Genomic DNA, 520,448 nt, shown 5'->3' on the forward strand with positions numbered 1-520,448 from the left:
TGGAAATTTGAATTTATTCATCATCATGTTTTAATGGTCTATAAAACTTTGCATTTTTAATTTTTTACGTCTAACTATGGACAGAAAGGCTTTGCTTTTCTGCTGCAGTGAACAAACTGAAAGTAAGAGTAAGGTAAGAGTAGCACTTATCCTCAAGAGAAGATCCCTAAAGGCAAATGTGTACCTGTGTATTTTATACTAAAAGTACCAAGTGCACCGACCTCATCTGTGCTGTTCTGTTTCTCTACCTCAGTTTCTGAAACAGAGTCTGGTACATTGCAGCCCCTCAAGTATTAGTGGAATGGATGGAATAAATGGGAGGATGTAGAGATGAATGAATGAGTGAATAAACCTATAGGACATAATGGGGAGCTGGAGGAAGGCCAAGCCACATCTGCCCTTTTTCTCTTCCAAATCTTTGCAAGACTGAAAGATGAAAGGCCAAGTAGGGCAGTGGTTAAGAACATGGCCCTGAATTCATGGTCCATGACTTCCTCGCTGTGGGAAGTGGCCGAGTGACTTAACCTCTCTGTGCCTAGGCTTCCTTCCTGTAAAATAAACACAGTAAATTCTCAGAACAGTGCCTGGGGGAGGGGGGGGGGGAGTAAGTTCCACACAAGTGTTAGTGTTATTATTTTTGGCGTCTTAATGGGAAGGCGAGCCTGCAAGACAAACCGGAAATTCTCTGCTGAGGGTGAATTCAGATAATTAGCCTATTAGTTTCATTCGCATGTGAACAATCACCTTTTCTTTCTCTTTGCCTTCTGGAAACTTTAAACACCCAACTGCTCCGCCATCATGCCATTCACTGGCAATAGACAGAGACCTGAATTTTAGTTGTAGCTGCCAGCAGTGAGAGCTCTGCGCCTTTGCTGAGCCGTCTCTGGACTCAGTTCCTTTGCCTGCCCGTGAGAGGTTGCAGGAGCCGAGCTCCAAGGCTCTTTTCTCTTAAAACGGACTACGGTCCCGCGTCAGCGGCCTCAGAGTCCACGTCGGATGCTGGGCGCCACCGTCCCCCTCGGACTGGGGTCTCACGACCGCTCCCAGGAGTTTCCGGAACCCCGCACACCGCGCGCTGCGGCCGTCACCCCGCAGTGTCCGAGGGAGTTGTCTCTCGGGCGCCCCCGCGGCAGGGATGTCAGTGTCCGGAGCCCGCGCGCCTCTCCCGCAGCCTGCCCCGGGGCCTTTTATAAGTAGGGGCCGAACTCTCACTAATGTTTAACTCGGGGCCGAAACTTGTGAGCGGCGGGGCTGGACTCGCCTCTGGGTGGCTAGCCTGACTTCTGCCTGCCCTCTCCGCTGCAGACGCTCAGTTCCGACGAGACGCCGAAGATGAAGGTGAGTAGCACGCCTCTTGCTTCCCCAGCCCCAGGGTTGAGCTGTGGGTGCCTCTTCACCAAACTCTCCCCAGATTGTCCCCAACACCCCTCGGAACGGGACCAGGGCCTCGCATTAGGCGGAAGTACCCGGACCACCCTCTGACAGGTGAAGGGACGTCACAGAGTTCTCGCCTGGCTCTTGGACCTGCGAGGTTTCTGCTAGACCCAGGTGCTGAGGCTTGGACGACCCGGAGAACCTCCCATAAAACGCACGCCTGAACCCTCGCTTGGCTTTTGACGTGCAGGCGTAGAGTGCACAGAGGCCACAAGTTCAAGGGCAACCGCTCTTACTTTTTCCGACTGGCTCACTCCAAACATTCCCCCAACCCTCCGAGACCCTCTTCCATAGCGCGCCCACAGGCAAATTCAGCTGGCACAGGTGCAGCCTAGGCCCTGACCCTCTTATCCAGACTGGGGCTAAAGGGCTTCTTCTAATTGGATACGATCTAACCGGCTTACAGACACAATGGAAGGTGCTCCTGGGACTGCTGGGGACTGCTGCGCTCGTCACCGTCATCACCGTGCCCGCGGTTCTGCTGAGCAAAGGCAGTAAGTTTGAAATATTTTTTAAAAGGAATACGACAGTTGGAGACCAGGATCTGGTTCTGTTTCACCACACGGAGGAGAAAGAGGGGTCTTGCTGGGGGCTGAAACCGGCGCGACAGGTTGTAGCTGAGGCTTCCCAGGCGTTGCAGCTGCCGCTTGTAGGGCAGCAGGTAGATTCACTCACTTCGCAGGGTCTCCAGCGTTGAGGTTTTGAGAGCCTCGCAGCCACCGCGTTTTATGTGTAATGAAAACATACATCCTGAAATTAGGGGGAAGTCTTAGGATTTTTTGTAATACATTTAAATTACATTTTAAAAATGGTCGTGGTTGTGATCTTCAAAGAAAAAGAGGCAGTGTTTAAAGATCCGAAATGCCACGGGGGCTGCCTGAGGAGGAATAAGAAAGTAAGCCCCAAAGTGCAGTTTTGAGAAAACAGTGCCCAGGGCCTCCCTGTAGTTTCCCTTCTGGAACGATGGCAATCCATCGGAGAGGGATGCGGAAAAATAACTGTTTGACAACTTAGAGAAGTTATAAAAGTTAGTATTGCAGAGTTGAATCATAAAGCTGGTGTACTAGATAATAATATTCAGAGGGGGGTAGAATCAGTGATGCGTGGTGGGTTCTTTCATTTGAAGCCACCTTCACTTACTATAGTTTAGCAACTGTTCCAGTTCAGCCCTAGCTCTTAATATAAAGCATTCATATAATGGAATACACACTATTGGATGCAAGCAAATGAGAACTGGGTCTCCTCTGGCCCAACTCTCCATTTAAACATTCACTTTCATTTCAGTGTTACACATTCTAGGCAGCTAGCTAACTGAAACATTGACTCGGGATGCTGTAGACAACCAGGAAATGGGTAGATGGCACCTATATTCTGAAGGTATCTTATCTAGATTTCAAGGTAGCTGTTCAGAATTATATTCCAGAGCTATCAAAAATCATGTTTGCTTGGCAATTTCAGGGTCAGGGCACAGATGTCAAAGGTTAACTAACCTGGTGTGTTAACCTATTGATAATAACCTTAATTACTTAAAGCAATGGTTATGACCATTTTAGACTGTTAAATGGCAGGTATCAGTCCACTTACATTTGACTCTTTGTTGTGAACTGCTGAAATACAACTCTTTTCATAAAATGACACTTTGTATATTCCCACACATAGAAAGCCAAAGGACGAGCCATCCATACGGTCAAATATCTGCATGTCTTAAATTGTGTTCCAGACACTGTGCTAGTTGCTGCAAAGACAGATTAAATTTTATAAATATGAAGATCTCTGACTTTAAGAAGTGTACAGTAGTTTAGTGGAAAGCAGATATACAAACAAATCAAAGTAAACAGAATAGCCATTTTTTCTCCAAAATATCAATGAGGCACAGGAACAGTGAGTAAATGTAATTATCAGAAATTTTCTTAGCTTGATGAGCCACTTGAGATGGGTGATGAAATTGCCTAGGGGTGTGAGTCACACAGCTGTTTTCCTTGGGGTCTGGTCACATAAACTACACAGATTGCTGGTGGTTTTTGTTTTTGTTTTTTTTTTATTCTCACCCAAGGAAATATTTATTGACTTTTTCTTTTAAAGAGTGAGCTAGGGAGAGGAAAGGAGGGAGAGAAAGAAGGGGAGAGAGAGAGAGAGAAGAGACATCTATATGAAAGAGAAATATAGATCTGTTGCTTCCTCTGTAGACCCTAACCCACAACCTAGGTATATGCCCTGACTGGCAATCGAACCTGCAATCTTTTGGTGCACGAGACAGTGTTTTAACCAACTGAGCCACACCGGCTATTGTGTGAATTTTGTTTTGTTGAGTGACTCATGAAGCCTAGAGAGAGGCTGTCTTATTATTTCTCTTAAAAGAGCACTTAGTGTCCTCCAAATGAAACTTGAACAAATATTTCAAGAATTTCCTCTTCAATGAGGACTTCTTGAGAAATTCATGTGTCTCCACCAATGATTGTGACTCAATAAGGTAATTTAGAGAGAGGCTTGAGCAAACTAATCTGGGGTTAGAAGGATTACTTCTGTGAAATTATGGGAAAGACTGTCTCAAGAGGGTCCTTTTGTGAGAAGGCTTGAATGGTTAACATCAGTCTCTGGAAGTAAGATTTTCCAGAGTGAATGCCTTGAGCATCAACACAGGGATGCATCATCTAATCTGGGATTGTAAAAGGACTCAGCAAGAGAAGAAGGTAGGGAGAGGGAAAAGGAGTACAATTTTAATCTCTAGGTGATGGAAAACTGCTGGAGAATTCTGGGCATAGCCGAACTGTTGAGTGTGGCAGTGGGAAGGTGGGTTGAAGTGGAGCAAGGCTGGAGGGAAGGCAAGGGAAATGTCCCAGAGACTGATGGCGCACAACAGACTATGGAAGCTATATAGAGCTACTGAGAAATGAGAATGATTATATTTTGGTCATTGGGAACATAGGAAGTAAGGTGTGTGTGGCTAAGGATGCCTCTTGGGCAACTGGGTGGAGACGTGGTTTCACTGTGTACTTTATTTACACCACCTCTCAAGTTATTTGTCTCCTCATGTTTCTTAATTAGCATGTACAGTATGTATATTTGAGGAGAGAAGGGAAATCATCTTGTTTTGAGTCCTGGTTCATCACAGCATGTTCACTAAATTAGCCTCACCATTTCTGGGCTGTATATACCATTGTAAGAGGCAGCATTCTTACAAACAAACAACAGTTTTCACCCAAGAACTGTCCTGTATATCATCAATCTAAGTTTAAAATCAAACAAATACCTGGAAGTAAGAGAGGAAAGAGGAAATATAAATGGAAAGAAAAAGTAGAGAAAAGGATGAGAGAAAAGTTTTGATAGAGAAAAACAAAATGCTAGCTATGTGGAAAGCAACAAAAGAAACAGCCAAAAGTAAATAGGGAGAAATGAGCAAACCCAAGTTCATCCCCTGAGAAGCTGGTTTAGGAGAAAGTTAAGTGTTTCCATGTGAAAGGATGACTTCAGCAGAACCAGACACAACCAGAAAGGCGGTGGGGAATGAGAGACAGGGAGATACTGCTTAATACTACTGTCATTTTTTTTAGAATAAAAACTCCTTTATGTCAGGAAGTATGCATGTAACTAAGCAAAATGAAAATTTCACCTCCTTCTTTATACATAATAAATGATTGTATTTTGTTTTAAATTCCTCAAATATCCTATTAAAAGTATATTATATATTTAAACATTCAGTTTCCCAGAGAATCGGTTGTAAAAAAATATAAAAGTACTTGACTCATAATAGAATAATAGGAATTATCATGACAGCTTAGTAGTGGCAGTAAAATCTCACTCCATGTTTGTGATGTCTTTATTTCCCTCATTAAATTATATTATAGGCTAAGTTTTTAAAATATTTGTCAAATAGTTTTATTATTGTATTTTGTTACTTGACAAATGGTTTTATTGCTGAGTTTTATTATGGGACAGAAACATACTTGTTCTTTCTTTTGCACCTGCTTCAGCAGTAACTTTCCTCAATACCCCTTTTTCAGTGCATAGGAAATTTGACTGCTCACCCAGCCATTCATAATAAAAGAAAACCCAAATGTGAGGGAGACAGGAATAATCAGAGAAAGAAAAGATAACATCTATGAAGTTTGCCTGAGGAAGTCCAGGATCTATTCCAGGCTTAAAAGCACAGAAATAAGCCTGAATGAAAGCTTTGTGTATATCAGGGACAATTTCTAAACAGTGAGCTCTGTAAAGGCTCACATTGACTCCAGCTAGCCCAGTTTACTATTGTCAACCTTCGTCCAGTGCTGTGAGGTCAGTGGGTTGGTCTTTTTCAGGCCAGCTATTTTGGCTTTTGGTTCCCCAGTCATAGTATGTGCCTTAGATTTTTCTCTCTTAGATATCTTGCCTCTCAACACAAAAGGGATCAGAGAGAAATGGGGAAGACTGTTTGTCCAAATGATGGGTAGGAAAAGAAAACATAAAGGGACTGATGACAGCTAGATTTGTACACTTGAAATTTTATGACTTAACACAATGTTGAGGCCTACAGAGAATGTGACTATAAATGCATGCAGGACCACCTTGCTTGTGGAAAGGAAGGAATGCAAAGATGCAGTAACAGTGACATTATGCACTGTGGGCCAGGTATGGGGCTGAGGGTTTCCAATATACTTCTCATTTGATCCTTACAACACACTTTTGGAAAGCTACTATTATCATCTCCATTTTTACACCTGATTTTCAGAAACTCTGAGAGGGTGCTTTAGTTATTTATTACTGCATAATGAATTATCTCAAAACTTAAAACAACAAACATTATTGTTAGGTTACAGCTTCTGTGAGTCAGGAATTTGGCTGTGGCTTAGCTCAGTGGCTGTGGCTCAAGGTCTCCCAGGAGGCTAAGGTCAAAAGGTCATCTGAAAGGTTGACCTGAGCTAACGGATCTACTCCCAACCCTCTTACATGGTTGTTAGATAGAGGCCCCACCATGGGGGCCTCTCCTTAGGGTACCAGGACAGCTGGTTTCCCTTAGAATGAAGCATCCTGGAGAACAACCAAGTAGGAAGCTGCAATGCCTTGTATGACCTAGCCTCATAAGTGTGACCAGTGGTATGTAACCATCATTTCTGCTATATTCTGTCTGTCATACAAAGTAACCCTGATACAAAGTAACCGTGATAGGGAATTACACAAGGGCCTGAATACTAGCAGTGGAGATCACTGGGGGCCCTCTTAACCAAAAAAGTAAAGGAACTTGTTCTAAGTTCCACAGAGTTGGGATTAGGCAATGTGACTGAGAGCCGGTGTTCTTAAACACAAGTTATTGTTAGCTTGTGATCCAGTTTAAAATTAATGAGGCCATATTAGCATAAGCATTACAACCTCCCATCCACATGCCTATATTATATTTTCATGACTGCTAATCCATGGATGCTAAGTATTCTGGAGAAAAGCACCTCCTTTCTTACGTAAAGCTGTAGATGGGCAACACCTTCCAGCTCAGGACTGACATCCCACATTTTTGACTGGTCTTATTTAGTGTTTTCAGCAGTAGTAAGTCCAAATTTACTACTTGCACCGAATCACACTTTCTTTGTTTCCAACACATGTTATACTATTTCATTTGATCTTCATGAAATAACCCATGTCAAAGACAGAGGTATCAATATCTTGACTTTTTACACTGAAGTAATGGAAGCATAGAAGTTTAGGGCTTTGTATAATTGGTAGGCATAAAATAGATGGGGAGAGGTTAAGAACGGTATAGGAAACAGGAATCAAAGAACTTTTATGTACAACCCATGGACATGAACCAAGGGGTGAGGAATGCTAGAGGGTTGGGGAGTGCAGGGTGGAGAGGGAATAAAATGGGAAAAAAATTGGGAAAGCTGTAATAGCATAATCAATAAAATATACTTTAAGAAAATAAGTTTAGGGCTTTGTGAGTAAGTACTAGAACTTGGGAATCCAAGTCTTTTGACTTTTGGCTTTTCCTGAGTCTGCTGGTTTCTGTGAATAACTATTCTTAAAAAAAATGCTTTGGTGAGAGTTTTTCTAAGTTAATGATAAATCACTGTTTTATGGCTTGATGCTAGCCCTTTTATTCTTGTAAATCAGTACCTTGTAGATATGTTTACCCTTAGTCTTCTCAGTGCCATTGTGACCTCGAATAGAGGGTGTGTCCCTCTGTCTGAGAGTAAAGTGAAACTGGAGCTTCTGAGTTGGCTGTTTTATTTTTGCCAAGTACTATATTTGAAGTTTTACATTGTACTTCAAAATTATAACTTCCTAGGAAGTTTATTCTTAACTTAATAATAAACCATTTGCTTTAGTCAAAAGGACACATTAATGTGCACATTTTTTTCATTATTTTGTTCACTGGGGGAGTTAGTAGACCCACAAGCTTAGGTCACATCATTCAGCATCTAAGGCCAAAGGAGCAAAAGTACAATAACTTAAGGCAGAGCCAAAGGCAACGGGGACTTTATTCCTGGTACGCCGAGGGCCATGGGGCTCAGGATGTATAATGGAAGAAGAGGGGGTCTGAGGAGTGGGTATCAGGTGGATACTACCACCCACCCCTTCTCTGACTTCACACTGGTTCCCCCAAAACTTGCTGAGTGGCTCCTGTCATCTTAATACCATCTTGGTAGAGCTGATATTTTCTCTTCTTGTTTCCTCAGCTGTGTAAAACCCCACCTGCTCAGGCTCAGGTCCATGGGTTTAATGGATGGCTTCTATTTTCCTGTGGTTTTTCTTTATTCTATTTATTTTCCTTTTATTCCATTTAAAACCTCTTCAGGGCTAAGGCCCTGTGGTGGCCAGATGCTGTATTTGTTAACTCCTCAACACGCACTGAACATTCCCAGCATGGCAGATGTCATTGCAGGGACAGGGACCTGGTCCTAAACAGTAGATATGAGGAGCCGCTGCCACAGATCTTTACAGTCCATGGGGCAGGTAGGCAGCAGGCAAGCACAGGATGCTATCACACAGGAATGTGTACCAGGACAAAAACAGTGTGCCGGAGAGGACAGAAGGATGCAGAAAAGCATTTCTTTTTATTTCTAAGCCTGAGTGTGGCAGGATCTTATTTCCATTTCTGTAATATATCTCTGATTCCCATGTAGATAATGGTGGAGGGAGATGGTGAGAGGTGGCCTGTCCAGGTGAGAGATGGCAGATTGGAGTGGGTGGTAGAACAGGAAATGTATTTTAAAAAAGGCAGGATGTATTTTGTAGGTAAGTCATAATGTACAGAAACGTGAAGAGTGAGGAAGAGTAGAGACAGGGATGACTCCTTGAACAGCTTTCTGGATCATCAAAGCAGAAAATTCTCTCTTGCTCTCATGAATCTATCCTTCTGACAAGAGCCAATCTGCAGTGGTTCCCCTGACCTAACTCTCTCTTCCTACTGAATCCTCCTCCCCTTCCCACTGCAGAGCTCAGGAGGGCCTTCTGAGTCATGTACCCAGCACACACATGTCTGAGGAGGTAATTCTCCAAGTCAGCACATATTTATTGAGGATTGTCTATGTGTCAGGTACTTTGGTAGTCACTAGAGAAATCATAGTGATAGGTAAGGACTTTGTCCCCAAGTAATCCACAATTTTAAAGGAAACATAAACATTAACTACAACAAAAAGTGCTAAATGTCTTTTTAGCATATGATCAAAGCACTTTGGCAGTATTAAAAAGCAAATGATAAATGCTGTCCAGGGAAGTGAGCACAGAAGGCAACCAGACACAAACAGTGAACAGTTTACAGGCCTGAATGCACGCCTTCCGATCGTGCCCCCGTCAGACTGGCACCCAGGCATGCAGCCACCGAGCGTGTACCGCTCGACAACGCACAGCCCCTGATTTTGTACGAGGAGTGTATCAGGATGTTTTGGACTGCAAGTAACAGAAAGACTGATTACAGTTTGCTCAAAATTTGGAATTTTCTTATTGTGTTATCATTAGCTTTTTATGTAATTGGAAGTGCAGAATTAAAGCAGTTAGCATAGTGATCCAACAACATTCTCAAGGACCCAGGTTTGTTCTGTCCTTCAGCTCCACATTTCAGTCTCAGACTGTGGTTGGCTTTTGTTTTCAAGCTTGGCTACTGTAACAACGTAGCGTTTGCCCCCACTGCTATTTCACAAGGCAGAAGGGGACACTGTTCCTCATGCATAACCTGTTTTATCAAAGAGAAAAACCATTTTCCGGAAGTCCTTCAGCCCAAGGCAGACTTGCCTTCATGTCTTTTTTGTCAGATTTGCGTCGCTTGTCCACTTCAAAACTGATCATTGGCAAGGGGAATGAATTACCAAGCTTTGGACTCACTAGATCAATCAAGACTCGCCTTTCTGGGATGAGGAGGAAACGCCTTCCTTAGCACATGGAAGAAGAAGGTGGAAGAGGAAGGTTAATTACTTAAATTGAATTGGGAATTCTAAAAGAAAGAATTGGAGGTTGTCATGTAAGCATATTATATTTTTTAGCATTGCTCTTTCTTCACTACATTAAAAAGACTTAGTTTGCTAACAAAAGAAAATAGATGTCAAGCCAGCTCCTATTGCCAAGGAATCTGAGCATATAATTCAGTCCTCCCCCTCCTCTCACTTTCTTTCCTACCCACCTGAGTTTATAGCAAAATAAGGTGTTCAGATGCTGCCTTTTCTTATCCTGAGGGCATTTTGAGCCTAACACTTGCTTTCTCCTGGCGTGCAAAATGACAAAGAATAGGGGAGACTGGACTTGACAACATTGAAGATATAAATCTGAGACTATATAACAGAGTGGGTCAGAAACACCTGAGGGAAATTACTCTCAATGAGGGAAATTTTCTCATAAAAAGCACATACAAACTCTCATATTTTATCCAATTCATAATGGGAAAATGTGGCACAAGCAGTCAACATAAAATAAAATGGACAAAGCTTAAAAATACATGGTAGAAACTAGATCTGCAAAAGTTGACCCAGAAAGTAGGATTTGGAATAATTCATGGCCATAAAATAAAATAAGTAGATTAATAAAAATAAACAAAATAACCTCACAATGTCTAGAAGCTACCATCTGTTTAATCTGACATGGTTGTCAGACAAAAATAATCTGATGACTCAAATCTTTGTAGTAATATTTCCAAGGAGGAAAAAATTAACTGCATGAAAATGATTCATTAAAATGAAAATGTCTTGACCGTCCTGAAAATCAAATCCATAACCCAACATCATGTGGCCCATTGGTACTGACCAGCAGTGCCTCCATATTTCCCGCTTGCTCACTTGCTCACTCTCCTGATAGACTCTTCTGTGTCTCATCTTCCTAAGCCTCCACGCCCCCCCCATGCTGTTTCTTAATTGATGACATTGCTTCCTATTTTCATGAAAAAATGAAAGTCCTCAGAAAGCCACCAAAATAAAATTCCTCAATTCCCTCCAGCCTGTAAGCATCTGTGCACTCACCTGCACTGCCTCTCCCAGGACAATGGATGAACTCCCCCAGAACCTGCCCAAGGCCAGCCCTTCTTTTTGCACTGACCCAATCCCCTTTAGCTTCCTCAAAGACATGTCTCCAGCTACTTCCCTGGCCTGCTGCATCACTGTTTTTCCTCTCTCTATATAAACGTGATTTAATCTCTGACATCCTAGAAAGAAGGGAGGGAGGACCTCCCCCTTCAGACCCCAAATCCCTGTCAATTTCCAGTCCCTTTCCCTGCTCCATGTGCCACAGAACTCTTTAAAGAGTTTTCTACTGCCACGTTCTGTAGTGTCTCTCCTGGCTCCCTCTTAACCCCACTGGAATAAGGTTTATCTTCACCCGGCCACTAAAACAGCTCTATTTTCATCAAAGTCCCTAACCTCTGTGTTACTAAATGCAGAGCTCCATTTTTCTTCTGAGTCTCTTGTGCCTTCTCAGTTACCATCCTCCTTCTCCACCTCCCTCTGGGGTTCCCCTCTCTCCTAATTTCCTTCCACTCTCCTACATGCTCCCTTTCCTTCTCCTTAGGAGTTCCTCCTTGTGTCAGACTTCTAAACTTGAACCACTCACCAGGCCTCCATCCTGGAATCTTCTTCCCCCTTTCCACTAGGTGATCTCATTCACTCTCAGGGCCTTAAACACCATCTATAACCTGACAATGCCCAAAGTTTTTATCCCCAGGCCAGATCCCTTTCCTGAACTTGATGTGCATGTATGCAGCTACTATGTGCACAGTTCTATCTGGATGTTTTCTGGCATCTCAAGAAGCAGCTTTCAAGAGTCTTTATCCCTTCAAATCTACTGCTCCCTTAGCACATCTTATCTCAACAAACAGCAATTCCATTTTTCCAGCTGCTGAAGCCAAAATCCATGCAGTTCTCCTTAACCCCTCTCTTTCATTCACAATCAATCAGTATCCAACCGGTCATCAAATTCTATCACTTCTCCCTTCACATTCTTTCAGAATTTGACTGTATCTCACCAGCTTCACTGCTACCACCTTAGGCCAAATACAGCATTGCCTTTCATCTGAATTATTATAAAAATCTCCCTATTTCTTCTCTTACCTCCTTACGTTATATTTTCAACACAAGCAGACAAAGTGATTGTGGTAGACAGAATTTTAAATGATTCCCAAAATTTTCTCACTTTCTCGCATATACTGATTTCTGCCTAATCTCTGAGATTGTGAGTATGATGGATTTATTTCTGGTAATTAGGTTATGTTCTATAGTACACTCCACTTTAAGAAAGGGAGAGGACTTAGCAGGCCTGACCTAATCACACGACTCCGTTAAAAGCAGGATTTTTCTGGCTGCTCACAGGAGGGGTACTCAGAGATTTCAGGCACAATAAAAGATTTGATGTGCCACTGCTGACTTGGAAGATGGAGGGGACCATATGGCAAGGAATATGGGTGGCCTGCAAGAGGTGAGAGCAGCCGCTGGCTGGCAGCCAGCAAGGAAAGAGGTTCCCCAGTTCCACAACCATGTGGAACTGAATCCTGCCAACAACCTGCGTGAACTTGAAGGCAGCTTTTTCTCCAGAGCCTCCAGGTGAGAATTCAGTCCAGCCAACACCTTGATTTCAGCCCTGTGACCCTGAGCAGAGAACCCAGCCACACCAGGATGGACTTCAGACCTATAGAACTCAGCTAATATGCCTCTGTTGTATTAAGCCACTACATTTGTTATGCAGCAGGAGAAAATTAATACAGTGATCATTTTTAAACCTAAGTCAGATTCCATCCTTCTCTGCTCAGAACCATTCGATGGTTTCCCACCTCTCTCAGAATAAACAGAAGGGTCCTCACAATGACCAACAAGACCCTTGGGATTTGAGCTCCACGGCCTTGCCTCTCTGAGTTCCTCTCCTACTCTCTCCCATCTGCTCACTCACCCTGCCTCTGACATTGTACACTTTGCTACTCTTTCTGCCAGGAACCCTCTTTCCTGGGGCTGCCCATTGCTCACCCCCTCATCTTCTTCAGGTCTCTGCTAAAATGCCACCTTATCGGTGGGACCTCCCCTCACCATACTGTTGAACAGAGCAGTGTCCCTAGACCTGATGCTCCTTTCCCCTTCCCTGCTTTATTTTCTCTGTGGCACTTAGCACCTAACATGCACATTACTTACATACTATTTGTTCCTGTGTATCCCCTATTATGGGAAGCTTTCTGAGGGCAGGGGTTTTTCATGTTCAAAGCACCTTTAGATCTAGTACCTTCAACATTGAAGAACATGATGTGTGCTTTTACTAGCTTCCCAGGGCAGCCATAACAAATTGCCACACACTGGGTAGCTTAAAACAACAAAAACTTATTCTTTCACAGTTGTGGAGGCTAAAGTTTAAAATCAAGGTGTTGACAGGGTCTTGCTTCCTCTGAACACTCCAGGGAATAACCCTTCTTGGCTTCTTCTTAGCTTCTGGTGGTTCATGGCAAATCCTTGGTGTTCCTTGGCTTGGCACTGTATGGCTCCACATTCTGCCTCCATCTCCATATGGCCTCCTTTCTTCTGTGTCTCCACATGGTCTTATCTATCTTCCAAGTCAACAAAAGCTTGTCTTCACACGCCTTCTTGTAAGAACATCAGTCATTGGATTAAGGGCTCACCCTAATTCAGTATGACCTCATCTTAACTGATGACATGTGCAAATCCCTATTTCCAAATAAATTCATGTTCTATGATTCTAGCTGGACATATTTTGTGTGGGGGAGGGGAGACACTCTTCAACCCCATAGAGCCTGACAAGTATTTGGTGAATTAAAGGCACTATTTAGTGCTTATATAAAAAAAAATTTCTTTTAAAAAAATATTGATTGATGAAATATGTTTAATGTTGCTTTGATTCTGATTAAAATGCTTATATTACACTCATAAAGATAAGGTCAAGTCATCCAGTACTAGGTCCTGTGTACCTCCCATCTCCAGAGCACAGTGCTAACAGCCATGTGTAAAGATAAAATCAATTCATCCTTCCCTGGAAAGGAAGTTGTACCACCCTTGTTCTCTCTTCCCCAGTATATCCAGTCACTCCCATCATCTTTTTAAAAGCTCAGAAAAAGTATTCACAAGATCTTGATAACAGGCTTCTTTTCTTCCTTTTTTTCCATGCTTCCAAGATTTAAAACATGACATAATCCTGTGCAACTCAGGCCCTGCAGTACATGTTTTCAAGAGTATGATGTTGTCCAGTGCAAAGATTCAATGACCCTGTTACAGTGAACGCCCCCACAGAGCTCATTTTCCTCTCCTACTTGCCCCTTCCTCATGCTTTAGTCTTCTCCTTGGCTCTTAGGGAGACAAGGGGGCCTGCCTGTGCCTCAGGTCCTGGTCTTCTTGATTTGGGACTTTGTTTTCGTCTCTTCCTCCTCAGCATCTTCAATTATTTTCACTGCTTACTTCTACCTTGTCCATCAGCTTGCCTGGGTGTATCCATCTTTAAAAAAATATTTACCCGATCCTGTCACTCCTCAGGCCATCTCTTCTCAAATAAGCAGTCCACATCTGTGGCTTTCATTTTCGCATGGTCCCTCCTTGCATGTCTCGATCAACCCCTTTCTATTTATACCATTTTCCCTCCTCGTCATCTTTAATGCTTATTTTCTATACCACATATTTTGCCAACTAATCAAATAATTGTATACTATTATATCTATCAAATTGTATACTATTATTTAAATCTTTAATCTAAACAGTCTTAACTGGAGTATATGTATACTTCCTTTCCAGGAATTCATGGAGTTGCCATCCTTAGGAACAGTCCAGAGAGAAGGTTTTCAGAATGATTTGGTTTCCCTTTGACTTAGGAGCACTAGATCAAATGATGTTCCAATGTAACCTACCAAATGACCGAAGTCCAGATGTTACTACCACCCTGCCGAATGACATTAGTTTCAAATTTTGAATTCAAGCACTTCCATAAAGTCTAATTCATCTATTCCAATTCACAAAAACTGCCAAAGTGGCATTTACCAGGTGTAGTCCCTCTCCTAGGTACTTAGGTTATTTAGAAGAATGGTTATCTCCACAGTTATGGGGCCACAGTGCTTAGTTCAGATGTGGCCTGGTGTTACATCTGAACTAAAACTTGGTGCTACAAGTCTCTCTGACTAGTGAGTCAGGAGACTTGAGTCCAGCTATTGTTCATTCTATCTGCACCTCAGTTTCCTCACTTGTACAATGGGAATGCAAATAAGTTATTAACTGTACAGTGCCCAGAATAGCCCAGCACACTGGAAGAACTCTATAAGCGTTTGTAATTACTATTCTTTATATATTTTTAACTTTTAAATTATTTTAACAGTCCTCGAGGCAGGTACTATAATAACACTTGTCTCACACTCTTGAAAGTTTTGCCTGGAGTGGGCCATTTCTGTCTCAGTTTTGTTTCCCAATGATTATTTTTTTCTTGAATCATGGAAGACACATACTTGGCACACTTGATTGTTGACTATGCCTATAAATCTTTCTGGAAAGTTCTTGAATGATTCCATATTACAGCTTCCAATTTCTCCACACGCTGAGGTTCTCTAATCAGTCTTTTTTCCTAACACAAACTAGTCACTCTTAGCTTGTACTGTAACACGTTCTGTTGATATCTTACTACAACTAGTTCAGAACAGTGTTCAGGAGAAACCAGCCGTTTGCTAAAATAGTTGCATGTGTCACAGGTTTGTGGGTCATTTATCCATACAGTTCAGAAGTTTCCATCTTTCAACTCTTTTTCATTATAGTGGCTTAATGTTAGTAGACACTGTAGGACGTCAAAACCTTGTAAATATTGTTTGGCCATTATTGTACTGGTCTTGTTTACTCCCAAAAGAGTCCTAACAAAGGAAGAGGGAGTGACAGTAATCAGAAAAAAATAATAAAACAATTTCCATTTCATAAAAGAATACAGCAGGCCTGACATCCTGTTTACTGGAGGCTTCCTGTGTATGCTGAATCTCCCGACTCTTTGCAGGGGTGAAGGCAGAATGAATCTGGTGGTGTAACCTAGCAGTGGCGTTGGGGTTTAGGGAGGGCAGGGAGTTGCAAGTATTAGTCCAGGGAAGAAAGACTACTTTAAATAAAGACCTGAGGAAGGCAAGAGAGTAGCAAGCCTTGGGCATATCTGAGGGAAAGAACATTAAGGCAGAGAGTACAGCAAGATCAAAGTCTCTGAGGCAGCAATAGGTCCAGTGTACCTGTGGAACAGCAAGAGGCCACTGTGGATGGAGTGGAGTGAAGAGAAAGGGGGAGGAGGAGGAGGTGAGGCTGGAGTCATGACAGACAACCCTTCTCCCCATTAAATTGTTCTCTTTTTTCTAAATTGCTAATTCTGAGAAATGTGCATTGTATCATTTGGTTGGCTTTTCAGAGCAGACCCTTAAAAATACATTAATAATGTCCTTAACAAAAGTTTGGTCGTCTGATACTCTAATCTTAGAGCAAATGCTAAAAAGTGTGCCATCCCACATTCTGCAAGCTTCTGCTGTAGAAAAATGCAACAGCAATGCATTTTCCAAAGGGCACTTGATATATCTTGATGTTTGTCTTATTGAGAAGGCAAATCTGATTATTGTGATTCTAATTACAATAATCACTATTCTAATCACTATTGTGATTGCTAATGCTTCTTGTGTATGGTAATCAGAAAAACATCACTCTTCACAAATTCTCTAAGTCAACTAACTCCAACATTTTCCCTCCATACAACTGACTCCCACTATGGATGCTATGGATGGCATTTGCCATGTCAAAGGGAGAAAGTAGTGTTCATTAGCACTTAACAAATGATTAGATTGTACTTATCCTGGATATTTTCTTATTATGATGCTCTTATTAAGATCACTTAGGATATGAACATGGTGAAACTAAATGGCTATTACTTTAGTGCAGTGAAATTCCTAACTTCAGCACCACTGCTAGGTCCCCCAGGGGAGAGATTCTTCTATTCATCTTTGCATCATGAATGCCCAGCACATAGTGTGACATACCTGGAGGGTTTTCTGAATTTTAAGTCTTGAGCTCAGCACTTTACATATGTTATCTCATTTAATCATGGCAAATCCCTATGGGTTAGGTAAGGCTATTATTCTCACTTTATAGATTTAAAAAGTGAAGTTGTGAAAGACTCAGTGATTTTCCCAAGCCTCCAGAGGGAGAATTAGATCTGGGCTCACTCAATTCCAGGCTCTCCAATGTCAAAGACACTAGGACCCAACCCTTCATTGGTATTTGTTGAATTGATATAGATGAGTGGTAGCCTGCATAGGCTGCTGGGTAACACGGGCCATGAGGGACCTTCTAGTCAATTTCTCCTTCCACCTTCTTGATTTTTCTTCCTCTGTGCCTATGTCAAGACTGCTATTTTGCTACATCAAATTCTAAAGTAACATCCGTTTTATTTCCCTAGTATCAATGCAAAGTGTTAACTGATTACCATATGAAACACAAGAACTTTATAACCAGATTATCTTTTTCCCATGTTTAACAGCTTTATGAGTTTATGAGCTGATAGAGCACATTTCATTTTAGTTGCATTTTATTAGCCATTTATTTACTAAACAGTTTATCTTTGTAAAATAGAAATATTATGTATCATAGCTTGATACAAACAAAAAAGTTTATTAGTATTGAGTATAAAAATATTTAAAATATTCTATAGCCCTAAAGGAACAATTGATCAAAGCAAGAAGATTCCATGGGCTTATACTACCCTTGTACTTGGATCTTACCATTGTGGAATTTCTTATGCTCAGAAATGACTTGGATCCCATAGCAAGGGTTCATTAAGATACACACACTGTGCTCTGGCTGGGGAGGTCAGTTGGTTAGAACATTGTCCTGATATGCCAAGGCCCTGGTTCCTTCACCAGGCAGGGCACATGCAAGAATCAACCAATGAATTCATAAATAAGTGGAACAACAAATATATTTCTCTCTTTCTCTCTCTCCCTAAACTCAACAATAAATTTTAAAAAATGAAAATGATATCACACACTTTGATGAGAATTCATTCGCAGGTTTAATCATTTTAAAAGCTGCTATTTTACCATTTTTGACTGAAAAAATGACATTTTAATGTGGTTCAACCTAATAGTTGCTCTCATCAAAGAAGCAAAGCAAAAAATTGTTAACCTTTTTTTGATTTTTAAATTGAGGAAGAAATTAATCTAAGAGTTTCTATGTGTGCTGATGGGTAACATATGATTAACTGCTCTACTTGGCTAGCACAGTGCTTTGAACTGATAAGTCAAATGAACGACATGTCCCAGGCCCACCAGGAAAATCACACAAGCAGCCAAAGACCTTCATCTGTTGCCACAGCAGTACACTGTGAGTGAGCAAGTAGACAGGAAGGAGAGACACGAGTGTGTCCTCTAAGTGTTTGACAGGATAGGTTGTAACTTGGCAGCAAACTATGAACTTGCTAAAGGTCAAAACCTGGACTTGGCACTTATATCTCACAGAACTCGCTTAGCTAGATGTTTCAAAAGTGTCTTCCAATGTGCACTGCTTATCAAATAGCAAGGCAAAAAACAAGGAACATTTGTTGCTCTACTTGCTCCAATTTAGCAGTGTTGTTCTGGGCTGGGTAGCCAGGATATGGAAGCTGACTTGCAGGGTTATCAAAGGAGCCGAGTACACCTAACACAAGACAAGGGTGGCCTGGGCCTGTCATGGGTGTCTTGGGCCATAGCAAGAGTGTGGCATCAATGTTGATACCTGGAACATCAGCAGACATCATAATCACACTGGGCCAGTTATGAAAGGAAAGGAGTCTGAGCGTAGTGCAGAGGATGGGTTCAGAAAGGCTATGGCATAATGAGAAAATGAGCCCAGCAGTGTCTGAGGAGGGCAGGCAAGTACTCAGTGAGAGGCGCATTATGAATGTGAAGAGCAGCACTCTGGGCAGCAAGTAACATCACAGGGAATTTTACCTCAATCAATTCAAAATTCCAGGTGTAATTGTATTATTCTGGAAAACCTGGGTAAATACACTGTATGTGATCTATTAGAGATACTCAATTCATTCTCTTCTTACAAAATCAAGTCAGTGATAGATGTTCTATGGTGATATGTCTATTTTTTATATGTCTCAGTTCAGGCTGCTATAACAAATTATCATAGTCTGGGTGACTTAAACAAAAACATTTATTTCTCACAGTTCTGGTGGTGGGGAAGTCTAAGGCACCAGCAAATTCAATGTCTGGTGTCTAGTAAGGGCCTGTTTCCTGTGTCCTCTCAGGGTGGAGTCTCTTTTATAAGGGCCCTCATCCCATTCGTGGGGCTCTACCCTCATGACCTAATCACCTCCCAAAGGCCCCACCTCCTAATACCAGCACCTTGGGGTTAAGATTTCAAATATGAATTTGGGGGGTCACAAACATTCAGCCTGTTACAGTAGATAATATATGTATGTGTGTAAAAAAAGTGAGCTAAACTCTATGTACAAGTATACCTAGATATTTACAGGTCTATCTTGGTAATATTAGGACTGTGAGTGTCTATAACCATTTATATCTTGATTTTTACTAATTTGGGATGTGTTTTATGTATATTTAAGACCAGTATCTCTTGATATCAGGGTATATGAGTTCTGTCCAGAAGGTATCCAGCCATGTTATATGAAAAAATAGAGACATTTATTGAAAAAGGTATAAGAAATGTTGTACATAGGGCAATGATACCTAAGTCGCCTTCAAAGTAGGCACCTTGGGACCTCACACATTTCTACCAATTGCCATCAGCTGCCCTGTCTCTCATTGATTCCTAAATCTCATTGGTGGTCTAAAATCTCTACCTTTTCAAAGGTGATTTTAATTTTGGGAAAAGCCAGATGTCACAGGACATTGGATTTAGGCAACAGGGGTGCTGAGTCACCTAGGTGATGTTTCACCAAAAAACTCTGCACAAGTTGTGACGCATGAGTGGGCACATTGTCCTGATGAAGCTGCCAATCACCAGTTGCCCATAGCTGTGGCCTTCTGAATTATCTGTATAGTTTCTGTGGAGGAATGTTCAAGCATAACACAAACTTTGATGCAGATTCATTACTCTACTCACTCAGTCATTTTGAATGCTACAGCCACACAGTATACATGCTCACACAACAGTGTTTAGTGCCCTCACTGACTAGTACAGTAAAGTCACCATTGTTCACACATGTGCATTCCAGTCTACTCTCCTTGGCTGCCTGATTACATTGATGTTGCATAAACTGTTCTCATTATATTAACAATGGCTGGACTTTTTCCAGATAGACCTCGTATATCCTCAACAGTATTTCAGTAGTACTTACTTTATAGCTATTTGATGTATGAAAAAATGATTGGATGAATACAAACAACTGAGGGCATTTAGTGAACAAATCTAGATTTGTAATTTTATAGTCCAATATGTTTCAAATAATGCTTTTTATGGCACAGACTTTACTCTTGTTTGAATGTGGACAAATCCAAGGGCTAGTTTTACTCATTTAGTGTATTTCTGTTCACAAACATAAATATCTTACTAACCTTCAGAGGTAAAATAAAATAAAATTCAGGTCTGATTTGACAAAACAAAAAAAAAGGTTTTTTTAAACCTTTTCTACTTAATTAACAAGCTAGGCTTTAACAAACCAATGAAGTAATAGAATAAAGTGCAGCAATTTTATTTACTTGTAATTAAAGGTTTTAGAGGCAGAATCAAGACTGTGCAATGAGATCCAAAGAAATAAAATCTTAAGAACATGTTTTGGAAGAGGATTCCTGTGAGAATAACCTTTCCATAGGCTGTAAAAAATTAGGAAGAGAATGTACTGCTGGCTTCACAATCCCCAAAGGGTAAACTGCAGTGGTAAGAATGTTATGATGGTAGCTGATTTCGGGAGTGTGTGTTTGAATGCGTGTGGGAGAGGTAGAGAATTTGGAAAAAGATTTTAAGGTATTCATACTCAGTGGAAGATGTAGAATTGAGGAAGAAGAATCACATCATCTTTACTATGCTTGTTGGAAGATATCTTGTGTCAATCAACAAAAACCAAAAACTTTTTTTGTGTGTGCCTACTTACTATGGCATAGAGCTGTGCTAGTTGTTAAAGTTGATGGAAAAAACAAAAACAAGGCCATACATGAGCTAGTTGTATAGATGACACAGTAGCTGTATGCATGGAAAAACAGTTATCAATAAAGTCATTGTTATAAGAGCCGAATGAGTAGCACAGGAGCAAAAGTCAGAGAAGGCAGAATTAAAGTCTTCATTAAAGAAGTAGAAATTGGAGGGTGGAGGATTGTGACAGCCAGAGAAGCAGTTGAAGACAGCACAGGAAAGTGAGTTAGGACAAGGAACAGAGGCAGAAAAGCCTCAGAAGGTCTACTGGGTTCAATAGGCAGGTTAGTATGACTAAGTAAGAAGGTTCATGCAGCAGAGAGTAGAAATGAGTTTGGAAAGGGAGTTTCATGTTACGTTGTGGAGGGCATGAATACCAGGCTGAGGAGTTTGAATCTTCCTGAGGCACTGGGGAGTCACTGAAGAGCTCACCAGGATGAAAGTGGCATTTTACAAAAATCCACTGGTGCAGTGGAGGGATCAGATTGGAGAGAAACTGATGACAGGGGCACCTGGAGAAAAGGTTTCACAGGCAGAATCAAGAGGATTGTTTGGATGGGGTTAATGGTGAAAGAGAAAGACATTAAAAATGATTTTCAGATTTTGAATTTGGGTCACCAGTAAAAGATAAAACCACACAAACTCCCTAGGTAAAGCTAGTTTTGGAAGGAAGACAATTATTTTAGATAAGGTAGGTATAGGACTACCATGGGACAACTCCACAAAGAAGACCAAAACCAGCTGGCAAATGTGTTTGGGGCATGGTAATAAGTGCAGATTTTGTCATTTATTTAAATGGAAAATATGCCTTAAACTCCAGAAGTCACATTCTCTGGAGTTCCCTGGAAGGAATAACATGTAGAGAGAAGAGCAGAAAGCTGAAGGCTGAGTATCAAAGCATTTCTGTCTTAGAGATCAATGGAGAAAAATATTGTAGGACTCAAAGTAGATGATGGAAAAATAATGGTCAGTGAGACAGTAGAGCTGAGGTGTCCCAGAACCAAGGCAATGTTTTCATGAAAACTCCCACCAAGTTAAGGAAAAGTGACGACAGAGACAAAGATCCCTGAATTGGTTAATCGGCGTGCCTTAAAGGTCTGTGCATTGTGAGAGGGCTTGAAAGAAGACCTTGGGGCTCAAGAAAGGCCACATAACCTTTATAGCTATTGACTGGGAATGCCTCTGGCTGAACTGGTATATGCTATAATTATAAAATACATACAGATTTCAAAGATTTAGTATTAAAAAAAATAAAAAGAATGGAGTTATAGCAGCTCTACCTAATGCATAGAAACAAACACAGAAAGGCTGCCAAAATGAAGAGACAAAGAAATATGACCCAAATGAAAGGACAGATTAAAACTCCAGAAAAAGAACTAAACAAAATGGAGATAAGCAATCTATCAGATACAGAGTTCAAAACACTGGTTATAAGGATGCTTAAGGAACTTAGTGAGGACCTCAAGAGCATAAAAAATATCCAGCCAGAAGTGAAATATACTAATTGAAATAAAGAACAATTTACAGGGAAACAAAAATAGAGTGGATGAAGTTGAGAATCAGCTCAATGATTTGGAACATAAGGGAACAAAAAGCAAGAAATCAGAACAATAAAAAGAAAAAAAGGATAAAAAAATGAAGATAGTGTAAGGAACCTTTGGGACAACTTCAAGTATTCCAACAGTCACATCATAAGGGTGCCAGAAGGACAAGAGAAAGGCAAGAAATTGGAAAGGTATTTGAAAAAATAATGAAAGAAAACTCTTCTGATTTGGTGAAGGAAATAGACGTGCAAGTCCAGGAAGCACAGAGAGTCTCAAACAAAATGGATGCAAAGAGGCCCACTCTAAGATACATTAAAATTAAATGCCAAAGGTGAAAGATAAAGAGAGAACCTTAAAAGCAGCAAGAGAAAAGAAGTTAGTTACCTACAGGGAGTTCTCATAAGACCATCAGCTGATTTCTCAAAAGAAACATTGTATACTAGAAGGGATTGGCAAGAAATATTCAAAGTCATGAAAAGCAGGGGCCTACAGCCAAGATTGCTCTACCCAGCAAAGATATTGTGTAGAATCAATGGGCTGATAAAGAACTTCCCAGACAAGAAAAAAAATAAAGGAGTTCATCATCATCAAAGCATTATTATATGAAATATTAAAGGGACATATTTAAGAAAAAGAAGATCAAAACTATGAACAATAAAATAGCAATAAATACATATTTATCAACAATGGAATCTAAACAACAAACTAAGCAAAAAAAAAAAAAAGAACAGAGACAGAATCATGAATATAGAGGGTGTTTTGATGGTTGCCAGATGGGAGGGGAGTGTGAGGGAATGGGTGAAGAGGTGAGGATGTTAATAAGAACATAAACAATAGCCATGGTAATGTAAAGTACAGTATAGGAAATTGAGTAGCCATATTTGTGACCCATGGACATGAACAATGGTGTGGGGATTGCCTGAGGGAGTGGGGGTTGCAGAGTAGAGGGAGACTAAGGGGGAAAAATTGGGATAACTGTAATAGTATAATCGATAAAATATAATTTAAAAAAGAATGCTAAAGATCTCAGTATAACATTTAAATATTGATTACACATTGAAATATTTTGATATATTGGGCTAAATAAAATTTGGTATTAAAGTTAATTTCATCTTAAAATTTTTTTAATGTTGCTAACTAGAAAATGTACTTACATTATTTTTTCATTGGATGTCACTGATCTAGACCTTTAGAATCAAGGTCACTATTATAGCATTAATATACAGCAAAATACACACACTTACATGTGCTTTAACAGTTAATGCATTTTTACTCCATCCACAGTTTGAAATCCTTCAAAGTGTGCTCTGCATTTTGTGAGTGTACTTCTGTACCTTGTAATCAGTGTAGATTGTAGAGATCCATTTGTTTATTTTATGGGAACTTTTAGTAATTTCATCTTATTGAACATTTGCTTTTTTATCAACCCGCAGGTGATGCTACACCTAATGGTTTCAGAACCTATACTCTAAGTGATTATTTAAAAAGTACTTTTAGAATGAAGTCCTACAACTTACAGTGGGTTTCAGGTAAGGATTTTTTGGGGGGAGCAGGCAGATTTTTATGCTTTTGTTCATTGTAATTAGGCTGAGTACCTTTTATGGCACCAAGAAGATACTCTTGTTTTCTGAACCATATGGGAGAGTCTTTTTCTACCTAAGGGTGAAAAAGGACTTAAGTGAGAAAGAAACCTTATTTCTTTGATTATGTACTATAAATGTTAAATGTGAACCTTGTGCTTATGTACTTTTAAAAGTTAATTGAAACCTTGACAAAGTATTGGAAAAGTGAACATATACTAGTATAATATTCATCATTTAATATTTTTCAAACTTAGAAGTGCTTATTTAGTACTTGTGCAAACTTAAATCTTAAATTTGATTGCATAATTTTTAGCTTATGGGGATGTTTAATAGAAACTTGCAATATTGATCTGGCCGTTTTCTCTCTTTAGACCACGAATATCTCTACAAACAAGAAAACAATATCTTGCTATTCAATGCCGAACATGGAGATAGCTCTGTTTTGTTGGAGAACAGCACATTTGTATGTTTAATCCCATAATTAAGTCATCCTTTAAGGAAATTCTGGGGACTTTTTCCATACCTTTTAATTCCTGAGTACTATTGTTTCACACTGTTGGACTCTCTCTGCAGCATATGACAGTGGATCTTTCTCTCCTCTTTGGAATGTTCCCTGCCTTGGCTACTTTTTAGTCTTCTTTGACAATTCTTCCTCTGCCCATACTCCTAAATGTAAGTGTGCGCAGGGCTAGGTCTTTATTTGTTGGCTTCCCTCCTCATTTTGCATGCTCTCCTTCAGTAAATTTCATACGTGTCCACATCCCACCTCAACCTCTCTTTCTAACCTTAATTCTCCAGCACACACTTTTTTTTAACACTAACCTTTGCTGAAGATGTACCAGGGGTGTCCAACGTTTTGACATCTCTATGCCACACTGGAAGAAGAAGAGTTGTCTTGGGCCACACACTAAATGCATTGCGAGACATAGTCACACACACAAAATAAATCTCACAATGTTTTAAGTAAATTTATGTTGGACTGCACTCACAGGTATCCTGACCTGCACACAGCCCAGGGACCACAGGTTGGACACCCCTGAAAATCTTTTTTCTAATTGTTTGCTGCTGCACATGAATGGTCTGCAAGCATTTAAAACTCTGTATTTCACACTAAACTTGTTATTTCCCCTTCACTCTCCTAGAAAATCAAAAGCATCCTATTCCCCTTCCTGAATTTCCAATCTTGGTAAATAGTGCTCTCTTCCAAGTCACGATACCCCTTGATTCCTCCATCCTTTCCTATATTTAGCCACTCAACAAATCCTCTGCAATTTCAAGTGTCTCTCAGATTTCCATTTCCACTGTAGAGTCCTGGTTCAAGGATTTATTTCATCTTGTCATACTGGGTATTCTAGTTTGTGTAAACTGCCTCCCAGCTGCAGACCAGACCACTGCATTGCCTATGTCCGGAGCTGACACAACTCCTCTCATCCCATCTTGGTCACTGTGCCATCAAAACACCTTTGAAAAAGCAGATAAGATTCTATCACACCTATATACAAAAACAGTCATAGTTCTGCTGGTTATATTTAGGTCCCAACTATTTTTCTAATTTTATGTCTTCTCAGCTTATACTTTGATATACCCTATACTGTATTTAGGTTACACCTGGCCTTTAGACAGTCTCTCAATATGCATACACTTTTTGCTCATGCTTTTCCCTCTACTGAGAAAGTTCTTTGTTTCTAATCTCCTCCCTCACAACTGTCTTTCCTTGGTTAAAATTAACATTCCCTTCCCTGTTTCTCTAACCCTGATTACCTTCTATCTTACATCGTGGTCATTTGTGTGGGGGAATGTGCCATTTCTCCTAGATGGTGAGCTCCCAAGGCACAAGCCACATGTCTAGAAGCATACCCTCTATATAGTAAGTGCTCAATAATGGCAGTTAAATGAAATTAATTGTTCTTTTTTTCTATTTGATTGACAGGAGAAATTTGACTACTCTATAAATGATTATTCAGTATCTCCTGATAGAAATTTTGTTCTCTTAGAATACAACTATGTGAAGGTAAATGAAATGTGTTCTTATTTTGACATTTAAAGAGTCCTATGAATGTATGATTTTATAACTGAATTGAAGGCTATGGATATTTAAGATTGATACCTTATAATATAACAGGAACTAAAAACTCATTGATTCAACATCAAAAAGAGAAATGGACATTCTCATTCATCAAAGATAAGTCCAACAAATGTTTTAAAAGAAATTTATTTGAGTGTTTTCAAATACTAAAAAGTGTAAGTAATATTATAATGTAGACGCTAAAACAAAATAAGAACTTATAATTTAAAAGTAAATTTACATGTTTGACTTGTACATCCAGTAATATAACCCTTTATTTTATTTGTCTCAGTTTTCATGTAGTAAAACTCTCAATAAGTATTTGCTTTAAAAAGAATTAAACTTCTCATCCTTCAGAAGAGACGCTGTAGCGTGACTCACACAGCCCACTTCCCAGCCTCCTCATCCCACCACATACAAACCGTTCTAAAGGGGGAGACTCAGCCCTGTAAGAAACACTCAGCTTCCTCCAGTCATTCAGCCCAACATCAAATTCTCACACATTCAGGAAAGGTTACATTTAATCGCATACCCTCTTTAGGCTTAGGATGGCTGCAAATCATCAGTAACTTTTACTGCACCTTGTCAGTTATTCATGGATTTGGCAACAGTATTTGAGTATAGGAAGTTTTGAGATATATAAGAAATATGAAAAACCTTTAGATATCCTGCATTGAAAAGAATATACAAAGCTGGGGATCCCCACCTCTGCTTTTTCCTAGAGTAAACGATAAATACTAGTATGAACGCCTTATCTCACACACCACTACTGCTGCACGGAGGCCAAGCAAACCATCCCGTATTCCATTTCCCACTTTGGGACGGTGACTCCCAATCATAATATTTACCCTGGATTCACTGTGCTGGGCTCCATATCCTGGACGTGAAGACTAGATGACTGTGTTCTGCTAAATTTATCGACTATGAGCAAATCAGAGTCCTATGCCAGCTTTAGCACATCTGTTCCCAATTAATGGGTTATTGTTTGTTTAATTCAGTGGTTCTTACTGCTGCCTGTGGCTTAAAATTACTTGAGTTTGAAAAAATGTTCAGTGTCCAAGTCCAATCCTCAGATCAATAAACTGAAGTCTCTAGAGTGAAACTGGCATCACTATTATTTTTTCAAATAGTAGCTTATTCTAATTGGCAACCAGGGTTAAGAGCCACTGAATAACAGGTATCCATGTTAAAGGCTAACATATAAAGACTGAGACATTAAGATAGGGATGGAATAGTAAATGCCAGCTCAATTTACTATTCAGCCAAGTTCAGCAAGTGCCATTTGATGTGCAATAATGGATTTATTTCCCTGATGTACCTTAGCTGGGCAACAATCATTGGTAATTTGTGTTTGTTGTGGCGCTGAAGTTTACTAGTGTATGTGACTGCTTTTGCTGTTTTCACTCTGTCCTTTCCTCCTGCCATCCACGCTTTCCAGGCAGTATCCAAAGAGCTCCCTTTAAAACCTAAATTAGATTCTGTTATGCCTGTGCTTAAACCTTCATGGTCATTGGCTTCAAATCACCCTCAGAATAAACCTCAAACTCTAACACAGCATCCTCAGAAGCCTGGGTGAGTGGACCCCATTCTGCATCCCCCGAACCACTCTCTCTGCATTGACCATGGCTGGCCAGTGCTTCTCACCCTTCTGTGTCCCTTAGAATGACCTGGGAGGTTTTTAAAAATACAGATCCATGCAGCCTGCCCAACATCAGTTAAGCCAGTATAGCCATGGGTGGCCCAGGCATGGGTAGATTTAAGAGCTCCCAAGTGAGCCAATGATCCGAAGTTAAGAACCTTTAAATGCACAACTTTTTATTTTAATCAAACATCTCCTTCATTTCTTTCTAAGGGCCGAAGCACTTGTCACTGCTTTCTTCTGGAACCTTCTTCCCCCAGTCATCATCTGGCTCTTCCTTTTCAGTCATTCAGGTCCCAGCTTGCTTGGGTCATTTTATCTAACATTACCCTCTGTCACTCCGTTTCCATGTTCTCTTCATAAATTTATTTCAAAGCACTAAATTATAAGACTATTGAAAGTAGAGAACTGTGTCTCCTATTTGACTTCTCAGAGCATCCAATGAAATCTTCCGCTCAACATAAATTTGTTGACTAATCAGTGCTCAAGAAATCCATCCGGAACAACAACAAAAAGAAGTCTAATTTTATTCCATTCCCTTGGAGGTCTGCTATGCAGTTTTCTTTTCTCACTTTTCTTTGCATAGCTTCTCCACGGCTGAGTTAGTGCTTCTAGAAAGATGAATTATTCCTTCTAAGTTACTTTTTAGAGTAATGATTACTTCTAAGTGGCTACCAAAAAATGAATGAACACAGTAATAAATAAGTAGCACCCAGCTTGGTGCAGAGGTTCCCCTGGCATCTTTCCGCACCGCCTGACGCTCTAGAGATGGGAAGAGTAGTGTGGTCTGTCACGTGCTGCCAATTCCAGGAGCTTTGCTAAGCCCTTCATATATGTTCTCATGAACCTGAGATTTTTGTTATCTTTTTGATATTTTCCTACAGAGAAAATTGAAGCTTAGAAAGAAACTTGTCTGCCGTTACACCTTAGAGACTCCTCTTAGTCCATTTGAGCTTGGGTAGCAAAATACCACACTGAGTGGCTTAACCACAGATATTTATTTCTCCCAGTCTGGAGGCTGAGAAGTCCAAAATCAAGGTGCCAGCAGATTTAGTGTCCAGCGAGGTCCTGTTTCTGGATCGTAGTTGGTCATCTTCTCTCTGTGTCCTCACATGGCAGAAGGGGCAAAGAATCTTTCTGGACTCTCTTTTTGAAGGGAACTAATCCCATTCCTGAGGGCTCCACCATGACCTAGTCACCTCCCAAAGGCCCCACTTCCAAATACCATTACTTGGGGGGTTAGGATTTCAGCATGTGATTTCGGGGAGGGAGGCAGAAACATTCAGTCCACATCAAGACTTGAATCCAGGGCAGAAGGCTCCAAAGCTGTACTCTTAAACATGATCCCTCCTGCGTCTGTATGCTTCAACTTTTCTCTGCCACGATGCCTCGTTCACCTATTTGCCGTGTGGAAATCCTCTGCCACTGAAACAGCCCAAGAATCACCTTTTTCATAGGGCTTTTCCACTCCCCAGTACCTAACTTATGATTCCTGCCTCACCCCACCCACCTCCATCGTATTCCTTATGATTCTTTTCTTGTATTTACTTGTCCATTTCCCCCCATTCAACTACGAGCTCCTCAAGGAGAAGGAGCCTGTCTTAGCTAATAATGCCTCATGGAGGATACTTGCCAATGTTTATATCCTAAGTAGATTGATGAGTCTGTTTCAAAAGATAAAGTGAACATTCCAAACATGCTGGGCTTCTTTTCAAACACTGAGATGGATCTTATCCTGGAATGATCTCAAACCTTCTTAAATATCTCAGTGTTGTTAGCCTGTACCACACCTTTTGGCTTCAGCAGGTATCATACTCCCCTGTTTCCCAGAAACAAGCATAGGGTGTGTCAAAATAATCCAGGATTCAAAAAGAAATGTAGAACTTGCAAAAAGAAGGGACTTAATAAATATTTGTTGACATAAAATGTTGGAGGAGTGATCAATGATATGAGGAAAATATTCTTCAAGGTTAAGAGCCCTGGCTTGTGTCTCACCCCTGTTACTGCACAGTGAGTCCTTGGGTTACCTTATTTCATCTATTTCATCCTTATAGGTAAAATCTGACTGTTATTTTAACTGAGTTTCTTCCTTGAATACATGCTCTGAGGCTTACACTAGACCAAGTGACCAAGTTCTAGGTATTTAAAGGTGAATAAGACACGTTTTCTTTCCTCTAGGACAGGGGTGTCAAACTCATTTTCACCGGAGGCCACATTAGCCTCAAGGTTGCCTTCAAAGGGCCGAATGTAATTTTAGGACTGTATATATGTAACTACTCCTCAACAGTTAAGTGAGAGCTCAATGCTGCCATCAGGTAGAAACAAGGTGCTGGGCTGGATAAAACAAGGTGGAGGGCTGGATTCGCCGGCCCTCGGGCCTTGTGGTCACCACCTGTGCTCTAGGAGTATAGTAGGAAAGACAGACATATAGATAAATAATTTCACTTAATTTACCTTTGTATTCACATGTAAATAATTTTTCATAAATACAAATCTGTAGTCATATATATTTTTTATATTTAGTCTTTTTTTGCTTCAGATTTTTTATTTTTCTCTTGTCTCATTTTTAAACTTGTTTTTCAAGGAATTCTCCCATTTTCTTTCATTTAAAATTTATCAGCAAAAAAAAAAGTTTGTAATAAGGTCTTATAACTTTTTTAATGTCTATAGTCTGTTGTGGTATATCATTTTTATTTCTGGTATTAGTCATTCACACCTTTTTTTTCCCTCTCACACCATGTTCACAATTTTTCTAGTCTTCTAAAGAGGAAATTTTTGGCTTTGTTGAATTACCTCTATTGTGTTTTTTTCTATTTGATTACCACTTTTACCTTTATTATTTCTTTTCTTCTGAATTCTTTGGATTTCGTTTGCTTTTTCTTTTTGAGCTTCCTGAGATGCTTGTTTAAAATACTGATGGTATAGATATTTCAATTTTAATATAGCTAGTTGGTTTTCAAAATATCTATACTATTTTATATTTCCATGATTGATGTAGAAAAGTTAACATTTCTCCACAACATCACCAGTAATAGAATTACAGCTATTTCAAAGATTTTGCTAGTAAAGTGGTTGAAAGTGAATATGTGCATTCTTCCTAAACAGGTGAATTTAACATAGTGTGGTTAGTGCTAGGAACAAGGTTTGCAGAGGAAGTGGCACGTTAGCCCACGATGGTCCTGGGAAGCCTTCTTGGCAGAGGTGATGTCAAAGTTGGGTTATAGATGAAGTCCAGAGGAATTTGTAATAGACAGTCTCTAAGGCTTTTTTTTTAAATTCTAAAATTATAAGGCTCTAGATAGGGAATATATAAGAAAAGGTAACATTCGAGAATTGTAAAATGGTATATTACTTGGTCTATCATTTTGAGCTCCTATAGCAAGTTGTAGAACTATCAATAATCACAGGTGCCTGAAATGTCTGTTTTCTTTTATAGAAATGGAGGCATTCCTTCACAGCTTCATATGACATTTATGACTTAAATAAAAGGTCAGTGACTTCCTCATAAAATATATCACGCTTTTCTAGTGTAATAATTTAAAACCAAAAAAAACATACTGTGATTTATTCATTTGGTAGTTGTTTCCTTTTATTTTTTTTTTCCAGGCAGCTGATTACAGAAGAAAAAATGCCAAATGACACGCAGTTGATCACATGGTCATCAGAGGGCCATAAATTGGTTAGTGAGTTTCTTTTATTGTCAGAAAAATAATGGCTCAAATCTTTTATAGGCAGAAGCCACTAATTCTGATACAGAGCAGATGCTTAGGAAGCCAAAACTTCACTATCAAATATAGTGTTATTGCCTAAAATAATATTTTACTAGTCGAACATAGTAAATACAATTCCTGAACATCTCTGAACTATCATTAGGGAATTGTTTATTTAATGGGAAAATGTTTATTAAGCTCTTAAATTCTAATTTCTGTTGTACTTAGGGTTTATTTGCTATTGTTGTAGTTTGTGGGCTTTTTAATAGTACCTGCTTTCTGCTAGCTCTGTGATCCTCTCTGTGCCACTGTAGATATATCTTTATGATTTGTAGCTAAGAGAATGTCCAAATCCAAAAGAATCTAAAGAGGAAGTCAGAATGTTTATCTGTAGTTGAACTTCTCCCTCCAGGCACACAGCGGCACCCCCTCAGTCACCTCCCCCAAGGAACAATGCAAAGTACACATTGTTCTATGGAATCGGTCAGCTTTCCCAGTGTTCTTATGTACTTCAGTATCCAAATAGTGGTGGTTATGAGTCTCTTCTTTTTAACATATTGAGTGTTTTTTTAGGATTATTTGAGGTTATAGCTTATATACTGATAATTTAAGAATATTAGAGGGAGGAAATAAATGACTTTTCATTTTGCACAAATTGAATAACCTAAGGTAATCATTATGCTAGTGCACCAATATTGCTTTAGGATAAAAGAGTTGGTAACTGTTTTCTTGAACTTCAGGATAAAAATATATCATATCATGTTATTACATTTCAATATTATTTTCAATCTTCCTAGGCATATGTTTGGAAAAATGATATTTATATTAAAAATGAACCAAATGCGTCAAGTCACAGGATCACATGGACTGGGAAAGAAGATGTAATAAGTAATGGAATAACTGACTGGGTTTACGAAGGTAGAGACTTTAAAGCATTATTAAATCAGAATACATGTAAGTTTTTAAAAATAGTCAAACATTTCTTTAAGAAGTGAGAAGTTCAAGGTCACTCTTGCATCTTTTAAATGTCATCAAATTGCCTTTAGCACGCACACCACCAGGTATCTCAAAGATGAAGAATTTCTTAGCAGAAGTTAGTGCTGCTTCTGTCCTCATTGTTTCTCAATGCCCCTATTGTCTTCGGTCTACCGCAACAAAGGGCCTTTCTGTGCAGGCAGCTTTTCTGGGGCATAAAAGCCTGCAGATTATCAGATGTTTCTCTACCCAGGCCTACCTAACCCAGAAGTTACTAAAGAAAGCTAAGTACTCCCACAACATTCCTAAAGATGACAAAACACTACTTGAAAGTTGCGGAGTAGAAGGGAGGAAAACGCCTGTTTTATAGAGGATCTGTGTTCATTTGAATTTGAACAAATTACAATTTTCTGATTTTAAAGAAGAAAAAAATTAGAAAGGCTTAAGAAAAAAGTGGGTCAAAATACAGCACTAAGATGATTTTTAAAAGAATATTTTTTTAGGATAAAGAATTTTAGGAAATACAAAAACACTTCAGCCCTGGCTGATGTGGCTCAGTGGATTGAGTGCTGGCCTGCAAACCAGAAGGTTGCAGGTTCAATTCCAGTCTAGGTCACAGACCTGGGTTGCAGGCTAGGTCCCCAGTAAGGGGTGCACAAGAGGCAACCACACATTGATGTTTCTCTCCCTTCCCCCCCTCTAAAAAATAAATAAATAAAATCTTAAAAAACACTGCCAAGACTTAGAAGATACTAGAAAAATAGTTTTCATGTCTATAGTTGTCAAGGTAAAAGGCATTTTGAGACTGTTTCAAACCGTTCACAAAGTTGCCTCATGCTTATTAATGATGACTCCTTATTTCATCCTATTACTTCTTCTTCATAGTTAAAAAATTGTTTTTCTTCATAATCTAATTTTGGTTGGCTCACAATTTAAGTCAAGTTTAATTAAATGAGTAATGTTATTTTTTTTTAAATTACTTTCAAAGAACAATAAATTCCCATGGCTCAGAAATAAGTGTGTGATTAAAACTTATAATGAAATTTACTGAAACTAGTCACTTAAAAATTGAAAACCATCTTCAAAACTTGATGGACATCACAGCACAGCTTCCAGGATCCCTGAAGTGAATAGGGTAGTGCCTCTTCCCAAAGTTATAACCTGACCATTTCTCAGGAACAGCTAGGTATAAGGTAAGGACCCCTTAACACTAAAGTCTTCTCTAAGGTAGATAATTGTTAGAGGGATCTCATTTTGCCTGTTCATGACTAAGCTATTCACAATCAGAAGAATGATGAATGACTTCACATTCCAATGTAGACCTGTCTCTAAAAATGAGACTTTGGTCCCCATAGGGAAATTTCTATAGTTGCTTTTGTAAATATACAAATGAGCCATACTTAGAAAAGAACACACCAGTTTCTCCATGTATCAGATCCACCCTATCCACTGTAGCCACGAACAGCTGTTGGACTCAGAAGAGAATACATTTTGAGAGTCTGTAGGTTCAGAACTAAGAGAACAAACAAAGCTGCAAGGTTCAGACAGGTCCATGGACCACACTAGGGACACTCCCAGAGGAGCCTCTACTCTGGAATTTGTGCCCTCCATCTCATCCAATGTCCCCAAATAGCTTTCTCTCTTTGTGTCTTTGTTTTCACTTTGTCTTATTTTGTGATACTCTAATGGATTACTCTAATTGATTACTTTTAGTTAATATGTATTTTTAAATGATAATACTTGATGTTTTAGTATAAAGCTAATTATATGATTTCACTCTTGAGCATGAATGTAATTAGCCTAACTCAGAGCTAAAAACAAGAATTTTGGTGAGAACAAGTATGAGAAGGGGTGGAGAAGGAAATAATTTTGGAAGATGGAACATTCTTTACCCCTCTGAAGTAGCAGTGTTGACATTGGGGATGTGGGTAATTCAGTGCAATTCACATTGAATGCCAAGCACCTGTGAGGTGCTGTGCCAGGCATTAGAAACACAGGGACAGATGCTACTCAACTGCTGCTCTCAGGGCATTCAGACCAGAGAGGGAGACAAAGATGCCAACAAATAATTGTCAGGAAGCAAGTTAAGTGTCCTATTTGGGGGAGGACACAAAGTCCAGGGTCATAAGGAAGGTCAGGGTGGTGGGATGAGAGAGATCACAGGATCGTTCAGAGTAGGGGGAGGGGGGTTGCTACAGACTCCTGTACTCAGACAGCTTGCTATCAGGAAGGGCTGGAAATCTTTTCTTTCCTTTTCTGTTTTCTGTTCTCCCTACCCATGGTCTCTTTATTCTCAGGACTTTCTATTTGACCAGAAGTAGTTTTTTTTTTTAGTTGAAATAAATTTTATATTTTTTTATTATAGTTGACACACAATATTATGTTAGTTTCAGGTGTACAACCAAGTGATTAGACATTATATAACTTACTAAGTGATCATCTCTCTAAATCTCACACCCATCTGATACTATACATAGTTACTACAATATTATTAAATATATTCCCTATGCTGTACTTGTCATCCACATGACTATTCTGTAACTATCAATTTGTATTTAATCCCTTCACCTTTTTCAGCCATCCCCCAACTCCTCTCCCATCTGGCAACATCAAACTGTTCTCTGTACCTATGAATATGTTTTTGTTCTGCTTGTTTATTTATTTTGTAGATTTTATTTTTGATAGGTATGTATTTATTGCCATTTTATTATTTTGATCTTTTTTTTCTTATTCTTCTTAAAGAATACCCTTTAACATTTCATATAATACCAGTTTGGTGGTGAACTTCTTAAGCTTTTTCTTGTCTGGGAAGCTCTTTATATCTCTTACAATTCTTTTTTTCCCCAGAGACTTTCTAGAGTAATTCTTTTTTTTTTAAACTAGGTTTCAAGTGTACAATTCTATAATATAGCATCTGTATATTGTACTGTGTTTTCACCACCCAAAGTCAAAACTCCTTTCATCACCATTTATCCCACATTTACCCTCTTCTATCTACCCCCACCTCCCTTTCCCTCTAATAATCACCATACCGTTGTCTCTATGAGGTTTTTTCTTTTCCTTAATCCCTTCACCTTTTTCACCCAGCTCTACAACTCCCTTCCTTTCTGACAGCTGACATTCTGTTCCCTGTATCTATGAAACTGTTTCTATTTTCTTTGTTAATTTATTTCACTCATTCAATTCCACATATGAGTGAAATCACATGGTATTTGTCTTTCTCTTACTGGTTTCTTTCACTTAGCATAATATCTCCAGGTCCATCTATACTGTCACAAAAAGGTAAGATTTTCTTATTTACAGCTGAGTATGATTCCATTGTGTAAGTGGAATACACTTACACAATGCTTTTACACTTACAGTTTTTTTATCCACTCATCTACTGATGGGCACTTGAGCTGCTTCCAAATCTTTGCTATCATAAATAACACTACAGTGAATATAGGGGTGCATTTACTCTTTCAAATCAGTGTTTTGTGTTTCTTTAGATAAATTCCCAGGAGTGGAAGTGCAGGGTCATAAGGCAGTTCAATTTTTTTATTTTTTTAAGGAAACTCTATACTGTTTTCCAAAGTGGCTGAACCAATCTGCATTCCCACCAACAGTGCCAACAGTGAACGAGGGTTCCCTTTTCTCCATATCTTCACCATAAATCATTGTTTGTTGTTCTTCAATTCTAAATGATAACTTTGTTGGGTGGAGTAATCTTGATTGTAGGTCATCACTTTTCACCATTTTTAATATTTCTTGCCAATCCCTTCTGGCTTGCAAATGTTGTGTTGAGAAATCAGCTGAGAGTCTAATAGGAGCTCCCTTGTAGGTAACTTACTGCTTTTCTCTTGCTTCTTTTAAGCTTCTCTCTTTGTCTTTAACCTTAGGCACTTTAATAATGATGTGTCTTGGAGTGGGCCTCTTTGGGTTCATCTTGTTTGGGACTGTTTGTGCTTCCTGGACTTGTAAGTCTATTTCCTTCACTGAGGTTAGGGATATTTACTGTCACTATTTTTTCACATAGCATTTCAATTTCTTGCCCTCTCTTCTCCTGACAACCCCATATGCAAATATTAATACAGTTGAAGTTATCCCAGAGGTTCCTTATACTGTCTTCATTTGGGAGGATTCTTTTTTCTTCTTGCTGTTCCAATTGGGTATTTTCTGCTTCCTTATGTTCCAAATCTCTGATTTGATCCTCTGCTTCATCTGCTCCACTGTTTATTCTCTGTAATGTATTCTTCATTTCAGCTAATGTATACTTTATTTCTGACTTTTAAAATGTTTTCTAGCTTTGTTTATATGTTTTCTATTTCTTTGTTGAAGTTCTAAGTTCATCTACTCTTCCCTAAGTTCACTGAGTATCCTTAGAACTGTTGTTTTGAAATCTGCATCTAGTAGATTTCTTATCTCCATTTTGTATAGTTCTTTTTCTTGGGTTTGGTTCTGTTTGTTCATTTGGGACATGTTTCTTTGTCTTCTCATTTTAGGAACATCCCTGTGTTTGTTTCTGTGTATTAGGTAGAACTGCTATGTCTCCCAGGCTTTGTAAATTGACTTTATCTAATAGGTGTTTTGTAGGGTCCAGTGGCACAACAGCCTCCCAGATCATGCAAGCTAGGCACTCCAGGTGCCCTATGTGGGCTGTGTACCTGTTGTAGTTGAGACTTGATTCTTGTTGGTATGTCAGTGGGAGGGATTTATTCCTTTGCTGATTGGCTATAAGGACTGTGGAGGATCAGCTGTTCCAGGGGCTACCCAAAGGAGCAGGACTTACCTCTGCAGGGCTCTGGTACCCACTGAGTCTGCCCCTTGAGTGTATCACTTATGAAGGTGGTTGGGTGGTGCCGGGATGTGGTCTGAAGCTGTCTACCTGGTGTTCTGGCTCCTCAGAGGTACAGGCCAAGGTCAGCCTGCACCTGTGTTCTGCCTGGGGCTACACAGCATGAGCTAGAAAGCGATTCACAGAATTCTGCTACTTGTGTAGGGCTTGGAGGTGCTCAGGAAAGGCCAAACTGCAAATTAAGTTTGGCTGGCTCTGGGGCCACTTAACAAGAGGTACAGGGTATGCCAAGACCAGATGCTGCTTATTTGAGAGATTTTAGGAGACTCTGAAACATGAGCAAGACAGGTCATTTGTATGGAAAAACCAATGAAAACTGCTTGAGTGGGTCTACAATTTGGGTGGAGCAGTGTCTCACAAAATCACCAGGTTGGGTGAACAGTATTGACCAGGTTATGGAGATTCAGATATTGTGCCCATCTACTAGCTAGGCTGAGGGAGGTCTAATAAAAGGAGTAATGGCCTCTACTAGTACTTCTGTCTGGGAGAAAGCTGCCTCCCTAGCTCTCATCCTGGTGCCAGACAATTCAGTTGCCCCCCATATGTTCCTGGACCTTTCAAGCTGCTACCCCAGTGTTGGAACTCAGAGGGAGTGAGCCCTATTAAGTCCATGTGTGGGCCCTTTAAGAAGAACTGCCTGAGATTCCAGAATCCCTCCATTTCACTGAGCCACAATCCCTGCTGCTTTTTATAGCCAAAAGTTATGGGAAATTCTCTTCACGGCACTGGAACCCTGGACTGGGTGGCCTGGTGTGGGGCTGGGACCCTTCAATCTTCAAGAGGCACCTTTGCAGCCAAGCTATCCCTCCTGACTTTTATCTGTCACATATGGGTGTGCAACCAGTCTGTTTGGCATCTCTACCCCTCCTACCAGTCTCAATGTGGCCTCTTCTTTATATACTTAGTTGTAGGACATCTTGGGTGTTTAGCTGGATTTCATGTGGTTCTGAATGATGATGGTTCTGTAGCTTAGTTGTAATGTTGACGTGGTTGTGAAGGATGTGAGTACCGCATTTACCTATGCCTCCATCTTGACCAGGAAGCCTCAACCAGAAGTAGTTTTATAATAGTTTTAATATGTCATCAATATGGAAAAAATGTGTTCTGTATTCCAAATAACCACCAATTCAAAACAAAGAGCACCACCTGCCTCTTGAACTTAGAAGAAATTTTAAAAACCATAACCTTGCTGTAATTGTATTAATTTTAAGTAATGGCATCTTGATCTTAGACTAGAACCAATAGGTAGAAGACACAAGGAGTGAGACATCAACTCAGTATATGAAGAAGTTCTTAGTGGAAACCTCCTTGACTTGAAATCACAAAGCCTGCATCCTAATTCACTCAATCCCTCTCAACCTTAGCTGCCTTCTCTGTAAAATGGGCTATGAATAGACTCACCCAGGGATCTCTGGGAAGATTAAATTAGATAAGTGTTTTGTGAATACTGAATTGTTACATAAATGTAAGTCAATGATATGGGTGTAAAGCAGTCAAGGGAGGAGCAGGCTTCCTTACCAAGAAAAGGTTTTCTGATACTAGAGTTGCTGAAATAGTCAGGAATGACTGTAGAACATGGAGATGAAAAGCATGGACTCACACTGAACAAGTCTGGATTTAGTCTTCATTCTATCAGTCATTGCCTGTGTGATCCTGGGCAAATTACTTACTCTCTTTAAGCCTAACTGCCCCTCTTTGCTCATCTGCACAGTGAGTTGTCATGTGGATTAACTGAGATAATAGATGTCTGTTGCTTATCAATGTCTGTTGCATTCATTAAACACTAGCTGCTCGTCATAGTTATTATTTTATTTTATTGTTACTAGTATTGTAACTACTACTCTTATTATCATTATTGAAAACAAGATTTTGGAAGAAACTTGTAAGGAAGCCTCAAGAATCAGAAAAGTTATTAGGATAAATGATTTCCTAATTCTAAGATTCAAGTTTCTATGCTTCTGTTTTTACCTTTACACTCACAGCAGAACATAAGACTCATGGATTAAATCTGCATAAAGGATTAGGAGTTTCCACCTAGTCTACTTGAGTCTTATCTATTCCCCATTGATAAAAGAGGTTCTGGCATTTTAAAAGCCACAGATTGGAAGTCCCGTGAATAGAATTCATAATCAACATAGGAAGGAGCTACGTTTGCCAGAGATTGAGAATGACTCCAACAGTGTTCTGGAAATCAAGGCCTTTCCTTTCCTTTGCATCCTTCTTTGATCCTCTTTTCTCACCCATCAACTTATACATCAAAGCACGGAGTTACTCCAAGGAAGTCTTCGGTTTCTAGGCTAGGTGAAAGAGATATTTCTCAGTAGTAGTCTCATGGAGCTCCTTGCCATTCTAAATCCATCCTTCCCATATCTTGTTTATGCCAAAAGTAGTAAACGCTGGGCACCATATTGGTTTAATAGCATGGAGCCACACACCACCCACCCTGATGGGAAGATTATACTGGCATGTTGACTGTTTGAAAATTACAAAGGAGAATCAGCCCCTTGTGTGAAATTTACTTTTAGTATGTTTTGCAGCATAAATTTAGAGGATTATAAAATAAAGAAAAACATGTAGAGTGCATATTAAATATTGTGTGCTAAAATATTCTAAAACAGTCCAATGGGTTACTTATTTTTATAATCCAGATCTATCCTTAAAGATTTTATTTTTATTCATTTGTATTACTCTGATTTTGGAAGCCCAGCAAATGCAAAGTGGTTCATTAGTTGAACTCTACTGTAATTACTAAAGCTAATGAGAAAAATATTTTGAATGCCAGAGCCAATTTATCAGCTACTTCTAGTAACAGAACAATTTATGTCTTTTTTTTCAGAGGAAATCTTCAATACCCACTCCGCTCTGTGGTGGTCTCCAAACGGCACATTTCTAGCATATGCCCAATTTAACGACACTGAAGTCCCGCGTATTGAATTCTCTGTCTACTTTGATGAGTCACTGCAGTACCCAAAGACTATGCACATTCCGTATCCAAAGGTCTGTGCTCCTATTCATATAGTGGTTCTGTGATTTGATGGGAAGGGAATGGTTTCATTTAATCCTTTCTTGCTAATGAAAATATTGTCAGTCTCTCTTCAACAGCTTGCTGTGATTACTCTTGCTGAAGTCAACAGCATCTGGCAATTTTAAAGTATTTTTATTATCCTAGGAAAGAGTGTGATTTAAGGTTTTGTAATTTCTCCAAAAACTTTGAGGAATGACAAGCCGAAAAAGATGGGGAAAAGGCTTTTGAAAGAGGTAGGGGGACTGAAATGTTTGAATGAAGGAAAAGAGAGGCTATAATTGAATCACAAGCTCATCTCATTTGTAGAAATTGGAATGTGCCCTAGATGAAGTTGAAAAGCTTGATTATATATCAGGTTGTATTACTAATTAACAGATACATGACTAGTTTTAGTGGTTCTATTATAGATTTGGCACTCGTGTTAATTTCACACATCCTACATTTGGAATAATAGTGTCATGTCTTGGTTTTCAAGGCTGTTCTCCGTCTCCGGATGCATGTTTATAAAAATTGAAAAGCTTTCTTAAGCAGTGTAAGCTGAGGAAGACGGGGATTTAGAAGGGAACCGTGATTCTTCACTAGGATCATATTAATAATGGACACCATGTTGTCCATAGGAAAATCTAATAGTAAAGTGTTTTTTTTTTTTTTGCTGTAAGCAATTTGGAAAAAGGGATTTTTATTTTTACTGACTCACTCAATTTGTTTTATGAAGGGCTGCCATTTTAGGGAGACAGAGGAAGTTAAAAGAAAAAAAGATCAGAGACTAAATATGGAGATATATTTTCAGTGAAATGTTATTTTTTGACGAGTGAAACTGGCAAAAAACAAACAAACCATAAAATGTTCTTACTAAAAATATATTATTTCTAACTAATTTGTCAGTAGAAGATCTATGCGTGCATGTAAAAACGTTTTATAGATTTCTGTCATAGTATTTATTGCAAAGCTCCAACATGGTGAACCTGAATTTAGAGTGAAAATGATGGCTTTCTAATTAGCATTATTGGCTCTCGACTCAGGGAAACTAATTTTCTGGGTGGATCATGTCTTTGGCTGAACCCAAGGAATTCTTCATAGTGGTCAGCCAGCAGACTTCTTGTCTTATGGGGTCAGGTTATATTTGCAAAATATCCGAAATGATTTTAAGGAATTTATCCCTGTTATGTATCCTTGCATAAAGTATACATAAATTATGAATATTTCTCATTTAAATAGGAGTATTTTGGGCCTTATGTGTTTCTGCTTGAACATGAAAAGGTTGCATTTCGTGACCCTCCCTTATGTTCATTTTATCTATTTTAAATTGTTTGAATGTGTCTGATTGTTATAATTTTATGGCTATAATGCAGACATTTTGTACAGTTTTAAACATGTGCAATGATCTTACATTTTTTGTCAATATCAATTCCATGACTGTTTTTTCCTAGGCGGGAGCTGCAAATCCAACTGTAAAGTTCTTTGTTGTAAATACCGACAATCTCACCAACCCAGTTTCTGTACAAATCACTGCTCCTGCTTCTATGTTAACAGGGTAAGAGTCTTGATCCAAATGCATGGACAATTGTATAGCTCCAGGGGCAACATTTTAAAAGATGAATAGCAGAATCAATGGTATTCTCCCATGGTGTCCCTTGGGCTGGCAGTCATTCATTCTTTCCCTCAACCACTCTTCGTCAAGCACACTCATGTCTCTGTGCTGGGCAGGGTCAGTGACGGGGTTACACAATGAATAGAACAGCCAGGATCCCTAGTATTGTGGAACCTACAGTCAGGGTCAGGGAGGTGGACAAGAACCAGGGAAACAAAGACGTGTATAAAAAGTCAGGTGGTGACAAATGTTTTGAAGATGCCCAAAGCAAGGCAAATATGACGCTGATGATGATGGAGGTGGGCAGGGGTGTCAGGGAAGGCCTTTCTGATGAAATGTTCTGTGAGCATTGATGTAAAGAAAGGGTAGGGTCTCACCACATGGATAGCTGGGGTCACTGTATCCAGGCAGAGGAAGAGCAGGTAAATGTAAAGACCCTGCAAAGAGAATATGCTTGGTGCATTAAAAAAACTGTGAGGAAGGCCGGGTGACCAGAGCTACCTGAGTGAAAAGGAGAATGATGGGAATAAGGTCACATCACACAGGATTTCCAGGTTCTCTTAAGAACTAGAGACCTGATGCGGTAGCTTAATTGACAAGAGCATTGTCCCAATCCATCAAGGTTGCCCGTTCAGTCCCTGGTCAGGGCACATACAAGAATCAACCAATGAATGCATAAATAACTGGAACAACAAATCTCTCTCTCTCTCTCTCTCTCTCTCTCTCCCCTTACCTCTCCCTCTAAAAATCAATAAATAACTTTTTAAAAGAACTAGAAAACTTTAGGGAAACCATGGATTAAATTTAAGGTGCTTCATGATGCTGATGTGCCTCAGGAGATCAGTTGCTTAAATAATCCTTGGTGGTTTGAAATTCTACCACTAGCACCCTCAGCCCTTTGTTATTTTCCTGTAAAGATAACCACCACATTGCATGGAATTTGGGCCTGTCATGTTGCTTCTGATTCATTTCTTTTATTTGTATTGGTTTTGTTGTTGCTTTTAAATAAGAACTAACATGTATTGAGCACTCACTATGTGGCAGACACAGGGCATTGTCACAGGCTTTATTACATTAATCTTTAAAGTAACCATCTCTTTCCAACAACCATTATTATATGCCTATTTTACAGGTAAGAAAGTGGGATCTAGAGGTTAAGAAAATGACCAAGTAGGATTCTGCATGCAAACCTGTTTTTCCAACTTGGAAAACAGAGCTTGTCAGCACTATGCTAGGTGCCTCCCTCTGCTCGCAATCAGCAGGCACCCTCAGATTCCTGAAGTTGTTATCAGGGCAATATGGAAGCATCCCCATCTCAGGGTTGCATTCACTACATCGGACATGCTGTGGGCTTTGCTCTGTGGCCATTAATTCATCGACTTGTTTAGAAATATTTATATTAACCTGTTTATTCTGAGGGGAGACCAGTTATCAGTAATTAATTTTTTCCCTGAGTTTGTCCAAAGATATAAAAATTTACCCAGGGGTTTTACAGTCTGCTCTTTGGACCCATCCCACCTTCTGTTCAATCAACATTGACTGAGCACTCACTACTCACACACAAACATCCTCAGATTGAGCATCTGCCCTCCTAAGACATGATCTGGTAGAGGATACAAAACATTCCAATATATGACTCTAGGAACAAATGTGACAGAGGTGTAAACAGAAGGCTGGAGGCATTGGGGAGGTGGATTTTTCATGACCCCAGGGATCCAGGACAGTGCCCTGGAGAATGTGCAGACTGAACAGGGCACACCGGGGAGGAAGAGCCATGAAGTGGGAGGAACCTGCGTGGGAAAGTGCAGGGCTGTCCAAGAAAAAGAGCAGCAGCCTCTGGTATGACCTCTAGGTCTACAACTAATACCTGAGGGAAGGATGGACCATGAGCACATGCTCTGAAAAATTAGACCCAGAAGGGGCTTTATACCTCACCAGCAGTTGGCAAACTCTTTTTAAAGACCCAGAAATCTTGTTCAGTGAGAGAGCACACAGAAGTGCAGTGTCAGAAACAAATGGCCGGCTGCTACCCAGGATGCAGGCACCACCACTCCTCCCTCCAGGAATCTCAGGAGATTAGACAGAACCGCAGAGCCTCCAGAGCACCACCGTGAGACACGTACAGGTGAGAGTACTGAGGTTCACACTGGGGAGGGAGAGTTCTCCTGAGGTGACTCAACCCGATAGCTGCTTAATGGCTGAATGGCTTTACGGTTCCCGGGACGCATCACGTTCAGCTCATCACCGACCCCACCCCATTCTTCTCTCCTGAGGGACACAATAAAGACATGTTATATGTCCTCTGAACAGTTCATGACACCATAAAGTAGGGACAATAAGGTCCGAGATTGTCACACAGGAGATAAATGACCTGGAGTGAAGTACCCTGGCAACTGGTGACACCCTACAATAAAGGAGGCAGATTAGGAGCTCAGTTCTGCTCCATCTCACCCCACCCATTCCTCTCCTCAGCGATCTGTCAGCGGCCCCGGGAAGGCTGGCATCCCTGTCAGAGCAGAGGGTGGCATGGAGCCCACGGGCAGCACTGGCAGGACGCCCGCTTCCTTGGGGGATTCGCTGAATTAATCACTGCACCGTCTGCACTTGCTCTTAGTAGCAATTTTCTCTCCAATATTCTTTCCAGTTAGTAACGTGTACCTTATTTTAAGCACCTTTAATATACTAAGGGAAACGTTTATACAAATTTGGGGCATTAATGTCACTCTCCACACATTTATTAAGTGCCTACTGTTTAGAAGTCAACAGTCACTTTACCAAGGCATCCCCTGTATTATGACTTTCAAAAGCAAGTCTCTCCCAGTGCATGTAAATATGGTTTGCTTTATCGAATTCAGTTATTCAGTTTACACACACTCTCTAGGAATAAATAGATTTCCTGGAGTGATGAGTGTTATCCTGAAAAGAAGCAAGAGGGTGTGAGCTAGCAATGTTTACCAGAGAGATTGTGCGAGGTTCTACAGAGGGAGCGACAGGGAACAGGAAATCTGAAGCCAACGGCTCCAACATTTCCCAGTGCGTGACCTTGGGCAAGCTCCTTAACCTCTCAACACTGCCATTCCCTTGTCTGCGCAGCACGAACTCTGATGATCCAGCACGTGCAGTCATCATGAGCTTTATGTTGAGCACTTAGAACAGTGCCAGGCACATCGTAGATTCCATGTGGGCATGACCTATTATTGTGTCTGGAAATTACTCCATTGCTTTAGTATTAAAATCAACCATATTGTCCGTGTGCTAACCCCCTTCCAGAAGTTAGAACTGGTTGAATCTCTGTGTTGAGCTTGTCTCACAGGGAGGTCAGGTTGCCTGCACAGTCCCTCTTTTACTCCTCCCACAGCCATTATGTAATCAAAATCTACTTGATAGTTGCCTCTCTGTTTTTGCACAATGAAATCAGCATGTAGTGCAAAGTATAAATGATAATTCTGCTTGTTGGGATTTTCTGGTTTTAAAAGGGGATTTAAACCTTTTGGTAAAAAGTACAATTGAGCCATTAGTTTCCTTATGTTTTTTTTTTTTTATGACTCACTGACATCTGGTCCTGTCAAGATCTCAGCTCAGGGGTGGGATTTGCACCCTCATTCTGTCTCCTCCTAATTCCAAATCCTAAAGGAAAACTGTGATTGAAGAGAAGTGTGTGTATGTTAAATTCAAAAATTGCTGTGTGCTCTGCTGGTGAACTGTCGTGTTGGACACTCACAGGGCACAGAGTGCACTTTGGGCGGTGGAGAGTGACAAAGGTAATGAAGGACATGGGTTCATGAACCTTCAATTTAGAAATGGGCAGGGAAGATGCCAGATGCATGCGAGTTTCCGGGCAGAGTTCCCAAATTCCATTACTCAATGTTTTCAAGTGGGGAGAAGTTACTTTTCTATGGCTGATTTATGAACCCAAGAACATAATTAATGGCTGTTTGTAGATAAACTGCTTAGTACCAAGTGACCCCACTAATCATGTGTAAGAGTTAATTTCCCCCCCTCATCTGTCCCTTGCCCAGCCAAGCTGTAACTGAACACAGGTGCAGCTGCCGGTCACTTCAAAAGCCAATATTAGAGAGGCAGGTGTTGATATAAATGAAAGTGGTTTATTTTCAGGGCTAGTAATCTGGAAGATGGGCTACTCTGTCTCAAAGTCCATTTCCCTAGGAAGATAGGGCACTCACATCTTGAAGCCCATCTCTACCTCTCAGTGAAGGCAGAGCTTTTTGTAAGGAGGGAGAGGGGAACAGAACTAAGAGATCAAAGGAGGGGGTTGAAAAGTTCTCAGTGCAGTCCATTATGATAGCGCAAGTGATGGCCTGGTGTGCATCATCCTGGCTCCGTGGTTGAAGGTCAGGAAGTCTCCTGGAGCAGGGAGGCCTGAGGTGGAGTCTGTATCTTTTGAAGTTAGTGCCTAGGATTCTTATGCAAGCATGCTGTTTATCTACATATTAGTCAGAATCAGCACGTACAGAAACAGTGTCAAAAGAATGGTAAGGTGGGTTACAGTTTCCCCGTTTCACTACCCACTGTTACAAGGCCACCTTAGGAAAGGGGGATGCTCTTTCTCGAGCCTGGCCACTCATGATAAGCACCTTAAGGCTGGTGGGAGCTGTGTGGAAGGAGGTTTCCTAGAAACCGTCCTAGACAGGGGATGCTTGAGTAAGACCTAAAGGAGTTAGAGCACGGCAGTTGTTTCAGACTGAACACAAGCGGCACAAAGTGGGGCAGCTGGGAAAGCTCAGAAGATGTTCATGGAATACCAGCCAGCCAGCTGTGCAGACAAGATAGTGAATAGGTTCTTAATAAGCAATGGAAAGGACTGCAGTGGAAAAGAATCCCTGGGTGACGGAGGCTGATGTTCTTTCAACATCTGCCACCTACATGGACAACCTAGAGGCCCTCATACTCCTGGGTATGTATGTGAACAGACTGTGTTCCCAGCTGTAAAAGGGGAAAAGTGATGTGGTGAGGGGCTTAAAGTGCTTTATACAGCACCTGATCCATCCTAAGTGCTCAATAAGTACTTGGCATTTGATTTAGTGTCTGTGAAGAGAGTGGAAAGAGGAAGTGATCTGTGAATTCTGAGGAAGGACAGAACTATTTAGACCACAAAAGGCCGCATAGGATTTTCCCCCCTTTCTTCAGAGCTGCATTCCACAGAATTTTAGTGAGTGCTTGTCCTAAGCCCTGGTGTTATGCTGTGAGCAGACAGTCGTGGTCTTACCTCAGAGAGCAGTCGACACAGTGACAAGAGGAGGGATGGGGGAAGCCTGTGAAGGAAAGAGCAAGGGAGAGTCTCAGAGCGTTCGTGGAAGAGGGAATACAGCCACAGGGCCAGATTAGAAGATGCAGGAAGAAAAGATTCCTTCAGAATCCTTCTGACAAAAGGACACAGGCTTTGATCGAACAGTAAAAGGGGAGATTTAAGAACAGCTGTACAGTATCACAATGGGAGGTGGGGAGAACAAATCAAACAAAGCTTCCAGAGCACATAGTGTTAGGGAGGCTATCAGCAAAGTAAATTATGAATTCCTTGCATCTCCATACAAATCAAAATGTAGTTCTGAAAACGTTTAAAGGTATGTGTGGTGGGACGATGCACCCTAGAGATACCTCTATTTGAATAAATTTACTTTAAAATACCAAAGGGTTTCTTAGTGTCTTCATATCGCTCATGGTTTGACTCTTGAGAGGTCTTATAAAATATAAGTATTTGATTTCCAAAGTTTGTAAAGATGCGAGTCAATTTTTCCCCTTTGAAAATTCAATTGAGAAAAAAGTCAGCTGTAGTTTCACCCAAATAAGAAGAATTTTCTAGAGAAGCACTCAAATTACCAGAATATACTCGAAACTCAGTCAGTGTCACTGGCTTCAAGGTAATGTTCCCGCAGGACAGGAAGGAGATAGGGAAATGTCACCTTCGATTCCCAGAACCACCAAGGGCCAAGTTGAGGATTTGGAATATTCTGAGTCATGTATGCTAAATCACCATTTGATGTTAGCTGCTTTCTTTCCTGTCAAAGTTATTTTAATTTCCATTTAAAATCAAATTATACTTTGAGTTTTAAGAAAAGGTGTAATATTATGGTGTTAACATAACCCATAGAAAAAATTTGTAAAAGCTAATTTGAGTCCAACAGAGGATATACCTGGAGGTAAGACCCCCACAGACTGAGAAGATGCTTTGGAAGTTGGCAGTTAGCACCTTCCTTTATGCATCTGGAGTTAAGGTGGGCATGTAGGGAGGACTATGTGAAGGTGGGAGAAAGCAAGTCAGGACTGTGATTGGATTAGAGGATAGTTAACATGATTATGTGCTTTCTTGAGGGTGGTTTTGCTTTTGAGGGGCTGAAAAGAGACTTTTCTAAGGTACACTAGAACAATGGACAGGGCTTCCTTAAGGCAAAGGTAAACCTTTTACTGAAGAAGTTAGACTGGGGCATGACTGCCCACCATGGCCTCCCCAGTTAGGAACTTATGGTCAGATCACCCTGTGAGGTTACTTCCCATAGAACACCTTTTTTTTATACAATGTCATTACATGCTTTCAGCAACCATTTAAAACTGTATTTCCTTTCAGATTTCATTGAGTAAAATGTCCATTTGTACCAAGATTTGAAAATGATTATTTTCTCTTTCCTTCTTCCTCCTTCCTTCCTTCCTTCCTTCCAGGGATCACTATTTGTGTGACGTGACATGGGTAACCAAAGAAAGGATTTCTTTGCAGTGGCTCCGGAGGATGCAGAACTATTCAGTAATGGATATTTGTGACTATGAGGCGTCCAGTGGAAGATGGAATTGCTCGGTGGTAAGTTAAATGGGATGTTCTGTTTCTGAGGTTATATGTCATCACTGAGGAGCTGTGAGAAACAGGGAGAAAGTGACAGTTTGGGAGTCAGGATATGAAGTTTGAACTTCTGTTCTTTCCAACTCTTTGTCTGACCCTCAGACAGTATGTAAGTCTTGACTAACTTTTAGCAATCTGGTACCTGTTGGTGCTTCTATTTCACGTTCACTTACTACTCACACTGTTTTAGTTGTGGATGCTATCACTTGGGAAGGGTGGTGACTGGAAACCAAGAAAGCAGAATTTGATGTCAAAATTCAAAAGTCCAAGAGGACCAGGCTCTGAAAGGTCAATGAAGTGTGTTTCAATAGAGAAAATACAGGAAATGGATAATGATGGGCTGAGTATATATATGAGACAAAACAAATATCAAGAGGCTACAAATCTATACTATACCAGCAAAAAACTGGTAGGCAGCAAAGAGCTTTAGAATTTAAATAGATAACTACCAGTCTGAGTGGGTGGCAACACTGAAGTGCTACCAGTGCACATGCAAGTTTGATCCAACCTTGAGGTGCTGGGATGAGGTAGGGTGAGGGTACAGCCAGGGGAGACCACGAGGTGCAGCCAGGCTGATGGATCGGGGTTAAAGCTCCGTTGGGAGCCAGTCCCCACAGGAGGAGTGAAGCCTGGTGGAAGTTTGTGGGCATCAATCAGGGATACCTCTACAAACTGCTTTTCTGGTAATGGGTCCTGTGCACCTCCTCTAGCTGTTTCCATCCTGGTTAGGCACAGGACAGATTGTTACCTTAGAAAGTTTGGGCAACCCATACCTTGATTCATTCATTCATGTCTTCATGCAGCAAGCATTGAATATCTATTATGTTCCAATATCACTGTGAAAGAAAGAAAGAAAGAAACAAAGAAAGAAAGAAAGAAAGAAAGAAAGAAAGAAAGAAAGAAAGAAAGAAAGAGAAAGAAAGAGAGAGAGAAAGAAAGAGAGAGAGAAAGAAAGAAAGAAGAAAAGGAAGGAAGGAAGGGAGGGAGGGAGGAAGAAAGAAAGAAAGAAAGAAAAGACGAAAGAAAGAAAGACACAGAAAGAAGAAAAGAAAGAAAGAAAGAAAAAGAAAAGAAGAAAGAAAGAAAGAAAGAAAGAAAGAAAGAAAGAAAGAAAGAGAAAGAAAGAGAAAGAAAGAGGGAGAGAGGGAGGGAGGGAGGGAGGGAGGCGGAAAGGAAAGGGAGAAAGAGGGAGGGAGGGAGGAGAGAGGGAGGGAGGAAGGAAGGATTAGACAGCATGCCTTTCCTCCAAATTTTATCTTCTATTAAGGAATTCCATTATAAAAATCAATAATAATAGTTACCATTTCTTGAATAGTCACAGTAGCCACACACTGAGGAGACTGAGACTCAGTAAGGTTAGGGAGGTTGCTCTGGTCACATGGCAGCCAGAATGCACACTGTAAAACCTAAATTCTTTGATTTTTGCCAATTGAACTGCCCTAATACCAGGGCATTGTGCCCTAAAAAAGTATAAGCAAAGTGCAAGGAATATAGAGCAAAGGAATATGACCAATTTGACTGAGGGCAAATATAGTGGGGTGGGAGATGTCGTGGGAGAGACCTGGAGCCTTCTGGAATAAGCTGCCACATGTTGGGAAGATAAGGGCATAAAGGCCCTCTGAGCAGAGGTTGTGCATTGTGAACAGCTCGGAGCATGAAGGGTCTGCAGATACACAGGACTAGGGCTTGGAAGAGAAGGACAATGGTGAGAACTAAAGTCAGAGGTCCAGACTAAGGCTCAGGTGCCATTCTGAGAAGTTTGGACATATCTTGTAAGACATGGGGAGCTATTTTGTGGTTTTAAAGAGGGTAGGATCATAATGAGATAGAACTATCTGTTGTGGGCTGAGCAGAGTGGAGAGCTGACTGAAAGAACAGAAGAGCAGCAGAGCATCCAACCAGGAGATTAGGGTAACATACCAAGCAAAGCCTGAGACCATGAACTGGGAAAGTAGTGGTGGACAAAGATGAGAGAAGTCAAAGAACCAGATGACAGGGCTGAGGCGGGTGACCTGCTCCTCAGAAGAGTGGGAGTCTAGAATAATTCCCAGGTCTATGGCTTGGGTGAATTGGCCATTCACCAGGAGAAGAATGAAGGAGTAAGAACAAGCTGGTCAGGAGGGAGGAGAGAGAATGAGATTGCCTCCAGTTCTATACCTGTTGAACTGAAATACCAGGAGGGCTTCCAAAACAGCAGGTGGGTTTTGATCCAGGACAGAGCTCTAGGTAAGAGAGGTAAATGATATAATATGGTTGGATATTTTAAAAATGCCAACATAGATATGAGTATATGAATGGAGAAGTTTTTAATTATTTTAAGTGAAATTTTATTTATATTACCACAAATCACAACTAAAGGATTGAACTCATGTCTCACTTCCTTTTAAAACACTTTGTCTTGTTTCCTCCCCAGGGACGACAGCATATTGAACAGAGTACTACTGGCTGGGTTGGAAGAGTAAGTATTTAAGAGACGGATTTTCCTGTAGTATGCATCAAATACTCAGAGCTATTTAATATGTAGATATATCAAACAAGGGCCCTATGTGATTTGTTAATAATCAAGATATTTGTTGACCTGTTTCTCAAAATATTTAAATGCTCCCTGCAGAGATAAGTTCTTATAGAGAATATTTAACATACTCAGAAAAAGTAAGGGGGCAAGTGGAAAATCAATGAAGAGCATACACTTGATCTCAGCCAAAAGGCCAAGAAGTGATAATGAGGAGCAGGCAAAACAAAAAACATACTCTGGGCACATTGTAGTTCCCGGTATGTTAAAAACAACCACTGCTGAAAGGCGGCCAAGGTACTGAATGTGCTTGTTGACCTCATATTTGAAGTTATGTGCTTGGGAGGCAGAAAACATGATTTGCATTTATAGTGTGCATGAATGCAGAAGATGGGACTACTCGTACACCCAGCAGAAATTCAGTGGCATACACTTCATCCCCCCATGCAGCTCTCTTTGGAGGAAATCATACTCATGTGGGTTTACACTTTGATAGTCCCCAGATGCAAAGCTGATTCCAAGAAAGCAGGATGACCCTCCGAGATTTCTCAGGCTTCTCACTCCCAGCACACTCCACCTTGGGCAGCATCATTGACCGAGGTGTTGTAAGCTATGGAGTGAAGCAAGCTGGTGAAGGAACTCCCACCATCATGGCACCTCATGTGAAAGATGAAGATGGAATCTCACCTAATTTTTGTGACCACTTCCATTAATTCTCCTTTAAGAGAGAAACGAAGTGACACAAAGCACGTCAAGATTTCACCTCTCATTGGGTATTGATGAGAGGCCCCCATGTTCAGGAACGTGGCCCCTTCCAGCTGGGCTGGGAGCTCTGAGAGCATTCACACGTCCTTTTTCTTCAGGCATTGATTGGGCAGAGGGGAGAGGTTTGCCAACATGAAAAGTGGTTTCCTCCATGGCAAGAGACGTGCTACACTTCCTCACGACTCTCTGAAAAAAATATGTTTTTTCCTCTCTGTATTTAACCAGACAGATGCCACTTTTCACACATTTCTCCTAGGCACAACTCCATCCAGGGGAAACAGGGAAATGTATTAAAAAGATAAGGCTGTGAACACAGGTCTAGAGAGGGGAATGTGTTTCAGAGCTCTGTAATGAGAACACAAGTGTACTGCACGCCTCAGCTTGCTCCATAAATGAATTCGCTTCGAATCACTAAATAGAGCAGGGAAGCATTTTTCTTCATTCCCAAAATGGGAGCTGAGGAGAGGGGAAACATCAAGGGAGAAGTGCACCAACCAATTTTAAAAGACCATCTCCTACCTGCTCTCAAATGCCGTAAAGAAATCGAAGTTGTTAAGGTGGCATATTATTTTCAGGCTGGGGTAGATACTCTCCTGCTTAAACTATATTACATTCTGAGAATTTTCTCTATTGAACCGTAAAAAATGGAAATTCTGTTCTGTATTTCCATACAACTATTTTTGGTAACTGTTGATCTTATTTAGGCAAAATGAAAAGACATAATAAAATGATAACCCTATGAACGTTTCTGTGCTGAAATATAAGACACATTTCTTATGGCATCTGGTCCAGAAATAGTGAAAGACTTTCTGACTTTCAAAAAGAAATCCGTGCAAAAGACAGGGAAAAGAAGAAAATCCGTCAAATTACAAACCACCTCCAACCTGAAACAGTCAAATATAATATTAGTGTGTTTCAAGAAAGCACATTTGTGACGTGGAAGAAATTTACTTCTTGAAACTGAAGAGCAAGTGCTAGTTTTTGCACACTTGTAGTCAGGAGTCAGAGTTATCCTCCACAGAGAGAAGATGTCCAAGAAGAACAGTAACCACTGCCATGTGTAGAGTACCCCACGGCAGCCTCTTCGTGTGCCTTCTCTCATTCACTCCTCACAAAAGAATTTTCTAGGCATTAGATCTTTTTGTCTGCATTTTCTAGAAGGAGAATTTTTTTTTCCGAGACACTGTGGTTTCATTTGGCAAGTAAATGAAGCATGGGTTTTACGCGTGGGTGTTGTAATTTCTAAAACTAAAGTTGGTACTGAGATGAGACTAATGTGCTTTAACATTTTTTTCTAATATTTTCTAGTTTAAGCCTGCAGAACCCCACTTTACCTCTGATGGGAACAGCTTCTACAAGGTCGTCAGCAATAACGAGGGCTACAAACACATTTGTCTTTTCCAAGTAGATAAGGAAGTAAGTATTCTTACACAATTCCTTGCAGGTTGATCTCCCCCTTTTTTTTTTAACTGACTTGAAGTGGAAGTCATTACATAAAAATTGATGAATGTGTACAATAGTCAGACTATTTCAAATACGTTGGCGGTATCTAGTAAGGTGGATGGGGTGGGGAGACCCAAGAAAAAAGACTGGAGATTATCTGAACTCCTGATATAAAATGATTTAATCCTCTTCTTAATCTTGGTTGGAGAGTCTATCAACCTTTTTTTTTTAATCCCAATCAGTATTGCACATTTATTACAAAAGGATCCTGGGAAGTCATCAGGATAGAAGCCCTTACCAATGATTACCTGTGAGTAGTCTAGGATGTAAATGAATTTGTCATAATCATGCCCTCTTTGCTGAGAAATAGGAAAAAATCTCGGTACAAATAAAGAGTAGGTCTGTTTGGAATGGTTCAGTACATTTTTTCTTTTTAACATATGGAAGCTTTAATGATTTTCACATATGCTTAGCAGATTTGATACCCTGCCACCAAGCAGCTCTACCTCTTGCTCTTACCTGCTTTGCATTAGAAGAGCTGTAGCCTCTTTTTCTGAACCATCCTGGAACACTGACTAGCACCCAGGGGCATTTTGTTAAATTTCAACTGGTGCTGAATTTTGGAAGGCTTGAAGAGCCTATTTCCTCTGTCCGTGTCTCGGCCTTCTCTGGGAACTGGAAAGCTTCGCGGAAGCCTGTCAACTCCCACGAGCTGGTGGGAAAGGGAGTGTTAATTTTCATTAGAATCTCAGGCACGTTTATAATTCCTTTCCGGTCTCACCGTGGAAGAATGCGCCCAATACCCACAGCAGTTTCTGAGGGTCTCTTTAGATGTGGCTCTGCTGCTTTCAGGAAGGTGGGCCTGCTGCCACCTAGCAGTTTGTGTTATAAATCAGAAATAGGGAAAGCGGTATAGGCAAATTGTGTCTCAACTTTAGGTTAGCTGCCCAGTTAAATTTTCTTACAAAAGACTTCTTTTGAGATGTTAATTGCCAATTTACTTAAGGGAACACCCCTGCATTGAGATATTTTAGCCTGATAAATAAAAAGAATCTCCCATTTAGAGATGATGATGAAGATGGCTTCTGGGGGCAAGAGGGCAGGGAAAATAATGAAAGAAGAGCAAGCACTCATATGAGCACTAATGCTTGGTGTTAAGTTAAATGGAGTGTACTTGACTTTTCTTAAAAAACATAATTAATATATACTTCATTTATTTTCTTCCCAGATACTACATTAGTAATGAATATAATGGAAAACCAGGACAAAGAAATCTTTATAAGTAAGATATTTATCAAGTTGACTTGAGTCTTTTAAGCTGGTGCACAATTTCTTGACTCTTTTTTTTGTGGGGGGTGAGGGGGAACTTGTCCTAACTAATATATTAAACTGAATTTGTTCCCAAATGCTTTTATTGCTTTAGAAATCAATCTGCATGTCAACAAAAGAAAATGATTTCATTAGATGTTTTGTGATATTTCCAAACAATGGGAGGTTTAAGGTTATTAATCAATTAACGTATATTTTTCACTTTTAAAAGTTTTTGAGGATTGTTTTGGCAATCTCACATCTTGGAATATATGGCATTATTCAACTTCTTTCTTTCATTTATCCTTTAACCAAACACTTAATTTCCATCATTGGTTTTACAGAATCCAACTCAGTAACTACACAAAGGTGGCGTGTCTTACTTGTGAGCTGCACCGAGAAAGGTGTCAGTACTATTCTGTATCATTTAGTAAAGAAGCAAAGTACTATCAGCTGAGATGTTCGGGTAAGTCTGAACTGGCTACAGGGAGGTGGCGCAGCAGCGAGTACCCACAATGTCTATCTGAAGTAGCTCCCTCCATCCCCTGGCCTGTGGCCTTTGAGCTTTCACTACCTTTCCACTCCCCAGCTGACGGCCCCTCCTCTCTCTGGAAAAACTTCTTACCACCCTCTTAGGTTAGCATCTCCATCCCTAAAGTCTCTTTCTGTGTCCAGTTTAGGAAACACTATTTCTGTCCTGCTCAATTCTCTCCTTTTGAATCCGAGGAGTTCTTGAAATCATATAAGTCCTCTTCTTATCACTCATGTCTGAATGGTGAGTTAATCACCTTTTTTCCCCTTTTAACCAAGAAGCTTCTTTAGATTGAAAACAATCACACCCCAGAGCTCATGTATAACAGAGGCACTTCATCCTTATATATGCACATATAGTGTATTTTTTAATTAAAATTTTTTGCACCTGCCCTTTTCAATGAGAAATGTATGTGTATGGTGCCTGTTACCCAGCAGGCTCACTGCTCTGTCTTCTGTTTCTATTGTTATTATTGGGTTTTTTTATTATAAATGAAGAAGCCTGAACAAGGAGAGCCAATAGAACTTCCACAGGTCACACAGCTACTAAAGGCGGAATTGGAACACGGGCCTCTGCCTCCCGAGCCCTCCATTAAGCACTGTGCTGATTACTTCTTAGCTGAATTACTTCTCAAAGTGACAGAAAGAATCTGGGTATTCTGAACAGAACTGTTTCTCACCAAAATGTGGTCTCCAAACCAGTTATCTGAATCTTTCTTTACTAGCATATTTTATTTACTCTTGTATTTTTCCTAATGGCTCTTTACTATGGCTATTTTCAGTCACCATTTCTTGGGCAGGTGTTTTATAATAAGCATTGTGCTAAAAGTTTTATATTCATGATCTTGTTTGATCCTTGAGAAAACTCTACAATGTAGGTAATACTGTGTTCATTTTATATGAGGAGATTGAAGCATAGATATGTTGTCTTAAGTCACACGGCAGGTTAAGCCAGGATTCAAACCCAGGTCTGTATAATGCCTTCACTGTGGTTCTGCTCAGGTAAAAATTAATATTATCCAAATGTATAAAATTAAATAGCTCAAAAAATAGCTTTTCTATACGTTACCTTCTTCTCTGCAGCTACCACAGTTGGGATAAATAGTGAAGATATGGAAGGGTGAGAAAAACACGTTTGCATGCCAGGAAGGAATCGCTTAGCCAAGTCAGGCACTCTGCAGATGTGCCTCCAGGCTCTAGGCCTCCGCTGCGGGGGCGGTGGGGGGAGGGAAACCTGCCCCTCCCCTAGGCGAGGCTGGCTCCAGAGCCCCGCCCCGTGGAGGGCAGGCCCTGAAGGCCGGTGTCACCCTCCTCAGACTGTGGATTTAGAGCAGGGAAGCATAGCAGCTCTCCAGGGGACCCATGGCTTAGTGCACAAATGAAGAAATTAGGCACAGGAATGATAACGTGACCAAGGCACCAGCAGGTCCAGAAGTTCATTTCTTCATTCTCCTGAGCCCGGTACCTTTCTGGTAATATTTCTCATGTTCTCATTCAAATTTGCACTTATTTTAAGGAAGGAAAAGCAGCTAACACTTACCAAGCCCTTTATCCATTATGATATTTATTCTATCAAAGTTAAATACTATCAAAATTCTATCAAAGTTAAATAGTAATAAATGCTATTTTTGAAACATATGCTATCTTCTTTTTTTTTTTTAAGAATACTTCACTAAAATGCATTTTTCCTGATTGTGTTAACAGGCCCTGGTCTCCCCCTGTATACTCTGCATAGTGGCAGCAATGATACAGGTATTTTCTCTTATTTCACCATTCACTTGTTTTTTAGGAAAGTGTGTGTAGATAGAACCAAAGTCTACTTAGGATAGTGAGATTTTATTTGGGTTTAGAGTGTCTTAACAGTGACACTGAACACAAGGTTTATAACCTGCAGCATATATAGTCCCATCAGCGAATTGCCCACTTGTTTGTTATGCTTTGCACAATCCAGCTTCTTCACATTGTAATGAATTTCCATATCTCGAATATTGTTTAGAAGTGAGAGTTCTGGAAGACAATTCAGCTTTGAAAAAAATGCTGGAGGATGTCCAGATGCCAAAAAAGGAACTGAACTTTATTACTTTGAATGAAACAAGTAAGTTAAATTTCTCTTGGAATAGAATTTTTCATGAAAACACCAATAAAAATAAAAATAAATATAATAACTTGATATGAAAATATGTATTTCAGGGTATATATAAATCTAATTTAAGGTTATTTTCCTATGAACTGTTTTGTCACAGGAACTACTAGTTTTATATTCTTTTATGTTAAAATACAGCATCATTTATCTCAATTGTAACTCTGTTTGACTATTAAGTCTTAATTGTGTCTTTAACTTAACAGTATCCTCATGTACTTTACCTTAACCCAAAGAGATCAAAAATATCTAAGATGACTGTGTAACAAAAATTAAGGCTGGCTATAAAACGTTGAAACTTCAGTCTCAGGAGATAAATCTTGAATTTTTCTTCACCCTTATGCATCAAGAGTTAGCCCTGTCCTGGTTGCCTGATCATGGATTATATTCAAGGACCATTAAGAAACATGGGTTTCTTTGAGGAAAAAATCTTGTAATTTGTTCATTTTAATCTGCTTGCTTGTTTTCTTTTTAAGGGCTGACAACTCATAAAGGAGCGGGAAACCCATCAGGATTTATTTTAGATTTATTTTTTAAATATAGGATAATGATAGAAAAGACTCAACTCATCTAATTTTAAATGTCAGGAAAAGCACTGCAAAGTGTAGGGTACTTCTGAAGCGCAGCCTAGAACGGTGCTATTCAAACTGAGTATGCATTATGTGTCTCCAGCCCCGCTACCTTGTTAGCAGGCACATTCTGGTCAGGGTGGGCCCAGGATTCTGAGTTTGTAAGAAATACCCAAGTACTGCCAGAGCAGCTGCCCCTTGATTCAGGCTCAGCTGGCAAGGGCTTCGAGTTCTGGAGAGCTCACTGGGCTGCCAGGTGCAGAAGGCACTGAATACTGAAATGTGACCTTCTATTTTAGTTGGTAAACAGTGGGGAGCTCCAAAGGTTTTACAGTCAAGGAAACCAGAAGACTGGGTGGATAATGTGATAGAAAGGGAAGGACAGAGCTGCCAGAAGGGGAGGGTCCAGATGGAAGGTGATTATACCTTTCAAACTCTGGCAACAGAAGGCCCTGGGAAGTCTGCTAGGAGGGGGCAAGGGGAGATGGGACTAGGGATTAGAAACAGTCCCCCAAAGAACAGGCTGCACATCTTCAAAAAGGTAGAACTAAAACACTTCCAGTCAACTAGTGCTGATTCAAACAAAAGACAGATTAAAGGGTGTGTTTGGCATATTCATTAAAAGCATTATGATCAACTGATAATTTGAAATGTAATAGAGTAAAATTTTTGTTCTTATAAGCACATTTAATCAAAAGGCATAAAACAATTAGTAAAACACAAATTGAAGAAACTCCACATAAAGATTTGACTCCTACATCTTTCTTTTTTCATCAACTAAAATAATTGTAATAGAAAACAAAAAACAAAGATAAACACAAGAAAGAAGTCTTTCTAGAGAGAGGGAAAATTTTTCCTGCAGGTCAAATCTATTGAAGCTGGAGGTGATCTTATTAGAATATGGAACTATCACTTTTTTCTCTTTTAGATTGATTAGCCAAGCTCATTATCCTGAATTTGGGAGCAAAAGAAACCATTTCATTATTTAGGGACACATTTTATTAAACTGATATTGAATCAAGCACAGAGGACTAAACAGAGCTGTGAAAGGTCATGGAAAAGGTGCACAGCAGTTTGCTCCGTGTAAACCTGACTTCATGCTGTGAAACGCACAGCTGGAAATGGGAACTCAACTCTGGGGTCTGAGAAAGCAATAAGAATTACAAAAATGTCATTAAAATAGAGTTGGGGCCAACTAAATATCCCAAACATCTTTAAGGAAATTCAAGGAGAGGAAAACATTTTGGAGGCAAACTTAGAACATAGGCCATAAACAAACTAGATAAGTAGACCCCATGCCAGAGAATAGAACCATCAAAACAAAATAGTAGCAGCTTCGAAATGCACTTTTATCTTATAAGACACTGATGTATTTAATAGACACATTGAAACAATTTATATTGTTTAATCTGAACTAGTATTTTAAACTGAAAGAGAATGATTTTATTTCTTAAAAACATGCTGAATGCAAGTGGTTCATTTTCTTTTTCTATTCAAATTAAAAAAAATGTTAAACTCTAGATATAATTTATCACTAACAGATAAGGAACCAAAATCATGTGCTAATCATTGTTCTTAATTCACTAATTAATCTTTCTGTTTGTTTAGAATTTTGGTATCAGATGATCTTGCCTCCTAATTTTGATAAATCCAAGAAATATCCTCTACTAATAGATGTGTAAGTATTCAAGAGGAGGGAACTAAAAATTTAGAAGTTAACTATCACACTTTTTTTTGGCCTAATGCAGCTTACTGAAAAATGAAGCAAAACACATCCTTTCTCTCTCCCTGCATCATTGTGCCACAGTTGTACTATTTCCTCCACCTATTTTGCAGTCACAGACCCAAACATGCATTTTCTACCTTCTTTCTAATGGAGAAGAGAGACCCTCTTCTTTCATCATAAGAGCATATGGATTTTGTTTTGATTCGTTCCCTTGAATTCCAAGGGAATTCCAAAGGAATTCTCAAGTCCCCATTTTCATCCTTTCATTGTGGAGATTTTAATGAGCAAGATGGGTATAATAGCCTCTATCGTTTCCTTACCCCCAAATTCAGCCAAAACATTTTCCATGATTGCCTTTGTTTCAATAGGACATCAGGTTTCTTTTTCTTTAGTTCCAGAAATATCACTGCCTAGTATTTTCCATTCCTCTTTTTGGTGAAGAGAATCATGTGATACAGGAAAGTATTTGTTACAGTCCAAACTTCTTCAAATCTGAAGTACTGAAAATCACCAGTTTTTGAGCAGTGACTGTGAACTCACGTGACCTCTAAATATGGCAGCTTTGTAAAATATCTTTGATAATTATTAGGAATACATTTAACTTTAATCCTTCTAAAATTGCGCTGACTTCACCCATAATGCCACAGTTCCACTCTTCTTGTTTGAGCGTGACTCATTTCCCTGATTAGAAACAAAACAAGTGTATTGGGTGCCTGCTGCATGCCAGCTAATTTGCCTGGTTTTGTTTACACTGCAAACTCATGTGGTAAATTCTATTGGGTCCATTATCTAGAAGAGAAAACTGAAACTCAAGTTCAGGAACTTTACTTTTCTGTTGTTATTAGCCAAAAAAAAAGAAAGAATAAGAAGGAAAGGTACACATATTAGCATTAGACACAACCTTGTTCCATTGTATTTACAGTTTCATGTAAACAAAACATAAAAGCTCAAGGAGAGCGATATTTTAAACTTCCAGATGTGCTATTTGATTTTCACTAAGCCTAATTTTGACTGTAGTGACACTAATTTCCTTTAGGCTTTAGCCTCAAGTCTAAAAAAGGACCCTTTAGAAAAGAGCGATATTTTATCTTCTTTACCTACCCAGTGAGTAATGATTAGTCATCTACATTAAGAAAGTTAAAAAAAAGATAAATTTAGCATCCATTTCTTTTTAATGATTTTGTTCTTCACACCTTTAGATATCTAAATCCTTGTTTTCTATTTTTAAAAACAATGCTGTTTAATGTTAGGATATGCTGGATAACTTGATACATAGCTGCTACTAAGGGAAGCTGTTATTTTGCCGAATTTAATATCATTGAAAGAACCAAAGCATTTCATGTTTAAAAATGTTAAAAAATGCAGACATGCCCAAGAAATGCATGACTATGTCCTTTTTAAAGTTAGAATGTTATAATATTTATTTTGTAATTAAAGTAACATCATAATTTGTGTAAAATTAAAGTTCTTTTGATGGCCATCTCTAAGGTGAGGGAGGAAGATGTTAGTGAAGGCATGAATCAGGCCTTGTCAAAACCTATGGGAAGGCAGTGAACAGCTGGGTGTGAAGTGGCTGGGGTGGGGAGAGAGTTATTGGAGAAGATCTTGGTCTAGGAGTCCAATAGATGGTGCAAAGGTGGCATAGTTAAATGAAAAGCAATGAGCAAGTGATGGGAGCTTCTCTTGATTAACGAAGGGAAATGAGAAGGCTTGAGAGAGATTTTGCATACAGTTGTGTGTGGGGTAAGTTTAGCTTGTGAAGACTGTAGATACAAGGGAGTTAAACTTGTTCATAAATAGAAGGCCGAACAACATACTCGATTTCCAACACAGTCTATTTCTTTCTCTTTTGAAGTTTTAAAGAGTCATGGCCATTCATCCTTTGGTCCGGGAGAGCGGTAGTGTGCAACATGGTGTTGAAGAGTGGAGGAAATGCTATGCGTATCATATAGTAGTCAAAGTCCTTAAGGAAGTTCCAACCTAGGAAATACACTTGTGCTCTAGGAATGTTTGTAAGCTGATATGGAACAGTATTTCCAAAGCTGCATTTGTTGTCATCCTAATTATTTTTTCATAACATAACTCCCCTATCCCAACTATCAGAGAATTTATTTCTTTGATTTTCAAATTATATATGACTTAGAAAATGTTGGCCAAAGAAGTCCACTTGATAACAGTCTTCAAAAATGAAATATTTGCCATCTTTGAAAGAAGTACTTGGCCATTATAGTCACGTTGCCAAGTTTTAGAGTACCTACTGTGGATACCTCGGTGTCTGGCATGCCTTCAGGCTCATGATCAGAAAGGATGCACACAATTTGTCCGCAATGAATGGACACACAAGTACTCCTTATTAAATTCAGGAAAATCACACAGGCTAAAAAAAAATTTTTCCACAGGTATGCAGGCCCCTGTAGTCAAAAAGCAGATGCTACCTTCAAACTCAACTGGGCTACTTACCTTGCAAGCACAGAAAACATTATAGTAGCTAGCTTCGATGGCAGGGGAAGTGGTTACCAAGGAGATAAGATCATGCATGCCATCAACAGAAGACTGGGAACACTTGAAGTTGAAGATCAAATTGAAGCAGCCAGGTGAGTGACTAGGAGATAAATTCAAAGCTCATCTGATTACCCCTCCCCACAAGTTATATTTTAAATTCATAAAGTACAAGGAATTTCAAGTGACCTGCCATGAATTTGTAATTTTTCATCCTTGGAGTGGCTTTTTTGTGAAGATAATCATGTTTAGATAAAACTGTATGTCATTACAGGTTTATGTAAAGTTAAAAAAAAGATGTTTTCTAAATCCCTGTCAGTGTGTGACTGTAGAAAGGAAGTTGACTTATGTGCTACTGCCTCAAAGGAACAGAGACTCAGAATTCACCAAACACATGGACACACTGAGGGATATATGTACACCGGGGTAACATCTAATGAAGCAAGCAAACCAACCTTGCAGTCAGGGATTAGTAGCGAGTTCAGTGTTCATTTACTCTGGAGGAGGGTGAAGGCTATGAAGCCCTAGAAGTGACTCCCACCGCCGGCTGGATGAGGGTTACCTTACGTTGACTACGGGAAAAATACTTATTCACAATTCCCTGAACCAAAGGCTTCACAAATCCACAACACCAAAGCCATGAATCACATTTACTGCTTATGCTCTCAGATGTGGGACTATAGAGAAATGTGATCTGACTTAGTGGTTATTCCTTAATGTACCATGTAAACGTGGGAAAATGTTTCACTGCATTGCCATTGAGCTGTGCAGCTAAGCTAGGGAGGTGGATGTTGGTATTCCATGTTTCACATAAAGAAATGGACATTCTTAAGTTAGGTAATTTGCCAGAGTCAGTCAGGATTTGAATCCAGGTCTGACTCCAACTCTTATATTCAATTGTATTCAACTGGTAAATGTGAAATGTAATCTTTGAGTATCTATAACCAAGTTCATGGATATCTGCAGAAACATACATAATAAGTAGGTGATTTAAATAATATTGTGAAATCATAAACCAGGAAATGAAGAAAAATCATAAGTGATTAAATGGGTGGAGGAAGAGACCTTTAAGCAAAGGAACAACTGAAGAAATGTCAATTTATTGAGCATCCTTGAGTCTCTTACACAAACATTAAGAATTAAGTATTTTTGCCCTGGCTGGTGTAGCTAAGTGGGTTGAGCGCAGGCTACAAGCCAAAAGGTTGCCAGTTCAATTCCCAGTCAGGGCACATGCCTGGGTTGCAGACCAGGTCCCCAGTGGGGGCCATGTGAGAGGCAACCACATGTTGATGTTTCTCTCCCTCTCTTACTCCCTCCCTTTTCTTCGATCTAAAAATAAATAAAATCTTTTTAAAAATTAAATATTTTCCTTAAATCCAAAAACGGAGAGTATATAAAAAAGGACAAATTTGTTCAAAAGTGAAGCTATATGGCCCTGGCCAGGTGGCTTACTTGGTTGGCGCATCATCCACGCACCAAAAGGTTGTGGATTCAGTTTCCAGTTGATCAGGGTTTGGTTCTTGAGGCAACTGATCGATGTTACCCTCTCACATAGATGTTTCTCTTTTTCTCTCTCGCCCCATTTCCTTCTCTAAAATCCATAAATATATTCTCGGGTGAGGATTTAAAAGAAGAATGAAACTGTAATATTTTTAAAATAAATTTTTATGTATCCAGATTGGTCCTCTGTGAGAAAGGGCATCGTTTTCAGGGGCTCTCAAGGCTGACCAACACAAGGTCTAAAATTACAGAATTGAGTATCCGCAATAGAATACTGTGGTTTTTAAAAGTAATGAGCTGTAGTGTGCCTATATAATGGAGTAGTTTTTCAGCAACCAAAAAGAATTATACACAACCACACAGATGAATCTCATAGACAGACTGTTGACTGAAAGAAGCCAGGCACAAAGGAGTATATTCTACATGACCCAATTCACATAAAGTCAAAACCATGGCACAGATTTAGGTGACATTTTTATGGAATCCAGTAAAAGGAAAACATTACATTTTTTTTCCTTTTGTAACAGAGAAATGACCCAGAGACTTCTGGGTGATAGTAAGGTGGTGTATCTTTGTTCGAGGGTGTGCTAACTTTGTAAAGATTAATCAACCTGCACATTCATGACTTGGTGTATAGTTTTGTACATATCTATTCTACGTTTTAAAAGTTTACATGAAGAAGACAGTGAGTTGAAAAGTACATTAAACTCTTTAATAATATTGCCTAATTAATATTGTTTAACTCAGGGCAGCCTAAGACATACATTATCAATTGAAAACACAGATTCTCAAAGTCACATATAAGTCAAACCAAGGGTTTCCCATGTCCCTCAATACTACAAAGTTAAGTGTCCCAATTGCTAGGTGTTTTAAAAAGTAAATAAATCATCTTGATGTAAGGCTAAGATTAACATTTTTAGCATAAAACATTTTTCTTCTTTCTTTACCTAGAATTCAATCCTGAACACAGCTGTGTGGCAAAAAGACTTCTTAATCTATCAGGGCAAAGTATTTCTGATTTATGGTGCCTGAGCTAACTAATCCACACCCAGCATTAGAAGGGATTTATTTGCAGTGGTGTCAAACTCATTTTCACTGGGGGCCACGTCAGCCTCCCAGTTGCCTTCAAAGAGCCACAATAATTTTAGGACTGTATAAATGTAACTACTCCTTAACTGTTAAGGAGTGGAAATTGCATCCAGCCATTTGAAGGCATCTGCAAGGTTGACATGGCCCCGGTGAAAGTGAGTTTGACACCCCTGATTTAGGGAATGGTTTTTAAGTTCTCAGGTAGGGGGAGCTCAGATGCATTTCTAAGTCCTACCCAGATGTTCTCCATGCCCCTATATTTCTCCATGACAGAGACATTCTCTCTCAAGCTGAAAAACATCTGGAGAGATTTAAATTCAATTATGTAAAGAAAAGTGCATCTGGGCTGCAAATTTTTGTACAAAGCTGTGAAAAAAAACTGCCAGGATTTGTTTTCTGTGAATCATACACCATACACACACACACACACACACACACACACAAGTTTTATGGACTCCAACAAAAGTGATCCTATTCATCTGGCTTGGAAGTTAAAAATGATAGACATTTGTCTCAGGTATTTATTTGATTGCTGGAAGTAATATATCTTAGTTTCTAACAGAATGAAATAGAGAACAAATGTCACACTTGTGCATTTATCTTCATTTTCTACATGCAGTGTAATACTAATTCGTAGACTTCTTCCATGTATTTTAGACAATTTTCAAAAATGGGATTTGTGGATGAAAAACGAATTGCAATTTGGGGCTGGGTGAGTATTTGTTTAGCTGATGGCTCTACACACATTTCTTAGTGAATACAACCCGGGGCTGGATAATGCTATACCTTTTGTATGGGAATATTTTAAGATGAAAATCCTGCCTCTCATTTCAATCTAAGAAGGTCCAAGTAAAATGCCTTAGATCTCTACACAGTGAGTTCCTACCAGCCAAGCTTACCCCTTTGTCTATTATGCTGTGGGAGGGAGATGAGGATGAAAAGAAAGAGGGAGAGAGGGAACGAAGGAGAGAGGGCAGGAAGGAGGGAGGGGGACTTTTCTCTCATGAGTCAAAGTCAGTAAAGATTTACTGTTTATTGTTTTCATTTTTTCTTTAATTGTGCTACCCAACAACTTTTCAATGCTTTTCCCCCCACAACTACTAAGAAAAGGGACTAGGGCTCTGAAAATGTAGTCTTTAGATACTGCCCAATTAAGGCCAATTTAAGCCTCTTGTACCATGCTTTCTATCTCTAAAGAGGCACAGTATATAAAGATGTGAGAAATGTGGAAACTGCAACTCGCCTACCATATGTTCTTAATTCCTTTACCTCCGTAAAAATAACTGTTTCCATTCTTTAGTCATATGGAGGGTACGTAACCTCAATGGTCTTGGGAGCGGGAAGTGGCGTGTTCAAGTGTGGAATAGCCGTGGCGCCTGTGTCAGCCTGGGAGTTCTATGGTACGTAATTGCTCTCCCGTACAAAGAGATCCTGAGTGTCGACCTTGAGTTCAAATGACAAAACCATTCCTTTTTAGGTTTCAGTGTTTTTACAGTGAATAAGCTGATTTATCTTACGTGTATTTTACGGACACCTTTAATAAAATAATCTCATTTATTCTGCTGTCAGAAAGGTTGGATGGCATTATATGTTATCTACACATTTAGTTATCAACAAATTCTGTTTCCAGATTTCTTACCAACAAGTCTCATAAATAAATTCTGTTTTCCAAATTCCAAAACATCCCCAATCCTACATTTCTACAGAGAAACCTTTCCTTAGCTTTATTCTAACTTTAGTGTTGGGCTTAAAAGAAGCATGGAGCTCTTCCTCTTCTGGTACAGATCAAATACAAGCAGGGCTTTGGGCAGAAAGAGGAGAGTAAGAGACAGGAATTCCTGGGAGGTTTGTTTTTTTCCATGGTCTCTAAGCAAGTGAAAGCCGCTCTAGGACATCATCTTCATTGTTGAGACAATCTTATTCTATTAGGCATCATATGCATGTAAGACTGTAATTCCCGAGGGGGATGGAGTGAGTAGTGCAACAGTGGGTAAGAGAAAAGAGTCGGAGGTGATAAGGAAATGACATTTTTTGGTGCCTTTTCTTACCCCAGCTCGAGTTCTCTATGTAGTGTGAGGACAGAATCATTGATAATGAATATGCTCATTAAATATTTTAGGTCCTAACATATGGTAGTACCAATCTCGTGGAAATGTTTTTTAAAAGCCTCTCCAAATCAGGAGAAGCCAATGTAAAAAAAAATACATTGCTATCTTTCTTATAAAAAATTGAAGAACATAGGATTTGATCCTCACACAGTGGGTTTGTTTTTATATAACACTTTTCTGCCTGATATTAATAATCATTCTATTTATTGGATGGCTTGTTTCTGGAGACCTCTGGTGGTTAATAAAATAATAGAAACAATCTTTTTGAGTTTAGAACCATTTAATGATAAGAAGAGAGCTTCATTAAATGTAGATGGACCAATCTAACACATAAGAACTTTCTAGAATTCTTATGTGTGTAGATTTGAACAATTTTACACAAAAGATCACAGAGCAGGAGCACATAAATGGCATTTTAAGGCATATTTCTAAAAGTTTAAACTGCATTATTCATTTTTAAAATACAATTTTAAAAATCTCACACCTTCTTACACTTATAAATTTGGTTAGCATAGGGAGAAAGGGTTATTATGTTCTAGGACAAGAAAAATTAAAGTCTGTGGTAGTTTGAGGAAAAATTTATTTTGCCTTTAGAGGAAATTCCCCTCATCCTGTCAAAAGTGCAACCTAAGTTATTCATATTTAAATATCAAAATATATAAGCATTTTATGAAAATCTTATGAAGCATCCTTTAAAATATTACATTTTCTATTTTAGTGTCATCTAGGTATGTAAAATTACATACAGTTTATATTCATTGTAATCAAACTGATAAAATACTGCTCTTATCAATTTTGGAGGAAGATATTTAGACTTCCATAGAAATGGCATGTAAAAAGACACATGAAACAATTAACTCTCATTATCAACGCAGTTTTTAATCTACAATGCCAGTCATACAAAAAGGGTAAGAATGCCACTTAAGGTTGTGGTTTTGATGATACATTCATTTAAAGAAGGAATGAGATCAGAGTTAAAATCCTGGTACCATTACAGTGAAATCCAAGCCATTAACTTAGGTGGCACAATGGCAACCTACTATTCTTAAATTTATTTGTTTACTATAATCTGGGCATTTAAGGGGCATCTTTCAAAACACCTATTTCAGATTTTTTAAGTTGTATTGGAATTCAGCCACAGCAAATTTTCTCCCTGATATTTTAGGATATATAGATGTGTGTGTGTGAATATTATATATATAATATATGATAGATATGATATAATAGATGTGATATATAATTTAATTTTTAAAATAGAGCAAAAACATATTTAATAACCCAAAATAACCAAACCAATAATGCATATGTTTTTCTATCATATCTGTAGATTAAACAGTTTATATCATTTCAACAGACACTGATGTAATCTGTTTACAATACTCAACTACTACTACATCAAAATTGATGCATCTCTACAAAATGAAAGAAAATTAGTGTTTAACTTGCATTATGATGAAGTAGCTGAGCCAATATGGGGTTATACAGAAAATAAATGATAACCGAATTCTCTTTTTATCATAGGGAATTTCAACCTGCCAAAAAATGATTTAAGTAAGCAACTAGTAATCGAACATTATTAGAGATTTCCAAAGTGTAACAGCATATTCTAAATTAGGGCTTACAATGTGTCAGGACTAAAACATTCAAAGCAACTGTGGCATGAAGTGACTTCCTAATTAAGATTCTTTGAGAATATCAGGTGAAAATGTAAAGATATCTGACCTCCTAGCACCTCCTGTTTGACTCTCCTGAAGGTGGATTATTGATGGGGTTTTATTGATGGAGATCATCTAGCGTGATCTCTCTCTGCCTCATCACGAGGGCTGTGTGGAGATGGGCCAGGGTGAGTGTGGAAAGGCAGGGTTCTGAGCAGGTGCCTGGCCACATTAACAAGCCAGACAAAAGTGATCTGGAGGAGATACTTCTGAGGGTCACGCTATAGACCTATGCAAAGTTAAGGCATACCAAAGCACATAAAGTAGCCCCCAAAAAGGAAGAAAAGTTCTTTTTGTATGAATTAACTTTTTTTCTTTTCTCCATTGAAGACTCAGTATACACAGAACGTTACATGGGTTTCCCAACTCCAAAAGACAACCTTGACCATTACAAGGTAAGAAATGAGGAACCAGATCCTTGTTATAACCTATTTATAAGTGGTTTAGGAACATTTAAAATTGTATCTATCCATAAAATTATATATTTTTATTTCCAACAAAATTCGTGTTGAAAAAATAACACAGGTGGTTTAAAGATACTCAAGTAGCTTCTCCTACTATATTCTGCATAATTACAGTCTTTATCGTATGCTATATAGGTCACAATATGCATTCATTTGGAAATACAAAGCAACACCAGATAATTACTTTAATTATAAAAATTTCAGTTTAGAAAACATGTCAAATTCAGCATATTTTTTAGAGTCCAGAAGACTCTAAACCTTTAGCTATCTATTACAAGTTTTATGGTATTTTGTAATTGAGATGTATGCACAAGCCTATAATTTTCTTATTCATAGCCAAATATGTACAGTTTTTTTCACACAAGAGTTCAGTAATGCAAGTGAGGAGAAGGTACAGTTGGGTGATACCCTGAAAAGTCCTTGAACCCTAATTACTCAAGTGCATCCAACAGGCTGGTTGCCTGATGGGAGACTCAGTGGGCAGGTTGCTCTGCAGATGAGCTCCAGCATTTGAAGTATGATCTGGGTGCCACTGTCACTGGCAGCCCTGTGTGCTAGTGTGGATGCTGCCGCAAAGCCAGAGCTGCACTGGTGTGGATGGAAGTGTTAGGCTAAGTGGTAGGGACCCTTCTAGCAGTTTGGCCCATCCAGAAGGTTCCTGATTCTGTCGTGTTAGTCAAAAATCCTGAAACTTCAGATGACAAGGCAAATCACCCGATGTTTACATTCTCCAAAGGAAATTCAAACCTCTTCCCTGGGCAGTTAATTAAAAAGAAAGAAAGAAAAAAGAATAATTTAAGAGAACAATTTATCTGTGCCACAATTCCCAAGATATGGGCTTTGTATCGATACATTTCTCTGGGCATTATCTGTACATTTTTGAAGATGTTTTTTTACTATGGATTCTAAAGCCATTTGATCAAAACAATAAAATTCAAAATTTCTAGTTTTACAATGTAAGTCAAGGCAGCATACTTCTACCTCTTACTTTCAGTTTTATTTAACTAGGCTGGTGCAGGGTCGGTGGGGAGGGATGTACATCTGTGTTTGTTCCTGTGTGTGTTTTTGAGTCAAGAAGGAAAAGTAACAACCTGTAAAGTGAGATGCACAAATCATCTTCCACTACAAAGAAGCCCTGTAATCAGGCTGTCCCCATTTTGGCTAAGTGTCCCACATGATACTTTGGACTCAATTCTCCCAGGTCTTTCTCCTCCACAGCCAATAAGCTTCTTCAGACACCCTTTCCTTTCTTCATAAGCTCATTGTTCTTGTCACGTGACTACCTCTCCTTTTACAACAAGAACCCATTTGCTCCCCCCTTAGCTTTCGTTCTACACTCTGTGTCCCACAGAGCTATGAGATCAACCCCCACCCACAACACTGTAGTGGGCCTTCCCTGTGCACTCAACTTTCACCAGGTGTTCAACTCCCTTCTACAGTGTCCCAGTTTACCTGGCTGGTTTGGTGTTCTCAGAGTATTTGGGGGCTTTTCCTTTTTGCGGCTTTCTCATCTTTTCCCTCAGCTTGGAAGGACATTTCCTTTCCACAGAGACCAGTACTGGTCTCTGGAGGAGTGGCATCCTCTTTGGAATGTGTGACATTTTCCTCAGGTCTTTCTAATCCTCCGTTTATCTCTCCTGGACTCCCATTTCCCCTCTGCGCTATTATTAGCGATTCAAGTTTTTACTCAAAGTTACATTCTTTTGATTACTCAGTGTGAAGTATAAACCTTAAAACTCTTCAAGGTTTAATTTTAAAACTCTTTGAAGGGAAACATTTTTATAAAAATGTGTCTCCATCACTTCTCTCATTTTACAGATGGGATTTTCTTATCAATGACCTGAACAGGATACTTATATTTGAAAACCATTCCTCCTATAGTACACTGTATTTGTTAAATACATATAGCCACTGTATTTGGCTAAAAAGCCAAAGGGTCTTTTTAGATAGCCCAATGTACTAAAAACAAACTCCCAAAACATTGAAGGTATACTGTCCAGAAACCTAACCCTGACTCCAGGTGGTGGATAATGAGTCAAAAGTTCACTGAAAACTCCCACGTTAAAAAGTCTTTGAACCTAGAAGCTCATGGTCAAATCCAAACTCTGCCATCAAAAGAAGCCTACCTCCCCAGATGAACATCTGCCAACACGGCATTTCCTCTTAAATCAGCCCTTCTCTAATAGCATAATAACTTTTAATCTGCCATTGCATCCTTCTTTTTTAGACTTTCATGTAAGCTCCTCATTCCCACAACGGTGCCCTCCTTCCTCAACCTACCCCCATTGCGATGGCCATTTCCATCTCCCTTCTCAGGTGTTCCACCGGGTGAGGTAGTCATGTAAACAGAAGTCACTTTCTACTGCCAATGGCAACACACGCACACTTGGTGCACCAAGTTACTCTTTTGAATCACTGCACAGATGGCACCCGAGGACTGTTTAATCCTACCACCGCCAGGAGTCGGGTTTTCTTGGCACAAAATTCATGGCTGGCAATGGACACACTAAAACTGCCAGTACCAGGGAGCTAAAGGTTCCCAATGTGTTACTCAGAAGAATTATTTGGGTGGGCAATTGTTAAGGTGGGCAGGAGAAAGTGAGGCAAATGCATTCACAGAATTCTTTCCACCCTGATTTATTACTTCCTCTGAATGTGGAGAACTGAATCTAAGCGCCTATATTTGGTGCACAGCAGGCTTTAGAATAAAGCTGCCCTCCTTTGTTTTTTAAATGAGCCTGTGCTTTTGTCTCTGGCAAGGATATATTCAAAAATTCTATTTTCCTCCAAGGCCCCAGCTGCCCCTCTGGACCCCATCTTTTTTTACTTCTTTTTCCCAGGTGGTTTATGTTCGTGTTCTCTCTCTCTCTTTCTCTCGCTTTCTCTCTGCCCCCACCTCCCTCCAACCTCCCATCCTCTTTGAAAGGACAAAGAAGATAATTTCTTAGAGGCTTTCATGCCCTGTGCATTTCCTGGGTCAGAAGGACATATTTTGAAACCGATTCCCACTTACTCTGGCCGGTTGACTCTCTTCAGCACATCCAGGATAGAGAGGCCCCAAGTGGTTGTAAGAAGCAAAGTCTTAAACTTTGTTCACCTTTTCAGTTAATGAACCATCAGTGCAGTAGCCAGTATTAGAGTCTTCAGGAGAGAATTAATTTTTAATAAAACTCAAATGAGAAAAAGGATTCATTCTTGGGTCATTGATGACCCATATTTGGGAGAATTTCGAGAAATCCACATCACCAAGAGAAGCACATTTTGTGAAATAAAAGTTCTACTTACCATTTAGGAAAGGTGCTTGGTGGAACCATTTGTAAATTCCAATGGCACAGCCAGGGAGGCCACAGAGCGCCGTGCAGCCCCGGCACTGCTGAAAGCCCGTCTGTGCTGCTCTCACAAAAGCGTGCGCCGCAGAGGCTACATCCAACCAGGGAATGTGCCACTTCCCACCCTTACAAAACTGTGGATTAGGGGACCCTGAAACTAAGGCTTGGGCCCCATGCAGTGACAAAACAGTGACTCCATAAGACTCTTTTTGTTGATAATCACCCATCACTGCTAAGTGGCAAGGCAGGAGCACATTTAAAGGATACCAGAAGCTCAAAGAAGAAGGAAATGTTCATCTCCTTAAAACTCCATAGAGATAGTCCCAGAAGCTCCAAGTTGGCAGCTAAAATGTAAGGGTGATGAGCACAGCTAATAGGCAGTGTCGCTCTGTACTCACACATTTTTCTGCAGTGAGTCTCAGTCCACAGCAGATGAAAATGCTAACAGACTTGAGCAAAGAGTCGGCCAGAGAGACACGCCTCACCTCCATTAGCAATAATAAGCAATTAGCAACTGTGGCCAAACCTTGAGGAGTGGGTTCTTGACTAAATCACTGCCTCATTCCTAGTATGGTCAGTCGCAGGTCTTCCAGTCAGATCCATAACAAGTATCCACATGTGGTCGACTTTCTTTCACCCATTTAAGGCCCTTGGGGGTTTTAACTGTTCAGACATTAGCTTGTTGATGAGACAAAACCATGCCCACAAAATTTTTAGAGATAAATAAAAGAGAGTAGGTAATAAAGCATGAACTTAAATAAGACTAAGTGCCTAATATGTACAAAAAAAAAAGTAGTGATTGCCCAGTTGTGACTGTGGAATCCCAGGAATTCTGTACCTTCCAGGCAGGAATGGAGGGGAAGGTAAGTGGACAAGAAGTTAGGGTTTCATCTTTCCACCACTCCTCTCAGCCAGGAGCACCCTATATCATTTATTTCCTTCATTTATTAAATGCTTGCTTTTGTGACCCAACACTATTTACATGAGCTCTTTACATGAACGGGTAGGTTCAATTCTCCCTCAAATTCTCTGAGTAAGTGCTTCAAGTATCTCGATTTTACTGACACAGAAACTGAGGCACAAAAACATCATATAACAGATACCGAGAAGTAGGAAAGGGAGAGGGCATTTATCTGAGGCCAATCTAGAGAGATTCAGGAAGATGGAGAGGATGAGCATAGATGCTCTCCACAGGCCGCAAACAGGGACGAGGCCCCATGGCATGGTAGGCACGTGAGTAGCATACTGAGCTGGTTTTGTGGGGATCTGTGAAGCAGGTCCGAAGAACTGAGGGGTAACACCAAAGAAGGGTCATGGGAAGAGCAGGCTAAATGGGGGTCAGTAAGGCAGGACATACGACTGGGGAGAGCATGGATTTAAAAATACACATAGGAGCAGAAGGTAAGATCGGGGGCAAGCGGAATGAGACCCAAGTCTTGAGCCTTGTTGTCGGGAGAAGAGGGCAGCCTGGAACACACAGAAGGGACTGATTTAACTTGTAGAGGAGATTTATTTTGCATTTTGCTCAAAATTTGATAGGCTTTTGGCAAGTGTATGAAACAGTCATAGATTTGGCAGTCTTCTGCTAGCAGATTTGAAAAAAAAAAAACACTTAAAAAAAAAAAAGTTTCTCAAATTAAGAACTTGTGCATCGTTAGGTTATGCAAAACAGGGTGCAATTTTGTAAATATGCCATCTTGTACTGATTTGACATTTGTTCTATTATCCCAGAATATGCCAAAGGGAGAGAGCCTTCAGATTTAAGCCAAACCTTAACTTGTTTGTTGAGTGCTGATAAAATGTTGACTGCTGTGTGATCTTTAAAGAAGCCAGTGCGGCTCGCTCAGGCCTGAGGCAGAGCCCCCTGTCGGGCTGGTGGGAGCTCTTTCCTTGGCATCTCGTGGGGACAGTTGTTTGATAGATGTAAACAAGTAAAACATCTGATATAGTGGGTTGAATTAATTTCTCTTAAATATTTTCTGTGGCCTCCGTTTCCTGTGGCATTAACGGTGCTTCCACAAATAGCATCATTTAATGTTATTTTTAAAGACTTTGATTTCAAGTGGGAGGATGCATAGAGAAGTTGGTACACCAAGGTAATGTGTCACTGAAGTAGCGGGCTGTCCTTTAGACCATGGCTGTTTACTCTTTCTGTGAGGTCCTGGAAATGGTGATGTGTTGTCTGGCTCTGATGTGAATGGGCTTTGGGATTAGTCCTGTACTCTAGTGCCAGCACTTACTAGCAGTATGAGCTTGGGAAGGCTAAGTAAGCTCTCTGAACCTCAGTTTCCTCATCTGAATAATGGGGATAATCGGACCCACTCCACAGGGTTATAGCAAGGATTAAGAGAGATACCTGTGCCCGCCGTGATGCAAGCTTTCAAACCATGGCAGCCGCCCCCACTGTCCTCAGCAAGCAAATTGTCCCGATGGTTCCCGGATGGCACAAGGGGTAGCTTAAAAACTGGTAGACCTTCTGTCTCTCACAGTACTTCCCCGCTCTTATCAGTTCTCTCTTTTATTTCAAAAATACAAAGATTTATTTGTTGGAAGGTAACTGAAGAACCAGCATGATCCAACGAAGAGCTACAGATGGTTCTTCTTGGGGCTTGAAGGAAAAGCTCCTTGCAGAGATGCTGTGGAGTCGGCACTGCCACTGGACCAATCCTTCCCACTTTGCTTTGCCAGGCTGTTGCTGGCAGCAGGGCTCTCCGGAAGTTTTTAGCCTCAGGAGGGTGCCAACTGCACCACCATTGCATCTTTGCCCATTTATCACTCTTAGCTTCCTTTTTAGTAGTTAGTGATAGACTATTCGGCTTCTAACTTAGTCATCCATTTCCTTTTTTACTTCTGTTTCCATCAACAGGCAAGTGGGGATTATCCTATTTGGGTGGGTTAAAATAGCACAATTAAATTGTTTCTAACTGTTAATCATGCATTTCTTTCATGCAGTCCTTTCCCTGTCTTTGGGTGTGGACTTTCACAGGTTAAAGGGTACCATACAGTGGACCCTCAAGAGTCTTTTTTGAGAAACCAGAATGCTCAGTCTGCTAGGAAATGAGGCAAGGTTACACAGCTGCATCTTTTGGGGGGAAGAATGTTCTCAGCAGCCTGAGCGCCTTAAAGCGGCATGCGCCTCGGGCTGCCTGTCTCCCTCCTCGCACAGAGAGGTCCCTCTTGAGGATTCTCCCCGCGAGCAGGGGGATGTGGGCTTTGGCAATGGCATGCTTATCTTGCAGTTGCAGGGGAAGCTTTTGTTTTATTTTTCTTTTGCTGCATTAAAGTATTTGTCTTTCTTTCTTTGTAGTGTAATATTGTTAATGTAAAACAATTTGCATCATGACACTTTTATCACAGTTTTCGTCTTTTTCTCAGTATGTTGCATTTCTCACCATGTCTAGTTCATCACAGCTACAGTGTGTACATCACAACATTTATCTTAGGCTCAGGGTTTTACTTGTTTATAAAAATTGTCTTCTTTCAGCCTGTATTCACTCCATTTAAGAAAAAAAAAAGGCAGCCAGAAACTGTTTTGGTCCAAACTCCAGTAGTTATCACATTCCTTGCTAACTGTCCTGTGTATTTATATGTCTCCTAACCATTACTCTGTGTTTCAGTGTCAAGTCTCAGTTGTATGGCTCAGGGAGGTTGTAGTAGCAGCTTTTGCTGTTCAAGTTGCCAAGCAAGGAAGGACTGCAAGGCTTTTGGAGGTGAGGTTAGGGGACACCAGCGTATATTTGAGTCAGGTCTAGGTGTTAAAGTTGGCTGTCTTCTGCGGGCAAAGAGCTCTATGCAATATGATGAGAAACTAGGTGGAGGACACGGCAGTGCTGCCAGCACGGGCTGAGACAGGGGCTGGCAGAAAGGGCCCGGCAGAGGGCTCTAAAGGGCACCGGGGCCTGGGCTCAGATTCTTAATGTTCACTGTCGGGGCTCAAGTTCCAGCTTCTCCCGTCTCTGGCTTAGAATCCTCCACTGTCCTTTAGAGAGGTTGATTCCGATCCTTTTCCTCCCTGAAGGGCAGAAAACTGCTCAGGCTTCTGTTGCTGCTTTAGGCTCTGCCTCATGGGCACAGTCAGAAACCATGCCTCATAATTCTCACAAGGCTTGCAGATCAAGATCTCACCCAATTAATTCAGTCTGAGCACAGGAGCCAAAGGGTGCCCATTGTATCTGTGTACTCCAAATTCCAGGAGAATTCATTAACCATTTATTTCCTGCTGCTCAGTTGCTGGAAGACCAGATTACATGCAGCATAGGAAGTAGAAAGGGTGCTCAGACTTTGTGTCCAGCCCTGTCACTTTCCACAGATGAAACCTGGTGCGAGTTACGTGCTTCTGAATCTCGTCATCTCCACAGAGAAAGCAGGATCTCATAGGAATGTTATGAGGATTAAATAGAGCAGTGTTTCTATAAATTTATGATGCTTAGCACAGTAACTGACAGTAAACAATAAATGTTAGCTACTATTACTAATGGCCTGGTGTATGTGTTGAGAGCAGGCAAAACATATCTTGGTACATTTCCGAATGAGAATATTTTATTCCACCTACCCCAGCTGTTCCCACTTGCCTCTGCAAAACTGAACAAAATATAGTGAATAGTACAACATAGGTGCTTAAATTTCTTTCATTTATTCACTTGATTAATATTTAACACTATTAGATGCTAAGGATAGAGTGATGAACAACAGAGACAAATATTTTTTCTCATGGATCTTATTGTTTAGTGGGGTATTTCACAAACAAATACTGGTGGACTAGATGAAAAAAGAATGAATGGATGGAAGAACGAATGGGGTAATGTTGGGGTGGATGGATGGATGATGGATGGATGGACGGACTCACACATGGATGGATTTACCTGGGACTTCTCACCAGATAAAACACTTCTTTAAAATGAAGTAAATTAAAATGTTACTTTTCACAGGTCCTAGGTGCTGATTCCTAGGGTCAGAAATGGGTCAGAAATGCAATGTGGTCAGGACCAGTCTGCTCAGGAGCAGGAGGGCGTCTGTTCTAAGCTTTTCAGGACGACTCGGCTTTGGGAGCGTCAGTCCCTGAAACACGCTGGTTAACTCTGTCCTGAAATTTGTAGGCAAAATGTCTTTTCTCCAGGAACTCTGTGTCACAGCATTCTCACTTCAGCGTCAGCAATTCCTAAACAGGGGGTGGGGGCCCATGTCTCTTGACTCCGATTTCTGTAAGGGAGTAGGAAGGAGTTGTTCTCGTTCCCATTTTGTGGAAAACAAAACTCAGAGCCCTGCCCATCTCCCAGTGTACAGCTCGCTGATAGAGAACTTGAACAAGCACTCTGACCTTAGCCCCGTCCAGCTTCGTGCCAGACAACCAGGGTTCCCATAAAAAATATTAGGCTGGTGCTGGTGTTCATTACAAAGATGTCTGAAAAATGCAGACCTTGGCTTTGGCTCACCAAGATGCTGTGGGACTGGCTGGATGATGGTGACCCTGCAGCGAGAGCTCTGGCTCTTCCCTCCCAAAGAAGCAGGCTCCAGCTCATGCCTTCATGCTCAAAGGCACTAACATGTCTATGCCACATTTTTACCTTCATCCCAACTTTGTAGACGTCCCCGAATGAAGATCAGATGACCGGTTCCATATTTTCAAAGGCTTTTCCATCCAAGACGCCACCCTCATTCTGGGGCCACAAAGCAGTCTTCGAAAAGCAGACTGCCCAATATTTGCCCCTATTCCCCTGGCTGATTTCAGAACAACTTGATCCAATTGCAGCATATTCCCCAATACGGAATGAAGCAGACAACAACCCACTGATTTCCAAAGGCCGTTCTTGATCTTTTTCACCCATTTCCCCTCCCATATGTTACATTTGCCTAGATTTTAAACATCTGCTCCCAAAGAGGTATACTTGCTTCTCAATCAGAGCCTAGCAATGTGGATCAAAGTTCATGTGACATATTGCAGAGTATGTTTACTTGCAAATGCTATGTACAGGCTCTTTGAAATGTAGCATGTATGGCACCATGTGACACATGGTTGCCATGGCAATACACTTTTTGGCTGAACTACAGCATAAACCCATGGAACATATATTGCTAATATGAGACTCTGCCCTGTGCTAATGCACAGGCCACAGCCAATCTAGGATCTGGAACTCAGAGGATTTTGCATGCAGCCTGAGCGGCAGGTACCCTCTTCCTACATGTGCAGGGGAGATGTGGCATCTTCCCTCTCCAGTCCTGTCTCCCAGGCACAGGGCATGCTATGCATTCTGCCATGCATGCAGACAGCATTTGCTTGAATATCGGTTTGCTATATTTTGTATCAAAGGGGGCCCCAGCTGAAAACATTTTATTTTGTAAACTGAAGTGAAAAATCAGTTTATGGCAGATCTTTTTTTGAATAATGACATTCTTTTTTCCCAATTCCAGAATTCAACAGTCATGAGCAGAGCTGAAAATTTTAAACAAGTTGAGTACCTCCTTATTCATGGAACAGCAGATGGTGAGTTTCAGTTAATTAGACTTTTTAGTATCACAGACAGGTTTGCAATTTCACTACTGACAAAACAAAAGCATGAGGGGCAAGACTGTTACATCTACTTCAATAAAACAGTGTTGCTTTCCACAACTCACTTGTCTTGGGCTAAATGGGATGCTGAGTCCTGGAACTTCAAACAGCCCCTTTCTTTTTATGCCTTTCCCACCCTTCCATTATCGGAAAACTGGAGCTGCTATTAGTGACTTTATGTTTCCTTTCTCTCCCCGCAGATAACGTTCATTTTCAGCAGTCAGCACAGATCTCCAAAGCCTTAGTGGAAGCTGGAGTGGATTTCCAGGCAATGGTATAGCAAAACTTTGTGCAGGGGGAAGGAACTTACTTTCTGATGGGTTCGGGTTCTCCTCTTTGGGATACTGTGCCCCACAGAGGTCTCAGGAAACAGGACAGGATTAAAAGGGGTTTTATGCTTCCAATGAGAAAGTGGAGAAGTGACATCCCTGAGCCATCAGCAGAGTAATGTTGAATAATATTAGAGAGCTGGGAGCTGAGAAGCACAATATTGCAAATCCTGTGAGTGTCAAACACTGCTTTCCTACTCGTGGTGGTTCAGTCAACCTATTTGATTCCAAAGTAATCACTTACGCAGTAAATGTGTGGCAGAGTAACTCTGATGGGAAGCATGATAATAGCCCGATTCAAATATGAAAATCTATTTCTGTCTAGTATGTATTACTGGCCATTCTAACAACAATGGGGCATTTATAATCAGTACACTTCAGGTTTTACCATTGCCATATTATCTTTTCTTGACCAGCCATGGGCAATAAACAATTAGACTGTTTTATAAAGTCGGAAATGGCTAAAGCAGCTGTTGCCTAGACAGAAAGAGGTTTCTAGGTATTAAGTGGAATTCCTTTTCTGCACTAGACATTTTCTGATTAAAAAAACAATATATACACATGCATATGTGTGTCTATGTGTATATGTAAGTGTGTTATGTTAAACGTTTTGTGTGAAATGCTGTCTTGTCTGTATTAGCTAGAACAGCCTGCTTTTCCTCACTCTCTTCAAACACACATGCAGCTCTGTGCTCTGTTCGGATGGTGCCCAGTCACTCAACACCCCAAACACCTGCTAGACACCCGTAGGGTCAGATTCATAGAACAGGTCGTGGTTTATTTTTTCACTATTCAAAGAAAAGACATACTGTAATTAAGCAGTTTTTAAGAGTTAATTTATGCCTCCATAATATATGTTTTCCTGGCCATGACGTTCTTCCAGTCACTAAATGCTGTAGGAGTCAATAGAGTTTTGCCTGAGGGCATCAACTCCTTCTACTCGAATGTCACACACAGAGATCAAAAGAAACTTCTGGTGAGAAATCTCAAGTGTTTGAAAATAATACATTTGACTTTTGACTTCACTTATGTTAAACATTTATATGGAATACTAAAATAGATTTTTCTAGTTCCTGACTGACATATATTAGGAAAAATTGCCTTTTAAAAACGTATTTATTATTTTCTCATTTATCGATTTTAGAAGGGAGGGAGAGAGAGAAAAAAACCATCAATTTATTGTTCTACTTATTTATGCATTCACTGGTTCATTCCTCTGTGTGCCCTGACAGGGCGTCTAACCTGCAGCCTTGGCGTATTGGGACAATGCTCTAACCACCTGAGCTCCCTCGCCAGGGCCAAAACTGACATTTATTTATTTATTTAATTTTTAATTTCTTTATAGATTTTATTTATTTATTTTTAGAGGGCGGAAGGGAGGGAGAAAAAGAGGGAGAGAAATATCAATGTGAGAGAGAAACATCATTGGTTGCCTCTCCTATGTGACCCAGCTGGGGACCAAACCTACAACTCAAGCATATGCCCTGACCCAGAATTGAATTAGTGAATTTTTGCTTTGGGAGATGACACCCAACCACCTGAGCCACACCAGTGAGGGCCAAAACTCATTTATTTTAATATAGTTTATCTTAGTATAGTGCAAGAGAAATACGACACTTGATGATACTTAATCAAAACCAGTGAGCTTAATGGGATAAGCATCCCTCCTGTGCTTGATATGGTTCTAAGTGTCCTTTGATTCAAATTTGAAAATGGATTTGGATAGTTTCATTAGAAATACATATCCTTAAAGCACTGTGCAGGAAAGCCAAATTCACAGTGAGTTCTCTCAACACCTTCTTCTGTAGGACAGAACAATATGCCCGAGAAAGGCTATGGGGAAATCAGACACCCTCTTGGATTATGTTTCAGTTCATACACTGATTCAGGAATTAAAACATCCTGTTTTATTCTCCACATGCTTATTTGAATTGATTGGGGGGAAAAGACAACTGATTCTCTAATTCTGACCTTTTCCTTTTTCTCTCCAGTGGTACACTGACGAAGACCATGGGATCGCCACCAACGCCGCACACCAACATATATATACCCACATGACCCACTTCATAAAACAGTGCTTCTCTTTACCGTAGCGCCTCTGACAGAACAGCGTGCCACTTACAGTTTATTAAGACCACTTTGTTCTCATTATCTTAAAACCACACTGTCAAGATGATCTTTAAAAAAGATACTCAAATCAAGAAGTTTAACGTTAAATTTGTCCCCAAATTTCATATCTACAACCCTAAGCTGGGACCACTGTCTTTGCAACAGATTATAGCCTTCCAAAAATTTGAATTACTCAGTCTGGCTTATTATTTAAAATCATTTCTACATCAGTTGCTGAAACAATTATGAATTGTTTTTTGGGAAGCTTTGCATAGGTTTCCTGGCAGCATTTTTTTTCCCCAATGGACTAGTCCAAATCTTGTTCTCTTCTTTGAAGAAATGGCAAGATGTAGGCAGTGAAATCACTGAAGTGGGGGTGAGCAAAGACCGGTAGGGAGAGAAGCCTGCAGGGCATGGCTGGCAACCCAGGGCCAAGCATGCTGACCTGACCAGTCTGCTGTCAGCTCCTCTCAGACATGAGCTGTTCACAGCCAGAATGCCCATTTTCTGAGAAAGACGATTCAAACTGTCACAGGAAATCATCTATGCAAAGCATTGACTTCTGAGTAAAACCACAGCAGCTGAACAGACTCCAAGGAAATGAGAGAAACTGCCATCAGTGCAGGGCCCCCCAGGTGCCAGTAATGGCTACAGGTGCTACAGAAACACAGCAGGGGTGATGGCAAAGCATTTTAATCATACTTTAACAAAACGCTGATGTTTCCTCCTGAAAGAGGCAAATTGGAGCTAGGATGTGAACATCAGCTTGTCCTGTTAAAAGATGAAAATATTTGTATCATAAAGCCTAACTTAAAGGAGTCCTTGCATCCATTTTCTAATTCTTTGAGTGTCTTAATTAAAATAATATCTTTACACCCTGCTGGTGTGGTGCAGTGGATATGAGCGCCGGCCTGCAAACCAAAGGGTTCCAGTTCAATCCCCAGTCAGGGCACATGCCTGGGTTGCGGGCTGGGTCTCCAGGAGGGGCACATGAGAGACAACCACACATTGATATTTCTCTCCCTCTCTATCTCCCTCCCTTCCCCTCTGTCTAAAAATAAATAAATAAAATCTTTTTTAAAAAAAGAATATTTTTTACTTCCTTGGACTTGTTTTTAAAAATTAAAAATAAACTATAAAGTTCTGTATTACTATTCCCATCCTACATACTATAGAGTTGCTCCTGGTTATTTAATAAATGAGCCTTCATTTTTTCTAGAGTTAATGAGTCTTGTGTCTCCAATCAGACCTAAGTCACTTTGGCATACGGGCATATTTGTCCAAAATGCTCTTTTATTTTGTTTGTTATCCCAAATAGCCTTGTAAACACCGTGAGTTCAGTTCTTATCAAAAATAGATACATAGAAATGTGTTAAATTAAGCAGTTCATAGGATTCTTATCCAATTCATATATAATTTCTGTTACCATATGTTTATCTATATGTATAGCTCTTGAAAAAAACTTAAAATAATGTTGGTTATTTATATAGTAAATCACAATTCTATTCCAGGTAACTCTGATGAGGCTCACGTTGTAACAATAAATATCAATGATATCAACAATATCATCTTGGTAGCTCAGATGGCTCAGTAGAATTAAAGAGAGTCAAGTCAATTGCTTAAGGCTTTGACAAATTTTGGATCATACAACTATATTACTGAAAGCATAGATTTCAGAGGCTGACTTTAGCCTAGAAAAGTAATGCCTAGATTAACTGAGGAAACACGACGTTTTGCTCAATTACTTGCAAAATGTCTTCATTTTTAAAAAATTGATTTTATAAACTTAAACTTAGCTTCAGACCATTTGCTGGGAAAAAGTTATTTCAGACAGAGTAAGCTATAGTATAAATATCTTAAAATGGAAGAAACGGGAAAAATCTGTTAATTCAATATTAAATTGATGAGTCATACATAAGAATGGACAGAGGATTGTGAAATTAGAGCTTCAACTATATTTCCAGAGCATGCCACTGAGTAGCTTCACTTCAAGTCTCAAATCCCACTCATCCACTGGAATTATAAACTGACATTCAAACCCTGTAGGTCTCTTGTTACAATTTTATTTCTTGATAGAATTCAATCATAGCGAGTAGTCGTACCAATTTTTGCAGAGTTCTATATCCAGATCAGTAGTCATAGAGCATATGTTCACATCATAAAGCAAATTAAATACAAACTCTCTTATCTTAACTGAAATCATACATGTATAATATCAAATATTAATAAGACCATTGTACAATATCTGATAATGTACAAAGTCTGACTTGGTAATATTATACAAGTCATGTACAATATCAAAACTAAGAGTCATTATTCTTTTAGTGTCTAAATATGCTAAATATTTTCTCTGGGGACCAGAGGTAATAAAATAATCCCAGCATATATTTTTTGCCTAATTAATAATGTAAATGATAATAATGTGACTGACATTAAAGTAGATTTCATTTGACCTTCCAAGGAGAAGCGTTACTCTCCACTAGGAGTTTTAAATTAGCATTTTGGAAAAGGAAGCTAAAGAAACTGACAACTTAGAGGTAAATTTAGTCTGCAAGTTTGAAACACCCAGGAACTAATGATGCCGGAAGGTGTGTGGACTGGCCTGGCGTAGACAGCTTCCGCGGGCACGTGGACACTGGGATCCCTTTCACAACAACCTGTTGCAGAGCACCAGCACCCAGGAGTGCATGCACCAAAGGAAGGGGGGCCGCTTCACCTCACTTCCATGGATCGAGTTTGCTTTTTAAGTTTTGATCAAGCTTTACAGAAAATCACTTTAAAAGTTATGTTTAAACATTTTGTGTTGGAAACCTTGCTAAAGTTATTACATACCTCCATGCTTTCTAAAATAGCAAGCATAGAATACAACTCAATGTATCCTCAATGACTCAAGGTCATCACCATAAAGATCAATGAATACATCAGCATGAATGTTGTTCTAGGTGTTTCCTTTCTTATTCACAGGTGGTCACTGAGGCTACCAGCTCGACCACTTGGCATTTGCTGATTTTACTCTAAGTTGATGTAAGAATTCCAATTTATAAATCTACTAGATTTTTATATTTAAGACTTAATAAGTGTCTCTAAGTGTAAAACATACCAAAAACACAAGAATGCCTTTTTTCAGAGCGCAAAGTGAGAGAACTTTTTTCTACTGAATTGTGACAGTTCTTTTAGCAGTGTCTAAGAACCTTTTTAAATACAGCCTGAATGACCTGGAGTGTGTATTCAAGATTTCTGAGGGACGCAAATGTTGAGAATGGGAGATGAACACATTAATAAAGCACAATGTCACTATCTATAAGAAAAGCTTGGAGGATGGTATTAGTAAAATGAATGTCATGCTCAGTAGAAATTTATCATCTTTCTGAATGTCACCTTTATATGATAATATTAATATTTAAGCCCAAGAATTTGAATTAATAAAAAGAAAGATAATTTTCCTACAGTTAAATTGAGAAGAAAATCTTTTCTTGTATCACAGACTTGAAACTTCAACAAACCCAATCAAAGTTCTTACTCTACATAATCTTTCATCTGAACAATCATCCCAAATTTGTGGGATGTTTAAAACACAAGTATAGTGAGAAATGTGACTCATCAAACAACCAAAACACTAACTATTCCATTAAGTTTCTCCTACCCAAAGTCATGATATGTGTGACTCATAGGCAAGGGAATAAAAATTTTATTGAGTAGGTTTGGTTTCCAGTGTTAATCACAGCTATATGAGTGACAAAGAAAATGTAATATAGCTGAGGAGAAATATTCACATCTTAACCCAAGTTTGGTCACATGAGCTAGAATTGAGTGCCCCGTTAAATGAGGAAGGCTTCTACACTTCACCTCCTGCTGGAGATACAGGATACAGCAGCTGAGTTTACATGGACATAGTTAGCATCTCAGAGCCCCCATTTTCAGTGAGAAACATTTTAAAGACCATTACTTAGCCACTTTGAACCCCAGTTTAAGTGTGTGTGTATATATATACACATCATATTTTGCCATGTATAATGTATACTTTTTGCCCAAATTTTTGAGGGAAAAATAAGGATGTGCATTATTCATGGGTATAATGATTACATACCATGGGTATAATGAAGGGTATAATAATCCTGTGTATAATGAGCACAAAAATGTGGGCATGAATTATACACAGCAAAATATGGTATAGTCTGTTTAGAAGGTATCCAGCCATGTAACATGAAAAATAAGAGACATTTATTGAAGAAGATACAAGATACAAGAAACATTGTACATAGGATAATGATGCCTCAGTCCCCTTCGAAGTAGTCACCCTGAGACCTCACACAGTTCTTCCAGTCACCGTCAGCTGCCCTGTTGTATTTTCCTGAATCTCATCAGGAAAAGAGATCTGAAATCTCTTCCCTTTCAAAGGTGATTTTAGTTTTGGGAATAGCCAGAAGTCACAGGGAGCCAAAATGGGCTGTAAGGGGGCTGAGTCTCTTGGGTGATTTGATGTTTCACCAAAAAAAATCTGCATGAGACATGCTGCATGAGTGGGCACACTGTGGTGATAAAGCTGCCAATCACCAGTTGCCCAGAGCTGTGGCCTTCTGAATCCTCCAAATAGTTTTCGCAGAGGAATGTTCAAGCTTAATGCAAAATTTGATGCAGATTCACTGCTCTATTCACTCAGTCATTTTGAATGCAACAGCCACACAGTACACATGCTCACTCAGTGCATCTACCATCCCCACTGACTGGTACAGTGAAGTCATCATTGTTTATGCGTGTGCATTCCAGCCCAGTTTCCTTGCCTGCCAGGTTCCATACATGTTGTACAAACCATTCTCATTATATTAACAGTGGCTGGACTTTTTCTGGACAGACCTTGTCGTATATGTGATATAGGTACTGTGTCTGGCATTGTATCTTATGCCCTGCGCCTTCCTTTCCCCTTTTCCCTCCCCCTAGTCACAATTATTGAGTTTCTTCTCCCCGTCTGATGCTCCATAGACTGCATGGGCTTTTACTTGAGGCTTCAGTGTCTGCAGGTGCTAGACACACCTTCAAAAAGAAGCATTTATTTTTGTTCAAATACTAGCATGTAAGTGAGAATCCTTTTTGGATCTTTAATCCTTTTTAATAAACTGATCTTCTGATACACTGGACTTATAACTCTGTCCACATCCTTTGCTGGAGGGAAGAGATCACAGAACTAGGCCCTAGAGAGTTACAAAGGAGCAGGGGGGAACACTATTCCTACTTTCAGGGAGCTATAAACAAATGACAGAAGTAAGTCACATGGCAGACATCTATGACTCCAGTCATACTTGATGGCAAGACGACGTCGACACAAAGCTAAGTCTGAGGTAAAAGTGGGTGTAATGAAGAGAATAAAAGGATGGGCAGAGGGCAGGTGGTTTTGGACCCAGATGAGCCAGACATCGGCTGAACTTTGTAATGAATATAGATTTCATTCATTCATAGTCTCAGAATTACTGCTGATATCATGTTTTTCAGAACATTTTTTTCAAATAAAACCCAAGATATTTTATACCCAGGAGTTCTCTACATAAAAGGATTTATAACAAAGCTATCATATCTGGAGTGACCAATTAAGGACTCAAGGAGCTCTGTTTAAGCCTCTGAAAGCCATCCTGGGAGCAGCATCCCTTAGGAAGCAGTTCCACTTTTTCTCCACAGTAATCTCTACGGTGCTGCCAGACTAAACTTTCCAAAAACCCATGCTTCTCCATTACTCAAAACTCTTAATGGATAAAATTCAAATATCCTGATAGAGAATTCAACATGATTTATGTTTTCAACCTGTGCTCCTACCTTTTCTTACAGGTCTCCACTACCCTCCTAACACTCCAGCATATCAAGCTGTTTGTTGGCTTCCAAATATGCCATATACTAAATATGTCAGGATCCAGTTATAACACATACTTTAATTTTTTGTTTCATTTTTATTTCAATGCTGACATGTGATGGGGAATCTCTGCAGTTCTTGGAGTAGATTTCCTGCCCCATTTCCATCCTAATTCATATGCTACCTCATATAACATTTTCCTCAAACTCTGCCTTACTCAAAGTTCCATCCTTGATTTATTCACTGCTTTAATCATAACACCAACTTAGCTATGTTGTCTGCCCTGCCCTTAAAGAAAGCATCGCAGTGCCATTTTCAAAGTTCCAACCCAAAGGATAGGGGCTAATGAACCAATAACAACTGAATTGGAGTAACAGTTATATCAGTGGGCTACAGCTTTCTAAGGAAACACCCAAAGAAATCTCTAAAATAAAGTATTACCATAACCTGGAATGTTGGGTTTCTTCAAGAGGACTGATTACAAGTAGCCTTTCAAAGTAGGTATTTCGAGAATCATCATATTATCCAATTACATTCATAAAATTTGTCAGGGGTTGTCATTATCATTTCATTCTATTGTGTGAATATATGAGATTGATATTTTGGAAATATGGAGAGCAGCCTGACAAATTATATAAAATGGTCAAGTGCCCAGGAGCCAATAGGCTAAAGTTAAACAGAAAGAGAAGTAGGTCAATGAAGATAACAAACTGCACAACTATCAACAAGTGAACCTAAAAACAAACTAAGTAAACACGTAGAACAGGAACAGAATCACAGAAGTGGGCTCACATGGAGGGTTATCAGTGGGGAAGGGGAAGAAAGGGAGAATGGGGGAAAAAAGGTTCAGCGGAGTAAGTTAGCATAAATGGTAGGTAGAAAATAGACATGGGGAGGTTAAGAATAGCATAGGAAATGGAGAAGCCAAAGAACTTATATGTATGACCCATGGATATGAACTAAGTGGGTGAATGCTGGTGGGATGGTGAGTGCAGGGCAGAGGGGAATAAAGGGGAGAAAAAATGGGCCAACTATAATAACATAATCAATAAGATATTAAAAAAGAAAAAAGAAAAAATGGGCCCCACTTCAAGAGCCAAAAAAATATTCTCTAAGATCTAGAGATCACATTGAAATATGAGTTGCTTATGGCTTGTCAGTGGGAAGTTTTCGTTTCTATCAGGCTATGTATGAATTTAAACTACACTGAGGAAATATTCAGATTACATCTAGGAAAAAGCTTCCCAATATCGAAAGCTGTGAAATGGTAGCAGTTTCAAAGTAAACTCACAAGTCAAGAGAAAAATATTAACCGAAATGTTCTGAATGCAATTATCTCCCCAACAAACAGCCAGATGGCTACAAGAGAATAAGGGTCAACTGACCTACTCTGATAGACGGGAGTGACAGATTTTAAGAAACGCTTTTGCCATGGTGGGTAAAAAGCAGAAGTGTAAGAAGTTCCAGTACTGAGAAATCCTACCAATGACACTGGACGCTCTTATGGGTCATGGTGAACAATGCTATGTGACCAATAGTGCTCTATGGGAAAATGAAGACATACATTCTAATACAGCTCTCAAAATGTTCTGTTCATAAAGTTCATTCTGTATTGATACTCTTGAAATGCTACTTTACCAAGTTTTCTTTATATCACAGGTGTCTAAATTCAAGTATTAGATTCAAACAATCAAAATGTGTCTACATCGATTTACCGATTAACTCTACAGGATAGAAAAGACAAAAACACTCAGGTCACAATTTAAAATGTGCAAGAAAATTAGTTAGGATAATATTATTTCCACATAACATTTCTTAGTGTGAAAACACCATATCCTAGTCACATTTACACATTACTTGGCAATAAATTACATTCAAGATAGTCACTAATTTTGACCAGGAATCTGAAATTAGGAGGAAATATATAGCACTACATTTTCCTATATTTATATGAGTTCAAAATATTAGGATTGACATAGGGATATCAAGATTCACATGAAAACAAAATGACTATAAAAATACTCAGAAATACAGAATTTCATCAGATATGATTGCTTATTCAAATAGGTGATCATGTGAAGGTTTTAATTTCACTATGAGCATTTCAAACAGAATGGTTATTAATATATTAAAACACTAAGAGGCTGCTTATGGGACTGACCTGGCATGTACAACTAGTCTAAATCATAAAACAATGGGGAATGTTTATGATACAGTATCTGTATTATAAAATACACAAAGCAACATATTAGAATGGAAGTTTCTGTATTTTTCCCTTGGCATTTATAAACACAGACTTTATTAACTGCATATTCTTTCTTGTATTTTTTAGGCTTATGTTCCATAAAATAAATGGCTCCTTAAGAGATTGTGAGGGGGAATTTTTCAGAAGGGATCAAAATGTTGAACCTAATGAAGGCTTTGTGATAGTTTTGTTTTCCCTCATAAGCTTAATCACAAGAGCATTTGTTTTTCATATGCTGTTGTTGCTCACTTTTCACACACACTTATACACAGAATATGTATTAATCACTTTCAGGACAGGGCTTTGAATGATTATGAATTGGACACTGAAGATTATAATGTTATGATCACTGATCATTATTAGGAAACAAGAGTACTATGAGACAGTCTTTGTTAACTTGACATTCATCTAAAACAAAAGAAACACTGTATTTTTAGCAAATGCTCAAAATTCTTGACTTTTACTTCCTCTGATAAGCTTAGTAAAGATGATTTTATATGACTGAAATATCTACAGAACTTTTCAAACAGAATCTAAAATTTCATTTAAAAGATATTTTTTTCCAACATGTATTTAATTAAAAAGTGGGAAAAGAGCTTTACAGAAAAAATGTCAATGAGAGACCCATCAGTCTAACATCCAAACGTGATGCAAGGAGCAGCATTAGCAGTACACGACTTTTAGCAGCAGAGCAACTGCACAGGAGTGGTGGTTTCATGTGCAGTGACTCACCACTGGTATTCCACGAGTGTGTGTGTGTATGTATATATACGTATACACACACACACACACACACCTATAGGATGTATTGTATATATATATATAATATATTATATAATATACATACATATATATGATAGGTTTATTTGGACAATATCTGTTGCCAATAGGAGAGAAATTAACAGCACAGTTCTGATAAAGGTTTTTGGGAAATCTCACAAACTTGGTTTCTAAAGCAGTTCCATACAAGCCTAATATTTGATTATGTAAGCACAACTTGAATCTTAAGCAAATACTACTTGACTCTTTGCATTAATGTCTGATTCTTTTAAACAATTTGTGAAATAGGTCTCTCTGTATTTTGTCAAATTTAAATTTTAGTTACATACAAATTCTGAAGTATTAATGTATCATATTAAATCAAGCAAGTGGCATAATTCATTTTATTAAAAATGCTTTCCCACTAATTTTTGATTGTTGGGTCTTTTGAAATAAGTCACTAATGCTAATCTATAAAAATAAGACTACCTTCAAAATTCTGCTCAATGAAATTACCAGGCATCTTCAGGTCACTACAGTAAGAAAATACAAACTAGGTAAATATTACTTATCTCTTTAAGAAAGCTATTGCTCTCATAAAACTGACAATGAGGATCTAGTGTTTACAAATGCCTCACACACACAAGCAATGCAGAGGTTCTTGCATTAGCTACTGTAAATGCTCACAAGGGTGTCTCAGTGCTCAGAAGTTTAAACACAGAAATGAAACAAGTAGTGCACTACTTACAGTATGAAGGTGGGTTTGGGATGAGAGACAGAATTTACAATACATGATCAAAGCAGTTTTATTAATAATTGTGGCACTCTTCTCATATATTTATAAAAAATAAATTGAAGATCAAGTCATAGACAAGTCTCCCTGTCAACACCTTTCTGTGAGTCAGCTTTCTTCTCTTTTCGGCTTTCAGTGCTACAGAGGGGAGAAAAAGGAGACATTTATTACTGAAATCCAGCATGGCTACTGTAAGATCTGTTTGCTCAGACACAAAACCAACTGACCCCAAAGCAGCACAAGGGAACCTACGCATTGCTTTTTCATGCTCCAAAGCATACATAGATAGCAACAATTAAAATCCCCTGTGCTAAGTGAGATAGAGAACAAGAATTAGCAGAAAGGGAGGAATTCAAAAACCGGACATTTTTAAACAGTTTCCAAAGCAGACAAGATTAATACCATGGTTTCATTTGGGCAAATGAATCATTGCTGATTAGTGAAAACTCCAGCCATGCCTTGTCTCAAGATAGTACTGACTCTATAAATGATACAACCAAGGTGTCACAGAAGCTATTTCTGGGCTCTGCTGCAAGAGGCCTGTCCTTGGTGCATGAACTGGAGCCTGGTTCTTGGTGAGAACTGTGTCCTGGTCAGTAGGAGACACACCTCTGCAGGCCTGGAACAAAGGCGGTCACCCTTCATGCTGCCCGCCAGACACCTATGCTGCCCCTTCACAGACAAACTCTGTCCAGCACAGGAGCAATGTCTTACCTTACCTCTTCCAGCATAAACTGTCTCAAGCAGCTTCTATTCTGTCTATTCTTCACTTAATTTTATTAATGGGAAAGCTGGTAATGTGACTCTCCCATTTGCATCTTCTTTTTGTTCAGTATCATTTATTTTTCCTACTCTCATGTTGACAGTTTTTATGTAAAATTCGAACAATGTGCTCCTATCCACGAAGCCCACACCAAATGTATGTGCTCCCAGAAGGGCAGAGTGCTGCCCCCCACCAGTTCCAGCCCCAGGCAGAGCCCTCCTTATCCGAGCTGCTCTGTGCCCCCCTCTGCTGCTGGCACCCTCTGAGGCCCTGAGCTCGGACTACCCAGGCATTGATACTGCTAACTTTGGCCCTTAATGTGAACTTATGAAATGGTTGCTGGTGGGGAAATCCTGGGCTTTATAACATTCTCCAAGTCACAAAGTGACAGTTGAAACCCTTTTTTTCCACAGGGCCTCCTGTGCAGCTTTTATAATGGTCAATAGCTTAGACACATTCTGAGAGTGTGTTTTTTAAATTGTTTTTTCCTCCAATTCAAGCTAGAAACAGCCCTTCTCAGTTGTCACCACCACCCGGCACCATCAGGTAAGAAGTGTCGGAGCTTCTGCCATCGGTGGCACGCTGCCAGTGCTGAGAGCTGGTGTGAGCGAGCGTCTATGGCGCTCAGGTTTATGCCTGCCACACTTCTCAGCACACACTACTTACAGGTCAGAGTGAAGCAACTTTTTTCCCTTCTCTTCTCTCCTTCCATGAGAAGAGATGACAGTGTGCACATGATGTGTTGAGAGCCTTAACTCTGTATTTTTAACTTCTCTATCTAAATGACTCACTTTCTTCTACTTTAAGTTTCTTTCCTATGACAAGTGTCTGCTGCCCCACTTCCAAATTAACTTTTCCTTGGGCTTTACCTGACTCTAGTCTCATCTGCTAAACAGAGCCAATGGAAAGGGCCATTAGCAGGCAGTGAAGGAAGCCGGGGGCTTGGAACAGAAAATTGCATTCAGTTCCCAGGAGCTAAGGATGAGCTGTATGACTTTGGCTTGGCCATTTAACTTCGCTGGAACTTGGTTTCCTTGTCTGGAAATTAGTTTGGACTAGGTGACCAAGTTCGCTTGTAGTACGAATGCCAAGCTTTTGAGGCTGGTATGCTCAACTTTAATGAACTCTTCTTGTCTTTTGAAAGATAGAATAGCAGATCCTATCTGTGGAAGACTGAGGGGACAGAAACACACTGGCCCCCATACACACACAGTTCCTGTGTGCACAATGTCCTGCTATATAATCTTTTGATAAATGAGTACATTCCTCGTGCAGTATTAGTCACCAAGGGTGGACAAAGAGACTCAGAATGTCAACTTCATTCACAGACATGCTTGCAGCTGATGTCCTGCTTTGTTCATACTGGGTGTTTGGTTACAAAACCACTACCGATTATGATTGGGATTTTTCTTCTTTAAAAACCAGTAGTTGGGTATTAAATTAGATTTCAGCATACTATGAAGTAGAAATTTTATAACCACCTCATAGTATCTATAAAAAATATCAACTTGAATTTTCTTACTCTATGGCTATTACTCTATTCTTTGTTATACTGATTTTGTCAGTGCCCATCAGTTCTAAATTTTCATTATAATAAATAAACAACATATATTTATTAACTATATATCATATCTATTATATATTATAATAAACATGCATTGCCATATATTGCTATTATATGTCATATATATGACATGTATTATATATTTAATGTAATATGTATTATATTAAATAGTATTCTGTAAAGACGAAGGTATACAAGATGGATGAGACAGTGTCCTTGACCTTGAGGAGTTACAATTTAAAATTAAAGAAAGTAATATTTTCAGAGAGAGCAAACCCTAACCTACCACATGTATGCTGCTAAGCAATCTTGAAACTGTTATTTTTCAATAACACCAAAATAGTTCTTATAAATGACATCAACCAAAAAGTTATGACAAGGCCTAGCAAATCAAAGCAAGAAAAAGAATCCAGGATAGAAGGTAGAGGGAGTGGGGGTATATGAGGGAGCAGGAAGGGTGTCCCATGTATAGGTTCAAAATAAATGTCAGTCATGGGAATTTGTGGAAGATTTGAGACGGTCAAATGCTTCTTATGGTATGATATGGATCCATAGTGCAAACTTTGTCTCTGTTTTTTTTTTGGTTCAAGCAAGAGTTTTTATGTCATGATATTTTAGGTACTCTTTAAAGTAAACAATAAAGTCTAGTAATGCTTTTCACTAGAAAAACCTAGTTGTTTTAAAAAAACACATATCTAGATTACTTTTGACAGGAGATTAACTCTAGTGAACAAAGTAATATGTTTTGAGCAGGTATAGTTTTAAAGATCATTCTTTATATTTTGATATAACCACTTGTTTTTTATTCTTTGAACACATGTTCCCACTAGCATGAGATTCAAACTACTGTGGAATGAAAGTTTATTTATTTTTTTATCTTTAGATGTGATAAAATCTGTAGGTTTCCATGTGAAAAAATATATCTTGGTTAATGGTAGTCTCTCATTTTCATAACAGTGGAAAATGACGGGAAGAGTGTGGCTTCCAGAAATCTTAAAACCACCAATACTAATAACAGCAATACCTTCCCAAAGCCACTGCTTTCTGTTTGTATCTGTTGGGACATTGAAGTATGATGACCAAGAACCATAAAAATTTAGTGCCTGCTAGACTATACCCATTGGCAAAAACAAGCTTAAAGACCAGGACACCAGGGTCTGTATTTCTTGAGACCTAAGATGGTGCCCTCCCCTCACCCCTAGTTTTCCATCCTTGCATAAGGCCTAAATGCCCAACACAGAAACCTGGATACCTTTTTTAGTAGGCGTTTGGAATAGCAGTTATACTTTCTCCATTATTTCATTCATTTTACATTATCAAGAATATTTTATCCAGTTTAAGTGAAAGAAGGATCTAAAACTAACTGCAAACTCTACCATATCTGTGGAATGTCTAATTTAATCCTAGTTCAACAGTGCTCTTCATACATGGGACAAGCTCCCCTGCAGCTTAGTGAATGGATTGGTGGAAACAGAATAGGTGAGCAACTGCTATGCTTTTTAAAATTGACATCCAAGATCGATGTTTCTTGGGAAGGTACCTGGCAACACTGGGAAAAGCAGCACTTGGTTTTGCCCTGGTGGGAGAGGCTAGGCTCTGGAGCCACCCTCCCTGCTCCCTGTGTCCCCTACACCCACCACCCTCTTCTATCCTCGATTCTCTTGTTTGCTCTGATTTCCTAGGCCCTGTCATGACTGCTTGGTAATGTTTTGGGTTCACGTTTTTTTTTTTTATCAGAGAAATGCCATATTTTTAATATTAAAGGGTCCACAAGCAATATTTCAAAGAGTTTGAGAAGTTACCCTTCTCCTAACTATGATTTTCTTCCAAGATTCATAGCAAAACTGAGTTAGTGTGAAAATGACTCTCCCAGGCTGTAGCAGGGATCTTTGGGAAAGGAAGATACAGCATGTTTTAGAATAGACTACGACTTCTGCTTGAGCTAAGCAAAAATATATATAAAGATTTTAAAGTCCAGTTAAGACAGAAAGTATCTACCAAAAGTCTTTGAGAGAGCCTACTGAGTAATTTACATTAAACTCCTTTGAAATGTTAGAGGTAGTTGACAGAGGGGGTTGGGTGCAGAGGGAAGGAGGAAGACAGACACAGAGAGACACAGAGACAGAGACAGAGAATGAATCCCCAGGTTTCTGGGAGTGAACTCTGCACATCTACTGTTTGTCTTGTTTATGCTGTTGGGGTTAGAGATGACACTGAAGCAGCATGCCATTTTGGGGTGACAAAAACCAGCAATAAGAGATACTCTCTAAGCATAAGGTAGCCTCTTTTTCCGGCCCATGTTTCCAAATATTTTTCAGGAAGGAGACAAAGCTTGCAGGTTTGGAAGCATGGTGGTGCAGAAATGGAAGTGCCCAGTGTTGCAGTCTCTTAATGCAAGGGATAAATCTCCTTTTCCAATATAGAAATTTCATGTCATTATTAAATACAGTTCTGTGAAGTATGTTGATTTACATAGGATGTATCTGTATAAATCATGTGGCGGAAAAGTTTACTCAAGTTTCAACCCCTTTTAAAGAGCTGAGTCGTCATAGGAATGCCATAAACACTCAGGCCGACACTGGATCTAAGCCCACGACTCTGCATGCCTTTTGCCTCCCCAAAACTCACACAGAGAACAAAGGCTGACCAGGTTTTAGGAGACATCACTTAACATAAGGAAATACAATTAAGGAGTAGGTTTGAGGGAGAGAGTCTTACCTTTGGGGAATCAGCTTCTAGAGTGATTAGGAAGGGGAGCTTATGACAAAAATGTAATATAAAAATTAAGTAGAAAGAGTTAATTTAAGGCCATGAAAATAAAAGGAAATTAATAATTATTCACTGTCCCAAATCCCTCAATCACTCTTTAATAAGAAGAGATATTACCATAACAGAGATTTTTCTTTAGATCAGCATCTAAGAAGGCTGATGGTTTGAACTCTTATTTATAAATTCTGGAAAATTCCATTGGAAATCCTATGATGACTCTTGATATTTAAGGATACATTCTTCCCCCAGCATGCATTTAAAATTACCATGCACAACTACAGGAATTGTTTGTAATATTTTCATACAGATAAGTAAGAATGAACAGAACTTTCTGGAGCTGAAAGTTTTGGGGTAAGAAGGTTAGGGAAGATTTTCAAATGGATGAGTAGGAAACTGGAAATGTACTAAATATGAAACCACCATTTCATGTGCCATGTGAGTTTTAAAAAGGACATGAGGGAGTGCAAAATGTGGTCAGACATCAACAGCGTTCTTGGGAAGTGAGTGATAAGGGGATACAATACAATCCTACTGCAAAAGAGTAGGCCAAAGTGAATGTCCAAAGATGTCGTGCATCGGGACTCATTTACAGTACCAAGTACCCCCACTGTCATCGTTTTGGAGTGAACTTTTCATTTGAAAGGGAGATGAAAAATATAACAACCAATATGATAATTATAATTTTATCCACTTTTAAAAAGAATTTTCCAAAACACTTTAGATATAAATTTGATGAAAAGTTATTACATTTTTGCTAATGGATTCATGTCATAAGAATGACTGGGATCAGTTTAAATTCACATTATTTTAGAATTCAAACCTTTTAGAAGGAAAGCTTGACTCCTTATCTTTTGAGTTATCCGCAGTAATCAGAAGGTTCCTCCACAAGGCAGTCTTTGACATTTCATCAGAAATATTGATCACAGATGGATCATCTCTAGATTGTTTGCCGAAAATGAAATAATAAACATTAAATAAGTAGTTGAAGTTATCTAGTGATAGGAAATAAATATAGGATAGTCTTATATAGTATGGTATTTATGATAATTAAAAATTAAGAAGTATCAAATAGTTTTCTCAATTATTAAAAATTTTATGAAAAATAAAAATCTAAACAAAATATTCTAGCTACATAGAAACTGTTTTTGGCTACAGTTATCCAAATTCATTTCAAATTGTCACAGTCGGGTCTGCATGTCCGCTGCTTAGCCCCTTCCCCTAACGATGGTAGCACAGCAGATCATTCACTGCTCTGCTCACATTCTACAGCGATTTCCACTCAGAGTAAAAGCCAAGTGGATGGACAATAAAGCTCTGTTCCCACCCCCACCCTCCAACTGCATCAACTGCTCTTATACCCCTGCCCTTTTCTCTTCCGCCAAAATGTAGTGGCCTCCTGACTACTGCTGACTACACTAATGCTCCTTCACATGCTACAACCCTTTCCCTCCTTTGTTCAGATGCCACCTACTCAGGACTTCACTGATTCCTCTGTTTAAAATTTCTACTTCTATTCCCTCATAGCACTCTCATTCCTCTTTTTTGCTTCTTGTTTTTACTGTGTATTTCATCATCTAAAATACTATACTATTTTACTTTTTCATTCACTTATTTTCTGTCTCTCCCTACCTCTGGTCTTCTTGACTATAAACTTCATGAGGGATTCTTATAAGTACCATGCACTAGCCAATTGTGCCACTGGAGCTCCTCATGAGGGATTCTTGACCATTGGTCCACTGCTGTTCCCACAGAGCTTGGCACTTCCTACTTATTCAATAAATATTTGTTGAATAAATGAAGGCAACCTGTATATTTGGCAGAGGTCTTTCCAAATGGCTAGGGGAGCTTGTAATATCAACACCTGTACAATGTTGGGTGCTTCTTTTGCATTTAAAATGGCACCAGTTATAGGTCACATTCATAATGATCCAAAATATTTCTGGGCTACAAATAACCAAATTGCAGCAGAGATAAATCATAAGCCACGTCAAGGAAAATTTCACTGAATAAGAAAATAGTACTCTTCTTACTACACATAGAAAACGTACTCTGCCGTGAAAAAAAATTAGGTTCTAAAGAAATCCTAGGCTGACCTCACATGACCCTTACTGGAGTTTGCTCACCAGAGAGCAACAAATCCAACTTTTAAGAGAAACATTAAGGGTCTGGAGCAAAACCTTGGCCCCTTTTGTTGTCCAGTCTGGACAAGTGTTCTTTAATTCCTCTAAAACACCCAGCCTTTCGTAGCTCAAAGCATAAGATCAAGTAATTCCCCCCAAAATACTAGGTGGAACCCAGTTTTTTTATGATATTACGTGACAGTCTTATGAACAAGCAAGTATGGAAAATGCTTGATTAAACAGTTGAACTTTTTTTAATGCAGTACTACTTAGATTTTTTAATTTGCCAATGTGATTTGTAAATGTCCAAGCCGGAATACAGTATAGGACATTTTCCAAACTTATTCAACCACATAATCCTTTTGAAAGTTCAGGTACCATGTGAAACTAGGTTTCTACAGAATGCATTGAGAATATGTTGATTCAACTAAATAATCAAAAGGATTTTAAAACTTAAATATTGTTTTCAAAAAGATAAAATACTTTCTATATTTGTTCTCATGCCTAATTGGTACATAATTATATTTTTTAAATCTAGGGCATATGATTTTACAGTTAGATCCTCAAGATCTAGAAGATTCTCTCCTATTTTTTTAACACTATGACAAATTTTCTCAAAGAAATGACTTTTCAGAGAAAAGTCTTATCTGTTTTTTTATTGACATCGCCTTATATTTTTCTTAAGTACTTTGAGATCATATATAGAATTTTTGGCCAAACACTTTTTAAATTTTTTATTATAATTTGTAGGCATTTGCTTTCTTTTGCTATGCCTTTGTGCATGAAGACAATTCACATATTTTAGAGTTGCATAAACATTTCCTAAAGTGATTGGTAAAACAGAATCCTTTAACTCAGAAAATAAATTATTTCTTTGGAAGTGCCTTTTAGCAACAATATCCCGGAGTTTAAACATTTAGCTATGGTCAGTTTAGTGAATACCTAGCTCATTTATCCCAGAACTGAATCTTCACTTGTCTTCAGGTACTATTTTCAGAGGATATGAAAAAGAGTTTTTATATCCACTAAAATATGAAAGAAGAAAAGACTTCAAACGATAACTCACTACCTCCCTTTATTTTAAGCTACTTGGCCAGTCACATAGCTGTTAGTGACAGAACCTAGTATGGGGACAGGCTAATCCAATTTCTAGTTTCACTTCTTTCTACTCCAATACAACTTCAGTAAAGCTCTAGAGGAATCCTTATACTACAAAAGTTTTAAGTAGAGTATATATAACAAAACATTCTATTCCTCAAATTTCATGTTTTTACCTGTAATGCCCTTCCAATGGCAGTTGTACTGCGCCCTCATCTTCCATAGCTAGCATACTTTGTTCTTCCTGGAAAGATAAATGTGAAATATATAAAGTGAACCTGATGAGTCTTCCTTTTACATTGAGAAAAAACACAGATTAATGTTTCACTGTCTCATTAACCCTAGGACCTTCCACTTTGTTTGCATTTATTAATGCTAGCACAGGTCCCTTCAACAAAGAAAGCATCAGCTACCAAGAACATAAGTAATTAATGAGAGTCTCCTATCACAAAGTAATTTAAATGCTAACAACAATCTCCTTCATGTCACTCAATGTAAAATATGGTTAATTTCCAAGCATTTTTTTAAAAGCTCAATCTAATTTTATAAGGACAAAATTGTTTTTATTGTTATAAAATTGAAATTATATTCCCAGAATGCTCTATTAGAAGGGCATGAGAGATGTATTTAGAGCAGTGATCCTCAAACATTAGTTTATGTTAGAATCAAGAGCTTGTTAAAAATACACATTGCTGCCCTGACTGGTGTGGCTCCATTGGTTGGGTGTCATCCTGCAAGGCAAAAGGTCATGCATTCGATTCCAGTCAGGGCACATGCCTGGGTTACGAGTTCGGTCCCTAGTCGGGGTACATACTGACATCAGCCCTACTTGATATCTCTCTCTCACATCAACATTTCTCTCACTCTCTTTACTCCTCCCTTTCCCTCTCTCTAAAAATAAAATCTTTTAAAAAATACAGATTACTGGGTCCCATCTCCAGAGTCTCTGATTCAGTGGGTCTGAAGTAGAGCCCAAGAATTGACATTTCTAATAAGTTTCCAGGTGACACCGATTATGCTTGTCTGAGAACCGCTACTGTAGAGGCTTCAGAGACTTGCAAAGAGACAGTAGAAGGTGTCTCCTTGTATGGACCAAGACTCCAATGTGTTTTCCCCTTAGGAATGCATCGCAGGCTCTGTTTTATGCTTCAGATTTCTTTTTCCAATGACAATATCTCACCTTTCCCAAAGAGTGGAAATACTTTATATATATACTATATTATATACTATATATGTGAAGAAATATATATGAAAAAAACTATATATGAGGAAGCTATATCTTTGGGACAAAGATATCTTATGTTACCATAATGAAATGTCCTGGTTTAGTTTTCAATAGTATTATCATCACCTTTTTTCCATATACACATGCAAAAAAGAAATTTAATTATCTGTAGATTATTGCTCCATGTTAATGCATTTATTTTCAAAGTTTCAATTAGCGATGTTCAGATTCAATTAGCAATGGTATTTGGGACCATTTAGAAATGTTAGAATTATTGGCTCATACTCTAGAAATGGGATTTTAAGTTGTATAAAGATGAGGAGTTAGGTAACTCCCTGACCAAATGGGAACTGAAAAGAAAAAATAGGAATAACCAGGAGGCTGATTGCCTTCCCTCTTTCAGTAGCTTAGCAGTAGCTTGGCTGATTTAAATCAGCTTCCAGACAGATATGAACTTTGGCTGATATCATTGTTTTTGGCATACAAGGCTGTTCCTGGCACCCTCAGAATATAGACCTTGGCCCTCAACTTGCATGTTGCCTAATCTGAAGAGCCCTAGCCATATTTCTTCTTAGTTAAGAAACAGTGTTTGCTAGAGCCTCTTCAACTAACCTACAACTAGATAACATAATGTAGGGGCAGGTCTCACTTTCACTCTTAGAGTGCTTGCTTACATACCCAACAGCTAACTAAGGCAGACTCCCATCTACTGGAACCTTGGCCATGCTGCATGCAGAATACCTATGCTCTCCACAGTTCTAAGCCTAAGCTATAGAACTGTGGAGAGGCCAGAGAAGTGCATGAGTTCTGCTGCTTATAAGCACACCCCTCCAAATCCTATATTACATTTATACCCTGTGGTACCATTGAAATGTATCTGTGACCCCCTTTGCATTAGAGAAATTAACTCTTCTCTTCTTCTGTTGTTCTTTAAGGAAAATTTTTCTTTAAGAACCATCAGATATACTTTATTACTTGTGTATTGTGCCTATTCCCCTTGGCATTTGGCAGTACTATTAGAACAAATTTATGGTGAGTAGATAGTACCATTGGTTTTAAATCACACATTTAAACACTTAAGCCGGGCAAATCTGTAGCCTGGAATATGACATGACTTGCAAATGGGTTAGCCACTCTACATGGAACATAATATATATGACATTAGCTCATGTGTACACCCTTGAGGCTATGAGCAGAACATATGACTCCTTCCAGACAGACATGACTATTTATCTATAGAAAAGGTATGAACAGGGATGAAAATAAAGAGGAAACACTCAGTGCTCCCAAATGCTATTGAAGTAAAACCAAGAAACAACCAAAATGCAAATCTTTACTTGATTATCCACTAAAAGGTAAAGTTGGTGTATGGTATCTTTTATGGCCAACTTTGAATAAAATGTCAAAAAGTCAGGTAGAAAGGTTTAATAAAAGAGTAAACTTCCAAAAGCCAAAGAAAAGAATAATGTCATCAGTGCTTAGGTGACCTGGCAGCAGAAAACCAAGGCTCAAGATTCAATCTAACAGCAAAAAAATGGGACCAAACCTTCAGGAACAACTTTGTTTTTGCCTCAGATGATTTTCCACTTTTCTCTCAAATTGCTTTCAATAATTATTTTGCACTCTGTGGCTTGTTAGCATGTGTGGGCTTTATACTAGTCATAATTCTATCCAAACAAAAACTCATCACCTCTAAAGATAGCATTTGTAAGCCATGCTTATCTGAAGAGAAGGTGGCAGAGCAGCCGCTGCCTTCCGTGCCAGAAGGAGGCTGGGTGGGCCCCTGCACTTGGGATGGAGGGCCGGCTGCATCCCAGGCAGTGCTCTGAGGCAGCCAAAAATTGAGACTTTCTGGGGAAGAGCAGTCAAATCAGGCACTAGTCGTCACGACAATTACAACCTAGTTTATCTCAATCATACAGGAAAAGAAAGAAAGTGAGAGCATAAAACTAACTGGGTATTCATTGCTTTGTAAGTCCAAAGTACCTTAAAATGAGGTCCACTCAGCCATTCATTTACACAGCATCCATCAAAAATATGCTGAATCCCATCTACAACATGGTGAATATGTTAAAAGGATGATGATCATAGATGACCCAAGAATATTTGAAGGGTTTTGCCAATTTGACTAGAGGAATATTCATACTGCAATTTGAACAGCATCTTTTAATTACTATAGTCCAAAGCATTTTTCAGATACTAAATAAGTGAATTACAGTTAATGCTATAGCTAGTAAGAGGCAGGAAAATTGAGGTTTTAAAAAAATCTATTCAAAAGTATTCAGACATTTACTAAGCATGTATTAGGTGCTAGGCACACAGTAAGAATAATAATCCAGGAATTGTTTATGAATATATTCAATAAATATATATTAAACATCACCTACATGACAGGTAGTCTTCAAGGTACTAGGGTTACAGCAATAAAAAGAAAGATAGATAGATATAAACCCTATTCTCAGATGATGAAAAGCATCATGTTAAAAAACATAGGGACAGATGCCCTGGCTGGTGTGTCTCAGTGGATTAAGCACTGGCCTGCAAACTGAAAGGTCGCAGGTTCAATTCCCATGCCTGGGTTGTGGGCCAGTGTTTCTTTCCCTCTCTTTCTCCCTCCCTTCCCCCCTCTCTAAAAATAAATAAATAAAGTCTTTAAAAAAATAGTACAGGGACAGAAGAAGTAGTATCTGAGTCCATTTTATTTTATCAGTTTGGTAGTAGAAAGGAAGAAACTCTAGATGAAAAGAAAATATGTAGGCCAAGGATAAAAGGTGGTTATAAATAAGATGTGTTTGCATGACAATGAAAAACTAGTCTGGCCCTGGCTGGTGAGGCTCAGTAGATTGAGTGCTGGCCTGTGAACTGAAAGGTTGCCAGTTTGATTCCCAGTCAGGGCACATGACTGAGTTGCAAGCTAGGTATCCAGTAGGGGGTATACTAGAGGTAACTGATCAGCGTATCTCTCACACATTAATATGTCTCTCCTCTCTTTCTCCCTCCCTTCCCCACTCCCTGAAAATAAATACATAAAATCTAAAAATCAAACAAACAAACAAAAACCCTAGTCTGGCTAGAGTCAAAGGCCTGTGCTGAATATTAGTGGAAAATAAAATTAGAGTTAAATTGTGGGGTGTTTGATGTGTATGATACTACATATAAAATTACATTATGAATCTGAATTATATTTTTTGATAACATAAAAAATACAATTCTTAGCCCTAGTTGGTGTGGCTCATAGGATCAAGTGCCAGGCTGCAAACCAAAAAATACAATTCATATTCCAAGAACCTAGCAATTTTCTGCCTTTAGTAGAACAGGTAGCATCTGGTACTACGTCCATTTCTCAGGTAAAGTCTTTATCTATGTAGGAGCCCTCAAATTGCCCAAAGTACAAATAACAGCAGACAGTCAATGTTCACAAAGATTCTTAGAGTATTGGAGAGCGAAATATCTGGCAATTTTGGAATTCATAGGTCTTAAGAAATGTAAGAGATTTCAGAAATCAAGTTTAACCCCTTCTTTTTATCTAAGACATTAAGAGTCTACCATTTCCTTTCTCGATTACTGATAGAATAGATAATGCTGCAGATTATTACATATACATATAGATTATACATACACATACATTCCTTGGAATACCATAAAATATTATATCTCTAAGATGTATGTTTTAAAACTCCCAAAGATGTAAGAGCCAATACATACACTACTCAGCTTAATGGTGAAAGCTAGAAAGAATAAAAAGGGCAGAGGAGTAGTCCACACAGAATTCATATAAGTACATGGATGTAACATGTTTTTCATCAGAATATTTGACTGTCTCTATGTGAATATTATAAAATACAAAAATTCTCATCAAGTAATCTTAGCTTTAGAAGAGTATATTCTAGAGATAAAGACACGGTGGTTTTAGGAAAAGTCTTATCTCGAATTTAGCGTTGATCAGAATCACCTGGAGGTCTGCACAAAACAGATCACTATCCTACCCCCAGAGCTCTGAATGGAAAATCTGGCATAGGGTCCAAAAGTTTGTCTTTCTAACAAGCTGCAGGTGTCAGCTGAAGCAGAAGTCCTGGGACTATACTTTGAAAACCCACTGACTGAAGGAAAATGTGCTTACCTCTCTTTAAGAGTCACTTAGAAATAACATTTGTGTAATAATTAGGCTACATGTCCCAAATCCACAACCAATTCTGACCTTTCTTAGCAGTAAGATGTGCGCTGTAATTTGCTTTAATTGTACTTGTTTTTAGATTGCTTTTGCATCTTCTTGGCCTGGCTCATGATCCTGTTTCACACAGATCACAAGTCTCACTTGCCCCCTCTTTGCCTCTTTCTGTAGCATATATGTTAAAGTGAATGTCCCATAGACCAAGAGGTGTCACATCATGATCACTGCCCAGAGTTGAATTTCCAGGATTTATCAAACATTAACCACCTTCTCCCTCCACCCAGGAGCAAACATTCTGCTGGAGCTTTCTGCTTTAAACAGCAGCCCTTTTGTCAAATGTGTACAATGTCCTAGAGAATATTTAAGTGGCAAGGAAGGCATGTTGGTACTCTGAGCACATTTGGACATCCAGAATTTGATTCTGCAGTCTTCCCTTTACACAGAGCAATGTGCAAAATGTCAGGGTTCCAATATTCATTTCTATCCTGATTATAATCCTTTCTTTCTAAAAACTGAAGCATATGCATATGCATATGCATGAAGTACATGAAAATTTGGAACAGAAGCTCTGCGACCTTGGACTGGCCTGTGTAGCTATTTATTCTGCTTAACGCATTATTGAATTTTAAGGTTAGACTAATGTTTTGTCAATGCCATAAGACCAGAAGTGGGCTAATGATAGGAAAACCCTGGAGGATAAAGGCACAAGCTTGTAACCATCAAGAGGACGAAGGGTGAGCCTTCTTTAAATTCAAGTCTCAGGGTGCTGATTTCTGCTCTTTATCATCTTCCAGATCAAATCAAAGTTACTCAATTAATTTGAGTAATTGCAGAAATGCAGCATTTCTAGAGAACTTGTCCATTTACCACCTTCGTGCACAGTCTCTAGCAAAACTGGGCCTCAGCATAGCCTGCCACAGTAAGGAGAGCACACTGTTTAGCAGAGCCCTTGCCCTTGATAAAGTGAAATACCGAGGTCCAGGTGACCATGTAGAAAATCAACCTGCATATAAGTTTCAGTGTATTCCTCCTTAAATCTTCTTATTGACTATATTAATCACACTCTTTCAATACTAATTCCAAATTAGAAAGTGAATATCTTTAAACTTCCTTTTCTTCCTGTAGTTGTCAGATGGAGAATTACCTTTTTATTCCTCCTGGTCAGACCTATATTTTAATGTTCAATTATAGATTATTTCTTCACTCTATTACTAGTTCTCTTGTTTCTTTCCTTGTACTGAGGATCACATGAAAGTGTCATCATATTAATCTATTTGAAATGTTAAGGGTTCTTAAACCTCCCTGATTTAATGTACTGCAAAGTCTTTTCCCACTTTTTCTCATACGCAGATCTGAAGGATACCACTGTAAATTTGCCTCAATTAGTCTTTAATGTATTTTTGTGTCCTGTTGGAAAACATGAGTTTTAGGAAATTTAGCAATATTTAATTACTTTTAAAATCATCTTCATAATCAGAAAACAGTAAACACCCACTGGAGTACAGTAGATTTGTATCATAAAAAGTTTAGATGTTCATCAAATAGCATCTCTGCCTATCTGAAGTCAATCAATTCCAAAAATGGATGTTTGGTACACATGCATATAAGTACCACACATATGTAGCTACACGAGTGGTTCTGGGCAATGGAAATGGCAGATTCTAATAGATGTATGATTACTATCAAACTTGTTCCTATTTCACAGACATATAAAGGAAGAAACTAAAATTGTGTAATGATGAAATATATAATATAATGTTATACAAAAATACCATTTTTTATTTTACAAAATTCTAAAAGGGCAAAAATGTTCCATAGTACGTACCTAGAAGGAGAATGCCATGGAAGGATTATTATAGGAATGAGACTGTTGCTACCTTTTTCCTATGGAAGTAGTAAAGATATCTGACAGGCAATCAAAGCCAAAAAATAAAGCAAAATTATGTTTGTAAGTTACTTAATAGTATTCTTATTATCAGAAAGATGAAGGGAAAACTTACAGATTTTGAATTCAAATTATCATCTTTGGAATTTAAAACTTCTTGGAAATTGTTTTCAACTGAATAGTTTTAATTACATCAAGTACACATAATTTAAGTCTTCAAAATTTCTACATTCTGGTGCCCATTTTATTTACATTTAATTTATACCAAATCGTGTTATATTTTTCTTGAATAGTATCTGATGATGAGAGCAAAACTTTACCTAAACCCCCAAAAAGAAATAGAGACTATCAGAATATCCTCATTAAAGTATTATTTTCAAAAATATCTCATGGTGGGCTGGAATGGGAGTAAAAGGGAGAAAACTGTACTTGAACAAAGATTAAAATTTAAAAATAAATAAATAAATAAAAAGAAAAAGAAAATTTTTATATTTTTATATTTTAATTTTACATTAAATTTACTAGAAATATGAGTATAATATACCTTTACAATATTTGAGAAAACTGAAATGTTCATACAGTGTTAAAATACATCATCACGATCAATTTCTAAATGTGGAGATCCACATTCTGTAGATGATGGGACACCGCAGGATAGTGAGGAAATGCCAGACAGTCACGCATTATGTAGCCATATTTGTAGAAGCAGCTGCACAGAAATCTCATTAGACTTTGTTTCCTAATCGAGGTTCAACTAATGACTGGATAAAACTTAAGAACATTGAAAGGTCTGCGAACAGGTACCCCCAAAAGAGAAGAATACACCCATGGTTTGAGAAATTATACTGCAGGTAAGAAACTAAATACATTTACTAACTACCTTGTAGAATAAAAAAAGTGCAAAGAATGCACAAATTTCATCAGATATTTTCTTTCATCATCATTTCTAGTCACATGGAAATTTTGTTCCTATGTTTTATAATTTATGGGTTCAATCATTTTGCTAAATATTGTACTGGTCACTCTTTTCATTTATACTCTTCATAGGTTTTATATACTTTAAAAAATACTATGATTACTAGCCTTCAAAACAGACCTGGACTTACACATGCATTTTACTCCATAAAACTTATATGGTTTTAATACATGAAACAGAATAGGATAAATCAGTAGTCTGTCAAAGTAATTAAATCTCAAAAGTTTCTCAAACAGTAATCTTAAATCACTTTGAAAGCAGGTCAGATCATCATGTTTTCCTCTTAAGCATTTCATCTATTTCAAGAATAAATCATTTTATCCTTCGATTAAAATTATCTTCTGATTAAAACTTTGTGCCCTAGAAAAATACCAATAGCAATAAGGTCTCCTTTTCATTTCTCACATATTCAACCAGAAAGCAATCATCGAATGACCATAATTTGGAAATAATTAAGCATCAGTGAGTTTCTTCCATCAAACATCTGAGTAATCAGAAAAATAAACTGTACAATCTGGATGATAATGAAGTATAAAGTATTTTTGTATTTCACTAGGGATTGATTTCCTACATATAATATGCATGCTCTCTGTTTGTTCAAGTTCTAACTTTAAGATTTTAAAACATTTAACCTTCCAAACTTGTCCACCTTGCGGTTGTTAACCACTAACCATCTAAAGATAAACTCAGAAATCTAGTTTCGCAAAGAGCTCCTGTATACAAGTGCTTCTTTTTCTTTGTAAGGTATTTACTCAGCTACGACTTACTTCTTTTTCAGCATCTTCTAGTTTCTTTTTCTTACTCTCAGGCATTAAATCATCTAACCAGCTGAGTTCCCGTTTGGTAAACAAAAAGTCCATCAACTTTCTTACAAATACCAGAGCTAATACCTGAAATAAATAATAAAATAGTGTAAAATAGGGGAAATTATTAAGTGATATGTTTGTCTGTTGGTAGAAACAAGTCAATTTCAATTAGGACTGAGATAAATTTGAAGATATATGTATGTAACAGATTTTGTCTCTAATTTTGCTTCCTTCATTTCTTTCTTACCACATGTTCCACATAATAGCTATGATGTCACCTACCCATTATAGAAGTCATTTAAAGAAGCCATTTGAAAAACCATAAAATACATTCAACTGTTTTCTTGAATACATGTAGTTAATAGTTTGCTTTATATTAAATAAGTATAAAACATTCTTAACTATGCTGATAATATTTAAAGTTATAATCATTCAAATTCACTATAATTTTGAAGTACTTGAAACTTCTCTGAAATATTTAAGGAAATTTAATTTTTAAAAATCCCCCTATCTTTTCAGACTTGCTGGTGTATTTTTTAAAGTTAAATTTGGAAAGTTTGCATTTCCCACCCAACTTCAATTAATTCAAATTACTACCAACATTCAGAATGATAGAGACAAAACTAATATGAATCACTGCAATTCATATATAACCTTAAACCTAGTCTTAGTCACCAGCTTTAGGCTCAAGTTTATACTAGGGTTTCCCATAATTGTTCAGAATGACTCTATTGTTCCAATTTCAGTTCGTGGGTTTCCAATAAGAGCAGAAAATTACAGGAAGAGAAAAAAAGAAGTTTCATACCATCATGGGAAAGACTATAGCAGCTCTTGAAACCTTTATTATCCACAAAAGGACAAGGCAACTCATCTGAATGACTGTGAAGAGATGGACTTTTCGAAGTGGTACATGCCTTAGATATATAAAGTCTGGTTGATGTTTTGCAGGCATCCAGAAGAGCTTTATTCTATCAAAAAACTAAAAGATAAACAGGCTACATTGATTTTTACAGACAACAATAAAAGTAGAACAAGTAAACATTTGATGTGGTCCAATATTGTTCACCTGGATCACATTTAAGTTGACATCCGGGCATCTGGACAGCAGGATTGTTACGCATACACTCTGAAATACTATGATTTCAGTTTTATAATACTCTACTTTCTTGATATAGACCCAGGTTACAATTTAGAAGAGTTTAAAAATATTAAAGACAATAATACTAAATGTTGCTAACCTAGAAGAATATTGCCTTGGGAGACAAAACACCATCATCATCCTCTTTTTCATTGTCATATTACAGCCTCTTCCTTTATTTGCCCCTTTAGCACCAGGATTTCCTGGACTCCCCATTCTCAGTCCTTTTCTCTCCTGGGATGGCTCCCTACCCATGGCTTCAACTTCTACATCCTAGATAAAGACTCCCACACCTAGATCTCTACTTCCACTCTCTGTCTCCTGAGCTCTCCTCCCACATGCAGCTCCTGAGTAGGATGTTGTGACCTCCCTATATTGACTCTGCTGTTTGGGCTTTGCCGCACTGATCTCCAACAAGGTTTGGTGCTATTTTTACAAATTGAGTATCTTAGCCATAAAGATTTAACCTAGATGAATTGTTGTTAATAAAGTGTTTTTAGAGCAAACTGTGTAAAGTCAATTTACAAGTAACTTCATAAATTTTCTATACTGCATTGTCAAACCATTTATATATGAGGTCCGTCCAGAAAGTATTCAGCCATGTAACCTGAAAAATAGAGGTATTTATTGAAGAGGATACAAAATACAAGAAACATTGTACATAGGACAATGACGCCTCAGTCCCCTTCAAAGTAGGCACTTTGGGACCTCACAGAGTTCTCCCAGTCACCATCAGCTACCTGTCATATTTTCCTGAATCTCATTGACAGTCTGAAATCTCTTCCCTTTCAAAGGTGATTTTAGTTTGGGAAAAGCATTGTGGTGATGAAGCTGCCAATCACCAGGTGCCCATAGATGTGGCTTTCTGAGTCATCCAAATAGTTTCCACAGAGGAATGTTCAAGTATAACACAAAATTTGATGCAGATTCATTGCTCTGTTCACTCAGTCATTTTGAATGCAATGGCCACACATTACACATGCTCACTCAACAGTGTCTACTACCCTCACTGACTAGTACAGTGAATACAGTGAAGTCATCATTGTTCACACATGCACATTCCAGTCCACTCTCCTTGGCCTGTCAGGTTACCTTGATGTCACCCACACCATACATTGTTATTTTAACAATGGCTGAACTTTTTCTGGACAGGCCTCATATTTTTCAATTGCATTTGATAAAAATTATTTTTATCTGAATAAATGTTATTTGTTTAAATTTACATGAAAGAAAGTACAACTTTTTATATAACTATATATAAATAACTATAACTATATAATGTTGTTATAGCTTTGGCTTGGTGGCCATTTTTATCCATGAAAGCTAATTTTCTCAATTCAATTTTTATATATTAAATTTTCAGAAAAACCTTAAATCTTTAATCACATTTTACTTACTAACAAACTGCATTGCATGTTACTTCATTTTATGTGTATTTTTGGCTTAATATTTCTCAGGCCAAAGTTATTAGTTTTGAATGTTTTCAACAAGAAGTGATTTTTAGAATATGCTTTTAATCACAGTTTTATTTCATGCCATTTCTACAGTATATCTGCTATGCATTTTTAAAAGAGTACTATTGGATATTATTCATTAGCTAATTTACAAGAAAACTGTAAGCAATTCTTGTCAAATATTCCAGAATTACTCTAATATGCCAAGGAACAAATGTGCATTGAGTCAAGTGTTAGGATCAAAACATCCTTTACCAAAATCTGCTTATATGTATAATAATCCCAAACTCAACATAAGCCCATCTTTCCTCTGTGCACCCCATCTTATGGTATGGCATGATCTTTCCTTGGTCTTCTAAACCAGAATGACATGTACATTAGCTCATATACTGTTCATTTATTTATTTATATTCATTATTGCCTTCCAAAAACATTTATTGAAAAGCTTCTCTGCAGAGTACTAAGTGCTGAATTTTTTCCTGATTCATCCCTCTCCATAATTCATTAGGTGTTTTAATTTCTATCTCCTAAATATATCTTAAAACTACATGTCATTAAGCCAGCAAATAAAACTTGGTACATGGTGGTAGTGGGAATAGGGAAGAAATAAAGTAAAATCCTCTGGCTTATTATTGAATGTTTCAGTTTCTATAGAATTCATTTTCCTCAGTCACCATTTCTCCTTTGTGAAGTTATGTTCTTGCATAAGTGTACATCAGTGTGTGGGTGCTTCAATTGTTATTGTTTAAATGGCACATTTGCTTTCCTTGGGACTCCTGAAGTGTTGGAATGAATATAGAAGCGGTTATATATCTGAGTACAGAAACAGCATTCATGAGAACACTGTGCTCTGTTTTTTCTGCCATGCTGCACAGTGAGCAGTCTGGATAATAAGTTTCCTAATATTGTGAAACGATCAGGTGAAATACAGGTTCCTACCACACACAGAGTAACTAATTAGCATGCTATTTGAACTGCTGGCATTCAGCACATGTTTATTACTACTTCAGTAATGACAATCGTGATAAATGTAGTCTGAGTTTTGCATTTGGTATTTATCTTCTAATATCAATTTCCTATTTTCACACTGAGTTAGCCACAAAATTCCAAATATGGATTTCAAACCCCCTGAGCTCCAGGCTCTCTTAATGTTCACTAACCCTCTTCCTCAGTGTGACACCTTCCTTGCTGTTCCATTTGTGCTATTTAAGATTCATTACATTTTTTCCCACGGGCCTTTGATAATGTTTTCCTCAATTTTCATTGGAGAGAAATAATTCTAAAATCTGATATTCTTGTTTAGTTCTAAACCTTATAAGTATAAAATCGTGTAAGTAGAATTAGGGGGAAATCTGTTGAAATCTACCAAAATGATCTAACTTTGTTTCTCAAACTTCTGCTCCTAAATTTATGTGAGCCTGGGGCCTAATAGTAAACCCTTTGCAATTACAAATGAAATTAGTACCCATGGAACTTTTGCCAAAGGCAAAAAAAAAAAAAGCAAAACAAATAACTAAAATCTCTTTAATACTCTTCCCTATCTGCCTCGTCAAATCAATTCTTTCAAAATATACTTTCATACATGCAATTATAAATGAGCCATTTAAAACTAATTTGAGTACAATTTAAATGCATAACACTTCTCAACCATCTCCTCCTCCTAAGCTCATGTTACCCAGTGTTGGGATGAACAGAGTCATCCTATCCACTTTGGATGTTTGATGATCTTACAATGACTTCATATTAAAGTTTGCCTCAGCTCTAACATCTAGCACTGTCCTAAGGCCTAAGTGGTTTTCTTTCTCCCAAAGTCAGAAGCTGGCTCATTGTTCCTGCAGGAAAGAGTTCCTGTGCTGCCTGTTCCTCAGTGTTGAGAGTTTGGCTGAGCTACTCAGTGGTATGGTTGCCTTGGCATCCATCTTATTTGGCCTGGTGGCCTGCATTGATCTTGAATTACATCAGTCTCTCATGTAATTGCATTCCCTAGATAAAAGCCCACAGAATCACAAAAATGGAAGCTCCTGATATGACTTCCCCAACAGCCCTTGTGATCAACAGTCTCCCCTGCCTCCGAGTGCCTTCCCCTGATCGCCCCTGAGGTAGGACTCCCAGGGACTTACCAAAACCCTGCTCTCTAATTTTGAATTTACCCATCTGGCCTTAGCCCAGGAACTCCAAAACATTCTACTCACAGACCCTAATAAAAACATGTATCCTAGGTCCTGTCTTCCTCTCTGTCTTTACCTTGACCTTGCAGTCTGGCCCAAGGCCAGGTACTTCCCCCAGGACCTGTGAGTAATAAAGTTTTCTATTTCAGTTTCTCTTATGGTCTGTTGTTGAACCTAAGCTCACCATCCCACACCCTGTGCTCTTAAGTGTTAATCTGATAAATTCATAACATTCTGTGAGGTGACTTTTCTTTTATGTCTTTGAACAGCAATGAGTCAAACTGTGTGAAAAAAATGACAATTTATATTTTCCTTTCTCTTAATAAAAATAAACTATACCATAATATTAATAACCCTCCTAATTAGTCTCTTTTTAAGAAAATTTAAGTGTTTTAGATCAATAATGTCAAGTTATAAAACAATGTTATTCAATGACAAATTTAAGTAGAAATCTCTGTTAGTTTCCTAATGTTACTGTAACAAATTATTACAGCTTGGTGGCTTAAAACAATACAAATTTATTGTCCCATAGTTGTGAAGAACAAAATCAAGGTCCTTGCTGCACCAGCCTCCTTCTGAAAGCCATAAGAAGGAAACTGTCCTTGCCTCTTCCAGTCTCAGGTGGTTCCTGACATTCCCTGGCAGCAGAAGTCCAATCTCTGCCTCTACCTTCATGTGGCCCTTTCCTGTGCCCTCTCTCATTCTAAAGTCCCCAGTGATTGGATTTAGAGTTCACCCTAAATTCTGGATGAGCTGTCTTGAGATCCATAATTAATTACATCTGCAAAGACTCTATTTCCAAATAAGGTCACAGTCTGAGATTCCAGGCAGAAACAAATTCTGGGGAACACTATTCAACCTACTGCAGTACCGTAAGCAGGAACAATTTGCCAAAAGCCTATATAAAGATTTAGAAAACACTTGCGTGGTTTTAAAATGCATCTACAAATTCTTTAGTGTTTTTCTCTTTAAAAGTGTAACTTCCTTCTCCTTGTGTGTGCGAGCTAGCCATAGTGATTTTGTTTCCGACAGTAAAAAGTGGAAGTGACCATGGGCAACTTTGGAGACTAAGTCAAAAGGCACAGTGACTTCCTCTCTTCTCAAATTGCCCACTCTGATGGAAGTTAACTTGCATGCCATGAGGACCCTTGGGCGACCTATGGAGAGGTCCATCTGGGAAAACTCTAAGGCTTCCTACCAATAGCTAGGCAGGAACTGATGCCTCTTGCTCACAGCTGTGTGATAAGTCTCTTAGATGCAACCCTTGGTCCTACTCAAACCTTCAGATGACTGCAGCCTTTGTCCATATCCTGACAGCAACCACATGACACGTCTTGAGCCAGAATCACCTGGCTAATCTGTTCCCAAATTCATGACCCACAGAGGTTGTGAAATAATAAATGATTGTTGTTTTAAGACACTAAATTTTACAGTAACCTGTTATGCAACAATAGAAACTAATACAACTATATTTATTCAACCAATGCTTCATTAAACAATTAATAAGGTTTTCCTTATACTTTGAAACTGCCTTAACTTATACCTTTATTTTCAGTTCAATATTTAAAATCATCCTATAAATATAACTATGATAATAATAAAAAAGCAAATGCAAAAGAAAAAAATCACCCAGAATCTCACTCTTAACAAATTGGTTTTAATTCTCTGTCTCCTTTTTTTTTAATATGACCAACACTCATAGCTTTATAAGCCCATAGTAGGTTCAACCTCTTCTCCTACTTTTTCAGTTTGCCTGTGACATACATTTTTCTGCCATGTTACTTTTTATGGCCAACAGTAATCATCACTTTTCAGTGAATGTACCATAGATTACTTCATTATTTAATGATGTTGGTTAACTGGATTGTTTCTAACATTTTGAAAGTATATGTTATAATAAATATTTTTGTGCATAAAATTTTTTTCTATTCTCATGGATATCCATAACCATAATTTCAATATCAGAGATTAAAAGTATTTATATATACTTTGAAATGTACTATGATTACTTTTCTAAAATAGTTGTGAAATCTAAACCTTTTAGTTTTAATACACTCATGGTAAACAAAAGTGCCTTAAGATTATGCTGGTGAGGATCTTTAACTTCTGTAAATTCTGATCAGTTTTAAAAAATTATGTTTCAAAGCTTGTTTCTAAGATGATGTTATTTTCTTAATTATCACATGACTTAGGATCAATAGATCTTAAGTCCCCATAGATGTGCCTGTATTATTGTTAGTAATTTACCTGAATTCCCTTTAGAGATGAAGCACCCATATAAAGAAATACTCCATACAACACTGGCATGGGAATAAACTGTAAAAGAACAATTGAGGAAAAGGTACAAGTTATTTTCAAATAGGATATTCAGCTTAAAGATGAAGAATGGAGCTAATATTCAGATGTTGTTCCTATATTATATCAGATATTATAAAATTGCAGATTGTTTAATTTTTCTCTTTTTCTTGGAACAGCTCAGCATCATCCTGTCTCTAGAGTTATTTATATAACATGTAAATCAATTCTTGCAAACATACTTGTGAAATGATTAAATAAGAATAAACTTATGTAAACTAATTCAATTAGAATTTTCAAATTATGGACAACTAGAATTTGTTATAATAAAATCTTGGAAATATCTGATAAACTTACAGGACAAAATAATTACTCTTTAATGCTCTTATGTTATTAGTTTTATGGAACACATAAAACAGCGTACGTGGCCATGACCATGACATTGCTCACTTCTGTACCTCTATCTTATATTAAGTAATGTTAATTGCAAATAAAGCTTTCCAGTGATTAGAAAATAAAAGCCTAATTTTGTGTAGGCCTGCAGTGAATTTAGGTCACAAGTTAGTCAGCAATAAGTGACTCTTTCCCACAACTTTGTCAGTATTTCAAAATTATGGTAATAATTTACACATCATTTTACTTTGCCAGACCAAATTCTTATGTATTTAAGGATTTTAAAAATACAGCACATAATTTTCCCCATTAAGTTATATAAACATGGCAAAGAAATTCATCACTTTCATCACATGCCATAAAATATTTGCATATTGGTGTAGTTTCAAATGAAATTCCTTAAACAATAATAAATATATTTTGCCTTCTCTCAAATTCATAAAGGCAGATTTTATTACCTTCAGAATGCTGGTCATAAAGACTGATGAACCCATAAGAATAAAAATCATAAGCCCAGTAACTCTTTGCTCCCGAATGCCAAGAAATTTGGGTTGTTCTCCTGGAGCTGAACATTCTGATTCCAGCTTTAGACTGTTGACATGAGTGATGGAGAGAACAGTGGCAGCTACAAACCATGGCAGGCCCATGATGGAGCACACACCAAGCATGACAGCCACCATTAATAGATCCAGGTGGTATCCACAACCTTTCTGTTAAAGAAAAAAAGAGTATTCTCATAGAACCTGAATTTGTACAGAGACAACATGATCACCATGAAACGGTAGGAATAGAGGGAAGATGCTATCTTGAATCTCATACAACTGATTCTAAAATGCAAAATAAATTAAAGATAAAAAGGTAAACAGCCTCAAGATATATAATTCACTTAAATTATAGTGAATAATTTAAGAACAAGAAATATTGCAGATGTGTTCCTATTGCAATTATGATTATAGTGCCTTCTATAACTTCTAAACTTTAACAGGCTTAATGTATTTTTAGGTCAATGTTATATTAGTTTCCATGCCATTTTTATTGAATAAGTAAGGTCAGTATCAAATACAATCACTTCCATAGTTTCCTTATATGGGAGAGTCAATTCACAATTAACATTACTCACAATTCATTCATTATTGATTAAAAAAATCATTAAGTGCCAACTATATATCAGGTTTCAGGCTGGGAAAACACAGTAAAAGACTGTGACAACAACAGAGCTAAGAACGAGCTGATCGAAGACAGAGACCACTTCCTGGATCTTCCCAAGATCAATTTTTCTCTAACACAGTTTCCAATTGCCTTCTTCTCTTTCAACGGGTGACTTTAGGAAAAATAATATCAGGGGAACATGTATATATGCTATCTTGTTCCCATTTGTTTCAGTTTCAGTGACAGGAAAAATTTAGCTTCTCCTTAAAAAATCATAGTTTTTGTGTTTTCTATCTCCTCTGGGATCCTACTCTATGACCACTAACTTCCCAGTATTACAAACTTAAGTGCTTTTTTTGGACCAAACAGGAAAAATGGACACAAGGGGCACATGGAAACTCGGGGAACTGAAGACTGATCTCTTGGAGAGGGTGATTAGGTCAGTCCTATCTGAGGAGAGAATTGAAAATGGGGAACAGCAGCGTTAATCACTCTCTATATCCCCTTCGGGAAACTGACAAGTAGCAAAGGGCTTGGCCTCATTTAGATACCAACTCGTAGGAAAAGGTAGTATAGTAAAGTGGTTAAGAGTTTAGTTTCTGGACACAAGTGGCCTGGAATCAAATGCTAGATCAATCAATGACCTTGGATAAATGATTTACCCATATTTTTTGGATGATACCCACCTAAGTCTTAAAGGAGGAAAACAGGAAAAAGTTTTTGAAGAAAAAAATGTGGAAAAATATTTAAAAACATAAACAACATAATATTTCACCAATGTAAATGTAAATAAAACTCAACAGCAGCATTAACAACCACTATTCCTCCCAAATTTTAGGGCAGGGGAGTGCATCTTATAGTCTGAAAACTATGGCATTCTCTTGTACCTGCTTCCCTATTTGAAAAAATGGTGATGATGATTACCAACCTCATTGGGTTGTTGCAAGAATCACATTATTTAATTTTGCAAATAATTCAGAACAATAGTGTGTGTATGGTACACACCAATCAAACGTTAGAGGCTATTACATTCTAGCAGTTGAACAATGAATTTCTCTTTTGTCCTCATTTGTTTCAAGGCTCCTCAATAAATATATATATCTTAAGGGCAGGTAATTTATCATATAATTTCTCTGTATTTCCCATAGTTTTTAGCACAATCATTGGCACATGATAAGCAATCAATAAGTTACAGACTTATTGACTTTTTAAAAAGGAAATATGCATCATTGAAACATCTTTTGGAGTCAAATTTAATATGTGTAACTTTTAAGTACGTGTAGCTATTAAATTTGTTATCATAATCATAAGCAGACATCATCAATTCTTCTAGAAGAATAATTTTGCCTTTTTTTTTCCACAGGCAGTTTTACCAAACTGCAAGCAGTTTGTAATTAGTATGAAAGCTCATATAGCCTGAAGTGAAACATATTGAGTATTTGTTGCATATTTGTCATGATAGTATTTCCTTTCTGCCATTTTGCTTTGTTAATTGTTGTATTACGAAAAACACCTTAAAGTCAGTTTTACTTCCTTTCCTTTCTGCCCATCCCTGCCAAATCATAAAAGTACAGGAGGTCATAAGGAGAAAATGGGAGATATCCACATAACCACGTTTTCCTTGTGCATTGCCATCAATTCAGTGGGTCAGCTTTGTCAGAGCAATGCTCCAGTTCAACAAAATGCCTTGTGAAGATGACACTAGAAAATTTTCTTTTTGAGTAATGCAGGAGGGATTTTCATTACTAAGAGCTGAGGGGTGAAAAGAGAAACACCATGGTATCTGCTTCAACAAAAAGCTTCACCAGAGCCATAGTGTGTTCCTCAGGTCCATTTGCAGAGCATTTTGGAAGATGTAGTGGTATGGAATAGAACTCAAATGTGGGTCCATTTAAAGGACAATGTCTTAACCAGTTAGAGGACAGTTTTGTCCTAGAGACTCTGGAGTGAGAGAGAGAATAATGAAGGACTTACTCAAGCTCCTGCCTCTGAGGCAGTAGAGTGTGAATGATGCCCCCTGGGGTTGTGCAAAGCTCTAGTGCTGCTGAGAGAGAATGGAACAGGTGCTAGCAATAGGGAGATAAATGTCAGAGGGCAGAAGACTTGGGGCCTTGAGCTTGCACACTCGGGCCCATGTTCACTATGGCTTAAAAATATGAGGAAGGAGTTCTTCATGATAGTGATTTCCTATAGCTCTGATTTAGTGTTTTAAAAATAAGATACAAATGTAAACAGTAAGATTCTAGATTGTAGGAAGCAGACAAAGTAATGCTTTCAGAGGAAATAATTTCCTTAGAAAGCTAGCTTTGTCAAGTACAAGTACATAATGAAAACAAAAAAGGAACCCCCTCCCACCTCAATAATTATGTTGTACAACAATGGGAGCATCTTAGTTTGATATGACTCAAAGAAATAAAGCAATTCTGGCACTTCCACTAATTAACCGTTGTCCTTCTCCTTCCCTTTCATTTAAAATGTCTCTAAAAATTTGGTCTTTGTAACCAAATCATTAGCTGAGAGACATGACAGCCAAAGGGAAGTATCCCTTTGTCAGACGGAGAACTCTGCACCTTGTAACATATTTCTGTAGAATATTTTTTCTGAAATAAAGACAGAACCAGAGCTTTTATTCTCACATTCATCCATGAATCATGGGAAATGGACATATGGAAGGAAAAGGGAGCATAGCAACAGGTGATGCTACAGCAGACCCCACTAAAACCAACATGCAGCAAGACAAGAGGCCAGCCAAGAGGACCATCTGATACCCAGATGCCACTGCTGAAAAAATTCATTTTGAAGCTTGGCAGCAATTTCCTGCATCTGTCAAGTTAACCACATAAAAGACTATAGATTGACATGAAGAACCAGGCTGACAAAGAGGGCAAAAAAGAACATATCAAATGCCATAATCATCAAGAGAATGTGGTGCCAAATGAGTGTTACAAATGCATTCATTTACTCAAGTGATCTGCGATTGTATTGCTGTTTATTAAGAATGATGTCAAAAGAAGCCTGAACTGTCTACAGAAACATGTAGAAAAGCCCACAGTTGTATCTGAGCAGAAACTTTCTTTTCTGTAAAATAATATCTCTCTTCCCACTTTTAGAGAATACTTTAAAAAAAAACAAATATTTGTAATGCTTTTCAATATTCTACTTATCTTAGGAAGAAACAAACAAGCAAAAAATGCTAGATAAGAATATGGATCTATATTTATATTAATATAGGTGATAACATACATTCTCAAATTTTTATATTTGTAGATTTTACATTTTTTGTTATAGTTGATGTACTATATTATATTAGTTTCAGGTGCATGGCATAAATTCAACACTTATGTACCTTACGATGAGATCTCCATGAGCAACCCAGAAGATCATGGGGTACAGTGAGTTGGAGTTTGGCTAATTTTGAGCTTTTTCATTCTGAGAGAGGAGTAAGTTACTGAACAAGTGAGTTGGGCCTCACTGCTGCAGGTCAACACAGCTTTCCTGTCTGTGTAGCAACACTCACTAAATAATGAAAACCATTTTTAGTGGCATGAAAATTCTAAAAGAAAACCAACTACTAGTTTTGGTAATGGAAATAAAGAAAAAGTGGAAAGACTTACGAGATAAGTTAGGAGAGATAAAGAATGAAAAACTAAATTCCAAGGTGACTGGGATATATGATGTAGACCTAGATATACTTAGATACACGATGTGGAATCCACCTGGTACTTGGTACAGAAATATAAAACATGCTTCATTGAACTATTTCTGGGAATGCTTCACCCAAAGCAAAAATGGGTTTTCGAGAGAGAAAAAAAAAATTAGCTGAAAATGAGGTTAACTTGTGGTCTGGGGAGACAGTCAAGAAGTACATCTCTTTTCATGACAATGTGGTTCTAGTCAGAGCCGGGAGACTGTGCGAACATTTCAGAGAAGCAATGGCAGGGGGAAGGGCTATGGAGCTAACCGCTGCTCTGAGTGAAGAATGTCCCGAGAACGTGAATTTTCATTATTGTCAACAGGAATATCAGCAGCCGTAGACCACCAAAGCTTATAAAAGACAAAGGTTATAGGCCAACAAGGGAAAAAAGTGCTCAGTGTAGATAAAACCTGCCTGTACTGCAAGGAACTTGCTTTGCGAATATCCACATCCAAGGAGGAAAATGGGGTGCTCAGACTCACAGCGGTCAAGATCAGACTGGCTCTTTCACTTGGGGAAATATAGCTGTTTATAATTAAGTCAGCTTTCTTCTGTTACTTACTAAATCCATGCTGTTAAAGGGCAAAATTATGAACCTTTTGATTACATGGTTATTTATTTGTATAATACAAAGTAATGTACAAACAATATAATATAGTTTACTAATGTATCCTTAAGTTGATTTTAGTCACAAATAAAATTTAATGTTTTTGTTCTACACTTAATTCTATAAATGCAAGTAGCTGAAAAACTATGTAAAGAACGCTTTCTTGTATTTTAGCTATTCCACATGGTATGTAAAGAAGGAAAACACTGCATTTGTGGGTCTGGTATTTGGCAAAGGCTGTGGGTGTCAGGGGCCTACCACAGGCTCATAAAGAACAGAAGCAAGTGCTGTCCGATTTACAAGGTTGAGAAACTGGAAGGAGCAACGAGAGAGAATGGTCAAAAACATAATATCACCTTCAGCAAATGTTCACTTACTGTCACATTTTGTTTTAATATGATTCCATTAATACTTAGAAAAAATACTGCCACCATCAGTTTAGCTGATAACCTTTAACAGGATAATTTTTCAGAGAAACTCTGGGATTTCTATCTTATTAAAAAAACAATTTTTTTTTCTTTGAAAGAGAACCAATGATTGTACAACTTATTTTCTTCTTAAAATAGGAGTCTTTCAGTTCATTTTAAAACCTATTACAAAATAAAATATATGTACAGCCTTTTAAAATGATAATGCAGATTTGTATTGTTGACATGGGGTAATTACCATGATAATACCCTAATGTTAAAAAATGCAAATGACATCTATAGTATGAAAATATATACTTGGGTCTATGACAAAATGTTAACTATATTATCTCTGGGTAATGAAATTATAATATTTTCCCACTTTTTTTCTCCTATTTATATTATCTAATTTTTTAACTGAAATCATATATTACCTTACAATGAAAAGTATAAATGTTTTCAATTTTAAAAAAATAAACTGATGTTTAGGCAAACTGTTTTCCTACTTCTTAGAGAGTAACAGACTAACAATGTAAAGTACTTAACACTTGTTTTATTGATCTATTCAATCAACTATGTAACTTTAATAATTAAGTTGTGGTGGCACTTGCTTTTGCAGAAGGCTAATATTTTAAAAACAAATAATACTTTTAAGTGATTGATGTTAAATAAGTAGGCTGTTAAACTTGGAGGTCTGAATTCTGTGCGTTGAGGGCTGTAAATGATTCAAAGTTTCCAATGTTGAATTGCACAGTTCAGCGGCATTTTGGGAGCCAGCTCATATAGGCTTATCAGAGCCAATTGTTTAATTTTCAAAAAAATTTCCTGCCAATTGATGTCACACTGGTAGCATAAAATGGGACATGATGGGGGTATTCATACCATGGAAGTCAGCAAACATTATGAATAAGGATCTCTCTCTCTTTTTGATATGCAAAGGACGGGTTGTTAGACATATACCAGCATTACTAGTTTAGTTTCTAAGACTTTTACAAGATATTTTTGTAAAAGATATGCTTAAGAATTTTGACAAAAACAAGCGTGAACTTTCAAAAGAGGTTTTAACCACTCACAAGTTATTTCCTACAAAGAGAATGAAAAATGCTTTGTTTTAAGATAGACTCATTCTCTCTGATATAGACATAAAACTCCTTTTTAGTAAGACATTACAAATCATTGTGCTTCCTTACATTTATGTTATTCTACTTCCCATCAAATAGTTCAATCGGAGATTTTAATTTTTCTAACAAACATACTTATAAATTCTGTAAAGCATGATTTCTGTTGCTCTAACAATGGACCTTTTTCTAGAGTTTAAAGAGGGTGTACGTGATACCAACACAAAACAGGATGGTGCATGCTTTGTTTTTATAAAGTTTGATTTAGATAATTTGTAACCACTCAATGATTTTGATTTTATTTAACACATTCCTATAAGTGATAGTACTGACATTGCATATCTCAAATTGTATACCAGTAAACAATTTTATCATTTGCAGTTGCAAAATGATAGGGTCAGCATACAATAAATAAAATATATGCATATATATTCTCTTGATTAAAAATAAAAGAGAGAGAAGTCATTGAGATCTGCAATAAAACTCAATAAAGGTGTCACTTAAAAACTTTAACATTTACAAATGGGTTTTGTTGTCACAGGCATTATAGACAGAAGAATAATTGAAGAAATGAGAATATCTGAAGATGTAAGTTGTTCCAATAATGAATACAATCTAATAGACATAGTTGGACTCAAATCAAGAACTAGTGAAATCCTCAATGGAAGATAAATTGATAAAGCTGCACTTCAGCAAAGTACATTATTACTATTTCATTAAAATATGTTAGACATGGTAAAATTAAAATTTAGGCAATGTTTTTATTTTAAGCCCTGGAGATAAGGTTTCAGAGTTTAAAGCTCAGCTAAGTGCTATAAATGAATTAAGTCATTAAAAATAATGAAGTTTAAGTTTATTGTAAGACAGAGTATCCTGAATAGAGACAATAAAAATTATGAACCTGAAAACATTATTTTAATATTTCACTGTACAAATGACTACAGAATATAAAGTAGAAGAACATCACTTGATGTCAATCAAGTCACCATGATTTACATTGAAATTAACGTTAAGATATACCTTTAGCTTATGCTCTTTTCTGTTGATGATGACAGCTGTAATCTGCTGGTCCATGAAAATTAGAATGGTACAAAGCAAAGCTGGAATAACAGCAGCTATTACTGTCCACCATGGATTTGGACCTAAAGGTGTAACGAACCAGCCACGGTCATCTCGGGTGGGCTGTGAAAAATAAAAGAATGTGCATAGTTATTGACTGGATTAATGAGCACTTAATCAAATTGTATCTGACAGATACTACCAGAAAAACCCTAATCATAAATGAGTCTGCTGAGTGAGCTATAAAATTATTAATATTAATGTTTACAAAGCATTTAAAAGGTACAGGCACCATTATAAGTGCTTTAGATATTATAACTCATTTTTCCCTTCACAATAGATAAGGCGATTCAGATAAGGACACTGGGACATGGAAAGGTCCTGCAAATTGCCCAAGATCCCAAAGCTATTTAAGTGGTGGATATAGGATTTGAACTCTGACATACTGGTGAAAAGACCTGTGTTCTTAATCAATACTCATTTTAAATAAAATAATATCATTTACAATTGGCAAGTTTATTTATATTTACAAATAGTATGTTGACAACTGTGTGTAACTGTTATTTTAGATGTGCGCACAGGCCATTATCTGACAACAGCAAAAAGACACCATGACATCAGGGGTTCAGGTAAAGGCTCTAAACATGGCTGGTACCAAAGACAAACCCCAGTGCAAGTCTTTCTTTCTTATTTATTTATTCATTTATTTGTTTGTATATTTATTTCCTCACCTGAGGACATTTTTTTCATTGTTTTGAGAGAGAGAGAAAGAGAGAGAGAGAGACATCTATGTGAGAGATACATCAACTGGTCACCTGTCATATGCACCCTCACCAGGGATTATATCCACCACCTGGGTATGTGCCCTGACCAGAAATCGAACCTGCAACCTTTTGGTCTATAGGAGGATGATCCAACCACCTGAGCCACCAGCCAGGGCCCAAAATAAGTCTCTTGACAAAAATTCTGAGGGAGTCCCCAATTCCACTTGACAAGTAAGAAAATCAAGGCTCAGGGAGGTTCAAGTAACTGGCCCAGGGTCACAATCTTAGTAACAGGGTCAGAATTCTATATCAGACCTGTTTTTATTTGTTTTCCAAGCTCTATCCATTGGGCAATTCTGCATCAAGATAATACATTTCCCTTATTTCAAAATGCTTCCTTATCTCTTAGCAGTGTTATATATAGGTATTTCAACTGGAAATATTGACAGGAAATATTTTCAAGTAGCCTCTAGGTTTCTATTCTGTGGTTCCTATGTTTAAAATAATAGACCAAAATTTTACTCATAGTATGGGCATTTTATTAATCTATATCTTTATATTTTCATGAAAATCCCAAGTTCTAGAGTTATAGCCATTATCTAAATGAAGATTAGGCCTATAAATATGAAGAGGTAAACAGCAAATGCTGTCATAAATTCACCTTGAAAACACTTGGTACTTGTAGTTTTGGAGATGGGATCCCAATGGCATAATCAATTAAAACCATACACAGAATTGTAAGAAAGACAGCAAAGTCACTCACTATGGATCGAACCTAAAAATAATGAAAACATTTGTCACTTGAAGAAACTAAATAGACAGGAAGACTCAGGAACATAATCTACAGTCACACTTTATAAACACTTTATGACATAACATCATAATATATTTTATGCATACTATAATATTATCATTAGCTTTGTCAGAACATGAATATATATTTACATATCTTTGTCATTAAGATGAATATACAGTCGACCTTTCCAGAATAAGGCATTGTGAAAGAGCTATAATGGTGATCGTGTTATTTTTAATATTTATTTAAAAATCTAAGTTTATTATGAAGCTAAGTACATGAATATTGAGAACACAGACCAAGGCCATGTGGCAGGAATGTGACAAAATTTTTAGGACTCTTTCTCACACAGGCAACACTTTAATATAATAAACCTGAAGCACCATAATATAAAATTATCATTTTTATTAAAGAAGCATAATATTTTAGTTAGTTTATCTGGGATATAAGTATGGCAGCAAGGAATATGCACAACAGAGTGGGCAAATTTAAAAGTTACTCTAGGTAAGTCAGTTTTAAAGCCATTTCTCATGCATAAATTCTTCTTTAAGCAAAAATCCTTATATAATTATCAACAAGATCTGGCTTCTGTATTAGTATGACTCTATGACACACAAACGAACACACACAAAAATGAAGAATATTATTGTTTTAAGCTCCCAAAATAATTTAATCAAATTAAACTTTTGAGGGAAAAAATACCTCCACCCTACGGAAAGAGGTAACAAAAACAGAAGTTTTTTGCAGAGGATACAGTTCTTGAAATATTTTCCCAGGGTGCAATTTTGATTATAATCTCAGCTCATCCTTAAGAAGCTTGTTTTCTTGGGTCTTTTTTTCTCATTTTTTATTGGCTGAGTCAGATATTATAGGTGTTACTTTGCAGTGTTAAATATTGAACTAAGCTGTTTCTCTGTTTACTTTCCTTTCCAAATATGCAGATGCAAACGTGGTGGGTTTGGGGGAGGGTCTGACACTTTAAAAATAAAAAAGAATAGTATTCCAATGAGTTTTGCAAGGGCTTTCCCAATTAGAGAATGCAACAGTGGCTCCAACGAGGTATCTGTCAGCCTGGAATAGTTCCCACTATTCACTGGGCAAGGGAAGTGACAATCAGTAATGCAGAGAGTGCTTTCAGTTTCCAAAACCTAGGAGTTCATCTTTGGGATTTGAAGTTATGGAGAAAAGCCTGGAGGTCAAGTGCCCTCCCTAGCACCTGTCTCAAAAGTGCTTTCACTTTACCTCCCTCCCTCACCTATCTCCCCTCCTAATCTGGCAGCTCGCTTACACAAATGTTTTTTAGTGGCTCCTTTCATCACAGCAATTGCTCTTCCTTTTGTCTTAAAACATGTATGACTATAAAACATGCTTTATGTAGGTTTACATTTTAATCAAGAAAACTGTAGTCTAAGTACCTTGGTTGGAAAATAGCGGCTGGTCTTGAACTGCTTCAGGGTGGCTGACAGAGTAACTGTGGAGAAAAACAGGATCACTGACCAAAACAGAACATCTGGGACGTATGGGTGATCGTGACCGCAGGCTCGTCCAACATACTCTCCGTGCAAAGACTTGCATTCCTGACAGAGGAGGTAAAACAAATGGGGCGATTAAGAGAAAAACAGACACAGCTCTTTCAGCAGTCTAGCATCTGAAGATCAATTGCAGTCGAGTTGCCGAAGTGCTTCCTCTGTGGCTCTCACAGTGATTTAACAGACAGCACATTATACTCGACGAATTCTGTCAGGATAGGTCAGGGAGTAAGCAATATCAAAGGTTTATATTGTGTAAAATTTGAACATGAACCACTTTTAAGATGTTTGCCTTTTAAAATTAAATTTAAATCTATAAAACTAATTGCTGTACCAATCAATGTGTATTTAACCTTGTATCGACTAAGTTCCTAACACCATAGTTGTTGAAAACATGACGCACTTGATAGCGAGAGATTACTAGGGTCAGACACTATGCCAAACCACTTAAATATATCTTAATTAATTTAAATGCATCATCTTAATTAATTTTCACATCAAGCCTATAAAATAGGTAGGTGTTATTATTTCGATTTCATGTCTGAGAAAACAGAGACAAGAAGAGTTTAATCATTTACTATGACCTCACTGCTGCTGGTGGCAGCAGAGCTGTGATATAAATATGGTGCCCATGGTGGAAATATTATTGCTCATTAAAGAAGAGCACGATTCTGTAAAATTATGGAGTCCAAAAACTACAAAAAAGATGAGAAACTTTGAGGTTGGCCAAAAAGTTTTTTTTTTCTATATGATGCTCTAGTAGCACTTAGTTATCTTTAACTTCATTCAAAACAATTTCATTAGATTGTTATGACAGCTGTCATAGCAGCAGGCATTTAAAAAAACATCAAAATTGGTAAATTTTTGTGTAGGCATTTAATATTGAAGATGGAAGAAAATATACATTTTCAGCATATTATACTTTATTACTTCAAGAAAGGTAAAAACACAGCTGCAATGCAAAAAAGATTTGTCCAGTGTATGGAGAAGGTGCTGTGACTAATCAAATGTGTCAAGAGTAATTTCCAAAATTTTGTGCTGCAGATTTCTTGCTGGATGATGATGCTCTGTGGTGGGTAGACTATTTGAAGTTGATAGCGATCAAATTGAAACATTAATTGAGAACAATCAATGTTACATCACACAGGAGATAGGTGACAGACTCAAAATAGCTGACAGACTCAAAATATCAAAATCAATAAAGTTATTGATGAAAATGAAAAATGTGTCTTTTATTTTATAGAACAATACATTCGGACTTTTTGGCTAACCCAATATTATTATTGAAATGAAACTGTGAGTCAAAGATTGGGCTCGAACTCAGATCACAGAACAAAACAGAAGATGTTACTCTATGCACAGGACCAAGATCATATTTAGCACAACTTCTCCACAGTCTTTTTTTTCCTGGTGTATATTTTTGTAAGTCCTGGAGGATCATTTCTAATTACTGCCTTGGCCATGAGGTGGCAGCAAAGTCAAAAAAATTCTCTTTGTCCAAGAAAACCTGAGCAGTTTAAACACTAACATTTAGAAAATGAAAATTTTCTTTTAAAATCATTTTGGCGTCTCTTATTTTATTTTAAAGATTAGACTACTGAGATATTTTTATTTTGAAACAGAGAAAATAATTGTTTAAATAAACCAGTGACCTCATCAATCCTAGAGATATTCTGGAACAGAGCAGAAATGAAATCGTGCCATGGTACAGAGAGAGCTTAAAGAAAAACACAGACTGACAGATCGATCACCAACACAGAGTCCACCTACTGAACAATGCCTCAGGCCCTCTGGAGTCCCTGTATAACAGAAAACAAATACTTTCTAAAGATTCTAGAATAAACAACAGATAACTACACTGTTATCCAAGAAAAAACAACCAACCAGTAAATCTAGTTGGGGCAGCTACCCCTAAGGCTAGGATTCTTAAGAAATTTTGTTAGTACACCTTTTAATTATCGGAAAGAATTCTTTCCCCTTTTCTAATCTAACTGCAAATACCTTCCTTGCTAGCTAAGGTTGAATTCCAATTATTCATATTAAGCTAATACAGAGCACAACAACTTGGCTAATTGAAAAACCAAAGAAAAATCCCTCAGGTCTTAATTATAGCTTTAATTTTCCCTTTCTCAAACTCTGTGAAAAATAAAGTACCAAAAATGAATTCTTGAGGGTTTTTTGTTCCTTCTCTTGTTCCTGCTCAGAGATACCAGTATAGCAATTACCAGACAGAGTAGTGGAAAAGCTGAGCAGTAAAATGGGGAAGTACTGGTCAAAGGGCCCGAGGGTTCAGTTAGGCAAAATAAATAGTTTCTGAGGACCTAATCCACCACAAAGTGACTATATTTAATGATACTATATTATTTAGTCAAAATTTGCTAAAAGAGTACATTTTAACTGTTCTCACAAAAAAAAGGCAACTATGTGAGAGATCAGTATGTTAATTAGCTTGATTGTGGTAGTCACTTCATGATGCATACATGTATGGAAACTTTATGAGGAATACCTCATATTCACATTAAATGTGAATAATTTTTGTCAATTATACTTCAATAAAGCTGAAAAATAAATAAAAACAAGACATGTTAAATGGTACATTTGTGATATAAGACTATCTTTTCAAAATAATAATTAAATATTTAGGGAACACTACTATGCACACAACAGTTTGGGAGACCCAAAGAAAGCTAAAGTTCTTTGCTCCTGGTGAGTTAGCAAGGTAATAACTATCATGATGTGTAAAAATTCAATTTAAAAAATCTGTCAAATTACTATACAAAGTAAATGTTATGTTATTATCTTTATGAAGTAGTTATAATAGCCATTAGCACAGAACTTTATTAGTAAAATGGTTTTGGTGATACTTGTGATGATGCTTTTTTAAAAACAGTGGTATAAAAAATTTTTAAATAAGAAGTCCTGGTATAATAATTAAGACAAAAGAATCTCAATGGTTTTCACTGACTTAAAAATTGTAAAATCTTTTCACTATGTAGCATTCCTTTTGGTGATAAGGCTATTTCTGGTCAAGATTAGCCATTATCTAATGCAAAACTGCATAACTATAAAAAATATGAAAATTTCTGACAGAACTTTAAAAATAAACTAAACACGGTGCTAGATAAACTTTGACTGCAAAATATTGTTCACTGTACTCTCTGCTCAACTCTGAAACTTCTAATACCGAAAATTAACTCATGGCAAGCCAGATGCATTGTTCTGTGAGTCTTGCAGCTATATTGAATGAATATTATTATTTAGTATTAAATTATTCAGAAAATATATAGCACATAGAGTAAATTATCATGTTAAATAATTTGGAGATGGGACTACAGGAGATTTTGAATTGATTCTTTAGACAGAATATCCTTATCATTTCCGAAAAAGAAAATATAGACAGAAGATACACCGCTGCATGGATCAACTATGGCGTAGTCATCAGCGGCTATCCATTACATGGATGAGTGAGGGCTTAGTCTAAAGAAAATTACATGGGCAAAAATAAAGGTAGTAAGAGATAGGTCAAGGCTGGATTTTAAACAGAGTGTAAATAATTTGATTTTGATTCTAAAGAAAACATTTAATGAGGAAAACTGACAATATAGGCAATAGGTCAAGTGCTCTTACAAAAATCCTTTTTATATTTGAAAGTTGCTGGGAGGGTGGACTTCAAAAGTTCTCATCACAAGAAACAAAATTCTGTAACTATGTATGGTGACAGATGTTAACTAGACTTATTATGGTCATCACTTTGTAATATATACAAATATTGAATCATTATGCTGTATGCCTGAAACTAATATAATGCTGCATATTAATTGTACCTCAACTTTAAAAAATCACATTTAGAGTTGTATATTTGTAAAACAAAAAACATTTCTTTGTTCCACTAATTGTCTCACTTACTAAAATGATATGTTTCATAAAATGAACTAGAATTCACACAGTTTTATGCTGATGTTACAATGGGATTTGAGCTTATACAAGTAGGTAAAATAGAAGACTCTTTGGATCATAATGTTTATAACTGAGGAGAATAAAAAAGAAACTACAATGACTCAGATTTTTTAAAATATTTATAAAAGAAGACCCCTTTCAATTTTTCCAATTGTGAGATTTGACTAAACAGAAGCTAAGGGAAGCAAATACAGATGAAAAAATAAGTGTACAAGCATAACAACAGATTCAGAAGAATGGAGAACTATAGCTGTGAGAGAAAATAATCACAAAACCGAAATGAGCAAAATAAAAGTTTTTAAAAGGGACAGGATTTAAGGTGCAAAATATGTTGCAATCCTCTTTCCTGAGTGGGAGTTAAGAAGAAAATACAGCTAAGAAATCTCTTCCTGAAGGAGGTGCCAGAATTTTGTTAATAGATTGACTTCTGTTCTTCCCAAAGACTTCAATATTTACACTAAAATACTAACAAACAGCCCCTCACCATCAGCATATTCTGAACAGCTGGAGCAGTATTACAGAGCAAAGTAAAAGAGTTTGGGTTTCTTTACACAGAAAGCCAACTTAATTCTGCCATTTGGTTTCATGTAGGTCAACACCGTTCTTAGTTAATATGCCTTCAGTTAGTCTACTCACATTGTGCTGTGTATGTGTGCTTGTAGAGCAATTCAGGCCTACTGACTATTAGAAAAATTTAATAGTGAAAGAAAACCTCAGTTTACTGATGAATACTTAAAACAAGTAAAATTAAGAAAAAAACTAATACTTTTACAGTAGTATGTATTCAGAAAAATTTACATTAGTGGTGATAATTCACTCACAATGTTAACAAAAGCCCCCAAACCATAATGCAATTCAAAATATGACTTTTTTTCAATGTCTCACTTACTGACACAGTTAGGTTCTCCCAAATTATGTCAGAGGCAGAAACATTGGACTCCCTCCATTCCTTTAGTGTGTCGTTGCTGGGATTATGGGGTTCCACACAGTTACATCTGAAAAGGCAAAATATGCAGTTTGTGAAATAAGCATCTTTTTTGTCATTGTACTCTAAGCAAATGTGGAATATGTCTTTCTTCCCTAGTCATGACCTTCCTCCAACTAAGAGATAAGAGGTTAGGTCATCCTACACTATTCTGGGATAGACCATTTCCAGAAAGCAGAAGAGATGTATTTCCAGGGCACTAGACCACTCTATAGTGTTTCCTGGGAAGAGGTCATTCCCTCTCTGTCCCAGTCAAAGAAAGTTTTTTAAAGTGAAGGTTAGAACACAGGGCTTTGGGGACTTTCCAAGTTGGCATGCCTTTTAGACTTTAAAATGACCATTTGTCCCTAAATCATAAGTCAATAGGGAAAAAAAACCTAAACATCCAAATCTATGATTATAGTTTACTTATTTTTTAATATTATAAAAATATATCACTGAAGTTGGAGTTATTTAATTCATATTATAAAGATCATTAATAACTTTGCTATGTGATTCAAAATTAAAGCTAGTTTGAAGTCCAGATATCTCAGGACATACTATCCCCCCCCCCCACCCAGTATTTAAGATAATACTTGAGTGTAGGGTTTTTTTAATTTAATTTTTGTTCAAATACAGTTTTCTGTCTTTTACTCCCATCCCAGCACATGAAAAGAAGCTCAGTATTGCTAGCTATCAGAGAGATGCAAATTAAAACCACAATGACATACCACTTCACACCGGTAAGAATGGCCATCATAAACAAAGCAACAAACAAAAAGTGTTGGAGAGGTTGTGGAGAAAAGGGAACCCTAGTGCACTGTTGGTGGGACTGCAGACTGGTACAACCAGTAAGGACATACTATTTTTATTCTGAGTGATAGCCATTCTATTAAATATAGAACAATCAATACACATAAGTTTTTGAGTATCTACTACACATAAGAAACCATAATAATTGCTGGGTGGGGATAGCAGCAGAGAGAATAAGAAAGAGTGATATTATTATGTAATAGAAAATAGTTTCTGATCTCATGTTCTTTATAACTTTATTAATCAATGAGAAAACACAAGAAAAGGTGACCAATAAATTAAAAGCTTTAGAAAGTTAACTTCAATTTACAAGTGATTTATTTCCAAAAATTCGTTCACAATCCTAGTATTAGTTTTTCGGAAAACTTTTTCTTATAGAAACATTTTATAAATCGTGGTTGGGCTTCCAGATTAACCCACATATGCTGCATAAGATGAAAATTAGTTGTACCGAAGTTATAGTGGAATTAACAGAACTGTAGGACCTACCTACCATTTCTAGCATTACCTCTGTAGGAAAGTATCTTCCAGTTTCTACTTAGTAAATCTCTCTGCCTAAGCAACAGTTACTCTTCAACATCAGGAACTTAATCTGTTTTCTTTACCACTACTCACTCATTACTGAACACTCACACTTGAGTGTCTATTATTGCAAGAAGATCCACCTGACTTTGGCAATATGGACAGCATGGTTCCTCCTCTCACTAAGGGAGGTTAGAGGATTTCCAGCTGAGCTCACTCAGAGCTGAGCCTCTAAGAAGACAGATGGTTCCAATGAGAAACTTGGTGACAGGATTTTAAGGGAATGGATATGCAAGCACTAGCTACCACGGGTAGCTGCAATGACCTCTATGACTACAGAGGGAGAAGCTATAGCAAAAGGGAAATGAAAGTACCTAACATGCTGTAATAGACTTTTATCAATGCAGGCTATTCAAAGCTATAGGTTCCTAAGTCCCAAATTGGCCCTATGTAGTCATGGAAGACAGGCCTTTGTGTCAGAAAGCTCTGTTCTTTACTGGCTGTGTGGCCATAAGCAAATTATTCAAGCGTTCTATTGTGAAGATTAAGTAACTTGATATATATGAATTGCCTGGTATGTATTTAGGCAGTTTTGAAACTGTGGCTGCTATCGTATCATGATCACTATTAGTATTAATTCTGGTTCACTTTTTCAGTCTTTCACAAAATGCAGTAAAACTATTAACTTTCACCTTGATGTAACACGAAGAGAACACTAGGCCTTCTCTCACATGCTGATGCTCTTTTCATTTTACTTCCAGTGCTGTAAAGAGGTTTTACTTCAATGCTTCAAGAGATTTAAACTTTAAACAGCATTAGAAGAGTTTTGCTACTATTGCTACGAATCTACAGAAAAAAATTTCCTGTTTTTGGTTCTGGGTCATTAGATCACTGGGAAAATATACTAAAGATACTACTATATGCATAAAAAGAGAATAATTTATTTAAAAATATAAATTATTTTTAAAAGAAATAACACTAAAGCCATTAAATTGCTGAATATTTTCTAAAATTGAGAACCAGATCTTCTTCTGACTTAAAAAGGACTGAACTCACATACTTCTTTTCTCTCATTACCCAGAGTTCATTAAAGCAAAGGAATAGTATAAAAATAAACATGCTGGAAATATCAGCAAAAGAGATATGTAAACCAATGAAATATGAAAAGCATGATGTTTAAAAAAGCCGAACAGAAGAATAATAGCAGTAATAGTACTTGTACCTATAATCCTTAAAATACTACTATTATGCATATGAAAATAAAGAGGGACAAGTGACTTGGCCAAGGGGACACAAGCTAGAAAATTCAGAGCCAGAATTTGAAACTAGGCAATCCACTTTTAAATACCAGCTACAGTGGAGGAGGGATCTGGCCCACCCAGTAGAATTCCAAAGAGTTCTGGACTCAGAGAAGGGCTCACACTCAACAAAGAAGTAAAGTAAGAGCTGGAGCTGAAAACACAGGCACTAACTATTGTTCATTTCGGAAATCCTCCCTGCAATACTGCATACACACAGACATGACTGCATAGAATGACATCAGACTTTTCTCTCAGAAATACTATGAACAATACGAGGCAAATTACTTTGAACTTAGAATTCTATATTGAATCACACCATCAAATTAAAGGGAGAATTTTTTAAATGTTGATATTTTTGTAGATTTTACTGTTTTTCTTGCATGCATTCTTAATTAGAAAGCAAATTAATAAATAAAAAAGAAGTTATGAAATGAGGAAAAGAGTAGATTCTAAAAGATTGCACACAAGAAACTGGTAGAATAAACGAACTCAGCAAAGTTGTGGGACAAAAATCAACAGGTGAAAATCATTTACACTAACAATGAACAATCTGAAAAGGAAATTAAGAAAATAATCCCATTTACAATAACATCAAAAATAATAAAAGAGTTAGAAATAAATTTAACCAAGGAGGTGAAAGGCATCTATCTACCCTTAAAACTATAAAACATTGCTGAAAGTAAAGAAAGAAGACACAAATAAATGAAAGATAAAAAAGTGTTCATGTACTGGAAGACTTAGTGTTGTTAAAATGTCCATACTACCCAAAGTCACCTACAAATTCAATGAAATTTGAATCAAAATCCCAGTGGCATTTTTATAGGAAAAAAAATCCTAAAATTCATATGGAACCACAAAGGATCCTGAATAGCCAAAACCATATTGAGAAAGAAGAACAAAGTTGTCGAATGCCTTACATTTTCTGATTTCAAAACATATTACAAAGCTTCAGTAATCAAAAGACTACAGTACTGACATAAATACAGACATATAGAACAATAGAACAGAATAGAGAGCCCAGAAATAACCCCCCATATACACAGTCAGATGATATTTAATCAGGACATCAAGACTACATAATGGTAAAAAAAAAAAAAAAAAAAGACAAATGGTGGATATCCACCTGCAAGAAAATAAAATTGGACCCTTGTCTTACACCATACAACTCAAGATGGATTAAAGACTTAAATGTAAGACTTGAGTCTATAAAATTCTTAGAAGAACAGAGGGGAAAGCTTTACGACATTGGTCTTAGCAAGATTTCTTGGATATAACATCAAAATCACAGGCAACAAAAGCAAAAATATACAGTGGGACCACATCAAACTAAAGTTTTTGGATAGCAAAGTAAACAATCAACGAAGTGAAAAGTCAACCTTTGTAATGGGAGAAAATATTTGAAAATGACGTATTTTATAAGTCATTAATATCCAAACTATATAAGGTGCTCCTATAACTCAACAGCAATAAAACAAATAACTTGATTAAAAAGGGGATTGTGTCTGGCAGAGCTGTAAAAAGGAGTGAAGACCCCAGATCTGGGACTAACTGGTTAAGGTGTAATTTTCTCAGAAGCTGCTCAGAAACATTCTCTTCACTGATGTGTTCTCAAGGAACTCAATGTTTCTGCTCACGAAATTTCCATTTTACTGGAACATGAATGTTGACTACCAGATCATCCTGAATGAGGCAGTGCTGCTTTCCTGAGCAATTGTTCATTCCAGTGACTCAAACCTATTGTGCCAAATGTTCTAAGAAATTAGAAATTGGGATGTATACCTACATTTTTAGTGATGGAAATTATAGATTAGTTTGGTAAAATACCCTGTTTTTATTGGGAGACCTTATTTTTATAAAGAGTAAAAATATAGCTGTATTAAAATTATAAATAGAAGTATATCTCAATGCCTAAAGGAGATTATTAGCAATTATTAAGACTATAAACAGAAATCTATCTTAATGTCTAAAGGACATGTTAGCAATTATGAAACAATATTTGTATTTCTGAGAACTTTCTGTTGTTTCCCATTCTATTTTCCAAAAACAAAGGAAGTCTTTATATTTTTCCTATTTTTGTGTTGTTTGTGATTTGTGTATATGTTTGCAATATGGCTGGAATGGAACTTAAAAGAAATCTAAGCTTGGATCTGGCTGGGATGGCATACCATATTTTTTTATCTAAAGGATCTATTTTTCCTTTTTTACTTTATACTCAATACATAAAAACTATTTTAAAAATGTATAAAAGCCTGAGGTTTTCAGGTGGTCTGTCCTAAAATACAAGCACTGATTTTATCAGGATGTTTTCTTTGTCAGCTTTGCAGAAGGGGCAGATCATTCAGGGATTTCCAACCCCCCTCCCTTTTTTATTAATGCCACCCACCATCTTATTTATTTAATAAATCTGGAGCTCTGAGTGGAAAGAGAAGTAAAGCCTCCATTTGGAAGTAGTATGGAAATGAATCTTCACTCTGCCCCTTTGGACCTGTATGAACTTAGGAAATCACATAGCCTCTTTGAACTTTTATTAACAAATTTTACATCGAAAACAATTATAATACGTATGCAGTGTTGTGTTGAGGCTTTAAAAGGGTGCTTAACATAAGTAAAGCTTCCAGTACTATTCCTAGAAATGTAGTAAATGTTCACTATAAAGTACCTTATATATCATTGTTCTGTGGGTTATAAAATGCTTTGATACAATAACCAATCTCAAATCACTCCCATGAGTGGTAGGACAGGTATTTTTGTGCCCATTTAAAAATTAGAAAGGACAGCTCAGCAGCTAGCTGGTACCATGGAAAGGATGAGGTAGGATATGGGATTTCTGGTCTGTACTCCTAATAAATAGAGCCCGTGGGAGATGGAGTAGGCAAAGGAATTTCCTTTAGTTAACATTGTCTTATTTCCAGTCTAACTGTATTCTGCAGCAGCCACCACATGCATGATATGAGGCACTTTGTTTCTAGTTTGATAGTTTGATTTCTACACTTTACAGGTGGAGGAAACAGACATACATGCTGATAGAATCAGATTTGAATGCAGGTCTGTTTGACCCTGAGACCTCTGCTCTTCAGTTAGTATATGCTTCCTCTGGATGTAAGTCTGTGCCATTTCTATCAGCATAGCCAGATGAACGAGATGGCTCCCAAGCAAATTAAGGAATCCACATTTTACTGTGTGGGCTTCCTAGCTTCCCCTTTCACAACCTGTCTCTTTTAAGATATCCCCCCCACAATGCCCAGCAGCAGCCCTGCCCTGTTATCATGATACTACACCACCACTCTCTAGATGCCCGTTTCTCATAGTGTCATCTAAACCTGGCCTGGTATGACCTCCTTCACTTGGCTTGTGTCTGCGCCATTCCCTCAGGGCCCTGGCTTGTTTCTCAGAGCGACTTTACTGTGTCAGTGAGGACAATGCCAAAATGTGTCACTCCATTCCCAGGAGTACACTGACATTCTCACAGTGCTGTTCTGAAAATATTAAGAAAGTTGTTATAAAAATGGTGAGTTCATAGAAAAAAAACAGTTTTTTGGAGAGTCAGGTGTACTAGTGGACATTGGTCACCTGTGCCTCCTTGTCAGGACTACCTTTTATTAATTACATTCCTCATCAGTAAATGAATTTCAAAATGGAAAACTACATTTTTAATCTAAAAGATATATTTTATACATCATAGATATCACGGATAGCCAACCAACAACGAAATCATCACAGTTTCCTGAGTAAGGTGAACGTGACAACTGCTACCTTAAGGAAACAGGTGCACTGCTCCTTCCTTGGTCCGCACCTCTGACCTGTGAAATCGCAGCAGACAGTTCTCAGAGGCCACGTGCTGGGACAGGAAGTAAGAAAAAGATCTCTCTACCCAACCCTTCCCTTGTAGGTTCAAAGAAGGCTCTAGCTATTTAGATTTTATGTTCTTAAACATCAAAGGCAGATATTCTAAATAAATAAGTCAATAAAATGAGAAGAAAATCCCCACTTTTCTGTTTTTCACCTATACTGTTGAACTTAGTCAAATAACTTCAATCCAAAACTACAAAAAGAAGAGAAAAGGAAAAGAAAAAAAAAACACTAGAGAGAGCAATATAAGGAGATAAAAAGTTTGGATTAATTCTTCTGTCAATTGCATGCAAAGTAATTTTTAGTGACTCTAGTCATAAGATGGAAGTATTAATGCAAGAAAGCATCTTTAGGTACAAAAGTGCTTAGAATGCTGAACTTTTGTTCTTTAGCCAATCTTCTTATGCTAAGTCAAATCCATGCACTTAACCTGAGCAACTTTGGACAAGTTACTTAACTTCTCTATATTTGTTTTCTTAAAGTGGGGATAATGATAGTAATCAATATCACAGGGTCATTACAAAGGTAAAATGAGTTGATATAAGTAAAAGCACCAGGATCTGGCATAAGTAAATCTTATGTAGGTGTTAGATATCATCATTATTGTCATTGTTGTTATTATTACTGTTATCAGACCGGAAAGTCCAACAATCCAAAGGCAATACAATGGGTAGTATCTGCACATTTTTATATTTTTAAAAACGCCAGTATATAATGTCAATAATTCTGACTTATGGTATTGGACTGTTTGGCTTAAAATACACTCTTCACCAAATACTATCCTTTACTGTCCACCCCCTCCCCCAAATGTGTGTGCTCTAAGCCATCTTGTTTATGTAAATGACTACAGAGTGATCAGATAAACACTGTAATTAAATACCCTCATCCAAAAGTCTTTGCTTTGGTTTCAAGGCTAATGGAGGTGATCAATCTTCCTTCCAGAGAAGAGCCTGTGGCTGTCTTCTGGAAAGCATAATTTGGTAGAACTCCCTTCAACATTATTACTAATTTTAGTCCTGGGTTACAGATGATCTCTTTTTGTCTTTGTAGTTATTATTAGTGCCTTCCTGTGTGTGCTGAGCAGTCATGGTTTGTGATTCATTTTCTTTTTTGAAGTCTCTTTATTGAGTAAATTAGCCCCCTGAGTGCTGTGTGGCAAGCTAGGTATTAATATTGTATATAGTATAAAATCAGAGAATTATGATCTATCTGTAGAAGCCAAACATGTTTTTATGTCTATTTTTTTCTATTTCAAAAGTATTTTGAGTTAGCAAAATAATAAAACCACACTATAGAACATTTGTAAAATAAAAAAAAATCTTTCATAGTCTTTCCATTGACTACTGTAATTTTTGACATATTTCTTTCAGTAGTTCTTCTTATGTTTTCACCATATTTGTGAACATTCAGTATTTCTAAGCCCCACCAGTGGGCTTTGAGAAGCAGTGTGACATGCTCTGTGTTGGGTTGTAGGAGAGTAATTGTGGCGGCTTCATAGAGAACAGCCTGTGGAAGAGCAAGTGTAAAATCAGAGACACCAGTTGGAAGGCAACTGTAATGATCTAGACAAGAGATTATTGAGGTAGAGAGGGTGGTATGTAGTGTTTAAAGTTTATATAGAGAGCCATTATACTTGTTGAAGAGTCTGGGTGGGTGAGAGAGTAGTCAAAAATAAATCCATGGGGTTTTTTTTGTCTGAACAGCTGAAAGAATGGAATTGCCATTAACAGGGGGAAAGACTTCAGAGAGTTAGCTGTTACAACTCCAAACATAAATAGAACTAAACTATAAGCATTTACTCAGTAAACTAGTTTTCTAGGGCTGCTATACCAAAATACCACAGACTGGGTGGCTTAAACAATTGAGTTATTTTCTTACAGTTCTGGAGGCTAGAAGTCTGAGATCAAGGTGTCATCAAGGTGGATTTCCTCTGGGGCCTCTGTGTTCAACTTGCAGATGCTACTTTCCTGCTGTGTCCTCGCATGGTCTGTTCTATGTGCATGTGCATTCTGGTGTCTCTGTGTGTCCAAATTTCCTCTTCTTATAGGACACAAGTCAGAGTTAATTAGGACCTACCCATATGACCTCATTTAACCTTAATTACCTCTTTAAAGGCCTTGTCTCCAAATACAGTCATATTCTAACGAACTGAGGATTAGGGCTTTCACAAGTGAATTTTGGTGGAACACAATTCAACCCATGACACCAAGTGATATGATTTTGGAGTGAGTCAGACCCTCTCTTACTCCCTAAAGTCTGCTTTTATAATTGAAAAAAATTTTTACTATAAGTGGTTTGTTCTTCTAAATACAAAAATGAAATTTTTAAAAATAAAACTAGTCTCTTACTAATCACCTTTAGAGCAAGTTTTTATAGACTGTGAAGACACCAGGTAGGTACCTATGCAATGAAGAGATGAGCAACATAGTGTGGAGAGTAGAAGCAGCAAAACTGGCCTCAACATAAACTTCACTGTGACTAGTAATGAACATTCATTCACAGAACATATTTTGTTACCCTTCACATAATATTTGAACAGTCTTGCAGAGAAAATATTTATAAAGATAGTTTTTAGGTGATATATAAAAACTATTTTGCCTAAAACTGAGAGCTATGACAATAGAATGTTTTTACAGAATAAACTTCTTTCTTTCCAAGAGTTATATATACATCTCTTCACTTGATGCTTTCCTGTTTGTTAAATAACAAAGATAAAGTTCATAAGCTGAACACCTTATATAACCAAGCACTGAATTTATACATGGAAAGATTATTCTAAGCTAACTGAACCTGGCTAGTTCTAGAAATACTGAGTAGAAACAGTGTTCATAGCAATTAACATAATAACTTCCATAGTTAAAGGGAAGTGTTTCTTATTCCAAAATAAATGATTAGCAATGGCTTTAAGCATTCTTTTAGCATAACTGAAACCATAAAGTACACAGTGGTGATACTTAAAATATCCAACAATGAATGAATAATGTAGCAACATTTTACATGAACAACATTAATTTGCTCAAAATATCCCCAAAAGAATGACAGATACCCTGGGTAAAATATCAAATCATATACAAAGGGCCAACGCTGGCATTATATTAATCTCATAAAGAATTCACGACAATATGCTGAACAGGTGAGATAAAGTTGAGCACAGAATGAGATCACACCATCTAACAGAGAAAGCAAAACACTGAGAAACATGGGCTCTACTCTTTGGCGTGCCTATATGACTGTCAATAAGTCATAAGCCATTAACTTGCTCTATTAAATAGATTCTATCTGCTCCATAGGATTTTAGTAAATATAAAGTGATGTATTTAAAAAGGTGTTTTAATTGTTATTTTCCCCGGAATTAAAACTTTAATTTATAAAATAAAACTTCAGTGTACTTATTTTAACTGATATTTAGAAACAAACTGCTAGACAGTTGCTAGAGCAATGGTTCACAACTCTTTACAGCTGTGCATTTCTATTTTCTGTCAAATAACTTCATGCTTTCATTATTCATTTTTTCATTTACAATGGGTTTTAAGGATATAAAAATCCAGTGGAATTTTTGGAAGACTATTTTATTATAAATACCCGATTTTTAAAAAAATGTTGCTTATTTAAGCTTTCTCTGATTTTCTCTGATTGCATGTGTATCAGTGGTTGAGAAACAATGATTAAAAAAAATTTCAATTCCAGCAGTAGGTAGAACTGTTAAGAAGCTGGTAGATCCCACTATCTACAGGCAAATAATACTACAATTTGTCTCAGAAAAACAAAGATGAGGGATACCATTTTTTCAGTTGCACATATGGACATGTATATTAAAAATATTTATTGGGAAATATGGGCAAACATTTCATGCTTTTTTAATGAAAAAAAAACTATACCATGGGTGCTTCACTTTTAGATATCTAAGTAAAAGTTTTGGAGGAAATAAAGTTAGCCTTCTGTGAATCATTCTCTCTGAGAATGGTCATCACATCTTAATGAAGTGAAATACTGTGTATTTGATATGCAAACATATGACCTATGGCCATTCAATGTAATCTTTAAAGATTTTTAAAAATTTATTTAAGAGAGAGGTGAAGAGAGGGAGAAAGACAGGAAGAGAAACATCAATGTGCAAAAGAAACATCAACTGATTGACTCTTGCATGCACCCCAACCGGGGACCAGGCCCGCAACCCAGGTATGTGACCTGACAGGGAATTGAACTGGAGACCTTTTTCTTTGTGGGACAACATTCAACCAACTGAGCCATGCTTGGTTAGGAAATTCAATGTATCTTAAGGAAACCATCAATCCTTACTTAGCACTCTCCCTCTAATAGGTATGCTCATGCAAATTTTTGCCTTTTCACAGCTATTTAACAAGAAACTATGAAAGATAAATCTACTTAAGGTTTGCAAATCTATAGTTTCAGAGAAAGAAAATAGCAGCTGGAGGTAGATCTGAGAAGTAATATTGTTAAAAGATGCTTAACAAAGGCTTATTAGTGTCTACTAACCCCCTGGATCTCTGGAGGCAGAAAAATGAAGAGACAATCTTGTAATTCAAAGATTCATAATTCATTAGGAACAATAAGGATAAACAGGTAAATAATAAATGTATACTGAATATTATTGCTACTGGAGATAAGACTTTATTAAAACAAGGATTTAGTTCAAAAGCAGGAAGGAAAAACAAAGGTAGCAAGTGTTTGGATTAAGAATCAACAAAAAGATGGTTGTCAGAAATTTATTTATTGAAGAATGACTTATTGAGAGCTTACTATTATATTTATTTGATTCTAAGATGTCAGATAATCTACTTTCTTAATATCAGCTTTTTTTAAAAAAGATTTTATTTATTTATTTTTAGAGAGGGAAGGGAGGGAGATAGAGAGAGAGAGAGAGAAACATCAATGTGCAGTTGCTGGGGGTCATTGCCTGCAACCCAGGTATGTGGCCGGACTGGGAATCAAACCTGCGACACTTTGGTTCGCAGCCTGCGCTCAATCCACTGAGCTATGCCAGCCAGGGCAATATCAGCTTTTTAACAGAGAAAAAACTCTATGTTAAAGGCACATACAAGTTGCAAGAAGCATTTCAGAAATATAAAACTATGAACAGACATGTTCATTTTATGATATGTGCCATGCACTTTGCTGCCACAGGGGTTACAAAGGTGTGCCTGCCTAATAGTCACAGAGATTAATCTAGTGGAGTTACACATATATTACACAAATAAATACATAAAAATACAATTATAAAGTTATGTTGCAAGCAATTCTGGATAAACTTGGTCAAGTGTGTATGTAGTAAAAAAGTGATTAAAAAGTTGAGACACAGGGGTTTCTCTAAATGTGAGTTTTACTTTTTATTTATTTTTTATTAGTCAGGGCTAACAGGTTGATGAGCTTTGATAAGCTCCCTCCTTTCATCCCCTTTCTCCCCACACCTCTGATCAACGTCTGGACCCGGGCTGCAGGCTGCAGTCCTGCCTCGCTTCCAGATGACTCTCCGCCATGCTGGCACCCTGTTTAGGTTTCAGTCAGAACTACTTCTATGAATTCAGTTTGTATATTTTTATCCCACATTAAGATTCTCATAACATCTCAAGTTTATTAAAACTTTCTACTTGAAATCTTTAAGGGTCATGTTAAAGATACTATAAAACAGCCCTATTGTCTTTATGGTCAAACATTATTCATCAGATGATGTCAATTATACTACAACGTGTTCAGTTAATCCATGTGCATTAAGTATTACTATATTCTATACTATTATGCTGGGGCTACGGAAGATAAAATTGTTATGTTTTCTGCTCTTTTAAAGGAGGCTTGAATGTAGTTAAGGAGATTATAAAAAATATTCTTCCATGAGTATAAAATCAGACAATAAATAACATTTATCCAAAATAAATCATTGTCCTGGGTTATGTAGAGGGATGAAGCTGAAAACAAAAACAAAAAGATAGGTGGAAAAAAAGCCCTTCCCATAACCTGGTAGTGAGATCACACTTGATAACAGCTTGGTAATTATTGGACATTATTCAATTCTAGTATGCTAATATATTGGAAACTAGGGTGATAGACCCTGCTCTTTGCTTTGATCCAACCAATTGCAAAGAGTTAATAAGATCCCTAATCTTTCTTTAGCTAGCCATATTTGAAGATGTTAAATTATTACAATATATTTGAAGACACATTTCATCTCTTATGAGCAGAATGCTTTATTCTATTTTTGCCATTTCTTAGAAACAAAGCAACCTAGAAAAAGTTATTTCCACAAACTCATTACTTATTGCTAACTTGACAAATTCAGCTTGATCATCTGGTGAAATGCATATATTCTTGAAGTTAAATTTATTCTCTTGACACTTGCTGTTGGCACAATGAAAGGAAAGCCACAGCTTCAAATACAAGGTCTACATAGTACCCCATTATAAGATTCAGATGCCACAGGTACAAGGCATTCTAATCTTAAAGACATCAATACATTTTGTTAGTTGGTCAACAAAACTATGAATTTAAGGACATCTGCAAATAGGAGGCCCAAGTATAAAAAATCATCTTTGAAAAGTAAATGAGGCCTCTTTTTCAACATCTTACACCTAGGCAAAATATGTAAGTGTAAAGGCATGTTAAAATTGCAAAGGCTGCAACTCAGATGTACTTCATCTTAGTTTTGACATTTTCTAAGAATTTGTCTCACAAAAACCGTGAAAGCACAAGGCCAGCAGCATGAGTAAAAAAATCTAGGTGAACATGAGTATAATGACACTTAAAACCAATTAGGTCACAGTGACAGGAACAGAAAACCACTGAAAATGTCATGTGAACTTCATGAAACACAAAATGTTTTGTGCAAAAGTGTGAGATTATACACTAAATTGTCATTATTGTTAGCAGTAACTTTTACTTATTTTCTTTAATGTACATGACTAAAAGTATGCTGATAAATTTATGCATTGCATGCATACCAAAAAAAAAAGATTAGTTTTGCTTTTCCAAAGAGCAAGTAATGGCAAAACCTGATCAGAGTCATGTACACAACATGAGTGATTCAGGAAATGGGTGTGAAACAAAACAGAAGACAGTGCAGTAACCATGTTTCCCAAGGTGACCGTTACTCTCTGTGTTTCTCTTACACCCATTTCAGGTCCAGGAGACATTAAAACCTCACAACCCATCAGAATGAATACATGTTTCCGTGCCTCCTAACTCCCCAATTTTGGTTGAGAAAGGCACTTAGGCAATGGAACACAGTGATTAGCCCACATTCCTACTCAGCCTTCTAATAATTAGGTTTCAGATGTGCACACTGTGATAGAGTATAAAGTATATTCTGGTGGGAATCTTTTTTAAAAAAGCAGAGATGGAAACATAAAGCAAGTCAGGGCCTGTGTCCTCACATCCTGATCTCCATGACAGGCAGGAACCATGGACAAATCAAACAATTTTTTCTTTATCAAATTAGTCTGAGTATTTGTTTTACTTAACCCCACAATTTGTCTTGATCTCATCATTCTTTGATTCCTGGAATTTTGCAATCCCATGTTTTTCCACCCTGTTTCTATCATCTCTTATCTCTCTTTCCTCTGTCTCTGTGTCCTCATTTTTAAACACATGCAGCTTTTTTTTATCACAAGTTATCATTCTCATGATCTCATTGTCTGCTTGTAAGGCACTGTTTTTCACTTTCTTTGACACCAAAGTGGCCTACACACACTTTTCTCATTTCTTTACCACCTACTCCCATCTTAATTTTTTGCAAACTGGCTTCTAATCATGTCTCTCTTCTCCACTCAAAAGAGTGTCTTAACGTTAATAATGACCTCTCTTTTTTATTCTCTTGATCTCTGTAACAAATCTCTCTAGACATTTCTTGATACAGTTTTGTTCCTTGCCTTCTAAAACCTGATATTATTAATGTTTTTCCCTTTCTGCTGCCTCTTTCTAATTTTTTATCTGTTGATTACAATTTTTTCATTCTTCTACCTTCGAGCTGTGACCATTACCAGGGCTCAGTCCTTGTTTCTCTGATCTTTTCCCTTTCTAGACTAGGGTACTTGAAACTGTGATCCTCAGTCTGAAGTACCTTAGAAACTGCCACTAAGGGTACAGGGGACAGCTGAAAAGGTGGATAATTGCTGCCTCCACACCACTTCAAAAAGAAGAGTTCTGCTTTCACCTATTTTATTTGTTCATATTGTTTTTGAGAGCTTATTTGTATTTCATCAGTGCACTGAAAATTATATCAGTTATCAGACCTAAGTCTGATTTCTCATTTGCCACTATCCATATGACTTTGAACAGACATTGCAAAGCACTGATGAATTACTTGCATCTGGGCCTGTACCATTCCCTCCTTCTGAACCTCTCTGCAGCCCTATTCCTCAGCACCTTTCTAACTCCTACTCATTTTTTGGTCTTCTATGTCACTTCATCCAGGAAGTCTTCTCTGAACCCAAAATTTGAGTTAGGTGGTCCTCTGATATGATACTATAGCATTCTGTACCAATCCCTTAACACAGCACTCATTTCATTATGTTGTCTCTTTGTCTGCATTCCATATTAAACCGGAAGCTCAGTGAGAACAGAGAATTTTTCATGATTTCCTTAGCACCTGACATAGTTTCTGGCATACAGTAGGTTTGCAAACTCAAGCAGAATTAAGTATACATCCTAGCAAGGATATTCAAATTAGGAGACACTGTTCTTTTTGCAACTGAAGATAAATGGAAAGGCAAGTATCCTTGTTATCACTCATTCTGATCAAACTGCTCTTCCCATCTGCCTGCTTGCTGAGTGTCCCTGACACCTCCTTCATCCATTTCTGAACCCCGTTCACAGCACCCTCACTATTTGCTTTCATTAGGAAAGTTATTTTGTTTCCACTCTGATTTTCTTGCCCCAAAACAGAGGTATACTATAAAGCTATCTCTGAAGACCAAGAAAAAGTACTAAAAATCACAGTATTTCCAAAATTAAACATTAAAAATCATATAGTCACATCAATAGATACAATAGACAAAATCCAGCACCCATTTATGATAAAAACTCTCAGCAAAGTGGGAATAGGGGAAGCATACCTCAACACACTCAATGAAAACAAAAGTGTTTTCCTCAAAATCAGGAACAAGACAGGGATGTCCACTTTTACCACTCTTATTCAACATAACACTGGAAGTCCTAGCCACAGTAATCAAACAAGAAGAAATAAAAGGCATTCAAATTGGAAAGGAAGAAATACAACTGTCATAATTTGCAGATGAAATGATACTATATATAGAAAATCCTAAAGATTCCACCAAAAAACTAGAACTGATAAAGCAATCCAGTAAAGTAGCAGGATACAAAATAAACATTCAGAACTTGGTTGCATTTTTATACACAAATAATGAACTACCAGAAAGAGAAATTAAGAAAATAATACCATTTACAATTGCATCAAAAAATGCCTAGGATTAACTTTAGTCAAGGAGGTAAAACACCTATACTTTAAGAATTGTAAGATATTAAAGAAATAGAAGAAGATACAAATAAATATAAGCATATACTGCATTCATGGATAGAAAAAATTAGTATTGAAATGTCCATCCTTCCCAAACCAATCTATAGATTCAATGAAATTCCTATCAAATACCCATCATGTTTTTAACAAAACTAGAACAAATAACATAAAAATTTATATGGAACCACAAAACAGCAATTTTGAGAAAGAAGAACAAAGTTAGAAGTATCACACTGCTTGATATTAAACTATACTACAAGGCTATAGTAATCAAAACAGCATAGTGTTGGCATAAAAACAGACACATAGATCAATTGAATGGAATAAGAGCCCATAAATAAATCCATACCTATATGGTCAATTAACATTTGACAAAGGAAGCAAGAACATACAGTTGGGTAAAGACAGTCTGTTCAATGAATGGTGCTAAGAAAATTGGACAGATACAGGCAAAAAATGAAACTAGACCACCTTGGTATATCATATACAAGAATAAACTTAAAAAGAGATTAAAGACTTAACTGTAAGCCTTAAAACCATAAAAATCCTAAAAGAAAATATAGGCAGTATATTTCTCAAACATTTCTCTAGTAATATTTTTTTCTGATATAACTCCTCAGGCAAATGAAATAAACAAACAATAAAACAAACAAAGAAACATAACCAAATGGGACTACATAAAACTAAAAAAGTTTTTGCATAGCAAAGGAAACCATCAACAAAATGAATATACCACCTACCAAATAAAAGAAGATATTTACCAATGATACATCCAATAAGGGGTTAATATCCAAAATTTATAAAGTATTCATATAACTTAACATAAAATAAATAAACAATCCAATTTAAAAAGTGGGCACAGGATCTGAATAGACGCTTCTCCAAAGAGGACATACAAATGGCCAATAGATATGAAAAGGTGTTCAACATCATTAATCATCAAAGAAATGCAAATTAAAACAACAATGAGATATCACCTCATACCTGTCAGAATGGCTACCATCAATAAATCAACAAACAAGTGTTGGCAAGGATGTGGAGAAAGGGGAACCTTTTGCACTGTTAGTAGGAATGCAGATTGGTGCAGACACTGTGGAAAACAGTATGGAGTTTCCTCAAAAAATTAAAAACAAGACTTCTTTATTACCCAGTGATTCCACTTCTGGATATACAAGGTCTGTCCAGAAAAAGTCCAGCCATTGTCACTATAACAAGAACAGTTTGTGCGATATCGATATGAATGGAGCCAAGGACAGTGGATGGGAACGTGCATGCATGAACAATGATAACTTCACTGTACCAGTCAGGGGGTGTAGTAGACACTGATGAGTGAGCATGTGTACTGTGTGACTGTGGCATTAAAAATTACTGAGCAGCCCTGGCTGGCGTAGCTCAGTGGATTGAGCGCAGGCTGTGAACCAAAGTGTCATGGGTTTGATTCCCAGTCAGGGTACATGCCTTGGTTGTAGGCCATGACCCCCAGCAACCGCATATTGATGTTTCTCTCTCTCTCTCTCTCTTTCTCCCTCCCTTCTCTCTCTAAAAATAAATGAATAAAATCTTTAAAAAAAAATTACTGAGCAAGTAGAGCAATGACTCTGTATCAAATTTTGCATTAGACTTGAATATTCCTCCACAGAAACTATTTGGGTGATTCAGAAGGCCTTAGCTATTGGCAACTGCTGATTGGCAGCTTCATCACCACATCATGCCTGCTCAGGCATCACATCTCATGAAGAGATGTTTGGCAAAATGTCAAATCACCCAGGTGACTCAGCCCCCCTACAGCCCAGATTTGGCACCCTGAAACTTCTGGGTTTTCCCAAAACTGAAATCGCCTTTGAAAGGGAAGAGATTTCAGACTGTCAATGAGATTCCGGAAAATATGACGGGGCAGCTGATGGTGATTTGAATTGTGTGAGGTCCCAAGGTGCCTACTTTGAAGGGGACTGAGGCATCAGTGTCCTGTGTACAATGTTTCCTGTATCTTGTATCTTCTTTAGTAAACATCTCTATTTTTCATATTTATATGGCTGGATACTTCCTGGACAGCCTCATCTATCTGAAGAAACCCAAAACACTAATTTGAAAAGATATATGCACCCTTATGTTCAGTGCAGCACTATTTTACAAAGCCACTATATAGACACTACCCAAGTAACCATCAATATATATGTGAATTAAAAAGTGGTGGTACATATATGCAATGGAATATTACTTGGCCATCAAGAAGAATGAAATCTTACAATTTGAAATAGCACGGGTGGACCTAGAGAGTATTATGCTAAGTGAAATTACTCAGAGAAAGACAAATACTATACAATTTTACTTATATGTGAACTTTAAAGAACAAAATAAACAAAACAAAACAAAATAGAAACACTCATAGATATCCAGAACAGACTGATGGTGCCAGAGGAGAGGGGGTTGAGGGTATGGATAAAAAATGGTGAAAGGATTAAGAAGTACAAGTTGGTTACAGAAAAGTCACAGGAATGTACAGCACAGCAGAGGAAATATGGTCAATAACATTATAATAACTATGTATGGTGTTGGATGGGTAGTTGAAATATCAGGGGAATTAGTTTGTAGAGGATATAATTGTCTAACCACTATGCAGTATGCCTGTAACTAATATAAAATAATATTAAATGTAAACTGTAATTGAAAAATAAAGTTTAATAAGTAATTAAAGAAATAGATAAATAAAATTGTATTACTTTCAGTTCTATCATTGCATCTTTCTTAACAAAATTATAACATTGCACTATTTTGGTCTAATTTCAATAATTTTAACTTCCTCTAATAACAAAGAAAGATAATAAATCTTCAAAACATTTGAGACCATATTTAAGCAGCTAATAAAAACATTGGTGGTTAAGGCAGAGGTTATAACTGTCTCATAAAGAACTCATAAAGAATATATTGCTTCAAATATTTGCTATATAAAAATGTATATACAAATGTGACAAAAAATTCAAAAATCAAAGAAAGGACTTATATTGGGTTGGCCAAAAATTTGTTTGGATTTTCTCCATAAGATGGCTCCAGTAGCACATAGTTGTCTTTAACTTAATTTAAAACAATTTTGTTAGACTGTATTGTGACAGCTGTCATATCAGCAGGCATTTTTTTTAGATTTTATTTATTTATTTTTAGAGAGGGAAGGGAAGGGGAGAGAGAGAAATAGAGAGAGACACACACACACACACACGCACACACACACACACACACACACATCAATGTGCAGTTGCTCGGGGCCGTGGCCTGCAACCCAGGCTTGTGCCCTGACTGGGAATTGAACCTGTGATGCCTGGTTCGCAGCTCGCACTCAATCCACTGAGCTACGCCAGCCAGGGCAGGCATTTAAAAAAAAAAAAAAAAAACTTATCAAAATTGGTGAATTTTTGTGTAGCCATTTTAATATTGAAGATGGAAGAAAATATGTAACATTTCGGGATATTATATTTTATTATTTCAAGAAAGGAAAAAATATAACTGAAACGCAAAAGAAGATTTGTGCAGTGTATGGAGAAGGTGCTGTGACTGAACATGTCAAAGTGGTTTGCCAAGTTTCAGGCTGGAGATTTCACACAGCATGGTGGGGGAGACCACTCGAAGCTGATAGTGATCAAATTGAGACATAATTGAGAACAATGATGTTATACCACATGGGAGACAGCCGACATACTCAAAACATCCAAATCAATAAAGCTATTGGTGAAAATTTAAAATATCTCTTGTTTTATGGAAAAAAAACATACAGATTTTTTGGCTAACCCAATATAATGTCCACACACAGTATAAAATACAGCCTTTGAGAAATTCTAAACTATTGGCATTCTAAAATTAGAAAGGGCAATAGGTCCGATCCCATTTTTAATCTTAAACTGTATATTAACTACAACAGGCAATATCTGAGTACTTCCATCATAAATGTCATAAGTTCTAAAAGCAATATTATATTTTTTTAAATTGGGGTTATTTTGGCTAATACAATTACATGGGTTTAAGGTATATAATTCTATAACACATCATCTGTATATTGTATGGTGTGTTCATAACCCCAAGTCATGTCTCTTTCCATCATATTTCAATTCAGTGATTTTTGTTTAGGTTTTTATCATTTTCAAACACCAGTCTAATACAATTTAGACCCAATGAATCTCTTCTACCTCATTACTCTAAATCTGAAATCTTATATTTTCACTGTTTCCTTTGGATTATACTAAATTTAAAGGGCCCTGAGCCCTGGTTGATATGGCTCAGTGGACTGAGAATTGGCCTATGAATCAAAAGGTCACTCGTCTGGTTCCCAGTCAAAGCACATGCCTGGGTTGTGGGCCAGGTCCCCAGTGGGGAGTGTGTGAGAGGCAACCAATCGATGTTTCTTTTCCTCCCTTCCTTTCTCCCTAAAATGAAATAAAAATAAAATCTATTTAAAAATTTTTTAAGAAAATGCCCTGAAACAACCAAAATTGTATATATTTTGCAAAAAATAAAATGCCTATATAGCAAGATTGACCTTGGTTCACTATCTACTTACTAGGGAATTCTTGACAAGTAGAATCCCCAAAAGCTGTTCTTGGCAGAGTTGTTACACTGAGAACTCAAGTGTCAAGATGAGTGGCTCACTAGGTGACTTTCAAAATCCTGTTCAATTCTGAGTGTCCAGGATTTAGGTTATGAATCAATTTAAGGCACTCTATCTGCTGAGTAAGTTCCTCATATTTCTTATAACAACAGCAATATTTGTAAAAAGAAAAGCTCACAGCCAACAGGGGAAATGGTACTTACGAGTACTGTGTCAGCAGTTCCAAATCATTATGCATGTTGATTGGATATGCTTCACTGAGTTCAAACAACTTCTCTAGGGCTTCATAAATGAAAATGATGCAAATAAGAGAAGCAAAAGCTTCTTCAGTAAACCGAGTGATATAGCAAACAAGGGAGCTTGCATCCGTGGCCACAAGTATGATACATAGAGTTGCAGTCCAAAGTCCAATACTAGCTCTTAAAGACAGGTATGACAGCCCATATTCTCTAGGAGGAGAAAAAGAATAGTAGAAAGAAGGTCATTTAACAGCTTGCTACCATTTGAAACAGATGGAAATAAGTCTAATTCATGAAGTGCAAGTAAATAAGCTTCACATCCCCTGAATATCTAAACTCATGACTTTGTCTAAAGGGAGCATTTAAGGGGATAAAACTAACAGGGGTTCTCAGGGTTGAGAACTGAATATAATTTTTTACAAACAATTACAAAACATTATACACAAATCTTTTCCCTTTTTCTTCATTTTCATGGAGAGACAAAAATGGCAAATGCAATCAAATCAGCCACTTCACCTCTCCCAGCAGACTGCAAATGTGATGTTGGGAGAACTATAAATACAGTAGAGAAACAGAAAGGGGCTAGGGGCCAAAAGTACATAACACTTACTTGCAAAACTTAAACAAAATCTTTTCAAACACCAAAACTGGTCCTGTACTGCCTAATATGGTAAGAGGCTGTCCACCAAAGAGAGAATAGGCTATCCCAGTCATGGATGCTCCAAAGAGAGATTCGATTGCACTCTGTGTAGAGATATAAATTATGTCATTATCTAAGTTGTACAGGCAACCATTATAACTAGGGAGAAATGCTTAAAATACATGGGGATATTCTTTTTCTTTTGTTTTGAAAAGCCTAGCAACTTTGGGCAAGATGTGGGATAAGAGAATAAAAAAATGAGGCAGGCAGTCAGCAGAAAATAAATGACAGTGAATAGGGATGTGTCTTCTCCATCTTCCTTATCTTGCTTTTCTTTTGCTTACTAAAAGTTTATGTATTTTCTGAAAGAGAATGGACAGAAGCACGGCCTATATAAATAGGCTATAGACCTCATGTGAGGGAAGAACCACAGCCTAAAACTAGCCTAGGATTGGGGGCCAGAGATGAAATGAGAAGCTTCTGTAAGACTCAGATTTAATTGTTATGTGATAGTCCACTCACAGATCACCAGGTCTACCAGGCATCCAGGAAATTCACATGATGTTATCTGCCAGACCATATATCAAATATATCCTCATAAAGGAATCCAAAATAAATGCTCACTTATCTAACTACGAATCTCAAAAACTGATGATTTTCAAACTTCAGAGAAAAGTGTAATACATACTATACGACCTTCAGTGGCTTCTCCCAGCAGTCCTCCAAATGTGATGACAGGAGACATACACGCGCAGTAGAGAAATAGAAAAGATGCTAAGCACTGCAGGCTGAAAGCATCTCTGAAGTCACTCCAGAAGTATGGAGCTTTTCTTTTGATATCTAAAATAAGTCCCCCAAAAATCCTAAGACAGGGGGGAAACACAATAGTGAAATCCAAATATAAAAAACATACAAATCAAAATGCTCATTATCTTTGTTGCCAGGTCACAGTATAGGTTTTCCATCAGCTGAGATGAGACCCAATATTAATTAACCTGCTACAATGTATTATCATGGTTTACAGGGATGGCTTTTCACCTCTGTATCCTCAGTTCCTAACCAAATGTGTCAACAACCAAAAAAATCCCAGGTTCTCTCAAACAAGGTTCATCAACTGATGAACCTTGAAGAGCTGTTCATCAACTTTCAAATGAGATTTAGAATTACTGTAATTTCTGTGCCATTTCTACATCTACTTACTCCTGAACACAGGCCTACTATCGCAATTGTTGGCAGTATTTTCTAATTATTTGCATTGTATTTAATAAGCATAGATGAAAGTGATGGAGGGAGGGTAAACTGGCTTTTTTATATTCCAATAGTGAACATAAGCCTATAGAAAAAAAAAAAAAAACAGTGTTTAACCAAGACTCCAGTTACCTACTCTCTCTGCCAAAAAATAGAAATAAAAAATAAACAAATGAAAACCTTTACCAGATACTGTTTCAACAGGCATCAAAATGACCTTTGAGTGAGACAGACAGGCCCACAGTTGTCTTCAATGTCAGGTAAAGGCAACTAACTAGGAGGAGAACTTATAACTATCAATTTGAACTGATTATTGCCTAAATATATCCCAGTATCTGTCATTCACAAGACAATAATGACTTTACTTGGTATAAATTCATTTTTTTTTCAAATTTATCCAAACCACCATGAAACACTGGAAAGAGGATTAGCAGCAGGGAGGGGAGGAAATAGTATTAAACTGTGAAATGCTGCCTAAAATTTGAGGACTAAAATGTTTTTGGTCTATTAGGAATAAGAACATTAATGAAGAGATATTCTCATTCTTTGAATGTTTAATAATACCATACAGATGTAACATTTGACTATGAAAAGCTCTCTATGCTTCATCAAATAAAAACCCCGTGTTAAAATGAATGCGACTATGGTTAAGTTCCTACATGGAGGTTAAAAAAGTACCTATTTTATGTTCCCATACACTGCTGGTATGCTGAATATACTTAAATTATAGGACAATATTAAACTTTTATTATTTATTTTCTAAATAGGAATATTCATTTGCAATCTAACAGTCACTTCCAAAATGACTGTTCTCTTGAGAAATATATTTACTTTGCCTTATAAATATACATCTTCAGTATAACTAAAAATTTTGAATATTATTTTTAATTTCCCTGAACTGACATGCACATAATAGTACCATAATAGTAACTTTCTCACTATTATGTGATTGATAGAATCATTTTGTTTTCCTAGTGACTTCTTCCATCAAAGGGACATGGAGTAGAAAAGGTTAAGAGGGTAAATTTTCAATTGGAAAAATGAAAAGGACATTTGAAACTCAGAAACTCTTGCAGAGAACCTGTGAAATTCACACACACACACACACACACACACACACACACACACATACATACACACACCATCTTAAGTTCCTCTACCTGCGTTATATAAAACATATGCATTTTTTTATTTTGGGGATCATTTTGGAATGATCCATTAACTTGTCAAAGTCACAATTCAAAGTAGATTTAGTCTACTAGTCTATTTAATCATTCATTTATGATTTATATCCCACCTAATCCCCAAAAGAATTTGAGGTGGTTATAAACTATTCATTAGTAGTTAATATTCATAGGCTTGATAGCACTTTCTATTAGAACATTGTACGTATTAGACCATACATTAGTCTAAATAGTTCTTGTATTACTGTGTAATCGTGTGCTTTTAGCGGCAAAAATCTAAATCCGGAAGTGGGAGGTCATTACAGAGAACAGTGCAAGAGCAGCCCAGATCAGATGTACACCAGGAACTCCGGGAGAGCAGGTGAGTAATGGATACTTCAAGCCATGTCAGCAACAGAATCTGTGGAAGAACTCTGGAGAAGCGAAGATACCGGATATTGGTGACCTGGGAGGATTTAGGAAGCAGTAAGGAAAAGTGAACTTCGAAAAAAAGTCTAGCTATGTGGCGTGTTACACCTGAGAGAGAGAAAACTATTACCACCAAAAATAAAAAGACAGCATTTGAAAATATGAAAGCAAACAGAAGGAGTAACAATGCTTCTATTAAAGGGAAAAGGAAAAAATTGTTTGAACCATCTCAAATAGGTATGCAGCCTGAGGAAGACATTAAAGAACATTTCCTCAGAGACAAACATAGATAAAAAGAAAGAACAGAGGAGAATTAAAATGCACAGAGTTGTCAGAAACCAGGAAGTCAGTTTAGAAAACAGAGTGGAAACAGTACAAGAAATGGCCTTGAGGGAAAGGGAGTACCAATCCTGCAAAGCCTTTGCAATTGCCTTCAATTATAATGGAGGCTGTGTGCACACATTCTCTGAAGAGAGACCCACCCAAGGGTTTCTGATTTTCTGCTCACACATTGCTTGGAGAGAGACAAGCTGTCAAAAAACCATAAAGAACCATTTTAAGAAATAAATTGAAGCTTTCATCTCGTCAAAAATGTGTGATTAGAAAAATAAATTGTATAGCTCTTTCAAATTACAATCATAAAAATAAAAAATACTGTTATATACATCCTACTTGCATGTAATGACATAGGGTCTACAAGACTGAGTTCCTGGTATTTATTTTTATTTCCATCTTGAACTTGAAGCTTTCAATGAGCTCTTTGGAAGAGACAACTGACAGTTTTCTTATTCATTCTAAGAATCTGTGAATGTATTTTATGCACAGCAAAATAAAAGACTGGGTAAGATAATATGGAATGGTGTAGACACTGTTCTGACTAAATAATAATGACAATTATTATTATGTAACTACAGAGAAATAATATTAATTGGCATTATTACTCCCAAAGAACAGGTATTCAAAGTGTTAAAAAAATTAGACCTCAAAACAGCAATTCCTGACACACAAGAATAGTATGTCATGTGGTTTTCAAAGTCACATACATGTACCTTTCACTGACCTTCCTGTTCGTTGGAGTTCAGGTCCACTGTGTCCTCCATGGGGCTCTGCTTCCCCGTGAGCTGCTGTTCCATTTGGTACAGCAGGAAGCTTCCTCTTCTCCTGTTGGAAGTGTGCTCGTTTTTGTTTGTAATACCAGATGCTAGTTTTAAATAACAAAACCAAAAATTTTCCCTTGAGGCAATATGCAGCGTAGCTAAGAACTCCAGCAAGTTAACTAGTTTCCCAAAGTTTCATGCCCATTAATTTGACTGTGAGAATTAAATGGGGTTTTGGACATTCATTTATTCTTTCATCTAATAGTTATTGAGTGCAGAGTGTGTGCCATTTATTATTATGGATGCTAGAAATATTCAAAGGTGAGCAAGAAAAGCATTCCATTAGTGAAGACAAGCAATTAACCTATAACATCAGGTAGAGATAGCTATGAAAAAAATGAAGTTCGACAAGGGGACAGAGTGACCAGGGCTGGGGTGGGTTGGGGTGAGGAGGTGGTAGATATGGTAGTGTAATATGCCTGGCATAGCCAACTGTTTGATAAACACTAACTATTATCATTAGCTATTTTTTAACTGCATTTCTCTCTTAGGTTCTAGGTGATATCTTCCTACCCAAGGAATTATTTATAACATTGTCCTTTCTGACTCATAGAGATCCTAAAGACTATCGCAAAAAGGAGCTTCTAACTGAATCAACGCCAAATTAACTGAGGTTTATACAAGTGCCGTTTTCCCATAACTCTGGTCCACCTCCTTTTGTCATGGAGAGAGATTTTTGAAAATCATAAAAATTCTATCTATTGGTAATCTTAGAGCACACCAATGTATTCAAAAGTGCCTAAAAATAATTAAAAAAATTAAATGTGCAGGAGAACCACGCGTCTTTAGCAGGGTGGAGACTCCCGCATCCCAGAGAGAGGGAACCACGTGGCAGCCCTGGAGAAGAGAACCATGTGGCCTGGCAGAGTGGGGCCCCCGCAGCTTTAGAAGGGGGAACCACCACCTGGTTTTAGCAGAGGTCCTGGTGACTCAGCCGAGGGTGCCGGGAACCCAGGGAGGTCTCCCAGTCGAGAGGGAGTACTAGCTGAGAAGAACCAGAGGACTACCTAAGCCATGGACTTCTATTTCCTTTCCTGAGATACGTGGTTGCTCATGTAAGAAGGTTTAATCGTGGGCACTCGGGATCTAAGATGGCGTCAGAGTAGGAAGGAGCAGATTTGCCTTTCCTCTGCTCAGGGGAGAAAATCCTGATCGATCTATGGAGTAGAAAGGCAAGCAACCAACATATTTCAGCATTTTTGAAAACAGAGGACCAAGGATTGTGGCAGAACCGAAAGAACAAAGAACGGATCCTAAGGGGAGTGCTGCAACAAGAAGAACCAGCTTCAACACAACCTGCCCTCACCAGCACAACAAAATACAGAAGGTGGTGGACAGAGTGACCCACATTTAACCAGCTGGCGGGAAGGAACCACCAAAGAAAGACTCAACAACTATCAAAACCCAAAGGCAAACACAAAGCCAACTTAAACGACAGCCCAAGACCAGTGAGCTTGGGGGGTCAAGGAAACAGCACCACTGAAACTCACTGCTATTCTACTAAAGAAGTTCACATCATAAACCCAGGGAGCCAGAAGAGATCAATATAAGAAGCTGAGGCGAACAAGAAGAGTCTCACAAACAATGGGAAGACAAAGAAATAATCCCCAAATGAAAGGAAAGGAGGAAGCCTCAAAAAGAATGCTAAATGAAATAGAGGCAATTCAACTATCAGATATTGAATTCAAAGCACTGATTGTCAGGAAGCTCAATGAGCTCACAATGAGCTACGAGAAACTACAGGGAAGCTACAATGAACTCAATGAAAACTACATCAGCATAAAAAAGGAAATAGAAACTCTCAACAAGGGCCAAGAGGAAATGAAGAATAAAATTTCTGAACTGAAGAACACAGTAGAAGGAATGAAAAGCAGGATCGATGAAGCAGAAGATCAGATCAGCGAGCTAGAGGACAAAGTAGAAGAAAACACACAGAAAGAGCAAGAAAAGGAAAAGAAGCTCAGAAAAAATGAAGAGGGATTAAGAGAAATGCAAGACAATATGAAACGTAATAATATCTGTATAATAGGGATACCAGAAGGAGAAGAAGAAGAACAAGGGGTAGAAAACCTAGCTGAACAAGTGATGATGGAAAACTTCCCTAATTTGATGAGACAAAAAGTCACACAAATACAGGAAACACAGAGAGTCCCAATCAAGAGGAACCCAAAGAGGCCCACCTCAAGACACATCATAATTAAAATGGCAAAATTTCAAGACAAAGAGAGAATCTTAAAGGCAGCAAGGGAGAAAAAGGAAGTAACATACAAGGGGGCCCCAATAAGGCTAACAGCTGACTTCTCAATGGAAACACTCCAAGCCAGAAGAGAATGGCAAGAAATAATCCAAGTAATGAGAACCAGAGGCCTGCAACCACGACTACTTTACCCAGCAAGGCTCTCAATTAAGATAGAAGGCCAAATAAGAAGCTTCTCAGACAAAAGAAGTCTAAAAGAATACACCTCCACTAAACCAGCTCTGCAAGAGATACTGAAGGGACTGCTTTAAGGAAAGAAAGGAAAAGAGAGAGTGAGAGAGGATCACATGTACATAAAAGGCAATGAATAAGTACCTATCAATAATAACCTTAAATGTAAATGGATTAAATGCCCCAATCAAAACACATAGAATAGCTAAATGGATAAGAAAAAATGACCTACATATATGCTGTTTACAAGAGACCCACCTCAGGATAAAAGATCTGCACAGGTTGAAAGTGAAGGGCTGGAAACAAATTTTCCAAGCAAATGGACAGGAAAAAAAGCCGGGGTAGCAATACTCATATCTGACAAAATAGACTTCCAAAGAAGGTCCATAAAGAGAGACCCAGAAGGTCATTTCATAATATTCAAGGGAAGAATTCACCAAGAAGACATAAATATTGTAAATATATATGCACCCAACATAGGAGCACCCAAATACATAAAGAAAATCTTAGAGGACTTCAAGAAAGATATGGACAGCAACACAATTATTGTGGGGGATTTTAACACCCCACTATCAAAAATGGACAGATCTTCCAAACAAAATACCAACAAAGATATTGTGGCATTGAACAATACCCTAGACGAAATGGGCTTTACTGATATTTACAGAACCCTCCATCCCAAAGAAGCTAAATACACATTTTTTTCGAATGTACATGGAACATTTTCAAAGACTGACCACATGATAGGACACAAAACAAGCCTCAACAATTTCAAAAAAATTGAAATCATACCAAGCAATTTCTCGGATCACAAGGGACTGAAACTAGAAACCAAGCCCAAGGAAAAAAACCCAAAACACTCAAATTCATGGAGATTAAACAGCATGCTATTAAACAATGAATGGGTCAAGAATGATATTAGGGAAGAAATCAAACGGTTTTTGGAAACAAATGAAAACGAACTCACAACAACCCAAAACTTATGGGACACAGCCAAGGCTGTCCTGAGAGGGAAGTTCATAGCGATACAGGCCCACCTAAAAAAGTTAGAAACATTTCAAACAAACAACCTAACCCTACGTCTACAAGAACTCAAGGAACAACAACAAAGACAGCCCAGAGCAAGCAGAAGGAAGGAAATAACCAAGATCAGAGCAGAATTAAATGACATAGAGACTAAAAGCACAATTCTAAAGATCAATGAATCCAAGAGTTGGTTCTTTGAAAAGATAAACAAAATCGACAAGCCTTTAAGCAGACTCATCAAGAAAAAAAGAGAGAAAACCCAAATAAACACAATCAGAAATGAAAGAGGAGAGATTACAACAGATACCACAGAAATACAAAGGATTGTAACAAATTACTACAAAGAGCTGTATGCCAAGAAATTTGAAAACCTAGATGAAATGGACAAATTTCTAGAAAAATATAACTTCCCAAAACTCAATAAAATGGAAGCAGAAAGCCTGAACAAACCAATAACAGCAAAAGAAATTGAAGCAGTAATCCAAAAACTCCCAACACACAAAAGCCCTGGACCAGATGGTTTCACAGGAGAATTCTACAAAGCACTTAAGGAAGAACTAACACCTATCCTTCACAGATTATTTCAAAAAAATCCAAAAAGATGGAAGACTCCCAAACTCTTTTTATGAGGCCAACATCATCTTAATTCCAAAACCAGATAAAGACACAACAAAGAAAGAAAACTACAGGCCAATATCGCTGATGAACATTGACGCTAAAAACCTCAACAAGATTCTGGCAAACCGCATCCAACAGTACATTAAGAAGATCATACACCATGACCAAGTGGGATTCATTCCAGGGATGCAAGGATGGTACAATATTCGCAAATCAGTAAATGTAATACATCACATAAACAAAAGCAAAGACAAAAACCACATGATCATATCAATAGATGCAGAAAAAGCATTTGATAAGGTACAGCACCCATTTATGATAAAAACACTCAGTAAAGTGGGAATAGAGGGAGCATTCCTCAACATAATAAAGGCCATATATGAGAAACCTACAGCCAACATTATACTCAATGGGCAAAAATTAAAATCTTTTCCACTAAGAACAGGAACAAGACAAGGATGTCCACTTTCACACTTCTATTCAATATAGTACTGGCAGTTCTAGCCACAGCAATCAGACAAGAAAAAGAAATAAAAGGAATCCAAATCGGAAAGGAGGAAACAAAACTGTCACTGTTTGCAGATGACATGATAGTGTACATAGAAAATCCTATAGACTCCACCAAAAAACTGCTTGACCTAATAAATGAATTTGGTAAAACAGCGGGATACAAAGTCAATATCCAGAAATCAAAGGCATTTCTGTACACCAACAATGAAACAGCAGAAGCAGAAATCAAGAAAAAGATCCCACTTGAAATAGCAAAAAGAAAAATAAAATACCTAGGAATAAACCTAACCAAAGAGGTAAAAGACCTGTATTCAGAAAACTACATAACACTGAGGAGAGAAATCAAGGAAGACACAAACAAATGGAAACATATACCGTGTTCATGGATTGGAAGAATTAATATCATTAAAATGTCCATACGACCAAAAGCAATTTACACATTCAATGCAATACCTATTAAAGTACCAATGGCATATTTCACAGACATAGAACAAACACTTCAACAATTTATATGGAACCATAAATGACCCCGAATAGCTGCTGCAATTTTGAGAAAGAAGAGTAAAGTAGGAGGAATCACAATACCTGACACTAAACTATACTACAAGGCCACTGTAATGAAAACAGCCTGGTACTGGCATAAAAACAGGCACATAGACCAATGGAACAGAACAGAGAGCCCAGAAATAAACCCAAGCCTCTACGGTCAATTAATATTTGACAAAGGAAGCAGCAACATAAAATGGAATAAAAATAGCCTCTTCAACAAATGGTGTTGGGAGAACTGGACAGCTACGTGCAAAAAAATGAAACTCGAGCACCAACTTACACCTTATACAAAAATAGATTCAAGGTGGATAAAAGACTTAAATATAAAGTGTGACACCATTAAAGTCCTAGAAGAGAACATAGGTAGGAAAATCTCAGATATTTCACGCAGAAACTTTTTTACTGACTTGTCTCCTAGAACAAGGGACATAAAGGAAAGAATAAACAAATCGGACCTCATCAAAATTAAAAGCTTTTGCACAGCTAAGGAAAACAGTATCAAAATAAAAAGAGAACCAACTGTATGGGAAAACATATTTGCCAATGATACCTCAGACAAGGGTTTAATCTCCAAAATATATAAAGAACTTACACGACTCTACTCTAAGAAGACAAGGAACCCAATTAAAAAATGGGATAAGGACTTGAACAGACACTTCTCCAAGGAGGACATACAGAAAATCCAAAGACACATGAAGCCATGCTCAATATCGCTAGCCATCAGAGAGATGCAGATTAAAACCACAATGAGATACCACTTCACACCAGTCAGAATGGCCATCATAAACAAAGCAACAAACAACAAGTGTTGGAGAGGATGTGGAGAAACGGGGTCCCTAGTGCACTGTTGGTGGGACTGCAGACTGGTACAACCATTATGGAAAGCAGTTTGGAACTTCCTCAGAAAACTAAAAATGGATCTGCCTTTTGACCCAGCAATTCCATTGCTGGGACTCTATCCTAAGAACACTAAAACACCAATACAAAAGAACCTTTGCACCCCGATGTTCATAGCAGCACAATTTACAATAGCTAGGTGCTGGAAGCAACCTAGATGCCCATCAGTAAATGAATGGATCAAAAAACTATGGTACATTTACACAATGGAATTCTATGCAGCAGAAAGAAAGAAGGAGCTCATACCCTTTGCAACAGCATGGATGGAGCTGGAAAGCATTATGCTAAGTGAAACAAGCCAGGCAGTGAAAGACAGATACCACATGATATCACCTTTAACAGGAATCTAAACAACAAAACAAAACAAAAAAAACTAGCAAAATATAACCAAAGACACTGAAATAGGGGATAGTCTGACAGTGGCCAGAGGGGAGAGAAGAGGGAATTTCAGGGGGGAATGGGTAGGGATTACAGGAACAAATTTGGAGGACAGATGGACAAAAACTAGGAGTGGGGGGTAATGGGGGGAAGGGGGGAGTGTTGGGTGGGTGGGCTGGAATGGGAGTGGGGGGAGAAAACTGTACTTGAACAATGATTAAAATAAAAAAAAAATCATGGGCAAAAAAAAAATTAAATGTGCAATTATAATTTTACTTGACTGTCATTTTAAAATAATATAAACATATAAATGTGTTTTTCATGTTTATTGTAAACATGAAGAACAAAAGTGAATTATCAAAGGATCTTATGTACAATAGGACATTTTCCTCATGTTTTGAACCTGTACATTTATTAGCCATTTCAACAGTCCGAGAGTATCATGATGGTACCTTGAAGTGGGATATGAACAATGGGTACATAAAATAGTACAGATTTAGCCCTGGCTGGCATAGCTCAGTGGATTGAACTCGGGCTGTGAACCAAAGTGTCACAGGTTCGATTCCCAGTCAGGGCACATGCCTAGGTTGCAGGCCATGGCCCCCAGCAACCACACATTGATGTTTCTCTCTTCTCTCTCTCTCTCTCTCTCTCTATCTCTCTCTCTCTCTCTCTCCCCCTCCCTTCCCTCTCTAAAAATAAATAAATAACATCTTTAAAAAAATAGTACAGATTTAAAACATGAGAAAAATAGGCTTTAAAATGCACAAAATATAAGAAAGTTTATTGTTTAATATTTTTACAATTTTCCAGGAATATGATTAGATACAATGAACTGAAGTGAAATAAAGGATTTCTGTGAATTAATAAAAAAATTACCTTTGTACGTAAGTAATTAGCATATAGTAAATGACTATAAAAGTGACCATCAGAATGTTCACTAACCAATCACTTAAGGAAAAAACATTACTTAGCTTCCTCAAGTCTTAGAAAGCAAGTGATATTATTGGCTCTTCTGGGGAATTATCCATTAATGGATTAGTTAACTCATTGTTTTACAGTGGGAAAGGCTATACATTGATAAGGCAAATGATAAACCATGAGGATATTTGACAGTCAAAAGAATCTGTTTCTTCAAGAAGTGTTCATTTTATAGTAAAGGGGAAAAAATTTTGAAAAGAGAAGTTTGTATGAATATAGTGCCAGTGAATGCTCTGAAGAATAATATAGAAAATATTTTTGTTCAGAAACACACATATTTTGATACTTCAAAACAAATCAATTGTTGAGTAGATATTTGACCACTCAGATTTTTATTAATTCAATCAACAGACACTTAATTGAGAGTCAATTTGTGTCAGGTACTAGGCCCCACCACTGTGAACAGTGGACAAATCAGGTCTGTGGAGTTCACATTCTAATGGGGAAGGCAAATAATAAACAAATAAGTACATTAATTCTAAGGTACTTTGGAACGATTAAAAGCTATGGAAAAATAAAATTTAGAGCAGAGTAGGGGTGGTGTTGAGGTACAGGATAGGCAGTGGGGAGGAGGGAGTGGCAATTATAAATACAGTGGTCAGGCAGGATCAGTGAGAAAATGTCATTTGAGAAAAATTTGAGGGAGTCAGGAAATTATCCATGACAATAACTGGGGGATATTCAAGCAGAAAGAATAGCCAGTGGGATAGTCTTAAGGCAGGAGTGTGGCTGAAGGGTTTAAAGAACAAGAAGCGAGGAGGCCAATATGGTTGGAGAGGAGTGAACAAAGAGGGAAGTGGTAGGAGATGACTTCTGAGAAGTAAAGGGAGACAAGATTGTATAGGTTTAAGAGACCCTTGTAAGTGTCTGGCTTTTATTCTCAGTGAAATGAGGAACTTGTGCAGGGGTTTGAAGACAAGAGCAGCATGAGCTAACTTGGAGTTAGGCTGGCGACTGTGTTGAGAACATGTTCTAGGGGCCAAGGGTAGAAACAAAACCAGTTAGAAGGCAATTTCAGTAATCCAAGAGTATTATGATGGTACCTTGAAACAGGATGGTAGCAGTAACATTAGTGAGAAATTGTATAATTCTAGATAAATGTTGAAGGCAATGCCAAGAGTATTTTCTGGCAGAAGAGAAGTCAAGTATAAGAGAAAATAATAAATGTTTTTGGCTTGATCAACTGTAAACCTGGAATTAGTACAGTTGTAAGTGTAGAGTTAGTCTTACCAAGATAAGATGGTACAGATAGAATATATTTTAAGAAAAGATCGGTTTCTTATTTACTTCAGGAAGCATTATATTGACTTTTCCTACATAAACTGCAAAGATGTATATAGGACAGAAAGTCGACAGTTTACCATTCAGTTCAAACTTAGAACATGTTAAGTTTTAGATATCTAAAAGACATCCAAGTGGAGACGCAGAATAAGCATTTGCATAAATAATTTTCAAGTTCAAGGAGAAAACTAAATTTGAGAGAGAATTTAAGGCTATGAAAACTGGAAGATATTACCAAGAGGATGAGTACAGGTAGTAGAGATAATCATGACTAAGGACTGAGTCCTGTATCACTTTGCCATAAAGAAATCAGAGACAAGAGAGGGAACCAGAAAAGAAGACTGGGAAGGTGTGATACCAAGGTACAACGAGGAAAACTTAGAGTGTGGTGCTTTGGAGCCAAGAAACAATAGCAAGGAGTTATCAATGCTGTCAAATGCTGCTGATTGATAAGCTAAATAAAATGCAGATTGAGAATTAACCATGGAACTTTGTATTGTAGAGATCTTTGCTAACTTTTATGTAAGTAATTTTAGCGAAGTGATTGATGTAGTCAAAAGACTTATTTGATTAGGTTTAAGAGAGAATTGGAGGAGAGGAATTAGAAGCAGGTAGTACAGAGAACTTTCCAGTGGCATCTGGTTGCAGTGGAAGCAATACTCACAATTCCTTTTTAAGACACAAAAATTAGCAATGTTGTATGCTAACAAAAATGATATAACACAGAACAAAAAAAAAACTGATGACACGGGGGAGAAAAAAGAGAATTGGTGTATGATAATGTTTGAGTTGGTGTGAAGAGATGGGGTCTAGTGCACTGGTAGAAGGCTGACTTTGGATAATTCATCAGTAGTATTATACAGGAGGCAGATGGGTAGGGGTGGTGGTGGGAGTCTGGAAATTCTTTTAATTATTTCATATTCCTTAGGGAAATAGAAAGCAAGTCAACATCTGAGAGTGAAGGTCAGAAAGGATATGATGAGGGTTTGAGGAGAGAAAACAGGTGTGAAATGTCATCTAGAGAGAATGATTGGACTAAGGTAGTCGATGAACTTGCAACACTAAGAGCTCACTTGAGGTAGGTGGTCAAGAATTATGTGAGATCAGCCAGTGTAATTATGTGTGTTCTTTCAGCCACATTCAGCTGTAACAATGCAGGTAAGACTAAAAAGTTGAATTCACACAGGGTTGTAGTTTTGACAAGCAAGTAAATGGCATGAAAGAAACAAAGAAGTTGAGAGTATACAAAAGGGAGTGATTATAATGACTGATACAAGTTATAATGATATATCTAGGGTCATTATTGAGGTGACTGGTTATTCTCTTAACTGAAAGGAAAAGTATTTGAAAGTCCTTTTTTATACATTTCAAAAGAATAAAAACCATGGAAAGTAGTCCATGGGGGGGGGGGGAGTATTATTTGAACAAGTATGAAGTAAGAATGCTTAATATATTTGAATTCATTTTGCTCCATCTAAAAAAAGAAAACAGTTTCATTGTATGTTACAACATACATTAAAAATGTTCATCTTGTACAGAAGCATACAGCCTACATCTAATTCAAACTCAGCATAAACTGTGCTAATATGATAGCCATTAGAAACAAGTGGCTATTTAAATTTAAGTTAAAGTTTAAAATTCACTTCCTCAGTTGCAGCAGGCACAATTCTAGTGATTAGTAGTGGCTTGGCTTATTATATATCATAAACATAGAAAAGCTCTGTTCTTGCAGAAAGTTCTTTTGGACATGCTGATATAGAACGTCAATACACACAGGTTAGAGCATCTGTTCAAGGTTGTACAAAAATAGATAATAGCAGAACACACGTGTCATGATTCTTAACTCAATGTTCTTTCTACCACTACTTTCCAATATCCAGAATCCCATAAATTCTGGTAGAGATTAATAAAAATAATTTTAAAAAATACAGAGCCCCCATGCTTCAACTTGCCTCAATAACATCATTCCTCAAAGTCAAGGTGTTTTCAAAAATGCTTGTCTTCAGTTTTAATGTTTGAAAAACTAATTGATATTAAAAAGTGATTTTTAAAGTCTCAGTCTCAATATATTGATATCGTCATTAAATTTTCCAAATAAAATCAATTAAAGAGTTTCTTAGTACTTCAGGAAGCATTACATTTCTTTTTCTACTATTGTAAGTGCAACGATGTATGTATACAAGCACAAAAATAAGACAATGCATAAGCCTTAAAATTACTCATTAAGCAACTTCTTTTTTTAAAAAAAAGATTTTATTTATTTTAGAGAGGGAAAGGGAAGGAGAAAGAGAGGGAGAGAAATATCCATGTGTGGTTGCCTCTCACACACCCTCTGCTGGTGATCTGGCCCAAAACCCAGGCAAGTGCCCTGTCTGGGAATCGAACCAGCAACCCTTCAGCTTGCAGGTCTTCACTCAATCCACTGAGTCACACCAGCCAGGGCCTTAAGCAACTTCTTTAATTTTAGTAGTGGATCAATTGAAAGTATGTGGCTGTACTTACAGAATTACAAAATTATAATTGCCAAGAAAAGAAAATTATCTTTAATGCTACAAAATGACTTCAGAATGAAAATACAGACATAAGACAAATATCAGCTTAGTTTCCTTAAATTGATAGTGGGATTAAGATGACTTTTTAAAACACTCATGTCTGAGTGGTGTACCTGTTCATTTGCCCACCTCTGGCTAACCGGAAGAACGTCTCTATCCCAGGGTGGGCTAATTAGGCCACCTATTACTGCAACTAGTGTAGTAAAGTCAGACCAGGCTGGACTCCGTAGGGACGAGAGCCAAAGACAAGGCTGAGTAGATGACAACTAGGACAGTTGTAGGAAGCAGATTCAGTAGAAACAGAGGTGACATTATGAGTGGGCATAACAAACCTTTGGTCGTGAGTCTTAACAAAGTCACGCCCCCAATGAAGTAACCCTAACTAATTACAACACTCTTTGTTTCCATTTTTCTGGATTCTATATATAATGAGTACATGCACATTAGATCTTTATAGGCAGAATTTTTATAATTTTTATACCATGTACTCACACAAAAGTAATATAAACATACAAATTTTAATTAAAATGTTTCCCAATCATTAAGATGATTAGAAATAACAAGGAATTTTCTGTGTAATATGACTAAGGCATGCCTTTGAATTTTCCTAATACATGCTAACTTCAAAGCGATGCATCAGAATACAGGAAGACAGTAATGGGCTTTTTCTTAACTATATTTTATATCTTCATTTGAATTTAATTTTCCTCCAGTATAATATGTTTTAAGGTGGGTCTAAAGTTTTTCCAGGCATAAAGGACTGTTTGATTTAGTAGCATATCATCCATACACCAAATTTCTGTGAGGTATGTTGGATAAAATCAGGAAGACTTTGTAACTCCATGCCCCTGCCTTTAAAGGTTAGTTTCTAGTACCAGTTCTGAAGTGGAGAGAAGGGGGATTCCTAACACCAACAGGCAATGCTCCAGACACCAGCTGGGTGTCCTACAATTCAACTCTATTTGGACACTATCTCCCCAGAGATAGCATCAGGTACCACAGGTTGAAGGCTCAGTCCTGCTAGACAGCCCCCTCACCCCCACTTCAGATGCCAGTTGCAATCTCAGGTTGTTAACTGAGCTTCTGACTGACTTGGGAATCAGAGGTTCCCAAGACCCTCTCTTTGGGCTTCAACCAATTTGCTAGAGTGGCTCACAGAATTCGAAGAAACATTTTACGTACTAGGACACCAGTTTATTGTAAAAGGATATAACTCAGGAACAGCAGGTGTTAGGGATGTGTAAGACAAGGTATAGGGAAAGGGTAAGGAGCTTCCTGTCCTCTCCTCTCCTCTCCGGGTGCATGACGTCCCTCAACCTCCATGTGTTTCACAGTCTTGAAGCTCTCCAAACCCTGTCTCTTTGGGGTTTTATGCAGGCTTCATTCATAGCCATGACTGACTAAACTTCTGGCCATTGGTGATTGAACTAAATCTCCCACCCATGTCCCTTTCCTGGAGGTGGGCTAACCCATGGTTGGTTTCACTAGCAATCAGCCCCCATCTTAAGTGAGTTCCAAAAGCCACCTCCTTAACATAACAAAAGACACTTTTGATGCTTTCATCACAGGAAATTCCAAAGATTTTAGGAACTCTGTGCTAGAAGCAGGAAGAACTCCAAATTTGTATTTCTTATTATACAGCACAATATCACAGAGATTATAATTTAAATCACTTGAATCCTGTTGATAGGTTGTAGTATTTTGGTAGATGTTTGTAAAAGACAAAAATTATGGAATTTTCGAGTATTTTCAAATATACATACCTGGGAAGGAACATTTTTTGGAGGCTCTATACGAATGCTTGGATCCCATTCTCCAGGAGGGAGAACAGTAACCTGATCCAGAAATTCATCAATTCCTGAAACTAAGTCATTACGATCTTTAGCTTTGTAAGCAACATCATGAAACACCTATAGAAGGAAAAGAAATATCATTAATAGACTTTTTAAAAAATTGTAAAATCTTAATGTGTTCAGTGTTTTCATTTCCTCGTCATCTCACATGTGATTATACAATTTGAAGAAACAGAAGTTTTTATGAATGCCCAAAGATATATATTTTTTCTTGGAGTGCTAGAATGAACGTTGGAATTTCTGGAGGCAAGAATAAGGAAAAGGGCAAGGAGGATGGAAGTGAAGAGACCAAAATTCTGCCACCCTAAAGCTGCTTTTGAAGAGATATTGATTTTCAACTATTTATTGAGAAACAAAAGACTCACAAAGAACCTTTGATCTCTCCCCCTTCCAGCCCAAGAGATTCAAAGGGAGAAACCTGCTTCAGGAAGATCTTAGAATGCAGCCTTAGCCTGATTTGAATTAAGTATGGTAAACAAGAGGGCAGATGCCAGTTTGCTAGATGCCCTCTGTGTCCCACTGTTTCTGAGTCACACCTAGCAAGGGTTTTCCTGCCTGGTGTGTTTCACGCTTCTTCAACTACCTGTAAATGGCCCATTCTCACTTCTGAAATCTAATACCCTGTTCCCACGAGTCCTGTTCTCTGTACAAAATGTCTTAGATACCCAATTTTGCCTCACTCTCTTTGGAATTTTCTGCCTGTGTGAATTCCCCACATGCATGTATTAAACTTTGATTTTCTACTGTTAATGTGTCTCTGTTAATGTGGTTATTGGCCCAGCCTACAAGACTTAGAAGGTGGGAGGAAAAGTATTATTATTTTTTTTAGCTCTCACAGAAGGAAGCTCATTAAAATAGAATTAATGATTCAAGCTCAGCAAAGGTTATTTATGTATAGTAAATCAAACTTTCTGAAAGATGCCCTTGCTTAAAAATAGAGATGCAAATTTATAGAATATATTAGAAATTTTAGCAATATTTACACCCTGGCATACATAAATTAATTTAAAAGGTTAATTTTTTAAAATCATTAAGTAATAATAAGGTTATAAAATAGGGTTTTCTGATATATATCCATACAGTTTGGAAAGTATATTTCCACTCAAAGTATGAGCTACATTTACACACACACACACACACACACACACACACCCTGTGGTAGTCATTTTAGCTACGGACAGATAACACAGGTCTTCTAGAGACAGAGTAGGAGTGCAGCCCTTGCTTTCTTCCATATTAGGGTCAGGTATGCTCTATTTAGGTGTATATGTGTCACTTTCCAATGGAAGTTATGAGCCCCAGTTGGGATTTATCACATAGCCTTTTGTCTGCCATAGTGACTGAGAAAACAGGTCAAGCTGAAGCTTCTATGAGCCTGAATGGCTATAATTAGCAGAGCCTCTCTGCTAGTTTGTGATGGACACAGAGCACAACAGAAATAAATCTTGGCTGTCATAAGCCACAGAGATTTCAGTTGGTTATTCTAGTAGGATCCTTAATCTCTTAAGTATGAATAACATGTTTAATATATAAAAAGTAGGTAAAATAAAAATAAATGGGAAAAGTTAGTTTATACTAAATATAATATAAATATTTATGACATTTTCTGTATTCCAGATAATATGAAATTTAACAAACATTTGAGATTTGGGACTAATGTATTATTCTTTATGCTAATCTATATTACATTAACCAAATGCCCCAAACTTTACAGGAAAATTTTACTTTCATATACTCCTTTCTATTTTTAGATCATTTGTTTTAGTGAGTGGTTTGACATTCTAAACTGCTAAAGAAGTGATAATGATTTTCAAAGACTTTGTCTTTACCTTCCAACTAAGAACATTTCACACACACACAAATCGCTGGTATAATAAATACACACTCCTTTCCTAGGAAAATATAAAGACATCAAAGATGTATTAATGGTTTAGTTATATTTTGAGAAAGAGAATTTTTAAATATGAAAACACAGATTTTTCCTGTCATAAACCACTGAGTTTATGGCTCAGAATAGCTGTCCTCTTCTAAAGATCTTTATATGGCCAGGAGACCTAACCTGAACTTTTAAGAATTGCAAATGTTTTTAATCCGAATCAGAGTTAAATTGCTCTACTCTTTATCTGCTAATTGCTATTCTCTTGAAATGTTTCTTGATTTAATCTCATTTAATTTAAAAGATGCTCCAAGAGATCACATGATCTTATACCTGCTTTAGACAGATGAACATCCAAATTCATCCAGAATAGATGATTCTTTATTATTTCAAAGCTCCTCAAAGACGTGTATATATAGATATACATACATACATATGACATACATATACATATATATATCACAGTTTGATTTTATAATAAAAATTTTACTTATTATTATTTCCCTATCATTTTCCCCAATAGCTTAATTACTTTAAATTGTTCTTCTCCCTTCTGTTTGTCTAGCTATCCTAACATCCTGATTTCAATATACATCTGACTTCTTGAGAAGCCTTCTCTGATCCACTCTCAAAGATTAGACATCTCGTTAATACTCCCCTGACACCTTGTCCTTTTTCTTGACAGCTTTCTCTGTAATTATAATTACTCATTACAATTGCTAATTATTTAATTAGTTGTCTAATGCCTTTTTTCCTAATAAACATAAGCTCTGAACATTCATTCAATAAATATTTATCAAAGTATTTATGTGCTAGGGATAGAGCAGTGAACGAAACCAACAAAAATCCATTCCCTCATGTAGCTTACATTTTAGAGGGAGCGGGGAAATAAAAAATAAGCAATATAAGTATATAGTTTGTTGGATGGTGAAAGAAAGTGTATGGAGAAAAATAAAGCAGAAGAGAAGAATAACGGTATGACGGGGATGCTGCAATTTTAAATGAGTTGAGGGAAATCCTCAATGAATAGACATTTCAGCAAAATCCTTAAGTAGTTAAGGATGCAAGACATGTAGCTATCAGAAGCAAGAGCTTTCCAGGCAGAGAGAATAGCTGGTGCAAAAATTCTCAGGTAAGAGAACACATGTCATATTTGAGAAATAGCAAGGAGGCCAGTTCCTTAAGGAGGAGTGAGCTAGAGGGAGAGTAACAGGAGATGAGTTGGAGAGGTAAGGTAGAAGAGGCAGAAATACATCCTGTAAGGCTTTGTAGATTATTATAAGAACTTTGACTTTACTCTGAATAAAATGGGAAGCCATTAGGGGGTCTTGAGCAAAATACTGACTGTGCTAACTTCGGGGTTGAGAACAGAATATATGGTGCAAGGGCAAAGATAACAACTAGGAGTCCATGGCAACAACAGAGTAATAATGGGGATAGACCAGGTGATACGAGTGAAAGCCAGGTGATAACAGTTCGGAAAGGGAGAAGCAGTAGCATTCTGGAAATACTGTGAAACTAGACCCAAGAAGGTTTACTGATTAATTAGATTTGGGTGTGAAAGAAATAGAAGGGTCAAGGATGCCTTCATGGTTGTTCCATGAGGCCAGCAAACATGCCTTTAATTTCCACCACTTTATCTTCAATGAACAGTAGACAATAAATATGTATTTGTCACAATAACATGAAATATGCACTAATATTATCATTCCCAGTTCAAAGATGAGGAAATTGAGGCAGAGAGAGTTGAAGTTAACTTGCCCAAGCTCGTACAACTAGGAAGTGTCTTCCCTTTTTTCTTTACTTTCCTTCCTCCTCCCTTCCTTTCTCTTCTTCTTAAAAGATAGGAGATTTGGAACATCTTTGTCAGGTAATAAAAATGATATAGTAGAGTGGGAGAAACTGATAACATAGGAGCCAGAGTGGATAATTAAGGAGCAAATTTCTCCTCAATGCAGTGGGAGGGAAGAAGGAAGGATCCAGAAAAGAAGACTGAGAAAAAGCACCAGTGAAGTAGGAAAAAACAAATGAGAAAACAAACAAACACACAGCAAATGTGTTTGTTTTGTTCCTTCAAGTCTGCTTTTACTATTTTTGGACCTCTGTTCCATACATTGCTTAGAATAAGCTTATCAAGCTCCTTGAAAAATCCTGTTGGGATTTTGACTGGAATTGCATTGATTTCTCTCACCGCCATTGCCTGCCTAGATTGTTGCAATGGACTCTTAAGTGGTCTCTGCTTTTATTCTTGCTCCTCTACAAGGGCTGAAACCAGGAGTTCAGTGATCCTTTTAAAATATAGAATATATCATGTCATTTCTCTACTCAAAATCTTCCATTTGCATCCCAACTCAAAATCCTTACATGACCTACAAAACTCCTACAGACTGATCGGTTACTTCTCTGATCTCATTGCCCACTGTTCTCTCCCTCTCTACCTCCTGTTCCACTGTGTTCTCCTTCTTGCTATTCCCTGGATATTGCTGGCACACTCCAGTTTCAAAGCATTTGCTCTTGTTTATCTTTTTCCTTGGAAAGCTCTTCCCTCAGATATCTGAATAGTTTGCTCTTCCTCCTTTAGTTCTCTGCTGAAATGTCTTCTTGGTAAGGCCTTCCCTGACCACCTACTTTTTATTTGCAGCACTCCCCATTCCACCGCTGTCTCCCTTCGCTGATTTCATGGTGTCCTCCATAGCACTCATCACCATATATCACATTTTCTACTTATCTATATGTTAATCTGTCTTTCCACTAGACTGTTAGCTCAATGAAAGAAAGGATGTTGTCCAATTTGTTCACTGATACATCCCCAGTAGCTGCAAGAGTGCCTGATAAATAGTTCACATTTGATAAATACATATTCAATGAAATAATGAAGAACAAAATGAGGGAGAGATTTGTCCTACTAGAGATGAAGATGCATTATAGTAAAGCTGCTGTAATAAAGACAGTGATGAGACAGAAATGAATAATTTTTGTTTGAATGCAGGCATTGCTATCCATTGAAATAAATAATGAAAAAATCAATAAACAGCACTAAGCCAAGTGATTATCTATATAAAAATGAAATTAGATCTCTACCCACATCTTACCAAATGCAATTATAGGTAGATCAAAAACTTACATGTGAGAGATAAAGTATAAAACCCATTGAGCATAACACAGAAGAGTATATTTATGACCTCAGGGTAAGGGATATCACAAATTTCAAAGATTTAGCACACAACTATTTTTAGCTGTACTTCATGGGAAAGAAAGAAAGAAGGGTTCAATAATGTCAGAGCCAATAAGATATCAAGTGACATGAGTATCAAAGACAGGATACACCGTTTGAAAATGGTGACCTTACTTAAAGCAGTTTCAGTACAGTGGTAGTGATGGAATCACTGCAATGTGCCAAGAGATGAAGAAAGCTAAGATATTTAGGACCAGGTAGAGCCCGAACCTTAAAAGCTCTTGAGATTCAGATTCAAGCAGTACCTCAATGGTAGATGGTATAGTAAGCAGTAAGAGGTTTTATATTAAGGATGGGAAAAACCTGAACATTAATTTCAAATGAATTTCTTAAATAGCTACTATCTATTGGCTGTCTTTGCTGACTGAACGGAGTCACTGCTGACTTAAAATCTAGATGACAGAGAAAGAAAATTGTTGGCTCAAAAATGCAGAACAAGAAAAAGAAAAACAATGGCACTCATCTTAGCAATTTTCTTAATTTTCGTTTTTGCTTTTATTTTCATAAAACTGTTATTTGTGCTAATATACAATGACTTTATTATTGTTCTATTTAAACAAATACATAATTTTTTAAATTCCCAATTTCAAGTTCTATTATGATCAACAGTGACATACTATCTACATAAATAAAAGATCACTGAAGTGTTTAATAATGTTCGAGAATCAAAAGAATAATACATTGGTAGTAGTGCTAATAAATAAAATCATATGTTTTATCTCTAGTAATACTCAACAGAAAAATAGAAAATAAATGATTGGAGTAACTCAAGACAGGGTATTACTAAAAATGATTTAACACATTCAGTCTTCAATTCCTTTATAAAAACATTTGAGCCCTGACTAGAGTGGCTCAGTTGGTTGGGTGTCATCTCACAAAGCGAAAGGTCGTTGGTTCAATTCCTGGTCAGGGCACATGCCTGGGTTTCAGGTGTGGGACCCGGGGACACACATTGGAGGCAATCGATAAATGTTTCTCTCCTTCTCTTCCTGTCACCCTTCCCCTACCTCTAAAAATAAATAAGTAAAACCTTTTAAAAAACTTATTGAGTCTATTTTTATTTTTGTTTATTTTATTCTTCAGGTGTCACATGTAAATGAAATCATATATGATTATCTAATCACTAAGCTATATACCTGAAACTAATACAAAGTGATATTGAATGTAAACTGTAATTGAAGAATAAAATTTAAATTAAAAAGAAATGTATTGAACTATGAGTGCCAGACACTATAGTAAGTCTGAAGATACAAAAGAAAAAAACAAGATTTCCCAGTACGGAGAGGAAAAACACACAAAGAGCTCATCAACAAATATTTATTTAAGCTCCTGAGAAAAATAAGGGCACTAAAATGAGTAAGTGGTAACTGCTTTCATGGAATTAACAGTTTGATAATACAATCCAATTCACCATTTTCTTAAAGTGAACTTTATGAATTAACATGTTAAATTTAGTTCTTAATGTGTACAATTAATAGCCTTCAAAGCACTTAGATAAGCAAAATAATTTTTCCTCATTGGCTTTGAACAAAAAAATATTATTTTCTCTTTTAAAAGGTTTTAATCATTGTTGATAGTCAATGAATGTACTATTGTAATTAACATGTCCTATTGTCGTCAACAGATCTCTTCTTTTGGAGTAAATTTCCAAATGACTTTCTCTGCCATGACTTTCCATGCCACTGTTATCAGGGAGTTATCAACTAAAGAGTTGCGCTAAAGCTAAGCTCTAAGTCTAAATAATTCATGTCTGAATCCACTTTAGGTGCCTCATTAATCAAGGAAATAAATGGAAGTCCTTATCTGCTCTTATTCTAAATCTAAAATTTAAAAAACATGAATGTTTCTGTTATTCTATGTCCACTTGATTAGTTAACAACCTGGACACTGACATCTTTCCAATGAGAAATCTTAATTCCTAACTGGAGGAGGGGAAATTTAGGAAGTGAGAGACCTTGGGTATGTATGGACCTGCCATGACACAATATGCTCTTTTCACCATGTAACATGATCCATGCCCCAGAGATATCTTAAAGTAATACCCCAATGTCTTACATGTGGAAACATAACATGAAATATATGCACCCATGAACTTGTAGAATACAAATAACAGTGTCATTTATTTTGCAATACTGTAAAATTGCAAGGTATTAATCAATGTGGAAATACTACAAGCAAAGATACTGTGAGTGTTATCTCATAAAGAGTTCTACTAGAGCAAGTTGGTGATCCTCATGAAGCCCTTTTTTTCACTCTGTTATCTTCTCCAAGATTTCTTCAATAAAATGTTACATATTGTAGTGGATGAAATAGTGTCCTCATAATGAGGTGATATATGCATTGAGAGGGGATAGATATATATATATATCCACCTGAACCTGAGAATGTGACTGCATTTGAATTACACCTTTGCAGATGTAATTAAGGTAAGAATCTTAAGATGAGGTCATCCTGGATAAGGATGGGCTCTAAATTTTGTGAGTGTCTTTATAAGACATGGAAAAGTAGATGACACAGAGAGACACAAGGGAGAAGGCCCTGTGAAGAGGGAGGCAGAGACTGGGATTTTGCTGCCACAAGCCAAGGAGCACCATGAGCGGCCAGAAGCTAGAGAGACAAGGGAAGGTTTTCCTCTAAAGCTCTCATAGACCCACCCTGCCCCAAAATATGAGAAAATGCATTACTCTTGTTTTAATCATCCAGTTTGTGTAATTTTTTATGGCAGCCATAGGAAACTAATATACTCAATAAGCTGTTTTTTTCTGAAACTGATGAAAAAAATGTGTTTCTTCTAACTTTTGGTTTCCTATATGTAGATATCAACAACAAACTGATATAAAACCATAAAACATAATTTGAGCAGATAGAGTAATTTCTATCAAACACAAGTTCAAATTTTCAGATTTCATAAGGCTATGAAAAGGGATACACAATATTAATTTGCTCTTTTTACAGACTTTGAAGTATTCAAAGCTATGTAAAGTTCAGTAAATACATCATTAAATTATTTAGAAGAGATTCTAAAATTGTACAATCCCTATTTGTTATTTACTACTAAGTATTGAATTTATGCCCCTTCTGTGATCTTTTGCATCTGCTCCTCCTTAATAAGAACAATAAAGTGATAAAAATAGACCTCAATAAGGTGTTGAGGAATACAAGAAACCAGTTATATAATACTACATTTTATGTTCTTTTTTACATTTTTGAGATACACAACTCTTTGAGAAGCTGACAAAAGTTGTTTGCAGTTCAAAAAATCAACGTACAAATCTTCTACCTAGAAAATATATGTGCTGTATTAGAGGGATCATTTGAAATCCAACTATTATTTTCTAATGGTTCAAACACTCCCAGGTTGAGAACCGCTACATAAGGCCCATGGATGTTGCATCGTTTTTATTGTCATGTATAGTATTCAGATAATCTACCATTGTTTTTTCTTGAGAACTTAAAATTATTTTGCCCACTCACTGTGGTTGCATACAACTCTGAACTTACTAGAAAGCAATGAACTGTACTCTTCAAATGGGTACACATTATGTGCCATATGACTTTTATTTCAGTAAAGTTGTCAAAATTTTTTTTCAAGGCCTGACCAAGGTGGTTCAATTGGTTGGGCATTGGCCCACAGGGCAAAAGATCACAAGTTTGATTTGGTCCAGACACCCAGGTTGCAGGTTCAGTCCCTGGTCAGGGTGCATGCAAGTGGCAACTGATCAGTTTCTCTCTCGTAGACATTTCTTTCCCTCTCTTTCTCCCTCCCTTCTCCTCTCTCTAAAAATAAATAAATAAATATTTTTTAAAAAACCTTTTTAAATTACTTTGCCCAAAACAAGATTTGCAATGATAGTAATGATAATACTACTTGCTCTAAAAACATATATAAGGGGAATATTAATACATATATTTTAAATGTTACTAAATAACAAATTTTTAGACTATGAGATTTCAAAGCATTATATTCATGTGTGTGAATTTATTACCCCTTTTAAATAAATTTTTCCAAAAGAAATTTCATAGTGAAATCACAGAAGAAGGAGGATTCAATACAGAGAAATCGAATTCACAGCAAATTGTCACAAATACAGGAGCCCCCAAAGTTAGGTGTACCTAGTGGGCAAAATGTTCCCAACAAACTTGAATAAATACCTCATCTGTCATTAGGGTTGCAATTGATCTGCCAATCTCATGGTACTGTTGACCCTTTCCCAGGGGTCCCAGAAGAATGAACAAAAATCTGTAATTAAGAAAAAAAATAAAGCAAATGTTTCATGGTAGAAATGTAAAAATTATTTTAATAGTACAGAATCACTCATCTCAAAGGAATTACTGCCGATGGGGATTTCTATATCAAATACTTTGGTATTTTTCACCATTTATTATTTTGAAATATTTCATAATGCTTGACTCTTATGCTCTTAAGCAATGGGAATCTGTGGTTATTTTGATCTCAGTGTTTCCCTCATTTCAATACTGGTAGAGCCTACACAGTTATTAGTGAGAATTGCAAGGATTCTATAATTTTTAGAGTAAGGTGACAAAATTAAAATCTGATTAAAACTTTCTGAATAATAAAAAAGAGAATTCACTAATAAATTGTAGAACTAGGTACACGGGGGGAAGGTAATATAATTTCTTTGTATGAACAAAGAAAGAACATATAATCAAAAAACAATAGGGTGTGTAAAATGTACATAAATAGAAAAAAAATTGTCATCAGGAATCAAAGATGAATTAGGCAGGAAAAAATGGGGAATTAATGCTCTATTAACTCCAATGCTGGAGGAATAAAAACACCAGCTGCACTGTGATATTCCATCTAAATAGATTGAAAGGCTGGCAAACTTATCATCACAACTGGAGTTTTTGAAGAAATCAACATGTGCTCTACCTCTGCAGAACTGGTAGTTGTCCTGTCTCTGAAAAGTAAAGTGCTGCAGGGAAATTGTGAAGAATTTTAAATGTCCTATCTTCTGCAATGTAACCATTTGTTCAGTGGTTTATGCTCTGAAGTATGAAGACAGATGTCTTTTTAAGGTATACAAAAATAGGTACTATAATTGTACACTTCATTTACTTATAAACTTTAGCAATTATACATGTTTTTACATGAAGCGTATATTACACAGTCCTATAGGGTCTGACAGGAAGTTTTTGTGTCCGTTGAAAGTGAATCCAAGTCAATTGATTCTATACAGATATGTCCTTTGAATATTTCAAACAGGAATAGTTTAGTATGGTAGCAGATGCTTTATCAACTATTACACTTTTAAGAAAATTCCAATCTATGTACATGTCTCTTTCAGGTTTCTGTTCCAGGGCTATTTATAAAGTCCTAAAAGATTATTTTCTGACATTTTTACTATGTGTTACTATTATAGTCATGGAGTGACCTTTTGTTCTCCTAAGAAAGGATAATTAGGAACCTCAAATGGCTTTCTTTATTCTACTCAATATTTGTCTAACTAACCTTCTATTTTTCACTGTTCCTAACTTTTTTAGTCTCTCCCTATACAGTGGCTCTACCATGCCCCTAATTTTTCTTCCACTGTTCTCTCCACATATTTTGCTATGTCAGTATGAAATGAGGTCACCTAAACCTTGGCTGTTTTCAAAGTGTAGGTGCATAACCCCATTATGACATTACTTTTGGGAATTTTTCTTTTCTTTCCTTTGAAATACAGGAACCATCGTGGTCATAAATGGCCATCATTTATTCAGAGTTCATCTGACACTATCCTAAATGGTGGAACAAGAATGCACTGCTTGGAAGACTAAAAAGGAATTTTAAACTACTAAAATGATACCTCTACAATTAGTAAATTTGACATCTTAAATCTGAATCCCAAATTCCCAGAATCTCTGAATAGGTTATAGAATAGGCATGTAGAAAAATTAGCTTCGATCATACAGTAAGGTGCCACTTTAATGCACTCAGGTCATCCTTACCTTTTTATATAAATGTTGGTTTGCATCAGAAGTCTCAGTAGCCCTCCAAAAGGATGAACTTCTTTTTGTGACCTGACTGGTACCCAGGTTCCTTCCTTGAACCAGATTAGGGAATAGGTACTCGAACACTGAATCCCACTTCAGTGAGCTGAGCTCTTACACAGTGAGACTCTCCTGACTAAACTATTCCATATTTTGGGGATGTCTTATCCATAATCAAAGCACAGAGTAATATGATCTCCTATGTTTTGAGTTGAGGCTAAAGGTTCACAAAGGAAACATTTTACAAACCCAGATGCCACAGCACCTGAACTTTATGTCATCTTAACTGAGCTGAGGCATTGGATGTTTGGGAAGAGGAGGCATACTAACAGTATCTGAAATGCAGCATCAAACAGCGGGCACCAGTCATGTGAAAGAGGAGGCCCCAAAGAGATATGTTTTTCTATGAAAAGAAGATCGGAGTGAAAGTCTTTATATAGAAATCACATTTGATGGAGGGGGAAGGGAAGAAAACAAGGTTCCTGGCTGAATTTGCTAGGAACCCAATGTGCTGAAGTCAATGATATTTTTCTGTACATTTTTTGCCTGTGGACAGCCTTATGTCTATAAAATGGAGATAAATTATAAACAATTACAATTCAGTTTATACTATCTCTAAATTGTTGTTGGTTTTATGAATAGTTCAATAAAAACAAGTTTAGATAATCAAATTAAATTTGTACTTTTGATTTGGATTCAGACATATTACCATGATGCTACTACCAATGATCCTTCAGACTCTCCACTACATATGGGAGGTATGCTGTGCCTAGGATGGAAACACACAGCACATCAAGACAGCAGGGACTGGCTTCATCTTGCCAGTTACATATACTATGAAGGGCCCTACTCATTGAAGCATAAACTAAGCCTTGAAAACTTTGGTTGTTTTGAGTTTGACCACACTCATACACAGGATCTTGTTTAGCCCACAGTCAAATGCAATCTTTGAGAAAAGCCTAACACTTTATTACTTTTTATGAAAATTATAAGAAAGGATTTACTTGGTGATGTTGACCAGGGTATTTAGAGATGAGGAGTATGTCTACAAGAAAATATAAAAGTTTGAGAGGAAGGAGTAAAGAAAAGAAAAACTTTTAAAGAACTTTTCTGCCTCTTCCACAAACAAAAAGAAACAAGAGTTTTGTGGATTAGTTTCAAGAAAAAACTCTGAATACATTATATTTATTCCTTGTTTCTTTTCTCTATATTAAAAATGGTTTAAGAAAAATGCAAAAGAGGCTCTTATATTTTTTACCTGGTTGGGATGGGGACTTCAGCCAGTCCTTGAAGCAATACAGCTGGAGACAACCTGACAAATGCAACTACAGTTCGATCCAAAAACTCCAACTCCCCCACTAAGATGTTTGAAGCTTCAGCACCTGGAGGAATCTTTTTCATAAAATGCAGATCAACCTGCAAGTGTCATGAAGTAAGAAAAGATAAATCAAAGTTGGAAAAATTTGTTCAATTGTGAACAGTGCTTTACATATGGTAATCCATCAATATAGTTTTAATAAATATAGGTTATATAAATATACTACAAATAAAAATTTTTAAGTAGTTAAACATGTCTTTTACCCTTTACAAATATCTTTATTTCTTTACCTGTGTTTTTTCCTAATTTGTCATCAATAAACTGAATACTCTAGTTTCTCTATTCAATATCTCTAAAAGAAACTTCTTCAGTATCAGAAATCTTGAAATTTTCAGGAAGAGCATGCACTCAATTAAGTTAATATACTTTAATCATAATACAACTAGGATTTTCCAATAGATTTAAATATTTTATGTTACATTACCTAAACTTTGTGCACAATACATTTTAATTAATTAATACTCAAAATATGCCTATTCAAAAGAAATATAAACACATTTGTCCTTACAGAGTTAATTATGACTTTTGTCTTCACCTTTATTCCATATCCTTCACATTCTATACTTAGTCTGATCATTCTTCAATTTTAATTTCTCATCAGAGAATTTAGATACATCCAAGTAAAGAAAACAAGAATGAAAATATTAACATTTGTTGTGGCTAAAGAGCCATAGTTGAATTTCTTGATATGAGATGTCTGTGATTGAAATGAATGCACACAAAACAAAAGTGATCCTTAACAAGAGAACGTGCTTACAGTAAAGGGTGAGGACTGAAAAATGAATGTTAATGTTCTTAAGAGTAAATACTACTTGTTATGCACAGGGCCTCAATGCAAACCAAGCAGTGACTTTAAAATCAATTTTACACAGCCTGTTTCTTGTTTCTAATTCATTTGAGTTGCTTTTTATGGAAATCACTTTGTAGGGAATCTTGAGAATAAGATTTTTATCTGCTGTAGTGATTGATTTTATGCGTTTGCATTAATGAAATGGGGGCCAAAGATCAAAGTGGGAATAGCCTAGGGAGAGAGAGAAAAGAGCTCTGGCAAAGAGAGATGAGATAGAGATTTTTTTTTAAGACCAGATAGTTCTTTTGCAAGTTTAATACTTTGAGAACAATTTTTCCAAGAAGTTTAAAATGAAAATAATTAAACCTCTTAAGAGTAACTTAGAAAGTCCATAGGCTAGACTTTAAGTGACTACATTAAATATGCTGCTTTCCAAAATCAAGACCTCAGCACAAGTATTTAGAAGGCTTATAACTACATAATTTATCTGTAAAACAAAGATATCACAAACCATAAAACTCATTATGTGGAGCTTACATTTTATCCCAAGGAATATAAAAATAATCTATAGTACTCCATTAAAATATCCTATGAAACCAATGTTCTATATTAAAGAAAAAATAATTTAACAAAGCAAAACTGCCTGTAAAAATTATGACAAATATTTTAAAATTCCAAAGTCTTCATCTATAAATATATTTCTAAATACACATTTGTAAATGCATAAAGCACATACCTTAGGATATTATATGTAAGTATTTTCATCTTATAGAATCTAACCTTCTGATTTAAAGACACAAAAGTATTTATTTACCTTAATAATAGAAGGCTAAAATTTATAGGAATTATTATCATGTTTTTGTAGTTCTTTTTCTAGTTAGGAGAAATGCATATGTTGAAAATGTTTTCAATTACTAATGCTTTATAACTTCACTATAAAGCATAAATTCTCAAGAAGGGAATAAATTACCTATACATTATTAGCCTTGTGAGAAAAACATAATAAATCTTCCTAAGTCTTTCAGAGCTTACAAGAGTAAAGAGTTAAGTTTTCCCACCAATGTCAAAAACAATTATGCAATGTTAATATGCTGGAACAAAATTTAACATAAAAAATAACTTTTTAGGAAAATCTATAATTGATAAACAATATCAGTCATAATGATAACACCTTTCATGACTTTAATGAAAAGTCTAAATTCCAATTGAAAAACTTTCTATAAACTCATTTGTTGCTTGAAAAGTGCTATAGTCTTAACTATTGAAGACTGTGCCCTAGACAGGTGGCAACTATACAAACAACCACTTTAAGATGTAACTTAATTAAATCAAGAAGTACATAGTGTGCTAAAATAGTTTAATTTTATAAAAGGAAATATACAGTCTTTAAACATGATTTTATTTTTGTATTACATAATTCCTGATATATAAATAATTCATATACATAATTTAGAAAAGGCATTAAGTACACAGAATTTTGTTTCAGGATTAACAAATTTATCTTTTTACCTTAAATATAATAAATTATAGTTAAATAATAGACATCTGGAGTAACCATTATATTACACTCATTATAGTATACCATTCTTGAAGTAGTTATACACTTGGGAGGGTAACAGATTATATAATATATTATTTAATTATATTACTATATTGCAATTATATATTATTCCTGGGGCAGCTCTATATTCTTGCATGTGTATTAATATATAATTCATAAAAATCCTTATTTGGCAATATAGCTACCTTTTAATGCAACAAAAAGTCACATTTAAGGACAATAATTTGACCTGTAATACATTTATTATTTACAGGAACAATAATTGAGGAAGGAACTAGGTTGAATGCATCCCTAAGACAATCCTCAAGTAGACTAAAACACTTGGAATGAACATAAAGAAAGCCTGAAACTTTCTGCTCTAATGAATAGGACCTTAAAGAAATCAAGGTATACTCTTACAGATCGGGATTTATACCCCTGATCCTGAGCTCTCCAGAACTTTCTGCTAAGAAGAGCATTCTGGGCATTTGGTGCTTCGGTTGTGGGTGAGAAACAGTTATATCTCCAGGGAACAAGGTTAGACGGAAGATCGTGGTGGAACTGGGGATGTCTGGACAAACTACACACTGAGATGTGAAGGAAAAACAGATGGGACTTCAGGAGAAAAATCTGTCTTAAGCCCATTACGGAAAGTACAAAAAAAATCAATAGGGGTTCTCTGGGGAGAAATGGTGCTGTGACACTAACAAGCCAGTGATCTTAAGCAGCTGGATTAAATCTCTCTGGGATTCATCTTTCTCACCTTCTAAATAAGAAGGTCTCTAAGTTTTCCTGGAGTTCGTGGATTTAACAATAAAACCCTTTATACTATGTTGTACATACTCAGGATAGATGCAGAAGGAAGTTCTTTCTACATAGAAAATAATGTGAAGTTTTCTTTGGATCATTTGAAATAAAAGAAATACCACCGACAGTTGGGAAATACCAAATTAACCACCCTCTCTGCAAGTTGGTTTGAGAAACGAAGACATAGAGTGTTTTGACACATCTGCTTTTTTAAAACATTACAGAAAGTGACAACCTGACAACTTAGATTATATTCATAAGCATTCCTAAATTAGGCAGTTTGATGGGCCTATCCAATGAAAGGGTTAAAAAATGTAGATTGAATGTAGATAGACTATAGGATCAAGTCGCTTGAAATGAATACACGTTTTTTACCCTTAACAGCTCAAAATTCTACTGGGGTTTAGAAACTACATGTAAAAACTGAAAATATTTAAATGGACAAAGTAACATGGAGACTAGCTGAGCTGTGTTAAAATTTACTACCAACTGAAATAATTAGGCTAAAAAACCTTTTCTCACGTACCTATAAAATTTGGCATGAAATTTTATTTCCATAATGATAGATCAATCATGTTTGTTCTTTCAAGCCCTACTGCTCTGCACTTCTGGGTTATATAAAGTAATTAGTGTTACTTGATTATTCAAAAGCATCCCCAAACTAAGTGCTTAAATTATTTTGAATCTCACAGAATTCATTCAATGGTACATCCCAAATACTGTACAAGGGACTAGAGATCTAGTGGAGACTAAATCATATTAGATTCTGGTTCAGTATTTGTTTTTGACATTATTCCCACTAATAATAATAATAATAATAGCCACCTTGTATTGAATGCCTGCTATATTCTCAGCACTCTGCCAGGCACTCTATATATTTCATTTGATTTTTATAATATAGCTATAAATAGTATTATTACTCTTATTTTACAAATGAGAAAGCTGAAGTTCAGAGACATTCTTCAAGGTCAGATAGTTTATAAATGCAAGAGCTAGGATTCCAGATCTCAAGCCCTTTCTCAAAAGCCATATTCCCTCCAATGTACCAGCCTGTGGATGAGAGACTGAGGAATATAGAGGGTTGGCATGGCATGCAGGGCTCTAGAAATTTAACTTGCCTATTAAAAAATGAAATCGACAAGTAGTTGGAAATGCAATAGGAAGAAGAGGATTAAAGGAAAGAAAATCTGTTTTTCACTCTTCTGTAGTCAAATTGTTTTAGGGGACATAATGATAAGACTACTGTCTTCAAATGGCAAAATTTATTTTCTTTTAAATATAATGAAGCATTTTTGAGGCTGCTAAAGAAAGATCAGACAACTCAAAGCAAATTTGTATGGAGATATAAAGTTCAATGTTAAAGGGTTATATTCTTTTTTAAAAAGGTTAAATGGTAATTTAGTTGAAAGAATTTGATTGTCATTGTTTTTGAGAATGTTAAATATGCTCATGGTATACTGTTAATGCCTACATAAATAAATAAGCAATTTCTTATGTCACTGCTTTTAAGATATTATTTCAAATGAAGAATATCAGAAAATAAATGTATGGCAGTTTGCAACAATTTTATTCCAACTTAGAGATGAATGAAGATGTAATGTTTTAAAAAGATATTTTTTTTGGAACAGCAAATGGATTACATTTGAACTGGCTTAATGTTTGAATCACATGCCTCCACACAGTGAAATGAGCTTTGACCCATCGTAGAAACACAGCCCGAGTATGCCCTCACCTCTCTCTCTTGCTGGTGTGGAGGTCCTTTTTCTTGCCTTTGTTTCATCCCACATGGACTAGTATGCCCCTTTTGTTGGCCTCCCAGTCCCTGCGCGTATAATTAACAGACTTAAGCTGGTACACTGTGCTCCCACAGAGACTCCACCAGGCACCAGAGGGAGAGCATGCACATGACCAGACCTAGACCACTTAGGCTTTGGCAGAGAGATTCTGAAACAGCAACGAGGAGCTGATTGCTATTATACTTTTTAGAAGCTTGAGGCAGTCAACTTCTACTGCTGCCTCCCGTTACCACCTCTTCCCGCTGTTACAGTCATCGCCACTGCTAAGGGCTTTATGGAAGGGAAAACACTTTGAGTTACTACTGTTTCAGCCACTCAGATAAAGAAAATTGTTGACCCACTTCATTGTGGGTCAGTATTGAAACTCCTCTTTCCTGTTTAAGTGTTAATTTGCCATAGCCTACAATTGCACATATAATACATCAGAAATTTGCTAGCCAAAATTACATTACTTTTACAGAATAATTTAAGTAAATGATTTCATTTGAATTAGCTCTAATTAAATATATCCCTCAAGAGCCCATCTTTATTATGCTTTTATTAGAAACTTTGCTCAGTTCCACTATGTTCTAGTGTGTTCCTACACTAATGCCTTTCTCTGAACTGTGACAATGAAAACTTTATATGATTTGCTTTTCCATAGAGGAAAAAATAATTTTGAAAAAATAGACAGATATTAAATAATAAACTTCTGTTAAATTGGCTATGAAGTCCAGTTACTCTTTTTAATGGAAGAGATATATTATACTGAATGGCTCATACCTAAAGACTATGCATAAAACTTACACATTTGGTTTTGTGAACAAGTAGAATGTTACATGTGAACTTAAATGCTAACACTGTAACAACAACATCCTGCTTTGGCTAAGTAACAAAGACTGTGCATGCAAAAAATTGTGTCAACACCTCTTAAAGTGTGTAGTAGTTTCCTGTAATTAATACTGTAGCTTGCTTAAATGAGAGAGAGAGAAGCTTACCTTGCTGAAGTCAACAGTGCTGTTTTCTCTGCTCACATCATTTTTATTTTCAACAGAGGCTGGAGCAGACTGTGGAGAAACAACCTGACCTGCTAAAAGAGATAGTTATTATAGAGTACAAACAATTAGTTACATAATTCCAGACATATTGAATGAAATATGAATTAAGCTAAACTAATATAGGTTTCTTAATGAGTTTATGAGGTAAGCACGAAGGGTCAATATAACTAGATCTCTATCAATAAAAATATTTTCATTTATCAGTTACAGATAGAAATAGGAGAATTCAGTCAAGAAGAGATAAACAAATTCTCAAATTAAAACTCGAATTAAATAGTTATTTCTTATGAAGAAACATTACCCACAAAAATTTTAAAACTAATTATGATTTTGAAATATCATTAATTTTTACATTTCATCCAATACTGATTTTTATATATTTTTTAAAAGATAAGATAGGCATCTTATCTGTTATAATTTAAGCTTAGACTGAAGAATTTAAAATGAATACTTTTTAAAATGGGTAAATATTTATCTGAAAATTACACAGCATATTTATAGCTTCTATTGCATCTGAAAAAAACAAGCTAATGAGAAAAAACACTTTGACCATAACTTTTAGAGATTTCTATATGAAAGCTTCAGTTAGAAATACCTGTACCTCACACAGTATGAAAACTATGAATATGATTTTATTCATAGCTTCTCACTATTTTATTGTATAAGCATATAAATATAGGTCTGCAGAGAAAAGATCAATAAACTTGAATTGTATTAATTTTCCATTAACACTAACCAGAAACTTAATTACTTTGTCACCTTTCCCCAATTATAGGGAAGATTATGAGGTTAAGTGGGCAGTACAGCTGGGAAGGTGACAATGGCTAGCAAAGGATAATTAAATTTCATTATTCACTAATTATGAAACATTTTTTAATTGCAACTATCTGTAAGCTCTCCTTGTTTAGCAATTAAATGATAAAAATTAATGAGGTTCACAAAATTCACATATTTCTCTTCTTCCTTAACCTCTCCCCACCCTTGTGAAATGAGTGATGACCCCGCTTTAAAGCCATGACCATATTTACCATAATCGACTCCAAACTACTGCTCTTACTGTCATCAGTCTTATATGTCAGGAATATACTCTCTTGGGTCTGCCTCATTCTTCTCCATATCCACCTACATTTCAACTGGATTCAAAGTTCACCTTTAGTCTCACCTCCAGTTACTTCTGTCTGTACTCATCTGAACTTCTCTGAACTACTAATGCATCTACGAATAAAACCATTTCTTTAAATTTTCTCCTGAAATCCTACTTATTCATTGCTACCTAGAAATTACCAACTTCCCTGGCTGGCAAAGCTCAGTGGATTGAGCTTGGGCTGCGAACTAAAGCATCACAGGTTCGATTCCCAGTCAGGGCACATGCCTGGGTTGCAGGCCACGGCCCCCAGCAGCCGCACATTAATGTTTTTCTCTCTCTCTCTTTCTCCCTCCCTTCCCTCTCTAAAAATAAATAAATAAAATCTTTTTAAAAATCTTTTAAAAAAAGGAGAAAAAATTACCAACTATGATTTAAAACACTAATTTACTTTTAAATATTACTAGAATTTTGCTTTGTGCACCATTAAGCTTCTCAGGGGTCATTCATTAATAGATAACATTTTTTATGTTTTAATATTGTTATATTGCCAGAAAGTAATGGGCTTAAGATTCTTCTAGAACTGAAATAGTCTTTGCTTTCACTAAACAAAGTAAAATAATACATTTGGTGAAGATTTTTTAAATTACTTTTTAAAGAAAATTTGCCTTTAACCATGTACATAAATTCTGATGATAGCATATTCCAAATTATATATATAAACTTTAGAGCAACACCAGAGTTAAGCAGAATAATCTCTTTTCATTCTCCCATTTCTAACTGTGACGTGCAGCTATGACTGTGCACTGTTCATTAGCAGCCATTTATCATTCTCAAAATAATAACTGTAATTTAAAAAAAATCTTTTACATAATGCATTTGTGCTACTAACAGATGTCTTCAATCACCAGTTTCACATCATTCTCCATATTTTCATAAGTTAGAACATTAGATAGATTTAAACCTAAATTTTCTGAGTGTTCTGTAAAATTGAGTGTTGAAATTCAAAGCATGAAAAAAATTAAATAAACATATTATGTGCTTTCTTATAATAATTTATTTCATGTGGTATAAAACTACATGGAAACCAATTATTTAATTCAGTCAGAAAAAAACACAAAAATGAGTCAATCGGATGCAAATAACTTTAAAGAAACTTAATTATAGAGTATGCTATAATTTAAGTTGAAAAAACTAAATAGCTTATGTTTCCATAAATATTCTTTGAATATAGAACATTTCACAAATTAATTCCAGCCTACCTAATATGTTTGCAGCATTGGTACTTGGATTTGCCTTGTGAATATTAATGCATTTTGAGGTTTATAGTTCTATGAAATTCTTGTTACAATATGATGAAAATTTTATACAATATTACCTCATAAAGCTGAGAATTAGGAAGGGATTCGAGCCTATTTTCTACGAATATTTTAAGTGATATGGATATTGACCTAGTGGAGAGTACTTAACTAGCAGGAAACACACTAAATGGTAGTAAATCCTTGATTCTTTTGGATTTTAGATATGTACATAGACTATATGTTAATATGGGGGAAGAAAGCACAAAAACTACCAGACTATATAATACAGATATATAAAACACAAATTTGGTATCTCATTGACCAGCAGTAATAGTTAAATAACAATAGTAAATATTAGTAGTTAAAATATTTAATCACATCAAATGGCTTGCAAAGTTTAAGGAGTGCTCCAAAACTTATTTTCAATATGTATATTAATTTGTTAAAATGAAAAAATACACATTAAATGTGTATATCTTTAAGGTAGTATCTGAAAACTTGGCAGGATACAGAAAAGTGTACAGGTAATACAATTTTAAAATTAAACTGACAGTTTTGGTTTGGGTTACTTTGGAAAAACTTATAATTTTTTAAATAAAGCTTAAAATTTTACTACCTATCTATCCAACTAAAATCCCCACATGAATTATAGTCTATCAACTACTGGAAATCTCATAAATTAGAATATTTTTTATAATTCTGTCATCAATTATAATCTTTATCTGCCTAAATACTAATTTCTTTAGTTTATTTCAATTATCACTGTCTTTAAGAAAAAGGTGATGAGTCTGAATTTCAAAATGACTTTCATTACCTCAAATACTATTACATAAAAAGAATCAGTAAATTTAGGTTTTAAGAGAGTACCCTTTATTTTCTCACTGATGTCTAAAACAATAGTAGTTCATAGAATAACAGTTTTCAGGTAAGGACTTTACCTTCGAACAGAAGTGAATATGTTTTCTAAAAGAATAACAAAGGATTTGCTAGAGTATTTCCCCCTCCAGGACAAAATAGCATGAAGTTAGGATTTAGCACTCACATATATGTGTGGAAGCTTTATAAATGCTAATTTTATGATAATTTGTTTAATTACTAGGCCACAATGCTTAAGAACATACATGTTTTTGTCTACTTTCTTGTATGACCATCATTTCACACACAAATCACTGTTCATATTAACATATCCCATAAGTAAATGTCATTGCAATGTTTACTCACATCTGTTATTAGCATGAAGATGACTATTCGGAAACAATGAAAAAATACTAACTCAATAACCTTATTACATTCAGGGTAAATTATTCAAAAACTGGTGAAAAATGGACACCATTGGTAAGAACTGGGAAGAGTTCATGACTATTTAAGTGTATACATTTGAGAAACCTAACATAATCCTACATATTTATCATATGTATTTGTTTTCCCAAACCTTCAAATTCAAAGAGTCCACCATTTTTAATGTTATCCATTTTAATATGTCACATACCTTATCAATTAAAGTGTATATTATGTAGTATTCATATTAGCAACTGCTTGAATCAATTTTCCTTCGAATCATGAATTCAGTTTTTTCCTCTAGATCTCCATGTAGGGATCACATATCAGTCAGATAAAAAGTTATTATAGACCAGTAATTTTTCCAAGGCAAATCAGGAAAGATGTGGGGCAAGCACAGGAGAAGCCTGAGAGTAACTCAGGTGGCTACTATCTAGGAAATGGAAGCTCTGCCTTTCTCTTGCAACTGCACACATTTTTCACGAGGTTCATTGTGAAACTGGCATAGACATTTCTCTTATTGTCAAGTTGTAGGGGGTAACATGAGAGCATGCCAGAAGTACTAATTTTACTTTAAGTAATATCAGTATCATTAAAACACCTTATTGAAACACAAAGGTAAAATACATTGTCAAAAAATCTTTAAGTATTATATTCATACATTTAAGTCCTTACCTATAGTATTCTTCTTTAAATAAGTTATATACATAACTATTGTAAAACAGCAGCTTTTAAACTTCTATTTGGCCAAATTCAAATCAATAGGTGAATAATATATTACTTAAGGTATATCATTATTTGATTCTGCTTAACATACTGAAAATCATGTGTAATAGAAGGAAACTGGGATGAAGACATGGAGGTACATTACTAGTATCCTAGAGACCAAGCTGGTTTACACTACCTCAGGAAACTTCAACGCATTTAGAGTACCCAAAGGGTAGGAGATGAGGGAGGTACAGAGATGAGATGAGCCTGTTAGAGACAGACACAAGACACAGCAAAATAAAGAAATATAAAGATGAATGACAAAGTTACATACATGTGTAACAATACATTAATTTATGGGAATAGAAAACATGAAAGAAAAGCTAGATATTTAGAAAGTGGTAAGTGAGCCACACTTCAAAAACATAAAAAGTATGCACATATTTAAACCTGGAAAAATTATTATGCCTGAAAATAGTTAATGTAACATAAGAAATAACAAATTTAAACACATCATACTAGAAATATTTTTGCTGTTAAAAATCTAATCTTGGCATTCCAAAACTCAGTAGCCATAACACAGCCTCTAAACAGACCCATTGATTGTGTCAATGATGTCATCCTGATATTTGGGGAACAATGGAAAATACCTTCATTATGCAATATTTAATTCTCTCATCTAAATGAATCTTTTACTATGTTTTCTTTCAAGTGATTCTAAGAATTGTTATAGCTTTTTTCTTCAAGATAGAATATTATAAGGGATAATCTTTAAAGTCTAGGTATCTTATGATACCACAGTGGTTAAAAAAATAAGAAAGCATATAAATACTAAACACGCATAAAAACATCATGTTTCTGAAAATAAAAAGTCCAACATTTATAAAAGTAGTGATTACAAGGCAATAAAAGTGACTTCCAAATGCCATAAATAAAAATCATCTGTTATCCATACACCTACATCGTTGTACAGGCTGGAGTGTGTGGGGTCTGAAGAGCCGGTACATGCCCCATCCTTCCAAACCTGAATGTTCTCCCATTACCTGAGGCTCTGAAAGTAAGTCAGAGACCTCCTGCTTTTTAATTCCTTCTGAGATCTTAAATAAAAGGTACAACTGGAAAGTGTTCAGAATAGAAAGGAGAAAAATATCTGAAGAAAAAGAATTCAAGTTAGAATTATCAATAAAAGACCCAGTGGAATGAAGATACCCTACACCTAAGAAAACTAAGAGTCCTAAATTATTTTTTAAATATAAACTTTATCACTAAAGTAGTATTTTATAATAGAGTTGTAATCTAAATGTCTCAAGATATAATTGCATGCATGACCTAAATGACACATACAAATACTGATATATTTTTTTCTAGATAATTTAACATAGAAGTCTTATATTTATTTTTAGAAAATCCTCCTCGTTTCAAGGAATTATTTGAATATTCTTGATAAATTTATTTTGATAAATATAAAGGATATGGGTTTTTACCCATATCCTTTACAAGTTTTAAGGTTAAAGAAGATATTATTTTCCTATTACTTTTTGCTGTTGTTTTGCCAAAAGTAACTGTCATTTTTTATTGAAACAGAATCAGACATTTAATTCTCACAGTTTTGATGCCTAATGAAAAGTGAAAGTTAAACACAGCATGGTGGCATGAAATATGCATGGTGAATCCATAGTACCCTGCATCTTAGCCCTTAAGAGAATGTGCTGAACACCAAGAAAACAATTATACAAAAAAAAATAGTGTACTATTTGGAGATGACATTGAATAAATTATCACAAATCACTAAAAAAATTGAACAAAATATTTTAGACTTTGGGAGGAGAGAAGCAAGGAAATTACTGCCTTACAAATATATAAAACCTATACTGGGAATAACCCATATTTGAAATTCAGGTTGACTTATTTAAATGTTTAAACCTTGGGACTGCTACCCAAGGTAGCATGCTAAAAGAACAAGTCAATTAAGAAAGTAGAAACCTTATTCTATATCATTCTTTTAGACTTATTTACATGAGAATCAGTTCATTCTTGAGGGAATCTTGAGGGAATTCTTATTGCTTTGCCTCTAAAATAAAAGTATATTAGAGAGGGGTTATTTTTATCCTATGCTTGGGAAGAAAAATATTTTGTTTTCAAGTTTCTAGAAAATCTTCACTGTAATCCCTAGTATATAATCTTAAATGAAAAGTCACTATTTTTACATGAAATCCTCTATTGAAAAGATTTTTTACTTTTAAATATTTTATTGTTTGTGCTATTACATTTGTCCCAATTTTTGCCCCTTTGTCCCCCTCCACCCAACCTGCCCCCACTCCAACAGTCGATCCCCACACTGTTGTCCATGTCCATGAGTCATTCATACATGTTCTTTGACTAGTCCCTTCCCCTTCTTTCAACCAGTCTCCCCTCCCCTTCTCCTCTTACTGCTGTCATCTCACTTATAAATGGAACCTGAAGATAATTTTTAAATAGTAAGAATATTATTCCATTTTATACATTTTAAAATCTATTTGCATCTCTCTGTACTACTGCACAAAAAATTTAAATCTCTATTGCATATTTTGAAACAGAATCCATAAATCTATGTTGATGTCTATGAATTTTGATGTTTATTTATCTAGAGTTTGTCAGAGTTCATAAACAGATTGAGAACCTTAGTAATAAAGGTCTTTCACACTTTATTCACTTCTGGACAGATTTAATTCTAAATTGGTGAAGTCTATACATATTTTCAGAAGTCTCAATATACATATTTATGCAAAGTATGTGAGGAAGCAAAACAGAGTCATAAGGAGGTGTTATAAGCCTAGACTTAGAAGACCACTTTTGACAGCATAGTCTACAACAATATTTAATTGGATGTATGAATCTTATTAGAAATGCTTCCAAGTTTTTATTACTCTAAAGTATGCCTCAAAAGGATCTGTATATGTTCAGATAAAGGCTGATTGTACAGAGGTGACAGAATCACTTCAGAATTACTCACACTCTAGTTTTCAGAAAAACTAAGCAGTTGTCTGAACAAGACAAAAGACATGCTTTCAGAAAATTTTCTATTTGTATGTTTCTATATGTCAACTTGTGATTCAAGTCTGTAATTCCATCAGTTCTTTCTATATTTAACAGAAGTTTAAAGCAGTAACAAATAGTGTGTCCGGGTTTACATGATATTATAATAAATGTCTCATATAGTAAATTTAGCACACTCTTTCCTTCAAGAACTTAATGAAATAAAATTATTTTATAGCAAATATTATCCCCAGTGAAATTTGTGATATAAATTATGGCTAGTTCGTAGCCCAAGATCCTTGCATCTTTGAGTACATGTGCATCCTTAATATAGACATATATTTTATTGTCTGCTTTCCACTGTAAGTAATGAAGTGAAGACAGGTGTTTATTTCTTTTTAACATTCTTGCATTCACCAAGAGTTAATTCATAGGGGGAGTATTTTAATAAGGTCTTTGGAATCATGTGGACATAAGCTCATAGTCAAGATTAGTAAAATATCCAAGTCTGTTTTCTTAATATTATCATGCCAACTAAACACTAATATTGCAAGAATAATAAAACTACTACATTTGGTACATTGTCTTGAAATATGAGAGCTACATTTTGTTATTTTGTATGTATCATATTTTAAAGCAAATTATGACTTAGAATATGAATGCATTTTAAATATATGAGATAATACAAAGCAAGTTATAAATTCTAAAGATGTTCAGTGGAATTTACAAATACAAGTTGGAGTAAACCATAAAGTGCTCATAACACTTCTATTGAACTTATAAGCACAACTATAGACTCTTCTGTATAATGATGATTTACATTCAGTCATTGAAGAGTCTTTAAAAAATCAAATGAGTCTTTCAAAAATAATTTTCCATTAAGAACTGGTTCTATGTTTTGAGACAATAGTACCATCTTCACTGATTTATTAAAACATTTATTCTACTTGTTCGTGTACTATATTTGATTCAGTAATATGTAAACTGATAAAAATTGCCATATAATGCAAAGTCTGAGGAAAATTCATGTTCAAGCATTTGTATTTAGGGCATTGCCAAAGCATGAAAATAGTAATGAAATTACATAAAATAATCCAGGCTGACAATACATATAATTTAGTCCACTTGTAGAAATCAGAATCTTTCTAGTAAAGCATTTGAAATTACACTTTATGATTTATCTTTTAAAGTTAGAAACTTTCACAGCCAATAGAAGTTTAACAATTCATATTATCCTCATGTAACTTCATTTTCCTTCATAAGACTAATGGAAAGGATAGATAATAAGAAGAAATTCATAAGCAATTTCCTTAATGTAAATGATGAAGGGCCAAATGGATACAAGAAGGAACAAAATACACAGGGAGGGTAAAACAGTGTGAAGCACAACCATAAGGAGTAAGTCATGATTGCCAGAAAACAATGGTTGGTGTCTTTGTGTTTGCATGTGGAGATGGTAAGTGAGGTGGCCCTATGGATGTTGAAGATCCAGCAGTGCAAACAGCAATAAGCCCATGAACTGGAAATCAGGATTAATGTATGCAGAGCCACAGCAGTGTACTAGCTAGTCTGTTCAATTGTATTCTCTAATGGAATTGTTGACTACGAGCAACATGAAACCAGTATATTTTTTCCATAAACCCTAAATAATGATTATATTCATTTTAACTCTAGGACTGTAAGTCAAAGCATTACATTGCATTCTCAAACTATGAGACAAAGGCTAAGACCTTGTTTGGGATGCAACTAAGTTATGTTTGGTACCTTCTATAACTTGGAGTCTATAACTTCTTATTAGATAAAAGTTTCCCTTGAATTCTTTCATAAACCTTTCAGGAAAACTAAATTCTAGTTACAATTTCTACAATCCGATGCTTGATAATAAAACTCTACACACACACACACAAACATATACACATATGATATACGAAAAGAAGCAATTTTACAACAATCTAAATTTCAATAGATCAGTTTCAAATAAAATATATTTTAAAGGATTTAGAATATTTCAGACACCTATATAAACATAAAGAGTAAAATAAAGAAACATTTACCATTTTTATCCATGGAATTTGGTTCTGATTGTTTCTTGCCAATATCAGCAAAGGAACGAACAATGGGGATTCTATTGGTGAGTTTTTTCTGATTCTGGTGGTGATGCTGTTTCATCAGTGCTTCGTGGACTCTGTGGCGCACATCTTCATTAAGCTGACCTGAGCTCACTTGTTGGTCAAGGACCATATCTGAAGAGGGGAGACAGGAAGATTAGCACAGCTTTCCTGTAGTGCACCAGCCGGGAACCACCGTGTCTAATGTCCGTCCTCTAGATAATATTATACATCTTCAATTAGAAATGCATTCTTTAAAAATCCCTTAGAACTTTGTGGAACTGTTGCACAACGAAGGCTTGGGAAAATTTATATTACAAATCATTCCATTTTAAATATGTAATGATCTTATAGAATATTATATTCAGACAGATATATTATTAATATGGTCTTTTTCCCTTTTTTAGTAGAGAAAAACTTCCATGTTTCTTCTTTCAGTGAACAAAAGTCCACCTGTAAAAATCTGATGCAGGAAGGCTTAGAAGGGTGTCTAGTTGGTTTCATCTGAAGAGTAAAGAACTCTTTCACACTGATATAAAGTCAGCCTTCTCAAACTTTCCTTGAAAACATGTTTATATTAAAAAGGCCTTCTATAACCATAAATCAAAGTATAAAAGGAAGATTTCAGAAGGCTATAATTAAGCAGATTAATATTTATCATATGGAGTGTCAGAAATGCCTATAAAATAAGTAAATAAATAAAAGCATTTTAAGTTTCTTTGGTAATACAAAGATCATCTCATGAACCCTAGTAATGATGCTTTTAGGTTATCAAATATTAACTCTATTTGATTTTTTCGAGACACTAACTCCTTATTTGAAGCAAGCAGATCACAATGAATTACCTTCTACTGCCCCACTAAACACACTAAAGATATGAAAATTGGCAGAATTCTCCATTATAAACAATGCTTTTCTTCCATGTGAAAGGGAAATGGACTAGGGAAATAGATTTGGGTCATTGTACCACATTCTAGCTGTGTGGCCCTGTAAAGCTGAATAGTCTCAAGGTCTTTACTTGTAGGTTGGAAATACTATCTATCTCACATGTTGTTGCCAGGACTAAGCACATAATGCACTAACTGGAATATTGAGGCCATCAATAAAAAAATCCCAGTACAAAATTTTATTTGCAATTTTCATTAAGTAGGTTATAGGTCCCTGGTTTGAATTCTGAGGTTTTAATACATCCATCTATATTTTTTAATAGTATATCAAGTGGAGGCAAAGTTTGGTTTATCAATAATAGAAAATCCAAAACAAACTAAAATAATGAATTTCATTGGCTTGAAAATCAGGAAGATCAAAATTAGGCTGGATTTGATTCCATGTCTCTGTGATTCCATCAGTGTTCCGCTTCTCTAGGTGGAAGCTTCAACCTCAAGCTGATTTTCCTTGTCACAGGGTGACTGCCAGACAACAAGGAAATACATATCCATACATTATTTGCCTTTTTGTGACTTTCTCTCAAAAGAAAAGTTATTTTTTTGCCTTGCCCAGGAAAAATGTTTCTATGTCAACTAATATGGCCCTGCTTAAGCTGAACAAATCACTGGCATAAATGAAGGGCCACCACAACTGGTTTAAACTAATCAAGAACTACCTTTCACTCTACAGTAAGTTCTCTCTCTTTTTAAAAAATATTTCATTTATTTATTTTTAAAAAGAAGAAAAGGGAGTGAGAAAGAGAGGGGGAGAAACATCAATGTGTGGTTGCCTCTCATGTGGTCCCTGCTGGGTACCTGGCCCACACCCCAGGCAAGTGCCTTGACTGGGAATTGAACCAATAACCCTTGGGTTCACAGACCCACACTCAATCCACTAAGCTACACCAGCCAGGGCTACAGTAAGTTCTCTAAACCAGAGATAGACAAACGGTTTCTATAATAGGCCAAATAAACATCTCAGGAGTGTGGACCATCCAACCTTTGTCACAATTACTCAGTTCTGTCTTTACAGCACAAAAGTACTAAAAGACAACATGTACACACATAAGCATTGTTGTTTCATTGTTATGGACAATGAAATTTGAATTTCATATAATTTTCATGTCACAAAATTTTAACCTTTTTTATGATTTTTCAGTCATAGAAAATGTAATAATTATTCTTAGCACATAAGCCTGACAAAAGCAGGCAGTGCTCACCTTTGCTCTATCACTTTGCTGTTTAAAATGGAAAGGGGTAGAATGCATATGTGGAAGTCAGCTGTAATGTAGTGTCCACTATAATTACCTCCAAAGTCCCTTCCAATTGCAAAATGAATGATACTATAGAACAATTAACGTATATCTCAGTCTTTTGGGCATCAGTAATTGGGCATATAATTCTCCTGGAATAATTTGAAATAAAGAAAAAGATAAATTGTCAACATATGTGACTTTACACTGAAACCCTATTAAGATTGAAAAGTACATATAAAATATGCATTATATACTTCACATTGGGAGTTGTAAAGTAGGTTATTAAAACATCAAAGTTAGGCCAGTATAAAGTAATAAGTCGTCATATGTATCCCCAGTTCAACACTCCAATCAGAATCAAAATGGTTAATATAATAAACCACGCAGATAGTTATCATTTTTAATTCCTACTAACACCCAGTCTTTCTAGGCTTGAGCACTACAAAATCCTGTAAGTTGCTAGCTTCAGTTTTTCAGAGATAAGGTCTTTATTTGAAAGAGTTACACAAGAGAAAGCAAATGAGAAAAAAACACTCGTCTACTCATTAGTCACACAGAAATACACAGAAACTCCTCTGAGTTGTAACTGCATCTGATAGTACCTTAATGAACTGGAAGAGCTAATCATCTTGCTTAAGAATATAAGCTATACTGAGGTGATGTTTAAGTACCAAAGGGAGTCTGATTCATTAATCACTTACATTGTTCTCTTCACCACTCTAATATATATTAGTATTAACCTTGAAAAGTAGGAAAGGATAATGGACCATAATGGCTTTGGGCCCAGAGTCAAGTCCTACAATCTCAGCAGCTATGATGCCTAAATAATACAGTTTAGTCTGCCAAAGCACAATTCCAGGATCTGGATGATAAAAGGAGCAAGAAGAAAAAGGATAAATAGGTCATGCTCTTCTAGCACTAAGATGGTTCTGGAAAAACTAGCAGCATTTGTGGAAAAAGGCCTAAGAAAAACAAGATATTACTTTATATCTTAATCAGGCAATTATTTATTTTTTGACTCAAAGTATAACTTTTTAATTTTAAATTTTTTGCATACAATATTTTCACCCAGTCTTCTAACCACCCTCCCCTCTGGCAACCATCAGTTTTTTTTCTGTATCTATAAGTCCATATCTCTTTTGTTTAGTCATTTATATTGTTTTTTAGATTCCATACATAAGTGAAATCATATGGCATTTTCCATTCTCTGACTTATTTCACTCAGTGTAATACCCTCTAGGTCCAATCAGGTGATTATTTTATTATGATCAATCCATTTAACCACTGAATGAAAACCTCTAGAGACTATGATATTTTACAGATTCTCTATAAATCTCTGAACTCTCTAAAGATTATCACATAAGCTTTGTCCTACAAAAACATATAGTCATAAAGATGCTAGGGGAGGAGTGGGAAATAGGATGGATTCAAATTCTGCAGTCTGCTTGACAGCACTACCAGAAACATACACACTAAAATTGTAAACTACTAGAAGAATACTGACTTTCCAGGCCAAGTACTGTATATTACAAGCATATTGAAAAATATATGACTGTTTGTATATTACATTAAATGGAGAAAACTATGGATTTTTACTTCAAAAAAAGATTTTAGTCAATAGAAGTTATTTTAATGAGTTGAGAGCAATAATTGATAACCTTCCCATGTTACTAACTTTGATTTAGTTTTAGTTTCTTACTCTCAGTGACAGAATGAGGTTAAAGTGTACAACTACAGAAAGAATATTTTCATTATTCATCTTTATAGCACTGTATTTCAAAGAGATGAACATAGACTGTATAATTGCTTATAATTTATAAAATTTAATTAAGAATAATTTTTAACATAACTGATTTCCTTATCTGACTAAGTTATGGTAAGAAGATGTATCTTGAAAATTTTGGATTTAAAAGAGTTAAGTAATATTTTGAACAAAGAAGTTTACATTTTCTGAGTTCTTTGAAACATTGAGAAATAGACGTTTTTAAATTAACTTTATCCAAAAGAAAATCCCACTTTAATTATACCAGAAATTCTTGACAGTCCTGCCAGATACAAATGGGATTTTCTCCTGCTAAGTCTATAAAACCTCTTTAAACAATTATCTGAGTCTTAAAAACATATCAGAATATTGATATAAAAATCTTTCATCATTCTAAAATAATATCTGGATCCTACTCCTCTGCTAGAAAATATCTAAAAAACATGAATGCTGCTGAAGCCGGGCATTTGCAAAATACTCAGGTTTAGAGCCCTTAAAGGTAAACTACAATATCTAGCTTTTAGAAAACTAGAATGGGTGACTAATGTTAGTAACTGTCTAACATATTAAAAATATGATAAATAAGAGTTCAAAAGAAAATTTCAGGTCTTGTTAATCGCTATGGTCATAAATTGTCATAAAGTAAAATAAAATAAAATTTATAATTATAGGTTAATAAAAATGACAATTCTTCCCCTTCTTTTCGCCATTATCCCCCTCCCCATTCCCCTCTGGTTACTGTCAGTTTGTTCTTGATCTCAACGTCTCTGGTTCTATTTTGCTTGCTTGTTCGTTTTGTTGATTAGGTTTCACTTATAGGTGAAATCATATGGTATTTGTCTTTTACCACCTGGCTTATTTCACTTAGCATAATTAATAGTCTCCAGATCCATCCATATGTTAGCAAAGGGTAGGAGCTCCTTCTTTCTTTCTACTGTGTAGTATTCCATTGTGTAAATGTACCACAGTTTTGATCCACTCATTTACTGATGGGCACTTAGGTTGCTTCCAGCACTTGGCTATTGTGCATTGTGCTGCTATAAACATTGGGGTGCATAGATTCTTTTGAATTAGTGTTTCAGGGTCCTTAGGGTATAATCGCAGCAGTGGAATTGCCAAGTTAAAAGGCAGTTCAATCTTTAGTTTTTTGAGGAGATTCCATACTGTTTTTCAGAGTGGCTGCACCAGTCTGCATTACCACCAACAATGCAGTAGGGTTCACTTTTCTCCACAACCTCACCAGCACTTATTGTTTGTTGATTTGTTTATGATGGCCATTCTGACCAGTGTGAAGGGGTATCTCACTGTGGTTTTAAATGGTGGTAGGATTGAGGGTGGGAGGTGGGTGGGGTGGGGAAAAGTGGTGGCAGTAAAATGAAGACAACTGTACTTGGACAACAATAAAAAAAGAAATAAAATGAATATAAATTAAAAAAATTATTCCCATCTCTGTAAGTGGCCTCAGTGATATATTACTTAAAAATACAGCTTAATCATCACAAAGTAAAAAATGGCAGCAAGTAAACAATAAGAAAATTACAAGCTATAGGGAGAAATGTTTAAATGAGATTTTATTGAGGGTAGAAATAAATAGCTTTGAATTAAATAAGTCAAATCAAAATCACTCAAAGAGAGAGAGAGTCTGTTTTCATTAATAATTGAAAAGGAATCTAAGGATATAACAGTCAACACAAGTATTTTCAATAATATTTTTCTATGTGGTATTAGCTCTAAACTAGTATCTTATGAATGACATTTTACAGACTGATCCACACTGAAAATGGGGCATTCAAGTTGGACTACTTTGGAGACAGAAAAATATAAACTAATTAGAAGAGCAGAAAGAAAACTAAAAAGCTATTTGGGATATTGGGACTTTCACTGAACTACTTCCATTTGTAAGGATAGACTCAGAAACTATAATTTGCTTTTAAAAGCTAGATTTAACACAGATAACAGCCTTGAGCTGAGTTTGAGGAAGGGGGCAGAATTAAAGAAAGGAAACATAAATTTAGACAATAAAACTGAATTAAGGTAATAAAATAAACAAGAGAGTTTTAGTCGGATTAATGGGAGATTTCCTGGTAGGAATAAATTTCTAAAGATAGCAGTAGAAATTATATGTTTTAAGAAATGTAAAGCCTGGTAAAATTATGAATGGTATTTTATGAGGCTAATTTAGTCAGACTGAGAAATTTTACAGCTTCATTATATGTAGTCAATCCAACATGTATTCGGATTAATCCATTTTCAAAGGTAATGCCATCACTAGCACAAGTAGCAGAAATAAACTCTTTACTTTGGGCACAACCTATAAACTTCTGAATTTCAGTAATTTTAGGTATGAAGTAAGGATAACGATAATAATACTAAGCCCCAAGTTTGTTTTGTGTATCAAAAAGACAGTGTAAAATTACTAAAAAGAGTTTCCTAAACTGCAAAATACCATGAAAAGTCCAGTTATTTGATCCCCAATTAAAATATTTAAATGTTTATTAGAGAACTTTGGGGAAGGTGGGTCCAAAATGAGAACATAGAAAGACCCTGAATTCACCTCCACCCACCAACATACCTAATATACAGCTACACATAGAAGAACTATTCCTTCTAAAAAAGAACTAGGGCTAACTGAACAGCTTCTGCACAACAAATGATAGAGGAACCACACTGAAAAGAATAGGAGAGACAGAGACAAGGTAACGATAGGGACTCCATGCACAACACAATGACCTTTAATAGGAAGAACATAGCTGATTGACCCCTGAAGACTTGCCTGGCCTGGGGCTCAGTGAGGAGACAGCAGGTAAAAGGCACCTAACTATACATGAAGGAAATCCATTTGTTAACACAAGAGTGTCTACCAATAGGCAAAGAATAGTTGGAAGTCTCTAGGATCAGTGGCACCAGTGAGTACCATTTTTTTTTACATTTCCCCTTCACTTTTAATATAGCAAGTGGGAGCATAGTCCAGGCTTCAAGAAATCTGCAAAGACTGCTCCAGTGGACCTGGACCCCTGGCTCACACTAGCTTAAGCCATCATGCCAAAGCAACCCTAGTGCTACTCACTTTGGAATCCCCATGGCCAATGCCTGCTCTAGTACCAGCTGTCCTGCCAAAAGCACCCCAGTGCAGCATGCACTGGAAAAGCTCAGCCCATGTTCCCTCCAACTCCAGTCATCCTACTTGGTGCACTCCCAGTGTGGTGCACTCCAGGACCCCCACAACATATGCCTGATCCAGCTTTGCTGTCAAGGGGGAACTATTGCAGCAGACCTCAAGACCTCCCAGGTCCATAAGCCCCAGCTTCAGAAATCTTGCCACTGTGCATCTGGCATGGCATGCTCAGGGACCCACCAGCCTGTGCCTGCTCCAGCTGGCCTGCCAAAACCAACTGGTACATGCAATCTATTCAGCAGTTGTTCCCACACAGGTCCACTCATTCAAGACTGAGAGAGGTAGATGTTTTGCCTAACTCAGAGAAACATACAAAATAAGTAAAAAAAATGAGGAACAAAGGATTATGTTCCAAGTGAAATAACAAGATAAAATACCATCCCCTCAAAAAAAACCAAAACACTAATGGAACTGAGGAAAGTAATTTCTTTATAAAGAGTTCAAATTAGCAGTCATAAAAAATACTCACTGAAAGGAAGAGAATGATGTCAAAGATTTAAAAATATAAGAAATACCCAAGCAAAGCTGAAACATACAATAATTTAAATAAAATGGGGACAACTGTAATTGAACAATACTAAAAAAAACAGAAAACAAAATGCACTAGAGGGAATCAATACAGACTAGATAACACAGAAGAACAGGCTGGTGATCTAGAAAACAGAATAGTAGAAATTGCTCCATTAAAAATAGCAAAAAGGAAAAAGAATCTTTTTAAATAGAGAATACTTTAAGGGCTCTCTTGGACAACATCAAGTGTACTAACATTCACATTGTAGAGGGGCCAAAAACGGGAAAAAGCAAGAAAGGGACAGAAAACTTATTTAAAGAAATAATGGCTGAAAACTTTTATAACCTAGAAAAGGAACTAGATATTCAGGTTCAGGAGTCACAGCTCCAGACAAAATGAATCCAAAGAGAATCACGCCGAGATATATTACAATTAAAATGGCTAAAGTTAAAGATAAAAAGACAGCCCTGGCTGGTGTGGCTCAGTGGATTGAGTGCACCCTGAGAATCAAAGGCCTGCCAAAGGGCTGAGAATCAAAGGGCTGACCAGTCAGGGCACATGCCTGGGTTGCAGGCCAGGTCCCCAGTGGGGAGTTCACAAGAGGCAATCACACATTGATGTTTCTTTCCCTCTCTTCTCTCTCCCTTCCCCTCTCTAAAAATAAATAAATAAATAAGATCTTTATAAAAAGACAATCTTCAAGGTAGCAAGAGAAAAACAACTAATCACATACAAAGGAAACTCCATAGGACTATAAGCTGATTTTTCAGCAGCAATTTTGCAGACCAGAAGGAAGTGGGAGGATATAATTAAAATGCTGAGAAGAAAAAAACCTACATTAAAGAATACGCTACATGGCACAGATATCACTCAGATTTGAATAAGAGATAGAGTTCCTCAGACAAGCAAACTTTAAAGGGGTTCATCACCACTAAAGCAGCCTTTAACAAGAAATGTTAAAGAATCAACTTTAAGCTGGAAAAAAACATAGCTGCATATAAGAAAACATGAAAAAAAATCTTACTGGTAAAGGCAAATATGTATATAACAAAGGCAGTGAAACAGCTACTAAAAATGTAGTGAAAAGTTTAAAAGATAAAAGTTGTAAAATTAAATATAACTACAAAAGTAGGGGACACACAAAATATGATGTTAAAAACATAAAACAGGGAGAGCAAAAATGTAGAGCTTTTAGAATATGTTTGAATTTATGTGACTATAACTTTAAAATAGACATATAGATATATATGAATCTCATAGTAACCACAAACCAAATACCTACAACACAAAAAAAATAAAGAGAAAGGAACACAAATATAACATTGACAAAAACCATCACACTGCAAGAAGAGATCTAGAGGAGAAACAAAACAGGGATGAACTACAAAACTAATAAAATCAATTAATAAAATGGCAATAAGTACATGTCAATCAATAACTACTTTCAATGTAAACAGACTAAATGCTCCAATCAAAAGATATAGACTGTATGAATGGATAAAAAATACAAGACCCATCTATATATTGCCTACAAGAGACTCACTTCAGATCTAAAGACATACACAGATTGAAAATGAAGGAATGGAGAAGATATTCCATGTGAGGGGAAAAAAAGAAAGCTGGAATAGCAATATTGACATCAAATAGGATAGGCTTTAAAACAAAGACTGTAACAAAATACCAAAAAAAAAAAGGTTTCTAACTGATAGGTCAATCTAAGAAGAGGATATAACATTTGTAAATATTTACTCAATAATCATAGGAGCCCCTAAATATATAAAGCAAATATTAATAGACAAAGAGGAAGAAATTGACATTACATCAATAGTGGGGGACTTGAATACTCCATTTACACCATGAATGGATCATCCACACAGAAAATCAATAAGGAAACACTGGGCCTAAATGAAATATTTGCAGACATGGACTTGATATAGATAAAACATTTGATTAAAAAACTACAGACCACACATTCTTTTCAAGTGTACATGTAATATTCTCCAGGATATATCACATATTAGACCACTAAACAATAAATTCAAGAAGACAAATCATATCAAGCCTCTTTTCTGAACATAACCATATGAAACTAGAAATCAATTCAAAGAAGAAAACTAGGGGAAAACCCCACAAACACATAAAGATTAAAGAACATCCTGCTAAACAACCAATGTGTAAATGAAGAAATCAAAGAGAAAGCAAAAAAACCTTCAGACAAATAGAAGCAAAACTTTCCAAGTCTATGGGATGCAGCAAAAGGAGCTCTAAAAGTAAAGTCCATAACTATACCTGCCTACCTCCAGAAACAAGAAAAATCATAAATAAAGAATTTAACTTTACACCTAAAGGAACTAGAAAAAGAAGAAAAAACAAAATCTAGTTAGTACAATAAAGGTGATAATAAAGATCAGAGTGAAAATAAATGAAGTAGAGATAAAAATAGAAAAGATGAATAAAACTAAAAGCTGGCCCTTTGAAAAGAAAAAATTAATAAACCTTTAGCCAGATTTATCAAGAAAAAAAAGGGCCCAAATAAATTAAATCAGAAATAAAACAGAAGTTACAAATAAGACCAAAGAAATAGTACAATTATATGCCAACAAATAGAAAACCTAAGAAAAAATGGTTCAATTACAAGACATACACAACCTTCCAAGCCTGGACCATGAAGAAATGAAAAAATCTGAAAACACCAATTACAAATATAAAGTTAAATCACCAATTTTAAAACTGCTAAACAACAAAAATCCATAACCAGATGGCATCACAGGTGAATTCTACCAAACATATAAAGAAGATTTAATACCACTTCCTCAAATCATTCCAAAAAATGAAGAGAAAGGCATATTTCCACACTTATTTAAGAGGCCAGCATTAACGAATATCAAAATTAAAGACACCACAAAAAAAAACAAAATTAAAAACCTATATCTCTGATGAACATGGATATAAAAATCCTTGACAAAATATTAGCAAACCAAATTCAATACTTAACCAATACTTAAAAGGATCATATACCATAATCAGGGGGGATTTATTCTAGATACTCGAGGGTGGTTCAATGTGGTACACCAAATTAACCAAACAAAGGGTAAAAGACATCATTTCAACAGATAGAGAAAAATCATTTAACAAAATTCAACATCTATTTATGATAAAAATGATCAACAAACTGGGTATAGAAATAATGTACCTCAATATAATAAATATATTACCACCACTCCCCCAGCTAACATTGTATTCAATGGTGAAAAGCTGAAAGCATTTCCTCTAAGATCAGGAACAAGAAAAGGATGCCCTTTTTATTTGGTGTAGTATTGAAAGACCTAGCCATAGCAATTAAGCAAAGGAAAAAATATAATGAAATGCACCCAAATTAGAATGGAAGAAGTAAAATTGTCACTGTTTGCAGATGACATGGTACTGTGTATGTAGAAAACCCTAAATACTCCAAAACAACTATTAGAAATAGTAAATGAATTCAGTAAAGTCACAGGATACAAAATTAATATATAGAAATAGGTTATATTTCTATACACTAATAATGAGCTATCAGAAACAGAAATTAAGAAAACTGTCCCATGTACAACTGCATCAAAAATTAAAATAACTAGGGCTAAATTAAACCAAGGAGGTAAAAGACCTATATTTTGAAAACTATAAGACATTGATGAGAGAAATTGAAAACAACACAAATAAATGAAAAGGTACACTGTGCCCATGGAAGAATTAATACTGTTAAAATGTTCAAACTAACCAAAATAATCTTCCCTACAGATTCAAAGCAATTACCATCAAAATAACAATGGCATTTTTCACAGAACTAAAACAAAGAATCCTAAAATTATAAAGAACAACAAAAGACCCAGAAGAATCAAAGCAACCTCGAGAAAAACAAAGCTGAGGTATTGTGCTTGCTGATTTAAAACTATTCTACAAAGTTATAGTAATCAAAATAATATGGTACTGGCATGAAAAACAGACACATATATCAATAGAATAAAATTGAGAGCCAGAAATAAACCCACATATATATGGTCAATTAATCTATGATAAAGGGACAAGAATATACAATGGGGAAAAACAGTTTCTTTAATAAATTGTATTGGGAAACTAAATAGCTACATGCAAAAGAATGAAACTAGACCACTATCTTACACCACATACAAAAATGTATTAAAACTAGATGAAAGACTTGAATACATGATCTGAAACCATAAAGTTCCTAGAAAAAAACATAGGGAATAAACTCTCTAACATCAGTCTTAGCACTAATTTTGGTTCAGCCTCCTTAGGCAAAGGTATCATAAATTAAGTGGGATTACATTAAATTGAAATGCTTTTACACAAAAAATGAAATCATCAACAAAATGAAAATAAAACCTATTGAATGGGAGAAAATACTTGCAAACCATACATCTGATAAGAGCATAATATCCAAAATATATAAAGAAAGTACACAATTTAATATAAAAACTCAATTAAAACTGGGCAAAGGACTTGAATTAATATTGTTAAAATGTCTATGGTGCACACCTGAAACTAACAAGATATGTTGACTTGGGGCGGTGAATACACAAAGCAGTGTACAGATGATGTATTGTAGAACTGTGCACCTGAAACCTGTGTAATGTTGTTAGCCAGAGTCACCTAAATAAATTCAATAAAAAGGAAAACAAATTTATTGGGTATAAGTAAGACCCCATAACATAAAGCTAAGAAATTGAGCTGGACAGCTACTATCCACAGGAAGTTTGCTAATTTTTAATTGAACCATTTTCAGTGTTGATGTAGTGTGATCCATTATTGAATCTAGTGTTTTTCTAAAAAATAATATACTATATTTAATTTTATACAGTCTTTTACGCTCTAGTTACATATTTTAAACTGTAATAACCACTTCACAGATGTTAATGAAACTTAAAGGCTTACCTTTCTTGTTTTATTTTTACTGAATATTATAATTCAAGATATCTTTCTATACTTAGTTTTTATATGTATTATAATATATGCATTCCTATCAGCACCAGCAACCAAATAAAAAATTTTAAGTTAATCAAACTGCCATTAAAATTTGGACAACATCCCCTGGAAGCCTACTCTTGCTACAGACAGCAGTTGCAGTGTAACAAAAGGAACACGAGGCTGAAGTCAGGGCCCCCTAGATGGAGCCTGGGCCATTAATATTTCCGAACTTCTATTTTCTCATGAAAAATGGGAATGACACTTCATGAGGCTATTCTGAAGGTTAAATTAAATATCTTATTTTTCTAAAACAACAGTCTCTCACTTTTGTGATTGAAAACACATCTTATCTGTTTTCTTTTTTATTCCATCTCTACAATATAATTATGACATTAAACTCTCTCTTAAATCTTTCCACTTCACAAAAAAATTCCACATACACATGCAACTGCTTTTATTTCTCCTCCAAAGTAGGAGCTTTTTTAAAAAAAATTTGTCTGAGTCCTTGCTTTGCTTTTATTTTAAAAATCTCCATTAATAATTCAGTTATACTCTTTCAAAACTCATTTTTGTGTTTTTGTAGTATTTTGTTTTTACTAAAATGTTTTTTTGTTTTCCAGACCAGAAGAACATACTTTCTTTACCTCTATTTCTAGAGTAACAGTAAGATGCTTCCTAAATATCAGTACTTGTGTTATACAGCCATCAAAGGCTTCTAATACAAATCATTCACCCCAGGGGCTAGTCATAGTATTAAGTTACAAACTATCTCAACTGCATCACCTGGTATACTCTGGAATTTATAAATGATCATTCCTTTCTGTTCTTTTCTGAACTAACATTTTTTCCAATTTACTAAATGAAATGTTTTCATATCGCTATTTCATGCATTTTTTAAATTTTTACTCATTGATTTTTAGAGGGGAAGGGGGAAAGAGACAAACAGAGAGAGAGAGAAAGAGACAACAACTTGTTGTTCTACCTATTTACACATTCATTGGTTGACAACCTTGGTGTATGGGAATAACTGTCTAACTTACCTGGCCAGGGCCTGTTTCATGTGCTTTAATATTGAAAAAATTCGATCTCTAATTTCATTATTTTTTCCTTAAATTTTCTAATAGTGACATTCTAATTAAATACAATAGTGAAAAACAACGAATACTAAATGGAAGTCAGAATACCTAGATTCTTGTTCCAGACTTGCTATTGGACCAGTTAAAGCATATTTTTCTGAGATTCAACTTGTTTTATCTTAAGTAAGGGGATAAGAAAAGTTATTTTTACAGCCTTATATGCCGATCATGAGAATTTTCCGAAGGTCACACATGTATAAAATTATAAGGAAAAGGTAATAAAAAAATCTGCTGTAGCCATAAGAGTGATATAGGCTAAGGGGAAAAAGGATATACCTGCAATTTCTTCTAAAGTATTGGCATGCATGTCCAGCAACACGGTTCCATTCAGAATACAGCTTCTCAACTCAAACAAGCTGTGCAATGACAGAGTCGCCACATATGGTTTGCTCCACCTCTCTCCCCCATCCTCCACATCTTCTTCAAACTTCAACCACCTATACAAATAAACATTATCAGAACACTGAATATTATGTTGTAGATCAATGATGCTTTATGCCAATAATAAAAAGTACAAATATAAAGATGTTCACATTGCTTCTTGATTTCATGGGTTTTGATATAAGTAAAAGCTAGACCAAGTCATTCAGTTTATATTATTTTAATGTAATTTAACAAGCATTCTTTTTGTCATTGAATAACATATTGAAACAAAAAACTCATATTATTTTCATTAGTTTGTCTAGCTCTGAAAAAATATTTTAATATGTTCCCTCAGTGGTCACAATGAATCTGTTATGGACCTAAGAAAGAGTATATATATACTTCATGAAAAATAATGGTAATTGGAGAAGATGTAAAAGAAAATAATACTCGTTCATCTTTAGTGAGAGGTATTAAAACTGAATATTTGGGTCTCTTGATAATTTTTCCACTCAATTAAATAATCTAGTATGATTTGGGGCCTATTCTATAGGAAAATACTTATTAGGCCTGTTTGGATAAAATCTAATGACTATAGTCACCTCATAGGTACTAAACTTAACAAGATCTGAGATCAGTCCTCATTCCCTAGGCCTTTCTGCCAGAAATGCGGTATAGAAGAACCTTGATATCATGGGGCCAAATGGTACACCACTGCCCTCTTGCAGTGAAATAAACAGTAATATCTGAGATTGTTTCTTAATATAAATGGAAGGAATAAAGAGAAGCCAACAATTTTACTGCTCTGGCACAAGCACCAAAGCTCTTATTCTTTTAGGGACTTGCTGCCTAATCCTAGTAGATAACTAATTTAATTCCAACATCTGTAATGAATATGACCATAAATTGTCTTTCCTTCCTCATCCTCCACCATTTTCCTCATTCTTTTTCTACTTAGTTATTTTGCCCTAACTTCCTCTCTCAATGCAATATCATTCAAATTTTCTATATGATATAATATTACTGTTTTATGTAACCAAATGATTCTACTCTAACAGAGGACAAATATGTTGCAGTATCTATTTAGGGAAGCAGTGGATCAGCCAAAGATAACCAACCACAAAGGCTAGTCAGAATGATCAATGTGCAGAGTTCCAAGAAAAATAAAGACAGCTATGTATCTTTCCTCACTGTTCAGGGAGCAAAAAGTTTTTGGGGAGTGAAAAAAAAAACCAATTGGGAAGACTAGCTTACAGATAGAGAAGAATAACTATGCCTATCATAAGTTTATAAAATACTTGAAGGTTAAAAAAATTTACATTTAAGCCCCAAATCACTGATAGTATCTCTAAAATTGCCGGCAATTTTATAGGATATTTTATTTTTCATAGTTAAAAGTTTTTCATATTAGTTATTTTTAATATTTTCAGATCTTAACAGGGCCATAATACTTCATAAATCATATGATGGTCATAGCATAGTAGTATCATTGATAAACTATAATTGGTTCTCTCTTTACAGCAAAGAATAGGATATTACTACCTACCTCCCATCTAACTGGGTGAGGACATGTGCCTGTTGACTAGTTCTGGACATCAGTAATTTTCAAGATGGAGGCTGCTCCACCAGCTGGGTCTCTAAGTAGCTACAATGAGCAGATGTGTAGTTTCCACTAATCCATGATGAACATGTGTCATGAGACATGAGAAAGCCTTTGCAATTTTAAGCTGTGGGGACTGCAAGGTATTTTTAAACATAATTTAGGCTATCTTAAACTGATACAGATTACCATTTAAACTATTTATACCAGCCTCAAATCATAATTATAATGATGGTGACGGCAATAACAATTTTAACTAAATATAATAAATTAGTATTTCTCACCAGGTTTAGAAGTAAAGCCATGGTTACATTATTAATGTTAATATCTCAGAAGAGAAGAGAAGGTAATGTGAAAGTCTTGGACTAGTTGAGAATAAAAAGAAATCTAGGTTTTGTCCCTACTCCCTAGCTAAACTGCCCTGTGGCCAAGGGAAAGTCTTTGAATTTCCGTAGGCCATGTTTTTCTCATCTATAAAATGATAAGACAAATTCAACACATTAAAAACTTGCCCAAGATCCCCAAGCCAGTGATCTTGTCAACCAGATTCAATTCCAAGTTGCTCTTCTCCAGAGTCTGTGCCCATTTTCCACTAAAATACAATTACTTTCGTTGAATTTATGGACTTTCTCAGCTGAAATATATTTTGCTAATGTCTATAGTGGAAATAATTGATTTAACATTTGCTTTTCATCCTTATCTGGAACAAATCTTAGGTTAAAAGTTTTTCTGTTCTATCCTTTTTTACATTACCTATAGACATGGCACGAAGAGAGTGGATACAACTTTTATTAACCCTCTTATCACTTTGTATACTATTCACATCTGATGCTGGTTTTAGACAAAAAAAAAAAGGCAAAAGAAGGGAGTCTATAGAACAGCTGTTATTCTGCTGTTATTTGGACTGAAGAAACATGTTTGATTTGATGTTTTCAGTCTTTTGAGTAATAAAGAAGACAGGGTTATGAAAGGCTGTAAAGGGACTATAGATTTCTCACAATTGAAAAATGTCTTCAATTAATGTTTCTAGAAATATAGTACTTTCTGTTATCCCTACCTATAAAATTGTTTCTAAAACATTTTATTTAAAAATTTTACTCAAGTAAGAACCTCTGAAACATTTTTATATTACTAAAAAGTTATACTATTTCTTAATTATTCAAGTATAAATCTATAAACGAATCCACACAATAATATTGTTTGTGAGTTTTGATAACAGTAATAATAAATTCACTTCTAAAGTACTCATGCATTTCTGGACCTATATAGACTATGAAATACTTTCTTATAAGGAAAATTATAGTTAAATTTTATACTTCCAGATAACAGTGAAGATGATTAAATAAGTAATAAAACACCCAACTTATTTTATCTTGGCTCCTTTGAAAGTAAAAATTTAAATTTTTTTAAATGGAGTTTTCTTTTTTTTAAGATTTTATTTATTTATTTCTAGAGGGGGAAGGGAGGGAGAAAGAGAGACAGAGAGAAACATCAATGTGCAGTTGCTGGGGGTCATGGCCCACAACCTAGGCATGTACCCTGACTGGGAATCGAACCTGCTACACTTTGGTTTGAAGCCCGCGCTCAATCCACTGAGCTACGCCAGCCAGGGCTATAATTTAAATTTTAAGAACCCTGGAAAAAATTGTGTGGGGGTTGTGTGTGAGTCTATAGTCCTGTGCATTTTGTCTCACAATAGAGATACAAAATTGTTCTATCACCACAAAGGATCATCACAAGGATAGAACAAAATTGTTCCATCATCACAAAGGATCTTGCTCATGTTCACCTTTATATTCTCACCCCTCACCATGCTTCTGTCCCATCAATCACTAATCTGTTTCTCATCACTATATTGTTGTCATTTTAAAGATGTTATATAAATTGAATTACATGGTGTTCAATCTTTTGAGACTTTTTTCACTAAGCATATGCCTTTGAGATTCATCTAACTTGTACATACCAGCTGTTTGTTACTTTTTATTGCTGAGCCGTATTCCATTGCATGGATGGATATACCAGACTTTAACCACTCCTCCATTGAAGGGTATTTGGATTGTTTATGGGTTGTTGTTATCACAAATAAAGACCCTAAAAACATTCACGCAGAGGTTTTTGTGTGAACATAAGTTTTAATTTCTCTGGATTAAATGCCCAAGACTGTGACTGCTGGGTCATATAGTAAACATCTGTTAAGTTTTATTTTTTTAACTGTCAAACTGTTTTCTAGAATAGCTATACCATTTTACATTCATACCAGCAATGGATGAGAGGTCTAGTATCTCCGCATCCTCACCATTTGCTTTCTGATGACTTTTTAAAATTAGCTGTTCTATTAGGTGTGAGGTGATATTTCATAGTGGTTTTATTTTGCATTAACTTAATGACTAATGATGTTGAACATCTTTTTGTGTGGTTATTTTTCATTGTATCTCCGGTTTGGTGAAATATCTGTTTATGTTTTTGACTATTTTTCTAATTAATTTTTTTAATACTGTTGAAATTTGAGAGTTCTTTCTATATTCTCTATATTTTTGTCAAATATGTGTTTTGCAAATATTTGTTCTCTGTAGCTTGTTTTTCATCATCTTATTAGGGTTTCTCATAGCATAAAAGTTTTTAGAGTAAAGTCAATTTATGGATATTTTCTTTTATGAATTGTGCTTTTGGTATCATGCCCAAAAACTCATCTAGCCCCAAGTCCTGAAGATTTTCTCCTATGCTTTCTCTAAAATTTTCTTAGCTTTACATTTTACATTTATACTTATGATTTACTTTCAATTAATTTTTATATTCACTGCAAGGTTTACATTGAGGTTAATAATTTTTTGTCTATAGATGTATAATTGTTCCAGTACCATTTGTTGAAAAGACAATTCTTCTATTTAATAGCTCCCTTTGTCACAATTCAGCAGTATTTTTGAATTGGATTTTCTCAGTTCCTTATTCTTCTGCATCAGTCTACATGTCTATCTAAAAAGGCATTTTAAAAACAAATCCATGTAGTCCCATTTGTTTATTCTTTCCTTTATATCCCTTATCCTAGGGGATGTGTCAGTCAAAATATTGCTGCATGAGATATCTGAAAATTTCCTGCCTATGTTCTCCTCTAGGATCTTTATGGTGTCAACGACTTATATATGTCTTTTATCCATCTTGAGTTTATTTTGGTGTATGGTATAAGTTGGTGATCTTGTTTCATTTTTTTTGCATATACTTGTCCAGATCTCCCAACACCACTTGTTTAAGAGGGTATTTTTACTCCATTTTATGTTCCTGCCTTCTTTATCAAATATTAATTGACCATAAAGACATGAATTTATTCTGGGCTCTCTATTCTGTTCAATTGGTCTGTGTGTCTGTTCTTATGCTGTTGTAATCAAACCACACTGTTTTGATTACAGTGGTCTTGTAATATAGTTTGATATCAGGTACTGTGATCCCTCTCACTTTGTTCTTCTCAAATTAAAAAGCTTCTGTGTAGCTAAAGAAAACTCATCAAAATGAAAAGGAAACCAACCATATGAGAAAACGTATTTGCCAATGAAGGGTTTGATCTCCAAAATATATAAAGAACACACATGGCTCCACACCAGGAAGAAAAACAACCCAATTAAAAAGAAGACTAAGGTCCCTGGCTGGTATGGCTCAGTGCATTGAATGCCAGCCTGCAACCAAAGGGTTGCTGGTTTGATTCCCAATCAGAGCACATGCCTGGGTTGTAGGCCAGGTACCCAGTATGGGATGTGAGAGAGGCAACCATGTATCAGTGTTTCTCTCCCTCTCCCTCTCCTTCCCTTCCCTTCCCTTCTGTTTAAAAATAAAATAAATAAAATCTTTTTTAAAAGGAAGGCAATCTCTTTTTAAAAAATGGGCTAAGGACCTGAACAGATACTTCTTCAAGAAGGAAATACAGGGAGCCCAGAGACACATGAAAAAATGCTCAACATCACTAGTCATCAGAGAGATGCAAACTAAAACCACAATGAGATATGACTTCACACTGGTGAGAATGGTCATTATTAACAAATCAATAAACAACAACTGCTGGTGAGGTTGTGGAGAAAATAGAACCCTAGCGCACTGTTAGTGGGAATGCAGACTGGTGCAGCCACTGTGGAAAACAGTATGGAGATTCCTCAGAAAACTAAAAATGGAACTAACTGCTTTTTGACCCAGCAAGTCTACTGCTGGGATTATACCCTAAGAACCCTGAAACACCAGTTCAAAAGAACCTATGCACCCCAATGTTCATAGCAAAATTTTTTACAATAGCCAAGTCCTGAAAACAGCCTTAGTGCCCATCAATAAATGAGTGGATCAAAAAACGATGGTTCATTTACACAATGGAATAGTATGTAGCAGAAACAAAGGAAATCCTACCCTTCAAAACAGCGTGGCTGGAACTGGAGAGTATCATGCTAAGTGGAATAAGCCAAGCAGTGAAAGACAAATACCATATGATCTCACTTATAAGTGTAACCTAATCACAAAACAAACAAATGAGCAAAATAGAATCAGAGACATGGAAATACAGAACAAACTGACAGTGACCAGAAGGGAAAAGGGAGGAAGTTAACAGAGGAAAGAAGGGGAAGGTGCAAGTCAAGGAACATGAATAGAGGACTCATGGGCACAGACAGGGGGTCAGGATTGACTTATGGGATGGGGGCAGGGCAGGAGAGAGCAAAGAGGAAAATGTGGGGCAACTGTAACTGAACAACAACAATAAAAAATAATGAATAACCCCCCAAAAGCAAACAAAAATAAATACATAAAATAGCCCTTTATTTTCATTTAAAAAATGCAAATCCAAAAGGTATTCTTTCCTTTAGAATAATTTCCTTCAAATTGGGCACTTGGCCTTTTAGGAAGGAAGAATGAAATTTCTGGGAGTTCTAATCCCTGGCTGGTGTAGCTCAGTGGATTGAGCGCGGGCTGGGAACCAAAGTGTCCCAGGTTCGATTCCCAGCCAGGGTACATGCCTGGGTTGCAGGCCATAACCCCCAGCAACTGTACATTGATGTCTCTCTCTCTCTCTCTCTCTCTCTCCCTACTTTCCCTCTCTAAAAATAAATAAATAAATAATCTTAAAAAAAAAAAAGAAATTTCTGGGAGTTCTGAGCAGTTTGGTAGTTCAGCAGACCAAATATACCTTACCTGTGTGAATGGTTTCATACAGCCACAGGTTTCATGACCATTACAGGAGGAAATGGAAGATCCTCTCCATAAGAAGGAACCCCCAAATTATAAATATCAAGTTACTAAATGTTTCAGGATTCAGTGCTTCATGCCAGTTTCAGAATAATGCCAAAAGCTTTAGGTTATTTAAATATTTTTAAAGACTACAATAAAATTTGTATATAGACACAAATATATAAGCATGGATATTTTCTGTTTTTTTTTTTTTCTTTTCATTGCATTTTATACTTCAAAGATAGAAATTAACAGATTTGGGAACGCACCAAATCCTGTTTCAAGATCTGTAGTCATTGAATATTCTGTCGGTTGCAAAATGTCTGATTGCTATTAATGACCTAAAGTGCTGCAATTTATTCCAGTTTTCAAATAAACTCAGCTGACATTTGTTTGATTAGCAAACCAAAGCAAACAAGAGTCTTGCAGGCATGAATGAGAAGTAATGGACAATGAAAAAAATCAAGATTACAGGTCAACTGCATGACATTTTCTAAGGGGAGGGGCAGATTTAAACTATGAGAATATTTTCACTTCCTTTAGTTTGTCCAGATCTGTTTTCATCCATGATTAACACATTGGGATCTCTTTGTACTACACAACATCTGTTTGAGAATTAAGTTGATAATAATCTCTATAATACTCATATTAAAAAACTGCAAAATAAAATTCTGCGAATTAGAAATAGATGTTTTCCATAGACATTAACTCTTTCTCTTTATTCTATTCTCACTAATTCTGTTGATCTTTCTAAAGAATTTTTATTCCCTCATTCTATTCATACAGTAAGTAAAGGAATTACTATATCACCCAAAATTATAGCCTCAGGGGAAGACATGGATTCTCAAGAGAAAACATCCTCTTTTGGGTAGAGCTGGGGATAGGGTGGGGATTAGAGTAGGAACATGGTTAGTGCAGGCCTGGGAATCACATATGTAATCCTGAAGTGCCTATTTTAACAGGAAAGGGGAAATATGAAATATATCCAAATGTAGAGTTTATAGACATTAGTTGTTTTTAATCCATATTATCTTCACACCTCACACTACACTGAAAAATCTTGATAACTTGAAGCTTTGCTATTTTTGAATATCAAATGCCTTCACAACATCAATAAAATACTTTTGAGGTAATAATCCTTTCTACACTATCAAGTGTGTATCAGAGGCATAACCAGTATGCCCTGTTTTTCCTCTTCAGAGCTCATTTGTGGAAAGCACTTTTAAAGGGCAACCACAGTGAGTCAAGCATGTTGTCGCCACAATTGCACAGCTGTGGTATCTCTGAGCACGTTTCTATTAATAACACTATGCTATTTATAAGCAGAACATTCTAATTGTGTTGATTTTGTTAGGCCTTGTCATATGGCTTCTTTTAGGGTTTTTAAAAGTGAACAGCTGGTTTTCACAAACATTTATTAAATAATTATGATTTAAAATTTAGCTTCAAAATCTAAAACTTTGCTCAAGTTTTACTTGGCAACAACAGTGGGCATAAATTATTCAAGATGTGATGTATGACAGGTGCAATGTTCTGATAAAATGTCCTTTTTCCTTCTACTAGGGTAGAAAATTATTAATCCCTTTAGAATACTAATCGAAAGAGCATAGTGCTTCAAATGGTTATGCTAGTGATTATTAGAATTAAGTTGCATTTGAAAAATCCAGTAGAATAATGAATTAACTAAAATTAGCCTTTTAAAATGAATTAAGGCCACCAGAACAAAATTACTTCTGCCGCTTTAAAACCCACTGCATTTCTAAGTCTTCAATAAATATGTTCAGTTCTTTCTTGGTCTCAACCAAAATTCATCTACCCTCCCCGTCAAGTCAATGTCTGTTACTATTTGACTGCTCATCAGATATCTCCCTGAACCTCATGTATAAGGTTCCAGAAGCATGGCTAAGAATACAGGTCCTATCTGATAATATTCAAGAATACTGATCATCTCTTTTATTCTTTATAAATAAATAGCAATATATTTTGGTGGTTTAGGATAAACAAGTTTTTCAGCTCAATCTATTAAAACATCATAAAAATCCTACCTGCTCAACTGTGACAAAGTAAATGACCAGATTCTAGCATTGCTCTGTCATCTCCTAGCTTTATGAGACTGGGAAAGTTACAAAGAAGTTACTGGTTAAAATGAACAGAGAAGTATTTGATCTGGAAGGTGAAATATCAACAAGCATTTTAAGAATAAGGGAGTTAAACACATATTCCAAACTTCTCAGCTCTATTGAAGGGGATGAAAGTAAAGAAAGAAATACTAAAGAAATCCTTTGAGTAATCCAGGAACACCTACTTCTTATAACCAGTTGAAGACATGTTTCTAGTCTTACACAGGAAGTTTTGCACTTTATATTCCTTATAAAGAAATCATAACACCAGTTATATCACTAATTTGTGAAGCAAAAAATTATTTTTTATCAAGCAAAAAAAGATGACTATATGCATTATGTATATTAAAAACTCCAAAGTATTTAGTTTTTGATGTAATTGAAAGAAAAATATAAGGTAAAGTTTCTCAATCTTCAAATTAACCAAGTCATATAAAAATTATTTTAAATTTGGTTTATGTTTAAAATATTATAATAGAAAGCAGCAAAGAAAATTGATTAATTTAGTAAATCTTTTATTTAAAAAGGTAATTTACACAAAATAACATTCCACCAATTTAATGTATTAAAATAAGCTAATAAAGAAAATAATTATTTTACATAAAATGTGTAAATAAAAGAAGCAATTAGTTCATAGGGATAAAATAAAAACACGAAGAGATGTTCAATCCCACTAATAATTAACAAGTGCAAATTAAAACATTGAGGTTTATTTTTCATCTATAAAAATAAAGTTTGATGATTTAGTGTAAAAAGGATTTGGGGGGAAATAAGCACTCTCATACAATGTTAATTAGAGTATAAATTACTAAAAAATTAAGAAAGCAATTTTTAAATACCTACCAAGGTAAAAAAAAATGCTCTCTTTGGTACATTTCCACTTTTAGAAATTCACCCTACATAAATACCTACAAAATAATGCCAAAAATGTGTGTAAGTAATCACTGCAGCAATGACCATAGTAAAAAAAAAAATCTAAATCACTATCAAGCCTAGCTAAATAAGGTTTATCCATATAACTAAATGTAACGCAGTCATTAAAAGATGTAAATCTGTATTGATAACATGGAAAATGGTCCAAATATATTATTAAGCGAATGCTAGGAAGTGTTTGGGGTTTTTTTGTTCATTAATTTATTTCATTCATTAGATTTCTCTTGTAAATGAGATCATATGGTGTTTGTCTTTCACCAACTTATAATTCCATTTTCAAATACCCAGTTTTAAGTATAGTCATCACCTGATAAAGTCTGGTGATTTTGAAGTGTTTTCTCTTTTAATTTAATTTTATATTATTACTATTTTTTAACATTTTATTGTTTATGCTACTACAATTGTCCCTTCTTCTTCCCCCCCTACCTGGGACCCCCACCTTTCCATAATCAATCCCCCCACTGTTGTCCATATCCATGGGTCTTTCTTATATGTTCTTTGACTAATCCCTTCATCTTCTTTCATTCAGTCCCCACTCCCTCTTCCCCTCTTACAGCTATCAGTCTATTCCATGATTCTATACCTCTGGTTCTATTTTGCTCCCTAGTTTATTTTGTTCATTAGATTCAACTTATCACTGAGATCATACGGTATTTGTCTTTCACTGTCTGGCTTATTTCACTTGCATGATGTCTTCAGTTACATCCAAGCTGTTACAAAGTTTGCAAGCTCCTTCTTTCTTTCTGCTGCATAGTATTCCATTGTGTAAATGTACCACAGTTTTTTAATGTACTCATATACCTATGGGATTTAGGCTGTTTCCAAAACTTGCTATTGTAAATAGCACTGCTATGAACACAGGGGTGCATAAATTCTTTTGAATTGGTGTTTCAGGATTCTTAGGGTATATTCCCAGGAGTGGAATCACTGGATCAAATAGCAGTTCCATTTTTAGTTTTCTGAGGAAACTCCATACTGTTTTCCACAGTGGCTGCACCAGTCTGCATTCCTACCAACATTGCTTGAGGTTCCCTTTTCTCCACATCCCCTCCAGCACCTGTTGTTTGTTGACCTATTAATGATGGTCATTCTGACTGGTTCAAGGTTATATCTCATTGTGGTTTTAATTTGCATCTCTTGATGGCTAGTGGTGCTGAACTTCCTTTCATATGCTTAAGGGCCCTCTGTACGTCTTCCTTGGAAAAGTGTCTGTTCAGGTCCTTTGCCCAGTTTTTTAATTGGATTCTTTGTCTTCCTGGTGTTGAGTTGTTTGAGTTCTTTATATATTTTGGAGATTGAATGCTTCTCCAATGTATTGTTGGCAAATACATTGTCCCAAAAAGTCAGTTCCCTTTTCATTTTATGATGGTTTCTTTAGCCATACAGAAGCTTTTTAGTTTGATGTAGTCCCATTTGTTAATTTTTTTCCTTTATTTTCCTTGCCCTAGGAGATATATTGGCCAAAATATTGCTATGTGAGATATCCAAAATTTTACTGCCTATTTTTTCCACTAGGATTTTTATAGTATCAAAGTTTATATTTAAGCCTCTTATCCATCTTGAGTACATTCTGGTGTACTGTATAAGTTGGTGGTCTAGTTTCATTATTTTGCGTGTACCAGTCCAGTTCTCCCAACACCATTTATTAAAGAGACTATTTTTACTACATTGTATGTTCATGTCCTCTTTGTCAAATATTAATTGACCATAAAGACTTGGGTTTATCTCTGGGCTCTCTATTCTGTTCCATTGACCTATGTGACTGCTCTTATGCCAGTACCAGACTGTCTTGAATACCAGTGGCCTTGTAGTGAAGTTTGATATTAGGTATTGTGATTCCTCCAACTTTGTTCTTCTTTCTCAAGATTGCTGAGGCTATTCGGGGTCTTTTTTGATTCCATATAAATTTTTGGAGTCTTTGTTCTAGACCTATGAAATATGCCATTAGTATTTTAATAGGGGTTGCCTTGAATCTATAGATTGCTTTGGGTAGTATGGCCATTCTAATGATGTTAATCCTTCTATTCCATGAATACAGTATATGCTTTCATTTATTTGTAAATTCCTCAGTTTCTTTCTTCAGTGTTCTTTTTTTTTTTTTTTAAAGATTTTATTTATTTATTTTTAGAGAGAGAAGGGAGGGGGGAGAGAGAGAGAGAGAGAGAGGGAGAGAGAGAGAGAGAGAGGGAGGGAGAGAGGGAGAGAAACATCAATGTGCGGTTGCTGGGGGTTATGGCCTGCAACCCAGGCATGTACCCTGGCTGGGAATCGAACCTGGGACACTTTGGTTCCCAGCCCGCGCTCAATCCACTGAGCTACGCCAGCCAGGGTCTTCAGTGTTCTATAGTTTTCTGAATACAGGTCTTTTCCCTCCTTGGTTAAATTTATTCCAAGGTACTTTATTTTTTGTTGTTGTTGTTGTTGCTAGAGTAAATGGAATTTTTTCTTAGTTTCTCTTTCTAATAGTTCATTGTTGGTATACAAAAATGCCATCAATTTCTGACTGTTGACTTTGTATTCCCTACTTTGCCAAATTGGTTGAGTAGTTTTTTGGTAGAGCCTATAGGTTTTCTATATATGCTACCATGTCATCTGCAAATAATGACAGTTTTACTTCCTCCTTTCAAATTTGGATGCCTTTTATTTTTTTCTCCTTGTCTGATATGCTCTGATAAGGTTGAATGAGAGTGGTAAAAGTGAACACCCTTGTCTTGTTCCTGATCTTAAGAGGAGATCAGGAATGCTTTTAGTTTTTGCACTTTGAATATGATATTTTCATATATGGACTTTATTATGTTGAGGTGTTCTCCCTCTATTCCCACTTTGCTGGTTTTTTTTTTTATCATAAATGGGTGCTGGATTTTATCAAATGCTTTTTCTGCATCTATTGATATGATCATGTGATTTTTGTCTTTCATTTGTTTTATATGATATATTACATCTATTGATTTGCAAATATTGTACCATCCTTGCCTCCCTGGGATAAATCCCACTTGATCATGGTATATGATCTTTTTAATGTATTGCTGGATCTGGTTTGCTAATATTTTGTTAACAATCTTAGCATCTATGTTCATAAGAAATGTTAGCCTGTAATTTTCTTTAATTGCTGTGTCTTTACCTGGTTTAGGAATTAGGATAATAGTCGCCTCATAACAAGAGTTTGGGAATCTTCCCTCTTCCTGAACTTCTGGAACAGTTTTAAAAAAACAGGTGTTAATTCTTCTTTGGTTGTTTGGTAAAATTTGCCTGTGAAGCCATCTGGTCCAGGTCTTTTGTGTGCTGGGAGTTTTTTGATTACAGCCTCAATTTTGCTAACTGTTATCAGTCTATTCAGGTTTTCTGCTTCTTGATTCAGATTTGGAAGAATTGTTTGTTTCTAGGAATGTATCTATTTCACCCAGTTTGTCCAATTTCTTGGCATACAGTTGTTCATAGTGATTTCTTACACTTCTTTGCATTTCTGTGGTATCAGTTGTTACACCTTTTCCATTTATTTTGGGGGTCATTGCTCTTTTTCTCTTGATGAATCTACTTAAAGGTTGGTCAGTTTTGTTTAACTTTTCAGAGAACCAGATTCTGGATTCATTGATGCTTTGAATTTTTTTTAATCTCTACGTCATTTCATTCCACTCTAATCTTGATTATTTCCTTCTTTTTGCTCCCTCTGGGCTTTGTTTGTTGTTGTTACCAAAGTTCTCTTAAATGTTGGTTTAAGTTGCAATTTGAGATTTTTCTGTCTTCTTTAGGTAGGCCAGTAATGCTATGAACTTCCCTCTTAGGACTGCTTTTGCTATGCTCCATAGATTTTGGGTTGTTGTGTCCTCATTTTCATTTGTTTCCAGATACTTTTTTATTTCTTCCTTGATCTCATTGTTAACCCATTCATTATTTAAAAACATGTTGTTCAGCCTCCATGTATTTGCATGTTTTTGAATTTTTTCTTGAGGTTCGTTTCTAGTTTCAAGCACTTGTGATGTGAGAAGATGCTTGATATGATTTCAATTTTATTGAATTTGTTGAGGCTTGTTTTGTGGTGTATCTTGAAAAATGTTCCATGCGCATTTGAGAAAAATGTATATTTTGTTTCTTTGGGGTGAAATGTTCTTTAATATCAATTAAGTCCATTTCATCTAAAGTATTGTTTAATGCCATAATATCCTTATTGATTTTTCATTTGGAAGATCTATCCATTGTTGACATAGTGCTGTTAAAATCCTCTACAATGACTGTATTGCTCTGTTTCTTTCTTAAGATCCTCCAGGATTTTCTTTATATATTTAGGTGCTCCTATATTGGGTGTATATATATTTAGAAGGGTTATATCCTCTTGTTGACTATTCCTTTAAGTATTATGTAGTGACCTTTTTTGTTTGTTGTTATGGACTTTGTTTTTAAGTCTATTTTGTCTGATATAAGTATTGTTACCCCAGCTTTTTTTTCATAACCATTTTCATGGAATATTTTTTTCATCCCTTCACTTTCAGCCTATATAGATATTTTGTTCTGAGGTGGATCTCTCGTAGACAGCATCTAAGTAGGTCATGATTTTTATCCATTCAGTTATTCTATGTCTTTTGATTGGAATATTTACATCCATTTACATTTAAGGTTATGTAAATATGTAAATCCATTTACATTTAAGGTTATTATAGATAGGTACTTATGCATAGCCATTTTCCCCTTTGTACTTCTGTCCCTCTCACCCACCCTCTCTATTAGTCTTTCTATTTAAAGCAGTCCCTTTAGGCTCTCTTGGAGCTCTGATTTGGTGAAGATATACTTTTTTAGCATTTTTTTAAATATGGGAAGCTCTTTATACTTCCTTCCATTTTAAATGACAGCCTTGCTGCATAGAGTAGTCTTGGTTGTAGGTACTTGCTTGTCATTACTTGGCATATTTCATGCCAGTCCCTTCTGGATTATTGTTTTTCTGTTGAGAAATCAGCTGAAAGCCTTATTGGAGCGCCGCTGTATGTTACTAGCTGTTTCCCCCTTTCTGCCTTTACAATTCTCTCTTTATCTTCAATTTTTGCCATTTTAATTGTGATGTGTCTTGGAGTAGGCCTCTTTGGGTTCATCTTCATTGAGAACTTCTGTGTTTCCTGAACTTGCATGATTTTTTCCTTCACCAAGTTAGGGAAGTTTTCTGTCATTTTTTCAAACAAGTTTTCTAGCCCTTGCTCCCTGTTTTCCCCTTCTGCTATCCCTATGATGCAAATATTGTTATATGTTGTATTGTCCTGATGCTTCCTTAAACTATCCTCATTCTTTGTAAAGCTTTTTTTCATTTTGTTGATCTGACTGGGTGTTTTATCTTACCTTGTTTTACAACTCACTGCTTTGATCCTCTGCTTCATCTAGCCTGATTTTAATTCCTTCTAGTGTATTCTTCATTTCTACCTGGTTCTCATTCATAGTTTCTATGTCCTTTTTCATACTGATGTAGTTCCCACTAAGTTTCTTGTAGTTCTCACTAAGGTCTTTGAGCATCCTTATAACTATTATTTTGAACTCTTTGTCTGAAAAATTGCTTGCCTCAATTTCATTTAGTTCTTTCTCTGGAGATTCCTCCTTTTCTTTCATCTGGGGGGTTGTTTCTTTGTCTCCCAATTTTAATTGTCTCTTTGTGTTTGTTTCTAAGTATTAGATTGATCTGCTTTGACTCCCTCTCTTGTGGAGTGGCTTTATGTGGCAGGAATCCTGTGGGACCCGGTAGTGCAGACTCCCTGATTTCCTGATCTGGATGCTCTAGGAATATCCTTTCTGTGAGTTATGTGACTCTTCTCTTGTATTTTGGGTCCTGATTGTTATTGGCCCATTCATTGGTGGGAACTTCCCTCTAGCTGGCTAACTAAGAGGCTCAAGTGCTACCCCATCTTGTACACTGTTGTTTAGGTGCTGGCAGAACAAACAAAACACAAAAACAACAAGACAAGCAACTCACCAACCACAACAGCAATATCAACTACAAAAGAGCAAAGAATAATAAAAATGGTAAGATAAAGGGAATAGTAGAGAAAAGAAAAAAGGAAAAAGAATATGAGAAGAGCAAAAGAAAGAAAAGTGATAATTATAGGAGTAAAGAGAAGAGAACTAGTGATGAATCAAAAGAGGAAAATGGGGAGAAGGAACCCAGGAAGATAAAAATTAACAAAAATAATACAAGGAAAGAAGGGAACAGTGGAGTAATGAAAGGTGAGAGTAAAATAAGAGGTATAAAAAAATAGAACACCAAAAATAGAAGAAAAAGGAAAAAGATACAAAAATAATGAAAAGGCTACCAAAAAAATAGTGAAAATGGTGAAAAAAACAAAATGGATTTGTCAGTGCAGAGTTTGGTTCTTGCCTTCTGATTTCTCCCTTTGGATGCAGCTCTAACATCTGAGTCTGGTGTAAGCCAATGTCAGGTGCTGTCCACATCTTGCTCTTGGCAGCCTTATTGAACCTACAATCAATCCATAGCTTATGGCTGATTCCTCCAGGCTTTTCTGTTCCCAGGATTAACCAAGCTGCTCTGCAAAGTTGGCTTTTATCAGCACTGGATCCAGGGTGTGTCAGCAAATGTCCCATATCACCACAGGATGTATCTCTGCCCTTCTCTGTCTGCCAGCCTGCTGTCAATATTAGGCTAGTTGCAGACCCAACTATTTCTGAGAAGGCTTCTGATAGAAACAGTGGGCTGTGATTCCTGGATCTTCTGTGGCAGGTGCCTTTCAAACTTCAGGGAAGATAGTGGGTATGTTTCTTCTCCCTGAGCTACTAGTCTGTCTGGGATTTTGTCCCCCGTACTTGTCAGGGCAGGGCCCTAGTAGGCCTTGTGAGCCCAGCTTTTGGGTTTGTCAAATGCCATAGGGTATTTCTATGGCTGTCCTGTGAGAGGGAAGTAACAGTCTGTTTCCCAGGAAAGTGAATGGGTTGGCTGCATACTTCAGGCAGTCTCATACCCCCTGAGTCTATTTATGTTGCTGTCTCCTTAGCAGGGGTTAAGATGCAGGATCAGAGAAAAGAAATAAATAAATAAAAACAGACAAATAAACAAACAAAAAAACACCAAGACAGAGTCAAACTGAAAATAGAACAAAAAAAGTGCAAGGAAGAGCTAAGAGGATTCCAGAGGGTGCCGGAATGGAATCCCACAGGGCAAAGTAAATGATTTTCCCCTGGAAAGGGCTAGCTTTTCTCAAGAAAGATGGCTGCTGTGGAGCCCATGTATATCTCACCCTGAAAAATTCCACAGCCACCCTTCCAAGTCTCTCTCCAATGCCTCCCACTCTAGATTTCCCTCCAGTGCCTCTAGTCCAACTGCCTTCTCTTCACTGGGGCCCATGGAGAGTAGCTGTGAGCACAAACCCCTTGCTTTGACTGTTTAGGGAAAAAAAAAAAAAGATGGTGGATGGTCTCCAGTAGTTTTTGTCTCTCCACAGCAGAGAAAGGCTCTGTGGCTTTTCATCACTGGTTTTGCTATGTGATGGGCTGCTCTCGGCACTGCTTCTCTGTGTTTGGGAAACCAGTCTGTGGTCCTAGCTTCTCTCCTCCCATGGGGAAGCTCTTATAGCTGTGCTGCCTCCTCAGCTGGCCATCTGTGTAAAGTAGGCTGGACCCTTTAAGATGTCCCAGTCCTTTTTAGCAGTCTATGGGTGGTCTTTTGCCATCTCTGGTTAAGTCTCTTTTTAAGGTAGCCGTTAGTTGGACTTGGGTAATTGTTCTTTTCTTTCATTTTATTTCCAGTCTGATTCCAGGACAAGGTATATGATCTATCCTCCTACTCTGCCACCATATTAGAGGCCCCCTAAGAAGTTATTTTCTTTTCACCCTAGTGTTTTAAATCCTTGCTACTCAAAATGTTGTCTTCAACCCAAAAATATTCGTGTGACACCACCTGGAAGATTGTTAAAATCTGACACTGTGCCTGAGGCCTACTTAATCTACATTTCAACAAGATTACATGTGATTGGTATTCACAATAAAATTTTAGAAGCAGAGAGTTACAGTCCTAGGTATGCCCACAATTCCTTGGGCCTGCCTGTATCACAGAATTTATTATAGACCATTTACAACATTGTTTACTTGTCTGAATCTCCAAATTAGACTGTGAGATTGTTAAAGGAAAGTTCTAAGTTTTTTGTTGTTATTGTTCTATATCCATTGCATCTGGCACAAAATAGATTACTCCAAAATCTTAATAAATGAGCAAGAATAAATAAAAAGTAAGTGCAAAATTTAGTTTATTATTTTTATAGTAATTCAACTATATAGCAATATAGAAATATTAATTACAAATGATAGAAAAAGTAATCTTTAGAAAGTAACTTTGAAAAACCACTGTGTTTGAGTGTATACATATCATAGAAACACATTAAAAATATATTTTATCCTCACCAAATTGTACATAAATCCAAGACTATACCTAAATCCTCTTATGATGTTTATCCTTCCTTTTAAAAAGCCCCCCACTCAAATTATCATATAATATCACTAGTTTGGGCACAAGTCAGAAATCAAAAAGAAAGAAAGAAATTACTTTTAAATTTCTATTGTTTTCCTGATGACACACAAATGATGCTATTGTTTATCTCTAAGACTGCAGCGCTGCTGGCTCTGCATCACTATTTACTATAATTACTGCCTTCAGAGTTCATTCTGACCCATATCCCATTATAGGATATGCGCAGGCCAGCTGAGCAATTTCGGAAATTAGCAGCACTCATGGACGTTTACCAAATCCTAGCAGCAGAAAAGTGTTTTTCTAATAGCATGAAAATTCTTTAGTATACATTTACCCTTCAACAAAGATCCTCACCTGGCTGTTTCTCGCCACTCAGCATCCTCACCTTCACGCCAGCAAATCTCATCCAGCTCTGTGAAAAGGTCATGAGGAATGTGCTCCTCATCATCATCTTCAGTTCCAAGAATAAACTGTACCCGCTGTGAAGGGGTATCTATGGAAAACCAAAGACATGAATATGCATTACCAAGACTTCATGCTCAAAATGTACTGGCTACCTCCTTCATCACCATTCCAACAACCTTACCCCCACTACCACACTCATCGAAAGTAAACATGGGAGTTAAAACTAAATTTAGCATTATATTAGGCCTAGCAAAATTTCAGAGAATAAATAAAATAGTAAATAATGTATAGATGTCATCAAAAATAAAATCAAATGTGAATGTTATTTTGGATTATTTATAACACTCATGAAAACTACTTCTATTTCTCTCTCACACATATCTCTCATCATATATTATATATATTTTTAAATATCCAAAAGAATAGACTATGGTAAAATTCACTTAAACTAAAACTATACTGAATATAATTTACCAAAAACTCCCTTGTGATATTTCTTTGCAGTCCCACCCAAGTCTCTCCCCAACCCCGAGCAATGACTGATCTGGTCTCCATTTCTTACAGCTTTTGCTTTTCCAAAATGTCATATAAATAGAAAAATATGACACACAACCTTTTGTGATTATCATTATTCACTTAGTATAATGTCTTTGAGGTTTTGAAATTTATCTGTGTCACTGAGTATATCAGTAGTTCATTGTTTCTACTGCTGAGGAATAGTCCATTGTAGAAACATACAGTTTGCTTATCCATCTACTTGTTGAAGGATATTTAGGTTGTTTCCAGTTTAGGGCAATTATAAATAGAACTATTGTAAGTATTCTTCTATGGGTTTTTCAGTTAAACATAAATCTTTATATTTCTAGGGTAAGTATATAGGAGTAGCATTGCTAGGTTCTTTCTCTCTTTTTTTGCTTTTTTGCTCAATCGCTCCACCCTCATCCTCGCCCCACTCCCAAGCTGTCAGCGTACTCTCCATCTGTGAGTCTGTCTTTATCTTGCTCATTAGTTCAGTTTGTATAGATAAATGCTTGTGGTAAGACCTGAACCCTACTTACCTCATTAGCCTTATTTTCTGCCACTCTATTCCCTATTCTGTTCTAGTATATTAGCCGTCTTTCAGATTTTTAAAACTATCATGCCTTTTCCCACTTTAGGGTCACTGCATACACCATCTCCTCTCCTATATATCGTTCAGTGTTTACTTCAATGTAATAAACACTTGAGCAAGCCTACCTAACCAGCCTTGCAAAACACACACACAAACACACATATAAGAAAATTCATATGCAAACAAATTCATATGCAAACAAATTTATATGCAAACAATTAGGATATCTGTTATCCTAATTCATAGCACTCAATACTTCTCTTTGTCACACTTATCTCAATTGTAATTTAAAATTTCTTGTGTCATCATAACAATATGTAGTAAATAGAACATATATCCATCTTCCAGAATTAGTCTTTTGGAAGGAGGTAAGGCTAAGTCCCAAGAAAGGAAACTATGCATGCGAAATTATTTTTCCTATTATAAAGCATTTTATAAATGTTATTGATAATAATTAATACTGGTGCTAGTGGGATGGTTATAATGATAATATAGGCCTCCCAAAACAGAGAGATTTAGTATTTGACACCCATAACTTTATACAGTGATGGAGACAAGGAGCACATTGATGGCAGCTCCTCTCTGAGAAATCTTGGGAAATAGCTGGACATATTAGTGTGAATATGCCTTGCCTTATAAAAAATGAACAAAGAGAAAAAATTGGGAGTCTATAAACATTACAAGTCAATGGAAGGTCAAAATATCTAGATGGACCAAAGGAAGACCATACCTCTGAAAAATATCTACATCAGGATCAAAATAAAATGTCCATAATTTGTGGGGATCCTCACTAGACTATGAAAACAGACTCTACCAAGAAGAAAAACAAAAATGAATTAGGAAAGAACAGATGAAAATGTAAAGAAAATAAAATGAGATAAAAAAGAAATATAAGGAAACTAAAAATACAAGAGCAAAATCAATATCCCTAATAAAAGTAGTAAAATGCAAAACTGGTGTGGCAGATAATCGAATTAATAATATAGAGAGGGTGATTTTAAGATACAAAGGAAAATGATAAACAGTAGATATCATAAATCCAGCATGCAGATAATTAATTCACAGATAAGAGAGCATAGTAAATGGAACAGAATTAGATAAAAGAGAAAAATGTTCTCTATGTGGAAAAGTATCTGTGTAATCAGATTAAAAAGATCTTTTAATATACTCACCATTAGGCCTATCTTAGCAAGTTTTCTTAAATAAAAGGGCACAGAAAAATGTCTATAAGCACTGAAGTTCCAAAGAGAAACTCCCAAAATAAAAAGACAAAGACTACAGACTTCTCCTCAATACTTAGCAAAAACAGTTATTGGATAAAGCAATATCTATATGGCATCACAAGTAAAATTGTTACCCCAAACTTCACATGCCATTAAATTACTTCATATCTGAATACAGATGAGTGGGAGAGTGTGATTTGAGGGAGGTTGGGAACTGTGTAAAATAGAGGAGACTCTAAACTGCTTGAAGGATGATGAGAATAATCCAGTTGAGAGGGAGAAGTCATTTAGGCTATAAATTGTTTAAGTTTCCAGGTGGGAGAGAACAGGAAATAAACACAATTGAAAACAACACTCCCTTATTACATTAAAAGGGGAAAAAGGATAGCTGCAGATGTAAACATACAGGCCTGTATATTTTAGAGGGGAGAGTTGAGTAAGTTCTTTCTGGTGACATATTTTCCTTCTGAGGTACAAAGCATCTGCAAAGTGATGGCGAAAAGGGGTATATTGGAAAATAGCAAGGAAGGTTGAAAAAAATTTTTTTCAAAATTCAAGGAAATGCAATAGAAATGGGAAGAGGCATTGAAGCTCCACTTAGATCATGAGTTCAAATGGTTACAATCCACCCTGTTGCAAGCCTGTGTCCTGCAGAGCATGCCTACTTGGGGGGCAGAGAAAAAGCAGAGACATGGAGGAAACCCAACATTAGTATCCATTTTTTTAAACTGGGGGTGAAGATAAATAACACTGTAATAGGGAGCCAAAGATTTTTAGAATATTAGCAAAAGTATTACTAAAATTACAAGCTACAAAATCACAGTAGGATAAGAAAATAAATAAAGATTATTACATGGATAGAAAAAAGGTAAAGAGATCAAGTACTTGCACAAGCAAATAAGAAGAGAAGTGGTACTCAGAGAGCAGGGTGAGTGCATTAGTGAACTTAGAGGTGGAGTAATTAGGGATGGGAAAGTGAGCTGAGTGCAGTGAAGAAGGTCATAGGAGATGGGAAGGTCAAGGACTAAAAGCTTGGTTCTTGCTTATATCATGTACATAGGCTCTCATGGCTCTGAGAAATTGTTAACAATGGCCATATCACTATATGTAGATATTCTGTACCTACTTTCAAAGGAAGAACATCCAAAATAGTAGAAAGTTTATATCCTAAAATGAAATTTGGATAGATTAGCAATAGTGTAAGTGGGAACTTTGTAAAGTATTTCCCTCTGGATTTTCAAACTACTTAGAGTAATGACTATTATTTATATAAATTATCAAGAGATTGTACAATTAAGAATTTCTACTTAAGTATATTTTCCTCAATCACAAATCCAAGACAGTTCTTACCTTCACAAAGCAAATGCATAAGAGAAAAATAAAGATTAAGCTTTCTCTCTCCCTTCTTCCCAATCTCTCCAACACACATATTTTAGAAAGGTTTAAACCATTTTATGACTATGAAGTATACTGTTAATTTGGATTGCACAAAGAAGTACAATATTATTACAGTCACAAATGTAATAAAAACAAGGCAATTCTTACCAAAGAAAGGTGACTCCCTTCCATCATCTAATCCCGAATCTCTCTCTCTGTCTCTCTTCCTGTGTTTATGACCGCGATGCCTATGACGTCGATGGCTTTTCCTTCCTCCCAGGGGTACATGAACTCCAATAAATAGTGTCCGATGACCTTTATTACAAGTAAAAGCACAAATTAAACTCTAAATTATTCACAAAAGATGATAATTTACATACATGTTAATGGAAACTCAGTTTAAGTCAATCCAGCACATAGTTTTTGTGTTTATGATGGGTATAAATCTTAGGGGCTTGGTACTGTACTTTGGTACTATATCTATTTAAGTATACCACAGGTTGTCACAAACATTTACAATACTAATTATTTGGTTATATATTTTATAATCACCATTAGTTTATTAACTGCCTTAATCTCTCTGTGTCTATTTCCCCAGTTTATAACTATACTATTGTCATTTAAAAATTCATTCTGGGACTTCCGGCCAAGATGGAAGTGTAGGTAGACACACTGTGCCTCCTCACTCAACCGAAATAAGGGCAACAAAAATTTAGAAACAAAAAGCAACCAGTAATGGCAGAAACTTGAAGTCAGACAACCAAGGAGTTAAAATAGACACATTCATCCAGACCGGTAGGAGGGGTGGAGTCTAGTGGTTGGGTAAAGAGGGGCCACAAGAAAAAAAGCAACGGCTGGCAGACCCTGGGCGCAGGGTGGTGGTGGACGAAACCAGCAAGACGGTGGATTGTAGAGGGGCTTGGCACACAAGGCAGCTGGCAGACCCAGTGGTCCCTCATTTATGTGCAGATAAACCAGGTGAAACTGGGGAGCAAGACAGACTGCACAACCCAGGGTTGCAGTGGGGGAAATAAACCCTCAAAACACCAATTGAAAACACCTGTGGGGTTTGAGGTGCCGGGAGAGATTCCCTACCTCACAGGAGAGTTTGTTGAAGAGACCCACAGGGTTCTAGAACATACACAAACCCACCCACATGGGAATCAGCACCAGAAGGGCCCAGTTTGCTTGGGGGAAATGGCAGAAAAGACTGAAATCTGGCAGAGAGCGAAGCAAGCGCCATTCTTCCCTCTCTGACCCCGCCCCCACATACAGCATCACAACCCAGCCACTGGGTTGACCCGCCTGGGTGAACACATAAGGCTCCGCCCCTTACAATGTAACAGGTGTGCCCAGACAAAAAAAAAAAAAAAAAAAAGGCCCAAATGGAAGAACAGATCAAAGCTTCAGAATAAATATATCTAAGCAACCAAGAGATAGCCAACCTATGAGATGCACAGTTCAAAGCACTGGTGATCAGGATGCTCACAGAACTGGTTGAATTTGGTCCCAAATTAGATGAAAAAATGAAGGCTACAATAAATGAAATGAAGGAAAATGCACAGGGAACCAATAGTGATGGGAAGAAAACTGGGACTCAAATCAATGGAGTGGAACAGAAAGAAGAAAGAAACAACCAAACAGAAAAGAATGAAGGAATAAGAATTCAAAAAAATGAGGAGAGGCTTAGGAACCTCCAGAACATCTTTAAATGTTCCAACATCCGAATTATAGGGGTACCAGAAGGGGAAGAGGAAGAGTAACAAGTGGAAAAATTATTTAAACAAATAATGAAGGAGAACTTCCCCAATCTGGCAAAGAAAATAGATTCCCAGGAAATCCAGGAAGCTCAGAGAGTCTTAAAGAAGTTGGACCCAAGAAGAAACAGACCAAGGCACATCATGATTACATTACCTAAGATTAAAATGAAGGAGAGAATCCTAGAAGCAGCAAGAGAAAAGGAGACAATCACCTACAAAGGAGTTCCCATCAGTCAGATGATTTCCCAACAGACACCTTACAGGCAAGAAGGGGCTGGAAAGAAATATTCCAAGTCATGGAAGGCAAGGACCTATATCCAAGATTGCTCTATCCAGCAAAGCTTTCATTTAGAATGGAAGGGCAGATCAAGTGCTTCCCAAATAAGGTCAAGTTAAAGGAGTTCATCATCACCAAGTCCTTATTTTATGAAATGTTAAAGGGACTTATCTATGAAAAGAAGATAAAGAAAAAACATGTATAGTAAAATGACAGCAAACTCACAATTATTAACAACCGAACCTAAAACAAAACCAAGAACAAACTAAGCAAACAACTAGAACAGGAACAGAACCACAGAAATGGAGATCACATGGAGGGTTAGCAACAAGGGAGTGAGAGGAGGAGAGAGGGGGGAAAGGTACAGAGAATAAGTAGCATAGTTGGTAGGTAGAAAATAGACAGGGGGGAAGCAAAAATAGTATGGGAAATGTAGAAGCTAAAGAACTTATGGCACATGAACATGAACTAAAGAGGGGGTATGTGGGTGGGAGAGGGCATGCAGGGTGGAGGGGAATGAAGGGGGTAAAATGGGACAACTGTAAAAGCATAATCAATAAAATATATTTTAAAAAAGACTAAAAATTAGCCATTACAGTTGATAATTAATGTTTATCCAAAATTTCTTGACCACATTTTGAGTAAATGGGGAAATAAGTAAAAATTGAAGAAGTTTAGACAGTGAATATTCCCTAGAGTTGCAAATGTAGGCTTTACAGAGAGGTGGTACTTAAACTAAACCTTAGATTGCTAAGGTTTTTAACAGTTACTGATTAAGATAACAATTCCCAGACAGACAAAAATAAGAAGCACCATGAAACTTGCTGGCAAGTGCAAAGGGTCTAGTTGGTTGGGTGTGGCAAATGTTGACCTTGTTTGTGGAATGTTAATCTGATGGGCCATAGCCAGAAGTAACGTCCTAAGAAGTTGTCAAATTAAGGCTAAAATAAACAATCTGAAACTATATCCAAACTGAATCAGGTAAGAAGAGGATGCCAAGAAACACAGCTGAACTGATGTCTTGAAGATAGTAAGTGCAAAGTAAACCAGGCTGAAGAAATTTCCTGAGGCAGAATCTTGCAGGGCTGATTAAAAAGTCAAGATATATTTGGGTAAATAACTATGAGTGCAATTGATGGATTATATAATAAACTATGTTTACCTTTGTTACAAACTGCAGACTCTTCCAAAGTGGCTATACCATTTTGCATTCCAATCACCAATGAATGAAAGTTCCTGCAGTACTGCATCCTTACTCACATTTAGTGTTGTCATTACTTTGGATTTTAGCTATCCTAGTAGGTGTGTAGCAAGTGATAACCTGATTGTTTTAATTTGCAATTCCATATTCTCAAAGTATGATGTTGAGCATTCTTACATATGTTTATTTACCATCTGTATATCTTCTTTGGTGAGATGTCCTTTCAGATCTTTTCCTATTTTGTAATTGGATTGTTTACTTTCTTATTGTTGAATTTTAAGAGGTCTTTGTATATTTTATTGATTTTTAAATTATTTTGAAATTTATTTTACTTTTTATTTTATTGTTTTTACTTTTTGTCTTTCTATTTTTAGATAACAGTCTATTATCAAATACATCCTTTGCAGGTATATTCTTCTAGTCTGTGGCTTGTATTTTCCTTTTCATAATTGCCTTTCACAAAGTACAAGTTTTAATTTTAGAGACATCCAATTTAATTTTTCTTTTATGCTGTATGTAAAAAGTCATTACCCAATTCAAAGTCACCTATATTTTGTCCTCTGGAATCTAGAAGTTGTATAATTTTTGTTTTTACATTGAACTCTATGATCCACCTTGAGTTAATTATTATAAAATGTGTATGATCTGTCTAGATTCTAATCTCAATTCCTAATTCACTTTCAGGTATTTGCCCCAATGAGTTGAAAACCAATGTCCACACAAAACTCAGCACAAAATTGTTCACATCTGTTTTATTCATAATTGTCAAAAACTGGAAACAACCAAGATGTCCTTTAATAGGTGAATGAATAAACAATGGAGTATTGTTCAACAATAAAAAGAAGCTATCAACCACAAAAAGACAGCAAAAACAAAAATGCATATTGCTAAGTGAAAGAAGTCAATGAGAAAGCTATATACAATGGGATTGCAGCTACATGACATTCTGGAAAAGGTAAAACTATAAAGACAGTTAAAAAAATAAGAGCTTGCCAGGGATTCAGGGGGAGGGGTCGGAGTGAATAGGTGGAACATAAGGCATAATTAGAGAAAAGTGACACCATCCTGTGCAATACTGTAATGGTGGAGACAAAGAATGAACCCCACTGTAAACTGTGGACTTTAGTTAATAATAATCTATTAATATTGATTCATCAGTTTTAAGAAATGTACCTCACTAATGCAAAATATTAATAATAGGGGAAACTGCAGGGAAGAGCATAACTCTATACTTTCTGCACACTCTCTGCAAACCTCAAACTGCTTTTAAAAATAAAATCTTTTAATTTAAAAAATTCAAGACCTATGGCTACTCATAACACTGAGAAATTTATCTTATGAGAAAGCAAAAGCATGAACAAATAAGGGAATATTTGTGTCAATGAGTAGATTACATATAAGGGGGAGAGGGCTAGCACTGTGTTCTTATGGTCATATATTTTAGGGAAATTTGTGAATTTAAGATACCTTCATCATGGGGAGTACTTGAGTGTGGACAATTTGGGAAATTCAAAGGAAACAGTTGGAGATATATTTAGGTTGGTTTAAATGAAACATATTTATGTGTTTCAGTCACTTCCACGTGAGTAAGGTATTGTTAGCTATTCTGGAGTAGGAATGGCTTACTCCTAGTATCAATTGGGCCAAACTCACCTAACATTGTGACACAAAGGTTCAAGGCTAAAGTAGAGTCACAATATCAGAGGCATCACGGCCTGGAAGCATGTGGGTAGTGGAGAAGAAGCAAGGTTTCAATAGTACAGAGCCAGAGTTACTCTCTGGAACATTCTTCCAAATCTTATAGGTCATACATGCAAGAAGCTTGATAAGCATTTTCTTAAGTTTTAAGATCACCTTGTAATTTTTCATGAAACTGTAAGTAAGTTGTAAAGTTGAAAGAAACTTTTCTGGACAATCATGAATAAAAACAAATTTTAATTAATCGTGATCAAGACTGGATTAATTTTCTATATCCTCAACAGAAAATAGTATTTTAAATGTTTGATATTAGAGGTAAAAAATGTAGGAGAAAAAGAATACAGATGTACGTCAGGCAGTTAATTAAAAATATCATGTTTTTTCTCCAAATGTTATAATTTTGTACTTTTATATTTTCAAATAAATATTTGTTTAAAATTTTCTATTCTAAATAAATATTTGCCTCTGTGCCCAATTTATATTCAAATTTTAAATTATTTTTCTCTGAGAATCCAGAAAATAGCATAACCTTCAGGGCCCACAAAACCTAAATCTGCTGGTAATATCATCTGATGTGGGCAGCTCCCAATTTTGTATCTCCAGTGCAAGCCTTTTTTCCAAACTCCAAACTGACATATCCAACTGTTTTCCTGACACAAGCACGGTATGTCCAAAGGAAATCTTAAAATAAACATGTTCAGGACTGAACTCCTAATCTGCTGCCATCCCAACTCCCTCCAAAAAGCTGTTCCTCCACAATCTTGTCCATCTCAGTTGATGACAAAACATTTTTCTAGTTGCTCAGACCAAAACCTTGGAACCATAAAAGACTCCTCTTTTTTGTTAAGCCCATAACCAATCAATTGGGAAATCTGTTGGGACAACTTTCAAAATACATCCAAGAATTATTCCATTTATTATTTTACTTTACCACTCTGGTCAGGGCCACATCACACCCAACCTGTGTTATTTCAATAGCTTCCTAACAGGGCTTCTCAAGTCAATCTTCAGTCCCGGCAGTCTGTTCTACCACACAGCAGCCAATGTCATCCCCTTAAAATGCAAGTTAGATCATGTCATTCCTTATCTAAACTTTCTGATGTCACTCCATTGCATTCAGAGAAAAAGCCGAGGGTTTGTTAATGCTTTACAAGGTCATCTGTGATCTGCATGCCCCACTCCTGTAGTTCCAAATCCCCTCCTGCTGATATCCCCTTCACTCCCCCTCACACCAGCCATAAGGCCTCCTTACTGTGCTCACTGCCATCCTGGGAACTTCCCACTGTCTTGTTAAATATATTCCAGCTGGACAAAAAGATCCAAAACAGTGCTTGATAGTTCTTGGTGCTCAATAAATTTTGACTGAGTATATAAGTCTTTGCATAAGTAGACACATTTTAAGTAAAACATATAAATAACAGACATACTGTATTATCTAGTAAATTCATTCATAAAAGTAAGAACAGAAACAAAGCTAATGGCCACAAATCTCATTGCAACAGTATTGAAACTACCACATTTATGGTTATAAAGCCATAGAGAAAATATTTTCATGTTTCTGCACAATTAAGTTATCTAAAGCAAAGAACAGTGGAATCTGGGTTAAAGGATAAGCTTCAGAAGTTAAAGATTCACTGAATAGAGATCTTAAAGAGATACAGACACATCTCCCAGATTTACGTATTCCCATTTCGAAGATAATGAAGCCCCAGAGCTACTGGTTTATATTTCAAAGGGTTTAAACTGGGGGCCTTCCCCATTTTTCCTGAGATTGATTTGCATAAGAGAGAAAACATTTCTCTCCCTCTCTCAGTAAAGGAGAAGACTGCTATACAGTCTTCTGTATCCAAATTCCTATCCAAATTCCCAGGTTCGTAATCTTAGAGCTCTCCTCCTGTGTGTGCCACCTCACACTGAAGGGGAAGAATGGGGCGTGGAGACCAATGTGGTTATTGCTGTAAGTAATAATAATAGTCTGCATCTGACCCCAAAACCTCATGTTTGCTTTCAGGACAATATTAATATAGGTATAAAAATTATCAATGGGTTTAGAGGTTTTCTACAAAGATTGTATGAGATAACACAATAGACAAAAAATATTAAACACAAGGCCTATAACATAGTAGATACCCATATTTGTTAGTTCCCTTTCCCTTTCATTGTCCTCACCTTCAGTGTTTTAAATGAATGCAAAGGCAAAATAAAATTTTCCTGTCCTATTTCATTTTCTTCCTGCTTCTTTCTACATTGACAACTTTTTTATCCCAACTGTAATAACCTGACCTAAGGAACTAGAAAGTGAGCTCAGATTCTGTGGAAAACAGTATTTAAATAAATATCATTTCCAGGTTAATATTACCATAAATTTTTCCTATAATGCTATATTCAAACTTGAATTTTAATTCTCATAGATATTACTTAAGAAGAAAAAATCAAGAAACTCAGTAATAAATGTTATTATTCTGAAATGACTTGGAATTTATTAAACCTAATCTAAATTAGTTTTAAAAATTATTAGGAATAATTTTAATTTTATGATAAAGGCCAAAATTTTAGTTTAAAGGGGGCACCCTTTCAAATGAGCATTTTTTAAATTAGTCAAAACAGTTAAGAAATTAACTTTATATCATGCTAAAAAACCCAAAAGTAATAAAAATGCAGATCATTGAGATGTGAATATATTCTGAAAATATTAGGAAGAATAGAACAGCAATACTGAGTTGTGGTTTTTTTTAGAGATAAGCATAGAACACTAAATTTTATGTAGAATTTACCTGTATGTTAGTTGAGAGAAAATACAATTTCCCCATTAGAAAAACAAAGGGTTCATTGTTCAAACAACACTGCTTTTTGAGCACAAATCTTGCTAACAAATCTTGGGATTTGATATTTAACTTGTGTGGATATTATCTTGTTGAGAAGGTCCAGGACTACTGTAAATATTTTTATTAGATAAGAGATACCAGTAGTAAAACAACTGTTGATGTGGCTGTGGTCATAGTATAGTGTTTACAAAATGCAGTGAGAAAAGGGATGCATTTGGGGATGGAAATGTGATTTACTGTGATTAATAATAATACTAACAAACTATTTTATTTAGCTGGCAGGGAAGGAGTCAAGCTTTCTGTTTTCTATGCAATGAATACAACACAGCTGGTACATAATTAGTGAGCTGCTACAGCCATTTTATTTAGGATGCGTCAATCTTGGGAAAAGGTCAAATACATTAAGCTAACTGAGCATGTGATCTTTTTAATTGCATGGAGAGCCTAACAGTCAGAAAACATAACAAGGCATCATTTATCATAATATATCAAAGAACTCTAAGTAAAACACAAATTCTCACTGAGGGAAAGCAACAGAGAGAAAGAAAAGAGACCAAGAGGGTGTGAGTGACTGTGTGTATGCAAAGCAAAGACTTACTATTAGGCTACTGCCCTGTTGTTTCTTGCAGTTGTTTTGCTGAATTAGAAAGTCAAACACCAGTGCTGGTCAGAGTCACTCAACCCTAGGGCCATATTTGCAACCAATGCAAAACAATGGCTGCATGACTGTGGCTATTCTCTATAGAAAATAGATATTTTGAAAGTGCCAGAGTTGCTCATGGAAAAGCCACAGTTTAAAAAAGAAGTTGTTTGAGATTTACAAATTTAGATGTTACTGTGACATATTTTCAAAAATACTATTTCCTATAAGTTTGTAACACTGTCTTGAGCAAAATAGCAACTGTAATGCTTTGTACCTTGAGATAGCAATATTATTTTTTAACTTGGAACATAGTAAGCCTCAACATTTCTTGAATAAATGAATGAATCCTAATACATATTTTCTGAGAAAAAGGGACGGGGGAACTCGCAATTTTGATAGGTTATATGACAGGATATGACACCTGCACTTAAAAAAGGAAAACCATCCAATCGTTGAGAGCTCAAATTCAAAGAGGACAGCAGCAAATAATACAAATAAAAACAGTAAAAAAAAAACTGCATTAAAGCAAATGTTATGTGGTACCAGGCTTTAAATTCTGTAGGAGTTCATAGCAGTGAAACCAAGGATAACCTGGGCAAGTAAGGAAAGTTTCTGGAGAACGTATGACTCGAGCTGGGCCACAGTAAGTAGGTTCTGGATTAGCAGAAGAGTACGAAATCTAAAAAAAAAAAACAAAAAACAGATAGTGTGGGCAAAAAAGAAAAGCTTTTAGGGGATGTTGGAGCAGGGGAAAAAGTAGACATAGGGCATCCATTTTTGTAATGACAAAAGCTTGCAATTTCACTATTACTTTAAAACACATATTTTTTTTGTTTTATTTTGCAACGAAGAAGGAGAAAAGAGAGGGCATATGTCCTAGGATACTTAAAAAATAAATACAAAAGAGAAGGTGGTACTTCTTACCTCCTCAACCTCATTTTAACTAAGTCATGATTTCTGAACAGCCTGCCACTTTGCTTCAGGGAAATGAGCAAAAATGCAAAACTATACAATTTTCCAGATTTACTTTTGCACTGTATTAATTTGAAAGACATGCACATGTAGAAAGTGGCTTATTCAGGGAATTATAGTAATAAAGGACACAAAGGATTGCTTGGAAAAACTGAAGAGTCGTTGAGGAGGAAACAGATTTCCATGAAGACAGTTGCAAGATTCACCTGTGGAACTGAAGGAATTAAACAAAACATCTAAAAGCAAAGATGAAAAACACTTTTTATTCCTGTATGGGTGTTTGCAAATAAGTAGATGCTGTGGTAGATTTTGTTTCTAATGGCCACAATATTTTTTGCAGTTCCTCCCATCAAGAGTAGAATCTATTCTGCCAACCTATAGATCTGGGCTTGTCTGTGTGACTTGTTTTGACCTATGAGACATTAGCAAACATGATAGAAACAAAGGCCTGGAGAGTACTTGGGCATTGGTTTTTCCCTCTATTGCTTCTAGGAACTTTTATGTCACCATGTAATCAGGTCTATCAAATATGTCTAATTTTATTATACATAACCACCAATAAGTTTTCCCTTAGCACCTGAACTTCCAATAAAACTTTTCAAAATTCCAATTAAATAACTAATTATATAATCAGGTATATAGTGCCTATGATAGGATCTACTGGAGGCAGTATGGTCTGATTAATCTGTTTATATTTTTAGTATCTGGCATATTAAGAGTGCAGCAAGTATTTCTTGAATAATTAATTATTAAACCTTAACCACTTTTTACAATATTTTATGCTGCAGTAGACTGAAAAATTTAAACACTGGCTCATAGAAAAATGGGCTTAAAGGAATAGTATTTGTATCGGCAAGTGAAAAAGGGCAGTGCGGGAACACACATAGTCCAGAGATATGTATTAGCATACTTAATTCGTTTTCATCAGGAAGTAAACAGAATCATGTGTTATTTCCTTAAACATTCCTTGCAATAAACATGGGTTCATACTGACATATAGAAACTGTTTCTTATTTTTCAATTTTTTTACAGGAAATTTTGGATGAAAACAATGACTTACACACTACTATACATACATGTAAGCTGGCACTAGTCTCCAGAGTCAGGTGTGTACATCTCTTCTTAGCTATGTGTTCAGTGAAAACACCTTGATGATGTGAAATTGGCTCGTTAAAATTGGCAAATGCCACAAATCAAGGCTGTGTAGGGGGGCAGGGGATGTTGAGTGGGAGGGTGATCAGAACAACACTGCCTGGTGCCTGATGAAACTATAAAGATGAAACTTCCTAATTTTTCTTTTTCTTTCTTTTTTTAGGTTGTTGACAATTTTCTTTTTTTTTTAAAGATTTTATTTATTTATTTATTTTTAGAAAGGGAAGGGAGGGAGAAGGAGAGAGAGAGAAACATCAATGTGCGGTTGCTGGGGGCCATGGCCTGCAACCCAGGAATGTGCCCTGACTGGGAATTGAACCTGCAATGGACAATTTTCTATACTTAGAGGTGATATGATCAATTTACCTTAATAAGGCTGACTTCACTTTCTGGAAAGATCCACTTTGCACAGGTCAGTAATTACATGGACATTGAGTAAGTACCCACATTTGAGTGGAGAATATAAAATAATCATTTGGGGTGATGGAAAAGCATAAGGCTAAGATGTTGGAAAGTGAAATTAGGGGGCATCCTCCCTCCTGCATCCATTTTTATCCTCAGGTTTAGGCAAGATACAAAGAGTCTATTTGGAAGAAGAGAAGCTAAACCCAAATTCCTTTGCTCTGAGAGTTAAAATTACTAAACCATATCTGAACACAGTACAGTGTTATAAATGAAGACAAGTAGGAATGGATAACATTCCCTTACTTCCACCCTCATCTGGAGGAAACATCACCACTGGGAAGAAAGTTTGGCCTGTTTTCCAAATTCAACAGCACCCATTGCATTACAAAGGGTGTGTGCACACACACACAGCTGGCCTATGCCACCATGTAATTGATGCTAAAGGCCTTTCTGACAAAGTCACTTAGGTACTAAGGAACTTACCTTGAGTGGAGAAAGGCACATATGTGTGCCCTTACAATAAGGGATATTAATGGCTTGGGTCACTAAGAAGTTTAACATTTAAGGTTCAAGGTGGGTTTTGGTGTGTATGTATATAGAAGAGAAGGTAGTGTAGCTAATGGGACAACACTGTCAGATAAATTATGAAGATGAATAGCTTCAGTGGACAGGGCCTTGCACCAAATGATGGTAGGCAGTCACATAACTCTAGTGCAACTTGCATTATCTCTACTTCTTGGATGCCACCAGATTTCTTCTACCTGGTGGTGGAAGAAACTGAAAATACACTAATAGGTTAGGCTGTCCAGTGTTAAATGTTTGTTGAGATCAAACTTGAGGGGCAAATCTAGTATATAAAGTCCATATTTTTATCTTTTATTTTTCACAGCTGATTCATTGGTACCTGGGAAAGGATCTGGCATTTAATAATAGGCATACAGTGGAGAGTTGGAGGAATGAATAAATGAGTGAATGAATGAATGAATAAATATGAAGTTCAGTTTATTCTCACTGAGGGTAGCGACAGATTAGAGACAATAAAGTCTGATTCAACCATTTAGATGAATTAACTCTTGGGAACCTTGGGAGAATTCCTGAAGAAATACAATATACTTCCATAATACTATCAGGCAGGTAGTACCTCTGAGTCATTACATTTTGAATGTTAACCAAATATGATCTAATTATATATTTCAAGATGATAAAGTCAGACATAAGCTTTTGATTAAAAAATTTATATTAGGTGGTATTTTTCAAACCTCATCTACCCTACTTTAATTTCTTTTTTCTTCAAAAAATATATAAGCCACTTAGGGAAAAACAAATACCTTATGATCTCACTTATAAGAGGACTCTAATGAACAAAATAAACTAATGAGCAAAATAGAACCAGAGGCACAGAATCATGAAATAGACCAACAACTGTAAGAGGTGGGGAATGATTGAAAGAAGGTGAAGGCATTAGTCAAAGAACATATATGAAGGACCCATGGACATCAACAACGGTGTGGACATGACTTGTGGAAGTGGGGGGTGGGTTGGGTGAAGGGTGGCAAAGGGGAGGAAGTGAGACAACTGGAATAGCATAAATAATAAAATATTTATAAAGAAACAAGACACAAAATAAGTTTCTGTGGTTTTCAAGAGGCATAAATAATTTATAGGACATTTTTAAACCCTTCTTTTATACAGGGTGAAGAGTCCTTTTCAAATGTAAAACTGATGAACTCTTCTTGTCAGTCAGAATTAACAAGGAACATACATTTTAAAACACACTCTAAAAGTTCTCTTAAAGATCATAGAATTCAGAGATGGAAAAATCTTTAGAGATCATCTAATTGCAACCTCTCATTTTAACATATGAAGTAAAAAGAGTTGAAGTTAACATTTCTAAAACTAAATATTTCTAAGTAGTCATATCCAATAGAGCAGGGGTGTCTAACCAGGGGCCACATCAGCCTCGCGGTTGCCTTTAAAAGGCTGAAAGTAATTTTAGGACTGTATAAATTTAACTACTTAACAGTAAAGCGAGAGCAGGGCGCTGCTGCCAGGTAGAAACAAGGTGGAGGGCCGGATTCAGCCTGTGGGCCTTGTGTTTGCCACGTGTGCAGTAGAGCAATTCTAAAAACTTAATAGATTTTTTCCTCATATAAAACTTTACTATTTTCACGTAACATAAAATGATAGTCTATTTCCATATAAGAATCTTTCAAATACTTTAAGTTAGCAGTCATGTTTTTGCTAACTACACCTTGAACTATTTTCTCAACTAATATTGTACAAGATGACCTCTACTCTGTCATATTCACCCTCTTCCATGGACCTACCTTGGGTTTATTCATTGTATAAAGGTCCACAGGACACATCTGGAGTCCTTATGGATTCCTGCAGCACTTATAGGTGGACAAAACATTCTAGGAAGTGAATCAACTGGGGAGATTATGAAGAATGAGGGGAAAAAATCAGGGACATATGTGGAGAAAAACCAACATTTAAAAGATAGTTGAAGGGTCAAGTCAAGGAACATGTATAAAGGACCCATGGACAAAGACAACTGGGGTGAGGGAGGATTGGAATGTGGGAGGTAGGGGGCCGGTAGGGCAGGAGAGAGCAATGGGGGAGAAAATGGGGACAACTGTAATTGAACAATAAAAAAATAAAATAAATAAATAAAAAGATAGTCGAGACCTGTCAAAGGTTTGAAGAAATAGATGGAACTTCCCACATTATGTTAATAGGAGTATATTTGAGTACAATCATTCTGGAAGACAATATAAAAATGTATCAAAATACTAACTTTATAATCATTTGACCCATTGATTCTCTTGAGAATTATATCAGGGAAATCAAGTGCACAGAGATACACATACAATCACGTTCATAGCAGCTTTGTGTAAAATAGGAAAATGAAAAATAGTCCAAATGTCCACTGATAAGGATTGATAAATTAAGCATCATACAACCATACAATGAAATATTAAGTGCAATTTAAATAGATAATATTTATATTAACATGGAAAGATGTTGAACTTTTTGAATCAGAAAAGAGTAATTTAAAAGATAAAAATGAACTATAATTCCATTTATATATGTAAATTAGTTATTACATGTGTTTATAACACATAATTAACTTAATATTTTGCTTAAAGTATTTATGTTGTTATTGTGTTCAGAATATTAACAGTATTATTTATAGGTGGTGGCATTTGGAGTTGTTTTGTTTGCCTTCCTACAAATGTTTACATTGCTTGAATTTTCTAAGTTAATATTATTTTAATAACTTTAAAACAATGAAACTGTGAGAGGTATTTTAATTTGGGGAAAAACAAATGTCATACAGAGTAAACGGGGCCAGTGGATAAAACACAAAATACCAAGGAAGACATGATGGAGAAGAGAAGCAAAGGGGGAGAGATGAGAAAAGAGAGATGTAAAAACAAAGGTTTAGTCAAAAGTTTTAAAAGCAACAGAGAAAACTAAAAGCATTTCCCTTAAGGTCAGGAACAAGACAGGGATGTCCACTTTCACCATTTCTATTCAATATAGTACTGGAAGTCCTAGTCACAGAAATGAGACAAGAAGAAATCAAAGGCAGCCAAATAGAAAAAAGAAGGAGGTAAAACTGTCATTATTCACAGATGACATGGTATTGTACATAGAAACCTGAAAGACTCCACCAGAAAACTACAAGATCTAATAAGTGAATCTGGCAAAGCAGCAGTATACAAAATTAATATTCAGGGATTGGTGGCATTTTTATAGATCAAAAATGAACTATCAGAAAAAGAAATTGGGAAAACAATCCCATTTATTATTGTAACAAAAAGTAAGATACTTAAAAGTAAATTTATCCAAGGAGGTAAAAGACCTATACGCAGAAATTTATAAGATACTGAAGAAAGAAACTAAGGAAGATACAGATAAGTGGACTCATATAGTATGTTCATGGATAGGAAAAATTAACATCATTAAAATGTCCATACTACCTGAAGCAATGTACAGATTCAATGTAATTCCTATTAAAATGCTAATGGCATATCTCACAAATCTGGAAAAAATATTTCAAACATTTATATGGAGCCACAAAAGACTCCAAATAGCCTCAGCAATATTAAAAAAGAAGAACAATGGTATCAAGCCCTGGCTGGCATAGCTCAGTGGATTGAGCGCGGGCTGCGAACCAAAGTGTCGCAGGTTAGATTCCCAGTCAGGGCATATGCCTGGGTTGCAGGCCATGACCCCCACCACACATTGATGTTTCTCTCTCTCTCTCTCTTTCTCTCTCCCTTCCCTCCCTAAAAATAAATAAATAAAATCTTAAAAAAAAAAGAACAATGGTATCAAACTATTCTATAAGACTGTAGTCCTCAAAACAGCATCATATTGTCATAAGAACAAGCATATAAATCAATGAAACCAAACAGAGCACAGACATAAAGCCTTTATTGTCAATTAATATATGACAAATGAGGCAAAAACACACAGTGGGGTACAGATAGTCTCTTCAATAAATGGTGTTGGGAAAATTCGACAGGTACATGAAAAACAATGAAACTACACCAACTTACACCATACACATACACAAGAATAAACTCAAAATGATTAAAAATTTAAATTTAAGTTGTGAAACTATAAAAATCCTAGAAGAAAACATAGGTAGTAAAATTTGAAACATCTCTTGTAGCAATATTTTTGCCTATATATCTCCTGGGGCAAGTGAAACAAATGAAAAAAATAAACAAATGGGACTATCTCAGACTAAAAAGATTTTACACAGCAAAAGAAACCATCAAAAAATGAAAAGGTAACCCACTGAATGGGAGAACATATTTGCCAATGATACATCTGGTAAAGGGTTAATTTCCAAAATATATAAAGAATTCATCCAACTGAACACCAAGAAGACAAACAACCTAATTAAGAAATGGGCAAAGAACCTGAGTAGACACTTCTCCAAAGAGGACATACAGATGGCCAATAGACATATGAAAAGATGCTCATCACTAGCCATCAGAAAGATGCAAATTAAAACCACAATGCCATATCACTTTACATTGTCAGAATGGACATCATTAATAAATCAACAAATGACAAGTGCTGGTGAGGATGTGGAGAAAAGGGAACCATTTTGCACTGTTGGTGGGAATGCAGACTGGTACAGCCACTGTGGGAAAGAGCACTGAGCTTCCTCAACAAACTAAAAATGGAACTGTCTTTTGATCCAGTAATCCCACTTCTGGGAATATAGCCAAAGAAATCCTTAACACTAATTCAAAAGAATATATGCACCCCTATGTTCACTGCAGTGTTATTTACAATAGCCAAGATTTGGAAGCAGCCCCAGTGCCCATTAGTAGATGAGTGGATTAATAAAAAAGCTGTGGTTACATGTACATTGAATTTTGCAAATTGTTTTCCCTATGACAGCCATCTGATGTCTTCATTTAAAATGGAATTCCAAAATAAAGAACAGACTGACAGAGTTCAGAGGGGAGAGGAGAGGGAATTTCAGGGGAAAAGGGGAAGGGTTTACAGGAACGAGTATAAAGGACACATGGGTGTCCTTACTCATGGGTGGAAAAACTAGGGGTGGGTGGAAATGGGAGGGAGAAGGGGAGGGCTGGGTGGGTGGGTTGGGATGGGAGTAAAAGAAAATTTCACTGCAACAATTAAAATAAAAGAATTTTAATATTTTATTTATTTATTTTTAGAGAGGGAAGGGAGGGAGAGAGAGAGAGAGAGAGAAACATCAATGTGAGGTTGCTGGGGGCTGTGGCATGCAACCCAGGCATGTGCCCTAGCTGGGAATCGAACCTGCGATGCTTTGGTTCGCAGCCTGCACTCAGTCCACTGAGCTATGCCAGCCAGGGCTAAAATAAAATTTAAAAATAAAAAATAAAATGGAATTCCACAGTATTGAAAAAAATTAGAAAAAATGTTTTGATAAAAAGTTATCCATGTTCTATTATACTTCATATTTAACTGTCACTGCTATTAAAATAAAATGAAAAGGGCTGGGTGGGCTGGAATGGGAGTAAAAGGGAGAAAACTGTACTTGAACAATGATTAAAATTAAAAAAATAAAAATAGCCCTGGCTGGCGTAGCTCAGTGGATTGAGCGCGGGCTGGGAACCAAAGCGTCCCAGGTTCGATTCCCAGCCAGGGTACATTTCTGGGTTGCAGGCCATAACCCCTAGCAACCGCACATTGATGTTTCTTTCTCTCTCTCTCTCCCTCCCTTCCCTCTCTAAAAATAAATAAATAAAATATTAAAAACAAATAAATAAAAAATAAAAATAAAAATAAAATGAAAAGAAAAAGGGAAGCTGTGGTACATTTACATAAGGGGATATTACTCAGCTGAAAAATAAAAGAAAAAAGAAATCTTAACCTTTTGCAACAGCATAGATGAACCTGGAGATTATTACACTAAGTAAAATAAGTCAGTCAAATAAAGGCAAACACTATATGATCTCACTTACAGCGGAATCCAATGAGCAAAATAAACTGACTAACAAAATAGAAACAGAGGCATGGACACATGGGACAGACTGACAGCTGTCAGCAGGGAGGGTGGTTGGAGGACCAGATGAAAAGTGAGGGGATTAAGCAAAAAAAAAAGCATATATATGACACGCAGACACAGACAACTGTGGGGTGATAACCAGAGAGAAAGGTGAATGTGGGCAAAGGAGAGAGAAATTGGGATGAAAAAAGAATTTGCTTTGGCCCATAGGTACATGATGCAGGGAGTGTGCAGATGATGATGTTTTGTTGAGTTGTACACTTGAAACTTGTATGGTTTTGTAAACCAATGCCCCACTAATAAATTCAATTAAAAAAAAAGGTATGACAAAAAAGATTAAAAGCAACAGAGAATTCAAAATGATGAGGACAGAGAGCCACTGTAGTTGGCAATAAAGAGTGCTTTTTTACATAATTAACATAAGTTAATAACTCAACTTACTAAAAATGACTTTCATTTTCATGATCAATATTGTTATTAACTCTGTTGGTATTGCTGGCACTACTGTTTTGTATTAATCACTGCGATGTCATAAAATAATTTCCTGCTATACTATCATTTAAATAAATCATGGCAATTCATCATTATAAGAAAAAACTGAGTTATACAAAGAAAAAGTAGGTATAATTCTAAACACTTTATCTAGAAATTAGAAATCTTTTGTTAATAAGACTGTATTGATTTTATCACAGATGCTTCTAATGTAATTTTAAAAAGTTTTTAAAGTAGTCAAAAAGAATATTCATATCTTCCTGTGACAAGAACAAACAAAAATTTAATTTACCAGCAGAAAATTAAAATTTTACCTTCCCCTCATTAGGATTTCAATCATTTTGGTTTCCTTTATTATCTTCCCCCCTGAAACTTATTAAGGGGTAGAAATGATAGAGAAAGAAAGGAAAGAAAATCAGATTTTTTTCATTATGCCATTAGCAGTTTTGGTGTACTAAGGCAGTAGGAATGACTAGGTAAACAGAAAAGAGGACAGATGGAAAGCGGGAGTAAACAAAGTTTCTGGGAGAAAAGACAAGAGAGCACTCAACAAAGTAATCACAGGATGCTCATACCCAAAATGGAATCAGTTCTATTAAGGGTCCAGTAATGCCTGTACTGCTAAAATTACAGCCATATATTATTCAAAAAATCAAGCACATTACCTCTTTTGACTATTCAATACATATTCATTATTATTAGCATTTATATCCATTGATAATTTTAAATGTAAACATTTATGTGCAAAGTGTCCAATGTGATTTATTTCCAGTGCTCTATTGACAGCTCTAGTATCTAAACCTCCTTAGAGAATAAAGAGCATAAAGCAGTGTTTGTGTCCCATTAGCACTTAATTAATATTGGTGAATGACGATAGCTTCAAGAGAAAAGTCCTAATTGACTGGTTGTCTACTCCTGCTTATATTGTGAGAAGATGCATCAATGTGAACATTGTAATGATTGTGGTCAGAAAACCACTTTAGTTCTCCTAAGTGCTGAGGAAGGCATTGAGTGAAATGAAGAATGTAGGAGGTTGTTACCACTGATAAATCAGAATTATGTTTTATGATTGCTTTGTGCTAGGTGCTTTAATTACATTATCTTGGACTTTGGGTCCACTTTACAGGAAGTGGTCCAAAAGGAAAATAAACTAGTAAACCAACTATTTTTTTCCTCAAGTGGAATGAGCAAAAGAATATGAAGATGGGGCATAAATTTCTCTATTAAATCCTTGGCTTTAAAGTAATTTAACATCTTCTAAAAGCAACTATGATATAGAAAATGTCATTTTTATTTAATATGTAGGCTTAGATTTAAAGATTAGTTTACATTTTCCACTAAAGTTTTAAATTTATGAATTATTGAATAACATATTAAAATGTAACCAGATTTATTTATCCTAATACAGTGAAACATAATTAGAAACTACTGTATTTACATGTTGCTTGAAAGATAATTAAATATTTGATGAGTGTTAACTATGCACCTAATTATATTTTATAAATTTAATTTCTTACATGATTAGTTACATATTATTGAATTATATATAAATGCAATTCAATACAACACATTTGTAGCACCTATCTAGTTTAAGAGGAAGTGCTGGATATCATGAGAGAATGTAATTATGTGTAAGGTGAAGAAGATCTGTCCCTCAACAAGCTTATAATCAAATAAGAAAAATAACAAATATATATAGCACAAGGAAGGGTGTAAACTCAGAAAGAGAAGTTGGGAGGAGGAAGATAATTATTCCACCAAAAGAGATCAGGTAATATGAGTATATGGGGAGAATTGCCATTCTAATTCTGTGTGGAGGAAAATCACTAATAAGTGGAGATGAGAAGGCATCAGTTTGGTATGGGGCAATCTAAAAGTTTTTTAACAGAAAGTCTTTAATAATTTTCCTGAGGTTTTACCGCCTTTTCTATGTTTTCAGATTATAAAAAATACCAGGTATTTTAAAATGAAAAATAATAGTCACTAAATAGGTTCTTTATATATCAATGATTTGGGCGGAAATAAACCTGTGGAGAGAACATGAGCTGTAACAGGTGTAATGTTAGGCAACAAAGAAATATGAAGAGTACAGGTTGTAGGCATTCTGTACCATGTACCAAAATTAATTCAAAATGAATCAAAGACCTACATATTAAGCCCAAAACTATAAATTGGAAGAAAGCATTGGGGAAAACTTTATGATAATGGATTTGACAGGTTTCTCCAAAGATGATACACAAATGGCCAAAAAGCATATAAAAAGATGCTCAACATCACTATTAGGAAAATGCAAATAATAGCCACAATGATATATCACTTCACACCTATTAGGAGGGCTAATATAGGAAGGGAGAAAGGAAGGAACTATGGAAGGAAGGGAGGGAGGGAGGAAGAGAAGGGGGAGGGAGGAAAGGAAAGAGAGAGAGAGGGAAAGAAAGAAAATCACAAGTGTTGGTGAGGATGTAGAGATACAATTCTTGTGCATTCTTGGTGGGAATGTAAAATTGTTTATCTGTTGTGGGAAACAGTATGGCAGTTTCTCCAAAAATTAAAAATAGAATTAACCTATGATCCAGCAATCCCACTTATGGGTTATGTATTCAAAACAACTGAAAGCAGGATCTCTAAGACATATTTGCACACCCATGTTCATAATAGCACTATTCACAATAGCCAAGAGATAGAAGCAGTCATGTCCATCAACACATGAATACATAAAATATAGCATGTATGTGTGTATATATGTATATATAATATGTATATCTATGCACACTATATATACACACACTATATAGTGTACAGTGTGTATATATACACATACTATATATGTATATACACACATAGTATATACATATACTATGTGTGTATAGTATATCACACATAGCATATACATATATAGTATATACATAGTATATGCATACATATAGTGTGTACAGTGTGTGTGTACACATGCTATATATAGTATGTGTATACACACTATATATACATACTATATACACACATATACTATACATATAGCATAAGTGTGTATATATACATATTATATATACACTACATATATATATACACACACAGAGTATGTATACACACACTATATATACACATACACACATATTAGTGTATAGTGTACATATATTCACACTATATACTCCATACACAATGAAATATATTCAGACTTCAAAAGGAAGGAAATTGTAACACATGCTAGAACATAGATGAACTTTGATGACATTGTGCTAAGCAAAACAAGCCAGTCCCAAAAAAGCAAATACTTCATGATTCACTTATAAGAAGTATGTAGTCAGATCCATAGGAACAAAGAGTAGAACTGTGGTTGCTAGCGGTGTGGGGGCGGAGGAAATGGGGAGTTGTATACAGTTTCAGTTTTCCAAGATGAAAAAGTTCTGCAGATTGGTTACACAACAATGTAAATATACTTAACACTACTGAAATAAATACTTACAAATGGTTAAGATGGTCAATTTTATGTTATGCATTTTTACCACAATAAAAATATTTTTTTAATTTAAAAAAAATCCAGTTGTTTGACAGTATCAGCTTGACTGGAAATTGGTCAGTCAAAATGGCTATAATAATAGCAAACATCTTTAGCTATTATTTTTCTCTTTAGTATCATCTAATTATTAATAGGACATGCTATTTTAGTGACTTGTCATTAATTTACTTTTATGCCTGCAGAAGGTATAACAATGGTCATATCTGAAGTGCACACATTCATTCTGAGAAAGGCTGGACCAGGATGAACAGCAAAGAGAGAGAATCAAGGTGAGTAAGAGGAACTGAAGGAGCAATGGTGATTTTTATTGGGCCCATTGGAAACTGACCCCACCTATTCATCTATCCACCCTGGAGTTTCAGGCTCAGTACAGTGTTGCACATTCTTTCATCCTTTAATAAAACTTGCTCGGGAACATACCCTGAAATGAACCCATCTTATCAAGTCCTCCAACACACTTGCCACTTCTTGCTCATTTAATCAATGTAGCGAACCAGTGTGATGCTCTATAGAATACCACTCAGTCCAAATCCCTTTGGACTCTATCATGACACAAGAAAGTAGCATTAGCACAACCCAGGAGCAAGACCATAAATATATATTGTTGTACTTCCCAAGGGAATGTTTATTTCTGGTTCTCCTTCTTGACAGTAATTTAAAAAATGTAATTGCCAGATCACAGCTGCATACCATGCACCTGAGGCCATGTTAACCTCCTTTGGCAAAGATCCTACAACTGATCCAGCAGCTGTGATTCATGCTACCATTTGGCTGCTTTTGCAATACTCCACTACCTCCTCTAGGATTTGACAAGTTTCTGTAGTGGCCAAGCTGGTACATACTTTAGATGTTTAAAAATGACAGGAATCTCTGCCATTTCCCATCAGACACAATACGGATTTTCATTTACTATCATAGCCACAGCAAGGAGTTTCAGAACCTTCTTACTCTCTGCAATATTTCTCAACCCCATAGGCTAAGAAACCAATTTTAAGGTCCTGCCAATTACCAAATATGTCCATTAGTACTGTTCAGGGGCCAGGGAAATTATCAATAAAAAAGTGGGTCAACTTCTTCAGGAAACAGGCTCTGAAGAGTATTCCAAAGGTTTGTTGAAGAGCACAGTCAACAATAACATCTGGGAGGAAATATGGGCAGCAGCACTGGGTAGTGAAAAAAATGAATTATGGTACAATTGCAATGAAAGCTTCAATTGATTCCATAGGAGACTCTGAAGCTGAGACAACCCTTCAAAGTTGTATCAAACTGGGACTTTTAAACTTCACTGACCATGAATTGAATTCATTATGCCCATAGGCAAGAGGCAGTGCCCTTCAGCTAAAGGTAATTTCTGGGGGAGAATTTAGATATGAACCAGCAGCAGGCAACACCTATGGCAACTGGCAAAATAAGTGACTCCATCCTTAAAACAGGCATATTGGTGATTCATCATAACATCCACCACGAGAGTTGCCAAGTTTAAAAATTTCAAAAAAATAAAAATATTACATGGTGTACCTATACAAAAAGTTATTCCTTGTTTATGTAAAACTCAAATTTAAGTGAGCATTGTGTATTTTAGCTGGCCACTGTGTCTACTACACATGTACTAAAGGGCAAGTACAAAAAAGAATTTCAAAGATATTAATACATTACTCCTTTTATAATCTTAAACTTTAGACACTACTAATCACACAACGATGTGGGAACCAAAAATAAAAATTGGTTAATCTGAATAATTTTTGCTCTACTCAGAATCCTGAGTGGTGTAATTATCCCTAGATTCAGTGCATTCAACTACATTGTAGTATTGGAAGCAGAAGGATGTTTAGAAAGAACACTATTAAGGTGGGTGGATTGTGGGAAACACACAGTACACAGTATACAGAAAGGGAAAGATTAGAACAGAGGCAGCAGGAAAACAGGAAGGGATGAGAACAGACACCCCTGAAATAGATTCAAAGAATTTATTGACTATATGATATAGAAAAAAATAAAATTAACAGAATCTAGTAAAATTGTATGCTCTTGATTTTATGTAATAAAAGGATAAGACCGAGAAAAATGAAACAAAGTATATGTAAAAAAAAGGATAAATAGTTTCAGAGGGAGAAAATTATACACTTGACATATCATTCATCCCAATGTGTAATATATGTGAATACTATAACATTAGAGTATTCATATGCACCAAGCTATTGATTTTGGTCAGTTAATCATTTTCCATTAAACATATTTCATCTGGAACTTTATACTTAACCACCTGGCACTTCTACAAGGTGTAGTCAGGATGTTAAATTACACGAGTAATTTCATTAGCTAAGTACATGTATATGAGGTCTGTCCAGAAGGTATCCAGCCATGTAATATGAAAAATAGACACATTTATTGAAGAAAACACAAGATACAAGAAACACTGTACATAGAACGATGTCACCTTAGTCTCCTTCACACTGGGCACCTTGGAACCTCACACAGTTCTCCCAGTGTCTCTTCCACTGTTCAAAACACTCTGCAAAATCCTTTGTTGAAATTATCATCAACTGCTCCATCATATTTTCCTGTATCTCATTGATGATCTGAAATCTCTTCCCTCTCAAAGGCTATTCTAGTCTTGGGAGAAGTCTAGATTTGGTTGCAGAGCACCAAATCTGGGTTGTAGTGGGGGCTGAGTTACCTAAGTGATTTGACAAAAAACTCTGCACCGGATGTGATGCATGAATGGGTATATTTTCGTGACGAAACTGCCAATTTTCACTCACCCATAGCTGCAGCCTTTTGAATCATTCAAATAGTTTTTGCAGAGGAATGTTCAAGCTTAACACAAAATCTGCTGCAAATTCATTGCTCTATTTGCTTAGTCATTTGAATGTGATGGCCACACAGTACACACACATGCTCACTCAGTGGCATCTACAGACCCCACTGACTAGTAAAGTGAAGTCATCATTGTTCACACATGTGCATTCTAGTCCACTCTCCTTGGCTGCCGGGTTACATTGATGCCACACAGACTGATCTCATTATATTAACAATGGCTGGACTTTTCCCAGACAGACCTTATATACACAGTTCTGAGAAAGAGTAACTATCAAATTTAAAATTTTAACTGAAATGGTGATTGACACAAGCTGGGGGATAGGGGAAATGGGGAAACACTGGCCAAAAGGTACAAACTTCCAGTTATAAAATGAATATGTTCTAGGGATCTATTGTGCAGCATGCTGACTGCAGTTAACAATACCGCATTACATATTTGAGAGTTGCTAAGAGTAGTCTTTTTTTTTTGAAACTCAAAATGAGAATTTTATTATAATTTGTATGTTATAAATACCTAAGAAACTATTTTCTTTACACCGTTATTGCCATAAACGTCTTAGCTTGTGTACGATTTCACATACTTGAAAAATGTGTTTCTTGGCTCTAGCCCCTAGAGACCCCATAAGAGTAGTCTTAAATGTTCACCACACATACACAAAGAAGGTGGTTATGTGTGGTGATGGATGTGATGGAATTAATCTTATTGTAGTAATTATTTCTCATTACATTTGTATCTTACACCTTAAATTTCAATTACATCTCAATAAAGCTGGGAAAATTAAATTCATTAATTAAATTTTAATTGCAAGAAGATTTTATGAAATGTGTTTTATCTACATTACTGAAGATACTCTTAAAAAGTAGAGTTCTGGTCTTTTATACAAAGGGAGAAACTACCACCACCATTACCCCTAGTAATGCTACCTTCCTAATTGGCGCTCTTCCACTACCCATTTTATATTATGATGTCAGTTGATTTTTCCTAAACCACACCATCTATCACATTGCTCCTGCATTATTTTCTGCATGCTGTGTGCATCACAGCAGAACCCTCCATTGTATCCTCCAATTCTTGGATGTTTCCCTGTGTAGTACGGTTTGGGACCAAAAACAATATTTAGAAAATCAATCTAAATAAGGGTTTCCCTATTTTCCTTCAAAAGTCTAAATGTAACATTATACTTGCATTCTGTGATGTTAATTTCAATCACCAGTAAGGCAAAATTATTCATTTCTGGGATTAAAATATCCACTATAAATATCAATAAGCAAAACAAAATCTGGTTTATGAATTGTTTTGCCAATCAGAAATCTCTTTTAATAAGCATCGTACACTGTCTCCCAAAGAAAATGTATATAATTCATGTTTATATAACTAAAATGACATTATCAAATATTATTTTTGCATTATGTATTTTCCATCCAAATGGGCCACTCAGGATTCTACTATACTTATTTTTAAATTATTAACTGTTAATTTCCAATTATCCATGTGTGGATTATCTATCATAGTCTTTCAACCTAAGATGGCCTTTCCCTGGAACTGAGTATATTTTTAGACTAACTTCTTAGTTTATTAGGTTTCCTTGTATGTGTTTAGTAAATACAAGTGTAGCTGAAGTCATAACACAGGCAGGAAGATAAATCTGCTGCTGATATAATGGCATTTCAAATCCAAAAAATAATTATTTTATGATCCATAATCCCTTTAGGTTTTGCAAATTTGTACTCCCTTCAATTCGTATAATGAGTATGGCTAGCATAGCAAATCACACTACATGCACACAGTAAGTATAACCTTTCCAGACCTGGATATTCCATGCACTAAACAAAATGTCAAGCACACAGAGTAGGTATAGTTGTGGAAAGTTGTCTCTAAACATTATTTTAATTCTCCTGTTATTTAATTGTTATAGCTAAGGATAAAACAAAAGAACAATAAATTTAATTGCAATTTAAGTGGTTATATTAAAATTCTTAAGGGGAATAAACCCTTACTTCTCAGCTGTGATGGATTATTAGCAGCTCTTTCTGATTAGTTTTACTTAAGATTACCTGGGTTTCACTTTTCAACCAAAAGATGAAAATACCATCTACATTGTATCTCACTAGTAATAATTTCTGGTTAAAAATAAAAATGAACTAATAGTGTATATACATTAAATTGTGATGTAATGATAACTGTCAACACTTATATAACTCTTATGTCAGGTACTATTCTAAGTATTTTCCCCTTAATTATTATAGAAATTTTAGAAAATATTTTCCATTGTTGTACTTATTTTAACATTTGAGAAAAAGAAGGTGCAGAGAAGTTAACTAACTAGCTGAGGCTTCTGTAGCAAATAAGGCAGAACTAATATTTGAAACCAGTACAACTTGGTTTCAAAGCTACTACAAGTCCACACCACCTCCCTGCTGAAGTATCTGACCTTCTTTTTTTTACTGTTGTTCAAGTACAGTTTTCTGCCTTTTTCCCTTCTTATTGAGGACACAAACAAATGGCGCCTCCAGCTCTCTCCCATAGATACCTGAGTAAAATTAGAACACCAAAGTGTCTTTAACTCTTCCACTGAGAGCTGACTCTGACAGCGCAGGCTGAGTTAGACATGCCTGCTATCCTATTCTCCCCTCTCCCATAGTGCCACATGTGCTAGTATGTAATTTTTTTCTTTTAATTCCCCAGTTGATTGTAATTCTTTAAAACATGGAATATTGAAAGAGTGGAACACAACACAGGCTGGAATGTAGCAGAGGTTCAGTAAATGTCTCCTGGATGAATGTTCTTACTACTTTCAGGTCTGCCTATTGGCATTCCAGACTGCATCATATCCACCAACCACCACCACCATTACTCTAATATCAACTTTTGCAATTCTCCATATCGTGATGAATTTTACATTTCACTTTGAAACAAAGATAGGAAGAGCTATCCAAGCAGGGGAAATGTCTTACCTTCTAAATCTTCTTTCTCAAAGTGTGTTTTGAGAATAGAACGAGTTCCACCCCTATCCACAACTGCCTCTTCATCATTTCTCTGTGGGATGGGAAAAAAGAAAACCAAATGATAGTACATACATTCTCTTAATTGCAGAAAATAAACTTTTTTCAGAGATAAAAATGTTATTTATAAACTATGTTAAAGAAATAACAATATGATTAAAATTAATAAAGGCATTTTAAGGTTAGAAGCTCATTTTCTTATTTTCAACATTTTTAAATTAAATATATTGAGGTGACATTGGTTAATAAAATGTCAAGTATACAATTTTATGATACATATGTACGTTGCATTATGTGCTTACCACCCAAAGTCAAATCTCCTGTCATCATACTTGGGCCCCTTTAGCCTTTACTAATCCCCTCACCCTTCTTTCCTTCTGGTAACCGCCATACTGTTGCCCATGTCTATGAAATACTGCCATTGCAACAACATGGATGGACCTAGATAACATCACGCTAAGCAAAAGAAGTCATGCAAAGGAAGTCAAAAACCATATGATTTCACTCATCTTGGGGTATAAAACTAAAAGCAACAAATGAACAAAGGCAAACAAACATAAACACATAGACAGACAACAGGAAAGTAAACTTTTAATATGATCTAATATTTTAGGGATTCAATTAAGTCACTTGTACATGATTATTTTATTTGATTGTCAAGTGTTAGTTTAAGGAATATAAAATTAATTTGGCTGCACATATTCAGAGAAGGAATATCAACCAATTTTCCATGAAATTGAAGGCAATCAAACAGTCCAGTTGGCATCATTTGTTAGTGAGATGAAAAACAGAAAACAGTTTTCTTGTCAATTTAGTTACATGCATTTTTATCTCTGATAAAGATTTCTTATTAACAAGATGACATTTTGAACTATACATGGAAAATATGAAAATCATTAGTATTAACACCACTAATACTAGAGTTGACATAATTCCACTGCCATTAAAAAAGGGGTTGGGAAGATCTAATCCCTTGAAACTACAACTCTAATTATTTTGCTTCAATATAATGCATTTTATTCAAACTAAACTGTAAAATCCAGTCAGGTGCATTAAACTTCCATTCAGTTTCTATTTTTTTCAACCTATTTAAAATAGCAAGGCAGAGGTTCTATTGTCTACATTTTATACACACTCAGAGAAATACACTCATTTGGTACTCAATAAAATAATGGAAGGGAGGGAGAGTACAATTCACTTTGACCATGCAGGAATGGAAAAATACAAGATATTGAAAAAAGTAAAATACACTTTGATTTTGGACACCTATTTAAAATTGTCTTAAAGTGAAGACTAACAACAAAAGGAGAAATGAAAAGGTAGACTAAAAGATGAATGAATCTTCCAAAATTTCTGTTTCTTCTTTAAAAGTTTAATTCCTAAACATAATCTTGATATAAAAATTTATTCTCTGTGTTTTACAAATCAGTACTTTCAACTGTAGAATTGGAGACAACATATTTCAGCCTAGAAAAACCAGAAAAATGGAAAGCAGAAGGACATGTTTTAAATCATGTAGTCCCTTGTCTTTCAGAAAATGTGAGCTGAGTCAGGTCAGGGCAAAGTGTTTGAAATCAGAGTAAAAGAACCCTACACTATGGATGAGAGAAAAACTAAAAATAAAGACAGAATTCATAGCTCATTACTTTTCTGTTTGGCAAAGTTTTAAAGATCTGTTGATTTGAGCAATGAAAGCAATAGAAAAAACTAAAGGCATGATTTATATAAAATTGCTGAATGAGACAAATGCAAGTTTCAGCCTCTTTAAACTCTGCTCTTGATACATTTACAAAACACACTTATCTTGTGTACAAGACATACTCAAATATAAGTTACATTGGAAGTCATCTGTGCCCCTTGGGCTATTTTTAGGAAGAATTCCAAGAGCTAAATCAAGCATTAATTGTCAAAGGTCAAAGGGAACAGTATTTCACTATATTTTACAATGGAAATCTTCCAAAACAATTGCAGATTTCCAACAAAAATGGAGGGAGAGGTAAACATGGCTCACCTCCTCACACAACCACAGCAAAAATTACAACTAAACTACAAAATAACTATCACCCAGAATCTTCAGAATATTGAGCTGTATGGAAGTTCAACAATGAAGGAATTAAAGAAATCACATTAATTCAGATGGGTAGGAGGGGCAGAGACATGGAGACATGGAATAGGCATGGAACAGTCCCACTCCTATGTGTGGTGCATAAAATTGGGAGAGATATTTCAGGAGCAAGGGATTCCCAGCCCCACACCAGACCACCCAGCCCAGGGTTCCAGTGCCTGAGACATAAGTCCCCATAACTTCTGGCTATAAAAAGCATTGGGGGTTGGAGCAGTGGAAGAAACTGCAGGATTCACAGGCATCACCTCTTAAAGGGTCTGCAATGGACTTAGGATGTATGCAGACTCACTGTCTGGGCTCCAGCACTAGGGCAGCAGCTTGACAGACACCAGTGGTACACAGGGAGAAACAAAGTGTCTGCCATTAAAGTGAGTACCGGCAGACAGCTTTCTCCCAGACAAAACTCCAGAGGCCAGGCAGCAGCCATTGTTCATTTTCTGAGGCCTCTACCACACAGATCCACAGACTGGCTGCACCATATCTGAGACTCCATCAACCTGGTTCACACAGATTGCCCCACCAGGTAATTACTTAAAGTAATTAAGTAATTAATTACTCCACCCCATTCAATTTATGAGTGTAATTTTCTACAACAGGCAATGCTACTAGGACAAGGAGTCAAAGCAGCACTACCTAATACACAGAAACAAACACACAGTAGCAGTGAAAATGAGGAGATAAAGAAACATGGCCCAAATGAATGAACAGATCAAAACTCCAGAAAAAGAACTAAATAAAATGCAGATGAGCAATCTATTAGATGCAGAGTTCAAAACACTGGTTATGAGGATGCTCAAATAACTCACTGGATACTTCACAGCATAAAAAAGTCCCAGGCACAAATAAAGATTACACTAAGAGAAATAAATAAAAACTTACAGAGAATCAACAGTAGAGTGGATGAAAATGAGAATCAAATTAATAATGTGGAACACATGGAAGAAAAAAATTCAATCAAAATAGCAAGAAGGAAAACAAGGACAGATAAGAAGCCTCTGGGACAACTTCAAATATACCAACTTCAAATCACAGGGCTGCCAGAAGAAGAAAAGAAAGAGCAAAAAATTGAAAACTTGTTTGAAAATATAATGAAAGAAAAATTCCCTAATTTGGTGAAGGAAATAGACATACAAGTCCAGGAAGCACAGGGAGTCCCAAACAAGTTGGACCCAAACAGGACTACACCTAGGCACATCATAAGTAAAATGCCACAGGTTAAAGATAAAGAGAGATCTTAAAAGCAGCAAGAGAAAAGCAGTTATCTACAAAGGAGTTCCCATAAGACTATCAGCTGATTTCTCAAATGAAACTTTGAAAGCTAGAGGGATTGGCAAGAAAAATTCAAAGTGATGAAAAGCAGGGAACTACAGCCAAGACTGTTCTACCCAGCAAAGCTATCAGTTAGAATTGAAGAGCATAGAAAGAGTTTTCCTGACAAGAAAAACTAAAGGAGTTCATCATCACCAAGCCATTATTATATGAAATGTTATATGAAAGGGACTTATTTAAGAAAAAGAAAATCAAAATTATGAACATAAGATGGCAATAAACACATACCTATCAACAATTGAATCTAAAAAAACAAACTAATCAAATAAGAAGAGAGACAGAATCAGGGATATGGAGAACATTTTGATGGTTGCCAGATGGGAGCAGGGTTCGGGGAATGGGAGAAGAGGTGAGGGCATTAGGAAGTACAACTAGGCAGTTACAGAATAATCACGGGGATGTGAAGTACAGTATAGGCAACTGAGTAGCCAAAGAGCTTATACGTATGACCCATGAACATGAGCAAAGGTGTTGGGATTGCCTGAGTGAGTCGGGGGTGCTGTGTGGGAGGAGTCAAAGAGGGAAAAATTGGGATGACTATAACAGCATAATCAATAAAATACAAATTTTTAAAAACATGTATTTTCTAACATATTCCACCAGATTATTTACATACTCTGCTTTAATACAATGCACTGTTACACTTCATTAAATAAGAGAAACAGAATTTTAAGTTCTTGGTTTTCTCATTCATCTCATTACCTTTTATCTGAAATTATGAAACCAAGAAATTGATATTAACATATAGATTCAATGTTAATATTCAATATATGTATCCATTATTTAATCTACAGAAATTACCATTTTTTTCAATACCAAGTAGGTTCAGGATTTTAACTTCTTGGTTTTCTTGTCCATATCCTCATTAACTTTTATTTTAAATTATGAAATAAATAAAATTAAACATTAACATTTAGATTCAGTATTAACATTCAACACTTGCATCCATATTTATTCTGGAGTCAGCCTTTTTTGTTCATTAACATGTAAGCTAAAGTATTATACAAATATAAAAGGGTCATCTCTTTAACTTCTAATCATACTATGCTGTATTAAATAGGACAATAGGTGTGAAAGCATAGGCTTGGATATTAACATATCATAAGAGTTCAATAAAATACTCCTTGAACTGAAATCTAAGCATATAAGTATAACTTTGAATTGCACTTAGTACGTTAGATTTTCATGAAATAATTGAAGCCACCTATTTTAACCAGCATATTACTTTGAAATTAGTTATTTTAAATGTGGTATCTACTCTAGATATAGATTATACAACCTCTAGTAATATAAATTAAATCTATCTATTGTATATACTGTATTAATTAAATCATATAAAATATATTCTAGTGGCCCAATAAGCCACTCTGGCTACTCCCATATGTATTTGTAATAAAAGCCATTGAGTTCCTTTCTAAAGTAACTAATTAGGGAGGTGGCAATTAATTTCATTCACTTATGCTAAGTAAATGTGTTATTTCATCTTTACATGTGTAAGAAAAAATAAAACTGAGAATATGAATTGGAGACTAAAATGCTCTATCAGGGCTACAAAGGTACAAAGTGAATCATCATGTAAAAACTTTAACATTTCTCTTATCTCATTTGCTCAAAAACTCCACCCATGCAAACTTCAAAGATTAGCCAGGGGAGTACACGGTTAGGTCAGGAAAGTTTGTTAGTTGACATGAAATATCCCAGGGTCAACTTCAGGGTTCAAAGGTTCAGGGGTGAAAGTCTTCCAATGCTATGCTAATCCTAGCTCAGAACTAGTTTCTTCACAATGTACAGAACTGTACTTATTACTGTCACTGTGACCTAAAGAATATGATCTCTCCTAGAGATCACTGAAAAACATATCTGCCAGTGATACCCTGGACAAGAGTTTGACCTCCACAGTATATAAAGAACTCACATGACTCCACTCCAGGAAGACAAACAACCCAATTTAAAAATATGCAAAGGACTTGAACAACTTCTCCAAGGAGGGCATACAGAGGGCCCAGAGACATACGAAAGGATGCTCAGCGTCACTAGCCATCAGAGAGATGTAAATTAAAACCACAATGAGATGCCACTTCACACTAGTAAGAATGACCATCATAAATAAATCAACAAACAAGTGCTGATGAGGCTGTGGAGAAAAGGAAACCCTAGTGCACTGTTGGTGGGAAATGCAGATTGGTGCAGCCACTGTGGAAACCAGTATGGAATTTCCTCAAAAAACTAAAAATAGAATTGCCTTTTGACCAAGCAATTCCACTGCTGTGATTATACTCTGAAATACAAATTCAAAAGAACCTGTGCATCCCAATGTTCATAGCAGCACAATTTACAATAGCCAAGTGCTGGAAGCAATAAATGCCCACTAGTAAATGAGTGGATCAAAAAACTATGGTACATTTACACAATGGAATTCTATGCAGCAGAAGGAAAGAAGGAGCTCCTACCCTTTGCAACAGCGTGGATGGAGCTGGAAAACATTATGCTAAGCGAAACAAGCCAGGCAGTGAAAGACAAATACCATATAATCTCACCTTTAACAGGAACCTAAACAACAAAACAAAGAAACAAACAAAATGTAACCAAAGACACTGAAATAGAGGCCAGGCTGACAGTGCCCACAGAAGAGAACAGAGGGAATTTAAGGGGACAGTGGGAAGGGTTCACAGGAACAAACTTAAAGGACACATGGTCATAAACTAAGGGGAGGGTGGTAATGGGAGGGAAGTGGGGAGGGGTGGGAGGGGTGACTAGATTGGGAGTAAAAAGGAGAAAACTGTATTTGAACAATGATTAAAATAAAAAAAAAGATGGAAACTAAAAAAAAAAAGAAAAGAAATAAAGAACTGACAGTAACCAGAGAGGTGAGGAATAAATAAATACATATATACATTAATTAATTAATTAAATGGAACCCAATCAACAAAACGAACAAGCAAGCAAAATATAACCAAAGACGTTGAAATCGAGAACAGGCTGATAGTGACTAGAGGGGAGATGGGAGAGGGTAATGGGGGGAAAGGGTGAAGGGTTTACAGCTATAAAGGACACATGGACAATAACAAGTTGGGTAGAAACAAGGGAAGGAGGTAGGGAGGGCTGGGGTGGTAGGGAGAAGTGGGGGGAAAAGGCAGAAAACTGTACTTGAACAACAATAAAAAATGTTAAAAATTACAAAAATAAAAAATAAAATGGAGAATAATATGATAAAGTCTAACATATACCTAGTTGGAGTTCTAGTATATAAGGACAGAGAAAATGAGGGAGAATGCTGATTAAAAATAATAGGTAAAAATGATAGTCATGAATCCTTAGATTCAGGAATCACAATGAATAACAAAAAGGATAATTAAGACAATTTATACCTACACATATTATGTGAAACTGGAGAATGACACTTTTTTAAAGTGTCAAGGAATAAAACATCACCTACAAAGAAATGATAAGCTAATCAAAGTAGAAGCTAGAAGACAACAAAATAATATCTTCAGGATACTAAAAATAATAATTATTAATCTGTAAGAGAATATCCAGCTGAGATAACATTCTTTTTTAATTGTTTATTTTAATTATATTTTTCCATTACCATTTATCCCCCTTATACCCTCTCCCACCAGAGAAACAGAAACAGACAATTTATTATCATGGTATTCTTTCTAAAGGAATTTTTAAGTACATAGTTCAAGAAGAAATAAAATGATTCCAAAAAGGATGTCTGAGATGCAAGAAGGAATCCTGAGCCAAGAAACTAAAGGACATAAAGAAATGTAGCCCTGGCTGGCGTAGCTCAGTGGATTGAGCGCGGGCTGGGAACCAAAGTGTCCCAGGTTCGATTCCCAGCCAGGGTACATTCCTGGGTTGCAGGCCATAACCCACAGCAACCGCACATTGACGTTTCTCTCTCTCTCTCTCTCTCTCTCTCTCTCTCTCTCTCCCCCCTCCCTTCCCTCTCTAAAAATAAATAAATAAATAAATAAATAAAATCTTAAAAAAAAAAAAAAAGAAATGTAAAGAAAATAAAAATAACATAAGTTGAAAAATCAACTCCCCTAAGGTCCTTTCTAGTTGGACAATACTTGAATTTTTATATTAAACTATTTGTACTTCGGTATAATAATCAGTTTTGATCTCTATTCAAGTACCTACTTGTGCTTCGGTGTAAGATAACAGTTATTATCCTTGCATATATCAATACCCTTCTCCTTTTATGACATCCGAAACCCAGCGATCTTTCCTATATGTTATAGACTTGTAAGAAACATTAGTATCAATTATAGGAAGGGAATAAAGGTATACATATACATTTTAATTATTTATCTATTTTTATTTTTTATTATTATTCAAGTACATTTGTCTCCATTTTCACCCCCACCATGCCCTACCCCCGCGCCCCACCTATCCCTGCCTCCCAGCCTGGAACCCACGCATTTGGTTTTGTCTATGTGTACTTCATATATTTTTTAATAAAATTAGCAATTACTACCTTTTTCATCATCAATAAAGACCTATTCTTTACAACTTTGTAAAAATCTACAAAATTAGAGTGCTGCAAAAGTATTTAGCCTTCTCATCATAAATCAAGACAGCTCCAAGTTGGCCTACATACACAGTAGTCAATTATGTAAATTATTTAAACTGAAATATGCCCTTAGTGTCTGTATTTTAATGATTAATAGGTGAATTGGATTTGAATAATCAATAATTTTCAAACTGAAAATATAAAAAAATTTCCTACTATTAGAAAACCAACAAACCAAGCCAGAGTGGGAATAATAAAATAATATCTGTAAGGTATTATGGATTAAATAAACAAGGAAATTTCAAAATATTTTTAGATAACTAAAATCATACTGAAGAATAAGATAAATAAAATATCAGAAGGTGAACTTCAATGATAAGAAAAGTAGTGAAAAGAAATAATTTTAAAAGTAAAGGTCGGTGATTTTTTTTCTTTAACCTCAGTCATTGTTTATTACTGATATATTTTACCATATCATTAATAAAGGGGTAGAAATCTTAGGCATGCAATATACTAAAGAATTGACTTCCATTACATTCAATATCCACTTTAAGTGAAGTGGTTTTCCTAATTATACAAAGGTCAAAATGTGGGAGGTCTAATAAAGAACAAAAATAAAAATAAAAATATAAAATTTATGATCTTAAATTTTCTAATTATCTTAAAATACAAGGGACATAAAGAAAATAAAAATACCCTAAAGAAGGAAAATATTGAATTACATTTAAAATCAGAAGCAATGAGAGGACATTATATAATTTAATAACATTCTTCTGAGTGCTCAAAAGAGATTAGACTAAAGGCATTTGTAATAAAATAAAATCTGCCCTTTACTTTCATCAAAGTCATTGATGGCCTCATCAAACAAGTAAGCTAACCAAAACACAATTTCAATTCATAATAACATTTATTAAATGACTAGAAATACGTTTTTATGACTCATCAACTGTTATTGGATTTAGGATCCCATAATAGTTACCTAATCATAAGTACCACATGTCTCTATGCAGAAGAGAAATGATAATAGTGTCAGCTCTTTCCCAGGTAGCAACCTTCAAAATTCTTTGCTACTTGTTATGAATATGGTTTGAAATCAGTTCAGTAGTATAATAGAATATCTATGGAAAAAAAAGTATGCCTCAAAATGTGTTTCTAATTCTACTTTGCTGGCATTAGCTTTTCCCATTTCTTTCAATGAGAAGTTCCAACTTCATGCTTCCTAGGCATACAACATAAAATTTACAATGTAAATCATTTTTAAGTGTACAGAAGTGCTAACTATATGCACATTGTTGTGCCACAGATCTCTAAAATTTTTTCATCTTGCAAAAGTGAAACCCAACACCCATTAAATAACTTCCTCCACCTCCTGGCAATCACCATTCTACCTTCTGTTTCTGTAAATTTGACTACTCTAGGTATGTCATATAAATGAAATCATATATTTGTCTTTTTGTGATTACATTATTTCATCTTGAAAATGTCCTCAAGTTTCCAGCATGTGACAGAATTTCTCTCTTGTTTAAAGCTATATAACATTCCACTAAATGTATATGCCACATTTTGTTTTTCCAGTTATCTACCAATAGATATTTAGGTTGATTCCACCTCTTGGCTATTATAAATAATGATGCAATGAACATAGGTGTGCAAATAACTGAGATCCTATTTTCAGTTATTTTGGATGTACACCCATATGTGGAATTGTTGAATCATATGGTAATTTTATGTTTAATTTTTTTGAGGAACTTGCCAACACACTGTATTTTTGAAAATTGTTTTGTAACCTATGGACATCATTTTTGCATTTATTCTTATTATAATACATCTTACAAATCTAATGACCTAATGGCCTCCTACAATTATGTTTTTAATTGGTATATAGTTCTATGAGCTTTATCACATATACATATTCTGTAAGCACTACCACATTGATATAGAATAGTTCTGTTACCCCAAGATACTCTGTGTTTTCCTCTTTTAACCTTATTCTTTCATATGTTCATATCTCTGTGTTGACTTTGTATCCAGAAACCTCACTAAACAATTGGTTTTATGAGTTCTATTTATTGGTTTGTTAGATTATTTGGCAATTTCTACATGAACAATTATGTCTATGAACAGTTTTATTTCTTCCTTTTTAATCTGTTTGGTTTTCTTTCCTTTTCTTGCTTATAGCACATGCTAGGTCTTCTAGTACAATGTTGAATAGAAGTGGTGTGAGTTCCCATCTTTGCCTTGATCCTCATCTTACAGGGAGAATTTTCATTCAGTCTCTCACCATTACGTATCACGTTTAACTGCAGCTTTGGGGAGATGCCCTTTAAAGGTGAAGAATTTTCCTTCCATTCCTAGCTTTCTGAGAGGCTTTTTTTTTTCTAGAATGGATATAGAATTGTGTCAAGTACTTTTCTACATCAATAAAATTATCATGTGCTTTTTCTTAGTCTGTTATTGTTATAGATTAATTTGATTGGTTTGAAAATATTAATCCAGCCATATACTTTTAGGATGAAGCCCACCAGTGATGATGTGTTATTCTCTTTAGAAATGTATGGGCTCAATTTACGAGTATTCTGTGGAAGATGTCTGCATCTATGTTTATGAGGGATATTGGTCTGTACATTTTTTTTGTACTGCTTTTGTGTGACTTTGGTAGCATGGTAATTCTGGTTTCATAAAATGAGCTGAAAAGTGTTCCTTCCACTCTAAATTCTGGAAAGGATTTTATAGAATTAGTGTTGTTTCTTCCTTAAATTTTTTTTGTAGAATTCTCCAGTAAAAGCATCTCAGCCATATATTTCTAGTTTCCAGTCAGAAATAGCTAAGATAGTAAAGGGTAAAGGGGGCCAAATATATGGTGATAAAAGATGATTTGCCTTTGGGTGGTGGGCATGAAATGCAGTATGCATATCATGTAGTATACAAATGTACACTTGAAACCTTTATAATCTTATTAATCAATGTCACCCCAATAAATTTTATTTAAAAATGCTTCTCATTTGGATTCAATTTATTTAAATGTTAAATGACTATTTAGTTTATCTATTTCATTCTGAAATTTGGTAGTATGCTATTTTCAAGGAATTGATCTGTTTCTTCACATTGACAAATTTATGCACATAGACTTTATCCTAGTATTCCCTTATTAACTATAAAATGTCTGAAGTATTTATAATAATATTCCCTCTTTCATTCCTATTGGTAATTTGTGTCTTCTTTTTTTTTATCAATCTTGATAGAATTTCATTTATTTTCTTTCTGAACACTTTTGGGATCCCTTTAATCTCAGCCTACTGAAATTTCATAATGATGTGCCTTCATGTGAGACTGGTTTTATTTATTGTGCTGGGCTTTTGGTGTGACCTTTAAATCTTGAGACACATGTCCTCTATTCTCATAATATTTAAAATTTATTTTAAATTATTTCTTTTCTTTTTCCCTGTTTTCTCTTTTAGAACTGCTGTCTTGGCTTTTGGACCTGTGTTTTCTAACATTTTCATTCATTCTGTCCTATATTCCATTTTTCTGTCAGCTTTATAGGAGATTACCTCATCTTTACCTTTCAGACTTTCCCTTTAGTTTTTCATTTCTGCTATCATATTTCTAATTTCAAAAAACTCTTATTTGTTCTCTCAATGTTATTGTATAACAGCACCATCTTTTTGTTTAATGGGTGAAGTATCTTGTCGTATCTCTTTAATATTATCAGAACTTGCCAAGTTTTCATTTCCCATCATGCTCTTTGCTCCCAGGAGATTTAGTTTTACTATTTATTTTGTCCTCTTTTTAAATTGAGGTATAACTGGCATATAACATTTATATTAGGTTCGGGTTTATGAAATAATGATTTGATATCCATATACATTGCAAACTGATCATCACAATAAGTCTAGTTAACATCTGTCACCATACATAGTTACAGAACTTTGTTTTCTTGTGATGAGAACTTTTAAGATACACTCTCTTAACAACTTCCAAGTATGTAACACAGTATTATTAACTATAATCACCATGCTGTGCATTACACCTCCATTTCTGGAAGTTTGTACCTTTTGATTTCCTTTATTCATTTGCCCATTTCCACCACTGCCTCTGGCAACCACCCCTCTGTTCTCTGTATCTATAAGCTTGAATTTTTTAATAGTTTTCTTCTTTCTTTCTTTTTTTAGATTCCACATATAAGTGAGAACATATGGTATTTGTCTTTCTTTATCTGAATTATTTCATTGAGTATAATGCCCTCAAGTTCCATTCATGTTGTAAATGGCAAGATTTCATTCTTTTTTGGAGGGGGGTGGAATTTATTTTTTCTTGTATTTCTTTTTTTTATTTTTTACTGTATATTTCCATTACCCTTTAGTCCCCTTATTCATCCCTACCCCCAGCAATCACCAGGTGGTTGTTCATGTTGTCCTTGTAATGTCCATGTAATGTTGTCCCTGTCCACAAGTTCAACCCCTCCTCACCCTCACCTCCCTCCACCCCCGTCATCCTGCTATGGCTGAGTTTTATATATAGATGTATATATATCACAGTTTCTTTACTCATTTGTCTGTCAATAGACATGTAGGTTGTTCTCATATCTTGGCTATTATAAATAATGATGCAACAAACATGGGGGTGCATATATCTTTTCAAGTTAGTGCTTTTGTTTCCTTTGGACAAATACCCAGATATGGAATTGCTGGATCATATAGTAGTTCAATTTTACTTTTTTGAGAACTCTCCTCTCCATACTGTTTTCCATAGTGGCTGCACCAATTTACATTCCCTCCAACATTGCACAAGGGTTCCTTTTCCTCCACATCCTCACTAACACTCATTTCTTGTCTTTTTGACAATAATCACTCTAACAAGCATGCAATGACATTTCACTGTGGTTTTGATTTGCCTTGTTTGGATAATCAGTAATGCTGAGCATCTTTTTATGTACCTGTTGGCCTTCTGTATCTCTTCTTTGGAAAAGATTCTCTGTTTACATCCTCTGCTCACTTTTCTCTGTTGAGTTGTATGAGTTCTTTATACATTTTGGATATCAGCCCCTTAACAGATGTGTAATTTGTAAATAGGGTTTTTTCCAATCAGCAGGTTGCCTTTTAATTTTGTTAATGGGTTTCTCTGCTATTCAGAAGCTTTTTAATTTGAGCTAGTCCCACTTGTTTACTTTTCCTTTTGTTATCTTTGCTTTTGATGTCAAATAAAAAAACACACATGTGCCTCTATCTTTTATGGTAGAAGTTTGGCTTAGAAGTGTCATGATGACTTCTGGCAAGATGGAGGCATAGGTGGATGTACCGTACCTCCATGCACAACCAAGATTAGAACAACAACAATTTAGAGGCAGAATAAAACCCAGAACTGACAGAGAATTTATCTGAATGGAAGTCGGATAGCCAAGAAGTTGAAGTAGACCCGTTCATCCAGATCACTAGGAGGGGCAGAGAGGAGGAGCAGATCAGGGAGAACTGGGTGCATAAGGCAACCGAGCGCGTAAGCCTTCCAGGAAGTGCCAAGACTGCAGCACAGCGGTGGACCCTGAGTATGCCAGCGGCAGCTGGCAGACCCAGTGAGGCGGCATTGTGGACCAGGGCAGAGCGCGCAACCCAGGATCCCAGGGAGGTTACTGACACCCCAGGAGAGCAGAACTACCGCCATTGTTCCGCCCCCCCACCCCCCCCACCCCCACATACAACGTCACAATCTATCGACTGGGGTGCCCAGCCCTGGTGAACACCTAAGGTTTCACCCCTCACCGTAACAGGAGCGACCAGGCTGGGAAAAAAAAAAAAAAAGGAGAAAGAGAGACATGTCTCCAACAGAAGAACAGCTCAATCCCCCAGGACTCACCCTTTTGAGCAATCAAGAGCTAGCCAATCTATCAGATGCACTGTTCAAAACACTAGTGATCAGGAAGCTCACGGAATTGGTTGATTTTAGGTGCAAATTACATGAAAAAAATGCAGGTTACCATAAAAGAGATGAAGGAAGATGCACGGAAAACGAATAGTGATGGGAAGGAAACTGGGACTCAAAACAATAGAGTGGACCAGAAGGAAGAAAAAAACATCCAAGCAGGAAAGAATGAAGAAATAAGAATTCAAAAAAAAAATGAGGAGAAGCTTAGGAACCTCCAGGACATCTTTAAACGTTCCAACATCTGAATTATAGGGGTACCAGAAGGGGAAGAAGAAAAGCAACAGATTGAGCACGTATTTGAACAAATAATAGAGGAAAACTTCCCCATTCTGGCAAAGGAAATAGACTTCCAGGAAATTCAGGAAGCTCAGAGAGCCCCAAAGAAGTTGGACCCAAGAATAAACACACCAAGGCACATCATCATTACATTAGCCAAGGTAAAAATGAAGGAGAGAATCCTAGAAGCAGCAAGAGATAAGAGGACAGTCACCTACAAAGGAGTCCCCATCAGAATGTCAGCTGATTTCTCAAAAGAGACCTTACAGGCAAGAAGGGGCTGGAAAGAAGTATTCCAAGTCATGAAAGACAAGGACCTACATCCCAGATTGCTCTATCCAGCAAAGCTCTCATTTAGAATGGAAGGGCAGATAAAGTGCTTCTCAGATAAGGTCAAGTTAAAGGAGTTCATCATCACTAAGCCCTTATTTTATGAAATGTTAAAGGGACTTATCTAAGAAAAGAAGATAAAGAAAAGACATGTATAGTAAAAGGACAGCAAACTCACAATTATTAACAACCACACCTAAAGCAAAACCAAAAGAAACTAAGCAAACAACTAGAACAGGAACAGAACCACAGAAAGGGAGATCACATGGAGGGTTAGCAACAGGGGAGTGGGAGGAGGAGAGAGGGGGAAAAGGTACAGAGAATAAGTAGCATAGATTGTAGGTTGAAAATAGATAGGGGGAGGGTAAGAATAGTATGGGAAATGTAGAAGTTAAAGAACTTGTAAGTATGACACATGGACATGACTAAAGGGGGGGATATGGGTGGGAGAGGGAGTACAGGGTGGAGGGGAGTGAAGGGGGGGAAATGGGACAAATGTAATAGCATAATCAATAAAATATATTTTAAAAAAAGAAGTGTCATGATCTACTGCTTTAAGAAAGAGAAGAAAAAGAATGAGCGAGAGATGAACAGAGGTACAAAAGGGGAAAATGAACAAGTACCTATCAATAATAACTTTAAAAGTTAAAGGATTAAATGCTCCAATCAAAAGACATAGGGTAGCTGAATGGATAAGAAAACATGACCCACACATATGCTGCCTATAAGAGACCCACCTGAGAAAACTACAGAGCACTGAAGAAAGAAATTAAGAAAGACACAAATAAATGGAAGCATACACTGTGCTCATGGATTAGAAGAATTAACATAATCAAAATGCCCATACTACCCAAAGTAATCTATAGATTCAATGCAATCCCTGTTAAAATACCAATGACATATTTCACAGACACAGAACAAACATTTCAAAAATTTACATGGAACCATAATGACCCTGAATAGCCACAGCAATCTTGAGAAAGAAGAACAAACTTGGAGGGATCACAATACCTGATATTAAACTATACTACAAGGCCATAGTAATCAAAATAATCTGGTACTGGCATAAGAACAGACACATAGATCAATGGAACACAATAGAGAGCCCAGAAATAAACCCAACTCTCTATAGTCAATTAATATTGGAAAAAGGGAGCTGAAGCATAAAATGGAGTAAAAATAACCTCTTCAACAAATGGTGTTGAGAGATCTGGATAGCCACATGCAAAAACCTGAAACTTGACCACCAACTTACACCATACACAAAAATAAACTCCAGGTGGATAAAAGATTTAAATGTAAGTCATGACACTATAAAAGAACATAAGCAGGAAATTTTCAGATATTCCATGAAGCGATATTTTATGTCCCCTACAGCAAGGGACATAAAGGAAAGAATAAACAAACAGGACTTCATCAAAACAGTAAAAGCTTCTGCATGGCTAAAGAAAACAGCAGTAAGATGAAAAGAGAAACAACCATATGGGAACTATATTTGCCAATGATAACTAGGACAAGGGTTTGAGCTCCAAAATATGTAAAGAACTCACATAACTCCACACCAGGAAAGCAAACAACCCAATTAAAAAATGGGCAAAGGACTTGAACAGACACTTCTCCAAGGAGGACATACAGAAGACATATGAAAGAATGTTCAGCGTCACTGGCCATCAGAAAACCACAATGAGATACCAATTCACACCAGTCAGAAATGGCTACCACAAACAAATCAATAAACAAGTGCTGGTGAGGTTGTGGGGAAAAGGGAATCCTGGTACACTGTTTGTGGGATTGCAGACTGATGCAGCCACTGTGGGAAACAGTATGGAGTTTCCTCAAAAAACTAAAAATAAAACTGCCTTTTGGCCTGGCAATTCCACTGCTGGAATTATACCCTAAGAATCCGGAAACACCAATTCAAAAGAACCTATGCACACCAATGTTCAAACAGCATCACAATTTACAATAGCCAAGTGCTAGAAGCAACCTAAGTGCCCATTAGCAAATGAGTGGATCAAAAAATTATGTTACATTTATACAATGTAATACTACAGCAGCAGAAAGAAAAAAGGAACTCTTACCCTTTGTGACAGCATGGATGGAACCGGAGAACATTAGGCTAAGTGAAGTAAGCCAAGAGGTGAAAGACAAATACAATATGATCTCACCTGTAAGTGGAACCTAATTGACAAAACAAACAAGCAAGCAAAACAGAACCAGAGACATGGAAATAAAGAACAAACTGATAGTGACCAGAGGGGAGGGAGGAGGGAGGTAACAGGGAAAGAAGGGGAAAGGGCAAACAAAAGAACATGTATAAAGGACCCACAGACAAAGCCAAAGGGGGTAGGATCATGGGTGGGAGGCAGTGATGGGTGAGTGGGGGGGAATAGTGGGGGAAAAATGAAGACAACTGTACTCGAACAATAAAAAATAATAATAATAAACTTTTAAAATAAAAATAGAATTATCATTAAAATAAAGCAGTGCCGTGATCTTTGGTTGTGGGCTCATATTTAAGATATAAAACTAAAAAGCTAATTGAAAGCCCTGAGCGTGGACAGGGCAGATCAACTTTGAGCATGCTATAAAGTGATTTGGTTTGGCTATTTCACTGGGGAACCACAATGTCAATATATCTGTGACTTCCCTCTTGAGATTGTTAGATTCCAGCTGGATGCCCCAATATCGCCTGGTGAATAAAAGCCTGGCTGCCAGCTTTCTAGGAGCAAAGTTGAAGGAAAGAGTTGGAATCACAGCATTCATATTGAATCCAGCTGTTTTGAATATGGTGCTTTCTGATCTTAACTGAACCTGGGTTATTCAGTCCGTAAATATTCTGTTTAACCCTCTAAAGAATAAAACTCCAGGCTATTGCTGTAATAGAGATGGGATATTTGCCTGATTCGCTAAAATGAAGGAAGAAGAGAATCTGGAAATGTGGTCGGATTTTAAAGCAGTAGTGTTGACGTTAGCACAGAAATTCTCTTAGAGGTACCCAGTGTCTTTTCAGTATAAACTGTGTTGGTTCTCCATTTTTGTCACTGCCAGTTTACAATTTTATTTTCTCAGTTGTCAGATCACTTGATAATTTCCTTCTGCATTTTTGCTTACAAAATTTTGTCACTGGTTTATTTCTTCTCTCAGTCTTCCCGCTTTTAGTTATTTTTAGAAGAGAGAAAAGGTTAAAAAATATTGGTCTTTTTAATGGGATTTTGGGAGAAAAAGAAAAGTAGTTGTGTGTATTCTGTCCGATAATTCCAATTCCTTATGGTACTTCATTTTTAATCCTACCATATTTCCAGAATATATCAACAAGGTTAATAAATTCTTATTACTATTATTGTACTACTAATATATATTCTGCTATTCTTATAGTTAACTATAATTGTTAACATATTTCTAATCTCCAGTTCACAGTAAATAACTCCTGAATGAGCTTCAGAAAACTTTTTATTTTTGACTGACCTAAAGCATACTTCAGTACTCTTAAATTTATATGACATAATCTATTTATTGAGTCAATATTTACTAAAAATTTAACATGTGCCAGAATCTGTCCTACATAGTGGGGATACTGAATTAAAAGACATTACTTGTCTTCTAGGATATAACATTGTAAGTAAATGACATATAAGTATGTATTTTTTATATGCTATACCAGGAAGAAGCTTAGTATTCTATGAAATATATAAATGGCCACCTACTCTCACTAACTGATGCTTCAACTGAATCTTAAGGGACAAACATGATTATCAAGGTAAATTAGTAGAACAGTCCAGGCAATTGGCTCAAGAATGATGGTATCAGTGACTTCAAAGAAGATAAATTCCCACTCTTTTTAATTTGACAGATTTTTTTAGGCATTTCAAATCATTACAAAATTCTGGCACAGAAAACATTAATACTACTTCTTTTAGCATAATTTTTATATGAGGATATATATTAAGATACATTCAAGATTTACAGTAAGCCAATATAGAGCTAGAACTAAAATTAAAATTTTGGTTTTCTTTTTTTAAGTTTATTGGGGTGAATTGGTTAATAGGATTAAGTAGGTTTCAATTGCTGGTTTTCTGGTTACCATCAGAATAGGCAATCATTGGATAATTCCAACTCTACATTGTGAAACCGTCAGTCACTTAGCTGTCTGATCTTTCACGATGTTGCATATAACTGCAGTAGTAATTCATTGTAAGGATTATAGTGTGCCAGGCACAGTAATAAAACTTTACACATATTTACCCATTAAACAATGAGTATTCTAGGGCTTAAAGGGGCTAAAATACTTTCCCAGGAATCTTCAGTACTAAGAGGTAGAAATTGAATTTGAACAAAGGTCATTATTACACTTAACTGATATGGTATACTACAATGGTATCACATTATGAAATTCTTTAATTTAACTTAAAACACTTCAGAGTCTAGTTCAAGTCTATTTATACATCTCAGCTACTATGAGCTCCTAATGGTCACCTAAGTCACATAGGCCATATTTCTCTGTGAATATTTCATATTCATTTCCCATTTTATTATTCAACAAAAATGTATTTATTAAGTAGACAATGTGTCAGGCATCATATTAGTGCTGGCTATAAAGAAATAAAAAACACACCCTGGCTTAGTGGCTCCACTGGTTGGAGCATTATCCCATACACTAAAAGGTTTTAGGATCAATTCTTGGTCAGGGCATATATCTAGGTTGTGAGCCTAATCCCTGGTTGGGATGTGTACAGGATTCAACTCATCAATGTTTCCCTCTCCCATTGATGATGATGTTTCTCTCTCTCTCTCTCTCTCTCTCTCTCTCTCTCTCTCCCCCCCTCACCCTTTCTCTTTCTGAAATCAATAAAAAACATGTCCTCAGGTGAGGATTAATAAAAAATAAAAAATCCCACCTTTGGCATTAAATAGTTCATAGTCAAGACAGGAAAATCAATTACTACAATGCAGCATGTAAGAAATAAGTTTTAAAAAACCCTACCTATCACTGTAGGGATGAGGAAATGTTTCAAAAGGAGATGATGTGCAATCTAAATAAATACTGAAGCATAAGAAAAAGTAGGCAAAACCAAAAAGGAATGAGGGGCCTAATGCAGAGAGGACAGCACTGGTTTTTTTTAATCCTCACCCACAAATATATTTACTAATTTTTAGAGAGAGAGAGGAAGGGAATGAAACATTGATTGGTTGCCTCCCATATCCACCCCAACCATGGATCAAACCAGCAACCTAGGTATGTGCCCTGACCAGGGATCAAAACCACAACCTTCTGATGTACAGCAGGGGTCCCCAACCCCTAAGCTGCTGGACTGGGCCACACAGCAGCAGGTGAGCGCTGGGCAAGCAAGCAAAGCTTAAAGCTTTGCTGCATTACTGTCTGAGCTCCGCCTCCTATCCCCTATCCCCACTGTCCCCAGCCCTGGGTCCGTGGAAAAATTGTCTTCCATGAAACCCGTCTCTGATGCCAAAAAGTTTGGGAGCAGCTGGTGTACAGGATGATGTTTGACCAACTAAGCCACCCTGTCATGGTGAGAGGACTACACTGTAAAGGCTTGAGAGAACCTGTCTCTCTAACTAGTAGAATTTAGACCAAGTTTAACTAAAGATGGCTAAATTTAAATGCCACTTCCTCATTCCTCAGAAAAGTAAAAATATAACTACCATATTATCCAAGAATTCCACTTCTGGGTATATATCCAAAAGAAATACAAATCACTACCTCAAAGAGATACCTACACTCCATGTTCTTTGCCATATTATTCACAATAGCCAAGATACAGAAACAACCAAAGTCTGGCAATAGATAAATGGAGAAAATTAATACAACAGAATATTATTCAGCCTTGAGTAAGAAGGAAATCTTGCCTTCTGCAACAACATAGATAGGCCTTGAGTGCATTATGCTATGCAAAATAAGTCAGAAAGAGAAACTAATATTTTAAGTTCTTAACTCTGAAAATTTTAAGTTTAAGTTCTTAACTCTGAAAATTACGGTGAAGGTAATGGGAAGCCTTAGAATGAGTTCAGGTAGTCAAACGTCTGTTTCTGCTTTGCATGTCAGAAACAGTACTCTGGCAGCTGAGTGGTGAGCCTGTTGCTTTGGAGATTGGTGATAGGAGGAAAAAGAAATACCAATTAAGAAATTAGTCCAGGAGAGAAATGAATATGAACTCTCACTGAGGTCAAGACAATGGGGAAAGGAGGGGTAAATTTTGAACTCCTTAGGAGACACAATCTACACATTTTGGTGAGTAACTGGATCTAAGGTTGGGATACAGAGGTTGAAAATTATTATGAGGTCATCATACCAGGAAAGATAAATAGATTTTGAAAAGAAAATAGTAAGTTTAATTTGAGACATACCAAGTTTGAGATGTAACATAAATGAGCAGAGATGCCTATCATGATGCAGAGCCTGGAATTCCTGACAGAGGTTAATATGTAGATCTGAGCTCTAGATTTATAATTTATCAGCATGTAAAGCAGCAGTTCTCCATTCTGGCTGCCCATCAGATTCACTTGGAAAGCTTTCTGAAAATATAGAAGCCTGGGTTTTATCTTCACAGACTTTATTTAGTACTTCAAAGGTAAGCTTGGAGCATCAATATTTTTAAAAATCTAAATATGTGGCTCTGATGCATAATCACAATGAACATTAGTGGGTAATTTAACTTATGACTATAGATTGGATTCATGGTTCTCAAACAGTACACTGTACGACATAGGGCGTATTCAGAAAAAAATTATCAAATAGATTGGGATCATAATAACAACTAAAATTTATTAAACACCTATGGCAGGAACTGTGCTGATGACTTTATGTATACTGTTTGCTGTGAAAGAGAAAGCAGAAAGGAACATAATGAAAGTCAAGTCTCACCTCTTCTATGATATCTTCCATGGCAATTATAGTTCACATTGATGTCTTTCATCTTAATTCATCATTTAGAGTATCACTTATACCTGGCTATCTAATTCAAGTGTATATAACTCCAAGCAGCATAATACAATGGTAAAGAGCAAGAACTCTAGAGCTAGACTTCCAGGTTTGAACCCCATGTTATCCTTTCCTTTGTTGGCAATTTTGATCTTAAGCAAGCTACTTAGTTTCTTTTGTAGTATGCTATATATAATTAAAGTATAATGTGTGTGTGTATATATGTACTAAACATGGGTATATGTGTGTGTGTGTATAGGTACAAGGTCTGTCTCGAAAAAGTCCAATTTTGTTAATAGAATGAGAACAGTTTGTGTGACATTGATACAATGTGGCAGCCAAGGAGAGTGGGCTGGAATACACATGTATGAACAATGATGACTTCACTGTACTAGTCAGTGTGGGTGTTATGTGCCATTGAGTAAACATGTGTACTATGTGGCCATCACATTCAAAATGATTGAGTGGAGTAACAAATCTGCACCACATCTTGTGTTAAGCTTGAACATACCTCCATGGAAACTATTCAGATTCAGAAGACCACAACTATGCACAACTGCTGATTGGCAGCTTCATCATGACAACATGCCCTCTCATGCATCCTGTCTCATGCAGAGTTTCTGGCAAAACATCAACTCACCCAGGTGACTCAGCCCCACCACAGCCCAGATTTGGCATCCTGAGATTCCTAGCTGTTCCCAAAACTAAAATCACTTTTGAGAGGGAAGAAATTTCAGACTGTTGATGAGATTCAGGAAAATATGATGGACAGCTGAAGGCAATTCCAACACAGGATTTTGCAGAGTGTTTTGAACAATGGAAGAGACACTTGGAGAACTATGTGAGGTCCCAAGGTGCCTACTTTGAAGGGGACTGAGGCATCACTGTCCTACGTACAATGTTTCTTGTGTCTTGTATCTTTTTCAATAAATGTCTCTATTTTTCATATCACATGGCCAGATACCTTCTGGACAGACCTCATATATAATACTTTACATATATGATAATGTAAGTTCCTTGAAGTAATGGATTTGTTTTATATCTTTTGTAGCTTTTTCATAATTCTAGAAATTAGCATATTAGTATCCCCATTTTACAGATGTCAATACTGAGGAAAGAGAGATCAGTTAACATTCCTAAAACAGACATTCCCAGTAAAGTGGAAGATATGGGATCCAAATGAGTCCAACTCTAGATCTCTAGCTCTTAACTACTGTACTGCACTGCCTCCCTCCAGGCTGTCCAATACAGTCAAATCCCTAGTAGATTGAATGAGATTTGAAAGAAATAGAAATATATGGTATACATTTATGCACAGCACACTTTGCAAAGCACTTCATTGAAACCAGGCTCTATTGCCCTTTAGAAAGAGAACCTTGATAAAGAAATATTCAATTCTCTTTTTAACTTATTCTTATCTATATTCCTGGACTATCATTTTTTAAAAAGGCTTCAATGGGGAAAGGATCACTTTACTAAAGTCTTTTATCTATTTTTGAGGGAAAATGTTTAAATATTTAAAAGTATTAAAGCAACCCACAAAGCCCAATGATTTCCAAGGTTTCTTGCAGACACAGGTCTATGATTTCAAACAAGAACTGAAAATTTGTTTGCTCCCTACCATATGCACAGCTCTTTCCCGAGTGGTGTAATGTCACAAGGGTTAGTAATAGCAACCTCACAAGAACTTCTAGAAAACAGGGTTTCCTATTATTACAGACATCTATTAGGAAGAAACAGAGTATTCTCAATTCTCTGGGTCTGCTATTGTTCTAAATATAGAGCAAGAAGAACAAGTGTGTCTGATTTCATTTTTACTCACACCAGTTTTACTTCTGACATACTTTATATGGACAATGTACTAAATGAGAACATCAATTTCAATTTTTGTACAATTTGTACAATTCTTATGTACAAATGTCATCTTCCTGGGTCTGATAACAAAAGTCACATCCCAGCTGTTACATCTAAAGGAAATCTGCTCTTGGATATTACCCAGCTTTGTAACTAGCCTCAGGAAATACTGGAATGCTTCTGGTGTACAGAGTAGATTTAAAGGTCATATTAAAAGTATTAGCAATGATGGTTTACTTTATCACTTCTAAATGAAAATATCCCTGTGACTTCCATTATTATAAATAGCAATTTCTATTTTCAATTTTCCCTAAGACAAAGTCCTTATTATTCAAATATTCACCATAGTGACATGTGTATTCATTGTATTAAAATGATCCCTTTAGATTGTCCTTGGTCTAGGAAATGTCAAAAAATAAAGCCAAAGCTAAATCAGATTACCAACAATAAAACAGAATTTACATCAGGGACAAGCAGGAGGTCTCTTAGGATCTGAAATCTAGGACTTCTGAGTGGTTGTGCATACACCGAGAAATGCTCTCAAATGCAATTTTGATAGAGAATTTTATTAAAATCCTTCATTTTGCTTCTACCCCCTACCTTGTCTACTAACTACTAATAATCTACTCAGGAATTTAATTTTCATTTCCAAAGTCTCAGGAGGGTTAGAGCTATGAAAATGACTGTAAAATATAGGTACTGCTCTTTTGTTTTTTATTTTATTCTCTTCCAAGAATAAGTAGATCAGCATAGAAATGCTCTTAGTTTAGAAATCATAATCTAATACTCAAGACTTGACTCTATCTGGTCCCAACAAACCTTTCCTGCGATAATCGTCTAACTTACCCCACTGGGCTATGGCCAAAATGAACTATCTGTACTACTCAAGTGTATTACTTGCTTTCTGCCTCCCTATCTTTGCTCATGTTGTTTCCTCTGCCTGAAATGACCTTTCCCCTATCTTGGTCAGTCTTCAAGATCTACCTCAGAGGCTACCTTTTTCATATTTCCCAAATATTCCATTTAGCCTGCCTCTCCTCTCCCCTCCCTACTCAGTTTGAAATATCTTACCCATTGTACTCACAGAAGGATACTTTTGCTTTTTTCATCTCTCTTTTGAATCTCTGTGACACTCACTACTTTCCTCACTGTGTTATAGTTACAGGCAGTTAGAGTGTATGACTCACTAGCTATGACCTTCTGAAAGAAGTAACCCATCGGTGTTTATATCCTTGCCCAGTACTGTGACCAAAACACTGTAGGGTTCTGTATGATTGTTTGTTTTAACAAATTGAATTATGCTGAGGTTAGTTTGATACTGTGCCAATTTGGGGGAAATAGCTGTACATTAAGAAAGTTGCTCAAGAGAAGACAACTAAAATGCAAAGATGTCACAAAATGTAACACTTAACCATTTAGATTTCATCCTAATGCCAAATTATTCACTTGTACTTAGAAGCATGACAATTTTTAAGCAAATAGATGTTTTTATATTAAATAATCATCAGTGATTCAAAATATTATTCTTTATCAAATAGAAACTTGAAATGTTCTATTCATATACAGTACTGTCTTTATAACATATTTCATATTAGTACTTCATTTATAATAATATTCATTAAAAATATAATTACTAAAGCAAAGTGCATTTAACTTTCAGTGAAGTTTTTATTTTTTTTATTTTTTTTGAAGATTTTATTTACTTTTAGAGAGAGGGGAAAGCAGGATGAAAGTGAGGGAGAGAAACATTGGGTTGCCTCTCACATGCCACCCCCTACCCCCACCGGGAACATGGCCCGCAACCCAGGAATGTGCCCTGACTGGAAATTGAACCTGTAATCTTTCAGTTTACAGGCTGGCAGTCAATCCACTGAGCCACACCAGCCAGGGCATCAGTGAAGTTTTTTATCCTAGGTTTTTTTATGATTTAAAAAATAACTCACATCATGAAATCTAAGCTATATAACTTGTTTCTATTCTTTTCTTTAAACTTTGATTTTACTCCTTAATTTTATTATTCAATTATAACTAAAAAAAGACCCAACATTGCTATTAAATTTTCCTAGAAGCCCAAAAACTTTTTGGTAATGAATGTACTTGGTATAACATAAAAAAAGCAAAGGATCTACATACAGAATACTATAGAAGCTTAAATCAGCCTAGTAAGCAGATGCAAAAAACTTTAAACACAAAATTTTTCATCATTACAATTATTATAGTCAGTAAATGTTAGAACTTAATCAAAGGTAGCATGTTTTCTTTGCTTACCTTTTTTTATAATCATCTTTATTTGGTGTACCATGTTTTTGACTCAATTTTTATCTGATAAGGAGAATGAGAGAGGGAACAAAACTAAACTTCATGACTACCATTACCAACACTTGCCAATAGGCCATCCTATGTCTTTGAATGCATATAATACCTGTCAATTGTTAATGTTGGCAGTGATGTGCTTGTTACTCTTCTAAGTGCTGTTATACAATACACATTAACTCACTTGGTCTTCACAACTCTTTGAGGTAGTTGCCATTACTAACACCCTACATTAACAAATAAGGAAACTGATTCCCAGCAAGGTTAAGTAACCTGCCCCAGATCACATCACTGGTAAGTGGTATAGCTAAGATTTCAACTCATGAATGTGGCAGTCTGGATGCTTACCCATCAGACTATACAAACCAGAAGAATTTACAAATCAATTTTTTATGCTCTAGTACCAGAAAACAGGTGCTTTGGAGGCACTATTGGGCAGCATGCCCCAGCTTGGTGTCCTGAGGAAACAAGGGTTTTGCATATACTCTACCCACCCCCGATGCTTTCCACCAGCATACTAGTATGAAAGAACAGAGAGCAGTCCCTGGATGTCTAACAACCAGCTGGCTAAGGTCCACTTCCATACTAGTTCCTCCCATTTCCCTTTCTCAGAGCCTGAGGTGAACCTTATCTCCTCCCCCCGCCCATTTTGTACAAAGGACTTCCCAAATGACTGTTGGCAGCAAACACTCCCAAGCTTGCTACTCTTTATTTCTAAAAATTTAATCCCTACGAAGTCAAAACTCCCTTTCAAAATACATAATTATGCACAGCCTGGAATTAGACTGGATTGGTCACATTCCTGTTTTGAGCTAACTCTTGGGGACCCTGCTTCTGCCACCTGCAAATGAGCTAGACTGACCTTCACTCTCAAATAAATGAACAACTATGGCTTATAAAATGTACAAGGTCATTTTATTGATTCAATTTATAATGTCCTGGTGAAACAAATTATGTGTTATAAGAACTAAATGCAGTTTTCAAAATTATTAAATGCTTGATTATATAGTTTGACTCAATCTTTTATTTCTCTAATACCAAGACATTTGCATGAGAAAAAAGAGTTATGAATAACTCATTATAGGATCATCAGTTTATAAATTAAAACTGATTGTAGCATACAACCATTGAAAGGTCAATTCAAAATGTAGACATAGCTCATGTACATTTTCTCATCTTGGTAGCAGGAAACAACTTTCTTTTCTGTATTCCCTACAACAACCAAGAGAGAAATGTGCAAATGACCAGTTTGCACATGAGTACTGAATTGAACAGTTCCTCAAATAGTTGATTAAGATAGCTTATCTTTAGAAACCTTTAAGATATGTAATGAAATGCACATGTAAAGTGGTACAGACAGAGACAACCATTATAAAAAGAAGGTGATATATTGTTATTAGGTAGACTTACAGTGAGTTTTACCATTCAAAATGTCAAGATCATCTTGCTGGACAGGCAAAATGGTTGACACTACACTTAAATGTCTGTGACATTCTAACCAATCCTTACTTTTTAATGTAATGTATTTTGACATAGCAACAAGAGAGAATCTCTCCTATTTGTAAAAGAATAACTCTAAGAAAGTACCTTTTTTCATCTTACAAAACTTTTGAGATATCCTTATTTGAGTACCATTCAAGGAAAGTAACCAAAAAATCTTTGTGATTTAGCTCTTTTGAAAGGTCATAAATAGAGTGAAAATAGCAGAATGCTGTGAAACCAATACTTAGAGGAATCCCAAAGCAATGCCAAGAAACAGAATGTACTCACAGTGACTAATACATGCAAATACTGAAAATAAATTCTAACAGATTAAACAGGTTTTGTAGCAACTAAAAGGTATATTCAAATCATTCCAAAACTAATCAAGCTTAAAATATGGCAATCCTCCCTACTAATAAGAATATAAGCTGGCTAAGTAGCCTGAATAACATATAAATTATAGCCAATATCAGTAGGTATAATTTTTCAATGTGGTTTTAATTAAAAAGGAGAATTGAATTAAATAAATCACTGTTTTGGACTTCCACTTCAGTCTTTTGACAAATATATTCATTTTTCATACTATATCACTTCACCCTAAAGAAGCATTAAATCCTAATCATGCCTCAAAAGCACAAACACAAAACTATCTTTCTCTTGAGAAATGCTGCAGCAGTTTACCTCTCTTTGCTCATATAATATGGAATGCCTAGTGAAGTAACCACCAAGTCCTCTAAAATTGAGGCAGAAATATGTATAATACAAAAAAAAATAAAATATATTTCCTTCATAATCAGAATGTCAAACACAGGCACAGTTTCTAATTACTCAAGCATGTAATTCTCAAATATATGCTACCACAGACCAAAGTTAATTGTATTATAACTTGATAGGTAAAAACAGTTTAAAATAAGAGTGCTTCAGGATAAAATGGATATATAAATCCAAATTCTTTGCTGTGATGATTCTCTACTCTTTGTAGTTAATATGCCAAATGTGGTCAAGTATTTTCATTCTGAAAGTGAAAGTAAGCAAATGCAGAATATCTCTGGGTCAAAAACCTTGAACAAGCTTAAACATGACATGCTTTCTTTAAAAAAAAAGATTTATCATCTACTTTCATCTGTAAGCAACGCATTAGTAGATATCAACGTTAAGAGGACAAAGGGCATCATTATTTCAATAGACCTGAGAAATTATTAAAACCAATGCCTTTTAAGACAGTTTAGATACTGAAATAAAAATTTCAAGAAATCAGCTTATAGCTCAGATGCTAATAAACATGACTCTACTCATCACACTGGTGTTGCTGTGTGGTTGCACACTATAATGGTGGCAACATCTATTTCTAACCAGAAAATTCAAAATAAAACTGTTTTAATATGTCACTATATAGAAGCAGGTAGATATAAAGTATCCTTATTGACTTGAACAATGCATGCTCTTTTTATCATTCCTAATAAAAGATACAGTATTCATCCTTAATCTGGAAAAATCTATAAAGCTCCAAACCCTGATTGTAATCACACACAAAGAATCTTTTCCTCAATCCCCACTTTCCCCCATAAAAGCTAAAGTAAACACAAGCTCAAATACATACACACATTTCCAAAAATCATATTGTTTAGTTGGTGTCTATTACTCCAAATATTACTTGTTCAAATATCCTATGGAAAATCTAATAATAAACAATCACATAGGTTAATATATCCCAAATGATTAAGGGCTAGAAAAAGCAGTAACTCTATAATCTAATAGTTTTATCATAACTCATGAGGTCATACCTGATGACTTAGAGACTGAAAAGGTTCACAGGTTCCAGACTGCATGACCTTCCTATTTCCAGAAACCCCTAAAGACTGCATTTCCTGTCTTACAAAAGATAATCACAGCCATCTCTATGTCTCAGCATCTTCAGGGCTAGTGAAGAAAACATCAAACAGCAGATCAGTCCATCAGTATCTTTCCCGGTATTTTTTTTAAGCCATAATGAAGATATCAGATCTCATACACGAGTACTGCTTATTGTCTCCCCTTTGCAGTTACAAACACCCTGTATTAAGGGAGGATGACACAGTTGTGTTTGCTATTTGCTGAAGCTGCTAATGCTCTCTGAAAATAGTAAGCTTACTGCTTAGAGCAATTCTGCATCATCAAACACAGAATGATCCACATCATCCAGGTTCCCCACTTCTGCCACTACAAAGATTTCAATTGCCAGGAGAGTTTTATTTTTTTCAGCTCTTTAAAAATAAGTAATGTTCTGTTTAATTAAGTATCAATGTATCTGTTGCAAATATCATGTTAAAATGGCAATTCTTAATTATCAGGCAGTTCTCTCTGTATGTGACTAAGCTGTAGAATAATGATTTAACAAGAAAAACCGTCCTTTTTTAAAGGTAATCTTCCCTCCAAACTTTGTGTATGATCAGTCAGCCAACCTGTTACAATGAGAAGTCCCTAAAACTGAATTTTTTTTTATTCTGTCAATCTTCAATAATTGTGTGTAACAGTAGACTGATAAGTAGGTAAAAGCATTTCACTTTTCTCAGGAACTTTTTTTTTTTCATATTTTCCAGACCAACATGCTGCAAATCAAAATACCCTTATATGTTTACTTAACATCTTCTGGAAAAGACAATGTGCAAGTATCCCGAAAGTGTGTGGTAAGTCTAGGAATGAAACCTATATTAAGTTATTGACATTTTTCTTGTGATTTTTCATTGTGTCTTATTTGTGCTCATTAAAGTTCCTATAATGCTTTCTTTTACTACAAAATAGTAGAATCAGGAAATTTAAGGCTGATAAAGTAGTCTGATAATAGAGAACCAATATCCTCTAAAATTATATTTAAAAATATTTTCTCTTTACCAAGTGACAAAATTATGTTTTAGAAATAAAACAAAAATAGACTAAAATTGTTGTCAATCCATCTGAATTTGAAATTAGAACAAGTACAACTTATTACCCTAAAAGAGGTTTCCCATTATAGATAATCTGAGTTAATAAACACTTCATTTGTATACCTAGGAACACTATTTATATACCTGTGAAATAAACTAAATTAAATTTAATAACAGCTAAAGTGCTATACAGAAAATGTTTTTAGATAAATGTAGACTCGTAACAAATCAGTATAATTTCCCTCCTCCCACTCACAACATTTGATAAGCATAATACGTATTATCACGAAAACTAGTCAAAATGAGTCCTAAGTATTGGGGCTTGAGAGGTGGAGGAAAGGGGCGATGTTGGTCACAGAGTACAAAGATCAGTTATGGGAGGAAAGTTCTGGGGATCCAATGCACAGCATAGTGGTTACAGTTGACAATATTCTACTAAATACTTAGAAATTGTACTATGGTGCTGATCATTTTGCAATATAAAAGTGTATCAAATAGGTGAGCGGCAAATCAATGTGCTGCACACCCTAAACATACACACTGTTACATCAATTGTATCTCAATAAATTTGGGGGGAAGTTATTATACTCTAAAATTATATATTTATTTGTACAAAATAAGGAAATTAGGCTTCTTTAAAGCTTGATCCATACCATCCCCTTAGAGAAATTACTGCCTCTAACTGCATAAGTTCAGACAAAGGGTTCGGTATTTTACCTAAATGCACACAATGACCTGCTTGAATGAAAAATTAAATGCAGGGAAATATGTCTCATCTATGCAGTATTTATTCTTTTATTGCAATAAAAAAAGGTACTCATTCTTGAAGACCTATCTTCTCCCTAAGGCTCTCATAAACTACACCACATCCCTTTCAATATTCACATATAAAATATTAAACACTGTCTACATGTCAGATACTGTACAGGTCTGGAGACCCCACGAGGACACAAATATGTCATTACAAAAGCAGATAATTAAACAAGAATGTTTTGTTTTAACAGAAGAAACAAGAGATATGAGAGCAACAGAAGAGCACCTGACACTGATCTAGAGAACAGAAAGGATCTCCCTAAGTAATTACCATTAAAATGGAGAAGATCCTGAGCAGGTCACATTCAAGAATGATAAGCACAACATCGTTGAACTATTAAGGGTAAGCAGGACAGAAAGGTAAGCGGAAGTGCAATAATCCGAAGCCTCAGAAGCCATTCAAAGAGTTTGAGGTTTATCCTTAGGAGAATGAGAGGTCATCAACATGATCAGTATCGTAGCTTTAGACTATCCTGGCTCCACTGGAGAGTCCATTGAGTAAAACAAAATTGGAGGAAGAGTGACAAGTTACAGAACTTTGAACAGGGATAAAGATCACAGTAGGGATGGACAGAAATAGATTCCAGATATGCTTGCTGGTTAAAAGGGATAGGATTTGGGCATTGCATATGAGAAGTAAGGGAATGAAATGGGTCAATAAAATCTAGTCTAAAGGCTATAATGACTTTTACTACAGAACACAGATGTATACAAAATTATTCAATGTTGACATACTAAGATTTTTTTAAACAAACTATCTCAACATCATCTAAATCCAGCAGAAATTTTAAAGTAGGTAAAATAATTACCTATTTAGAAGCATAAAATGCTGACAGAATGAAACATTAGTATTCTTCCAAAGAAAAATTCTGCAAATATATTTTCTGTTGACTGATGGTTGGTTAAGTTTCAAGTTTTAAATTGGGTTAAGAAGAATATAAGTCCTGTTTTAAATTAATTATGTGAACTAGCACACTCACATCAAACATACTTCCTTCACAGAACATAAATCAAACAAGCATCTGGACTGTTCTGGCCATAGCCACAAACCAAATAGTTTGTCATGCCTCCATGTGAATCTGTTAAAGCCTTTGTCCTTGCAATGCATTTTTTCCCTGTTGCTTCTAACATTAATTCCTTCCTGTAAAAAAATATACACAGAAGCAGAAAGGCTGTATTTTTTTAACAACTGCCATAGTTTCTGAATTTCATTCATTTCATGGTACGCTGTTTAAGCACAATGAGGTCAATAAGAAGTAAAATATGGTCCCTGGCCTTAGGCAGCTTGAAGTATGTTCAGAGGGGAAAAAAGCTGTAAACAGATAAGAACAGGGCAAACATATAAGTTGTACATACAAGTTTCATGGGAGTTGAGGGTTCTGAACGCTTGCAGAGGTTTTTCACGGTTAATTTTTTAATTCAATTTATTTGTTGCCCAACCCCACATTTTTTATGTTTATTTACAGTAAGCAGCTATAGTACCGGGTCACATATAATAAAGAATGTATCTCAAAGTCACACAAGTTCTAGAAAAAATTATTGGAGAATGTAGGTAAAGTGAATAATAAAAGGGAAGGTCAGCTGTCTCTCAAGAATCCTCAGTGAATGTGTCAAGGTATGTTCCTTTTAAACCTGCACCCTAAGAGACACAATTTTGTTCATTTACCAAAATTTACTAATGTATAGTACATGACTGCTAAGGTATTATTGTCTCTCAAGTCCATCACCTTGGAAAGCCACATTGCAAAGAGAAGTCCTTTTTGTGAACACAGTACCAAAGCTAGGTGGGTTAGTTATAAAATTCAAATATTTGATGGTTCAAAGTAAAGATATCTCATCTATATCTAGATAGGTCATCAGAGGTGTTAGACAGGCCGACCACCCAATTCCCTACATTGGACTTGATGGATACTATCAGCATTTGTCCCAGTGACCTTCCTTTGTCTGTGATCTCCTGGCTGCTGACTATTCTTCCTAGCTGAATAGTCTTTTTTAGCAATGTTAGTACTCAAATTGGTTTTAATGAACTGTTTTAGGTTTGAGGGTCATTTGGTCTATTCAGGAAATGTTTCATAATATGTTTTGGCTTTAAAGTTTAATTTTCATAAGGAAATCTCACTATCCTACATTCAAATACTTGGGGAGCAACTTGCCATAACAAAACTCTATCACAACATAGACAAGGAATATTTTTTCACAACGAAATGAGTCAAATATTGTCAATGTTCAAAATTCCAACCAAAAGGAAAATGTACCACAATAATTATTCTTATATTTTTTCTTTGAATAATTTTATATTTCTACATACTTATATAAAATTTTTTTAAGTCTCTGAAAAATACTGCCCTGGCCAGGTTGCTTGGTTGGCTGGAGCTTCTTTCTGTATAGTAGCCAACCCCCCAGCTACTATACTGGTCCTTTGCCTGATAGGAACCAGGCTGCACAGCAGGGTGTGAGCGATGGGTGAGCAAGCTTCATCTGTGTTTACAGCTGCTCCCCATCTCTCGCATTAACCAAGCTCCACCTGTCAGATCAGGGGCAGCATTAGATTCTCATAGGAACACAAACCCTACCGTGAACTGCCCATGTGAGGGATTTAGGTTACATGCTCCTTATGAGAATCTAATGCCTGATGATCTGAAGTGGAGCTGAGGCAGTAATGCTAGTGCTGGGGAGTGGCTGCAAATACAGATTGTCATTAGCAGAAAGGTTTGACTGCACAGAGACCATAATAAATCAATTGCTTGCAGACTCATAGCAAAACTCTATCGGTGAATGGCAAGTGACAATGAAGCTGCATCTGGTGGCAGGCTGTATAGCAGCAAGTGAGTTGATGTACTTCAATTGTACAGGTGCATCTGGTGGCAGGATTTAAGTCAGAATCCAACATTTATTTTAGCCTGAGCATGGCCCACACATTATTTTATTTACCATTTCTGGCCATGCCTCTTTCACACACTCGGCACTTGTCTCAGTCACAGTTTCAGTAAGCCCACAAAGATAAATGTAGCCAAAATGAGTAAAAACAAATGTCACTGGAGAACTTCTTTGGAAAGGGGAAGGGACCCAATGACGATGCAGCAGAAGACTATAAGACTGCCAACAAAAAGAAAGCTGCATTTAAAAGACCAAGAGTCCTACCTAAATTACAGGTGACTCACATTCTCCAAGCCCACTTTGTATAATATGTGGTGACCAACTATCCAACGAAGCCATGAAACCTTCAAAACTTCACCACATGGAGACCAAGCACCCTGCATTAAAAGACAAGCCTTTGGAGTTTTTCAAAAGAAAAAAATGTAAACATGAAAAATGGAAGCAATTACTGAAAGCCACCACTTCCTCAAATGTGTCTGCGCTGAGAGCATCATTCTTAGTGGCTAACTGCATTGCTAAAGCTGAGAAGCCATTTACCATTGGTGAGGAGTTGACCCTGCCTGCTGCTAAGGACATTTGTTGTGAACTTTTAGGAGAGGCTGCAGTTCAAAAGGTGGTGCGTGTTCCTCTTTTGGCCAGCACCTAACTAGACAAATTGGTGAAATAGCAGAGGATATTGAGGCACAAGTGTTAGGATTAATGAGTCACTGTGGTACGAAATCCAGGTTGATGAGTCTACTGATGTTGACAAAAAAAAAACGACGATGCTTGTTTTTGTGCAATGTATGTTTCAGGAAGACATATATTGTATTTCCATAATGCATGGGAATACATTATGTGCACTTCTGTTGCCAACCAACACCACAGCTGCAGAACTATTCAAGTCTTTGAATGATTACATATCAGGAACCTGAACTGGTCATTTTGTGTCAGTGTATGCATGGATGGATTGGCTGCCATGGCTGCACAGCTTTCTGGTTTCACTACTCCGGTCAAAAAGGTCACTTCTGAATGTGAATCTATGCACTGCATCATCCATAGAGAAATGTTGGCTAGCCAAAAAATGTTACCTGAACTTAACAATGGTTTGCAAGGTGTGATTAAAATTATCAACCACATTAAAGTACATACATGTAACTTACATCTGTTTGTGCAGCTCTGTGAGGAGATGGGTGCAGAGCACACATGTCTTCTCTTATACACACAAATGAGAATGCTTTCTAAAGGGAGATCACTGGACACACTTTTTGAGTTACGAGAACTGCTCCAGAGACTTCTTTTATTTTTATTAATATTTTACCATTTTTATTGTTATTCTGTTATAGTAGTCCCAATTTCTCCCCTATTGCCTTCCTCTGCCCATCCCACCCCCGACTCCCACAGTCAATTCTCACCCTGATGTCCATGTCCATGGGTCATTCATACATGTTCTTTGACTAGTCCCTTCCCCTTCTTTCCACCATTATCCCCACCACTTTCCCCTCTTATTACTGTCAGTCTGTTCCATGTTTCTATGTCTCTGCTTCTATTTTGCTCATTAGTTTATTTTGTTCATTACATTCCTCTTATAGGAAAGACCATTCTTCTTTCACAGACTGACTTATTTTCCTTAGCAAAATATTCTCCAGTTTCTTCCATGCTGTCACAACAGGTATGAGTTCCTTCTTTCTTTCTGCTGCATAGTATTCCATTATGTAAATGTACCACAGATTTTTGATCCACTCATTTACTGACAGGCCCTTAGGCTGTTTCCAGCACTTGGCTATTGCACATAGCACCGCTAATGAACATAGGAGTGCATCGGTTCTTTTCAATTGGTGATTTGGGATTCTTAGGGTATAATCCCCAGCAGTGGAATTGCTGGGTCAAAAGGCAGTTCCATTTTCACTTTTTTTGAGGAAATTCCATACTGGTTTCCACAGTGGCTGCACTAGTCTGCATTCCCAACAGTGCACTAGGGTTCCCTTCTCTCTACAACCTCATCAGCACTTGTTTTTTGTTGATTTATTAATGATGGCTATTCTGACAGGTGAGAGGTGGTATCTCATTGTGGTTTTAATTTTTATCTCTCTGATGGCTAGTGATGTTGGACACCTTTTCATATATCTATGGTCCATCTGTATGCCTTCCTTGGAGAAGTGTCTATTCAGGTCTTTTACCCATTTTTTAATTGGACTGTTTACCTTCCTGGTTTTGAGTTGTATGAGTTCTTTATATATTTTGGAGGTCAAACCCTTCAGTGACACAGAATTGGTCGCAAAACTTGCTTACTTGTGTGACATAATCCACCTTCTCAATGAACTCAATCTGTTACTTCAGGGGAGAACAATAACTGTGTTGAAGTTAGCAGATAAAGTGGTTGCATTCAAAGCCAAACTGGAATTATGGGGGTGATGAATGAACATTGGGGTTTTTGACATGTTTGAAACATTAGCAGAGATTTTGAACGATACTGAGCCAGGGCCTTCTTTCTCCCAGCTGGTGCATGATCACCTATGCCAACTTTCAAAAGAGTTTTAACATTACTTCGCAACCACAAAAGACTCCCAAACTTGGGATAAATGGATCTATGACCCATTTATTAATAAACCAGGTGAACTAACTTTGTCTGCCCTAGAAGAGGATCCACTGCTTGAGATCACAAATGACAGTGGCCTTACAAGTATGTTTGAGACAACTTCAAATCTCCATACATTCTGGATTAAAGTCAAGGCAGAATATCCTGTGATTGCCACAAAAGGACTGAAAAGCCTGCTTCTGTTTCCAACATCCTATCTTTGTGAAGAAGGTTTTTATGCAGTGACCACAACCAAAACAAGATACGGAGTACACTGGACATAAGCAACACACTTTGGGTGTCACTGTCTCCCATCACCCCCAGATGGGACCATCTAGTTGCAGTAAAACAAGCTCAGGGCTCCCAATGCTTCTGCATTATGGTGAGTTATATAACTATATCACTGTAATAATAATAGAAATAAAATGCACAGTAAATGTAATGTGCTTTAATCATCTAGAAACCATCCTCACCCCACCAAATCCATGGAAAAATTGTCTTCCACAAAACCAGTCCCTGGTGCCCAAAAGGTTGAGGAGTGCTGCTGTACACCAAAAGGTGGCAGGTTCAATCCCTAGTTAGGACACATACATAGGTTGTGGGTTCAATCTCCAGTCAGGGTGCATATGGGAGGCAACTGATCAATGTTTCTCTTTCTCACATTAATGTTTTGTCTCACTTTCTCACTCTCAAATCAATGACACATCCTCGGGTGGGGATTTAAAAGAAAGTCTGAAAAATGCTAATTTATGCACAGACAAAGGATAACATTCTAATGCTTTGAACCACAGGTTCACAAGTCCCTCTTCTGGAGTGTCCTCACCACAGGGTCCACTTCGCTTATTTTTCTCTCTTTTGTTTTAAGGAGAATTTAAGTCTTACCTCCTAAGTAAAATTTTCCTCAACTGCCCTAAACCTAGATGACCACACCTCCCTCCAAAGCTCTATTATTAACCTCACTCATTTGACACTTAGCTTATGTAACTTCACATTTATTTGAACTACTATTTTGCCAGCTTACCATTTACAAACTAGTTTCATAATATTCATGTGTGTGTTTTACCTCCTCCTTAGCCTGTAAATTCTTAAGAGAGAGGACTTTTAATTTACATACATACACATTCAATAAATGCTTGCTAAACAAAAGAGTGAAGAGCTATTTCTTCAATGAGATTATAAATCTACTAAAGGCAGGAAACACATTTCATTATTCTTTAAAATCATAGACTTCAAGGCATAAGTGCTTGATATTATTTATTTTTTCAAACAATGACAGTAATAATTACCAATCTATAGAAACACAGCCTGTCATTTTTTTAATTAAATTTAAAACTTTTTCTTTGTTAATGAGAATGAATAAACTATTGGGTTAAACCTATATAAATGTGTTTTTCATTTTGTCAATGTACAGTGAAAGTTTATATTTGTAACTCACTGCATCATATCTGATGGCAGAAAATAAACACAATTTAAAACATATTTTATATAATTTTTCTATGCACACATAGTCTATATTCATATATATGATTAATATTTATATTAACATGGTCATCACCTCTTTCAAATTCTAGTTTAAGGGAATTGATTCTATGATATTGATCCCAGACCTTTTAGTATACAAATGGTGCCTGCCACAGTGTAAAAGAGTACCTCACAAGCTAGGTTTTGGTGCTTAGTCCCAGGAACAGAGTAGATGGATTGGGCAAACATGCACTGTGATTTAGACACAGGAAAAATGCCAACAGTGCCTAAAATTCTCAGCTTCAGCTGTAATTCCATATTTTACTGGATTAAAAAATTATGTTGCCTAGACAGAGTTTTTAAATCCTTTCTGAAGGTTAGGATGTGCTGTGAATCCATTACGTTCTTTGGAAAACAAGAAAGTTTTAAGTAGCCCAGGAAGATGGAGTGTTTAGGGCAGAGCATATACCAAAAAGAATCTGGGTAAGCATCTCCATGGAAATGCTCCAAAAGAAAGGTGAAAGGTCCAAAGGTGTATTTGTTTTATATGATTTTGCCAAGAGCCATCTGTACTTAGTGCGTAGTTGAATTGCCCACTAAAGTGTCAGTTTAACTAGGAAAAAAATTTGCTGCCCAAAAGCATTAATAAAAAATATACTATAACATCTGAAAGACCTTGCTTTGAAAAGACTATGATTTCTAAAACTTAATTACTGAAAACTCAATGTTTTCTGGTGGGACAGTACTTTATTTTCATAATTTCCTCTTTATTCTTTCCTGATTAATGAGGCCAACACTAAATTATATTAACAGCATTGTGAAAACAAGTTTTTCTGTAGTTGTTAGTGGAACACTAAAGAAAGGACACAAAAGTGCCAAAGACATACTTTAGTTGGTTCCAACCCCCAAAATTTATTTTCCATAACATCAAAGAAATAGTTCCAAAACACAATTTTTTGAAATATAGCTTTGATTATAGAAATTTTATCTAATAAATTTAGAAAAACAATAAATGAGATAACGTAATGGTTGAGGTCTTAACTATCAAACCTCATTGAATTCTAATGCATTACAGACTCTACACAAGAGATGTATTTAAAGACCATTTGGGTCAATAACTTCATAATCATTATTCTAGGGTATAGTTTTTGTTATTCTAGATTTAAAAAAGGAAGAAGATATTCTCTCTTTAAGGGTATAAAATTACAAAATTATAAGCATAGCAAAGGGTCACAAGTCAAATGATTTTGCCTCATTGAAAATTAATGACTAAGCTTTCTAAAACAGATGGTTTTTAAATCCTATTTCTTTGTTTTTGTTATTTAGACATAATTAGAAAATGGAGAGCTTTTTCTTGGTAACACTATTAATGTTTATTTTGAACAAAATTTTAAACCTTTTTAAAGTAATTTTCTTACTGTAAATTAAACCCATTTTCTTTTATTCTGGTCATTGAATAAAATGTAATTATACTGTTATTTTTATGAATAAAAAGTGATTACATTAAGGGAAAGATGAACATTGCTTACCATGTCTCTTAACATGTAGACATTGCTTAACAAAAGTCCACAAGAAATTTTCTTTGGAAATAGATTAGAGAGAAAAACCAGTAAAATTAGGAAAGACTATATTAGAGTTTTAAATTACAATTTACTTCTTGACATAATTGAACTGACACTTGCTAAATTGGCTTATATGATTATCACAATTTATAAATCCAAGATACTATTTTAAGAGCATATCTATTTCTTTTTCCTAACCACTAAACTATGCTAGTTTATCACTGAGAACATGGGAAACAAAGAGCACAGAGAAGAAAAACTGACGTGCAGTTTTAACACATTAGGAAGATCTGCTGAAAGCATTTTGATGGGTGTCCCTCCAATACATACACATACAGAATAATACACAGGTTTTTTAGGAATCCATCATGCGCATTTACTGATTTTCTGAAAAGTCTTGTGCACCCCAGTGCTCCTGGGCAGGGCCTCAGTCCACTGCAAGGACCCCTGCCCAGTTAGCCAATGCCATTCCTGACATTTCACTGTTGTAAAATGTGCTGCGATACAATTTTGCTCAGACTTCTGGTTATTTTTTTACTTTAAATGAGTTACTGGACGTAAAGTTTCTCTCACAGAAGAAATTAATGCTCCCAATATGTCGCCAAAGTGTCCTCTAGGAGGAATCAAACTATTTCACCTGCACCTGTATGTGAATGGGGGTGCCCTTTTCCCTGATCCTTCCCTCATCAACACTGGTTATTACTGACTTTCTGAACTTTAACAAATTGATAAGTAAAAAACATATATGTCAATTTTATACTAATTTCTCATTTCTACTACTTTTGAGGTGACTTGTGATTCTTTTGACAATTGCTTGCTCACTTTATTCTTCCACCAGGACATTGACATGTGTTTGTAAACTTCCCCTCTCAAATCCCAGCAATCCTAAGGGATTTCATTTTAAGATTGTTTATAAAAGTGATTTATATGCTAAAAGTATTAATCCTTAAATTGAGGATCACATATGCTGTAAATCTTTTTCCAAGTCTGTACTTTGGATTTTAATTTTATTTATTCTATTTTTAATAATGTCCACTTGAATTTTGGGCACCCCTGCTTCAACAGGATTCTCTTCTCTACCTTCACTTTCTCCACCTTCCTACTGGGGGCTAACTCCTCTGCCCCCAGGACCTGGTATTGATATTATAGTATTTGATTGTCTGTTCTCACGATTAGACTATGTCCCCTTTGAAGGAAGGAACTGTGCCCTTCTTAATATTGCAAATCTTTATAGTACATAATCTCCAGTAGATGTTTAACGAATATTTACTAGATGAATAAAATAAAAGGCAAGGCCTCTCCTCTGGTACAATTTCCTGAGAAGAAATATAGTGTTAATAATAACACTGTTACTTGAAAAAATACATTAATGACTTCGTAACATCCTTTCCAGGCTTAACTGCAGCATCTTTGATTTTGAATCAGTTTCATGTATAGTGCTTCTTTTTGTAGAAATGTATGAAGTTCTTTAAATTTGTTTTCCTAATCAAAGAGAATTCTGCCTTTAACATTAAGTAAAATACTCATTATTTTATCATTTTAATCTTCCTCATCATATCTTTTAAAACTTAGTAATTGATAAACTTCTTAAATTAAATAACCTTGGATGAAAGTTATCAGGATATAAAAAATAGAAAATTAATTTTTGTGTAGTGCTTAAAAATACAGTTAAGTAAAAGCGCTTGGGCTCAAATATTAACTACGTACTAGCCTTGTAATCTTGGACAAATTACTTAATCTCTCTAAGTCTCAAGTTTTTCATCTGTAAAATGGGATTGGTAACGGTACATACCTCACAGAATGACTGTGGGGGTTATACGAAATGACATAGGCAATGCACCTCACATAGGGTATAGAATATAGTAAATACCCAGTAAATGGTAGCCATTATTAGTTTTTAACTGACCTACCAAGTGTTGCTAAGAAGAATCATTAACCATAACTGAATAAATAAATCCCTGCTGTAATCACCCTGGATCTAGCAAAACTGAGTTGCCCCGGTGATAAGCAGCTCACCTTCAAGGCAACACCTGCAATTAGGCTGTCTGTCCTCATGCTTCTCTCTGAGGTCTGTATGCGAACCTGTTGCTTACCTTCTCTTCCTGCAGCATCTTAACATGCATAGCATGTGATTCCTCACCTGGCATTTTTTTGGACCTCACATTCAGCAACTCTGGATGATAACTACCCATCTCTGACTACACTCTCCTCAGCCCCCTGAATGATTATGCAACAAACCTGTATCTTAACTTACATCATTGCAAGCATTTGACCCATATTTGTGAAATCCACTATCCATGGTGCAAGAACAGACTCACATACAGAAACTTCATTTTATTTATAACCTCTTGTGAGTCAAGTACGTTCATTTAATTCCTACAACACAGTGTGAGGTGAATGTTGTTTCTATATTTTACAGTTGAGGAGACCAAGGCTCACATAGATCAAGTATATTGTCTGAGGTCACACAGGGGTGCAATTCTTTCCCTTTCCCTTTATAAGATCCTTGTCCCCAGGCAAACATCATACTCTTCTTTCAAGTCCTGTTCAAGATCTTATCCAACCATGAAAAAAATATGGCTCTGCTTTCTACCTACAACTAGGAATGGATCTTTCACGCTTCTCTTCAGGTCACTTTTCCAGAAATTTTTTTGAACAAACAGAACTAGAAGAGCAAATACAAAGAATTCAAATAGATATCAGAGAGAGAACACATGCAGAAATTTTTTCATTCATGCAGAAAAACAGTAACAGTTACCAAAATGTGGAAACAGTACATATACATGTGTGTGTATGTATGAGTTTACATATATAATATATAATATATATAATACATATTATATATATATAGAGAGAGAGAGAGAGGAACAGGTGAATGGAGACAGGTAAATTTGGGGTGGTTTGTTATATAGAATTAGATAAACAAAACAGCATCTCTCTGAACATATATATATATCAACAGGTGAATAGATAAACAAACTATGGCATATACATAGAATGGAATATTATTCAGCCTTAAAAAGGGCTGGAATTCTGATACATGCTTCAAAATGGGTGAACCTTAAAAACATTATGCTAAATTGAATATGCCAAACACAAAAATAAAAATACTGTATGATTCCACTTATGTAACAAACCTAGAGTAGTTAGAAAACAAAGTATAATTGTGATTACCAGCAACTGGGGGAGAGAAAATGGAAAGTTAGTATTTAATGGGTACAGAATTTCAGAATGGGACAATGGAGAAGTTTAAAGATGGGTAGTGGTGACAGATGCACAACAATGTTAATGGCACGCAGTGTCACTGAATTGTACACTCAAAACAGTTAAAATGGTAAATTTTACCTTACTTATATATTTTATCACAATAAAAAATAAATGTGATTTCTACTTCTGATTATAACTCTAGAGTCTATTGTATTCTCTGATCTTACTAATCTTTATTTTCTCTATATATTATTAAAGATTTTACAAAATGGTAACACTCTATAAAAATGTGTCAGCTATTTGTCAAGCATTATTTCTCTTTCATTCTAATTAGCATAATACAAATTCACTAGGGCTATTACTTTTTGAAGTGCCTAAAAGTATAAAATTTGGTTAAATTAGAGATTTAAATACTTGAGAAATCTCTAAAAACATTTCAAACTACCATCAAAGGAAGACAGAACAAAAAATGATATTTGCAGCTTCGAGGAATACAAATAAAGGCCTATAGTCTTTTCTCTACCTTAATGCTTTTTGACTTTTCTGCTACAATGAATACTATAATCTACTGTCCTTTCCTTTAAAACTCATCCTTGGCTGGTTTTCTGACTGTTCCCACTCTGTGAATGATTTCTGTTGGTTCAGTACTTAACCCACTGCTCTTCTTTTTATAATCATCATATATTCATTTATTGCACACAAGTTTGTTGAATTCCTCCTAAGTACCTCACACTGCCCTTAGGGCTGGGAATGTAATAGTGAACCAAATAGAATCCTTGCCTCAATGTTCTAGTGTATAAAACAGATAACTAAGTAAGAAGTTTTAATACCTTCTTCTTAAGCTGATCTACCTTCTATTCCATTTGCTATAAGACATCTGTGGTAGTTTACTGCATGGTGGCCCCCAATCTACCATGCTACACTGTATTCACATCCTTCTGTAGTCCCATAACCTTGAATCTAAAGTAGGCTCATGACTTGCTTAGAAAATAAGATGTAGCATAGACTATGCTGTGCTAATTCTAAGTCAATGCCTTCAGAAAGCCTGGTAGCTTTCACTTTTTCACTGTTGGGAGCCATGAGCTGCCATGAAGTCTGTCTACACATCTGGAGACACCACCAGCAGAGACCACCTGGATAGGAAGAGAACCTAAGACTACATGGAGAGAGGAAAAAAAATCTCATAGACCCAGCATCTTAGCTGAGCCCACTCCCTAGTCAACTCCTGATAAGAATCCTCGAGAACAACCAAACAGCCATGCAAATGAGCCCAGGCCAGAGCTCAGCATCATAAACAAATATGTTATTTTTTATTATACAAAACTTTTTAAAATATTTTATTGTTTATGCTATTACAGTTGTCCCAATTTTCCCTCTTTGCTCCCCTCCACCCAACCTGTCCCTCACTTCCATAGTAATCCCCACACTGCTGTCCATGTACACGAGTCCTTCATACATGTTCTTTGACTAATTCCTTTGCCTTCTTTCAGGCAGTCTCCACCATTAATTTCAGTGGTTTGTTATGTAGAATTAGATAAACAAAACAGCATCTCACTGAACACAAATTATGAAAATTTCCATGTCATCTTAAAAACTAAAAACTGAATTCATTTGTCTTCCCATTCAAGTTCCATTCTAATCACTTCCTTTTCCCTATAGTACCTACCATTCTTACAAGTGTACAGCTCTAAAAACATCATCTTTACTCATTCACTCTATGTTGCATTAGTACTAAAGGATATTATATTCACAACTGTTGAAACAAAAATGGTTCATGGACAACTTAATTTATAAAACACTGGATTAAATGAAACTATAAAACTGTCTTTACTAATAGATTTCTTAGAGATTTTGCTGTTGAGTTAGTTAAATTCAAGAAAGGGATATAAAATGAATATTTTCAGAATATATTTGACATGATATTCTATTTTCTACAAACAATTTAGTTGTACTAGTTTTTCACAAAATACACTTTGGGAAAATGAACAAATAAAGGACAAAGTGACACATTAGGTCAAGAAAAAAGAGGATAGTCTAATTGTTCCTGGAGGTCTTCCTTTTCTCAAAAGGCAAAAAGAAAAGCATATTTTTCTGTATGTATACCAAACCTTAATAAAAATATAGAAATAGAAACATCAACCCAAAGCAGAAATAGGAATAGGTATGACAATACTAAGAACCAATGGCATGAAATTGTAGTGGTTCATGTCAGCATAATTCCACAATTTCTTTTTTTTTTTAATTATATCTGCATTCTGGAAACAGAAACATAAAAATTGAGAAGAGAAAAAAGAAGCATAGTGATCACATCAAAAGATGACAGAGCTTAGTATATTAGTGAGGAGAATATTAAAATAGCTATAATGTCCTAGAGACCAAAAAAGTAGTCATATGTAGTGAGAACACATTCAACAGAGTCAAGTACCTCCTGAATATAGGAATCCTAGTAAAAACAGGGAGTTTGTTCAGTGAACATAGGAATACAAGCAGCAAAGTTACCAACTTTCTGATCTATGAAAGGGCTAAGCATGTTTTGGAACACAGAAATTTAGGGTTAGAAAATATACTATGATATAATTGAAAGGGAAGCATACTGCACTAAAATTCAAAAGACTTTGAATTAATTAGCTATGTTACAATAGACAACCCACTTAATATTTTTGGCCTCAGATTTCCATATCCAAAATGAATATGAACTGTACAGTCCTTTCTGCTTTTAGAATTCCATGCGCCTCTGATTCTAGGTGGATTCATGACACATGATGATTAAGTCTAAAACAGTGCACGACTGATGAGAAGTGCTGTCAGTGAAGAATTACATGACTCATGTGCATGAAAGTTAGCAGCCGAGTTCAGAGAATGAAAGATTGTCAGTCTGTGATCATTACAAATGGATTTGAGTGTATAGGAAATAATAATGAGAATTTTTATGTAAGTGGAATCTTCACAAGATGAAGGAGAGAAGGCTGCAACTTGATACTCTTTAAGTAAAATTGGGTAAGCCAACACTCCAGCTTCTTACTGAACTGAGGAGAGTTTTAACTTTTAAAAAATGTCCCAATCTACTGCTAAGTCATATCAATGTGTCCTTTAAAATATTACTTTGCCCTGACTGGAGTAACTCAGTGGGTTGAGCATCATCCCACAAACCAAAAGGTCACCAGTTCAACTCCCACTTAGGGCACATACCTGGGTTGCAGGCCAGATCCCCAGTTGGGGGAGTACAAGAGGCAACCAATCAATGTTCCTCTTGCACACAGATGTTTTTCTCCCTGTCTTTCTCCTTCCTTTCTCCTGTTTCTTAAAAAAGAGGAATAAACAAATCTTTAATATATTACTTGTTTCTATGTCTCACTCTGTATCTGCACAGCCATTACTATTGCCTAAACTCTCATCATCTCACCTAATTTACTTTGAAAGCCTTCTGTTTGATCTCACTGGCTCTACTCTGTCATCTAAAATCCATTCTACAGATTTCTATTGAAATAATGTTACTTAGAACTTGCTTTCATCACATTATTCTCCTCTTCAAAAACCTATAATGGCTACCTCTTGCTATCCACACGAGCCTAAACCTCTCTATCAGATCCTCAAGGGCCTATATAATCTGACCTCATCCCACCTTTTCAGCCTCTAGTTTTGTATTTTTCAACACAAACAATCCTTTAAGTCAAGTACTTCCAACACAGGCCCTCCTTCCCATACACCACTCTACTTATTTCTCCTCTTCTCATACATATAATGCTGAGTCCCACCTCTATGCTTTTGCTATAAATCCCACCTTTTAGAAACACTTTATCTCTTCCTGTTCATCTGTAAAAATTCTATACAATAAGTGGTTAAAGTTCCAGCTAATCTATGTATTTATCGACCATCTATTAAGTATGATGACAGTTGCCTTACCCTCAAGGTCATAGTCTAGTAGAGAAAATGAATACATGAACCAACAATTACAATACTCTGTAAGGTAAATGCATGGAGCTCTGAATACATGAAACACAGAGAAGCAGAATTTAAACCAGACATAGATGGTAGGTTAGAAATGGCTTCCTAAAAGAAGTGAACTTTCACCTAAGTCTTTAAGGAAGAGAAACATCAAGAGAAATACCATATGCAAAACCATGGAATATCTTAGTGGATTCAGGAAGATGGAAGTAATTCAAGGTATATGGAAAACTTTATGTATACCTGAAAGAAATGGCAAGAATAAATTCTAAAAATATTGACAGGGGCTAGAGTATAATCAAGTCTAAGGTAACATGCTAAAGAGCTGACTTTGCCCTAAAACCAATGAAAAAAAAATTGAAGAATTTTAAGTAAGAGAGTGACTTCAAGTAATGAGACCTAGCTGTTCAAGGAAGAACACTCTAATAGAAGAATTGAAAACAAAGAAATGCAAAATGAAGGTGCAGAGGGCAGTCACAAAGCAATTTTAATATAGTACACATGAACAAACAAACAAACTAAAATGTTGAACTGCAGATGCAGAAGAAAATGCAAAGGACTCCAGATATTTAGAAAGCAAAATTGGCAGCACTTCATCATTGATTCAATATGGGAAGCTGAGAAAGAAGAGAGCTTCTAAAGGCAACCAAAGGAACACCAATATCAATTCCTTCTTCCTGTATTACTTAAATTCTACCACATACAATTTAGTACTTATATACCATCATTTACTTTGAATTACTCATTTTATGTGCATTGTTTTTACCACCTAAACAGACCGTACAATCATTGAGGGCAAGGACAAGACTTCTACCTTTACTTTTTGTAACCTTCCCAGCACTGAGCACATAGTTTAGTACTTAGCAAGTATAATTAAATATGTACTGATTAAATGATTTTATGCTCCATTAAGCAAAATATGACTTAACTTTGGACTGTAAACTTGGACTATGTACATTTGAGCACCTTGAACACAATAAGCTCAAAATAAATATTTGTTGAATTGAAAAACAGGCTAAAGATAGACAAGTTTTGAATTCCTCCCTATGCATGAAAGATCTATGTCACTGGACATTCACAAAAAATGGCCAAAATTTAAGAATGACATAAGAATAGTATGGGAAATGGAGAATCCAAAGAATTTATATGTATGACCCATGGACATGAACTAAGGCGAAGGAATGATAGTGAGAGGGGCAGTACAGGGTAGAGGGGAATAAGGGGGGGAAAAATGGGACAAATGTAATCACATAATCAATAAAATACATTTTAAAAAATAATGACAATGCCAAGTGTTACCAAGTATGTGGGACAAAGAGAACTCATATATACTACTAGTGAAAATGTAAATTGATGAAACCACTTTGAAAAATTTGTGGGCAATAGATACTGAAGCAAAATGTATGTACATCCTATGACCTAATAATTTTACTTTGAGTTATACACAAGAACATGGATGAATCTCACATACATAATGATAAGCAAAAGAAATCAGACACTAAGGGGAATGTATTGTATGATTTCAACATATATAAAGCTCAAGGACAGGTAAAACTAATCTATGGTGATAGACATTGGAGTGATGGTTATCTCTGGGTAAGAAAGAATAATGACTAAGAAGGGGCATGAAGGAGGCTTCATAGGTATTAGAAAATCTATATTATCTCCATCAGAATGGGAACTACACAGGCATACGTGTACATAAACATTCATTTATTGTACATCTAAGATTTATGTACTTTATCATGTGTATATTATAATAATAAGTTATAAGTATCTGTGTAATCTTTCATTTTGGCATTAATAAAACTTTTTCTATACTAATTTAAAGTCATTTCTGAGAGAAAATGATGAGCATCTGGCTCCATATGTACTGTACTTCCTTTCTATAAATTGTGAAAATGAGCAAGTTTTTAAGTAGGCAAAGTACTTTCTCCATGTCTTAAAGGTACTCAGAAGTAACCAAAGCTTAATGCAATGCTCTATTTCCATTTTGTACCCAGTCACTCCCAAGGATTCATTATGTAAGCCAACCACCAGATTAGGACAGATTTTGGGCCCCAGAGGAATTCAGCTGAGCCTAAAAAAAGTCAAACTATATGGAAGAACGGATCTCAAGTTAACACTTTGATGACAAGTAGCTTTATGAAAGCAAGGCTGCTAAGCTGAAAAAGAAATACAAAAAGGATATTGAGCTAAAGGGAAGCCCAATGCAGCAAAAAAAAAAAACAAAAACAAAAAATAAACAAACAAAAAAACCCAGAATCATCATGGATGAAAAAAGGCAAGAAAAAGGAGGAGGAGGAAGATGAAGATAAAAATGAAGATGATGATGATGATGATGAAGATGAGTAAGTTGATTCTAGTGGAGCCTTTTCTTCTTTGTCTATAAAGCATTTAATCCCCTGTACACAATTCACTTTTTTAAATAAAATAATTGAATGTAAGGTTGTATAAGGTTTGTTTTTAAGCTGTACAGTGTCTTATTTGTATAGTCAACATAGTACCAAACATGTCTGGTAGCCCTACCCTGGTGGTATTTTTAATAGCCACTAACCATGCCTAGTACTGTATGGTACCTACTGTACAATTTAGGTTCAGTTGTTGATAGTTGTGTTTGTTGCCATTTTCTTGTTCATAGTTTTTGATCTTCTTCTATTTATTAGATAAGTCCCTTGCATATTTCATAAAATAAGGGCTTGGTGACGATGAACTCCTTTAACTTGACCTTATATGGGAAGCACTTTATCTGTCCTTCCATTCTAAATGATAGCTTTGCTGGACAGAGTAATGTGAGATGTAAGTCCTTACCTTTCATCACTTGGCATACTTCTTTCCAGCCCCTTCTTGCCTGCAAGTTTTCTTTGGAGAAATCAGCTGATAGTCTTATGGGAACTCCTTTGTAGGTAACTGACTCCTTTTCTCTTGCTGCTTCTCTTCTTCTCTTTCATCTTGGGTAATGTAATTATGATGTGCCTTGATGTGTGCTTTCTTGGGTCCAACTTCCTTGGGACTCTCTGAACTTCCTGGACTTCCTGGAGGTCTATTTTCTTTGCCAGATTGGGGAAGTTCTCCTTCATCATTTGTTTAAATAGGAGTTCAATTTCTTGCTCTTCCTCTTCTCCTTTGGGCACCCCTATGATTCAGATGTTGGAACATTTAAAGCTGTCCTGGAGGTTCTTAAGCCTCACCTCATTTATCTTTTTTATTTCTTAATTCTTTATTCTGTGCTGGTTGAATGTTTATTTCTTCCTTCTGCTCCAAATTGTTGATTTGAGTTCCAGTTTCCATACCTTCACTGTTGGTTCCTTATGTGTTTTCCTTTATTTCACTTTTAATAGCCTTCACTTCTTCCTCTATTTTGCAGCCATACTCCACCATTTCTGTGAGCACTCTGATTACCAGTGTTTTAAACTCTGCATCAGATAGGTTGTCTATCTCCTCATTGCTTAGTTTTTTTTCTGGAATTTTGATCTGTTCTTTCATTTGGGCCATATTTCTTTGTCTGGGCACAAATGTTATATTGTAAGAGATAAAGCCTTAGGCATTCTCCAGGAAGAGGCAACCCTCCTTGCTGTGTTGTGGTGCTATCTATGGTGATCAGAAAGAGAACAATGCCACTTGCTTGGCTCTTGCACCACTTTCTATCACTTCCCTTGCTTCCCAAAATCAGATTGTGCCCTTTCAGGTGCTGATTCTCTGGTGGGTGGGTTTGCGTATGTCCTAGGACCAATGGGCCTCTCCAATGGACTCTCCTGTGAAACTGGGAGTTTCTCCTGCCTTTGCAATCCCCACAGGCTTTTACAGCCAGAGGTTTTTGTGTCTCTAATTTCCTGTGCTGAAACCCTGGATTTCATGGTCTGTCTCACTCCCTCATTGCTCCTCCTGGCTTATCCATTCAAATGTGGGAACACCCAATCTGCCAGCTGTGGCTTTGCCTACATGGTCCACAGCCTTGCCACAAGTCCTCTCCACCTGTCTGCCTATCTCTGCCCTTCCCACCAGTCTAGATGAATGTTTCTTTATCTCCTTGGTTGTTGAAGTTCCATGCAGTTTGGTTTTCTAGCAGTTCTGGCTGTTTTTTGTTTCTAAATTGGTTGTTATCCTTCTTTTCATTGTGCGAGGAAGTGAAGCATTTCTACCTATACCTCCATCTTGGCCAGAACTCCCATCCAGGTTTATTTCTGATTCTACCATTGGGCAACTTGTCAAAACTTGTCAAGTCACCTGTTTCTTTATGTATCAGTTTTCTCATATATAAAATAAATACATATAATATATAATATATATTTATTTATTTTTATTTTATTTATATATATTTAATATAAGTATATACAAAATAAATATAGTAATAGCACCTATCATATAACTAAGATAATAAATTATACATCATAAGTACTCAATAAATATGACCACTCCCTACTTGACCAAAATTTTATAGTAATTCTGGCAAAAATGTCTGAGTGTCTATCCCATATTACTTAAACTAAACTGAATAGGAGATCTGTCTAGAAGGTATCCAGCCATGTAATATGAAAAATAGAGACATTTATTGAAGATATAAGGTACAAGAAAACTTGAATATAGGACAATGACCTTCAGTCCCCTTCAAAGTGGGTACTTTGGGACCTCACACAGTTCTCCCAATCACCATCAGCTGCCCCATCAAATTTTCTGAATCTCTTTGATGGTCTGAAATTTCTTTCCTCTCAAAGGTGATTTTAATTTTGGGAAAAGCCAGAAGTCACAGGGTTCCAAATCTGGGCTGCAGGGGGACTGAGTCACTTTGGTGATTTAGTGTTTCACAAAAAAGCTCTGCGCCTAGGTGTGAGGCACATTGTGGTGATGAAGCTGCCAATCACTACTTGCCCATAGCTAAGGCCTTCTGAATCATCCAAATAGTTTCCATGGAGGAATGTTCAAGCTTAATGCTAAAGTTGATGCAGATTTCTTATTCTACTCACTCAGACATATTTAATGTGATGGCCACACAGTACACATGCTCACTCAATAATATCTACCACCCCCACTGACTAGTACAGTGAAGTCATCATTGTTCACCCAGGTGCACTGCAGTCCACTCTCCTTGGCTGCCAGGTTATATTGATGTTGCACAAGCCATTCTCATTATATTAACAATGGTTGGACTTTTTCCAGACACACCTCATATTTCAAAGTATATAACATTCAGTACCTCAAGAATAAGATAGCTGGTTAAATTCATTTGTAATAATTCCCTGGTGTTCAGCAGAGCACTAGCTTCACAAAATTTTAATAGATATGACTTTTTCCAGTTATCCAATACAATAAACAAAGTTAAAAATGTTACTGTAGTGCCTCAGAGTCTTTAATGGCTAAAAGGAGATATACATAACATTTGCCAAGGGTGGCTATACAGCACAATATCAGAAAGTACCATCTACACAGAAGTACCAACGTGAGTCCAAAACATGGCAGCACTGCATTTTCCAAGCAATCTGAATATTTTTCTGTGAAGCAACTCAAGGTACTAAGAACTCTCAAAATTTTTGAATTAAGATCAATTTTTGTGTCAATGTTTTATATAGTTTTAATATATAATATTATATATAATTAAATTCTTCAAAGTAGATATTTTATTATTTTTTAGTATTTATAAAAATTACACTTAATTTATTTCAATATAGTTCTTACAACTTAAATACCTTAGCCTCAAAAATAAACAACTTTAATTTATAAGTTATTGAAATTTCTTATCAGCTACAAAGTAATTTTTCAGATAGCAAATTAACCCAACATCACCATATATGTAGAGTTGACATAAGACATGAGGTACAGAGTACAAAAAAGAACTGGTATTTATATGTCAAACTTCTCATTAAAAGACCAACAAAAAAGGCAATGGGTGACCTTGCTTCTTACTTTAAATGGTATATCAGCATTTGCTGCCATGCTCCATGATAGAGCCCATAATCTTCTCAGAGGGGACATAAGCTGATCATTCCTATCCACCCTAATACCATGGTTCTGTCATAAAGAATCTCTCAAAGTAATACCTTTTGCTGATCTACCTGATGCAGTAAGTCATTTTTTAGTTTTTAGTTTTGTGGGATAAAGGGTCTCCTTTGAAAATCTGATGACAGCTCTCTGCTCACATAAATATACAAAGCATAGCCACAGAGCATCATGCCTACAATTTCAAGTAACTCACGGAGCTCTTGAAACATATCCATGGTGTCTGGCCCTCAAGTTCTAATCTGGAGGTTTAGCATAAAGGGTGTTTTCCCAGACTATTTAATTAAAACACAGGATTTTAATTTTAATAAAAATCCAAAAGAAGAAAATACATTATTTCATTGGGGAAATCAAATACTTGTGACAGAAGAGTTTTTTAAAAAGGAATAGAAAAGCTATAATCTCAAAATTTTATTTTTAATTTTTAAAAAAAATAAACAGCATATACTTTTACCTATTTTTCATGATTTTTTAGTAAAAATTAATAGGAGCAGAAATATAGCTACTTCTATTTAAATAAATAAAATGTAGACAGGTAAAAGGTAATATAAGAAAAAAGATTCACGGAATTACAGAAGCACATAATTTGGAGGAGTTAAGAAGGAGCTTAGAGGAGGTCTAGGCAAGTCCTCTCATTTGCAGTTGAGGACAAGGGAAAGCTAAAGAGGTTAAGAGCCTTGCTACAGTCATGTGGCTAACAAGTATAGCATGTGTCATAGTTTCTTTACCTTTACAACTTACTTTTATGAAACTATAATGATGCTCATTTTTGATTCTTAGGAAATTATTATTTGATAAAAGCTACCAGAGCCAGACATGGGCCCTGGGAACATGGCCGATGGGCACCACTTCTGAACTATGTGGCATTCAGAGCTCTGTAAGATGGGCAGGCACTGTGAGATCAGGCTCCAGGTCGTCTTCCCTCTGTCAGAAAGATATTCACCATGATGAAGGTCATCTTTGCCATAGGAAAGTGTCAAAAAATACAAAAATGGAATGGGAGAAAATTCCTGAGGTTTCAAGATGGCCCCAAGGGCACAATTAAGTCAATGGCCAAATAAGAGTTATTCCTTCATCCCGTAACTCGGGCTCGGCCTCAGAGGCCACTGTCACGCAAAGTTAATTACAGCTTCAGTAAGCTGGGCCAATTGCAACTGCACAATTCTAATCTTGAAGTGGATTTTATTTTCTTAAGATCATTGAAATAGAATAGGTCTGCTGTGTTAAGAACTTTTTATTAAAACTCCCATTAAGCTGCTATAACTTGGAAAGAGAAACAAGGTCCCATTTCAAGAAATGTCAAGCTTAAAGGTGTTTGGTTCCTTTCATTCTTTTTTAAATGTTTGAATGAATAAAACTAGTTCCCTTAGTTCTTTATGCCTGTCTTTCCAGAACATAGGCTCTTTAATAGCTGGAGTCATTTCTGTCTTGCTCACTGCTACATCCCCAGGAGATAACAATGTAGCTGTGTCAAGTAGGTGCTCAGCAAAAATGTTTGCATCTTTTATGGAGGGAGGAAGGAAGTGAGGAAGATCATTTTCTTTCCAAATTAGAGCATATATAAACAGGCCATGTATATATTTCTTAAACACGATGTCATCTATTCCCAAGCATATTATGAAAATCAAATCATTGGTGATACAATTTTAGGTGATCAACTAGATTTCTCCACTTTCATTAGAACAGTGTATTCCAAAAGGGAAGGGAACTCCTTCCTTTGGTACAGAAAGATGTTTATTCTTGCCTACTAGCACAGTACTTAGTAGAAGAAGAAGAAATCATTATAATAGTTACCATTTATTAAATATATGCTATAATACAAGTACTTATTACCTGCCAGGTATCAGGTGCGTTAAATGCATTATCCATAATCCTCACAATTCTGTGAAATAGGAATTTTTATCTCATTTTATAGACAAAGACACTAAGGTTCACAGAGACTAAAATAGTTTCTGAAAATCACACATTCAGGAGTGGCAGAATCCAGGTTTCAAATTCAGACCTGCTTCCTACCACCTTCCACATCATTTTAGTACACCATACTGCCTTCTTAGGGACCACAGACTAAATACTAATCTAATTAATGACTCCTACAAATATAGTTTAAAGCCCTTCCAGCTGATACTAAATGTGATCATCATCTTGAAACTTACCTATTTTTTAAAGAAAATTTTAATTTCTTTAAAAAAATTATTCCAGTGTAATAACATGAAAAGGTAACTAACCTCCCTTCTCCCAATCCTATGTATGGAGTAAAGTGGTATTTGAAATATCAAGGGGACCACTTTGTAAAATATATGATTGGCTAGCCACTATGCCATGCATCTGAACCTCATACAGAATAATATTAAATGCAAATTGTTATTGAAAACTAAAACTAATAAAAATTAAACATTAAAAATTAACTGCAATAAAGGTCAGTTGATATAAACCTGAATTAGCAGCCATAAATATATTGAAATGATTAAAATTAAATGTGAGGCAATAAGACATGTCTCACTTGGCAAGGGAAATAAAAGGAAAAAAATAAAGAATGGGGCTATATCGAACTAAAAAGGTTTGGCATCAGAAAAATGAAAAGACAACCAATGGAATGGGATTCACCAATGATGTCTCTAACAAGGGGTTAATATCAAAAATGTATAAAGAACTCAGGCAACTTAACACCAGGAAAATAAACCACCCAATTTCTTAAAAAGTGGGCAAATGACCTAAATAGACACTTTTCCAAAGAGGACATACAGATGGCATAGGTGCCTGAAACTTACCAATTTTAAAAAATAGATTCTATTTTTTGTAAACATGTCTGAAAAACAATGAACTTCTAATCCTCATTTTTAAAAAATACATTACTACTTAATTGCTTTATTCTCAAGATTCTCACATATCAAGATTACCTTTTAAAATTTCTATATGGCATTATAATGAAATGTAGAAACAAAGATGTATTATTTTAAAAGAATGTATATTCATTGATATTGTATTCTTTGATATACATCAAAGATGTATATTCATTGTTCCTAGGGAAATCTTACCAGGTTGTACCTTTTATAGAATTTTGGGGAAAAAAAGTTTATTCCTCTCCCTCTCTTTCCCAATTCCTGCCATTTGTTCAAAATTAATGCTAATTTCTCTTTTTAAAAGTACTACCAACACCAGCGGGAGTGATTATAATTTTCCTAAGGTATTTCTATAAAATATTTCAAAGTACACCTTGACCTGATGAAACTGACCCTTGTGACAAATCTATCAACTGAAATCACAGCAAGGCATTGTGTGCTTTATTGTAAAGACAGGAAACTAGCATCTCAGGGTCACACAGTGAGTTAGGAAGAGTCCAGATACAACCTCAGACTCTCGCAACATCTATCCAAGAAATGTAGCTAATCCCAAATTGCAAATTCCATTCTTTACTGGACAGTTTAGTGCATCATTCAGTATACAATTCATTCCCCAGGCCCCTGCCCAAAGCAGTTTCCTAGTGCAATAACATACATTAACATAGCTACCTGATATAATCATTGGCCTGATACTCAGAAAACCCAAGATGTTTTGACCTTTATTTGATGACCTAAAATAACTGTCCTCATTTTCCAAACTGCACCATCTCAAGATGTTTTTCTTTTACCTTGTACCTCTGTAACACATATTTTTATAATAACCAAAATCACTATAATTAAAAGAAAAATTAAAAATCCACTTACAGCACTCATTACACTTAGAGAAGTATAAAATTAGATATTCACTTTCACATAATTTGGCATTGAGATTTAATACTGACTGAGAATTAGATCAATAATTAGGATCATGAAGTTAATGCCTATTAGCCCCAACTTTTTAAAATCCTCAACCAAGGATATTTTTATTGATTTTAGTGACAGAGGAAGGGAGAGAGAAAGAGAAACATCAATGTGAAAGAGAAACATCAATCACTTGCCTCCACATGTACCCTAACAAGGGATCAAACCTGCAACTTTTTAGTGTATGGGATGATGCTCCAATCAAATGAGCCCTCTGGCCAGTGTGTTAACCTCAGTTGTTAATGCCAGTATTTATTTTGCTGAGCAGTGAGCTGCTTATTTATATAACATCCTGAAAGCACAACCATCTATATGCAAAAAGCTAGGTAATGCAGCATAAAAGGTTTCCATAGTTCTAACACTCCTCAAAGTAAAAGGCAATAGAGAAAATCAATAAGGCAAAGAAAGAACTCAGTTCATCAGAAAGGATGTTGTCTCTAATTCAAAAAAAAAAAAAAGAGGATGGTGGATATTTGTTACTTCATTTCTTATTAGAAATTTGGAGGGATTTACGACATTAAATTATGAAAGGCACTCTTCAGATATTTCTCAAGTTTCTAAAAATGCATCAAGCAGAAAAACTTCTTATTAAAAAAGTAAAAGTTTCCTTTTTAAATTTTTCAGATAGTATTGCTCTCTAAAGAAGCCACCAGGGCTATCATGCTTAAACAGTTTGGACTATGTTATTTCACTTCTCAAAAGCCATCAGGTCTTTGATAAACTGGTCCCAGACTACATTGCCAGCCTCACTTCTCATCACATCCCCCAAGTGCCCTGTCTTCATGACATGACAGTTTGCCCACACCCCCTTCTCTTTCTACCAAATTTCTCCCAGGACTCAAAGTTCAGCTCAGATGCCACACTGTTGGTTTTAGCATTCTCTAAATCATCCAATCAAAGTTAAAGAGTCCTTCCTGCACATTACCAAAACACATTTCCTTCTGTCTTGATTTACACCTTTCCCCCCTTTCTGAATTACAAGTACCTTAAGATCAGAGATTATTTATATCTATTTACATGTCCCCCAGTACCTAGTATTATAATTATAATTTAGAAGCTAAAAATTTCCTAAACTCTGAAATGAAAAAAAATTGAAAAGCTATTAAAAGATTTAAGTTTAATTATTTCCAGACAACATTTGAATTTACATTTTACACTGAGATACATAATATAAAGAAACTATGCCTTGTGTCAACAAATCAACTCAACTGATATTGACTGAAGATTTATTATTATTCAGTACAAAATGCTGGAAGGCAGAGTACAAAAAAATACTAAAATAACTCCTGCATTCAAAGGCCACTCAGCAAGCACCATGAAAGAGGCTCAGATGAATACAACAGGCCCTCAGAGAAGGAAGAGAAATCTCACACTTAGAATGGTCTAAAACAGCTTTACAGAAGAGTGGGTGAGGTTTGATCCGGACCCTGGAGAATTTAATCCCCTACCTACAGGAAATGTTATAGTCAAGTAGAAATAAACATGCATAAAACACTTTGCAGATAGAATCAATCCTGTGACCTTGAAAACTATGTGAAAGCAAGGCTTACAGGGAAGAAAGTTATGTAGACATAAAACAAAACCTAGCTAAGAGCAGAAAGGACACAAAACTTGAAAGATAAGAAGAGTTGAGAGATCAAAGATTTGAATACAATTGCCTCATTCAACTCAGAGCGAGTGACCTTCTAGACCAGCAGATTGTTCAATCTAACAAACAGTGAAAGTGAAATTTTCTTCCCCTCATATCCAATGCCTGGAGTATAGTAAATGTTCAATAAATGTTTGCCAAAGGAAGAAGAAAGAGACAGAGGGAAGGAAGAAGGACTCTAAATAGTAGAAATGTGATAGGTTGTTCCTCAGAAAACTAAATACTGTATAAAACCCTAGAGACTGAAATAATAATAATATTTATTACTGTGTGCCAGGCACTGTTATGAACACTTTATATCTATTAATTCACTTAACCCTCACCATAACACTACACTATAAGAAGTAGGTACAGTTATTACAACAAATCCGTGGATATAAAAACTGAGGATGAGAAAGACAGCAAGACACACAGAGACAGTAAGCTGTAGACCAAGATTTTTAACTCAGACTATTCAACCCCAAACCCTAACTTATAACCCTGAAAAGGCGGTTGGGTTTTCATTAGCTTTTGGAAGTTATATCAAACCATGGCTTCAGAAGGAAGCCATGTGGTGTACTGAGCCACTAGGTGTACTGAGTCACCTAGTTTGAGGCCTTAATTGGTTACCTAAATTATAATTGACCACATTAGTACTTTATAGAGTGACAGCAAAAGTGAACACCTGTTTCCTCATCATTAAAAGAAAAATATGAGTAACATACCCCCCTCTGCCTATTCTAGATGTTAATCATATTTGAAAATTTCAACTGTGCCCTACATTTACACATCACGTGATAGTCTTAGTTCCAAATTAATACAATAAGTCCTCATTTAATGCTGTCCACAGGTTCTGCAACTTTAAGTGAAACAACGTAAAAGGGGGGACCCAAAAAATAGAATTTATTTATAAAAAAAATACCTGCACTCAGAAAATTATACAATACTGAAGAAAGAAACTGACAAAGATACAAATAAATGTAAATATATACCATGCTCATGGATTGGAAGAATGAACATCATCACAATGTCCATACTACCCAAAGCAATTTATAGATTCAATGCAATCCCTATTGAAATACCAATGACATATTTCACAGATATAGAACAAACATTTCAAAAATTTATATGGAACCATAAATGACCCTGAATAGCCACAGTTAATTTTGAGAAAGGAGAACAAAGTAGGAGGGATCACAATACCTGGTATCAAACTATAATACAAGCTATGGTAATCAAAACAGTCTGGTACTGGCATAAGAACAGACACATACGTCAATGGAATAAATTAGAGAGCCCAGAATAAACCCATGTCTCTATGGTCAATTAATATTCAAAGGAGGGATAAGCATAAAATGGAATAAAAATAGCCTCTTCAACAAATGGTGTTGGGAGATCTGGAAAGATACATGCAAAAAAATGGAACTCAACCACTAACTTACACCATACACAAAACTAAACTCAAGATGAGTAAAAGACCTAAACATAAGTCCTGACACCATAAAAGTCCTAGAGCAGAACATAGACAGGAAAATCTCAGATATTCCATGCAGTAATATTTTCACCGATATGTCTCCTAGAGCAAGGGGCATAAAGGAAAGATAAACAAATGGGACTTCATCAAATTAAAAAGCTTCTGTGTGGCTAAAGAAAACAGCAGTAAGATGAAAAGGGAATCAACTGTACGGGAAATATATTTGCCAATGATACCTCAGACAAGGATTTGATTTCCAAGATAAAGAACTCATATGACTCTACTCTGGGAAAACAGACAATCCAATTAAAAATGGGCAAAGGACCTGAACAGAAACTTCTCCAAGGAGAACATAGAAAGAACCCAGAGACATATGAAAGGATGCTCATCATCACTAGCCATCAGAGATGTGCAAATTAAAACCACAATGAGATACCACTTCACACCAGTCAGAATGGCCATCATAAAGCAACAAACAACAAGTGTTGGAGAGGTTGTGGAGAAAAGGGAACCCCAGTGCACTGTTGGTAGGATTGTAGACTGGTACAACCACTATGGAAACAGTATGGAATTTCCTCACAAAACTCAAAATGGATCTGCCTTTTGACCCGGCAATTCCACTGCTATGATTATATCCCAAGAGCACTGAAACACCAATCCAAAAGAACCTATGCACCCAATGTTCATAGCAGCACAATTTACAATAGCAAAGTGCTGGAAGCAACCTAAGTGCCCATCAGTAAATGAGTGGATCAAAAAACTATGGTACATGTACACAATGGAATACTACACAGCAGAAAGAAAGAAGGAGCTCCTACCCTTCTCGAGAGTGTGGATGGAACTGGAGAGCATTATCCTAAGTGTAATAAGATAGGCAGTAAAAGACTAATACCATATGATCTCACCTTTAAGTGGAACCTCATCAACAAAACAAACAAGCAAGCAAAATATAACCAGAGACATGGAAATAAAGAACAATCTGACAGTAACCAGAGGGGTGGAGGGAGGGGGATAACAGGGGGAAAGAAGGATAAGGGTCAAGTCAAGGAACATGTATAAAGGACCCATGGACAAAGCCAAAGATGGGTCGGACTGAGGGTGGGGCAGGGGAAAGTGATGGTGGGAAAATGGAGACAACTCTATTTGAACAATTATAAAAATAATAAGAATAATAAATTTTCTGAAAAGAACTGTGTATTTATTCTTACATGTTTACACTTCAGTCACCTTCAAAATACTCTCCATTTGATGCAATACACCTGAGACATTTTTTCCAGTACTCAAAACAGTTTTTTAACTAATCAAATTATTTAAAAACTAATTAGTTAACTAATTTGAATGCATTTTAGTGCTTCTGCTGTTTTTTGTTTCACCTTCCACATCAGCAAAACATTTCCCTTTGAGTACTTTTTTCAACCACAGAAACAAACAAACAAACAAACAAAAAGTTGCTAGGGGCAAATCAGGTAAATAGGTCATGCTGGTTTTGTTCAAAAACGGCTACACTCAGCACTCATGGGCAGGTGCACTTGTAAATCACCCATTCTGAAATGGGCAAAAGAGTTGAAAGAGTCTTAAAAAATTCACTGAAGCCTCTCACCACTTCTCACAACAACACCAGCTTGTACACTGATACAGATAGGTTCCTAAAACACTCACCTAGTGGGGAAAGTCTGTGCTACAAAGGGGCCCACCCTCCAGAAGATAAATCCATTTTTTGTGGGTCCCCCCTCATATAATTAAATCAATTTTACCACAGGATAATCGGTATAAACAAAAGTTAAATTCCTATAGCATCTCATCAGTGTTACACTGAGACGACATTAAAGGAAAGGACATTTGAGAACCTGCTATACTATAAAAAATACGCATCAGCACTGCCTGCAAACCAAAGGGTGGCTGATTCGATTCCCAGTCTAGGGCACATGCCTAGGCTAGGTTGCAGGCTAGGTTCCAGTGGGGGGGACATGAGAGGCAACCACACACTGATGTTTCTTTCTCTTTCTCTCCCCCTTCCCCTCTCTAAAAAATAAAATAAAATCTTTTAAAAATACCCATCATTATAAAATGATTTATATATCTAAGTGTTTCACTGACATTACCATTGCATGTTACAGTACCTGTGTACCAAACTAGCTGCACCAAAACTAACTATGGCACATTTAATTACCAAATTAATCTGCTTAGGCTTTCAGGGGCAGTCCAAAAACCGCTAATCTGTATTATTTAATATATAACCTCAAATAAGTGAAACAGACCACGTACCTTTTCACTTAAATACACCCTTCAGTGTTCCTGAATAAAAAAATATTTGTCTATAAAGTTCACAAATTCTACTCAATCCCATAACCTCAACTTAGTATCAAAGACATTGAATTTGTCTTATTTCTTCATAAAAATAAAAGAAACAGTACACCTAGTGGGCTGTTTTTTCTGATACAATGGAAATTATTTTAGTCATATACCTTGTAGCTAGTGTTTCAAATGATATTCAGAAGCTAATTTATCATAAATAATACAAAAGACAAGCTTTAACCTGAAGCAGATACAAACTAATTCATTCAAAAGAGGTGGAAAGACCCTCTACACAAAATTCTTAGCATAAACCATAAAAGCTAGAACTTGACAGCACAACACAATGCTTTCGTTTAACAATGAAAGTGGGATCTTGTAGAACATTCTAAATGAAACAAATCAAAAGGCAAAAATTCAGCCTTATTTCTCTGTGCACAAATTAGATGTAGAAAACCAAGAATAAGGATACATTAATCCATTTGGAAATCTTTAGAGTCCTCTAAAAAGGGAAAATTATACATAACCATATTCTCTGTATATAAAAATCAAGTAATATATTTCAAAAAACTATATTATAACCAGAATATAGTCCAAGATACAAGAAATAAAACATATATAAAGAAAGTTAAGGATTCCTAGCCTCAGTAAAATCTGTTTTGGAAAGGAAAATCTTCAGCTGTCAAGGATAGGTCACAGGGTTGATAAACCACTATCATCTAATATTTCAATTCAATTCTCAATACAATCAAGTGATCACGTGTTGATGATGTGTTGAATACTTCTAATGATGGGGAACTCACTGCCTGCTCTGTTTGGGGGTAAACTGTTTCTTTGTAGCACTCACTCACTGGCTCTAACTTTATCCTCTTGCCACACACAGAATAAACCTAATTCTTCTGCAAATAAGCCCTTCAGATAACTTTTCAGTAATTTTTTAAAAGATTTTATTCATTCATTTTTCTCGAGATAGGGATAAGGAGGAAGAAAGAGAGGGAGAAGAACATCAATGTGTGGTTGCCTCTCGCATGCCCCCTACTGGGCACCTGGCCCACAACCCAGGCATGTGCCCTTACTGGGAATTAAACCGGTGACCCTTTGGTTCAGAGGCCAGTGCTCAATCCACTGAGCAACACCAGCCAGGGCCCCCTTCAGATAATTTCAAACATCCATCATGTTCTCTCTAAAGTCTCTCTTCTCTAGGCTAAATTTTCTTGATTCCTTCATTTATTCCTTAGTGGTATATTCAAGTTTCTTCCTCTCTTCCTCATCTGCAGCTGAACTTTTAAATGCAAAACTCCAAGAGGGCTCAACATCCCTTAATCTAGTGGCATATTTAAAGTTTTCTAACCAGAACCATGTATTAGTCAACTAACACATACATACTGACTGCAACTTTAAAGCTTCTGTTACTGAAGCAACACAGACCAGCATTGCTGCTCCAATGCAAAGTATTTTGATACTTTTTTGAAACTGCTTTTGGAGTCAAGTTACAAGTAGAGAAGAAAATTAGACGGACTGCTTCAAAGTCACACTCTTGTTTGATTGTTGTATCTGTTACTTTATTATTAGTAGTAGTAGTAGTAGTAGTATTTTTAAATAAAAAATAATATTGTGCTGTTATTCAGCTACCATATTTGATATATTTTGTTCTAGATAATTTTTGGTTCTTTTCAAAAACTAAATCTGCCCTCAAAGCATGAAAATCTGCTACTACAGTCACAACATTTTGCCATAGGCCCTGAATACAAATCCAAAAGAAGAGGAGCGAAAAAATAGTTTGAATGATGGCAATGTTACTTGAATTTTTTTCTCAAAATAACTGATATCAACTCATCTTGGTAGGTAGATTTTGATATGTTAAGAAAAATCCACATTAGCTTACGGTCATAGATTATACTGAACATATGGCTGAAATGGTAAATAAAGATTGTCCACAGTGTCTTCCTGTTCTACTTTGTGCAATATCAAACTAGACATTTCTTCTTCTTGCTGAATTATAAATGGTTAAGTATGTGTACATAATAACCTCCTTTATAGGTCTTGTCATATGGTATTGCAATTATGTATTAATTTGTCTTCATATTAGAGCCTAAGCCCCTTGAGGGCAGAGATATTGGTTTTCATCTGTTTCACCAGATCCTAGAACAAAACCTAGAACACAATAATAATGCTTGGCAATATTTTTAATATTTACAAACATATCATAATAAAATTATACAATTTTCTGCTCCTTTTCTTTCAAAAGGCTGAGGAATATGGGAGGAAAACAGATCCTAATACCCAGACACTACCTTCACAGAGGTTGCTTAAAATTCTCAGACCTATTATAGCCCCAAATATAGTAGGAAATGAAATGCTGCACATAGATATAAATATACAAACTACACATTGATACAAATCAATAAAATTTATCAACATTATTATGAATATTCCTTCCAACTTCAACAGTTCGAGTAAATTTTTCATGAAAGAAATATTTATTATTCACATCATAAAACTAAAAAGGACTTTGGAAGCCAGCCCAATAGTGTCCAAGTAACTGAATCTATTTTTAGAACATAACTTATAAGCAGTGAGTTTTACTATTAAAAGATTCATTGTATTTTTTAAATCATTAGCATGAACAGCAATATATTTCCATAAATTACATTGTTTCTTTCCAGCTATTGTTAACTAGAACATGCATTTCAACAGATGCTGGAAGGAATTATACTATGTTCAAGTAAGTAAAGAGCAAATCTTTAAGGACTCTTTCCATATTAAATGGTTTATATTCTTTATTATTTATTTGAGAAATACTACCTCATGAATTATTCATATATCTAGCCAGATCTGTTACATCAGGTGTCAGATTAATCTAGGAGGTAGAAAGTGCTTAGTTTTACATGAAGTATTCATTAAACCTGGTGAACTCATTAAAGTATGTTAATTAGGTAATAGACAAAGAAACGTGGTATTTGGTGGAGATTGGGCACTGTTAATACCTTGCTTCGTCTTAATACCTTGGCTGCAGGTTTTTTCCCCCTTAATGAGCACTGAGAAAAGCTGATTATTCCAAACGCAAAAAAAAAAAAAACACATGTGTTACGTGTTGGAAAAATTGCCCCAGGTGACAAAAGGAAATACATACCAAAAGAACTGGCACTCTAACAAAGAGAGTATCATTTCAAAGCTTCTGAAATTTTCTTAGGTATAATATTTGTCATGAGCAAACTACATGTTAATTTTGATATTCTCAAAAATATTTCATTGTTAGAAATTACTCTTTGACTAATACGGCTTTTTACCTCAGTTTGGATCTGCTATATCACAAGTACTGTGATATAGCCTTTTATTATTATTTTTTACATTGAAATTTTAAATACCTGAGAGCATGCATGTTTATTTGCAAAAAACCCCACAAATAGCATCATTTAAATAAAATAATTTCCTACTAAATGATAGTTGTTTGAAAGCTATCTTAAGAGTTTTCCACAGAAAGATCTGAATTTGAACAAAGAAAGAGCAAACATGTGGAGGGAGGCTCGTGACACACCAACACACCAACCACCCTGAAAGATGGCCGCAAGGCTCTTTCCGGTTTGATCTCACTGCCTCAGATGCAACTGTTTAAATTACACACGCTGGTTTTCTATGACTCAGTGTCATATGTGAGATTGTACTTGTGTAGAATCCTTAATTTTTATACTAAAATGGAGTTTATTCATAAAAATAAAAATATTTCTTTCCATTATCAAAAAAGTTATTTGGTCCTCTTTTGATAATTTAATGATCCAAAGTATCTACTACTATACATTTATCTTTTTTTAAAGATCTTATTTTATTTATTTTTAGACAGAGGGGAAGGGAAGGAGAAAGAGAAGGAGAGAAATATCAATGTGTGATTGCCACTCATGCACCCCCAACTGGGGACCTGGCCAGTAACCCAGGCATGCGCCCTGTCTGGGAATCCAACCAGTGACCCTTTGGTTCACAGGCTGATGCTCAATCCACTGAGCCACATCAGCCAGGGCGATATATATATATATATATATAGATATATATATATATATATTTAGCTTTTAATTGAAATCCCCATATCCAACATGAGTGGTGAAACCAATTTTCAAACATGCTTTCTTTTTGAGAGGACAACCCTCCTTGTTTCCTAGAAAAATTCTCCTTCATTAATGTGAAAAACCATTGCCACCTCACACATATAACTACAAAAACAAAATGATTCAGCCAAGATTAGAACATATGTATCATGTTTAGTTAGTGACCTAGGACACCTCAGCTGGCTCTGTTCAAAATATGACCCTACCCATGCCACAGGCCAGGCTGAAATATTAAACTTCTACCGTTGTCATCATTACACTACATAGCCTCTCAGATATATGCTCCTGAAAATAAAAATAATAATAATAGCCCTGGTTGGTGTAGCTCAGTGGATTGAGCCCAGCCTGCAAACCAAAGGGCCGCTGGTTCCATACCTAGTGGGGGTACATGCCTGGGTTGCAGGCCAGGTCCCCAGTAGGAGGCGCATGAGAGGCAACCACACATTGATGTTTCTCTCCCTCTCTTTCTTTTTCCGTCTGTCTAAAAATAAGTGAAATAAAAAATCTTTAACCCAAAAAAGTAATAATAACCTCTTTTGAAAAGTTTAAGTGCATGATTATCCCATTTATCATTGATTCCAAGGGGAAAATGAACTCATTCTAAGGACTTACCACAGCAGCATTTATCAAAAGCTGCTACTATTTTTCGATTAAACCTGTCTTTCATAGACCCCTTCAATTCTGCTTACAGAAGAAATACATTCTTCAGTTTCCAAAAAAATTTGCATACTAAATGTCATACAAGACTTTTCTAGATATATTTCAAATTTTAATTGTAGTATACTCTTTAAGGTAAAATAAATGTCAAAATAAAAATAGAAATTTTTGGTATTGCCACTGCTTTTTAAACTGTTTCTCAAGACTTCACATACCAAAAAAATGTGCCCACAAAGGAAACCACGTGAATATGAACTGCCGGTCAGTGAAGATACCTGACCTTGCCCGTAAAACCAACTATGGTACTATTTAGTTACCTAATGTTATATCAATTCACTCCCCTAAAAAAGTAGGAATATCAAAATGGAAAAAAAAATCCCCGCTAAACTTAGACAAGTAGAAGTCAATGTTTCCCATATATATTTTCATTGTCCTTGTAAGTCTTTAATGTACATTACATTTTTAAAAGAGAAATATCATAGGAAAAGGCTGTTTTAAAATATGACCTACACATGTAAGTGATGTAATTTGTTCCAGCAATGGATATTTTAATCTCCAAACATACTACAGGAAGTTTGTTTACACAAAGACACTGTGATGGAATATATAATAGCTCCTGTAGGTGTCATTACCTCTGGTTACAAATTCTAAGAATGCTTTCCTATTGCTTGATTCATTAGACATCAAATATCCGATTTTACTCTGTATCAACATTGTACAATTTACCAAGATTTAAGCACAAATACTGCTCTGGTTATTTGCTAGCCCAGGCAATGTTTGGGTATTATTTCAATAGCACTACACAAAAGTTTCAACTATCCTGTTCACTGAAGCATATTAACTTTTATGACATTGTACCACTGCAGTACACCGAATGTTTGTGTTCCCTCAAAGTTCATATGTTGAAACCTAATCTTCAATGTGAGAGTAACTGGAGGTGTGGCCTTTGGGAGGTCATTAGGTTATGAAGGTAAAGTTCTCATGTTATAAAGAGATATTCCAGAGAGCTCCTTTACCCCTCTAATACATAAAGACACAACAGAGAGATGGCTCTCTCTGAGCCATAATGTGGACTTGCATCGGGCACTGAACCCACCAATGCCATGATCTTGGCCTCCCCAGACTCCAGAATTCTGAGAAATAAATCTGTGTTGTTTTTAAGCCACCCAGTCTATGGTATTCTGGGGATGGCGGCCCAAATGAACTAAGACAGTCAAGAGACTGCCCAAGCTCTCATGTATTTTATTAAGAAAACAGTATTACATGCAAAATCAAAAAAAGAAGAATCAGAGTTAGAATTGCCACAATCACAGAGCGTCTTGCTTCCAGTTTTCTTGTGTCCAACAGGCCACAGCCACTATTAAAAATACTCCCTGAGTGAGGCCTGGCATTTCGCCAGTGCACTGTAGCAAATCTAACTGTGAAATGCTTCTCAAGATCATATTTTGTTGCCTCAGAAAATTTCTTGGAGGCTGAAACATAGCTTTATAAATACCTATTAACAAAAAACATATACAATTATGAAATATACAGCTTCCACATTGCTGCATAAATATCAAAGTCTCTTACTAAACCATCAGCTGTTAAAATATTCTTATTATAATATATCAATAATTTGATAAGATTATATTGTTCTACCAACATCTCTGGAAACAAATTAAAATAAAAATAATGTACCAATAAAATAAAACTTTTAGTATCACCGCTCCAACTTTGTAATTCCTTGCCACAGAGGTAACTCTCTGCTTCCCCTTCCACACTACCACCCTCACCCCAGTTTCCTGGCCTCTACCTCCTTTAACTAAATAGTGGTATAGCTTATATTTTCTTCTACTTTACATCTTCTTTTTCCATTAATAAGGTAAAACTAGACTCAAATATGTTAAAAGAAGTATTACTCTGACTGGCCTATTTCACATAGCATAGTGTTCTCTAGGTCCATCTATTCTCTTGCAAAGGGTAAAATTTTCTTCTTTTTAACACCTGAGTAGTATTCCACTGTGTAACTGTCCCATATTATGTGTCCATCTACTGATGGACACTTGGGCTGCTTTCATATTTTGGCCATTGTAAATAACACTGCAGTGAATTTAGGGTGCTTAAGTTCTTTCAAATTAGTATTTTAGGTTTGGAAATATTTCCAGAAGAGGGTTTGCTGGGTCAAAAGGCACATCCATTTTTTAAGGAAACTCCATACTGTTTTCCACAGTGGCTGCACCAGTCTGCATTCCCATCAACAAAAGAGTTCCCCTTTTTCCATATCTTCGTCAGCACTTATTGTTTTTTGGTTTATTGATGATAGTCATTCTGAGAGGTATGAGATAGTATCTCATTGTGGTTTTAATTTGCATTTCTCTGATGATTAGTGACGTTGAGCATCTTTTCATATGTCTATTGGCCATCTGCATGTCCTCTTTGGAGAAGTGTCTTTTCCTGTCCTTTGCCCATTGATTGCACTCATATGTGAATCTAACAAACAAACTGAACTAACAAGCAAAACAGAGACAGAGTCATAGATGTGGAACAAATGACAACTAGTGGGACAAGGGGGGTTAAGCAAAAAAGAAAAGAGACTCATGGACATGGAGTACAGGGTGGTAATTGCTGGAGGGAGGGTGGTATAAGAGGACTAAATGGTAATGCAAAAAATATAATAAAGATTATATATTTTTGAAGTATTACAAAATATGAAGAGGTAATTAAAAATATGCAGCCCCAAAATGTAGAAAACAAGCATTAGAAAAGTATGCAAGATATTTAATTTATAAAGTTTTGTTTTTCTGAATTTGGGGATGTTTGTGTTGTTAAATATTTCTAGATAGTTTTTTTCATTTCAAATAAATACTGTCAAAAAAATAAAAAAAAAAAACAAAATAAAAGGAGCATTAGATAATATTACATTCTAATGGGATATAATCATTATAATTTCATATTATAACTAAATACACAGTATTTAAAATGTAAAGCAAGGACCCAAAAGAACAAATATGGTAGGAAATAGCCACCTATAATAATTGTGCAGAAAAATGAAATTCTAACACCAAGCCACCAAGAAAAAGATGAGGGAGTGTGAGTACAGAATGAGCCAAGATAAACTTCTCATGCTTCAGTTTTGGGAGGTTATATTTTGGGAGGAATACATTTCTTTTATATATTTTTACTAAGTAACTGGTTTCCTCTGAAAAACAGTTTGAGTGTTTTAAAAATTGTTCCAGTCCCTTCAGAAATGAAACAGGATATAAACAATCAAAACAAACTGTTATAGAGAGATTCCCAAAGGGCAAGCACGGTACTGTGCAGAACAGCACGACACTGTGGTCCTACTTGACTGACAACGGCAAGTGCCCCATCGGCAACGGCCCCGCAGAGACGCACAGCAGAAGGAGTAGCGCACTCTACCAGAACTGCCAGGCTCACACCTGCCTTTCCTGTCAAATAGAGGTTAAAGAGAAAAATGGTACCCACCTAACAGTCATCCTCTTCAGCTAGTTAATTAAAATCCACTTCGAAACAGAACAGATACTTCTAAGAAGCTTTATGTAGAACAAACACAGATAACATGGTTTCTCAAGTTTCAGGACCAATAATAGGTAACTGTTACCAAGCATATTTCACTGGTTCAGTTCCTGGGTAAAGAAACTGGAATACTGATGTGGTAAGGCCTAGAGCTAAACTTTAAAAATGCATATGGCTCTGAAAGATCCTACTGTGGCCAGGACTGCGATGTGATGATTTCAATTTTGACTATTCAGGCCTTCACCTGACTAGCAGATTATATGAAAATCTGATGACCATGGGTCAAGACATCCGAGGGGAACAATGCAGGAAACAAGGCAAAGTGCTTAGTTCCTATAACTATTATTATAGTCGTACTGTATTCGTAACAGCCTACCTACTTTGTCAGACTAGAGTATTAGTCACAGGGATTATTCCAAGAAAATGTTTTTTAAAAAGTCTTGCATCTCCTGAGAGAAAAAGCTCTTTTAAATACAAACTAATTATAATAAATTACAAATTTAAAGAGGCTAGAGAGCCTGTCTGTATTTGCCTCCTCACACAACAAATAAAGGGTTTGGTTATCTTATAGTAGATAATCTACCCAAGATAAGGGAAGAGCCTGGATGAGCCCCTAAGGTCTCTGTAGCAATGGGCCATGACATCAAGTGTGTATACACCATGTATCACACTCACATGATGTCACAGCATTGAGAAGAAATGAAAGATTCCACAGAAATGAGATAGTATTCACTTAATAATAATTATTAATGAGTAGATTATCTCCAAAAAATCATATTTCATAAAACGACTATCTTTATTTTTAAAAAATAACTGATATGAGGGTCCTATGTTTAGCTTATTAACATTACAACTTTAAATAAAATTCTGCTGCCTGAAGTAAAGTGTCCCAATGTTCTAAAAATTTCATTTATATTGAAAACAATATGTTGCTGAAAGATTATGTTTCAACACTTCTACTGCCCTCTCAGTTTTGGATGAATTATGTTAACTACGCAGTTTGAGTAATTCAGTCTGCAAAATGGGAATGAAATCAGCAAACAAAAAGCCTAAAAATATAATGAATTCTCCAGAGATCCATCAACAAATAACACTAAAAGGTGAAGCAGTACATTTTCAGAAGCATTCTAAAGAATCTCTAAGACAATTTCACACAACATTTTTCATAAAAGAAGTGAATTATCCAGACTGTCTTGATTTCTACTCCAAATCTCATTATGCCTTCCACCTACTGTTTCATCAACATTGCCATTAAACATTATTCTTATTTTGTTTTCTATCATACACTAGAAGATAAATAAATTAAATTAAAATACCCTAACAGGCAGCAATAAGAGAAAAGCATACAGCATAAATTAAAATTGTTAAGACTACAATTTTAAATGGACAACATCTGATCTGGGGTGTGCCTGGAATCCTATTCATGTAATCAGAGCTTACATCTAAATTTAAATCAATAAAAAATGGATACAAAGTACTTAATAAATACACCATGTGCTTTTATCCTTTACTTTAATCCAAGAGGATTTTACATAACCTATATAGTTTTTTGACCAAATATGGTCGAAGTCCTAACAATATGCTCTCATACACGTCCACTGGTTCTTACTGAAAATTCATCAATACAGAATTACATTTTTCAATTTTGGATACTCGTGACTTAGCAGATGAAACATGCCACACAATAAATGCTCAGAACAAAGTCAGGAGAGGTAGGAAAAACAGTAAATACTCCAGTTACATCAAAATGCTAGAATGTCATGCAATTTCATGTTTCTTAGAGCTTTACTTATATTTACAGAGTTGTATAGCCACCGCCCCTAAAAGAAACCCTGTGCCCATTAGCAGTCACTTACTTTTCCTGCCAACTCTCCTTTCGTCACCAGCCTTTAGGCAACCTCTAATCTACTCTTGGTCACTATGGATTTGTGTAATCTGGACAGTTCATATAATTGGAATCATATAATATGCAATGTTTGTGACTGACTTCTTTCAATTAGCATAATGAGTTTAAGGTTCATTCATGTTGTAAACATATCAGTACTTCATTCCTCTTTGTTGCCACATAATATTCTATTATATAGCTGTACTAAATTTTATTTAACCATTCATCAGCTGAGGGCATTCAGGTTTTCCTACTTTGGTCTATTATGAATAATGTTATTATAATCATTTTTGTACAAGTTTTTGTTTGGGTGAGTGTTTTCCTATATATTCCATTTTTAAATACTCTTTTCTAAAAGATATATAAAAGTATTTTCTTAAATGCATAGTAAAAACAGTTTATGAGTACCCCAATACCTTTTCTTGGTGGTTACTATCATCGATAAAATATAAGTAATGTTCACCATATAATATGCAATTTCAGTTCTCCCTCTATCTTGTTGATTGACTTTAGATGTCTGTCCTTCAGCAGCTTAGAATTTGTTAGCAGTCTGAAATACACCTATAATTTGTATACAGCATATAAACTACAAAAAGTACATTATAGAGCAAATGAAGTAGGAATAAATAATGAGTAAACTGGAGTCGTACGAATGGATCATGCCGCAGCTCTCTAATGTCACCATACAAAGGAAGGGGCTCACATTTACCACCTACTGTGTGCCAAGTACCCCACTAGATTCTTCACATATAGTGTCATATTGAATTCTCACAATCCTGTAAGGTGGAGTTATTATATCTCTATTAAATAAATAACAATGCTTCTAATCAGAGAGATTAAGTGGCTAGACCAAAGTGGAGAGGGGAATGCCAGGTTTTACACTTAGGTCACTAAGACTATAAATATCATTTTTACTATTTAATCAGATAAAATCTTGCATTTTGTATATGGTTCAAAGCATTTTCAAAAATATTTTAGTTTATAATAAAACAACCCTGTAAAATAATAGTATATTTATTATTATTTCCACTCTATAGCTACAGAGACAACCATTCAGAGGTTGACTTGTCACTTAATTAGTGAGTAAGGATTAGACCCTGGTTAAGATGCATGATCTCCTACCTTTTCTACAATACTTTCCTCCACGAGTCAGAGAAGAGCCAAGAACAGAACTTGGGAGGAGGGGCACAAAAAAGAACACCCCTCACAGTGATAAAGCCCTACTTTCTACAATCAAAGATCTAGTTACTTCCATCAGTCACAAATTGTATTTCATAGTCCACGTTATGCTTCCTTTTTTTTGTAACCCTGACAAAGTAGATACAACTTGCAAATACAATGTCACTTGAAGGATCTGTCGGCACATTTCTTTGTCTTTATTATTCTTTATACCTCTCTAAGCCTCCTGCAAAAATGACACACAAAGCTAACTGCCCCAGTTTCTCTAATCTCTTAGCTCTTTCATATGCTTTTGCTAATTTTTGTACTATCTATAACTGTTTTTAAACATTTCCTATTCCAATTGGCTCCATATTTTCCTCCAACTCCTTTTTCAGACCTGTAGCACCATATCTACTCCTCTTGCCTATAAAGATTCAGATTGTTAATGAACAATCTGAACTATAGCCCTCCTCAGATTTCTATGAATCATATTATCTATAATATAGAATTAAAATGTTTTTAACTCAATATTTTTTTCTGAAGAAAAAACAAGCGACTTCTGGTCAAGATGGAGGCATAGGTAGACCTGCTTTACCTCCTCATGCAACCATATAAAGAATTACAACTAGATCTCAAAACAAATAACACCCAGAACTGTCAGAAAACTGAGCTGTATGAAAGTCTAACAACCAAAAATCTAAAGAAGCCACATTCATCCAGATGGGTAGTAGGGGTGGAGTCACAGAGACAGGCAGAGTTGTGGAGACAGGGTGTGATGCAAAGAGGTGGCAGCGATGGCAGAACAGACAATCCCACATTCGCACATGGTGGATAAAAATAGAGAGGGATACCTTGGGAGCAAGCAATCCCAGCCCCAGGCCAGAACATACAGGCTAGAGTTCCAGTGCCAGGAAGACAAATCCCTATAACAATTGGCTATAAAAACCACTGGGGGTTAGGGCCATGGAAGAAACTACCAGAATTTCAGGAGACTCTGTTTAAAGGGCCCACATGGATTTAGAACCTACACAAACCCACTCACCACTAGGGCAACAGTGGAAGGGTGCCAGTCATATATAGGTAATGGGTAAAGGGACTGGAAATAGGGCAAGTGCCAGGAAAACCTCCAGAAGCCAGGCAGTGGCACTGTCCCCTCTCCAAAACCTCTACCCACACAGAGACACAGAGCAGTGAAGAGGGTTGCCCTGCCCTGGTGATTACCTAAGGCTTCACCCCACATAATTTTCAGGCGCCTTTTCTACAATAGGCCACACTACTAAGACAGGGAGTCAAAGCAGCTCTACCTAATACACAGAAACAAACACAGAGAGGCAGCCAAAACAAGGACACAAAGAAATAGGGCCCAAATGAAAGAACAGAACAAAACCTCAGAAAAAAAAACTAAATGAAATGGAGATAACCAATCAGAGTTCAAAACACTGGTGGTCGGGACACTCAAAGAACTCACTGAATATGGAAACAACATAAGGGAAGAAATGAAGGTTACACTAAGTGAAATCAAGAAAAATCTTCAGGGAACCAACAGTGGAGGGGATGACTGGGATTCGAAAAAATGATTTAGAATGTAAGGAAATAATAAGAATTCAACCAGAATAGCAAGAAGAAACAAGAATTCAAAAAATGCAGATAGTATAAGGAGCCTCTGAGAGATCTCCAAATGTACAAATATCTGAATCATAGGGATGCCAGGAGAAGAGAAAAAAGCAAGAAATTGAAAACTTACTTGAAAAAACAATGAAAGAAAACTTCCCTAATTTGGCAAAGGAAATAGACATACAAGTCCAGGAAGCACAGAAAGCATCAAACAAGTTGGACCCAAAGAGGACCACACTGAGACATCATAATTAAAATGCAAAGGTTTAAAAAAGATAAAGAGAATCTTAAATGCAGCAAGAGAAAAACAAAGAGTTACCTACAAAGGCATTCCCATAAGACTGTCAGCTTGTTTCTCAAAGGAAACTTTGCAGGCTGGAAGAGACTCACAAGAAGTACTCAAAGGAATGAAAAGCAAGGACCTACGACCTAGATTACTCTATTCAGCAAATCTATCATTTAGAATGGAAGGGCTGATGGAATGCTTCCCAGACAAAGTAAAGCTAAAGGAGTTCATCATCACCAAGACATTATTACATGAAATGTTAAAGGAACTTACTTAATAAAAGGAAGGTCAAAACTATGAACATTAAAATGGCAACAAATTTACAACCATCAATACCTGAAAACAAACTAAGCAAACAAGCAGAACAGGAACAGATAAATGGGGAGATCATTCAGAGGGTTGTCAACTGAGAGGGGGAAGGGAAGAATGGGGGAAAAGGTGCAGAGATTAAGAAGCATAACTGGTAGGTACAAAATAGAAAAGGAGAGGTTAAGAAGAGTACAGGAAAAGGAGAAGCCAAAGAACTTACATGCACCACCCGTGGACATGAACTAAGAGGGGATTGCTGGAGGGAAAGGGGGTACTGGGTGGAGGGTGGCAAAGGGGGAAAACTGGGACAACTGTAATAGCATATTAAATAAAATGTATTTTTTAAAAGAAAAGAAAAAAGTTAACCAAAAAAGGTAAATGTTATGTTATTAAAAAATAAATGCCTCTTGGAATGTTTGAAATGACAAATATTTTTGTGATGTCAAAATATCTACAGTAATAATTAAGCTTTTATCAAATTATAATCACTTGCTAGACTTTGTGTGCCTTATTTGGTTCACTACTCATTGATACCAAGTACATAACGTGTAGAAGAACTATGACCAAGACAACTTGAACAATATCAGGAACTCTTCCTGCACAAAATACTTCTCACTAACTTGCCTCTGCCCTAAAATCATCAGTAGAATCACTGCTGCTCGTGAGAACAAGTGTTATAATAAAATAAAATCATGTTAAAATCTAAAAATAGGGTAACCCCAAGGCCCAGGAGAGGGAACAAAGAAGCACATGCTTAGCAATAAACAAGGTTATATTTAAAGATTCTCTCTAAAAACTAGTGAATAGGATTGTCTATCACCAACTAAGGAAATATTTAATTCACTCTTACTTATTGCTCTTACTTATTGCTTAAGGAAGTAAATATTCACTCTTACTTATTGCTCTTATACCTTTAAAAATTGTACAAAGAATTATAAAATTATTTTTTAAACTTAACTACCTCTTTTTATAGTAGTTTATTATGACTTAGATATTTTAGTTACAATGCACATGGATGATTGCTGTCAGATGGTAGATGTGAAATCAAATTTTATACCATAAGAACTAACCTTTTAAATCTTTTTATTAGATATAACCTAATTACTATAGTGCTATTTCTGACACAATGCAACAACAGGGGAGAAATGGGAACAACTGTAACTGAACAACAATAAAAAAAAGTTTTGGAGCAAAAGAAGTTTCAAATCTACCTCAAATTTTTAAACAGGTCTTACAAATGTTATTTCTATCAGAACAGCATGGCCATCTATATACTCACTCATGCTTTGCCTTAAAAATTAATTCTTACAGAAATAAAAAAATAAAAATTAATTTCAGAAATAAAGCTATAAATTTACATGTAGCCATCTACTCTGAGAAATTCTGAGTAAGAATAGATATCATTTTGAATGAACAAACAAGACACAAAAATAGCCATGGGACTTGTCTTTAATTGACAATATAGAATAAAATGTAATTCTGTGTCCGTGTTTTCCTACAAAGAACCACCTAGAGATATACTTTAATTTCAATGCAAACAGCCATTGTAGAAAGGCTTGTACTTCTGGTAGTGGTGGACTAGGTATTTCAAACAGGTCCCACTAATAACTCTAAAATCCTTTATAAACTCTAGATGAACTATAACTCAAATCTTTTTAAAAGCACTAAGAGATAGTGAAACAGTAAGAAATGACTGGGCAAGAAATAGACCAAAAACCAGACAAAAGAATGAAGACTAGAATTGCTGTTCTGAGCTGGTTTGATCTGGCTAGGAGGCTAAACCGTACTTCAGATAGCCCTTTGGAACTAGCTAAATTTGGAGGACCTGTGACTGTGATTGAGATGTCAAAAGGCCCTAACCTGGATGGAAGAATAAACTGGAAGTGAAACAGCCTTCACACGATTTCAGTCATGCACTGAATTATCTGGATGTCACAGAAAATCTCACACATTTAAATCAGATTAAGCTGACCAAGAATTGCTGGCTCTCTGGATGCCTGGCAGTAACAGAGAAAAGAAATCATCTCAGATGATTACAACATCATTCTAGATTTTAAATTATTTCTATTAACAATTTTACAATGTGCAACACATGATCAAATGTAATCAGAGAAATGAGGAGCTACAATAACATGACTAAGAACAACCATAAAAAAGAGGCAACAGACATGGACCCAACAGTTCCCCATGGAAAATATTCTCAGAGACAAAATGTTTTTTTAATGCATTTACTACAGTTATGGCAATAAAGGTCAAACTTAAAATTTTCAAAGAAATGAAACTATAGAGAGTAACATTGCCTATTTATGAAAGCACCAACTAGATAGAATTAAATATAGAATCAAACCTTATGATGAATAAAACTAAGATCTTGATAGATGAGGGATAGGTCAAAAGAAATTATCAAAAAAATGGTTAAAGAGGCAATCCATGGAAAATATAGGAGAAAGAGTAAGCAATATTATATCATAAATATGATGAGATGGGCCAATCTAAACAGAACTGGAATTCCAGAGGACAAGAGATAAGAAATGAAAGAGGCAACATTTGAAAATATAATTGCTAAGAATATTCCAAAACTAATGAAAAGCATCAAGTCACATTTCAACAGGCCCAAACAGACTTTGAATTAAAAAAAAAAAAAGACCAAACAACTGAGAAATTTATATCCTTGCCAAGTTGGCAGAGGAATCTGTAAAATATGTTGAGACCAGAAAAACAAAAGATCAACAATACTAAAAGTTGATTTTTCAAAAACATAAACAAAATTGACAAACCTTTAGCTAAACTAAGAAAAAAGACTCCAATGAAATCAGAAATGAAAGCAGAGAGATTACAACTAAGACTAAAGAAATATATAGGATCATAAGAAACTACTCCAAACAATTACATGCCAACAAATTTGATAACCCAGAAGAAATGTAAAAATATGCTGAGGAGAGTGACTATCTTCTAATTTAACAGGTCAGTTAACATCTAAATCCACATACTGCTTGCAGGGAAAGAAACAAAATAAGAAATGATGGCATGAGACCACCCTAAGTAGAAAAGAGGCAGTTTACTAACAAGTAAAAACCTCTGTCACTAATTGTCATTGCCCTGAGGCTTGGCATCTTGGCCCCACATCTATTATAATTTCCTATTTTAGTTTCTTTTTTTAAAGATTTTATTTATTTATTTTTAGAGAGGGGAGGGAGAGAGACAGAGAAAGAGAGAGAGAAACATCAATGTGCAGTTGCTGGGGGTCATGGCCTGCAACCCAGGCATGTACCCTGACTGGGAATCGAACCTGCAACACTTTGGTTCGCAGCCCGTGCTCAATCCACCGAGCTATGCCAGCCAGGGCCCTATTTTAGTTTCTTAAGATAGCTCTTTAATTTCATAGAACGATCTCATTTTCTCCCCATGTTAATAATCTCCAAATAACAGATAAAGCATTAACATATTTATCAAATCTATCATAAATACCTATTTGTATATCACATGTAATAAAAAGTTGGTGTTATAATTTCTTGATAAAACATGATCCCAGCAAATTATGAGCATCAGCCCCATTGTTAAAAAATAACTATTATAGAATTGATGTTTTTATTGATTCTTTATACATATTCATAGTGATCTAAGTAAATCAAATATAAGGAATATGCTATAAATAATTGTACACGATGAATACCTTAATTCTAAAAAAACTATTTCAATAGACTGAAATACTTTTATTTTTATAAATTTTGTATGGTATAGTTGAAAAAGAATAAATTAACATTTGTGAATCAATTTTTATGTGCTAGGCTTAATGCTACATGTTTCTAATACATTCTCTCATTAATTCCTCTAGAACCATGCAAAATAGGTATTATTAGATACCTATTTTTCAGATAGATAAACTGAGGTTCAGAGTAAGCTAGTTAACACTCAGAGAGGTTTGTCTTTCCACTAAGTATCTATATAGAGTAATTAACAACAAAAAAGAATATTCAGAGAGTAACATAATTTACTCCATAATGCAGCAAATTGTTTTAGTGCTATTATTATTATTATTGCTTGTTACACTATTAGAAAAGACTTTAATGATGATATATTTACTTTTAAACTAACGAAATCATCAAATACCTCTTCAATATGATCTGAAATGTTTTGTCTTAGAATCCAGTAAATTATAAATCTTTGTAAATTTGTCTACATAGTTGATATTCATCATGTTCAGGATACCATTTTCAAGCCATTAACATTCTCAAAAATGTGTTAGTCAGTTATTCTTATTTTATACATATTATTAAAATTCAGTCTCAAAGATTTTCAAAAACTCTGAATAAATAATTTTTAAGTAGTGATCACTTATGTTTTAATACATTCTATACATCCTCACTTATTTAAAAACAAATAATTATACAATTAATAAGCAAAGCTGTTTCCTAAATGTTTTCTCTTGTTTCTGTATATATTTAATTTAAATTACCAACCTTTACATATAGTGGACAAGTCATTCACTACTTAATACTCTGCCACTAAAATATAATTATACAGTAATAAGTTAAAACTTTATAACTGTATAAAGCAACTTTATAAAAAGACTTTTCAAAATACAAAAAAAATCCTGAAAAATTAGATGTCCTATATCACTTAAAGTCCTAAGTATTTTCAAAGCAAAAGGCCACTACATTAAAAAAATTATATTTGCATATGTTATTACTTTTGAGTTTTTTAAATCCATGACATACATATCTTTTCCCTTTAATTCAACAAGGTCCTTCAAAAAAAAACGATGAAAAAATTACTAGCAGCCAATCTGTAAATTCTCAAGGGCCAAAGCTGGAAACTTGAAACAAACAAAATAAATAACATAGTACTGTATTATATCCAAAGTATAAGTAAATATGCATGAGTCTATACTGATATACAAATTATTAGTTTTGACAATATATAATGTATGACATTAATATAAAGGAAGCTAGGTGAAGGATATCTAAGTCTCTGTATCTTTGTACCTTTCTTGTAAATCTCAATAAAAAGGCTAGTTTTTTAAAAGTCACTAGGTTTGAAGTAATAAAGTAAAATATATGTCTCATAGCACTACAAAAAAAGTCTGGTTAGGTTAAGGATAAAAAAATTAATAGAATATACATGAGAAAACATATTTGTAAAGTATAAAAAGTAAAAATTGACAAATGAAAAGATTAATAAACTTGACTGCATCCACAATGAGATACTTGTATTTAAAAAAGCCACAAATAAGCAAACCTGAAAAATAAAATTTGTAATGTAATTTTTAGACAAATATTATAATCTATAAGAATTCTATAAGAATCTATAAGAGAAAGATAAAGTCCTTTTAAAGTGGAAAAACAGTATGAATAGGCAATTCAAAGAAGAAATGGACAAAAAACTTCAAATATATTATAAGGAAATACACAGTTTATGAAATAAACTAATATTTTATCTATTAAATTGGCAAAACACATTTTTCACATATATTTGTAAAAGAGTATGGGTTAACAAAAAATATCATAAACTGCATAAAAACTGGCCAGCCAATCTGGAAAGTAATTTTCTCAACATCTATTACAGTTTTAAATATAATTAAGTTTCTCAGTATCTACTACAGAGAACACATATAATTTTTTATAAAGGGAAAACATTGAAATCAATCTAAATGGTAACAGAAAATAGTTATGAATATTATAAAATATACAACAGATAAACAATGAGGTAGATCAATCATCCAAGATGTATAGATCTCTAAAACATATTCTTTAAATTTTTAAAAAAGCAGTTTACAAAGCAACAACATGATTCAATTTTTGAAAAGACCCACAATTTCATGTATTATCTATGGATACCTACCTGCCAGTACCAGAAGCATGCTCACCCAACTGGAAACAGAGTTTAATTCTGTGGAGAATGGGCGGGGGCGGGGGGGGGAGTCCTCAGGGTGCTGGTCAATTGCAACCTAAGCCTTTCTATTTGTTACAAGTATGAGGGGGAACCCATAAAAGAGAATTATCTTGTGGAGGGCAGGCCCCTTGTAGTACAGGCTTCCCCTGCTACGTGAGTGTTCTAGGAACCCATGTGTATCAGTGTACCAGCTGGTGTTGTTGTGAAAGGCTGAGCTCAGCTTCAGTGATTTTTTTCCTGAAGACTATTCCAAGTGTCTGCCCATTTCATGATGGGTGATTTACAAGTGCACCTACCCACACTGCGTTGAGCGTTCAACAGTTTTTAACCAAAAACAGCATGACCCCCATGCCCCACCCTCCCTATTCACCCAACCTCATCCTGAGCTACTTTGTATTGTTTTCCCAGTGGAAAAAGTCCTCAAATTGAAATGTTTTACCAGTGTGGAAGAGGTTAAACGAAAAATATCAGAAGCACTAAAAAGCATCAAAATCAAAGAATTCAAAAACTGTTTTGAGCAGTGGGAAAAAAGTCTCAGTAGGTGCATTACATCAAATGAAGAGTATTTTGAAGTTGACTCAAGTTTAAACAGCTAAGAATAAATACACAATTTTTTATAAATAAATTCTGGGGTTTTCTTGGGGTCCCCCCTCATAAATTACATTAATTTTTAAGGCCTTAGGAATTTGTTTTAAAGAACATTTAAGTCCTACTTACCTATTATTAGAGTCTCAGCAATAATAATACCCCAATAACATCCAAGTTATCCCTTCAAAATTCTGACCAAGGCAGCACCAATGTTATATGGGAAACTAAAATTAGCTGAGCCAAGTCCTTAACACTCAGTGGCACATACTGTATGGCTTCAATAAGTATCTGAATGAATAAGCGAATGAGTGTGTGAGTAACTACACAAAATACCTGCTTAAGGAAGCACGGTTGCACCTTCACCTGAGGAAATTATATGGGAAGTCTGCCCTTGCACAGAGTAATAGAAAAATGTTGACCAAATTAAGATTTAAGATATCTGAGTTCTAGTCCTGATTTCACCACTTATTGCATGATGGTCAAATATCCAACTAAACCTGAATTTGTTTATCGTATTTTCTGGAAAATGATGCTGCTTACCCTACTTATTTATAGAGAAATAGGGGGAGGCAGCAGAAATCTAATCATAGATACAATAATGTTTTGGAAAATGTGTGGATTCTCTACTAGTAAACAAACTTTTGAAGAATTTTGGAAAAACTAGTCATCATGCTATGTAGTTGAATTAGTATCATTGCTCTTCCCTAAGAGCGAAGAACCAGAGCATGACACTAGACCCACCAATCTAACCAGACTTGTCTGGTCTATGTGATATCAGGATGATGAAGAGAAGTTTTACAATGTATGAAATGCAGAAATAGAAATCACCTGTACTCAAATATTTTACTTTCATTTTTAGCCCAATCAACCTAATTTTTTGGACTATAAGACACAGCCATCCCAAATTTGGGAGGAAAAGCGAGGTGCATCTCTTAGTCTGAATGTAGCTTACCTGGCTTGGTGTGGTGGGGGGCAGCAGTAGAGTGGGGTCACAGGTTATTAAATATTTTACCACATCTTTTGCTTCAAAAATGTTTTTCCTGTTTTCCTCCTCTAAAACCTAGGTGTGTCTTATGGTCCAGTGCATCTTAGAGTCCTAAAAATATGGTAGGTTTCCCTTTTTTATTCAATAGGAACACATTAGTAACTTATGCACATAAACTGTTGTGCTTGAATCTTTTTTACAGGAGTCCTTTTCTTAGACAAATTAATTTATACATTTATTCTAAGTTGGCTTTGAAATTAATTTCAAATTTTGGAGGGCCTCTACACTGGTTTAAAAATACAAATTATTTTGGTTCTGACCAGTGTGGCTCAGTTGGTTGGGTGTTGTTCTGCAAAGCAAAAGGTTGCGGGTTCAATTCCTAGTCAGGGAGCACACCTGCACTGTGGGTTCAGTCCCTGGTGGGGGCTCCTACAAGAGGCAACAGATCCACTGTTTTCTCTCATATGGAGGCTTCTTTCCCACTCATCCTCCCTCTCTACCCTTCTCTCTAAAAATAAATAAATAAAGTCTTTTAAAAGTACAAATTATTTGCACTAACTGTTCTAAAATACTGATCAAACAATTAAAAAGTTATTACGTCATGTACATTAAAAAAAAACCTGTGCATTGATTTGGACATATCATCTTGATTATCAGTTAATATTTCAAATTATTCATGGTTTAATCAACTTAATTTGGACATGAAAGTAAATATGTTCCTTCACAATCACTCTGACAGTGAAATACCTAAAATTAGTTTGTTCAATTGTTGGAACAATTACAACCCTATTAAACATGATAGGCATGTAGATGTTGCTAACTACTTGGTTACAAGGAAATTTAAGGAGCCACCTAGTTTCAAAGTTAAATCCAGGTAATTTGATTTTTTCAAATGAGAAAACAACCACAATAAATTCTGTTAACAGTCTTCAATTAAGAAGATTATGTATAATCAATCCAGAAAAAGAGAAAGCTGGTTTTTAAAAGCCTGTTCTAAAATCTCTGAGCATAAAAGATGTGCAACAACTAAAAGAATACTATCTACTTTAGAATTGTGAATAAATGAGGAAAATGTTAGAAACTGTGTTGTTATAAAATTCTTGTCACCTAAGATAATGAAAATTTGGAAACAATATATACAAAAAAGTAGGCTAAAGATAGGATTCTAACAAATGAGAAAAGTTTTTATATCATAGGAGCTTGACCCTTGTCACTATATCAAAGATTAAAAATATTTGTGGCACTAGTTATGCCTAATTCTGAAAGAAGTAATTAATTTACAAGTGAGAAATCATGTGCTAGTTAAAATTTTAGAGTATAGTGAAAATTATAAAAATATATGTTACTTATTTAAACATTTGAAAACATATCCTCAAATCTCTAGACTCCCACATAGAACATACAAATCAGTAAACAGTCTGTATAAGGATGAATTTGAGCTCTAATGTGTAGCTATTAAGACTTCCACACTATCTGGAATTAGAGCATGAAAATTAATAATTTAACATGACACTTTCTACTTCATAGTGTGAAACATTTCCTATATATTTGTAATGTACAATTCAAACTGAGAAATTTTTGCACTGTTTTATTTTTTTCACATTGTAAGAGTCAATTTGGTTTAAAGGCATTGTTAAACAAACTTTAGCTGCTCAAGTTGAAAACATCACAAAGAAAGGTAGCTAGTCTTTAATGGGATTAAGCCAACAGAGCTAAACAGAGAATATTCTAAATTTTCATTATGAGCCATAACCATACTTTATTTTTATATATCACTACCCTGATTCTAGACCTGGTTTCTATGGATATGTAATCAATTTATCTGTTTATCTGCATTATAAATACATAATAGAATTACATGAGCTATTTTAAAAATTTATTTTATTGATTATGCTAATATAGTTTACCTACTTTTTCACCTTTGACCCCTCCACCCAGTACCCCCATTCCCTGCAGCAATTCCTCCCTTATCTCATGTCCATGGGTCATGCATATAAGTTCTTTGCATGACTTAATATCACCCTGTTCTCAATATCACTCTGTCTATTTTGTACCTATGAATTTGTACTTCTTAATCCCTGCACCTTTTCTCCCATTCTTCCTCTTCCCCCTCCCAGCTGATATCCCTCCAAATGATCTCCATATCTATGATTCTGTTTCTGTTCTGCTTGTTTGCTTAGTTTGTTTTCAGATTCAATTGTTGATAGTTGGGAATTTATTGCCATTTTCTTTTCATAGTTTTCATCTTCTTTTTCTTATGCAGTTCCCTTTAACATTTCATATAATAATGGCTTGGTGATGAAGAACTCCTTTAACTTTACCTTTTCTAGGAAGCACTTTATCTTCCCTTCCATTCTAAATGATAGCTTTGCTGGATAGAGTAATCTAGGTTGAAGGTCCTTGCTTTTCATCATTTTAAATACTTCTTGCCAGTTCCTTCTTGCCTGCAAAGTTTCTTTTGAGAAATCAGCTGACAATCTTATGGGAACTCCTTTGTAAGTAACTCTCTGCTTTTCTCTTGCTGCTTTTAATATTCTCTCTTTATCTTTAAACTTTGGCATTTTGATTATGATGTGTCTTGGTGTGGCCCTCTTTGGGTCCAACTTGATAGGGACTTTCTGTGCTTCTTGGACTTGTATGTCTAGTTCCTTCACCAAATTAGGAAAATTTTCTTTCATTGTTTTTTCAAATAAGTTTTCAATTTCTTGCTCTTCCTCTTCTCCTTCTGGCACCCCTATGATTCAGATACTGGTAGTAGGAAGATATCCCAAAGGCTATTTAGCCAATCTTCATTTTTTTAAAATTCTTTTTTCTTCTTGCTATTCTGGTTGAATGCTTTTTTTCTTCCTTATGTTCCAAATCATTGATTTGATTCTCTGTGTCATCCCCTCCAGTTGATTCACTGCAGATTTTTTTATTACACTTAATGTTAGCTTTTCTACCTGGGTCTATTTTATGCTGTTGAAGTACCTGGTGAGTTTCTTTAGCTTCCAAATAAGCAGTGTTTTGAACTCTACATCTGATAAGTTGCTTATCTCCATTTTGCTTAGTTCTTTTTCTGGAGTTTTGTTCTGTTCTTTCATTTGGGCCATATTTCTTTGTGTCCTCAATTTGGCAGCCTCTTTGTATTTGTTTCTATGTATTAGGCAGAGTTGTTTTGACTCCCTGTCTTAGTAGTATGGCCTATTGTAGAAAAACACATCAGTAAGTTGTATGTGGGGGAACCTTAGGTAATTGCCAGGGCAGGACAGCTGGTTCGCTGCTCCATTGCTCTGTGTGAGAGGAGTGCTCAGAGAGGGGACAATGTCATTGCCTAGCTTCTGGAGTTTTACCCGGGGGGGAAGCTGTCTTCTGGCACTCACCCTGATGCCAGTCACTTCAGTTTCTTCCCGGATGCCACTGGTGTCCTTCCAGCTGTTGCCTTGGTGCTGAATCCCAAAAGAGGTGTGTCTGGGTAAGTCCTAAGTCATTGTGGGCCTTTTAAGAGGTGACTCCTGAGACTCCCACAGTTTCTTCCACCACCCCAATTCCCACTGGTTTTTACTCCCAAAGTTATGAAGACTTATCCTGGCTCTGGAACCCTGAGCTGGGTGGTCTGATATGTGACTGGGATCCCTTGCTCCCAGGTATCCCTCCCAATTTTTATCCACCACATGTGGATATGCAACCACCATTCCATATCTCCACACCTCTCCAACCTCTCCACGTGTCTCTGCATCTCTGCCCCTCCTACCCATGTGAATGAATGTGCTTCTTCAATCCTTGGATGTCAGACTTCCATACAGCTTGATTTTCTGGGTGATATTTGTTCTGCTGTCCAATCGTAATTTTTGCTGTTGTGTGAGTAGAGGCAAAGTGTGTTTACCTATGCCTCCATCTTGACTAAAAGTCCTACATGGACTTTTATTTAAAAGCCACTAACACTAGAAACTTTTGTAAAACTAGAAGTTTTACATTCAGTGGAAATTTAAGCTTCTGTCAAAAAATTTTTAAAGCCTGATTTAATTCATAGAATAGTCATGTGCATTAATAGAAGTCTATATGGAATCACCACTTTTTCCTTAAGCTATTTCCTTTCCCTCATCTATACATAAATGTTTACTAGTAATAAAGAGAGTTTAGTATTTAATTCAGGTGATAAAAATGAACAATATTGTAAAAGTTTCTACACATTATCAGCATTTTATAAACATGCATTGGTCTTTATCTTAACTAGCTCTCAGATTTATGTACAATTTCTTTAATTGGTTTTCCATTTAAATGTTCAGCCAACACTAAATTCTTTGGGAATATTACATTTTGAAAAAATCTTAGCTTCTTGAAAATATAACTAAGTCCAAACAATACAATGTGTTGCCTTGTGCAGGTTTCATCCAAAATAACCAAAGGTGAACTCTTGTCTCTTTATTCACATAATATAAAACCACTGTCATAGCTTATCAGAAGGAATATGTAATTAGAAAGTGAGGCCAAAATAAAATTGTCACTAACCCACTTGTGAAAGGCCGGGGAACAAAATCAGGGTGAGGCTAATGAGAATTATATGTGGCCTTCCCTATGCCTATCTATTAAGTTTCTATGTTAATAAGCTAATATATATGAGCTTTGGGAAAATGTGTTTATAAGAAATTGGGTAGTATAAGAATATTACTGATATATATTAAATTTTTAATAAAACTTCTACCAAAGTCCACAGTTTTATGGGAGCATATAAAACCAAAAGGGAGAAAGTTACTGGGAATTCCCCAAATCCTTCTTAAACATGGATGTTGATAAAGTGAGATGGTCACACATGGCCTGACGGGTACTCTATTTTATCTCCTTTTTAAAGTAAATTTATTGATTAAATAGGATATCCATTTGTTCTGTTTTCTTAGATTCCATATTTGTCTATCTGGCATCCATTTATTATCAGGCCATTTACAGTACTATGTTTTCTTATGGTCTGTATTATTGATGCTCTAGCATTTGAGACCTTACAGACTCAGGGAGAGACTGAGCCTACCAAAGCTAGCTAAATCATAAAGATGATTAACAACTTTCCCACAACACATGCCTTTGATATGCAAACCAACCAACCCTTAATCTATATCCCCAACTTCCTTCTCTAAGTCACACAATCAAGTCAATATTTCCACTGCCCTAAATCATCCCAGGGCCTACTACCTAGCAACTAGATAACACCCTTATAACCCAAAACCAAAATTATTCAAACTGAACAATTCCAAATTATTTACCCTGTTTTGCCTTCCCTGTGGAAACCCCAGTAAAGGGTCTGGCCTAAACTCTTCCTCCTGTTTTCTGCCACCTACCCAAACCCTGGCATTTCCCCTTGGCCCCAAACCCTGGCATTTTCCCTTGGCCCTGCAGGAATGCAGCAACTCCCTCTCTAGGACCTATGAGTGTACTAAACATGGTTTTCCTGAACCTCTTCTATGCTTCCGCTTGTGGCCACACCCAACTGACCATTTTATAAAAGAACATAGAACAAAATTCTACTTTCAGGAACAAAGAATTCCCTTCCAATTCTCAATTGATTCAATAGACAGACTGATAAAATATACATGATATAGAGATCTTTATTTCTTCAGTTTCCTTAGTGCTTAAATATAGTTTTATAGTCCAAAGAAAACATAGATTGCCACATGTGTTTCTACCATGTTCAATCTGGAATATACCATGAAGTAGGTAGAAATGAGTCTAACTTAATTTCCAAAATATCCATGTGTACTACCATCATTTATTAATAATCTGTCTTAACCTCATTATTTTGCAGTGTCTATTACAGTTGTCCCTCCCCTGTCATGGGGAGTTACATTCCAGAGACCCCCACAATAGGTGAAAATCCACAAAGTAGCAAGCATTATATTTATTGTTTATTATTTATATATATTGTAAGGCTTTATAACTCCTTTCCACACTCCTACAAACCTCTCCCACTCTCTTATTAACCTTTCCCACACTCTTTAAAACACTTCATATGCGCTTAAACACTTTCTACACTCTTAACCTCATAATTTAACAACATATAAAATTCTATATGGGTACTTCCAGTGAACTATACAGTCTCCCTCAACTATATCAAGGTTCACTTATTGAAGCTTCACTGTATCGCAGGTTTTAAAACACCCATTTAAAAAAAAACCCACGATACAGTGAAGCCACAATAAGTGAACCGCGATATAGCAAGGGATGACTATATAATCGTATTATCCCAGACACAAACATAATTTTACCTGATATATTTATCAATACCTGACTGACATAACAATATCAATATTTTATTAATATTGACAAGTATTTTGTATGGAAGTATTCTCACATTATTATTTTTATATTTTTTTCTGTTAACTTTTGTTTACAGTGGGCCTCCAGAATATGGTTATTTTGCATAACTGAAATTCTGTACCCTTTGACCAATGGTCCCAATGTTCTCCTCTCTCCATCCCCTGGCAACTGCTCTCCTACTCCCTGCTGCTATGTGTTTGGCTATTTAGGTTCCTTATGTGAGATTATGCAGTATTTGTCCTTCTGTGTCTAGTTTATTTCACAAAGGGTAATGTCCTCCTCAACTGCTTCTGATTATTAAATTACTAATCTGGAAAATCAAATAGTCTCTAACTTTCTGATACCTAATTACTTATCATGAAGCATTCTATTAATTAAGATCCATTTATTTTTATCTTATTTTAGTCTATTGTCATGTCAAATTGTAGTTCAAAAAGTCCCAAAATATTTTAGGAAGTAAGTTTTATTCTGTTTAGTTTGCATTTTCTTGACGAATGGTTGATAGGGATGACCAATGAATGTTGTTTTTTCCATCCTCTCCTGTGTCTCCTCTTGTGGCCCCACATGACTAGCTGTCTCATAAAAAGAACACCACACACACAAACTATTAAATTAAAGAGAGATTCTGAATTATCTTTGAGTCCTATTTACTCGCACCAATCTTACTCTCCCTTTATCAGGGAGCATCCGCATGAAGGCATCACCATCGAAGCGGTGCCAACGTTTCTTCAACCCAGAATTGGGACAGTGTACACTGCCTCCCTGAGTGGGTGGAGTCCTTGATGGATTTCTTAAAAGACAGTAAAGTTATGTCTTTATCCCTCTGTTCTTACCTGTAATTAATGTAGACAAATTAATTAACATTTCTAGATTTATCTAAAACTATGAACCATTCATGTATTAATGTTTGTGTTCAATTAAATTTTGTCAAGCATTCTTGCTCCCTGTTTTCTAACTAGGCAGGTATTTTTTAAAATAAATGTAACTGTATATGAGTTATTGAAACACAATCATCAAATTACATTTTTATAGAACAATCCTAGTTTAAATAAACTTCAAAGCCTTTCCTTTCCCTCTTCAAGATATTTTTCTGAACCAAGAAAAATATCAGTAAAGTATATTTTTCCAAGAAAAACTTATTCCAATGTCAAAAGTTTCAATGTAACCATGAAAGTTAGGTGATAGAATTCATTCTAAAATACTTGGTCTATCTGAAATCAAGACACATATTGAACTAACTAGATATTTTGCATTGAGATATATCAATATCCAGGAACAAAGATAAATAAATAAATAAATATATATATATATATATATATATATATATATATATGCCCCTTTCATTGTCATAGCCCAGACCATGCTACCATATGCAAAGACAGGAGAAATCAGTTTAGGTAAGACGAGAAAGACTAGGAATACCAAATTGTATACCTAAGAGAGATGGTAAAGGTAAGAACTATGTATGGAAGGAAGTGGAATAATGTTCTAAAATCATTAAAAGGAACAAGTGAACTTGTAATCTATTTAAAGCTGGTTTCAAGGCTTATTCAGTATGTTTGGTGGTTTTTTATCCTCACTGGGGGATATGTTCATTGATTTGAGAAAGACAGGGAGAGAGAAAAACATCTATGTGAGAGAGAAATATTGATCATTTGCCTCCCATGCATGCCCCAACCAGGGATAAAACCTACAACTTAGGCAAGTGCCATGGCCAGGGATCAATCTACAACCTTTTGTTGTACAGGGAAATGCTCCCACCAACCAAGCCACTGGCCAGGGCTGACTCAGTATGATTTAAATGAATACTAGAGGGGACCCAAAAACCCAGAATTTATTTTTTTTTAATTGTGCATTCATTCTTACATGGTTAAACTTTAGTCACCTTCAAAATACTCTCAATTTGATGCAACACACCTATGAGACATTTTTCCACTGCTCAAAACAGTTGTTGAACTCATCTATTTTGATGGTTTTTAGTGCTTCTGCCACTTTCTGTTTCACCTCTTCCACATCAACAAAATACTTCCCTTTGAGGACTTCTTTCATCCCAGACACAACAACAAAAAAATGTTGATAGGGGCAAGACTGGGGAAATAGGGAGGGTGGATCACAGGGGTCATGCCATTTTTGGTAAAAAAAAAAAAAAAAAAAAAACTGCTGAATTACACTGAGTGCAATGTGGGCAGGTGTGCTTGTAAATCACCCATCATGAACAGGCAAACACATTGAAATAGTCTTTAAAAAATTCACTGACACTAAAAGCAGCCTCTCACAGCAATGCCAGCTGGTACACTGATACAGATAGGTTCCTAGAACACTCACCTAACAGGGGAAGCGTGTACTACAAGGGGCCTGCCTTCCAGAAGATAATTCTGGTGGTTTTTTTTTTTTTTGGGGGGGGGGGTCCCTTTATACACTATGGTTAGAATTTCTCAAATTGTAAGAAAATTTCATGGATTTCTTAATGGACAAAGTTGATATTAAGTTCACCAAAATTAAGTTTCTTTAGTTTGTCCTTACAAAGACTTGGCAAAATATTATATTACCTTATGCTGCAGAAAAAGTCTGTACTGGAGATTCCAACTCTTTCTGTTAGACTGGCACTAGTCTCTAAACAGCTTCTAATATCAGGCTAAGAGGCTTAATGTTTAGATTTGCTGTTGTTTACCTTTTATTATAACCATTTATAGTGGATATTTATGTTAAAGATATAAAAAGAAAGTACTACCTTACTCACAATGTGAAGACAAATGTAAAACAATTGCAGCTACTAAATTATTTTATTTAAAATAAATTAGTCCTAATGTCATTTCTAAAGAACTAATTATTTTTTGATATCACATAAAGATAAAAAGAATTATTAACTCAGAGAATTATGAGCAGGGTCCAAATCATCATGTTTTATTTAAGTGACAACATATAGGAAGATCTGGAAATTTTACTTTTGTCAGGTTTGTCATCTACCAGGATCTTCAGGTACTTTAACATGGTTTTGATAATACGAAAGGTCACAGATGTTTCAAATAAGAATGAGAATCTCTCCGTAAGGAGTAATGAAGAGGAAAGTGCTATACATAAGAATCATCTTAATACAAAAATCAAATCTGAGTGCCTGTATCCAGTCTCTCATAGACTAATAAACTGTAAACCCAAAGAAAAAGACAAGACCCTGAAACATCTCTTAACTGGATCTCTCCCTCCTTCATTTAAAACAAATTTTTTAAAAGAATGTCTATGGTTTTTTAGGAAGCAGAGAAACCATTTCATTCATTCAAAGAATGAAATTTTTCATGGCTAAAATAGTATCTAGTACAGACTGTATCAGTAGGGCTAGAGATTCATACCTTCACTGTGTAAGGAAGCCAATAAAAGAGATAAGTTAGTAACTGTCTTAAGAGGTAAGGGGCATTTCACCAATACCTTGAGTATGGTGAACAAAACTGAGAAATTTTTCAAATAGTTCAACGTTTCTTCTGAACTGTATTTAAAACAATAAACTGCTTCATAGAACAAAGCTATCTAATAGCAGGCAAAGTTGGAAATGCAATACAAAAGGAAGTGTTAGGAAAATGTTTACCAGGCCAATTGTCAAAGTTTTAAAGTACCAGTAAAGCTTTTACTGGAAATGAAAACTGGTTCTACAAACTTTCTGGAAGGAATTTTGGCAATATTTATAAATAGCCTCAAAAATTAGCCTAGTAGCTCCCTGAAGAAATGATTGATTCCATGGCTGAGACAGGGAAAATGCAAGATGATCCTGGAAAATCTTGTGGTGCCAGATATTAAGAAAATGCTCCAAAACATGGGAGCACATTGAAAGGATGAGAGCCGGTTGAAAGAGCTCCTAATGTCCAAAGATGAAATCATGTGTGCAACAAAATAAATACTGAGAGTATTGGAGTATGGTCCATATAATAAAATAAATCTCTCTGAGTCCATAACAAAATAAGCAATTGAATAAGTAAGTAAACAAATGGAGAAGTGACAGCTCTCCCCTAGGAAAAAAATTCTAATTTCTAACTGCAGAAAAAGGGAGAGAAATCGAAAATCACCATTAGGCAAACACCACAGCACCACTGTAAAAAAATAGGTAATATGCAGAAAATATTCACTGCTAAATGCTAACATTAGTTTGAGGAGAAATAGGATATTTGTATAGTTTCAAAGTATCTCTCCCAAAATATTCAGATTCATTATTACAAAAGGGAAATGTTTAACTCTACAATGGAAAACCAGGCAGACACCTCCATAATCGAGGTTAGTGTCCCAGAAATAAGACATTACCTATTCAGTGATATGATGCACTAAGAAGGAAACATATCTCCAGTGGTATTCTTGACAAAGAAAAAGGCATAACCTCAACCTAATTTTGAGAACAAAAGTTGAGAGATGATCCACAAGAAAACTAACCTGTACATTTCAAGAGTGTCAAGGTCATGAGAAATAAGGAAAGACTGAGTGACTCTTAAATTGGGGATGATTAGAGAGACATGACATCCAAACACAAATGGTATTCCAGAACAGAAAGAAGACATTAGTGATACTGGTGATATCCCAATAAATAGTGTGGCTTAATTAATAGAATGATATCAATGTTAATTTCCTAGTTTTTATAATGAACTATGGTTATGTAAGATGTTAACATTATGGCATGGTAAATAAGAATCACCTAGAGAATTCTTTAAGTGGTTTGTATATTGGTACCACCCCCTTGATATTCTAAGCCAATAAGCTTGAGTAAGGTCCAGAACTTGCATTTTTAATAAGCCCTCCTAAAGATTTGGAGGCAGGTGTTCCTTGAGTTTAAGGCTTTCAATAATCCTTTCTTTAGGACAAAAAAATACTAAATTTTTATATCTACTGGAAGTGTTCTTCAAAAATATATAATACCAGATTTTTTGACAGACATTTATATCATTAAATTATTTGTTAATAAAACACAAATTACATGGCGTGTACTCGAATAACAAGTTTCATTATACTTTATTTAGGTGTATTACTTGATATATACTTGTTTACTCCATTTTTTTAACTACATTGTTATTTGTGAGTGAATCAGAATTGTTTTGGTAGCTTATTTCCAGAGCAGTTTAAATATCAACAGAAAATCACTACATTTAAAAAAGAAGCAGTATGAATCTAACATTAATGAAATGTGCTTCATAAGCAGAACTATGTTTTGACTCAATTCAGTAGTTACTGTGTACTTAACTACTTTCTCTGGCACTTGCTTTCTGGAATTTGACCAGGTTATCATCTTTGATATCAAAGCCTCATTAGTCAAAAAGGAAAAAATAGTCATTAGGAAGCAATAGCTCTCTCTAAATAATTTTGGTTTCTCAGAATAAGCAAGAAGCAGGGGCACAAATCAATGTTAGAGGCATTCCAGCAACGTAACACCTTCAATACAATGAAAATTCTTCTTTAAAAACTTGCTTAAGATCCTCAGAGCATTATTTTCATGATGAATGAGCAAGTCTTAATAATACTGACATAAAGACTATCACTAAATCAATACTATACAGAGTCCTTGTCTATAATACATTCTTACTCTATCCTACTGAGTCAGCAGATTGTTGGGAATAAGGAAATTAAGAACTAAATTTCCTCTAATAGACAAGAACCACATTGTAGCTAAAAGGAAATGATAAGGGAGACACAGTGCAGTTAAGCAAACATCCCGTGTCTAGCAGACGCTCTCCCCTGGATAGGCTAGATAAGCAATGCTTTGTAGTTTTTAATGAGAAAATAGAAAACTAGCTAGCTAGAGCCAGGAGATTACTAGGTTAATGAACAAACAGCCTGCCTTCCTGCCTTATGCAAGAATGCTTGGTTTGAAATTCCCGCACGGTCTTTGTAAGCGAATTGCTAACTGCCATGTCTGCTTCTGTATAACGCTTGCTTGCCCGCCCCTATATAAGAACGTAGTTGTAAGCGCTCGGCGCATCTCTCGTTTGCAGCTCCTTGTGGGCACTGTGTCACTGGACACTTTGAGAGTTTAACCCTGCACAGGTTAAACTTGGCCAATAAAGTAACATCTTTGATACCCTGAAAGTCTCCGATATTTGTTCTCACGTTTGCTGGATGCTACACAGATTAATCTCTATTCTCACCCTTGGAGAAGACTCTGGAGTCCTGAACTATTTGGAATTGAGCCCAAGCTTAATATAGGAACTTTTACACAAATGGCACTTCAGGATTTTTCATGTCAACCTTGATATAGTGCAAAGAAGTCCTCACTAAAACAAATAAAACTACAAAATATTGTCATAAGAAATGAAACCTGTAAAAACATGGAGGGTCCATGTACATGTTTTGGAATACTTAATATTGTCAAAGGGCAATTCTCCCCAAATTGATCTATAACTCCAAAGCAATCTCTATCAAAATCCTTGCAGATTTTTTTGTAGGAATCAACTAGCAGATCCTAAAATTTGTATGAAAATACAAAGAACATCGAATAAGCCAAAACAATTTTGAAAAAGAATAACAAAGTTGAAGGACTTATACTACTGATTTCAAATTTTACTATATATCCTCAATAATCAAGATAGTGTGGTATTAGGGCAAGGGTACACAAACAGATCAACTTCACAGCCCAGATGAAATAATCTTATAGTTATGTCAATTTAATTTCAACAAAGCTGCAAAGAAAATTTAATAAAGAAAGTTGGCCTTTTCAACAAACTGTGCCAGGGCAACTGGATACCTACATGCACAAACAAACAAAAAACCCTTAGACTCTTACCTCATACTGTATACAAAAATTAACTCAAAATATTTATCATTGATCTACACATAAAAGCTCATTACAAAACTTCTGGGGGAAAAATTGAAAACTTTTGTGACCATTATTTCTCAGGCAGAGTTCTCAGATTTAACACCAAAAGCATAGTCAACAATAAAAAAATTATAAGTTGTACTTTATAAAAATTAAAAAATTTGTGTTCAAGTTAAAGGCCATAAAGTGAGAAAATACTTGCAAAATCATATTTCTAACAAGAAACTTGAATCCAAAGTATATTTTTCATAACTCTTACAATTTGAAAAATGGGTGAAAAATATTAACAGACATTTCATTGAGGAAGATATACAAATGCCTAATAAGCACAAGAAAAGATATTCAACATTAGTGCTATAGATTGAATGATTGTGTTCCCTGAAAAGCCTTATGTTAAAAACCCAATCCTCAATGTGGGATATTAGAAGATGGGATATTAGGAGGAGGTTAAGTCTTTTACAAAGGATTAGAATCCTTATAAGGGAGGCCCCCCTGGAGCTCCCTTCTCCCTCTGCTCTGTAAGAACACAGCCGAAAGATGGCCATCTATTAACCAGGAACAGGCTCACGCTAGATACCCAATCTGCTACTGCTTGATCTTGGACTTTCTAGTTTCCAGAACTGTGAAAAATCAATTTCTGTTGTTAACAAACCACACAGTCTGTGGTTTTTTGTTACAACAATCCAAATGGACTAAGATAATTACTTACTATGAAAATGCAAATCAAAATCACAAAAGCACACTCATTAGAACAGCTATTCAAAGAGACAGACAATACTGAGTGCTGGCAAAAATGTGAAGAAATCAAAACCCTTATATTACTGGTACAACTGATCCATACCAAATGGCACATGTAAATGACACAAGCTCATTGAAAGAATCTGGCAATTTCTTTAACATTAAATATAAACTTACTATGTGGTCCAGCAATTCCACTTGTAAAATTCTATCCAAAAGTAATGTAAATAAATGTGCACATGGAGACATATACATGAGAATCTACAGCAGCATTATTTGTAATAGCTAAAAGTTAGAAACTATATAAATGACCTTAGACTATCCAGAAAACAAAATGTCAGACATGCACACAATGTAATACCTTCCAGCAATAAAAAAGAACAAACTTCTAATACACATCACAATATGGATGGACCTCAAAATAGTTCACTTAAGTGAATGAAGCCAGGTACAAAACACTGCCTACTGTATAATTTCATTTACATGAAATGTTCAGAAAAGGCAAATTTATAGAGACAAAAAGCACATCAGTAGAAAGTAGATCAATCATTGCTTAGGGCTGGAGTTAAGTGTTAACTGGGCCAGAGAAAACTTTTGAGGAACAATGGACTGTTCTAAAACGGATTGTAGTGATGGTCACACAGCTCTGTAAATTTACTGAAAATCATTGAATTGTACACTTACAATGGGATAATTTTATGATATATAAGTCATTTATGTATATATGTATATATATTATGACATATAAAAAATCTTAAGCATCATAAGATCTTGTCAGAAACATACTATAAAATCAGTATAAAAGTTCTTTGGAGTTTGACTTACCATAGAGTAACATAACATTTTGTGAGGCTAGACCAACAACAACCTTAAGACAATGTTGGTAACACAAAGTGAGGGGGGTTTTTTCTTAGAAGTTTTGTTGTTCTGATGTTCCTTATGTTCAAGTTTAAAGTGTATCAAGAGAAAATTCAGAAAAATGATTTGAGAGAAGAAATACAATTGACCCAAGTTAAACAGTTCTCTTCCTTTTCTGTACATATTATATTCTATATACTCTCTTATGCAGCTTTGAAGATATATTCCAAAAGACCTCTAGGTCTGCAAACGGTTTTGCTAAAACCTGACCAACCCTCAACATTATCTTCTCAAAGAAAATACATTTTGGAACTGGAGAGCATTATGCTAAGTGAAATAAGCTAGGTGGTGAAGCATACCATATGATCTCACCCTTTAAGTGGAACCTAATCAACAAAACAATAAGCAAGCCAAAATAGAACCAGAGACATTGAAATTAGAACAATCTGACAGTAATCAGAGGAGAGGGAGGAGGGGATAATGTGGGGAAGTGGGGGAGGGTTTCAGGAACAACTATAAAGGATGTATGGACACACTAAGGGGGGCATGGAAGCAGGGAAGAGAGGTGGGGGATGATGTGGTTGGGGGGGAGTGTTGGGGGGTAAATACAGACAATTGTACTTGAACAACAATAAAATAATTTTTTAAAAAAAAGAAAATACATTTAGTGGTAGAGACTATCTGGGAGAGAGGGAAGGAGGAAGGGAGGGGGAGAAAGATTTTTATTCTCATGATTTATTTTCTTTCCCTTTATTTATATAAATATAACTGATATAAAGACTGTTTTTAGATCTTCAACTTCTCCCTGTTAATGATAATGGATAAACAATAACTTACTTTTTTGCATTTTAGATTAAATTCATCATTTTGCAGTGTATAATAATTCAGTGGTTTTTAGTATATTCACAATGTTGTACAACCATCACTACTTTCTAATTCCAGAATATTTTCATCACACCAAGAAGGAACCCCATAGCTATTAGCAGTCTTCCTATGACTCAGGCCCTGACAACCATTAATCTACTCTAGTCTCTAAGGATTTGCCTATTCTGGATGTTTCATATAAATGGAATTATACAATATGTAGCCGGCAGTGCTTCATATTTTATAGTACCTTATCATAGTACTTTGACTTTTGAAGAGGTAGAAGTGAAAGCCCATTTAATAATAAGATTGCCTTTTTTATTTTGTAGTTGCCTACAATATTTTCAAACCTTGGCTCAGTACTTATTAGCTATATGAACCTGAACCACTTATCCAAACCACCCCCTCCCCAGTCTACATTTTTATCTGTAAGACTGCATAACATTGGCAAGCTTTCAGGATCATCATGAAGACTATAGATATTTGTGTTTAGTGTGAACCTGAGACAATATCCACTATTAATGCACAAAGATTATCTAATTACCATCATCATTTTAATTTGGCACTCAGCTGTTCATGCTAGAATAGGAATTATACAATAGTAGAAAGAATGATGAACTAGGTATCAAAAGATTTGGGCTCTATTCTAAGCTCTGCCATTAACTAGTGGCATGCCATTAAATACATGTCCTTATCTTTTTGGTATTCAGTTTCATCACTTGTAAATTAAGGAGTTAGTCTAAAATCTAGTCTCCAGCTGACCTCTACAGTTCTTCTCCGACCAAAGCACACACGATTCCACAAAATAGGTGCATTGTATACTAATTACTCCCTCTTTCTAAATAAGAGAAACATACTCCAAGAAGTATCTGAAATAAAGCTTTTAAGTGGGAGTATATAATAGAACTTAAATTTATAGTTATTTTACCTAAAAGTAAATATCACTTAATATTTACTGTATACATTGAAAGTGTATCCCCACAAAAAGCCAAATAACCAAGCTTCATATATCCTATGTGGCAAGAGAAGGGAAGAGTGAAAAATTTCCACACACAAGGGTTGAGAGTGGTGCCCGCATTTCTTTATTCACCTGAAACATCACACAATGCTCTGTAGTCTATTGTGCCAGTTTTACTTCTGAAGTAACTGTCATTTCAAGGCTCAAAAGAAATGATGCACTGGAAGTATGATTAATTTTCTGCCCATGCTCTCTGACACTATTTGAGTTCCAGACCTTGGCCCAGATATTTTCTAACCGTCTCTCATAAAACTATCCCACTTCCTTATCTCACCTCAATATTTTTATCTTAAACTTAACATTGAAGGCTTTAGGTGCAATCACTCATTACCAACCTTAGCATCGTATGTGCATCTTCCATTTTTACAGTCCCTCACCACTGCAGAGTAACAATTCAAGTCATACAAGTGGAAATGAGAATTGATTTCTTACAATGCTTTTTGCTTCCTATGTATTACCATGTGTAGTGAGTGTTTTCTTTAAATTCATAGTATATCTAAATTTACTTCAAGTAAAATAGAAATATCAATACTTAGCCAACCTATGTGCTCTTTTTTTACTTTGTCCTTTTAGTCCCAGTCTCCTCTCCCTGATTTACAAACATAGAAGATTTTTCACAACTGTTTTTCACAAATAAAATGATTCAATAAATTGGGTCATTTAAAAACCTGTAATTCGCATTTAAAAAGTGCTAAATTCCACCATCTACCCTATACTATCAAATTACCTTTTAAAGGTTATCTTTACTTTAGTTCCATACCTCAAAGCAGTTTTATGAGTAAGTTCAATTGAAAGCAAGTTAAAAAATATAAGTTCCCTTTAGAACATCAGAAGTTTAGAAGGGACCCAACATGGACCAACTACATATCACCTTAGATTAAATGGCAGAAGATAGAAATATTTGTTATAAAAACACTTTCCTAGAAGCTTCTTCCATGGCCTGGTAATTCAAAGATTCCAGGTTACTCTTAGAAGCAGATTCAATGCTGAATGTCAACAGAAAATTTGAAGTATGTGCAATATTCTAAATTCCTGGCTTCACACTTTTAATGATTAAAATCATTATTACTAAAGTGATATCACCATCATGATTGCTACATATATATACTCTCCATATATGCCCATCTCAAAGAGCTTATAACAGTGATTAAATATTTGAGGAGAAAACAGCAGTGTCTCAAAAAGTTCAATTGAACCCAATCTCTAGATGAGCTAGATTGTGAGATACACAAGGACAGGGTTTCGTCCATCCTGTTCTTTGCTGCATCCCCAGCACCAAGAACATGTTTGATCAATAGTAAGCATTTAATAAGTGAATAATTCTTCTGAACATGGCTTGTAATAGCTTCAAACGTAACATTCAGGTGCTATCAAACAAAGCCAGGCTGTACTCTGGGCCTACATGAGTTGAATTTCCTAACCCTTAGGCAGACTAAAGTGCAGCAATGCCTTGTCCAACGAAAGAAAATTATCAGGCCTAAGAACTGAGAGAAAAAGGAAACACATCAGGGCCTCCTCCACACACACCCTTAAGATGCACTTTATATACTAAATGAAGGTAAACCTTGGAGGCTTAAAAAGAATCTTTTCCTCCCTTTCACTTGAACGAAAAAGTTAATATATTCACTCATTTGGCATGTTCGTCTATTCTTGTGATTTTTCTTCTCTCTGACTTCATCTACCTATATCTGACTGCTTCTGTCCATATCTAATCCTGGTTTTTAATGCCTTTCTGATTAGTTTTCCAACTATACTGCAAAGATTCCATAGCTATAACTAAAAATTCCACCTTCCACCTTCACTGCACAGCGTTTTTCAGTTCTGCGTTGCCCCACTTTTCTTTCCTAGTAGGTCGTACTGACAAGCACCCTTCATAAGACCTGAAGTGTCGAATTCATCTCAGTGTCTACATTTCCAGGGGCTAAGGGGCTATTACTGAGCCCTTACAAGTAAATGTCAGGTATTTGACGTAAGTTATTTCATTTACTCATCACAAAACCCAAGAGATGCACATTAGTCTCTTTCTGTTTCTCAGTTAAAGAAACTAAGGCTTACCACTCTCCCACATCACACAGCACGTGCACAGCAGCGCTGGGGCCTATAGGCTGTGTTTCTAAATGCTCTGCCATATTGCCTCTCTCATAACTATTTGCAAAGTCATCTAATTTTCTAAAACAAAACCCAAAACTATTTTTCTTTCTCTTCCAAAAATAAAACTCCAATCCAAAATCTGATTATAATAAGCCTGGTTAATAATTTAATATAAAAATAAATGCCTTTTTTCCTGAACTAGGTTTAAAAGAACTATATTCTAGTCCTAGCTGCCTTACTATGTGATCTTAGACATGATATTCAAACTCTCCGTGTCTTAATTTCTCATCTTTAAAATTAAGATAGTAAAATCCACTTTAACATGATGGATTTCAGAACTAAAAAAAAAAAAAAGCCACAAAAGCATTCAGAGAAGTTGAAAATGCTATATAAATATAAAAGTAGGCCAATAATTCAGCTTCCTTTCTACCCTTTCTGGCTTATTTTTCTTGCAATGAACTGCTAACATGATCCTCTCTTGCCATGAAACTATGTAACTATTCTGTACTGGCCATCATCCACATAAAATGCAAACTTTTCACTCTTCAAAAATTTCCATCTACTTGTTGACCTTCTTTCCTAGACAAACTTGTATTTTCTCAGCTCTTTTAAGCCACAAACTGATTGACCACCCAGCCCACAATATCAATCTCTTCTAAATTCCTCCAGTTAATCCTCACTTGCTCCCAAACCCTTCAATTGTTCCCCAAAAGTGATAGCTCATATGCCACATCAAAGTGACTTCAAACTGCTTTTTCTAGGACAACTTCCAACCCCCTAGCCCCAAAACAGGTTTTTTTCCCCTACGTTTTAATCTTCCATAAATCTGCATCCTCAAATTCCTGTGTATAGCTCCTCTCAATCATCCAGGGAACAATAGTTCCCTGACATTCTTGACAAGCTTTATTCTCAGTATCCACAGAATCCTAATTTATGTAGCTATTCAAGACTGGGAAGACCTTTTACTCTCATTTTGTAAAATAACTCCACTCTGATCTGCAAAAAAACATCTCCACTTTTAAGCAGGCAGGCTAATTGGCATGCTTTCCTTCCACCTCCCCCCTTCTCTGACACTGCCCCTACCCCTTATTTAGGCTCCAATCTCAGCAGTGATTCTTGCATTCTTCCCTCTCCCTGCTCCCTCCCTGCCCTAATCTGGTGTCCTGAAGAGAACTGAGCATGCACAGTGGCCAAAGCCAATTCCAGGATGCAAACTGAAATCTTTTGCAGATTTTGAGCCTGCAGACAAGATAAGGCCCTAAAAATACAGTGGCCCAGTATTTGCCCCCTGCCCATGAGGTATTATTTGATTTAAAGGTGTGCTTAAAACCTAGGAATAGACTCAGAAAAAATGGACAGCTTGCTGCCAGTCCCTCATCTGCTAGGTGGGTCACCCACCTGAGTAGCAGAAAGCTGAGAACAGTCCCTCCACCTGGCTTGGTGCAGGGAGATTTCTGAGCTGTGAGCACTGATAGATGGCTGGAAGCTTTCATTTGGCATCTCTGGTGCATTGAGAAAATGTTGTTGGGTTTTTTTCTTTTTCTTTTTCCTTGAACACAATAACATCAGGTGCTTCAGGGTGAGAAAGAAGATGTTGCCTCAGGATCTACAAAGTCTGTGGGGCAGCCAGAAAGCTTTGTGGAGAGGATAGAAAAATCAACTACTTATCCCAGAATTAGGTCTAGGGATCCAGGAGGCTTAAAGACCCAAAGATAAACAGGTTTATTCCAAATGACAATTCAGGAACCTTTGAGATATTCAAATATGAATCATGTGCCTATTTCCCCAAAATGCATATCTTCTTTGTATGTGAACCATGACACATTTCCCTTTGAGAAAGACTGACAGAATACACAAACACACAAAACACAATCCTTCTGGTCTCCTTTTCCCTGGTTTCTGCAGAGACTAAATCTCTGGAGCTGCAACAGCAGCAGATTCCTTTACCTCACTGTCAGGGGGATGAGGCATGAGAAGGAAATTTATCACGAATAAATATGATACAAAAGGGGCTTCTTTAAAGGGGCTTAAAACACCACTGCACAGCCTGAGAAACAGAGATAGGCTGTAACAGGCAGGGGAAGACACACAGCTGCCCCTGCTGCTAAAACCTAGCCATCTCTTCAAACAGCAGCAAACATGAGACATTTCATCACCACAGTGCATCCATATTGAGGGGGGGTGGAAACCGTGTGCTTTGCGTTATGCATTTCAGTCACCCGAGATGGGAGGAGACCCCTGACCATATGCCGTGGGAGCTATCCACCACCCCAAAAGTACACTGCTGCACCTAGCTGACAGATCGCTTGCCTGACAGCTTTTGCAGCAAACACGGTTAAATCTACATGACAGCAGGTTGTCTCTTACCGTAGGCAGCAGCGGCTCCATTTGGGCCCCCTGGTCTTTAATCTCCATGTTTTGCAACGCCTCTGGAATAAGCACCTTTCTCTGCAGTGTCTTCAGTGTCTTACACTCAGCCCGGCACTCGCTCTGCTTAGTATTCGGATCAGGTAGCTCTGAAGCAGGAGGCAATTGCACACTCCAACTCACCAGAGTCACATGGCTCCTACTCACTTGGGCTGCTAGCCAGGTTTTGCACCGAATGCCTTGAATCCCTGGGCCAGTGAGAGAGATCTCCCAACCCCAGTATCACTGCCCACACCTGGCTACTGGTATAACATACAGCCTGCAGTGCTGCAAGTCTAATGAATCTCACCTAAGATGCTGAGTTCTTATATAGACTAGTCCAAGGTCGATTCCAGCCAGCTCAGACAGATTTTTATACTTTGAGACAATTCACTTCATTCCTGTAAACAAGATAAGTTAATAAGGTTTACTAGTTGTCCCACTCTGAATACCTGAGGTCTTTAAAAACAAATAAGATGACAACAAAATTGGTATGTTTTAGTAAGCTTGAACTATGCACTAACAAAGAAATCAGACATTTAAATCACTTTTGTCTCAATAAGAACTGGGCAGACAGATACTTTCAATATTTTAATTGAGAAACTTAAGTAAGTTACACACTATTACAAATGTAACATGTTTTTCTGTAATTTCCAACAAAAAAACAACAAGGAAAGGAAGTATTTTGATAGTAGCAATGATTAAAATAATAAAGCATTGTGAAAAGATCATGAATCTGACAAAAGTAACCCAAGTATATACCCCTTTTTGCCTTAAAACTCTCAGCCATAGAGGGGTAGGAGATTCCCTAATCCATGGAAGAAAAGGAGTCAGGGCACCTCTTTCATACAGAAAAGTATGTGACAATTGTGGCTGAATGACTACATATATTTCCTAAATTGATTATGGATCTAGAATATTATAAGTAATGAAGTCCACATATTACTGGACCCTGGACTATTACCAATGATAAGGGGTTGAAAGATGATGCCTAAAAATTATTAAGATAGTTTACCTTAAATATGAAAATTTTCACCAGATTTTAAAAACCTTTTATCAACATAGATGAATATTAAATTATTTCAAGCAACACACCAAAATTTTCCACAATGCTCACCACAGATAGAATTATAGGTAACTTTTATCTGTTTTCCTTCTTGATAGAATTCATTTTCTTTTTTAAGTGAATTTATTGGGGTGATCTTGGTTAATAAATTCACATAAGTTTCAGGTACACAGTGCTATAGTACATCGTATGTACATTGTATTGTGTGTTTACCACCCCAAGTTAAGTCTCCTTCTATCACCATTTATTCCCCCCATTACCTTCTTCTATCTTCCCCCAGCCTTCTTTCCCTTTGTAATCACCAGACCGTTATTTATTTCTATGAGTTTCTTTTTTTTCCTTGATTAATCCCGTCACCTTTTTCACCAGCCACCAATTCCCTTCCCCTCTGACAGCTGTCAGTCTGTTCTGTGTATCTATGAGTCTATTTCTCTTTTGTTTGTTAATTTATTTTGTTCATTAGGTTCCACATATAAGTAAAATCATATGCATTTGTCTTTCTCTGGCTTATTTCATTTAGCAATTCTTTATAATAAACTTCAATTGTTTTTATAAGAAAACATCTTGTTTTTTAACCATAATAATTAATATACTTGTGGTAATTTAGTGGTAATATAGTGGTAATTTTGTGCACAACATATTGAGATGATTCCAAGGACTTAAATAGAAAGATGTCTGATAAGTAATTTACTAAATTGGGGCTCAACTTGACATTCTACCATGGACTGATGAATAAACGTTCCCTTCCCACTCAAATGACTATCAACAGATAAGCATAAACAACTTATTAGAAAAAAATAACTTTTTGAAAAGATTATACTTACCTTTTAAGAAGCCATAGGTCAGCCAGTTTATATTTGTTCCAAAAACATTTAAATGCAACTAGGAAAAAGTCTGAATCTTTATTCTAAGAGTCAAAATAAAAAAATGAGGTGATACATTAAATTACTTTTAATCAATATTTTCCTACAATGTGTATTATTAAACCATGTAGGTACTTTGCTGGAACAATAATTTCTTGAGCGCTTACTATGTGCTAGAGCTACTATTTCTACCAGTGTAATAGAACTGAGTCAGAGTTTCAGCAGCAGATGTGCAACCTCTGAAGATATCTCCTCTCTCATCCAAGATGTTGAATGCTAGCCTAGCAACGACAAACAAAAAAAGTGAAAAAAGAGAAAGTGATCCTCACTTAATTCACTACCTCTATCTTATAGCTCTAAAAACTTTGGAATTAAGGCCCATACCTCAGAGAATATGACCACACAATAAACAAGTCCCATAAAGAAGGTAAGTATAGAACTGATAACTTCTGAGAACAAAAGCATTACCAGGTAGTAGAATTTTTAATAATAAAATCATAGAGTTTCATAGACAGACCCTTGGAGATCAACTTCTCCACTGATTTCCAGACTCCAGAGGTGAAGGGTACAGAAGCTAAGGAAGAGGGAATCCAAACGGAATGAACAGCTTTTTCAGCTATACATGTCTGTCTTGGAGGTTCTGGTGGATTCTTGTTGGAGGAGGCTAGAAAAGGTAGTAGCTAAGATATACTTTTTGAAAAATGTTTCCAGGTAACTTTTCCATTCCTCCAAGTCCAAACCTCTTTCCACTACAGTCAAGTTTCCTTGGATCTCAGATGATTAAAAATGGGTTTCTGTTTAGCCTGAGATTTCATTAGTACAATTTGATAGCCATAATTTCAAATATAGCATTAAATACTGTAAGACTGAATCTGTCCAAGTAGCTGAATGTTCCAGACACCCCACTGGAATGAGTCAATAATCTGATTTCATTAAGACAGTCCTACTATGTGAAAGGGACACTGTGCTACTGAGGCTACTTTCTGTGGTACCCAGCAAAATCAAAGTGGAATTTTCCTCTCTGAAGAATGAATAAAAGTAGCGATCGGCCAGAAGCCAACCATACAAACAGGGGAATTACAGAAAGCACTAAACAGAAGAGCCACCTTCCTCTCCAGCTGCCCATGTGGTAGCCAGTTGGAAAGGAACACAGCTACCATGGTGTGCTTTCTTCCTTGATTTGTCCTGCATCCTGGGACTCTTGCTGACCTTGATTTTTACTAATCCCCCAAGGATGCAAGTTAGCATGGATCCAATGTCCCCATGGTTCCTACCTCCTTTTGCTATCTTAAGTCCCGTGGGTTAAGATATGCACATTAACATAATGTTTTTCTTAGAGAAGAGGCCATCTAATATTAATTGTATTTGAAGAAGACATTGGATTCAAAAAGTGATTGTCAACACGTTTTTCAAAAAAACACTTTTCAGTCCTGGTAGTATTGGGTTTCTGGCTTAGATGTGAAAGTCCTTTGTTTTGACCCTTTTTAGTATAAAAGTACTGAACTTTAGATAAGCAATAAGATCAGAAACATATTATATTATGTTGATGATAATATACTAGATCAAGATTAATAGTTCAAAAAATGACATATGTGAATGTATCATAGCACTATTTATATTACTTACTTATCTGTCATCCTCTTGTATTTCTGTCCTCTGGGATTGGTACAAATGTTCTGAACAAATTATAGCATATAACAATATTAGATTTGGCAGACTTATCATTCCCAAAGTGTTTAAGAGAATTTGGCAAACTAAAGAAATAACAAAAATGATCTTTCCTGACAGCTGCAAAAATGATGATATTTGCCCTGGCCAGGTGGTTCAACTGGTTGGAGTGTCATCCCATGGACCAAAAGGTTGTGGGTTCGATTCCTGGTCATGGTGTATACCTAAGTTACAGGTTTGATCCCTGGTTGGGGCATGATCAGTAGTTCTCACTCACATTGATCTTTCCATTTCTCTCTACCCCTTTCTCTCTCTCTCTCAAATCAATAAACATATCTTTGGGTGAAGATTAATTTAAAAAATGGCATTTGACCACTAAGAAAAGAGGCAAGAATGCCCATTCCCAAATCTAGCATATAATAAGGAACCTCATGGTATAATACTAGAATTTAAAGGTGGCAGATCATACTCCTTTTACAGATGTACTTGGCCACCAACCTGATAAACATGATTCTAGCCATCAACTATCATTAAAGGAAATACATGAAATAAGTAATTAGGAAGCCCACTCCAATGTTAGGTGAATGTTCATATTTAAATGAGGATTAATTTCCACTTCTCTTAGTTCATGACTGGTTTTCCCAATCCTGAAGCTTAGGAAAAAGACTTCATTTTCTCTCTTTGCCCAAATTTACCCCTACAGAGGAACCCATGTAAGGCCACACACTAGATTGAATACTAGAGAATAGCATCTTAACCCTATTTAACTCAATTTAATAAACATTTGAGTACCTACCACGTGCCAGCAACAAGAACAAATAAGACACGAACCCTGCACTCAAGTAGGTCATAGTTTAGAAGAGAAGGAACATAATATTATTTGACAAGTGCTTAAGTATAAATATGTGCAAAAAACAGATGTAGACCAAAAGATAAAATGATTAACTTTTAATAGCATTTTTCTCACCCTTACGTACAGATTTAAAATCCATAGACTATTTGTTTCATTAAAAAATCTAATTTTCCAGCCCTGGCTGGTGTAGCTCAGTGGATTGAACGTGGGCTGCAAACCAAAGTGTTGCAGGTTCGATTCCCAGGGTACATGCCTGGGTTGCAGGCCATTACCCCCAGCAACTGCACATTGGTTTCTCTCTCTCTCTCTATCTCCCTCCCTTCCCTCTCTAAAAATAAATAAATAAAATCTTTAAAAAATCTAATTTTCCTTTACTTGTATGCATGCCTCAATTTATTACTTCTCCAATTATCGGCCTTTATGTCTAATTATCACTGTCTTAGTTAAATAGTCCTGCATGTATCATTTGTATTCCTAACTTGAAAATAATCAATATCACACTTATTACAGACCTAATCTTGTAGCTAAATAATCCTTAACTTGTCCTTTTTTATACCAGTTTATGAAGAAATACACTAAAATAATCATTATTCAGTGTTAACGTGTGAATTTTACTATACATTGCCAAATGATGACAAACCAGAAAAATCTCTCAGTTTTTGTTATTGAGTTTACACTGTCAAAGAAAGATGACAAATGTCACATAGAAAAAAAAGAGAAGAAAAAATCAAAACTCTTTCTTTTAGGAATATTTTAGCTTCATCACAAGCAACCCAACTATTAGTGAACTGAGTGTTCAGATATGTGTAATACATGTTGTTCAGATACATTTTATATATGGGCTTACATAACCTAGGAATTTGAACTTGTGTTCCAAATTTACTAAAATTTTCAGAGTTCCATAATTCACATCTTTCCATATTACTTAAAAAACAGGTTCTTTTTTTCTAATGGTGACAACTTTTCTGAAACTGTGTGGCAAACCATAAAATAACTTTTGCTGAATTTCTTATTAGTTAATTCAACAAAAAGATTTATTAATTTTTGTGCTGGTGTGTTGGTATAAAAACAAGATATGATATCTTCTGGTCCATAAAAGGAAACAGATGATTATCTCATGAACTGTGGCGATAAGAAAAAGCGATGCCCAGAATGTGAAAGGGATGTGAAGTGGGAACACAGTGCACAGCCAGCAGTGTGGGGAGATGAGGCCTGAGCTAAAGCATGAGCGATGCTTAGCCAGGCCTCAACCAAGGTGAAAAAGCTATGCCATTCTGGAAATATTTCAAAATTCAGAGCAGCATAAAGATAAAAATGACAGTCATTCATAATCCCACCGCCCAGAGATAATCACTGTTAACATTTCAGCATGTTTTATGTACAAACTTTTGAAAATTGGGGGCATGGGATGGCAATTTCTATTTCTTATTTCCATCATATCTAAAGCACTAGAATTATATTATAAATAAGAATTGGAAGACCTGAGCTCCTATGCTGCATCAGGAATGAGGGAAACTTACAAAGCCTCTAGTAAGGAATGGCACACAATTTCTCTCTGCTTTCAAATTTTACAAACCTATTTGAATTATGTCAGTTTCTCTCCCCACCTGCTCACACCAGGGCTCAACTAATGGAGAAAGAACACAAGGCTTTTTCTCAAGGGTGCACACTGGCAACTCAAGCCCTTGCACCTTTTCTGTTCTTCCCTCCTCCATTCCAGAGAAACTTTTGCTATGAACAGCCTACCTCTTCATCGTTTCATACAGTGCTGTTATTTGGAAACTGTGTTACCTGGGTTTAGGCTTCTGAAACTTAAAGCAGACTTTTCTACTGTATCATCCATTAAGTGCCAATGACTAAATGAGGAAATGCTAGACAGCTAAGTAAATGTAGAAGGCAAAACTTGACTAAGCTAAAAAAGATTATTTTACTTTGATAGTCATAAAGTAGGGCAAAACTGAACAACTGAAAATTGCTTTTATTTCTAGTAAGAAAGTTAATTTTGATATAGGTGTTTGAATTTAGTGCCACTTTTCAAGAATATAATCATCTCATAAATCAAGAGAGATACATAAAATTGATTTTTTCTTTTAACAGGCATTTACTAAATGCCTCCAAACTGACTCAAAATTGTGTTAGATGCTGGAAATCCAAAATTGCTGCCCCATGGAGCTCAGTTTAGAAGGGAGACAAACAGTTAGACCTTTCTAAGGACAGTATGACAGTACACAGAAGAAACAGAAGGGCACCCTATCCACATGGGTGGAAGTTGGGGACATCAGAGGAGACTTCCCAAAGGAGATGATATCTGAGAGGAACTCGGAAGCATATGGAAGGGTTTGCCATATTAAAAAACAAAGGTAGGAGAACATTACTACTAGACAAATAACACATGCAAAAGCATAAACAGCATTACTATGTTCACATTGCATACAGTTAAATACCAACTGTCTCTCAATATAGGATTGAAGAGCAAGAATTAGTTGAATTTATTTCTAGGTTTCTGTTTGTTTTGTTTTTGTCTCTGTTTGTTTGCTTTTGCTTTTGCTTTTGTTTCAGTGTTCAAAGTTGATAGTCTCTAAACCAAGATTCAATAATTAACACAAAGAAACTAAATGCTTGACTTGAATTTGTTGCAAATGGTATTTTAATTGGACATTAAACTATAACCATAAAGATGTTGTTAATAGCATTAAAAATAGTTAACAGAAATATTAACGCAATTCATATGAAATCCCACCTAGAAAATGCAGACGCTATAACTTCAAATACTCAAATTGAGAAGTTTTCCACTTACTACAACATCAATGTTAGAAGCTAAGTAAATTCAATAGAAATAAGTTAATGTGAGTATAACACATCTAAATCAGTTAACTATGCTCAAGAAAACACATATCTTGTAGATAAGTATTTCCTAAGGTTTATCAATGAACAATTTACACCACAATAACCTTGCATGCTTCTGAAAATATTTGATTCCTACATATCATCTCCAGAGATGCTAATCCAATAAATTGAGTTGAGGACAAGGACCCTGTATTTTTAACAGGAGATTCTGATACAGGTGGTCTATGCATCACCTATTTCAAGTTTGGTTTCCATACTTTATATTATGGCCCTTATCTTTCTTATAAGAAAAATGATTGGCTCGAGCATCTGTATTATTTTGGCAGACAATACATAGCATTATATTAGGATATATCTTTTTTCATTACTTTATTGTTGTTCAGTTACAGTTGTCTAAATTTTCTCCTCACCACTCCCCCACAACCCCAGCCAAGCCCATCTCCCTCCCTTGCTTCCACCCTCCCCCTTGGTTTTGTCCATGTGTCCTTTATAGTAGTTCCTGAAAACCCTTCCCCTCATTATCCCCTCCCACCTCCCTTCTGGTTACTGTCAGATTGTTCTTAATTTCGATGACTCTGGTTATATTTTGTTTGCTCTTTTCTTTTGTTGATTAAGTTCCAGTTAAAGGTGAGATCATATGGTATTTGTCCCTCTTATTTCACTTAGCATAATGCTCACCAGTTCCATTATTAGGATATATCTTAAATGACTTAGCATGATATCCACTGTTTAAAAATAAAAACCTACTATATATTTACTGTTTACTACATGTCAGGTATTGTGCCAAGTATTTTATATAATTAGTTCATGTTCTCCTCATATCAGCCTGACATGTATGCTGGAGCTCAGTGAAGTTAAACCACTTGCTGCAATCACACAGCAACTAAGCAGCAGAGTCAGAACTCCAGCCCAGGCTGCTTCCAAAGCACTTACTTTTTGCATCATACTATAACTGATCCATAATTTGTACAGGTTACCAGATCAGATGTTTGCCCCCATTCTAATTTTCACAAAGAAGAATAAGAGCACCAGATCCAAACTCAAAGTTGGTACTATGGTCAGAAATGCTTAAAACAATGAACCTGGTCAAGCCAAACATAAGGTATTGTTATCACCATCGATGCACAGAAATTCTGTTTCGTGTTTAGGCTTCTGTGTTGCAAATGTTAAAGGCCATGCAGATTCACATAGGATTCAGGCAGATGGACAAAAATTTGCAGAGCTGTTGGGATGTCTGACATGGCTTTATTCTGAGATGGGGTGATCCACTCACACTACAAGCCACATGTTGCACCCCATGTCTCACCCCATGTTGTGCCACAGAAGTCCCAACTCCCTTATATACTAAATGCACACAAAGCCAGCAGGCTGCCAAGATATTATATAAATAACAAAGTGTGATTCTGCACATGTCGGCCCATTCCCAAGGTTATGAGAATACTGCTTATCACTTGGTGAGGGAGCCTGACTGACTCTATTTACCCTACAATCCACACCTTCAGGGCTCCTCATCATATAACCTACACAAGGGTGTCTTCCACAAGGGTCCCTTGGCAAGGGGGGCAAAGCCCTACACCCATCTGCTGCTGCAGTGGTACAAGTTGCGGCAGTAAGCAACAAATAAGGCCACACCTAGGTACAGCAGCCGGTCCGATTCCCAAGCAACCAAGGTCACCCATGTGAGCCACAAACCCAGAGGGCCCCTGTGGGAACCACAGCCCACGCAACATTCCACACCTCCCAGCAATGCTTAAGAGTATGCTTCTGACACAGACCTATTGGGGTCCAGCCCACCTGGGCTTGTCCTTTAGAGTTCTCAGTACAAAGAGGGGCTTGTCCAACAAACTCCATGGCCTCAGCCATGAGCCACCCAAGTCATCCCATATGGAGCAGCCAACCAAGGGCCAGGGCCAGTCACACCGATGCTCTGCCCTAGTGCAGATGCCAGGCCAGGTCGTGTTCTACAAGGAATGTGTGCACTGTTCCACTGGTGCTATAAACAAGCTCAATTTGAGACAGAAGCTGGAGAAATGCGCCATTGGAGGCTGGCAGATGTGTTCAGGAGAATTTCAGTACAAACCCACCACACTGATTGGTTAGCCACTGAAGCAAAGGTATGTACCCAGTCCACTGAGGTGTGATTTAGCAGTTATTGGCACTAACAATGGCAAATTATGACCTTCGGGCAATATACCAGGAAGTTTCTGGTCCATCAACAAGACAACAAAACAGTGGCTGGCAGAAGGGGCCTTCCTAGGTGCAAATACACAATTACCCAAGGCATTATTTGCAAGTTTTTCTCCACCCCTTGTCCCCAAAGGGCAACAAGAGCCACCCAATTCATGTGGGGAGCTTTTATTTCCCAAGGCCTCATCCAAGTGGCTGTTTGCCCTCACTCCAGGCCCTCAAGTGCAGGCAAGAGGCTATCTCCTTGTTTTCCCATGCCTGGTCTCAGCAAAGCATCCTTAGTCTGTACCTGCAGCTGAAGTGGAGCAGCAGTCTGGTGGAGTATCGCTTCCGTCAGAGCTGGGACCCTCTTCTGACTTCTCTCATTTAGAATCCAGAGGATAGTCCATAAGCATTTCGTCCAACTCCCCAGTGTAGTGGTGGCAGCCACAGCTCACAGGCACTGCTTTAAGAGACCACATACCATTCAATCATTCTAGCAGCTTGGCAGTGCTAGGCCACGTGAACTTCCAGTCAATCTGCAGGTCTTGGGCCCATTGTTGCACCAAGGCCCCTATAAAATGGGTCCCCTGATTACTTTCAAGGATCAAGGGTCACCCATAAGCAGTGTAAACACTCCAGCACAGCCACTACCACTCTCTGATCCAGGTGTCATGCAGGGTAAACAGGTGAAAGTCCAGTAGCTGTGTCCACACATGTGATTGCATACTTATATCCCTCTGAACTAGGCAGGCATTTGATTACATCAACCTGCCACCAGGTCAGCAGTACCTGTTTCTGCACCACCTGCCCAGTAGTTAGACAGCACAGGTCTCACAAGCTTCCTGTACCTCTGCTAAGGTGGTAGGTAACCCCCAAGTTTTTATAGTACACCGTACAGTCTCTTGCGCAGCATGTAAGAGGCGATGGTGTCGCCACTGGGCTACTTCTTCCTGACAGGCTGGCAGGGACCGTTTCCATCTATCACACCTTGGCTACCATATCAGCCTCATCATTCTTGGGGGGAAGCAAGGAGTGCATGTCCAGTCAAGTGATATAAAGTGATTTGTTTCCGGTGGCCTAATTCCCATAGATCTTGCCATAAGGCCTGCCTCCATAATGGCCTATGTATAACCAACCATTTATTTGCATGCCATGTATAACCAACCATTTATTTGCAATCCACAGTGTTAGTCCCCAGTACACCACCCAACTATCTGTGCAAATAGTCAGGAGCGGTGCTTCATTGGCAGCCACAAGCTACATAGCTCGCAGTTCTGCCCACTGGCTACTCTGACCTACTTCAGTATTAAGCCAGACTGTGTCTGTTTTACTGCTGTCACACTCTGTGAAATTGCAAATGAATGGGGAGATCTTCAGCATACCCCCACAAAGAGCCTCAGCAGGCTCCCAGCAAAGGGCCCAGGATACTCAGAAATGTGGGATACCTAAACAGTGTATTCACTGGGGGCAAATGCTCAATACTCAGGGCAAGCCACACAACCTTCACCATTATACTTCACCCCCCCCACCCCGATTATCAATAAGAAGCCTTAGGCCACCTAGGAACTTGTCTGGGTTTCCATACAGGACAGTACACTTTGCTTCTGTGTCTACTAAAGCCAGGACTGCTGGACACTTGTAGGGGACCACATTTAGGGCTTAGTCACCCACACGGGTGTACTTTTTGACTGAGAGGCAGAGGGGACTCGAGACACTGTCCCTCCCACCTGCTGTATCCCCTTGGACCACCCCTCCATCACCACCTTTGCAGCCTCTGTGGCTCCTGCCTCCTGCCACCTTTGCCAGTTCTGGCATACTCTCTCGCAGCTGCCTGGGTCATGTGACCAGCTCCAGGAGTTGCCCCACCGGCAAGGCCACAGGCAAAGTGAGCAGCACAGCCAGGCGGCTGAGTGCCAGCACACTCGGAGCCAGAGCCAGGGTCTGGCGTCTGCTCACAGCGGCCTGCAGCACCCCAGCCACCAGTGAGCCCTGCACTCCCCAACACAGCAGGCAGGGCACATTGGACTGTGTGCACATTGAACCACCTGTGCCAGACTGGCTAGCAGCAGCAGTGCACCAAGGGCGCAGCCAGCCCAGCACCTTGACAGCTCCAGGTGCTGCGATGCCCACGCTCCACCTCAGAGCCACTCTTGTGCAGCACCTGCAGCTCGGCCAGTGCCAGCGCCAGCACACTAAGCTAGGGGCCCCATGCCAGCTCTGCCAGTACCAGTAGCCCCACCATCCCCAGGCCAAGCACCCAAGGTGGCACCACCTCCTGGAGCACTGCTCAATGCACATGGCCTTGTCACTCAGGCACAGCAGCACAGGAGACTCTCCTGTAGGGGTCCCTGTCTCTTCCCCCTCCTGATTGTCTGCTACAATTCCGGTGGGTTGTCTCCCCACTGTTCGGAGGTCTTCTTCCAGGGCATGAACCCAAGCCTCCAAGGCTTTGCTCCCTCTCGGAGCTCTTCTAACTTCACCTCGCCACATCGTGAAGCACAATCTCCTTTCCCTCAGTCTCTAAGGCTTCTGCTCCATGATGAAGCTCGTAGCTGCACTGCGTCACAAAGAGCAGTTTCCATCACTGCTTGCAAAGTTGTAACACCCAGCCTGCAGTCCCCACAGCTGTCTGGACACTGGGCTTCTTCAGGGTCTCCCCTGCCATGCGCAGTACATTCTCTACCATGCCTGGTCTACCATTAGCATCAGGCCAGTCCTGGGGGCCTGCCACCAAATACTACATGCTGGTGGCCAGCCACCTCACCAAGCCCCGCTCAAGGGAAGCCAGCTCCATACCATTCTATGAGGAATCCTGCTATCTACACCAATTGTTTTGTAGCCTTTCAAGGCCAAGCAGGTTCACTCAGGATTCCCACAGACAGAGGAAAATTCGCAGAGCTGCTGGGATGTCTGACATGCCTTTTTTCTGGGGTGGAACGATCCACACACGCCACAAGCCACTTGTCACACCACAGGAAGTCCCAATTCCCTTATATACTAAATGCCCACAAAAAAGCAGGCAGGATGCCAAAGCCAGCAGGATGCCAAGATATTTTATAACAAAGTATGATTCTGTGCATTAGGGCCCATTCTTAAAGTTACAGGAATACTGCTTATTGGGCCCAGTGAGGGAGGCTGACTGATTCCATTTACCCTACAGCTTCCTATTGAAGTTCATTCAGAAAAGACTGAGTAGGAAGCATGTGATCCTATGTCTTGACAGAAAATGACTGAAGTGGTCACTACTCTATCAGGGTGAGAAATCCTGCATGGTGATGCCCTGAGTCTGGTCATTTAAGTCTTTCTTTGTCCAAATTACACATAGTATTCTTTCTCCACACTTCTACTGTCCCTTTCACAGACATGATAATTCACAAATTACCTAAAGGTTCTGGTTTAGTATCAAAAAGTGAAATAGTTATTTAACTGTTATTTTCTAAAAATAAAAAAGTTCGTTAATTCTTTTAAAATATATGTATCAAGTGCCCCTTGTGTACCAGACACTGTGCTAGGTCCTTGACCAGCGTAAGGTCTCCATCCTTAAAAAGCTCAGAGTCAAGAGGGAAAGAGAGACATGAGAGTACTTGCAATACTACATGACATATCCTATAATATAGACTCAGTAGGAGCACAGTGGAAGAGAAAAGCATTATTGTTGCACTTTTATCAAAAAGTGATAGGTAACATCTTAAGGCTTATTATGTGGCAGCCATTTTCTAAGGCCTTTATCATATTAACTTATTTAACCTTCATATTGGTCCTATTATGTGGATACTTTCCCTGATTTTACAGATAAGAATACTTAATTTTCTCAAATCACAAGCTAGTAAATGACAAGGCTGTAGTACTTAAGTCCAGGTGGGCTGGATTTACTGAACTTCTTGACCACTGATACTGTTCCTTACAGTGAGGAAAGCATGGGAGTGCAAATCTCTGTCTCCAAGTAGATCTGGAACCATGGACAGATTGTTCACTCCAGAACTTTCCTTACTGTATTGATTAAATAACAGGCTTGGACTAAATGTAATGTGTTTTATACCTGCAGAATACTAGGTAAAATTGAAGACTTTAACTCAAATTGAAACCTGGAATAATTGGTTGAAAAAGCTTAACTCCAAACTTCAGGATTCAAACTATTCTACATCTTATCATTCTCCTAGAATTTTTGTGATATTTCTAAATGTGCCATGCAGTCATAAATCTCCAAACAGTATCAAAAAGGAAACTTTTCCCTCTCCCTATCTCTGCATAATGAACTTTTATACTTAATCAGTCCAATCAGACAAACTGTCTCTCCTACTTACTTTTCTCAACTACTCAGTTTTGAAAAGTGTTTCCTCACAGGCAAAACCAAATCTAAACCTACTGATTTGGTTTTTATTTATATGTGCATTCATTCATCCATCCATGTCATTGATTCGGGGCTTACAAATTGTTACATACATTATATGCTGTAATAAATTATAAATTACATTATGTGCTAAATACAACTATATAAAGATAAATGACACAAACCCTCAGAGAGCTAACAACGTACTTAGAAGTGGGGAAAGATACAGATTCACTTAACATTACATATGACAACTATAATAAAGTAAGGAATAGGTTCTTGGGGAAAATAGAGTAAAAGTATTTCAGATGGGAGGAATAGCATGTAGTCCATAACTCTAAGAAATTCTGTATGTCTTAAACACAGGATATATAAAAGGAAGTGTCAGGAAAAAAAGATACAAGTGATGACACAGATCAGATTATTAAAAACCTAGTTTTCTATCCTCAAGAGATAGGACTTTATCCTATAAATGTTAGGAAGCTGTTTAAGGATTTTAAGCAGAAAAATGATATAAAAATACATGCAGTTAGAAAAATGTATAACATGGAAGATGTTGGGGCAAGACTGGAGGCACATACTCTAGTTGGCTGATAAGAGATATCAGCCTGAATGATGATAGTTGCAGTATTAGAAAGTAAACAGGTCTAAAAGATACACAAGAGGAAGATAGATTGACTTACTATTCAGATGCAGAGAATAAGGAAAATAAACATGTCTAGGATCCTGGCTGGATGTATAGTGGTAACATTTCAACCACATTTTCCAATATGGAGAAGCAGTTTGAAAGCATATCTAAAGAATTTAATTGTGAAAGTAATTACAGTGGTTAAGAACATAGGTTTGTATTCAGAAGTTTCATTTAATATCTGTGTGACCTTGGGCAAGTCTCTTAAACTCCTAAAGTCCCAGTTTCTTTATCAATGCAACTAAGTTAATAAAACAATGCAAAATTACTGAGAATAATGAGAAAAGATTGAAGAGCAGCTGGGTTAACAAGCAGTTAACATATCCCAAGATAGTTATCATATCCCAAGATGCCACTGCTCTGCTCTCATTAAATCAGCTAACACACACCAAGCAGTTAGAATAATGACAATTAAATGATAATTTCTCAACAAATAGTGGCTATTATCATTATTCCATGGAATTTGATGTGGCTGGAGGATGTCCAAAGCAGATGATCAGAAAAGAGCTGGAAATATGAGTTTGGGGCCAGGAGGAAGTAGCAGTATGGACTATGTTTCTTTAAGAGGTTAGGCAGAGACAGAAGAACTCAATGAACAGATCTCTGAGGAAACACAAACATTTAAAAGTCCTCCAGACTTTTCATTGGTCCATTCATTAACCTAAATATTTCTTTCAACTACTGCTACTTCCCAGTTTATAACTATAGAAATTTTTCTCAATAAATTAAACCATTTACCAGCCCTTTGGAAGTACCCTTATATTCAATCTATTCTTGAAATTATTTTTATTTGTATAAACCTGTGTTGATTTTGTTTTTCTAAAGATTTTATTTACTTATTTTTAGAGAGATGGGAAAGGAGGGAGAAAGAAAGGGAGAGAAACATCAATGTGCTAGAGAAACTTCAACTGGTTGCCTCTCCCACGCCCCCAACTGGGGACCTGGCCCAAAACCCAGGCATGTGACATGACTGGTAATCAGGTGCCCTGATGGGCAACCTTTTGGTTCACAGGCCAGCACTCAGTCCACTGAGCCGCACTAGGCAGGGAAAATCTGTGCTGATTTTCTATTTGTCTATTTCAGTTCCCTTAGAAAACTGTAATGTCCTATGAGACCCTATAGGACTACATATATACTAAAATATTTCTTCACTGACACATAAGTACCACCCTCATATAATGGAAAGTTATTGATGATTTCTGTGTTCATGTACAATGTTGACTTCTGTTTAAGAGCTAGTGAGACCCATGTACAGTGTTAGTCCCAGAAAAAAAACTGTGACCAGAAACGGGGCTTAAAGGCGTCCTTGTTCTTTGGCATCTATCCAGTGGCACTACTTGCCACAATCTCAGAGTTCTTGTATGTGCTAATCTAACAGTCCACTTTTTGTCATTCAGATTCTCATTTATTTAAATCGTCAAAAGATTCTTCTCTTACTAATATTTCCTTTGCACTCTAGAGAGAATACAGAGGATACCAGAGCTTCCGCAGGAAACACAATGATGCTTTTCAGGCCTGAGGCAAGGGTAATCACAAAGACAAGGATACTTGCCCACAGAAATATAATAATTATGCAATATTCAACAAATGAGAATAATAGGAAAAAACTAGGAGCAGCTGGGTTAACAAGTGAGTAGTTACCACACACCAAAATGCCACTGCTCTACTCTTCTCTGATGCCTGCTGAAACATTTGTAAGATCAGAAGCTTGGTCTGCACTGTACTACTCCGATCCAATTCTCACATTAATAAAAAGGGAGGTCTAAAAATTAAACTCATGGTATTTATATCCAAGTAAATTAAAATCACACAAAACAAGAAAGAGTACTTTTAATAATAATACATTATTGTTTTTATTTTTAAATTACAGCATAATATTGTCCCTCTCAGTAAGCTACATCTATAGAAAACAAACCTATTCAGACTATCAGTGACCCAGTGAAGAATTATCCTAGTCACCATGAAATTTATTCCTTTCAACAAATACTTATTTGAGTATTTTTATGTGCCAAATAATTAATACTCACTATCCCAGCAACTGGAGATATCGAGAAATAAAAAATTTAAAAATATTGGTTGGTAGAAGGGGAACAGGAGGACAATGAATAAAGAGGTATATAAATAAAACATAGTATGTGAGCAGATGAGAAGTTCAATAAAGAAAAAGGCAGCAGGAAAGGAAAATAAGGAGGGCTTGGATTTCTGACGTTAATTAGAGTAGCCAGACAAGACCTTACAGAGAAGGTGACATTTGAATAAAAGCCTAAAGAAAGTGAGAGAGTGGGCCAATGAGGCTATTTGAGTGTTTCAGTTCTCCAAACAAAGAAAGCAAGTGCAAAGGATAGACGGGTAATCAAGGGAGGAAATTAAGAAACCGGATAAACTATTGCAACAAGGCAAGCAAGATGATAATGGCTTGAACCAGATGAGAAACGATGGAATTCTGGATGTTTCTCAAGGTAGGATCAACAGTATTTGCTGAAGGATAGAATGTGAAATGTGAGAGAAAAAGAGAAGTCAAGGATGATGCCAACGTTTTTGGGCCTGACAAATGAAAGGACAGCATTTCCATTACCTACAATAGATTAAGTCTGAGAATTTCACTTGTATTTAGCAACAAGGAAGTTCATGTAGTGGTAGGAGGCAATTTAAGAGCAGTAGGAGGAGAAAGATTAAACAATTATAGTCCAGAAGATGATAAAAGAAGAGCAAAGAATTAGGGCAGGAGCTAGGAGAAGTGGGCTCAATAAGATAAATCATTATTGTTTACCTTGCAAACTAGATCAGTGAGGTGAAAATAAGTGTCTTGGCTTTTCAAATTATTTTACCACATCTCATTTGTCATTTGGTTTTCATTTTCCAGTTTGTTTGTTTTCTTTTTTGCCTCTTCCCTGTGAGAAGCAAGTTAGTAAAGTAGTGAAGTACTAGGCTCATTCACATCAAATTACAACAATTAACAATAACATTTATAAAATAAGCAACAAATCTTTATCACAAAGGGAGGTGAAACATTTACTGAGAAAAGAACTTGGCAGTTTGATCATCAATAAATAAGAGTCATTTCCTTTATTAAAATCTCTGATTACATAATAAGTGCACAAATATTTTTAAAATGTATCATAGTGTCAGTCCTCTCACCATGAAATTGTAATTCCTGTGGTCTGATAGACATAGATCTGTTGGAGACAGGAAGCAAAGAATGCCATTCAGCTGAATGAATGAATGAATCATTAAGGTAAACTAAATATAATTTCCAGAGTCAGGTCAGGACATCAGGAATAACAACAATGTGGCTCTCTTCATAAGGACATGGAAGTTTTTTGGGTTTTGAATTTTTTCCCACGAAGAGTGAAAAAGGATATTGATTTGGGGCTTCATTCAAAAAATTCCACTAGTCTGTGTTCCAAGATAGTATGGACTAATTTTGTCTTCCTCCCTATTGTTTTCCCAGGGTTTATTATGGTGCTGAATGCATGAATTCAACAACAATTCTTAGTAAAAAAGTGAATTAATAAAAGCGTGCAAAAATTAGTCAAATGAATAAATAAATGAACAACACTTTAATCCTATAAAACTATATTAGACAATAAGTTACAGGTAGAGTCCCACCTAATAAAATGCTTCTACAATAACCACCACACTTAACTCTACCTGTACCACATCTATAGAACAGTTTTAGGACTATATGTATGTTATCTATATTGATTATCCAAATCAAATATTATTACTAACCTCCCTGAGGTAGGTGGCAAAGAAAAACTTAATATGATTTTGTTTGTTTTTAAAGTACTAGAGGCTTCTAGCAGTTACTATTTTTAAAAGACTACCTTTATTTTGAAATAATGATCACAAAGAAATCTGTGAAATCACCACAAATATGAATGCTGGTGTTGAAGACTCAGAGGTGTGCTCTTTAAACAGTATAAACTGGATTAATCTTTAGCCTCACTGTTCCCTCCCAGAATAAAAAATTACCTACATACAAGGTCCGTCTGGAAAAAGTCCAGCCATTGTTAATATAACAAAAATGGTTTGAAGGACATTGATGTAACCTGGTAGCCAAGTTACTTAGTATTACTAAGTACTACTACTTAGTACTTAGAGCAGATGACCTAGAGTGTACATGTGTGAACACTGATGACTTCACTGTACTAGTCAGTGGGGACCACTGAGTGAGTACATGTACTGTGTGGCTGTCACATTCAAAATGACTGAGCAAGTAGAACAACGACTCTGCATCAAATTTTGCATTAAGATTGAGCATTCCTCCACAGAAACTATTTGGATGATTCAGAAGGCCGCAGCTAAGGGCAACTGGTGATTGGCAGCTTCATCATGACAATATAACCACTCGTGTATCACATCTCACGCAGAGTTTTTTGGTGAAACATCAAATGACCCGAGTGACTCAGCCTTCCTACAGCCCATATTTGGTGCCCTGTGACTTCTGGCTTCTCCCAAAAACTAAAATCACCTTTGAAAGGGAAGAAATGTCTGATCATTGGTGAGATTCAGGAAAATATGAAGGGGGAGTTGATGGCAATTAAGAAAACTGTGTGAGGTCCCAAGGTGCCTACTTTGAAGAGGACTGAGGAGTCATTGTCCTATGTACAATCTTTCTTGTATTTTGTATCTTCTTCAATAAATGTCTTTATTTTTCATACTTATGGCTGGATAGTTTCTGGACAGGCCTCAATATATCAATGTATCTCACTTGATGTCATTTATGACTAACACAAGCTTTTGAAAATATATTGTTCAACATTTTGATTTTCTTGTCTGGGTAATGGAAACTAGACCACATCTGTGGGTACCAATAAGACTTCCCCTAAAAGAAATAGATGATTCTCTGTCAATCATCCTATGAAAGGCCTTAGACTAGGCATGAAAAGGAGCTTCTCTGAACTTAGAGTTGAAGAATTATGACGCTGAGCCCAGAATTAATACAGATTTCTCTTTGCTGGGGATTGGGCTTGTCTGGACACGTGATGCCACCTGGTGCCACACGGGAGCAAACTGGTGTGGGGAAAAATAGCTTGCACAATAACTGCAGGGCTGTCTTTATTCATCAGTACATCTCTAGAAAAACAGTATTTCAGAATGTGAAAACTGGTAGAGGGCAGAAAGAACCACAAAGACAGATTAGCAAAACATATAAAAATTCTTGTGGTAATCCCAGACATTAATTGGGTAAAGGAAAGCAGTAGGGAAAAAAATTAACTACCCTATCTATAGATTAAAAGTTTATAGCCATGTTTTAAATATTATATCAAAAATTATTGTTTTCCCTATCAGGAAAAGTAGTCCTTTCCTTCTTCTGGAAAATGTCACATTGAACCTTTTGACTAGAGTGTTTTGATCCAGGGATGGGCACCTTAGCCAATACGAGCCAATCAGTGTCAGTATCCTTCCTCTGGCTTCTTAAACTTGATGTGAGACAGACCTGGTCTCCATGCTTCTCTAGCGGAGGAAATTAGAGGCACTAGAGCTAATGAAGGCCTTGTCTCTCCGTAAGAAAAGTTCTGGGAGGATAATGAATCTAAATCTCTCTCTCTCTCTCTCTCTCTCTCTCTCTCTCTCTCTCTCTCTCTCTCTCTCTCTCTCTCTCTCTCTCTCTCCTCTCCCTCTCTCTCTCTCTCTCCTTTCCCTCTCTCTCTCTCTCTCTCTCTCTCACACACACACAAACAGATGTAGTGACAAATAATAATTATCCCTGAGAGCTAGATATAATCTGGCACTTCCTGTGCTCTGAGCACCAAAGCCAACACTGCCTTTTTTCAAAGCCAGTTTAAAATGGATTTCCATCTCTTCCATTTTAAAACCAGTACCCCTTTACGAACCACTAAGCTATGCTGAAATTACTGTGTTATGGGCATCCTGACATTTACTAAAATATTTACAAAACTTGAAAAGTGATGGGCCAGGAGTTTGCAGAACTGCTTTACCTAGCAAATGGGATAATCTGACAAAATTCATTAACTTTTTATTAACTTTATTACTAACTTTCAACATAATTTGTTAATAAAAGACTTGTGGTATATCTCACAATTCCCCCACCCCGCCCCACCAATACACCAGAAGCTTTGTATTCATTCAACAAATGTTTATTTTGAGAACTGAGTAAAAAAGAATAAAACATTAACCAGTGCTCTGTGCATATGAATCACCTGGGGGTCTTGTTAAAATGCAAATTCTGGCCGTGGCTGGTATAGCTCAGTAGATTGAGCACACACTGAAAACCAAAGGGTGGCCGATTTGATTCCCAGTCAGGGCACATGCCTAGGTTTCAGGTCAGGTCCCTAGAAGGGGGCAAGAGAGGCAACCACACATCAGTGTTTCTCTCCCTCTTTCTCCTTCCCTTCTTCTCTGTCTAAAAACAAATAAATAAAATCTTTTAAAAAATTAATTAAAAAATGCAAATTCTGGTTCAGTAATTCTGAAGTAGGGTCCAAGATTCTGCACTTCCCACAAACTCCAAGGCAATGCCAATGTTGCTGGCCTGCAAACTACATTTTCAGTAGCAAAGTGTTAAATACTCTGGGAGATAAAACAAATAAAGCATATTAACCATCTTTCAAAAGCTTTTAATATAGAATGGAGTAAATATTATAAAATGATATTTTGGTGTAAAATAAAATTTTATAACTAAGGAATATGTTCAACAGACATTTTTATCCCATTGCTGAGGCTAGCAAAACTTAATTTTGAAGTAGTGTTCAAGTAGCAAGGAAAAGAATTCGTTAGAGGTCAGGAACTGGATGGAAGCAAGCCAAAGGTTAAGGTTCATGGTACAACTGGGCAGAAAGTTCAATTCTTTATTATGACTTTTTCTCCTTTCTTTCCTTTTGATTCAAACTGGCCTCACCCAGCACCCTGACTCACACACTGCCCTCTCCCTCATATGTCCATTCCCTTTATCTTTAAGCCTTCAGGTAAATGAGGTTCTGGTCAGCATCAAACGATCTTAGGAACAAAGCCTCAGGTCTGTTGACCAAAGAGACAAAGTTTCATTCAAACTAGAGATAACATCTATGTCTCAGTTGTTTCAGTCCCAGGCCCCAAAAAGTGGAAAGACCCACTGACCACATCCTTGCAAAACTAGACAGAGTGATACCATAGCTGACATCAGGGCCAGATGCAATGATCAACTACCCTCTACCCTAGCCTTGACCAATCAGTAGAGAACATGACCCTAGCCACAATACTACCTCCCTATGTTCCTATGTAACCTATCCCCTAGAAGCAATCAGGGAGCCAAGTCTCTGAGCAGAAGCTCACCCATGACTCCATGCTTGGCATCATGTCCTTAATTAATAAACCTTTACTTTGTTGGCTGCAAACTCCTGTTTGAGTTTGATTGGGCTTTGACCCATGAAGGCAAATGAACCTCTTTAATTCATTAACAATTGAAGAAAAGCAGTCTTGTTACACATAGTACTTAAACTCTTAGAAGTATTTTTACAATTTACATCTGTCAAATAGCTACTTCAAATTGGCTGTAGCAGGATGACAGCTATTAGGAGGAAGGTTAGAGGGTGGAGGGATCAAAAAAAAAAGGAAGAAGGACTCACAGACATGGACAATAGAGTGGTGATTGCTAGAGGGAGTGGGTAAATGAGGGTTAAATAGTAATGGAAAAAATGTCACTTAAATAATTTATCCATGTCCATGAGTCCTTTTTCCTTTTTGCTCAAACCCTCCACCCCTTAACTCCCCCCCTTACTAGCTATCAGCTATTCTCCATGTATGAGTCTGTTTCTGTTTTGCTTGTTAATTCAGTTTGCTCATTAGATTCCACATATGAGTACAATCATTAGGATATTTGTCTTTCTCTGACAGGCTTATTTCATGTAGCATAATGTTCTCCAGGACCATCCATACTGCCATAAAGGGTAAAAATTTCTTCTTTTTTATGGGCAAGTAGTATTCCATTGCATAAATGTCCCATAGTTGTTTTATCCACTCATATACTGATGGACACTAGGGCTGCTTCCATATCTTGGCAATTATAAGTAATGCTGCAATGAACATAGGAATGCTTATGCCCTTTCGAATTAGTGTTTTGGCTTCCTTAGGATATATTCCCAGAAGTGGGATCACTGGGTCAAAAGGCAGATCCATTTTTAATATTTTGAGCTGTCTCCATGCTGCTGTCCACAGTGGCTGTGCCAGTCTGCATTCCCACCAACAGTGCACAAGTATTCCCATTTCTCCCCATCCTCGCCAGCACCTGTTGTTTGTTGACTTATTGATGATAGGCATTCTGATAGGTGTGAGATGATATCTCATTGTGGGGTTTTTTTTACTTTTTTTTATTCTTGTTCAGGTACAATTGTCTCCATTTTCCCCCCACCCCAGCCATTCCCACTTCCCACCCTTGATCCTACCCCTCTTTGGTTTTGTCCATGTGTCCTTTATACGTGTTCCTGAAAACCCTCCCCATTCCCCATCATTATCCCATCTCACCTTCCCCTCTGGTTATTTATTCATTTTTAGAGAGAGGGGAAGGGAGAGAAAAAGAGGAGGAAAACATCTATGTGTGCAACAGATACATCAATTGGTTGCCTCTTACACACCCCCAACCGGGGACCTGGCCCACAACCCAGGCATATGCCCTGACCAGTAACCCAACCGGCAACCTTTAGGTTTGCAGGCCCACTCAATCCACTGAGCCACACTAACCAGGGCCTCACTGTGGTTTTAATTTATATTTCTCTGATGATTCATAATGTTGAACATCTTTTCATGTGTCTATTGGCCATCTGTATGTCCTCTTTGGCCAACTGTCTATTCAGGTCCTTTGCCCATTTTTTAATTGGATTGTTTGTCTTTTTGGTGTTGAGTTTTGTAAGTACTTTATAACTTTTGGATATTAGCCCCTTATCAGATTTCCTTATCAGCGAATATGTTCTCCCATTCTGGACAACAGTGGGGTGATTGCTTGGGTGGGGCAGGTATAAGGATACTAAATGGTAATGGGAAAAGAACAGTAAAGCTTTATAATAAAAATTTAAAAAAACAATAAAAACAAAACAAAATTCATTGTGTCAAGAGAAATTGGGAAGCAATAATTAGACTGGATAGAAGTCATTCTGGTGGTTGCTCAGGGAAAAAAATTTTCTTAAAAAAATTTTTTAAGAAAATCACTAAGATTCAAATTTTCCTTTCACTATTTACTAGCTGTGTGACCTTGGACAAGTTCCTGAACCACTCCCAGCCTCAGTTTTAGCATCTTTAAAAGGGAGTAATAAAACTATTATTTACACTAAAAAAAGAAAATGTCCTATTTCAGAGAAAAATGTACACACAAATAACAATTTGTCCAATAAACATTTTTAAATTCTCTACACTACGCCAGAAGCTATTCTATGTACTGGCAATACAGGAGAAAACAAAATACAAAGAAATCAGACTATACTAACTAGCAAAATTGTTACTTATTTAGGGCTTAGAACCCTTGCACACACACAAAAATATGTGCTAGAGGAACTTAGAGGAAAAAAGGTGTCTCTTCTTTCTGACTGAGATTATCAAGGAAGACTTCAAGAAGGAAATAGCACCTGGTCTCAGCAAGGAAATAAGATTTCCAGAGGGGGAAATACAGGGTCCAGGACAAATAATGCCCATTTTTATAATAAATCTTTTATTACACAACCATAAGCATGTAATTATATAACATAACAATATCACACTCAAGCACACCATGTGACATTTTACGTGAAATGTTCAAATTAAAACTATAAATTATTAAACCCATATTATTACCCTACCAACCACACTCAAGCAGGCATTACTTCTGCCAGACCCTGTAAAATGTCATGTTATGCTGAGGAGATGGACTAAATGGAGAAAGAAAAGCAACATTATAAGTAAACAATTGAAAAGAGCTCAGATTGGCTGAATCACAGGACAATTACAAATGCAAAGGTTCAAAAGATAGGGTTGAAGAAGAGTGGTTACCGGAGGGGAAGTTAAGTGGGTGGAGAATGAATAGGCTAAAGGGGGTCAAATATGTGGTGACAAGGGGGAGATTGGACTTTGGGTGGTAGCACACAATGCAATATAGAAATGTTTGTTACAGAATTGTATATGTGGAACTTACATAATGTTATTAACCAATGTCAGTCCAATAAATTTAACTTTAAAAAAAGATAGGGTTGAGTCAAATCATTTGTTGCAGCTTCAGGGCATTTGCACTAGCAAGGTTTTTACCCTAGGCCAGAATTCTCCTCCCTCAGCTCTCTGAATGGCTTGCTTTCTCATCATTCAAGTGTCAAGTGAAAAGTTCATCCTCAGAGAGTTTTCCCCTTACACTCTTTCAAAAGAGCCCAAATCTGAATTTACAGTAACCACCTTTTTGTTAATTTAGTTAAGTATCTGTTTCTCCTGCCAAAATATAAGCTCTGTTGCACTTCTAACCATTGTGTAATAGCAGTGATCACATTTACCCTTCTGCAGAAAACTACATAAAACCTGAACAGAATATGTGAAACCCCAGTTTGCACACATTTCACATTAGGCAGTGCAGGACAGTGATCCCTGAGAAAGTAAAACAAATGAACCCTCGGAATGCCCCAGCGTACTGCTTAGAGAATGGTTATAGCACAGGAGTGGGGAATCTGGGCAGAGTTTTACGGCCTCCTTAAATTGAAGAGATGAAGCTGGAAGTCCAAACAGACCAAGATAGCTAGAGTTGGCAAGGCAGACCGAACAGGAAAGAGTTCCTTCCCCCTTTGTGTGCAGAAGGGGAATACATAGAGGGCCCCTTCCAGGCTTCAGCTGGGTAATGATTAACACAGGCGTGTAAAGAAACTACCTGAAGCAGGAAGGGATAGAGGGATGATTTCAGAAGTCACACAGAGCCAGGAATACTACATTTTCCCATCAACCAGAGTGCAAAACCTCATGATCCACAGGGCATTTGATAGAAGTCTCAGAACAGTATTGTCTCAGGTGTGGGAGCATAATTAGCCCTAATTTAAAAGTTGTTCTCCTTAAAAGCAAAGTTTGGAGGAATGAAATTGTTTCCAAGTAACTTATCTATGTCCTGAAAGAAAAGCTCTAGAATTTAAGAATATGGGGGTGTGGGGTAGTGGGGGGGACAGTAGGTTTACAGTTGTTCATATAAAAAAAATATAATAATTAATAAATAATAATACAAGAATAAAATCAGTTTTGCACACTAATAACTGTAAACATATTTTTGTACATCCCTGTATTTACAGGACTAATAATAATAATAAAATAATATTACCCAACAAGATAAAATTCACAATGGTTAGCAACTAATAAAAAATTGCCAGGCATGCAAAATGCAGGAAAATACAACCCATAATAGAATTTTTAAATCAATTAAGAAAAACAGACCCAGAAATAAAACAGACAAACAAAAGTTTTAGACAGAGACAAAATAATTGTCTTAACTATATTCCATACTTCAAGAAGGTAGAGGAGTAAGTACCATATTTTGCCATGTATAATGAGCACTTTTTCACCCAAGCTTTTGAGGGAAAAACAAGGATGTGCACTATACATGAGTAGTACTAAGTCCATATCTATATAAATGTTTTTAATTCTTTTATTTATGCTTATGCTTTAAAAGTATAACTCCAGAAAGCAATAACAATATCTCTATGCAAAATAGTACCCTGGAGTACAATAATCAGTTTTGTTTCTAAATAGATACAAATACATAATTGAATTTAAAAATTAAAATGAAAGATTTTTTTCCCAAAAGTTTGGGCCAAAAAAAGTGGATTTGCATTATACGCAGGAGCATATTATACATGGCAAAATACTGTAATCATTTAGTTGAAAACATGGACCTCACTAACTTCCTAACAGAAAATAAAGGAATTATAAGGGAATATTATGTTGTAATAATATGCCAGCATATTAAATAACTTACATGGACATATTTCAAAAATGACAAACTATTTAAACTGAACTAAGAATAGAGAACATGACTAGACCTACAAGTAAAACAGATTAATTAGTAAAACAACAATAAATAGATAAATAAATAATCTTCCTACAAAGAAAACCCCAGACATAGACAGCTTCACTGTGAATTCTACCAAATATTTAAAGAATTAATACTATGACATCACAAATTCCTCCAGAAAAAAGAAAAGAAGGGAACACTTCCCTGCCATTATGGGGGGAAAAATAGTATGGGGGTTCTTTAATAATTAAAAATGATCCAGCAATCCCACATCTGGGTATACATCTGCAGGAAATAAAATCACTATTTGGAAGAGATATCTGCCCCACTGTGGTCACTGCAGCATTATTCACAATAGCCAGGGCAGGGAACAACCTATCAATGAGTGAGCGGATAAAGTAAGTGTTGGGTATACACACAACGGAATTCTATTCAGCCATAAGAAGGAAAAGCTGCCATTTTTGACAACATGGCTGGATACTGAGGGCATTATATGCTGAATGAAATCAGTGAAAAAAAGACAAATACTATATGATCTCACTTACATGGTGGGCTCTAAAAAAGCCAATCTCATAGCAACAGTGGGTAAAATGGTGATTGCCAGGAGATGGGTATGAGGGAAATGGAGAGATATTGGTTAAAGGGTAACAACTTCCAGTAATAATAAGTTCTGGGGATCTAATGTACAGCATGGTGACTACAGTTAACAATACTGTACTGTATACTTGAAAGTTGTGAAGAGAGTAAACAAATGTTTTTAACTACAAAAAAAGATAATTATGTGAGCTGATGAAGGTTATTAGTTAACTTCATTGTGGTAATCATTTTGTGATATGTATGTCAAATCATCATATTATACATCTGAAACTTACACATTGTAAGTATAATATGTAATGTCAATTACATCTTAATAAAGCTGAAAAAAACAAAAAGTAAAAGTTTCAAGAATGAAAATGTGAATACCCCTTTCTCTTATTTGAAATGACACCACCTCTTTTCCATATAGTAAACCCAGTATTCTAGCAGTTATTACACATTTGTATGCAGCAGAGTCACCTGGAAAGCTTATTAAAATTTAAATTGTCAGGCCCCAAATTTTCCAACATGTTCCCAGTGATATTAATGATGTTGGTCCAGAGATCACACTTTGGAAACAGCAACCAAATCCTAATTCCACTAGCATGGTGTTTAAGGGCTCAGATTTGGGTTTAAATGCTGACTCAACCAGTTACTTACTGCCTTGGGCAAGCCTATAATTCTCTCTAAACTTCTGTTTCCTCATTTTAAAATGGGCATAATAGTTGTACCTATCTCACTTAACTATTGAGAATTAAATTAGGTAATATGTTTAAAGCCTTTAGAATACTGCCTGGCAAATAGCAACAGCTCCGCGACTATCCGTTTTTGCCATTACTGTCTATGTGTGTATTCTGTTGGGAGATGTCAAGGTTATGTCCAGTTTTTGCTCTTATGAACTTTGCTGCCATGAACATGTTTATGCATTTCTCCTGGTACATTTGTGCAAATGCCTTTCTAAAGCATACTCTTACAGTAGAATGTGGAATTGTAAAGTATTAGCAAGTTGAATTTTACTAAGTAAAGCTAAACTGTTTTCCAAAGTGATTGTATCACTTTGCATTGGCCAACAGTAAGGAATAAAATTTCTATTGTGCCACATCCTTGCTAACACTTGGCAAAATTTAATTTCCATTAAATTTTTTTTGCTAATCTTGTGGGTGTGAAATTGTATATTATAATTTTTATTTTTATTTACTTGATTACTAACAGGGTTGAGCAGCTTTTCTATATTTATAGGCCAATGTGTTTCATCTTTAAAGAAATTCCAGTTTGTGACTTTTGCCTGTTTTCTTTTTAATTTGGGTTTTTCATCTTTAAATTACTTGTTATATCCTTTAGATTTTTTTTGTAAAGGATTTGTTGCAAATATTTCCATCAGGCTTAACTGAGGTTATATGTGTGGATAAAGTGTAAGCAAAGAAGTATTAGTAAAGAAGCTTTTATCTCTGGAGATGAAACATTTTGAGGTCTTTCATTTCTGGGCTAAGCACCTCCTCTCAAACCCCTGTGGTAACTCGGAATCCTCAGTGTCTACTCTGGTTCTCTCTCTAGCCCTTACATACAGGTGAGGAGCCATGTCTTCCTCTCTCCTCCTGCTCCCACCAATTGGGTGGATCTCCACTTTGTTTAAGGAACTATCATAGCTTTATCACATTGAAAGGGGCCTAAAATGTTTGTTTAAAGAACAATCAGGGCTTTATCACAATGCAAATGGACTTGCATTCATAAGAAGGGGGGAGCATATTTGCACATACTTTAATCTTTTAATTTACTGCTGATTAGTTCAGTGGTTCCCAGACTTTACTGTACTTTGGAATCACATGGGATCTTTAAAAAATAGTTATGCCTGGTTCTAATTCTGATATTCACCCTATATTCTGATTAAATGGTAAGGGCTGTGACCTATACTTGGGAAGGTAACAAGCTCCCCGGGTGATTTTAATGTGCACTGGATTAGTTCTTGAGACTCAAAGTGTTATACACAGGCAGGCCATCAGCATTGTTATCACCAGGGAGCTTATCAGAAATACAAATTCTTAAAATGCAAATTATGAATGAGACCTGAGAATCTTGAGTGTGTTTTAATTGGTGTTTGAGAAACACTGGCTTGTCCACAGTCAGCTTTTGCCATTATTGTTAACCATGAGGTTAAAATTCTTTAAGGATGTTATCTCAGTGGTAACTCTGAGCTACCCCTACTTTGGTGGTGGTTGCTGTACTCTGACTTCTCCAACTTTCTGATGCCTTTAGCTTTTTAACTTCCAGAAAATGCTCAAATTTTCTTACCCAGTGATGGCTGCTTTCCTCTTTACTAATATGATTGTGAATTCATTATTGTTCTTACGTATTTTTTCTCATTTCAGTGGATTTTTTTGGAGGAAGGAGACATACCTGTGCTCGGTTAGCCATCTTATTCCTGATTTTTAGATTACTTTTCAAGGTGGGCAAGGAGTTTGAAGTTCAATGGGAGAAATATAAAGAAAAACTCATAGAAATTATTTAAAAGTTCTTATCCTCTTAAAATTTGGGGTGAGGATAAGTCACTAAATCTACATACTCACATGTAGTAAAGTAAATGTTTCATATACAGAATGACAATTGTAAGTAGTGTTAAAATGTGTATATAGTTTAATTTGTTATAAAAGCACATCTGTACAAACATGCACAATTTTACACCCTATTTCAAAGTGTTTACAGACTCAACTCGCCTGTGAACTCCCTCTTCTAATAGCACAGTTATGCATTTAGAAAAGTTTTCAATTAAAAAATAATGTATATTCATTATAAAAACTTTGGAGAAAAACACTTCTTATTTCACTTTTTAAAAATAGTAACATTAGTTGCATATTTTTTCAGTCTTTTATGTGTATATTCACACATTTAAAAAAAGGATAGTTCTATGATAAGTACAAATTTTAAACAGACATTTTTCTCTAAGTAGTTCCAGGAATTAAGTTGTATCGTGCCCATTTGGGTAGTTTTTGTGAGTTGGATTAAGACAAATAAATAAATAAATAAATATTCATTTTTGAAACTAGGGAAAATGAAAGTATAATATAGAAAATTTAAATAACCTGCAATTCCATCACCCCAAGAGATCCATGATCTGTATTTTAAAATGTTTCTTTCTGCCCTAGCTGGTGTGGCTCAGTGGATTGAGTGTCAGCCTGCAAAACAAAAGGTTGCTGGTCCAATTCCCAGTGAGGGCACAGGTGTGGGTTGCAGGCCAGGTCCCCAGTTGGGGGCATGTGAGAGGCAACAAATCAGTGTATCTCTTACACACTGATGTTTGTCTCCTGCTCCTTCTCTCTCCCTTACCCTTTATCTAAAAGTAAATAAATAATATCTTAAAAAAAACAAAAAATAAATAAATGTTTCTTTCTATTTTTCCAACTATGTATAAGTATACAATCAATTTTTTCCACATAACACCATTAACTATCATGAACACAAAGAGGAACATCATACTTTGAATTAAATTTGTCTTCCTGACTTTATAAATGTGTAACTACAGCCATGACTAACATTTTAATATCTAGAACTGCCAAGTATCATAACCAATTTTGACAAATTGTTGGGTTTTTTTTAACCTACCGGCCAGCAGCCACTTTGCAATTGTTTTATCTGGTCTTAGTATCAGGGTGATTCTAGCCTCATAAATGAGTTTGGAACTGTTTCCCCCACTTCTTCTAATTTGTGGAAGAGTATGAGAAAAAAATGATATTAGTTCTTTAAATGTTTGATAGAATTCACCTGTGAAATCACCTTGTCCTGGACTTCTGTTTGTTGGGATGTTTTTGAGTACTGATTCAATCTCCTACTCAGTATGGGTCTGCTCAGCTTTACTGTTTTTTCATGATCAGTCTTGGCAGGTTACATGTTTCTAAGAATCTATCCATATCTGCTAGACTACCCAATTTTTAGGCACATAACTATTCATAGTAGTCTCTTATTTTTGTGGTATCAGTTGTAAAATATCCTCTTTCATTTCTGATTTTTGAGTCCTTTGTCTTTTTTCTTATTTAGTGTAGCTTAAAGTTTTTCACAAATGAGTATCCTTTCAAAAACTGCTCTTAGTTTCCTTGTGTGTTGGTCTCTATTACATTTATTTGTGTTATTTTTCTGCTAACTTTGGGGTTATATTATTCTTCTTTATCTAGTTCCTTGAGGTAAAAATTAGTTTGTTTGAGATCTTTCTTCTTTCATTATGTTTGAGTTTATTGCTATAAACATATCTCTTAGAACTGCTTTTGCTTCATCCCATGAGTTTTGATATGTTATGTTTCTATTTTTGTTTGTTTTATGATTTTTTTAAATTTCCCTTTGGCTTATTCTTTCACTTATTTGTTGTTTAATTGCCACACATTTGTGACTTTTCCTCCACTTCATGATTTTTTTAGTTTCAGACTATTGTGGTGGGAAAAGATATCTGGTATGATTTCAGTCTGCTTCAATTTGCTAACAGTTGTTTTGTGTCTTATAATGATGTATCCTGGAAAATGCTCCATTTCATTCTTGAGAAGAATCTGCATTCTGCTGCTGTTCGATGGAATGTTCTCTATGTGACTGTTAGCTCAATTTGATCTAAAGTATGACTCAGGTCTAATATTGCCTTATTCACTTTCTGTCTGGATGATCTATGAATTGTTGAAAGTAGGGTATTGAATTCCTACTATTATTATATTGCTGTTTACTTCTCCCTTCAGATCTGCTGGTATATTTGCTTACTATGTTTAGATGCTCTCATGTTGGATGTGTACATAGTTATAATTATTATATCTTCCTGTTGAACTGACCCTTTTATCACTATGTAATGTCCCTTTTAATCTCTAGAGACACTTTTTCACTTAAAGTTTATTTTGTCTATGTATAGCAATATCTGCTTTCTTTTGGTCATCATTTGCATGAAATACCATTTCCTATACCTTCACTTTGAGCTTATATATGCCCTTAAATTTAAAATGAATCTCCTCTTTTTAAATGTGAGAAGTGCTAAATATTCTTTGTTTGATATCACATAAAAATCACACTAAAATGCCTTTCTTTTATTTAATCTTCATTGTATTTTTTCCATTACCATTTAGTCCCCTTACATCCCCTCCCCCCAGCAATCACCAAACTGTTGTCCATGTCCATGAGTCCTTTTTCCCTTTCTCATTAAGTAAAAGGCAATAGTTTAGATACAGGAAATTTTGATTAAATTGGCATAGTTAGCACCAAAAGATAAAATGGACACTGCCAGCTTACCTTCAGCCCTTGCCTTTTAACAGATTAATGAACACAATTTAAAACACAAGTGAGTCTTGCTTTTCTAATAAACAGTGAAGGGATTTTCTCAGTATTTAAACATGCTATTATAACCAGTTACATAAATCTAAACATAAAACCAACCTCCCACAGGTTTTTGAAGCAGCATTTCCCATCTCTGTGAAAAGTTGAGTATTACAAATCAAGTCCAATCATACTTTTAGAAGGGGAAAATAGTAATAGCAGTTGCTGAACCGAAATTACCGTCCAAGTTAAAAAAGCTGATCATATTCATTTAACCACAAGCCAATATTATTTAAATCAGAATTGCCCAAAAGAAACATTCATGATCTAAATTCTGGTGTATGAGATCAATTTTAATATGATACACATAAAAAGAGTCCCAAGATATTTGTATTAAATAAGGCCATGGCCAACTATTACTCATTAGTAGCTTCTTTGAGATAAGCTATTAAATCTGCCCTTTCTAAAATCTTCTTAATGCCAGCAAAGATCATTTTTGTTCCAGGGATGTACTTCTTCGGATTCCTCGAACACCCCAGCAGTGTAGCCTCTCCCCAGATGATGCCTTTGTTCTTGTTGATAACCATGGAAGAAAATCCAGGGGCTTCACCTGCCTTTTACCCAAATAGACCACGGAGATTTCAGCCCAATCCTGTTCTTGACTCCCTTTTCCACAATATGGCACTGGGCACACTTCTGAACAAAAATCTTCTTGCCCTTCTCAACATCACTCATTTTAAAATCACTCTTTCGTTGCATAAAACACAGAGGTTCCCACTCACAAGCCAGACGTCCTACTCTCTCTAAAGTGAATCTCTTAAAAGATGGAGGCATAGATAAATGTGGCTCACCTCCTCACACAACCACAGCAAAATTACAGCTGCACTACAGAACAAATATCACTCAGAACCATGAGAAAATCAAGCTATATGGAAGTCCAACAACTAAGGAATTAAAGAAACCACATTCATCCAGACAGGTAGGAGGGACAAAGGGGAAGAGACACAGAGATGTGGTGCTGGCTGGTCATACACCCATGAGTGGTGGATATAAAATTGAGGGATATCTCAGGAGTGAGGGATCCCAACCCCACACCATACTACCCAGCCCAGCGTTCCAGTGCCAGGAAGGTAAGTCCCCATAATTTCAGCTGTAAAAACAAGTTGGGTTTGGGTCAGCAGAAGAAACTGTGGGATTCTCAGTTGTCTCCTCTTGGAGGGCCCCTCATACAGATTTACTCAGATGTACTGCCCCTGGGCTCTGGCACCAGGGAAGCACCTTGAAGGGCACCAGTGGCTACAGGGAAGAACTGAAGTGTCTGGCATCAGGGTGTGTGCTGGGTGGCATCTTCCTCCCAAAGAGAACTGCAGGAAGCAGCCATTGTTCCTTTTCCGAACTCTCCCCTACACAGAGCCACAGTGTGGCAGCACCATATCTGAGTATCCATCAACCTAGCTCACATGTTTAGCCCTGTCCTGATGACACCTAAGGCTCCACCCCATCCAACTTACAGGCCCACCCAAGCTGGTAACAGTGGCTTTTCCAAATGAATGGCTGCACTGGGCACAGGTTTCAGACCTTCCTAAATCTGCTCAAAGAAGCAACAGCTGGCCCAGCCCCCATACCTCTCACTAATGGCCCCAGGCCCAGCATAGCAGCAGCCATCTGTAGATCACTTTATAGCTTATACCACACGTGGCAAACACAAGGCCCATGGGCAAAACCAGCCCTCCACCTTGTTGTATCCAGCCCAGCACCTTGCTTCTACCTGGTGGCAGCACCGAGCTCTTGCCCCTACTTAAGGAGTAGTTACATTTATACAGTCTTAACATTACATTCAGCCCTTTGAAAACAGCCACAAGGCTGATGTGGCCCCCAGTGAAAATAGGTCTGATACCCCTGGTTTACCAAGGGACCCCACAGAGAACACAGGTGGTGGCTAACCTTGGCCTGTACCACCCAGGAAACCCCAGAGCCTCTGCACCCAGCAGTTACAGACAATGTTGGAGCACCACAACCCAACCACCTCCATAACCACAGAAGGAGGTGTTGCAGGCCAATGCTCACAGCCAGTCATACCATCTGTCTGGCCTAGGTTAATCCCTCCCAATGACCTACTTACAGCAATCAAGACTCAACTACAAGAGGAAAGAATACTCAGCCCACACAGAAGAGGCATGAGTTCCCATCTTGGTAATAGGGGAGGCTGTGTCACTGGACCCTACTGGACACCAATTACATCAGGCCACATTACCAAGACATGAAGTTAAAGCAGCTCTACCTTACTAGGAAAAAACACAAGGAGAATGCTAAAATGGAAGACAAAGAAATATGGCCCAAATAAAAGAACAGAACAAAACCCCTGAAAAAAGAAAACTAAACAAACTACAGATAATCTATCATATGCAGACTTCAAAAACACTGCTTATAAGGATGCTCAAGGAACTCAGTGGGTACTACAACAGCATAAAAATCACCCAATCAGAAGTAAAGGAGACATTAATTGAAATAAAGAACAATTTACAGGGAAACAATAGTAGAGTGAAAGAAGCTGAGAATCAAATCAATGATTTGGAACATAAGGAAGAAAAAACATCCAATTAGTACCACAAGAAGAAAAAAATAATCCAAAAAGTTGAGGATAGGGAGGGGCCTCAGGGACAACTTCAAGTATTCCAACATTGATATCATAGGGGTGCCAGAAGGAGAAAAGGAAGAGTAAGAAATTGGAAACTTATTTGAAAAAATAATAAAAGAATACTTCCCTAATTTGGTGAAGGAAATAAACATACAAGTCCAGGAAGCACAGAGAGTCCCAAACGGGATGGACACAAAGAGAACCACATCAAGATACATCATAATTAAAATGCCAAAGGTTAAAGATAAAGAGAATTTTGAAAGCAGCAAGAGAAAAGCAGGAAGTTACCTACAAAGGGGTTCCCATAAGGCTGTCACCTGATTTCTCAAAAGAAACTCTGCAGGCAACAAGAGACTGGCAAGAAGTATTCAAAGTAATGAAAAGCAAGGACCTGTACAACCTAGATTACTTTATCCAGCAAAGCTTTCATTTAGAATGGAAGGGCAGATAAAGTGCTTCCCTGACAAGGTAAAGGTAAAGGATTTAATCATCACCAAGCCATTATTATATGAAATGTTAAAGGGATTTATTTAAGAAAAAGAAGATCAAAACTATGAACATTAAGATGGAAATAAACACATAAATATCAAGAACTAAATCTAAAAAACAAAATAAGCAAACAAACAGAACAGAAACAGAATCACAGATATGGAGAACATTGGGAGTGTGGCCAGTTAGGATGGGGTTCTAGGGGGATGGGGAACAAGGTGAAAGGATTAAGAAGTACAAATTGGTAGGTACAAAATAGGCAGGGGGATGTTAAGAGCAATTATAGTAAATGGAGTTGCCAAAGAACTTATATGCATGACCCATGGACATGAACAAAGAAAGGGGATCACCAAAGGGAGTAGGATGTGCTGGGTGGAGGGGGACATAGAGGGAAAAATTGGAACCACTGTTATAGCATAATCAATAACATAAATAAAATAAAGTGAATCTCTTGCAAATACAAATTGGTAGTTAGAAAATAGTCACAAGGCATAAGATAGCTGAATAGATAAGAAAATAAGACCAATATATACGCTGCCTTAAGAAACCAACATCAAAACAAAAGATACAGACTAAAAATAAAAGTATGGAAAAAGATAGTCAATGCAAATCAAAATGAAAAGAAAGCTGGGGTAGCAATATTTATGTTAGAAAAAATTTACTTCAAAACAGAAGCCATAGAAAGAGACAAAAAAAGACATTTTATAATGCTAAAAGGATCAATCCAAAAAGAGAATATAACCCTTGTAAATACATATGCACCCAATATAGGAGCACCTAAATATATAAAGAAAATATTTGTGAACATAAAGGGATACATCGACAGTATACAGTCATAGTTGGGGATTTGAACACCCCATTGACATCAATGGGTAGATCTTCCAGACAAAAAATCACCAAAGAAACTGGGGCCTTAAGTTAACATACTGGATTAGATGGATTTAATTGAAATCTTCAGAGCATTTCACTACAAAGCAGCAGAATATACATTCTTTCCAAGTGCACAGGGAATATTTTCTTAGGACAGACCATATGTTAAAGCACAAAATAAGTCTCAATAAATTTAAGAAGATTGAAATCATCTGACTGCGATGGCATGAAACTAGAAATCAATCACAAGAAACAAACTGAAAAGCACACAAGGTCATGGAGGTTAAATAATACGTTACAAACAGTGAATGGGTTAACAATGAGATCTAGGAAAACAGCAAAAGATACCTTGAAATAAATGAAATGAACAAACAGCAACCAAAAACCCATAGAACACAGTGAAGGCAAACCTAAGAGAGAAATGTATAGTAATACAGGCCTATCAAAAAAAAACAAGAAAAATCTCATTATAAATAATCTAACATTACACTAAAAGTACTAAAAAAAGAACAACAAACAAAACCCAAAGTAAATAGAAGGAAGAAAATTATAAAGATTAGAATGAAGATAAATGACATAGAGACTAAAAAAAAAATACAAAAGAGCATTGAAACCAAGAGGTGGATCCTTGAATAGATAAACAAGATTGGAAAACCTTTAACCAGACTTATCAAGAAAAAAGAGAGAGGACCAAAATAAATAAAATCAGAAATGAAAGAGGAGAGGTGATAAGTGATACCGCAGAAACAAAGGATAGTAAAAAAATATTGTGAAAACTATACACACCAACAAATTAGACAACCCGGATGAAATGAATAAACTCCTAGAAACATTCAATCTTTCCAAACTGAACCATGAAGAATCAGAAAATCTAACAGATTTTGCAACTAATGAAATTGAAGCGGTAATAAAAAAACACCCATCAAACAAAAGTCCTGGATTGAATGGCTTCTCTGATAGTTTTACCAAACATTCCGAGAAGAGTTAACACCTCTCCTCAAACTATTCCAAAAAATTCAAGAGGAGGAAAGACTCCCACACTCTTTTTACAAGGCCAGCATCATCCTAATTCTAAAACCAGGTAAAGACACTACAAACAAGGAAAATTTTAGGCCCATATCCCTGATGCATGTAGAAGCTAAAACCCTCAACAAAATAGCAAACCAGATCCAACAATACATTAAAAAGATTATACACCATGATCAAGTGGGATTTATTCCAAGAACATAAGGTTGTTACAATATCCATACACCACTAAACATGATACACCACATAAACAAAATGAAAAATAAAAAACACATGATCATTTCAATAGATGCAGAACAAGTATCTGATAAAATCTAGCCACATTTTTTATTTAAAAACTCTCAGCAAAGTGGGGAATAAAGGAAATATACCTTATCATAATAAAGGCCATATATGACAAAACCATTGCCAGCATCATACTCAATGGGCAAAAACTGAAAGTGTTTCCCTTAACAGGAATAAGACAGGGCTGTCTGCTTTTACCGCTCTTAGTCATCATAGTACTGGAAGCACTACCCACAGCAATCAGATAAGAAGGAATAAAAGGCATCCAAATTAGAAAGGAAGAAGTAAAACTGTCTTTATTTGCAGATGGCATGATACTGTATATAGAGAAACCTAAACATTCCACCAAAAACTACTAGAACTGATAAATCAATTTAGTAATGGAACAGGATACAAAATAAATATCCAGAAATCCACTGCATTTTTATAAACCAATAGTGAACTATCAAAAAGGGAAACTAAGAAAACAATCTCACTTGTAATTGCAATAAAAAAATGAATACCTAGTAACAAATCTAACAAAGGATGTAAAAGACCTGTACTCAGAAATAAATAAGATACTGAAGAAGGAAACTGAAGATGTAACAATAAGTGGCAGCACATACCGTGTTCATGTATAGAAAGAATTAACATCATTAAAATGTCCACACTACCCAAAACAATCCATAGATTGAACACAATTCCTATGAAAATACCAATGGTGTATTTCACAAAACTACAGCAAACATTCCAAAAGTTTATATAAAACCAAAAAAGATAATGTGAATATTTAATACCACTGAAGTGTACGCTTACAAAGGGTTAAGATAGTAAATTTACTTATGTGTATTTTAACACAATAAAAAATAAAAAATAGCTGCAAAACCCTCAGTGTCATGTTATATGAAAATAGAAATAATAAATGTATCTATGTAGAGTTTAATATATCTACACATTTTTATTCTCTTCTTTACCAAGATACTGTTTTGCTACAGTACAAATTTAGAACTATAGATTGAAACAGAATAAAACAGATAAAACTAAATATTGCGATGGCCAAAAAGTTCATTTGTTTTTTTCTGTAAGATGGCTCTCATAGCACTTAGCTACCTCTAACTTCATTTGAAACAATTTTATTAAATTGTATTGTGACTGCTGTCATATCGGCATGAATTTTAAAAATACTTATCAAAATTGGTAAATTTTTGTGGAGCTATTTTAATATTGAAGATGGAAGAAAATATGCAACATTCTCAGCATATTATACTTTATTATTTCAAGAAAGGTAAAAACTCAATTGAAACACACAAAAAAAAGATTTGTGCAGTGTATGGAGCAGGTACCGTGACTGAACAAACATGACCAAAGTGATTTGCAAAGTTTGGTACTGGAGATTTCTGGCTGGACGATGCTCCACAGTCGGGTAGACAAGTTCAAGTTGATAGTGATCAAACTGAGACATTAACTGAGAACAATAAACATTACACCATGTAGGAGACACCCAACATATCCAAATCAATAAACTCATGGGTGAAATGAAAAATGTATCTTTTATTTTATGAAAAAAACTAAATGTACTTTTTGGCCAACCCAACAGATATACTAGGAAATTTCATTAGTTTTTTAAAAATTCAGAATATTCATTATGCAATATAATATACAGATAATATACAATATCTATTAAAACTGTAAATTAGTTCCTGATTCAGGTAACACAAATCCAGCCGGACTGACAGACATACATAATAAACTAACTCTATAAATGTTACCATAAACAAATTATAATGAAAACACAGAATAGGGAGCAACTGCTTTTACTAAAGAATAAATGATATGTTAGTGAGTCCTTAAAGGTTAAGTAAGAACCTCACTAGCAGATGAAAAGGGAAATTATGTTCCAGGCAGTGGAAGCTATTAAAAAAAAAGAAAGAGAACTTAAAATGTGTTGGAGTGACACCAAGGAATTTTTTAGTGGTGGCCAAGTCACAGAACCGGTGAGACTAAGGAGAGAAGGCAGAATTTATGTGCCTGAAGAGATAGAATTATATTCCAAAAATGCCAGGATAAGGAGTTAAAACTTTTTTTCCTGGAGTTAATGAACAACCTGTGATTTCTTAGTAAAGAATGGTATGAGACTTCTGCTTCCATCAGGACAGAATTATCTCATACTAAGATGATCCTCACACAGAGGATCTGCCCGAATCTCTGGGCGCTCACTGAACCTTGTATGTATGGGCAGACACAAAGCCCACCAAAGACATAAAAAAACAAACTGAACAAATTGGCAGTTACAAAATAATCACTGGGATGTAAAGTACAGCATAGGGAATATAGTCAATAAATTGTAATAACTGTTGGGGGGTCACTTCATAAGTTATATAAATGTCTAACTACCATGCTGTACACCTGAAACTAATATAATATTGAATGTCAGCTGTAATTGAAATTCTTATATATTACATCAGATAATAAAAAAACTACATTGAGATTCAAGCTGCCACTCAGGAAACACTGTATTTTGAAAATTAACCAATAAAACTGCCTGCTAAAATAAAAATAAGAGCACTCTTTATAGTGGTAGAAATGATCCACAATGCAACTTTCACAATGTCCAGCAACTAATCTAAAATAATTCAAAAAGTGAATAACCAAAAAAAATAACCCATTCTCAAGAGCAAAAAAATCTATATCCCAACTCCAAGTTGACAGAGGTGTTAGAAATAGCACATGAAGATTTTGATGCAACTATCATAATTACACTAAAAGAGGTAAGAGGAAATATGCTTACAATGAATGAAAAGATAGGAAATCTCAGTTAAATAGAAATTGTGGGAAAAAAACTAAATTTAGAAGTAAAATTATAATCCCTGAAATAAAAATTATGTGATCTTAACTACAGATGATAATACAGGAAAGAGTCAGTTATGTCTCAGATAAACAATGGAAATTATCCAATCTCACGAACAGAGAGGTTTAAGAAAATATTAAAATAATGAACAGAGCCTCGGAGATCTGTGTGAAAATAGCAAAAACACTAATAGTGTATAATTTGAATCTAGGAAGCAGAGAAGAGAAAGAACGGTTCAAGAAAACAACTATAAGAAATAATGGCCAAAAATCTCTCATATTTCAATGATCCAGTAAACTCCAAGTAATATAAATGTAGGCACATCTTGGTCAAAATCCTGAAAACCAAATACAAAGAGAAGAGTGTCAAAAGCAGCCAGAAAAAAAACGACAAAGTACTTACCCAGGAATGAGGACTCGCACAGCTGCTCCATTTTCATCAGCAGTTACAGTGACTAGAAGGCGGGAGAACAACAGGAAAGTTCTCAAAGAGAAGGAATTAAAAGCATTGAAATCGTAAATATATGAATAACTACAAATATTACTTTTTACTCTTAATTTCTAAAAAAGTTAAATCATTGCTATAGCAATAATGCTGATCGTTACAGTTGCAAAATTCTTATGTTTTAGGTAAAGTCATGTAATATTAATTCTAAATAGACTGTATAAATGGACTGTGTTTTGCAATCCTAGAGAAAATAAGTTAGGAGAAAAATAAGTTAACAATAATGAAACAAATGTGTCTAAAAATCCAGTAGATTCTAGAAAAAAATTGCAAGATATTAAGGATACACCTTTTCTCTAGGAGGAATATGTATACCAATGGAATATTAGCAGAAAAAAATAAAGAATTTACAGTTTAGAGAAGCAACAAAATATAAGTATAGTTTTCTTCCTTTGCCAAAATAAGCAAATACTAATTCTTTCAAGCTGCAATAACACTAATATTTCCCAAATTCAGTCAAATGTATGAACACACATTTACAGGTATAACTAACTAGTCTCTCAAGATGCCTGACTTCAGAAGCAATATTTCCTACAGCTACTGCCAACTATGAAGGTACAGGAGCTTCACAACACAAATATGGGCACACTCTGTCTGTAGCCTTCTTCTAAGCACAGCCACCCACTGCCCTGCAAAGGAAAACGGAAAATGTTCAAGAATAGGTTGCCAAGAGATTAATCATCTTCAGTCATTTTAACAGCACTTTACCTCTTGTTTTCAAATAATTTGCAAATATCAACAATAGTTCGATTAAATTTCCAGTTCCCAAAAATAACTGATTATCACACTAACATTTATTTCCTTTTTAGCTCAAAGGGCCTTTTACTGGTCCTTTTTGCACTTTTCCAAAGCCATGTCCATCAACAGACCCCTGAATCTTAGAATTTGAATCAGCAATATTTTATCTGTGACCTAGGCTTTAGTGCCACTCAGTGTTCAAATGATAGAACTGCAGCAAATGAAGCCACCAAATCTGTCACTGCAACCTAGAAATATATCTTCTGGATTTAAAGGCATCATTTAAGGTCTCTAATCCCTACCTGCTTTATTCTGCCTAATACGTATGAGCAAGATGAAAAACTCAACATACATTAGATACCTGTTGAAACTGGTCCGGAGAAAGTGGCGACTGAGTGACAGAAATCTTTTTTATTTTCTTTCTGTTTGAGATATCTAGTACTATGCCACATCTCCAAATATAAATTGACTTACTGAAAACAGAAGAGAAAAATGATTTGCTCAGGAAGAAATAAAAGTACAGGCATCCAGGAACAAAACCTAACTAAGTCCCACATTAATAGAAAATAAAAATACTGATGGGAGTTTATCAACAAATGCTGAAATTAAATGACTGATTATAGAGAACTAGGTTATATAATCTTACTTCTGTTAAATAATATAAAATAAAATAAGCAAGTAGGCATCTTTCATTTCTCATAACACATTCCATGCCAATTCTGTAAATTTGAACATTGTGGGGGAAAAAGAAGGATGTGAAGGACAAACACTGGATGATGGTGTTACAAAAGAGTAAACAAAAAAAACAAGAGAGGCAGGCTTTTTAAACTTTATTTTTCAACTACAGTTTATATTCAACATTATTTTGTAATAGTTTCAGGTGTATAGCATAGTGGTTAGACAATCATATGCTTTACAAGATGATCCCCCTAGTATTTCCAGTACCCACCTGGTACCATGCATAGTTATTACAATATTGTTGACTATATTCTCCGTGCTGTACTCTCCACCCCGTAACTACTTGTGACTATTAATTTGTACTTTTCACCTTTTGCACCCATCCCCCAACCTCCCTCACTTCTAGCCACCATCAGGCTGTTAAGAAAGGCAATCTTTTAAAGTAAAAATGCCTCAAAAATAAGAAATATAAAGGCAAATATGAGTGTGGAGAAGTTAAAGAAAAGGAAAAATATAAATAAAACAAAGAAAACTTTACATGAAAATTATGAATAAAATAAAGTCATTCAAGTTTACTTGGGAATAACATTACTGATAATTATCTATTTTAAGACCAAAATAATGATCCACATGTACTGCTCATTAGAAATTAAAGAGTGACACCCTGGCCACCATGGCTCAGTTGGCTGCAGTGTCATCCCATAAACCAAAATGTCGCAGGTTTGATTCCCAGCCAGGGCACATGCCTGGGTCGGGGGTTTGATCCCCAGTTGGGGCACGTGCAAGAGACAACCAATCAATGTCAATGTCTCTCTCTCTCTCTCTCTCTGTCTCTCTCTCTCTGAAATCAATAAGCATGTCCTTGGGCAAGGATAAAAAGAGAAAGAAATTTGAGAATAATGGAAAGATCAAAATGCCCTTTTTGCAAATCTGTGACTACATTAAAAAAAAAAATCTTGCATACTACAAGAAGTAATTTAAAAGAAATTCATAGTAACTTTTTCCTCTTAAAAAGATTAAAATTAAAGTTGTAGGAAATTTGGAAAATTCAAAATGCTGACTTACAGTTCCACTAACTCCAGATAATCACTATAATCATTGTTAAATACTTTGGTATAAACTTTTCCAGTTTTTTATCAATGCAAAAGTTTACATGTTCTAAATGGAACCCTAGTGATTTAATGACATGATTTATTCTCTTAATACATAGTATATATATTAAAATGTCATTTAAAAAGTACTTTAAAATGTCATTTTAAACAACTACTGGTGTTCTGTTTTATAGATGCATACTAATTTTTTTAACCAATCTCCACTCTGGCTGACTCCAGTGTTTGGCTATTATAAACAAATATTGAGTTAATACACTTGTAACTAAATCTCATATATACACAATTACCTTTCTCAGAATAAAGAACTAAAAATTGAATTGCAATGTTAAAACCATATAGAACTTGAAGAGCTTTTTAAGATTATTTCTTCAATGAAAGGATTTATCAATTGTCTGATTTTGTTACATCTTGTTAGTAATAAACATGACCATTTTTTTAATCTCTGTCAGTTTGATAGACAAAATGTATTCTATTTGTATTTGTATTTATTTGACTTCTAGGTAGAGGAAAATTTTATATGCTTACTGGCTATTGAATGTCTTTCTTTATAAATTGTCTGTTCATGTCTCTGTCTATCAGAACGGGGGGGCGGGGGGGGCAGTGTTGCATAGCAGTTAGAAGCATAAACTGTGGAGTTAGACCTGGATTTAAAGCCTTAATCCATTAGCAACAATGAAACCTCTCCAAGCCTTACTTTTCCATCTAATACAAAGATAACAACAGCACCTAGCTCTCCACCTGAAATGGTGACTGGGCATGTACTCTGTGCTCTTTTACATTTTCAGGGCTCCTTATGAGAAGGATCCCTCCTTGTTTACCATATGTATTGCCCCCACTGTCCCTAGTTGTCAATTGCCTTTTAATTCTGTTTGGAGTAGATGTGACAGCCAGAAGCTTTAAAATTTTTGTAGTAATATCTATCACTTTTCTTTTCAGGATATTTGCCTTTGGAATCATACTTAGAAAGGCAACAGATTTACAGGAGTAAAGATAGTAGAACATTTTCAGGAAAGCAAACTATAGCTGGCATGTGTATTGTGAATCAGACCAAAAGCCAGCATTCTTCTTCTCATGTACCTCTACTAAATATGCACAATTTTTAAATAACTTTGGCCTGAAAAAAGAAATGCAAAAAAATCACAATGTCAGTCATCATACACAAAACTTCCAATGATCACGGCCTATCTACTTCCCCAGTTTGGCTGAATGTTGGTCTTCTGCTTCAATAAAAGGTACATAAATAGCTCTGACTGGTATGGCTCAGTTGGTTGAAGTGTCTTCCGGTACACCAGTTTGATTTGTGGTGAGGGCACATACAGAGATCTTGGGTTCAATTCCTGGTGTTCTCTCTCTCTCTCTCTCTCTCTCTCTCTCTCTCTCTCTCTCTCTCTCTCTCTCTCTCTCTCTCTCTCTCTCTCTCCCCCTCCCTCTGTCTCTCTCTCTCTCCCTCTCCCCTCACCTCGCTCTCTGAAAGTAATTTAAAAAAATACATCCTCAAGTAAGGATTAAAAAATGTATATAGACATATCATAGTAACTTAGGTTTCTCTTTTTCACCAATTTCCCAGATGATTAAAAAAAATTATTGTGAAGTTAATTATTCCATAAATCAAAGAGCTCCCCAGAATCACTCATATCTGAGGGAATTCAGCTTATAAGTGAATATTTCCTAACCCTATCATCAGCAAATGTAAAAACACAAAGACTTTCAAAGTTTAAGCAAAATAAATCACTAGTAGAGGTAGCAAGGCTCTGTTCATTTGAACTAGGATGACATTTTCCAGCCAGCAGAGGACAGTATGCCCAAGCTGAAATGACCAAACTATGAACTAAATATTGTACATGTATGATACAATACTATTATTAATGATAGTTTCATTACAGAGACAGTACTCAGTAGATTAATATGTCTAATTTAACACTATAAGCAGCAACTGTTGGTGGGAATACAGACTGGGCAGCCACTATAAGAAATAGTATGGCAGTTCCTCATAAAACTAAAAATGGAACTGCCTCACAACCCAGAGATTTCCACTTCTTGGTATATATCTAAAGAAACCCAAAACACCAATTCAAAAGAATACATGCACCCCTGTGTTCATTGCAGCATTATTTATAATAGCTAGGCTATGGAAGCAAACCAGATGCCCATCAATAGACAAGTGGACAAAAAAGCAGTGGTACATACATGCAATGGAATATTACTCAGCCTTTAAAAAAGAATGAAATCTTACCATTTGCAACAGTATAAATGGACCTAGAGGGTATTACGCCAAGTGAAATGTCAGTAAGAGAAAGACAAACACCATGTGATTTATCTTATATGTGGAATCTAAAGAATAATATAAATGAGCAAACAAAACAAACAGACTCATAGATACAGAGAACAGACTGATGGTTGCCAGAGGGCAGGGAGCTGGGTGACTGGGTGAAAAAGGTGAAGGGATTGAGTACAGATTGGTAGTTACAGAATAGTCATGAAGATATAAAGTTCAGCACAGGGAATATAGTTAATAACATTCTAATAACTATGTATGCTGTCAGTTGAGTACTAGAAATATCAGGTGGAACACTTTGTAAAGTACATGATTGTCTAACCACTATGCTATACAACTGAAACTAACACAAAATAATATTGAGTATAAACTGTAATTGAAAAAAATTTTAATATGTAAGTTGTAAAAAGACTATAAGCAACAAAACATAATTAAAATTTTACAACAATTTTTCAAATTTTTCAAATTTTTCAAATTTAGTTTAGTACTAATTTAATTTTAATATCTAAAATGGTTTAATATCCAAAGAATATCTATGGCTGAGAACTATTCTGTTGTGTGATACACACACACACATACACACACAAACACACACATACAGGGTGGGGCAAAAGTAGGTTTACAGTTGTGAGTACATGAAACAGTTTATTCTTGTATTATTATTTATTAATTATTATATTATTATTTTCCATACAAACTGTAAACCTACTTTAGCCCCACCATATATATATATATATATATATATATACACATATACATATATATACATGTATATATGTAATCTCACATCTTCTTTATCCACTTATCCATCAGTAGGCACTTAAGTTTTTTCCATATCTTAGCTATGGTAAATAACGCTACAATGAACATAAAGGTGAATATATCCTTTCAAGTTAGTGTTTTCATATTCTTCAGACTACCAGAAGTAGAATAGCTGGATCATATGATAGTTCTGTTCTCAATTTTTGGAGGAACCTCCACAGTTTCTCCACAGTGGCAGCAACAGTCTGCATTCCCACCAGCAGTGCATGAGGGTTCCCTTTTCTCCACAGCCTCTCCAACAGGTTTTACCTTGTCTTTTTGATAATAAGCATTCTAAAGGTAACAGGTGATATCTTACTGTGGTTTTGATTTGCATTTCCCTGATACTCAGCCATAAAAAGGAAGGAAATCTTGTGTTTGTGACAACCTGGATGGACCTCAAAGGTATTATACTAAGTAACATAAATCAGACAAAGAGAACAAATACCATATGATTTCACTTACATGTGGAATATTTTTAAAAATGAGCAAACAAAACAAAAACAAACTCACAGATAGAGAGAAGAGACTGTGGTTACCAGAAGGAAGGGGGTTGGAAGGAAGGCCGAAAGGATGAAGGGGATCGATTATGTGGTGATGTACAGTAACCAGACTTACAGTGGTGAACACTATTTAGTGTATACAAATACTGAATTACAATGTTATACACTTGAAATATACATAATCTTTCCTACCAATTTTACCACAATTAAATAAATAAAAGGATTTCTATTTCTATAACAAATATAAGTACAGCTCAATATTATATTTTCATTTATAATTTACATGCAAGTTCAAACCAAAAAGTCACCACTGGCCATATAAAGGGCATGTTTTTGATCATTGCAAGAAAAGTAATTCTGGTGAACCACTTCAGGAACATTAACAGTAGAAATATGTTTGCTATACTTAAAAAAACAAAGAACTATGTTTAAAATCTCATGATTCCTATTATGGAGATATTTCTGCCTCTTTCATAACTATAAAACTGTAGTTAAAAAATAAGAATCATAGAAAAAGCTAATAGTTTTCTCAAGGTCACAGACAAGTAAACAATCACATGTCATAAATTTTTCTGAGTGTGCTACTCTATCCACCACAGTATGTAATTTCTGCCATAAACATCTTAAAATATGTAAGAAGTCATAAGAATTGCTAATACTACTTTTCAGCACTGTCATATTTTGTCCGCTGAGCCAAACATGCCAGATGTCTTTAAATAAAAGATTTAGACAGCATAAAAATAAAGTGTTATGGTATATGGGAATTTTTAAATATACCGATACATTGGGGATACCATAAGGTTTAAATATACACTATTACAAAAGAGTGGGAGAGCTTGTAGACACAAATGGGATGCTCCTGAAGACAGGAGAGATAGTGACCATACATGTACAAGATTTAGAAGAAAACAATAAAAAATTAATGTAACATTCTGCATGGTAAAGAATATTTTATCTACTTTAGCATAATGAGCTAGAATCATACATTCCCATTTCTTGGAGAAAATATGAACTTTTCATTAATATAGCCCCATCAGCATACAATTCTCCTAGACTCGATAAAAAACCACTTTTGGTAAATGGGCTGAAATGACTGGGGGGGGTGAAGAGATTGTGAGGTGACTATTGGGATTAACTGGGTGCTACTATATTTAAACACATCCACTCACAACTAGTGAAAATTCAACTGTCTGTGAGAACAGATTTGAAACAATAGCTTCATCCTGAGCTTCACTTGTGCATCTGTTACATTTACACATTTCTATCTAGTAACTCTAGATGTTTAAGTGAACATTTCTCTGCCCAATTTCTAGCCACAGATGATCATATAGAGGAAAGGAGAATGGAAAAGAGAGATGAAGGCAGGATGGCAAATCTTACATCCACACATGTAAAAGAATATTAAATGATACATACAGACATAAAAAAAACATAAGAAAAATCATTATTTTTAAATGCTCACTCAAATATCTTAAGTATGTCTCCTCATTGTCTGCAGAAAGTGTAAAATTTCCTTAGTAAGACATAACATATTAAAACCCTATACAACCTGACCCAACCTATATTTTCAGCCTCATTGCTCACCATTCACTGGTATAAACACCTTAGTCTTCACATCAATATTTGCCATTCTCCTAAAACCACAAATTTTTCTGATTGCATACCTTTAAACAAGCCCTTTCCTCTGCTTATATCATCTTATCCCAGATTACCTAAAGAACTTCTACTCATCCTTCAGGATTCAGCTCTCTTACCATAAGATATTTTGATTATTTGCTAATTTGGGTGTCAGGCTACAATACACTAGACTTTGAGATCCTAAAAGGAAAAACTTATCTTAATTATCTTTGTATCCCTAGTACCAATCACTCTGCCAAGCATAGTATTAATTTATAGATGTTTACTAAGTGATGCATGAACCAATAATCAAGCAGAACTCAGATTTTATTTTTTAGAACTCATTTTTTTAGGAATGGCAGAATCTGTTTTTATTTTCTCCCCTCAAACACTCAAAAACACTACAAATAAATGAAAATGGAACTCTCTTCCTTTCCTCACAACTACCCCACTCTTGTTCAAAACAACTCCTAACCACAGTAGCAAATAAAAGGTCTTCTCCATTTTGAGACAAAAGACACATTTTTCCAGGAAGATAGAGTAGAGGTACTTTTCCACATTCCTCCCACTACATACAACAAAATATCCTGAACATTAATATAAATTAAACATAAGAAGACTAAAAGGTAGTGAAAAGGCAGGCGCTAAGAACATAAAAACCCAAGGAACAACACAGCAGTGAGATCCTTGGGTTTTCTTTTCATCTCTTTTATACCAGACTTGCAACTGAGGAAGCCAGGAACCTGGAAACACCAACCAACACAGACAAAAGAGCCCCAGCAAAAGTTTGCTCTCCCTAAAGCAAAGGACCAAGAAAAGATCAGCCTAGTGAAACAGAAAACTTTTACACAATTATTGCTGTATTCCAGCCAAATACCCCAGGAAAAACTGTGACTCTATCCCCACTCATACTAGCAAAGGCCAAGTGGGGAGCTGATATTTCCACCCTCAAATGACAGTAATAAGGAGCTTGAGGAGCTTCAATTCCATCACCACAGTGGTGTTAAATAAGGCCAAACAAGAATCTGGGACTGTCGTCCCTGTTGGCCAGTAACATGATCTCCCCCTCTCTTTTGGTGTCACTGGAGACCACATGAAGAACTGGAACTTCCTCCCCCAACCAGCAGGCACCCTCACCACCCCACTGGGGGGACTGTCTATTTGCAGCAGGCCTCATGCAAACAGAACTTCTACAATCACCCAGTGGTAATGAGACCACCCTTGCCACAGTGTCAGAAGAGACCACGTGTGAAGCCAGAATCCCCACTTTCACCTCAGCAGTAAAAAGACCCCCTCCCCCTCAAGTGGCAACAAGCTAGACTTCTCCTCCACCTGATAGTAACATGGTAGCAACCCTCTCCATCCAATGACAGAGTGGTGTCAGACAAAATCAATCAAAAGGGAAGGTTTAAATAAAATTCATAATCTTATAATATAATAGGACTAAGGGGAACCACCTCAACTTGGCAAAAGCACCTACAAAAAAACAACAACCCATAACCAGCTACATCATACTTTTTGGTGACTTTCCTCTTAAGATAAGAGACCAGGCAAAAATGTCCACTTTGACCACTCTTGATTCAACAAAGTGCTGAAAGTGCTAACCTTGGCAATAGAAAGAGAGATAGAGAGACAGAGAGAGACAGAGAGAGAAAAGACATACTGATTAGGAAAGAAGAAATAAAACTGTGCCTATTTGCAAATGGCATGATTACTACATAGAAAACCCCAAAGACTACACACACAAACACAAACACTGAACTCCTAAAACTAATAAGTGATTTTGGCAAGGTTGTAGGATACATTAACATGCAAAAATCAACTGTATCTTTCTATAGTAGCAATCAATATATAAACACCGAAATTTAACATATAATATCATTTATAAATACTCAAAATGAAATAACTAAATGAATTCTAACAAAATCTGTCCATGATTTGCATGCTGAAAACTATGCAGAACTGATGAAAGAAATCAAAGATATTATAAATAAATGAAAAGATATACCAGGTCCATTGGTAGACACAATATATTACAGATGTTAAATCTCTCCAGACTGGCACAGTTTTAATACAGTTCCCCATCAAAATCCCAGGAACACTGAAAACACTATAATAGCCAAAACAATTTTGAAAAAAGATGAAATGGAATGAATTATTCTGTTCAATTTCAAGATTTATTACATAGTCCTAGTAATCAAAATTGTGTAGACTTCCAGTCAAAATGGAGGCATAGGTATACACACTTTGCCTCCTCAAGACCACAAAAGGAATTACAACTAAATCTCAAAACAACACCCAGAACAGTCAGAAAAGTGAGCTGTATGGAAGTCCAACAACCAAGGATTGAAAAAAGCCACATTCAACCAGATGAATAGGAGGGTGGAGTCACAGACACAGGTGGGTTGGCAAGGAGACACGGTGTGACATGGAGAAGCAGCAGTGGTAGAACAGATGGTCCCACATTCACGTATGGTGGAAAAACATCAAGAGAGAGCCCTGGCTGGTGTGGCTCAGTGGATTGAGTGTGTCTGCAAACTGAAAGGTTGCCAGTTTGATTCCTGGATAGGGCACATGCCTGGGTTGGGGTGAGGTCTAGAGTTGGGGGTATGTGAGAGGCAACCAGTTGATGTTTCTCTCCCTTTCTTTCTCCCTCCCTTCCTCTATCTTTAAAAATAAATAAAATCTTTTCTAAAAAAGAAAAATCAGGAGGGATACCTTGGGAGCAAGCGATCCCAGTCCCAGGCCACACTGCACAGCCCAGAGTTCCAGCATCAGTAAAAAGCAGTGGAGGTTGGAGTGGTGGAAGAAACTGTCAGATTTTCTAGGAACTCCACTTAAAGGGCCTGCACAGTCTTAATATGTTGTAAACCCACTCACTCTGGGACTCAACACTAGAGCAACAACTGGAAGGGTGCCAGTTGCATACCTGGGTGAAGTGACTGGAAACGAGGTGACTGCCAGGAAAACCTCCAGAGGCCAGGCAGCAGCACTGCCCCCTCTCAAAACTCTCCCCACATACAGAACCACAAAGCAGTCAGTGGGTTGCCCCACCCAGGTGATTACCTAAGGCTTCACCCCACACAATTTACAGGTGGCTTTTTGACAATAGGTCATGCTACTAAGACAGGGAGTCAAAGCAGCTCTACATAAACACAGGGAGGCTGCCAAATTGATGAAATAAAGAAATATAGCCCAAATGAAAGAACAGAACACAAGCCCAGTAAAAGAACTAAACAAAATGGAGATAGCCAACCGATCAGATGCAGAGTTCAAAACACTAGTTATCAGGATGTTCAAAGAACTCATTGAGGACAGCATCAACATAAAGGAAGAAATGAAGGATACACTAAGTGAAATAAAGAAAAATTTACAGGGAACCAGCAGTGAAGGGAAGGAAGCTGGGATTCAAATTAATGATCTGGAACACAAGGAAGAAACAAACATTCAACCAGAACATAAAGATAAAAGAATTTTAAAAATGATGATAGAATAAGGAACTTCTGGGACACCTCCAAATGTACCAATACCCAAATCATACGGATGCCAGAAGAAGAAGAGGAAGAACGAGAAATTGAAAGCTTATTTGAAAACTGACGAAAGGAAACTTCCCTAATTTGATGAAGGAAATAGACATACAAGTCCAGGAAGCAAAGAGAGTCCCAAACAATTTGGACCCAAAGAAGACCACACCAAGACACATCATAATTAAAATGCCAAGGGTTAAAGAGAATCTTAAAAGCAGCATGAGAAAAGCAGAATTACCTACAAAGGAGTTCCCATTGACTATCAATTGATTTCTCAGAAGAACTTTGCAGGCAAGAAGGGACTAGCAAGAAGTATTCAAAGTGATCAAAAGCAAATACCTAAAACCTAGATTACTTTATCCAGCAAAGCTATCATTTAGAATGGAAGGGCAGATCAAGTGCTTCCCAGACAAGGTAAAGCTATAGGAGTTCATCATCACCAAGTCACTATAACATGAATTGTTAAAGAGAGTAATTTAAGAAAAAGAAGATCAAAACTATGAACATTAAAAAGGCAACAGATTCACAACTATCAACAACTGAATCTAAAAACAAAAACAAACTCTTCCCTGGCTGGTGTGGCTCAGTGGATTGAGTGCTGGCCTGGAAACCAAAAGGTCGCTGGTTCAATTCCCAGTCAGGGCACATGCCTGGGTTGCGGGCCAGGTCCCTAGTAGGGGGCATGTGGGAGTCAACCACACATTGATGTCTGTCTCCCTCTTTCTCCCTCCCTTCCTCTCAGTCTAAAAAGAAAGAAATACTCCCTGGCTGGCGTAGCTCAGTGGATTGAGTGCGGGCTGGGAACCAAAGTGTCCCAGGTTCGATTCCCAGCCAGGGTACATTCCTGGGTTGCAGGCCATAACCTCCAGCAACCGTACACTGATGTTTCTCTCTCTCTCTCTCTCTCTCTCTCTCTCTCTCTCCGTCCCTTCCCTCTCTAAGAGTAAATAAATAAAATCTTAAAAAAAAAGTCTTTAAAGAATTAAAAAATAAAAAGAAATAAATAAAATATTTTTAAATAAAAATAAATTTTAAAGAACTAAGCAAACCACCAGAACAGGAACAAAATCATAGATATGGATATCACTTGGAGGGTTATCAGCTGGGAAGAGAAAGAGGGCAATACTGGGAAAAGGTTCAGGGATTTAAAAGCATAATTGGCCCTGGCTGTTGTGGCTCAGTGGATTGAGTGCTGGCCTACAAACCAAAGGATTGAAGGTTTGATTCCTAGTCAGGGTACATGCCTGGGTTGCAGGCCAGCTCTCCAGTTGGGGTCATACAACAGGCAACCACACATTGATGTTTCTCTCCCTCTCTTTCTCCCGCTCTCTAAAAATAAATAAATAAAATCTTTAAAAGCATTGATAGGTACAAAATAGACAGGGGAAGGTTAAGAATAGTATAGGAAATGGAGAAGCTAAAGAAGTCAAAGACCTTATATGTATGAGCCATGGACATGATCTAAGGAGTGGGACTGCTTGAGGGAAGGGGTGTACCAGGCAGAGAGGGATAAAGGGGGGAAAATTAGGACAAGTATAATAACATAATCAATAAAACATACTTTTAAAAAAGACTGTGTGGTATTGGTAGAGGGATACATATAGAGCTATCATAGATCTGACACAGATCTATGTGGGATTGATCTATCCCACATAGATCAATGAATAGAACAGAGAACACAGAAATAGATCCATACAAATAAGCCCAACTGGTTTTTGACAAAAGTAAAAAAGCAATTCAATGAAAAAAAGATAGTCTTCTGAACAAGAGGTGCTGAATCAATTGGACACTCATAGGCAAAAATTTCAACTTCAACCAAGTTTCACACCTTATACGAAAAGTAACTCAAACTGCATCACAGACTTAAATATAAAATATAAAACAGGAACACTTTTAGAAGAAAACAGAAAATCTTCAGGATCTAGGTCTAGGCAGATTTCTGAGATAACACCAAAAGAATAATCAGTAAAAGGAAAAATTGATAAACTGAATATCATCAAAATTTTAGTTTTGCTCCATGAAAGACCTTGTTAAAGAGTGAAAAGACAAGCTATAGAATAGGAGAAAATATCTGCAAACCACATATCCAACAAAGGTTATTGTCTAAAATATATAAAAAACTCTCAAAACTCAACAGTTTAATTTTTAAAAATCAACTGAAAAATAAGTAAAAGGTTATGAAGAAACAGTTCACCGATGAGTACATACGGTGGCCAATCAGCACATGAAATGAGGTTCAACATCATTAGCCATTAGTGAAATGCAAATTAAAAACACAATGAGATGTCACCTATCGAAATGTCTAAAATAAAAAATAGTGACAATATCATATACTGGTGAGAATGCAGAGAAACTGGATCACTTATATGTAATTGAGTTTAATTGATATCCTAAGTAATTAAAATCAAACTCAGCACCTTTGTTTTGTGGCCTGATGAGCTATGCAAGCTCAGTAGAAGGAACCTTAGTAAGAAGGAAACTTAGAGGTCATCCAATCCAACTCTTTCATTGTGTAAAAGAAGAAATGGAGGATCAAAGAGATTAAATGTTACTTCAAGTTTAAATGCAGTAGTGGAACTAAGCTTCCATTCAGCACATACAATATTCTTTTCATCACAGTACTCTGATTTACATATTCCCAAGAATGAAGACAGCCTCCTTGAGAGGTTTATATAAAGAATTATTTAAAGATTCTGCTGCGCATTATCTGAAACTGAACTCTAACCACAGAGTCTCTGGAATAGAACGGGTTCTTTTATGTAGGATGGCTGATCTCCAAACCCAGACTTTGAAACTGTCAACAGCCAAAACAAACATCAATAGCCTATAAGCTCATCATCCCTCCTGGACAAACACAAAAGAGAGCACCACAAGTAAGGAGTCCTCTTGCCCCTTACAGACCAGGTAGGAATTTCATTTTGCCTTTTCCCTTTTGCTGTATTCCAACAGTCTGGCACCTATGGACATTAAATATTTAATGAGTACTTATTAAATGCCAGTCACTGTGCTAAATGCTGGGGACAGTGAATAACACACTCAATACTAAGCTTCAAGGAGTTTGCCATCTGAGACAAACAGACAATTACAGGCCATTCCAATGCCATCTGTTAATGGTTAAAAGTATACCCATAATACTTTGAGAGCCCAAGAGGGGCACCATCCCCTTCTGGGCAGGGAGGGAAGGTACAAATGGGGTGGAGGGAGTAAGGGTTCAAAATAACAGGGCAGTGGAGAGTTCAGTTCATTGTTTATTCAATGTACTCAACTGACAAAGTATCTAAATAACACTACTGTTTTAGATGATACACAGTTTACTTTGAGACTTCCATAAATCTCATAATCACATTCTAATTTATCTATTTTGTAAAGTCAGCTTTTTACATAATTGATTTCCTTTTTTAAAAAATATTTTCACTATACTTACAAAAGACTACTGTATCACCTCCCCCCTCTCACTCCGTAAATCAGTTCTGTCAAAAGAATTTTTTTCATTGTATTTGTTTGGGTACTTTAAAAAACAATATGTAAGTAAAACAACATGGTTTACATTTTTTCCAAGACTGTTGTGCCATATTTTGTCACACCCACTAATCAGATATTTTCCACTCATCTCTCTGTTGCATACGAAGTTGGCAGAAGACAATATTCTAAATTGCTTTCCAATCATAGCACCTCAAGAGACTTAAAAACACTTAACTTCAGACAAAATAGTGTGCTTTCATTTTGCAGGAAAATAAAATAATAATTATTGCCCCAAAACCTTCCTTAGAGGTAAAAAAAATCTATAAATGCAATAAAATTAGACAAAAGTTAACCTAGCCCTTAAAGGAATAAACTCTTGATATTGGAGTAAACATTTTGAAATCTCACTATAATTGAACTTCTTATGTGCCCTAATACCAAAACAAAGGAGTTAATTTAGGACACAGTAATCTTTTGCATGTTTTTTTTATTTGCAGCCTCATGGATATAAGTGTAAATTACTTGTCTACCTTAAAATACTTACTCACATTTCAAATCAATAGATAAATGCTTAGAAAAAAAGCAAGCATTTTGAACAATGCTCTTAATATCTCCACTGCATTGTTATACATTCTTCTGTTAAATTAAAATCAACAGCAAAAATGCCCCATTTATTTCAGTAGGACTAAAGAAAACTTAAAATTTTATGTAGTACAAACAATATGTGTGAGCCACCTGTTTGCTTTTTAACTAAATGGATTGGTATGGAATGACAGCTGCTGCGAAACCAACAACACTTCAAATACTATATATTACTTTGCCAAGAAGACAAAAATTTGGTATCATTACTTTATTACCATGGGACGTGTTAATGGAGGTTCCTACAGGAGAGCACTGTAGTGAAGATTTCTAGCCACTGAGTGACACTGTGCACAAAAATTTTAAACTGCATTGATAGGGGCATGGTGACTATAATCTTTTGAGTGGGCTCAACCAGAAAAAAATTAAGTTATGTAATACACTGGAAGCAAAGCACAGGTACTGCACCAGTGTAAGCTGCATAACAGGAATTCCTAAAGAAAGAGGTGTTGCTCCCAGTGGAATGCCAGCCGATCAAATAGACAGTTTGCAAGCTTAAATAAGGTTTGAGCTGCACACAGCCTTGTAATCTGTTTTTACCAATATAAATGCCAAAACTGAATTGCCACTGTAAAGTCTGCCAAGTTTCTTTGTATTGTATGTCAGTATGCTGTTTTCCTTGATAGTGCCATCAATAAACATGTCTGGGGATCAACTCCTTGTAATCAGATATGCTACTTTCATTGTCTCAAGCAGAGCTGACACTTCATGAAAAGCCAAAGCCTGAGAGGTTTCATTCAGGCTTGAGCATTTGAGGGAAGAAGTAAGGCAGACTGTCCTTTACCCTGAATATAAATATTTAGGTTAATGATAGAATTCCCTCAATACTCACCAGTTATAGACCTCTTATCTTACACACGTGTGAATTTTAGACAGCAGCATAATGCTTTGCCCCTTAGACGTATTTTAAAAATAATTCAACATATATTCAGAGTATAAAAGAACAAGACTTTCAACTTCCAATTAAGATGGAGGCATAGGAAAACACAGCACACCTCCTCACACAATCACAGCAAATATTACAACTAAACTACAGAACAAATATCACCCTGAATAATCAGAAAATCAACCTGTATGGAAGTCTGACAACCAAGGATTTAAAGAAGTCATATTCATGCAGAAGAGTAGGAGGGGCAGAGATGTGGAGACACAGAATGGACAATCCCACAATCACATGTGATAGATAAAAATCAGAAGGGATATCTCAGGAGGGAGGAATCCCAGCTCAACACAAGACCACCCAGCCCAGGGTTCCAGTGCCATGAAGATAAGTCCCCATAACTTCTGGCTGTAAAAACAAGTTGGGGTTGGGATGGCGGAAGAAACTGCAGATTTTCAGGTGTCTCCTATTCAGGGGCCCACAATGACTAAGGACTTACGCATACTCACTCCCTCCAGGCTCTAGCACTGGGACAGCAGCTGGAAGGGCACCAGGGATATACAGGAAGAAACTGAAATATCTGGCATCAGGGCAAGTGCTGGGAGACAGATTCCTCTGAGACAAAACTCCAGAGGCCAGGCAGTGGCCATTGTTCCTTTTCTGAGACCTCCCCCACACAGAGTCACAGGACAGCAACACCATATCTGAGACTCCATCAACCTGGTTCACATGGGTTGACCTGCCCTGGCAATTACCTAAGGCTCTGCCCCATCCAACTTACAGGTGCTCGTTTCTATAGTACGCCACACTACTAAGACAAGGAGTTAAATCAGCTCTACCTAATTTCTATTTCTACATAGAAATAAACACAGGGAGGGTGCCAAAATGAGGAGACAAAGATATAAAGCCCAAATGAAAGAACAGAACTCCAGAAAAAGAACTAAACAAAATGGAGATAAGCAATCTATCAGATGCAGAGTTTAAAACACTGGTTGTTAGGATGCTCAAGGAATGCAATGGGCACTTCAACAGCATAAAAAAAGGCCCAGGCAGAAATGAATGTTACACTATGTTAAATAAAAAAAATTACTGGGAATGAACAGTGGAATGGATGAAACCAAGAAGCAGATCAATGATTTGGAACATAAGGAAGAAAAAAATTCAATCAGAACAGCAAGAAGAAAAAAGAATCCAAAAAATGAAGATAGAATAAGGAGCCTCTGGGACAACTCAAGTGTTCCAACACTAAAATCATAGGGGTGTTAGAAGGAGAAGAGAAAGAGAAATAAAATGAAAGCTTATTTGAAAATATACTGAGAGAAAACTTCCTTAATTTGGTGAAGGAAATAGACATACAAGTCTAGGAAGCTCAGATAGTCCCAAACAATTTGGACCCAAAGAGGACCACAGCAAGACACATCATAATCAAAATGCCAAAGATTAACAATAAAGAGAGGGTGGTAATGGGAGGGAAGTGGGGAAGGTTGGTGGGTGCGCTGGAATGGGAGTAAAAGGGAGAAAACTGTACTTGAACAATGATTAAAATTAAAAAATAGAAAAAAGAACACAATAAAGAGAGAATTTTAAAAGCAGCAAGAGAAAAGCAGAGAGTTACCTACAAAGGAGTTCCCATAAGATTTCCAGCTGATTTCTCAAAAGAAACTTATCAGGCTAAAAGAGGTTGGCAAGAAGTATATGAAATGATGAAAAGCAAGGATCTACAACCTAGACTATTCTATCCACCAAAGCTATCATTCAGGTATCATTCAGAATTGAAGGACAGATAAAGTGCTTCCCAGACAAGGTAAAACTAAAGGAGTTCACCAAGCCATTATTATATTAAATAAAAGGACTTAAATTTAAGAAAAAGAAGATCAAAACTAGAACATTAAAATGGCAATAAATTCACAACTACCAACTGAATCTGAAAAACAAACTAAGCGAACAAGCAGAACAGAAACAGAATCACAGATATGGAGATCATTTGGGGGGTTATTAGTTGGATGGGAGAAGGGGGGCAATGGGGGAAAAGGTGCAGGGATCAAGAAGTATTAAATTGGGCCCTGGCTGGCATAGCTCAGTGAGTGGAGCGTGGGCTCCATTCCCAGTCAGGGCACATGCCTGGGTTGCAGTCCAGGTCTTCAGTGGGCGCCATGCGAGAGGCAACCACACATTGATGTTTCTCTCTCTCTTTCTCCCTCATTTCCCCTCTCTAAAAATAAGTAAATAAAATCTTGAAAAAAAAGAAGTACAAATTGGTAGGTACAAAATAGACAAGGAGATGGTAAGAGCAGTATAGGAAATGGAGAAGCCAAAAAACTTACATGTGTGACCCATGGACATGAACTAAAGAGGATGATGCTGGAGGGAATGTGAGTGCACCAGGTGGAGGGGGGAAAGGGGGAAAAATTGGGACAACTGTAATAGCATAATCAATAAAATATATCATAAATAAATAAATAAACACACAAACAAGATTTTCAACTATTCCACTCATCCTATGAAAAAGTCTTGCTATTTCAAAATAACAATATTCTTTTCCCGGTTATGTCACCATATCATTAAAGAATTAAAATACATGTTGTTTCTGGAGTTTCAGTGTAGTTCAAAGATCTCTTCAAATGTTTTCCCTCAGAGTAATAAATCTATACTCAGTTACTCAAAATCTCTGTCTCTTCTTGAAAGACAGACTACTTTCATTTTGAAATAACATTTTTTCTAGCTTCTACTAGTCCCATTAAGGTGGTTATGTTCTGGGGGCTTGTTTGCATGGTTTGGTTTGGTTTTTGTTTTGTTTGCTCAATCTTGAGCATTTCATGCTGAGCAATCTTTTATATTTACAATACAATCAGAAAAATTAATGATGATAAAAAATAAAGAGAAGAAAATAAGTACTTTGAAAGATCAGAGTGAGAAAAGTAAATTTGTAGGAGTAGGACTGGGCATGTAAAATTTTGTAAAAATCATATTTCTTTAAAAGTACAAATTTATATATGGATAGAATTTCCTTAGGCCTAAAAGTGGAGAGAAGACATTCATGTAGATGGAAGGGTATGACCAAAGATGTGGAAGTAGTGTATTTTGGAGACAGTGAGCAGAGCAATTACAATAGAGTAAGGGTTTCACATAAGGAAGCAGTAAGTGACACGGATTAAAGGAATTTTTGGAACCAGACTGGAATGAAAAACATGAAGTCAATACATTTTAACTCATACAAACTAAGCGATGATGGGAGCCATTAACAACTTTGAACACAAGAATGATATGAAAAAGTAATCTATTTAGAAGATTAATCAGACATAAATTTGGAAAGTTGAGAGGTGGAAATGACGATTTAAAACTATTTTTTAAGACTACTATTTCAAGGTTCATAAAAATGTCTAAACATTTACATCCAGTAAATTCTTCTATTGAAAAAGTAACTCATAAAAAATTTTTTAATTAAAGAAATAAAAATCCGGACTTCCGGCAAGATGGAGGAATAGGTGGACGCACCGTACCTCCTCGTACAACCAAGATTAGAAAATCAATAATTTACAACAATAATTTACTATCAGAATAACACCCAGATCCGGCAGAGGATTTATCTGAATGGAAGTCGGGCAGCCAAGAAGTTGAAGTAGACGTGTTCATCCGGACCAGAAGGAGAAGACGAGCCGGGCAGGCGTGGGGCTGGCTCGGGTCGGCAGCGCGCGGAGGTCGGGGAAAAGTTTGGCGCGAACTCGGAGCAAAAGCCATCCGGGGGCGCAAGAAGGCAGCGGTGATCCCTGAGTACGCAAGCTGCGGCTGGCAGACCCAGAAGGGTAGTGATTGTGGACCAGGGCAGAACTCGCGCCCAGAAGCCCAGACAAGGGTCTGAGTCCAGGGGAACGGAACTATCGCCATTGTTTTCTCCCGTCCCGCTCCCGCTCCCGCCCCACCCCCACATATAACGTCACATTCTAGCGACTGGGGTGCCCAGCCCCGGTGAGCACCTAAGGCTCCGCCCCCCCACCGTAACAAGAGCCACCAGACCGGAAAAAAAAAGGAGAGACGGGAAAAAAAAGTATGTTTTCAACAGAGCAGATCAGTCCCCCAGGACTCATCCTTTTGAGTGACCAAGAATTAGCCAATCTATCAGATGCGCAGTTCAAAACACTGGTGATCAGAAAGCTCACGGAACTGGTTGATTTTGGATGAAATTTAGATGAAAGAATGCAGATTACCATAAAACAGATGCAGGAAGACACGCGGAGGAGAGCCAATAGTGAAAGGAAGGAATATGAGTCTCAAAACAATATAGTGGACCAGAAGGAAGATAGAATCAACCAAGCAGGAAAGCATGATGAAATAAGAATTCAAAAAATTGAGGAAAAGATTAAGAGCATCCAAGACACCTTTAAATGTTCCAATATCCGAATTATAGGGGTACCAGAATCAGAAGGGGAAAAGCAACAGATTGAGCACGTATTTGAACAAATAATAAAGGAGAACTTCCCCAGTCTGGCAAAGGGAACAGTCTTCCAAGAAATCCAAGAAGCTCAGAGAGCCCCAAAGAAGTTGGACTCAAGAAGAAACACACCAAGGCACATCATCATTACATTAGCCAAGGTAAAAACAAAGGAGAGAATCCTAGAAGCAGCAACAGGTAAGGGGACAGTAACCTACAAAGGAGTTCCCATCAGACTGTCAGCTGATTTCTCCAAAGAGACCTTACAGGCAAGAAGGGGCTGGAAAGAAATATTCCAAGTCATGAAAGACAAGGACCTACATCCCAGATTGCTCTATCCAGCAAAGCTCTCATTTAGAATGGAAGGGCAGATAAAGTGCTTCTCAGATAAGGTCAAGTTAAAGGAGTTCATCATCACCAAGCCCTTACTTTATGAAATGTTAAAGGGACTTATCTAAGAAAAGAAGATAAAGAAAAGACATGTATAGTAAAAGGTCAGCAAACTCACAAATATTAACAACCACACCTAAAGCAAAACCAAAAGAAACTAAGTAAACAATTAGAACAGGAACAGAACCACAGAAATGGAGGGCACATGGAGGGTTAGCAGCAGGGGGGTGGGAGGAGGAGAGAGGGGGAAAAGGTATAGAGAATAAGTAGCATAGAATGTAGGTTGAAAATAGATAGGGGGAGGGCAAGAATAGTACGGGAAATGTAGAAACTAAAGAACTCATAAGTATGACACATGGACATGAACTAAATGGGGGGAACGTGGGTGGGAGAGGGGGTACAGGGTGGAGGGGAGAGAAGGGGGGAAATGGGACAACTGTAATAGCATAATCAATAAAATATATTAAAAAAAAGAAATAAAAATCCATAAAAGGAAAATAATAGGTACACAAAAATACAGTAACATTTCTGAAAGGAAAAAAAGACATATCTTGATGTCCAATATTGGGGTAAGAGTGACATACATTCTTAAAGAATATTATATCATAGTTTAGTAATTATAAAAACTATATAAACTACATAAAAAATTAACAATGTATTATATATACATAAGACTATTACTTAATTACAATTTGAAGTACAAAAAAATATCCCCCGAGTACAATGTTTGTTTGCCTCAGAAACTAGTAACAAGGAACTTGAGAAAGCAGTTATGATAAATAACTTCCTCTTTGTGTACAGAGAGGTACCTAATTCTCCTAGGAGAAGACTCTAGGGGATCCATCCTACCTCAGGACCTTGGCTGTGACAGAGGGCTTCATATTTCTCCACTGTCTAGCTGTACTAGTCAAAGTCTCTCTTTTTTAGCCATTGTAAACATCTCAGAAAGATTACAAAATTTTCTGGGTCATTTTTCATATATAAAATATGAATGATATGAAACTGATATGTAATGAAACTTCCAACTTAGAGCTTCATCCTTTCCCCTTTAGTACTATTGTGTAGGCTTTAAAGACTTAGAGTGAGAAAGAAAATTGTCTGATCTTTCACTTTTCCTCCCCAGCCCCAGTTCTGGCACCCTTTCTCCAGATTTGTTGTGGCAAGGAGGAAAGAGCTGGAAAGAGACAAGGGACTTTACCTGACCTCTGTTGATATTCTTTCTTGCATGAGCTCTGTGTGGCAGGTATCCAAATGCTGGCTCTTTCATTAAGCAACTGTGGTTCCATGAGGTAGAAAATCTGTACCCAACTTGCCCTCTTTCAACCCCACTTCAGTTTGCACCCCTGAAGAGTCCTTCACTTAACAACTTTCTGCCACGATATACAGTACGTGCCTGATAGCAAGTTCTCTTGAGTAGGCTCCTATCAAGATTGCTAAGGCCCAGCTACCTTCACACTTGACTGATCAGAAACTTGGACATCCTTCACAGGTCAGCCTGGGAGTGCAGACTGTTCCACACTGCCCCTCACATGATCGTGCATTCTCTCTCCAATTCTCTACTCTCCTGTTCAAATAGGTACTGGACAGATCAGCAAATCCACAGCATAAGCAAACATCCAATCAAAGCTCACACATTTTTTTTTTTAATTTTATTTAAATTGTTGTTGCAATACAACTTTCTATCTTTTACTCCCATCCCAATCCACCCACCCAACCCTCCCTCCTCCCTCCCATTTCCACCCACCCCTAGTTTTTTTCCATGCGTCCTTATACTCGTTCCTGTAAACCCTTCCCCTTTTCCCCTGAAATTCCCTCTCCTCTCCCCTCTGAACACTCAAAAGTTTTTATGAGTAAATCTCCCTTACTTGGCTTCAGGATGTTGAGAAACCCCTCTTTGTTCCCTGAATGAAAAGGAAAGAAAAGCCACAGCCCTCTCCTATTAAGCTAATGACTCAGCATCAGTACTTTCTCTTTCTTTCACCCTAGTTGCCTAATCTTTTGCATACACATGGTACCTGGGATGGAAGAAAGGGGAGAGAGTGATAAGGTTGGCGCTGAGGTGATGTTTAGGAGTAGTAGAGCTGTCTACCTGTGTATGCCTTAAGGAAGTGCCGGGTCTATCCCTAATTGTCTCATACTGTCTTAGATACTTGATGTCTCCTTATCCCCAACCTTGTGTCTTCTGCGACAGGAGGAGTCCAACTCGACATCCTGTTACAAGAAAAAAATGTTATAAGAAGTCTCTAAACTAAGAAACTTAGATTTCAAAGAAGCAAAATGTTTCTTAATACTCAAAAATGTTTCAACATTTCCTGAAGTTGAAAACAACCTGTGAAGGACAGGCGTGAAACAGAAGTTGAGCCTGAGTCCTCTCTGTGGATGTTGGAATAGTGGCCTGTAGTTATTATGCTCAGTAGAGGGGGAGTTTTTTCTTCACAAGCCCAAGTGCCACATATTTCCATTTTTCCTCTTCTCCTTTTTTTATTGTTGTTCAAGTACAGTTTTCTGCCTTCTCCCCCCACCCCAAGCCAACAGCCCAGCCCTCCCCGCCTCCCTCCCATTTCCACACCCCCCTCTCGTTATTGTCCATGTGTCCTCTATAGTTCTTCCTGCAAACCCTTCACCCTTTTCCCCTGAAATTCCCTCTCCTCTCCCCTCTGGTCACTGTCAGCCTGTTCTCAATTTCAGTGTCTTCGGTTATATTTTGCTTGTTTGTTTGTTTTATTACCTATTAAATGTTCCTGTTAAAGGCAAAATCATATGGTATTTGTCTTTCACTGCCTGACTTGTTTCACTTAGCATAATGCTTTCCACTTCCACCTATGCTGCTGCAAAGGGTAGGCGCTCCTTTTTTCTTTCTGTACATATTTCCATTCTTAAGGCTCAGGTCTGGGTTACAACCTCTTCCAGTTATTAAAACTGGTCCCCAAAGAGGTAGAATCAGTTGTAGAATCCACTGCCTGAAAGACTGTGTCCTCCACCAACTCCACTGTCTACCAACACTCCCACTTCTGCTTCACTCTGTCCATCAGTCCCATTTCCCTCCCAGAGACTCCTTACTTATCCTCCTAAAATTTCCCTAACTTTAAATCACAGGGAATAATATTGGGGTCTCCTTTTTTCATCTTCTTTTTGAAACACTGCCAATGGTCTTCAGGTGCATAACAAAGTGGTCCAAGTACAGCACAGTCTTCTTAAATAAAAGTCTTCCTGCGGTTACATCCTACCCCAAAACTCAGAAATAGCTAATTTTAAAAATGCACTTTTTCATTGTTTTCTATTGTTTTATCTTACTATATAACCATGAGATCCTTTTCTAGGTCAAAATAAAAATTTCTTGTAAATCTCCCTAGTTCTCATTAGAAGAAGCAATAAGTCCCTAAGCTACATCTGTGAATTTACCCCAATGGTAACAATTTCACACAAAAGAATAGTTGTCACCATAACCAATTATAATTTTATGATGTGCCATAGGCCATGAAGGGACCACAAAACTGAAGTAAATTTTAAACCTCCCACCCCTAATTCCAATTAAAGGAAAGGCATGAAAGCTATATTTACTTAGAGCTCCTCAACTAGAAATTGCTACAGAAAACCAAGTATTGCTGTAAAAGCTTAACAGTATGCATTTACAATGAAATTGTGGTAATGGGGTCAGCTTCTGTTTTCCAGGGCTGAGTAGAATACAATTTGAGAAATGTGGGGGTTTGTAGGAAGAAAAATTCTTAGAAACATTGTTTCAAATAAAATGAGGGAAAAGAAACAAAAATTCCATTTTTAATGAGCACTGCAGTGCTGTTCGGATTATCTCCTGAGCCCACTTCAGCTTCTCTAAAACCATGGCCACAGATTAATAGTATACATCGTTAGATACTAACTCTAACAGCACAGCCCCGGGGAACATATGTGCTGTCTGCATGGGAGGTCTGAGGGCTACAGCTAGAGCATGCAACAACAAAAAAAAATGTGTGAAAAGCAGTGCACTTCGGAAAGATTTTACTGAATATTAGCATCCATTAAAAACTTTCTTTGTGTTGTGCACAACTCATAACCTTTATCTATCTCTCCCCTCCCTCATTCTGCAGTATCTGCATTCTCAACAATGGAGAGAACTAAATAATCCTCAGGCTACTCATTTAAAACTAAGCCTAAATACAATTCTTTAGAAAGATGAATTCTTAGTACTTTTGAGCTAATGAGGCTTCCCACAAGAACCTGGAAATAAGAGAAATAAGATGGTCTTCTAGAGTAAAGAGGCAAAGTCACCTTCAAAGACAGATGGAAGTCAGGACTGAAAGACTTGGCTGTTATTTAATTATATGATGATGCTTTATTAAATGTCAATCACAGAAGAACTGGTCAATCGAATATATATAACTAAAGAAGCCTCAGAAAGCTACGCTTTGGCACCACTGATTCAAGCACTTATACATGGGAGAATCTGATTGCCAAAACAAAACCCCCTGAAAAAGGCCAATAAATTAATCTCTGCCCTAATTAATGATCAAAAAAATATATAACTTTACTTTCCATGTAGGTATGCCTATAAGGAGTAGACAGGCAACTCACATAGATCTGGGTGTTCTAGTTCTACTGGCAGTTATAGTTCTTATTATAAATCAATCATTTGATATTTGGATTAAGATTTGGCTTCACAAGTAATTTCACTACAAGTTATCAAGAGCTAATCAAGCTGAATAGAGTTTTTCAGTATCTGTTCCAATTAAAGTTCTTAGTGCAAATTAACAAACATGCTTTATGAACTTGGTTACTGATAGTTACCCATGACATATGGATTGAATTTAATGACTACGTTTAAGTCTGCTGAGTTTCTAAGTTTCTAAGTCTGCTGAGCTGAGGGTTTGATCCCAGGTTAACAAATGACAATTTGTGAAGACTTTGAGTAATAGCCTGTCATGATTGCCACATGACAGAGATCAACTACGCTGTCATCCATATAAATGACTTACTGGAGCATCCACAAAATATTTCATAATTTTTTAGTGATTTTCGTTTTTAACCGTAAAAAAATATCGCCTTCTGAAATTCAGGTGTGGACATACAAAAATACACATAAAATTCCTTTACAGACAACAGAGTCATTTTAAACATAAATTAAAAAGCTACATCCTAAACATAGTTCATAAATACCCATTTCATGTATTTAAAGTTTTGACGTGTAGGTGAGATATTTCAAATAGGCGCCTATGCCACTATTTCTCCATCCCTGCCCTTGGCGGACATCACAACACACTTTCCTCTGAGCCAAGATGCAGCTTCAGAACCGTTCTTAACGTAATCTCTTCTAAACAGCCAGTCAATTCAAATTGGCAGGAAATGAGACCTATCTGCCATCTTTGATATAGACCTTGCATTGTTTGGGATTGATATTTCATATTCTTTTCATATATTAAAAGTGTTGTTTTGAATCAAATTTACATGGGCACAATGTATTGTGATGAAATTTCAGGGCTAAAACATCTTTTTTTTTTCAGAAACATTGATAAAAATAATAAAAAATGTTATGTTATTCACATTAGTCTTGAGATGAAATTTAAAAGAGAAAATTTAAATTTGATCTTAAATTATTTGTTTCCCATTAACACGACTTATCTTCTCAGTTTTGTTCAACCTGCATAAGATTTGTTTCATAGTTTTTATCCTATTCAATCTCTGTATCATAAAGTTCACACTGATGATATAGTGTGGCCACTCTGGAGATTAAAGGCACATAGCCAGCTGGCATAAAGCTTGGAACAAAACAGAAGAGAGAAAGTGAAAAGCTTAGTCAAGAGCCATGAAACATAGTAATCATGCTTTTTCAAACTGCATCTCAATTGCCCATCGAAAACATATATGATCTTACAATATGGTAGGGACAGAGTAATATGTTTGCAGCAGTCATAAAACATGAAAAAAAATTTCATACTTAAAAAAACTATTAGTTTGTCCATTTCTACTAAAAAAACTAACAATACAAATCAGGTTTAGATAAGCTGCCTGATAAAGAACTAAAACTAAATACAAAGGAATTTTCCTCATCTACAAAGCTGCAAATTTTCCTCATTTACAAAATTGCAAATCAGCAGGGAAAACAGAGCCCTCAGTAAGTGTGCCAGAGGAAAGCATATTTTGATTGGGATGAGGAGATGGGTGAGAAACACTTGGTAGAGGCATAGAGAATGTGCAAACCTGGTGGGACTTAGAAGGAGCCTTGGGAAAGCTGGAAAAAAATGGTTGAATATATTCTAACTAAAGTCAGGAGTCAAGCTCTGCTACTATATAAATTGCATTGGAAATTTTAGCCCAATCAAATTAAAAATAAAGAAAAATTAGAAAGGAAGAGAAAAATTATTATCAGATGTCATGGTGATACAACTTGAAAATTCAAGAAAATCAATGGAAAAAACTATAATAAAATAATTTAGTAAGATTAACCCATAAATCAATAATTTTTACATACAAATTAATAGATAAGAGAAAATGTCTAAACTGAAAAAGACGTATAAACCTACATGTGAAAAGCTATAAAATTCTTATTAAACACATAAAAGAAGATGGGAACAACAGAAAGATATATCATGCTCTTGAGATTATCAATTCTCCTGAAGTTTAATTTAACACAATCTCAAAAAATTACCAAGAACTTCTTGGATCTAGGTATGTTAATTCTAAAGTTTATATGTAAAGAAGAATAGTAGGAGTGAGGGTGGCTAGTCCTATCAGATTTTAAAAACACTAGTGGCTAGTCCTATCAGATTTTAAAAACACTACAAATCCTCTATAATTTACTGACTTATAAATAGACCAATAGAATAGTTTATAATATCTAAAGACAGACCCATGTAAAGACAGACTCAAATTTTAGCATATCATTAAAGTGACATCTCAAATCATTGGGAAAAAGAACTTTTTAATAATGATGCTGGGGCAACTGGATAACCATTTGGAAGAAAATATAATTGGTCCAGTACATAATAAACTCCTAATGGCACAGAAATCTAAACATAAAAACTGAAACCAGCCCTGGCCAAGTGGTTCAGTTGATTGGAGTGTTGTCTGTCACCAGAGGGTTGCAAGTTCAATCCCTGGTCAGGGCATGGACAGGAGACAACCGACTCTCATGTAGATGTCTCTCTCTCTCTCTCTCTATCTCTCTCTCTCTCTCTCTCTCTCTCTCTCTCTCCTCTCTCTCTCTCCCCCCTCCCTCTCCCCCTCCCTCTCCCTCTCCCTCTCTCCCCCCTCTCTCCACCCTCCTACCTGTCCCTCTCCCTCTAAAATATGCTCAGGTGAGGATTTTAAAACATTGGAACCAGCTCTGGCTGGCGTAGCTCAGTGGATTGAGCGCGGGCTGGGAACCAAAGTGTCCCAGGTTCGATTCCCAGCCAGGGCACATTCCTGGGTTGCAGGCCAGAATCCCCAGCAACCGCACATTGATGTTTCTCTCCCTCTCTCTCTCTCTCTCTCTCTCTCTCTCTCTCTCCCTCCCTCCCTTCCCTCTCTAAAAATAAATAAATAAAATCTAAAAAAAAAAAAACATTGGAACCATATAAATGGAAATTAAATAAGAGAAATTATGTTTGAATACCTTTATAACTTGGAAATGGAGAAGTCTTTCCAACTACAACTTAAAATCCAAGAGCCATAAAATAAAATAACACTGACAAGTTTGACTTCATAATTAAAAGTAAGTTTGCATGGCAAAAAAATACTTATGTATGTGTAAATATATATAAGATACATACAAAAAGGAAAATAACAGTTCACACACATAAAAATACAGCCCTGCAACAAAATATTCCCTACCGATCTCATAAGAGAGATGCAAATCAAACTACACTGAGATCCATTTTTTATCTACCAGATTGGCTAAATCCAAAAGCTTGACAACACATTCTATTATCAAACTGTACAGAAACAGTACCTTCAAACATCTGTGATTGGATTACAAAATGATGTGATTTCTGTTGGGAACAAGTTGGTAATATCACAAAAATTACAGATGTGTCTGCTCTTCAACCCAGTCATTCCACTCCGGGCAATCTTCCCTGAAGATGCGCTTCAAGAAATATAAACAATATATGCACTAGATTATCCAATGCAGCATTAGTTGGCATTCCAAACAATTGAAAACTCAACTAGTCTTAAAAATAACAGATTAACAACTATGGTACATCCACAAAATGGATGGATACAATCCAGCCACAAAAAAAGAATGAGGAAAATCTTTGTACCACCATAGAGTGATCTCCAGGACATATGTGGAAAACAGCAAGACACAAAACATGCTCTCCTTTTTGTAAGAATGGAGACAAGAAAATGTATATGTGCGTGTGTGTGTATTTGCCTAGTTTGCAAAGAAACCTTGGAAGAATAAACCAGAATCTAATACAAATTGTAAACAAATTTCAAAGATGTATGGATGCAGAGACTTATCTGACCCTAAAAACAACTTCTGCCTAATTCACAATTTTGCCCAGAGTCAGCACATGTGTGCGCACACACACATACTCACGAGAAGACTATTTATCCCTTTTTAATCGCCTAATATCTGCAGTACCCTGACATAATTAGAAATTAAGAGCTACCATAAAGTTTAAGCTATCTTTTTGAGATATCCTTAGAGATAAAATTGGCTCATAGCTTGAGGTAATTCATCATTTTACCTAGTTATGAATCAAAGAATTGGCACCATGTAAAAAGTTGGTGCCTGCTTCTCTGAACTGTTTGTTATATTAAATCAACAGAATTTACATAGTTTTTACATTGTGCCTAGGTCAGTTCCAAATGGTTTTGTAGATGCTGGGTCCATATATTACACAGGGGAAAAACCCTTCTTTGTCACATTATTGTCTTGGGATTACATTCATACAATTTGTATATTCATATAAAACTACATATTACTAAACTGTGTCAGTTGAAAAATCCTTAATGAAACAAATAAAAGATTCATAAATATACTTTGTTACCTCCTACAGAAAATTCATCTTAAGGTAAATATGAATGAATTCTAAGGTCCTATATGAAATGAAATAAAATCATTACTAAGATGTCGATGACCATTAAAGATTCAAATCAGGTGTAGCCTCTGAGACCATGCCAAATAAATGGCTTGGAAAAAGAAATTAGAAAGTGCACATTAGCCTCTCCAGAAGAAGAGAACTAACACCTTTTTTCTCCCAACGAGAGACCGATTAAAAGTAGCATCATCTCAGCTATTTATATATTAAACTACTTTCAATATCAAAGAAAAGGAATTTTAAAGGTAAGTATATTATCTTTTGTTCTCATTAGTGAATATTCATAAAGAAGAATTAGCATTTACTAGAATTATCTCATATTCTTTTAATTTTACTGTGAAATATTTGATACATGATACATAAAAAAATATGAGCCCACCACATATTTTTAATATAACAGCATTACCAATAGCATTAAAACTATCTCTGTTCCTCTCTGATCTGTCCCTCTGCCTCCCTCAGAGTAATCTCTATCCTGAATGTTACCATTCCTTTGCTTTAAAAGAAAAAGTTTCATCCCATGTATATGAATCCCTAAACCACGTATTCTTTAGTTTTGCCTTTTTGAAAGTTTTAAAATGGTATCATACTCTATGATGATTCCTTCACTCAACATCCTGTTTTTAAGATCCATCCATATTATTATGTGAAACTGTATTCCAGTCATTTTTGCTCTGCACTAGTTCTTAATCCATTGTCCAGTCAAATAACAATTGGCAGTTTCTTGCAATTATAAACAATGTTACTATAAATATTTTTGTCCCTGTATGTTGGTGTACTTGTACAAGAGTTTATCTAAGACTGATACCTAGGGGAGGGTGGAAGCAAGGGAGGGAGGAAGGTTTGGCTGGGGTGTGGGAGAGTGGTGGGGGGAAAACGCAGACAACTATAATTGGACAACAATAAAGTAATTTAAAATAAAAAATAAAAATAATAAAACTGACACCTAGATGGAATAGGTGGGTTTTAGGATATGCATGTGTTCAATTTTGAATTTAAAAGTTTTCATTTCCAATGTGAGTGTAGCAATTTACACTCCCACCAGCCATATATAAAAGTTCTTATTCCTCCACATACTTGCCAACATTTTGGATCGTCACTTAATTTTACTGAAAAATTGGTATAAAAATAGTATCTCATTGTAATCAATGATATATTATTATGATGGATAATATAATGATATAATCTAATGAGATTTAACATACTTTGCATAGGTTTCCTTGCCATTCATATCTCCTCTGAAATTTTCACTATTTCTTCAAATAGTTTATCTTGTCTTACTGAATTGTAAAAATTATTTGCATACTCTTGATACTAACACTGTGCCAATTTTATATCTTGTGAATATCTTCCCCCAGGATATGGTTTGTCTTCTCAGATTATTTTTATGTCCTTAATTTTATTATAGTCAAATTTATTAATCTTTTATTTTATATATAAGATTTTAGTATGTTTAAGAAATTATTTCCTATACCAAAATCATAAAAATATTCTTACATCTTATTTTAAAGTTTTAAAATTATGCTTTCATATTTGTCTTTCATGCAATTATCACTGATTTTTATATGTAGTAAGAATTAAAGACCTAATTTCTATTCTTTTTTTGGTATGGTTAATCAATTTTTTCAGGACCATTTATTGGATATACACATTTTCATAATGATCTGCAATGCCAATTCCACAAAAATTAACTAACAAACTAATTCAGAAAAATTGTAGCATACAAGATCAACATTCAAAATCAATTGAATTTATATACACTAGCAATAAACAATCTAAAAAGAAAATTAAGAAACAATTTCACTTATGGCAGCAAAAATAATAAAATACTTAGGAATAAATTTACACAAGCAGTTGCAAAACTTGTACACTTAAAACTATTGAATACTGATAAAAGAAATTAGAGAACACCAGATCTGGCTGGTGTGGCTCCTCAGACTGAGCACTGGCCTGCAAACACCAGATCTGGCTGGTGTAGCTCCTCAGACTGAGCACTGGATCTATTCCCAGTCAGGGCACATGCCTAGTTTGCCGGCCAGATCAGGTCCCCAGTAGAGGGTATGCAACAGTCAACCACACATTGATGTTTCTCCCTCCCTTCCTCTTTGTCTAAAATAAATAAACAAAATCTTTAAAAAATATATCTCTTTAAAAGAAATTAGAGAACACCTAAATAAATATAAGAAGACATTCTGTGTACATGGATTGGAAGACTTAGTATTTTTAGGATAGCAGTACTTCCCCAAAATGAACTACAGATTCAAAGTAATCCATATAAAAATCCCAACATCCACTTTTGCAGAAATGAAAAAGCTTAGCCGAAAATTCATACAGAATTGCAAGGCTCTTCAAATAGAACAATCTTGAAAAAGAAAAACAGAGTTGGAGAACCCAGGTTTCCTGATTTCAAGGTTTACTGCAAAGTGACAGTAATCAAAACAGTGTGGTACAGGCACAAAGACAGACAGACATTGTTTGTATCTCAGCATCTGAGGAGGAATTGGTTCCAGGACCCCACAGACACCAAAATCCAAGGATGCTTAGGTTCCCTGGTGTAGTATTTGCATATAACCTACCATACCCTCCCATATGCTTTAATCATTTAGATCACTTCTAACATCTAATACAATGTAAATGCAATATAAATAGTTGTTATACTGATTCTTTGGGGAACAATAACAAAGCAAATGTCTGTGTATATTCAATACAGAAGCAACCATCATAGCCCTAACTACATAGTACAGGTCAGCAACAAGGTAACTATTTTTTTAATATTTTCAATCTGCAGTTGGTAGAATCCATGGATACTGAACCCACAGATATGGAGGGCTGACTGTATACAACAATGGGATCAAATTAATGTGTCCACGTATAAACCCATATATCTTATGGTCAACTGATTTTTAACAAGAGTGCCAAGACCATTCACTGGAAAGAACAGTCCCTTCAACACACAAGCTGGGAAAATTGGATATCCACAAGGAAGTACAAACTGATGATAAATAACTTCAAAATTATTTAAAATGATATATGATAGAGTCATAATAACTTAAACAAATTTACAATGTATTAAACCTAACCTTTTGAAACAAATACAAGAAAGAGAAAGCCCTCTTATAACATATCCCTTAGTTCTAGTAGTAGAAACTAAATACTGGGCAAGAAAAGCTGTGGACCAACTTCTTATACTTGTTTTTACATCTGTAACTCACTATACTTTAACAAGTTCAATTTGAGTCTTCACAACCTACTTTATCCCAAGACTGTCTATAAAACATTTCATTGACAGATGTGGCTGCTGGTAGGTTTCCATTTTTAACAAAAGTTAGTTTCCTATCTTGAGGATTGAGTTTGTTTGAAAATCTTTCTGTATTTTTTTTCTAATTATATCGGTGCATCCACTAAAACTCTGTTTTCATAACAACTACCATTCACAGATATCTATTTTTGTTTTACATAGAAGGAAAACTATAATTTAGAAACACAATGGCATATTTTTTAAATATTCACTTATAAATGGGTTAACTTTGGACCAATGAGCTAGCTTGAAAGAAAATGTTTACATTTTTGTTTCTTTTTAAAATTATACTAAAATTATTTAAAATCATTTATTTATTGTTAGGTTCAGAAAGCTTACATCTGGTGATGACACAGGTATCATGCCAATGATTAAGCTCTTGGATTAGCAGTGCTAATAATAATTTGCACAAAGATGTTACAAAAAAAAAACCTCTTCTTATTTTAGTTATATTTATTTCTCTGTAACATCCAAAATTTGGGGTTTTTTTTAAGTAAACCAGTTTCTGGCTCAACACCTACAAGTTGAAATCTACCCTCTGTACTTCTATCTTTTTTTTTTCATCAGTAACTACATTGAGGGTAAAGAAGTTTTGTGCCAAATTACTAAATATATCAGAATACACCAGGGGGAAAAAAGTGACAGACAAGTGATTATTTAATTTAATATAAATTAAACAGTCCAAATGAAGTGTTAGCATACAGCAATTCGTTCATTCCTTAAGATAAGATCTGCTGCACATCTACTCAACCATTTGATTGGGACCAGGCAAGGTACTTACAGTAGAGAATGGATAGAGCTCCTGTTCTCAAGGAGGTTGCCTGTTGTCAGGGTATTGATAACTATTCAAATAACTAAATAATTTTAATAAAATCATGGCATGCCTCTATTTAGGTGATTTTTAAATTTCAAACATTTTAAAATTTACTTTTTAAAACCATTATTAAAATATGAAGCACTAGGATAAAACTGCATTACCAGAGCTTTTCAAGATTAAAGCTTAATGTTTGATAATTCTTCCAAGACTTTGGCTCAAGCATTTTAAGCATTAACAATATTTATGTGAACCTGGGGCATGCTCAGCAGAACGTAGGGTCTTTCATGCTGCAAGGGGTATAGATGCACTGAGATAGTGCAGGCTCACTGCAAGAAAACAGGGAAGAAAGGAAACTGACTGAGCTGCCATACAACCAGACAGCAAAAACACATGTAAAAATAGTTCCTTGTTGTCCAAAACACAAAAGAGGTTTTAAAGACTAAATAGCAGCTCTAATAACCAACTAGTGGCCCTGATAACATGCTCATCTACGATCTCCTCTGTCTCAGGTATGTATTGCCTTGTCTTATAGCAATTCTGCTAGTTTTGAAGTCATCCTTCAGTCTTCTCTTTCTCAAATGCCACAAGAAAATCATTAGTAAATCCTGATGGCTCTAGATCCAAAATATAGCCTGAATTCAACCACTTCTTATAACCTCCACAGCTAATACCCTATTTCAAGCCACCATCATCTCTCTCCCAGACTATGCAATTGCTTTCTAACCCATCATTCCACTTCCATTTTTTCTCCCTTAGTCAGTTCTCCACACAGCCTCCTAAGTTCTTGTTAAAGTATATATCATTTCATGTCACTTTTCTGATCAAAATCCTCCAATGACTTCCCATCACATTTAAAATAAAACAGTGCCTCACCATGGTTTATAGGGCTTTATAAAATTTGATCCCTGGATACATCCCAATCTCATCAGCAACCAGTCTCACTACCTATCTTCCATTGCTCCAACAACATTGGCCATCTTCTTGCTGTTCCTCAAACGTGACCAGCATAGTCCTGCCTCAAATCTTTTCTCTGTTATAAAGACTCTTCCAGCCAGGGTTCTCATGGCTTTCTCCCTCATGTCATCTAGATCACTCTCTTCAGCAGCCTCCTAAAAGCACCTTCCTTGGCCACCCAACCTAAAAGAACTAACTCTATTCTCTTCTCCAATTTATTCTTCTTTCTGGATTTATCACTACCTGAAATAATATACTATATAATTATCCTTTCTTTTTTGCCAGTCTCACCAACTAAAATGTAAACCCATGAAGACAAACTTTTGTTGACTACTGCATCTTCAGCATCTTAGAGTAGTACCTGGAACAAAATAGATATTCAATATTTGTTTAATGAACTAATTACTTCTTGTGATACAGTGTCCCTCTGTCTGCCTTTCTTTCTTCCTACTCTGCTGCCATTGGTCCAGAATTCTAAAACTCCTGAGAGTGTTGGAGACTGCCCTGCCTGGTCTCAGGAAGCTGAAACCCCCCATGACTTAGGCTGAGTGAAAGACCTCCGGACCAGGAGCCACTAAGGAGACAAAACTTATTTCCCTGGCATGAACGCTGCCTGTTCTAACGCCTGGCTCCCTTTGCATGATCAGCAGTCAATGACAGGTAACAATTCTCTAGGAAAGAAAATGAATCTAAGACAGACTCGATCACGTGGGAATGCCCTAAGGGAAGAGACTCGGGGCTGTGGAAATGAAAGGGTGATAGACATCAACCCCGCCCCCTCGGCTTTGTCAAAGCCTGAGTCCTTGTTCTTAGAGGTGAGAAATCCAAGTCTCCTGGCTGCCTTTGTCTGTGTTGACTAAGGCCTGCAGAAATAGCGGGAGCAGTGCAGCCCAGACCAGAAGCAGCAGACCCCTGGGGTAATCAGGCCTGGGACATAGAATATGCAAGATCCTGTGAGATCTGTTTGCTGGAGGATGCTATTAGATTAGAATTTGAAGGCACAAACAGGAAACCAAAACTAGCCCTTTAAGCAATATGTTAAAACTCCAATCTCTGCCCAGAATCACAGCGGGGGTTCTGTCTGCACCTTTGTAAGTCACCTACTTCTTTTGATCTTTTCTGCCAGACTGTGAATCCACAAACTAAGTCTATATTCTCAATAAAAATCTGCTTGGGAATGGAGACGAGACGCTCTCTACTAGAGAGAGTGGCCATTCTGTCCCTATTTCCCCACAGGACCTGGTTGTCTCTGTGTATGTTTTTCTCGTGTTTCGACGAGCATCCACAGCAGAGATGGATACTGCTGGCCAGTATCCACCTCAGCTGGCACCCAACATGGGCCTAGAACCCACGACCCTGAGATCAAGAGTCTCATGCTCTTCTGACTGAAAGTCCCTCTGTCTGCCTTTCTTTCTTCCTACTCTGCTGCCATTGGTCCAGAATTCTAAAACTCCTGAGCTCTCTCAGGACTCTCCTTGTCTGAGTTAATCACTCTTCAATAGAGAGTGTCTATTCAGACCTGGGTGCCCAATAAGCATCCAGATGTGTGTCTTCACTACGGTACCAATCCCTGGTCCCCAGTCTCTTATGGCCAGAGTGTTAAGTCACATGGTATAAAACATGAAGCCTCATATGGAAGTAATAATCTATGGCCATTTTTCTCAAGTTGTGTAAAAATATAATAGGCACTTAGCTTCTTGGTCTCCTCTCTAATAAAAAAATAACAAAGTAATTTTCTCGTTTTTATTTTCCTTCAATCTCCTGTCTTCCCATTCGTACCTCTATCTACAGTAACACATAGGGCCCGACCTCCTAGGAAATTCCTTTCTTCTCCCCACCAAAATGCTTACGCTATCTCCCTCCTCCCTCTGAGTAAACACCTCACCCCATACTCATTACTACCTTTCTGTTTTAATGGTGGTGCGGCAGAGGGGGGCAATTTTCTAATGTATGTCTGTGTGCTGTGGTGGATTGCAGGTAATTTACTACCTTTTTCTGAAGATTTTTTTCAATTTCATATTTCATAGGGAATCTTATAGAAAGCAGCACCTTAACCCACACCAAGAACCTCTAATATGCAATTTTAGGCAATGTGATGATCACCGTGGGAATAATAAACTGCAGCAAAATGGCCCTCCTAAAGTCCCTCAGGTGAGGTCACTTGCACGACTACTGATAGTCTATTTATGAAATTATCTCTATTGTATGCAATTCTCATCCATTCACCCATTCATTCAGTAAATTATTGAGTGCCTACTCAATACATTTACTTTAACTAATGTCTATCATTCTTCCTCTTCTGTTTCACTCAATATATTCACTGCCTTAAAACTAGATTAAGGATTTCTAGCCTTTGCCATATTGCTGGTACCCACCATGAAATGGCTGCAATTCTGCCTAAAGTGCTATCATCCAATCATCCTATAGCTACCAATTTTTAAGTTGTCAGAGAAAGGTCATGTTGTCACTCTTGGCCATGCTTTAGCTTCTGAGTCCAAGGAGTACTACTTGTTCCCATATCTCAGAAAGTCCCTTGTGAAAGCTTCTTCAGTTACCACATTTAGCCCTTTTCTCCACAGAATTGGATATGAATCCACTGAGCCAGGTTATGGAACCAATACCTGAGATAGGCAATATAGTATTCCATTACATGCTTGCTTTGCACTAATTCAAAATCCTCCTTTCTTCAGAAAAAAAAATTAAAGCAAAATGACTTCTGACCCAGTTCATAGAACATGCTGAAATCTGAATCCTGACAAAAAGTGTAGCTGGCATAGTTTGCCTCACTCCACCCCTTTACTCCCCAAAATCACATTAGGAGGCAATGAGGATCATTCTGGGGGAAAATACAACCTAAAGGAAGAAATAGGCACAAAGAACTAATAAAATCTTACTGTTCAAAGGAAAAGGGTAATTCTCAATACACCATGTTTCCAAAATTACCTTCCATAAACCTGTGAGTGATTCCAATAGTGAGTAGTGGTGTCTAAGCAAAATTTGCAAAAGACATTCCAGTTCACTGTAAGACATTTGGACACAGATGGCACTTCTTGATAGCCTTGTAATGGAGTATACCCCTAAGAGAAGAAAGGGATTCTCTACCAGTTTACCACAAACTAATAATTCAGCCTGTGGTGTACCAGGAAAAAGCACCCAAAGGATAGCAACAGGTGTCCTACAGGAGACTGAGGGACCTAGTAGGTTTCTGTTTTAAGAATGCATGTGAAAGATCATCCAGGCTTTCATGAGCAGGTGAGGTGAGGACAAAATTCAATGAAAAGCTGCTCATTAGTCCTAATCTGACCCTTAAGTCTGGTTACAATGACAAGGGGTACATTTATTCAGTGCCTACAAAGCAATATAGGGAACAGACTTATATTAAAAACATTATTAGTCATTTATCTGAAATTAAAATTTAGCATGGCATCCTATATTTTCATGTGCTATGTCTGGTGAATAAAAATCTAGAACATGGCCCTGGCTGGTGTGGCTCAGTGGATTGAGCACCAAACTGTGAACAAAAGGGTCACTGGTTCAATTCCAAGTCAGGGCACATGCCTGGGTCACAGGCCAGATATCCAATAGGGGTCACTCAAGTGGCAACCACACATTGATGTTTCTCTCCCTCTCTTTCTCACTCCCTCTTTCTCACTTCCTTCCCTTCTCTAAAAATAAATAAATAAAATCTTTTTTTAAAAATCTAGAAAATGACTTCCAGTCCAGATGGAGGCATAAGTAGACATGCTTTGCCTCCTAGTGCAACCACAGAGAGATTATACTAAACCTCAAAACAAATAATACCCAGAAGCATCAGAAAATCAAACTGTATGGAAGTCTGACAACCAAGGATTTAAAGAAGCCACATTCATCCAGGCAGGTAGGAGGGACAGAATTGTAGAGATGGGCAAGGAGATGAGGTGTGGAGCAGAGAGGTGGGGGCGGCAGTGGAATGGGCAGTCCCACATTCATGTGTGATGGAGAAAAATCCAGAGGGATACCTTAGGAGCAAGCAATTCCAGCCCCAGGACAGACTGCACAGCCCAGGGATCCATTGCCATAACTTCTAGCTGTAAAAACCAGTGGGGATTGGGACAGCAAAAGAAACTGCCAGATTTTCAGGAAACTTGGTTTAAATGGCCCACGTGGTCTCAGAACGTATGCAAACCAACTCACTCTGGGATACACCACCAGGGCAACAGCTGGAAGGGCACGGGTCACATACAGGGAGTGGGCAAAGTGACTGGAAACAGGGTGAGTGTCAGGCAAACCTCCAGAAGTCAGGCAGCAACACTGTCCGCTCTGACTTCTGGCAACACTGTCCCAGACACAGAGCCACAAAGTAGTGAAGCAGGTTGCCCCAACCTGGCACTTGTCTAAGGCTCTGACACATAATATTTACAGGTGCCTTTTCTACAATAGGCCATGCTACCAAGACAGAGAGTCAAAGCAGCTCCAGCTAATACAAGAAACAAACACAGGGAAGCTGTCAAACTGAGGGGACAAAGAAATACCACCCAAATGAAAGAACAGAAAAAAAGAACAGGAAAAGAATTAAACAAAACAGAGATAACAAACAGAGTTCAAAACACTGGTTATCAGGATGCTCAAAGAACTCATTGAGTATGGCAACAACATAAAAAAAAAACAGGCAAAAATGAAGGTTACACTAAGTGAAATAAAGAAAATTGTACAGAAAACCAACAGTGAAGGGGATGAACGTGGGATTCAAATCAATGATTTGGAACATAAGGAAGAAATAAACATTCAACCAGAACAGCAAGAAGAAACAAGATTTTAAAAAAATGGAGAGAGTGTAAGAAGCCTTTGGGACATTTCCAAATGTCCACCACCTGAATCATAGGGATGCCAGAAGGAGAAAAGGAAGAGCAAGAAATTGAAAATTTATTTGAAAAAATCATGAAAGAAAAGCTTCCCTAATTTGGTGAAGGAAATAGACATACAAATCCAGGAAGCAAAGAGAGCCCCAAACAAGATGGACCCAAAGAGGACCACACCAAGACACATCATATTTAAAATGCTGAAGGTTAAAGATAAAGAAGGAATCTTAAATGCAGCAAGAGAAAGCAGAGAGTTACCTACAAAGGAGTTCCCATAGGATTGTCAGCTGATTTCTCAAAAGAAACTTTGCAGGCAAGAAGGGACTGGCAAAAAGTATTTAAATTGATGAAAAGTAAGGGCCTACAACCAAGATTACTCTATCCAGCAAAGCTATCATTTAGATTGGAAGGGCAGATAAAGTGCTTCTCAGACAAGGTAAAGCTAAAGGAGTTCATCATCACCAAGACATTATTACATGAAATGTTAAAGGGATTTATTGGAAAAAAAAAGATTTCCCTGGCTGGTGTAGCTCAGTGGATTGAGCATGGGCTGCAAAGCAAAGGGTCGCCTGTTCAGTTCCCAGTCAGGGCACATGCCTGGGTTGCTGGCCAGGTCCCCAGTGAGGGTCACATGAGAGGCAACCATACATTGATGTTTCTCTCCCTCTCTTTCTCCCTCCCTTTCCCTCTCTCTAAAAACAAATAAAATAAAACCTTTTTTAAAAATGTTTTTAAAGATTTTATTTATTTATATTCAGAGAAGGGGGAAAGGAGGGAGAAAGAGATGGAGAGAAACATCAATGTGTGGTTTCCTCTTCCATGCCACCTGCAGGGGACCAGGCATGTGCCCTGACTGGGAATCAAACAGGTAACCATTTGGTTTGCAGGCTGTCACTCAATCCACTGAGCTACACCAGCCAGGGCAGATTTAAAAAAAAAAATTTAAAGAAAAAGAAGATCAAAACTATGAACATTGAAATGGCAACAAATTCACAACTATCAACAACTGAATCTAAAAAAACAAACTAAGCAAAAATCCAGAACAGGAACAGAATCACAGAAATGGAAATCACATGGAAGATTTTTTGGGGGGAAGGGGGAGAGGGAGAATGGGAGAAAAGTTTCAGGGATTAAGAAGCATAATTTGTAGGTACAAAATAGACAGGGGGAGGTTAAGAATAGTATAGGAAATGGAGAAGCCAAAGAACTTATATGTACGACTGGTGGACATGAACTAAGGTGGGGCATTGCTGGAAGGAATGGAGGGTACCAGGAGGAGGGTGGCAAAGGAAGAAAAACTGGGACAACTGCAATAGGATATTCAATAAAATATATTTTAAAAATTTAGAAGCTTATAATAAACATGGAGATGCACCGCCCAGATCTCCCTTCTAGGACGGACTTGCTACCCAGCAACAACCAAATGATAAGCAGATCATCTCTAGCTGTCAGCTCCATTAAAGACTGCCTCAGCTGAAAAGAACTACTTCTCAAGAAATCATGTTTTTGAGGGGGGCCTGCATCCAGTAATTGAGCAAGTTAGGGATTTAAAGGCACAGCTTTAGCCTGACAATTCTAGAGCTCCCCAGTGAGCTGGCTAAGGCTTTGTCAGGCCTACTTCACAGTTCAACTTCTTTCTCTGCTCAATATTGTCACTTCCTCTTGCCTTTAATAAGAATCTGTCCCTAACAAACATCTTGCACTCCTATTGCAATATCAATGCAACTTCCAGAGAACCCAATCTACAGCAGTTGGTGATAGGAATAATCTCAAAAGAAGGCAATAAGAAGGGGCTCTGGAACAAGAGCACTCAGTGCCTGACTATGGGGACCCTACCATATCCAATGGGTGGATGGGGCACAAATAACACCAAGTGGCAATCCAGTTGTTAAAACTTGCCTGGTGGGTAATTAGGAAAACTTCCTCATAGGAGGGATGCACTAGCATGGAAGGAGTAGTAACTGTAAGGGTAATGGGATTAGATTAGTGTTTCTAAACCCCACTGATGCTCTATCATAAAAAATGGGCAAACAAAAGTAAGTAACAGGTAAAGGTAAATAAAGGTAAGAAAGCCAGGTATGAAAACCAGAGGACCTCTTCAGTTGCACACAGAAAGCTCTCATCTCCCATGGGGGTAGGGACAGAGGAAGCAAATCCAGAATGGAATTCTCAGAGTAACGGAACTTCAAAGACAATTACATGTGCAACCAAAACAGGTTAGTGTGTAAGGTTGAGAAAGGTTGGGAAAACCTTCAACTGGAACAGATAGAATATGGACATCTGGTGAATACCCACAAAGATTTTGACTCCTTTGACGTCTCTTAAACCACAGAATCTATAGAAGTTTCCTCCTCCCTACTAAGAGCTAATAACCCAACCTCCACTCATCCCCATCCCAAGTGCTAGAAGATAATGCAGAGGCCTCTGCCCTGCAAAGCAATGCATGCCCTCCTCAGGACCTATCCTCCCCTCCCCTCTGACCTGCTAGGCCTATAATTAGTATTAAATTGCAGCATAACCAGCCAAGTGTGTGCTGGTCCTTGTAAGAGGAAAGGAACTATAATCAAAGAAAGCTGCAAAATCTAGCCAATATATAACAACAAAAACCTGGCAAGTACATGTGGGACTAGATTCTGAATGTACTTAATTAAGAGAGCAGAACATAAAACTGGACAAGGAAGAGTTTATTTGCTAAGGAGCATTCTCCTGTGATGAAGAATTATTTTCTAGCTTTATTGTGGTATTATGTTTAAAGTGTACCATGTAATGACTTGATACACAAATACATTGAGAAATGATTACCACAATAAAGGTATTTAACACCACTTTCCCCTTACATTGTTGCCATTTCTTTTTTGCAGTTATAATATTTAAAATCTACTCTCTTCACAACTTTCAAGTATATAATACAGTACTGTTAATTGTAGCTATCATGCTGTACATTATTCATCTCAGAGCTAGAAATTTGTTCCTTTTAACCATCATTTCCCCATATCCCCCACCTCCTCAAGATGAAGAATTTAACACCCTGGCAAGGTCCTCTGGGAAATTATGTGAACTTGTTACTAGGGTGGCTGCTAGAAACATGGAAAGAGTCATGGCCCACACTGAGTGAATATGAAATACCAGAATGGCTGTTGAAGACAATGGTAGGTAGGATTGAAAGGCTCAGGGAACTGTACAGAGTAAAACAGATGTATAGAAGACCCAACAGTTGATTATGTTCCCCTGGAAGACCAAGAAGATATGCCATTTAATTTATCAAAGCCACAGTGAATATGCTGATAAGAGGAGCACCAGCATCAATAAAAAAATGTAGTCATGGCTCTCCTCCATAAGCCTCGTTCGCAAGTAACAATGGGGAAAACAGGATGCCCAAAAGAAACAACAGGTGAGCCCTTTACTGCCAGAAACTAGAAAGTCATAATTATAATGAGCAGCAAAACAGGAATAGCAGCCAAGAGAGTCTGTATGTGCAGAACTGTACATGGGGCAGAAGTAAGTTCACAGTTGTAAGTAGACAAGAGTTTTTATTGCATTATTATTGTATTTTTTCCATAGGGACAACTGTAAACCTACTTTTGCCCCGCCCTGTGGAGTTATAAAGTTGATTAATAGAATATGGAATCTCTGCGGGAAAATTAGATGGAAGCAAACAGGGGTACTACTTAGCTTGTACTAAGAGAATAATTTAAAGACAAGTAACTGGAGGCTGAGATTAATGTGCACAAAAAAATTAAGAAATGCTAACTCAGTTTCAGGATCTGAGACAGTTTTCTAATAACAGAAGAGGTGGCCAGATCCACAGAATAAAGAACCCTATAGCAGTATCATGGCTGCCTCTAGAGGCTTGTACAAGTTCACTCCTGTGGTAGGGAGGATCTGAAGCCCACACCCGAAAACCTAGCAATGTAAAGTTGCATCTTGACTGTGGAGGCGAATACTTCAATATGCAGTGATGATGGTGTCCAAGCCTAGAGCATGGATGAAATATACAAATATAACAAGAAACAGCAGCAAGATATCCTGGTGTAAAGCCCTGATCTAAGGAGTCAGGAGGCATCATTACTTTAAGTACTACAAAATCTCAGCATTGGATCTACTGAAAATGGTGATGTACATCAGATCAGTGACAGGTTTGATGCTGGGAAAGGTGGATGGTGAAATGATGATCATTATGGACAGTTTTGCTTTGCTTTAGAGGGCACTGAAACCCAAGTGAAATGCTCAGGCTGCTGCATATGATGTGTACATGGCTCTGAACAGAGAAAATGCTAAGCAGGTGGGAAGCCTGGAAAATGCAAATGGCTAGAATCATAGCCACCCTGGCTATGGCTGCTGGCTTTCTGGGACTGATGTTTGTACTCAGATGCTTAATCAGCAGTTCCAGGAGCCATGGTAGCAGTGGTGATTCACCCAACAAGAACAATATCTGCAAGGAATGTGAATCTTGGCACTTTCAGGACATTCCTTAAGGGCTAAAACATACCTTCTGAGTGCAGACTATCCCACTTAGTAACATAGAAGGCTTTGGTGTACAGTGAAAACAGTATTATGCCTTAGAAGTCTCATGTTTCAAGTCTTCTTTGAATCACAAATTGCCTGAGCAGTTGTGGCAAAAGCTGAATTCCTCTAGCTTGCTTACTAGTGCAGACTGTACCACCAGTCAGGGCTTTGATTTGTCTAAAAAATTAGAAGCCAGAAGCCCAGCTTGGAATAGAGAGTTTCATATTGGATTTAGAAACACACAAACAAAGTCAGAAGACAAATTTACCAAAGCCACCTGAGAGAACTACCATAGAATCTATCCATGGATTGATGTCTCAAGTTATTAAGGATAAACTATTGAATCAGATTGATATCTCTTAAGCAATCACTAAATAGTACTTTTGCCCAAAAGCCAGTATAAGAAAAATATTCAAGTAGTACTTCAAAATCAGTTACCAAAACTCTGATTAGAAATATAAGGTACTCTGAAATGTCCTGAACATTAACATCCTGTAATAAAAAGTCTTTAACATAAAAAAGAACATGGTAAAATCTTGGTAAGTTACTCATTGTAATGATTTCTCCCGTACTTCTCCAAAGGGACCTATGGGCATTTACCTGGGAAACTATACATTGAGAAAAGGAGCATATTGAGACATTTTGAGGACTACTGAACACTGAGTCTGAATTGACATTAGTATTTAAAGACCTGAAACATTACCATGTCTCCCCTATTAGAGTTGGCACATATGGGGATAAATGCAGTCCTGGGTCAGGTCCATCCTACAGTGGATCCACTAAGCCCACAGATTGATCCAGTGGTTATTTTCCTGCTCTCCAAGTATATAATAAAAATTAATAGATTTAGCAATTGAACGACATTGATCCTTGGTGTAAGTACTAACATGAACAGGAAAACCAAGTGGAAGTCTCTGAAACAGCTCCCTACTCTCACAGCCAAGATAGTAAATCAAAAACAGTATCACATCCCAAAGGTATAGCAACTTTAAGAATGTAAAAGAATGTTGGCTCCATCATATGCCCTTTAATTCACGAGTCTAGCTCCTACAGAAAATGAATAGATCTTAATGACTTCCAGCTAAGATGGAGGCATAGATAGATATACTTCACCTCCTTGTGCAACTATAAGGAAGATCACAACTAACCTCAAACCAAAATACAACCAGAACTGCCAGAAAATCAAACTGTGTGAAAGTCCAGCAGCCAAGGACTTAAAGAAGAAATATTCATCCAGGCAGGTAGGACGTATGGAGACAGGGAGCTGGGGTGGAGAGGATGCAGTGTGGTGGTAGTGAGGTGGCAGCAGTGAGGCAGAGGCTGGCAAAATGAGTGGTCCAGTATGGTGGATAAAAACTAGGAGGTGGATAAAAACTAGGAGGAATACCTGAGGGGCAAGCCATCCCAGCACCAGGCCAATCCATGCTGCCCAGGGTTCCAGCACTGGGAAAATAAACCCTCATAACTTCTGGCTGTAAAAATCAATAGGGGTTGGGTGGTGGAAGAAACTGATGGTCTCTCAGGAGAGTCTGTTTAAAGGGCCCTAGAATGTATGCAGGCCCACCCACTCTGGAATTCAGCACCAGGGCAACAGCTAGAAGGGTGCCAGTCAAACACGGGAAGGGGGGGAAGTGACTGGAAATGGGGCAAGAGCTCAGTAAGTGGCATTGTTCCCTCTTCCAACCCTCCCCGACATAGAGCACAATCAAGTGGTGAAGCCTGGCAAATAACTAAGGCTCAACCCCTTACAATGTAACAGGTGCACTAAGACAAGGAGTCAAAGCAACTCTACCTAATATACAGAAGCAAACACAGGGAGGCTGCCAAATTGAGGAAGCAGAGAAATATAGCCCAAATGAAAGAAAAAATCAAAACTCCAGAAAAGAACTAAGTGAGTCCTGGCTGGTGTGGCTCAGTGGATTGACTGCTGGCCTGTGAACCAAAAGGTCACTGGTTTGATTCCCAGTCAGAGCACATGCCTGGGAGGCAGGCCAGGACCCCAGCGGGGGGCATGCGAGAGGCAAGCAATCAGTGTATCTCTTACACATCGATGTTTCTCTCCCTCTCTTTTTTCATTCCTCTCGCCCTCTCTAAAAATAAATAAATAAAATATTTTTAAAAAGAACTAAGTGAAATGGAGATAGCCAGTCTATCAGATACAGAGTTCAAAACAATGGAGATAAGGATGCTTAGAGATCTCATTGACTATGGCAAACACATAAGGGGAAAAACGAAGGCTACACTAAGTGAAATAAAGGAAAATCCACAGGGAACCAACAGTAAAGAGAAGGAAGCTGGGGTTCAAGTCAACTATATGGAACATAAGAAATAAATAAAGTCAACCAGTACAGAATACAGAAAAATGAGTTCAAAAATCATTTCAAACAAGGAGAGAATAGAAGACTCTGGGACATCTCCAAATGTCCACCATCAGAATCATAGCAGTGCCAGAAGGAGAAAAGGAAGAGCAAGAAATTGAAAACTTATTTGAAATAATAATGAAAGAAAACTTCCCTAATTTGGTGAAGGAAATAGACATACAAATCCAGGAAGCACAGAGAGTCCCAAATAAGTCAGACCCAAAGATGACCACTCCAAGACACAACACAATTAAAATGCCAAAGGTTAAAGATAAAGAGAGAATCTTAAAAGAACTGAGAGAAAAGGAGGGTTACCTACAAAGGAGTTTCCATAAGACTATCAGCTGATTTCTCAAAAAAAATTTGCAGGCTAGAAGAGATTGGCAAGAGGTGTTCAAAGTGATGAAAAGCAAGGACTGGAAGGAAGATGGCGTCGGAGTAGGAAGGAGCAGATTCGGCTTTCCTCTGCTCAGGGGAGAAAATCCTGACCAATCTATGGAGTAAAAAGGCAAGCAACCAACATATTTCAGCATTTTTTAAAACAGAGGACCAAGGATTGTGGCAGAACCAAAAGAACAAAGAACAGATCCTCAGGGGAGTACTGCAACAAGGTACGGTCCCAGGACAAGCATGTGGTCCCAGGGCTGCAGCCCCAGGCCCGGGCTGCTGCTGGGTTTACCATAGGGTTCTTGGGAGAGAGCCAGGTCAACTGCTCCCTCCCCAGCAGAGCAAGGTCTGAGCGGCTCTGGGAGGAATCCAGGTGCTGGCAAACACAGGGGGGCGGTGAGCACCTTTGGAGACTGAGCACATTTGGAGGCAGTGGACACCGGAGAGGCTGGGTCGCGCAGTGGACCCGGACTCCCACGGTCACTGGTCTGGCTGGAGCTTTGGCGGTGGGAGAAGCCAGGCCACTGTGGGGAGCGGCAGGCTTGAACAGGAGGAATTTCTCAAGAGGAAGGAGTGAATAGACACAAACACTGTTTGGGGAATTCTCCTAAAGTGATCAGTGGATCCAGCCTGTCTCCTACCCAGCTGTGGGCGCCGGCACGGGGGCACGGGCCCACCAGCGGACGGGCGCACCAGTGCACGGGCGCGCCTACAAGGAGAGCATCCCCGCACACCAGCCCACAGCAGTAACCCTGGGGAAAGACCTGATTCCCACACCCAGGGCCCAAAGCTGAGGAGCCAGTGAGAACTCCACTGGCCAAGGAAGAAAAGCCAAACAAATCATCCTTCAGCCTGTCTCAACCAGCAAGAGCAGAAAAACCGGTCTGGCCACTTTGAAATCAAGAGACTTTTTAATTTGATTCTATTTTTAAACAATTTTTAATTTTTTAAGTTTTATTGTTTTTATTCTCTTTTGATTTCTTTTTCCTCTCTTACCTGATTTCTTGTTTTATTCCTTCCTCCTTCCTTTCCTCCAATTTTATCTCTTCTTCCTTCCCTCATCTGCCTTTTCTATTTTTTACTTTTTTAAATTTTTTCCTAAATACCTACAAGTGAGACAAAATTCTGGATCTGTGAAAAGACCAAAGTTGAACCCAAAGAAGGGGCATCACAACAGCTGGGACAGTGAGATAAATGTCCCTCTGCTATTACAGAGAACCTGCAAGTTATTGCATATTTGTATTATTATTATTTTTCCAGTGTTCCTACATCTTTTTTTAACAGTATTTTTATATCCCTCTTCTTTTTGTATAGCCTGCTTTGCTAGGCTGGATATATTGTATGACCTGACAGCTTTCCCCTGATATCTCTTTCTATACTGTATTACTAATCTATTGTCCTTTAACTCACCTGTGTCCCATCAGCACACTACTCGATGTTCTGTACTCCCTATTCTTGTTACCTAGATCTCATAGACTCTGTCATATGAATGTTGCCATAATATTATTGTAAATAACTGCTGTTCCATGCGATTGTAATTACTTCACAACACCCCCCCCCCCCGCCCAGATCTTAGCCCATTTCAAAGTTTCCTGAACTCTCTTACTGTAGTGGTTAACTCTATTCTCTCACACACTACACCTATTTACTATCCTTTACTCTCACCTTACCCCAGAATCTGACCGCCCACAACCTCCCTGCTTTATAGATCCAACTCAAAATCCTTCCTCCCCCAACAAGAGTCTTATCTTCTTTCCATCCTTTCTAAAAATCAGCTAGCTGGGTGGAAGACCACGGTTAATACTATACATAGTGAAAGGATCTCCTATATCTTCCCTACTTGCTACTACTGTAAATAGCATAGAATTCTCTGTTGCTGTCTTAAACCATTTTGCCTTCCCCCTCCAACTGATGACAAAAAAGAATAGGTGGAGGAGGTGAACACCAGGATACCCACTGGAAAAGGAAACCCAACAACAAACGAACCACTAACAGATAACAGCAGAAGAAGGTGAAGGAGGGAGTAGTAACCACACAAACCTCAATCCAGGACTTATCTGGAAATACAACTAAACAGTAGAGACAGTACCCAATACAAGTAACTGAACAAGATTTCTTTGAACCTTGTACACACAGAAGAACCAGCTTCAACACAACCTGCCCTCACCAGCACAACAAAATACAGAAGGTGGTGGACAGAGTGACCCACATTTAACCAGCTGGTGGGAAGGAACCACCAAAGAAAGACTCAACAACAATCAAAACCCAAAGGCAAACACAAAGCCAACTTAAACGACAGCCCAAGAGCAGTGAGCTTGGGAGATCAAGGAAATAGCACCACTGAAATTCACTGCTATTCTACTAAAGAAGTTCACAACATAAACCCAGGGAGCCAGAATAGATCAATATAAGAAGCTGAGGCGAACAAGAAGAGTCTCACAAACAATGGGAAGACAAAGAAATAATCCCCAAATGAAAGGAAAGGAGGAAGCCTCAAAAAGAATGCTAAATGAAATAGAGGCAATTCAACTATCAGATATTGAATTCAAAGCAGTGATTGTCAGGAAGCTCAATGAGCTCACAATGAGCTACGAGAAACTACAGGGAAGCTACAATGAACTCAATGAAAACTACATCAGCATAAAAAAGGAAATAGAAACTCTCAACAAGGGCCAAGAGGAAATGAAGAATACAATTTCTGAACTGAAGAACACAGTAGAAGGAATGAAAAGCAGGATCGATGAAGCAGAAGATCAGATCAGCGAGCTAGGGGACAAAGTAGAAGAAAACACCCAGAAAGAGCAAGAAAAGGAAAAGAGGCTCAGAAAAAATGAAGAGGGATTAAGAGAAATGCAAGACAATATGAAACATAATAATATCCGTATAATAGGGATACCAGAAGGAGAAGAAGAAGAACAAGGGATAGAAAACCTAGTTGAACAAGTGATGATGGAAAACTTCCCTAATTTGATGAGACAAAAAGTCACACAAATCCAGGAAACACAGAGAGTCCCAATCAAGAGGAACCCAAAGAGGCCCACCTCAAGACACATCATAATTAAAATGGCAAAATTTCAAGACAAAGAGAGAATCTTAAAGGCAGCAAGGGAGAAACAGGAAATAACATGCAAGGGGCCCCCAATAAGGCTAACAGCTGACTTCTCAATGGAAATACTCCAAGCCAGAACTGAATGGCAAGAAATAATCCAGGTAATGAGAACCAGAGGCCTGCAACCACAACTACTTTACCCAGCAAGGCTCTCAATTAAGATAGAAGGCCAAATAAGAAGCTTCTCAGACAAAAGAAGTCTAAAAGAATACACCTCCACTAAACCAGCTCTGCAAGAGATGCTAAAGGGACTGCTTTAAGGAAAGAAAGGAAAAGAGAGAGTGAGAGAGGATCACACGTACATAAAAGGCAATGAATAAGAACCTATCAATAATAACCTTAAATGTAAATGGATTAAACGCTCCAATCAAAAGTCATAGAATAGCTGATTGGATAAGAAAACATGACCCACACATATGCTGTCTACAAGAGACCCACCTCAGGATAAAAGATCTGCACAGGTTGAAAGTGAAGGGCTGGAAACAAATTTTCCAAGCAAATGAACAGGAAAAAAAGCCAGGGTAGCAATACTCATATCTGACAAAATAGACTTCCAAAGAAGGATGATAAAGAGAGACCCAGAAGATCATTTCATAATACTCAAGGGAAGAATTCACCAAGAAGACATAAATATTGTAAATATATATGCACCCAACATAGGAGCACCCAAATACATAAAGAAAATCTTAGAAGACTTCAACAAAGATATGGACAGCAACACAATTATTGTGGGGGATTTTAACACCCCACTATCAAAAATGGACAGATCTTCCAAACAAAATACCAACAAAGATATTGTGGCATTGAACAATACCCTAGACGAAATGGGCTTTACTGATATTTACAGAACCCCCCATCCCAAAGAAGCTAAATACACATTTTTTTCAAATGTACATGGAACATTTTCAAAGATTGACCACATGATAGGACACAAAACAAGCCTCAACAATTTCAAAAAAATTGAAATCATACCAAGCAATTTCTCGGATCACAAGGGACTGAAACTAGAAACCAAGCCCAAGGAAAAAAATCCAAAACACTCAAATTCATGGAGATTAAACAGCATGCTATTAAACAATGAATGGGTCAAGAATGATATTAGGGAAGAAATCAAACGGTTTTTGGAAACAAATGAAAACAAACTCACAACAACCCAAAACTTATGGGACACAGCCAAGGCAGTCCTGAGAGGGAAGTTCATAGCGATACAGGCCCACCTAAAAAAGTTAGAAACATTTCAAACAAACAACCTAACCCTACGTCTACAAGAACTCGAGGAACAACAACAAAGACAGCCCAGAGCAAGCAGAAGGAAGGAAATAACCAAGATCAGAGCAGAATTAAATGACATAGAGACTAAAAACACAATTCTAAAGATCAATGAATCCAAGAGTTGGTTCTTTGAAAAGATAAACAAAATCGACAAGCCTTTAAGCAGACTCATCAAGAAAAAAAGAGAGAAAATCCAAATAAACACAATCAGAAATGAAAGAGGAGAGATTACAACAGATACCACAGAAATACAAAGGATTGTAACAAATTACTACAAAGAGCTGTATGCCAAGAAATTTGAAAACCTAGATGAAATGGACAAATTTCTAGAAAAATATAATCTTCCAAAACTCAATAAAATGGAAGCAGAAAGCCTGAACAAACCAATAACAGCAAAAGAAATTGAAACAGTAATCCCAAAACTCCCAACACACAAAAGCCCTGGACCAGATGGTTTCACAGGAGAATTCTACAAAGCACTTAAGGAAGAACTAACACCTATCCTTCACAGATTATTTCAAAAAATCCAAAAAGATGGAAGACTCCCAAACTCTTTTTATGAGGCCAACATCATCTTAATTCCAAAACCAGATAAAGACACAACAAAGAAAGAAAACTACAGGCCAATATCGCTGATGAACATTGACGCTAAAATCCTCAACAAGATTCTGGCAAACCGCATCCAACAGTACATTAAGAAGATCATACACCATGACCAAGTGGGATTCATTCCAGGGATGCAAGGATGGTACAATATTCGCAAATCAGTAAATGTAATACATCACATAAACAAAAGCAAAGACAAAAACCACATGATCATATCAATAGATGAAGAAAAAGCATTTGATAAGGTACAGCACCCATTTATGATAAAAACACTCAATAAAGTGGGAATAGAGGGAGCATTCCTCAACATAATAAAGGCCATATATGAGAAACTTACAACCAACATTATACTCAATGGGCAAAAATTAATATCTTTTCCACTAAGAACAGGAACAAGACAAGGATGTCCACTTTCACCACTTCTATTCAATATAGTACTGGAAGTTCTAGCCACAGCAATCAGACAAGAAAAAGAAATAAAAGGAATCCAAATCGGAAAGGAGGAAACAAAACTGTCACTGTCTACAGATGACATGATAGTATACATAGAAAATCCTATAGACTCCACCAAAAAACTGCTTGACCTAATAAATGAATTTGGTAAAACAGCAGGATACAAAGTCAATATCCAGAAATCAAAGGCATTTCTGTACACCAACAATGAAACAGCAGAAGCAGAAATCAAGAAAAAAAATCCCATTTGAAATAGCAAAAAGAAAAATAAAATAGCTAGGAATAAACCTAACCAAAGAGGTAAAAGACCTGTATTCAGAAAACTACATAACACTGAGGAGAGAAATCAAGGAAGACACAAACAAATGGAAACATATACCGTGTTCATGGATTGGAAGAATTAATATCATTAAAATGTCCATACGACCAAAAGCAATTTACACATTCAATGCAATACCTATTAAAGTACCAATGGCATATTTCACAGACATAGAACAAACACTTCAACAATTTATATGGAACCATAAATGACCTTGAATAGCTGCTGCAATTTTGAGAAAGAAGAGTAAAGTAGGAGGGATCACAATACCTGACACTAAACTATACTACAAGGCCACTGTAATCAAAACTACCTGGTACTGGCATAAAAACAGGCACATGGACCAATGGAACAGAACAGAGAGCCCAGAAATAAACCCAAGCCTCTACAGTCAATTAATACTTGACAAAGGAAGCAGCAACATAAAATGGAGTAAAAATAGCCTCTTCAACAAATGGTGTTGGGAGAACTGGACAGCTACGTGCAAAAAAATGAAACTCAAGCACCAACTTACACCTTATACAAAAATAGATTCAAGGTGGATAAAAGACTTAAATATAAAGTGTGACACCATTAAAGTCCTAGAAGAGAATGTAGGTAGGAAAATCTCAGATATTTCACGCAGAAACTTTTTTACTGACTTGTCTCCTAGAGCAAGGGACATAAAGGAAAGAATAAACAAATGGGACCTCATCAAAATTAAAAGCTTTTGCACAGCTAAAGAAAACAGTATCAAAATAAAAAGAGAACCAACTGTATGGGAAAACATATTTGCCAATGATGCCTCAGACAAGGGTTTAATCTCCAAAATATATAAAGCACTTACACGACTCCACTCTAAGAAGACAAGTAACCCGGCAAAGGACTTGAACAGACAGTTCTCCAAGGAGGACATACAGAAAATCCAAAGACACATGAAAAGATGCTCAATATCGCTAGCCATCAGAGAGATGCAGATTAAAACCACAATGAGATACCACTTCACACCAGTCAGAATGGCCATCATAAACAAAGCAACAAACAACAAGTGTTGGAGAGGATGTGGAGAAACGGGGTCCCTAGTGCACTGTTGGTGGGACTGCAGACTGGTACAACCACTATGGAAAGCAGTTTGGAACTTCCTCAGAAAACTAAAAATGGATCTGCCTTTTGACCCGGTAATTCCACTGCTGGGACTCTATCTTAAGAATACTAAAACACCAATTCAAAAGAACCTATGCATCCCAATGTTCATAACAGCACAATTCACAATAGCTAGGTGCTGGAAGCAACCTAGATGCCCATCAGTAAATGAATGGATCAAAAAACTATAGTACATTTACACAATGGAATTCTATGCAGCAGAAAGAAAGAAGGAGCTCATACCCTTTGCAACAGCATGGATGGAGCTGGAAAGCATTATGCTAAGCGAAATAAGCCAGGCAGTGAAAGACAAATACCACATGATATCACCTTTAACAGGAATCTAAACAACAAAACAAAAAAAAACCTAGCAATATATAACCAAAGACACTGAAATAGGGGATAGTCTGACAGTGACCAGAGGGGAGAGAAGAGGTAATTTCAGGGGGGAATGGGTAGGGTTTACAGGAACAAATTTGGAGGACACATGGACAAAAACTAGGGGTGGGGGGTAATGGGGGGGAAGGGGGGAGGGTTGGGTGGGTGGTCTGGAATGGGAGTGGGGGGAGAAAACTGTACTTGAACAATGATTCAAATAAAATTTTAAAAAAAAAGAAAGAAAGAAAAGCAAGGACCTACAACCCAGATTATCCAGCAAAACTATCACTTAGAATAGAAGGGCAGATAAAGTGCTTCCCAGGCTAAAGGAGTTCATCATCACCAAGCCCTTATTTTATGAAATGTAAGAGGAATTTATTTAAGAAAAAGAAGATCAAAACTATGTAAAAAGAACATTAAAATGACAACAAACTCACAACTATCAAAAACTGAATCTAAAAAAAACAAAAACACACTAAGCAAACAACTAGAACAGAAACAGAATCATAGAAATGGAGATCACATGAAGGGTAATTGGCAGGGCAGGGGAAGAGAAAGAATGGAGAAAAGGGTATAGGGATTAAAAAACATAACTGGTAGGTACAAACTAGACAGGGGGGTATTAAGAACAATACAGGAAATGGAGAAGCCAAAGAACTTATATGTATGGTCATACATAGACATGAAATAAGTGGGAGCATTGCTGGACATAAAATAAGTGGGGGTATTGATGGAAGGAAGGGGGTAACCCGGTGGAGTGGGGCAAGGGGGAAAAGTTTTGACAACTATAATAGCATAATCAATAAAATATACTTTTTAAAAGAGAAAATGAATGGATCTTCGATGAAGACTGTAGACTACCACAAACTCAGCCAATGAGCAGCCCCAGTCACAGCCACTGTGCCAAATGTAGTATCTTTATTAGAAGTAATATACCCTGAGATATATAGTATAATTCACTGATATGATGAAAGTGTTTTTTTCTATCCCAATCAGAAAAGAAGATCGGGCTCTAGCTGCTGTAGCTCAGTGGATTGAGTGCGAGCCTGACAACCAAAGGGTCTTTGGTTCGATTCCCAGTCAGGGCACATGCCTGGGTTACAGGCCAAGCCCCCAACAAGGGGCACATGAGAGGCAACCACAAATTGATATTTCCCTCTCTCCTTCCCTTCTTCTCTCCCTAAAAATAAATAAATAAATAATTTTTAAAAGAAGATCAGAAACATTTCGCATTCACATGAAACAGACAACAGCATACATTGACAGTTTTGTTCCAAGGCTATGTTAACTCATATTGTCATATGGTCTATTACATCAGTGACATCATATTGATTGGACCCAATGAGCAAAAGGTGGCTAAGATGCTGGAGGCCTTGCGAAGACACATACAGTCCATAAATTGGGACATTAACTTTAAAAATTTTAGGAATCTGCTACGCCAGTATATTTTTAAGGGATCCAATAGTTAGAGGCAGGGTCAAAGTAAAAGACAAATTGGTATATTTTGTAACATCTGCCAAGAAGAAGTCACAACAATTGGTGGGCCTCTTTCAGTTTTGAAGGTAGCATATTCCATACCTTAGGAATACTGCTTCTGCCCATACACTGGGTAACAGTTTTGAGTGGGGCCCAGAGCAAGAAAAGGCTATGCAACAAGTACCAGCTGAGATTTCAAGCAGCTCTGCTGCTTAACCCATACAATCCAACAAGTCTCATAGTGTTGCAAAAATCTGTAGCAGGAAAAGATGCCATGTGGAGTATGCAGTAGCCTCAAGTGGGAGCAACTGCAGTCATTTGGAATACTGGAAGAAATCCTTACCAACTGCATTTAAGAATTATTTGCAAGCCCTGGCGGGCATAGCTCAATGGATTGAGCGCAGGCTATGAACCAAAGCATCGCAGATTCAATTCCCAGTCAGGGCACATGCCTGGGTTGCAAGCCACGGCCCCCAGCAACCACACATTGATGTTTCTCTCTCTCTCTCTCCCTTTCTCCCTCCCTTCCCTCTCTAAAAATAAATAAATAACATTTTTAAAAAAGAATTATTTGCCTCTGAAAATCTAAACCTGTGTGCCACTAGACCCTGGTGGACATGAAATGCCTCTGAGTTGAATCCTGTCAAACCCACAAAGTCATAAGGTCACCTGGCCCAGCAACAATCCATCATAAGATGGAAGCGGTACCTGTAGAATAAAGTGCAATCAGGACCAGAGGACACAAGCAAGATTCATGAGGAAGTAGTCCAAATCCCCATGGCATTTACCACTGTTGTAACAGCTCCCCTCCCTCAACCCACAGATACAGCTGTGCAGCAGATCCAATAAGACAAGTTAAAGTAATAGGGAAAAGCCTGAGCTTGGCTTATGAATGGAAGAGCAAAACAGACAAAAGTGAGGGAGGCTCCACCACAGCATCACTCAAGGGCAGCCTTCAAAGAGAGAAGTTAAGGAAATATCCTCCTCCCAATCAGCAGATTTAGGCAGTGATCTACTCTATAGAAAAAAAAGCCTAAGGTTAAAATATATGGGCACTGGTGAATGGACTGGCTGGCTGGTCGGGTGCCAAACAATTAAAAATATTGGAAGATCAGGATTAAAGAGGTCTGGGGCACAGAAATATGGATAGTACATGGGATTAGGAGCAAAGTATTAAAATTGTATCACATGTTAACAACTATTAGAGAGCATCTACTACAAAAAGAGGCATAAAACAATCAAGTAGGCCAAATGACTCTCGGTCTATGCTGTGAAGTCTCTGTTACTGACCACCCCAGTCCTGGCGCAAAGGGCACATTAAATATGTGGCCACAGTAGGAGAATTGAATGTTGTACACAGGCCCCACAACAGGTACTTCCAATTAAGGTCTGATATAGCTAATGCTACCACCGAATGTCCAATTTGCCAACAGCAAGACCAACAATGAGTCATTCCTCTAAGAGACCAACCAGCCTCTTTGTAGCAAGTTAACTACATCGGTCCCCTTCCATCCTTAAAGAACCAGTATTCATACACATATTCATATTCCAGGAATGAGTTTGCTTTCCTCCATGCAGGACTCCATCAAGCACACTAACTGAAGGCTTATGATATGTTTGATCCACAGGCACAGAATCCCTGGTACTATAATATCAGACCAGGGAACCCAATATACAAAGACAATGTAACAATATAACATGATTTTAAAAGTTGGAGGGGAGTAAGCCTGGAGGATATAAAAGAGCTAATATTCTCACTTTTCATATCAGGGTGTCAACCAATTGTATCTAAAATTAAAATATTCATTTAATAAAATAAAATGCTCTAACTTCTTAGTTTTTTTAATCTATTTAACCATAAGAAAAATCTTAAAATAAATAAATCTTGTGGTAAAGAGAAATTTATCTGAAGTTCAACATTGCTTTAATTTAGCCCTGGCTGGGTAGCTTAGGTGGTTAGAGTGTCACCCTAGTACACCAAGGTCACAGGTTAGATCCTGGTCAGGGCACATACAAGAATCAACCAGTGACTGCATAAATAAAGCATAAGTAAGTGGAACAACAAATCGGTCTCTCTCTCTCTCTCTCCCTTCCTCCCTCTAAAATCAATTTAAAAAATACACTGCAGGGATGGAGGTGGAGGGATATAAGGGGACTAAGTGGCAATGGAAAAAATACAATAAAAAATTAAAAATAAAAATTAAAAATACATTGCTTTAATTTCAGTCTCTTACTTTTTTAAATTCACATAAAATAAAATGTAATATATTTAAAATAGAATCTATAAAATTATCCACTTTATAAACCTATTTTTATACCTTCTATCCTACACTATTTCTTTATTTCTACAGTCCCATCTGTGTGTGTGTGTATACAGTTATACATATAGAAAAATATCTGCAGAAAGTACTGCATAAAGATATCTGGAAAACTACTTGCCCAGTATTAATTATGGTAATTTCTGAATGGTGGAATTTAGACTGTTTTTTTACTTTAATTTCTGTACTTGCCTACAATTTTTGAGTTCTTTACAGTGGGCATATGTAGTTTTGCCAAAAGCAATGAAAATAAGCAAAGGTTAAATATTTAAATTTTTGTATACTACCCTAAAGGGGTAGATTTTTTGATAAATCTGTGAAGATCAAAGGTTTTGAACTACTTTAAGATGGAAAATAAAGCCATAAGGACACATGAGATTTCCCAAGAAGGTAAGAAAAAGAAGAGAACCAAATAGCTATGATTTTCATTCCTGAGGAGTAGAAACAAAGAGAAGAGAAATACATGAAGAAAATTTAGCATTCAGGGTGATGAGAAAAAAATCAGGATCCCATACTCTCATGAAAACTGAGAGAGGACACAGTGATTGGCAGTGTCAAATGCTACAGAGAGACCATGTAGACACTAACTCAAAATCATAAGCAAGAAATTACTAGTAATCATGACAAGAAGGCTTTCAATAGTTTGACTGAAGGAGGAAGGCAAATCATGGCTGTTCATGAAGAAATTACTTACAAGAAGCATATACTAGTCATTTCAGGAGTCTAGATAAGGAGGAAAGAAAAGATTTCAATATGCTGTAATTTAGAGAGAAAAAATTTTTAAGTTATTTTTTTAAATGATAAAGATTCAGAGTACATATATAAGAAAGAAAAATGTCTATAGAAAATATGTTGAAAATAAAGAATAGAAAATGATTAGTCAGTATTTCATAAAAATAAAAAGGCATGGATTCAAAGCACAGAGGGGAATGAATGAACAACACGCTGATATGAAAGGAAAAAGCTAAAAATAAATCCAGACAGAAGTAAGTTCCATAAAACAGAGCAGGTTATGAAAATCAGTATGTTCACCAGTTGCCTCATTTATAATAATTGGGATTCAAAGGATTTATTTTTATGATACATCATGATTTACGTATAAGCATAAGCATGTTTAAAATCACAATAGGAGCACTGAACAAAGAATATATAATTAACTAAAATATGGTGATGAAAGAATGTGAAGAAAAAAGAAAACACATTATCATTGCTCAGAGTAGAAAAACAATAGATACTATTTAAAATAAGAGAACTAAACATATTACATAAAGACAGCTATAAAAGCAATTATTAAGATAAAAAAACATAAAACCTTCTATCAAAGCAGAAGAATTATACAAAAAAGGAAGAGCTTTGACTGGTGTGGCTCAGCAGGTTGAGTGTCATCCCACAAACTGAAAGGTTGCTGCTTCATTTCCCAGTCAGGGCACATGCCTGGGTTGTGGGCCAGGTCCCTGGTTGGTGGCATGCAAGAGGCAACTAATTGATATTTCTCTCACACATCAATGTTTCTCATCCTCTCTTTCTCCCGCCCTTCCCCTCTCTCAAAAATAAATAAATAAAATCTTTTTAAAAAGGAAAAGATAAAGTAAAGACTTTTAAAAATTATTAACACAGAAAACAATATGAAAATTACAGAAGAGAATTAAAACCAAGCATTTGTTATGTTAGTGGACACAAATAAGTTTAATTTAATCATTAGGAGAAAAAGATATTCAAAATGAATCACAAAGCAAACACAATTCTACTATAATGCATCAGTCAAATATTTTTGGCCTCAGGACCCACCCCCTTTAAACTGGTAAAAATTAGAGAAGACTCTAAAGAGAGTCTTTTTATGTAGATTATATTGATTAATATTTACTGTTTTGAAAGCTTTAAATGAAATTATTTCATTCATTTATTATTCACTGTGTAATACATTTTTATTAAATTTAGTTATTAATTTATTTAAAAATAACAAGCTATTACGTTACCATAAAAAACATTTTTATGAAAAACTGACAGTTTTCAAAACAAACAAAAAATTAGTAAAAAGAGTAGAATTTTGTTGCAAATTTTGTTAATAGCTCGTTTGTCCTAAATGCTTTTACACTCAATCTGTAAATTCTAGAAAACAAATAAAACAGACAACAGTCTGACCACTATGTAAATAACATCGGAAATTAAGTAAATCAGAAAATAAAAAGGTTCTTCCATTTGGAAGTTTTAAAACTCTAGTCAAAATTACTGTCAGGTCAAATAAAAAACATAAACCAAAACAGTAAATCGTTACTGTATTTTTCCATTACCATTTAGTCTCCTTATACCCCCTCCTCCAGCAATCATCGCACTGTTGTGCATGTCCATGAGTCTTTTTTCCTTTTCCCTCAATTCCTCCACCCCTAACCTCCCCACCAATACCTGTCATTCTGCTCTCCATCTGTGAATCTGTCAGCATTTTCCTTGTTAGTTCAGCTTGTTCATTAGATTCCACATATGAGTGAAATCATATGGTACTTGTCTTTCTCTGACTGGCTAATTTCACTTAGCATAATGTTCTCCAGGTCCATCAACCCTGTCATAAGGGGTAAAATTTTTCTTCTTTTTAACAGTCAAGTAGTATTCCACTGTACAAATGTCCCATAGTAGTTGTATCCATACATCTACTGATGGACACTTGGGCTGCTTCCATATCTCGGCAATTATAAATAATGCTGCAGTGAACACAGGGGTGCTTATGTTCTTTTGAATTAGTGTTTTGAGTTCCTTTGGATATATTCCCAGAAGTGAGATCACTGGATCAAAAGGCAGATCAATTTTATTTTTTGAGGTATCTTCAGACTACTTTCCACAGTGGCTGAACCAACCTTCATTCAGACCAACCTGCGCTAGGGTTCCCCTTTCTCCACATCTTTGCAGCACTTGTTTGTTGATTTACTGATGATAGCTATTCTGACAGGTGTGAAATGATAGTTCATTGGGGTTTTAATTTGCATTTCTCTGATGATTAGTGACATTAAGCATCTTAACATATGTCTATTGGCCATCTCTTTGCAGAAGTATCTATTCAGGTCCTTTGCCTATTTGTTAATTGGGCTGTTTTTTGGTGTTGAGTTTTATAATTTCCTTATAAATGTTGGATATTAACTTATCAGTATGTTCTCTCATTCTGTGAGTTGCCTTTTTATTTTGTTAATGATTTCCTTTGCTGTGCAAAAACTTTTTAGTTTGATGTAGTCCCATTTGTTTATTTTTTCTTTTGTTTTCCTTGCCTAGGGAGATATATGTGATAAAATATTGCTACAAACAATGTCCAAGATTTTGCTGCTTATGTTTTCTTCTACAATTTTTATGGTTTCAGGTCTAACATTTAAGCCTTTGGTCCATTTTTTCAATTTATTCTTGTGTTTGGTGTAAGAAAGTGGTCTAATTTCATTTTTCTGTACACATCTGTCTAATTTCCCCAACACCATTTATTGAATAAACTATCTTTAGCCGACTATATCTGCTTGTTTCTTCTGAAAACACTTCACTACAACAAGACTGGTAAGGAATGTAGAAAAAGTGGAGCAAAATTTTTAAAAAAGAAAATGATAAAAATATGTATGCAAATATAATTTGAATATATAATTGGGTTCAAAACTGAACCAAAAAAAAACACCCCAGAAAATCTTAACAGACTAACTTTCATAGAAACAACTGGAGAAATTGCTAAAGATCATGTAGCTCATCCCCACCCCCAAAAAAGAACAACAGTTTCCAAGAAGTTCATGTAAAATTCAAAGGAAAATGGTCCCAATGATACTTAAACTGCCCAGCTACATAGGGAAACAACATTTCCATGTATTTGTATGAAACAATAACATTAATATCAAAACTGACAGAGATTGCACAAGAAAAGAAAACCACAATTAATATCATTTAAGAAAATTTATATAAAATTCTTCTTAAGTAAAATATTGCTAAACATAATCAAGTACCATATGAAAGATTAGTACATAAAAACCTAATAAGCTTTGTTCCAGAACCGTAACTTTGGTTGAAAATGACCAATGGGGATTTATTTCATAAATACAATAATAGTTGAAAACTATTAATAGATATTTTTATAAGTAGTTCTAATTTTTAAAAAGTTTCTCTCTAAGCCCTGGCTGGCATAGCTCAGTGGATTGAGCATGGGCTGTGAACCAAAGTGTTGCAGGTTCTATCTCCAGTCAGGGTACATGCCTGGGTTGCAGGCCATGACCTCCAGCAACCGCACATTGATGTTTCTCTCTCTCTCTCCTTCTCGCTCCCTTCCCTCTCTAAAAATAAATAAATAAAATATTTTTTAAAAATTAAAAAAAGAAGGGAGATTATTTTCATTCTTTAAAAAAAACAGTTCCTCTCTAGCCCTGACTGACGTGGCTCAGTGGCTTGGACACTGTCACACAAAGCAGAAGGTCACCAGTTCTATTCGAGGTCAGTGCACCTGCCAGGATTGCAGGTCGGTCCCCGGTCAGGGCACTTACCAGAGGCAACTGATCAATGTTTCTCTCTCACGTTGATGTTTCTCTTCCTCTCTTTCTCCCTCCTTCCCCTCTCTCTAAAAATAAATAAATAAAATCGTTTCTTAAAAAAAGAAAGGTTTCCAGCCCTGGCTGGCGTAGCTCAGTGGATTGAGCACGGGCTGCAAACCAAAGTGTTGCAGGTTTGATTCCCAGTCAGGGCACATGCCTGGGTTGCAGGCCATGACCCCCAGCAACCACACATTGACGTCTCTCTCTCTCTCTTTTTCTCCCTCCATTCCCTCTCTAAAAATAAATAAATAAAATCTTAAAATAAAAAAGAAAGAAAGGTTTCTCTCTAAAGCGCTAAAGAGAACTTGAAATATCTATTTTTGGTTAAAGGAAACACTGAATAGAATAAAAATAAAGAGATATACTTATATGAGACTTCCGGCAAGATGGAGGCATAGGTGGACACACCATACCTCCAGGCACAACTAAGATTAGAACAACAATTTAGAGGCAGAATAACACCCAGAACTGACAGAAAATTTATCTGAATGGAAGTTGGACAGCCAAGAAGTTGAAGCACACCCATTCATCCAGACCGGTAGGAGGGGCGGAGAGGAGCAGCCGGGGGCAGGGCTCGGGCGCAGAGAACAGGCAGAACTGGGCGCATAAGGCAACCAGAAGGGAGCACGTAAGGCATCTGGGGTGCACAAGATCGCAGCGGGTGGACCCTGAGTACACAGGCAGCAGCTGGAGAACCCAGTGAGGTGGCAACTGTGGACCAGGGCAGAGCACGCAACCCAGGATCCCAGGGAAGGGACGGAGGTCCCAGGAGAATGGAGCTACCACCATTGTTACCCCCCATCCCCACCCCCACATGCAACGTCACAATTTAGCGACTGGGGTGCCCAGCCCCAGTGAACACCTAAGGCTCCGCCCCTCACCGTAACTGGAGCAACCAGACCAAAAAAAAAAAAAAAAAAAAAGAGAGAGAGAGAGAGAGATGTCTCAAACAGAAGAACAGATCAATGCCCCAGGACTCATCCTTTTGAGTGACCAAGAGATAGCCAATCTATGAGATGCACAGTTCAAAACACTGGTGATCAGGAAGCTCACAGAATGGGTTGATTTTGGGCGCAAATTAGATGAAAAAAATGCAGGTTACCATAAAAGAGATGAAGGAAGATGCATGGAGAACCAATAGTGATGGGAAGGAAACTGGGACTCAAAACAATACAGTGGACCAGAAGGAAGAAAAAAACAACCAAACAGGAAAGAATGGAGAAATAAGAATTAAAAGAAAATGAGGAGAAGCTTAGGAACCTCCAGGAAATCTTTAAACGTTCCAACATCCGAATTATAGGGGTACCAGAAAGGGGAAGAGGAAAAGCAACAGATTGAACACGTATTTGAACAAATAACAAAGGAGGACTTCCCCATTCTGGCAAAGGAAATAGACTTCCAGGAAATCCAGGAAGCTCAGAGAGCCCCAAAGAAGATGGACCCAAGAAGAAACACACCAAGGCACATCATCATTACATTAGCCAAGGTAAAAATAAAGGAGAGAATCCTAGAAGCAGCAAGAGATAAGGGGACAGTCACCTGCAAAGGAGTTCCCATCAGAATGTCAGCTGATTTCTCAAAAGAGACCTTACAGGCAAGAAGGGGCTGGAAAGAAATATTCCAAGTCATGAAAGACAAGGACCTATATCCCAGATTACTCTATCCAGCAAAGCTTTCATTTAGAATGGAAGGGCAGATAAAGTGCTTCTCAGATAAGGTCAAGTTAAAGGAGTTCATCATCACCAAGCCCTTATTTTATGAAATGTTAAAGGGACTTATCTAAGAAAAGAAGATAAAAAAAAAACATGTATAGTAAAATGACAGCAAACTCACAATTATTAACAACCAAACCTAAAGCAAAACCAAAAGAAACTAAGCAAACAACTAGAACAGGAACAGAACCACAGAAATGGAGATCACATGGAGTGTTAGCAACAGGGGAGTGGGAGGAGGAGAGAGGGGGGAAAAGGTACAGAGAATAAGTAGCATAGATTGTAGGTTGAAAATAGATAGGGGGAGGGTAAAGATAGTATGGGAAATGTAGAAGTTAAAGAACTTATAAGTATGACACATGGACATGACTAAAGGGGGGGATATGGGTGGGAGAGGGTGTACAGGATGGAGGGGAGTAAAGGGGGCAAAATGGGACAACTGTAATAGCATAATCAATAAAATATATTAAAAAAAGAAAAAAGATATATGATAAAATATTTCTATTGTGGCCCAATGCCTGCATCATCTTTTATAGGAAACATTAGAAGTATTGACATTATACTTGTAATAGGGTGCTGAGCTCGAGGTCCCCCAAAATGGAGAAAACCCCCACAGCTATTGCTTGGGGGATTGGGGAAGTAGAGCAGGGCCACTGAGAGTTATTTTGCATATCTAAAGAACTCAGCTAGTGCTTTAGTGCTGTTTAGTAGCTGTGGCCATTGAGAGTTACTTTGCATATCTAAAGAGCTTGGCCGCTGTTTTAGTGATGTTAAGTATCTGTGGCAGGCCCTGGAACCAGGGATGCGAGCATGACTATAACCTGTGCTGTGAAGTAACCAGAGGGGCTTGCTGAGCCTACTTGAGAACAGGAAGGCAGTTAGCTCTACATCATGGTGTCTCCCTTGCCCGTACTAACAATGGCAGTCAAAAAAGGCAGAAGAAACTAGATTACTGGCTGGTGTAACCCAGGATGGGAGGAGTCAAAAATGGGATTAAGGAGTCAAAAATGGGATTATGGAGGAAGATCCACCCTGGGATTTTCAACTCAGCCTCAGGGACAGCCATTCTCTCTCTCTCTCTCTCTCTCTCTCTCTCTCTCTCCCTCCCTCCCTCCCTCCCTCCCTCTCTCTCTCTCTCTCTCTCTCTCTCTCTCTCTCTCTCTCTGCCATACCAGGACTCTGGACCACGTGGGAAGGAGAGTAGGAGAGCTATGACAGGCGCTCTCTCTCTCTCTCTCTCTCTTAGCCATTTGGTTTGCGAGCAGAGAAGTGGGTCTTGAACACGTGTTGGAGAGGATGCAGAAAGACCCCACCAGCCTACGGTGATGATGCAGTTTTGGATTAAAAGCAGGAGGCTGGCCAAGCATGGATGACTGGAAGAAGCCAGAATACAGATGCAAACCTGCCGAGCTAAACTACAGGTTTCTTCTCTTTCTAATCCTGAAAGACGGTGCCTCTGACTGGCCTGACTTGGCAATGGGGGGGGGGGGGGGGGGGGGACTGTGTGTTTGTGGGTTTTGGTTGTTTTTTTTTGGCTTCTAAAGGGAGTGAGATGTAACAGCAGAATTCGACCACTATTCTAAACCTATAAAACTTTTTTTTTAAGATTTTATTTATTTTTAGGGAGGGAAGGGAAGGAGAGAGAGAGAGAGAGAGAAACATCAATGTGTGGTTGCTGGGGGTTATGGCCTGCAACCCAGGAATGTACCCTGGCTGGGAATTGAACCTGGGACACTTTGGTTCCCAGCCCGCGCTCAGTCCACTGAGCTACGCCAGCCAGGGCTTAAACCTGTAAAACTTTTAAATAAATAAATACTCCTTCATTTTCCTAAGACTCTGGCATTGGGAGTCATGGTTCTTATTGGTAGCGGGCAATAGAACCCAGGGGTTCTGTTACATAGTCAGGAAGAAATAAACTACTATCACCACTATTCTTTAACATAGACTAAATGTGCTACCCAATGCAATCATATAAAAATGCAGATGATTTTATCAATACTTAGAAATATTTAGAAATTGAATACTTAGAAAAAAATATATATCACATGACTAATTCTTACTAATGAATGTAAGCAGAAATGCTGTGCGTCACCTCCAATTTAAGACTTTCAAAAAGCAGATATGTTATTTGTGTCACAGTCTTTATATCTTTCTCCTGACTACATGCAGATGACAGACAACAAGGCTCTACAGAATGGTGAAGCCAAAAGCTGGAAGGAGACTAAGCCTCTGAAAGCAAGCTCTGAATAGAGCAAGCCATCCACTGAGCAGGACTAGCTTTACTGAACTGTTACAAGAGTGAGAAACAGACTTCTACTCTGTGTTAATTGAGTTTTATTCAAACTAGCTATTGGCAACCTTAATACCTCAATGATTTTAAAATATGGCACTAATGAATAAATAGACAAACATATTGATGAAATAGAATGAAAAATGCAGACAAGTCCAAAAATCTTGAATAATTTACTATATATTTAATATGGCATCTACAGCTAGAAGGGACAAGATGAATTATTTGATAATTTTGGAAGAGAATGATCACTTGATAAATTTGTATATCCACAACTCACACTATACAGCAGCTTAAACTTAAAATTGATCAAAGATTTAAAACTATAGGCCATAATAGTACCATGATTAAAAATTCAGAAACCATACGAAAAAATTATAATAAAAAATAAATCTTCTGAATGGTGCAAAAATATCATAAGCAAAGTCAGATGATGACAAACAGGTTAAAAAATTACTTGCTTCTCATGTCATAAACAAAGGGTTCATCTCACAAATTCATAAGGAGCTCATAAAAATTGATAAGAAAAAGACAAATACCCAAGAGCAAAAGAGTAGATAAGTTCCAGGAAAGAAAATGTAAATGGGTTTTTTTAAGATTTTATTTATTTATTTTGAGAGAGGGGAAGGGAGGGAGAAAGAGAGAGAATCAACGTGTGGTTGCCTCTCACATTGCCCCCCACCTGGGACCTGGCCTGCAATGCAGGCATGTGCCCTGACTGGGAATTGAACCTGCCTCACTGCTTTGTGGCTCTGTGTTGGGGAGGACTCGGAGAGGGGACAGTGCTGCTGCCTGGCTTCTGGAGGTTTGCATGGCACTTGCCTTGTTTCCAGTCACTTTACTTTCTCCCTATATGTGACTGGTCCTCTTCCAGCTGTTGTTCTGGTGCTGAATCCCAGAGTGGGTGGGTCTGCATAAGTTCTAAGACCATGCATCCCTTCAAGAGGGGTCTCCTGAAAATCCAGCAGTTCCTCCCACCACTCCCATCCCTGCTGGTTTTTACAGCCAGAAGTTATGAAGATTTATCTTCTTGATGCTGGAACCCTCAGCCATGTGGTTTGGCCTGGTACCGGGATCTCTTGCTCCTGAGGTACCCCTCACAATTTTTATCCCACCACATGTGAATGTGGGACCACCCATTCTTTTGCCTCTTGTGCCACACTGTACTGATGCTGACCCTGGCTCGTGGGGTCCGAGTCATTATGGATGAAATGAGATATTCACACTGACTACCGAGTCTGGTGGAGGAAAAGGGACAGCATGGCTTTTCTCTCAAGGGGAGCAAAAGCCTCAGCCTGTGCTCCAATGAGCTTTTATTGTCTTACTGGGCACATTACAAGAAGGTCCTCATTAACTATGCACAGGTTGGCTTTAGGTGGTTACCTTTTTTTTTTAAAGATTTTATTTATTTATTTTCAGAGAGGGAAGGGTGGGGGGAGAGAGAGAGAGAGAGAGAGAACTTCAATGTGTGGTTGCTGGGGGCCATGGCCTGCAACCTAGGCATGTGCCCTGACTGTGAATCGAGCCTGCGATGCTTGGTTTGCAGCCTGCGCTCAATCCACTGGGCTATGCCAGCCAGGGCAGGTGGTTACCTTTTACAGAAAACAAAGGAGCCAATGATGCTAATCACATCACAGAAGAGGGATATCTGCAAATGAAAAGGCAAAAGTAGTTGAACTTGTTACACTCATTCTTGGAAGGTTTAATATGGTTTTTAGGAAGTTGCTTTGCAGTAAATGTCCTCAAATCAGGGTGAGGGAGTTTTAGCAAAAAGCAAGACTCATAGTGTCCTAGGTACATTGTGGGCCTGATTCCCCACAGGAGAACCTATCCGTGGGCACAGGTCCTGTGCATCTCCACTCCACACTCATGGTGTGGGAGCTGGGCCCACACCACGCAGAGCGGCCTCCCACACTGTGCCTCTCCACTCCATCTCCACATCTTCACCCCTCTGACCCATCTTGTTGAATATGGCTTCTTTAAATCCTTGGTTGTTGGACTTCCATACAGCTTGATTTTCTGGTGTTTCTGGGAGATATTTGTTTTGAGGTCTAGTTGTTAATTTATCTGTAGTTGTGCAAGGAGGCGAAGCATGTTTATGCCTCCATCTTGACTGGAAGTCCACAACTATTTTTTAAAAATCATATTGGCATTCTTTGTTGAAAACAAGAGAAAATCAACTTTATCTAATTTGAAGGAAAAAAATAATTTGTTGGAAGGATATCACATAGGCCTAATCTGCAAACGACATCTTGATCCTCCTTTCCCTATATAGATTCTTTTTATTTTTAATTTTTATTTATTTTTAGAGAGAGGGGGAGGGAGAGAAAAGGGGAGGAGAGTAACAACAACATGAGAGAAAACTGTCAATTAGTAGGGTCTGTGTGCCCCCTATCTGAAGATCCAAACCTACAAACCAGGCATGTGTCCTGATCGGGAATTGAACCAGTGACTTTTCTCTTTGTTGGACGATGCCCAACCAAGGGAGCCACACCAGTTAGGGCCATAGATAGATTTTTGTCCCTATTCTGATGATTCTTCCTTCTGCTGCTACCACTGTGGCAAATAATCTGATTGTTTCTGCATTTTGCTTCATTTTCTCATGATACAAAGTTGCAGGATAATAAATTATCTAATTGATCAAGCCTGGATTACATGAATGCTTCTAGTTTCTAGAGGGTGATCTTTGATGTTTGTAAGGGGAAGGAGGACCCTGCCTATCCTCCAGTTTGGGATTTCCCCCAAATAGCAAAGGTATCTGGTGTTTAATTGCCAAAAATAGCAAATGTCCACTCTATCCTTCAAGCCATCCTTCCTAAATATTGTTTTATTTTTATTTCTGTTTGGCCAAGATTTTGATCAGTATTGGACAGCATGAGTTCAAGTCTGTATTTGCTGACAACTACCTGGAGTGCTGCTAGTGTATGTTGCCAATTAAATAAGAGCCCATATGCTTTAACAGACAGTTGAATTGGTAGTAGGACTGATATCCTCTTGTGAAAATTGAGTTGCCTAATATAGACACATGGCTGACTGGAAGGCCACCCCCAGTGCAATGCAGGCTGTGGGCGTACTCATACTCATGGCCAACAGTCCATATTTAAAAGTGATTACAATTTAATCTAACATACAGACAAAGGGATAATTTATGCCTTCCTGTAGCAAAATCAAAATAATATTATCTTGGAAAATTTTAAGAAAGGTATAAATGATGCTTCCTTAGCCATAAAAAAATTAATAAGGGCCCCAGAGAAGAGAATGCCCAGGTTTGAGAATTGCTACAGAGTATTGCTACTTTCTGGTGTGCTTTTCAAAAGAACATATTTGAGAAATATATCCCAGGATAATGTAAAGAGGAAACTTTCATGAATTTTTTTTCTTTTGAAAGATAGATATGAATGTGAAAACATTTTATGGCAAATTTTATTTTGAATAGATAACATGGTCACATGGTTCAAAAACAGTTGAGTATGGAGTCTCCTCCTACCCCATGTATCCAGTGACCTCTCCACCATAGTTAACCCCTGAAGTTGGCTTTTGTATTTCCTTCCAGAATTGCTTTTATGCAAATATAAACAAATTTACATATATTTGTAGTTTTGCTCACCCACTATTAACAAGCACACAAGTAGCCTACTATATATATTGTAATTTTCTATACTGTTTCTTTTTAAACGTGATATTAGAGATTTTGATATAGAAGTAGGTAAAAAGCTTTCTCTTCTTCTTTTAAATAATGTCCCATTATGTAGATATAGCATAATTAAATAAAAATTAGTCCTTTTAGAAGGATATTTGAGTTGTTTCCTATCTTTTGCTATTATACACAATGCTGTAATAAGTCAACTTGTACATAAATTGTTTTGTACATATGTGAGTTTATATGTAGGCTATATACCCAGAAGTGGAATTATTGAATCAAAGGACCTATGCATTTGTAATGCTGATAAATATTGCTAAATTCTACCCCTTAATCCTTTAACCAGTGTTATATGAGATCTTCTACTTTCCTAGTCTCGCCAACAGTGATTTTATTACAATTTTGAATTTTTAAAAAATCTGTTAGGAAAAAATTAGTGTATTTAATTGGTTTATCTTGCTTTGGATGAGGTTGGGAAACTCTTGAATTTAAAAACCATTTATATTTTCTGCCCTGGCTGGCGTAGCTCAGTGGATTGAGCACGGGCTGCGAACCAAAGCATCGCATCACCCTGGTGATCACCTAAGGCTCTGCCCCACACAATTTACAGGTGGTTTTTCTAGAGTAGGCCATGTTACCAAGACAGGGAGTCAAAGTAGCTCTACCTAATATACGGAAACAAACACAGGAAGGCTGTCAAACTGAGGGGACAAAGAAATATCACCCAAATAAAAGAACAGGGAAAAATAAAACAGGAAAATAATTAAATGAAACAGAGACAACTAATAGAGTTCAAAACACTGGTTATCAAGATACTCAAAGAATTCATTGAGTATGGCAACAACATAAAAAACCCAGGCAGAAATGAAAGTTACATTAAGTGAAATAAAGAAAAGTCTATAGAGAACCAACAGTGGAGTAGTTGAAGCTGAGATTCAAATCAACCATTTGGAACATAAGGAATAAAAAAGCATCCAATCAGAACAGCAAGAAGAAAGAAGTATCCAAAAAATGAGGATATAATAACGAGCCTCTGGGACACGTTCAAACGCATCATAGGGATGCCAGAAGGAGAGGAGAAAGAAAAAGAAATTGAAAACTTATTTAAAAAAGTAATGAAAGAAAACTTCCCTAATTTGGGGAAGAAAATAGACATACAAGTCCAGAAAGCACAGAAAGCCCCAAATAACTTGGACCCAAAGAGGACTGCTCCAAGACACATCATAATTAAAATGCCAAAGCTTAAATATAAAGAGAGAATCTTAAATGTAGCAAGGGAAAAGCAGAGAGTTACCTACAAACAAGTTCCCACAAGATTGTCAACTGATTTCTCAAGAGAAACTTTGCAGGCTAGAAGGAACTGGTAAGAAGCATCCAACGTGATGAAAAGCAAGGACCTACATCCTAGATTATTTTATCCAGCAAAGCTATCATTTAGAACAGAAGGGCAGATAAAGTGCTTCCCAGACAAGGTAAGTCTAAAGGAGTTCATCGTCACCAAGCCATTATTAAATGAAATATCAAACAGGTTTCTTTCAAAAAACAAAGATCAAAACTGTGAACATTAAATGGCAACAAATCCACAACTATCAACAACTGAACCTAAAACAAAACAAAACAAACCTAAGCAAACAACCAGAACAGGAACAGAATTACATATATGGAGATCATTTGGAAGGGTTATCAGCTTGGAGGAGGAAAGGGGAGAATGGGGGAAAAGGTGCAGGGAATAAGAAGCATAAATTGGTAGGTACACGATAGGCAGGGGAATGTTAAGAACAGTATAGGAAATGAAGAACCCAAATTACTTATATGCACATCCTATTGACATGAACTAAGGGAGGGACTGCTAGAGGGATTGGGGGTACCAGACAGAGGGAAGCAACGGGGGAAAAATTAGGACAACTGTACTAGCATAATCAATAAAATATATCCAAAAAATAGTTCTATAGGTTAAATTAGGTAAATTGACAACCCTATTGGAGTTAGATCATATTATGAGGACTTCCTAAAATTATTTTATGGAGGTAAAATATCACGTGGTGTCACTGTTTGCATGTTACAATACAACTCTAAAATACTCATTATTTTGTTTATAGTATGTCCAGTATATTATATGCTATTCTCTTTATATAAACTTTAGGAGTAATTTTTGTCATGAGATAGTATCATAAATACTTGGGTTTCCCTAAAGATTCAGTTAGGTTTATATTATGAATAAAATTAAGTGTGTGTCATTATTAATGACAGCAATATGAACATTTCAATTATTTTTAATACTAATATTCATGGTTGTAATTATTTTTTCCAGATACCAACATATTAAAATAGAGAAGGCCGATTTTGAATTGTATATGATCTGAAGTTGTTAACACTAGATATGGTGAAATGAAAAAAGGAGGAACGTTGAGAGTGTTGACAAGATGGTAGTTGAATTTATGTATGCCGGTGCGTCGGCTGGACACAAATACAACCAAAAGGGTACTGATACTTTGAAAGAAGATGGATCTTCAATGATCCTTATGTGTCAACAAGAGCCAAAAAGAAGCAAAATATGTAGAAATTTGTAAGAATTAGTAAAACAGAAAAGTGTTGTAAAAGAATAATAAGGTTGGAAGTTTAAGATTTCAAACATGGGCAGTCCCACTTTGATGTATGACTGTAGGAAATGTTTTTGGATCTGGAGGTAGAGAACATTTGAATGGATCTTTGACGCTGAAGAATGATGACAAAATCTTGGGATATGCAGAAAAATCTGAGCCAGTATCAAAATCAGGAGTTGGCTATGAGGTAGAGAACCAGGAGTATAGGAAGAATCATTTTCTTTTTCTCCCAGATTCCTGCCTTGACCCATGAAATGAAACTTCAGGAGTATTGGGCAAGAAGCTTCTGCCCTTTCTCCATTTCTTATTAGTATTTACTTGAAAATATAAGAGACATACATCCCAGGGTCTATATTTCTCTTTTGAGCATGAGTAATATTATACTTGTGTATATGCAGCACGGACACAATTTGACTGTCTACTTCAGCACTAATTACATGTCCAAAGGGTGTTCTCTCTGATCCTGCCTCATCAATGTGATTAGCCCCTTCAGGCATGCCTACTCCTCTTTGGGTGAAAAACCTACTCATCTGAATCTCAGAGTACAAATAGGAAAGAATATACTAGGAGGAAGAGTGGAGTATACTAGACAGAAGAAAAAGCAGTTTAAAAACTCTAAGTGTTGAAAACAATGGGTTGTATGTTGAACGTCTAACAAAACATTTTGAACAGAGCCTTGACCCATATGGCTCAGCTGGCTGGAGCATCATCCCATAACCAAAAGGTTGCAGGTGTGATTCCTACTCAGGGCACATACCTGGGTTGCAGGTCCAATCCCCAATCCAGGAATATATGGGAGGCAACCAATCGATATTTCTCTCTCACATTGATGTCTCTCTCTCCCTTCCTCTTCTTCTTTCTCTCTCTCTAAGGAAAAAAAAAAGCAAGAAAAAAAAGGTGGGGGAAAGGATTTCTTGAACACAGAATGCTTTTAAAAAGAGGACAAAGAGAGTTAGTGAAATGACAGGGATAGTAAATACCATTCTAAAAATTTTAGACTCTAGCTTGATAAGACAAAAGTCTGGTACATTATCAGCTAATTCACTAATAACCCACAGGAGGTACAACTGTGGTCTGTCCTTCTATTCAAATGTTTCCTAATACTACTAAGTCAAGTTACCACCAAAACTGTGAGCTCTGACAATGAATTGGGTAATTAAAAAAAAAAAAAAACAATGGCCTTGCCTGGGTGCGCAGTTGGTTGGAGCACTGTCATGTACACCAAAAGGTTACAGATTTGACTGCCAGTCAGGGCACATGTCCAGGTTACCGGTTAGATCTCTTCCACTCTCTCTCTATTCAATAAACATATCCTTGGGTAAAGACAAAAAATAAAAAATAAAAATAATAATATATTTAAGGGAACTCAAACACCTCTTGAAGAAATAACAGAAATTCAAGAAAAATAGCTGCTAGTAAAATAGAAATATTAAAGGAAATAAATAACAGTTTTAACACAAAAATAAAAAATATATGAGACTAAAGTATAGCATAAAAAGGACTTTTTATAATTATGCATGATTTTATGATTTCGAAATTCTACTGTTGAATATTTAAAAGGGATGAACACTATTACAAACTAAATGAGAAGCCCAAGAAGAAATATCTTGAAGTACAGAGCAAAAATATAAAGAGGTGGACTTCAGCCACTGTCCACAATGAAGGAACTGCACTGTGGTTTACCATTTTATTATAAACAACTAGAAGAAAGGACAAAATATGTAAAGCAACTCAATTCAGATATCAGACAAGAGATGGGACAAGGTTATACCTGAGAGAAGAGAAACTACTAAGGCAAACCCTGTTTTACAGGTTGGTGGAAAGAAAATAGAATCCACAATGTCACTCAGTTGAGGAGGCAGAGATTGGAGTCAGGTAAAGAGATGAATGAAAGTTGTAGGGTAATGCCACAGAGGAGAAAGGTACACAAAGAATGAGCTCCAGAAACCTTTATTTTTTAAATATATTTTATTTATTATGCCATTATAGTTAACCCAATTTTTCCCCTTTGCCAGCCTCACACCCAGTATGCCTTTTCCCTCAATGAATCACCCCCTTAGTTCATGTCCATGGGTTATACATATAAGTTCTTTGCCTTCTCCATTTCCTATACTGTTCTTAACATCTCCTTGTCTATTTTGTACCTACTAATTTATGCTTCTTAATCCCTGCACCTTTTCCCACATTTTCCCCCTTCCCCCTCCCAGCTGATAACCTTCCAAATAATCTCAATATATGTAATTCTGTTCCTGTTCTGGTTGATTGCTTAGTTTGTTTTTTATGATCAGTTGTTGACAGTTGTGAATTCATTGCCATTTTAATATTCATATTATTTATCTTCTTCTTAAAGAAGTCCCTTTACCATTTCATGTGATAATGGCTTGGTGATGATGAACTCCTTTAGGTTTACCTTGCCTGGGAAGCACTTTATCTGCCTTTCCATTCTAAATGATAGTTTTGCTAGGTAGAGTAATCTAGGTTGTAGGTCCTGGCTTTTCATCACTTTGAACACTTCTTACCAGTCCCTTCTAGCCTGTGAATTTTCTCTTGGGAAATCAGCTGACAATCTTATGGGAATTCCTTTGTAGATAACTCTCTGCTTTTCTCTTGCGGCATATAAGATTCCCTCCTTATCTTTAATCTTCAGCATGTTAATCATGATGTCTCAGTGTGGTCCTCTTTGGGTCCATCTTGTTTGGTACTTTCTGTGCTTCCTGGACTTGTATGTCTATTTCCTTCACCAAATTAGGGAAGTTTTCTTTCATTGTTTTTTCAAATAAGTTTTCAATTTGTTGCTCTTCCTCCTCTCCTTCTGACATCCCTAATTCAGATATTGGCCCTTTAGGAGATGTCCATAGTCTTCTTAAACTCTCCTTGCTTTGTTTTGTTTTTTGTTTTAATTCTTATTTCTTCATTTTGTTCTGGTGGAATGCTTACTTCTTTTTAAAAAAGATTTTATTTATTTATTTTTAGGGACACGGAAAGGGAGGAAGAGAGGGAGAGAAACATCAATGTGTGGTTGCTTCTCACATATCCCCTCCAGGGAACCTGGCCAGCAACCTACGCATGTACCCTGACTAGTAGTTGAACCAGCAACCCTTTAGTTCACAGGCTAGCATTCAATCCACTGAACCACACCAACCAGGGCTGAATGTTTATTTCTTCCTTAAGTTCATAATCACTGATTTGAATCCTGGCATCTTTCCCTTCACTGTTGGTTTCCTGTGGATTTTTCTTTATTTCCCTTTTGTTTTCCCTTTTCTTCCCTTATATTTTACCATATTCAGTGAGATCTTTGAGCATTCTGATCACCAGTGTTTTGAACTCTGTGTCCTAGGCTGGTTATCTCCACATCACTTAGTCCTTTTTCTAGGGTTCTGTTCTATTGTGATCCTTCATTTGGGCCATATTTCTTTTTCTCTTCATTTTGTCAGTGTCCCATTATCTGTGTACTAGGTAGACCTGCTTTGATATCCTGTCTTTGTGCACCTATTAAGTTGTATGGGGCACAGCCTTGGGTATGCATCAGGGCAGGTCAAACTGCTTTGCACTTTGTAGCTCCATATGTGGAGAGGGGTCAGAGAGGGGACAATGTCATGCAGGCTGACTGACTTCTGGGGGCTTGCCTAGCACTCACCCCTTTTCCAGTCACTTCACCCACTTCCCATATGTGACTGGCACCCCTCGAGCTGCTGTACTGGTTGTGATTCCCAAAGTGGATCCGTTTATATACATTCCCACTCTCCTGAGAAACCTGCAGCATCTTCCGCTACTCTAACCCTCACTGGGTTTACAGCTGAAAGTTATGAGGCTTATACTTTTCTCACCTACACTGTTCCAGCCTGGGGCTGGGCTTGCTCACTCACAAGGTATCTCCCTGTTTTTTATTCTCCACATGTGAATGTATGTCTGCCTTCCCCTGGCTGGTGCCACCTCACAACCTCACCACCTCTCTGCCTCTCGGCCCCCAGCTGGATGCAGCCACACCAAGTCCTCTCCACCCTGACTCCCTGTCTCGGACCCACATACCTATCTGGATGAATACAGCTTCTTTAAATCTTTGGTTGTTGGACTTCATTATGGCTCTGGGTGTTTTTCTTTGTGATTTTCTGGCAGTCCTGGGTGTTTTTTGTTTTTAAGTTAGTTGTATTCCTTCTTATGGTTGTTCAATGAGGTGAGGCGTGTCTATCTATGCCTTCATCTTGACTGGAACTCTATTCTCTACCTTAAAAAATTTCTCTTTTTACATCAATTTCACACTCTTTTGATTACTTTAGCTCTATAATAAGTCTTGAAATCAGGAGTGATAGTCCTCTAGTTTTGTTCCTTTCCAAGATTATTTGGCTCTTCTAAGTCATTTATATTTCCAGCTTGTGACTTTCTATAGAAATACCTTTGTGATTCTATGGAAAAATATAAATTAATATAACAATATTGAATCTTTTAATCTATGATGACGGTATATGTCTATATTTATTAGCCTCCTTTAAATTCTACCACAAGTGTGTTGAGTTTTCAGAGTTGACATCTTCTACATATTTTTCTAGACTTATCCTTATTTTCTCTATTGAAATGGTATTGATTTTACAATTTCATTTACTGATCATTTGAGTCTAGCAGATAGAAAAACTGTGACCACTTTTTTAGAAGACTATTTTAAGGACTATTTTACAGTCTTTCTAAATCTACTCATTAGCTCCAGTGGCTGCCCTTTTCTAAAATATTACTTAGTATTTTCTATGTGCATGACTATAGTGACAAAAACACATTTTACGTCTTTCTTTATAATCTGTTTGCTTTTTACTACTTTTCGTGTATTGCTGCATATGCTAGGATCTTTTAAATATTTTTTATTGAATTTATTGAGGTGATATTGGTTAATTATATTACATGTTTCAAACGTACAATTCTATAATACCTCATCTGTATATTGTATTGTCTGTTCACCATCCAAAGTCAAATCTGTTTCTGTCACCCTTTACATCCCCTTTACCCTTGTCTACTGTCCCCCCACCTCCTTTCCCTCTTGTAGTCACCATACTGTCATCTGTATCTATAAGTTCTTTTGTTGTTGTTGCTCAAAACTTTTGCCTTTGAAAAATGAGATAATAGGACTTCCAGCCAAGATGGAGGTGTGGGTAGATACACTTCGCCTCCTTGCACAACTATAAGAAGGATCACCACTAATCTTAAAACAAAATACAACCACAACTTCCAGAAAACCAAACTGTATGGAAGTCCAACAACCAAGGCTTAAAGAAGAAATATCCATTCTGATGGCTGCACCAAGACAGTATCAAAGCAGCTCTACCCAACACACAGAAGCAAACACAGGGAGGGTATGAGGAGACAACGTAATATGGCCCAAATGAAAGAACAGATCAAAACTCAAGAAAATGAACTAAGTAAAACAGAGATAGCCAACCTATCAGATGCAGGCTAAAACCACTGGTGATGAGGATGCTTAGAGATCTCACTGAGTACAGCAAATGCCTAAGGGAAAAAAAATGAAGATTACACTAAATGAAATAAAGAAATATTCACAGGGAACCAACAGTAAAGGGAAAAAAGTTGGGGTTCAAATCAACAATTTGGAATATAAGAAAAAATAAACACTCAACCAATACAGAATGAAGAAATAAGAATTTTTTAAATGAAGTGGTAATAAGAAGACTGAGGGTCATCTCCAAAATGATTCAAGTGACAACGTCTGAATCATAGGAATGTCAGAAGGAGAAGAGGAAGAGCAACAAATTGAAAACTTATTTAAAAAAATAATGAAAGAAAACTTCCCTAATTTGGGGAAGGAAATAGGCATACAAGTCCAGGAAGCACAGAGAGCCCCGAATAACTTGGACCCAAAGAGAACCACTCCAACACACATCATAATTAAAATGCCAAAGCTTAAATATAAAGAGAGAATCTTAAATGCAGCAAGGGAAAAGCAGAGAGTTACCTACAAAGGAGTCCCCTAAGATTGTCAGCTGATTTCCCAAGAGAAAATTCACAGGCTAGAAGGGACTGGTAAGAAGTATTCAAAGTGATAAAAAGCCAGGACCTACAACCTATATTACTCTATCCAGTAAAGCTATCATTTAGAATGCAAAGGCAGATAAAGTGCTTCCCAGACAAGGTAAAGCTAAAGGAGTTCATCACCAAGCCATTATCACATGGAATGTTAAAAGGACTCATTTAAGCCAAAAAAAAATCAAAATTATGAACATTAGGTCTGGCTGGTGTGACTCAGTGGATTGAGTCCCAGCCTGTGAACCAAAGGGTCACTGGTTCAATTCCCAGCTGGGGCACATGCTTGGGTTGTGGGCAAGTTCCTCAGTAGGGGTCACTCAAGAGGAAACCACACACTAATGTTTCTCTCCCTCTCTTTTTCCTCTCTTTCCCTTCTCTAAAAAAATAAAACAAATAAAATATTTTTAAAAATAAAATAACAAACACAGCTATCAACAACTGAATCTAAAAAACATAAACAAAAACAAGACTTCCTAACTTCTGGCCAAGATAGAGTCATAGGTAGATACACTGTGCCTCCTCACACAACCAAAAGAAGGACAACAAATTTAAAAACAAAAAACAACCAGAACTGACAGAAAATCAAACTGTATGGAGTCTGACAACCAAGGAGTTAAAGAAACATTCATCCAGACTAGTAGGAGGGGCGGAGATGCACAGCCAGGTGGAGAGGCCTCATCGACTGGCTCTGGCAAGGCGGCAGCTGGCAGAGTGGCCTGTCCCACATTTCCATGAGGATAAACCAGGAGGAACAACTGGGGAGTGAGACAGACCATGCAACCCAGGGTTCCAGTGTGGGGATATAAAGCCTCAAAACTCTGACTAAAAAAAACTGTGAGGGTTAAGGCAGCCAGAGAAACTCTGAGCTTCACAAGATAGTTCACTGGACAGACCCATAGGGTCCTAAAATGTACACAAACCCACCCACCGGGAATCAGCACCAGAAGGGACCAATTAGCCTGTGGGTAGCAGAGGAATTGACTAAAAGCCAGCAGAGAGCTGTACAAGCTGCATTGCTCCCTCTTGGACACCCCCACCCACACCCAGCACCACAACAGAGTGAAGTGTATTGCCCTACCCTGGCGAATATCTAAGGCTCCACCCCTTACTACATAACAGGCTTGCCCAGACAAAAAGAAGAAAAGAAAAAAGAAAAAAGGCCCAAATGAAAGAACAGATCAAAGCTACAGAACAAAATACAACTAAGCAACAAAGAGATAGCCAACCTATCAGATGCAGAGTTCAAAACACTGGTAATCAGGATGCTCACAGAATTAGTTGAGTATGGCTGCAAAATAGAGGAAAAAGTGAAGGCTATGAAAAGTGAAATAAAGGAAAATGTACAGGGAACCAATAGTGAAGGGAAGGAAACCAGGACTCAATAGTTTGGAGCAGAAGGAAGAAATAAACTTTCAACTGTAACAGAACAAAGAAACAAGAATTCAAAAAATCAAGAGAGGCTTAGAAATCTCCAGGACAACTTTAAACATTCCAACATCTGAATCATAGGGGTGCCAGAAAGAGAAGAGGAAGGGCAAGAAATTGAAAACTTATTTGAAAACATAATTTAGGAGAACTTCCCCAATCTGGCAAAGGAAATAGGTTTCCAGGGTGTACAGGAAGTTCAGAGAGGCCCAAAGAATTTGGACCCAAGGAAGCACACACCAAGGCACATCATAATTATATTACCCAAGATTAAACACAAGGAGAGAATCTTAAAAGCAGCAAGAGAAAAGAAGACAGTTATCTACAAAGGAGTTCCCATAAGATTATCAGCTGATTTCTCAAAAGAAGCCTTACAGGCAAGAAAGGGCTGAAAGAAGTATTCAAAGTCATGAAAGGCAAGGACCTACGTCCCAAATTGCTCTATCCAGCAAAGCTATCATTTAGAATGGAAGGGCAGATAAGGTCAAGTTAAAGGAGTTCACATCTCCAAGCCCTTATTATATGAAATGTTAAATAGACTTATCTAAGAAATAGAAGATCAAAAATATGAACAGTAAAATCACAACAAATGCACAACTATCAACTGAACCTAAAAAATAAATAAATAAAATGAACGAAGCAAACGACTGGAACAGGAACAGAATCACAGAAATGGAGATCACGTGGAGGGTTATCAGTAGGGAGGGGTGGGGGAATGGAGGAAAAGGTACAGGGAATAAGTAGCATAAATGGTAGGTAGAAAATAGACAGGGGGAGGTTAAGACTAGTATAGGGAATGGAGAAGCAAAGAATTTATATGTATAATCCACGGACATGAACTAAGTGGGGAGGGGAGAGGAATGCAGGGGGAGAGGGTATACAGGGTGGAAGGAATAAAGGGGAGAAAAAATGAGAAACTGTAATAACATAATAAATCCAACATATTAAAGGTAAAGATATGCCAGAAAAAAATGAACTAAGAAAACAACTAGAACAGGAATAAAATCATAGCTATGGAGACCATTTGGAGGATTATCAGCTTGGAAGGAAAGGGAAAGAATGTGGGAAAGGTATAAGGGTTTAGAAGCCTAATTGGGTAGGTACAGAACAGACAGGGGGATGTTAAGAACAGTTAGGCAATGGAGAAGCCAAAGAATTTACATGCACAGGACATGAACTATACCAGGGGACCACTGGAAGGAACTTGGGCTACTGGGTGGAGGGCAGCACAAGGAGGATAAATTGGGATAAGTGTTAATCCCATAACAATAAAATATACTTAAAAAAGATAGAGAAATAGATTAATGAAACAAAATAGTGAGTCCTAAAATAGATCCATGATGATATGATCAACTGGTCTTTAAATCAAGTTGCCAAAGCAATTTCTAAATGGTTGTACCATCTCCTATCCCACTAACTACTTTGGAAATTGATCTGGCAGTTTTTCATATAGTTAATATGTGATTACCCTATGTCTTAGAATTCTACTTTTAGATATTTAACCTGCAGAAATGAAAATATAAGTATACAAAGTGACAAGGAGAATATACCTAGGCATATCTTAGTACAAATTGCAAAATTCAAGGATAAAAAGAACTATATAACAGCATCAGACCTAAAGAACTTATCATAAAGGGAAAAATCAAACTGGCATGAGCAACATCAGGAAATAGAAGAATACAACATTGACAGAATACTAAAAGGAAATGCAATTCAAAAATCCTATACCTAGCCAAGATATCATTCAAAACAACTTATTTACAATGGAAAAAGATTGTATCATTCACTTGCCAAGCATAATAAAGATGCCTGCAGTATATAAGAATGCAGACATAAGCCATTCAAGGAAAAAAATATTCAAGAAGTACTCTAACAAAACAATACATGCATAAGAATAATGACCTTTAAATATAAGAAAATGATGGAGGAGAGGAACAGAGATAAGCAATGAACCTTGTAATGCATACAGCTCAGGAATTTCTCAGTTTGACAAACAGCTAGATCATTATTTGTTGGAGGTGGGGGACTCTACATTGTGGGATTTGGCATAACTCTAGCTTCACCCAGTGGATGTCAGTAGCCTCTCCCCTCCCTAGTTGTGAAAACCTAGAATGTCTTCAGACATTGCCAAATGTTCTCTAGGGGGCAAAATCATTCCCAGGTTAAGAAGCATCAATCTAGTTTATAATTATGAACTTAGATAATAACAAAGTGACAAAATTTCTAACATAAGTGCTAAATAAGGGTTTTTAAAATAGAAGAGTATTGTACTGTGTAGAGTCTAAGAATAATCTGAAATAAAGAAATATCTCAGCAAAACCTGGGCATCTCTGATGGAGGTTGAAAATACAGTATGACAAAATTAATAAAATAATTTGTTTTTAATATTTTCATTGATTATGCTATTACAGTTGTCCCATTGTCCCCCCTTCACTCCCCTCCACCCTGTACACCCTCTCCCACCCATATCCCCCCTTAGGTCATGTCCATGTGTCATACTTATAAGTTTTTAGCTTCTACATTTCCCATACTATTCTTACCCTCCCACTATCTATTTTCAACCTACAATCTATGCTACTTATTCTCTGTACCTTTTCCCTCCTCTCCTCTTCCCACTCCCCTGTTGCTAACACTCCATGTCATCTCCATTTCTGTGGTTCTGTTCCTGTTCTAGTTGTTGCTTAGTTTCTTTTGGTTTTGTTTTAGGTGTGATTGTTAATAATTGTGAGTTTGCTGTCATTTTACTATACATGTTTTTTTTTTTATCTTCTTTTCTTAGATAAGTCCCTTTAACATTTCATAAAATAAGGGCTTGGTGATGATGAACTCCTTTAACTTGACCTTATCTGAGAAGCACTTTATCTGCCCTTCCATTCTAAATGAAACTTTGCTGGATAGAGTAATCTGGGATATAGGTCCTTGTCTTTCATGACTTGGAATACTTCTTTCCCGCCCCCTCCTTGCCTGTAAGGTCTCTTTTAAGAAATCAGCTGACAGTCTGATGGGAACTCCTTGCAGGTGACTGTCCCCTTATCCTCTTGCTGCTTCTAGGATTCTCTCCTTCATTTTTACCTTGGCTAATGTAATGATGATGTGCCTTGGTGTGTTTCTTCTTGGGTTCAACTTTTTGGGGGCTCTCTGAGCTTCCTGGATTTCCTGGAAGTCTATTTCCTTGCCAGAATGGGAGAGTCCTCCTTTATTATTTGTTTCAAATACATGCCCAATCTGTTGCTTTTTCCTCTTCCCCTCTGGTACCCCTATAATTCAGATGTTGGAACGTTTTAAAGATGTCCTAGAGGTTCCGAAGCTTCTCCTCATTTTTTTGAATTCTTATTTCTCATTCTTTCCTGTTTTTTTTTTCTTCCTTCTGGTCCACTCTATTGTTTTGAGTCCCAGTTTCCTTCCCATCACTGTTGGTTCTCATGCATCTTCCTTCATCTCTTGTATGGTAACCTGCATTTTTTTTCATGTAATTTGCGCCCAATATCAACCCATTCTGTGAGCTTCCTGATCACCAGTGTTTTGAAACTGTGCATATGATAGGTTAGCTATTTCTTTGGTCGCTCAAAAGGATGAGTTCTGGGGCACTGATTTGTTCTTCTATTTGAGCCATCTCTCTCTCTCTCTCTCTCTTTTTTTTTGGTCTGGTCGCTCCTGTTTTGGTGAGGGGTGGAGCCTTAGGTGTTCACTGGGGCTGGGCACCCCAGTCGCTAGATTGTGACCTTGCATGTGGGGGGGGCAGGAGGGAACAATGGAGGCAGCCCCACTCTCCTGGGATCTCAGTCCCTTCCCTGGGATCCTGGGCTGCGCGCTCCGCCCTGGTCCACAATCGCAGCCTCACTGGGTCCACCAGTTGCCGTTTGCGTACTCAGGGTCCACCCGCTGCACGCCCCACATGGCTTACAAGCTCCCAGTTGCCTTAGGCACCCAACTCTCCCTGCACTCCGCGAGCTTCGACCGCGCTCATCTCCACCCCTCCTACCGGTCTGCATGAATGGGTCTACTTCAACTTCTTGGCTGTCCGACTTCCATTCACATAAAATCCTCTGTCAGTTCTGGGTGTTATTCTGCCTCTAAATTGTTGTTGTTCTAATCTTGGTTGTGCGTGGAGGTACGGTGCATCCACCTATGCCTCCATCTTGCCAGAAGTCTCAAAAATAATAAAATAATTTGTAAGGACAAGATAAAATAATCCTTTAAGAGATAAAAGATTTTAGAGAAACTTCCTGGTCAAGATGGAGGCATAGGTCAACATGCTTTCCTACATGGACAACTACAGCAAAAAATTACAACTAGTCTGCAAAACAAATACCACCCAGATTCATCAGAAAATTGAGCTGTATGGAAGTCAGATAACCAAGGATTTAAAGAAGCCACATTCATACAGACATGTAGGAGGAGCAGAGACACAGAGGCACAGAGAAGTGTGGAGATGCATGGAGAGGTGGCAGAATGGGCAGTCTCACATTCATGAGTGGTAGATAAAAACTGGAAGGGATACCTTGGGAGCAAGTGACCCCAGCCCCAGACCAGACCACCAAGCCCACGGTTCCAGTGCCAGGAAAATAAGTTCCTATAACTTCAGCTGTAAAAACCAGTGGGAGTTGGAGCAGCAGAAGAAACTGCAAGACTTTCAAGAGACTTCAGCTAAAGGGCCCACAATGGACTTAGGACTCACACAAACACACTTCCTCTGGGATTCAGTACCAGGGCAACAGCTGGAAGGGCACCAGTGGCGTAAAGGGAAAAGGGGAGAAAGTGAAGTAGCTGGCAAGGGGGCGAGTGAGTGCTAGGAGACAGCTTCCTTACCAGTAACCTCCTGTGGCCAGGCAGCAGCACGATCCCCTCTCTGAGCCATCCCCCACACACAGCCATAGAGTGGTGAAATAGGTTGCACCACCCTGGTGACTACCTTAGGTGCCACCCCACACAATTTTCAGATGCCTTTTCTACAACTGGCCACACTACTAAGACAAGGAGTCAAAGCGGCTCTACCTGATACACAGAAACAAATACAGAGAGGCTGCCAAATTGAGGATCCAAAGAAATAGGGCCCAAATGAAAGAACCAAGCCAAACTTCATAAAAAAGAACTAAATGAAATGGAGATAAACTACCTATCAGATGCAGAGTTCAAAACACTGGTTATCAAGATGCTCAAAGAAATCACTGCAACAGCATAAAAAAGACACAGGCAGAAACGAAGGTTCCATTAAGTGAAATAAAGAAAAATCTACAGGGAACCAACAGTGGAGGAGATGAAGCTGAGATTCACACTAACCATTTGGAACATAAGGAAGAAAAAAGTATTCAATCAGAACAGTGAGAAGAAACAAAAATTCAAAAGGCCAAGAACAGAATAAAAAGTCCCTGGGACATCTCCAAATGTACCACCATCCAAACCACAGGGCTGCCAGAAGGAGAAGAGGAAGAGCAACAAATTGAACATTTATTTGAAAAAATAATGAAAGAAAACTTCCCTAATTTGGTGAAGGAAATAGACATACAAGTCCAGAAAGCACAGAGTCCCAAATAAGTTGGACCCAAGGAGGACCACTCCAAGACACAACACAATTAAAATGCCAAAGCTTAAAAATACAGAATATTAAAAGTAGCAAGAAAAAAGCAGAGAGTTAGATAATAGCAAAGCTATCATTTAGAATGGAAGGACAGATAAATGCTTCCCAGACAAGGTAAAACCAAAGGAGTTCACTATCACCAAACCATTATTACATGAAATGTTAAGGGACTTAAGAAAAAGAAGATAGCCCTGGCTGGCATAGCTCAGTGGATTGAACTCGGGCTGCGAACCAAAGTGTCGCAGGTTCGATTCCCAGTCAGGCCACACGCCTGGGTCGCAGGCCACGGCCCACAGCAACCACACATTGATTTTCTCTCTCTCTCTCTTTCTCCCTCCCTTCCCTCTCTAAAAATAAATAAATAAATAATCTTTAAAAAAAAAAGAAAAAGAAAAGGAAGATTATGTTCACAGAAAACTATGAACACTAAAATGACAACAAATTCACAACTATCAACCGAAACAAACTAAGCCAACAAACAAAACAGGAACAGAATCGTAGATATGGAGATCATTTGGAGGGTTATCAGCTGGGAGAGGGAAGGGGAATAATGGGCAAAAGGTGCAGGGATTAATATGTACAAATTGGTAGGTACAAAATAGACAGAGGGATGTTAAGACCAATATAGGAAGTGGAGAAGCCAAAGAACTTATATGCATGACCCATGGACATGAACTAAGGGAGGGGAATGTTAGAGGGGATTTTGGTACCCAGCAGAGGGGGACAAAGGGGGAAAAATACGACAACTGTAATAGGAAAATCAATAAACTATATTAAAAAAAGATAAAAGATTTTAGTGAAAATAGAAAAGTAGAATTAATAATAAAATGTGGTATGGCTTTCTTATACCACATTTGAGAAGGAACACACAGAAAAATCAGTAACTCCTCTCCATACAGCCATAACCATCTAGGAACAAAAATGAAAGCAGCTATTTACAATCATGACAATAAAACAAAATGTTTAAAAGCACATTTAACAAGGACTATATAGGATCTGCATGAAGAAAACTTTAAGATCTTACTAATGGACAAAAGCAGATTTATCATAAAACTAAGAAAAACTTCCTAGTTTCAGGGCTCTGCACTTGCCCTGTGTTTGGCTGAATAATGGCCCCAAAAGATGTTCATGTCCACACCCCAGAACTATGAATATGTTCACTATGTTACTTTTCATAGTAAAAGAGACTTTGCATATTTAATTAAATTACAGATTTTGAGATGGTAAATTACCTTGGAGCCTGTTGTAATCACAAAGACCCTTATGAAAGAGAAGCAGGAGCATGAGAACCAAAAGGAAAGACTTGATACTTTTTCACTGGCTTAGAAAATGGAACCAGGAATCAAGCATGCACACAGACTCTAGACCCTGAAAGGGCAAAGAAATAGATTCTCCCATTGAACCTCTAGAAGAAATGCAATCCAGCTGACACTGATTCTAGCCCAGTGAAACACATTTCAAAATTCTGACCTCCAGAGTGTAAGAGTAAATTTGTGTGTGTTTAAGCAATCAAATTGGTGGCAGTTTGCTACTGCAGACCCTTTCCAAATTTCTGGAAGAGGTTACAGCAACAGGTTCACATGATAATAAGATTTTGTAAAATTTGCAAAAGTAATACACTTTAACCACAATTGATTAAGACCACTGTCTCTTTTCACTCTCTTCTCATGTGGGTAGTGCTAGAGTGGCTGCAGGCATGTTAAGGATCCTGCTAAGGGGAAGCTCATCAAGGACACATACTTTTGTTTTCATCACATATATATGTGGTCAGTTTTGTGAGTTATTCCTAGCCACCCCACTCTAGGAATGGGTTTCAGAAATACACATACTCCACACTGGTCTGACTCACCCTATGAAGGCACAAAGGCAGAGGTCACATTGCATGATAAATGTGGCTTATAGCACGCACACTGAAAATATCTAGAAATATTGCAGGAGAATGTCTGAAGCCATGTATGGACCCTAAAGCTAGTTTGATGGAAAATCTGTAAAACTTCAAGGGGATAATTCAGTAACCATGGTTACTATCAAACTATCAATAATCTTTTAAATGTCCAATTAACCATATTAAAAATGAAGAGTCAGATAACTTCTTCTGATGAACAATCTCCCTTCTACCATTATAAGGGTTTTTAGTAGAAATTTTGCAAACGTGTCATTACATGTTATTGCAACAAGCATAAGTCTCACCTTCGAGCCTTTAATTACCAGACCAGTGTATTCTAGTTATGGAAAAATAATACCATATATTGTCACTGGCCCCTTCTATCTTCAAAGCCAGTAAGAGTGTACTGATTTCTTCTCACATTGTATCATCCCAACTTCCTACTCTACTCTGTGTACTTTTAAGGACTCTTGTGAATACACTGGACCCACCTGGGTAATCCAGGAAAGTCTCCCCATCTCAAGTTCTTAATCACATCTACAAGTTCTCCTTTGCCATGTACAGTAACATATTCATAAGTCCCAGAATTTAGGACATGGACATGTTAAGGAGGCCATTTTTCTCCCTACCATGCTAGTTGATAGTACAACTACCAAGAAAGGAATATCCACATAACTTTAAAACACAGTGATTTGATGGTTCATCTTTAATGGGTATGTCCCAAGTAGAAAAAAAATTGTAAAGAAATCTTAAACTGTTTTCAGTGATCATACTGTTGGTAGTACTATTGGTATTTTTATTGTGAGATGCTTGTGAGTATATTATGAGGGGGAAGCAATTTTACATTACTGAGGTAGGAAATAGATTTTCTGCATGAGAGGGAACAGATACTTTCAGCATAAGAAAAATTCAACACAAATTTAAGACTGAAGATGGTTAAATAAAACTCTAGATTCCTGCATTAGAATTGGAAACAATAGTGCAAATCCATGATGTATTTTATTTATAATATTATTACACATATATGTTTGTGTAAAATGGGCACCTTTGGCATTCAGACTGTGGTTTCTAACTTCCATTTCACACTAAAATGAACTAGAGCTCCTTGGAGAATTAATTGATTCCATACAATGAGTGGCAAATGGAAGTTAGATGAACCATCTAGAATTGAAGATGAAGTTAAAATACATTGTTATACAAGAAAGGAAGAGATGCTATCAAGGGCCACATTCAGGAGTCCTGCAAAAAGAACTAAAGATTTACACTAAATAGACCATCATGAGCCAAATAAAGGGCAAATAGATAACCACAAATGGATTAAACACATCAAATATGTTTAAATCCATGCATTCATAATGATAAAATAAATTAACTCATTGACCTTTGGAAAATGTTGGAGAGCCACCTTATTATTTTGAAAACTGGCAAATAAAGGGAAAGGATTCCTTTATCTTATAACCAAATAGGCAGGGTAATAATTTACATAAGTCTTCTAAGTAAAGAATGAAAGAATGATAGAATTTTTAAATCCCATTTTGCCAACAGTAATGAATTAATAGTTCTAGGTTAATCTCTTGGCTGATAAAGAGACACAAAAGTGACATACTTTTTGGCTGCCAAATATGAGACAGACATTATAAAAATACACAATATCATATTTGAAGTAATCTTACCACAAAACACCCTCCTAAGTCTAATAAAGCCCCTAGATCTATCAGTGGATAGGTAAATGGGAATTCATTTTACTATTATCAAATAGTGAAATTCTCTAGAGTAAAAAGATTTTTTAATTTTTAGAATACTTCTTTAAAAGGAGAGGAAAGAAGACAAAAGTAAAATATTCATAATCAACTAATGCATTATTCTCTCCTTTTAGACCTTTTGGGGCTATTTAAAATACATTTTTTACCATATAAGAAAGGTTCCCATAAAAATCTCTAAAATAAGCTTTTCCACACAGTATCAAACAGACCACCCGTACTAGATAAAGCACTGGAGCAGCCTCCCTGTCTGCCAAAAAAATCACGAGTTCAGAGCAGGACCTTTGTTTTCAGTGTAACACTGTGATCCTCCTGTCGTATGTATCTTCAGGATCAGAGAAGAAAAATGTGGATTTCACTAAAAGGAGGAAGTGGAGTTGACTACAATTAAAGAGGTAACAAAATAAACATGAAAGAATACTTAGAATTTTCTGTCTAGTTTCTAACATCTTTGCCATAACATACTCGAATAAGTGAAAACTAAAGTACCTAGCTCTTCTGATACAATGTCTGGGCAAAAGTCCCCTGGCTCCCTTCACCCTTAGGCTTCTGCAATGCTGCTTTCATTTTAAAAAGAATAAGAAGGTATAACACAAGAAGAATGAAAAATGATAAACTCTCTAGATCTAGTTTCTTGCATACATAAAAGGTATGCAGCTAAGACGCAATGAGAGCATGAGTGGGAAGTTTGTGACCCATGCAGTTGATACGGCTGGATGCTTGAATGAAAAGTTGAAAGGCTTTATGATTAGCCCAGACTAGATAGATAGTGAGGCAATTAGAATCATTCACTGCTGCCAAGGCATCAGGCCAATGTGAATTACTACCCAAACTGATTGAAGCAGAATAGAAAATAGAAAAGCCTTTAATGAAAATGTTGGAGAACTCACAAGGGATGGGGAAAGTGCCAAATAACTGGAAGATGGCTACGTAAACTAAAAGGTCTATTCTCCTATCAATGCATAAGGGATTTACAAGTTTAACTCTCATTGCTGTTAATAGGAATTCTATGTGTGATCCAAGGGTGTACTCATGGAGAAAATGCATCTATTAGTGTCTCGATTGGCCTCTCTTGAGCCAACACTGGCAAATGTTCCAAATTGTGTGGTAGTTTGGTGACAGGGACTAACAGAGGCTAGAATGAAAACCACCAGCTTAGCTTCACCTTGTAATCCTCTGATAGTACAAGATCCCTGATGAGCAACGAGTAAAATTATTCTATGCAGTCCTTTATAATGTTTAATTTGGAAACATTTGGAAATAAACTCCAGCAATTCAAGTAAAAGAAAAAGTGAAAGGCAGAATTTCTATATGACTGAAAAGTCTGTCTTTGAAAAAGAACAGCATATCTTTAAATCATTTTCTACCTGAAAAGAATCTTTTTGCTAACTTATCTAATAATAACAGCTATCACATTCCCTAATATGTTCAGACATTATATCCGATGCCTTACTAAGGATTCTACTTAATCATTACTAGTCCAGGAAATAAGTAGCATTTTCCTTATTTCACAGTAAGGACACTGAAACAGAGGCATGAAGAAATTTCCCCAGGGTCACTCATCTTGAAAGTAGCAGACTCAAATCCATGCCCATCTAGCTCCAAAGCCCTCTCACTGTCTACCTATGATAATACAGCAACTACAGTGCTCAACTAGGTCACTCTGACAAGGTGATTCGCTTCCTAACCTAATGCAAATTTTCAAAAGCACTGAATCGCCTCTTAAATTTACATTGCATAATTTCAGAGTAAAATTATGTATTCCCCCAAAAAAAAAAAGGTGATATAATTTAAAGTACAATAATAAACAGTTTCATACCACACACAAAAAAATGTTCATTAAGCAAGCATTTATTAAATCTATTGTGTGCCAGGTTTATATTAGTCTGACTATAAAGACAAATACAGTCCCTGCACTCAAGGTCAGTTAAGTTGAATAGGAGAAATGAAATAACAGTAGGCCACTCTTTAAGAGACATTCGGTGAAGGAAAGAAAAAGGTGGAAAGAATGTGGGGACAACATTAAGCCATGTGTGGCTGGGATTGTAATAGATGGAGCAATTTAAACTCAACTTTTAACACTTTTTACTGCAGGATAAAAAGGGTGGTAGGCACCTGAAATACTATGTAGAGTCGGCGTGGTTGCGTCTCATCTCCTGCCACTAGCCGGGCCGCTTTGCATGACCAGGAATGGGCTGGCAAGCTACTGAGGAGAATGCTTTAACTTAGTTCAGCAAAATCGTCCTCTCTGAATCCCTCTAAAGTATGTGCAGCACAATCATCTTATATCCAAATTCCCGGTGGAGAAATAGTGGTTCAATGAAATGAAATTCAATGACTTACAGAACTCAGAAGTAACTCCTAGAACCACTCTCTATTTCCCCCAATACAAAATTAATTATTCTACATGAATCTACTTAAATCCAAAGTAATACAGAATTAAAGACTCCTCAAATAAGCTTAATTTCTCAAGAACGAGTTTGAACAGGTTCCATCAAATAATCTGAAGAAATTTAAACAGCAAAACAATTTCCAAAACCGTAAGTAGGTACTGGATACTCTTTTCATTTCAGTTAATTAAAAGTATGATCCACTATGGAGTATCTCAGTGCAAGGCCTTTAAAAGAACTAAATCAATTAATCCATGCAAATTTCAGATAACACCTAATCTGAATGCCAGAGCTTGTAAACAGATTTAATCAAGTTCTGGACATTATTATTGACCTATCCAGAAGGTGTTTGTTTTTTACATTTTCCTACAAAGGTACTTAAATAATGGATAAACTATCAAGGACAGCATCAATACCATTATACAATGTGCTGAAATTTTGAGAACACTAGGTAAGAGTAGACTAAGTTAGAATAATTTTGTTATTCAAAATGTCAAATATTAAGAGAAATAGCAATGCAGGTTCTTGGGGAAGGAATAAATTTTACTCCATTTCTTAATTCCGGCTACATAGGGATGATAAACACAAATGAAGCAAATTATACAGGTTTTTATTACATACACAGTTCTGCTCAGCCTCTCCTCACTGGGTTACCAGCAATACCATGGGCAGGACTAATGAATAAAGAAGGCACTATCTGTGTAATGGAAACTTAAGGATACCAGGAAGCCTCCAGGATTAAAATACCTTCTTTTCCACCTTGTCAGCTGATTCCTAAAGCAAGTTTTTCACCCTTTAACTCAATGGTCTCAACCCTGGCTAATCATTAGAAGTACTGGGTATTTATTAGCCTGGGTATCTGGTTTCTCTCTTTTTTTTTTTCTTTTTTCTTTTATGGAAGGATAGGTGATTCTAATAGGTAGCCATGATTGAGAACGCACTGGTAAGAGATATTCAAGCAAATCTGAATAGATATGAGAGAAAGGAAGAAGATAGGAGGTAAGCGAGAAGGGAGGGAAGCAACAAAGGGTGGGGCAAATGTAGGTTTACATTTGTTCGTATGGAAAATAATACAATAATTAATAAATACTAACACAAGAATAAATTGTTTCACATACTCACAAATGTAAACCTACTTTTGCCCCACTCTGCATATAAAATGGGTAAGTGAAACACAGCCTGGGAAGTCTAGTGCCATCAAAAACAAGTGTTATAATTTTGCCTTTGGCCAACAAGGCAAACCCAGGATTTGTTCAGGGGAACACTGTTGGAGTGGGAGGAGAAGTAATGTCAGTGGGGGAAAATGAGTAAAAATCTAGTTTCAGATCATTTTACCACCACGGACTTAGGAGTGAGTCTTGTAGAGATTGTATTCACCAACAAGTTCAATGAGTTTTTCCGTAACAGGGTATGAACTAAACTAATAAAAATAATTACTAATGCATAAGTATTCACTCCCTTTTATAGACTTTTTCCTTGAAAGTTTAGACCATGAAATAAAAGTTCATTCATTAAAACGCATAAATAAACATTTTTAAAGGATGGGAAAAATAAATCTCAATTTGCACATAGATAAATTTTTAAATTTTTATGTATTGACTCGATAGAGAGAGAGAGAGAGAGACAAACATCTATTTGTTGTTTCACTTATTTATCCATTCATTGGTTGATTCTTGTACGTGCCCTGACTGGGGACTGAACACGCAGCCCTGCCATACCAGAACAATGCTCTACCCAACTGAGCTACTGGGCCAAGTACACACAGATATATTTAATTAAAACTCAAAACCAAACACAAGTAAAAAAGAAATACTTCATTACTATTTCCCTTTTTAACATGTTTCACTTATTTCCTTTTATTGTAGAAATTGCTCCTTTAACAAAAAAAAATAAGACAAGTAGATTTACATTCTGAGAGAACAGTATAAAGCACATAAAATAGAGGATGTCCAACTTTAGAACAAAACTGTTACCAAACATGATCTCTCAGCTTAAATACCCAATGATGAGGCCTACCATGTGTTCTGTATAATTTTAGTAGATTACATTTTAGTAATTTACAACTACTACATTTTAGCAGATTTTTTAATGACACATCAAAAAAACTATTAAATCTTTTAATTTTACTGTATTCATTTCTACACTATTCAGCTCTGCCCTGTTCAGCTCCTTCGAGATTGTATGTTCTTACCTTGGTCTGGGTGGCTCAGTTGGTTGGAGCATCATCCCATACACCAGGAAGTTCTGAGTTCAACCCCTGGTCAGGGCACATAACTAGGTTGCGGGTTTGATCCCTGGTCAGGGTGCATATAGGAGGCACCCTGACCTATATACTGACCTATGTTTCTCCCTCTCTCTCACTTTCTCCCCCCTTCCTCTCTCTCGAAAATCAATAGAAACATATCCTCGGGTGAGGATTAAAACTTTTAATTTTAGCAAACCCATTCAAAGGTTCTAACCATTATTATTGGCCAAATGAGGTTCTAGATGATTCTCCGTTCATTGAACAAGTTTCTGATTAATTCTACAAACACGGTCTTTAAAAATGTGCAATTTTATTGTAAAAAAAAGTTTTTATCTAATTCAAATAGTAACTTTATTTTATTTCTGTTGGGCAAAGGAAGTCATATAACAAAAATGTCACTGAGACACTGATAATTTTGAACAAAAGCTGAAAACTTTTCAGTTCATGATCTATAAAACAAGCTTACATAGCAGAAATTATTTTTCATTCTATTTCGTAGAAACTATAAAGAATCATGACAGACCAAAAAGAGGAAAAGATCCTAGTTCTTTTTTGAAAAGTGTAAGTTTTCATTTGTTTAGTTCATATTTACATCCTTAAAGTTCTAAAGAATCCATTGCAGATATACTTTCTTCGGTTGTTAAGACTGATTTGATTCAATTTTTTTTCTTCATACTGCTTTTTGTATTAGTCTTAGGGGAAGAGATCAATTTCCACTTCATTTCTCTTAGTACTGTTGCTAGTATTCATTACTCTGAACCCAGGCTGCCTGAGATCAAATCCTGACTCAGCTACTATTTACTGTTGCCTTAGTCAAGTTACTGAACCTTTCTATTTTCATCTTTAAAATGGGAATAGTAACAGTATCTCTTACATGACTGTTATGAGAATTTATTTCATATCCAAAAAACAACCTTAGAACATAAGTAAGCATTCAGTAAGTATTTATTATACTTTTGATAGTTGAAAAAAATCTGCTTTGTTCCAGAGTTGCCATGGTGTCTGAGATACTATTTTTACTTTTTTTTTTTCATCTGAATACTAGTTGATTCTTAAATACTTGATTTGAATTTCTATTCCATTTTATTACAAACTAAATCCAAATGCCCTGATGTGAGGTAAGGATTGGAGGCATGATGATAATAATCTAACAGGGAGTACAGTCAATAATACTGTAGTAAGCCCTGGCTGGCGTAGCTCAGCAGATTGAGCTCGGGCTGAGAACCAAAGTATTGCAGGTTCGATTTGCAGTCAGGTCACAGGCCTGGGTTGCAGGCCAAGGCCCCCAGCAACCGCACATTGATGTTTCTCTCTCTCTCCCTCCCTCTCTCTCTCTTTCTCTCTGTCTGTCTCTCTGTCTCTCTCTTTGTCTCTCTCTCTCTCCCCATCCCTCCCTTCCCTCTCTAAAAATAAATAAATAAAATCTTTAAAAAATAATAATACTGTAGTAACTGTGTATGGTGCCAGCTGGATACTAGAAGTATCAGGGGGGACACAGTATAAAGTGTATGATTGTCTAACTGCTATGCTGTACACCTGAAACCAGTACAAAATAATATTGAATATAAACTGTAATTATTTGTTTTAATTTAAAGTAAATTTATAATAATAATAATAATTTGAACAGAGGCATATTTTAGAGCTATGCATCAAAGTGCTGACAGGATTCTAAAAGGTCATCTCCATTTTTTTTTCCTCTCTTCCCAATTTCCACTCATCACATCATTTATATACCAGGCAGCTACATCCTTCCAAGATGACACTACTTCAATAAAAGTAGAACCCATATCTTCCTGATTAAAATTTGATTAAAACACTACAACAATGTTTTGAAGAGATCATGATTTAAGGAAAAGGCAAATCTGGGGTTAAGTTCTTGTTCTAACATTCACTAGCTGCAAACCCATGGGAAAGATAATGTTTGTGCCTCAGTCTCTTACTCTGTAACATGAAGCTAATACCCATCTTGTGGGGTCATTGTAGACAGCAGTAAGCTTTATAAAGCCTTGGGAATAATGTACTTTAACATCATAGCTGTAGAAAAAGATATAGACAAACCACATATTTCAGAGTTATATATATAACCATAACAATGAGACATGCATCCTATGCTGAAATAAATAATAAGGACAACTAATTTGAGATTTAAATGTTATTTAGAATATATTGAAAAGAAATTGGTGACAAAATTTCTAAGATACACCTGTACTTTGATTTCTACATCTAGTAGATGAAAATGTGGTTTTGAGTTTTATTTTGACTTCAAATTAAAGATTTTGTGATGAAGAATATATTTGTTAAAGCCAGCATTTGCAATTTGCTTACTGAACCCCTTCATTATAGATGGGCAGATGGTAATTAGTATGTAGAGGTAATTCATGAAATTTTACAAGGGTTTTTAGATTATTAACAGCTAAGAAAGAGTGCATTAAAACAAAACTAAATAAAGAATTACCTATTTGCTTGGTTTGTGTTAAGTCCCTGAGATTTATTCCAGTGAGACCAATAAGCAGAAAGAATGAAATAAAAAAGGCAGAAGGCCAAGGTGTCATAAATGCTGTTAAAGTATTCGATAAAAGCTATCCACTTGAGGTTCATTGCAACACATTGGGGAAAAAATGATCTTCCCATATTTAGACACAAGTGAGAGCAAGCCAAACACTCTGAAAAAGATGTGATACTGTTATACAACAACACACAGAACCACATTTATTTTATTATTGCTACCTATGTGGCCTATAGTGTTAGTAAGAAACCTGATTTGATGTACACGATATGTTTGGAAGCTGCTCTGATTATTCTATCCTAATTAGCAGGATGTCTGGTAAAAGTCAGCAAACAACATAATCCCTCAGTTTGGTACTAAAAACTAAGTCTTAAATCTCCAAAATATTTTAAAACAAACAAACTAGGACACGAATTTTTTTCCTGGATTCGTCTTTTTCAAAATTTCCAAGATCGTTCCAGTCGATACATAAGATAGGGCACATATTGTCAAGGATAAGTTGTTAGAGTGAATATGAAATGTGCTTCTCAAAATATCGTTTACACATTTACCAGATGGTAAAATAAACATGTAAATTGTTATCAAGTATACACTAAGTTTGTATTAAAATCTTAGGCACTGTAGGGAGGGTGTAAAAATTATCACATATTGTATTACTTGTTCACTTAATAGTTTATTAGCATTTTACAAATATTTTCTTAAGAAAAATCTTATTTAAATGGTCAGAGGATTCCTATGGTACTGATCAGAACTAAAGAAGCTAGGAACTTCATTACAAAATTCAGAGTAACCATTTGTCTCTTATCCATTTTTAGTAAAGGAATATTTTTAATCCCTATTAAATCCATAAATTAATACAGTTAATACCTTTATGATGTGTGGCATCAAAGAAGAAAACTGATTTGATGAACATGTACCCATTTATACTGAAGATTATCCAGAACATCCCTATTATATAGAGTCCTTTGCTCACAATTGCCCATTACCACAATAATTTAAAGCATTCATTAAAGAATATTGACCAAAAAATAATTAAACGTGTGTGAAGTTTCTCTCTTTTCAATTCAATCTTTCTTCATAATTGATGAAGAGTTTCAAAGGCCAACAGGAGCATTTTATGGCACCTCCAACCTCCTTTTGGATTTCATCACGAGTTTCATGCACAACGCTAGCACTAGGGCTTTGGTTGCCTGCCACGTGTCATCGCTCTCCTGCTCTGTGGCCAGATGTATCTGCAGCATATTGATTTTTTAAAAAGTAGTATTATTATAATGCAATATTTAAGGCACAATTTCTGGAGTAAATCTACCTTTACATTGAATCAATGTGCTAATCATCCAAGCTTACTTAACATACCTAAGAAACACATCTTTATTAGAAAGAGAATATTATCATAAAATTTAATAAGCTTTTCTTTTTAGAGAGAGAGGGAAGAAAGGGAGACAAACATCTATGTGTGAGAGAAACATTGATCCATTGCCTCTCACATGCCCCCAACTAGGGACCTGGCTTACAACCCAGGCATGTGCCCTGACCAGCAGTCTTTCGGTTCCCAGGCCAGTGCTCAATCCACTGAGCCACATCAGCCAGGGCTAATGAGTTAGTTTTTAACTTTACCACCAGAATAACTGTTTTGGTTTAGGAGATCCTAGAAGTCAGGAGCAGACCCCAAAGCATCTAACCTCACTATAAAATTTCCCCAAAGACTCATGTTTTAAAAGAAATCTAGACAGAAAAGAATCAATGAATCACAGCAGGAATGTTCTCTAGGGGTCACAGGGGTAGCATAATTTTTATTATGCTTACCCAGTTCATAGAAATTAATAAACAATATTTAAAACTGAAGTTCAAATATCTGTCTGCTTCAGCCAAGAAACCTAGAACCTAAAATCTTGGGCCTTCAAAATTTCATCTGTCAAATTAAGGATTTATTGTCTTCCAAGGAAAAGTGGAGCATGGAATAACCCATTGAGCAATCTAGGTGTTTTCACCTGGTGTCTCCTAAAAAGCAGGGACACCAAAATCGCCTAGAAAAGTGTTGTCGCTGCACTGTGTTCTCAACAACCTAGATATTGTCTGGGGCATCTCAGGTGTTGCTGGAGGAACCAAGGTAGAGAGGCCTGGTGATCAGAATCCAGGGACCTCGCCTTGCTTCAACAGAGCACTTCCATATTTATATGTTTTATATTCTGCATATCACTGCACTTTGAAAAAGATGTGTCGTTACAATATTTTAAAGTAGAAAGACACCATTCACCTTGGGAACCTTAGAGAGACTGAAAAGTCATGATCTTCTGCCAATGCTTCTTTTTATTAAATATATTATCTTAAAAATGAATTAGCTTCTGTTCCCTTCAGTGAATCAGTAAACAGTGCAATGAGTAATGTTAATCATATGGTGACTATAAATCTACCAGTCAGAACTGGTAGATTACCAGTCAGGACTGGTAGGTTATGTGGTAACTATTAAAGAAAATTATTTGACACAGCAAGTTAAAAAAAAAATGACCTTTTGGTGAAGAGATGTAAAAATGGCCAGTTACAAAAACAGTGACAGGGATATAATGTACAGCACAGGGAATACAGTTGATAACACTGTAATAACTATGTGTGGTGTCAGGTGGGTGGGTACTAGATCTACCAGGGTAATCACTTTGTGGGTTATACAGATGTCTAATCACTATGTTGTACATCTGAAACTAATATAATTGTATGCCAACTGTAATTGGAAAATAAAAAATTTAAGTGACCTTTTTTAATTAAAAGCAATATGTATTAAAATATTTACATTTATTTAAGGCAATGTCATACTTTGCTTACACCTGAAACTGAAAAAGGAAGAGAAATAGGTGTTAACTAAATTCTACTCTATGATGTTTTCAATAGGTATATGCAATATTGTATCAGAACATTTGAACAAATGAACACTTTGCCATTCCTTTTTTTTATATATTGATGGTTTGGTTATCAATGAAAAGAGAGTTTAGCCTTATAATAGGTGGAGGTTAGCACAGGAAAAAATGAGCACTTCCTAATAAGCGAAAGGGCGAGCAGAGACATGGAAGAATAAAAAGAAGGGTTACGAAAAAAGATAAATGATACAGTTATAGACTCTCTTAAATATACATTGATATTCTATTAATTAATATTTATCACATACATCAATATATAAAAGATATAATTATATATTTTTTTTTTCTACATTCTACCTTCAAATTTCTTGGCTTGTTTTAAAATTAAAATATGCCCTGACTGGTGTGGCTCAGTGGACTAAGCAACAGCCTGAGAACTAAACAGTCACCAGTTCAATCCCCAGTAGGGCATGTGCCTGGGTTGTAGGCCAGATCCTTGGTTGCGGGTACATGAGAGGCAACCGGTCGATGTATCTCTCACACATCAGTGTTTCTCTCCCTCCCTTCCCATCTCCCTAAAAATAAATAGATAGCCCTGGCTAGTGTGGCTCAGTGGATTGAGTGCTGGCCTATGAACTGAGAGGTTGCCAGTTTGATTCCCAGTCAGGGCACATGCCTGGGTTGTGGGCCGGGTCCCCAGTAGGGGGTGTGAGAGAAGCAACCACATTAGTGATGTTCCCCTCCTCCTCGTTCTCCCTTCCTTCCCCTCTCTAAAAGTAAATATTTTTTTAAAAAATTAAAATAAATTAAATCTCTAAAAAAAATAAATAAATAAAATGTATTCCTCCCAGATATTTAAGTAAAATAACAACCTAAAAGGGCACATAGCATTATTCCTGTAAGTGTTCTATTAAACTGTGACACCATTTCTTACCCCAGATTGCACATCTTCCTAAGTTTTATTTCTCTAGTTAATGAATACCTTCTTATTTTAGATGCCAGTTTTCAATGTCATCAATATGATCAAATTTGTAATTATGTCAAGACTGACATAGTTGGAACTGTGAGAGGGTAAGGAAACAAATTCTCATATACTTATGGAGTAACTGTAAATTGAAACAGACTTTAGCCCAGAAATTCCACTTTTTTGGACCATATCCCGTAGCTATTTGACATAAGTATACAGAGATAAATGTACAATGTAGCATTTTCACAATAGCACAGCTCTAATAACAACTGCATGAACATCATCAGTAAGGACAAGTTAGGTATACTTTATTCATATGTAAATGGTAAAGATCTTGAAAAAGAATGAGATCAATATGTACAGTTAGAAATACAGCCTATACTGTTAAATGAGAAATATGTGTTGTACAATAGTACACATGGTTTCTCCTAGTAGAATTCATAGTAAAAATCAGTTAAATCTAATCAATTGAGTTATTTCAATTTAATCAGTAGTCCAGTTTGTCTTAACAAAGTGTTCCATTATATGGCACCCAGCCTTTCTAAACATACCTTCTTACTCCCTCCTCCACCCACTCGATTTCCCAAACATCAAAAGTATTACCTACTTCCTAATGCTTCTCTACCCCCTCGACTTTGCTCATGACTTTTTTTTCCCCTGTCCAGAATGCATTCCCAGTCCCTGGGCTTCCACAAGTCCAGGCTCAACAAGTATCAGATCCACACATCATCCCATGACTCCCTGGGCCAGGTGCAATCACATCCTCCCCTGAGGTCCCAAAGGATTTTACCTGTGCTTCTCTTCTAGAACTTATCACTCAACACTTTCTATCTTCTCATACAGTCTTTTCACAAATCACAGAGAATCTGTATTTAATTCATCCTACAACCTCCATGGTGCCTTCTATAAGGCTCATCATAGTCAACAATCAACAAAGGCCCACTAAATTTAAATAATCAGATTTAATGTAGAAAGTTCTTATTATGTCAGTTTATCTCAGATCCCCCCCAATTCTGTGAAAGGGAGCTACTTTTCATTTCTCAAAGTTGTGTCAACAATGGTAAAAGGAGAGAAAAACAGTTCATCTAAACTATAATAACCCTAAACAGAGACTTGAAATGGGGATCCACTGTTACTCTTCTCTCAAGTGGTGACCCACAGGAAAAAAAGGGGAGTGGTCAATCAGTTCAGATATCTGTCAAGGAGGGTTTCAAGATAATAGCAGAGAAATCCTGAGCTTTGCTTCAGGTATTCCTATCCTATAAAGTCCACCTGAAATACATATTCACTTGCAGTTCTATGAAATGAACTATGAAAATGTTGCTTTCAGTTTGCAACAAAAATAAACTAAAACCTTTCATTTAATTGTAGTCTAAGACTGCAAAAAGAGCAAGGATGAATAAAATTCATTAGTCTGAATATTTCAATTTAGAAATATTTGTATCATCCTTCTTGCCAAATTGCATTCACTGATAAACAGATTTCATTTTTACCATAAACTTCTCTTTTTTGTTATCTAGTAAAAATAAGGAGTAAAAGTAATCAAAAGATTGGCAGATGGAAGCAAGCAAGAAGTAATGTACACAGATAATTCAGAAATAGGAAATGTCTGAATTTTTTCATTGAACATATATCATTTCTAGGAAGTATGTTAATTGGAAAAACAAAAGAAGTATAATTTAATCCAATATATTGGAAATCTCAAAAAATTCTAACATAATCTTACTTAACTCTCTTAAAAGGATCAATTCAGTATGATTAGGATAATGAAATCTAGTTTCCAAACATAAATAAAATCCAAAACAAGGAATAAACTAAAAACTGCATTTGTTCCCTATTCCCTTTACCATTTCTCAATCTGGGAACACTTCTAAATTTAGGAGTGAGCTATAATAAGCCATGGTCAGATGACTGCTTAGTTTCTTGAACATTAATAAATACTTAATTCCCACACAGATGAAAGAAAGATTGCGTTTAGGGAGCTGGGAAGTGTAAAAAATAAGTAGAGTCAGTAACTTCAACGTTCCTTCTTGTTGATTCTCTTTTGTTTTCAAATCCCGGTACCTGCAGATTTCTAAAGACTGGACAAACTGAATTGTTTGTACATAACAAGAACTAGGACTTTTCTAGTAATTTAAGCTTAGCAAAGCCCAAATACATTTAACCAAGCTTTCTCCTTTTAGTCTTGAGTTTTAACCATTTTGAGTCCTAGAGCTGATGAATTTTCAAATTCTAAATGATATTTCTCAGCAAACAAATAGATCCCCTTTCGTCTTACCCTCTAGTTATAGTACAATGCTTTAACATATAAATATTATGCTAAAGATAATAAAAAATAATAACTTCACAGCAAAGTGGAATATGAATCTGAATGAAACAAAAACACAATGGTTCTATGATATTTCATTGAAATATACTGAATACAACTTCTCAAACATGTAAATTAATTTGTGGCTCAGTTTGCTGGGTGATGTTCACATCATGACTCAAATGGATGCAACCACTTAAAAATGAATGACTTGGGAGGTTGCCATGGACTATGAAGCTCTCTGAGTAAGTAAGCTGCTTGTATCTGGCCTGTATTAAGGAGAAGAAATTTTCCCATCTGACACATTTTGGAGGTAATCCCTCCACAACCAAATTGAAATATGATACATGCCTGGCATTGCTATTCTGACTTCCCATCCTAGAATTCTGTATTTGTTCCATAGATTAGGACTATTCTGGACACTCTGGCATTTATTCTTTCGAGAATGACATCAGATGTCAAACATGCAATACTTCCAAGGACCTTTCAATTTCAGCCTATCCAGATAAAGGCTACCTTATGGATGATTGTACAGTTTCCAGAAACAGCACTAATTATCATGTTTTAATCATGATAAGCTGGAGGAGTACAAACACTTCTTTCACACAGAAATTGAGAAGATGGTATCCTTCAGGTTGCTTTTCTCTGAAAATTAAGGGGATAAACTGTATTCTAAAACAAGACCACACTGTCACAATGATTTTTTAAAAACCTACTTGAAAATAGTTATTTTTAAATCTATGTATTTACTTTTAGTTTAAGAAAGTTGTCATTACCAGAGTTACTTTGCCACCATGGTTAATCGTGGCTAAACTTAAAAAAAAAAAAAAAAACTTCTACCTTTTCTTTTATTACCAAAAAAAAAAATCAAACATAAAAGCCCTACTGGAGCAGTACTCTCATTTTATTGCATGTTGCAGTTACCTAGGAATCTTTAAATAGTGCTGATACCTGGCTCTCACCACACCAGACATCCACATTCGATTTGTTTGAGATCGGGTGTGAATCTGGGCAAACAGAATCTTTAAAAGCTCCCTTGGGGTTCTAATGTGAAGCCACTCTTAAAGATCTGAGTTGGCCCTGGCTGGGTAGCCCAGTTTGGTTATAGTGGTCTCCCCCCACCCCATATGCCAAGGTTGTGGTTCCATCCTGGGTCAGGGCACACATACAAGAATGAATGCAGAAATGAGTGGAACAGCGTCTAAATAAATAAATAAATAAGTAAATAATTTGAGAAGTTGCTGCTATTTTCTTCCCTCCATCCAACTGTACCTTTGTGTCAGAAAAGGGAAAGAGGCAGTTCATGCAAAGAACCACACCAGCAAGTATAGGCCTGTTTGTCCCCAAGACTAGAAGTGACCCCTATTTCCATAAATCAAGATGCTTAGAGTAAGTACATGTATGTGCATGAGAGAAACATCTGAAATATCTCAAAACAAATAAATAAGATTAAGTCTTAAAGAGCAACCTTAAAGAAAGAAAATGTAAAGATTTTTTTTAATTGCAAGTCATAACTGAAAGCACATTGTAAAGGGCAGTCTCTCAGTCTTTACACCCAAATATCCTTTATGCCATACACTGAAGTAGGGTATTGAATAAGAAGTGATTCACTGTATATTCAGCTATTCTAGAAAAGAAATATTAAGATGTAGAGCTATAAGAGGAAACTAAAGACGTTCTAGGCTAGTCAAATTAACAGTATCACTATGGCCGTGTTTTTCAAACTTTGAGTCACTGTTCTTCAGAGAATCATGAAATAAACTTACTAGATCATAACCAGAATTTTCTTTTCAATGAAAGTGAATGTGGGAGGAAAATGATCAGAGTGTATCAAATGGGGGAAATATTTTGTGTTCACATGTGTACTTCATATCGCAATCTCCTTACAGCAGAACATTTGAATTCAAACTGCATAGAAGAGCAGAGGTCCACAAAAGTTTTCTAAAGCTGAAAGATACTTGAAAGATTTGATTATGATTTCATTTTACAAATAAGGATATTAAAAATAAGACATAAAGTGTCTTGTTTGTGTCCAGGGTTTCCTCCTATGCATTAGGAGTCAGGTTCCTATGAGACCCACATTTTCAAAACAAATGTCATACAGGAATGTTACATACAAAACAGCCATTGCACCAACTACAAATTTTCATTTACATTATGTGAACATCTCTCTGACATGGTGGCATTTTCACCAACTTCTTACTCAAATGGAAATTATACTGTGTGCAAATTAAGTGATTAATTTAAAGACTCTTGATTCTAGTGCTTGAAAGTAAAGAATTGTTTCATAGATAAGACTGTTAAAAGGTTACTTCTCCAGGTTCCAATAGGAGGACCTCAGAAAAGTGCAGTATCCAGGACAGTACCCAGGGCAGCAGAATCCAAGGACTGTCAAGAATTCCCCCCTTGCTTTTATTGACTTTCTGTTCTTGTTCTCCATCTCATCACAGTGTTACACACACACACACACACACACACACACACACACATACATATTTATATTCTGAAAGACTACTATAGAAAAAAATGAAAATGAAATGAAAGTCTGTGTAACTTTAAACTCATGAAAAAGAAGTTTCCCAAAGAAGCGCTGATACAAGTAGAACGGGTTTTTTCTAGCTATATAGAGAAAGGGCTGATAGTGATATCATTAATAAGATATCACTATCAGTCCTTTCTGAGCAAAGAGAATGGGAGTTGGTATCAGATGGTTCAAGAAATGACAAATAGAAAAACCCAGCATGTCGATTAAAATGTATCAGGCTACAAGAAATTAAAAATCGTCAAATAGGGGGAAGCTGTTAGGCAGACTGAAAGGAACATATTAAGAAAATTAGTACCATATCTTTCTCCTACCCCATTCCTCCATTACACGTCTAGAAAGTTTTCTTAGGAAAGATATGAGAACACACCCTGTGAAAAGCAATGCTATAGAAAGCTATAAACTTCATAAATAAGCAACCAGAGAAACCCATGAAAGAAAAGCTGGAAGAAGGGAGAAAAAGTGAAGGAGTTAGGAAATCCATGATTCTGAATCATGCAAAAGGCTAATTGTGAATTTAAATAGCTGAAAGAATAAAGATTAGTCTGAAATAAGGCCATTACATTTAGTTAAGAGCACGCTGGTAAAGGCAGTAAGAAAAATTTTGATGTCTGTGCAAATGAGGAAGCTGAATTGAAAAGGATCAAAGAAAGCCTTAATAGGTGGGTCCTAAGTACAAAAGAGCAGGGATAAACGGAGGGCCTCACATAGCTAAGAATGTTATGGGTACAGAAAAATAACAAAAACACAATAAAAGATAAAATATTTAATAAGTTGTCCTTTCACAAATACAGCAAAAAGATAACAGAATAAAGTAAATATGGAAAGATGAAGTGATTATAGAAGTCAAAAAAGGAACATTATTTTTGTAAAAACAAGCAATGTGGGAGAGGTTAAATAAAAAGACATACTGCATCTGAGATTGGTCCTGGAAACTTTACATTTGCTATGGCTATTGGGGAGAACATAAAAATTCTGACCTGATATGAACATACCGATGAATCAGGAATAGATTTTATAAAGGTTCAGATTCAGGGAGGTAGCATGAGTAAGGATTACGTTAAAAAAAGGTTGTTGGCTAGAGAGTCAACAAGGGCAAAATGAGCGTCAGGGAGACAGCAGAGTTAGAGGAGGAAAGAACAAATTGGTTGAGGAGGAAGTCAGTATGTTTCTTTGACTTTCTCCACAGGAACAAAGCAGAATGTGTGCATAATTAAGAGGGAGAATCCCAAAGGTGAGTGAGCTCTAAGGATTATTTAGAACACAGTCAAGTTTTAAAAATATATAGCAAATTAAGACAGGAAGGGGAAAAAAGATTTTATTTGAACAAAATATAAAGCATTCAATGGTAAGTAAACTGTGAAAGGATTTGATAAAATTATATCAAAAATTATAAATTTTTAATTAAAAATACAGGTTATAAAAGTACTAACCACCTCTGAAACATTTTTAATTAGAAATAATTGTTTGGTCTTTCATAAATTCCCAATTGAGCAAGCCACTCAAAATAACAGAAATCTATATAACTAAAAATGTCACTGTTGATTGCAGGTAGCCTACACTGAATCTATACAACACATATGTATATTTTATTCACTGAAGTTCAAGAATGTTAAACTTAAGACATATATGTCATAGCTTAATATTGTTAATACAAAGGTTAAACTATTAGTTATAATTCCACAGAGTAGCCTATAATTTGATGGAAGGGGAGAGATGGTTTTGCTAATTCGCATTTTTAGACACAAAGGAAATGTCCCCCAATGCAGAGGGAGACCACGTCCATATCTTGGAGCCTAAAAAGAATCACCTTTTGTTGACAGAAGACAGCAAATGTCTGAGTGCTCACAGGGGTGCATATCTCTGTTCAAAGAGGATATTTAAAACATGTACTCAATTCGAACACATATCTGAAACAGTAGTGCCTTCCATCAACTATCAACTTTCAAAGGCAGCCTTACATGTGCCCACAAGTGGCAGCCCAGCAGGCAGTGACATCAGACCTAGAAATGTTGTGGCCTGGATAGTAAGCAGTGAAGTGCAGTGCTCGACTTGTTTGCAATGGTTTTATTTTTCGCTAGTTTTTATCACACTTGGCATGAACAAGGGAACATGTGCTTTGCTAAATTTGAACTTTTAAGATGAAACTGAATTAACCGAGAACCAAAAAATTGCTTCTGAATTATCCTAGGATTGAATAATGCCTTCCCTTTCATACAAGGAATGACAAAATAAAAGGACTTGGGAAAGTTGAAATGTGAGCTAGGAAGAACCTGTGGTTTGAGAACAACGTTGTAGACTTTCTTCTATTTTGAGGAACCTGAAATAAGATTGTAATAAAATGCTTTTCCATATACAGGATATTTCTGCTAACATGAAGATATGAACTAAACCAATACCTAAATAAACCTATCATAAGCATGAAACCTAATATAAGCAGCATTTATTTTGCTATATTTTCAACCAGAAAGTTCAATTAACTTGTCATTCCTTAAAATTTAGTATAACTTTATAGAAAACCATATATTTAACATTTTATATATAAAACATATATAGGTTATATAAACATATGTATATTAAGTTAAGTATAACCCTTGTCCCCAGACTTAAAGTTGTATATGAGTCTTCTTTTTTCTACTAGTATTGAATAAAATAACTATATCAGCCAAAATGACCAGAGACACATCCTCAAGATACTTCCCTCATAAATTCACTCTTCCTCTTCATAAAAGGTGGTCAAGACACCTAAGTAAAAAATGCTTTGTATATAAAGGGAGTGCCATGTCATGCAGATATTTTTAGAGTTGAATGCCAAAATAACTTTAAAATAAAATTTAAGTTATAAATCACAGGATATGTTTATAAGAATCTCGTGGCAAGTATAGGTCAAACAACCTGAAAGAATCAGTTGTGGTACAAGCCTGATTGCATTAATAATGTCACAGTTAGCATGTTTATTAAATTAAATATTATCAGCAAGGGTCTTCTAAATGGCATGTTCCTAATACAAGATTACATATTTATTTTAGAGTTAGCATAGTAAGAGGGGGAGCTATCACTAGAAGGTCTATTAAGCCATGGTTTTATTTTTTTTATTGCTTTAATGGAAGTATTCAAATCAAATTTTCACGGCCATGCCTTGAACACCACTGCAAACCATACTGTGGGTGTAAAATACATGCAAGGTGGACATAATCAGCTCAGATGAGGACTGGTGACTTGTACACTATCGAGTTTACTTTACTGTGAAAGCAGGTGGGTTTTCCTTCAAGTGAATATATTTTTCAATATGTTGCAGCCTGAGTTGCAAGATGCAGACAGAAACCAGGAAGACACACAAATCTCAAGTAACTGAATTAAACCAAGCACAGTGCCTTAATCTTGGCCTAGTTTGTCCCTGTCTTCCCTGAGACACTCTTATTTTACCTTGTTCTACCAAACGAAGCTCTGGCTTCCAGGAGTAAATCTTTCCCTCAGAATGTAACTTCAGTAAATCATGTACATTTAACAGTGCTTAAAAGTCTAACCCAGCCCTCGCTGGTTGGCTCAGTAGACTAAGTGCTGGCTTGCCAACCACGATTAGATTCCCAGCCCCAGCGGACATCCGGCTGTGGTCCCCCAGTTGGGGGAGGGGCAGAGGCAAACCCATGGATGTATTCCTCCCTTTCTTCTTTCTTTCCCCCTTCCCCTCTCTCTAAAATAAATAAATAAAATCTAAAAAAAAGTTTCAGCTACTGATATTAGGCTAAAATTATTTTGCAAGTATTAAAATTCATTAAGCAATTGCCCACATACTAAGTTAAATATTTTAAAAATTGAATCTGGCCCTGGCTGGTGTAGCTCGGTGGATTGAGCGCAGTCTGCAAACCAGGCATCGCAGGTTCGATTCCCTGTCAGGGAACATGGCTGGGTTGCAGGCCATGGCCCCCAGCAACCGCACATTGATGTTTCTTTCTTTCTCTCTCTCTCTCCCTTCCCTCTCTAAAAATAAATAAATAAAATCTCTAAAAAAAAGGAAATCCATCGTTTAAAAAAATTGAATCTGTATCACTGATATTTAAAGTCTCTAACTTCATAAGTAAGTTTATCTAAAATAATAATTGCTGCTGTTTCCTCTAGGGAAATCTAGACTGGTTTGTTTCCACACAAGATCACAAATTTTATGGGGATTTTTTCCTATTCCCATGGCTAAAATGCCTACATGATAAATTAATATAACAAGAAAAAAAATGTTGTCCCTGAAGACAGGCTGAGCATTTATAAAATCACCTATGACCAACACACACATTGCCCAAATATCGCCGTAAAGAGTTCTTAGTTTCTCCTGTTAATATAAATGGCCGACATGCAACAAGGCTTTTGTCCTAGCTTGCACCCTAAACAAAAAGCAAAACATCCTTGAAACCTTCAGTGCTAAAAAGATAACTACTTAAAATCACCAAAAAAGTGGATCACGAAGCGTTTTACAGGAGGATGTATAAGAAAATGCAACTGCAGGAGGTAAGAGGGTTCAGAAAGTTTTCTACAGATCTAAATTACTGCATTCAAGAGCCCGGGTGAGGTTACGGGTAAGTCACCGCTTTTAAAAGGCAGAAACAACCAGACTTTTGAAGCAAGCAGTTCGGTAAGTATCTGCTAGGCCCAAAAAGGCGTTCAGGGCCCTAAAATCCTAGTAGACTGCCCGGCGTGCCTGCCGCCGAGAAGGCCGCGCCCTCGTCAAAGCTAAGGCCTGCGGCCGGACTCGCCGACTCCGGGCCCGGACTCCCGGTCTAGACCCGCGCCTGGATCCCTGCCTGGATTCCTGGTCTAGAGCCCTAACCTGGACTCGCGGCCCGAACACGAAGCCAGATCGCCTCGGCCCAGGCTCCCAGACCGCCCCAGTCCCGGCCGAGCTCCCGCCGCAGACGCTGGTGCGCGCCGGCCTGAGCCCGCGGGTGCCCCGAGGGCGCAGGCCCGGCCACGCTGCAGCCTCGACTCCCCACCCTCGTGTACACCGACCGACGGCGACGGCGTTCTTTCGGAGGTTAAGTCCGGGACCGGGGCAGCAGCCCTGGGCGGGAGCAGCGCTCTGCACGCCGCGCTCTCAGCCCCAAGCAGGCTCTGGAAAGTGAGTTAAGATGGGCGCGGGTTGTGAGTAGCCGGAAGGCTTGATCCAGAAAAGAGTGCTAATCGCACGCTACTTCTTTTTCTTCCCTTTTTGAAAACTGAGAGACTCTGCAGTTAATGGGAGGAGTCGTCGTCCCTCTTCGTCCTTACCCTGACCTCTCCCCTCACGGAGATAAAAAGGCACTCGAAATCTAAACCCGTACACCTACTCTTGATTCCCACTGGTCCTCCCAAATCCAAACTCCGATTTCCTTGGAACGGCAGCAACTTCTCAGATACAGGCACAGTGTCACTTCACTAGACACCTCAGACTCCTTGAAAGCAAAGAGAAATGATCATGCTTGAAAGGGACAGGAAAGCACACGGCCTCCGAGATGAGCCGTAGCTGCACAGTTTACCTCGTGCTGACTCAGTCCACGCAGCAGTATGGTGGCATAGGCTGCAAGGGAAACGACCTCCATAATTTTTAAGTGCGTCCCAATAGCAGCTAAAGTGCGTCGTACAGTACAAGTCATTAGGTGCCTATGCAATCTATCCTCGGCTCAAAGAGCTTCGCTTGCGCACTTGACACCTTTGCTCGCTGGTGCCTGTGGCCCGAAGGCAGCGGGCCGGGCCCGGACGCGCTCCGGCAGCGACCCCCTGCGCCCTCCCCACCGCACGTGCGCCCCCAACGCGGCCCAGAGCGGCGAGGGCCGCGGGACCCCAGCCTCCGTGAGAGGATCACAAGAACACACTGCTCGCTCACTACTACCCAGACACCGGATTTGTACTTTTCGTCCTCCTGTTTAGTTCTTAAGTGTGGGAAAGGGAAGAAAAACACAAAGGAAAATCAGTCATCGCTTTACTAGGGGCAGACAAAACTCCGAGGAACGCCGTCTAGTGGCGAAACTGTCCGGGAAGGCAAATTGCCTTCGTTACCCCCTTAATTTCATTTCAGTTGGAACTTCGAAACTGTTTGAGTCTGTCAAACTGCAAAGGTGAGACAGGGTAATCTCTAGGTGATGGTAAATCTAGTCCCTGTAACCTGAGTCTGGCCAAAACCAAGCAGAATGTTCAACCATTTTCCACCTCTTCCTGTTTTTCTTCCTCTTGAGACAAAGTACAAAAACGCTTCTCCGCTTTTCCCCAAGATGAAGGCAGAGCTCTGCGGATTCTTGACTAATCGCAGCGACTCCCCAAGCTGGACTAGCCACATTTCTTGCATTTGTTCTCCAGGGATGGGGATCTGGGCCTGGGCAGGACTGGCATAGAGCCACTGTAGAAAGGATGGAGCAGTGCCCCCAAAATATGTCCCAAATCAAGTTTTTAAGTTCAGTGGTTAAAACTGCCCTTTCACAAGTTGGTCACCCCTCTCCAACCCCGCTCAACACCCCCTCCCCCAACTCTCAAACCAACCACTCAAGAATGTAGGCCATTCCGTGTTTGCGTTTACAGATTCTCCACTCGCTTCCAAGGCCCTGGACTTAAAAGACCAGAATTTCGACTTCTGTCTAAAGCTGCGGTCAACAGCCTAATTTGACGGGCATTTAAATCAACGCCCTACCCTTACTCAAAGCCTCATGCCTTTACTTTGTGGAATTTAAAGAAATCCTTAATTCCTTACTAAAGACCTTCCTTTTTCCTGTTCGAATTTTTTCCAGCTTCAGCGAGATCAGACAGATATGATGAAGTGCATAAATTTTCCTGAAAAAAAAATGAGTGCAACAAAGTGAAACGACTCACAGGGAACTAAATAACTGTAAATAAGGAGGAAAGGGGGAATTACTGGCAGTGCTATAAAGTAAATTTAAGGAGAAAATGGGAGATGGTTTCCATTCAACAGGCTGGCCCTTCCTGGAGGTCATTCTTTCTTAATCCTTAAAACTAACCGTCTATAATAATTATTCTCAAACTGTAAACTGCGTTCAAACACCATAGTGTTTTACCAGATTTATTTTACTTGTTATACACAGACGATACAAACAAGCAAAAAACAAAACGTATCTCAATGGAGTGTGTACTTGTATAAATTATTCAGTTCACAGACAAACGAAACAAATATAAAAATCACAACATTAGATTACAGAAGGGCCAAAATATACACACGTTTAGATCCTGAATTCCTATTAGGAAAAATCCCCCCCCCCATGGGCTGGAATCTAGATTGAATATTGTGTATGATGCATATTTCACATTAATTTTAAAAATACAAAAAAGTATAGGTTTGCTACACAACATTAGAAATCCTACTAATCTATTCCAGGGGGGATAAATGATCCTTTTTAAATATAACAAGACTTGGGGGGGGGGGGTCAGTCTTACTTGCAATAATGCTAGTGTTTTCCCAAGGAATTCAAATTTCAGCTGTTTCTAGGTGGTGGGGAAATCATTTTCAGAACTAAAATGCAGTAAAATATACAACTCACACAATTCATCACTAGACTACACTATAGTTACCAACAATTCAGTCATCTATATCATTAGTGGAATATTCATTACAAAGATTACAGTATATAAAGGTGAAGAGGGGACTGAAAAGATATTCAGAAACAGTTTGTCAGCATATTTGGCACCTGCACACACCAGTAATGATTTTGGCACTTTGGGGGGAAACAAATAAGGCAAAATAATATTGCTATGTTGAGCTATTCTGTTTAGAAGGGGGAAGGGAAAAACATACAACTCCAGTTAACTTTGGGTTGCAGGCGTCATGCCACTTAGTCGGCTCGCCTATGGACAGGCACCTGTCCTTCGCAGGTGTTTGGTACGATTCTCCTTAGCTGTTTGTGTGCATTAGGGCACAGAGCAATTATTTCATGCAACGGATTGAGAAGTGAGAAACTCATCATTATCAATCAAGTATTTCAGGTTTCCAGAGCCTCTTAGAATAGTTCATTATCTCACCAGAAAAAAAAGGGGGGGAGAGGTGGGTGGAGAAAAAAAGGAAAAGAATGAAAATGTTAAGCGTGAACTGGTTTTGTGCCTTGACGATGATAATAAAAAGTAGCCATTCATTACAGTAAATTAACACTATAT

The 520,448-nt window shown here is 36.6% G+C and overlaps 2 protein-coding genes, 2 long non-coding RNA genes and 2 pseudogenes across 16 annotated transcripts; 4 read left to right on the forward strand and 2 right to left on the reverse strand.

Annotated features, from left to right (window-relative positions):
- Window positions 1–787: 787 nt before the first annotated feature.
- Window positions 788–82,229, forward strand: DPP4 (dipeptidyl peptidase 4). Its single transcript, XM_036023391.1, has 26 exons — window positions 788–1,338; window positions 1,841–1,928; window positions 23,926–24,021; window positions 24,447–24,538; window positions 26,006–26,086; window positions 31,216–31,268; window positions 31,386–31,458; window positions 32,287–32,407; window positions 40,135–40,295; window positions 41,754–41,857; window positions 48,590–48,725; window positions 51,178–51,222; window positions 53,350–53,454; window positions 53,715–53,794; window positions 54,713–54,766; window positions 55,137–55,258; window positions 57,028–57,075; window positions 57,320–57,418; window positions 59,641–59,710; window positions 62,158–62,352; window positions 65,504–65,558; window positions 66,147–66,246; window positions 69,000–69,064; window positions 78,871–78,943; window positions 79,210–79,283; window positions 81,330–82,229. The coding sequence occupies exons 1-26, from the start codon at window positions 1,333–1,335 to the stop codon at window positions 81,429–81,431; spliced, it is 2,298 nt and encodes a 765-aa protein (XP_035879284.1). The 5' UTR covers window positions 788–1,332; the 3' UTR covers window positions 81,432–82,229.
- A 6,823-nt stretch (window positions 82,230–89,052) lies between these two features.
- On the reverse strand, window positions 89,053–366,160 carry SLC4A10 (solute carrier family 4 member 10). 13 transcript variants are annotated; one of them, XM_028508727.2, is made up of 27 exons: window positions 365,817–366,156; window positions 262,166–262,247; window positions 235,091–235,237; window positions 231,161–231,299; window positions 212,422–212,582; window positions 198,361–198,549; window positions 188,861–188,952; window positions 187,820–187,909; window positions 182,831–182,988; window positions 179,731–179,818; window positions 170,378–170,524; window positions 157,298–157,398; window positions 154,086–154,260; window positions 153,368–153,501; window positions 152,722–152,967; window positions 131,878–131,983; window positions 126,918–127,079; window positions 125,368–125,481; window positions 123,904–124,065; window positions 116,367–116,618; window positions 115,468–115,536; window positions 109,266–109,439; window positions 108,422–108,544; window positions 99,574–99,641; window positions 97,000–97,116; window positions 96,129–96,167; window positions 89,053–91,221 (listed from the first exon to the last, which is right to left on the reverse strand). In XM_028508727.2, exons 1-26 carry the CDS (start codon window positions 365,862–365,864, stop codon window positions 96,155–96,157), a joined length of 3,357 nt encoding a protein of 1,118 aa, XP_028364528.1. In that variant the 5' UTR covers window positions 365,865–366,156; the 3' UTR covers window positions 89,053–91,221; window positions 96,129–96,154. The 13 variants fall into 13 exon arrangements, 11 of the variants coding, with proteins under 11 accessions (XP_028364528.1, XP_035879286.1, XP_028364533.1 ...); XM_036023393.1 differs by lacking the exon at window positions 365,817–366,156 and adding an exon at window positions 291,088–291,419; XM_036023394.1 differs by lacking the exon at window positions 365,817–366,156 and adding an exon at window positions 291,088–291,419 and having other exon boundaries at window positions 90,616–91,221; window positions 96,129–96,145.
- LOC118500095 lies at window positions 149,094–157,205 on the forward strand. Its single transcript, XR_004902625.1, has 2 exons — window positions 149,094–149,226; window positions 156,600–157,205. It is a non-coding gene; the product is annotated as an uncharacterized LOC118500095 (long non-coding RNA).
- Window positions 366,161–378,703: 12,543 nt separating the features above from the next.
- On the forward strand, window positions 378,704–398,372 carry LOC118500096. Its single transcript, XR_004902626.1, has 3 exons — window positions 378,704–378,715; window positions 383,597–383,602; window positions 398,303–398,372. It is a non-coding gene; the product is annotated as an uncharacterized LOC118500096 (long non-coding RNA).
- Window positions 398,373–398,549: 177 nt separating this feature from the next.
- LOC114495336 lies at window positions 398,550–398,934 on the reverse strand (annotated as a pseudogene).
- A 51,797-nt stretch (window positions 398,935–450,731) lies between these two features.
- On the forward strand, window positions 450,732–451,619 carry LOC114495538 (annotated as a pseudogene).
- The last annotated feature ends 68,829 nt before the right edge of the window (window positions 451,620–520,448 follow it).

Source organism: Phyllostomus discolor, chromosome 4, assembly GCF_004126475.2.
Source record: "Phyllostomus discolor isolate MPI-MPIP mPhyDis1 chromosome 4, mPhyDis1.pri.v3, whole genome shotgun sequence".
Classification (NCBI taxonomy): Eukaryota; Metazoa; Chordata; class Mammalia; order Chiroptera; family Phyllostomidae; genus Phyllostomus; species Phyllostomus discolor.

Excerpts from the sequence above, each read along its gene's own strand:
- DPP4 (XM_036023391.1), top strand. Across the intron at positions 24,539-26,005 it reads TGTTGGAGAACAGCACATTT|GAGAAATTTGACTACTCTAT; the intron begins GTATGTTTAATC and ends TTTGATTGACAG. Across the intron at positions 26,087-31,215 it reads TAGAATACAACTATGTGAAG|AAATGGAGGCATTCCTTCAC; the intron begins GTAAATGAAATG and ends TTTCTTTTATAG.
- SLC4A10 (XM_028508725.2), bottom strand. The coding sequence starts at position 291,168 with ATGCAGTCTTTAGGGGTTTCTGGAAATAGGAAGGTCATGCAGTCTGGA. Across the intron at positions 188,953-198,360 it reads AAATTCCATGGATAAAAATG|CAGGTCAGGTTGTTTCTCCA; the intron begins GTAAATGTTTCT and ends TATCTCTTTTAG. Across the intron at positions 187,910-188,860 it reads GCACTGTTGACTTCAGCAAG|GGACTGGGAGGCCAACAAAA; the intron begins GTAAGCTTCTCT and ends TTATACGCGCAG.